The sequence below is a fragment of the Lepisosteus platostomus genome, chromosome 8 (genome assembly GCF_059453375.1).
Source record: "Lepisosteus platostomus isolate fLepPlt1 chromosome 8, fLepPlt1.hap1, whole genome shotgun sequence".
Lineage (NCBI taxonomy): Eukaryota > Metazoa > Chordata > Actinopteri > Semionotiformes > Lepisosteidae > Lepisosteus > Lepisosteus platostomus.
The window spans coordinates 41,720,387-42,180,017 of NC_142618.1; the positions used below are offsets into that span (position 1 = coordinate 41,720,387).

Here is a 459,631-nt window from a genome sequence, read left to right on the forward strand (position 1 = left end):
AGGCGAGCTCAGGAGACAGAGGAGACTGTACAAACAGGGTGTACAAAGGACTGTACAAAGTGCAGGGGTGTGGACTGAGACGGGTTTAAAAAGCAGGTCACGCGTGGAATTTTAATTGTTAATTAACGATGTCCTGGTGTGCCCGTAACAATTAGTCTATTTAGCCAGCTTGCAGGAGTTCAAGACAAAGGATCAACTGGAGTACAATTTAAAACTCACTCACTTTACTCTCAGGCTCTGTCTCCTCTTTTTCTTTCCTTTCAGCCAAGAATTTCTCTTCCACCACCTGATGACTAACCACAGCCTGCTCCTCAGAAATCCAGAAACTCAGATCAGGCCATCACAGCTTTAGAGGTCCAAAGTACAGTACACCCCATGCAGATTTCGGCTGCTCAGCAATACTAACCTTGGCCTCTTCATTCCTGCAGTCTCATGCCAACTGTGGGGCATCATCCTCCCTTACAGCTTCTAGAATATCTGTGTCAGTGAATAGCTCTGGATCTGTTACTCACTTTCAGCAAAAATAGTCCATTTCACACAGTAAACCCCATCTGAGACAAAGAACATCATCTTCTTTGCTAATTTAACTTGAATTATCCTTTTCTAAAGGAGATGCCCTGTATGCTACACAGACACTTGAGTTAAAGATGAGATTAATTATAACAAGTAGTTATAATTAATGTAGTGAAGCAATGAATCTATACTTGATCATACACAATACACTTACTGGGGTCATCAGGTGTGAGCATTATTTATTGCACTGGTATTTTTTAAAATACTTTAGAATAACCAATTATTTGACTCTCCCATTTTGGAATCACTATTTGTATCTGCCCGGGACTCACTAAAAGCATACTTGTAGTATTTTAAGTATTGTACGATGTTTACTGCATATTAAGGTGTGGTAAACTAAAACTAAAAACACCCAAGACAACTATAGCGAGTAGAGTAACTTAATTAGGACTGAGGTCTAGAGTGGGGTTAGGACATTTGCTACCATATTTATCCTCGTCCAGTCTGATTGTCAGTCTTGTTTGTTCCGAAAACTGGTCTTTTAGGGAGTTCTTGTTGTATCTTTATGGCTTGGTTTACAGCAATGACCTTTTCACCTACATGGGGAATATGAGAAAGTGCAGACAGGCTCCTCTGACCCACCTATCCTTTGAGTCATTTATCTTCTGACACACTACAAGCTCTGCAAGGACCTATAAGAGGTTCAGAGCCCATTGGAGGAGAGAAACATCCTTCGTCGTTCATCAACAGGAGCCTGCGTGAGCCAAGAAAATCTCACTGGTTGCTGTTTTGATGGGAAATCGGGGAACCTGGCAAGCAATTTTACCACAACCAACACCGGCAGCTCTGTACCCATTAATAAACTAAAGTGTACAAATTCCAGCCACAGTCAGCTACAGTAGTTTATTTGTGTAAAATAGAGGCGTCACTCAGTGATATGTTCTTTTAATTAAATAACCTGTTTGATCATATTGTTTTTTAAAGAAAACGGGCAAAAAAATGAAAAATTGTTACAGCATTATATGTTGTGACAGCGTTTGTGCACACTGCCCATCTTGTGTAAACCTTAATGGAAAATTCAGCAGAAATGTCATCTTTCTTTCAGTATTTGTTTAAACAGAATATTTTTTTGTATTTAATTTCTCACTGCCTCGGTTATTTGCAGTTCATCGTCTCTTATTTTGAAGTTCTGTTATTTACAGTATTTCTCCTGAAGGATAAAATGAAAATTTCCTGCTCTTTCTTTAAAAATCTTTTCATAAATGAACAACAAGCCTGTCCTGTGCTCATTTTGCACATCAAAGAAAACAGCTTTTCTACTTAATGGGTTTAAACCACAATGCCTTCAAATTGCATTAATCTCCAACCAAACTTAATTTACCCAAAAGCCTTTCATTCCATCCTTGAATGAATTTTGTTTTCCTCAAAAAGCTAAGAACTACATTTCTCTCCACCTCAGCTGCCTTTCCACCAGGGAATGTGAGAACTTGGTGAGCTAATGACTTCATCCCATCACTCCACTCCACTGTAATTTAGAGGGACAGTCAAATGTCACGGGATTCTATTTTAATCAAAGCAACTCCTGCCATCCTTTGTCACTGGAATCCTGTCACACCTGTTTTTCCTCCAATGAGCAACTCACCTGTGTCCTTAAAATGACTTTTCCCCAAATGCTGTTTGCAAACACTGACCCCCATGTCCATAGAAACCTTGCCATCACATAGTGAGAGCAGGGGTGTTTGTTAAAATACACAGAAAACTTCCTTTAAGGTGACAAACAGTGCTTCTCAAGGAGAGTAACATCAAGGCCAACTCTTTTCCTGTGCCAGCTAGCATTGTCTCAGTATTCTTATCACGTTGCAGTCTTTAGTGCTAACCAAATGTGCATTACAGTTTCAACAGTACTCTGCTCGCTATAAATTTAAGCAGTCCTCTTTTCAAGGGGTCTGTGACTAACGGAGATAGTTGGAGGTACAGAGAATGCCCCCTATTTAACAAACACCAACAAGATTTCATTCTGTCAATACAGTCATATCAAACTAACTAGGATTCAAGTATTAAGGTCACCATTTTGTAGGCATCTTTAAATAATTACCAGCTGCTTTTTCTTTAAAAAATAAAAATAAAAGCTTAAATGAATTACTGTACTTAAAGTTAACTATTGGAAACTACCATTTTTCCAAATAGGAAATTAGTGCAAGTGAAAAAGATTCTGGTGTGTCATTGAGCTTTACAGGACTGACATGAATGTCTGACATTTAGTAATAAAAATAGCAGGTGGATAAACAAAAGAAAGAGAAAAACTAAATTCGGTTTTGTGAATGTTAAGGGGGAGCACTTTTTCCACTGGGATCTGATGAGCGCTAGCAGTAGCATGCAATAAAACTACAAATCAGAATGCTGTTAAGCTGTCACACTGTCCTCTGGAGTTTGGAGACTGGTGTGTTGATCATAGTTCTGGTTCCTCTCAGAGCCTGTAATGAAGGTCTGATCGCCAGCGTTGGCTGGTTTTACTGCAGAAGAAAGCCTGGCTGAGTCTCAGGTGGGCTCATCCCCAGAATGCAGTTCTATCTGTTTTCCGTTCATCATATGGAAAATGGCAGCCTCTCTGTAGTAATCTGTCAGACTTAAATATAGTTTCCACAAAACACGGAAAGCTCTTATTTCCCCGGATATTTATGTATCATTATTTAGTGCTCCCTTTTGATATTTTTTTACATTCAACCCCATTTCCTCAAAGAAGCTCAACTGTGAATAATTTAAAATAAGCATGTCTCAGTCCACGGCACAAACTTTTGTGTGGAAAAAACAGTGTACAGGTGCTGTCATTGACACCATATGTGCTAATCTGCTAATTTGCACAGTGAGTGGTAAGAAAAATTCACCCTCACTGTTTTGCTTAAGTATCGGCTTGTCTTACATTCTAGTTAGGAAGGCTATCAGGATCAACATAGCTGCCTTCTGAGCAGTTGACCCAGGTTCCATTCCCAGCCTATGCAGTGACTTTTTTATGAAGGGAACCTGATCCAAGTATTCAAATCCTCAAAAGGCATTGTCAAAGTCAACCCAATGAGCTTCTTCAGAATCCATGGTGAAACACCTACTAGCAGAAACTACACTGAAGTGCATTTGAAGCTAAGAACACAAGACACTTCTTCCCTAGACTTGCTGAAGCATTGAACAAGCTATCCGGCTGTCTATACCTTGGGCTTCTTTCAAGAAATGGCTGTATGAGATCCCCAGCCAGCCAGCTACAAAGTACCAATGGACTAGATGGGCCAATGTTCTCCTTCTTTTTGTAAACTTATGTTCTTTCTTAAGTCTGGTGAAAGAAGGTCACTCTTCATGTATGAGATCCCATATAAGAATTTTAATAGTGCCTCCCACCATAAATTGAATCTTACAGGGGGTACAGTATTTATACAAAAGAAGTCAAAACTTTTCAAGTAGACATCATTTTGCTAAACAGGGCAGCATAGATACATTCACCATCATGAATTATTTGTCGATTTACAATTCTATTCCTTTCTCGCTGACCCATCTTGAAGTGAGATCTTGTTGGAAACTGGCCCGGCCCAGACACATTAACACTTTGAAAAGAGAACTTGAAATGGAGAGATGCTGTAAAGTAGCTGAGGAAAGATCACTGTACAGTATGTACACTTTCCCTCAGACCAGGCCTCCTGCTGTTCTGTAGCGGTCTGACAGTGGTTAGAGACAATGGTGAGAGAAGGTTCCATTTAACTCAAACCAGCTGCTTCTCATCAGCAGACCAGGAGAAGATACTCTGTTTTGTTATTACAGAGCCAGTAAGAAAAACATATTAAGACTCACCTTTCACTTCCCATCCCAGTTCTTTCCAGATTTTATTTTAAATAAAATGTCATATTTGGAAACTTTTTTTAAAAGCAAAAATCCCTTTTTCCAGTAAGACAATGAACAGTATTTTTCCACTCTTTTAACATCTAAAATATGATTCTTTCCAGCTCACTGAAACAATATCTTTTTAGTGTTGGATTAACATAAATTGGAGTCATTCTTCACTTGTAATGACAAAAGTCACACACCAACACACTGGGGTTGTCTTATGTTGTACAGTAGCTCCCCATAGTGGTGCCTTCTTTGTATTCTTTGAGAACAGCTTGCCAAAATGTTTTTTCCAGATTTTTCCTATTATAATCTGATTATTCCCAGAACATGAGATTTAGAGTGCTACATGCAACTCACTACTTATTGCATGATCTTTCCATATTTCAGGGGAAAGCTTCTCTGTAAATATACACAATTGTCTACATAATCATGTATTTGACGAGAAGTCAATTGAGAACAAATTCTCATTTACATTGAAGACCTGGCCAAGAAGCTTATACTATAACTGCACAGAAAACATGGAAAGCATTGGATAACAATGAATAAAATGACAGGGTGTAGCATTTTTACAAGAGTAAGAAGGCATGCTTAAACCAATCAAAATTCCGCATATAAAGGTGGATTAGTTTAGCTCTCTCCACAAATGTGTCCAAATGTTAACAGTAGGGAAATGAGCTGAATGAAGTGCCTTTTAGAATGATTTTATCAATAAAACTACTGTATCTTGAATTGTAAAATGGCGAGAGAACTGAAATAACTGCTTAAAAAAAGGGAAACCTCCCGGTTTTCATATTTATTAGCATTTTCTGTTCTCCTGTTTAATAAATAAAGAATCAGTACACACTCAGTGCTGTATTTTAATGAAAGTGTACACAGCAAAAGACATTTTCAAAAAACAAATATGTATTATACTGTTTTGATAGTTTGAGTCTTACTTTTTCTACTGAAGAAAAGATTATTTGTCTTTAACTGATTGCAACGAGTATGCAAACATCTTTATTATGTATATGCCCACTTTTTATTTTCTAATCATTACAAAATGTCTTGGTATACTGAAGAGGTTAAAGTGGAAAGCTGCTCCAACATAAGATTTCGAATGACACATGTAAAGATTGATTTAATGCTGTTCCATACACCCGAAGAAGGTTCGACATGCAAACTATTTTACTATTTTACCTTTCAGGATGCAATTATCCACTCGACCATCTTAGAATATGCTCTGTGTGTGAGGCATTTCACTGCCACACTACTGTGTGATCATACCTATTAAAAGGAAATGCCACATCATACTGTCAAACGTTGCACCATTGCTGAGATCTTTCTGCACTTTAACATAAGTGATGTGATTACCCCTTTTGCTGTCTCCTGTGAATATCAAATGTACTGTTTTGAATATACTCCTGGCAGCTGTATATTCTGGTACTTACCAGATTTGATATCTGCGAGGTTGCCCTATTTCCACATGAACTGTGGTACAGTAGCACGTATGGAGATATTTAGACTATTTGGGACTCTGATACTTCCTAGAAAAAAAGAAACTATACAGTGTTAATAATAAGGTAGTATAAGGGGAGTAAAGTGTTAGTGGTAAAGGGCCAGTTGGCTCATCTTTAAAGGTGTGACAGTTTCATATTAATTTTACATTTTGTGCACTCCAAGTTAATAAATTCTGTTCATCGCACTTGTTAGTATTGTGGTGAGTGCAAAATTATATTTTCGGTGATGCCAAACAAGAGTCATGTTTCTTTATGTTTCTCTGTGTAAAAATGACTAAGAGATGAGTTTCTGGTCGGAGACTGCCACCTAGTGAGTTTTACATATCCCATGAAATGCTTGCAGCCCCATGTAGTCTGTGAGAAGTAAACAAAGTCCTCTGGTCTTCAGAACAGTGTGTCTTACTCATCCTCCGCAGATTCTGAAACTAGAGCCCTTCCTCCTGTCTTAAGAGATCTGAGATGAGTACCTCTGCTTAAGTTCAAAATGGCCTCTGAAATTTAAATCCATTCTAATGCTTGGGACTTTGTGTTCCTGCCTCTGGCTCGCAGAAGAGTATTTCTGCTCCCACTAAGCTTGTGTAGGTGTGGGAAGTTAAACAAAACTGCCCCCAAACATCAAATATTTCTGTGTGTTTTCTCTACTCCCAGTTTTCCTGTTGAGAGTAAGGCAATGGCCAGGGTTAGTCAGTCAATATCTTTCAAGTTTTAAGTCTGCACTAAATGTTTCTGCTGTCTTGAGAGCAGAGGATCAAAATTCCCCTAAAACCCATAGTTTCATTTTTATGTGTAAAAAACAATAATGGGGCATAATGTCAATTTGGTTATTGTTTTTCAAGCACTGTTTCAAAAGTGATTGCCTCCAGACATTTGTTTAGCTGACTAATCTTAAGACATAATGAACAGAACCTGTAAATTGTGCAGCACGGCTAAGAAAAAAAAATATTATGAATTCTCTCACAGCATGACAAATTCTGAGCCTCACATCAATTATGATGTGAGACACAGGATGGAAACCACAAAAGACAATATTTACATGCCAAACGTATTATAAAATTCAATAATGAACCCCCCAGGTATCATTGTGGTCACATTTGAATACCACAGTGAACAAAAGCTCACGCAAACCATCTGCTTACAAACACATTTTTCTTTCGTCATACCATAGTCAGGCCTGGGTATTTAAAGTCACCAACTGAAATGCAAGGGATGGGCATCAGCAAAAAGGTTTAAGAATAATCGTTGCATACAGTATGTGTCATCTTACCTGACCTGTTATCCTTGTTTCTAAAAAGACAATCGTTTGTATTAAGAACACAGAGGCGTTTTCAGAATGTGAAGGTTACCATGCAGCCCATCAACTTCATTTGGTTTCTAGCAACTACATTATTCTGAGGATCAAACCAAAACTTTTCTTTTTCACCATGACCTCATTGTATCTATTCATTGCTCCAGTGCAGGGGCTGTGTGAGTGTTCTCAGACAGTTAGAATTAACCTCAGATTTCTCACTTGATCATTTAAGTAGAAAGCAGTGCACATGCAGTACTTTGGATTCACTTCAAATTCACTTCTTACTCAGGTAACATTGAAGACATAAAGCTGCTACAAACCCTCCTATGCTCTTATTAGAATCATTTTCACAGTAGTGTTTTCAGAGGTGCTGTAATATATCAATAGCTTCAAAGAGCTTTAGTAAGCTGTTACCTTTCATACCTTTTAATAGAACAATAAAGCGTGCTTGGGAGTTCTAATACAGTGTCTACAAGTGCGACATTTCTAAATAAGAAATAACTCCTTTCATAATGAAATGTTGTACAAAAACTGTTCATTTTCACACAAACTAGTTTAAAATGCTGTCAAAAACATGTTTCCAATTCCTTGAGAGGAAACAAGTTCAGGTTAGGGCTGGAAAGCTCAGTTGTTCTGGAACAGAAGCTCTCTAACTTCTAAATTCTCAGCTGGCATTGTCCCATGTCAAGGAGTGGCTTCTTTCTAGCCACACAGCCGAATGGTGGTCACCCCTTTCTTTCAATATAGAATAGAATGGGATGGGATTTTCTTATTTGTAACCTTATACAAGTGTTGACACTATACCACTATATTCAATACCTAAATTACTCCTTTTCCATCTATCCATTTTTAACACCTCAATGCAATACAAGTCACTGGGGAGCCAGGGTCATAGCCATTAAAACAATGAGCGCAAGGCTTAATACACTCTGGACGGGACATCAGTCCATAACAGGGGACACACAAACACAAACATAAGCACACACTCACACCTGGTCCCATTGATTGGACAAAGGGACACAATACTTGCTTTGGCTGCTGGTGTCCCTAATTAAACAAGAACTGTGGAATGCAGGCAACATTCATCTAGCACAACACAGGGAAGGATGAAGCGCAACATCGCCAAATGGGGCTTCTCGACGTCAAAGGAGTGATGGAAGGGACTGTGGGTTCTGTACAGGGACCAAGGAGGAAAGCCCTGTTCCTTTGAGCTCCTGCAGAGGACTGGACAACTGCAGTGTCAGAGCCTGGACAGGGAAAAAGGCCTGGATAAAAGCAAGCGGTAGGGCTTGGTGGGACTGTTTCATTGTGCAAAGCCAGTCCCAGCATCCACTTGCTCAGATTGAAAAAAGACAATCACCCTTGCTTTTGTAATATAGTAGAGATTACATGGCCTGTTAGTGTGTGTACTCTTTGTAAGAGTTCTAGTGTGAAATAAAGTTTATTTTGTTAGAAAAAAATCAGCATGCCTTTGGACTGTTGGAAGAAACTGAAACAACTGGAAGAAACCCAGGCACACACAAGATAGAACATAAGAACTCCAGGGCCCCAGCACTACAAGGCAGCAAGGCTCACCATGTGCCACTTTTTAAAAAATTTAAAAAACTTAAAAAAGTTTTAAAAAGAGGCAAAATCTACTTCAACATTCAGCTTTCTGCTTTGAATTTGTCAAAATATGATGTTGACAACACATGAACCTCTAGAGAGAGAAACGAATTTGCTACATGAAAAAGTTCACTTAAACGTTGGAGGAAAAGGGACATCCAGTTCAATAGCCTTTCAGTCAGGAGGGTCTCAGGAGAAGTAGATGAACCACCTACAGCTTCAGTGTCAGCCAGAAGAATGAAAGACATACTGTATCTACAACTTTAAATATGAAGCACACTCTAACAAACAGTCAGCAGCTGATAGAAATAAGTACAGTAACACTTTCTTTGGAAAAAAGCCTATTTGATTATTAACGGTTTCATGAAATCCAGAAACCTCTTCAATAAAGAGCGGTTTGGTATGCTATACACATAAGGTGAGTCTCACTTTAGAGTTCTAGACAACAAAATGATACCTCAGTAGTTCAGTTAGATCAAAATGAATGCAAAAGAGGGACAAAATATGTATAGAGTATTTGGTGTGACTAGAGAGGGGAATGGCATCTAGCCATTAGGATAAGACTGCCCAAACCTCTGTTACTATTGCAAGTTAGGGTAAGGGAGTCGCTACAAAGGTGTGGATGAAGAGGAAGGGGAAATGCAAGAGACATACATGAAGGAAGTCCTGGGTGCGAGAGTATATGTAGGGGAGTGGAATTGTCTGAGATTAGGGTCTAAGTTTATTCCTGAACTTCTGTTATATACTCCATTTGTAAATTGGAGGTTATGTGAGGAAAAAGAACTACACAATTTCTCTTTGATTATTTTTGATTGAAGGATATGCAGTTATATAATATAGCTTGATCATTGTCTGAAATTAAGCAGTATATTGTATTATCTGCTTTTGGTTGTGGTTGTTTTAATACCAGGAGCACAAAATGTCTTTCAATTTTATGCAAATATGTTGGTTATTAGATCCATCTGAGATTAACCACGTTCAGACACCAGTGTCTGAAATATATACGTATGTTTTCAGATTTTATCTGAAAGTAGACAAACCACATTCATATCCCCCTAAAACAGCTGATGGAAAAATGCTCTTTACTGCAATATCACCTCAGACAAGTGTTTTTGGTGCACTCAGACTTGTTTACTGTGGACACAGTCTCTATAAGCAAAGGCAAAAGTCTTGCCATGGTCCATTTTAGTCAATGATGAGTCATGTATTCCATACACCCCTCTGTTCGGGATTTTCTCTGTAACAGATCTTCAAATTGGCTTCCAGCATTACACCCAGAGATTTCCATCTATCTTCTCTGACCCCCTTTTTCAAGGACTCCTTCACAAACACTCCTCTCACTGTCTAATTATAAGTAATTACTGCATAATCTATACTGGGACATGTGTCAGTTTACCCCATTACTCCCTTAACGGAATGTTCAAGAAGCTTTAGTCTACAGTTTTAACTATACACCTGATAACACAGAAGGAAAATCTTTTTACATTTACAAGAGATTGTGTCGTTGTCCTTTGAATGGATAACTACAGACAGTTAGCAAAAATAAAAAAGCATGTGAACTAGCTATGACGGATAAATACCTAAAGGTTTCAACATCAGGCGAGGAAAGGGACATTGTTGTCTTGAATGCAGTGCATATTAGCCATGGAAAAAAGCAATGATTTGAAAAAGTCAGTGCTTTTTGAGAAAAACGTTTGTAAATAACCTGTAAAGAAAATCTTGAACATATGGGCTCTTCATAAATTCTACATATCCATCCAGTACATTTACTCCTCTTTTTTTGGCTAATATTTTCACTAGACAGATATCATCATTATTGACAATTGTAGATAATGTACTAGAGGAGTCATTTTCACAAAAATACACAATAATACTCACTGATAGCACATGAAAACAACTAACAAAATTTGATAAAAAAGAAGAAATATGAATTACTTTTCTGCCTTATAACCCCTTTGTATTCATATCCTTTCTCACAGTGTTAAGCATATATCCTGAACAGCATTAAAAATGCAATAAGTATTGGAACCAAAATATATGTTCAATTCTAATTGCCTTTCAGTATACAATGATACAAGGCATCCCAAAGACATACTGTATGTTATGCCGTGTGCTTGTAATAACTAGTAAGGGACTCAAAAAAAATCAACAGGATGGGTCACAGGAGGTTAAATTAATATGTCAATGAATGTTTAGTGCATGAGCAAAAAGAATAGATCATTCCTGGGTTACAAAAACACTGGAGAGCCTCCCAGGAGAGAAGAAATGGTCAAGACCTGCAGGAAGGCAAGATGAAATCGAAAGATGTGCTTGCAGAAGCAGGATGGTGATAGTTGACCCACCTAGGGCGGTGTGGTGCGGTGGCTCTGTGGCTAAGGATCTGCGCCAGTGGCTGGAAGGTTACCAGTTTGTATCCAGCGGCTGGCAGAGGAATCCTACTCCATTGGGCCCCTGAGCAAGGCCCTTAACCCCAACTTCTCCAGAGGTGCTTGTATAAATGGCTGACCCTGCCTTGCACTCTGACCCCAAGCTTCTCTCCCTGTCTGTGTCTCATGGAGAGCAAGTGGGGGTATGTGAAAAGACAAATTCCTAATACAAGACATTGTAGATGGCCGATAAAGTGATCTTCAGTTCTTGAGGACTCCAGGGATCCATCTATTCTCTTAGCGCTTCTTCCATTTCAGGGTTGCGGGGGATATTCCTTGGAAGGGACACCAGTCCATCACAGGACAGACAGACGCACACTCACATCCAGGCCAATTCTCCCAGGAGAAATTTAAATTACCAGTATGTTTTTGGACGGTGAGAAACCAGAGCACCTGGAGGAAACCCATGTGAAGACAGGAAGAACACACTCTACACAGACAGCGCCCCAGGTCCAGAGTTGAACCCAGGACCCCAACACTGGGAGGCAGCAATGCCAGCAACTGCACAATTGTGCTGCACATCATCCATGCATGGTTAGTCAAAAGCTGACACCTCGCCTATCCTATCAATGCAGTTGCAGGTGGTTTCTCTTTTGAAAGCAAACCAGCATCACAATGCAGTCAAACCAGAAAGCCCTTCAGTTAGTGAGATAAGTATTTACAGCTCAGCCTAAGAAATATCCAATTTCCCACCAGTGGCTTGAAAAGGTGCTCTTCAAAGTAGGTGAATGGGCCCAATACCTTCCATTGTAAAAGAGGGGGAGCGTTTAGACGTGTTTATGTAAATTATGGCAGAACACTGGTTTGATAGACGCCATCTGCTGTTTTCTTCAGCTATAAACTCAAAAAGATGACTGAGAATACCTATATCTGAAATATTACAGGTAATTTTGAGCCCATTACTTAGCAAGATAAGTAAATTGATATTCTCATTTACATTACAAAAATTCAGCTTACACAACATTTACTGGAATTATTCGAATGAATTCCTTTGCTCAAGTGTACAGCAAAAGTATCCCACCCTGGATCTCAAGTCGCGACCCTTCGGAAGTCCTAACCCACCACTGCACGCTGCTAAGCCAAACTTCGGGGTTTGCATTTAAATATAAAAGACCATTTTAAAGACAAAATCCAGTTTACAAACTCATTCAAATATATATTTCATTGATACAACTGCTTCACTTTCACGATCCTGTTGCATCGCTGCCGTCGATGCGTCACACACAACAATAATTGTACAGGAAACTCGGTGCCTCTTTCCTTACAAGGACATTTCTCAGTGTGTAGCGTAGGCAAATAAGAATGTTGGGAGTCAGACCAAATTTTCAATATGAGGGGTATCATTTTTTATGCATTTAACGAAACGCATTGTCTGTAAAGATTCATGAACACATATTTTATCCAACGTGTATTAGAAGGTTAATTATATACACGTTTTAAAAAAACACGAAACCTTTTCGTATTCGCTGTGAGATAGGATAGCACAATGTAGCCGCCCCCCTACCCTGCGAGTTGCTGGTGGTATAGTCGGGGCTTCCTTTCAGCTACGATCAGGAAGTTAAGGGCGGTGGCGAAGCAGCAAGGCAGTAGATTGCCTGTCTTTATCATCTCATAGGTTTCAGGTATTTGTTGTGTTTTACTTAATCCTTTCTTGCATGCTTGTAGTGAACGGTTGGAATGTGTAGAGCCTTCGTTTTGTGAACGTTTGCGACTTAAAGCCGAAGGAGCCAAGGAGACGGTGTCTGGGTGCAGTTTTACAAGGTTCCTGTTACATTGGGCAAAACCGGTGCAGAGAGGCCCAGTTGGAGACAGGAAAAAAGATCTTGGGGCACTGAATTGCGTATCTGCCTGTGGCAAATCTTTGCGTTTGGCGCAAGAAATAAACGGACTAGTCGCTTTGTGAAGGGATCGTTTTTTATTAAACGTTATCGAATCAGATTTGCGTGGTCGACCGCACGGTTGTAAACTCACTGCAGTTTCATCGGAGCAGATAAGCAGTGCGTAATATAGGCGGAGACAGGTAGGCCCGATGGCTTCACATAAAAGACAGTTAGGTGTGGTGCTGACTTTGGAATTTGCAGAGTGATGCACGTATTGTTTCAAACTAAGTAGTCTTCGATACTTTTTATTGCTATTGAGAGAGTCCATGCATCAAACTAACAGTTAAAGATACAGTACCCTCAAAACGTGAACTACTGAACTTCTGTCTCGGGAGGTCTGACAAAGTGCCTTTAGCATCTGAGAGCAGATTGTTGTGCATTGGTATGCTTATTTTAATTTTGTTTTTAATATTGCGTTTTCTTACTATCATTTAGTAGGCACGGGATTCTGTCTTGTTTAATAAGCAGTAATGTGAGATGAGAGTAATGTGATGATGTGAGAGTGCATTTTTAGACTTTTGTCTTTGCATTGCGGTGTTGCTTGTTCTTGATATTACTTGGGTTTAAAAATATTTTTGTCATATTCAGGCGTATGAAGTGCGTGTGTTCATTTAACCCGAGTGGTACTTTCTTACCTAAATTAAGCTAAAAGTTAAGAGCGTAAAATGTTGATCACGAATCTTTGCTGAATTTTTACCGACCCCTCTGCACTGGTATGTAAGTAACCATACGCCTGTAACTTTGTCAGCAGCATCTTTCCTGGAGCCAAACATAAAGTAATAGGCTCACTAAAATGTCATTTATTGGGGTCTTTATACTCCCCTTCAGCAAAAAGAATATGGGGTTAAATTTTAAGGTAGATATTCTTATTTGTTTGCCAGATTTGTGGGATTTATATAAAATTGCTAGAGAGTGAGTGCAGACTGACTCTGATTAACATCATTGGTGATGTTAGCAGATACAAACAGCCCTCTAACACTTGGGATAATTAGGGTATTGTGGTGTTTTTTCAAATAGCTTTTTGATGAGGAGATGAGTTTGCATTAAAGAATGAGCCTCTCCATTAGAGAGTCTGCTGGCCTGTAATGTTTTTCAAGATGTTGTAAGCTATTCTAGCTGAGCAATAAGGGTAGATAAGGGAAATGTTGAAATGAGGGGAGGGGAGTGGAGTGGCGATTGGGGGCAGTTTTATTGTGTGGTGTCCTGTTCTTCCAAATCCAGTTCACTTTGCTGTGCTTTTAATTGGGTGGCTGGCACTCATTTTGCCTCCCAGAGTATATGGAAATTGTAAAGATTATCTGATTTGATGTCCTTTCCAAATAATGTTCATGTTCATTCGCTGAGCTACTGGGGGAGAACAGTGCTGTAGTCTGGCCCTGCTGGAATACATTACTCTGCTGTTTTTAACTGTTTCCAGAGCAAGATGGGACTTGCTTGAATTCCTCGGATGGCTCAGTGCAGGCTTTGGCAGTGGCCTCTATTGTACTGTGAAACACTCGGGCAGTACTCATTAAAACTGCGAAGGTTACAGATGCTTACCAGCTCTGTTTGTTTTGCATGGGCTCCCAACTGTTTTCCGAGTTGTGGGTTCAGGCCGATTGTGCCTTCCACATCCTGTGCTGGTGGCCTAGTTTGCCTGTGACTGCATTACCAGTGACAACTCCTCCTTCCTTTCCTGGGTATGTCATAAGGATCTGTGAATAGTCAGTAGGCTTTCAAAAGTAGCTTTTGCCACTTCTTCAGGGCATGGTGAAAGGCCCACATGGGTTGGAGTGACCCTCTGACTGGTCACACTTCATCTTTTGCCCAGTTTATTAATTTTATTTTCTTCAAATAGTGTGCCATATTTAAAAGGCGAAGGTAAAAAACAATTGGGTATGTTGGGTATAATTATGAGTTTAAGTAAGCCACCTGCTTCCAAAATGAGGTTTTTTTTATATATACAGAATACATATACATTATACAAAATTGTGCAGTATTTTGCAGGGTTAACAACATAAATCGCCCATTCAGCAGGTAGCAGTAGAACTGAGAGTTCAACCTCATCTGGACTGAAGTAGCTTAAAGACCCGTTTGTCATGGCATTTTGCTTTCTTTTGTATTCTGTCAGTCATGGCTGAAAGATTATTAAAATAACTTGTCTTTGCAGCGCTGATGTGGTCTAATGAATTGCTTCTAATGTGAGGACACCTGTTCTCACAGCAGTAATCTTTCCTACTGCCTGCAAGAGAAAAGACAGCAACAAAGCATGTTCACATTTCCTTTCATAGTACAACGATTGATGTGTTTTGGGAGTTGTTGCCAAAATTGTATTTGCCTGACATGACTTTCTTCATTAGTAGAACGATTCATTAAGCAGTCGACTTGTATTTTTCACCTCTAGTGTTTTTAGTGCTAATGGCGTCTCTAGTGTTTGCTAGATCTCATTTTAATTCTCGGGACTTGAATAATTTTAACGCTGTGTCATTGTTTTAGTAAGTTTTAATATAAGTGAACATCTGAGCTTGTGACTCTGTATCTTGGTAGGCCCTGAAATTAATTTAAAGCATTATCCTGGGGTACGCATCTAAATGTAGCTTGAGCCTGTGACATGTGAGAAGGTTTATAAAAAAAAAAATGAATGTGTCAGAATGAGTAGGGGCAGCAGCTGAAGTCTCGTGGATCTTTCTGAACAGCAGAGAGAGGGCTCTGGCAGCTTTGTGTGGCCTTTGAAAATACTGAATGCTATGGCCCAGCCCCTTAGCTGAAAGAGCTTGTGTAAATGATGGAAAGCTTTCCTTGGTATTTGTTGAAAGTTTTTAAGAGTGAATAATTTGTCAGATGCATTATGGGGCAGCACAGTGGTTAGCATGGCTGCCTCACAGCACCTGGGCTTTGGATTCAGTTCCTGGGGTGCTATCTGTGGGGAGTTTGTATGTTCTCACTGTGTTTGTGTGATATGTTGGTAAGTAATTAGCTTCTGATAAACTGGCCCTGGTGTGAGTATGTGCGTGTCTGTGTTTGTGTATGCCTTGCAATTGCCTGGTGTCCCATCCAGGGTATATCCTGTCTTGGGCCCGTTGCTTGCTGGGACAGGCTCCAGCTGGTTAAGGTGTAGATGCATGGATTATGCCGTTTCGGCCACTTTAAGAACTTATATCAAATAAAAGCTACGGGAGTGAATAGCTTATTGAAATGCATTTCTTTCTGAAATGCTTATGCAAGATGTATCACTCTTTTCTCCACCGGCAGGTTTTTGAAGAAAAAACAGCCAAAATGTCGAGCAAAAGGGCTAAGGGAAAGACCACCAAGAAGCGCCCCCAGCGCGCGACTTCCAATGTCTTCGCCATGTTTGATCAGTCACAGATTCAGGAGTTCAAGGAGGCTTTTAACATGATTGACCAGAACAGGGATGGCTTCATCGACAAAGAGGACTTGCATGACATGCTGGCGTCACTTGGTAAGTAGAAAGTAGAGCCAGTGGACCTTCATGGAAAGAAAAACAGTATCGTACCGCAGTACGATGCCCAAAATGATTATTTTTGTCTGTGGGGCAGACTTTCTAAAATGTATCCTTATTACCAAGAAAGCTTGCCAATATGGATTTTAAAGGCATTGATCTCACAACTGACTCTCTCTTTACCACAGCCTTATTCTTACACTGTGCTTAACATCCTTATGTATCTAAAACTGCTGAAGACATTTACCCCTGCTGTAAATTGGGAGGTCTCTAAATCTTCTGTAGTCAGCCTTTACACCACAAGTTGCTGGAAGGGAGTATGATGAGTCTTCTCCTTCAGCTAGTGTCCTGGAAGCTTGTAAAGAAAGGGTAGCTCTTGGAGAGAAGAATAAAAACATTGCCGCATCGTACTCCACCTTGTGTTTACAGCATGTGGTTTCTTGTTTAAGAGAGAATGAGTGGCTAAACTACACAAGTGTGGGGGCATGCACATGTAATTATACCTGAGGCGAGCTTATCTTGGCTGGACAGAAAGAAAGCAACTTTTACCTGGACACCCTTTACAATATGAGGAGAAATTAAATGCAGATATTTTCCTCTTAGTGCATTGCAATACTGCTTACTGACTGAACAACTATTCTGCTAATCGGCAGTGCACATCAGCATTAACGGATGCAGTTCACCAAATGCAAACATCTGACCTGCAGGTTAGGTTGCAAAGCATTTAATTTGCTTCATTTCTTGGCACGTAGAGGGTCCAGTGGTGAGGAGAGCTTTGAGCTGGGTTTTTGTTGGCTTGGAAGGAAACAGGCTGCAGAGGAGGGCTTATTAATGTAACCTAATTATACCTACTGTCTACAAAGATAGAAGAGCAGTTTCTAAAAAAAGGCTACACAGAGTAAGCTGATTATTGGGATTCCATTTGATTACAAGTTCAACAACATAGTGATAAGAATTAAACAAGGTGTAACAACTTCTGCTGGATATCTGCTATGTGGAGAGACTTTATAGTTGACCTGCTATTATGATTAAGACTCCATTGTCTTAACATTTAAGAATGTAATTTTACAGGCAAGTGGGGCATTTGATATACAGTATCTCCCTTATTTGATTTTTAGTAGCTTATTGATCCAGGGGTCTCATCGCATGTTTTCTTAAATAAAACAACATATTATCAACTTCAGCAACACAGCTGGGCAGCTGTGCTACCCATTGAAACACATTTCTAATGTTCTCAGTTATAAATGAACTTTCTTGCCATTTCTACCTTTATTCTGCATTGACTCATTGGGTTGACTTTATGCCCTGGTAGATTTGGAAAAATCTGGTCCTCTAGTAGATCTTCTTTGTTCAAGACTAAAACAATTAATTTCTCATAGTGTGTTAGTGTAGGATTGTATGATGTTTCTTTAAAACGGGGGATGTAACTAGTTTGTCTCCTCTGGATTGATGCCATAGCAAGTCTTTTTTGATAATTCGTTGACTTTTTGTTTCCCTGCAGTTTCCTTCTTACTGCTTTTTTATAGGTGATTTTGACAAGATGATATTTTTCAATTTCATATCTATTTTTTTTACTACCTGCATGTCCTGTACCTGTTATTCAACCAAATTCAGTACTGGGATCTGTCTGTTGTCTGCAGTAATTTGGTTTCTAACTGGTGATTGCTTTAACCAAAAATTGATCCAGTTATGCTAATAATTAGGACAGGTAAATTAGAGGAGAGGTAGAAGGAAAACCTCAGACACTGTGGTGCACAAGTCAGTTCCTTTAGGGACAATTTTTAAGTGTTAACTGTTCTTTTTTTTTTGGTTCTGTGCACAGGAAAGAACCCAACAGATGAGTACCTGGAAGCTATGATGAATGAGGCCCCTGGACCAATAAACTTTACGATGTTTCTCACCATGTTTGGGGAGAAACTCAATGGCACAGACCCTGAAGATGTCATTAGGAATGCATTTGCTTGCTTCGATGAAGAAGGGACAGGTAAGGAGCACCAGATGTTCCCCATTGTGTACCATTTCCATGAAGCTTTGCTGTGCTCTGGGGGTGCAAACATACCTAATATAGCCTTGAGTTTGTATACTAATGGATCATCAGAAACCAAGTCAGACTTTATAAATTGTTTTGTAAAAAGACTAGGCAAATAATACTGTGTCCGATGTTAAGAATTGCTGGTTTACACGATATTTCAATGATAATGGATGGTTTAATTAAAAATGTCATCAAGATCACATATTTCTTAATATAACTCATGATGAAACTTAATTTACCAAGCTGCTCCAGTCAAGCTAAATAAGTGAAGAAAACAGCTTTCTAAGACATGTCCAAAATGTATGCATTGCTTCAGCAGTGGGAGTTTAATGATGTTCTATACTTAAATATTTCCTCGATGAACTATAAATTCCAACAATAGTATTTAACAGTAGAATTTGCTTGATGTGGATATTGTGATGGATGTAGGGATCTTCATGGGCACTTTAGCTAAAAAGTTATTTGTCTGCTGAAATTAGAACTCATTGTCAATGTGTGCAGTAAAACTCGGTATCGGGTGTCACATACATCTAAAAACTAATGAGGATGAAAATGGATGTGTTGATCGCAGAATAAGACTTGTATAGCTTCAGATGAATTGGTTTAAACCTGAAACTTTCCTCTAAAACCATCAAGCAATTACAAAGAGAGCTTTCGGAGAGAATAACACTTGTATTTCTTATATTGATAATCTCTCAGTTGTGATCACACGGACTACAATTGTGACACATTTTAATTAGTTGGATAATTAGTCTGTTTTCATTGTGTAATCTATGCTGTTGTTGACACATGTCTTGAAATAAAAGCAGTGAAAATATGGAGGCTTATGGTTATTGGGATCTTTATCTTCTGCTTTTCTGTAATATAGGTTTTATCCAAGAAGACTACTTGAGAGAGCTTTTAACCACGATGGGCGACAGATTCACAGATGAGGAAGTTGACGAACTCTTCAGAGAGGCACCAATTGACAAAAAGGGCAACTTCAACTATGTGGAGTTTACACGCATCTTAAAGCATGGGGCGAAGGACAAAGATGATTAGGCGTGGGTTGTAAAAATATGCAAATGTTCATATTCTATTTCATGTTTGTCTCCAATTTGTACCCAATAAAACATCATTGCATGCCTTAGCTTTAAAACAAGACTACAAAAAAGCAAAATGATGCTATTTACCATATTTATAAACCTCTTTCAGTTCATTCTGGCAAATTTGCACATCTGTAATAAATTTGAAGGTAGACCATTAGTTTGCAATAATGATTGGGGTGGCTATGGAAAATACAACATACAAAATGTGAAAACGGGATACATGCTCCGGAAAAAAAGCCTTTGTCAAACCTAGAACCTGGGTAGCTGGATTTTTACATTTTGTAATAAATTGAGACTTTTGAAATAAAGATCGCTATCAACTCATGTGCTTTTATTTTTGTGTTTCAAGTTACCCCTGGTATTGTACCGGCAGATGGGAACAGCAGAGCAAAAGAAATAAAAAGATTGGTTTTATATTTTTGGTTAAGACTTCTGTGGAAAGCAGAAACTAATGTAAATATGTTTTTTCACAGTTATTGCATTAGGTGGTTGTCAGTGGTATGCACACGCGTTAAAGCATGAGTCTTAAGTTACTGCTTCCCTCATTCCTAACCTCTGTTGCGGACATGCTCTTACTAGAGTTTTGTAATTGACAACAGATGGAGAACATGTTTGTGCACAAAGGAGAAAAAAATGCAGCCTTTTTTGTGCCATTTTCAGTTTTAAAGGAAACATTACAGATGGACAAGAACATTTCACAGATGATGGCCTTTTGAGTAAGGACTCTCTTGTATGTTCTAATACAATTACGTTTCATTGCTGGAAATGAGTTAAATGTGCATATTTAAATATTAAGGTATTTTGTATAAAATATGGAAAATATTACAGGGTGGACACTTCATACTAGGTTTAGCTCTTATTTACTATAATAAAAATAAAAAGGTGTCAGAACTGTTACAGTTGAACCATGTGTGTAAGGTTGGACTTAACTTAATGTTAAAGAGCTGTGCTCAGCCGATACACAATTGCCCTTTCCTGTGCCTTTAAAAAGTGGACCTCAGTCAAGAGATCAATGCCGTGTGCTATTAGCCATACAAATTAGCCATTTGCTAAACATGTTTGTTTAAAAAATTGTGAAAATCTTCACTGCAGTGGCTTCTTCCTTGATTGTGTGATCAATAATGCAGATCATGTGGTTACAATTCTCTGATATCTGAAATAAAAAGGCAGTCCCAGAGGACAGAGATTGTTGTGTTGGAAAAGAGCTGCAGCTATCAGAAACCAGGAGTGCTGATCTTGCTCACACTTGTGGAAGCATGTTTCTGCCTTGCGCAAGACAGTAATTGGTAAGAGCAGCAAACATGCATATCTTGCCATACGTATTGGACCACATCAGATTTAAAGTAAAGCCATGTTTTATAAACCGCTTCTTGGTAATAAGAAACCAATGAAGGCAGATGGCACTGGTCCTTGGATAATCTAGATAAATATTGATGAGGCACTAAAGCTTTTACACAGTAATTGTAATAAGAATAGTAAATTACCAACAACAATAATACATGCTAAAATACTCCAGAAGAATTCAGTAGTGGTGGAGCATGTCTAGTTATACTGTACTGTATATATAATAAAATATTAGCATATGCTGGGCAAAGCAGTGGTAATACTGTAGCTCTGAACATTCAGGTAGAAGCCAAGTAGAAGGCTTAAAGTAAACCTAAACTATCTTTAGTGTTAAAAACCAAAGTCAAAAGATGGAGTGGACTTCTGCAGAAGAATTATATTTAGACCAACATCGAAGCAATGACTGAGTGCTAAACCACTGCTTCAAACAACTGAGTTTTGTATCTATAGCCATACCCTGTGGGAGTAATGTCATTCAGCAACAAGAAGCTATGTTGTAGATACTATTTTTCATCATTTACATGTTTCCACTTGGTCAGCTTTCAAGATCGCATGCCTCAAATATCACTTCTTTGCTGGTGATATTCAGATCTACATCCATATCAAACCTGACACTGATGTGGCTGTCTCTATTCTCTCTAATTGCTTGTCCAACATTAAAACATGGATGACTCAAAACTTCCTTAATCTAAACTGTGACTAGACTAAAGTTATGCTTATTAGCACCTCCCATCAACTTTGTTCAGCCAATGCTGTAACCCTGTCTGTGGATTGTACTGTACTTGAGCTTCAGTCTAAATTGAAAAACTTGGGGGTGATATTTGATTCAGGCTTGACATTTGACCCGCTTTTTCAAAGAATTGTCAAAACATCATTCCTTCTCTTTAGAAATATTGCCAGATTGCATCCTATGTTATCACTAACTGTTGCTGAAAAGTTGATCAAGACATTTGTCCTCTCCCGAATTGACTACTGTACTGCTCTACTCACTGGGGTTTCTAAATCCACATTGAGCAAACTGCAGTATGTCCAAAATTTGGCAGCCAGAATCCTGACCAGGTCTAGTGCAAGTGATTACTCCCATCCTGGAGTCCTTGCACCAGCTTCCAGTAAAGTTTCGTGTCGACATCAAAATTCTAATGCTCACCTATAAGGCTCTGCATGGCTTGGCACCTCACTACCTGTCTGAACTACTATCATCCTACTCCCTACCTAGCGACCTTCACCCTTTTAATTCTGGTCTCCTATCTGTTTCCTAAGCCCATCTACACTCTGAGTGACAGGGCCTTCTCTTGTTATGCACAAAGCTCTGTAACTCTCTCCCCATGGATATCAGAGAGTCACATTCTCTAAATTCCTACAAACCCAGACTCAAAACCTTCTTCTTTAGAAGAGCCTTTACTTAACTGGTTCTGTTCTTTACCCCTCTGCTCCTATTGTATTCAGTACCCCCATCTACTGTCTCCTTGTTGTTGTCATACTGTAAAGCGCTTTGAGAAGCCAAATTTAAAGGTGCTATATCAAATAAAGTTTATTATTATTTTTATTATTATTATTATTATTATTATTATTATTATTATTAGGAGGATAATGATAATAATGTTTTGGTGAGAGAAGAAAAGTAGGTTTCTTACACTTTCCAAAGGTATGCTGGGTTGTCATGAACTATTTATACTTTGTGGGTCTGCATTGGTCTGGCATACCTTGGCGGGGCTGGGATTTGCTTTACTCACCGTCTCTGTTAAAGTTTTCTTTCCATATAGATAAATTGATTTCTCATAATGGATCTACTACAATAGTGTGTTTTTTATGCGCACAAGTTCACCCAAAAAGTAATTGCGCCATTCTACTGGATTTTACGGTACAAAAATACCGGCTTGAGTCGCCGAACTCGGAAGTTGTAACAACATTACACAACCATGCCGCTGCTTTTCAACCGTATTTCCTGAAGTGTAGTGAATATCTGAAAGGTAAACATTTTCTGCTTATTTTTGCACTTTAACAAGTCTTATTATTTCAATAAACCGTTAAATGTACTGGCAAAGAGCAACCATTTAGATCATAACGCGGTAGTATGTCTAACATTCACTTCCGCCTAGATGCACAAGGGCAAAGATGTGTGTTGCTTTTACACACTGATTAGAAAAAGGACACATTTATACATTTGGATACATTTTATTTAAAAGGATATGAGGATGCTGACTTTGGGGTACATAATTAGAATTTAAATTTAGAAGGTTTTTCTAAAGTGTAGTAATCGAAATGTCCTTTCGATCTTTTGGTGCAAAAGTGAAGAGCAATAGCGTTTTTTCTAGATTTAACATAATGAATCTGTGAACAGAAAGTGTGATATCTATTGTTGTACTATAGTGTTTTACTACTTTATGTACACCTGTTCCTATCCTTGAATTCATGTCCAGTATAGGAATGTAGTATTTGAGTACTGCAATGATTTTATCAACAGGGGATAATTAAGTGAAGTATTTAAATCATTGAAACCAGTATTTAATTAAACTAAGATGATTTGATAGAGGTAGCACATGAGTGTTCAGGGTGCGGGTTTTGTGAACTCTGTATAATAAAACGTCCTGAGAAGATACAGGTGAAAATGCTAACTGACAGTGACACCAGTGTAAATAAGGTCACGTAACAGGTCGGTATGTGTTAGACTCTGTCAGTACGTGAATCATAATTGTATCTGTGTCAAACAAGGATACATTTATTTTACCAGTAATTTAGATAAGTATTTCAACAGTTTTAGACAATATATTTTACCAATGTTTAATCTTTCATGTCCCCACAGGAGGTCCAGTACCTGCTGATAAGCTCTCCAGCATGCAATGGCTTTCAGGTTTCTGCAGGGGTGTCTGAGGGCGACTCGAGCAGTACAGCACTTTCGCTTCCTTCACAGTGCAGCATGTCTTTCACGATGCGCCAGCTCCTACAGGCAGCTGCCGTGCCCAGTGTGCCTCCGGAGACCTTCCAGCTGTTGCACGACAGGGCAAGGATGCAGGAGATTCCTGCGTGATCATCAAAAAGCCGCTCTGTCGACCATCAGGGATCAAGTGTACTTTGCTGGGGGCTCTGTTTGTCTGCATGGAGATGCCTCAGATGGGTTTAGGCTCACCGACCAGCAATCCACATCCATGGATGAGCGGACGTTTGCAGATCAACTCAGACACTGCTCGTCCAGCAGGCAGGTGTTCAGACTCCTTCTTTCATTGAAAAGCATGTCTGACATGATGGCTGCCTCGGCTCTGCAGACGATCGCTGCTCTGGAACATGACAAGTGTGGGCTGAAGGACCCAACTGTTCTGGACCACGATGTCTTCAAGGCAGTCTGCTTCCAGTTTGAGCACGATTCCCAGAGGCTGACAGATGCCGGGCTGTTGTCTGCCCTTCACGCCTGCACGCGACTGTACGTTGACCCTTGGAGCTCCCTGATGGTGCGTCTGGTCTCTGAGAGCCAACGTCGGCTGGACAGGGGACAGATGCCCATCAGAAACCTCTGCATTTTGGCTGAGGCACTTTTAGCATTGGAGGGATCTAGATCTGTAATGCTAAAGCAAGTCATGGAGCAGATACAAGGACACGAGGTAAAGGAATGGAGCTTGGAGGAGTTGACGCAGGTCTACGGCCTTTTGCAGACTGGAATTGGGGAACGAGGCCAATACCAGCACCTCTTGAACTCCATGAACAGCTACACCCTTTCCAGAGCCGCCTCACTGAAACCAGCCTCTATCAGCCAGATACTGAATGCCTTAGTTGTCCTGAGCCAAACCCGGGCCGTTCCTTTGGTCATAAGCCTCTGCAAGCACTCGGTGAAGCACGTCCACCGTTTCACAGACAGTGAGCTGGTGGAAGTGCTGGGAGCCCTCATGCACTTTGGCCACAGCGACCAGTACTTTGTGGAAGCACTGGAGCGACATGTGCCCAGGAACACTTACACCATGCACCCCGAGGCCGTCGCCAAGGTCATGCAGTACTGCGGACGCCGGCAGATCCTCTCCAAAGCTATATTTGACACAGTGGCAGAGAGCTTCGTGTACAGGGCAGACTCCTACAACACCAGCCAGATTGCTCGGCAGATCATGCCCTTTGGAAAGCTGGGGTACCTGCCCCCCAACACCGGGGAGCTCTTCCACAAGGTGGAGGGGATCCTGCACACACAGTTTTCTCAGTTCCAGCCCCGCACACTACTCAACCTGCTCCACTCCTGCACCCTAATCGAAAGGTTCCCTGTGAATTTCATGGCCAAGGTTTTCAATCCCTATTTCCTTCAGCAGCTGGAAGGTAAGGTCTTCTCTATGGGCTCTGATGAATGTGGTAATAATTATAATTACTTACACTTACATAGCGCTTTTCTGGACACTCTACTCAAAGTGCTTCACAGGTAATGGGGACCCCTCCACCACCACCAATGTGCAGCATCCACCTGGATGATGTGACGGCAGCTATAGTGCGCCAGAGCTCTCACCACACATCAGCTATCAGTGGGGAGGAGAGCAGAGTGATGAAGCCAATTGATAGATTATCATATAGAGATAATTAGGAGGCCATTATTGGTAAAGGCCAATGGGAAATTTGGCCAGGACATCAGGGTAACATGCCTACTCTTTTTGAGAAGCACCCTGTGATTTTTAAGGACCACAGAGAGTTAGGACCTCGGTTCTACGTCTCATCTGAAGGATGGCGCATTTTTAGAGTATACTGTCCCCGTCACTATACTGGGGCATTAGGACCCACACACACTGCAGGGTGAGCACCACCTACTGGCCACTCTAACACCTCTTCCAGCAGCTGTCTTAGCTTTTCCCAGGAGGTCTCCCATCCAGGTACTGACCAGGCTCACACCTGCCGAGCTTCAGTGGGTTGCCAGTTGTGAGTTACAGGGTGTCACCCGAAGAAGGCTCCACAGCCGAAATGTTGTTTTCTTTCTTCTCCTTTCAGCAGGGAATAAACCCATTACTTGTTCCTTTGCAGGCTTCTCATGCTGACGCAGCTACCCACCTGAACTATTTATAATTAGGCTTAAGAAGAAGTCAGTGGATTGGGTATTTTCCTTTTATTTTGAGACTTCATTATTTACATATATTTTAAGTGTATGTTCTCATCTTAAAGCGGCACATAACAATGTGTGCTATTGCCTGCATTTTATAGCTTCAGTTTCAAGTGTGTAAACTGTAGCACTAGATGGGATTGTGTATTCTTGAAACCAACATCAGTAGTCTCAGTAGTCAAATGCTACTGTGTGCAGTGATCAGAGTGACTGATCAACATTTTAATTAGAAACTCTTCAGTTCATTAATTCCAGGACACACAGAATTAAAGTCACACAAGCTTTTTCTGCTTCACTTCTTTATTGTTTATGGTGTGAGGTGCGTGGATTTTTGTGTGATGAGTGAGCAAGTAAGTGTATATGATCTGTGTACAGCATATGATACGCAGTATCATGATCTTTTAGCCTCATCCATGTTTGTTAAAATGATTTTAATTTCATTATTTAATCTTTGCTCTTTGATCTTCTTTCAGAGCAGGGCACTGGCTTGGACAGGGTACTGCTTGCACAGTTGACCCAGCTCTATATGACAGTGAAACTGGAGTGCCCCTTTTATGAGGTACATCTGCAGAATGCAGCTTCCAAGTGTGTTTTTTCTTCCACTGGTTATAATAAAGCTTCCTGTACTTGAATAGGTAGATATATTGGTCTTTTCTATTTTCACATTTCATATCTATAGGGCCTGATGGACCCTTTAACCTTTTGTGGTTGTCTTTACTACACAATCATTTATCGAGTAATGGGTAACTGTGGTATCCTTGCTCTTCTATAGAGAATCATCCTCCATTCTGGCACCAACTGGAATGATAGAAATGAAAGAATATTCAAAGAACAGGGAATAACTAGTGTCTGACTTCTCTGTGCCTCGTGCCCTCAGTGGTGGTTAACAAATCGCAAGGTTGAAAACAGAGTCTCTTAACTCTTTTTTGCAGGGTCCTAACCTCCTTCCCAAGTACCGTGTGAAATCGTTCCTCACCTCTGGCCGCTCCCTTGAGACGCCAGTGGACAGGCACCTTTACAATCGGGTCAAAATGGGACTCCTTGACCTCCTCGGGGCCCGTGACTACTTTGCTTCGAATGTGCTGACGCCTTACTGCTATACTTTAGGTATGAGTGCTCCAAAAGTTATATATAACAATTAGCTGGCATTTTCTCCATCCATCCATCCATTTTCTATAACTGGTATCCAGTACAGGGTCGTGGGGACTCGGCAAGCAGTGGGCACAAGGCTGGACACATCCATCGCCATCGCGGAGGACACACAGACATAAACACATACAGTCATATCAGGGCTAATTTTTTCATAAGCCAATTAGACAAACGAATGGAGTTTATAATGAATGTTGGGGAGGGTTGACAACAGCCAAAGCTCAGTCAGACGCAGCTGTCAGTAATTCACACTCGCGGGGGTCGTCGATTCCTTACCTGAAACCATTAGGAATACTTTATATTAGTCCCTTCTCTGCCTCACATACGTCTTTTTTTTTCATCCTTCCTGCATCCCATCTTCATCCCTGCAGCCACCCCTTGGTCACGCCTCACTCTGCAGGGGACCACCCTGTGAGGTCAGACCTCAACCAAATGGGTTAAGCCAAAATTTGACCGAAATCCATACCCCATAATCCTTTTCCGTACATGTAATTCTTGGGTGGTGTTATTCCTAATGACTTTTGTAATATTTGAACTAGCATTCATCCATTTTCTGACCGCTTATTCCAGTTGAGAGCTGCAGGGGAGCTTGAGTGTATCCCGGCAAGAAATGAGCACAAGGCAGGATATACCCGAGACGAGATGCCAGTCTACTGCAGGGCTCTCAGACACACACACACACACACACAGAGCAAGGCTTATTTTAGAAGCCAGTTAACGTACCAGTATGCCTTTGGACCGTGGGTGGGAACCGGAGTACCTGAAGGAAAGTCACAGTGAAAACATACAAATTCCACGCTGATATCACCGTAAGAATTTAATGCAGAGCCCCAGCACAGCCTGGGCCCCCCCTGGTTATTTTCTTTTAATGGTGAGGAAGAAGTGAAATCAGGTCAAATTGTGGTTTAAGCAGTTACTACTGCTTCATACTGTATGTTGAACGCCTCAGTGGTAAAATTAATTCTGTGTGCATTGTATTTCCCTACATTGTAAAAAGAAAGCTTAATGAAGGGAACTGAAACAACTTTTTGTTCCTTGCGTCTGAAATGTTTGAACCTACTCCATAATATATAACAGGACAAACTAGAACAGAGGTCACAGTAATATTCATCCTTTTTACAATAATCCATTATTTAACCAGATAGTTCAGTTGAGAACAAATTAGCATTTACAATGGCAACCTGGTGAGAAGTCTGTATACTATTGTAGCACAGAGAAAAGAAGCTGCGACAGAAAAGCTCAATTATAAAAAGTGTTTAACAAGTGGAAGTATCAGGCAGAATAGATATAATCATACACTGGATAATCCCGTCAGATACAAGGGTGGAAATTATCAGTTGTATTGTCCCCGGCTGCATCAGGACAACCACCTAGCTTGTGTAGTTCTTTATCCATTGCAGATGTACCCAACAAAAATTGATTGAAATTGGTGTTATTTGAAATTTTGAATATTTGCGTCTTGACAGATGTGGAACTCAAACTGGACGGGGAAGGATATGTGCTGCCAGCCAGCCACCATGAAGATGTCTGTAAGAGGCAAGTCTGCTAGCTGCAGTTACAGAATAAACGGGATGAATGTTTAGGATTTGAGTGCACATTCTTATTTTCAGACTTGTGCATCCTTTTTTTTGTTTTACTGCTCCTTTGGTAATTTAGAAGCTGACAGAACTTTCTGTTTTATGTAAGGCAGTTTAAAGTTGTAAACATTTTTATCGTGTTGTAACTCTTAATTTCTTAGTAATATCCAGTATTGTGAGCTTTAAGTGATTAAGTGATGCTGTATTGCAAATGATTGAGTCAAACAATCCCAGTATAACTCCATGTATTAATCATAGAGTTTGGAGCCTTTTAATCTCCTCATTTTTTTTTAACATAATGAATGTAGAAAAGTCAGTCAGCTGTTGTAATAATCTGCATGTCTGTGTGTTGTATTGTATTGTAGCTGTATGAAAACCCTCTTGCCTTGACTTGCCTGGGCTAGAACAGTAAACAATTTAATTCCAGCTGTGTTTCTTATAAAACTGTGTTCAGTAGTCTTCTGTTACTCAGTGATCCTACACTCATTGTAATCCCTTGGCATACATTGTCCCGAATAATGAAAATAGAAATATTTAATAATGGCAGAAAAGCTTTTTTTTTCATCTTCTTCAAAACATTATTATTAGTAACATTTTTGTTGTTTTGGTTTTAAACTACAGGATAGCAGTGTGCATTGATGGGCAAAAGAGGTTCTGTGCTAATACTCATCACTTGCTGGGTAAAGAAGCCATAAAGACACGCCATTTGAAACTGCTGGGTTACGAAGTTGTGCAGGTATTTTTCCTTCAGTCTTTCCTCACAGATGGCTCTGGCCCACCCTGTATGGGCATGGATTTCTAAATGAAGGGACAACACGGTGCTCTGGAGTCTTTTTAATCTCCTTTTCATCAGCTATCAGTGACTTAACCTTTCAAAAACATTTTGTCTCTTTTCGTTTAAACATGGTGAATGTAGAAAGGTCAATCAGCTGTTGTAATAGCCTGCATGTATGTCTGTTGTAGATGTTGGGAAAACCCTCTTGAGCTGACTTGCCTGTGCTAGAACAGTAACTGATTTGATTCCAGCAAGTTTTGATTTCTAAAATGAATTGCCCTTTCTCTATCCTAGATACCGTTCTTTGAGTTTGAGAAGCTGCAGAACCGTGCGGAGACAGTTGACTATCTACACAAGAAAATCTTTCCTCATAGCTACAGACTCAGCTGGTGATGTTATGACAAGGGAAGGGAAAGTATGGACATGGGTTCAGAAGACATGTTTTCCACACGTGTGTCAGTGTGAGGGGTTTGAATAAACTGACAATAAGTGTTGAGACTTCATTAACTGCTACTACAGTACAGATTCATGGGGTTTCTAGCCACATGGTAGTTTTCACTATTCACATTAAAGAAAATATTTTTGTAGTCAACAATTAAAATCACATGCCTTTATGGAAATTAATTAATTTCTAGTGTTATTAAACACCATAATGATGAAAAAAATAGACCAACTTTTTCACAAATATGTAAGATGTTCCTTGTGTTATGGAACTATACTATATCGTTGCTACAAGTCAAAGAATATTTTTCATATATTTATTATACTGTACACTTATGCATCAGTTGGCATAAGCAGTTGTTTATTTAAGGAAGAACAGTACATGTATTACTAATGGGGTTTTAATATTATACAATTAATTATACAATAACTCATTGTAAAATTACTTTTCTATACTATTGTATAATACCACAGTGGAGTAATGAAAACGCATTTAAAAAGTAAATCATTTTTCTTCCCCCAAATTTTTTTTATGTGAAAAGCAAGTGGTCTCAGTTTCTCTTCTTGAATTCGAATCAGATTCCACCTCACTGCTGCAGACATCACAGACAGAGCAGGACTCAAGAGCCTAGTATTGAATCGAGGTGATCTGTGCAGGTGTGTCAGTAGTGTTATCAGGTGACGCACAGTGGTGTTAAAGGGTGTTTATTCTATTCTAGTAGTCATACTTCCTCCTTAGCTGTTTTGGCAAGATGACAGAGAAGGGCCTGTTCGTAATAAGATTTTGCTGAGAAACTCATTACAAGACATGAATACTTCATTCACTCTCAGAATTATGTTAACCCAAAAATAATTTGGTTATTTTTGTTATTAGGATTAAAGAAGCTTAGGTTTATGCAACTTTATTTCCAGAATTTAAACTGTATATTGACTGTACATCCACAATCCAGCACCCCTTCCGTGAAGAACAGGGAATCACTGCAGTGATTCAGTGATGCAGCTCCTTTACAACACAAATTAATTAATATTAAAAATGTGTAGTGGGCTTTTACATGCCTATCTACCAACCAATGGAAAATATAGTCAGATGTTTCTAAATACTATTTGGACAGGATAATCTGTGATTTTTTGTGCTAGTTTACTTTTTAATATTCTTCACTCAGCAAAAGGCAGCTTTTCAGCCGTAGCAGTAGTTCATACACTGCAAACTGATGGGCTATTACAGAGACAATATTTTTCCCAGATTCACTGAATGGTGGAGTCCAGACTTAAAGCAAATTCTGTCAGTCACATTGACCCCATTATACTCAGAAATGACCACACAAATGGAAACACCTCAGAAATTACTTTAATTAAAACACCAACCAGAAATACAAGAACAAGTACAGGGCTTCACAAGATAAGCAGTTTGTGGCATCCATAAAAACAAAACTTCAAAGAAGTGCTGGTTTAAGGGAGTACAGTTACATGACTGATAATCATCTTGATCAATTTGAGGTTTACTGACAGTAAGGAAATGTTTATACAACAACAGACTGACACATATTGTTTACCTGCCTCTGATCTAGTCTTTGAAGAACTACAGTAATAGTTTTCCAGAAATGAAAAAAAAATGCTTAATGTTTTGCTTACTGCAGATAAATAACCTACTCCAAACAAGGAGCACTCTCTTGTGGTTTATATTGCTCACAGAGCAACGAACTAGGAACTACTATGAGCTGGCTTTCTAGACATGCTATTCAGCCAGTGCCAAGTTCTTTGACTGTATCTTTGCCAGGTGATCTGAAATTCCAGCTTCTATCTTGTCGCACTGAGCCAGGCATGCCTGTGGGAGGTGGGGGAAATGGCAGAATGAAGGTGAGACATTCAAAATCTTGGGCAAAGATGCTGAAAATAACTGGCCAAAAAAAGACTTCTGTCTGAAATGTCTTCAGGTTATACATATTAGCCTCATCCTACATTACCAATTAAATGCAGTAATATGACAAGAAACTGTCATATGTTGTTGAGCTCAATCTCCAATGTGTAAGTAAATGTTTATTTGAAGAAGCCAACTCTGGTAGCCACAGGGTACAAAACAGAACACTTTGGGGGACTGAGATAAAGTTTCTGACAACAAATCTCTTATCAACGAGCAAGGATTGAATATGTTCTTGTTAAAAAAAAAGAAAAAACTGCATTTCAGATCATCACAGCATTTTATTCCTGTTCATTCAGTTACCACATTAATCAACAACAGTACTGAAGACCTCACCTGCACAGTTTTAACCAGTCCTTTCCTCTTCATTCTGCAGTCATTAAAATTCTCTGGAAAGGTCTGAAAAAAATTAAATAAACCGCTTTCTTCAATGTTTGCTTTCATTCATCTCAAAACCAGAAACTACACAAAAAAAGACTTAAAAGGCTACATGTGAAGGTTTAATGATTAGTCTGTAGTGCACCACACTGAAATGCTTTACTATCACTTACGGTCAGCTACGACTTCACAGAAAGGACTTCCAAACAAGTGCTTTTGTAAAATGTAATCAACGGTTTCTACATATCGTCCAGACAGAATATTCTACAATTGTAATTCAGTTGAAAACTGTATCCCCAATTGCTCTGTTTTTACAAAATATTCACAAAGTTCCTTGTAAAGAATAAACAAAACTTGCAGCAATTTAGTTATCAGGGTAGCAAACATACGGATAGGTCTGCTTCATTATTATAACTAATAAAGCGTCAGACAATGTGTACAGGCTAAATTTGAAAAAGAAATTTAACACTACTGAAACAATCTCTAACATTTTCATTTAAAAAATCTCACAGTGTCTTGTCATTACTTATGCTGTCTCTATGAAGTAAGAAAGACTTTTCATGGGAACTGAAAAGTGGTTTGTGGTTGAGCTCAAACACTTTGTTTTCAGTTGAGTGCAGAGAAGGGTTTATAGAAGAGAGAGCTGTGGACACAAGATTCTCGCTGTATCTTCACAGAAACGGCAGACAGTTGTGACGGACAGCAGCTGCCACCTACAGTAATCACACAAGACAGAGGCTGTTGAAAACAGCACAACACCTCCATAAAAAACTAGGAAACAGGATAAAAGCAGAGGAGAAAGCTGCCATTAAGTTGTCAATGGGCTTTTTAGAGCCTCCCTCTTTTACAGTTAATTAAAAATGAATTCATATATTTTCTACCTCACCCTCTTTTCAGTCCTCATTCCTACAAACGCTCTAGTTGTGGAGTTAATATTAGTTTCTTGTATTACTGGGAGTGCCTTTGCACGCTCTGGATGTGGGTTAAATTGTGATCTTGAAATACAATGTGCTGGGTGGACAACAATACAGTTAGGCTTCATATTCACATTCTTAGAGTACCATGGCATCCATTTGTTCCAGAAATTTCATAAACTGCTCAGCTGCCCCTTTCACTCTCTGATCAAGCTTGTTCAAAGCTTCAGCCTGTAGGTCCTTTGCCAAGAAGCCCTGCATAGAAAAATAAAACATAAGGACAAGTAAAATACTGTAAAAACAGTAAACACAACCTTTAGAATTAATACTATAATTTACTTTAAACTTCCTCTTGATTATTCTGAATACACAAAAGGTTTATTACCACTGCTGACACTTAAAAGTCTGATATCAAAGAGTAGCCGACTTCAATGATTTTAATTAACTGAGACCCGATGACCAGGACACAATGCAGTTGGGTACCTTTACCATATCTGCTGTATTCTTTACTGTTTTCAACTGTGTATTTTGAAGTTCTTGTGTTGTATCACGTAATAAGCCTAACTGGCAGTTCAGGGATCTGTTAAATACTACAGAATAGCAGGAAAGTTCCTTCCTTCATGTAGGGGTGTTTGCTTACTTTCAACAAATATGGTGTAATTCCATGGGAAGCACCAGTCTTATGTTTTAAACTTTCTGCCAGAAAATGGAACAACAATATGATTGATCACAAGTTTGTACAGGCCCCCCACAGCCAAACTCAGAATACTACTCACGTTCTTCAAGCCTGTCAGCTCACCATCCACTTTTTCAAGCTTCTTAGTAGTCTGTTCAACCGACTTCTCAATATCTTTCAGTTTCTTCAATTCCAACTCCTCTTCCGGGCTATTCTAGAAAGAGGAAATCACAGTTTGCTACAATTTGTATTCAAGAAAACAACTGACACCAACTTTCTACATAATTTGATTGGAATTATGCATTTCATCATGGCTATATAGACTTGGTCTGCTGGAACCAAAATGAAATTTGAAATTTGAAATTAGCTAGTAAAAGAAAAATCAAAATGCCATTCCATCCATGTCTGAAAGGAAAAACACACTTCTTACCTAGCTTTGATTTCTGTCATAGGAAAAAATCATTATTATCTATGCAGATATACAGTTTTTATTAAAGCAAAACACCTGCCCTTGATGTTACAAAAAAAAGTTATGGTAGGGGCAGCAGTGGTTAGTGTTCAGGATTTGTAATTGGAAGGCTGTCAGTTTAAATCCTTAGTAAGACACCTATACCCTTGAGTAAGGTACTTCATTTGTAAAGATAACAACTGTATGAGTACAAATTTAAGTTGCTTTGGATAAAAGAATTAGCCAAATAAATCTATAAACAGTAAACAATGAAATACTGCAGTTTCTTAGGAATCACTGTACCATCATCTGAAGCTCAAGGTCTCTATGGCTTGATTTCTGCAGGGTTTATATGGCAAGCAAGATCAAGATCTTAAAAACAGCTGACGTGTTGACTTAACCCATGTTCAATCAAGGAATCAAGATCTGATATGGAAGAAACCACCTGATGCCAGATAAGAGAAGTATTCTTACCCTTTTTCCTATCAACATGAGTTTACACCCCTGCTTTATCCCAAAGCCTGACAGGGGCTGATCCATCTCCCTTAGAGACTTCCCTGAAAAGAGGGCAATGAGACCCACATTGTGAAAACAAGTAAACAGATACTATCACTCACACATAAGAGGCTACATGATGTGGCAGCTAAATTTTAAAACTCCTCTAACTCCTCAGTGTCTATATTTAGCCCTGAGAAACGGGTAGGTCACTCATGCCCAGCTGCCAATACACTTGGTACAGGATTTACTTGATAGATAGACCCAATTCTGGACAGTGAGTTCATTGTTAGGAACTGAAACAACTGTTAAAAGTGTCAGCTCTGATTCATCTGTTATAATTAATACTGACAAAACTAAATTAACACCATGTTGGCTTCAAGTAGTATTTGACTAAGGTAAGGGATATATTAAGATAATGCTATCTTAAAAACATGTTTAGAATTTCATGTATGGAAAACCCGAAATCCCACCTGGAATACTCTGTACAATTCTGGTTCCCCTGTAACCAAATGGGCATAGCCACTTCAAAAGCTTAAAGGGAAACATTTGGTTTCTGGCCCTAAATGAATTGCAGACAGATTAAAGAAACTGAATCTCATCAATAATGAACAAAGACACAGAAGTACTGGCATGTATTAACCCAAGTCAGAGTTCACAGTGACCAATGACCCAATGACAATAACAGAAATGTGAAGAGTGTGTATTTAGGGTTAGGTATCCGGAACATTCTGCCACCCATGCTGTTAAAGAAGGCTTCCTGGCATCCTACAAGAAACAAACAAACTAAGCTTTTGGATCAGCAAACAAATAAGCGAAATGGGCCAAATGATTTCCTCCTGTTTATAACTGTCCTTATGTTTGTAATTCATGAAAAAAAATCACAGTCACTTTAATTTTGCTAATTGTATTTGAATTGCACATAGTGAAAAGACCATAGGGTGGCATGGTGACGCAGTAGTTAGCATTGCTGCCTCTTAGTGCAGAGGCCCTGCCTTCAATTCCAGACCTGGGGTGCTATGTGTGTGGAGTTTGTATGTTCTCCCTGTATTTGTGTGGGGTTTCCTCCCAGTATGTGTTTGTGTCTGTGGGTGTCTTGCAATGGACTGGCTTCCCATACAGGGTGTATCCTGCCTTCTTCCCTTGTTTGCCAAGACAGACTCAAGTTCTCCAACAACCCTGCTGGATAATGCGGTTAGAAAATGGATGAAGGACAAACAGGTGGAAGAATTGAAACTGCTATTACGTGTTGTGAGAAAGAGAATGACTACATTTTTTTTATGACAGATCTACATCAAACGTTTTTAAAGAACGGATTTGTTATCCGTCACTCTTTCACCTTTGAAAATAAGTTTTTGGGAGGGGACCGGCACCCCCGTGACGCCAGCGACCGCTTCAGCCAAATCCTTCAACAGTGGCTCCTGGTTCTCCTGCCCGGCGACATTGATGCTGTGCTTGGCAGTACCTGTGCAAACAACAGAATGTGCTCGAAAATCACCTCCAGAACCTCCCTAAAAATGCAATTTCAGATGCCTTACATGTTTCTCGGAAGATCTTCAATTTATTATACACAAAAAACATGTCCCACGAAACTTTGTGAAAGTCCCGGCATGATATCTCTAAACAATCGCGGATCGTGACTTCTTTCGGAGGATACGGCTAGCCATTCTGGAGAAAACGGGGAAATGCGTTTTCTTAACCCCTTTTTTCTGCATAATGAAGACAAATACTCGTTACGAATTAGTGTCATATTTTTGTCGCATGCCTACTTTGTTAACTAAATTCATATTTAATTCATTATTATGAAATACTTGACATTCACACAGGAGTTAAAGGCAGGTAGCTAATTGTTAAGACTACTAAATTAAGAAAAACACCAAACATTAAGTATCTTTAAACTAAGATATACTATTAGCTTAAAATCATTCTTGAAAACAAAGTATTCGAAATAGATACATCAAATATTACCATATGTAACAGTCACCGTTACAGTATTTTCGGCCATGTCTTCAGCAAATCGGTAAACACACACACCGATACCGACACTTCCTGAACACACAGGAACTCTACAGCCATCTTTATGCGGGGCAAATGATTTCTACGGTATAACTTATACTATAAGAGCATTACGGAGAGCGGAGAGAAACACACGGTACACACGTTTTGAAAGAAAAACCTTTATAAAACAGAAGTAGTGATCCTTTTTATGATTGTGTCTAAACGTAATAATTGCATAACTTTATTGTTTATTGCCATTAATGTGTTCATGATACAAAACGTTTTGAACATGAATTTGTCAAAACCAAAGAAAAATGAAAGAGCAAAGGACTGTACATCAACATTGCACCCAGCTATGCACAACTTTACATTATACTACAACTATGTCCGTTACCGTCCTGCTGATAATTATAAAAACAAAACAATGTTTCTGACTATTTCTCAACTTTGTCATAGCTGTCATCTGTTAGCTTCCTGATTTCACACAGGCAACACCATTGCTACCATAACAACTACTGTAGCAACTAATAACAGCCACAACACTCAAACTTTAGGCCATAAACAAATGTCTTGTAGCGAAGAATTTAACCTGACATGTTGAAAGATAATCAGAACTGCTAATTCAAATGATTTCCAGAAGATACGAAAAGCAGCTTTATACCTGATAGTGCCGTAATTCTGGATTTGTTAAACAAAGTCAAAACTAAGAATACTGTACAAGTTATGTCAGATAGTTACATGGGCCAAGGAATGCACAATTAGATTGGCAAACAAACTCATTAGAAATCTATGTACTGTACTTACCTGTACATTTGCAAAGATGTGTCGCTGGGGGTGCACGACTGTAGATACGGTAAGATATATTTTTAAAAACTTTTCTACATTACCAATAATCAGATGCTTTACAAATATTCTTATTTCAATTACAAATGAATTATGACTAAGTGTGAATTAAAATGAACAGTGTGGTGGTGCAGTGGTTAGCAATGATGGCGGAGTGCTGGAGCCCAGAGTTCAATTCCAGACCTTGGGTGCTGTCTGTGGGGTGTTTGTATGTTCTCCCTATGTTTGTGTGGGTTTCCTGCTCAGGTACTCTGCTTTCCTCCTGTTGTCCAAAGGCTTACAGGTAGGTTAAGTGCCTTCTGGGAAAACCGGCCATGGTGTGAGTGTGTGTATCTGTGAGTGCTCTTTCTGTGCCCATTCCTTGCCAGGATAGATTCTGGCTCCTCTACAACCCTGAATTGGAAGAAGTAAGGAAAATGGATGGATATAAGTTAAAATATTACGAAATCATTTGCCTGACCCACATGGCCCATGTTGTGCTGTCTCTTGATGAGTGCAGTGCCGTATGTCAGTAATTTCTCGAGCTGCTGTTGTATTGGCTCTGTTGTCTTTGTTAAATATGACAAATACGCATAGAGAATGTTCTTTGCTCAAGCTCCCCAGAAAGCTACATCTAATCTCATCTGATTGCTTCGCAGACTTACATGTGCAAGTGGTGTGGAACAAGGTACTGTAAAGAATGCCTTAAAGGGGACTTTACAGGGGTGATGAAGGAAGCTGACAAGTGCAGAAAATGTTTCCAGGTAAAAAAAAAGAAAACACCACACAGCATTGTTTTCTACTGCTTTGCTTTTTCGGTGAAATTTCCTGTTAAAAATAATTATTTGCATTTTTATTCCAGTGTTGTTTATTCTAATTTTGCTCATGCACTGTACATTAAACCCACATATTGAATTTGAGACTTTCTATGGCTCTGGTCTACAATCTGTTGAAGGAGTATTGAGTTCATTTTTATATCTCGGGTCAGATTAAATCAAAGTCTTAACCATAATAAAGTTTAATTATTTAGACAGAGTAACTCCTGATTTTATACAGGCTCTTAACTATGTGTATTTTTCAATCATAATAATGACCATTTTTGAGGACATAAATATTTATCTACCATACAGGAGATGATAGAATGTATTTTCATTACCAGTAATTTGCTTTTCCTTTTATTTTCAAAAGGAACCCATATGATCATAGAAACAAAAACCATTGCATAACAAAAACCAATCAAATAAAACGATTTTATTTTTTGGCAGAGGAAATGTCAAGGTCAGAGGGTAGAGTTTGTGCCCAGAGCCCCTTCTAATCCATCTGAGAAGAGGCCAAAGAGCAGAAAATCTAAATCTCCCAAGAAGAAACAATCAAAAGGCAAAAAGAAACTGGGAAAAAAGAAGAGAAAATAAATGATCGTTAAACAATATACGCAGGTTGGCACCTCCAGTGTTTGATAACTCCTTCTGGATTTAGAGGCACAAAACAGTTAACACCTGACTTGGAAAAAAACACATCTAATTTCACTTTTTAGCCACTTAATTAGTTCACTTAAGGCTTTCTGAGATGGAAAGAAAATCAGAGTGGCAGGAGAGAAGTGTTGTAGGAACTAGACACATTGATCCAATTAACATTTATAACATTGCTATTTCTACACCACCTTGAAATGCTGTAGATGAGTTTGTCCATCGCATATGCAGACACGTTTTTTTGTCATTCTTGTATTTTCCCTTATGCGGGTGTGACTCTGCTTGAAGGCCGTTTGGGACAAGAGTACTTGTTTCAGATATGGATTATGAAAGGGTATATGTTGTAATTGGCTGCTTTGTTGGTAAGATCTCATAGTAAAATGAGTTAGTAAAGTAGTAAAATGTTAAATGATAGTAAAATGATCAACATCAGGCATATAGTCAGCTGGAAATTGAACATTCTTGACGAAACTACAGTAGGTGCACTTTATAGACTGCATTCCTGGATTCATTAATTGAATGTATTCAAGTAACAAAGTCAGTACTAAGCTCAGACCTTTTCAGAGCACCATGGTTCATCAAGTTTGATTGTTCATAATCAATATTGGGAAGTACAGAATTCACCTAAATGAATACAAGAGAATTAAAGGCTTCACTAACTGTTCACGAAAATTAAAAATAGACCTGGACTTTTATTGATAGTTTTCATTTGGAGCAATTGGTCTAGTCCACAATATCCATCCATGCAGTTTCTAATTGCTTTATCCAATAGAGAGTCATAGGGGAGCCAGAGTCTATTCTGGCAAGCTGGATAAAGTGGTTGGAAAATGGAAGGACATGATTTAGCTATGCTTTTGAATTTTAACATTAGAAGCTACGTTAAGACACAACAATATTTATCACAGACTACAAAGTATTTGGAAAGCTCACAAATCCCAATACAAATTGCACAAAGTATCTTTTTCCATCACGGAAGAAGAAAGAAGAGCTCAGTTATCTCAATTTGTAAACACTCCTCTCACACAAAGTCCTGTCCTGTAATTTAGACCATAGATCTAAAAGTTTATTCCCCGAGAGCCTATTTTTCTGTTCTACCAGAACTCTATTTGCACAGTTGGCCTACCTATTTAAAAGCATAATTGAAATCTTTCTAACTGGGATTTGAGTTGTTATATAAATAGATCAAATTGAATGAAGTGAATGTTCTTAAGCATAAAAAACTTAAATAAAATGTTTAATGGACTAGTCATATTGTAGGTTCTGAGAGTTGAGTTTGACACCCCTGGTCTAGACTTGGTCAGTTTGAGACTGGAATGTCCACAGTAATGCCCGATATCTGGTGAATGATTAATCAAGCACCATGCAGTTAGGTTGACGGGTTGATTGGGAGGTATGCTCAGCTTGTCCTTTGACCTGTGGCCCCTTTGACCTCCTGAGTGATCGCAAGCTGCATCACCCCTCCAGTCAATGCTGCCTCTGGGATAAAGAGCCATGAAGCTCGTAGAGAGTAAAGGGCAAATGGCTTTGATGAACGTTAATTTCCCTCCTCTTCATACAGCCGCTGTTTCCAGATGTGGAAAGACTATATTTAAATGACAATTCCAGTTTTAAAAACTAATTAAATTGTTAAGTCATGCAATTAAATATCTTCGGAATAAGGTTATTTAAACATACTAGCCCGTCAGAATGTAAGAAAATTGTTTGAATCCAAAATGAAATGTTATTAATTTCAGTTACAGTAAAACAGGACCATTAAAACAGTAACTGATCTAGAATTCACTAGTTTCCACAAGCCAGCAGCCATATCGCCCTGTACCTCACAACTAGCAACCCACTGAAGCAAAGCAGGTGTGAGCCAGGTCAGTACCTGGATGAGAGACCCCTGGTTGCTGCTGGAAGAGATGTTAGTGGAGCCAGTAGGGTCTATGGCAGGCAGATAATACTATAAGGCATTTTCCTTTGGACCTCTCAGTGGTCATTAAAAAGAGTAGGGGTGTTACCATGGAGTCCTGGTCAAATTTCCCATTACTAATCACAGCCTCCTAATAATCCCCATCTTTGAAATGGCTTCATCACTCTGTTATGCTCCCCCCGATAGCTGGTGTGTGGTGAGTGTACTGTCCGCACTGTAAACGGCTGCCGTTGAGTCCCCATTACCTGTACTGCGCTTTGAGTGGAGTGTCCAGAAAAGTGCTATACAATAAGAATAAGGAATTATTAAGTTACAGCATCTTTAAGAATGCTGAACAATTTCTGAATTTTGAATGAATTTAAGACAAAAACAATGCTTTAAAATGTATAATTTATTAATTTTATTTAAAGGAGTTACACAGTGTTATTTTACAGAATGAAAAGCAGCCTCCTACCAGAAACCCTTTACATGTTTAGAAACAAAAATCAGGAGCTTCAAATTCCTTATTAGGGCAAGACTTATAGTCTTCATTCAATAAACCAAATTAAAAATTGGTTTAGGAAAGTAAAAAAAAAAGTTTTCAAGACGACACTTAAGTATTGGGGTACAAATTAAAAGTATGAAGGGATGACTAATACATGGTCAAAACTTTCAATTCATACATGCCTCTGGAAAATGGTGATCTTGTTGCACACTCAGGCTATATTGTCAGTTGAATGTATAAATGATATTTTACATATGAAAGTGTATTCCTGAATGGTTTTATTTGCTTCTTATGTAGCAGGGATCTGCGGCAAGCCAAATTCATCCACCAGCACACCATCCTGAAAATACAAAATCCAATGTCACATGAGCAAAACAGAACCATCCAAAATATATATATATATATGCTGAGAAACAGAAAGGTGAAACAATGTTTAGGCCATTAAGCCTTCTTCAGGGGTCAAAGGCATCTTCACCTGAAGAAGGCTTGAAGCAAAATGTTTCAACTTCCCACTTTTCACTTTTCCTTGCTTGTTTGCAGCCAACACAAGATGACACAAGCTTTCCACTTGAAAATCTAAATATTTCAGATTTATAGAAAAAAATCTAAAAGAAATCTCACCATCTCATTTTACAACTTAAAGTGACGCACCCTCGAGCTGTCAGGACGCTTTTGCAAAGCTGTAACCGGTCTTACAGTTTTAAAAGGACAGACAGACTGGTGCAGGTCAAATCTGACAATCTGACTGCTGTAAAAGACCTATTCCGAAAGGTTCCAATATGAAAGGTTGCATATGCTTAAACATTAAGCGTTAAGTTTTACAAAACCCAGAGTTTGATTATTTAAAATCAACAAACTTCAAAATCCCTTGCCCCCCCAAAGGTGAATAAAAAAATCAATGTCATATTATAGTACTTGTGATAAAGTGTGAACTTCACCTTGTTGGTCTTGATGTCACTGGGCACACCTTCGGGAATGGAAGGAACAGACGAAGCTTCATCTAAGTAGGAGGTGTCCTCATCTAACAGCAGCTCATCACCCAGTGCGTCCAACTCTGAGGAGGAGGAACAACACACACACTGACAACAGGCCGCTTCTGGTGCTACAGCTCACAATGGGAACTTACACAGCACATTGATAATGGAAACAGGACATGGACAAGGTCTTGTTCATAATTAGATAAGGCATTGGGGTTTGCTTTTATATGTTGTATCTCAACCTCCGTTTTCTGGCAAGGACACTCAGAGCAAATAGGTGATATCTGTAGTCTTGATGGAGAGAATACAGTCTGTAATAGATGTCTTTACACTGTATTAGAAAACAATATTATAACAGTAACACTGAATTGTTGTGCATATCCCCTTCCAAAGCATGCATATTCATTCATTAATTAGAAATGCATCATTACAACTTTTACCAAAGCCATTTTCTGATATTTAAACAATTCACATTTTTAAAGACATGTTCACTTGGATCAGAAGATATCGAATGTCAGCTTCTTGCCTGTGGTAGAGTGGCTCAAGGTGGCATCTTCACACATGCAACAGACTTCATGTAACATCAAGAGTAAAATAAGTTTCTTAAAAATAAGCTCTAACATGGAGTCCCTAAAATCACTCTGTTTTTACCACAGGAAGGTCATTTCAGATGTTTCTCATCCATGGATTTTCGTATAATTGTGATCACTCGGGCACTTACCTGCTTCCAGGTCATCCTCGTCAATCTCTGGCGTTCCATAGCTGCGGCTCAGCGCCTCTTGAACATCGTTGGCCTCCTCCATCATATCCTCCAGCTGATCCTGCAAGTCCTAGAAGAACAATGTCACAAAGCATGTCATTAGCTTCTGCATTCTCAGATACAGAAAAACCACGTGTGTTCTTATACTACACATGTAGTATAAGAAAGCTGCCCTGACGAGCTCCGTTGGTAAGACGTGAGACTCGTAATCTCAGGGTAGTGGGTTCGTGTCCCACGTCGGGCGCAAGGTTCTCTAATAACCCATACTGGGCACATCTGTGACAACGGCAACACCACTCGCACTATCTGCGCTGACGAAAGGCCTGGCAATCTACTTCTGTATCTTGCCATGATAACTCTATGGATAGTGACGGTGGAACTGTCCATAGGGCCGCCATGAGTTGACACCGACTAGACGGCACTCAACCATCACCAGTATGAGAAAGCAACTCTTAAGTTAAAATGAAAAAAAAAATCTCTAGGTAAGATTAGCAGTGAAGGAAAATGGCTCCACTGTGACCCCTTTTGGATATCTGAGCCAATGGCAAAGCTCAGTTCATCCCAACCTAACTTTAGCAGCTTACATTGACTGTACTGGTGATAATGCATATCCTAGTGCAGTGCAGCAGAATAATGTCTGAAAAGATGAGACCACAACTGAATAATTTACATTTTGGAATAAAAAAAAAGTGTCAGTTACCTCAATCTGATCAATCTTTACTTGCTTGTATGCCTTTTTCATTTCCTTGGCTCCGAGTTTCATGGCGTCCACCTAAAAGACATATTGGCAAGGTAGCGGATCTCAAAGAACTCAGAATACAGTAGGACTCTTTGTTAAAACAGGACAGGTACATAGCTGAAAATTTAATCATCTATTGTTTATTATTACATGACAGTACTACATAACAGTCAAAGAAAACTTAAAATGGAACAAAATGATATAGGAGTAGTACAGGTAATGGAAACAGTTAATAAAATCAAGAGACTCAAAATAGTACATGAGCTGAGATATAGTGGTCTTGTTTTATTCTGCTTATTAGTATTATATCATTCATACAAAACCTGAACGATGCTTACTAAACATTAAGAAATGAAGACAGACAAAATCTGGGAATCCTTACTGTTGTTTTTGTGTCCTTAAGAGTCTGAATTGTATAGTTTGCCTGCTCCATGTTAAAAGATTGCTGCATTAAGTTGTCTCTCTGGCCTTCATACCTGAAACCAGAAACACGTGCTGCGAAGTTAGAAATGACCGTTTAGCCGCTTAATTCTGCATGAGGCAATCATGAAGTTTTTTTTACAGCATTGGTTGAATGTCTCCTCTTTGTTTTCAAAGTATTATATTAAAATAATTTATGTGTGAGGAGGAACAGAGCAGCACTATATCCATTTATTATTTTTGTCAATCTGAATTGTTTCTTGGAATGTATTAATACTGCATTTTTGCCCAAAATATAAATAGTCAAATTTACATTATAGACAAAACCAAACTTCATAACATCAAGAGAGAGTTGGGAAATACACATAAAAGCATCAAAACATTTACCAGGGTTGACTGTTGTTCATTTAAAACATTTTTCTTAGTCATCTTGTTTTAAGTGTCGATAAAACTGAATGAGCCTTTTCGAATACAATGAAATTATTCTAAAGGAAAACTGTGATAATATTTCTCAATGCTGTTAAAAATAAAGCCCTTTGATTTTGTTTATTCACCAATAGACTTTTTTATAAAAGATATTTAAACACCATTTCATTAAACTAAACATAAAACCACATACAAAATCACTGCAAAAAGATAAAAACCTTTAAATAAGTTTCACCCTGCTGCTATCATTCACATTGTTTTTGTTTTTAATTTACATGGATGACAAGCAAAGTTGAACCTAAGGGAGACAAACTTTCTTACCATTACTTTTTTAATCTTGTATTTGCTGTTATTAACATTTTATACTGGTTCATGAGCATACCTGTATAGAATATTTAAGGAGGTTTAACGTAGATATACACTACACTCAATTAGTACACTGATGCCTTTATCATACATTTAACAACTGTATAACAATTTTTTCTATTTTACTTGTTCAGTGTGTACACATCTCACCAGATCCTACTATCAAAGGAGTAATTTTCATTACCCAATGCAGAAGAAAATGATAACTCACATTCTTTTCTGCTTTAGCACTCTCATAGCCTTCTGTTTGACCATGTTCTGAAAAACAGTGCAAATGGAACATCCTATTAGGTTTAAGGCTTTTTTAAATGATTACATTAAAGGAGCAGGAGATGATATTTGTAAAATATTAACAATGACACTCTACAGACATGCTCTGTGTTATCATATTTAACACGTGATTATGTTATGTGGTACTTACCACATGATTATGTCATGTGGTATTTACCACAGGTCATAATTCTCCAGATTTTTAAAAAAATCTAAGCGAGGAAGGAAAAGTCTGGCTTGTGTCTCTTTTTAGAACTATCCCACAATTCAGGCCGTATACCACCAGGATGGAAAAAGGCTACTGTAGTAGTTGCTCTTTGAAACCTGGAAATCCCAGGCTCCTACCAGGTATCCCTGCATATATCAGGCAATAACACTCACCACACCTATGAAACACAAAGAACTGCTGCTGTTTTCATCAGCCTCACCAAGCCTTATAACAAGGTGAGTGAGCAGATCTTATCCCAAAAGTCTCCAGCCTATTACAATGCCGTGCCATCACCTGCCTCATGGCAAACTTGACAACTAAAAATTTACTGTCCAACTTAACATCAGGACCTCCACAGGGCTCCAATCTGGGAGGTGCTTTGTTCAATATCAGTACCATCAGGCTGCTGTTAATGATTTCAGCAAAGCTTGCCAACACAGACAGCTTCTCAGCGGTGAGATCTTGACAGAACTCAAAGACCATCCAGTCCGGTGGAAACTGAGGCCAAGCCCATTGAAGATGGCAGTTTCCACAAATCACTTGGACAACTGCACAGCATGATCCCAGATGAAGGTCCCTTTTCGTGGCTGAAGATTTAGGAGTGACTAGTGTCCATCACACCCTGGAGTTTACCTTGATCACCAGCTTCAAGGAACATCTGAAGACTTTTGAACATTGGTCAAAAGTCAAGCCTAATGTCAAACACATCAGCAGGCTAGCACATACTACCTGGGGTGCTGGACTCCCGTCAAGAATGTGAAACTCGAGCTAAATAGGACAATCCGAATAACTGGAGTCCTCAAGTCGACAACAATGATTTCCAACACATTCAAACACAGCTCTACTGTTGTCTGACCAGCTGGCTACTGATGTTGGTACTTCCACCAACTCACAACGCCAAATGCAACAAAAGCACAAAGTCCAGTTCCCTGCCACTATTTTTTCCTTATGATCTGCAATCAATTGCAGACAAGAGTGGAAACTCTCACCGATGCCGACAAGTACATTAAAGAACTCAGCTAAACAAAATGGCACAAAGCCAAAGTGCTACACAAAGAGTAGGAGCCAACACACAAACTGACATGCTTTGACCTCCCTCAACAACCTCAGAACAATCACAGTTGCTGAAAAAGCCTCTTCCATCAGTGAGGTAACAATGTATTAGCGATAACCCTCTCTGTCTCTGTGGCAATGACCAGAGCACCTGTCATATTATCTATACTTGCTCTAACACAAGATTGGAAAGAGGAATCAAAAGCATGTAACAACCTCAATGCTGCCAATGTAACTCTGCACCCTTGACTATGACAAACAGAGCCTGGATAGACACCATATGAAAGACTGGTTCCTAGTCATATACTGACCAACAATAAAGGCTTATTCAATCATTTGCTTCACAAACTTCAATTATTTTTGTCAATCACACATGAATCACTTTGTGTTAAAAACCAATGGGCATCATTTGCTTTGATCATTTAAAATAATTTAAAATTTGGTTTAATGCATGTCACTCTGTACAACAGTGAACCTTTCCTTATTATAGAAGTAACACGACAGTAACAGTGAAAGATAAAAAAACAGGAAAAGTAACTTATTGTGTATGTGTGAATATTTTTCACCTTTTTTTCTGTTTTCATGTTAAAATAACTTTAGAGGGGCAGAAGAGAAACTTTAACAAGAAAAAAGGACGACTTCAAAACAGTTGCTGCTGTGCCATTCACCTTTATTCTCACAGACCTTGATACATAATCTTACCTTTGAAGGGCCATCTCTCATCTTCTTCATCTGATCCTTGTACTTCACAAGCTCAGCGTCCAACCTGGCTATCTTCTTATCGATAGACTCTGCCCTTGAATCCACCTAGTAGCATGGACAACAAGGGATTAACCAAAAGGTTTCAGATTTTCAAAGCTCTAATCCTATCTAAACAGATTGAAACATCTTGGATACTTCTGCTGCATCTCTTTTCACTTGTGTTTCTTATATGCTTATTCTGTCTTAAAACTGTCTTTTTACACCTACCGTGAAGCACTTTGAGATGCTATTTCAACGTGTATATGAAGTAAGGTGTGGTGTGTTATATGATTTAACCATTTGTTTTAGAAGAAACTGAGCTGAAATTCAACTCAATAGGCTGGAGGTTAATAAGGGAATAATCCCTCTCTCCAATACAGAGTTGTCATTAATTGCCACTAAAATACTTGTGAGGGAGGTTTTAGTAATTCTAGACAAAAGTTACAAAGGTAAGCATTCTTTGTAAAATATTCTTACTATTTCAATGCTGTGCTCCTTTTGAAAGACTTGCGCCTGTTGTCCACTTCTATGCCTGCTGTCAATGTGACACTATAGGCAACTTCCATCCAGGCACAGGGACTCAAATGAGGTTCTCAGGACAGTAAAATACAAAGCACTGACAATAAGGTGAGGATATGAAATAATTGATATGAAATCACTGTTAAATCATTGTCACACCTAGGTCCTTATTTTATCTGCAGGCTAAATTTAGACACATTGCCCTGTCCTCAATAAATTTATCAATTCACCCTGTTTAATTACTAAATACTAAATTATGTGGCTAAATCGTTTATGCAAAGCAGCCATTATTTGCATCTATTTACACAACTAGGTATTTCACTGAAGTAATATGAGAGAAATACCTTGCTCTAGGCTACAAAAGCACCACTGCTCCACACTTACTGCACAGTACTTGGACAGAATGAAGGAAACTACTCAAGCTCTGACTTGGAGTGGGGTTTTAAAAATACTTGCCTGGGATAAAAGGATGGACAGCAATTTCATCTTGCGACCAAACACAACCCTGCACTGAGAGGGACACATTCTTCCCTCATCATTATACATCCCACTTATGGTCAATAAAGTCACATCCCAGGCAGGGAACATGGAGGACACAATAGAATTTTACACAGGGGAGAACACAAAAAGTAATATGCATGCAAATGAACCTGATTCTGTTTAGTATATCAAAAATGCAATCTGTCTGTGTGCAGAATGGGGGTGGGGAGGAATCAATATAAATTTATGCACTTGGCTAAGGGCTACAGTGCACATCATTAACACACAGACTCCTGTATATGTTATGTACACAGTAGTCCTATCCTTTTTAAAATTTTGGTTCAACTTCAGATCAAATATATTACATGACACACATGTCAAGAACAATGAAGGGCTGGCTTTAGTTTTTTCTTCTGTGGGATACAAGAATCACAAAACCTGAAATACAGGCGTGTGGATACACACCCAACGAATAACTCAGTTCGTAAAAGGAAGTAAATGTACGCAGCGTCTACTCAAAGAGTCTCACAACACAGACCACAAAAGAGCAGATACACTACAATTTAAAGACAATGTAGTAATAAGGTGAAACGTCAGGTGGACATTAGAAATGGTACACGTTGGCTGGTGACTTTAGAAAACGTTCGAAGTTACAGCATTAGTCATTAATGTACATAAACTCTTCAGTTTACGTGTTGTTTAGCGTTGTTTTCCTGGATGAGGTGCCAATACTCCAAATATACAGCCAAAAGTAAACGTCATTTTAACTAATATTCAGAATTCATACTTATTATTTCAAGATTTCAGGAAAATTGTAATCACCTCACATAATTATTAGAATTAGAATGGAAAGAAACTTTTTGAAATGGCATTCGGGAACTAAACTGCTGTGTTTCATCTTGAATGTTTCTAATTACAGGGAAGAAACTACAATATCAAATACATTTATGGACATAACGACAAAAAGAACCCTTGACGCATGTGAAGTGGAATAAAACTAACACCGGTACAAACACTTCAACATGTAAAGACAGCATTAGTTATATATCTCTGGACGAACAAGCCGTCTCATTGTTCCGAAACGGTGACAGTTTATTATTTCTTCAATCTAATGGGTTTGACATATCAATCCACCACGACAACTGTCTTATCGGCTACCTACCCGCACGTATTCAATTATTAATTAAGGTGAATCGGCTGCACTACATAAAAAAGTAGTGAACTATTTGCCACATTCACTTTAAGATAAAAAAAACGTCCAGAGACACAGGTACACAAAACACGAACAGCTAATAACAACAAACAAAACCTAATGTTCTGTCAGACGCAGTTGTTTTTACCTCTTACTTCAGACAAATGCCATGGTGGTTTTCGAATCACACCAGTACATCGTAACAATGGGACATTACAAAAGCGACTGTGTTTCACAGTCATGGGACAACGGGCTCGATCAGCCGGGGCCAGACCTGTACCAACAAAACACACTTGGTAATGAACCCTCAGATGTACAGTATATTTACTTACATTTCCAATGCAATCTGTGAGATTCGGTGGAGGTCCTTTAGGTTTAGAGCGACCGAAGAGCCGGTTCATCTTTACTCAAATCGAACACAGAAAGTGTACGGGAAGCAAAACAAAAATGAAAAAAATAAGAGGAAAATATCCAGAACAAACGCCACAGGCCTCTGACCGACCAACAAGGAAACAAGGAAATACACAGTAAAACACCCGGAAACACCCTCGACGTGACGTCACCCCGAAGGACGCCATTGGCGAGTGCAAGAGTCACGAGCTATGATGAAACTTTATTACAATAAAAACCCATTGCACAGTACAGTGTGTTCACTAAGCAGAATTCAGTTATATCGCATTTTAAAACAATTTCCACAACTTAAAATGAGAAAAATGAACATCCCCATTCATGATCACGAACACGTTAAGCCTACTGTATTTGCTTTTCTTCGTCGTGCTTATTTGTGTAAATGTGTACCAAATACAAATAAAACATAAAAATGTAGGATCCAGTATAATTTTATTTCGTTTATTTATAAACGTACAGAGGTTTAACAACAAGTTCCGCTACGGTGCTTTGTCATCTGAACGATTGTTAGTTCTGATGTAAAAATACTTAAATGTCAAAAGAACACGTTATATCGCATATCGCTGTGTCCAAAGAACTGTTCTCTTAGGAAATAGGTGTGTTTTTGTCGAACATCTTTCTGTGTACAAAGAACTATGTTTCCTTTCAGAAATGGGTGTGTTTTTGTCGAACATATGTCCGTGTACGAATACTATGTTTTCTTTCAGAAATAGAAGTGTGTTTTTGTCGGTGCTTGTCGCGTCTCCAGTGTCTCGGTCTGAGCTGCTGACCCAGCCGGCGCGCGGACCCTTCACGTGCTCTGGGGCTCCACATTGGCAGCTCGAGACTCGGCCGTTGGGCCGCACGTTTCACAGTTCAGCTGTCAATGAGGCCTTTCGTCACCACGACGATATACTGCACAAAAATGATGGCGTACAATGATTATTAAGATTATAGGAAGAAGGAGGAATGAGATATTGAGTATATGTCAGAAAAAAGAAAATCAATTTAGTCCCTGGTGATGTGGTTCATTTATTATATTATGATGTATCATATTAACAGCCTGTTTTTTTTTCAGGGAGTAAAGAAATGAAATAACAATTGTACCATTTATAGCCACCTGAAACGTTCTTGTAAGATATCATTTGCTGGACAAGATAATATTCCAGCTATTTCAATTGATTAGCATATCAGCAGGTGATAAATTGATGTGTGTGAATAATAACAAACAGTAATAATACATAATGATAATAAACAGAAGAAATTGTATAGTTTTCCCTGCTTTCTCTGGTTTATTTGTACGTGCTCCTGAAGAAGGCTCCACAGCCAAAACGTGTTTATTTTCTTCTGTTTTCAGCATGGAATGAACCTTTACTTGTTCCAATAATTTGTATTGGTGATTTAGGGTGCAGTTGGTCAAATCTCAATTCATGCAGTATACTACAGAAGTGTTTGGCAGCCTACTGTCTTGTAAGGCAAAAGCACAAAATGGAAAAGTGAAACTTCTGTATTGTGTGATAAGCTATTGTAACTATTGGACTGCTGGAACATTTACGATTTCAGAGGACTATACAGCTTTGTGTAACTGGTATCTTGCTGAAAATTTACCTTTAATTTTTGTTTTCAGTAGCTGACATAAACCACAAAAATGAATACACCTAAACAGCAATTTCACAGCTTGTGGAAGGAAAGTGAAATGTCACAACAACAAAAAGGCTACGTTCAAGAAGAAATGGTCAAGAAGCATGAGCTAGATACATTGAGCACTTTGGAACAAGACTGTCAAAAGCAAAATGAGGTATGTTTTATTATGATGTATCTTTTAGGGCTTCGCGGACTAACACTGTTAAAACACCAACATTACTGACTGAAATATGGAAGCTACAACACACAATAGTTTATTTCTGTCCTATTCACAGATCTGATGTTATTCTGAATTCAAGCGGCTGAAATATCCTATCCTAGTTGCATCTGTGTTGTGGAAAAGGGTGGCAGCCGAATTAAAGATAGTCACTTGTTCTCTCAATTGATTGTTTAATTCTTGATATCTGTTTTTGTATGGAAATCTGTCAGAGGCAGTATAGTAGCATTTCTTTAAAACCTGGTAGTTTGCAACTGTGCTGTTAACTTGTCTACCAGTACTAACTGTGCTGTGGAGATAATGGATACTGGAGCTAACAGTGTGGAAAAATTGCAGTCTTCTTGACTAATTCTATACTGAAGCAAAGGACCCGTATTTTCAAGAAGTCAATTATTCAATTTTTTAGTTCTTTCCTGAGGCCAACACCAAGAAATGGACATTTGCTGAGAAGATATCCAGCTTGAAAGAGGAAATAATCTCTGTCTCTTCTCTAAAGCAGAAGCATGAGGTGTCTGCTGGGGAGAAACAGACACTGTCTGTCTTTTCCTGCCTAGAGGAATCTAACATGCAGTTACAGGTGTCTGTTCTGTTACTCTGTGTGACATATTTCTGTAATTCATTCTTCCATTTCTCTTGACATCACAAAATCTACTCCACTCTTTCCCAGACCCAGGATAACTCCTAGCTTATAACAAGAACAATTCAGCCTTGCTATACCAAATTAGGTCAGTTTCACATTTCACATAAAATAATCAAATGAACATTATTTAATATTTATTTAGTATTTATGTAAGTGGTTAGAATTGTGACTTAAATTTTACAGTCTACCATTGTAATCTGAACAGATGCATTTTTTTTATCAGGGATATTTTCATAGATTTCAACTGCTGATTGACCAGATCAAAAACTGCACAGATAACATGGTTTCTCTGCTCAGTGAGGTCACAGACTCACAGAACCAAAATATGGGCCAGCTTCTATCCTCGCTGCCTCAGGATCAGAGCAGATCCCTGCTAGAACTCATTTCAGACATTACTTATAAGAATACAGAGCTAATTCATTTACTAAGGCAACAAGGGGTAAGTAGATTTTTTTAAAACATGCATATGCAGATACTCAAATATCTGCATACAGTAGATTCTGACTTGTCCAGACACCTGGGCCATATTTAAGGTTTGTGCTTTAAATATAATGATTCAATTGCATATGAACACATATTTGAAGTTTCTTCATTATTTTAAAAGCATAAGAATAAAATGCTACTTTTCTTAAGAAAAGTTGATTGCCAAAGGTAGAATATTGCCATATTAGTATGAAACTAAGATTAAAAATTTGTTCCAGACACCCACAGAAATATTTTTTCCTAAATGTCTGTTTTCACACCAGAATGCACTTCATTATAATTTTCATCCATCTGTATCTTTGTTTCTTAGTGAGCTTGCAGTAATTCACTGGGTTCGTTTTATTTCTTTAAAAATCCTCATATTTCCTCTGCTTAAGACTGTAGAAAATTACAATTTCTTTCCAGCTGTGTGTGTGAATATACAGGTTTTTTTAGTAAAGGATACTATATACTAAACTAGCTGTTTTTAAAGGAGAGCTCAACTGAAAGCTGTGCTCTAACATTTGCACACATTTTGTCATTGTCAGCTTGCATACACTGGTATTGCCAAAATGCACAAAGAACACTTTGAAATAGCTCAAGAGAATGACATCATCTGTCTTGAAGAGAGGGAGCTTCATGACCTGCTAGTCCAGAGGATATTGCAAGTTTCAAGCACAGGCTTTTTAAAGACTAACCTGCAGGAGAAGAGACTGATTGAGGTGCTGAAAAAGAGGGGCATACAGCAACAGGTAGACTGTCATTGCACATCAATTTTTTATGTAAAAAGCATATAAAATAAGTGGGGGAATCAGTGTGCACTCTGTCTTTGCTCTGTAAATCCAACAGGCAATTTAATAATGCACTCTCTGCAGGCATTTTAATAATCACATCACACAGAGTTGAGAGTTGATAGAGCTGTTTTTGTCCTCCAAGATTCCTGACTTCAATGAACTAATTTAGCTCGTTAATTCAATTAATTCACCTTCAGTCATTTTCCAGGACATATGGCAGGACACCAAAATTCTTATCGTGAGTGTATATAACAATGAAGATCAAAATTTTAAGTAATGGAGATCTCTTAAAATATGTGTTTTATCCTGTCCTGTTATAGGCTTTTCCTAAACAATCTGCAAAATACATTACTTTTTTTGCACATTTCTTTAAAAATATTCCGCCTAAAGTTTTTCTCTGCGTAAATCTGACACCTCTTCATGTACTATTATTGAGCTTGGATTAGATTAAATTTGTAAGGAGCACATTAGGTCAAGTCATATTGTACATGAGGCTGGGGTGGATTCATCTTAGAATTGTACCATATAATGTACTGTACGAATACATATGCATACATTTATATTTATCTTTTTAAGGAAATGAATCAGATTTTGGCTGAGCTTGAAGAAAAGATTGCTAACCATACTTCCAGTTGGCAGCAGGAACATCTAATTCAGGAAGAAATAAAGGGTAAACTGACTATGATGTGTGCTGCCCCACCTGTCTATTTCACACAGCTGGAAAGAATACTGCAGCATGAGAAAGCCAGAATTCATCAGCAGGTTGAACAAGCATTACAGATATCTGAGGTACAGTATATATTTCTGACTTTAAGCACTATTTTCAGAAGGTCAGGGGTTTTCAGTGTAAAATACACTTTAGTTCTGGTTTTCTTTTTAATATTACCTTTATTTAGTTAACCCTGTTTCACAATAAGTAATGCTTATTTTTCACAACCTAGGTTTCTAGTTTGATTGTCATAATTTGAAAATAGTTTAGTACTATAATGTTGCCGTAAATTAACCCTTAATAGAATCTAATGGTTTTAGGACCTGAAAACAAGGTATTATGATTTGAGGGAAAAATTGCAAGCTTTCATAGTCAAATCAACAGAACAGCTGAAGGAAGAGAGGAAAACAAGCCAACTTCTGATGAAACAACTGGACAGTAGTCCTTCCAAGACAGAGGCTAATTTGGTGCAAGAGAATCAGAGGCTGACTGAAAGTGTAGCAGGGAGAGAAAGAGAAAAAAAGGTACTGTATTAACATAAGAAGATTTTACTTTTGATTAGCATGCACGGTTATCTATAGAGAATATTCTTGTTTTTATGTTTCTATTAATCTATCTTACAGTAGCAGAATGTCTTTGTTAGCAATGTTTTTTTGGTATTGAATGAATATAACACATTTGAGAGATCTCTCATTGTCATTGAACTCAAAAATCCCCATACAGCCCAGTTTAGTTCTCATCAACAACATAAAATAATTGAATCCCTTCAACGTTGATATTTTCTTCATGGTTTCAGTGGCTTAACTTCTATTTTGTGATTTGGCAGCTAATGCAGATAAAAATTAAGGAGCTTGAGAGTGCCTTGGTTGGTGCAGAAGACAGGGTTTCAGATTATAAGAAGGTCTCAATTAGGATACACAGAGAGATGCAGTTGCTTTTGACCCACATTAAAGAAAAAGAGAAATCTATTAAAACCTTGAAAAAAGAGCTGCAAGATCTGGAGGTATGTTCTTTAACAGAAAGCTTGTTTTGCAAAATAAATTCAAAAAGTTAATTTACTATTACACATTCCATAGGCGTACAGGTATCTGCTGTTTATGGCTTGTCTCCACCTGTGATTTGATTGCCTTCTTCTGTGGCATCTCCCAGCATCCAGACTACACAGCACATACTAACAACTGAAAAGTACACTGTGCTAAAAGGTCAGATAATACGTAAAGGAGGCTTTAATGCCACTCCCAGGAAACAATGTCACTATAACATTATCTTGCACACTTCCTCCTTCAAATTACATGAGTCAACACACGAGTGTGATGTGCTGTTCATCCATTGTGACATGTCAAGAATTTCAACCACAAAAAAGTCAGTCAGCTGGACTTTGTTTACTTTGGAAATCCTGGAGAATGACATTATCATAGTAGCAAGTAATAGGTTTATTCCATGCTGAAAAGAGAAGAAAGAAAACACAATGTTTTGGCTGTGAAGCCTTCTTCGGGCTCTACCAGTTCCCGAAAGCTCTTCTTGAAACCCGAAGAAGGTTCCACAGCCAAAATGTTGTGTTTTCTTTTTTCTCTTTTCAGCATGGAATAAACCTATTACTTGTTCCTTTGCAGCCTATGCATGCTGACAAAGCTACCCACCTGAACTAACATTATCATAGTAGTCTTATTATACACAATATGATGTTTCTTTCTCTCTAAAGATTTATGAGTACATTGTAAAATCTTGGCTGTACAATCATTTAAATATTTTTCTGTAATTTATCAAAAGAATCAACTACTAGATCTGTTGTCCCTACATAGTTAACTGACTTTTCAAGGAATCTGATTGTCAGCAGGATTTGAAGCTATTGGTGGTTATCATTTTCTCTATTTCTCTTCCTGTTACTTTTGAATATCTCCTATAAAATGTGTTATACAAGGGATCAGGACTGAAATGGCTCAACCATTTAGCAGAGGCTGAGCTATATGATCATGGGCCTGTGTTTGAGTTATGTCACTAGCCAGCTGTGAATAGGATTTCCCAAACTGTGGTGCACGATTGACTGACTGCCTTGGCACTGCCACTGGTAATGTTGTGGAATTAATGGCCAGGGTTCAATCAGCTTACAGCAACTCTTGCAGCCTCCCATGTGTGTGCAGACATACAGTGTTTGATACAAGGATGGAGTGTTTGTCACTGAGGGACGTGCTTCTCCTCCTTACAAGAACCTCCTGTATAGGGCTGTTTGCCTCTGCCATGTCAAAAGTTAAATGACTTAAAAGAGAGAGGGTCGAAGGATTCTGCCTACACCTCCTCATTCCCCCTTTGTGTGGTAGCTACAGAGTGTTCAAATTCAAGAAGAAATAACCTGTGGGAAATGTAAGAGAGCATTTGAGGTGGAAACAGAGAGTGCCATTTTTCCCTAATAGACCTGAGAGAAGACACCATGTTTGGAAACATTATGCTGGGTTGAATGGGATTTGTAACTGATATCGCCCATTTACTGGTTCCTGATTTTCAGAGCTTATTTTGGTATTTTACATTAAATATAAGCAACTGGACTACTGCAGAAGAAGAAAAAAAAAACTTATTTGAGAATGTTTAATATACCATCATTGCCACATGTGTCTGTTCATCAGGAAATGATCACCTCCTAAGAGATATTGAGATGGAACTACTTGTCAGCAAGTTGAGGAGAGACTGTTTTAAGTTCTGTTTGCAGGAACTGTTGGAAACAGTACTCTTGGACTTTAGACATTAGACCTTGGTGTATATATGAATTTTTAAAATATACATGTACAGTTTTAAAATGGTAAATTAAGCACTGATTTCTAAAGAAACCATACAATGTTATTCTAAACAGTGGCACTGATTTTAACTAATTACATAAATATCTATAATTGCTTATGAAACGTAGGTTATGGCTTAATATATATGGTATATGGTACCTCAGTTTCTATTCTGTTACTCAATGGGATATTTTTTCAAATTAGGTTTTGTTTTTGCCCTTTTGATTTTACAATTTCTGCAATATTATATGCATAGTAATGAAGCCAAACATTGTTTAATGCTAGTGATAGTTAATGTATTAGTACAGAGATTTTCAAACTGGGGGAGCACCATCAAGAGAGCCCTGACAAAGTTAGTTTAGAGGTGCGAAGCCTTGTACAGTATTTTAATCAAATACAAATACACTATCTACTAAACAAAAGTGCTGCTACACCATGACTGTGTGGTGGCACAAGAAAAAGCCCTCTTTTCTTTTCAGCAAGGTATAAACCTTTACTTGTTCCTTTGCAGCCTACACATGCTGACACAGCTACTTACTTGAACTTAGATACTTTATGCTTATGTTACTGTAGCTATGCTCTTTTTTATTGTAAGGTGGATGCTTCTAATCACTAAGTAAAGATAAACAATAGAAAATACAAACCTCCTTACATAGTCTTTTTACTTTTTGAGACGAAATGGCCTACCCTAAAAGATAAAAAAAAAAAATGAATTGATATGACAATAATAAAAAACAGCTACTCACCTCACAAAGAACTCACAGAGAATGCAGTGTCCTAATAAGTATCTAACCATGCAAAACCTCATACAACTCGTGAGAACTTTGTGCTTCCAGCTCCCTTAACTGGCTTCCTATTTCTGTTTCCAATACAAATGTCCCATCCTTGTCTATTGCTTTCTCCGTAGCTCTAATCCCTTATACCTCCAATGCCTTGTTTCTCCCTTAGACATTCTCTTGCTCCCTCCAACCTTCCTCTTCTGACTCTTTTTACTCTCTCTCTTCTGAGGTTCATTCCTTCTCCAATGTTGCCCCTGAATTCACTTGCCTAGAGAGATCATAACTGCTATATACAATCCTTAACTACTTACTTTCTGGTGTCTTCTCAATACTCAGATGCTTTGACAGCTCCTGTGACAGTGCTCAGTTTTGTCCTTTACATGTTCTGCTAGTGCTTGTTTTCTGTCATTGTTTCCAAATAACTGCACTAAGACTACACCAGATTTTGTTAAAAATTGTTTAGACACTTTGTCAGAAATAAAAAAGTATAAAATTGAGATCTTTGGAAAAACAGGAATACTTATCCTACAATTAACATTTTGTATTTTGTTGTCTATTTGAATCATACCTGTCAGTACCAAGAATTTTGAAGGATAGGGATATTTTCATGTTTAAATTATATACTTATTTTTTAATTCTTTCAGACAGAGGCCGAGAAAAGAGCAGATTCAAACAAACAAGAGCTGGAAGAACTGAGAATGAGAGTGGCAATGATGGAACTGGAGAACTCTCAGCTGATGAACCAACAAAACCAACAGTAGAGGTGTTATTGTGGAGTTTAGCATATGACGTTCTTAATAGAGAAACAAGTAATAGGTTTATTCCATGCTGAAAAGAGAAGAAAGAAAACACAACTTTTCGGCTGTGGAGCCTTCTTCGGGTGTAACTAAACACCTCTTACACCCGAAGACGGCTCCACAGCTGAAATGTTGTGTTTTCTTTCTTCCCTTTTCAGTTTGGAATAAACCTATTACTTGTTCCTTTGCAGCCTGCGCATGCTGATGCAGCTACCCACCTAGTTCTTAATAGAGGATTGTTACCAACATTCTTTATTTGAATATTGTCTTGACAGTTAAAAGTTGTTTGCACTGTTAAAGTTGAAACAGCTGAAAGGCTATGTTTATAGGGTTGTATGTATTATTGTATGTAGAGTTGAGGACAATAGTTTATTGGGTATATCACAGTATGTTAATCACATCTTTATAGTGGCAGTAGTGCAGAATGTTCCAAATGAAGGCAGGGGGATCCTATGTAAATATGTTCCTCGTGTGAACTTTACAACTGTTTTGTAAGAAACTCTGCTTTCGAGTAGATGTTCACGGTGATCATAATGTTTAGTTTGGCACCACTTACCAGTTAAGATGGAAACAGACCATTCAAATTTCAACAAGGTTTGCCAGTTACCTCATAGGTTTCAGCAGCTTTTGATGTGATTTCCTTATTTTGCAGATTCCAGCAGCTGAGATCAGTGCTCAAAGGAATGGATTCAACATTGTTAAACAGGGTGCTTACTGAGGAAGGATTTTTTTGGCATCTTAAGAAGTTACAGTTATTTCTCTCAGGCACTTCAATCATTTCACTTACCTATCATAAATGTTATTTGATTTAAGATTCTGTTTACCTGTGTATATTTTCACATTCCAAAGTGGTTTAGGATTATTAATGTGAAAGTCTGTGTCTCTTCTCGAGAATACCACTGTGTTCATTGATTCTGATCTCTAAGCTCCCTCCTCCTTACACAATCGATAATTTGACTTTTGAGAGGGGGATTTCTGGGACTGTTGTCCCAGAATTACAGTACATTCCATGATTCATTAAGAGAGTTGAACAAAAGTTTAAAAAAATAGTGAGCTCCACACTCAGTGTTCAATTCATATTTGGTATTACCAACTTTTCTTCTGAAAGGAATGTAATTCAAAATATTTGTTTATTTAGTACATAGATTTGTTTATGACTAAGTAATAATTTACTTAGCTTAATGTAATTGCAGTATGTACTGTATATAATAAGGTATGCCTTTCTCCTGTTCCTATTTTTTTTTTGCATGAGAATATACTGTATATTTACAGACATTTATTATTATTAATAGTGTTATTTACTTAATTTGCTGGATAGCATTGGGTAGGAAAGGCTTGTCAGGAGCATACAATCCCAAAGAAAACTATACATATCTTTATTTTTGTGTAATTATAATCACACAAAATGTCAGAATTTCAAAACAGTACCTAAGTAGTCATTACTTATCATCTCCATTGTTATTATTCAAGGAAGAGGGGATTTGTATCATGTTAGAGCTCATGACAATTAGTGATGTACTGTGGGCAGTGCTGAAAGCAAGCCTGGAGTGTACAGTATTTGACAGGAGATGCTTATCTGAACATAAATACTTTAAAATTTGAAAAAATAAACAAGAACATTTACTTATACATCAAATAAAGCTTCCTACTATGTTTCCAAACTGAGCTGTACAATTTATTTATTTTTTCAGATTGACTAGAAACCTGATAGCTGAGAGGGCTTTTTTGTTGAATCAATCATTTAGTTTTAGTATGTGTAGTGTTTCATAAAATCATTTGTAAAAAACAGGTAAAAACAGCCTTGTTTTCTGAAATTTTTTTCAGAGTATTCTATATGTTAATTTGCTTAATTTTGGCAAAAGCTGACACACATTCTGGTTCATGTCTTTGGACTTAAATATTGCATTTAAATATGAAATGTAACTCCTTTTTTAGTATTGAGGCATAAGGACTCTGGATGCTGCAGTTCATTATCTCTTTTTTAGAGCTCACCTGCCTTTTTAGTGGCTATTCCTAAAGCAAAGAACATAGCTTTCTCTGGTTTTAAGGGTTTATGTCTTTCTTAGTAACTATCAAACCAAAAATTCTGCCTTTTCCTTACTTGGTTAATGTTTTTTTTTATATGAAGAAAGTAATTAATTGTTTTACTGGTTAAATGTCTATCAAATCTGTGCAATCTATTAGGCATTTCTATATATTACTGTATAAACATATAATAAGGGTGATTGGTTATGTATGAGGCACGATTCCCCTAATCTGATACTGTATATTTAACAGATGCTGAATCCCATAAAGCATCACATTTAGGGAGTTTAGTTCAATCATTGCACAAAAATGTACACCTTGTTTTAATGCAGATAATATTACAGACAACGAAAGACAGGAGGTGTCCATTGAAGTCTAGGGAGTTACTTCTTTTTTGAAGAAGTGTTTCCAAAGCTTTACATTAATGGCAGATTGTATTGAAAAGTTACAAACGTTATGGCTGGGAACATTTAATATAACTTTAGCTAATTGGCAGACCCTTTCTCATTTGTCTTTTGCAACAACGTGAATAGTTTGTTTATCCAAAGTACAAAAATACAATGCACTGTACAAATAATAAAAATACACGAGTTGTATAAATCAGTCTATAATAATTACAATATAATTGCTAACAATAATATTATTTATGATAATGATAATGACCTACTTACTCTCACCTGAATAACTTGTGTCTTCTGTAGTCGTTATTGCCAACGGGTAATCGAGACAGTTTCAGATTCTATAACAGTATACAATTTATCTCACACAAATTTTAAAAACTGAATGTTTTACTGGAATTTCCCTTAATTTAATAACTGAGTGAATTAACTTAATTTAATAACTTATTTGTCGTACGCACACAATGCGTAAATTTGTAAGTGGCATTTTACGAGCAGAACTAAGCCCTTTCGGCGTTACAACCATTCTTAATTTTTCTTCAGGGCTTAATTATGTTTTTTTCCCTCACACTGTTATTGTTATTTTCACAATGCATTAGTGACAGAGAATCATTGTAACAAAGTAGCTTCAAGAATGAACTTTTCCATTTGTCAGGGGAATCCGATTTCCTGCTGTAGAGTGTAAAACACCAAAGGGAATTAACCGGACATTGAACCTTTCCTTTACTCCGCAAAATCGTCTTTTAACATCTGGGAGCTCTGCTCTGCTCTACCATATGCAAGATAGTTACATACGGCGTTGTTACTTTGCATTGCATTTCTGTTTGTATATTCAAGAGGTAGCAAAGAAAGGTGATTTTTGCAACTTAAAAGTTGGTTTTTATTTTAAATGCTTTGTTTTACGTGGACAAGAGATGTTGCTGATTCTTCTGATCCTTCAGTGCGCGATCCGCACTGCTTTTTGTGAAACTCTGAGCTGCGAACATTACCTCAGCCGTAAGTATTTTGTCGCTGTTCTGTTTATGACACGCAGTCGTTCTGAAAATCTGTGAAGGATTTTAAGATTGAAATATTAAACACTCGTAGAAAATTCTGTAAAATAAAGTCTCCGAAAAATTAGGGGTACTATAGGGGTATATATTACAGTAGGTATTCTTTAGTGAAATTTATTTAGATAAAATAGTGCTGTTCCCCTTCGGTTAATGTGATGGATGATACGAATTATGCAACAGCTTTATTTGTGCCACAGAATTTTGTTATTTGTGAACTTGCTACATTCTGTATGTTTGTTTGAAACACATTTTCCTGACAACTTGCATGCTACAGAAGATAAATGCTAGAAATGTATTAGCAGTCATGCAGATTTTTGTTTTCCACTCTATAAATAACTGATTTACTAGTCTGGTTTTGCAAATCCTTGAATCATTAAAAGTTCACTTCAAGTCATATTGCTAAGTGCTTAATTAGAAACTACGCACAGCACTACTGTATATCTTCAGATTTAGAATAAAAGCTACACTGAATGCAAACCATGGAGTAAGAGTAAAATCAAAAAGTCACGTAAGATTTGAACAGACTACTTTGTTGCATTACATACACTTCTAAAGCAATTTGTTAAGGAATAAGGAAGGAATTGATTTGGTCAGTATTTCTCCGATGAGCAAACGTTCCAGTCCAATTGACCATTATTTTTGCTGTCATTACAGGGCAGGGCTCAGAGTTTTTCCAGTGTATTGTCACATAAATACATTTTTTCTTTATAATTGAACAATAAAAATGGTTTCCAATATAATGAAAAATAATACAGTGTGTCAAAAAACGCCTGTGTATTAAAACAGATTAACATTTGGAGAAACGGGTTTAATGGTTTTAATTTAATTGGTGAAGTGGTTGTTTTTTTTTTGTTAAAGAGGGCTTCCTCTTCATTCAGAGTGTAGTTAAAAGTTCTTTGATTGTGTGAATCTTTGTTGCCGGTTTTATTATTGCAGGACGCGTGGCTGGTGTGTTTCACTATGATCGTAATATTCGCTACAGCCTGACGTTCCAGGAAGCTAAAGAAGCCTGCGAAAAGGACTTTGCAGCCTCACTAGCTGACAGAATGCAGCTGTTTACCGCGTATCAACAGGGGCTGGAAGAGTGCAGGGCTGGGTGGATTTCATCGGCTGAGGTGGCCTACCCTCGAGTTCACAAGAACTGGAATTGTGGCCAGAATCACACAGGCATCATCACATACGGAATTAGGGAAAACCTGCTAGAGAGATGGGATGTGTTTTGCTACAAAGAGGACAACAACTGCTCTGTTTACCCGACGTTTTTCCCAACAGCACAGAGCTCAGCAGCAAGCGAAAACGCTGAAATTCAAAATGTTAGTGGTGGCTACTTTACAATTACAAGTACATTGAGGAGGAGAAAAACGGGAACTAAAACTGCAGACACTGGAAACTCCTGGACCAGAGGGGATGCAAAAGGCTTTAATAACAACAGCCCTGTTACAACAACTTTGAATGGCATGAGATCTGGTTCATCTGAAAGTTCTAATGGATTAACCAGAGCAAGAGATGGACCATTTAACATTCCCGATGATGGAAATCAGGAAATGGCATCAAGCATCAAGGAGAGGCAAACAATGGAACCTCTGCTTCAGGACGCAATGACAGGGGCTGCAGAGGTAGAGCAGGCAACTGAGGGATTTGAAATCCTGAGCAGTAAAATGCCCGGGTCCCCTCTGTTTTCTGTACAGTTAAAAACCACCCCCCATAATGCAGTGCCTGAATCCAAAATAACAGATGTCAAACTGGTGGGTCCCTTCAGAACTGTGAGTGCGTCCTTTGTTTCTGATTCTCTAATGTCACATGCTCTTCCACTGCCTACACAGGGACTGTACAAGCAAGATAACGCGGAACAAACACAGGGTGACAATATTGATATTATACATCCCTCATTGAGGAAAGATATCAATCAAAGCACTTACACAACAACCACGATGTTCTCAATGTCATCATATCAGCCTAATACCTCACCAGAATTGCGCGAGGTAACATCTGCTGCTGTATCTAATGAAAGGCAGACAACAGAAACATATACTAACCGACAAGAAGCATTTTCTGAAAGAAGTTTATTTGAGTTTGTGAAACCAACAAAGACTCCAGTGTTTAAATTGACTACCACTGGAAATACAGAGAGTTCCAGAGCCACATTAGCCCTAAGCCCAGATGAACCACAAGTAAATCTTACTTTTGGTTCCCCAGAAGAGGAGAAAAAATATCACCATGAGAATATAACTACAGTGAGTGAAGCTAATGTCCATCACAAAGAGGGAGTTAATGGAACAAGTGTAAAAGAGGGAGTTAATAAAATGACTGCTCTTGTACATCAGGAACATTCATCACATGCTGCTAGAGAGTATGACGAAGTGTGGACTGAAGATCCAATAATAACAGTTAAATCCATTCCAATTAATAAAGAAAACCCTGAGTTCAGCCAAAAGAGGTCTGACCATGTTGACAGACTATTTTTGAACAGCAGCATGCATGATGTTAGGGCTTCTACAGAACAGATCGATTGCAAAAGAGAAAATGTTTTTTCCACTGGAACTGGCCAAGACAATGGCTTAGGCTCAGCAGCCGAGCAGTTTTTGCATAAATCTCTTGTTGTTGCAGACAAGGTTGGGTACATACCCTCAGTGTCCACAGCACAGACATTTAAAGAACATGAACACCCAGTGACCCCTGTGTATTCTTCATCTCAGCATAGTACATGGATGGCAACCACCAGTGCTACACCCTCATCTATAGGGACAACCATGTTTTTGGACACATCCACAACCATACACACGGCTCAACAAGGTGGTGAAATTCAAACTACTTCTTTTTCTGCTGTGGCTCAGACTAAAGGATCTTACATTTCATCGCCTGCACTGATGAAGGCAACAGCAGTAAGCCAGATACTGACTGACTCCTCTAAAGCCAGTGCTCATTTAATGTCCACAGCATCCGCGGAAGAACTCCAGATGAAAGAGCTTCACGTCACAGCCACCTCTCCTTCTTATCCAAGAAGCCACGATCCTGTCCAAGATTTAAATTCTGCCACTGATCAACCTGACCATCCAGAGAAAACACCTGTAACAGTTCTCACTGATACTGGTAGGCAGCATGAAGCCACCACAGTTATAGGCAGCTCTGAGGTGCCACCAGGTAGGTTTAGACCAGTTTAGAGAGTGGTCTGGAGTCCTAAAACAGCACATTCAATTGTACATAATGAGTCTAATTTTCCAAATAGAGAATTTGCAGGGCTGTATTCTATGGAGTTGACACTTTGCCCACTGGGAAAAGAATAAGGCTTGCTACAGGTTTATCATAGTGAGAGAGTTCTCATTCAAGCATGTGTCAGATGTTTTGGCTGTGTAAAGCCCATTGTCTGAGAAAAGCAATCTTTTAATTTCACTTTATGTTATATTTGGACCTTGTCTTGGAAATCAGGAAACAACCCCATTAGCAAAGGATTTACAGCTTTTTTTTTGATGTGCCATTATATTAATGTGTTTAAACTTCTGTTTTTTATTCTTTCATGGATATTTTATTTGAAAGTGAGTTTTCTTTAGTGCTGAACTGGTGCCATTTTTCTCAGAAAGGTGGGCACAGTTCCCATGAGGACTATGATCTAACCTGTTTGAGGAAAAAAACTCTTTTTATTGATTTTGACTTCCTGTGCAGTGGGAGTAAAGACCAAATCACATCACTGCACTGCTGTGTTATTCCACAGAATTCTGAAGTGCAGATAGTTCATCTTGTATTAATTTTCTGCTTTATGCATGTTAGTGTCCTGTGGAGGTGTGCTACAGGGAGATAAGGGGGAGTTCCAGAGCCCTGGTTTTCCTCAGTCATACCCGAGTAATATGGACTGCACCTGGAAGGTCACAGCTCCTCCTGGGCACCTCATTCTCTTGGCATTTCACTCAATGGCGCTGGAGGAGCACAAGGGCTGCCAGTATGACTTCATCACCGTCTTTGATGGCAAACGAGAGGAGGGAGTGGAGCTAGGCAGGTAACAATGATGACAACTGAGATTCTAAAGTCAGCCAGAACATAAAAAATCTAATGACGAATTTCACTGACATACAGTATACTGGGATACTGGGATACATACTGGGATACTGGAATGTATACTCTTTTAATTTGTTAAATTCCATTTTCAAGTGGGCTTCAGGGACATGTTCATATACCACTTGCTTTCCCCTGTTGTTTCCTTACTTGGGCATCAAGTTTATTCAGTGTGATTCTCTGTTTTTCTTTCCATGTATATTTTGCTACCTCTCATTTTGACAGCCAATTCAAGGAAAAGATGTAGAAAAGATGTTTTAAAGATAACTGTCAGGATTGTGCAAAAGGCAGTTCAATCTGCAGTGCACTATGCCTGGGAACCTGTGGCTAAAGCACTGTGCAATTAGACCAGTGCAACGCAGTATCATGTCCTCTCTTTAGCCCTTAAGTAGCGCTTTCAGAAAACTGCTTTGCTGGAAAAAATAAAAGAAGACGAAAGTCAGCCATCTCAGCTAAACAACAAAAAAGAGGAGAGAAACATGGATTATACCTACAATGGTATTAAAAATGAGTGAAAATATAATATACAGAAAAATACTCAAATTACAAAACGTGGAAATACTGACATAAAACGTTATGAACCCCACAAAAAATCATTTACTTTTGACCAATTTTTCCTTATTCTCTTACTCCTGACTTGATGTTCTTCATAAGAGCATATACAGTTTCAACCAAAGACTTCTTAAGGCCAAACTGTCATTTTAAGCTCTTGCAAAACTTGAAGGAATGAAATGGACATTTGGGATGGTTTATGACTGTTGCTGTGAGGTGATTGATTGAGTGACATCTTTTCAGCACAGGAGTCTGTGATAAAGTTTGATCTGCTACACAGTGAAAACCCCTATAGTCTCTAATCATTGATAGGAACTTGTAAAGGGGGTCTCTGGTTTTCACTTTTACAAGAACAGGCAAAACCAATGGTAGGTAACCCCACAACAGCATATCAGTTTCACTTTGTGGGATGAACTTCTTCCCCCATCTAAATTTTGCATTACAATAGATTGTTTTAACAAGATGAGAAACAGTTCTCAGACCTAAATTAAAAGAAAAAATACTGGGAACCAGCCATTACTTAATGACTGGGCTCCACCAGGCAGTGATTTGACAGTTCATTGTAATCGCTTCTGTTGATGTCATTTTTTTTTTGCTGTTTTGTCTGTCAGGTTTTGTGGGTCGCAGTTGCCACCTCCACTCAGATCATCATCCAACACCATGACGGTGCAGTTGAGATCGGACGCCTCTGTGGAGCTTGATGGGTTTTCAGTCCGCTTTCATTCAATGAAGCTTCCATCAAGTAAATCCGCTCATTAACTTAAAAAAAAGTTCAAATGACGACTCAAGATGGTGAAGTGAACACTACAGTTAATGCACTGTAACGTACTTAGAGCATATTAGTGTATTTGTTCCTTTCAGTGAAAAGCTAAAAGGGTAGGAAATATATTGTGTTACAAAGGGAAGAAAATGGCCCAAAAGCTTGAGCTTATTCCAGGTGCGAAGCAATGGTGAAAAAGTGAATAATCCATCAGTTTAATAGGAAAAATAACATTTTTTTTCTAATTTGTAACATGGGATAGGTTTTCATGACACTGTATTGAAAACACATGTGAATTACTCAGGCTTTGGGTACTGCCTTGTAAATTCAATTTGTTGCTTTACATCATCTTTTCTAAAATAATCTCTTCTTTAGATATTATTTAATTGCATGATGTTCTTTGCAGGATCTATAGTTATAATTATTCAAAAGATTGAAAGGGTGATGGAGTAGTCAACTTTACAAAACACAAAATAGCAATTCTATTGTAATGTCCGATTGTGTATAAAATGCTTACAATTACGCTTGTCATGAACAATTTGATATACTTATTATGTTATTAGATAAACTGAAGACTTAAATCAATGCCGGTGTTGTAAATAGATCTGTAAAAAATCTGTAAAAAGAAAATGCATGATATTCCCTTTTCTCATACTGAACCTGGTTATTATGGACTTTAATGTACTCATGTTTTTTGGAGCCAATTTACAAACTTGTATTCTCCTTTTTGTTACAGTGAGTTTATGTGTACCTGCCCAGTTCTTTCTTCCAATCAGTAGTTCAGTCAAAGTCTAGTAGAGTTAGAGAAGAGGCATGATTTGAATAGCGAGTTTTATTGAGGTACTGTAACTCACACTGGGAGGAGGAAAATGACAACTCATCTGCAAGAATAGGGCTACTGCTCCCCTCTCTTCCCTCCATCCCCTGCTTTAAGGAGAGTGAGGATGAGGCGTGCACAAGCAAGGAGGCAAGAAGAGTGCTATAGTAGATGTAGGTAGGAAAAAGTGGAGGAGGTTAGGGTTTGACCTCCTTCTGAACTATTTTTTGTCTAGCTCAATATTTTGAGCACAATATTTTGTCAAGCTCTTTCCGAGGTTCTGAATGCGTGGTCCTTTTTTAAATTTTGAGGTCTTCCAGGCCGTGTTAGATTGCGAGGGGGCAGGAATCGGTTTGAAGGGCTCGTGGAAATGGCTTTCGGTGGAGCGCTAGGGAGGGTGTGTGCCGAGCAGTGGGAAAAAAGGGAAGCGACAGTGGTGTGCCGACAGCTGGGATTCCCTGGAGCTGCCATCGCGTACAGGTATTTGACTACAATGGTGACCGTTTGGTGGCTGTATTGTTCAGAAGAAACACATTTCAATGTGCTGACTCACGATCTCCAGTCAGAATTGTGAAGCATCAGTGTTGTCTGTTTACACAGGAAATGACAAAAAAATGCTTTTAGTTGCAGGCAAAATTAATTACAAATCTTTTTATAGCCCTACGTTTTACAAAAACATGACAGGAACTATGTGGAAAAAAGAAGGACTTGTTCTTATTTTTAAACCAGAATTGTTCTTCTTAAAATGGACTACTTAGCTGTGACTAAGAAAATACTGTGGGTTTTGATTCTGTTTATTTTTAAGTGCTACACTCGAGCTGAAAAGATTTGACTAAATAAAAAGTCAGTACTGACCAACATGATGCCATTAAGCAAAAAAGAGTCAATTAAAAACTATGTAGATATACCACAGGAAGCCTCACCAGCTTGCCATCTTCAATCAAATGATGTACAGGGATGTATCACTCTGTCTGTGATAACAATGAGTCTACACTACTATAGAATACATTAAATACATTAGAATCATATTAGCATATATTTGGTATGATTTCTGAATGAAATCACAGGACACAGGTATCAGACAATCATAGATTTGGATACACACAGCAGTTGCCAGACTTTTATAATGTGCAGAATTACATTTATCTTGCCTCCTAATGCTGTATTTTTCCCCTGTTGTTTGTAAAGGCTTCAATTAGCAGGACCAAAAAACAATACCTCGCTGGTTGAGCAAAGGAGTGAGATTTGGTGTGTTTTAGGCTACGAAGGGGCTCACATTCTCCTCTGTTGCAACAGAAGCTATTTTTAAAGAATCTTTTATATCGCAATGTCCTCCAACAGAAGTGAGCTCATTCCAACCTGAGCCTTTGGTGGCGTTGAGCACGCATGGACAGAAAGCCTTGGTGTTTCGACATGAATCTTTCTCCAATTTGTAGGGTCCAGTCACAAGCACGTGACCCTCCTGTGACTGTGTCCTATGTGGAATGCTCAGGGGATGAAAGCTCCCTGGATGAGTGTGAAGTTAAGTGGGGCCGGGAATGTAGTACAACAGAAAGAGCTGCCGTCCACTGTCAAGGTAGGAACTGAATGACGTGAGACAGGATTGTTCTGTGGAAGTTTATTCTTAGGTCATTTTGCATCACATGGCATACTGATGTGTCCATATCCACCACTAATGTTATTATACGTTTAAGTACAGAGACTCGTATGTCTATCTAACACTTGTGCAGCAATGTTCAATTGTGCGAGTGCGTTGCTGAGAAATAAAGTTCATTTTCCAGCCTCATACTTCACTGGGACATATTACAAAAGGAGGTTGCTGCTCCAAAAAAGTTGGACTTACCAACCAGGTAAATCCAAGGCATATAACTTATTACATGTGATTGCTGAGCAAATCCATCTTTTGGCATAACGTAGAAACAGGAAAGCTTTAATTGAATTTGACTGCAGTTTCAAATTTGTGTTGAGAATTAATATCAAGATGGTTGTGTCCGGGGTGAGCACACAGACCTGAGCCAAAGAAAATAGCAGTGGATAGGCTTCAGGGTTGACGTTATTGACATTTTATAGGTAGGACAGAGTGGTTGCTTTGTTGTAGGGTTCTTGCAGAGAAGTGGTCAAAAAGATAAAAAAAATTGACATCATGATGGATCAAACTCTTTTTCTTATACTTGTTTTAAATGTTTTTATGGGCCTCTGGTCTTGAGTAGTTTTACCCGTATGAAGTTGGAATTTAAAACATTATTGGATATTCCTACTAGTTATTTTAAAATATCATCCTAGAAATAATGTATTAATTGCAAGCATTGAGTCTGAAGGCATTGTTTTCAGTACAATTTATTTAACACCAGTTTTGTAATTTACCATTTTGTCATTATGATTATATGCATTATTTTGGTTTCTATATCATTTCTTTACAGTGGCACCTATATGTATTTCAACATGTGTGACCTCAGGCTGTCCAATTAGCTTGTTTCATAAAGAAGCTGCATCAGACTACAGGTGCTCTCCTGGACATGAGAGCTGTGAGGGCATGTTTGTTTGTTGTAGTTATGGAGACCTGCTCAATCCTGAGGAGTGCTGGTGTCCTGGAATCTGGAACCTATGTCATTGACCCAGATGGAGAGGACCAGGGAGTCGAGCCCTTCCCTGTCTTCTGTGACATGAACTCTCTACGAGCTGATGGTGCGATCCCCTCTTAAGTGACTGACTTAACAAGGTTAATTTTGTTTGGATAAGAGAGGATTAGCAAGTGTGTCTGTTTAGCTTCTGTAGGCTTACAGCATACAGTACATAATAATTATTTTAGTGCTTTACACTGTCTTAATGAGAATGAACTACAAACTATGCATAAATCACGGTAGAATCTGTAGTCTTACCATTTGAAATTGTGCAGTCTTACCACTTGAAATACTGCAGTTTCTCTGGAGTTGTGAAATAAACTTTGAAGACAGAGCGTCATCCCTGCTTCTCTCCTCTCCTATCACCATCCTTGTAGTATGTCCTTGGTGGCCAGGGAGTCAAGGCCAGAACTCACCTCCAGATGTTCACCAGCCCTATTACTTAACACCAAGATGTTAGTAATTTGGTTCAGGTTCCTGAAGTGTTTCATTAATTATTGTGGCAAATACATCTAAAAGCAGGGATATTCAAATGCCAGACGGTGCTTTACATTATAACAAGGCTTGGATACAGTCCCCTGTTTATGCTGCAAATCAATATATTGTGGGTGTTATTGTGGCACAGTGGTTTGAACTGCTGCCTTGCAGCGCTGGGGCCCTGGGTTCCTGGGGTGCTATATGTGTGGCGTTTGTATGTTCTCCCCATGCTCACGTAGGTTTGCTCCATAGATGAATTGGCTTCTCGGAAAGATATACCCTCTTGAGTCCGTTGCTTGCTGGGATAGGCTCTAGCTGCTTTGCTTCTGAATTAGAAGAAGTGGTTAGAATAAAGTTGTTGTTTTTTTGTGGGAATGTAGCGGCTGACTGGAAATCAAAGCAAGATCTCCATCCGCTTGAATTCAAAGAGAGAGATCATGTGAGGGACAAAGAAAAGCCAGGAAACAAACGATCTCTTCACCAAGGCTTCCTTCTCAGGTGTGACCGTGGTGGGCCATGACTCAGAGAGCCGTACACGAGTCTCTCCCTGCGAGAAGGCTGGCTGCTACTCCAGGCACATAACGTACAGGCAGGCATCGCTGCTGCAGCTGAGGTCTCTGATTCAGGCCTCTGAATCCTGCACTCAACTCGTCAAAGTAAGTTCAGCCTTCCTCATGCTACACTGAGCGACATGCTATAACTACGCCTGTCAGTTCCCTAGATCACAACGTACAAAAGGTGCAAACTTTTCAGGAGGCGTATCTAGACATCCTTGTTGATTCTTTATAGCTTGCATGTGGACTTTGTAAGAGATTTTTGCAAACAGTGGAGTCAGCATGTTTTATTAAGAGGGCCTCACAGGAAGGCCCATACTGTATGTTTTCAGTTCTCCCCTGCTGGTATGATGATTGAGCTGTAGCAGTGAGTCAAGCTGATTGGCAGCCCTGGTGGGGGATGAAAGAAAAGCCATTAGACCCTTACCAAAAGCATATCCAGGACTGCCTCAAACCTTCCGAGTGCTAGAAGTGCCTTTGCCTGTTTGGAGTTTGCACATACTGTATTACCTGCGTTGGTGTGGGTTTTCTCTTGGTACTCCCTTCTCCTCCAGTCCCCCCTTATATATGCTAACAGAGTGAAGGGACCACACCCCCTCCAAGCAGTTGTCCCTTCAATAGTCCAGCAATAAAATCCTTTATTGCTGAAAAATTCTAACAGACCTCCCACAATTCTCTGCGTAGCTGGAATGTCGCCACACCCGGTTTCTGGGAGAGGAGTGGGGCTGGTGGGTATCCTGGGATGGACGCAGGATGAACTCTTGGGGCAGCACATCTACGGACAGTAAGAAATGTGCCTGTGGAGAGAGAGGTAATACTGGTTATTAGGTCATTCTCTACCACTGAAATCGGGATTCTTAACTCTTATTGCCGTTTTACCTCTTATTTCTTTTAAGAATCCCTGAACTGTGTTCCAAGCTCATCCAAAAGGGCAGAGAAACACTATGTGTTACTTGACAAATGTGGCTGATACGATTAATAATGTGACAATAATGAAAGTATTTTTAGTGACTTCACAAGTATAAAAGAGAAAAAGATTTTTCCATGCATTTGGTATTTTCGTAAGGATGATAAAAAGGATAAAATGATAAAAAGCTTTGCATGTTTCAGTGCAAGTACGTACAGTACATTCTAAACAGCATATAGTGTGCATGCATAAAATGCATTTTATATATTTGAAATATTCCTTATAATTATATAATAGGTACTGTTAAATGCATAATGTGAAAAACAACTGTACATAGAGTGTGTCCGTACATATTGTATCTGTAGGTGACTGTGATCTTGGATTGCTGACATGCAACTGCGATGCTAATGACGAGGTGTGGCGTTCAGATGAAGGCTACCTGTCTGACAAGGCCTCCCTGCCCATGAGAGAGGTGAGATTAGGAGACACCCGAGACATGCCAATGGAGATGGCCTTCCACACGATTGGAAAACTGTTCTGCACTGGACAAAGTAAGGCCATAAAGCAAATATGTTCTGTGAAGGTCTTAACTTCTGATATGTCTTATATTCATTTAGAACTACTAATTCATTTCCTTCTCTTTATACGCTAACACTATCACTAACTTTTTTGCAATTCCTACTCAGCACAAGTCACATTGACCTTAGAATACCAAAGAAACATTGTCATATCTTGCCAAAAACATTCTCTCTGTCTGATTGCCTATTTTGACACTGCAGATTTAGTATTATGAAGAGCTTAAGCCACAGCTAATGCACAGCTTGGTACAGTACATCAGTCCTGAATAAATAACACAGCTCAGCACAATAGAGAGGAATCACATCATAAAAGTGGATCGTTCATACTTCTTCATTAACAAGTGTGTAACATACTGTATTTTAAGACATTCTAAAGATATATGTCGGTCTTGTCAATTAATATATAGAGTAAGTACATGAAAAGGGAGAGCCCCAGTCTCAGGTACTGTAGGTGATTAGAAATTAATTAACAGATGTATTGTTGTGCAAACCCAACCACTCTTCACAAAGATGGAAACTGACCCAGCAAACTGCCTTACTCTTTGTTCAGGCAACATTGTTAAATTCGGCAAAGCAGAAGACACATGGTTTCATATGACATGATAATCAATGTCACCATTCAATGCTAAAAATTGGATTCACAATCACTCAGGCAGTTGGGCTAGTTTTTGCTGGGCAACATTTTTTATTCCTCAGTCTCTCATAGTCGTTTCATGTTCCGATTGGAATGTATCCAGGCACAATATGAATTTAAAATTTCAAGCACTCAGGAAAGAGGATTTTAAATATAAACCAGTCATAATTGTGTGATTTCGAATTGACTTAAAATTAAAGGGGATCCATAATATTACATCTGATCTTACAAGCACAGCTTCTTGTGGATATGCAGTCTAGGTTTCCAGCAGTTGAGGAGTTAATTGCTGAGAAATTCTCTGACTGCATTCCCACAATTAAACTAAAGCACTCAGAGATCCGATTCCCTTTTAAGAGATGTTATTTCATGTTTCCAGCTGTTGTACATTTCTTAAGTGTGAACAAAGAAATGACTAGAAACTGAGATGTCTTGGTGTTTTCTTTTGTGATCAAACATAACATCTTCATGTGGTTCATTTCTGAAAACAATGGATTATGTCTTTCAGCAAATGTAATGAACAACCTTCGGTGTTAAAACATGAAATTCCATTGATTCCTTTGAATGTCTTGTTTTTTTATGAGGACAGAAATAACTAAAATAAAGACAAAAAACACTGAATTTAGCAGATTTCAGTTCAACAGTATTCTTGATTAACGACATTAAAAATAGTTCTCTGGCGGTACTGTATATTTATTTCTAAATTTGTATTTTATGAGTCGTATACATTGATTACTAACAATTTGCCATCCATGCGTGATCAGAAATCCTTGTCTGGGCTGTGGCAAGCCGGAGACTGCCTCCATGGGACACATAACTGCTCTTCTCCTGGACAGGATGTGACTTGCAATTTAGAGCGACCAGTCCAACCTGTCAATATTTGCTTTAGAAATTCAGCCAAAGCCAGCATCAAACCTCAGATCCTTCATTTGTGAGGCTGTCACGCCTGACATCCCTCACTAGAGGGCGCTCCACTACTCCTGTTATTGTTATTGTTCTTGTGATTAACCTCCCCAGGTGTACCTTCTTAGGTGTATTATTTAAAGACTAGCTCCTCCAGACCTCGGGGCTCATCATTAGGGTAAGGATGTCGCGAGGCCCGCCTGGCACCACGAAAACCTCCTGCTTCCTGAGCCCAGGGTCTGGAGGATCTCGCCCCATCACCCCTGGACCTCCATGTTTTGTATGTCTGTGTGTTCCCCCCTCCCAGGGACTTTAACCTTGTCGCGTCCCTCAGACTGTGCCCTGACCAGCCTTTGGACCCGTTTGGATTTGGATGCTGTTCTTTGTCTCCCACGTTCACTGTCTCACGGACTGTCACTATTATTTTATGCACTATTAAACCCCTGTGTGTTCCCTTTTTCTTGCCTCCTATTTTCTCCAGCTCTTACTGCATTGCATAGGGTCTACTACAAGACCTGACACGGATCTCAGTCCGTGTTCGTGACAGAAGCATCACATCTGACTTTGCCAGTATTGGTCCTTGCTCTGTCTGATGCTGTATATTAATAGATGCCTTAATTTCATTGTGTCACCGTGATGCTCAACCTACAGGGTTATCTGCAAAGATAATAGTATTAATTTTGAAAACTTTCCAGTCTCTCACACGCAGGCCTCGACTCTCCTTTTACAGCACTGCCTGCCAGTGAAACTTATTTCTGCAGTGCTCAGAGCACACCTCTGTCTGATGCATTGAGAGTTATGTACTGAACATAACTGTTGTACTGTATTTGTTAGAAGGGTGTTACCCTGTCTTTACAGGGTTCTAGCCCATGCTATAAAAAAGGTTACACTGCAGTTGTTAAATATGCCATATGGATTTTACTGTCAATTGACAAGAGCAAGGGCACAAAAGCATGCCGTTATTGCCCTGTTGTCCATCAATCCATTTTCTAACTGTTTCTTCCAAATCAGAGTCACAAGGGAAAAAAAGAGCCTACCCCAGCAAGCAATGGGCACAAAGCAGGATACATCCTGGACAGGACACCAGTCCATTGCAGGGCACACACAGACACAGACACGCACACACTCACACCAGGGCCAGTCTTCCCAGAAACAAATTAATGTAGCAGTGTATCACTGGACTATGGGAGGAGCACCTGGAGTAAACCCACATGGCCATGGAGAGAACATATCAACTCCACACAGATGTATTTAATTGAAGGCCCCAGTATTGCAAGGCAGCAATACTCACCACTGTACCGCTGTGCCACTCTTTAGCACCCAGCTGAGTAAAAGATAAAAGCTTTACTTCTACTCTCTTAACTATCTGTGTTGACATCGTGCAGAGACCTTGGATCCAGTGCTGGAGTCTTGTGCAGCTTTGAAGGAGGCTGGCTTTGTGGAGTCAAGGCGATACATCATTGACCCAGATGGGCCAGGACAGGGGTTCTCCCAGTTCGAGGTGTACTGTGATATGGCTTCTGACCCACTGACAGGTAAACTGAAGCCTAATAGAAGCAACACATCGCACCTAGCATTCTTGGATGACTTTTCACCTGTTCTTTTAATTGCTATCTTGCATTTATCTAGTTACTCGAATCCCAGGTAAGAGTTCCCAGTTTTAAACCATTCCCTGCTTAATTTCCTTAAAGGATATTTTTAATTCTAACCATTGTTCTTAGATCTGCCTGCTAACCTGCTTTGTTAAAAAGCATGTAAAGGCCAATGATAGGGATTGAAAGTGCAGGGTCATATACAGTATATACATACTTTATAAAGTAAATACATTTTGTACTGTAGATATAATATTATTGCAGAATATAATTTAATTCAGATAAATTGGGGGCTGATAAATATGGATGATACAACTTAAATCTGTATATTTATTTTTTAGTATGGTTCAGAAAAACAAAACGACTTTTTCAATAAATCAGCAATTGATGTATAGATCAGTATAGCCAAATTAATTTAATGAGAAATTAAATTAAATCATAAATCTGTTTTCTGCAGTGAAATTTTCATAGTTTGCAACTTGTCTGAAGCATGTTGTGAAACTGTACTTTTTTGACACTTCGGTATGACATAAAATATGCTTCAATGCCAGAATAAATAATCATGGAACAAATGCCCACAGTGGACATTCATAGTTGCGATTACAGGAATGTTAAAAAACAGGTGGGTAGCTGCGTCAGCATGCATAGGCTGGAAAGGAACAACTAAGGATATATTCCATGCCTAAAGAGAAGAAAGGAAACACAAGGTTTCAGCTGTGGAGCTTTCTTTGTGTGTAAGAAAGATAGGCTGATGCAGCTACCCACCTGATATATAACATTTCTATAGTCACAAGAAATCAGCAGAAGGTGCGCTATTTTGTTGAATATAAATCCTCACATGATGGTCAGGGGGACTTTTTAAAAAAACGGTACAGTAGATTATCTTATACTTCAGTATTTTGAGAGTCTGTTACATTGTGTGTCACACCACAGTGTCAGAATGGTGAGACGTTTTTATAATCAGGGGGGAGGGCCATAGCAATACAGCAGAAAGTGCAATCACCTTTTCCCAGTGCAAGTTCGTGTTATTGTGAGTTTTTAAAATTGGTTTTGCGATTTTCTGACATATATTCCATACAAAAATACAATTTGGACAGTCGCTATTTATTTGGATATCCCCTTTCACTGAGGATGTCTACAGTATTCCATCTGGATTAGTCCTGACCGAAGAGAGCCATCTACAGGCGAAAGGCGACATAACATCACTGCAGCAGCATTTAAGGTGGAACGAAAAACGCGCATAATCTGGCAAATAAGAAACCAACTTCAGCCTCGTAAGATATTTTGAGAGAGAGCTTTTTTAATTTGAATCAGAAGCATTTTCTTAGCAACATTTATTTCAATTTCTGAAGTACATTTTTGTACTTTGTGAGCACTCATCCTCTGGATCTGGATTTTACTGTGTTAAGCAAATTTTTGCTGATTCTTGCAGCACTCTTACCGCTTAAATTGAAATAAAACTGGATTTTGCCATCTCACTTTCGCGATACAATTTCCAGATCCTTTGTTTTGTTGATGGGTATCGTAGTACTATGATTCTTTTACCATTTGTGTATATTGTCTCTACCACAGTGTGACTTCTTTGAGTTTGCGCCACCTTGTGCTGGCCCTGTGCTTGCTGCTAGAACACTAATGAAGGTGTATCTGTGACCTTGCTGGGCTGTGTCCTCCTGACTCAGGTATCACAGTGGTGAGTCACAACAGTGGGCACCGCATGCGTGTGGCTCCTTGCGAAGAGAAAGGCTGTTACAGGAAAGAGCTCCAATACGAAGCAGATCTCCCTCAGCTCCACGCCTTAACACAAGTGTCCAGGTCCTGCCAGCAGTATGTCAAGGTGAGCTGGGAGCAGAGAGCAGGAGAGAAGACAGCTGCACAGCTGTTAAAACGTCTGCTGTAGAATGTTTTCAAACTAATGTTGAGAAGTCAAAATAGCTCTTTCCTGAAGCCTCCCTCAGAAGCAACGATGAGGTTGGTATATTTCTTTAATTGACAGGTTATGAAGAGTTAAGTTTTTCATAGACCTCATTTGCACAAACTCTACCCAGTTACAGCAATGCCAAGACTTATCTAGACTGAAAAGTAGCAAGACAAACAATTGTTAAACTTTCTTCATTTGCCTGTATAAAATACCCACAAATCTTCAGACACCCCTGTCATTAGATTTCACGGACATGTGTGATAAATATTTGTGTTCAGAATCATTTGTGTTAGCCGTTGAACTGTGGACAGGATTAAACTGGATTAAACTGCTTTGAACTAGTGTCCCCTGAGGAAATGCAGAGCCTGAACCTTGTTTTTCGTCCTGCAGCTGGACTGTCGGCACACTCGCTTCGTTCAGTCTGGCTGGGGCTGGTGGGTCTCATGGGACGGGCAGAAGATGTTGGACTGGGGAGGAGCTGAGAGGAACAGTGGGAGCTGTGCGTGTGGCATGACAGGTGACTGAGCCCGCCATCTTGTGCTTCTGTCCTCAGTCAGCCTGACGGACAGCTCTCACTCATTGCAGAGTCTGCATGTTTGGTGTGGTTAATTCATATGGATTCATTTTTCCATGGATCTATTTGTGGCAAACGGGTGTTTGCTTTAGTTTATATAATGCTCATTAGAACATAAGAACATAACATAAGGCCCATCTAGCCTGTTGTTGGTGGTGAACTTATCTAAAAACCTCATCCAGCCACCATTAATAAATAAATTAATGAAAACACCAAATAAGATATTTTACTGTGTAAATTTATTTTTTCATTTAAAGGGGGGTAATCCAATGTGAAACAAAAGTCACATTTTCTGAGGAACTGGAGTTCAGAATGTAATAGATCATTATATGATAGTTATATGATCCAAAAATGTTCATAGTTCCACACTACTAATCCCAGAAATTAGTTTTTCAGTGCAGTCTTTTCGGTCTAAGCCACATAAAGATGCCTTTTGTACAGTATATATCACCATTTGTACTGTTTTCACTAATGTCACCAATGAATCAGTGTTTTACCTCTCTCATTTACTGATTACACTGTGCTTTTATATGCAAATGCCTTCCTATTTAAAGGCAGCTAAACAGCACTGAGGACTCAATATCTGAGACTGAATTGCAGATATACTGTAGCTGACTCCTGATTTTCTAACTACATATTGATTAGAGCTCAGTAGTGTTTCCACACAACTTTCGGCACATCCTAATATGTGACCTTCAGTTTGACACTGCTTACAACTGATATTTTGTACCATATTTCTCCTTTTAAGAGGTGATAAAAGGAGTTGTGTCATTATGAACTACATACAGTATACAGTACCCGTATATACGTACAGTACTATATAAAAGCAACACACATCTCCCTGCCTGCTTCCTTCTCCAATCCAGATTTTATGCTCTTCTATTCTGATGTATAAAGTTAATTCAGAATAAAATTTCTGCAAAACCTACTGCCATGATAGCTAGTAATCAAGAGTGATACAGATTCCGTTGCATTGTTTGTATGCATAAATGGTGTGCATACATTTTATTTATAATGATTTCAGAATAAAGACATGTGTCTGTGTGAGTTTCTCTGGTCAGGTAGTGGATTTAAAGCAAAGACTCAACCATGAAGACCAAAAAGCAACTCAGGGAAATTCATTGAAAAGCACAGATCAGGAGAGAGTAAAAAAATATTGAAGTCTCTGAATATCCCTGTGAATACAGTTGATTAAATTTCCAATAAATTAAAAGTACCTGGAATGTCCATGATTCAATACTCAAGATTTATTTCCCATATACAACAAGTGTATTAAAATGCTTACTCATTCAGCTGTACCCAGTAACATAAGAGAAAAAAATAGGCACAAACAGACATTCACAATAAATTTAGACAACATACGTTATAATACAGGCAAGACAGGACATACTGCAAACAGTGCAGTACCTTAAAGTGCAGGTGTTAACTTGTGCAGGTGCTAATTTGAGCTGTCAATGATGCGAACTGCTGGGGGGAAGAAACTGCTTTTGAATCTATCTGTCAGTGTTCTGATACTGCGATACCTCCTACCAGAACCCAGGGGTGAAAACAGATTGTGGCCTGGGTGAATTGGCTCCCAAAGTATAGGCGGGAGCCCTGAGCCAAGAATATAATGTCTACTCCACAAAGCTGGCCTAAATTGCAGAGTGGAAAACCCATCTAAAATTCTGCATGGTGTTTCACAAAGCATTTAATTGATACTGCAGATGTGTCAACAGATTATGTGGTGAGGTGGAATGAAACTGAACCTTTTTGGTCTAAATGCAAAGAGTTATAACTATAACAAACTCAGCACAGTGTATTACCTAGTCATGAATGCCATAAGAAACAAGAGCAAACAAGCTTATGTAGCCCATGTGGTAATTAGTAGCTTATTGATCCAACGATCTCATCGAGCTGTTTCTTGAAAGAGCCAGTACTTGGATGGGGAGTCAAATACAGTTTCAAAAGAAAACCTGCCTCAGTTTGCTAAAGACCATAAAAAGGGCAAAACATCACTTTTCAGCAGGACAATGGGCCAAATTACAAAGCCAAAGCTACACTGGAGTTACTTAAGAATAAAAAAAGCTTTGTGCTTGGGTGGCCCAGTCAGAGAATCTGTGGGAGGACTTGTAAACTGCTGCCCATAAGCGATACTCAATAAAATGGGACATTGTAAGCAAATCTACAAAGAAGAGTGAGTAAAAATTGCAAAAACTGGTGCGCAAACTTACCTAAGACTTGTGTAATTGCTACCAAAAGTATGTACACCAAATACAGAGCTCACAGGTCTGAATGCTTCTGCAATCAACATTTTATCAGCTCTTTATTTTTTTCTGACATTTACTATGTTATCTTACCCTTAAAAGTTTTCCGTTTGAACTCCCAGGTTTTGAGTAAAGTATTAATTTTACCATGCGTATGCATGGTTTCAGTGTTATCTGCGTGTTCGCATGGGTTTTCTCTTGTTGCTCTGATTCCCTCCCACATTCCAAAGACTTACTGGTAGGTTAATTGGATTCTGGGAACTTTGGCCCTGGTGTGAGCGTGTGTATGTTTAAGTCAGTGTGTGCCCTGTGATGGACCGGCATCCTGTCCAGGCCTTGTATCTGTTGCATGCTGAGACTAGGCTCTGGCTCCCCTGCACCCCTGTATCAGATAAAGTGGTTAGAAAATAGCTCGATTGATGTATGCATCAGTGTTATTTCACAAAGTGATACACCATAGGAGTCTGAATACTTTTGCAAAGCACATTATACCTGCATAAGGTTTAGCAGGCATTAGAGATCAGATTCTTTTAAAAGGAAATACCTTTATTCGTAATTTCAATATTCAAACGTAGCTTAACAGAAATATGGCTTCTGGGCCTCTACAAAAGTAGAGTGCCTTAGGATAACATTCTTTTAATGCTGTAGCATTTTTTTCAGGTTCAATGTTATAATAATAATGCTTTTATTATTAGCTACTGAAAATTGTTTGACATCCAAATTTGTATTTGCATTGCAGAACCTAAGAATTAGACTAATGTAAATGTGTAGATTTTGCAACAAGATAGCATACTCCAGTTTTAAGTCATGGTAGATCTTTTGTTTTTAATTTTTTATAATGTCCTAATAAGAATTGCAATCTAACTGCCTTGGTATTGTCCACAGGTACATGCTTTGGAATGGGGCGCCTGTGTAACTGTGACAGCAATGATCACGTCTGGAGGATGGATGAGGGTTTTCTCAGAGACAAAAACTCGCTGCCTGTGAAGGCCGTGCACTTTGGGGACACTAAGGATGCCCCTCTAGAAATGGCCTTCCACACTGTAGGAAAACTGACCTGCAAAGGGAAAAGTAAGGTTTGTTTTCCTATTTTTTCATATTTGTGCTAGTGTTATGGTTTATGTCATGCTAGTGGCACGGTGGTGCAGTGGATAGCATCGTAACTTCACAGCACTGGGGGCTTGGGTTCAATTCCTGAGGCGCTATGTACGAGGAGCTTTTATGTCGCCATTGGTTTCCTCTGGGTCCAGTGTCCTCTCACAGTCCAAAGACATACTGGTAGGTTAATTGGCTTTTGGGAAAACTGGCCCTGGTGTGAGTGTGTGCATGTCTGTGTCTGTCTGCGCTGTGATCGACTGGTATCGTGTCCAGGGTGTACCCTGTTTTGCGCCTGTTGCTTGCTGGGATAGGCTGCAGCTCTCTTGTGACCCTGTATTGGATAAAGCGGTAAGAAAATGGATTGATGTTCACGTCATATTAAATATACTTTTTTGGGAACATCAGCAGCTTTAAATACTGAATTATTTCAGCAATATCCATCTCAGCGATATCAGAGCCAGGGCTTCTCTTTACTGAGTTCTGCTTTTGCATATGAACTAGAGGTGTGGATTAGTAGAATTCTACTCTTGGGCACCATGGTAGCACACTGGTCAGTACTGGGGGAGTTCCATTTTGGACCTGGGGTGCCTCTGGGTGAACTGGTTTCCTCCCACAGTCCAAAGACGTACTGGTAGGTTAATTGGCTTTTGGTTAAACTAGCTTTGGTGTGAGTATGTGCGTGTCTGTGTTTGCACTGCAGTGGACTGGCATCCCATCTGGGGTGTATTTCAGTGCTTGGTGGGATAGGCTCTGGCTTCAACACGATCCTAAATCGGATTAACCCGTTAAAAAATGAATGGATAACACATCTCTCTACCACTTTGGGCTGGATGAGTTTGAGTTCTATACAATGTGGCATCCTTCATCATGGTGCTTAATCTCTGCTTGTATACAGTATGTGCATTTGAAACATCTGAAATTATCTGGAAAATGTGATAATTTGCACATTTAAGGATCATGCATAATAATACATCAATATAAGGAAATGATAAGTTAATTAATTTTAATTTACTGATGCAGGAATGTCTAATATTGATAATGTGAACAAAATAAGTTGCACAGTGATCCTATTTGACCTACAGTACCTTTTTTCTACTGAGGATCAGAAAAGGCAGACACTAGCTTTCTATTAGCCAAAACCTAAGATTAAGACTGAATCATGTTGCTTTGATGACTTTCTTTTCTGATTTCGTTTCAGTCTCAAGCACATCACCAAACATCTAAACCCAGGCATAAAAGGACAACAGATACAGCTATTGGAGAGAGGGCATACCGAAGATTATTGGAAATTCTATGCCGACTTGCCTGAGAAACCAGTTGATTGTGGTTTGTTATAGAGCTTTTAGGCAAGACCTGCTGACATGCAAAGGATTACTCCTGAGACACGAAATTCAAAGATGACCCATTTGAATTTTTAGATGAGAGGAAAGATTCACATAAGGATACTGCTGCACTGACTACAGGCATACAGTAGAAGGAGCTGCTCTGGTATTTAGACCTGGCAAGCTGCATCTCTGCACCAGTTAACAGACATCACTAAGAACTATTCAGCTTCCACCTTCAGGAGCTCTGGGTAGAAAAGACAGAAGGATTTTTAAAATGTGATGAGTCACAGACAATGATTATCAGTGAGTTGTGGATGCAAGAAATGTTTAAGAATAGCATTGGGGAACTACTGAACCAGTACTGCAGCACAATACACATTGGAGAGTATGTGTGCAAAATTCCTAAAGATTAAAAACCAATGCACTTATGGTTTGTCAAAAGTTAGGGCACATATATAATATTTTGTGTTCTCATGCATACATTATTTTATAAAAAGGTTAATAAATTTGGTAAAAATGAAAAAATGTATTGAAAATATTTCTGATTTTTCACTTATTTCTATGTAAGGTGGCAAATGATATCCTCATATGAAATATTGATGCATACAGTTATCAGTATAGTAACACTGAGTTATACCAAAACACAAAGTAGTTATGGTCACTTTCAACACAATGTGAAATGTCAGATAAAAGTCACAAGTAGCTGAGGTGACATTTATACAAGCTCATTTCAGTAGTGTTTCATTCCTACCAAGAGAAGGTACAATGTGTAATCTTATGAGAAGCTGTTAGTGCCACTTAAGGTGAACTTGCCGCAGAAATAAGATAGGTTAGAAGAGGTATTGTCCAGAATAAAATTATCAATGTTATGTATTTCTTAAGGAAAAATTAAGAATAAAAAACTGAAGAATGCTTGTGTGTTGTTATTTCTGGCACAGTGGAAATAATATGTATGAAATAATACCCGAACGAGGATTGTACTGTTTGTTGTATTTAATGCAGAGCTATTTCACCCACTTTCCTTTACATTTTTAAAACAGTTCACATCATTATAACTTTAACTCTGTTATACAATACACAAATAAACATAAGTCAGTACACATCATCTCTCCATGACTTCCATCGGCTTGTAACAATCCCAACATAGTTCATTTATCTCCTAACAAAACCCAGCACCAACTACATATGTTTGACCATTATACAGTATATGGCCTTGCCTTTATGAGCTACTTTTCATTGTAAAAAGTTTGATATTTCTGATGTTCCCTGGGTTTTCATATTTTATTATCCTAGGAGGCCAATGAAAAATAAGTAGGTAAATGTTCAGAATCTAATCCAACAACCTTCACTGTTACTAGAAATTCCCTGAAGGCTTCTTATGTGATGAGAAAGGACTTTTAGCATGTAGTAACTTTGGCATTGTGGTTGTCTTCAGGTTTTTTGGTTACGCAAGTTATCATTGAGGTATATTTCTTTTTCTTTATAATGTCCAGCTATTTTTCTTCAGTTAGGAACAGCAGAACGTAAGAAATTAGACAGTGGACTCATACAGTTGCCACTGAGAGAGTTAACACTGCAGTCTTACAGGAATACAACCAAACCAAGGGGCACTGTTACAAGACCTGATCTTTGACCCTCCCCCATCTCTACAGTACTTCACAAATCATGTTCCTTTTACAGAATTAGAGACTAACTTGAGCAGCACAGAAGGCTATTAAAATACGTTTCTAAAAAGAAAACAGTTTAAAAAACTAAGAACAGTTCTTTCCATTACAACATTAGTTTATTCAGTTCAGCTAGCCGTTTATCAACACCACCCTAGCAAACTACTGATTACATGACCCAAATAATTCAAATATTAGCATCACACAAACTGTAAATTTACCCAAATTCAGCTTCTAAACGTAAAACAATGACTATAATACTGTGAGGTGAATCTGACACTTATCAATGTTAGCAGTGTTTGCAATTCCCCTTTCCTTCCTCAGAAGGTCTGAAATGATGTACAAGTATGTAGAAATGGTGGTATTTACCTAGCAGTCCTTAAACAAGGAGGAGAGTAAACATGGAGGAAGACACTGATAAACTCAGTGTGAGGAATTTACTCAGGTTAATTAACTCCAGTGTATATCATTAGGACCACCATATTAAAGAATAAACATTGAACAGTGCCAGGGCCCTTCCTAAGGAGGTCATTAAGACAATCTCCATTGGAATGGATCACAACATACAGTGCATACAGGAACAGAGAGGGAGTAAGAGAGAAAAGACAAAAAAAGGGAGAAAACAAGTGGCTGAATGATGGGAGAGCTCTGTTTTAACCAGACTGGGTTACCAGACAGGTCATCTGAAAGCTGAATAGTATATTGAACTATGAGCATTATTATGAAACAACTTGATGTCTTATCTATTTGAAGAAATGTTGATGTATATAAGATGTCCTATATAAGATAAGATAAGATCACTTTATTGGGCATATACAATTATGCATTAGGAATTTGTCTTAAAATTGCTCTCCATGAGACACACAGGCAGGGAGAGAGAAGCTTGGGGTCAGAGTGCAGGGTCAGTCAATTATATGGCACCCGTGGAGCCATTGGGGTTAAGAGCCTTACTCAGGGGCCCAACAGAGTAGGATTCCTCTGCCAGCCGCAGGCTTTGAACCAGCAACCTTCCAGCGACAGGTACAGATCCTTAGCCACAGTGCCACTGCCCCACTAAATTATGGAATCCTCTGGCTAAAAATGTCCTCTCCTATTTTAATGATACATTGTTAGAATGGGGAAATTGGTTTTGGTCTGCCATCCAATAAATGACCATGTGCTGCTAAATGTTTGCTTATTTCCTGTTTGGTATTTTGGCTATAATACACTGCTTTGAATTCGTGAGTTTTTCAAGATATTTGAAAAAATGCACGTTACACCAAACATGAATATGAAAATAATATGAAATTTTAAATGCACATTTTATACAAATTTATTTAAAAAATGCTCAAATTCTAAAAATAACCCAAATATTAAAATTACCAATGACAAAAAGTGTGTTAGATACAATTCTTCATTCAGTAAAATTGCTTTGTGAAACCTCTTCAATTGCTTGTATTATTTTATGAAGTCCAGAAAGTACTTGACGGGATGTTTTTCTGAATCCAAATCAAGAATTTTGGAAGCAGCAATGAGCCTGTGAAAGGCCTCGTCTTTGTTGGGACTGAAGCTGGTAATGTTGAAGGAGGAAAAGTCAAAGTCAATTTTATTTTTCATGTCTCCAACCTTGTTAGAATTGATAATCCCATTTTCTTCCAAAGCCTTTAATATTACAGGAAAAGAAGGGTTTTCCAGGGCCTGAACATGCTGAAAAACAGGGCTAGATATACCTACAACATAGCCTCTGGGTTCAGGGGTCCAGATGTGTGGATGGACTTCACAGGCTATCAGAAAGGTGCACAGAATAATGTCAGTGCCATAGACCGTCTTGATCCAGCTAGGCAGATAACTTCCACCCGGTCTTGGGTTGATCTCGATGAGCTTGGGGCCTGTTTCAGTCAATTTCATATCGAGATTGTAGACCCCATTCTTCAGGCCACAGTGGAGGCAACACTGGTATGCAGCAATGGTTAACTGGGTCTCTTTTTCAGGGCAGAGGCAGGTGGGCATGATGTGTGATGTGTTGAAAACGTAAGAGAGTCCGGGAGGCCCACAATCAGAGACAAATGCTGCCAAGAGCTTCCCCTGAAAGATTATCAGGTCTACGACATACCTTGGGCCACTAATGAACTCCATCAGAAGTGGTTCATTTTTGAATCCCTTGTTTATCATATGATAAGTTGTTCCTTTTAAGTCCCACTTTAGGCTCTTGAAGTGCTGCTGGCACTGCAGGGAGTTCTCCACTATTTTGACACCCATTCCACCACTGCCTTTCTCCAGCTTTACTGCTGCAGGGAAGCCCACCTGTGCCATGGCCTCTTCGAGCTCCTGTTCACTGTCCACGGGTAGGCAGGGCACTGCGTAGAGTGAGGGATTGGGGAGATGCTGCAGGCCGTGGCGAATTCCCCCCAAGTGCCGATGAGAATGACTCTTCTTTTTGGCAGTAACGAGCGCTTCAAAGCCATCACTGGGAAGACCTAGTTCTTTGCACACGAGGGACGTCAGTATAACTGTATCGCAATTAAAAGTTGTGCAGCCATCGACAATCAGGTTCAAATCCTGGACCATCTTGGATATGATATGGGCATGAGACTCATCTTGCGTGTGATCACTAAAGTCATGATGAAGAGTTTTCCACACCAGCGCAAAAGCAGGATGGGATGAATTGCAATCCACCAAGATTATCTAAAAAAACAGAAATTAACACAGTGGAATCTTACCATTCTTGTTTGGCCATGGGTTTCAAACTGGGAAGAACAGCATGTGTTGATGTCTATTTACATTCAGATGCTGTAGGATATTGTTCTGTATTTGAATAATCCTGTCATACTCTGAAATCATAGTTTTGGGGTGGCAGTGGATGGATTTGGGAGCAGAAACCCGTCAACTAGGACATATCTGAAACCTTTTAAGATCCTTAAAGGGGAAAAATAATGCCAAAATGTGACAGGGAAACTAGCTCTTGATATAAGTCACGAGACAACGGCATATACCCGTTTTATTGAAGTTATTTTTGTCATGAAAACCTTTTAAATTTATTTTTGGGAATTTCAGATTAAACTCTCGTAGAGACCAAATTAAATTTAGGTCTTTATTGGCCACCGTTTCCTTTTTTTCTTTCTAGTTTCCTAGTTTTACTTACAAAAGTTCAGGATTTGATTTCTTTTAAAAAGGAGGCTGGGGAGATGAGCAATGGTTAAAACGTTTTTCCAGGCACACTAAAGATACAATTGCTTCGTATTGATGAAAATCCATTTCAAGATGTATATTATGCTACAGATATACAGTAAGCTTAAGATGTAATAAATAAGATGTAAACTATTTATTATTAAATGTTCAAATAAATACCAGCAGGGATTGACTGGTAAACAGATGAAGAAGGATACTAAACCATTTGAATTCAGTTTTGTCAATACTGATGGGGTAAAGTAAGATTGTAGAACATTTCACATATAAAGAATTGTTATTTTCTATTTTTTTTAAACATGGAAGTTAACATAACTGATTTATCTCATATTGTAGAACAGCTCAGGCTGTTCACTAGCATTTTGAAATTATGTGTCTTCAGGTAGGAAAATTAACATGGTCTGCTTATTATTTGCACCTCTGATCTCATCGAATGAAACTAGAAACTGAGACTTTTAATCAAAACAGTGCACATGTGATTTTCTTAAAAATAAGAAACACCAGCCTAAATATCACTTATGTATGCCCTGGATACAGCAATAAGTATCTTTAATGACGTCAACATTTTATGCATCAGAATTTGGATTTTTTAACTGAGGCGAGAAACCTTACCTTGATGTGATATTTCTTGGCTGACTGAAACACTCTCAGCTTATTTACATTTCCTGCTCCGATGTACAGGATGGTCTTGTCAGCGATGAAAGAGCAGTGGGCTCTGTGGCACATGGCCTGTACAAGAGGCCCGACAGTGCTGCCCCGTTGGTGGGGCTGCAGGAGCTGAGTGGCAGTGCTTTGAATTCCTCTGTGGTGAGAAGTCAGGCTCAGGAGGAAAGGGTGCAGTCTGTCCTTGTGCTGTGTCAGAGCAAACTCCACACCTGAAGAGAGGCATATTTACACAGAAAAGTTAAAATATCTTCACACAAAAACTTATAATGAAATATAGACCATGAAAAAGGATATGTTTTGCGATGGTCATTTACTCATTTACTAGTATTGATTCTAACTGAACTGTTTGATTAGTTTTTAATGCTTTCTGGTTCTTAAATATAAAAATAAATAATAATAATAATAATAATAATAATAATAATAATATTTCTTACATTTATATAGCGCTTTTCTGGACACTCCACTCAAAGCACTTTACAGGTAATGGGGACTCCCCTCCACCACCACCAATGTGCAGCATCCACCTGGATGATGCGATGGCAGCCATAGTGCGCCAGAACGCTCACCACACATCAGCTATCAGTGGGGAGGAGAACAGGGTGATGAAGCCAATTTATAGATGGGGATTATTAGGAGACCATGATTGGTAAGGACCAATGGGAAATTTGGCCAGGTCGCCTGTGTTACACCCCTTATTGATTACATATTGAATAAAAAAAATCTATTTTTGTATTTTTTGGCCAATTAAGTACTTGCTTTTCACAGATTTCCCCTGTTACCCAGACCTCAATATCAGAAAATAGTTTATTTAGCTTAAATAAGATATTGTATGAATATGTATTAAATATACAACAGAACTGTGGAACCTGCTGGAATGTTATCTATGGACTGAATTTTTAAACCATGTTTAAAACTTAGCTGAATGTGTATTTTCTAAATTTACTACTGGAATATTCATACAATATCTCATTTAAACTAAATAAACTATTGGAAGAAGGCTCCACGGCCGAAACGTTGTGTTCTCTTTCTTCTTTTTTTCAGCATGAAATAAACCTATTACTTGTTCCTTTGCAGCCTACGCATGCTGACGCAGCTACCCACCTAAATAAACTATTTTCTGATATTGAGGTCTGGGTGAAATCTGTGAAAAGCAATTACTTAATTGGCCGAAAAATACAAAAGTATATTTTTGTATTCAATATGTAATTGAGTTAATGAGAGATATATTTTAGGCCTTTTAAAGTACTTAACTGATTTTATGACAATTAAAGAAAATAAGTGTAATCTTCCAGTACTTACCAAAAGATAGAAAAAACAAAGTTTTCAGTACTTTGCTAGACACAATAGCCTATGTTTTTATTTATTTATATGCATCATAATAAAATGTATCCAAATATTGTTGGTTCGATTTTGAACCAGTACCACTAAAGGCATTAATCTTTCAATTTGTCCAGTTGGTCAGCATGAATCTGATACTGGAAAATTATAAATGATGGTACTGGGACTACTGCAGTTAGCCTATGTTAACCATCACCAAGCTGCCCAGCTAAGAGAAGACTCCTGAGTTAAAACTGAGAATTTTTCAGAAAGATAGGTAGCTAGATAATCACAGATGAACTGGTGATTCTGGACTACAGTACTGTATATATCAATAATATCCTACAAACTACAGAACTGAAGTTAATCTACTGGACAATAAAACAATTCTAAGGTCTTAACAGTGCTGTAGGTAGATTGAGATGTTTTGTGAATTTTTAGGCTAAAAAATAATGTAAAACTGCTTTGCACCTGTAAGGTTAAAGTTAAAAAAGAAAGAGTTGAACTGCCAAGTGGCATAAACAAATTCGCCCCATTTAATATTGTATTTGTAAAAAAGAGTAAGAAATTCAACCAACTCTAAAATACTAGAGAGGTATCAAGATAGACCAGCCAAAGGTAGAAAATATTGGCAGCATACAGTGAGATGTGATGCTTTGTTCCATAAATGTTAATCAGTAAAATTGAAGTATTCCACCACACAGCTGGTACAAAAGGTTTCAAAGAGAGAGCAAAGAGCAGAGGACTAAGAGAGCAGCCTTGTCTGTTTCCTCAAGTCAAATGAATTTGAGTAGGTATCACTGACCCCAATAACAAGCAGAAGCATAAGGCTGGATGCACTTTACAGAGTACAGATGAAATTGATAAATTATCTTTCTTTCATCAACCCTCTCTGAGGGTGAATTAAGGAGAGAATACACGCATCAAGCAAACGGACTAGATACGTTACATACAATTTTATCTGTGTTTAGAAGAGATAACAGGGGATAGTTAGAGTATTTTATTGGGTCCTTTACTTTTTCTGATCTCAGTGAAAAAAATGGAATAATTAGCTGGGGAAGTTATGCTTAAGATTTACAATGCGCTAGTAAGACCTCGCTTAAAACTCATGTTCTGTTTTCCTCACTATATCACATTATAAAAAGTATGGTTTATATCTTTGTCTCAGGAGATTATCAGACAGTTTAGGATAAAGGGGGGTTAATGTTTCAGTCAGGGAAAGAACTAAATCTCTTCAATTAAGAACAAAGGAGATTGAAAGGAGATTTGATTCAAGGATATAAGATCCTACAGTATGAGGTTTTGATAGCATCAAGTTGAGAAACAAGGATTTGGTGTCAAACTGGAAACTAAAAGGGGATTTATTTCAGAAGAAGACTAGGAAATACTTCTTTACAGGAGCTGAAGATATCTGCAAACCTCAGGCTTTCCAGCCAAATACTTGAGGCCCAGGATCTGAACTCTTGTAAGAAATGGCTGGAAACGTTTTAGTCTCTTTAGCTCCTAAATTACTAAATGAGAAAATCTGGCATGCATCATTTCTTATCTTCCTGTGTTCTGCCTATCCTTAGCGTATAAGGTCACTAAAGAGCAGTACCTATGAAATCAATCTGAGCAGTAGCCCCTCCCCTCTCTTCACTGGAGAGCTGGGACTGGTAGTCCATGATGCCTTGCATGGCTGCCTCGGCCCACTGCTTCAGGAGCTGCTGAAGTTCTGTGAGGTAGTCCTGCTTTGTGAAGCCCCAGTCCTGAAGTGTCACTTCCAGAGACTGCAACACTGTGGGGCTGCTTCTAATCGGAGCTTCTGTCCTGTTCACCCAGCACACTACCTGAAATGCAGACAAGCAACATTAGCACTGATGTCCAGAGCAGTGATACTTCCCCAGAGATACTGCAGGATTTAAATTTTAAGATAAATATCTTCAAAAGATAATGGCATGGAAACATTATTACTTCTCTTTAGATAAGGTAGGAAACTGGATGCTGGTGTTTCTTTCCAGATGTACTTTGATACAGATCATCTGAACAGTTTTTCATGGGGTGAAAATATACAGTTCTCTTTACACACATATGGGGAACTTATTTGTTAAAAAAACAGACCCCATAATTTGATAATTATCTAATATTATTCTACTTGGGTTCAACATCTACTGATAACCACCTGACTACAATATATTTTATTTGCACTGTACCTGCATCAACTGAGGCTGATCATCAGCAGAACGGCAAACTGTGGCTCTGATGTGGAGATCAAGCTTTCTTCTTGAAACCTCTGGCTCTGAATAAATATACAGTATACAGGCAGCTATAATAAATGTTTAAAACATATTAATTCATATCCATGTAGTTTCACTACCCTGTGCTTTACTGTTCATCATAACTTAATCAGAGAATGTCTGATTTCATTATCAACACCAGAAAACCAAACCCGAGGTGTAAGAAGAATGTCAACCTTCATTTTTTAAAGTGAAAATTTTGACTGAATAGGAAATAATTATCATTATTTCCCTTAACCGTGTGACCCTTAACCATGTGGGTCATCAAACAAAATGTGAGTTCACATGTTTCAGTTCTAAATAGTGGAAACAATATCTGGATTTTCAATGAAATTGTGTATATACCTATGTTTCATGTTAGTCCCCGTACATTAACTTTAAATAGTAGCAGGAAATGGTGTAAGTCTTAAATACATTCAGTCATTTATTTATTTATTGCATTATTAATGTGCTAATAAGCATTCCATTGTCTGTCCTTCCTCATTATATCGTTTTCATACAATGGCACAAAACATTCTTGTGAACACAATACCCTGTGTATTCCCTGTGTATGCACTGTCGTACTAGAATTCTCTTGACGCGCATTTTATATGTAAACTGGTGTCACTAACATTATGCAGTAAAAGACAAAGTAATATTTCATTAGGAATGATAATGCCCAAGATCGAAGCGTAATGAACTATTATGGAGCTGATATTTGGCTTAACCTGCTTGGCTGAGGGCTGACCTCCTGGCCATAGGAGGAGGAGGCCAGAACTCCCAAAAAGAACCAAGCGGGACCCCAAGCCACCAATGCAGAATTTGGAGGAGCCTGAAGAAGGTGTGGTCTGTGACGCACGGATTTTTGCAGCAGTAGGGTGGTCGGAGTGCCTGTCTGCGTTCTGTATAAGTTTACTGTAGAGAGTCGGCTTCTGTTGGCATAGGCGAGTTGCTTATTATAGGTACGCGTTGAGGTGTTGACAGAAGGGAATTCAAATGAACACGGGGTGTAAATGATGAGAAACCATGTAGGCTCTTTGTAGATGGGGAAGGAAATTGCTGCTGTTATTAGATTGGGTTAGTGGTGGTGATGTTATCTGGATGGATACGGGCCCATGTTTACGATTGTGTCCCCCAAAAGCAGCAATGGAAATTGGAGACTCCTGCGCTTGATTCACACAGTGATCAGGAGGAGAGATGGAGGTAGACAGTAGCGACTTGGCCTTTTATAGCTGTTATAAGTTTGATGAGGGTTTCCTAGACGGATGGAGTAGCCGGCTCGAAGGAAATGCGGAGGCTTGTAGACCTTATGGCAAGTAACACCTTTGCTATCTGACGATAAATTAAGTGTAAGGAACTAACTGCTGCAGCTGTTGTGGACTCTGGAACTGGATAGCGAACACTGATGGCCTAATGACAGATCCATGTGGGCACTGTGGAGAGGAAAACAAAAACTCCCGTTGGGAGAAAATCAACCTCTGGGGGTCCCGGCCCAATGGATGCCCCCCCCCTCAGGGCAGCTAGGCATATTTTGGATAGCTCCAGACTCTGGCTGTAGTACTGTAACTCATGGAATTTACATTATATTACGAAAAGTGAGAGCAGTACTGGATCCAGTATTGGAGTAGCGGTGCAGAGTGGGTTAAATGACCACGGTGCTCAATTGGATGTTGGGGATAGGGACTTGTGTCAAGGGGTGATTGTTGAGTAGGCAGAGGTAGGAGGCTGGGTGGACCCAGAAACGAGAGGTGGCGACAGCAGGAGGATGAGAGGAGGAGGAGGAGCATGCCGAGGATGAGAGGGAGAAAAATGGGCCCGGGGCCGGATCGGATGCCGGGGATAAAAACATGCATAGGACAGGGGAATGAGGTGAGGGACTTACCTGTATGGATGTCGAGGGGGGTGGCTTTGGTAGCTACAGAGGACGGAAGGGATGAGACTGAGGCTGAATTGGGGAAGGGGAATAAAGAGGCGACGAGAAGGGGATGCGAAACATAGAGCGGTTGGCAAGAGAAATGAACTGGATACTGGGGAAGCGAACGAAGCAGGAGCAGAGTGGACATGGGGGAGAGATAAAGGACAGGGATGTAATGGGGACATGGGATGAAGGACTTACCTTAATGAGCTGGACTTAAAGGATTTACCTTAATGAGGTGGTACCAGTGGCAGAAAGAGCGAGAGAAAAAACACAAAGTCGGGACAGAGATGCAAGACATGGGACTTACCTGTATGGACATTAAAGAGGTGAAGCCAATAGTAGCAGGGCTGACACGTGAGAGCTACAGACTGGGCCGGAAGTAGGACGCTGGACAGACCCGGGGCTGGGGAGATGGCCGCAGTAGCAGCAGAGACAAAACGAATAGATCCAGGGCCAAATTGAACTCCGGGGATAGGGAAAATGAGACATGAATTTTGAAAACGCGCACTTCCAAGACGAAGACCCGACTCTGTGAGCAGTGCTGTCTGAGCCTGGGAGATATGCAGTCACGCGGCAGCCTGGAATGTGTTTTTTTTTTATAAAACGGAACACCAGGGGATCAAGACACAACGAGACAAGGACGTGAGACATAAGGGCTGGATTGGACGGAAACACGAATAAGACAGGGACGCAAGATGCAGGACAACTGCTGAGTGGGCCAGAGGTAGGACACTGGATAGGCCCAGCGCCAAGGAGTTGGCCGCCGTAGCACCAGAGACAGGAACCCGGGGCTAAATTGAACACCGGTCCAGGGACACGAGACGGGACAACTGCTGGCTGGGCTGGAAGTAGGACACCAGACAGACCTGGGGCCCAGGAGATGGCCGCAGTAGCAGCGGATGCAAAAGTCGCACGCGAGGGAGAGGGATATCATGTTGGTATTTATAGCGTTTTGTGGAGGAAGGATGAAGGGAGTGATTGCTGATTAATGACGGCTGGGAACGTTTGAACGTGGTTGTTGTCATCCCTCCCAAACTTTTGTTATATAAACTCCATATATCATATAGCAGTTTATAAAATACTGTATATAATATATAAGCTATGCAGCTGAAGGGATTTGTATTATAAAATGCTTTTGCAATGTAGTGTGGCAGGTTGCCCCTTGAAACCACAGACCTGCCACTAGAAAGGTCATCACAAAGGACCACTTGCAAGGTAGCCTCATATGAGATAAGATCACTTCATTGGTCATATACAATTTCTTGTATTAGGAATTTGTCTTTTCGCTTATCCCAGCTTGCTCTCCATGAGACACACAGACAGGGAGAGAAACTCGAAATCAGAGAGCAGGGTCAGCCATATGGCGCCCCTGGAGCAGTTGGGGTTAAGGGCCTTACCCAGGGGCCCAATGGAGTAGGATTCCTCTGCCGGCTTCAGGATTTGAACCGGCAACCTTACAGCCACAGGCGCAGATCCTTAGCCTCCATGAGTGTGTATTAGTCACTATTTACAGTATATTATTCAGTAATGGGTTGGAATGAACATTCTCATCTGTCTGTAATTAGGGGGTTGACTTTAGTATAGAAGGGTGTCCAACTGCAACAGCTGCCGTTTGGAAGAAATCAGGGTGTGAACTAGGAAACGATGGTGGTACAGCAGATGTTTAATTTTGTGGTTAGACTGTTATTTCTGAATAACAAGTTTTTATTTCTTTTAGAGTATTTTATTTGTGAGTTTTGTGCAAAACCTTTAAATAAATAAACCCAGGACCCACACTACCAAAAGTAGTTGTTAAAATTATTGTATTGGCCATATGGTTGTACTCTTCCTTGAACTTTATGTTAACAGTTTTTCACCTGTATATTGGTCTTTCCTCTTTATATTTGCACTGCTCCTACTAATATGTATCGTTCTCTTAATTATGTTGGAGAGCCGAGCTTTTACCTTTGAAGATGACACTTTGCTGCAGCTTCCAGGGCTTCAGCGGCTGGACTGAGTCGTAAGACGCCGTGATGAGAATGGACTCTCCTTGCTGGATTTTGGGCAGGAGACCTAGTGCTGCTTGAAGGATTTCTTCTCCTGCGCTCTTTTGGTGAACTGTCACGTTGTCACGGAAACACCATTTTGCCCCAGAATGTTGGACCATCACCTGTGGAGTCAAGAAACAGAATTAGGGTTTCTCGAAATTCTGGGCTTCCTTTACTCTTCAATCCTACAGTGTAGCTCCTCTTTCCAATTTTTCAGCATCATAAAGCTCTACAGCTTATTAGAGACATTGTTTTACAGAAATAGGAATCTGAAGTGTAAAAATGCAAATCCTAAAATTAAATGTCGAATTTTTCTTTTCTGAAACAGAAAAGGAAGTGTTTGTCATGTAAAGGGTAAAACTCAGGAAAAAGTCAATCTGTTTAAAAAGAAATGCAATCACGTTGCAGTAAACTGGTCATTTTTGTAACATACATCATAAACTATCTTTTCTATAGTTGTTCTTTTTTGGAAAACACATAGTTGTCTGTCAGCTTCATATTAAAAACTGATTAGAAATGCAAACTTGTATTTAATCTGACTAAAGAAAATCTGCCAGTTTATCTCTGAATCTTATACCAAGACTAAGTTTTATTGCAAACCCTGTTTACTCAGACACTTGCTTTGTGGCAGCTCCCAAGGTCAGGATGGTGCAGAAACTCTTCAACAGCCCCAAGCATGGCCTTCTGCAGCTCTTCTTTCTCCTGAGCAGAAACCACGGTCACCTGGGTGTTCGGGGGCAAGGATTTAAGGTTGGGGCGAAAGGCAAAGGCCAGAGTTGGTGGTACTTTAATGCCTCTCTGAGCCACCAGCTGTCTAGTCAGAAGTACATCCTCAACCACTCTGGTGAGCTCGGGAGAACCGCAGGTTGGACAGTCCAGATCCTCTTCCGTTATGGTGCCCAGAACTTGCCCATTTTCAGCCTTGTGTGGCATGCTGTGGTCACCCAGGGAGCTCAGGAAATAGCTGGCGCGTCGGGGAGGCTGGAAGGTGTCCAGGTTAGTGCAGCCCCCTGACCCAAAGGTGACGGCTTTGTGGATGAGGAGAGAGAAAAGCCCTGGGTGCTTTTGGGAAGGAGCCTTGGAGAGCCAAGAGGAGGACAAGCAGAGCATCACATGACCTGGGGTGACAGCAGAGCAGCAACACGGAAATTATCAGCATTGATTCTTGTCAGCAACGTTACTCCTAGGACCAACCCATGAAACATTACTCATCATAATGAGAACACTATAGGGCTTAACCAAGTCTAAGTCTAATGTTTAACGTGTAAGTTTTACTAAGTCTACTTGAAATGAGGTTCGCTTTCAATCAGAGAATTCCCATTAACCAAGAATTCATCCTTTCAGATAAAAAAGAGATTGATGTGAAGCATTTTTCAAACTGGCCCCAAATGTGTGACACTAATTTGCTTTTGCAGAAGGTAAAACAGTCTCTTCAATAATGTCCATTAATATTACATTTGCATACACTTGGTTCTTCTCTTAACTTGACAATTTTATTATTGTCAGTACAGGGGATATCCCCTGTACTGCTGCAACTCTCCACTCGTGTCCCACAAGGCTCTGTGCTACTCCCAGGACCACTCACAATTTTCATACGACTTCTGTGCAGATAACACTCAGATTGTATTCTCGTTTCCTCGTTACTCTTGTCTCTTCCCATATGAAAAACCTGCCTCTCAGCCTAAGCATTCATTTCTGTGCACTATAAATGTACAACCCAAGTTAGTAATAACTCATGCATATATTAAAATGTTACCTTTATTAAAAAAGGTTGTGATGAAAAGCTAAATTTAGCTTTAACAGATGTCTTGGTGAAACTGATGGCTGGATTGTGGCTGAATCAGTGACGAGCTTTATTTCTAGACACCAGGGTAAGCAATGGGCATTGATGCTGAAGGAATTCAAAGACATCAATAAAACATACCGGGACATCGCCTGCCTCCCTCCAGCAGAATAGGAAGATATTTGTCAGGTGAGGCCAGAACACAGATAGTCATGTTAGGATCAGTCAAATCTGCAGAAAGAAATAGTTCTATTAGTAATGTACCAAGCAGCATAAATGATTTAATAACCTTATTTAGAGATGAAACAGGGGTGGAAAAACATCAAATTAAACTTTGGCCCCACTGAAATGTCTTTGCTTCCATAAAGCTTAAAAAAAGGGAAATAACTTTTTTCACTGGAGGAAAAAGTTTAAGTTTTGAAACTTGTCCTGTTTCTGTGTGTTCCAGAGTGGGCTTCGACCCACTCTAATGGCTTTGCTAATAGGTTTCCATAAATCTTATCTTTGCTGTTGTTGAGAGACAAATAAACAAAAGGTCCACTTTTTAAATGCTTTTTGAATGCTTCTTCTGTAACAATGTATAGCAATACCGCATTAAATTTAAGTAATAGCACTGCTTGCTCTTTGCCGTACTTCACTCAGATTGCTCCAGCAAAATAACTGGTATACAAATTAAGGCGGCTTGGATGGAAGTATCAGCCAAATAAATTATTATTAATAAATTAAAAGCAGAATCACAGGGTAGTGAGCCCCTGGGTGAGCACTGATATCACAAGGAGTACCTATTAGAAATAGAAAAGTTTGACTATTTCTAGACACCTTCAGAACCACTTTGCCAAAGAGCAGTGGTTCGGACCCACCTGGTCTTGGTGTAGCTGTGCGGTCTCTGGTTTCAGGAAGCCCCAGTTCCTGTAGTATCTGCTGTAGAGAGCTGGAATACTCTGACAGCCCCTCCTCCTGTAGGGCTGGGTCACTCTCCTCCCAGTGAACATGTGGACCGTCTCCTTCATTATAGTTCTGGCAGCCCACCTCATTCTCACATACTGCTTCAGGTGCCTTCAGCGTGTCCTTATTCCTCTGCATCTCTGATGGACCTTGTCAAGTGAGGCCTGCAGCACAAATTGTACAAAACACAATTTTAGCATCACCAGTGCTGTGAGCTGCAGATTACTCACTTTATTTTTTAAGAAGCAATGCTTTTCTTAAATGGCTCAAGATTGATATATATTTAAGGCTCTTAAATTCCTGCATTGCCTGATCTTCTATTAGTTGCACTATCTATTCTCTTAGATTCCCCACAGTGGGTAATAGAAGAAGCTTGATGACACATATCCAAAATTCGCCACCAGTTCGCTACGTTTGGCTGTATTTTACCAATGTACTTTTAATACAATATATCACAGGGAACATTTGTAAAGGCAGGTCTGTGCAGCGACAGAAGTCAGCATATGTACGGGCAGGACAACTAGCTCACAGTTCAGATTTCCAAGAAGTCAGTCTTATTTCCTTGAGAAACTACCCATTAAGTCTTAAAAGAAAGAACAAAAGAAACCATTTTCATCACAGTCTGTTTTAATCAACTTAAACGTATTTGTCTTAATTCATCCCCATATCTCTGAGTCCTTAATCTCTTACAGGAATGGCATTCATTATCAGAAATACAAAGGTCAATTTATTTAACACTTCATGCTGAAAAGTAGAAAGAAGAAATACAATATGACGAATCAGAAGAAAGCTCAACAGCTGAAACTTTATGGTTGTTCTTTCTACATGAATGAACCTTTAAGTTCCTTTGCAGTCAATGCATGCTGACACAGCTGTCAATTTATTATCAGAAATATGCTTGTTCCTGGTAAGGGACACAGTATCATGATTGTAATCCCTCCCCCTTAAGGGTGCTCCGGCTCTTTCACATTTTAGTTGATTTTGTGCACCTGCCCCCTGTTCCAGCCCTTCCCTACAAAAGCTAGATGCTCCCACCATTTCTGGCTCTGCATTGAAAGATGAACGCCCGGAGGCCCGCCTACCACCAAGTTGCCCTATGCCTGTGTCTTTTGGGCATTGGCCTCCTATCGGCATCCTGAACCAGCCGACTCTGGGGCTTGGAACGCCTGGCCCCGTTACCCCTTTTTTATCTCCCCAACCCTTCACCAGATTCTTCTCCGGTTTTTAACTTTTGTCCTCTCTGTCTTGTACTGGATTACCCGGCTCTGGACTTTTGCTTACTCTGGATTTATCCTTACAGATTCCCTCTGGATTGTCGCATGGACCACCCCCACCCGAGCACCAGCGCACCGGTCAACACACCCCCCTGTTCTTCTACCAGCCCTGACCCTAGGCTACTTCCCCTTGTGTTTGTTTCACTCCCTTCCATTCTGCTGTCTGCATAGGGTCCTGAATGACGCATCCTGACACACAGCAGCCCAGAGCCTATTCTGGATCCACAGTGTGCAAGGTGGGACTATACAGTAGAACAGTCCACTGTAAGGCAAAAACTGGCACACAACCACTCAGGGACAATTTAGAGACACCTGTTAGACACCTGGCAGCCTGTTTTTGGAAGGTGGGTAGAAAACTGAGCATTTGGTGAAAACCTGGTGATGATCTTGGAGAGAATGAGTAAACTTTACACAGAAAGCATCTGTCTGGAAGTCAGGAAATGAGCCCTGTGAAGCAGAAGTCTTAACAAAAAGAGATGTAAAAAATGTATCGTGTTCCTTCTTAAGAGGTTTCTGGCTGAGCAAGCAGAAATCTCTTTCCATCACTCTCTGTACCTCATAACATAATATTCTGCCACAAAATACTGTGGGTTCAGTTCCAGGAAGCACTGGGCAGCGCAATTGTTTATTTGTTGATTGAAATCGGAGGTTTGTGTTTTCACTGTTGTCTGTAAATAATGATGCATTTGTTTACAGTCATGACACTTGTTGATGAGGCAACGGTCAAGACCTGCTGAGTAAAAGCAGGGCAGAGTTGTTTTTTTATTTTAACTACAAACCTTGGAACCACCCTGGATTCTTAGGATTTCACCTGTACGAGGAATATGCAAAGGTCTCCAGCTGGCCAGCGTGACCTGCAGATCTTCACACGAGGCTTAGTTCCTGACTGAGCAAATAGCAAATCGGTCACACTCCTAACATTTCTAAACTACCAACTGATTTTTGAATTTTCCGTTGGATACCAACTTTTTAAAAAGGCATTTGACACCTTTCATTCAATATCTTTATTCGTCAGCTCAATTTTTTGTTAGATTTTCCTGTAGTGTAAATGCTTTACTTTTTGTACCCTTTTTGTCAACCTCATCAACCCTTGACAGAACCCGGCTTTTTCAATGACCAGCAGTTTATGGATGCTGTTTTCTGTAAGACATTCATGGTATTAGTATTTTTGTTGTTGTATTACAGCTGAATTTAAAACATTAATTTAATATTATTCTAGAAGTTAAAATTCACTCTCCCACCCCCAGCACAGAGACCTTATACAGATACAGCTACCCTTCACACAATTACACATATAACTATTCCCATTTATACAGCACAGTGAGATTTGTATTAAATATAAACACTGGGCTTTCACATCGTCAGACTACTTGTTTAAAAAATAAGTCACCAAATTTACACCAATAATACATCTGAAATGTAAGCTGTAAGTTGGGCAATGTTTTGCATGAAAAACCCCCAAATATAAATAATAAGCTCATCACAGCAATATATAACAAAATTCACAAGAATGCATAGATATCTAGTGATTAAATGATCTTTGCATTTAACTAATCTATTTTTTGACAACTTGATTTTTTGCACTAGCAAAATAAAAGGCTAAGGTAACTTCCCTGGTCTACTAAATAAAAAAAAAAATAAAAATAACATTATGCAACATTGTGCATAATGTTTTTTAAGCAGTGAAGAATATTTTATTGCAGGTATCATGTAAAGAATGATAATTAGGTGGTCTTCACAGTCTGGGACTAGACCAGGAGTTACTGTACAAAGCATTTTGCTGTCAAGTGTCAAAATCATACTCACTGTCGAGTGCTGGTGATGTCTTGTTTTCACTACTGGGACTGCTTCCTTTATCACACGGTTTTAAATGAATCGATGAAAACACAAATTATGCATAACCAAATGAGTTAAGGAGGGCTGCATCCAGTAGCTTCAATTGTTTAAATGACATAGGCAAGGCATTCCAAACTTCCAGCTTGTACATGAAGATTCTAACAGAGTCTCGTGGAATTTTATCAAAGAAGAGCCAGGAGAGGTATTCTCATTCACTCAGTAAGGTCTTTATTCATATTGCAATATGGGAGCCCTGCTGTCACTCTGGATAGTGCGTCAGAGACTCAATTTGTTACAAGCAGTACAGGGTTTTTATAAGACGTGTCGCTGTAAAAAAGCTCAGCGCTTTGTCCCTTCTAACACTTCCCCTTTCCCTAAGACAAAACAGATTACATCATAAAAATGAAAGAAGAAGCACCACTAGATTTGTTTTTAAAAGCTTATCAGTTACTTATCAGTTATCAGCTAATCTAATGACCCAGACAGCATATATTGTTTTGGTACATTGTCTTCTAAAGTAACCTAAACAGTACGTACTTTGTTGACATCCTGTTTTCTAAAAATCTGCCTGTAGCACAGCAGTTACATCCTTGAAATATATTTTCTAAAAGCACCAATATATTTTTTGCAAAGCTCTCTACAGTTTAAGAATCAATTTACTTATTAGATTTCCATTTCAAGAGCTAGTGCACATAATGTATGTTTTGATAAACAGACTTTTCAAGCCACTTGGACAGGTGTCCAAGACACTTTTTCCTGAAACTTAGTTGCATTTCAAGATCATGCAATCCCAGCTTTCATTTTCATGTACTTTTTTTAATGAACCTGGGCCATACATTTAAATGCACTGTAGCAACTATTAATTAACTTAGATAAAGTGTTATTAAAGATTTCTAATAATCTTGGCATGCCTTGATCCAGCAGTCATTTGCTGTCTGTGGATGGCACAGGATTGTGGCTAAAGAGGCCCCTCTGATAAAAGAGATCATAAAGCTGTATTAAACTGAACAATGTTATGACATACTGTATAGAACAGACGGACTCCAGCCAGTCTCCAGGCTGATTTCTTCTTGAAATCACAGGTCAAAGGTCGCTATTCATTACCTAAAGGAAGATGCATCAATAAGTGATCAACAGGGTGGATATCAGAACCAAACCAGATGGCATTTCAGCCAGTCACCAACATGTGATGTCATCCATAAACTAGAACCCAAATCATTCTGGCAAGAGCTTTGGTGGAGAGCAATCTTTGCAGACGATAGTACTCAATGGTCAGTCTGTAAAGGTTGTGGAGAGTTTAAAATATCTGGGAACACATATTGATCAGAGGCTGAGTTACACTGATAATACAGAAAACATTTTTAAGAAAGCAAATCGGAGGCTGTTTTTAATTCAAAGTCTCAAGAACTTTAATGTTAGTCAAAATGTCCTATAGAAGGCATATAAAAGCCTTGCTGAGAGCAGCCTGGCATTTAACATGACAGTTTGGTATGGAAACATGGGGTTGAAAAACAAAACAAAACTGTCCAGTATTGTGGCAGAAAAAATAATTGGAAAATAGCAGCCCCAACTACTCAACTACTCAACTTGATCAACTACTCAATGAATGTATGAGCTATACATGTAGTCCCACCACTACCTATTTATTTATCTACTTATTTAGGTATCACATATTGTTGTTGTGATTTAATGTGATTTTATGTGACACTTATGTTTTGCTTGTGTGTTTTGTATTTCTAAGGGAGAAGCCAAAGACAAATTTCCACAGCAGTGGACAATAATCTTTAAATCTAACTTTCAATCTAACTGGCAATCTGAATTTTCCAACTGCAAGCTGTCTGACTTAAACTTTTGTTCAAGAAGCCATGCCAGGAGAGTGAGTCAGTAAAGTGCAGAATTCTATCCAAGATATTCTCCTTGAAACAGATAAATCTTGTGCTTATGAACCCACTGTTATTTGTGCCTGATCACCGAAATTAGAAAGTTTGACTCCTTTTTGTCAACATCCAGAATATCCTAGAATATTTTTAGCAAAGCTACTGTATATCCAAGGTGAGCTGAGTTCCCATTTTGACTAACTTGTATCTCAAGAAGACAAACTGCAAGATGCTACTTTGGCAGAGGTACAGTAGCAGCCTAACCAATGCAAGCTGCTAGGCAACGCCAGGCAAAACTTTCTCTCTCTTCTCTGTCTGCATCAGGACCCTCCCAGCACAGAGAACCTGATACAGAAACCCAGCCAGCTTTATTTACCAGATCAAAGTTTAAACTCATCAAGGACATTTGGCCAACAGATTGTTGAGTATTATTTCATTATTAACATCCTAATTCTCAAGATCTGAACTGTTACCCCAAACGCATTTGATGTTTAGTTCACAATAGTAAATGCATATTTACTAGTGTCTGAGAATATAAAAGTGTTTTAACTATATGAGACTGATAGAACGTAGAATGTGACACAATATAGTCAAAGTGTTTTTTAACTTTTAAGTTATTAACTCTGATCTTTGTAATCCCTGAGTGACTGAAACATATTAAGGTACTGAAATGGAAATCTAATAAGTAAATTGATTCTTAAAATGTAGAGAGCTTTGCAAAAAATATATTGGTGCTTTTAGAAAATATATTTCAAGGATGTAACTGCTGTGCTACAGTACGTGCAGAATTTTAGAAAACAGTGCGTCAACAAAGTACACTGTTTAGGTTACTTTAGAAAACAATGTACCAAAACAATATATGCTGTTTAGGTCATCAGGTTAGCTGAAAGTAACTGATAACCTAGTGGTGCTACTTCTTTCGTTTTATGATGTAATCTGTTTTGTCTTAGGGAAAGGGGAAGTGTTAAAAGGGACAAAGCGCTGAGCTTTTTTACAGTGCAACGTCTTATAAAAACCCTGTACTGCTTGTAACAAATTGAGTCTCTGACGCACTGTCCAGAGTGACAGCAGGGCTCCCATATTGCAATATGAATAAAGACCTTACTGAGTGAATGAGAATACCTCTCCTGGCTCTTCTTTGATAAAATTCCACGAGACTCTGTTAGAATCTTCATGTACAAGCTGGAAGTTTGGAATGCCTTGCCTATGTCATTTAAACAACTGAAGCTACTGGACGCAGCCCTCCTTAACTCATTTGGTTATGCATAATTTGTGTTTTCATCGATTCATTTAAAACCGTGTGATAAAGGAAGCAGTCCCAGTAGTGAAAACAAGACATCACCAGCACTCGACAGTGAGTATGATTTTGACACTTGACAGCAAAATGCTTTGTACATAACTCCTGGTCTAGTCCCAGACTGTGAAGACCACCTAATTATCATTCTTTACATGATACCTGCAATAAAATATTCTTCACTGCTTAAAAAACATTATGCACAATGTTGCATAATGTTATTTTTTTTATTTTTTTTTATTTAGTAGACCAGGGAAGTAACCTTAGCCTTTTATTTTGCTAGTGCAAAAAATCAAGTTGTCAAAAAATAGATTAGTTAAATGCGAAGATCTTTTAATCACTAGATATCTATGCATTCTTGTGAATTTTGTTATATATTGCTGTGATGAGCTTATTATTTATGTTTTGGGGGTTTTCATGCAAAACATTGCCCAACTTACAGCTTACATTTCAGATGTATTATTGGTGTAATTTTGGTGACTTCTTTCTTAAACGAGTAGTCTGACGATGTGAAAGCCCAGTGTTTATATTTAATTCAAATCTCACTGTGCTGTATAAATGGGAATAGTTACAGTATATGTGTAATTGTGTGAAGGGTAGCTGTATCTGTATAAGGTCTCTGTGCTGGGGGTGGGAGAGTGAATTTTAACTTCTAGAATAATATTAAATTAATGTTTTAAATTCAGCTGTAATACAACAACAAAAATACTAATACCATGAATGTCTTACAGAAAACAGCATCCATAAACTGCTGGTCATTGAAAAAGCCGGGTTCTGTCAAGGGTTGATGAGGTTGACAAAAAGGGTACAAAAAGTAAAGCATTTACACTACAGGAAAATATAACACAAAATTGAGCTGACGAATAAAGATATTGAATGAAAGGTGTCAAATGCCTTTTTAAAAAGTTGGTATCCAACGGAAAATTCAAAAATCAGTTTGTAGTTTAGAAATGTGTGACCGATTTGCTATTTGCTCAGTCAGGAACTAAGCCTTGTGTGAAGATCTGCAGGTCACGCAAGCCAGTTGGAGACCTTTGCACATTCCTCGCACAGGTGAAATCCTAAGAATCCAGGGTGGTTCCAGTGTTTATAGTTAAAACACTTCAGGAAATAAATAAAAAAACAACTCTGCTCTGCTTTTACTCAGCAGGTCTTGACCGTTGCCTCATCAACAAGTGTCATGACTGTAAACAAATGCATCATTATTTACAGACAACAGTGAAAACACAAACCTCTGATTTCAATCAACAAATAAACAATTGCGCTGCCCAATGCTTCCTGGAACTGAACCCACAGTATTTTGTGGCAGAATATTATGTTATGAGGTACAGAGAGTGATGGAAAGAGATTTCTGCTTGCTCAGCCAGAAACCTCTTAAGGAGTAACACGATACATTTTTTACATCTTTTTTTGTTAAGACTTCTGCTTCACAGGGCTCATTTCCCAACTTCCAGACAGATGCTTTCTGTGTAAAGTTTACTCATTCTCTCCAAGATCATCACCAGGCTTTCACCAAATGCTCAGTTTTCTACTGTACCCACCTTCCAAAAACAGGCTGCCAGGTGTCTAACAGGTGTCTCTAAATTGTCCCTGAGCGGTTGTGTATAGTCCCACCTTGCACACTGTGGATCCAGAATAGGCTCTGAGCTGCTGTGTGTCACAATGCGTCATTCAGGACCCTATGCTGACAGCAGAATCCGGAACTTACTCTACTATGTAATCATCAACCATCAGCACCAACATCTCGTTCCCTTGAGCCTTACTGTCTGCCCATTTTGGTGAGTGTTGATTTATTTTTAGTTAAAATAATATCCCAAATAATATATCAAGTTTAGTTTTAATTCTTAATGTATGTTAGCATGAAAAACACAATTGGAACACCGTTCCACGCAACCCCCTTTTCCTGCAGGTTTAAGGTACTGCTTTAAGCGATTTCCCTTTTTGCAAGGTTTTTGCGGACGTAACCCTCGCATAAAATGAGGGATGCCTGATCTGGGATTTTGATCATGCAAAATAATCCATTCACACATTTCCTAACCGCTTCTTCCAATTCAGGGTGGTGGGGAGCTGGAGTCTATCCTGGCAAGCAATGGGTGCAAGGAAGAGTACTTCCTGGATGGGACGCCAGTCCATTGCAAATGCAAAACGTTAATTCTCAAAATTCACAGCAACTTCTTGCTGTTAAAAAGACACCTTTAGCCTTAAAGATGTTCCTTATCAGATTAACAGAGAGATCAAATTAGTCTATCAGAACATATTTTACACACTTTGCTTGAAGATCAAAGGTACAGCATATTGGAATTTCAAAAAAGACCATAGGTGCCTGAAGACAAACTGACAGTCATAAGGATGTCTGTGCTCATGAGATTTAATGAGCTGATATCAATGTTTATGTGCCCAAAGTGTTAAAGGCCAAAAAGCTGTATAAAGACTAAAGAATGCAGGACCTATGACTTTTCACACTGTTGTATTTACATTAAAATATATATTAGGCTAACAGAGAAAAGATCAATAAAATGAACTAGGCCAGAGTGCATTGTATATTCGTTTTCTTATATCTTTCTATATATTTAAGAGCTGTAGGTTACCAAATGGTGTAGATAATCAGAGACAAATGTTACAATTCTATGAGGAGGATTAACCCTGAAGAACTAAAAAGATTGTGATCTGTTAAGTTGTACAATGATAGTGTACATCACTATCAGAAGACATGACCAGATTATCCAAAACATTTTGTTTTAATATGATCCTATTTAAGCTTTTCCAGTATTACTAGTGATGAACAAAATAATGAAAATTGCTGTGTCTTGCAAAGGTATGCAGACCCTTATGCAGTTTTTACATTTTGCCTAAAAACTTGTCATGGCATTTTCATGGATCACATTGGCATTTACAAATATTATTTCTACCTTAAAGAAAAATGGAAAAGTCACCGAATAGGTGCACAGTATTACCTTAACAAGCCACAGAATTATCTGAGTGTCTGTGTGCATTATTTCAAAATAACACCTATCTCGGTCAGGTTCCTTGGTCAGGTAGAGCATGTCAAGCCACAGATTCAACCATGAAGACAAAAAGGAGCTTTCAAAGCAAGTTTAGGATAATAAAGTCATTGAAAAGCAAAGATCAAGAGAAGGAAACAAAAATATTATCAGTCTCTGAGTATACCCATGAGCACAGTCTACTCAATCTTTAATAGACTGGAAAGGTTGTTAGGACTGAAGAAAAAACTGGTGAAGCAAAGTCCAGGCAAACACTCAGGGAAAAACGGTTTCAGTCTGCTACAGTTAAAAATGGAATGAAAATTCACCATTCAGCAAGACGACAACCCAAAGCACAAGGCCAAATCTAAATGAGACTTTTAATAGAAAATAACAGTAATTGTCCTTGAATGGCCCAGTCAATATTTTGACTTGAATATTTCTGAGAATCTCCAGAGACTTGAAAACTTTATACTAATACAATAGACATATTTCAGTTTTAGTCTTTATAGACATTTAGTAACTGATCCTTCCCATAAAAATCCACAGCTTGAACATTCAGGTTTTTAGTAAAATATTATGTTTAAAACAATTTGAATGGACTATTTTGTAATTTCACAAAATAAAGGGATTCATAGGTATGGTCCAAAAAGCACTGCACACTTAGTGAGCACTACTCAACACAGCACTTGCCAAACTCATTTACGTCTCCAATATCAATAGTCACTATAAATTAGAACGTTAGCCATATAACATTTGGGTGCAAATATGTTTCCATTGCATGGCTAAAATGAAAGTGTATTTCTTCCACCAAAGATTTTGTAAAAAAACAAAACCAAAATAGCAATAACTGGCCATTTCTGTTATTTTAGATACAGACAAATACAATGACCACTGAGAGTCAGGATCTCGGTTTAATGTCTCATCCGAAAGACGGCGCCCACTACAGTATGGTGTCCCCGCTACTACAGTATACCGGGGCATTAGGACCCACACAGACTGCAGGGTGGGCGCCCCCCCCGGTCCCAACTAACACCACTTCCAGCAGCAACCATAGCTTCCCAGCAGGTACTGGTACGGAGCAGGCTCAACCCTGCTTAGCTTCAGTGGGTAGCCAGTTGAGAGCTGCAGGGTGACATGGCTGCTGGCAGTCTGACTTATTATTGCAACACATTCATGTCAGAAAAATGACAATCTATTTTCTAGCAGGTACACTACAATTGAATAGATTCGATTATGCCGATTAACATTTGTCATCAACATTTGTCATCAAAAGCATCTCCTCTGAAAGTCACAGGCTAGCAGTAAATGTGGCCACTGCTGGAAGCCATTCAAGCTGTACATCTGCGACATGTTTGCAACAGATTGCTGATGCTTGTCTTCTGGGATTCTGCCCTATTTCTCTCATAAGACTGGACAAATATACTGTATGCCTTTTCACTGGTCTCTGAGCTCTAGAGGATGTATATGGTCACAACAATTCCCATAGACATTCAGCGGGACTCCTTATCTGGTGATAAGGGCATCCGTGGCATAACTCTCTCTTCCCATTTTGCAATTAATCAACTGTTAAGCAAGCAGCATGAAGACTCAACATGAGTATTATTGTGCTTGAAGGTTGTCATTTCAGGTAAGCCCATGGGAAATGTATATTTGGGGGCAACCCACTTACTCAGTCTCATCCTGACAGAGTGCTGGATAAAAGATTACATCAAGGCATTCTTTGGGACAAACTGTGCTTAACCATTTCATTCCTACATGCTATACTGTAGTTCAGATAAAGGATGATACAGAGATGTTATGAAAAACACTGCTCTGCTACTATAAATTTGGGTTTCTTTTGCAGATATCCATACGCTATGGATAAGATCATTTTATTGGTCATATACAATTTCTTGCATTAGGAATTCATATTTTTAGCATACCCAAGTTGCTCTCCATGAGACACACAGACAGGGAGAGAAGCTTGGGGTCAGAGCGCAGGGTCAGCCATTGTACAGCGTCCCTGGAGCAGCTGGGATTAAGGACCTTGCTCAGGAGCCCAACGGAGTAGGATTCCTCTGCTGGCCACAGGATTTGTACCGGCAACCTTCCTGCCACAGGTGCAGATCCTTAATCACAGAGCCACCTCTCCGCTCAGAGAATAAGAATGGCGAAGGAATATTGGACTCCCTAGAGCAGGAAGAGATCACTATTTTCTTGAAAATGTTAAACGGACTGATGCACTGAAGTCTCACCTCACTGCTGTAATAACTACATTGCGCTTTGGTTCACTGTCATAGCTCACACTCTCAATCCCATAGACTTCCGCCAATTCATGGATGATCTTGCGATGCTCTCTGTTCATTGGAGGGAAGCAATGGCTCCTTTTTGTTTGCTTTCCCTAAAACATATGAATTACATTAATATTAAACATATAACATTAATATTAAAACCTTACAATTTTCATTTAATTATAGCCTTTGAAAGAGATTAAATCTTATGAGCAGACAGAAAAATTAATTTGAAAAGGGTATTACAAAACAATCAGGATGACCTGTAAGAAGTGTTAAAATGATTATTACTTGATCAGAAGCATGTCTCTAATTTAAATATCTAAAAAATGAAGATGCCTTCTGACATTTCTGGCTTTATCTGTCACCTGAAGATTTTAGTCCACAATTTAACATTTCTGGTTAAGGAACTACAATTATCCTTTGTAATGAGGAATTCCAACACTTGCATATTTTATGTTTCTACTGCAAAGTGGGAGTCACATGAAAAAGTAAGTTTTCTTTTGACTGAGAAAAGCGAATAGAAAACTGTGACTGATTCCTACACAAGTGTATGTTACCTTTTAAACATTTACCCAGATTCAATAAATTATTGAATTTTTTACTGACAGCACATTTAAGTTGTGGATGGGAACAATAAAAATTCTACTGTAGAAAAGAAAGCTTTATAAATATATTAGACCACTTAGGCAAAGGTATCAAAAGTTTTGTTGTTACTTTACTTGCCAGTTCTACTACATTTTTCATTTCCTCCTCCACTTCACTTACAAACTTTAAGTCGTTCCTGTATTGACAAAGCAAAAAATATCACAATATGGAGGAGAGCTCAGTGAATAAACTGTGGAAATCATAAAAAATGTATATTAGTCTTACGTATGCATCTGCCAAGATTGACCGTGATTAACAGTTATACATAATATATAAGGTCAGCAGTCCACAATAATATCATTAATTATAATTAATATATTATTTTGTATATTAATTTGTTCAGCACAAAGTTATCAAAATGAAAAGATCTGTTTGTAGATTTATCACATGCTGTAGATGGTTGAGAAAAGGTCTCAAGTATTACCTTGACCATTCTCTATGATGTTAAAGAAAACTAAGCTTGTTGAAGTTAGAACCATCCTACTTAAATTTTGATGCTGCTTCCAGGCCTGTTAATACATGATATTAAAAACTGCTTTATCATAGCTGCTGGTATAACAGAAGAACAGAAGTAAGAATATTAGGGTGTTACTGTATTGTTCAACCAAAATCTACAGTTTTGAAATGGGCATCAAGCAAGCAAGTCACACCCTGTATCTGTAAACTGGCAGGAGTCTGGGATTTGAAATTGGGAAATATTGGAAGAGAAGGGCAATTACGTTTGGATTGAACGGTCTGGAAATCTGAGATGGTTAGATCTGCAGGCCACCATTGATGCAATAATATACAGACCCAGCATACATTAGATTACATGCTCTGTGAGACCAAAACAATCCAGCAGAACGAGAAAAACTGCTACAAAATTGGAGTGCGGAAATGTTGAAATTCCTTAAAAGCAGAAGACTAGACAACGACTATTTTGAACACTTTTGCAAGTCTAAAGATTATATTAAAAAACAGTGGTTTGATATACTGCATACTCATCACAGCAAAAAGCAGACCAGACAGGGATTCCAATTCTCAAAGTAAGGTGTAGGCAGAAGTCACAGATGAAAACAGGATTTGTGAAAAACTGCTAACCTGTCTCTACCATCTGAAGAGCAGGACTTTTCTACAAAGCAAATAGGCTAGCGCCAAATATAAATTGGCACTAGCCCACATAAGTAACTCAACATCAGGGTTGAACTCATTTAACAGCAAAGCCTTGTGTGTTAAAGAACAGGTTAAGGGTTAAGGTTCTGTGCGCAGATAAAACGGAATAATATCAATATCTGTATTAGCATGGGGAGAGAGATAAAGAAATGGCAGGTAGTCGCAACACCAGGATCACAATTCAAAGCAGCTCTTCACCAGAACCGTTATACATTTCACTGGCGAACAATGCATTTTAACTTCATCTGCTGTCTGACGTTCTGGCTTTTCTGCACTTTTTAGAGTCTTTTCTCATTGGCTTCAAGGAAAAGTACGACAGCTCATAAACATGAGTAAGAAGGAAATGTTCCTAAACAAAATAACAATGTGTTAACTGGCATGAAGTGTGGATTTTTTTTCCATGAGCACTGGTATGTTAAAAAATATGGAGTTTATTTTTTATTGTTTTACAATAATGGTACAGTATTTACAGTCACTTCTCACCTTGCATCATCCTTCAGGCTGTTACTACACTTGGTGGAAGAGTTGCAGTTGTTGAAAGGATCTGCACTCTGGTCTATCTGCAGAGCCTCAGCAAAGCGCCTTACAGGCGGAGGGAGAAAGTCAGGAAGTCACACCACAGTTGAACATAAAACTTCACATTTAAAGCACAGCTTGCCATGTGCTAGAATAGGGTCACTTCTAGCTCTGCCCCTTGGTGAGAGCATGTTTACTCTGTTTCTATACTAGGAGGACTTAAAATTTAGAAATCTAGCCCAGACATGTGAACATGACAGAACTGCACAGCCAGGTATCTCCATTAACAACCTATTCAACCAGCTAGAAAGTGCGAAGATCCTGTATGTCAAAGAGGTATTTCACATTCCAACCTACAACATAGAACAGGAGACACATTTACAGGTTTCAGATGCATGTGCTCTTATGTGACCTTTAAAAAAGGTCAATAACAAAACAAATGAAAGATGAATTACATGCAAAATTAGGAAGATGCTGTAATATTTCAATTATAATAGATTTTGCATGATACGATACATATAACATATACCAAGAGGCATTAATATAACACTGGATCACGCTATTCATGACGAATGCCCAGTATTCATTTGATGCATTTTTCTATTTCTTATGCCCTAAACGCCTCTCAGTAAATTGGTTGAACTTCAGGCACATATCAAAATACATTTAATGGGCTTGGATGGAAATCTAAACCTGAAAAGCAAAGAGGCCCTGCTTAGGATGGACAATCCTAAATCTCAGGGCCAGCAACTGGCTACTAACTGGCTAGCAACTGGACCATAAGGATCAGCATCATTTTTATTTTGTGTTGGCAATTCAATTATTTCAGATTACAAGTCTCACAAGAAACATTCACTGGCAGAAATATAATGCAATACCTGGCTTTTTTCATTTCCTTCTTTGTAACCAGCTGTCCAATTTCTCCAGGCTGCAGGTCAGAAAGGCGGCTGGCCATGGCTAAAGCAGTTATTCTACAATAAGAAAAAAGTAAGCAGTTCAAAGTAATAAATTGTCTTACACTTTCTGTGCAGTTCCCATCTACAACAAACCTGTATGTATGGAAAAGTACAGATTACAATTGAACGGTTAGCATAATCTACATTTAGAGAAGGTAATCTGAAAACACATTAATAATCACAGTTTTTCTGTTGCAGAAACATTTGTAATACCAAGTATAACCATAATCTACAATAAGACATCAGCATGTAATTAATTCCTTCCAGGATTTTTCTGGTGTTCATGTGATGGACACAGGGTTTACAGACCATATGATATTTGCTGGTTAAAGGACAAAGCACAGCAACAGCTAACGCAAACAACTTTAAACTTAAATATATTTTGCATGGGGTGATTTAAGCTTTTCAATGCTTTCTGCAACAGCACCTTATTGTATTTGGAGATGGGTTAAAGAGCATGATTGTGACAATTGTAATGATTCACCACATAAAGAGCAGCAGACTGTCAGTGCACTCTGTCATATTACCTTAAACACACCATACTGTGCCAGAGGGCTCCAGGGAATAAAGAAAGTCTCTCCAGTGACTCTCTCTCCAGCCACTTTAAATATGTCTCCTAATTATAGAGGAGGTTAATAAAATGCTCAGAAAAGATGACAATCAGTGAGGAAGTCATTTTTAATCCTCACCTCTGGTATGAACTTGAGGCCTCAGAGCAAATCATGGTCTCCTTTCTGCACCCACAATCGCACTGAAGCGCCACCTGAGAATGATGCCAAAGAAGAATTAAGAGCAAAGGTTTGTAGTCAGGAATTTACAAAAAATAGACATATACAGCATTTATGGCTTTACAGTAAGAAAACAGTAAGACTTCTTTAACTAGTAGTAAAGGATTAGTTGTCATCTGATTTCACAAGCTTCCAGTCTTTCCCAGTACATTAATATAGTGGGTTAGGTTACCTGACATCCTCTGTCCAAATGCTTTCTAAACAATTGAAGAAAATCAAGCAAAGCAAAACAGTACAGGAATTTGTCTAAATAGCCTAAAGGACTTAGTCTAAATTGTTAAAGAGTTTTATAACAGCACCTAATGAGAGACGAGAAAATCAGCAGAAGGAACACAAGGAAAATAGGAAACTAAAACTCACAAATGTGAGCAAAAAACTATTCCATAAAACAGCACACTCCAAAAAATGTACTACCCACTTATTAAAAGGATGTTAAACAAAGATACTCCCTATTTAATCTCTGCTCACTAGACCAGTGCGTTTGAAAATAATTTTCCCAAAATATACACCCCTTTCCGGGCTCCACTGCAGAAATACCTTGGCAGGGCAGGGTGTCCGTGGACAGGGAGAGTCTGGGTGGCACGGTGCAGCACATGGGTGACCACACTCCTGCCTCGCGGTAGAACAGGGCTGTTTACAGAGCTCCTCCGTCACGCACTCCCCTCTGTGGCAGATCCTTCGACACTTGTGCATCCCACATGGCAAAGCTTTGTTACAGGTCAGGCCGCAGGAAATGTCGGTTAGGTGACAGGGAATATTGCTCCTTTGCTGTAAAAATGCAGATGAAGATCCACTCAATGATTTGCACAAGTAAGCTAACTGCAAGTGCACAACTAGGAACTTGCCAGACAAGCAAAGCAATATTTTGTAGTGTTATAGCACCACCACATGCATCTTAAAAGGAACAGTAGCAATAATAGCGGTGTGGTGGCTCTGTGGCTAAGGATCTGTGCCTGTGGCTGGAAAGTTGCCGGTACAAATCCTGTGGCCAGCAGAGGACTCCTACTCCGTTGGGGTCCTGAGCAAAGGCCCTTCACCCCAACTGCTCCAAGGGCAGTATAAATGCCTGACCCTGTGCTCTGACCCCAAGCTTCTCTCCCTGTTTGCGTGTCTCATGGAGAGCAAGTTGGGGTATGTGAAAACACAAATTCCTAATGCAAAAAAATGTATATGGCCAATAAAGTGATCCTATCTTATCTTAACAGTGCTAGCTCTCTCAGGACACAGCACTGATATTGCTGCATCAATCATCTTTGATGGTACTACTGCATCACAGCACTATTCAAGGGATTATGTTTCATTTTTGGTATGTTTTAATTTATTGTATATTATTCTATTAACAAAGCCTATTTTTAAGGATAAAGTCTATTTTATAAGGATCACTGGCTATAAATATATGCACAATTAAAAAATATTCATCAGTGCATTTTTCTATAGGTGAGAGGGGGGTTATATTCATAAGAGTCTGCTAAAAGGAAGTCAGCTTTGTGTCATTACAGTTTGTGTTGTATTACCCAAAATGTGTTGAGATAAAACAGGTTTCTAAAAAACAAAGCACTACCATACACTGCATTCATCTACTCACTTCATGGTTTCCCATACACCATTTCTGGGTGAGGTAGGTACAAGGAGGGCACGTCTCCTCGCTGTGACAGTTATGAAACACTAATGGAAGAACAAAAAAGAACAGTCATATCTTTTTAAAGTACATCTGAAACAATCTTAGACCCAACTGATGAAGGACAGTTACATGAACACAGTTAAGGTTCTATTATGTAACAGCACAATACAGTTCAAACTTAAAATACCTACAGGCTCTTATACAAAGTAAGAGGTGCTGGATATTACAAGTCTTCACATAAGAAAATGAATAAACTCCAGAATCATCAACCACCAGAAATACCCAATTTTTAAATCCCAACTTAAGTGTTCTAGGGAACATTGAACTGTATGGTTACCTATTTAAACATAAACCAGAGAAGACGGCACAAGTACTTATTCACTGTTCGCATAATCACATAACTTCCTTTGGGTTGCAACAAGTCATTAGCTTAACTCCTAATAACTTCTAATATAGTGCCATGATACCACCATAATACAATCTCAATAGTACAAAGCATAAAGCATGTTTTAGTTAAGTAAAAAACAATGCAAAAGCATCAGTATATCTTTGAATTTGCTAGATCATTAAAATACCTCAGTACTCTTAATATTCTTGCTTTGCAAACATTCAATACACTCAACTCTACCTAAGGTCGGAAAAAAAGATGCGCTTAAATCAATTTTAAAATAATTACAATAATTATAACCATTAGGGAAAGTATAAAATTGGTTCAGATGGTATTGCGCTACTCAAAAGGCTAAACGGAGAGGGATGTGTTGTAAGTAAATTTCTGATAATATGCTTGTACTATAAACATTTGTAAATGTTTTCTTAATTGTATCTGCTTTGGAACAACTGTAATTCACTGGTCATGCCAATAAACCTTTTTGAACTTGAGTCTTGGAATGATAAATGTTGTTTGAGTTATTTACCTAGCTGTGGATAAGCATAGTAAAAAATATGATCAAAAAGGATCTTCTAGTAATATACTCTGGTTAATTAACTTCTTGGCAAACCACCTGACCCTTCAAGAGCTATAGAATGTAGCATAAAAGACAGGAAAGAGACAGCAAGGAGGAAACAGAAAGAAGACAGGGAAACTGAGGGCACAGGGAGAAAGAGGAACACTATCACTCTCCTCTTCCTCTAAGCTTGTGGCATGCATTCTTTCTTTCTAGGTAATCTCAACCTTATTATTCAGACTTTACTCCCCCTTTTATGTAGCAAATCTGCCATATTGTAGGATCCTCAGACAGATTCCCATTCACTTTAAGGCATCTACTGTATGTTGTAGAAAGGGTGTTTTAGGGTTATATTTTTCATTTAGGGCACAGGGTTCTTCTCTTGTTGGCCTGTTAAGGTGCCTGTTGCAGTGTTTCAGGTAACAGGGGGAGGATTCCAGGAGAATAGGCCTCTGAAGCACATAGTTTTGCATGTTGTATAATGTTTTCTGTTGTCTGGTTGTGTTATCTTATTGTTACTATACATATTTGTTTGACCTCAGTTTTGACTTGATTTATTGCTCTTCCAGCAGAGCTATAGTAGAGAGTATAAAGACCTCACATGCCTTGAATTGTTTTCTTACCCCTCAACTTTATTTCCCTTTCCTCTGTTTCCTACATAGTAACACTATAATATAGAAATAATGAATAAGATTGATTGGTCTTACCTGGATGATCACATTCATGCTTTCTGGTGCAAAGGTTTTTGCATTCAGGTGGTTTTGTACCACAGGAGATTGGTGGGTAGATTACCGTTTCTCCACAATAGCATGTCAGTTCAACAAAGCCTGAGAGTGAAATAACATTTTTCTTAGAGATGGCATTTGTTGCAACAGAAGCAGGGGTTGATTTTGAGCACACCACAGGCCCCCAACCCATTAGAGAGGCACTGTACTGAATGAGTAGGACAGCATGTCATTCAAGAATCTCAAGGATTTGCCAGATCTGATGGCTTAATTTACATTCTGCACATAAAAACAAGAAGTTTTAGCAAAATCAAGTTCCTTGGATTGAATCCTTGGATTGCATCTGTCACAAGTCATTTAATTTCAAAGCATTATTTAAGCTAATAAGAGTTGTCTTTTGGCTAACCTCAATATGGTGTGCACAGAAATTGGTGCATTGAAGGTATCTTTGGTAAACAGTTGCCATATTTCAATACAACCTAAAACTGTAATTTTCTTCATTGAAGTCATCACTTTCCTGAAATTTTACTTTGCTAAACAAAAAGTGGTAACCTGTCATTATGGTTAAGCATAACACAGAGAAAACACACAACAAATCACAAAAGAAAAAAAACTTGTGAGCACAACATAAGAGTAGTGCATGCATGGACTGGGATGCACTTAGCATCAAAATGCCCCCAGGATCAGTGTCGAGGGAAAATAGATATCAGAAATACTACTAGATTTTGTTAATATATTTCAGGGATCGTCCATGTTGTAGTGAAATGTCAGTGCTTCAGGAATTTTTCAGCACTTTGTTTTTATGTTTTATTCAAAACTTCTCTGGGGGGAACTGCATTGGTAGAGGAAGCTTAGTGTATGCTCACTATTTACCGTTACAATTTTGAATTGTGAAAATACAGTAAGCTTCCTCCACCAATCACATCACTACACCTGTCTCTTGATTCATCTCGGGGCACAGCAGTAGAGAAATGCCGATACCTGTATCAGGAAATACGTGTCTTTGCGGGTCCTGGTTTTGCACTGTGCCACTGTTTAAGCTTGGCAACTGGACAGCAGAGAAGAGGGCCGAGTACTTACTGGTTTGCCAGCAGTGCTGGCAGTTTCCCCAGTGGCAAGGCTCCTGGCACCGGTGCAGACCGCAGTTCAGTTTATACCCACAGATCAGAGAGCACTTGTGCTCCCTGTCCTGTCAGGGGAAAACAATGGTGTTAGAGGTGTTTAGCAAAACTTAACCACTGATCCCCCAATCTTGTCAATGTCAGGAAGAAAAAATAAAATAAAAACAACCTTAATTCCATTCCCATAAAAGACGTCACAGAAAAAACGGTCTCTTAATTATTCCAATTGTATTTTCAAGTGCTTATATCAAATAATGAAGCTACAGTTAATTGTAAACACAATGTAGTTTATGTCATCACAGCTTCACAAGCTTCATAGGGTAAAAAGTAGAGGAGAGCTGTCTCAACAAAACCAAAAAGCTTATTACCACTAGGACCTTATGTCTATGTCTTTTATGACTAAAAAGGAACTATTACTGTCAAGAAAACCAAAGATGTACAGATGGACAATGAGCAGTGATAGTTGGCTGCATTGTTCAGAGTTTGGCTATACAAGATTTTCTGTGAAAGGCAGATGTGATGATGGTGTCTCAGATGGTGATGATTAAGTATCTTTGAAAAGAAGAGGGGGAAGCCTGCGTATTTTAGCACTCCCTTTTCCCAGTGCTTCCAAGTTTCTACAACACAACCATTTTAATCAAACACTGGCAATAACACAGGTTTCTCATTTATTACAAACTCTCAGATCTCTATCTGAGCTAAAAACAGAAGAGGTTACACATTGTACCTTGGCACACAATGTAATCAGTAAATCTGCAGGGCAGTTAATTGAAAGCATTCCAATAAGAGTACAGCTCATACGTTGAGGAGATTATCTCTGTGTTTTATGTTCATTGCAGTTCAAGATCTGGGATTTAAAACATGTCATTGCAATGATACAATCATGCTTTTACACTCACCATACAGCAAAGTTCATTACAATTGTGTCGGCCACAAGAACGCTTTTTGTTGCACCGCTTCTCACAAGTAAACACAAACTCACCTGCAATGAGAGATGAGTTGTGTCTGGGTAATCACTTACAGTAATGTAAAGCAATCAGAAGACCTTCAAAATACAGAAAAACGATTCAACCACCTTCCTATTCTAATAAAGCTGTTTATTTCTAAGGGTTGCAGCAATACAAATACACTCTTCTAAGCACAAGGCACACTTAGATAGGAAGCCAGCCCATCACAAGACACATACACAGAGGTACAATCTATACGCACCAGTTAAAGGGAACTGTGATCCCACTTTCTCAGACTGGTTATTAAATCTCCTTAAAAACAATACATTTATTGATGTTATAGAACAATTTAACAAAATTCGAATTAAGTACAAAAGTGTGAGCTTTGTGAAAGTCACGAACACACATAGGAGTTCCTACAAATTGCGACGTGATGCAACCCTTCCTGCTCACTAGTCACCGAAATGACTAATGTGATGTACGAGCAAATAAGTACAGTAGCAGATATTTCACTGCAGTAATCTTCCAACATGATCCGCATGCAGAGTTAACAAGAAAGTAGTATTTGTTCACAAAACCATCACAAAGTTGAGATCAATATTTCTATTGGATTAAAAGAGATTTACTCACAAGAGTAAGTGCTTCTTTACAATGTAATAAGGCCACATCATGTCACCGGACTTTTGTTGCCTTGTTCTGAATCACAGAACATGGTGCTGTAAATACTTGGAAATTTCGTCAATTTATGATGTAATTTGTAGGTTTTATAAGTTACTGTGTACATCTTACTTTTAATGTGGTTTGAAATGCACTCATCAATGCTCTTTCTAACCCCAAAATATAAAAATATAGCATTGCAGTTCCCCTTTAATCTAGTCTATGCCTTTGGAAGGTGGGAAACTGAAGAAGCAAGTGAGGACTTATACAAACACATGGAGACGTGCAGGCTCCACACACAGAGACCCAGGCTAGAATCAAATCCAGTAACCAAGAACTGAGAAGCAGCGGAGATAAATACCACACCACTGTGTCACTTAGAAAACATGATATCTATATTATAGTATTTAATAGTTAAACATGTTAAAGGCTCCACAGAGTGAAGAGATAAAGCACCTCTTTTGTGTTTGATTTCATTATAACCAAAGTTTTTATCCTGCTCGTGTGAGAAACGGATACTCATTTTGACAAAAAAATCTAATGGATGATTAAGTCTACTCTATGATAGTTGCAGAAGACAGAGAGCTAAGCAACATGACTTAGAGAGAGATGCAGGTACTACTGTGACTGCACAGGCCAGTCGATGATAAGTGATGTTCATTTAAGAATGACTCAGAGGTATCACTGACTGGTAAGGATTTATAAAGTTAAAACAGATAATATGTTAGGTGATTAGTTTTCTTCTTCAATTCTTCATAATTTCTTAAATTTTTAAAGTGTTATTATACTTAAATACATCTTATACTGATGCTGTTTGTTTTGAGGGTGATGGTTAATTTTAATGGATGAATATCTGCTTATTTTAAGCTTCAAAATAAATTAGATATATAAAGTAACAAAATCAATGCAAGAGCCCTAGCTTACTAAATATTTTACAAAGCAGTGAATTATCATTTCATAATCATTCATTTGATAACATGCAAAGAACTACCATTTTGAAAAATTTATCACGCGGCTCATTATTTGAACAAAAAAGCAGGCAACATAATTATGTAGATCTCCAGGGCTAAAAAAATGCTGAGATCTAAGCCAGAATTCTATGTACAGTATGTTTCCAAGGCTGTCATAACAAGGTCGTTCACATTTTCAGGTGAAACGAGTTTCCATCTTTTAGTGCGTAAATTAGATTGACACCACCTCTACCTCTTTAGCATTTCTTCAGCCACAACCTGAAGAAATGATTCTCACAAACATGTGTACACATTGACACATATATTTAATAATATTAAAAGTGCCCCTTTGTCCCCCATACTAAAAAAAGCAGAAAAAAAATCAATTGTCAGTTATACATCATAAAGACTTGTAAATCAAAACACCTAATATTTTCTTTATCCACTGGACAAAAGCTTACCTTCACTTTGGATGGTGGAGCATGGAACTTCCTGAAGATTAAAGGAAACTGTGTTACTGAATATCTGAACTTTACAGCTGGTGAACCAAGCACAGTTCTTCACGGACATACATCCTAGTAACATTCTTCAGCCATTTAATCCCACATAATTATACATAAAAACTATTTTTACTTTTTGGAGCTTCCAAAATATTTTAAAAGAAACTTGCCACTTATAACTACAATAGGTTCATTTGTTATTATCAGCAAAAATAATGTTACAGCTTTAGGTGACAGAGAAATGTCTCTCAGATTTCAGATAAAGTTTGTGACACTTAAAGATAAAGTTTTTCAACACTTCTCACTTCAAAGCAGAAATGGTGTTTGCTGAGGTCTAGGGAGTCCCTTGAGCAGAAACAATTTTAAAGTGTACCTTAGTATACCTAAGTAAGTTGTGGTGTAATGACTGTCAATGAGGAGTACAGAAACACAATAAAAGACCATATTAAGGAACAAGAAGAGGAGGGAAGGATAGAAAGCAGCGAAGAAGGAGAGGAGAGACAAGAGTCCAGAGTTGTTGACACCAGGCGAGAACCCCCACTTCATGATCATCCAAACAAAACCTGACTAGAGCTACAGTAAGTATTTGAACCTTGTTAGAGAAAGCTTGCTATTCTGTGTTTTTAGAGAACTTGGGCTTCCTGGGTAAAAGGTAAGAAATGTCATTACTGCGTAGGGTACATTTTTATGGATAGGGATATAGGCTCCCATTTATTTTGTGGCAATCCAGGGTGGAGAAAGAGACATTTAACTGCAGGTTGCTTTGTATTTAGTTAGGAGGCAGCTTATTTCTTATTATTTCATGTGTAGGCATTAAGGGTTTCATGCTTAGTACTAGTAGCAGTCTGGGGTTTTCTGGATGACCAGAATGTTAGGCCTCTGAAATGCCTGGTTTGTAAATATTGTACATAGGGTAACTTGTGTGTTGTATGTTTTGGTGTGTGTAGTGTAGTTTGTCTCCTCAATGTAATAAATATTTGTTTAACTAAGTGTACCTGGATTATTGCTCTTCTCAACAAAGCTCTGGCAGAGAAATAATTTACGTGCCTCCTACTATACCAACCGCCTGGGTATATTCTGGTGAAATCACTTACAAGTTGGGGTTTATGAAGAATTTTTTCACTTATTGACTAAACCGCTCAGACAATCTCTTTTCACCATTTTAGTAACCCCCCTCCCCCATTTGTAACAATAACATATAATAAAAATAATCTTTTATAGCCAATGCACTTACAGTTTACTAGACAGAGATCACATCAACATAATACCTTTAACTTTTGTCATCAACAGTGTTCATTAACAGAGGCTCTACTGATCTACAAAAGTTAATAGTACATGTGGGCACCTTTAGAAGTAACACAAGCACTGAGGTGCAGATGCTGTCTTGTGGGATTCTGTCCCATTGCGTTTGGAACCCCTAAACGAATATTTGACTTATACAAACAGGATGAGGATGCTGTCATGTTAGGAAGACTCTGGAAGTGAAACAAGCCAGGGCACAGGACTATATCAATGTACAGGAGCCCTGTGAAGTGAGGTTGCCATCAATAATTACAAGTTGTGTTCTGTAGATATTTGACAGTCCTGTCCAGACCACCACACTTTGACCTGCCCATCAATTGGTCTGTACAATTTATGTGTTGTTCTGCTGACGTGCATGAGCGCGGTCTACACAAAAACTTAATATAATGCTGAAGAGGACTTGGTTCCACTGCTTGCAAGCAAACGTGAGATGTTGCTCCAGTATATGAATGGCATAAAGGTGCTGTTCTCTTGACAAACAAGGCACATTGCTTTGCTTTTTCTTTCACCAGATTTGACATTCAAAAAGTCCAATAACTGTCACCGTTGTCCAATCAACTCTCATTGAAGATGTAAATGAGGGCTTATATAACAGTCAAAGTCACTCAAGTATGAAGGTTAGTCATGAATGTACAATTAATCATGACACACACAATGAAATCAATATGTAAAATATGAATAAATTATTCTTCTAAAGGTCTTCAAGCATAAAGGGAGCAATACTGTAGGTTTCTTCTGATGTTCAATGTACAAAAAAATGCTAAACTTACTACTGTATCTTTAGCCCTGAAGCTAACAGAAACTAACTTGAGGAAACTGTTTCAGATAAAGAAGATAGAAACAAATCCTAAGTTTCATAAAATTTTAGTGTTATTATTCTACAATTGTTGAGGGGATCTGAAGGAATATTCTTAAATTTTGCAAAAAGAAATTTATCTGTAAGAAATCTTTTTATTTTAATATGGGGCATTATTTTCAGGGAGAGCCTTGTAGTTTATACTTGTCTTGGATGTGTTCACTTTGGTTTTAAAGCCACGTCTGCATTTGATGATGGAATTCAGAGAACAAGGACCACATCTATCTTCATGGAAACGTTTTTCACAGAAATGAATGGAATCTACAATCCAGATGAAGAGAAAAGGACTGTGGTTTAAAGCTGAAGCAAGGATAAAGTATTAAATAGGCCATTACTTCCATACTCAGATAAAACGTAAGGAAAATAGGTGGACTGCATTCTCCACATAAAAACGATCAGATATTTTCTTATCAAGAGAAATACTGTATTCCAAATATTGTATTGCACGAACTACCAATTTATGCATCCGAGACAAAACTTCAGTTTGAATTGTACAGCATCAGGAAGAAAACTTAAATTATTTAAACTGTTTCTTCAAAGTCAAACTAAAGGCAATCAAGGTTTTCGGTTTCGTTTTGCTCAGCTTCAAGACCCTTTCAGTTCTCTTCCACCACACGAGAGCGAATCGGGAAGACTAACCCGATATCAAGACCGGACCGGCGGGGAGAGAGCTGATCCGGACGAGCCGCGAGAGCGCTCACCTGCAGAGCCGCAGGGCAGTGGCCTGCCACAGGTCTTCCCGCAAGAAGGGATTGCGTCTGTGCAGCTCCTGCGCTCAGAGTAGCCCAGCTCCATCAACTTAAGCAGTGGAGTCTGCCCGCAAGGACAGGTCCGTACAGCCTGGGGGAGACGGGGGCAGGACTCGCAGGGCTGCGGGTGGCAGAGCTGGCTGCACCAGTGGATCTCACAGTCCAGCTTTCTAGGAGAAAAATAAAAGATCTGCTGTTAAAATACAGCATATAAATGCTTTATATACAATAAAGGGAAAAATACCAATGGCTCTGTGAAATAGTCAGTATACAAGGAAACTGTATTGTTATAGATGGTTGTTTTTATTTTCTTATAGACTCCCATAAGGTTGAATTGTTTTCTTGTTTTTAAAGGGGGACGGGGTTAGCAATAGTCCGCAGAGGCACAGATGTGCAAAGCGCAACTCCAGCTAGCAAACCCAGCAGTACGCTTACAGAAAAGAAAAAGAAAACCAAACATCCGTTCTCTTCCAGCACCTTTTTTTGATTAACATCTAATTCCATTGAAAGGCCACATACAAATGGGCCAGAGACATAAAAGTAAGGGTTCATTTTATTTCTTTAAAAATCCTCATATTTCCCTCTGCTTAAGACTGTAGGAAATTACGATTTCTTTCCAGGTGTGTTTGTAAATATACAGGTTTTTTAGTAAAGGATACTATATACTTAATTAGGTGAAAGCTGTGCTCTAACATGTGCACACATTTTGTCATTGTCAGCTTGCATACACTAGTATTGCCAAAATGCACAAAGAACACTTTGAAATAGCTCAAGAGAATGACATCATCTGTCTTGAAGAGAGGGAGCTTCATGACCTGCTAGTCCAGAGGATATTGCAAGCTTCAAGCACAGGCTTTTTAAAGACTAACCTGCAGGAGAAGAGACTGGTTGAGCTGCTGAAAAAGAGGGGCATACAGCAACAGGTAGACTGTCATTGCACATCAATATTGTATGTAAAAAGCATATAAAATATGTGTGGGAATCAGTGTGCACTCTGTCCTTGCTCTGAAAATCCAACAGGCAATTTAATAATGCACTCTCTGCAGGCATTTTAATAATCACATCACACAGAGTTGAGAGTTGATAGAGCTGTTTTTGTCCTCCAAGATTTCTGACTTCAATGAACGAATTTAGCTATTTAATTCAATTAATTCACCTTCAGTCATTTTCCAGGACATATGGCAGGACACCAAATTGCTATTGCAAATTTCTATTGTGAGTGTATATAAAAATAAAGATCAAAATTTAAAGTAGTGGAGATCTCTTACAATATGTGTTTTATCCTGTCCTCCTTTAGGACAGGATCTCTAAAACAATCTCCAAAATACAATACTTTTTTTTGCACATTTCTTTAAAAATATTCTGTGTAAAGTTTTTCTCTGCGTAAATTTGACACCTCTTCATGTACTATTATTGAACTTGGATTAGATTAAATTTGTAAGGAGCACATTAGGTCAAGTCATATTGTACATGAGGCTGGGGTGGATTCATTTTAGCATATAATGTACTTTACCAATACCTATGCATACATTTTTATTTATCTTTTGAAGGAAATGAATCAGATTTTGGCTGAGCTTGAAGAAAAGATTGCTAACCATACTTCCAGTTGGCAGCAGGAACATCTAATTCAGGAAGAAATGAAGGGTAAACTGACTATGATGTGTGCCGCCCCACCTATCTATTTCACACAGCTGTAAAGAATACTGCAGCATGAGAAAGCCCACATTCATCAGCAGGTTGAACAAGCATTACAGATATCTGAGGTACAGTATATATTTCTGACTTTAAGCACTTCATATTTTCAGAAGGTCAGGGGTTTTCAGTGTAAAATACACTTTAGTTATGGTTTTCTTTTTAATATTACCTTTATTTAGTTACCCCTGTTACACAAGTAATGCTTATTTTTCACAACCTAGGTTTCTAGTTTGATTGTCATAATTTGAAAATAGCTTAGTACTATAATGTTGCCGTAAATTAACCCTTAATAGAATCTAATAGTTGTTGTGAAGGTATTTTAAATAGCAAAAAACAAGTAAATGAATGCATAACCAATCAGTTTCACAGTTTACATAGCTTTCTTTTTAGGACCTGAAAACAAGGTATTATGATTTGAGGGAAAACTTGCAAGCTTTCATAGTCAAATCAACAGAACAGCTGAAGGAAGAGAGGAAAACAAGCCAACTTCTGATGAAACAACTGGACAGTAGTCCTTCCAAGATAGAGGCTAATTTGGTGCAAAACATTCAGAGACTGACTGAAAGTGTAGCAGGGAGAGAAAGAGAAAAAAAGGTGTTAACATAAGAAGATTTTATTTTTGATTAGCATGCACGGTTATCTATAGAGAATATTCTTGTTTTTATGTTTCTATTAATCTTACAGTAGCAGAATGTCTTTGTTAGCAATGTTTTTTTGGTATTGAATGAATATATCACATTTGAGAGATCTCTCATTGTCATTGAACTCAAAAATCCCCATACAGCCCAGTTTAGTTCTCATCAACAACATAAAATAATTGAATCCCTTCAACGTTGATATTTTCTTCATGGTTTCAGTGGCTTAACTTCTATTTTGTGATTTGGCAGCTAATGCAGATAAACATTAAGGAGCTTGAGAGTGCCTTGGTTGGTGCAGAAGACAGGGTTTCAGATTATAAAAAGGTCTCAATTAGGATACACAGAGAGATGCAGTTGCTTTTGACCCACATTAAAGAAAAAGAGAAATCTATTAAAACCTTGAAAAAAGAGCTGCAAGATCTGGAGGTATGTTCTTCAACAGAAAGTTTGTTTTGCAAAATAAATGTAAAAAGTTACATTTACTATTACACATTCCATAGGCGTACAGGTATCTTCTGTTTATGGCTTGTCTCCACCTGTGATTTGATTGCCTTCTTCTGTGGCATCTCCCAGCACCCAGACTGCACAGCACATACTAACAACTGAAAAGTACACTTTGCTAAAAGGTCACATAATACGTAAAGGAGGCTTTAATGCCACTCCCAGGAAACAATGTCACTATAACATTATCTTCCACACTTCCTCCTTCAAATTACATGAGTCAACACACAAGTGTGATGTGCTGTTCGTTCATTGTGACATGTCAAGAATTTCAACCACAAAAAAGTCAGTCAGCTGGACTTTGTTTACTTTGGAAATCCTGGAGAATGAAATTATCATAGTAGCAAGTAATAGGTTTATTCCATGCTGAAAAGAGAAGAAAGAAAACACAACTTTTCGGCTGTGGAGCCAGCTTCGGGCTCTACCAGTCCCGAAAGCTCTTCTTGACACCCGAAGACGGCTCCACAGCTGAAAGGTTGTGTTTTCTTTCTTCCCTTTTCAGTTTGGAATAAACCTATTACTTGTTCCTTTGCAGCCTGCGCATGCTGATGCAGCTACCCACCTAGTTCTTAATAGAGGATTGTTACCAACATTCTTTATGTGAATATTGTCTTGACAGTTAAACGTTGTTTGCACTGTTAAAGTTGAAACAGCTGAAAGGCTATGTTTATAGGGTTGTATGTATTATTGTATGTAGAGTTGAGGACAATAGTTTATTGGGTATATTACAGTATGTTAATCACATCTTTATAATGGCAGTAGTGCAGAATGTTCCAAATCAAGGCAGGGGGATCCTATGTAAATATGTTCCTCGTGTGAACTTTACAACTGTTTTGTAAGAAACTCTGCTTTCGAGTAGATGTTCACGGTGATCATAATGTTTAGTTTGGCACTACTTACCAGTTAAGATGGAAACAGACCATTCAAATTTCAACAAGGTTTGCCAGTTACCTCATAGGTTTCAGCAGCTTTTGATGTGATTTCCTTATTTTGCAGATTCCAGCAGCTGAGATCAGTGCTCAAAGGAATGGATTCAACATTGTTAAACAGGGTGCTTACTGAGGAAGGATTTTTTTGGCATCTTAAGAAGTTACAGTTATTTCTCTCAGGCACTTCAATCATTTCACTTACCTATCAAAAATGTTATTTGATTTAAGATTCTGTTTACCTGTGTATATTTTCACATTCCAAAGTGGTTTATTAATGTGAAAGTCTGTGTCTCTTCTCGAGAATACCACTGTGTTCTCTAAGCTCCTTCCTCCTTACACAATCGATAATTTGACTTTTGAGAGGGGGATTTTTGGGACTGTTGTCCCAGAATTACAGTACATTCCATGATTCATTAAGAGAGTTGAACAAAAGTTTAAAAAAATAGTGAGCTCCACACTCAGTGTTCAATTCATATTTGGTATTACCAACTTTTCTTCTGAAAGGAATGTAATTCAAAATATATGTTTATTTAGTACATAGATTTGTTCATGACTAAGTAACAATTTACTAAGCTTAATGTACAGTAATTGCAGTGTGTACTGTGTATAATAAAGTATGCCTTTCTCCTGTTCCTATTTTTTTTTGCATGAGAATATACTGTATATTTACAGACATTTATTATTATTATTATTATTATTATTATTATTATTATTATTATTATTATTATTAGTGTTATTTACTTAATTTGCTGGATAGTATTGGGTAGGAAAGGCTTGTCTATAAAGCTATACATATCTTTATTTTTGTGTAATTATAATCACACAAAATGTCAGAATTTCAAAACAGTACCTAAGTAGTCATTACTTATCATCTCCATTGTTATTATTCAAGGAAGAGGGGATTTGTATCATGTTAGAGCTCATGACAATTAGTGATGTACTGTGGGCAGTGCTGAAAGCAAGCCTGGAGTGTACAGTATTTGACAGGAGATGCTTATCTGAACATAAATACTTTAAAATTTGAAAAAAGAAACAAGAACATTTACTTATACATCAAATAAAGCTCCCTACTATGTTTCCAAAATGAGCTGTACAATTTATTTATTTTTTCAGATTGACTAGAAACCTGATAGCTGAGAGGGCTTTTTTGTTGAATCAATCATTTAGTTTTAGTATTTGTAGTGTTTCATAAAATCATTTGTAAAAAACAGGTAAAAACAGCCTTGTTTTCTGAATTTTTTTCAGAGTATTCTATATGTTCATTTGCTTAATTTTGGCAAAAGCTGACACAAATTCTGGTTCATGTCTTTGGACTTAAATATTGTATTTAAATATGAAATGTAACTCCTTTTTTAGTATTGAAGCATAAGGACTCTGGATGCTGCAGTTCATTATCTCTTTTTTAGAGCTCACCTGCCTTTTTAGTGGCTATTCCTAAAGCAAAGAACATAGCTTTCTCTGGTTTTAAGGGTTTATGTCTTTCTTACTCGGTAACTATCAAACCAAAAATTCTGCCTTTTCCTTACCTGGTTAATGTTTTTTTTTTTAATATGAAGAAAGTAATTAAATTGTTTTACTGGTTAAATGTCTATCAAATCTGCGCAATCTATTAGGCATTTCTATATATTACTGTATAAACATATAATTTCATGTGTTAGGGTGATTGGTTATGTATGAGGCACGATTCCCCTAATCTGATATTGTACTGTATATTTAACAGGTGCTGAATCCCATAAAGCACCACATTTAAGGAGTTTAGTTCAACCTTTGCACAAAAATGTACACCTTGTTTTAATGCAGATAATATTACAGACAACGAAAGACAGGAGGTGCCCATTGAAGTCTAGGGAGTTACTTCTTTTATGAAGAAGTGTTTCCAAAGCTTTACATTAATGGCAGATTGTATTGAAAAGTTACAGACGTTATGGCTGGGAACATTTAATATAACTTTAGCTAAATGGCTCATTTGTCCTTTGCAACAACGTGAATAGTTTGTTTATCCAAAGTACAAAAATACAATGCACTGTACAAATAATAAAAATACACGAGTTGTATAAATCAGTCTATAATAATTACAATATAATTGCATAATTGCTAACAATAATATTATTTATGATAATGATAATGACCTACTTACTCTCACTTGAATAACTTGTGTCTTCTGAAGTCATTTGTTATTGCCAACGGGTAATCGAGACAGTTTCAGATTCTATAACAGTATACAATTTAAGTGAATTAACTTAATTTAATAACTGATTTGTCATACGCACATAATGCGTAAATTTGTAAGTGGCATTTTACGAGTAGAATTAAGTCCTTTCGGCATTACAACCATTCTTAATTTTTCTTCAGGGCTTAATTATGTTTATTTTTTCCCCTCACACTGTTATTGTTATTTTCACAATGCATTAGTGACAGAGAATCATTGTAACAAAGTAGCTTCAAGAATGAACTTTTCCATTTGTCAGGGGAATCCGATTTCCTGCTGTAGAGTGTAAAACACCAAGGGGAATTAACCGGACATTGAACCTTTCCTTTACTCCGCAAAATCGTCTTTTAAACATCTGGGAGCTCTGATTTACTAGTCTGGTTTTGCAAATCCTTGAATCATTAAAAGTTCACTTCAAGTCATAGTGCTAATTGCTTAACTAGAAACTACACACAGCACTACTGTTTATCTTCAGATTTAGAATAAAAGCTACACTGAATGCAAGCCATAGAGTAAGAGTAAAATCAAAGGGTCACGTAAGATCTGAAAAAACTACTTTGTTGCATTACATACACTTCTAAAGCAATTTGTTAAGGAATAAGGAAGGAATTGACTTGGTCAGTATTTCTCCGATGAGCAAACGTTCCAGTGCAATCGACCATTATTTTTGCTTTAATTACAGGGCCGGTCTCAGAGTTTTTCCAGTGTATTGTCACATAAATACATTTTTTCTTTATAATTGAACAATAAAAATGGGAAAATACAGAGAGTTCCAGAGCCACATTAGCCCTAAGTCCAGATGAACCACTAGTAAATCTTACTTTCGGTTCCCCAGAAGAGGAGCAAAAATATCACCATGAGAATATAACTACAGTGGGTGAAGCTAATGTTCATCACAAAGAGGGAGTTAATGGAATAAGTGTAAAAGAGGGAGTTAATAAAATGACTGCTCTTGTACATCAGGAACATTCATCACATGCTGCTAGAGAGTATGACGAAGTGTGGACTGAAGATCCAATAATAACAGTTAAATCCATTCCAAGTAATAAAGGAAACCCTGAGTTCAGCCAAAAGAGGTCTGACCATGTTGACAGACTATTTTTGAACAGCAGCATGCATGATGTAAGGGCTGCTACAGAACAGATCGATCGCAAAAGAGAAAATGTTTTTTCCACTGGAACTGGCCAAGACAATGGCTTAGGCTTTTTGCATAAATCTCTTGTTGTTGCAGACAAGGTTGGGTACATACCCTCAGTGTCCACAGCACAGACATTTAAAGAACATGAACACCCAGTGACCCCTGTGTATTCTTCATCTCAGCATAATACATGGATGGCAACCACCAGTGCTACACCCTCATCTATAGGGACAACCATGTTTTTGGACACATACACAACCATACACACAGCTCAACAAGGTGGTGAAATTCAAACTACTTCTTTTTCTCCTGTGGCTCAGACTGAAGGATCTTACATTTCATCGCCTGCACTGATGAAGGCAACAGCAGTAAGCCAGATACTGACTGACCCGTCTAAAGCCAGTGCTCATTTAATGTCCACAGCATCCGCAGAAGAACTCCAGATGAAAGAGCTTCACGTCACAGCCACCTCTCCTTCTTATCCAAGAAGCCACGATCCTGTCCAAGATTTAAATTCTGCCACTGATCAACCTGACCATCCAGAGAAAACACCTGTAACAGTTCTCACTGATACTGGTAGGCAGCATGAAGCCACCACAGTTATAGGCAGCTCTGAGGTGCCACCAGGTAGGTTTAGACCAGTTTAGAGAGTGGTCTGGAGTCCTAAAACAGCACATTTAATTGTACATAATGAGTCTAATTTTCCAAATAGAGAATTTGCTGGGCTGTATTCTATGGAGTTGACACTTTGCCCATTGGGAAAAGAATAAGGCTTGCTACAGGTTTATCGGAGTGAGAGAGTTCTCATTCAAGCATGTCTCAGATGTTTTGGCTGTGTAAAGCCCATTGTCTGAGAAAAGCAATCTTTTAATTTCACTTTATGTTATATTTGGACCTTGTCTTGGAAATCAGGAAACAACCCCATTAGCAAAAGATTTACAGCTTTTTTGATGTGCCATTATATTAATGTGTTTAAAATTCTGTTTTTTATTCTTTCATGGATATTTTATTTGAAATTGAGTTTTCTTTGGTGCTGAACTGATGCCATTTTTCTCATAAAGGTGGGCACAGTTCCCATGAGGACTATGATCTAACCTGTTTGAGGAAAAAAACTCTTTTTATTGATTTTGACTTCCTGTGCAGCGGGAGTAAAGACCAAATCACATCACTGCACTGCTGTGTTATTCCACAGAATTCTGAAGCGCAGATAGTTCATCTTGTATTAATTTTCTGCTTTATGCATGTTAGTGTCCTGTGGAGGTGTGCTACAGGGAGATAAGGGGGAGTTCCAGAGCCCTGGTTTTCCTCAGTCATACCCGAGTAATATGGACTGCACCTGGGAGGTCACAGCTCCTCCTGGGCACCTCATTCTCTTGGCATTTCACTCAATGGTGCTGAAGGAGCACAAGGGCTGCCAGTATGACTTCGTCACCATCTTTGATGGCAAACGAGAGGAGGGAGTGGAGCTAGGCAGGTAACAGTGATGACAACTGAGATTCTAAAGTCAGCCAGAACATAAAAAATCTAATGATGAATTTCACTGACATACAGTATACTTGGATACTGGGATACATACTGGGATACTGGAATGTATACTCTTTTAATTGGTTAAATTCCATTTTCAAGTGGGCTTCAGGGACATGTTCATATACCACTTGCTTTCCCCTGTTGTTTCCTTACTTGGGCATCAAGTTTATTCAGTGTGATTCTCTGTTTTTCTTTCCCATGTATTTTTCGCTACCTCTCATTTTGACAGCCAATTCAAGGAAAAGATGTAGAAAAGATGTTTTAAAGATAACTGTCAGGATTGTGCAAAAGGCAGTTCAATCTGCAGTGCACTATGCCTGGGAACCTGTGGCTAAAGCACTGTGCAATTAGACCAGTGCAATGCTGACACACTACGCAGTATCATGTCCTCTCTTTAGCCCTTAAGTAGTGCTTTCAGAAAACTGCTTTGCTGGAAAAAATAAAAGAAGACGAAAGTCAGCCATCTCAGCTAAACAACAAAAAAGAGGAGAGAAACACGGATTATACCTACAGTGGTATTAAAAATGAGTGAAAATATAATATACAGAAAAATACTCAAATTACAAAACGTGGAAATTCTGACATAAAACGTTATGAACCCCACAAAAAATCATTTACTTTTGACCAATTTTTCTTATTCTCTTACTCCTGACTTGATTTTCTTCATAAGAGCATATACAGTTTCAACAAAAGACTTCTTAAGGCCAAACTGTCATTTTCAGCTCTTGCAAAACTTAAGGGAATGAAATGGACATTTGGGATGGTTTATGGCTGTTGCTATGAGGTGATTGATTGAGTGACATCTTTTCAGCACAGGAGTCTGTGATGAACTAGTCTGTGCTACACAGTGAAAACCCCTATAGTTTCTAATCATTGATAGGAACTTGTAAAGGGGGTCTCTGGTTTTCACTTTTACAAGAACAGGCAAAACCAATGGTAGGTAACCCCACAACAGCATATCAGTTTCACTTTGTGGGATGAACTTCTTCCCCCATCTAAATTTTGCATTAAAATAGATTGTTTTAACAAGATGAGAAACAGTTCTCAGACCTAAATTAAAATAAAAAATACTGGGAACCAGCCATTACTTAATGACTGGGCTCCACCAGGCAGTGATTTGACAGTTCATTGTAATCGCTTCTGTTGATGTCATTTTTTTTTTGCTGTTTTGTCTGTCAGGTTTTGTGGGTCAGAGTTGCCACCTCCACTCAGATCGTCATCTAACACCATGACGGTGCAGTTAAGATCGGACGCCTCTGTGGAGCTTGATGGGTTTTCAGTCCGCTTTCATTGCAATGTCCTCCAACAGAAGTGAGCTCATTCCAACCTGAGCCTTTGGTGGTGTTGAGCACGCATGGACAGAAAGCCTTGGTGTTTCGACATGAATCTTTCTCCAATTTCTAGGGTCCAGTCACAATCACGTGACCCTCCTGTGACAGTGTCCTATGTGGAATGCTCAGGGGATAAAAGCTCCCTGGATGAGTGTGAAGTTAAGTGGGGCCAGGAATGTAGTACAACAGAGCTGCCGTCCACTGTCAAGGTAGGAACTGAACGACGTGAGACTCAGGATTGTTCTGTGGAAGTTTATTCTTAGGTCATTTTGCATGGCATGGCATACTGATGTGTCCATATCCACCACTAATGTTATTATACGTTTAAGTACAGAGACTCGTATGTATATCTAACACTTGTGCAACAATGTTCAATTGTGCGAGTGCGTTACTGAGAAATAAAGTTCATTTTCTAGACCCCTACTTCATTGGGACATATTACAAAAGGAGGTTGCTGGTCCAAAAAAGTTGGACTTACCAACCAGGTAAATCCAAGGCATATAACTTATTACATGTGAAGGCTGAGCAAATCCATCTTTTGGCATAACGTAGAAACAGGAAAGCTTTAATTGAATTTGACTGCAGTTTCAAATTTGTGTTGAGAATTAATATCAAGATGGTTGTGTCCGGGGTGAGCACACAGACCTGAGCCAAAGAAAATAGCGGTGGATAGCCTTCAGGCTTGATGCTATAGACATTTTATAGGTAGGACAGAGTGGTTGCTTTGTTGTAGGGTTCTTGCAGAGAAGTGATCAAAAAGATAAAAAAAATTGACATCATGATGGATCAAACTCTTTTTCTTATACTTGTTTTAAATGTTTTTATGGGCCTCTGGTCTAGAGTAGTTTTACCCATATGAAGTTGGAATTTAAAAAATTATTGGATATTCCTACTAGTTATTTTAAAATATCATTCTAGAAATAATGTATTAATTGCAAGCATTGAGTCTGAAGGCATTGTTTTCAGTACAATTTATTTTACACCAGTTTTGTCATTTACCTTTTTGTCATTATGATTGTATGCATTATTTTGGTTTCTATATCATTTCTTTACAGTGGCACCTATATGTATTTCAACATTTGTGACCTCAGGCTGTCCAATTAGCTTGTTTCAGAAAGAAGCTGCATCAGACTACAGGTGCTCTCCTGGACATGAGAGCTGTGAGGGCATGTTTGTTTGTTGTAGTTATGGAGACCTGCTCAATCCTGAGGAGTGCTGGTGTCCTGGAATCTGGAACCTATGTCATTGACCCAGATGAGGAGGACCAGGGAGTCGAGCCCTTCCCTGTCTTCTGTGACATGAACTCTCTGCGAGCTGATGGTGCACTCCCCTCTTAACTCTCAGAACACTCCTGAGTTCACACCTGTGGTAGTGCAAGAATCTGTAGTGACTGACTTAACAGGGCTAATTTTGTTTGGATAAGAGAGGATAAGCAAGTGTGTCTGTTTAGCTTCTGTAGGCTTACAGCCTACATAAGAATTATTTTAGTGCTTTACACTGTCTTAATGAGAATGAACTACGAACTATGCATAAATCATGGTAGAATCTATAGTCTTACCATTTGAAATTGTGCAGTCTTACCACTTGAAATACTGCAGTTTCTCTGGAGTTGTGAAATAAACTTTGAAGACAGAGCGTCATCCCTGCTCCTCTCCTCTCCTATCACCATCCTTGTAGTAGGTCCTTGGTGGTCAGGGAGTTAAGGCCAGAACTCACCTCCAGATGTTCACCAGCCCTATTACTTAACACCAAGATGTTATTAATTTGGTTCAGGTTCCTGAAGTGTTTCATTAATTATTGTGGCAAATACATCTAAAAGCAGGGATATTCAAATGCCAGACGGTGCTTTACATTATAACAAGGCTTAGATACAGTCCCCTGTTTATGCTGCAAATCAATATATTGTGGGTGTTAATGTGGCACAGTGGTTTGAACTGCTGCCTTGCAGCGCTGGGGCCCTGGGTTCATGGGGTGCTATATGTGTGGCGTTTGTATGTTCTCCCCATGCTCACGTAGGTTTGCTCCATAGATGAATTGGCTTCTCGGAAAGATATACCCTCTTGAGTCCGTTGCTTGCTGGGATAGGCTCTAGCTGCTTTGCGATCCTGAATTGGAAGAAGTGTTTAGAATAAAGTTGTTGTTTTTTTGTGGGAATTTAGCGGCTGACTCTCCATCCGCTTGAATTCAAAGAGAGAGATAATGTGAGGGACAAAGAAAAGCCAGGAAACAAACGATCTCTTCACCAAGGCTTGCTTCTCAGGTGTGACCGTGGTGGGCCATGACTCAGAGAGCCGTGCGCGAGTCTCTCCCTGCGAGGAGGCTGGCTGCTACTCCAGGCAGATAACGTATAGACAGGCATCGCTGCTGCAGCTGAGGTCTCTGATTCAGGCCTCTGAATCCTGCACTCAACTCGTCAAAGTAAGTTCAGCCTTCCTCATGCTACACTGAGTGACATGTTATAACTACGCCTGTCAGTTCCCTAGATCACAACGTACAAAAGGTGCAAACATTTCAGGAGGCGTATCTAGACATCCTTGTTGATTCTTTATAACTTGCATGTGGACTTTGTAAGAGATTTTTGCAAACAGTGGAGTCAGCATTTTTTATTAAGAGGGCCTCACAGGAAGGCCCATACTGTATGTTTTCATACCCCTGCTGGTATGATGATTGAGCTGTAGCAGTGAGTCAAGCTGATTGGCAGCCCAGGTGGGGATGAAAGAAAAGCCATTAGAGCCCATTACCAAAAGCATATCCAGTACTGCCTCAAACCTTCTGAGTGCTAGAAGTGCCTTTGCCTGTTTGGAGTTTGCACGTACTGTATTACCTGTGTTGGTGTGGGTTTTCTCTTGGTACTCCCTTCTCCTCCAGTCCCCCCTTATATATGCTAACAGAGTGAAGGGACTACACTCCCTCCAAGCAGTTGTCCCTTTAATAGTCCAGCAATAAAATCCTTTATTGCTGAAGAATTCTCACAGACCTCCCACAATTCTCTGCGTAGCTGGAATGTCGCCACACCTGGTTTCTGGGAGAGGAGTGGGGCTGGTGGGTATCCTGGGATGGACGCAGGATGAACTCTTGGGGCAGCACATCTACGGACAGTAAGAAATGTGCCTGTGGAGAGAGAGGTAATACTGGTTATTAGGTCATTCTCTACCACTGAAATCAGGAGATTCTTAACTCTTATTGTCGTTTTACCTCTTATTTCTTTTAAGAATCCCTGAACTGTTTTCCAAGCTCATCCAAAAGGGCAGAGAAACACTATGTGTTACTTGACAAATGTGGCTGATACGATTAATAATGTGACAATAATGAAAGTATTTTTAGTGACTTCACAAGTATAAAAGAGAAAAAGATTTTTCCATGCATTTGGTATTTTCGTAAGGATGATAAAAAGGATAAAATGATAAAAAGCTTTGCATGTTTCAGTGCAAGTACGTACAGTACATTCTAAACAGCATATAGTGTGCATGCATAAAATGCATTTTATATATTTGAAATATTCCTTATAATTATATAATAGGTACTGTTAAATGCATAATGTGAAAAACAACTGTACATAGAGTGTGTGCATACATATTGTATCTGTAGGTGACTGTGATCTTGGATTGCTGACATGCAACTGCGATGCTAATGACGAAGTGTGGCGTTCAGATGAAGGCTACCTGTCTGACAAGGCCTCCCTGCCCATGAGAGAGGTGAGATTAGGAGACACCCGAGACATGCCAATGGAGATGGCCTTCCACACGATTGGAAAACTGTTCTGCACTGGACAAAGTAAGGTCATAAAGCAAATATGTTCTGTGAAGGTCTTAACTTCTGATATGTCTTATATTCATTTAGAACTACTTATTCATTTCCTTCTCTTTATACACTAACAGTATCACTAACTTTTTTGCAATTTCTACTCAGCACAAGTCACATTGATCTTAGAATACCAAAGAAACATTGTCATATCTTGCCAAAAACATTCTCTCTGTCTGATTGCCTATTTTGACACTGCAGATTTAGTATTATGAAGAGCTTAAGCCACAGCTAAGGCACAGCTTGGTACAGTACATCAGTCCTGAATAAATAACACAGCTCAGCACAATAGAGAGGAATCACATCATAAAACTTGATCGTTCATACTTCTTCATTAACAAGTGTGTAACATACAGTACTGTATTTTAAGACATTCTCAAGATATATGTCGGTCTTGTCAATTAATATATAGAGTAAGTACATGAAAAGGGAGAGCCCCAGTCTCAGGTACTGTGGGTGATTAGAACTTAATTAGCAGATGTATTGTTGTGCAAACCCAACCACTCTTCACAAAGCTGGAAACTGACCCAGAAAACTGCCTCACTCTTTGTTCAGGCAACATTGTTAAATTCGACAAAGCAGAAGACACATGGTTTCATATGACATGATAATCAATGTCACCATTCAATGCTAAAAATTGGATTCACAATCACTCAGGCAGTTGGGCTAGTTTTTGCTGGGCAACATTTTTTATTCCTCAGTCTCTCATAGTCGTTTCATGTTCCGATTGGAATGTATCCAGGCACAATATGAATTTAAAATTTCAAGCACTCAGGAAAGAGGATTTTAAATATAAACCAGTCATAATTTTGTGATTTCGAATGGACTTATAATTAAAGCGGATCCATAATATTACATCTGATCTTACAAGCACAGCTTCTTGTGGATATGCAGTCTAGGTTTCCAGCAGTTGAGGAGTTAATTGCTGAGGAATTCTCTGACTGCATTCCCACAATTAAACTGAAGCACTCCGAGATCCGATTCCCTTTTAAGAGATGTTATTTCATGTTTCCAGCTGTTGTACATTTCTTAAGTGTGAACAAAGAAAGGACTAGAAACTGAGATGTCTTGGTGTTTTCCTTTGTGATCAAACATAACATCTTCATGTGGTTCATTTCTGAAAACAATGGATTATGTCTTTCAGCAAATGTAATGAACAACCTTCGGTGTTAAAACATGAAATTCCATTGATTCCTTTGAATGTCTTGTTTTTATATGAGGACAGAAATAACTAAAATAAAGACAAAAAACACTGAATTTAGCAGATTTCAGTTCAACAGTATTCTTGATTAACGACATTAAAAATAGTTCTCTGACGGTACTGTATATTTATTTCTAAATTTGTATTTTATGGGTCGTATACATTGATTGCTAACAATTTGCCATCCATGTGTGATCAGAAATCCTTGTCTGGGCTGTGGCAAGCCGGAGCCTGCCTCCATGGGACACATAACTGCTCTTCTCCTGGACAGGATGTGACTTGCAATTTAGAGCGACCAGTCCAACCTGCCAATATTTGCATTAGAAATTCAGCCAAAGCCAGCATCAAACCTCAGATCCTTCATTTGTGAGGCTGTCACGCCTGACATCCCTCCCTAGAGGGCGCTCCACTACTCCTGTTATTGTTATTGTTCTTGTGATTAACCTCCCCAGGTGTACCTTCTTAGGTGTATTATTTAAAGACTAGCTCCTCCAGACCTCGGGGCTCATCATTAGGGTAAGGATGTCGCGAGGCCCGCCTGGCACCAGGAAAACGTACGTCCGCCTCCTGAGGGCATAGGCCTCATCCCCGACACCTCCTGCTTCCTGAGCCCGGGGTCTGGAGGATCTCGCCCCATCACCCTTGGACCTCCATGTTTTGTATGTCTGTGTGTTCCCCCCTCCCGGGGACTTTAACCTTGTCGCGTCCCTCAGACTGTGCCCTGACCTGCCTTTGGACCCGTTTGGATTTGGATGCCGTTCTTTGTCTCCCACGTTCTCTGTCTCACGGACTGTCACTATTATTTTGTGCACTATTAAACCCCTGTGTGTTCCCTTTTTCTTGCCTCCTATTTTCTCCAGCTCTTACTGCATTGCATAGGGTCTACTACAAGACCTGACACGGATCTCAGTCCGTGTTCGTGACAGAGGCATCACATCTGACTTTGCCAGGATTGGTCCTTGCTCTGTCTGATGCTGTATATTAATAGATGCTTAATTTCATTGTGTCACTGTGATGCTCAACCTACAGGGTTATCTGCAAAGATAATAGTATTAATTTTGAAAACTTTCCAGTCTCTCACACGCAGGCCTCGACTCTCCTTTTACAGCACTGCCTGCCAGTGAAACTTATTTCTGCAGTGCTCAGAGCACACCTCTGTATGATGCATTGAGAGTTATGTACTGAACATAACTGTTGTACTGTATTTGTTAGAAGGGTGTTACCCTGTCTTTACAGGGTTCTAGCCCATGCTATAAAAAAGGTTACACTGCAGTTGTTAAATATGCCATATGGATTTTACTGTCAATTGACAAGAGCAAGGGCACAAAAGCATGCCGTTATTGCCCTGTTGTCCATCAATCCATTTTCTAACCGTTTCTTTCAAATCAGAGTCACAAGGGAGCAAGAGCCTACCCCAGCAAGCAATGGGCACAAAGCAGGATACATCCTGGACAGGACACCAGTCCATTGCAGGGCACACACAGACACAGACACGCACACACTCACACCAGGGCCAGTCTTCCCAGAAACAAATTCATGTAGCAGTGTATCATTGGACTATGGGAGGAAACCAGAGCACCTGGAGTAAACCCACATGGCCATGGAGAGAACATATCAATTCCACACAGATGTATTTAATTAAAGGCCCCAGTATTGCAAGGCAGCAATACTCGCCACTGTACCGCTGTGCCACTCTTTAGCACCCAGCTGAGTAAAAGATAAAAGCTTTACTTCTACTCTCTTAACTATCTGTGTTGACATCGTGCAGAGACCTTGGATCCAGTGCTGGAGTCTTGTGCAGCTCTGAAGGAGGCTGGCTTTGTGGAGTCAAGGCGATACATCATTGACCCAGATGGGCCAGGACAGGGGCTCTCCCACTTCCAGGTGTACTGTGATATGGCTTCTGACCCACTGACAGGTAAACTGAAGGCTAATAGAGGCAACACTTCGCACCTAGCATTCTTGGATGACTTTTCACCTGTTCTTTTAATTGCTAGCTCGCATTTATCTAGTTACTCGAATCCCAGGTAAGAGTTCCCAGTTTTAAACCATTCCCTGCTTAATTTCCTTAAAGGATATTTTTAATTCTAACCATTGTTCTTAGATCTGCCTGCTAACCTGCTTTGTTAAAAAGCATGTAAAGGCCAATGATAGGGAATGAAAGTGCAGGGTCATACTGTATATATATACATACTTTATAAAGTAAATACATTTTGTACTGTAGATATAATATTATTGCAGAATATAATTTAATTCAGATAAATTGGGGGCTGATAAATATGGATGATACAACTTAAATCTGTATATTTATTTTTTAGTATGGTTCAGAAAAACAAAACGACTTTTTCAATAAATCAGCAATTGATTTATAGATCAGTATAGCCAAATTAATTTAATATGAAATTAAATTAAATCATAAATCTGTTTTCTGCAGTGAAATTTTCATAGTTTGCAACTTGTCTGAAGCATGTTGTGAAACTGTACTTTTTTGACACTTCGGTATGACATAAAATATGCTTCAATGCCAGAATACATAATCATGGAACAAATGCCCACAGTGGACATTCATAGTTGCGATTACAGGAATGTTAAAAAACAGGTGGGTAGCTGCGTCAGCATGCATAGGCTGCAAAGGAACAAGTAAAGATATATTCCATGCCTAAAGAGAAGAAAGGAAACCCAACGTTTCAGCTGTGGAGCTTTCTTTGTGTGTAAGAAAGATAGGCTGATGCAGCTACCCACCTGATATATAACATTTCTATAGTCACAAGAAATCAGCAGAAGGTGCACTATTTTGTTGAATATAAATCCTCACATAATGGTCAGGGGGCCTTTTTTAAAAAATGGTACAGTACATTTTCTTATACTTCAGTATTTTGAGAGTCTGTTACATTGTGTGTCACACCACAGTGTCAGAGTGGTGAGACATTTTTATAATCAGGGGGGAGGGCCATACCAATACAGCAGAAAGTGCAATCACCTTTTCCCAGTGCAAGTTCGTGTTATTGTGAGTTTTTAAAATTGGTTTGCGATTTTCTGACATATATTCCATACAAAAATACAATTTGGACAGTCGCTATTTATTTGGATATCCCCTTTCACTGAGGATGTCTACAGTATTCCATCTGGATTAGTCCTGACCGAAGAGAGCCATCTACAGGCGAAAGGCGACATAACATCACTGCAGCAGCATTTAAGGTGGAACGAAAAACGCGCATAAGAATCTGGCAAATAAGAAACCAACTTCAGCCTCGTAAGATATTTTGAGAGAGAGCTTTTTTAAGTTGAATCAGAAGCATTTTCTTAGCAATATTTATTTCATTTTCTGAAGTACATTTTTGTACTTTGTGAGCACTCATCCTCTGGATCTGGATTTTACTGTGTTAAGCAAATTTTTGCTGATTCTTTCAGCACTCTTACCGCTTAAATTGAAATAAAACTGGATTTTGCCATCTCACTTTCACGATACAATTTCCAGATCCTTTGTTTTGTTGATGGGTATCGTGGTACTATGATTCTTTTACCATTTGTGTATATTGTCTCTACCACAGTGTGACTTCTCTGAGTTTGCACTGCCTTGTGCTGGCCCTGTGCTTGCTGCTAGAACACTAATGCAGGTGTATCTGTGACCTTGCTGGGCTGTGTCCTCCTGACTCAGGTATCACAGTGGTGAGTCACAACAGTGGGCACCGCATGCGTGTGGCACCTTGCGAAGAGAAAGGCTGTTACAGGAAAGAACTCCAATACGAAGCAGATCTCCCTCAGCTCCACGCCTTAACACAAGTGTCCAGGTCCTGCCAGCAGTATGTCAAGGTGAGCTGGGAGCAGAGAGCGGGACAGAAGACTATCTGATTCTCATTGCTCCTCCATCAAATGCGTTCCACAGCTGCACAGCTGTTAAACTCCACCTTGCAAACGTCTGCTGTAGAATGTTTTCAAAATAACGTTGAGAAGTCAAAATAGCTCTTTCCTGAAGCCTCCATCAGAAGTTATGATGAGGTTGGTATTTTTCTTTAATTGACAGGTTATGAAGAGTTAAGTTTTTCATAGACCTCATTTGCACAAACTCTACCCAGTTACAGCAATGCCAAGACTTATCTAGACTGAAAAGTACCAAGACAAACAATTGTTAAACTTTCTTCATTTGCCTGTATAAAATACCCACAAATCTTCAGACACCCCTGTCATTAGATTTCACGGACATGTGTGATAAATATTCGTGTTCAGAATCATTTGTGTTAGCCGTTGAACTGTGGACAGGATTAAACTGGATTAAACTGCTTTGAACTAGTGTCCCCTGAGGAAATGCAGAGCCTGAACCTTGTTTTTCGTCCTGCAGCTGGACTGTCGGCACACTCGCTTCGTTCAGTCTGGCTGGGGCTGGTGGGTCTCATGGGACGGGCAGAAGATGCTGGACTGGGGAGGAGCTGAGAGGAACAGTGGGAGCTGTGCGTGTGGCATGACAGGTGACTGAGCCCGCCATCTTGTGCTTCTGTCCTCAGTCAGCCTGACGGACAGCTCTCACTCATTGCAGAGTCTGCATGTTTGGTGTGGTTAATTCATATGGATTCATTTTTCCATGGATCTATTTGTGGCAAACGGGTGTTTGCTTTAGTTTATATAATGCTCATTAGAACATAAGAACATAACATAAGGCCCATCTAGCCTGTTGTTGGTGGTGAACTTATCTAAAAACCTCATCCAGCCACCATTAATAAATAAATTAATGAAAACACCAAATAAGATATTTTACTGTGTAAATTTATTTTTTCATTTAAAGGGGGGTAATCCAATGTGAAACAAAAGTCACATTTTCTGAGAAACTGGAGTTCAGAATGTAATATCATTATATGATAGTTATATGATCCAAAAATGTTCATAGTTCCACACTACTAATCCCAGAAATTAGTTTTTCAGTGCAGTCTTTTCGGTCTAAGCCACATAAAGATGCCTTTTGTACAGTATATAGCACCATTTGTACTGTTTTCACTAATGTCACCAATGAATCAGTGTTTTACCTCTCTCATTTACTCATTACAATGTGCTTTTATATGCAAATGCCTTCCTATTTAAAGGCAGCTAAACAGCATTGAGGACTCAATATCTGAGACTGAATTGCAGATATACTGTAGCTGACTCCTGATTTTCTAACTACATATTGATTAGAGCTCAGTAGTGTTTCCACACAACTTTCAGCACATCCTAATATGTGACCTTCAGTTTGACACTACTTACAACTGATATTTTGTACCATATTTCTCCTTTAAGAGGTGATAAAAGGAGTTGTGTCGTTATGAACTACATATACAGTACCTGTATATACGTACAGTACTATATAACAGCAACACACATCTCCCTGCCTGCTTCCTTCTCCAGTCCAGATTTTATGCTCTTCTATTCTGATGTATAAAGTTAATTCACAATATAATTTCTGCAAAACCTACTGCCATGATAGCTAGTAATCAAGAGTGATACAGATTCCGTTGCATTGTTTGTATGCATAAATGGTGTGCATACATTTTATTTATAATGATTTCAGAATAAAGACATGTCTGTGTGAGTTTCTCGGGTCAGGTAGTGGATTTAAAGCAAAGACTCAACCATGAAGACCAAAAAGCAACTCAGGGAAATTCATTGAAAAGCACAGATCAGGAGAAGAGTAAAAAAATATTGAAGTCTCTGAATATCCCTGTGAATACAGTTGATTAAATTTCCAATAAATTAAAAGTACCTGGAATGTCCATGATTCAATACTCAAGATTTATTTCTCATATACAACAAGTGTATTAAAATGCTTACTCATTCAGCTGTACCCAGTAACATAAGAGAAAAAAATAGGCACAAATGACAAAAAGACATGCACAATAAATTTAGACAACATACGTTATAATACAGGCAAGACAGGACATACTGCAAACAGTGCAGTACCTTAAAGTGCAGGTGTTAACTTGTGCAGGTGCTAATTTGAGCTGTCAATGATGCGAACTGCTGGGGGGAAGAAACTGCTTTTGAATCTATCTGTCAGTGTTCTGATACTGCGATACCTCCTACCAGAACCCAGGGGTGAAAACAGATTGTGGCCTGGGTGAATTGGCTCCCAAAGTATAGGCGGGAGCCCTGAGTCAAGAATATAATGTCTACTCCACAAAGCTGGCCTAAATTGCAGAGTGGAAAACCCATCTAAAATTCTGCATGGAGTTTCACAAAGCATTTAATTGATACTGCAGATGTGTCAACAGATTATGTGGTGAGGTGGAATGAAACTGAACCTTTTTGGTCTAAATGCAAAGAGTTATAACTATAACAAACTCAGCACAGTGTATTATCTAGTCATGAATGCCATAAGAAACAAGAGCAAACAAGCTTATGTAGCCCATGTGGTAATTAGTAGCTAATTGATCCAACGATCTCATCGAGCTGTTTCTTGAAAGAGCCAGTACTTGGGTGGGGAGTCAAATACAGTTTCAAAAGAAAACCTGCCTCAGTTTGCTAAAGACCAAAAGAAGGACAAAACTTCACTTTCAGCAGGACAATGGGCCCAATTACAAAGCCAAAGCTACACAGGAGTGACTTAAGAATAAAAAAACATTGTGCTTGGGTGGCCCAGTCAGAGAATCTGTGGAAGGACTTGTAAACTCCTGCCTATAAGCGATACTCAATAAAATGGTACATTGTAAGCAAATCTACAAAGAAGAGTGAGTACAAATTGCAAAAACTGGTGCGCAAACTTACCTAAGACTTGTGTAATTGCTACCAAAAGTATGTACACCAAATACAGAGCTGACAGGTCTGAATGCTTCTGCAATCAACATTTTATCAGCTTTTTTTTTACTATGTTATCTTACACTTAAAAGTTTTCCGTTTGAACTCCCAGGTTTTGAGTAAAGTATTAATTTTACCATGCGTATGCATGGTTTCAGTGTTATCTGCGTGTTCGCATGGGTTTTCTCTTGTTGCTCTGATTCCCTCCCACATTCCAAAGACTTACTGGTAGGTTAATTGGATTCTGGGAACTTTGGCCCTGGTGTGAGCGTGTGTATGTTTAAGTCAGTGTGTGCCCTGTGATGGACCGGCATCCTTTCCAGGCCTTGTATCTGTTGCATGCTGAGACTAGGCTCTGGCTCCCCTGCACCCCTGTATCAGATAAAGTGGTTAGAAAATAGCTGGATTGATGTATGCATCAGTGTTATTTCACAAAGTGATACACCATAGGAGTCTGAATACTTTTGCAAAGCACATTATACCTGCATAAGGTTTAGCAGGCATTAGAGATCAGATTCTTTTAAAAGGAAATACCTTTATTCGTAATTTCAATATTCAAACGTAGCTTAACAGAAATATGGCTTCTGGGCCTCTACAAAAGTAGAGTGCCTTAGGATAACATTCTTTTAATGCTGTAGCATTTTTTTCAGGTTCAATGTTATAATAATAATGCTTTTATTATTAGCTACTGAAAATTGTTTGACATCCAAATTTGTATTTGCATTGCAGAACCTAAGAATTAGACTAATGTAAATGTGTAGATTTTGCAACAAGATAGCATACTCCAGTTTTAAGTCATGGTAGATCTTTTGTTTTTCATTTTTTATAATGTCCTAATAAGAATTGCAATCTAACTGCCTTGGTATTGTCCACAGGTACATGCTTTGGAATGGGGCGCCTGTGTAACTGTGACAGCAATGATCACGTCTGGAGGATGGATGAGGGTTTTCTCAGAGACAAAAACTCGCTGCCTGTGAAGGCCGTGCACTTTGGGGACACTAAGGATGCCCCTCTAGAAATGGCCTTCCACACTGTAGGAAAACTGACCTGCAAAGGGAAAAGTAAGGTTTGTTTTCCTATTTTTTCATATTTTTTCTAGTGTTATGTTTATGTCATGCTAGTGGCACGGTGGTGCAGTGGATAGCATCGTAACTTCACAGCACTGGGGGCTTGGGTTCAATTCCTGAGGCGCTATGTACGAGGAGCTTTTATGTCTCCATTGGTTTCCTCTGGGTCCAGTGTCCTCTCACAGTCCAAAGACATTCTGATAGGTTAATTGGCTTTTGGGAAAATTGGCCCTGGTGTGAGTGTGTGCATGTCTGTGTCTGTCTGCGCTGCGATCGACTGGTATCGTGTCCAGGGTGTACCCTGTTTTGCGCCTGTTGCTTACTGGGATAGGCTGCAGCTCTCTTGTGACCCTGTATTGGATAAAGCGGTAAGAAAATGGATTGATGTTCATGTCATATTAAATATACTTTTTTGGGAACATCAGCAGCTTTAAATACTGAATTAATTTCAGCAATATCCATCTCAGCGATATCAGAGCCAGGGCTTCTCTTTACTGAGTTCTGCTTTTGCATATGAACTAGAGGTGTGGATTAGTAGAATTCTACTCTCGGGCACCATGGTAGCACACTGGTCAGTACTGGGGGAGTTCCATTTTGGACCTGGGGTGCCTCTGGGTGAACTGCTTTCCTCCCACAGTCCAAAGACATACTGGTAGGTTAATTGGCTTTTGGTTAAACTAGCTTTGGTGTGAGTACAGTATGTGCGTGTCTGTGTTTGCACTGCAGTGGACTGGCATCCCATCTGGGGTGTATTTCAGTGCTTGCTGGGATAGGCTCTGGCTTCTCCACGATCCTAAATCGGATTAACCCGTTAAAAAATGAATGGATAACATATCCCTCTACCACTTTGGGCTGGATGAGCTTGAGTTCTATACAATGTGGCATCCTTCATCGTGGTGCTTAATCTCTGCTTGTATACAGTATGTGTATTTGAAACATCTGAAAATATCTGGAAAATGTGATAATTTGCACATTTAAGGATCAAGCATAATAATACATCAATATAAGGAAATGATAAGTTAATTAATTTTAATTTACTGATGCAGGAATGTCTAATATTGATAATGTGAACAAAATAAGTTGCACAGTGATCCTATTTGACCTACAGTACCTTTTTTCTACTGAGGATCAGAAAAGGCAGCCAAAACCTAAGATTAAGACTGAATCATGTTGCTTTGATGACTTTCTTTTCTGATTGCGTTTCAGTCTCAAGCACATCACCGAGCATCTAAACCCAGGCATAAAAGGACAGCAGATACAGTTATTGGAGAGAGGGCATACCGAAGATTATTGGAAATTGTATCCCGACTTGCCTGAGAAACCAGTTGATTGTGGTTTGTTATAGAGCTTTTAGGCAAGACCTGCTGACATGCAAAGGATTACTCCTGAGACAAGAAATTCAAAGATGACCCATTTGAATTTTTAGATGAGAGGAAAGATTCACATAAGGATACTGCTGCACTGACTACAGGCATACAGTAGAAGGAGCTGCTCTGGTATTTAGACCTGGCGAACTGCATCTCTGCACCAGTTAACAGGCATCACTAAGAACTATTCAGCTTCCACCTTCAGGAGCTCTGGGTAGAAAAGACAGAAGGATTTTTAAAATGTGATGAGTCACAGACAATGATTATCAGTGAGTTGTGGATGCAAGAAATGTTTAAGAATAGCATTGGGGAACTACTGAACCGGTACTGCAGCACAATACACATTGGAGAGTATGTGTGCAAAATTCCTAAAGTTTAAAAACCAATGCACTTTTGGTTTGTCAAAAGTTAGGGCACATATATAATATTTTGTGTTCTCATGCATACATTATTTTATAAAAAGGTTAATCAATTTGGTAAAAATGAAAAAATGTATTGAAAATATTTCTGATTTTTCACTCATTTCTATGTAAGGTGGCAAATGATATCCTCATATGAAATATTGATGCATACAGTTATCAGTATAGTAACACTGAGTTATACCAAAACACAAAGTAGTTATGGTCACTTTCAACACTTGGTAGTCCTGTGTCCTTTACACAATGTGAAATGTCAGATAAAAGTCACAAGTAGCTGAGGTGACATTTATACAAGCTCATTTCAGTAGTGTTTCATTCCTACCCAGAGAAGGTACAATGCGTAATCTTATGAGAAGCTGTTAGTGCCACTTAAGGTGAACTTGCCGCAGAAATAAGATAGGTTAGAAGAGGTATTGCCCAGAATAAAATTATCAATGTTATGTATTTCTTAAGGAAAAATTAAGAATAAAAAACTGAAGAATGCTTGTGTGTTGTTATTTCTGGCACAGTGGAAATAATATGTATGAAATAATACCCGAACGAGGAATGTACTGTTTGTTGTATTTAATGCAGAGCTATTTCACCCACTTTCCTTTACATTTTTAAAACAGTTCACATCATTATAACTTTAACTCTGTTATACAATACACAAATAAACACAAGTCAGTACACATCATCTCTCCATGACTTCCATCGGCTTGTAACAATCCCAACATAGTTCATTTATCTCCTAACAAAACCCAGCACCAACTACATATGTTTGACCATTATACAGTATATGGCCTTGCCTTTATGAGCTACTTTTCATTGTAAAAAGTTTGATATTTCTGATGTTCCCAGGGTTTTCATATTTTATTATCCTAGGAGGCCAATGAAAAATAAGTAGGTAAATGTTCAGAATCTAATCCAACAACCTTCACTGTTACTAGAAATTCCCTGAAGGCTTCTTATGTGATGAGAAAGGACTTTTAGCATGTAGTAACTTTGGCATTATGGTTGTCTTTGGGTTTTTTGGTTACGAAAGTTATCATTGAGGTATAATTCTTTTTCTTTATAATGTCCACCTATTTTTCTTCAGTTAGGAACAGCAGAACGTAAGAAATTAGACAGTGGACTCATACAGTTGCCACTGAGAGAGTTAACACTGCAGTCTTACAGGAATACAACCAAGCCAAGGGGCACTGTTACAAGACCTGATCTTTGACCCTCCCCCATCTCTACAGTACTTCACAAATCATGTTCCTTTTACAGCATTAGAGACTAACTTGAGTTATTGTGCAGCACAGAAAGCTATTAAAATATGTTTCTAAAAAGAAATGAAAACAATTTAAAAAACTAAGAACAGTTCTTTCCATTACAACATTAGTTTATTCAGTTCAGCTAGCCGTTTATCAACACCACCCTATACTGTAGCAAACTACTGATTACATGACCCAAATAATTCAAATATTAGCATCACACAAACTATAATACTGTGAAGTGAATCTGACATCAATGTTAGCAGTGTTTGCAATTCCCCTTACCTTCCTCAGAAGGTCTGAAATGATGTACAAGTATGTAGAAATGGCGGTATTTACCTAGCAGTCCTTAAACAAGGGGGAGAGTAAACATGGAGGAAGACACTGATAAACTCAGTGTGAGGAATTTACTCAGGTTAATTAACTCCAGTGTATATCATTAGGACCACCATATTAAAGAATAAACATTGAACAGTGCCAGGGCCCTTCCTAAGGAGGTCATTAAGACAATCTCCATTGGAATGGATCACAACATACAGTGCATACAGGAACAGAGAGGGAGTAGGAGAGAAAAGACAAAAGAAGGGAGAAAACAAGTGGCTGAATGATGGGAGAGCTCTGTTTTAACCAGGCTGGGTTACCAGACAGGTCGTCTGAAATCTGAATAGTATATTGAACTATGAGCATTATTATGAAACAACTTGATGTCTTATCTATTTGAAGAAATGTTGACGTCTTATATAAGATAAGATAAGATAAGATAAGATCACTTTATTGGCCATATACAATTTCTTGCTTTAGGAATTTGTCTTAAAATTGCTCTCCATGAGACACACAGGCAGGGAGAGAGAAGCTTGGGGTCAGAGTGCAGGGTCAGTCATTTATATGGCACCCCTGGAGCCATCGGGGTTAAGAGCCTTACTCAGGGGCCCAACAGAGTAGGATTCCTCTGCCAGCAGCAGGCTTTGAACCAGCAACCTTCCAGCCACAGGTACAGATCCTTAGCCACAGTGCCACTGCTCCACTAAATTATGGAATCCTCTGGCTAAAAATGTTCTCTCCTATTTTAATGATACATTGTTAGAAATGGGAAATTGGTTTTGGTCTGCCATCCAATAAATGACCATGTGCTGCTAAATGTTTGCTTATTTCCTGTTTGGTATTTTGGTTATAATACACTGATTTTCGTGAATTGTGAGTTTTTCAAGATATTTGAAAAAATGCACATCACAACAAACATGAATATGAAATTAATATGAAATTTTAAATGCACATTTTATACAAATTTATTTTAAAAATGCTCAAATTCTAAAAATATCCCAAATATTAAAATTACCAATGACAAAAAGTGTGTTAGATCCAATTCTTCATTCAGTAAAATTGCTTTGTGAAACCTCTTCAATTGCTTGTATTATTTTATGAAGTCCAGAAAGTACTTGACGGGATGTTTTTCTGAATCCAAATCAAGAATTTTGGAAGCAGCAATGAGCCTGTGGAAGGCCTCGTCTTTGTTGGGACTGAAGCTGGTAATGTTGAAGGAAGAAAAGTCAAAGTCAATTTTATTTTTCATGTCTCCAACCTTGATAGAATTGATAATCCCATTTTCCTCCAAAGCCTTTAATATTACAGGAAAAGAAGGGTTTTCCAGGGCCTGAACATGCTGAAAAACAGGGCTAGATATACCTACAACATAGCCTCTGGGTTCAGGGGTCCAGATGTGTGGATGGACATCACAGGCTATCAGAAAGGTGCACAGAATAATGTCCGTGCCATAGACCGTCTTGATCCAGCTAGGCAGATAACTTCCACCCGGTCGTGGGTTGATCTCGATGAGCTTTGGGCCTGTTTCAGTCAATTTCATATCAAGATTGTAGACCCCATTCTTCAGGCCACAGTGGAGGCAACACTGGTATGCAGCAATGGCTAACTGGGTCTCTTTTTCAGGGCAGAGGCAGGTGGGCATGACGTGTGATGTGTTGAAAAAGTAAGAGAGTCCGGGAGGCCCACGATCAGAGACAAATGCTGCCAAGAGCTTCCCCTGAAAGATTATCAGGTCTACGACATACCTTGGGCCGCTAATAAACTCCATCAGAAATGGTTCATTTTTGAATCCCTTGTTTATCATGTGATAAGTTGTTCCTTTTAAGTCCCACTTTAGGCTCTTGAAGTGCTGCTGGCACTGCAGGGAGTTCTCCACTATTTTGACACCCATTCCACCACTGCTTTGCTCCAGCTTTACTGCTGCAGGGAAGCCCACCTGTGCCATGGCCTCTTCGAGCTCCTGTTCACTGTCCACGGGTAGGCAGGGCACTGCGTAGAGTGAGGGATTGGGGAGATGCTGCAGGCCGTGGCGAATTCCCCCCAAGTGCCGATGAGAATGACTCTTCTTTTTGGCAGTAACGAGCGCTTCAAAGCCATCACTGGGAAGACCTAGTTCTTTGCACACGAGGGACGTCAGTATAACTGTATCGCAATTAAAAGTTGTGCAGCCATCGACAATCAGGTTCAAATCCTGGACCATCTTGGATATGATATGGGCATGAGACTCATCTTGCGTGTGATCACTAAAGTCATGATGAAGAGTTTTCCACACCAGCGCAAAAGCAGGATGGGATGAATTGCAATCCACCAAGATTATCTAAAAAAACAGAAATTAACACAGTGGAATCTTACCATTCTTGTTTGGCCATGGGTTTCAAACTGGGAAGAACAGCATGTGTTGATGTCTATTTACATTCAGATGCTGTAGGATATTGTTCTGTATTTGAATAATCCTGTCATACTCTGAAATCATAGTTTTGGGGTGGCAGTGGATGGATTTGGGAGCAGAAACCCGTCAACTAGGACATATCTGAAACCTTTTAAGATCCTTAAAGGGGAAAAATAATGCCAAAATGTGACAGGGAAACTAGCTCTTGATATAAGTCACGAGACAACGGCATATACCCGTTTTATTGAAGTTATTTTTGTCATGAAAACCTTTTAAATTTATTTTTGGGAATTTCAGATAAAACTCTCGTAGAGACCAAATTAAATTTAGGTCTTTATTGGCCACTGTTTCCTTTTTTTCTTTCTAGTTTCCTAGTTTTACTTACAAAAGTTCAGGATTTGATTTCTTTTAAAAAGGAGGCTTGGGAGATGAGCAATGGTTAAAACGTTTTTCCAGGCACGCTAAAGATACAATTGCTTCGTAATGATGAAAATCCATTTCAAGATGTATATTATGCTACAGATATACAGTAAGCTTAACATGTAAAAAATAAGATGTAAACTATTTATTATTAAATGTTCAAATAAATACCAGCAGGGATTGACTGGTAAACAGATGAAGAAGGATACTAAACCATTTGAATTCAGTTTTGTCAATATTGATGGGGTAAAGTAAGATTGTAGAACATTTCACATATAAAGAATTGTTATTTTCTATTATTTTTAAACATGGAAGTTAACATAACTGATTTATCTCATATTGTAGAACAGCTCAGGCTGTTCACTAGCATTTTGAAATTATGCGTCTTCAGGTAGGAAAATTAACATGGTCTGCTTATTATTTGCACCTCTGATCTCATCGAATGAAACTAGAAACTGAGACTTTTAATCAAAACAGTGCACATGTGATTTTCTTAAAAATAAGAAACACCAGCCTAAATATCACTTATGTATGCCCTGGATACAGCAATAAGTATCTTTAATGACGTCAACATTTTATGCATCAGAATTTGGATTTTTTAACTGAGGCGAGAAACCTTACCTTGATGTGATATTTCTTGGCTGACTGAAACACTCTCAGCTTATTTACATTTCCTGCTCCGATGTACAGGATGGTCTTGTCAGCGATGAAAGAGCAGTGGGCTCTGTGGCACATGGCCTGTACGAGAGGCCCGACAGTGCTGCCCCGTTGGTGGGGCTGCAGGAGCTGAGTGGCAGTGCTCTGAATTCCTCTGTGGTGAGAAGTCAGGCTCAGGAGGAAAGGGTGCAGTCTGTCCTTGTGCTGTGTCAGAGCAAACTCCACACCTGAAGAGAGGCATATTTACACAGAAAAGTTCAAATATCTTCACACAAAAACTTATAATGAACTATAGACCATGAAAAAGGATATGTTTTGTGATGGTCATTTACTCATTTGCTAGTATTGATTCTAACTGAATTCTTAATGAATTTATTCAACGAATTATTTGCTTTGTTTGATTAGTTTTTAATGCTTTCTAGTTCTTAAATATAAAAATAAATAATAATAATATTTGCATACACTTATATAGCGCTTTTCTGGACACTCCACTCAAAGCACTTTACAGGTAATGGGGACTCCCCTCCACCACCACCAATGTGCAGCATCCACCTGGATGATGCGACGGCAGCCATAGTGCGCCAGAACACTCACCACACATCAGCTATCAGTGGGGAGGAGAACAGGGTGATGAAGCCAATTTATAGATGGGGATTATTAGGAGGCCATGATTGGTAAGGACCAATGGGAAATTTGGCCAGGTCGCCCGTGTTACACCCCTTATTGATTACATATTGAATTAAAAAAATCTATTTTTGTATTTTTTGGCCAATTAAGTACTTGCTTTTCACAGATTTCCCTTGTTACCCAAACCTCGATATCAGAAAATAGTTCATTTAGCTTAAATAAGATATTGAATTAATGAATTAATGAAGATAATGAATATGAATTAAATATACAACAGAACTGTGGTACCTGCTGGAATGTTATCTATGGACTGAATTTTTAAACCATGTTTTAAAGTTAGCTGAATGTGTATTTTCTAAATTTACTTCCGGAATATTCATACACTATCTCATTTAAACTAAAGAAAATATTTTCTGATATCGAGGTCTGGGTAAAAGGGGAAATCTGTGAAAAGCAATTACTTAATTGGCCAAAAAATACAAAAATAGATTTTTGAATTCAATATGTAATCAAGTTAATGAGAGATATATTTTAGGCCTTTTAAAGTACTTAACTAAGATTTTATGACAATTAAAAAAATAATCTTCCAGTACTTACCAAAAGATAGAAAAAACAAAGTTTTCAGTACTTTGCTAGACACAATAGCCTATGTTTTTATTTATATGCATCATAATAAAATATTTCTTAACGTACCCAAATATTGTTGGTTCGATTTTGAAACAGTACCACTAAAGGCATTAATCTTTCAATTTGTCCAGTTGGTCAGCATGAATCAGCATGAATCAAAGCAGATTTCTGATCTCAGTGAAAAACATGGAATAATTAGCTGGGGAAGTTATGCTTAAGATTTACAATGCGCTAGTAAGACCTCGCTTAAAACTCATGTTCTGTTTTCCTCACTATATCACATTATAAAAAGTATGGTTTATATCTTTGTCTCAGGAGATTATCAGACAGTTTAGGATAAAGGGGAGTTAATGTTTCAGTTAGGGAAAGAACTAAATCTCTTCAATTAAGAACAAAGGAAATTGAAAGGAGATTTGATTCAAGGATATAAGATCCTATGAGGTTTTGACAGCATCAAGTTGAGAAACAAGGATTTAGTGTCAAACTGGAAACTAAAAGGGGATTTATTTAAGAAGAAGACTAGGAAATACTTCTTTACAGGAGCTGAAGATATCTGCAAACCTCAGGCTTTCCAGCCAAATACTTGAGGCCCAGGATCTGAACTCTTGTAAGAAATGGCTGGAAACTTTTAAGTCTCATTAGGTACTCAATTACTTAATGAGAAAATCTGGCATGCATCATTTCTTATCTTCCTGTGTTCTGCCTATCCCTAGAGTATAAGGTCACTAAACAGCAGTACCTATGAAATCAATCTGAGCAGTAGCCCCTCCCCTCTCTTCACTGGAGAGCTGGGACTGGTAGTCCATGATGCCTTGCATGGCTGCCTCGGCCCACTGCTTCAGGAGCTGCTGAAGTTCTGTGAGGTAGTCCTGCTTTGTGAAGCCCCAGTCCTGAAGTGTCACTTCCAGAGACTGCAACACTGTGGGGCTGCTTCTAATCGGAGCTTCTGTCCTGTTCACCCAGCACACTACCTGAAATGCAGACAAGCAACATTAGCACTGATGTCCAGAGCAGTGATACTTCCCCAGAGATCCTGCAGGATTTAAATTTTAAGATAAATATCTTCAAAAGATAATGGCATGGAAACATTATTACTTCTCTTCAGATAAGGTAGGAAACTGGATGCTGGTGTTTCTTTCCAGATGTACTTTGATACAGATCATCTGAACAGTTTTTTATGGGGTGAAATTATATAGTTATCTTTACACACATATGGGGAACTTATTTGTTAAAATAACAGACCCCATAATTTGATAATTATCTAATATTATTCTACTTGGGTTCAACATCTACTCACAACCACCTGACTACAATATATTTTATTTGCACTGTACCTGCATCAACTGAGGCTGATCATCAGCAGAACGGCAAACTGTGGCTCTGATGTGGAGATCAAGCTTTCTTCTTGAAACCTCTGGCTCTGAATAAATATACAGTATACAGGCAGCTATAATAAATGTTTAAAACATATCAATTCATATCTATGTAGTTTCACTACCCTGTGCTTTACTGTTCATCATAACTTAATCAGAGAATGCCTGATTTCATTATCAACACCAGAAAACCAAGCCTAAGGTATAAGAAGAATGTCAACCTTCATTTTTTAAAGTTAAAATTTTACTGAATAGGAAATAATTATCATTATTTCCCTTAACCGTGTGACCCTTAACCATGTGGGTCATCAAACAAAATGTGAGTTTACATGTTTCAGTTCTAAATAGTGGAAACAATATCTTGATTTTCAGTGAAATTGTGTATATACCTATGTTTCATGTTAGTCCCCGTACATTAACTTTAAATAGTAGCAGGAAATGGTGTAAGTCTTAAATACATTCAGTCATTTTTTTTATTGCATTATTAATGTGCTAATAAGCATTCCATTGTCTGTCCTTAGTCATTATACCGTTTTCATACAATGGCACAAAACATTCTTGTGAACACAATACCCTGTGTATTCCCTGTGTACGCACTGTGGTACTAGAATTCTCTTGACGCACATTTTATGTGTAAACTGGTGTCACTAACATTGTGCAGTAAAAGACAAAGGAATGTTTCACTAGGAATGACAATGCCCAAGATCGAAGCGTAATGAACTATTATGGAGCTGATATTTGGCTTAACCTGCTTGGCTGAGGGCTGACCTCCTGGCCATAGGACGAGGTCCTAGATGGATGGAGTAGCCGGCTCGAAGGAAATGCGAAGGCTTGTAGACCTTTCTCCAGTCTCCCGTTGGGAGAAAATCAACCTCTGGGGGTCCCGGCTGTCGTACTGTAGCTCATGGAATTTACGTGTGTGGATATTACGTGAAGTGAGAGCAGTATTGGATCCAAGGAGTAGCGGTGTGGAGTGGGAGAAATGATCCCGGTGCAGATTTGGACGTCGGGGATAGGGACTTGTGTCAAGGCGTGATTGTTGAGTAGGCAGAGGTACGAGGCTGGGCGGACCCAGAAACGAGAGGCAGCGATGGCAGCCGCGGAGGATGAGAGGGAGAGAAATGGGCCCGGGGCCGGATCGGATGCCGGGAATAAAAACATGCATAGGACACGGGAATGAGGTGAGGGAATTACAGAGGATGGAAGGGATGAGACTGAGGCTGAATTGGGGAAGGGGAATAAAGAGGCGACGAGAAGGGGACGCGAAACATAGAGCGGTTGGCAAGAGAAATGAACTGGATACCGGGGAAGCAAACAAAGCAGGAGCAGAGTGGACATGGGGGAGAGAAAAAAGGACAGGGATGTAATGGACACATGGGATGAAGGACTTACCTTAATGAGGTGGTACCAGTGGCAGAAAGGGCAAGAGAAAAAACACAAAGTCGGGACAGAGATGCAAGACATGGGACTTACCTGTATGGACATTAAAGAGGTGAAGCCAATAGTAGCAGGGCTGACACGTGAGAGCTACAGACTGGGCCGGAAGTAGGACGCCGGACAGACCCGGGGCTGGGGAGATGGCCGCAGTAGCAGCAGAGACAAAACGAATAGATCCAGGGCCAAATTGAACTCCGGGGATAGGGAAAATGAGACATGAATTTTGAAAACGCGCACTTCCAAGACGAAGACCCGACTCTGTGAGCAGTGCTGTCTGAGCCTGGGAGATATGCAATCACGTGGCAGCCTGGAATGTGTTTTTTTTTTAATAAAACGGAACACCAGGGGATCAAGACACAACGAGACAAGGACACGAGACATAAGGGCTGGGTTGGATGGAAACACGAATAAGACAGGGACGCAAGACGCGGGACAACTGCTGACTGGGCCAGAGGTAGGACACTGGACAGGCCCAGCGCCAAGGAGGTGGCCGCCGTAGCACCAGAGACGGGAACCCGGGGCTAAATTGAACACCGGTCCAGGGACACGAGACGGGACAACTGCTGGCTGGGCTGGAAGTAGGACACCGGACAGACCTGGGGCCCAGGAGAAGGCCGCAGTAGCAGCGGATGCAAAAGTCGCACGCGAGGGAGAGGGATATCACATTGGTATTTAAAGCGTTTTGTGGAGGAAGGATGAAGGGAGTGATTGCTGATTACTGACGGCTGGGAACGATTGAACGTGGTTGTTGTCATCCCTCCCAAACTTTTGTTATATTTTGTTATATAAACTCCATATCATATAGCAGATTATAAAATACTGTATATAATATATAAGCTATGCAGCTGAAGGGATTTGTATTATAAAATGCTTTTGCAATGTAGTGTGGCAGGTTGCCCCTTGAAACCACAGACCTGCCACTAGAAAGGACCACTTGCAAGGTAGCCTCATATGAGATAAGATCACTTCATTGGTCATATACAATTTCTTGTATTAGGAATTTGTCTTTTTTCATATCCCAGCTTGCTCTCCATGAGACACACAGACAGGGAGAGAAACTTGGAGTCACAGAGCAGGGTCAGCCATATGGCGCCCCTGGAGCAGTTGGGGTTAAGGGCCTTACCCAGGGGCCCAGTGGAGTAGGATTCCTCTGCCGGCTTCAGGATTTGAACCGCCAACCTTACAGCCACAGGCGCAGATCCTTAGCCTCCATGGGTGTGTATTAGTCACTATTTAAAGTATATTATTCAGTAATGGGTTGGAATGAACATTCTCATCTGTCTGTAATAAGGGGGTTGACTTTAGTATAGAAGGGTGTCCAACTGCAACAGCTGCCGTTTGGAAGAAATCAGGGTGTGAGCTAGGAAACGATGGTGGTACAGCAGATGTTTAATTTTGTGGTTAGACTGTTATTTCTGAATGACGAGTTTTATTTCTTTTAGAGTATTTTATTTGTGAGTTTTGTGCAAAGCCTTTAAATAAACCCAGGACCTACACTACCAAAAGTAGTTGTTAAAATTATTTTATTGGCCATATGGTTGTACTCTTCCTTGAACTTTATGTTCACCTGTATATTGGTCTTTCCTCTTTATGTTTGCACTGCCCCTACTAGTATGTATCATTCTCTTAATTATGTTGGAGAGCCGAGCTTTTACCTTTGAAGATGACACTTTGCTGCAGCTTCCAGGGCTTCAGCGGCTGGACTGAGTCGTAAGACGCTGTGATGAGAATGGACTCTCCTTGCTGGATCCTGGGCAGGAGACCTAGTGCTGCTTGAAGGATTTCTTCTCCTGCGCTCTTTTGGTGAACTGTCACATTGTCACGGAAACACCATTTTGCGCCAGAAGGTTGGACCATCACCTGTGGAGTCAAAAAACAGAATTAGGGTTTCTCGAAATTCTGGGCTTCCTTTACTCTTCAATCCTACAGTGTACATCCTCTTTCCAATTTTTCAGCATCATAAAGCTCTGCAGCTTATTAGAGACATTGTTTTACAGAAATAGGAATCTGAAGTGTAAAACTGCAAATCCTAAAATTAAATGTCTGATTTTTGTCATGTAAAGGGTAAAACTCAGGAAAAAGTAAATCTGTTTAGAAAGACATGCAATCACGTTGCAGTAAACTGGTCATTTTTGTAACATACATCATAAACTACCTTTTCTATATTTGTTCTTTTTTGGAAAACACATAGTTGTCTGTCAGCTTCATATTAAAAACTGATTAGAAATGCAAACTTGTATTTAATCGGACTGAAGAAAATCTGCCAGTTTATCTCTGAATCTTATACCAAGACTAAGTTTTATTGCGAACCCTGTTTACTCAGAAAATACACTTGCTTTGTGGCAGCTCTCAAGGTCAGGATGGTGCAGAAACTCTTCAACAGCCCCCAGCATGGCTTTCTGCAGCTCTTCTTTCTCCTGAGCAGAAACCACGGTCACCTGGGTGTTCGGGGGCAAGGATTTAAGGTTGGGGCGAAAGGCAAAGGCCAGGGTTGGTGGTACTTTAATGCCTCTCTGAGCCACCAGCTGTCTAGTCAGAAGTACATCCTCAACCACTCTGGTGAGCTCGGGAGAACCGCAGGTTGGACAGTCCAGATCCTCTTCCGTTATGGTGCCCAGAACTTGCCCATTTTCAGCCTCGTGTGGCATGCTGTGGTCACCCAGGGAGCTCAGGAAATAGCTGGCGCGTCGGGGAGGCTGGAAGGTGTCCAGGTTAGTCAAGCCCCCTGACCCAAAGGTGACGGCTTTGTGGATGAGGAGAGAGAAAAGCCCTGGGTGCTTTTGGGAAGGAGCCTTGGAGAGCCAAGAGGAGGACAAGCAGAGCAGCACATGACCTGGGGTGACAGCAGAGCAGCAACACGGAAATTATCAGCATTGATTCTTGTCAGCAACATTACTCCTAGGACCAACCCGTGAAACATTACTCATCATAATGAGAACACTATAGGGTTTAACCAAAGTCTAACTCTAATGTTTAACGTGTAAGTTTTACTAAGTCTATTTGAAATGAGGTTCGCTTTCAATCAGAGAATTCCCATTAAGCAAGAATTCATCCTTTCAGATGAAAAAAAGATTGATGTGAAGCATTTTTCAAACTGGCCCCAAATGTGTGACACTAATTTGCTTTTGCAGAAGGTAAAACAGTCTCTTCAATAATGTCCATTAATATTAAATTTGCATACACTTGGTTCTTCTCTTAACTTGACAATTTTATTATGGCATGGGATATCCCCTGTACTGCTGCTTCTCTCCACTCGTGTCCCACAAGGCTCTGTGCTACTCCCAGGACCACTCACAATTTTCATACGACTTCTGTGCAGATAACACTCAGATTGTATTCTCGTTTCCTCGTTACTCTTGTCTCTTCCCATATGAAAAACCTGCCTCTCAGCCTAAGCATTCATTTCTGTGCACTATAAATGTACAACCCAAGTTAGTAATAACTCATGCATATATTAAAATGTTACCTTTATTAAAAAAGGTTGTGATGAAAAGCTAAATTTAGCTTTAACAGATGTCTTGGTGAAATTGATGGCTGGATTGTGGCTGAATCAGTGACGAGCTTTATTTCTAGACACCAGAGTAAGCAATGGGCATTGATGCTGAAGGAATTCAAAGACATCAACAAAACATACCGGGACATCGCCTGCCTCCCTCCAGCAGAATAGGAAGATATTTGTCAGGTGAGGCCAGAACACAGATAGTCATGTTAGGATCAGTCAAATCTGCAAAAAGAAACAATTCTATTTGTAATGTACCAAGCAGCATAAATGATTTAATAACCTTATTTAGAGATGAAACAGGGGTGGAAAACATCAAATTAACCTTTGGCTCCACTGAAATGTATTTGATTCATAAAGCTTAAAAAAAGGGAAATAACTTTTTTCACTGGAGGAAAAAGTTTAAGTTTTGAAAGTTGTCCAGAGTGTGCTTCGACCCAATCTAATGGCATTGCTAATAGGTTTCCATAAATCTTATCTTTGCTGTTTTTGAGAGATAAATAAACAAAAGGTCCTCTTTACTTATACTGTTCCTTTTTGAATGCTTCTTCTGTAACAATGCATAGCAATAACGCATTAAATTTAAGTATTAGTACTGCTTGCTCTTTTCCGTACCCTCTAGCAAGGTACCTCACTCAGATTGCTCCAGCAAAATACCCAGTATACAGATAAAGGTGGCTTGGATGAAAGTATCAGCCAAATAATTTATAATTAAGAAATTTAAAGGGTAGTGAATCACAGAGTAGTGAGGCCCAGGATGAGCAAGGAGTACCTATTAGAAAACATGGAGAGAAAAATTTATCTTTCTTTCTAGACACCTTCAGAAGCACTTTGCCAAAGAGGTGTAGAGCTTCGGACCCACCTGCTCTTGGTGTAGCTGTGCGGTCTCTGGTTTCAGGAAGCCCCAGTTCCAGTAGTATCTGCTGTAGAGAGCTGTAATACTCTGACAGCCCTTCCTCCTGCAGGGCTGTGTCACTCTCCTCCCAGTGAACATGTGGACCGTCTCCTTCATTATAGTTCTGGCAGCCCACCTCATTCTCACATACTGCTTCAGGTGCCTTCAGCGTGTCCTTATTCCTCTGCATCTCTGATGGACCTTGTCAAGTGAGGCCTGCAGCACAAGTTGTACAAAACACAATTTTAGCATCACCAGTGCTGTGAGCTGCAGATTACTCACTTTATTTTTTAAGAAGCAATGCTTTTCTTAAATGGCTCAAGATGGATATATATTTAAGGCACTTAAATTCCTGCATTGTCTGATCTTCTAATAGTTGCACTATCTATTCTCTTAGATTCCCCACAGTGGGTAATGGAAGAAGTTTGATGATACATATCCAAAATTCACCACCAGTTGGCTACATTTGGCTGTTTTACCAATGTACTTTTAATACAATACTGTATATCACAGGGAACATTTGTAAAGGCAGGCCTGTGCACTGACAGAAGTCAGCATTTGTAGGGGCAATACAACTAGCTCACAATTAGAGTTCAGATTACCAAGAAGTCAGCCATATTTTTTGAGAAACTGCTTATTTCTGTAACTACCCATTACTGTAAGTCTTAAAAGAAAGAACAAAAGAAACCATTTTCATCACAGTCTGTTTTAATCAACTAAATGTATTTGTCTTCATTCATCCTCATATCTCTGAGTCCTTAATCTCTTACAGGAATATCATTCATTATCAGAAATACAAAGGTCAATTTATTTAATACTTCATGCTGAAAAGTAGAAAGAAGAAATACAATGTGACACATCAGAAGAAAGCTCAACAACTGAAACTTTATGGCTGTTCTTTCTACATGAATGAACCTTTAAGTGTTCCTTTGCAGTCAATGCATGCTGACACAGCTGTCCATTTATTATCAGAAATGTGCTTGTTCCTGGTAAGGGACACAGTTGTTAGACCGGGGCTGATCTGATCAGTAGATTCTGTGCAGGACTCAGGAGAGTGAAAAAGACACAAAGCCGAATCGCTAGGCAAAAGGAAAAAAAACCAGGAACCCGGAAAGAAGGTCTGAACACGCAGAGTCAGAGACGAAGCAACAATCCTAAACACTAGGCGAAGTCAAAACCAGGAGGCAGGCAAAAGGTCGGAACATGGAAGAACAACGAGAAAGCTACAATCCAAAACAGTAGGCGAAATCGGAAACGAGAAGCAAGCAAGGTGATCAGAACCGGTAAAAATAAATCAAGAGAGAACCGCGCACTAGGGAGCTCGAGGAGAATCCGTAATAATGAGCGAGGAAATTAGTTAAAAGTAGAACTAAAATAGGGACGGGAGAGAAAGGTGATTGGCATGTTACTTGCAGCGTGAGCTTGTGTCACAGGGTATGCGCGTGGGAATGCAAGAAGGAACAGAGATGCGAGTGGAATGCGTAACAACAGTATCATGATTGTAATCCCTCCCCCTTAAGGGTGCTCCGGCTCTTTCACATTTGAGTTGATTTTGTGCACCTGCCCCCTGTTCCAGCCCTTCCCTACAAAAAAGCGTTTTTTTTTTATTTCTTGAAGTGTTTCAACTACAAACCCTGGAACCACCCTGGATTCTTAGGATTTCACCTGTACGAGGAATGTGCAAAGGTCTCCAGCTGGCCATCGTGACCTGCAGATCTTCACACAAGGCTTAGTTCCTGACTGAGCAAATAGCAAATCAGTCACACTCCTAACATTTCTAAACTACAAACTGATTTTTGAATTTTCCGTTGGACACCAACTTTTTAAAAAGCCATTTGACACCTTTCATTCAATATCTTTATTCGTGAGCTCTATTTTTTGTTAGATTTTCCTGTAGTGTAAATGCTTTACTTTTTGTACCCTTTTTCTCAACCTCATCAACCCTTGACAGAACCCGGCATTTTTAATGACCAGCAGTTTATGGATGCTGTTTTCTATAAGACATTCATGGTATTAGTATTTTTGTTTTTGTATTATAGCTGAATTTAAAACAATAATTTAATATTATTCTAGAAGTTAAAATTCACTCTCCCAGCCCCAGCACAGAGACCTTATACAGATACAGCTACCCTTCACACAATTACACATAAAACTATTCCCATTTATACAGCACAGTGAGATTTGTATTCAATATAAACACTGGGCTTTCACATCGTCAGACTACTCGTTTATGAAAGTCACCAAAAATACACCAATAATACAACTCGAATGTAAGCTGTAAATTGGGCAATGTTTTGCACGAAAAACCCCCAAACATAAATAATAAGCCCATCAAATCAATATATAACAAAATTCACAAGAATGCATAGATATCTAATGATTAAATGATCTTCGCATTTGACTAATCTATTTCTTGACAACTTGATTTTTTGCAGTAGCAAAATAAAAAGCTAAGGTAACTTCTCTGGTCTACTAAATAACAAAATTATATAAAAATAACATGTGCATAATGTTTTTTAAGCACTGAAGAATATTTTATTGCAGTTATCATGTAAAGAATGATAATTAGGTGGTCTTCACAGTCTGGGACTAGACCAGGAGTTACAAAGCATTTTGCCGTCAAGTGTCAAAATCATACTCACTGTCGAGTGCTGGTGACGTCTCTTTTTCACTACTGGGACTGCTTCCTTTATCACACGGTTTTAAATGAATCCATGAAAACACAAATTATGCATAACCAAATGAGTTTAGGAGGGCTGCGTCCAGTAGCTTCAGTTGTTTAAATGACATAGGCAGGGCATTCCAAACTTACAGTAATTCCAGCTTGTACATGAAGATTCTAACAGAGCTAGTGCACATAATGTATGTTTTGATAAACAGACTTTCCAAGCCACTTGGACAGGTGTCCAAGACACTTTTTCCTGAAACTTAGCTGCATTTCAAGGTCATGCAATCCCAGCTTTCATTTTCATGTACTTTTTTTATATAATGAACCTGGGCCATACATTTAAATGCACTATAGCAACTATTAATTCACTTAGAATTAAGTGTTATTAAAGATTTCTAATAATCTTGGCATGCCTTGATCAAGCAGTCATTTGCTGTCTGTGGATGGCACAGGATTGTGGCTAAAGAGGCCCCTCTGATAAAAGACATCATAAAGCTGTATTAAACTGAACAATGTAATGACATATAGAACAGACGGACTCCAGCCAGTCTCCAGGCTGGTTTCTTCTTGAAATCACAGGTCAAAGGTTGCTATTCATCACCTTAAGGAAGATGCACCAATAAGTGATCAACAGGGTGGATATCAGAACCAAACCAGATGGCATTTCAGCCAGTCACCAACTTGTGATGTCATCCATAAACTAGAACCCAAATCATTCTGGCAAGAGCTTCGGTGGAGAGCAATCTTTGCAGACGATAGTACTCAATGGTCAGTCTGTAAAGGTTGTGAAGAGTTTAAAATATCTGGGAACACATATTAATCAGAGGCTGAGTTACACTGATAATACAGAAAACATTTTTAAGAAAGCAAATCGGAGGCTGTTTTTAATTCAAAGACAAAGAACTTTAATGTTAGTCAAAATGTCCTATAGAAGGCATATAAAAGCCTTGCTGAGAGCATCCTGGCATTTAACATGACAGTTTGGTATGGAAACATGGGGTTGAAAAACAAAACCAAACGGTCCAGCATTGTGACAGAAAAAATTATTGGGAAATAGCAGCCCCAGCTCTATGATTTATATCAAAATATAGTTCAAGTCAATATAAGTCGTTTGTCCCCTCTGTAATAAAACTACTCAATGAATGTATGAACTGTACATGTAGTCCCACCACTACCTATTTATTTATCTATTTATTTAGATAAACAACATAATGTTGTTGTGATTTTATGTGACACTTACGTTTTGCTTGTGTGTTTTGTATTTCTATGGGAGAAGCCAAAGACAAATTTCCACAGCAGTGGACAATAATCTCCAAATCTAACTCAATCTAACTGGCAATCTGACTTTTCCAACTGCAAGCTGTCGGACTTAAACTTTTCTTCAAGAAGCCATGCCAGGAGAGTGAGTCAGTAAAGTGCAGAATTCTGTCCAAGATATTCTTCTTGAAACAGATGAATCTTGTGCTTATGAACCCACTGTTATTTGTGCCTGATCACCGAAATTAGACAGTTGGACTCCTTTTTGTCGACATCCAGAATATCCTAGAATATTCTGAACAAAGCTATATCCAAGGTGAGCCGAGTTCCCATTTTGACTAACTTGTATCTCAAGAAGACAAACTGCAAGATGCTACTTTGGCAGAGGTAGCAGCCTAACCAACGCAAGCTGCTAGGCAATGCCAGGCAAAACGTTCTCTCTCTTCTCTGTCTGTATCAGGACCCTCCCAGCACAGAGAACCTGATACAGAAACCCAGCTAGCTTTATTTACCAGATCAAAGTTTAAACTCATCAAGGAAGTTTGGCCAACAGATTGTTGAGTATTACTTCATTATTTACATCCTAATTCTCAAGATCTGAACTGATATCCCAAACGCATTCGATGTTTAGTTCACAATAGTAAATGCATATTTACTAGTGACTAAGAATATAAAAGTGATTTAACTATATGAGACTGATAGAACATAGAATGTGACACAATATAGTCAAAGCGGTTTTTAACTTTTAAGTTATTAACTCTGATCTTTGTAATCCCTGAGTGAATGATCAGCATTTGTATTCACAGCAGATCATTTCAGATATATTCTATTACATTGTTGCTGTTTATGTATTGATTATTGATTTAAAATACACGTTTTGAATAGAAAGAAATCCTCTTCCTGGTACAGTATGTATAGCAAACCAGCACGTCTTTTTTTTCCAATCAGAGGGGTGTCAGATGGTGTCAGCCAATCACCATTCTGAAGCCCCACCATAATCTCTGGTATGGGGAGACCCCAGAATTCTGTCCCATAGTTTAGACAGATGATAGATACTTTTATTGATCCCGTGAGGGAAATAAAGTAAATCATTTTCGTTTTAGGAAATTATTAAACGCTCGGTTAAAAGCAAAGGAGATTGTCTGTTATAGTGGACATAAAAACAAGAGTTCGCTGGCATTATATCCTGGAAGACACAGACCGGTGTCAGACCGGTAAAATGCCTGATGAACTAGGGATTGGACAGTTTCCAAGTGCTTGTACAATCGATGGAAATGTTCAAATAAATGTGCAAAAGAAATAAACAAAATAATCATTTATTTCTTTATCATATTGGGTAGCTAATGTCCTCTCTTTGATAGTTAGTGGCTGTGTTTCTGCGTTGGGTAGCAACCGGTGACTGTTCTCAGGCGGAAGATGTAAACAGCTTAATGTTCGTGTTAAATAATTTTTTTTAATTCAATTAAACGGGCACAGTTAAGACATTAAATATACATATACATACTATATACAGTACAGTTTGCATACGGTAATATGTTTATGTTACGCGATTAAAAAATAAATAAATAAAAATGAAAAGTCCAGCACCAGCTGGATTCGAACACACAACCTGTCAGTTGGTAATCACACACCTAGACCAGTAGGCTACAAGACAGCTCGCATGAACAGGCAGGCGAAACAGCCCTACACAGCCCTGTCGCAGCACACGGATGTAATCATACTGTTATTAAATTCTTGAGATACGCGATTCCATATTATATTCCCTTTTAATCAAATTCTAAAAGTATGCTTGTTGACTCCGGTATCACGTTAAAGACTTCGAAGCTTACAATGTTTAGGGAGAAATGGAATACTGGTGTGTATTTTTTTCTTTAAAGTACCAAGACCAGCTATATACTGTATGTTTATGTTCCAAAATTAATATCGTTTATGGCCTTCACACGCGTTACAGTATGCTCCTATTCTTTTTATGCTCAGCTACTAAGATTTCCCTTCAGTGGTAAAATTCAATCTACAACGGGCACAGTAAAGATGTTAACAGTAAGCCTTTCTACGACAGACCAATGGACCACGAGTGCCCCTGTCGGTCAACCAATCACGCACTGCGGTATTTTGCGTCATCGCGCGTCACGATGCACGATGCCGTAGCCAATTACCTCCGGTACGTGTCTGTACCGCGCACTTTGAATGGCTGCATCTGTATATTTAGAATCCATGCATGAGACTGTAAATTATGATGTTAGCTTGGTTGTTAAAAGTCAAGTACTCTCACAATTTACTTACTAACAATTTCTGATTGTAATTCCTGATATATGATCTGTTACAGCAAATTAAAACCCCCCAGTCTCCTGCAGTACTGTACATGTTTCTCTTACCAATAACTGTGCTTTCTGTGTGAGTGCACTGGTCAAAAAACTGTACTAACCCTTGTTCATATCAATGTCTTCAGAACAAATCTGAATCTGTTTTCTTAAGAAAGTACTTTTTGCAACAGAGTGTAGACAGTTTGACCGTGCCCCAGCATGTGAATGTAATGTAACATATTAAGGTACCAAGAATTTGTTTCTTGCAGTAGCTCTTAAAACATCTGTTTAATTCCTTGGCTCTTATACAGTCCACAATTTTTATCACAAGATTGATCACCTTTTCATTTGATGCCCCGTCACCAACGCATAAAAGGATATCCCAAACTAAATGAAACATTCACAAATTCATTGTGTACACCAGAAATTGTGGGTACTCCTTCTGTAGTGGATTTCATTATACACATCTTCTTATTCTATCAAGGTATTACTGCGCATAGCTCCACCAAATAGCATGGTAAAATATTGGCATGATAACCCACTCTGATCAAGTATAGCAATCATCCTTTCACATGACCACAGTACCTTTGATTAACAATTACTCAACACTGGCACAGGTGGGAAACATTTGCCTTCCTACAAAAAGACAAACACACCTGGGAATTGTCAAAGAACCTTCAAATTAAGGTAAATTCAGTTTTAAATTTTCATGCAAAACGTTTTGAGCTAATACTATAGGTGATGAAACATTAGCATTTGAACACCAGCTTCTTTGTCCTTTTTAACTTTTAAGTTATTAACTCTGATCTTTGTAATCCCTGAGTGAATGATCAGCATTCAAATACACAACAGATCATTTCAGATATATTATATTACATTGTTGCTGTTTATCAATGTATTGATTAAATCAATAAACTGCATAATGTATATTTAGAATCCATGCATGAGACTGTAAATTATGATGTTAGATTGGCTGTTAAAAGTCAAGTACTCTCACAATTTACTGAAACAATTTCTGATTGTAATTCCTGATTTATGATCTGTTACAGCCAATTAAAACCCCCAATCTCCTGCAGTACTGTACATGTTTCTCTTGCCAATAACTGTGCTTTCTGTGTGAGTGCACTAGTAAAAAAACTGTACTACCCCTTGTTCATGTCAATGTCTTCAGAAAAAATCTGAATCTGTTTTCTTAAGAAAGTACTTTTTGCCACAGAGTGTAGACAGTTTGACCGTGCCCCAGCATGTGAATGTAATGTAACATATTAAGGTACCAAGAATTTGTTTCTTGAAGTAGCTCTTAAAAATGTGGTTTAATGCCGTGGCTCTTATACAGTCCACAATTTTTATCACAAGATCGATCACCTTTTCATTTGATGCCCCACCACCCACGCGTAAAAGGATATCCCAAACTAAATGAAACATTCACAAATTCATTGTGTACACCAGAAATTGTGGGTACTCCTTCTGTAGTGGATTTCATTATACACATCTTCTTATTCTATCGAGGTATTACTGCGCATACTGTAGCTCCACCAAATAGCATGGCAAAATATTGGCATGATAACCACTCTAATCAAGTATAGCAATCATTCTTTCACATGACCACAGTACCTTTGATTAGCAATTACTCAACACTGGCACAGGTGGGAAACATTTGCCTTCCTAGAAAAAGGCAAAAACACCTGGGGATTGTCGAAGAACCTTCAAATTAAGGCAAATTCAGTTTTAAATTTTCATGCAAAACGTTTTGAGCTAATACTGTATGTGATGAAACATTAGCATTTGAATACCAGCTTCTTTGTCCTTTCCAGGGTTTTACTGTATATAAGTAAGCCCCTGCTGTTAGCAGGTGTTCAGCATGCGCATGAGAACAGAACAGAACTTTAGGTTAGGTTAAGTACTCTCACCATTGTTACCTTAGAGATGTGCACCATGAATATCACTGGGTTAAGTGTACTGGAAATGTCAGTATCCTGTCTTCTTTCAAGAAATGGCTGGATGAGATCCTAAGATTAATTAGGTATTAAAATTAGCTATTAAATTAACTATTATCTACTAAACAGGCTAGATGTGCCACTTTCCATTTGTAACATTTCTTATATTCTTAATATATACACAAGCACCAATAAAGAAGTTGCAGTTAGGTCAAACAAGATTTTGAATTACTGAATGTTGACGAATGCTCATACTGTAACTGATTTATTGTAGTGGATTAAAATACGATGCCTTACAAACTCAGATAAGTTATCTTTTAAGAAGATATTTTAACATCAGTAAAATACTTGAAATGTATGTATATATTTTTCAAGAGTTGATAATCTGTACATTTAAAACAATATTTTGGTGTAGTCATCATTCTACTTTCAAAGGCCCTGTCTTTATTCGAATTTAATAATCTAGTTACAACCACAGCCATTAAAAACAATTCTCAGCATACTGAATCACCAGCCTTAAATATACTGTCTAGCTCTCTGGTTCAATTGATTGAAATAACAATGATTTAGCACTCTCCTCAGTGACAAAGAGTTCATTACAAAACTAAAATAAAATATAAATTTTGGACAATTTTAAATTTACTGTTGGTTGCATTTCTAAAAGCAGAAATTCTAATTGAATAAAACAAATTTTACTCATATAGTATATACTGTGCTGTATACAGTATACATTCTAAATTTGCTATTATTCATGTTATTAACTTCTATTATTAATGCATTATATATTCAAAATATTTAATACATTAAACCAATTATTTGCTTACTGCAAACTATTTTTAAAAATCCTTTTCAAATATGGATGAAATAATTTTACTATATGCAAGATATATGAAGTTATAACATTATATACTGTATAATAACATTATAAAAATAACTCAAAAATAATGCATACATTTAGTGTTCCTTAATGGGAGATATTTCAGACAAGCTCCTGGAAGTCATTTTGATCAAAAATGTGGATCTCGCATGTGGAAAGGGTACAATTTTGCAACACCTACATCCATGGGCCAGTTAAAGTAGGCAATGGTGTTTCACACACAACTTTTATCTTCAGATATGGATTAATTTAGCACTGTAACTAGTTGACAAAATAAGACCGATTTAATAACACACCTTCAGGCTTGTTGGCTGCTGGATATGAGAAAATTTTATTTCTTAAGCAGGAAAGCTTTATCATACAAATTGATGCAAACGTGCAAATTTATAAACAGAAGGCCACACACATTGAACTGGCAAGTCTGAAAGCACCACACCCTTTTATTATTAAAAACAACCACAGATTGTCTGTTGATCAGCAGATCTGCAGAGGCTCTCCGAGTTATCAGCAAATACAGAAAATATTCAGGCTTTTACCATTCATGTGACAATAGCATAATAGGTGTATACCAACTCAAAGACCGAACTGCCCTCATACCTTGTCATAGCTTTTACTTGTTACAACTCTTAAAAGACACGTCAAGTTCATTTTAAGTAGGAAATATGACTAATGAATGCTCCTTTAGGTTGACTTCAGAAGATGGGAAGTCTTAATCTGCCAGTTTTAGGAATTATGTTATAATTTTGAATTATTATTATGACAAAGACATATTTAATATTCTGAAGCTGGGGCACTTTCATAAGTGGTATAATATTAAAGGAGGCCTGATAAAAAGGTAAAAGATGATTATTGCTCAGCCAACAAATTTAGTGCAGCTAGAAAACAGTGAAAAGAGGCTGCCAAACAGAAGAAACACAGACCGTTAAAATATCTGTATTTCTAAAACATCATTTGTCAAATTCAAATTTTGTTGTACAGTATATGAAACATTTTAAAGTTTTTTTCAACAGTAAGGGAGAAATGTCTGCTTGAAAGTCACAATAATTTCCTATTGAGTATGAAGAAGGCACCGTGGCATGATGACTGAGAGACATCTGTAATTTGACAACTACTTATGCTGAATGAACATCACTGGTTTCTTCAGAGCACAATTCACAGATTCTAAAACCAAAATCACCCAATTTAAACCCAAGAAGGCACGTGGCAAGAATTAAATGCAAAGCTTAAAGCACACAAACTAGGAAGGACCAAAGATAAATTGACTACAGGAACAAAACTAATTACATTGTCGACTCGGCAAAAATTGTGACTGAGCACAGAAGAGGCTTTAGTGGAGTCGTGCTTTCCTTAAATATCAAATGCAACACACAAATGATTGCCAAGTCAACAATCTAAGGTAATGCACTGGTAGTTCCATTTCCAATACTGTCCTATTAATCTTTTCATACATGCAACAATTCTGGAGTCACTATGTACCAAATGATATAGACTTAACCGTTAAATAGGGCATAATGTTTTCACTCCCATACAGAGATGACAACAATAAGAAGTGGTCAAGAATACACACAGATTGGAAGAACATTAGAGGGTCAAGCTATAAACCGTAATATTTGACTGCACAGAGCCAGTGTGCCTTCCCTGCTGCAAACAACTGCAGTAAAGAAGGAAGTCTCGCATTTTGATCTGGCCAAAAAAACCTGTCAGTTCGGTATTTGTTTGGCAGAGCATGTCTATGTATGTACGTTAATGACGCATTCCTTTTTTCACGCTAATCACTTATTTTAATCCTGAACATCGAAGTAGTCAATCACGGGCTTCTCCTGCATGGGCTTGTGCCAACTGCTGCCGTTGCCAGTCCTGAAACAAAGCAAGTCAGAGAACATACCTCATTAAACTAGAAATGTTTCTTTTCCCAATAAAAGGAATTAAATAATTTTCTGTGAAAAGAACATGATGGAAAAAAAGAACATAGCTACAGCAGTATGAAAAAGTAAATACACCCCATGAAAAGGTTTATCTTTTTTTACAGTTTGGGACAAAAAGATACTTGATCGTCATTTCAACAATATTGATAGATAAAGGTTATTTTTTAAAATTAGGTCACACTGAAAAATCACTCATTTGCACTATTTAAATCAACAGAAATTTCCTTGTGTGGAAAAAGTTAGTACACCCCTACCTTTAGCATTGCATCAAATGCCTAAAATTAGAATCAGGTGCACCAAAACAGGTGCAAATGATTACAACATTGTTAGAGAGTAACTTGGAGGGCACTGTCTTAAATAAACATCAGAAATCTGTGGTTTGGTTGGTCTTAGCATTTGAGGTGTGTGGCTACATCTTGCCAAGATCAAGAGCTCTCTAAGGCCCTCAGAGGAAAGATTGTTGATGCCTTTGAGTCTGGGAAGGGTTTTAAAGCCATTTCCAAGCAATTTGTAGTCAATCACTCCACTGTCCAAAAGATCAACTACAAATGGAGAAAATTTCAAATCACTGGCAATCTATCCAGGCCAGGTCGTCTTACCAAATTCAGCCCAAGAGCTGACGAAAAGATGCTGCAGGAAGTCTAGCCCCAGAATAATATCAAGGGATTTACAGGCAAACAATTCCACAAACAATGGCTCAAAAAGAAAAATTGGAGCGTTATGGAATGGCCAAGTCAAAGCCCAGATCTTAACCTCATAGAAATGCTGTGGGGGGACTTGAAGCGGGCAGTACATGCAAGAAAGCCCTTGGGCAGCACAGTGGCACTTTGGTTGGCATTGCTGCCTCTCTGAGCTGGGGCCTTGCGTGTTTGTGTTTATGTGTGCCCTCGCATCCTGTCCAGGCTGTACCCCTTTCCAAGACAGACTCTGGCTCCCCTCGAACCTGAATTCGATGAGGCGGTTAGAAAGTGGATAAATGGATGGTAAATATTCTAGATTCAGCTTAAGGTCTACATAAGTAAGATAAGTAAGATGACGCCGACAGGGAAGGCTGCCGTCCTGCAAGCTCCCATTCGTCTTTGTCTATTTCTTTATATTTTGTTGTTTTTCGTACTGCTAACTGCACATACTGCTTGCTCGGTGATTAGATATGACTGACAAACACTTATAGACATAAGATCGAATATTGGCACAGTTAAATCTACACCAATAATTACTGCCGACTACATGGACTGTGGTGTCTCACCTGTACCTGTACTGGGAAGAAGACGGCGCCGTAGGAAGAGGAGTAAATGGGCAGGCGTTCCGGTAAAATTGAGGCAGGGCAGCAATCGTGTCCCGCTCCTGAGTATACTTCTTGCTAATGTTCAGTCACTGGACAATAAACTGGATGATCTGAGAGCAAAGCTTGCTTTCCAACAGGACAATAAGAACTGCAAAGTGCTGGCGTTCACTGAAACCTGGGTTGACCCATCTGTTCCGGACTCTGCTATCCTCCCGGGAGGATTTTCTATTCACCGTCAGGACAGAACAACGGATTTGGGTAAGAGCAAAGGCGGCTGGGTATGCTTCATGGTAAACAATTCCTGGTGCACACACGTGGAGATTATTTCAACATCATGCTTTACACATCTTGAACATTTGACAATAAAATGTCGCCCTTTCTATCTCCCGAGGGAGTTCACATCGGTAGTTCTCACAGTGGTGTATATTCCGCCGCAGGCAAATTTTACAAAGGCACTGGATGAACTACACTCTCAACTTAACAGACACGAGAATACACATCCTGAGGGGGCATTCATCATAGCGGGTGATTTCAGCGGTGCCAACTTGAAGAAAACAATGCCTAATCTACATCAACACATCGACTGCCCGATGCGCGGAACAAACACGTTGGACAATGTTTACACTACCTTCCGGGATGGTTACAAAGCCCTCCCCCGACCTCCTTTCGGCAAATCCGATCATGCCTCCATTCTGCTACTTCCCGTTTACAAGCAGAAGCTTAAACAGGAGAGGCCAGCGTTAAGAACCATTCAATGTTGATTGGATGAATCGGATTTTATACTAAATCACTGTTTTGCTACCAGTGACTGGCAGATCTTCCACGAAGCTGCCGAAAATAATATCAATCTGTATACGGACTATGTTACTGAATACATCAGTAAATACATTGAAGATGTGGTTCCCAGAATTACTGTTCGCACATATCCAAATCAGAAACCATGAGTAAATTGCGAGATACACGCAAACCTGAAAGCTAGGACAGCTGCTTTCAATTCTGGCGATATGGATAAATACAAAAAATCCAGATATGACCTCAGGAAAGCAATCAAAATAGCTAAATACAACTACAGAGTAAAATTAGAGTCACATTATCATGTCTGCAACACACGGACCATGTGGAGTGGTATACGCACCATTACAAACTACAAAACGCAACCCAGCTATATCGCACAATAGTCTTCCTCTCTTCCTGATGAGCTAAATTCATTCTATGCTCGGTTTGAGGTCAGTAACGCAGATCCATTCAGGAAGATTCCAGAAATCCAAAACGGGAACCCACTGATCATATCCAGAGCGGATGTGTGTAAAGTTTTTAAAAAGAACAATCCACGCAAGGCTCCTGTCCCTGATGCTATCCCTGGCCGTGTTCTGAAGGCATGTGCAGACCAGCTGGCAGATATATTAAATATCGGACATATTAAATCTCTCTCTAGCTCAGTCTATAGTTCCTTCCTGCTTTAAGAAAACCACAATTGTTCCTGTTCCTAAGAAACCCAGAGTCAGTTGCCTAAATGACTACCGCCCTGTTGCACTCATATCAGTTATCATGAAGTGCTTCGAGCGGTTGGTCAAAGCATACATCACCTCCTCACTGCCCGACACCCTAGAACCACTGCAATTTGCGTATCGCCAGAACAGGTCAACAGAAGATTCTATTGCCACTGCCCTCTCACACCTGGATAAGAAAGGAACATATGTGAGAATGCTGTTTGTTGATTACAGCTCAGCATTCAATACCATAGTGCCCTCAAAGCTTGTCATCAAGCTCCCGGACCTGGAACTGAACACCTCCCTCTGTGATTGGATCCTGGACTTCTTGACGGAACGTCCGCAGGTGGTGAGGGTGGGCACCAACATATCCTCTACCCTGACTCTAAACACTGGAGCCCCCCATGGCTGTGTGCGTAGTTCTGTCCTCTAATCCTTATTTACCCATGATTGTGTCGCCAGGCATAACTCAAACTCCATCATTAAGTTTACGGACGATACAACAGTCATCGGCCTGATCACAGATGGTGAGGAGTCTGCATACAGGGAGGAGGTTGAAACCCTGGCAGCATGGTGCCAGGAGAACAACCTCTCTCTGAACATCAGTAAGACTAAGGAGATGATTGTGGACTATAGGAAACACCAGGGAGGAGATCACACACCTATCCACATCAATGGGACTGCAGTGGAGAGGGTCAGCAGTTTTAAGTTCCTGGGAGTTAACATCTCAGAGGACTTAACCTGGACCCACCACACCAGCATCGTGGTCAAAACAGCATGGCAGCGTCTATTCTTTCTCTGCAGGCTAAAGAAGTTCGGCATGCCGTCACATATCCAGGCCAACTTCTATTGAGAGCATCCTGACTGGTTGCATCACTGCCTGGTATGGGAACTGCTCCGCCTGGGATTGCAAAGTGCTGCAGAGGGTGGTGAAGTCAGCGCAGCTCATTACCGGCTGTGAGCTACCAAACATCCAGGATATCTACTCAGCTAGATGTCTGAAGAAGGCCACGTCCATTCTCAAGGACCCCAGTCATCCCAGTCACAAACTGTTTTCCCTCCTACCGTCCGGTAAACGGTACCGAAGCATTCGGTCCAAGTCCAACAGACTACAGAACAGCTTCTACCTCCAGGCAATAAGACTGCTAAAAAGCCAACCTGCAGCTCCTTTAGCAAACCACCTGTAATGGCTACAATTATTTTTTGTTAAAAAAATGTCCCAAATAATATGTCAAGTTTAGTTTTAGTTCTTAATGTATGTTAGCATGAATTTATAGGATTAGAAATCCAATTGGAACACCGTTCCACACAACCCCTTTTTCCCGCAGGTTTAAGGTACTGCTTTAAGCAATTTCTTTTTTTGCGAGGTTACCCTCGTATAGAACGAGTGATGCCTGATATGGGATTTTGATCATGCAAAATAATCCATTCACTCATCTTCTAACCACTTGTTCCAATTCAGGGTGGTGGGGAGCTGGAGTCTATCCTGGCAAGCAATGGGTGCAAGGAAGAGTACTTCCTGGATGGGATGCCAATCCATTGCAAATGCAAAATGTTAATTCTCAAAATTCACAGCAACTGCTTGCTCTTAAAAAGACACCTTTAGCCTTAAAGATGTTCCTTATCAGATTAACAGAGAGATCAATGAGTCTTTCAGAACATATTTTACACACTTTGCTTGAAGATCAAAGGTACAGCATATTGGAATTTCAAAAAAAGACCAAAGGTGCCTGAATACAAACTGACAGTTACTGTATAAGGATGTCTGTGCTCATGAGATTTAATGAGCTGATATCAAGGTTTATGTGCCCTAAGGGTTAACAGATCACAGCTAAATGGAAATTAAATGTTCCAGTCAAACTTCTTAGGTAGCAGACCTGAATATTACATTTAAAAGCCAAAAAGCTGTATAAAGACTAAAGAATGCAGGACCTATTGACTTTTCACAGTGTTGTATTTACATTAAAATATATATTAGGCCAACACAGAAAAGATCAATAAAATGAACTAGGCCAGAGTGCATTGTATATTCGTTTTCTTTTTATCTTTTAAGAGCTGTAGGTTACCAAATGGTGTAGATAACCAGAGACAAATATTACAATTCTATGAGGAGGATTAACTCTAAAACTAAAAACATCCCGATCTGTTAAGATGTACACTATCATTGTACATCACTATCAGAAAACATGACCAGATTATCCAAAACACTTTGTTTTAATATGATCCTATTTAAGCTTTTCCAGTATTACTAGGGATGAACAAAATAATGAAAATTGCCGTGTCTTGCAAAGGTATACAGATCCTTATACAGTTTTTACATTTTGCCTAAAAACTTGTCATGACATTTTGATGGATAACACTGGCATTTACAGATATTATTTCTACCTCAAAGAAAAATGGAAAAGTCAACGAATAGGTGCACAGAATTACCTTAACAAGTTACAGAATTATCTGTGTGTCTGTGTGCATTATTTCAAAATAACACCTATCTCGGTCAGGTTCCTTGGTCAGGTAGAGCATGTCAAGCCACAGATTCAATCATGAAGACAAAAAGGAGCTTTCAAAGCAAGTTTGGGATAAAGTCATTGAAAAGCAAAGATCAATAGAAGGAAACAAAAATATCACCAGTCTCTGAGTATACCCATGAGCACAGTCTACTCAATCTTCAATAGACTGGAAAGTTTGTTAGAACCGAAGAAAAAACTGGTGAAGCAAAGTCCAGGCAAACACTCAGGGAAAAACAGTTTCAGTCTGCTACAGTTAAAAATGGAATGAAAATTCAACATTCAGCAAGACAACAACCCAAAGCACAAGGCCAAATCTAAATGAGACTTTTAATAGAAAATAACAAAAATTGTCCTTGAATGGCCCGGTCACTATCTTGACTTGAATATTACTAAGAATCTGCAGAGACTTAAAAACTTTATACTAATACAACAGACATATTTCAGTATTAGTCTTTATAGACATTTAGTAACTGATCCTACCCATAAAAATCCACAGCTTGAACATTCAGGGTTTTAGTAAAATATTATGTTTAAAACAATTGGAATGGACTATTTTGAAATTTCACAAAATAAAGGGATTCATAGGTATGGTCCAAAAAGCACTGCACACTTAGTGAGCACGACTCAACACAGCACTTGCCAAACTCATTTACGTCTCCAATATCAATAGTCACTATAAATTAGAACGTTATCCATATAACTTTTGGGTGCAAATATGTTTCCATTGTACGACTAAAATGAAATGTATTTCTTCCACCAAAGATTTTGTAAAAAACAAAACTAAAATAGCAATAACTGGTCATTTCTGTTATTTTAGATACAGATGAATACAATGACTTACTTATTACTCTGCTGTTTAATGTGAGGGATTGGGGGTGGAGGTCTCACTGCAGCTTCTCGCTCTATCAGTGCCGTTAGTGTAATGTTAGGACAGGCAGACTTTCCCCTGGAAAGACAATCGCATCAGATGGTTAAAAGTCACGTCTAGCTTGAAGAACGACACCTTCAGATAGGAGGTTTTCCGGTACTGAAAAGGAAATGTTTGAAGAAAACTCTCCTACAACTGGCATTTTACAGCTACAAATCAAGCTGAATTATTTGAGAACAAAAAATCTAGATTAAATGATATCATTGCAATACAACAGAGATCAAAACGGGGAAAAGAGGGAACTCGCAACAGAACTAAAATGAAGCCTACTGAAGGGGTGTATTTAAATAAAGCTTGCAAATTAATAACCGTCTATACAAGATTACAGTTTGTGGAGCTGAACCATGTAATTTAGCTGTAGCTCTCTGTATAAATCCTACAAATTAATCCAACCATGCGAGTCCTTCCAGATATACTGTATGTTTTGATTGTAATGAGGCACACAACTGCAAGACATGGTCTGTATGAGGAAACAAAGGACTGTCACGAGCACCACAATGTTTCAATACCTGTATATCACTGGGAACAAAGCTGCTATGCTCTCTAATAGACAGCCAGGTGAAAGTGGACATCCCTGTTGAGTGCCCAATCAGATACAAACTGAAGGGATATTACTCTACGTTCCTAGTCTGAACACATGTTACAGAGGTAAAGTCTAGATTATGGACGAAATTACTAAATGAGTCACCAAACCCAGATTGTTCAAGGACAAGTGAAACAGCTTCATTCTAAATGATCAAATGCCACTTCTGAATCTAAGCAAAGCCACATAAAAAACTGACTGGTGAGAGGTTTGCTCTTCAATATAGAAAAGTAGCATTATGTTATCAGAAGTCAATGCGCCCTTTCATAAATCCTGTCTAATCGTAATATACTGTATTAGATGCCTTATGCAAGCTTTTAGTTTATTCAAATTATGATAAAAGCAATACAACAGCACCCAATTAAGCATTTGTTGACCTTCCAAAAGGAATCAGTGTTTGCTTTTTGCCTGTGAAATGTTTTCAAAACCACAGTGGTCTACACAGAGCATTTAAAAAGTCTTATTGCCATGTCATGTTATTTGCCAAACCGCTTTACCATATGGTGTTGAGGGAAGCCGGAGCCTACCTGGCAAGCAACGAGCGTAAGGCAGGGTACACCCTGGACAGGGTGCCAGTCCATCGCAGGGCAAGTGCAAGCCAATCATACATGGGGACAATTTGGAGGCCATGGTAAAGGCCAAGGGGGGAAATTTGGCACTGACACTGGGATAGATCCCTACTCTTATTGGGAAATGCACGGGGATCTTTAATGACTCCTGAGAGTCAGGACCTCGGTTTAATGTCTCATCCAAAAGACGGCGCCCACTACAGTATGGTGTCCCCGCTACTATACCGGGGCATTAGGACCCACACAGACTGCAGGGTGGGTGCCCCCCGCTGGTCCACTAACACCACTTCCAGCAGCAACCATAGCTTCCCAGCAGGTACTGGTACGGAGCAGGCTCAACCCTGCTTAGCTTCAGTGGGTAGCCAGTTGAGAGCTGCAGGGTGACATGGCTGCTGGCAGTCTGACTTATTATTGCAACACATTCATGTCACAAAAATGACAATCTATTTTCTAGCAGGTACACTACAATTGAATAGATTCGATTATGCCAATTAACATTTGTCCTCAAAAGCGTCTCCTCTGAAAGTCACAGGCTAGCAGTAAATGTGGCCACTGCTGGAAGCCATACAAGCTGTACATCTGCGACACGTTTGCAACAGATTGCTGATGCTTGTCTTCTGGGATTCTGCCCTATTGCTCATAAGACTGGACAAATATATGCTTTTTCACTGGTCTCTGAGCCCTAGAGGATGTATATGGTCACAACAATTCCCATAGACATTCAGCGGGACTCCTTATCTGGTGATAAGGGCATCCATGGCATAACTCTCTCTTCCCATTATGCAATTAATCAACTGTTAAGCAAGCAGCATGAAGACTCAACATGAGAATTATTGTGCTTGAAGGCTGTCATTTCAGGTAAGCCCATGGGAAGGCAGCCAAAGACTTCATCAATCATGAATCACTGCACACTTCTATATTAACTAGCACCTGTGTCTTCTAGTAGGGCCAGTATTCAACAATTAACAATTTCTCTCCTGCAATAGCTTGATGGTCCAATGACTCTTGATGTTGACTGAGAAGAAAACAGTTGCAATCTTTTCCCCCAGTTTTTTGTGCAAAAACAAATTGAAAAAGGATAAGGCTAACTGAATAAAAAAACAATTTTCTTTCAAACTAGTTAAGGTATTACAGTTTACAGAGTTACTGGAGGATGCCAAAAATGATGGCATTTTAAAGCACAATGTGAATTTGGGGGCAACCCACTTACTCAGTCTCATCCTGACAGAGCGCTGGATAAAAGATTACATCAAGGCATTCTTTGGGACAAACTGTGCTTAACCATTTCATTCCTACATACTATATTGTAGTTCAGATAAAGGATGAAACACAGATGTTATGAAAAACACTGCTCTGCTACTATAAATTTGGGTTTCTTTTGAAGATACAGTAGGCATACGCTACAGATAAGATCATTTTATTGGCGATATACAATTTCTTGCATTAGGAATTTGTCTTTTTCGCATACCCCAACTTGCTCTCCATGAGACACACAGACAGAGGGTCAGAGCGCAGGGTCAGCCATTGTACAGTACCCCTGGAGCAGTTGGGGTTAAGGGCCTTGCTCAGGAGCCCAACGGAGTAGGATTCCTCTGCCGGCCATGGGATTTGTACCGGCAACCTTCCAGCCACAGGCGCAGATCCTTAATCACAGAGCCACCTCTCCGCTCAGAGAATGAGAATGGCGAAGGAATATTGGACTCCCTAGAGCAGGGAGAGATCACTATTTTCTTGAAAGTGTTAAATGGACTGATGCACTGAAGTCTCACCTCACTGCTGTAATAACTACATTGCGCTTTGGTTCACTGTCATAGCTCACACTCTCAATCCCATAGACTTCCGCCAATTCATGGATGATCTTGCGATGCTCTCTGTTCATTGGAGGGAAGCAATGGCTCCTTTTTGTTTGCTTTCCCTAAAACATATGAATTACATTCATATTAAACGTATAACTTTAATATTAAAACCTTACAACGTTCATTTAATTATAGCCTTTGAAGTCAAGTTAAGATTGCTGAATGGTCAAGCAATGTGCAAACGTCTTAGAAATCTCAAGTACAAAAAGGAGTTATTAAAATCTGAGAGATTAAATCTTATGAGCAGACAGAAAAATTAATTTGAAAAGGGTATTACAAAACAATCAGGATGACCTGTAAGAAGTGTTAAAATGATTATTACTTGATCAGAAGCATTTTTCTAATTTAAATATCTAAAAAATGAAGATGCTTTCTGACATTTTATCTGTCACCTGATGATTTAAGGCCACAATTTAACATTTCTGGTTAAGGAACTACAATTATCCTTTGTAATGAGGAATTCCAACACTTGCATATTTTATATTTCTACTGCAAAGTGGGAGTCACATGAAAAAGTAAGTTTTCTTTTTACTGAGAAAAGCGAATAGAAAACTATGACTGATTCCTACACAAGTGTATGTTACCTCTTAAACATTTACCCAGATTCAACACATTCTTGAATTTTTTACTGACAACACATTTAAGTTATGGATGGGAACAATAAAAATCTTACTGTAGAAACGAAAGCTTTATAAATATATTAGACCACTTAGGCAAAGGTATCAAAAGTTTTTTTGTTACTTACTTTACTTGCCAGTTCTACTAAGTTTTTCATTTCCTCCTCCACTTCACTTACAAACTTTAAGTCCTTCCTGTATTGACAAAGCAAAAAAATATCACAATAGGGAGAAGAGCTCAGTGAATAAACTGTGGAAATCATAAAAAAAATAATTTATATTAGTCTTACGTATGCATCTGCCAAGATTGACCGTGATTAACAGTTATACATAATATATAAAGGTCAGCAGTCCACAATAATATCATTAATTATAACTAATATATTCTTTCGTTTATTAATTTGTTCAGCACAAAGTTATCAAAATGAATAGATCTGTTTGTAGATTTATCACATGCTGTAGATGGTTGAGAAAAGGTCTCAAGTATTACCTTGACCATTCTCTATGATGTTAAAGAAAACTAAACTTGTTGATGTTAAAACCATCTTACTTAAATTTTGATGCTGCTTCCAGGCCTGTTAATACATGATATTAAAAACTGCTTTATCATAGCTGCTGGGTATAACAAGGAGAGCAATGAACTGAAGAACAGAAGTAAGAATATCAGGGTGTTACTGTATTGTTCAACCAGAATCTACGGTTTTGAAATGGGCATCAAGCAAGCAAGTCACACCCTGTATCTGTAAACTGGCAGGAGTCTGGGATTTGAAACTAGGAAATACTGGAAGGAGGAGAACGGCAATTACGTTTGGATTGAACAGCCTGGAAATCTGAGATGGTTAGATCATGCACAATACTAGAAATCTGCAGGCCACCATTGATGCAATAATATATAGACCCAGCATACATTAGATGACATGCTGACAACAATCCAGCAGAACGAGAAAAACTGCAACAAAATTGGAGTGCAGAAATGTTGAAATTCCTTAAAAGCTAAAGACTAGACAACAACTACTTTGAACACTTTTGCAAGTTTAAAGATTATATTAAAAAACAGTGGTTTGGTATACTGCGTACTGATCAAAGCAAAAAGCAGACCAGCCAGGGATTCCAATTCTCAAAGTACGGTGTAGGCAGAAGTCACAGATGAAAACAGGATTTGTGAAAAACTGCTAACCTGTCTCTACCATCTGAAGAGCAGGACTTTTCTACAAAGCAAATATCGGGGTAGGCTAGTGCCAAATTTAATTTGGCACTAGCCCGCATAAGAAACTCAACATCAGGGTTGAACTCATTTTACAGCAAAGCCTTGTGTGTTAAAGAACAGGTTAAGGGTTAAGGTTCTGTGCGCAGACAAGACAGAATAATATCAATACCTGTATTAGCATGGGGAGAGAGGTAAAGAAATGGCAGGTAGTCACAACACCAGGATCACAATTCAAAGCAGCTCTTCACCAGAACCGTTATACATTTCACTGGCGAACAATGCATTTTAACTTCATCTGCTGTCTGACGTTCTGGCTTTTCTGCACTTTTTAGAGTCTTTTCTCATTGGCTTCAAGGACAAGTATGACAGCTCATAAATGTGAGGTAGAAGAAAATGTTCCTAAACAAAATTACAATTTGTGAACTGGCATGAAGTGTGGATTTTATTTCCATTAGCATTGGTATGTTAAAAAATATGGAGTTTATTTTTTACAAAAATGGTACAGTATTTACAGTCACTTCTCACCTTGCATCATCCTTCAGGCTGTCACTATACTTGGTGGAAGAGTTGCGGATGTTGAAAGGATCTGCACTCTGGTCTATCTGCAGAGCCTCAGCAAAGCGCCTTGCAGGAAGAAGGAGAAAGTCAGGAAGTCACACCACAGTTGAACATAAAACGTCACATTTAAAGCACAGCTTGCCATGTGCAAGGATAGGGTCATTTCTAGCTCTGACCCATGGTGAGAGCATGTTTACTCTGTTTCTGTACTAGGAAGACTTAAAATCTAGAAATCTAGCCCAGACATGTGACCATGACAGAACTGCACAGCCAGGTATCGCCATTAACAACCTATTTAACCAGCTAGAAAGTGTGAAGATCCTGTTGGTCAAAGAGGCAGTCAGAGGTTGGTAGTCAGTAATGCAGCAGGAACACAATAGAAATATGTATATATGACAGCACGGTCACTGAGCAAAACAACAAATCAAGAAACAGACCAGTGTAGCTTGCTGCAGCAATAACACTTCTTTGCATCTGACTGGAATTGAGGGGGATTTATTGTCTTTCACTTCATATTTGTGCCACGCATTCACGATCTTTGCAAAATGTAGCCATGTCCTTGATTACTGAAATTGTATTCAGAGACATTAAAATGTAAAAAAATGATACTGGTTCCAATACTCATTTGTTTAATCTTTAAAGCTGTGTAGTACAGTATATCAATGTACTGTAGCTTGTCACTTGCACAAAACACTACATCCTTTAACTTTAACCAATGCGGGAGAAATGAAAGGCAAACATACTTCAAACCTTTTGCTTCTTTTTGCATTGCAAACCCTAAATGCAAGCATTTGTGGTTTTGATGTCTCAAAAAGGATAGACATAGCCACTGAGATGGATGACACACAAACACAAAGATCCTCAACAACACCAATAAGTGGTCAGGTATTTAACAACATCCAAATCTTGGATAATTTGCCTTGGACAGTGGTATTTCCCTTCTTCCAGTACAGCTGATGAGTAACACTATCTGGATCTGAAAGGGGGACATCAATCTTTTAGGCCTCAGCCAAAACAACATTTTTGTTGGCTTTTGACTGCATGACCTACCTGACTCTTTCGAGAGATGCACACTCCTCATCACATTCCAACCTACAACATAGAACAGGAGACACATTTACAGGTTTCAGATGCATGTGCTTTTATGTGACCTTTAAAAAAGGTCAATAACAAAACAAATGAAAGATGAATTACATGCAAAATTAGGAAGATGCTGCAATATTTAAATTATAATAGATTTTGCATGATACGATACATATAACATATACCAAGAGGCATTAATAAAACAACACTGGATCACGCTATTCATGACGAATGCCCAGTATTCATTTGATGCATTTTTCTATTTCTTATGCCCTAAACGCCTCTCAGTAAATTGGTTGAACTTCAGGCACACATCAAAATACATTTAATGGGCTTGGATGGAAATCTGAACCTAAAAAGCACAGAGGCCCTGCTTAGGATGGACAATCCTAAATCTCAGGGCCAGCAACTGGCTACTAACTTAAAGGACCATAAGGATCAGCATCATTTTTATTTTGTGTTGGCAATTCAATTATTTCAGATTACAAGTCTCCCAAGAAACATTCACTGGCAGAAATATAATGCAATACCTGGCTTTTTTCATTTCCTTCTTTGTAACCAGCTGTCCAATTTCTACAGAGTCTCCAGGCTGCAGGTCAGAAAGGCGGCTGGCCATGGCTATAGCAGTTATTCTACAATAAGAAAAAAGAAAAAAAGTCAGCAGTTCAAAGTAATAAATTGTCTTACAGTTTCTGTGCAGTTCCCATCTACAACAAGCCTGCATGCATGGAAAAGTACAGATTTCAATTGAACGGTTAGCATAATCTACATTTAGAGAAGGTTTGGAAAGGGTAATCTGAAAACACATTGATAATATTCGCAGTTTTTCTGTTGCGGAAACATGTGTAATACCAAGCATTACCATAATCTACAATAAGACATCAAAATGTAATTAATTCCTTCCAGGATTTTTCTGGTGTTCATGTGATGGACACAGGGTTTACAGACCATATGATATTTGCTGGTTAAAGGACAAAGCACAGCAACAGCTAACACAAACAACTTTTAACTTAAATGTAGTTTGCATGGGGTGATTTAAGCTTTCCAATGCTTTCTGCAACAGCACCTTATTGTATTTGGAGATGGGTTTTAGAGCGTGATTGTGACAATTGTAATGATTCACCACATAAGAGCAGCAGACTCTCAGTGCACTCTGTCATATTACCTTAAACACACCATACTGTGCCAGAGGGCTCCAGGGAATAAAGAAAGTCTCTCCAGTGACTCTCTCTCCAGCCACATTAAATATGTCTCCTAATTATAGAGGAGGTTAATAAAATGCTCAGAAAAGATGACAATCAGTGAGGAAGTCATTTTTAATCCATACCTCTGGTATGAGCTTGAGGCCTCAGAGCAAATCATGGTCTCCTTTCTGCGCCCACAATCGCACTGAAGCGCCACCTGAGGATGATGCCAAAGAAGGATTAAGGGCAAAGGTTTGTAGTCAGGAACTTACACAAAATAGACATATACAGTATTTATGGCTTTACAGTAAGAAAACGGTAAGACTTCTTTAACTCTACTAAAGGATAGTTCTGTCATCTGATTTCACGAGCTTCCAGTCTTTCCCAGTACATTAATATAGTGGGTTAGGTTACCTGACACCCTCTGTCCAAATGCTTTCTAAAAAATTGAAGAAAATCAAGCAAAGCAATACAGTACAGGAATTTGTCTAAATAGCCTAAAGGACTTAGTCTAAATTGTTAAAGAGTTTTATAACAGCTCCTAATGAGAGAAGAGAAATTCAGCAGAAGGAATGCTAGGAAAATAGGAAACTAAAACTCGCAAATGTGAGCAAAAAAACTATTCCATAAAACAGCACACTCCAAAAATGTAATACCCACTAATTAAAGGGATGTTAAACAAAGATACTCCCTAACCCAGCAATAAGCAATGTATTTAATCTCTGCTCACAAGACCAGTCTGAAAATATTTTTCCCAAGGTTTACACCCCTTTCCAGGCTCCACTGCAGAAATACCTTGGCAGGGCAGGGTGTCCGTGGACAGGGAGAGTCTGGGTGGCACGGTGCAGCACATGGGTGACCACACTCCTGCCTCGCGGTAGAACAGGGCTGTTTACAGAGCTCCTCCGTCACGCACTCCCCTCTGTGGCAGATCCTTCGACACTTGTGCATCCCACATGGCAAAGCTTTGTTACAGGTCAGGCCGCAGGAAATGTCGGTTAGGTGACAGGGAATATTGCTCCTTTGCTGTAAAAATGCAGATGAAGATCCAGTCAATGATTTTCACAAGTAAGCTAACTGCAAGTGCACAACTAGGAACTTGCCAGACAAGCAAAGCAATATTTTGTAGTGTTATAGCACCACCACATGCATCTTAAAAGTAACAGTAGCAATAACAGCAGTGCAGTGGCTCTGTGGCTAAGGATCTGCGCCTGTGGCTGGAAGGTTGCTAGTTCAAATCCTGTGGGCGGCAGAGGAATCCTACTCCGTTGGGCTCCTGAGCAAAGGCCCTTAACCCCAACTGCTCCAAGGGCAGTATAAATTGCTGACCCTGCGCTCTGACCCCAAGCTTCTCTCCCTGTCTGTGCGTCTCATGGAGAGCAAGTTGGGGCATGCAAAAAGACAAAGTCCTAATACAAGAAATTGTATATGGCCAAAAAAGTGATCCTATCTTATCTTAACAGTGCTAGCTCTCTCAGGACACAGCACTGATATTGCTGCATCAATCATCTTTGATGGTACTACTGCATCACAGCACTATTCAAGGGATTATGTTTCATTTTTGGTATGTTTTAATTTATTGTATATTATTCTATTAACAAAGCCTATTTTTAAGGATAAAGTCTATTTTATAAGGATCACTGGCTATAAATATATGCACAATTCAAAAATATTCATCAGTGCATTTTTCTATAGGTGAGAGGGGGGTTATATTCATAAGAGTCTGCTAAAAGGAAGTCAGCTTTGTGTCATTACAGTTTGTGTTGTATTACCCAAGATGTGTTGAGATAAAACAGGTTTCTAAAAAACAAAGCACTACCGTACACTGCATTCATCTACTCACTTCATGGTTTCCCATACACCATTTCTGGGTGAGGTAGGTACAAGGAGGGCATGTCTCCTCGCTGTGACAGTTATGAAACACTAATGGAAGAACAAAAAAGAACAGTCATATCTTCTTAAAGTACATCTGAAACAACCTTAGACCCAGTTGATGAAGGACAGTTACAGTACCTGGACACAGTTAAGGTCCTATTATGTAACAGCACAATACAGTCTACATTTAAAATACCCACGGGCTCTTATACAAAGTAAGAGGTGCTGGATACTGCAAGTCTTCACATAAGAAAATTATCACATAGAAAACTCATCTGGTGATCTGATAGGGCCCTGCTGGCCTGAAGTCACTCTTCTGAACATGGACTATTGCTATGACCCCAGGCTCTCTCCCTATCTGTGTGCCTGTGTGTCTCATAGAGAGCAAGCTGGGGTATGTGAAAAGTCAAATTCCTAATGCAAGAAATTGTATAGGGTTAATAAAGTGATGTTATTATGTTGTTATTATTATATTACGTGTTCTAGGGAACATGGAACTGTATGGTTACCCTATTTAAACATAAACCGGAGAAGACGGCACAAGTACTTATTCACTGTTCGCATAATCAGGTAACTTCCTCTGGGTTGCAACAAGTCATTAGCTTAACTACTAATAACTTCTAATATAGTGCCATGATACCACTGTAATACAATCTCAATAGTACAAAGCATAAAGGATGTTTTAGTTCAGTATAAAACAATGCAAAAGCATCAGTATATCTTTGTATTTGCTAGATCATTAAAATACCTCAGTAATCTTAATATTATTGTTTTGCAAACATTCAATACACTCAACTCTACCTAAGGTCGGAAAAAAAAGATACGCTTAAATCAATTTTAAAATAATTACAACAATTATAACCATTAGGGGAGCTATAAGATTGGTTCAGACGGTATTGCGCTACTCAAAAGGCTAAACGGAGAGGGATGTGTTGTAAGTAAATTTCCGATAATATGCTTGTACTATAAACATTTGTTAATGTTTTCTTAATTGTATCTGCTTTGGAACAACTGTAATTCACTGGTCATGCCAATAAACCTTTTTGAACTTGAGTCTTAGAATGATTAATGTTGTGCGAGTTATTTACCTAGCTGTGGATAAGCATACACCCAAGTAAAAACTATAATCAAAGAGGATTTTCTAGTAATATACTCTGGTTAATTAACTTCTTGGCAAACCACCTGACCCTTCAAGAGCTATAGAATGTAGCATAAAAGACAGGGAAGAGACAGCAAGGAGGAAACAGAAAGAAGACAGGGAAACTGAGGGCACAGGGAGAAAGAGGAACACTATCACTCTCCTCTTCCTCTAAGCTTGTGGCCTACATTCTTTCTTTCTAGGTAATCTCAACCTTATTATTCAGACCTTACTCCCCCTTTTATGGAGCAAATCTGCCATATTGTAGGATCCTCAGACAGATTCCCATTCACTTTAAGGCATCTACTGTATGTTGTAGAAAGGGTGTTTTAGGGTTATATTTTTCATTTAGGGCACAGAGTTCTTCTCTTGTTGGCCTGTTAAGGTGCCTGTTGCAGTGTTTCAGGTAACAGGGGGAGGATTCCAGGAGAATAGGCCTCTGAAGCACATAGTTTTGCATGTTGTATAATGTTTTCTGTTGTCTGGTTGTGTTATCTTATTGTTACTATACATATTTGTTTGAACTCAGTTTTGACTTGATTTATTGCTCTTCCAGCAGAGCTATAGTAGAGAGTATAAAGACCTCACATGCCTCGAATTGTTTTCTTACCCCTCAACTTTATTTCCCTTTCCTCTGTTCCCTACATAGTAACACTATAATATAGAACTAATGAATAAGATTGATTGGTCTTACCTGGATGATCACATTCATGCTTTCTGGTGCAAAGGTTTTTGCATTCAGGTGGTTTTGTACCACAGGAGATTGGTGGGTAGATTACCGTTTCTCCACAATAACATGTCAGTTCATCAAAGCCTGAGAGTAAAATAACATTTTTCTTAGAGATGGCATTTGTTGCAACAGAAGCAGGGGTTGATTTTGAGCACACCACAGACCCCCAACCCATTAGAGAGGCACTGAACTGAATGAGTAGGACAGCATGTCATTTAAGAAGCTCAAGGACTTGCCAGATCTGATGGCTTAATTTACATTCTGCACATAAAAGCTGTTTTAGCAAGATCAAATTTCTTGGATTGCATCCGTCACAAGTCACTTAATTTCAATGCATTATTTAAGCTAATAAGAGTTGTCTAATGGTCGTTTTTGGCTAACCTCAATATGGTGTGCATTCAAGGTATCTTTGGGAAACAGTTGCCATATTTCAATGCAACCTAAAACTGTAATTTTCTTCATTGAAGTCATCACTTTCCTGAAATGTTACTTTGCTAAACAAAAAGTGGTAACCTGTCATTATGGTTAAACATAATGCAGAGAAAACACACAAAAAATCACAAAAAAACAACAACTTATGAGCACAACACCAAGAGTAGTGTATGTACTGTATGGACTGGGATGCACTTAGCATCAAAATGCCCCCAGGATCAGTGTTCAGGGAAAATAGATATCAGAAATGCTACTAGATTTTGCGAAGATATTTCAGGGATCGCCCATGTTGTAGTGAAATGTCAGTGCTTCAGGAATTTTTCGGCATATTGGTTTTATGTTTTATTAAAAACTTCGCTGAGGGGGGAACTGCATTGGTGGAGGAAGCTTACTGTATTCTCACTATTTACCGTTACAATTTCGAATTGTGAAAATACAGTAAGCTTCCTCCACCAATCACATCACTACATCTGTCTCTTGATTCATCTCGGGGCACAGCAGTAGAGAAATACGTGTCTTTACGGTCCTGGTTTTGCACTGTGCCACTGTTTAAGCTTGGCAACTGGTTGCTTTTAAGTGACAGAAGAGAAGAGGGCCGAGTACTTACTGGTTTGCCAGCAGGGCTGGCAGTTTCCCCGGTGGCAAGGCTCCTGGCACCGGTGCAGACCGCAGTTCAGTTTATACCCACAGATCAGAGAGCACTTGTGCTCCCTGTCCTGTCAGGGGAAAACAATGGTGTTAGAGGTGTTTAGCAAAACCTAAACCACTGATCCCCCAATCTTGTCAGTGTCAGGAAAAAAAAAATCAACTTTAATTCCATTCCCATAAAGACGTCACAGAAAAAACAGTCACTTAATTATTCCAATTGTATTTTCAAGTGCTAATATCAAATAATGAATCTACAGTCAAAACACAATGTATTTTATGCCGTCACAGCTTCACAAGCTTCATAGGGTAAGAAGTAGAGGAGAGCTGTCTCAACAAAACCAAAAAGCTTATTACCACTAGGACTTTATGTTTATGACTAAAAAGGAACTATTACCGTCTAGAAAACTAAAGATGTACAGATGGACAATGAGCAATGATAGTTGGCTGCATTGTTCAGAGTTTGGCTATACAAGATTTTCTGTGAAAGGCAGATGTGATGATGGTGTCTCAAATGGTGATGATTAAGCATCTTTGAAAAGAAGAGGGGGAAGCCTGCGTTTTTTAGCACTCCCTTTTCCCAGTGCTTCCAAGTTTCTACAACACAACTCATTTATCACAAACTCTCAGATCTCTATCTGAGATAAAAACAGAAGAGGTTACACATTGTACCTTGGCACACAATGTAATCAGTAAATCTGCAGGGCAGTTAACTGAAACCATTCCTATAAGAGGACAGCGAGTACGTTGAGGAGATTATCTCTGTGTTTTATGTTCATTTCAGGTCAAGATCTGGGATTAAAAACATGATATCGTAATGACACAATCATGCTTTCACACTCACCACACAGCAAAGTTCATTACACTTGTGTCGGCCACAAGAACGCTTTTTGTTGCACCGCTTCTCACAAGTAAACACAAGCTCACCTGCAATGAGAGATAAGGGGTGTCTGGGTAATCACTTACAGTAATGGAAAGCAATCCGGAGACCTTCAAAATACACAAAAATGATTTATCCACCCCCCCCATTCTAATAAAGCTGCTTATTTCTAAGGGTTGCAGCAATACAAATGCACTCTTATAAGCACAAGGCACACTTCGTGATCCGCATGCAGAGTTAACAAGAAAGTAGTATTTGTTCACAAAATCATCACAAAGTTGAGATCAATATTTCTATTGGATTAAAAGAGATTTACTCACAATACTGCTTCTTTACAATGTAATAAGGCCACATCATGTCACCGGACTTTTGTTGCCTTGTTCTGAATCACAGAACATGGTGCTGTAAATACTTGGAAATTTCGTCTATTTTGTGATGTAATTTGTAGGTTTTAAAAGTTACTGTACATCTTAGTTTTAATGTGGTTTGAAATGCGCTCATCAATGCTCTTTCTAACCCCAAAATATAAAAAAATAGCATTGCAGTTCCCCTTTAATCTAGTCTATGCCTTTGGAAGGTGGGAAACTGAAGAAGCAAGTGAGGACTTATACAAACACATGGAGACGTGCAGGCTCCACACACAGAGACCCAGGCTAGAATCAAATCGAGTAACCAAGAACTGAGAAGCAGCAGAGATAAATACCACACCACTGTGTCACTTAGAAAACATTATATCTTTATTACAGCATTTAATAGTTAAACATGTTAAAGGCTCCACAGAGTGAAGAGATAAAGCACTTTTTTTTGTGTTTGATTTCATTATAACCAAAGTTTTTATCCTGCTCGTATGAGAAACGGATACGAATTTTGACAAAAAAATCTAATGGATTATTAAGTCTACTCTATGATGGTTGCAGAAGACGGAGAGCTAAGAAACATTACTCAGAGAGCGGTGCAGGTAATACTGTGACTGCACAGGCCAGTCGATGATAAGTGATGTTCATTTAAGAATGACTCGAAGGTATCAGTGACTAGTAAGGATTTATAAAGTTAAAACAGATAATATATTAGGTGATTAGTTTTCTTCAATTCTTCATCATTTCTTAAATTTTTTATAGTGTTATTATATTTAAATACATCTTATACTGATGCTGTTTGTTTTGAGGGTGATGAGCAATATTGGGTAATTTTAATGGATGAATATCTGCTTATTTTCAGCTCCAAAATAAATTAGATATATAAAGTAACAAAATCAATGCAAGAGCCCTAGCTTACTTAATATTTTACAAAGCAGTGAATTATCATTTCATAACCATTCATTCCATAACATGCAAAGAACTACCAATTTGAAAAATTTATCGCGCGGCTCCTTATTTGAACAAAAAAGCAGGCAACCTAATTATGTAGATCTCCGGGGCTAAAGAAATGGGCAGAGAGAATTGCTGAGATCTGAGCCAGAATTCTATGTACAGTATTTTTCCAAGGCTGTCATAACAAGGTCGTTCACATTGCCAGGGGAAACGCGTTTCCATCTTTTTCGTGCCTAAATGAGATTGACACCACATCCACCTCTTTGAGCATTTCTTTAGCTACAACCCGAAGAAATGATTCTCACAAACATGTGTACACATTGACACATGTATTTAATATTAATAATAATAATATTTAAACTGCCCCTTTGTCCCCCATACTCAAAAAAGCCGAAAAAAAATACATCAATTGTCAGTTATACATCATAAAGACTTGTAAATCAAAACGCCTATTATTTCTTTATCCACTGGACAAAAGCTTACCTTCACTTTGGATGGTGGAGCACGGAACTTCCTGGAGATTAAAGGAAACCGTGTTACTGAATATCTGTGCTTTACAGTTGGTGAAGCAAGCTCAGAGTTCTTCATGGACATACATCCTAGTAACATTCTTCAGCCATTTAATCCCACATAAGAAAACATAAAGACTATTTTTACTTTTTGGAGCTTCCAAAATATATTAAAAGAAACTTGCCACTTATAACTGCAATGGGGTCATTATGTTATTATCAGCAAAAATACAGCAATGTTACAGGTTTAGTTGACTGAGAAGTGTCTCTCAGATTTCAGATAAAGTTTGTGACACTTGAAGAGTCAACACTTCTCACTTAAAAGCAGAAAGGATGTTTGCTGAGGTCTAGGGGGTCCCTTGAGCAGAAACAATTGTAAAGTGTACCTTAGTATACCTAAGTAAGTTGTGGTGTAATGACTGTTAATGGGGAGTACAGAAACATACAATATAAGATCATATTAAGGAACAAGAAGAGGAGAGAAGGACAGAAAGCAGGGAAGAAGGAGAGGAGAGACGAGAGTCCAGAGGAGTTGGAACTTGAAGTTTGCACCAGGCGAGAGCCCCCACTTCATGATCATCCAAACAAAACCTGACTAGAGCTACAGTAAGTATTTGAACCTTGTTAGAGAAAGCTTGCTATTCTGTGTTTTTAGAGAACCTGGGTTTCCTAGGTAAAAGGTACCGGAGTTAGAAATGTCTTTGCTGCGTAGGGTGTATTTTTATGGATAGGGATATAGGCTCCCATTTATTTTGTGGCAATCCGGGGTGGAGAAAGAGACATTTAACTGCAGGTTGCTTTGTGTTTAGTTAGAAGGCAGATTATTTCTTATTATTTCATGGGTAGGCATTAAGAGTTTCATGCTTAGTACTAGTAGCAGTCTGGGGTTTTCTGGATGACAAAAATGTTAGGCCTCTGAAATGCCTTGTTTGTAAATATTGTACATAGACTAGATAGATACTTTATTAATCCCGTAGGGAAATTGATGTGTTACAGCAGTCCAGCCCAAGACAAGCAAAACAGACATCAGAATAGTTATAAAACAAAAGACAACAAAATAAATAAAAATAAATAGTGTAATAAATAGTAGACTACATAGTGTGTTGTATGTTTTGGTGTGTGTAGTGTAGTTTGTCTCCTCAATATAATAAATATTTGTTTAACTAAGTGTACCTGGATTATTACTCTTCTCAACAAAGCTCTGGCAGAGAAATAATTTACGTGCCTCCTACTATACCAACCGCCCGGGTATATTCTGGTGAAATCACTTACAAGTTGGGGTTTATGAAGAATTTTTTCACTTATTGACTAAACCGCTCAGACAATCTCTTTTCACCATTTTAGTAACCCTCCCTCCCCCATTTGTAACAATAACATATAATAAAAATAATCTTTTATAGCCAATGCACTAACATTTTACTAGACAGAGATCACATCAACATAATGCCTTTAACGTTTGTCATCAACAGTGTTCATTAACAGAGGCTCTACTGATCTACAAAAGTTAATAGTACATGTGGGCACCTTTAGAAGCAACACAAGCACTGAGGTGCAGATGCTGTCTTGTGGGATTCTGTCCCATTGCTTTTGGAACCCCTAAACGAACATTTGACTTATACAAACAGGATGAGGATGCTGTCATGTTGGGAAGACTCTGGAAGTGAAACAAGCCAGGGCACAGGACTATATCAATGTACAGGAGCCCTGTGAAGTGAGGTTGCCATCAATAATTAAGTTGTGTTCTGTAGATATTCGACAGTCCTGTCCAGACCACCACACTTTGACCTGCCTATCAATTGGTCTGTTGTATACAGCCATTTATGTATTGTTCTGCTGACGTGCATGAGCGTGGTCTACACAAAAACTTAATATAATGCTGAAGAGGACTTGGTTCCACTGCTTGTAAGCACACGTGAGATGTTGCTCCAGTATATCATGGCATAAAGGTACTGTTCTCTTGACAAACAAGGCACACATTGCTTTTCTTTGTTTTGTTTTTCTTTCATCAGATTTGACATTCAAAAAGTCAAATAACTGTCACCGTTGACCAATCAACTCTCATTGAAGATGCAAATGAGTGCTTATATAACAGTCAAAGTCACTCAAGTATGAAGGTTAGTCATGAACGTACAATTAATCATGACACAAAATGAAATCAATATGTAGAATACAAATACATTATTCTTCTAAACGTATTCAAGCATAAACGGAGTAATAGGTTTCTTCTGATGTTCAGTGCACAAAAAAATGCTAAACTTACTATCTTTAGCCCTGAAGCTAACAGAAACTAACTTGAGGAAACTGTTTCAGATAAAGAAGATGGAAACAAATCCTAAGTTTCATAACATTTTAGTGTTATTATTCTACAATTGTTGAGGGGAATATTCTTACATTTTGCAAAAAGAAAAGGAAGTTTACTCATTTATCTGTAAGAAATATTTTTTTCCCCAAAACAATATGGGGCATTATTTTCGGGGAGAGCCTTGTAGTTTATACTTGGATGTGTTCACTTACTTTGGTTTTAAAGCCACATCTGCATTTGATGATGGAAGTCAGAGAACAAGGACCACAGCTATCTTCATGGCAAAGTTTTTCACAGAAATGAATGGAATCTACAATCCAGAAGAGAAAAGGATTGTGGTTTAAAGCTGAAGCAAGGATTAAGTGTTAAATAAGCCATTACGTGCATACTCAGATAAAACGTAAGGAAAATAGGTGGACTGCAGTCTCCACATAAAAATGATCATATATTTTCTTATAAAGAGAAATACTGTATTCCAAATATTTTATTGCATGAACTACCAATTTATGCATCCGAGACAAAACTTCAGTTTGAATTGTACAGCATCAGGAAGTGAAAACTTAAATTATTTAAACTGTTTCTTCAAAGTCAAACTAAAGGCAATCAAGGCTTTCGGTTTCTTTTTGCTCAGCATCAAGACCCATTCAGTTCTCTTCCACCACACGAGAGCGAATCGGGAAGACTAACCCGATATCAAGACCGGACCGGCGGGGAGAGAGCTGATCCGGACGAGCCGCGAGAGCGCTCACCTGCAGAGCCGCAGGGCAGTGGCCTGCCACAGGTCTTCCCGCAAGAAGGGATTGCGTCTGTGCAGCTCCTGCGCTCAGAGTAGCCCAGCTCCATCAACTTAAGCAGTGGAGTCTGCCCGCAAGGACAGGTCCGTACAGCCTGGGGGAGACGAGGGCAGGACTCGCAGGGCTGCGGGTGGCAGAGCTGGCTGCACCAGTGGATCTCACAGTCCAGCTTTCTAGGAGAAAAAGAAAGATCTGCTGTTAAAATATAGCATATAAATGCTTTAAATACAATAAAGGGAAAAATACCAATGGCTCTGTGAAATAGTCAATATACAAGGAAACTGTATTGTTATACAGTAGACGGTTGTTTTTGTTTTCTTATAGACTCCCTTAAGGTAGAATTTTTCTTCTTGTTTTTAAAGGGGGACGGGGTTAGCAATAGTCCACAGAGGCACAGATGTGCAAAGCGCAACTCCAGCTAGCAAACCCAGCAGTACGCTTACAGAAAAGAAAAAGAAAACCAAACATCCGTTCTCTTCCAGCACCTTTTTTTGATTAAAATCTAATTCCATTGAAAGGTCACATACAAACGGGCCAGAGACATAAAAGTATTTATTTAACATTTAGTGCCTTTTGAATAACACTTTCCATCTGATTGTGCAATTCTTGCTTTCTTTCTACTTCTGCTCATTTAGATGTTGCGTTTGTCTGTATGATATTTCTTCAGTACGCGGCACAGTGGTGGAGTGTATAGCTTTGCTGCCTCACAGCGCTGGGGCCCTGGGTTCAGTTCTGGACCTGAGGTGCTATCTGTGTGGAGTTTGTATGTTCTCCTCGTGTTCACACACTCCAACAACATACTGGTAGGTTAACAGGCTTCTGGGAAAATTGACTCTGGTGAGAGTGTGTCTGTGTTTGTGTGTACCCTGTGATGAACCGGCATCTCATTCAGGATGTATCCTACCTTGCGCCTGTTGTCAACCTTGAACTGGATAAAACAGTTAGAAAATGGATGGATGGCTACCTTCATTGCTTCATTGCCATTTGAGCATTTTAGAAGCAGATACACTATATGAGTAAGGCTATTCCCCAGTGTTGAACTATTTGATGCACACAATAAGGAAGCATATCAGCACGATGCTTACTTTCCACATAATTTCTGACAAGAAAAGTGTCCAGACCCATCAAAGTTATCCTTATCTGTTCCACACAGCACCTCCCGAGAAACAGCTCCACAATAGCAGACTGAAAAAACAAAAACAGAAAGTCATTAACACTGCTCATCTGAATAAGAATGCCAGCCGCAAAGCAATGACCATTTCTGCATAAGAGGTTGCATCGAATTCATCCCAAACAACCAGATTGAAGGATATCTTACATTTTACTGCTCATTTATATAGTTCATTCGAACTGAAACAAAACGGACAATACATATCAAACCTAAAATCTTTTGCGATCTGCCATTTAGCTTCCCGATCTGTGAAAACCACGAGTAGCTCCCAGGAACACTGCCCGCTTACCTTGTGTGACCTGAAGCTGGCATGGAGGGCAGTTCCCAGCATGGCATACTTGGGTGCAGGTGTGCTTCCCACAGTTCAGTAGTTCTTCACACACCTCAGAACAGAGCACTGCAGAGGACTGGCCACAGCGCACAGGCTGACTGGGGAAGAAAGAGGGGTTAGACTCATTCCAGAACGTTTCCTTGGATACAAGTAATGCTTGTAGCCAAGGGTTTGTGAGATAATGTATCTTTTGCTCATTTTTTTAATTGGGTGAGAATTGCAACAACAAAAGAGTGTTAGTAAATCAACATTATAGTACAAAATGTTTCCTTACAAGTTTTGCGTGTTCATACGGAAGCCTGAAAACTGACTCAAAGAATTCCTTTGTGCGTGTTGCCAACTGGAAATACACAGTCAATGAAAGAATGCCTTTTACCTTGTTCTTCCACAGACACAAGATTTGGTTATAAAAGCAGGACATAACGGGCATGGTCCTGGGTGGCACAAACTGTAGAAAAAAGACAACATCAAGGCACAGTTCACAATTCTAAAATGGCGGGGTATACAGAAAAAATAACTAACAATTGTAAATTCATAGAAACAATATATTTTGTTACTCACATGTTGCAGGGGTGGGGGCAGTCCAAAGCAGATCGCTTTTTACCACACAGCTCTCCACAACTGTGTGGAATCTCATTTCTGTGCCATTCAGGGTTATTAACCTTGCCTTAAAAATTAAATTGAAAGCATATAAATTATTTTTTCTGTTAATGAAACACAAATCATTATAAGGAGCAATACAATCCTCTGCACATCTCCTGATCGACTTTACAATACAATATCTCCCAAAATGCAGGAGTGGTTCTACAACCTAAAGCTCTTTAAGTAGTTCAGGTAGCTGCGTCAGCATGCATAAGCTGCAAAGGAACAAGTAAAGGTTTATTCTATGCTAAAAGGAGAAGAAAAACAATTTTTCGGTTGTGGAGCCTTCTCTGGGTGTGGCTCATTAATGTTCAATCCAGAAAGCAAGTTTCAGACTTTGGCCCTAATTCCCCAGAACAACATGGAAAAATAAATATTTGTGACATTTGTCTAGATTTTGACCACCAGGTGATCCTCAGCTTTCTGGCAGTGACCCTTGTTGCTGAATGCTTCTATCGCTGTCCCCCGTTTGACACTTCAGCTTTTATTTTAAAGGTGGAATTTCACTGTAATAACAATCAAACAACAGTATAATGCATGTAAAACGCAATGGCCAATTTGGGAAAGAAAGTCACAAAAACAAGAAGATTGTGCATCCACTACCATGAAAAATAATCCTGAAGAAACATGCACAATTATGCACAATGTAGAATGGTTATTTATGAGGTATTTTAGAAGATAACAGAAAATTTCACTTACCACAAAAGCAGGCGTAAGAGTTTGGTACACGAGATGCTACATTTTGGCAGGCAGGACACCTCCACCCTTCATTCCCATCTGGAAATAGAGCCACACAAGGTTTACTCAATCACATCATTAAGTACACTGAGAATTATGTTAGTAAAATATGGCACATGCAATACAGTGAAGGCAAGCACATAATGCACACTGATTAGTGTGGGTTTAAAAAAGGAAAACAAAAAAAGTTGCAACTACTTGATAAATTGCACATCTTGATTTTTTTTAAAAAGAAGTTATGAAGTCCAATCATGTTACTTATTGTAAACGGAACCAAAACTGGTGAGAAATAAAGTATGATCATCGTACGGCTATACTCTCTTCATTTTATCTGTCAACCTCAATCAACTGACGCCCACAGAAGAAAGACTACAGGTAGGGCCGTTTCTACATGACCTTGCTAAATACTGTACATGCTCTCGGATGGAGAGACTGGGACCCCGGCAGATGAATTAATCCTAGCTAACCATTCCCCGCCCACTGTCACTGTTCTCGAAACTGCCAATCTAGAACCCTCCACAGACAGTGAAAATCAGGTTAAGAAATCAATGGGAAAATGTCAATGGGGAAAAAATACAATTTACAAAGGCTGTCATTTGTGCTTTTTTGGTTTTTACATGATTGAAACACAGAACACTTTTAAAAATCTGCTATTCTAACGTCTAATTAAATTGATGTGATCTTAATTGAATGTTTCAATAAACATGACTCCACAGAAATCAATACAATACATTCAGGAGGGTGTATTGTGAGATCATGTTTTACTAAAATGTTTAGTCATGGGATCTGATGTCCTTCCTTAAAGCCATCTGAATAATATTTGTATGAAATCTGCACAACACTTCCCAAGGCAGTGTAATTGAAATGTAGCAGGCAGGGTATGATTTTACACTGGAAGATACAAAAAATTAGTCCCCTAGCCCCAGGACCAAACTTACCCTCTGCCTGAGAGGCTGGGGACCTGGCCCACTTTTTAATACAGTTGAGATGGAAGACGTGGTAGCAGCTCTGGCAGCTCCACACTGGAGCCATCAACCGGATCACCTCACAGCAGACCATGCATTCGTACTTCTCCTCCGTGAGCTGTTCGATCAGGCAGCCTGCCCCAAGAGGGAGAGGGAAAGCACAATGATCCACAGAACTCAAATACCATCTTAAAAACTTGGATAACGCCACCTGTCGAACTCGGTTCCTTTGAGCTAATGCTGAGAAGTCATCTGATCAGGGTCAGACAATGCCACAGCTGATGAATACGGTTTATTAAAGGGATCACTCTCAAATACATATGCAGTAGCTTTCCAGACATCACCTGCCTGACACCCAAACTGACTTTTGAACACATTCATTTGCATCGCTTTATTCTCCAAAATGCTAAGGGTCATAGAGAAAGTGGTCAGGAGGACTCTATTTCATCCGCTCTTTTGATTTTGTAAGCAAACAGATGCTTCGCATTTTAATGGAATAAAAAAAAAAAGCATTTCTTCTCATTTTAGAACTGTTGTCTGCATCTGACAATATGGATACGTAGCTTCAAGTATCCCAACCAAACACTGGCAGGGCAGTTAAACACATGTAGTGAAATACTTCATGATAAGAGGCTTATTTTCATGTTATCAGTTCATGTTATCAGATATCAGATATGGAAAATGAAATAAACACAAATGACCATAGTGGCACACCTGTCTGCGTTTCCTTGCTCTTGGGCATGTCCACCTGCGTTTTATAAACAGGCCTCCTGTCCGCCTTTTGAGGTTTCTTCGGACCACGGTCTTGAAGTGGAAAACGCTTGCCGTGTCCCCTCTCACTCCTAAAGCTGGGCTCCTCTGGACACTGGGAAGCGCTCAACCCCTCTGATGTGCTGAAGGAAGCCGCGTGGGGTTTGCCTGCCAGGCTCCTGTAGGAGGCTGGTCTTCTAAAGGTCTCCTCCTCATGCTCTCGTCTGTGCCTCGGGGAGTTCTTCTTCATGCTGTGGTCCCGATACCTTTCCCCCGTCCTCTGACCCTTCCCATCAACTTCTTTACCAGCATCTGTGGACACCGTGCTGGACCAGTCCTCCACAGTCCAGGTCTCCCTGACAAAAGCCCGTCTTCCCCTCTCGCTTGCCCCCCTCCTGGGCTCACCAGCAGCAAACTTTTTTGTCTTTTTGGGCCTTACATCTCTCATCTCCTCTTGGGAAAGAGGGCCATTGTAGAAATAATTGTCCCTCTGGTTCTCCGTCTTCCAGTTTGACCCACCAATTCCAGACACTTCAGTGGAAGACTCTGTCCTGTTGCCCCCAGAGGGGTCAGGGTTATCTGCTGGAAGATTCCTTGCACTTCCGGACTTTTGCCATCTCTGTGCCTGAAAGCTGTGGCTTCTAGCTCCTCTATTGCTTTCTCCCCCCTCCGCATGGTCCTGAAAAGGACTGTGGCTCTTCCGGGAGTCATGTTCATGCCAAGGCCTGTTACTGTGATACGGCCTGTTATAATGCTGCGATCGAGGACCTGCGTAGTGACCACTCCTGTTTCTGTTGTGCTCTGACTTTGGGTTCTCCCTCCTTGACTTCTGCTTGTGTCTTTCTTCCGGCACAAAATCAGCTGCATCTGGATTCAAATCCAGTTCCCCTGGGGGAACAAAAATGGAAACTTAAGCACAGATCAGCATTTTTCTAAAAGCACATCACAATCTTATACAGGGACAGCTGAGAGAAACATCTTCTGTACTTCTGTAATAATCTGCAGTAGGGTTATGTCTGCAAAAAGTGCTGACGTAAGTTTAAAAATTGGGAATATACTGCATTGTGTGTAGAGCACAAACGTGGATTTCCAAGGTTTATTTATAAGGTACCTCATCTCTCAGCGTTTATATAAAACGAATGTGTCATTTTTTCCTTCAGTACAAAGTTAGTAGGTTTGACTTTTCAGTGTAACTATGAACCAAATATGTTTCTGGACTCTGACCCAGCTATGATAATGTTTAGACACTTGGTAATATATCTACAAACGAAGCAGGCTTTTCAGAATCTTGCAGTTAAATAAATCACACAAAAAAAAACTGAATTAATTTTAAAAGATAATTTATTCTTGGGGGGGAAAAAGGTTTTGTCACCGTGTTTTACGAGGTCACACAGGCAACCATGTGGTGAGCTGACCAACAGCATGATCTGTCACATCGCTGACTTGGTCCTACGACAACAAGTCGACATGTACACATCCCGTTTGGGTCTACATGTCAAATCGGACATTATTACTATAAGTAGTAGCAATAATACCTCAAAAGCATTACTGATAGCTCTGAAGCCACTATAGTAAAGACTAAATTTGATTATAAAAAATAACCTAGCATAGAGTAACATGGTAGCTAATAAAAAGTTTAAATGAAATACCTTCTAGAGATTCAGCCATTTAAAGCCCAATGGAGCGTAAAGTATGTTTTTTTCTGCTGATATGTAACAACGTCTTCTTTTCTTGAGGTTTTACATAATAGATGAACCCGGCCTACAAACTTCCTATCCCCGCAACACAACAAACCTCTGCGCATGCTCACTGTGATTGCATCAACCTAAACTTTATTGATAGGACTGGGGCCTCTGACAGCTTTTAAATACTGTAGGCTTCTTGGACTCTTTCCGAGGAGTGTTAACGTAATTCTGTTTAAGACAGACGTGGATATGGATAGCGGCAGCAGTAAGTGATGCAGTTACACAACCTGCAGTTATATCGATCATACAGGAAACGGATTTCTACCCTGAAGGAATGAAGTCTGTGCTTTGACAATAAAAAAAGGATGCGACGTGCATAACCTGACATTAGAGAGAGTTATGTAGTGTAAAAATGAGAAAGCCTTTGCTCAACGGGTTATTAAACATGCAATAAAAGACATAAAATAAAATAAATTATTGTGATTCTTCAGGAAAATACTGTGGTTGATGTTTTGGGGTTTAAATTAAGATAATAAATGGTGTTAAATTACGAATTAAGAAAATTAAGAGTAAGAGAAAATTAACTAAAAGGTTTAGATATTGATAAAACAAATTTAGAAAAAGCTAACTCATTAACAAAATTATTAAGTAAGGTTAACAGTTGTAGTTAATACTAAATTATATCTTAGATCTATAAATTATTATTTCTAAAAACATCTCCTAGTAAGGATCAAGATCATACAAAATGTTTTCACATGGAAGATGAGATGGTGTACTATATACGTTTTGTCAGTTTAATATAGTATGGAAATCGGTGTGTTATAGTCAAATCAACTGTCCTATTGCATTGGCAACAAATGCATGCAAGTTAATAGGAAAAATGGTGATTAGGAGGTCTTATTTTTTTGTAAAGTCAACATTTTTTTCACATTAAAGTGGGTTTGGGAAAAGGAGAACATTTTAGATTAAAGGGCTGAATAAAAAAAACTTTTCTTAGGTGGCAGTTCTTTTATCAATAAAGACTTATGACACTTTAATGAGAAGAGGAACTTCTAATGAAATTGCACAATTTAGGAATAAAAGCATACTGTATACTGTATAATCAAATGGATCAAGGAATTTCTGGTTGAATGGACTGTTCATGTAAGAACAGGAATGGAATATTCAAAGAAAATAGATCTCTTCTGGGGAGTGTGTCATCTGGGTTCTGAGTTTGAAGCATTTGAAAGACTGGGACTGGGTTACAGTTAAAAGTGATGTAGAGCTTCAGATGAAGTCATAGAATGATGTAATGGGTGTGCCTGGATTGTTACAGACTGATATTATACAGTACTGCTCCCCCTCATATTTGTTCACAGCAAGCATTTAACTCACTTTCTGAATAGGGTAACAGAGACAAGGTTGGATTAGAAGAATGATCCACTGATACTTACACCTGTATACTGAAGTCCAAGACCACCATTATTCAAATGTACTCGATACACATGTAATTGTTTGTTTAATTGAACCCTAAAGCTTTGGAAAAAAAACACTGCTTTTCTATGTGTAGACCTCCATTAGGGAGAGATTTAAAGTTAGCTGATCTAGGGATAGTTGAAGTCTCTAAAGCCCAGATAAACTGACATAGGGATACGTTAGGTAATATTTTGCTTCTTAAAATAACATTTTGGACAAAAGATAAATTCAGTTTTGAAATGGTATTTTGATAAGGGTTATGATTAATCTAGGGATTACAGTTAGTCAGTATAATCATTACAATTTTAAAAGTGTTTAAACAAGCCACAAATTAAAAACTAAACAGAATTCCAGTTGTATTTTTAAGGTGAAGAAAAAGATTTTTGAATATGGCTGAAAAAAAGGGGAACATGTATTATTCTCCAAGAAACACAGCAATGCTGCTTGGAGATTTCATTGACAAAAATCTAGGTCAAGTATGGAGGCTGGAATGTCATTTTGTGTTCTTAGTCCTCCAGCTTAAAAAAACTCTAGACATATAGGGAATCCACACACAAGCCTAAACCTAACTTTAGACACAACCATAGTCCTTTCTCCCAACCATATTTTTTTATCCAGACACTGATCGCACTCTTAAGACTCAGCTGGTGGGTACAAACAACATAGGAGCTAAGTGTGTTCAGACATCAGCTGGAAGAAGAGTTTGGCTATTCCAAAACATGACACAAGTGGAGCTGAATACCTATGTATTAACAATATAAGATGAGAAACCGGCCATATCAGTCACAATTAAGCCACAATGTCTGTAACAGATAAGCCCTAAGATTTTCATTTCTACATTTGATAGGGACTCTGTATTTATACTGTATGATATGTATATGATATGATATTCTTTGCAGATTAAGAATGTCAGAACTCCTGAGTGGGTGATGTACAATTTGGCTGTATGTATTGGGCCTGTGCACCAGGGGGCACCATTATCTAGTAATAATATAAAAGATGCTACTTACATTTTCAAGATGGTGATAAGGCTTCCAAAAATTAAAACCATGTTGCAGGACCAAAATATCAGATTAACAAACACACTGTGTTAAATTTATTAAATGTAGGTCACACAGACAAATTGAGGATGAGATGAGGCCTACAGATAAAGGGATGCTGCTGGTCATCTAATAACTCCTGTGTTCCTGTCTGGACCGCTGTCAATACTTTCTGCTGAATACTACTCAACTTTCTGCTGAATACTATTTGCAGGTTTCAAAACCCAGTCGTGAGAAATGGACTTGGTACTGTAGTGCTCTCAGGTTCATGTGGGTATGCACCCTCACCGCTGCCACCTCAGGCCAGCCCCCCACCACTGGGGACTCAAACCCAGGCCTCCGGTGTCACTCAACAAGGACCCAGCCACTTGAACTAATGGGAAATCTCCCTTCAGTCCGACGGCTGCGGTCCCTGCTATTCACAGGGAAGGGCGGTGACGTCACCACGCTGGTAAGCCGGCTGGAACCACCTGCAATGGTGGCCATATGCGTTCCAGTACCAAGCAGTGTGAATACCGTCTGTGACATCTGATACAATCTTGAATCATTTTAAAGTCTCTTCTCCTAGCCATCCAAACCCAACAAAGAAACAGCCATGTGTATCTTTTGAGGAGCTGGCTCCATTATTTCTTTCCCATGGAATATCTAAACACGCCTGTATATGTAAGGGCAACACCAGGGCGATACCCCCTCTGGCACATTACAGCTTTACTATTGAACACTGAGCGCAGTTCCCGCAGACCGTTTGTTATCCCTGCCATTGGTTTTAAATGGTAATAAAGAAATCAATTTTCTTATTCTGCAAACTGTGGTTTAATTCCTTTATTCATGTTGTTGTTTTTTTTATTTCTAGCCCCTTTACACCCACGTTATGCTTTTGAAAAGTGATTTCAAAAATACGCTCAACATTTTATCTCCAGTTGCTTTGCAATTAGAGAGGAATGTGTAAAGGCATTTAATGCATTATTCACAAGCTGCCCGTTTATGCATGAATTAGATCTGATTAATTTATATTGTGAGAATCCTCCTGCTTCCTGCTCCACTAAAATTAGAACCCAAATGCGGCTGTGGATACTTAATGGTATGTCTTACAGTTTTTGCCATGCGTACTGTAGCTTGTTCCTATCCTGATTGACCTGGTCAATAATGGAGATATAGTGTTAATTTTCTTAGAATAAATTCTAATCCTCTATATCTCTGTCTAGTGAGAGTTTTCAATATGAAATGCTCAGACTAATTAAGTTTCTATCGCATTAAGGATTTACTTTGGGTAAACTAGCACATTTCACCCATTCACACATAATACACAAAAGAAACATACTGTAGCAATCAAAGTGTCATTTCCCTTCCTTTTACGTCATCTTAAAAAGAGTCAAAGTGGTGGAAAGGCTATATTCCCTATCAGGTCCTAGACTTAATTGTCAAATCACCTTTTTAAAATCCCCAGAATCTGCTGCTATTACACGTTTTCTATCCATGGTGAACTAGTATCATCAATCTGAATGTTTGCCAACTGGCCTAAGAGAACAGCTGCTTAGAAGGTATTGCTCTAATTCGGTGGCATGAATTTACCTTATTTATTCCATAAGGCATGGAACTGAGGGTGGTTTTCCTTGAAAGGCATATAAAATAAATTTGGATTGATAGAAACACAATTTCTTCTTTGTCTACTACACCTGGGTAGCTTCAGTGAAGTACCTAATTATGTACAAGAAGGGAAATTGCCACAATAAAAAAGATGATCACATATGGTACATGCAGGACTGTGCTATTGCCAGTATCAGCAAATGGGTGGTTGTTAAGTGCACACATGTGCCAACAAAACATTGGGAGAATAAATGGTTAGCTTTTTGATAGCATGTGCTGCCAACAGGCTGTTTCAGTTAACAAAGATGTTGACTGTTACATCATAATCTCTAGGAGCAACTCTAAGTCAGTCAGTGAAGGATTTCCCCAAGTACAATTCAGACTAAATAATTGTATCTGCAACACTTACTTGTTGGATGCAACATTTCAGTAATCCTGCTTCTCAAACTACAATTGTATTAAAAACCTTGTTGCATTATGGGAATCTGAATTTAGAAATAAAGCAGAATAGTACGAGACAGAAATAGGAAGGTAGAAGTCTTTGGAAAGATTTTATCTTTCAGAATGTACCAGGGAGCATATCAAAGATACAATAATTATATTTGTTTATTCATCCATTTTCTTAAAAATGTTTATTAAATGTTAAATGTTCATTAAGTGTAGCATAAAGGAAACCAATTAGCATGACATATTTACCTTGGTTGTTAGCCATATTGATATAGTTATCTCACAATAAAAATTGAAATAATCAGTTTTCCTGAGAAAAGTATTCTACAAACCCATATTTTTTCCACTACATAGTAACATTACACGTCAGTAGTTTTGGATATCACCTCAATTCAGCTTCCTGGAATGTTCTTAACCGTGAACTTTAAACTCTCTGGTTTAGAACCTTGCAATGTAGGGTCCGATGTGAAAATGATGGGGGAGATGTGAAACATGTAGGAAGCCGTTTAAGTAGTGTATAGCAAATATTGTCTGTGCAGAAAATCTCTAACTTCACCCAAAGATCGAATGCAAAACTTCTTTAAAAGCATGAAGAGAGTCAATACTTCGTATCGAACACATGAAGGAATTCTTGTACAGTATGCTCAATAAAAATGTCCTCGCCTCTGACCTCCTAATTGCCAAATGTAGAATTGAGGCTTGTATTGCAGACTGTTCTGGTTCCTACTGATCACATATACTGTATGTGGGAATTTTTATACAGTTCCTTGCACAAGTATTCAGGCCTTTGCCGTGCTTAATAACTTGCCATCGTGACACTTTAAACAGCAGCTACTGTCCCAGTAAGGACAATCTTGACCTGTCCTAGACATGCCAGTCCATACGTTCAAAGCAAAAAAACAACAAAAAGAAAAAATAAACAGATAATCAATTTGTAACAGAAATTGAAGTTATGATTGCATAAGTATTCATTGCTGTGGCAAATCTAAATTAATTTAGGTGTACAAAATTACTTTAATGAACCACACATTTAGCTGAGGGGCCTCTGTCTGTGTGCAATGATGGAATTTTCTCATCATTTCAGAATCTACCTCTGGGAGGTTCTTTAATCAGGTAGTGAATTTCAAGTGAAGACTCCACCATGAATGAAATATTTACTACTTCAGAAATTACTCAATATTTGCTTAGAATAAATTTTAATTTGATTTTTTTTAATTTACCCTAAAAATGTCCCAGCATGTCTTTGGACTGAATTTCTCATGACAAATGGACTTATTACTCCTTAGATAGTGCAATAGTGTATATGGAACACATATAGAAACCCCAAATTACTATTGTTTTTGCAATTTTAAACATTTCCATAAAAATAACTGCATTTTCTGAAAATACATGAAAGTGCACAGGGAAGTTTTGTCAGAAATATGATTGAAGTTGTAGCTTGCACATGGCTTGGCAACAATATTGGATTTTATGTGAATTGTGCATACCATTTCAAAAATCACTAGAATGAACAGCTGGGCTGAAATTATAAATGCCTTTGTGGAATTTAAATACTTGCATCAGGTCTCCTGTAGTCTCCTCTGTTTCATCCTGTCAGCGTAGGGCATTCCCTTAAACCCTGGAATGTACTGTATCTGGTTGCTTGTCCAGAGAAGAGATTCCAGAGCAGCATAAACTTTCATATAATGTGACCAAAATTGTACACAGTATTCCCAATGAGACATTACTAGTGCATTATACAGTACGTGCTTTTCATAACATCCATTGACTTAAATTCTATGGTTCTAACTCTATATATTAACATTTTGTTTGCTTTTTTAATTGCTTCCCCTTTGTCTAGGAGATGTACAGTAAATTATCTGTATTACCATAAACACCACTGAGAGTCTTGTTTACCTTTATTAAAGAAGGGATCTTTCTCAAACTATAATGTTGTTTGACATGATGCTTTGCAGAAATAACCTTAACAAGGTTGTGTTCCACGTTTATTCAAGGCCAGTACTAGCCAATCAGATTTAATCTCTGATCAAATTTGATACAACATATTGTCATATTTAGAAACCTTCACAGACTAGTAAAGATCATAACAATGTATACCAGGGTGGCCTCTGGACATTGAATCTTTCAGTTGTATTTTTGTTTTAAAATCCAAGAAAAAAAAAGTTGTTGTTTTTTATTCTACCTGACCTGTTTTCTATGCAAACTGCCTTCAGAAAATAATACATACGCTCATGAATGGTAAGTCTTTTTATGATTGTGTGTTTACACTTTCCTTTCTAAATTTAGAGCCAAAATTGTACTGTACTGTATGTTAAAAGTAAATGTTGTTCCTCCAGCTGCATGCCATTGTCAGTGTCAATGTTTTATAGTCCTCATCCTCTGAGACTCATGAGTTGAGAAGGCTATTACATTTCATCTTCCTGTTTTCTGTTCTGTTGACGTTATCTACCCACTGTCTTGGACAAAAGGGAAACACCACCAAGAGGAATGATTCAGCCTACATTCCTAAGAGGCACAGTTTCAAAGCAAAGGCTTTGCAAAAGACAGATAATTCTTGAGGGCGAGCAAACATTCTAGGCACAAAGTCAGCAGACCCACTGGGTCATTGAAAATATATATATTTTCTTAATCATCAACCAGAGACATTACAGGGCTTTTCTTGGACTTTCACTGGACTACTGAATGAGTTATGATTTTAACAAAGCAAAATGTTAGGCCAGAGAAAAGGAAACTGCAAATAACAAAGCAAAATTCTGTAGAAGAATTCTCTAGTCTAGAGTATTTGTCTATACCTTTAAAACTTCAAATTTACTTTGTTAAACTTAGGAGAACAACTGTGACATATAAATCAAAGTAATAAAGATTTCATATTGTGTCTTGTCAAGTTCAGGTTTTGAGATGGCTCAATCAGGAACAGCTATTTTGCCCATTTTATTCACTTTGCTGAAACTGGACTGATGCAAGGATCTCATCCAGACATTCTAGAAAGATCCTAGGCAATCTGCTTCAACAGTATGGCTGAGTAGCATCACCCTGACTCTCAGAACCTTTTGTGAAAATAAATGGTCTCTGATTTCTGTCCTAAATGTCCATTTTCTTGTGTCTTTGTGTGTGTATTTTTCTGTGATTTGTTTTTTTGACCTGGCTGTGTATAACACTGCTTTAAGATCAGCTTTGGTCATTATTTCAGTGTGTACAGATAAAGAATTAAAAATCAATACAGGGAGGATATCTTAAATGAGATGATGAGATGATGAATGTGTTACTAAATTGTAAAATCAATTTTGATTTGAATGTTTGTTAAATCAATCTTGCACCATTGTTGAATTTTACATGTGGCAATTGCATCTCAAATAAAACTTAATCAATCCATCCATTTTCTCACAACTTCATCCAATACAGGGTTGCAGGGGATCCTGAGGATAGCCTGGCATTCAACAAACACAAGGCAGGATCCATCCCGGATGGCACGCTAGTCCAGTGCATTGCACACACAAACACAAACACAGAGACGCACACACTCGCTCATTTTCCCAGAAGCCAATTAACCTACCAGTATGTTTTAGGACTGTTGGAGAAAACCAGACAACATAGAGGAAACTCATGCAAACATGGGGAGAACATCCAAACTCAGCAGCACTTCTCTCTGATTTTGTCTGGTTTACAGTAGGATGTGCAGATTTACCCCTGGCTTACACAGAAATCTGAGTTCCAGCTCTACCTTTTCTATTGTTAATTTGATTTCTTGTGAAAAGTTTAAATCGTTGATTATCAGCCCCTTGGTTCCATGTGTCCTGTACTCATTTATGTCCTCTGACTCTGGTAATAACATCTGATAAGTGTTCCAAAAATGTTTAAGTCTTTTTAAGCAGTACATTAAAATCTGGGTTATTCCTGAAGATTTCAATGTCATCTTTTTGGTAGAACACATACAGTATGTATATTGCATATATATTATGAATGTGTACATCTGGACAATTCCATGACTAGGAATCCCCATGCAAAATCAAGCAATTGCCAGGATTGTGTGGTTTTGACCTGGCCTTGATACATGCCTGACTGCTTGGGGCCCTGTAATGTTGCTACTGAAAACTGCAACATTTCTCTCTTGAAGTGTCCAGCTACCCTGGATGGCTGTGGGTCTACTACAGTAGGTGCCAATGAATTGGTGCCATTTTAAAAGCTTGGTCTTTACCCATCCAGGAATGTTGTGATGCCTGAACTGGTAAAGTTAGGTTATGCCTAACTGGAACAGTATAAAAATAATAATTGGTGATTGCATACATAAATCTAGAAAATGTTCAGCATTTTTGAAAGCTTCCAAGCAAATCCTTATTGACTAACTTTAAAAGTGTGAGTGAACTGGGAGAAAACCCAGAGGGAAATTAGAATAACACTGTCAGGTTTGGATGCCCGCTGCCTGCTGTGGATGTGAAAAGTGTCCCTACCTACAACATGTGAGAAGCAAGTCTGAACCCGGTTTTAGAGTGATAAACCTGAAGCATACTTTAAGAGTACTTTTTCAACAGCAGTAGTTTGAAGCTTGATAATAATAGTGGTCAGGCAAGCTATCCTGATTCAGGAGCCCCATTTTGACAAATGTCCATCAGATTGCCACTGGAATGATACTTGCCAAGTTTGCAGTTAAGTAGTTTAACAGTTTTGTTCAAAGGAGCAGTTTGTAGTATAGGATGTGTATTAAGAAGAAAACAAAATGGCAGTCAGGCTGTCACCTGGGTAGTACAGAAATCCTATTTCATTATACTATAATTGCATTGTTGCTACTGTATATTTAAAAGTTGGAGTTAAATGACCAAACCAAACAGATTTGGCAAAGAATAAATCATGTTTTGGGGTGTATTTTGCAAAGCGCTTGATTACATGTGCGGTGTATATAAAGTACCATTGCAATCAATGAGGCACAATTAGGAAGCAATATATAGGTGTGATGAAACCTGCTGTTTCAAATCAATCAGTGTGTAATGGCTCCTTAAATTATGACAATTTGAATTTTGAGAACGTATCACAGCTATGCATGACAGACGCGGCTTTTGATGCTCATGAAATCTACCAGGTTTTAATCCAATCAGTGTAGCAGTTCACAAAACAGACACAGAGTTTCAAGAACAAAATGGTACTTGTGTATGGTACTGTATGTGGTACAGTATATCCAAGGATGACAGTAACAGTCAACTGTTAATGGTATTCTCACTAGAATGGCACTTACCACTCTCAGATTTAATTGCCCAAGAGGTTTTTAAACAGCATTAGCATGAGTACAAAGAAAAAGATAGTCAGACTAGCATTGTGGTTTATGCATTCATCCTGTTGAAGCTAGAGATGTACAATTTAGAGTTAATTGCCCAAACAGATTTTGAGCAAGAGTAGTTTGCATGATGGGTCATGTTTTTCAAAATAGTGTGTGATTTCTTGCAGGCATAAAAAATTACTGTAACAACATCTTAGTTACAAATGATAAAAAGCTTTGGATGTTGATGAAACCTGTAAAGTCCAATTTGATAGATTCAGTAGTTCAAGAGGCGACATTCAAAAGGGTTTCTGAGCGTACAGGCCAGCCTACCATCCTGGTTGACACAGTTCTGGTCACACATTCAATGGTTTGTCTATTCTGGTAAATCTGACTAGTATGAACTTGCTAATCTGTCTGTCTGAGGAGTTTCAAAAGTTCGGAAGAAAAAATATTGCTATTATCTTCCAATATCTGTCTTCAAAGTAGAAACTTGATCACAGTAAATGTTTAAGTGAAACAATCTGCTGTACAACATGTTTAAAAAAGATATTTCATTCGAAGATCTAACAGTTGTGACTAGGAAGTGTAAGAAAATTCCACAGAATTGCTGAATCTGTCTTTTGTCTGTCTGAAACCTTTTATCAATGTATGGTGCGGTACAGAAATGCTGAGTAAGATATTCAGGAACCTGGGATAAGCTGAAGACTGCCAGCTTGTACTCATTTACGGATGTGACAGGCATTAGTGTTATGTCTGTAGATAGGCGTTTCACTGCCTGATTGAAGGGTGTGGGCATACTTGAAATTTGTCTAATATCTGGGGGATTAATTAGCCAATCTACAACATAATGGTGACTAATTCAACTATGCTGCTGTACAGAAAAAGGATTTCAAACATACAGACTTTCACAATCAGGAAACGTTGTCCTTTCAAAACATTTATGTTACAAAAATTATACAATGAGTATAGGTGCATTATTTCTTGCTTGTCTCCTTTACTTTCAAGGCTATAAGATTTTCAGTCAGTCAGAATAAGTAAATACACTTACAGTGTAATGATATTATTGGCTGTATTTCAGCCGGTCTGGGCAGGATATAATAAATTGTGCAGGATATCATGATAGTTTCCGTTGAGCAAAACAGCAAATACTCGTGCAAAATACTAATAAGTATTATCCTTAACAATAAAAGGAAAAAACATAATATATAATGCTTCTGAATTTGCTTTATTTCTGTAGTTGTTGATTAATGAAACATCTAGAGATGTATCATAGAGTATACAGGCTTGTGGAATTACACACCTGAAAACATCATTGTTTATTTTTTATAATTATAAAATTGTTTCTTTCAGTAATATTGAAATGGAATTATTTTGGGGTGACAGGTTGAATGTATTTCTAAAAAAAAATTGATGATTAACACTTCTGCCTCAAAGCTCTCACATCCTGGGTTCGATTCTTGACCGGGTCACCTTCTGTGTGGAGTTAGGATGTTCTCCTTTTGATCATGTAGGTTTTTGGTGGGGTTTCTTCTGACCTTACGAAGAAATAATGGCCAGGTTAATTTAGACAAAACATCTAAATTGTCTATGTGCTTGTATGTGGCTTATTGATATTGTATGGATGAACAGTAAAAATATTCTAATTATTTCCTCTATTTTTAACATTACAAAACCTCTCTGATTTAAAAGCTTCGCGTTAGGTCCTACAAACAAGTAGACTTGGGGTACCCATGTCCAGACCAATAAAAAGCTGCTGTATCTGGAGGTTATAAGGTCAGCTTATAAGGAAACAATTGAACTAATTATTGTCTTAATTGGAACTATTAGCAACAATTTCCAGCTCTTAAGGTGCTTCTGATTTAATTATATGCTCAACAAAAGCGATTTCATTTACAGCCTTATCAAATCTGTTATATAGAATAAGTTTAACCTTGCAAAACATGCATTAGACTTGCTTTGTGCTTCTCAATGGCTAGGTTATGAGGTTATGTACTGTAAGCTTCAACTGACAAACAACAGGAGGATCTCTGGCTTCATAAAGGCCACACACTGATAACGTGTCCTTAAGGATATTCCTGTCATGCCAACATGTGCAGGAGGTCATTAAAGGAAATGGAAAGTACAGAGAGTACTGGTGAATGGCGAATGCATCCCATAAAGCCCTGTGTTGTGAAGAGCAATACAAATCCCAAATCACCTGCTTTATGCCGATTTCCTCACTGTTCCCTGCCCCTTCTCACGTACTCTGTTCTTTTGTTCTCCTATTCCTTATTTATTTGCTACTTCCCCACTCTTCCTCACACCTGGAAAAGGCTCCACAGTCGAAACGTTGAGCGGCTTTTCTATACCTTTCAGCATGGGATTAATCTTTGCCTGTTCCTTTGCAGCCTATGCGTGTTGATGCAGCTCCCTGCTCAATCGTCTTCAAATAAACCTGAACTATGAAAGTCTGTTCATGACAGATACAGTATGCTCTACTGCACGTACAGTACCTGTAAGAATAACATTTCATGTCCATGTTTCATTTTCACGTTTTAAAGTGTTGGGGTAAAAGAAAGACAGACCAGAGGCCAGGCGGTGTTCCTACTGTACATTTACCTAGCTTGGTAAAAGGTCGGAAGTCCTGAAACCATTAAACTGACGGGCACAAGCAGTCACGGGCTACGTTCCACATGTGCAGAGGCAGAAGGCACGTTCAGTGACACCAATGAAAATCCGTCGAGCTAGACCCTATTCACACCCGCTTTGAAGCCAAGCTGTGACAATGGCATCCGAGGTGGGTGGTGAAGCGGAAGAACCTTGAACACCTTCCCATGGCATTGGGGTACCCAGAAGTAGCAATCGCTAAAAAACAGAAATATCCAATCCGGAAAAAATGCATCTGAAACCAGCCATTAAGATTTCACAGAAAACGGGATAATACAAATGCGTTCTTTTCAAGATTATAAAACACATATTTGATTTAGTTTTTGAAATACTATGTTGCCTTTTTTTTTTTACTGATGGGTCTTTTACGTGCATCTTCACAAAACATTTTATGAGCTTATACTGTATGACACTCGAGTAATATTAATACTCCTCATGATAATTATTACATTTTGACGTTTTTTACAGTCATTTTCCGAAATGACTACAAAATATGCGTACAAAACGCACACAGTGAGTAGCCTGATTTATTTAAAATTCCCGGATAACGTTCCAATACTCCGACATCTTAACATTTAAACCGGAGCTAAATGCCAATAAACGCCGAGGAAACACTGCATCACTCCATAGAGTGTGTTTACATGGATCTCAGATTTCCTGTTGAAGAGTTTTGGATTTCCTGAGTTCCTGTGCTGTTAGCTCCCAGATCCTGTCCATTGTAACTGGCCATGTAACCATGCTCACATGGTAGATTTTCCTTCCTGCCCCTGCGTAGCTGCTGATCTATTCTCGGGACCCACATGAAGACAAATCGCTGCTCTTTATTCGAACCCTTTCTACAGTAAATGGATACAATCTTCCCTGTCGCTGGATTAAGTTACATGTACAAAATGAACGAAATATGATGGCATTTGGAGATATTTTGTCTTCTTTGCAGGAACTACTGGCTTTCGATTTGCCGTACAAAGTAAGGGTTGTGATTGGAATTGCAGCAGTCTTGGTAAGTTAGTGATTAAATTAGGCGTGGCTGTTGTTACATTGTTCAAATATTTATTTTCCATACATTTAGATGCATTGTGGTCATCTCGTTTAGATGGGAACGTGCCCACCGAAAACTTTTTTGCTGAGGTACTAGAGCCTTTTTTAACGCCCTGTTTTTTTCTTGCCTTGTTCATTATCATATCGCCATATATGTGAACATTATTACCGTTATCTCTGCTACTGTCCCTGCCTTTGTGTGATGGGCATTAAGACTTATTTGGCTAACAGTTATTCTGATCATGATAGTACATATGCTTAACAAATTATATTCTAAATATATTTTTTAATTAATAGAACTTTTTTTTAGGATTTAACTATTTCCAGACGATTATTAAAACTGTTGGGCAGTTTTCAGTGTTCGTTGTGCGTATATGAGAACAAAAATCATATATTTAATGGTATCTCAAGTGACTTTCGTTTATTTTATTCAGGTAATTTTGTTAAGGTGACTGTAAAGTCATGCGGTCCTCATCATCCCGATTATCGAGTTTCTCATCAAAAGATTCTCTATGGAACCGGTAAGAGAGGATTAACTTATTGGACACATTTTGCTTACATTCTGGTTAATGTCTTTTTTTTTTGCTTATTTTTCTTTCGCCTTTTGCGAATTAAAACAACTTATACTCGAAAGCCCCGGCATAACACATTTAAAATGCTAAAGGTGCACAGGCCGTGAGCTCATTTTAAGTTAATTAAATCAGAGTGCACGCTGTAACAGACCGTAACAGAGTATTTGTAAATTTGACTCAATATTTTTCAGCAATGGTATATTTTCAACAGATCGTTGGAACCGTGGCTTTAACACTTCAGCTGCTCAATTACAGTTGTTGCACATTCTCTGCTACAGATCGCCTGTAGGCTGCGCTAGTGCATCATTGCGCCCACCGAGTTTGACAGAGGGTCGGGGCACGATATCACAGAATGAAAAGTGTTACGTCGACAGAAGTAGACACACAGGGATACTTAGTAACTCGTGTTTAACTGTTCGCCTGCGCTGCTTTATCCGTAGAATTTGTTTGTTTGGAAAAAAAACTGCTTTAATGTGAAATTGAAAGGAAATTACAGGTTGTAGAAGAAACAGTATGTTACGACACAACGTGATAATTCCCATATTAAATTGTTTGATTTTAATGCAACACTTAATGCGAAAATATGCTCACGGAATGCAATGTATTACCATAGTATAATACTGTAAATGTATAATCCCCCATGCGGGCCTCCAAAAATAGCAATAAATCAGTATTACTTGTAGGGATATATGGGGCACTGCGGTTTTTCTGCACAGCAGAGGGTTAGACCCTGGCGTGTTTCTTAACGATGAGCCCGAACGAAAGCGAAGGCGGGTGGGTTTTAGTAGTCGGAGGTAAAGCACCTTCTGGGCTAGTACGGTTAGAAATATAACGTCGTAGCGGTAGCCTGTGCTTTTTGAAGGGGGCATGCTCCACCCTTATTGTCCTTTTTCAACTTAATTTTTGTCCTGTAAACAACGCAGGGCCATCACTAAATTTGCATCGTAGTCTGCAATGGAGATTTCAACGACGAAGACGGGATTCAAAGCATTTTGTGAATGCGTGCAATTCTAAGGACCGGTTCTGGCCTGGACGGCTACAGATGTCTAGCTTTTCAGGGCGGCTGTATTGTTTGTGATATTCAGGCATGCGCAGAGTTCTTCCTTGTTTGTCCCTGTGGTTCGCGGTGGGTGGGTGAAAGGAAGAGAGAGAGAGAGAAAGAGTGCGTGTATGTATGTGTGTGTGTGAGTGTCAGAGAGCAGAGATCGTCAGGGAGAAAAAAAAATAGTGGGAAGAGAAAAGGGGGAAAAGAAAATCTCAAAACAGACCGTTACAGCTGCTGGATCTACCCAATAAGTGGAATTGCAGGCGCAAACACCTACATTTGCGGAGAACGTAATGAGGACATCTGTTATGCTCCGATTTACAGCTTGTGTTGGTGGAAGCAAAGAAAATAATTAAAACTGTTGTGGACAGTGTTGCAATAGAAGCAGAGGATACGGAAAAGACTGGAGGGGAGAAGGGAGAAATTACTTGGAATCCCCTGTAACCAAGGGGACTGAAATCAGCTAATTGCATAATTTCAAACAAGGCATCTGTTCTTATTTTTGCAGCTTTTTTGTTTCTGATATTTTAGTAAAAAGACACACATTTCCTCTCCTTGGCAAGTTTGCTCTTTAATGATTTAGGTTTTCCGTTTTTTCCCCCCATATCCCCTTTTCGCGTTTCCTTGCTGAAGGATGCCGGATCAGATTTCGGTGTCCGAGTTTCTCTCGGAGACTACGGAGGATTATAATTCCCCGACCACGTCCAGCTTTACCACCCGCCTGCAGAGCTGCCGGAATACCGTCAACGTGCTGGAAGAGGTAGGGGAGAGAATCACATCGCTGGGCGGCGGGGCTTCCAAATAATACGATTCGTTAAAAATGACTGGTGCAAGCTACGACTGGCAGTCGCTATATACTTAACTGATGAAAGCGTGCCATTTTAAAACGGTACCTACAGAACAGTATTTTCATATACATAAATTGCAATGCACGGTTGCGATCATTTCCCCCCAGAAAATGAATGCCAAACACCAGCACCATAGATCTGCTTGCTTTTTAATGCTCACAAACCGATGCATTTCAGTGCAACTGTTTGAGACCCTTGTTTATAAACAATTTTTACTAACAATTCAGGCACGTAACATTGTATTTGGACACAATTCATTTTGTATTAACTCATTCAACGGTGTGTGTCATTAAGGGAAACGGTATAGAATCATTAAAAAACACTGCTATAACATGTTTTATTTTTTATTTGTACTTTCAGAATATTAGACATGCAAATAACGGGGTGTCACACTAGCCATTTGATATTGTGACTTTCATCTATCTTGGAATGAACGTGGTTCTTGCCAAATAATAAGAATGGCGATTTCTGGGTAGCTATCCACTCAAGTCTTGGCGAGCGAAGAAGAGCCAATAATTCATTGCGTATATACAGTACACTGAATAAAAGCTTATGAATGTGACTGTGCTTGTTACAAATGACTTGCGTAGCCCGGGTAAATTAGGTGTATAACAAATCGGTAATATTACGCCAAGGTCAGTTTAAGGTTGGGCTCCTGAGTGATGGGGGTATTGTGTTATGAAATATTGTTGTTCTGAACTGAAAATATTGCTAGTATTGTAACGGAGATTAATTTATTTGGAAAATAGTGATACAGATTTGTGTTGAAGTAGCCGTCTGATGGGATCAAGACATCAGATTGTAGTGCAGCGTTTTTAAAAACCTGAATCAAAAATGTTACATCATAACATTACAACATACCATACAAAAATAGTTTGGAAGGCTAACATTTAGAACGTTTAAATTTTTAAAGAGGTGCAAAAATGGCAAATCAGCTGCATTAATTGTAATTGTTCTTTTAATATTATTACTGTTTTACACCGAGCAATGGTTGTCGCCCATAGTTCTCTTCTAAGGTACCCTTTTATGTTGGGTTTTTGTTCTGCCCTTTATGCTCTTTATAAACCCATTCTGGATATGTTGTGTAAGTAGTTCCTGAAAGGATACTCGGGCCTGGCCTGTTCAATCCAACATTAATCAGCTGGAAGTTCACATGGACCATGAAGTGTTACATCCCTTACAAGGGTGAGATTTTGAAGTGCTACAAGAATTGGCAGCTTTTTTAAATATTTCCTAGTCTTTTATTGTTGCCATTTTGGAACTTAGGGGTGAAGCTGGCTCAGCACAGGACAATAATTGTAGTGTCCCACTGATACTGATACAATGCCCGTGAAGATTGGTGTGTGAACGATGCCATCTGTTGTAGGCCTAAAAAGCATCTTTGAGGGTGACAGTCTATGGATTCAGACCATTAACTGTCCAACTACTTGGTTAAAAAAAACTTATCAAAGCTAAAATAAGGATTTTGCACTTCATTAATATAGAGCATTGTGCTCTAATTAATGAGCCTTGAGTCCTTGATCAAAAATACAGCTTCAAAAAACATAGTAATAATTAAGAACAATAAACATGGATGCCAGAAAAGACAACAGAGAGTATCTCTGGCAGAACATGACTGTTTCTTGATGGAATGCTCCATTTTTTATTTAGAGAACACAGCATAGAACTGTGGATGTGAGTTTATGCACCCTTTATCTGAAATAAGTTTCTTCATGTGCAAGTAAATGTGAATGGTGTGTTAGTTAAACTCGACCTTTCTGAGAGCATTTTGGGTTTATGTATCCTAACAAGCAAGGGGGTTAGGATGAAGAGGGTTCATAGAGAATCAGCCAGGGTTGTAGAGAATCAGCCAATTTAGGATACAGGGTGCTTCTCAATACATCAGTTGAAAAGCACATGCAGTGAGGTCTCTCATATGGGAAAAAAAGCTTGCACCCTCTTTGAACTTTAGGTTGAAAACAGATACCAGACATCATAAGGGGGACATAGAGTCAGTTCTCCAGCCCATTCCCAGAGCTTGTTCTTGTTGAGCTAATGCTGATGTCCTGCCAGACAGGACCACAAGGTGCCGTGTTAACATCCTAGGTAATCCACCAAGGAATGTTTTTTAAATGCATTTTCATCACCCTAGTCAAAAGTCTGTTTATACAAAAGATCCCAGTTCTGACCAAAATGAATAATTTATAGTTCAACCTTATCAGATACTAATATATAGTATGTACAGTATATACTGTGTATGTAACAGCCTTGTTTATTAGATGTTCATTTTGAATCTGGCACAGAATTGAAATGCTTTCATATCAGGTACAGTGGTGGAATTTGTGTCTCATGATTGATTATTATTTTTATTCTCCCAGGCCCCTTTATATACAGTACCTGTGGTTTTTTGTCACTCCTAGTTTGAGGAACCACTATTTAAAATAATGGTTTGAAAGCTTCTCAAGAAGCTTGAATAACTACCTTTAATGTGCAGTATGTGCATGCCTTTGGGTGCATTGATGTGGTTTTGAAATGAACGATAATCTTGACTAGGAAGGGATATAGTTGTAGTTTTAGTGCAATTCCCTAGCAAAATATATACACCGGGGTTTTCAGAGTTCATAGTGTTATTATTAAAGTCGCCTGCTGTTACACTGCCATATACAGTTGGTCAAAATGCCCACCTATGCCAGAATTTGGTGCAGTGGTTTACCCTGATACCTGCTTCTGCACTGCTATTCAGATTAAGAATATGGTGCTCCGCTACTGGCAGCTTTGTGACAAGTGATCAGATGCTTATGTAGTGCTTTCCTTTTACAGAAGAACCTTGTTAGGTGTCTGGGGATTTTGGAAAGGTATAGTGTGTCAGGTTTTACTGTAAAAGGTGTCTTCAGTGTGCATATCAAATCCAAATGTTCCTGACAATTTATGGAAGAAACATTTAATCTGCAACCATACAGAAGTACACCTCAGTGTAGATGATGAAAGTGAAGTACACAGCCTATATGCAGCACTTGCTATTTTCATTCTCACCAAATAAGAGCTGTTATTCTCAGGAAGGCCTTGAAATATATTTTAGAAAACCCCCTAAGGAAATAAGAACATAAATAAGGTTGAGAATGAGAGGAGGCCATTTGTTCCTTCTTGTATATGTGGTTGCGATTGATCTGAAGATCTTGTCCAGCTGTCTTGAGGAAAGCTGAAGTGCTGCTGTTTCAGTAAGGTGGTTGGCTAGCTTGTTCCCAGTTTCAGTCTTTAATGTCCCCCCCCCCGTAACTTTCACTGGACTCCTCTGGTTCGTGTTTGAACATCGATCATGAAGAAGTGCACTGTGTTGACTTTGTGAATGCTTTAAAGGATTTTAATTCACTGATTCATCCCTGTCACGGAGCTTTCATTTCCTTCAAGAAAAAATAGAAAAAGATAAATCCGATAAATCATTGCTTCTTTAAAATATTTTTTTTGGTAAACAAAACACCAGCTGCACAAGCTTGTAGTTCTCTTGTTTTTATGTGCTGTGATTGTGTTTCCTATAATCCACTTCAACCATGCCCAGTTCTTGATGTTTAGAAAAAAACAAAGAAATTATTATAATAATGAAAATAATTTGTGTTTAGTAAAATATTTCTCTTTAAAAATCACTGGATACTATATGTTTCTAATACCATAGGACATATTTTGTTCCTTGAAAGAGAGCATAGGAACATCTAATGAAAAAGCAATAGAAATAGCCAGGAGTCTAACATTTGAAGAGTGTTTTTACTGTAGCTTAGCTAGCTTGTTTGAACCTGTCTTACAAAGCCTGGAGCACCTCTCTTTCTTAGTGCACTGTGCATAGGAATTTCAATTGCACACACACAACACATTCTCCCAGTCTCCCACCTGGGTAGGCTGTTATGTGGTAATGCTTATTCCAAATGGATTTCAGGAAAACAAATTAATTCAGTAATTCTTGCAGGCAGTGTTTGTTAGTAGGGTTTCACTGCTCTGCCCATAGTAACCGAAGGCTCTGTGATTTGTCATTTTGGTGGGATTGATGGAACTGTGAAGGTTTGGAGTAACTCAATCCCAAAACAAGAACATCGTTCTGCTTGCTGATGTGATTAAATAGGGACTGCAGTCCTGGGCTGTTGTTATAAGGCTCAATTAAAGTCACAGCACAATTTACTTCTCACTTTTTTAAATTATGGTTCTAAACAAATTGAGCAAGTGCACATTTTTAAGTCTGTAATTAAGTATTAGAATACTGAAAAAGTAAACAATGCTTGATTTTAGCTTACGGAAACGTCCTTCAACAGTGTTAATTAATGAGCTTGTAATTTTTCCTGGGCACAAATTCCTCTCTTTGGTTTAGTGTCACTCATCCAGGTGTGGCAATCTGCATACCTGTATATGTATATGCTCAGAGAGGCAATAAAAGTGCACTCGGTTCTAATACTCAATTTTAATATCTCTCAGTGTTTGTTTACTGTACATATGTCACAGATGTTTACTGGTATTGTCTGCCATAGGTTTCACAGGGTGGGTTGGACAGGGGTGTGAGTGATTTCCTGAGTAGTTTCTCACAGGATTTGAGTTCAGTTCACTTTCGATGACCACTTACAGTACCACCTCATTTACTATTACTGTGGATGAGGCTGGTGGTGTTGGCCTGCTGCTGGCTTTTCCATGCTGTAGCTCATAATGGACTGTCTCACCGGCTGCAACTGCAGGGTCAGCAGTGGCATGAGCCCTCCAGCACAGGAGAGCATCGAGCAGCTGGATCCTTATTTCAAATGACCGAAAACATCACTTTGAAAGCATCCTGTCATGGTTCAGTAAAGTCGCAAGGCCCAGACATGAAATCACGCAGGCCTTTTGTTTGTTGCTGCCTCACCCTTTTAATTCTAATTGACAAAGTGGTTTGATTCTCATAGAGTGTCTAAGGTGAGCTAATTGACCTGTGCTCAATGTAATCTAGGCCACATGATGCCGAAGGTTTCAAAACGGAGATAAACTTTTACATACATGTGCAATATGACAACAGCACCTTGCAAAAGATTTCAGCCCTTTCTTGTGGTCTCCCATTTTGTGAAATTACAAAATGATGCTTCAGCATTTTTTTAAGATGTAATATTTACTTCAAAAAGTGAATGTACAAACTGAAGACTTCTGAGGGTAGAATACTTTAGAGCAAAGGTCAGCAAAACTTAAGAGAAAAAACTGCAGTACTGTATGTTGATTGTATAAAGAGTCAAATTCGTTATCTTCGGACTTTGTGGAAGCACCTCCAGAAGCAAGTACAGCCGTAATTCTTTCTTGGTAAGTCTAGCAACTGTGCATACCAGCTTTGTGCATTTTGTGCCCATTCTTCTTGGCAATCTTGCTCTAGGTTTCTCACTTTGGTTGAGGATTGTTTATGGACAGTGGTTTTCAAGTCTTTCCACCGATTTCTTAATAGACTCAATAGTCATGCACTTTGGCTGGGCCACTCAAGGGCAATCACTGTCTTGTTCTTAATCCACTTTAGTGTAGCTTTGGATCGTTGTCATGCTAAAAGGTAAATTTGGAGTTGTAGGTCTGAAGCGAGTGTTCTTCTGAGGTTTAACCTGTGGCCTCATGGTGGAATCTCAAACCTGCTTTGTCCTTGGAACTTCCTGATCTAATCGTTGATTGGCTAATGATCGACATTGCTTAATGATCGACTTCACTATACTTAAAGTGGTATTAAGAGTCTCTGAAATGTTTAAATAGCTTCTTCTTATCACTGCCTTTATACAACTTTTTCTGAGGTGTTTTGAAACCTCCTTGGTCTCCGTGGTTGAATCTGTGCTTGAATTTCATTACCTAACTGAGAAACTTTACAGAAACTGGTGGATTTACTTTGAAATCAGGTGAACCACTATCATTGCACACAGACGGAATCTAATTGTGTGACATTTTAAGGCTCTTTATTGCATTTGAATGAAGGTGTGTCCCAGCAAATGGTTTGAATACTCTATAATCATCACTATTGCATTTTTCGTATTATTTAATTGTTTAGAGTAGGTTGCGAATATAACAGATATTAAACAGATCAAAAGTGTCTTAATTGCAAGCTTTAAAGCAGCATGTTTTTGTGCAAGGGCCTGAATACTTTTCACGGTGTAGTATGTACACTCAATGTCCAAAATACTTGGATCCTTACTAAGATCAGAAAGTCCGAACAGCTTGTAATGTGTGATTGGGTATGAGGACAGACTTCCATCCTCTTTGCTCTGAACAATCCCTAGATCTCAATCCTGTTGAGTAGTGGTGGACAAGGACAGGACTGGGCTGTGGATAATTAAGACTGGTATGTTTGCCGTATCCTATTCGAGCTCATCTTGGTGTTTGAATGGGCACATCATGTGTTTGGCTTGTAAATGTATTTGAATCATGTTTCATATTGAGTACAGAGTTTGGGTTTATATAACAATGGTAGCAGGAAAAAGAGGTGGAGAGGAGAATAAAAAGGAGTCATTAGTGGTTCAGAACATGTAGCTGTTGGTAATAAGGGTTGTAAGGAGGACCTTTAAATAGGGTAATATAGAGGACCTTTAAATAGGGTAATATAGAGGACCTTTAATAGCTGTAGGTTTCCCAATAAGTCAGCCTGTTCTTGCTCATAGAGGGCAAACATTGTATTTAATTTGAAGTTCGTAATACTTTGGCAAGCAAGTTCATAGCATATTGAAGACTTAGAACATGTTCTTATTCATGCTTGTGACATGGTGTACCTGGTAATTTTCTAAATTTTTACTTAATGAGACATTTGGAAATACATGGCAATCATACAGCATCCTTATTACTGCTGCATTACTTTCTGTGTTGTGTTCAAGAATAGCTTTTGAGAAATGTCAGCCAAAGTTATGTAGGCTTGCGTTGCTGTAAATGCTCTGTTTCTGTTTTGAATTGATTGAAATCAAGTGCAGCTGCTTATGAAATGTAATTTTTTTTTTTGCTGCCAGTGTGTTACAGCTGTGAAATATTAAGATGACCCTTACTCCTAAATTTACACCCTTGTCAATGCTAAATGTTCAGCGGGTCAATTGCAGATGACAAAGTAGTATGAAAAAAAGAATCATTTGAGATTGTAATATAGAGCTTTCTTATCCCAAAGGAACCCAGTACTCTTTATGTGCAGGAGGGGACCCACTTCATCCACTCCTCTTGGGTGTTGGAAAGAAGCTCCACTGCACAGCTGCTCGGGTAGAGAAGTGAGAAGATGCCTCATCAGATGCATTAAGAGAGCTGTAAAGGAACAGCTGTGCCTCTAAGCTGTCTGTGATGGTTTGCATTATGGATGTGCGACGTAAGAGACCGGTTAGAAAGACAAAAAAAGTAACAGGCAATCGCACAGGGCAGGGAGAGCATAAAATAAGATCACTTTATTTTTATTATCCACATACAATTCCTTGCATTAGGAATTTGTCTTTTCGCAAATCCCCAGCTTGCTCTCCATGAGACACTCAGGCACACACACGGGGAGAGAGAAGCTTGGGGTCAGAGCGCAGGGTTAGCCATTTATACGGCACCCCTGGAGCAGTTGGGGTTAAGGGCCTTGCTCAGGGGCCTAACGGAGTGGGATTCCTCTGCCGGCCGCGGGTTTTGAACCGGCAGCCTTCCAGCCACAGGCGCAGATCCTTAGCCACAGAGCCACCGCTCTGCTGCTTCTCTATGAAAAGGTTCAGCACGCAGGTCATAAAGTCTAATTGGCAAGTTGTTATGGTAGACTAGTTAAGGGTTAGAGTTAAACCGAGTTAAAGATTAATATTTCTTGGATGTTAAAAGGGAGAAGTGGGATTGTTGTGCCATCAGTTTGGAGAGGGGTAAGAAGGGGTTCCCTTAAAGTTGGGGTTAGAAGGGAGAAGCTCAGCCTCAGCTCTCTTATTATTTAAAAAATAGGTGTACTGTACAGGCAAACCTGGGGAGGCCGAAGCAGATTATGGACCAAGATAGGATGGGAAGGTTTTATACCAGGGGTGGTTTCACAATCCTTCAGTGTTAAGAGTGATGGCTTTACTATAAAGGTTACAGCAAATAGAGTTCAGATACCCTACAGTCCTTCAAGAGATTTATGTGGCACAGGAGGCCAGATTTCACAAGCCCACAGAGGAAGTAAGCCAGGACACCAGGAGTAGCCACACTTCTCTTACAACAATACCATAAGAGTTTTACTAACCAAGTATCCGGACCTCAGTTAAATGTCGCATTCAATGGATGACATCTCCTCCAGCCCAGTGACTCCTGTCATCATCATCATCATCATCATAATAATAGCAAATGGTTATACTTATATAGAGCTTTTCTGGACACTCCACTCACTGCTTTACAGGTAATGGGGACTCCCCTCCACTACCACTAATGTGTTGCCCCACCTGGATGATGCGATGGCAGCCATAGTGCGCCAGAACGCTCACCACACACCAGCTATCAGTGGGGAGGAGAACAGAGTGATGAAGCAAATTCATAAATGGGGATTATTAGGAGGCCGTGGTTGGTAAGGGCCAATGGGAAATTTGGCCAGGGTGCTGGGGGGTTACACCGGGATTTTTAATGACCACAGAGAGTCAGGACGTCGGTTTTGTGTCTCATCCGAAGGACAGTGCCTTTTTACAGTATGGTGTCCCCGTCACTATACTAGGCCATTAGGACCCACATGGACCGCAGGGTGAGCGCCTCCTGCTGGCCGCACTAACACCTCTTCCAGCAGAAACTTAGTTTAGATAAGCTTAGATTAGCTTCAGTGGGTTGCCAGTTGTGAGTTGCAGGGTGATATGGCTGCTAGCATTAATATACTGGGGGATTGGTATAAATAGTCCCTCCAATTGGTTAACTAACACCACTTACAGCTCCAGAGATCTCCCATCAAAGTACTGAGCAGACCAACCTTACCAGCTGGGGAGCTTTTGCTAACTTTTCCATCACTTCACTATCACATCTAGGCATGCTTGATGCAATTTCACTTTTAACTTGTAGCAAGCATGAATTACATCTACAGAGGAATTTGTATCTTATTTAATTGAAAACAGGGTTGTAATAACCTGTGTTAGATGACTTGTTTTCATTGCTTTGTAATTAGGCACCATTCATACGTGGGGTAATATATAATAGAAGAGTATTAAATTTAGTGCTGTCTCTTGTAAGTGCAGGGCCATTTACTTTTGAAGGATATTACAAGCTTGGCTGTCATCTCCCTTGTGTGTTTTTCACTGGCAGCCCTCGAGAAATCTCCTTCCTCACCTCTGTGAGTTTCTGGGACTGGACAGGATTGGTCTTTACAGTAGATGTGAGCTGTACTGGAAGTTAACTATACCAACGGATCCCACATGACCCAGCGTCATCATTGTGTGACCAACATGTCAAGTGATGACTACAGTCTGCTGAGAGAAGATTTGGGAGGGGAACTGGAGCTCTTATTTTCTAACATACTTCAGGGCGTCATCAGAGTTATAGGTGTCTCGCTCGCATCTTTGCACCTGACCGTGCTGTATGCAACAAGAAAGCTTGTCTGATGTAACTGTTGCTTTCCATCTGTGCTGGTTTTGGAATTGTTTCCATTGTCCATCCATTTTCTAACTGCTTTTTCCAATTCTGGGTCGTTGGGAAGCTGAAGCCTATCCTGGCAAACAACAGGTGCAGGGAAGGGTACACCCTGGAAGGGACACCAGTCAAACAAGAGAACATACAAACTCCACACAGATGGCACCCTATTGGATTTAAACCCCAGGCCCCAGGGCTGGAAGGCACAGTGCTAACTACTGCACTGTCAGTGTTCTAAACTGATTTTGTGTTCAGAAAAGTAATAACAAGAGATGAAACCTTCTCTGAAATAAAAGGCTGGAGGTGTTGTTTATCTTCTACAGTGATTTTTTTAAAATGAACTTTTAAAGAAATTCTCAGGTTCATGAATCACCTATTGGACTTTCTGTTTTAGAATTTAGGAACCAAAGCATAAACTGAAAACATCTGTTGGAGAGGTGCCCTCTGCACAAGGCTGCAGTAGCTCTTTTGGAATTCCAGCACAAGGGATCACATGACTTATTCCATTACATGAGTAACAGGGAAGCAGAGCTCTTTTCACACAATCGGGGATCCGATCCTCATAGCCACTGAAGCTGAAATTTCCATCTTTCTGTGGGGACATAAAAATGCACAAACACAATAAGGAAAGTTTTGAGCTGTAGTCAGCTTAGTTTTTTGAGTGTTTTGTTTTGTAAAGAGTAGTAATGTAGCTTCTGTGCTTTTCTAGAGCAGATTCATTTTAAAATAACTGATTCTTTTGAAAGCTACTCAGCAGAGCAACGTTACTGGACCATGCAGATTTAGCTCCCTTGTTGTTTTTTGTTGTTTCCATATCTCAGTTTGATACTGGTATGACTTTAAGGATTTTGTTTTGTTTGTGCTTTTTGTTTCAGCTGCCATTTTTGACAATCCAAATCATTGCATTTTTATTTTGCTGGAGGGGGTAATGATGAAAATGATTAGTTTTTTTATCAGGATGTGCTGAGCAATAGAATGACAATCAAACATTAAGCATTTAAGCAACATAGCAAGCTGAAATCAGCTCTAAGATGTATAGTACGTTTCTGAATCTGTGCACTTTTACTGGCATTGAAGCAATACATTTACAAAGAAACCAATAGTGTGAACTCACCTTTCTGACCAGCAGTGAATGGTTTGCTGTGCACTTCTATTGTAAAAGTGGTTTGACCCCTTTTCAGTGTGCATAATTGGTTTAACATCCTGTTCCAAAGACCTGCTTTCATTTGTAATGTTTTTTTTTCTTGGCTTCAAAGCAGTGAATGTTTAAGTCATTCCAATGTTATCAGTCCCTGGGTTTTAAACTTGTGTTTGCAGATATGATTTTCGCAGCTACCAGTTAACCTTGGGTAAACCTATTTTGTAGAAGGCAGCAGTCTTTTCAGGAACAGTATTTTTGAGGATGTTAAATCAGTGGTGCCTTTTCCTTTACAATATATCTGCTCCTTTCTAATGGTTGTCTCATAGCTCACAGGACTGTGAGTTTGACTTTATAGCTGGTGCATTGCTTTCCCATTTCTACAAAGCTACACTGTTTTTAATTCTAACATTAAACTCTAGACAAAAGTGCAAGGTATGTAGTTATAACAGGTGTAAAGTTCCATTCATTCTTGTGTTCTTTATTTGTTCACACGACCTTTGTAATGTTACACTGGGAAGCAAGACCTTTATAATGTAGCAATTTGATGCATTCCTACTTGAGCCTCAAGCACTAGCAGTACTAAGTGCTGGACATAACATATTTGTTACCTAATTTTCAGTGCATAAAGTGCATAAAAACATGTTAAGTAAAAAATGCACTGTTTTTCTGTTTTATAAATACAATATGTATTAAAGCCTGAAGCTTTTCTGTTTTCCTACTTCTAATCTTCTAATACATGACAGAGTTGTTTCTGAGGATACTTTTTGCACAGACACGAGTAGCTATTAGCATGAAGACCTGGTGACCTGTAAGAAATTGTACATTTTGAAATAAAATGAAAGAGCTCTGTTGTCAGAAGTTGCCATTTTGTAGGGCGTTCCCCATAAAGATTCGTTGCTTTTGAATCTCAGTCATGTGGAAAGGATCGATCTGGGGAGCAGTTTTTCTTTTTCAATGGGAGTCTTTAACCTGTGTTTGTGTCCTATTTTCTGGGCTCTTCTCCACTGTAATCCTTTATTAGCTGATTACTTTATCTCTCGTTACCTTGGTGCTAGCCTGCAGGGCTTCCATGGGGTTTTACACCAGTGTACCTGCAGATCATTGTCAGGCCCTACGGTATGTTCCTGCGAGGCGCAGACATCCGCTTCAGCAGGCTGGATGGTAAGGTCAGTGCTGTGGGGGACACGCATCCCATGCCTGACTTTTTCTCTTTCCTGGCCCCCCTAATGGTGGAAAGACCTGTCAGCCACAGTTGGAAGTTCACACTCACACGCCATTGTCCAGAAGAGGCTCAAAACTCATCTCTTCAGGGTGTGTCCATCTCCAGAGGATCATGACTCACCCTTACTTGCAGTTTATGCTCTTATGCTGCTACTTCCTGCCTGTAAGTTTAGGATCCTACTGGTAGCTGTGCTTAATGTTTTCTGTGGTTTCATTGTTATTTTTATGCTACTGTTTTAATGCAGCTTGACCGGATGCAATTTGAAGTTGCTTTGGATAAAAATGTCTGCTAGATGAATATATTAAAAGTAATATATAGTCTTGCAAGTTTTTCTTGAAAAGCTTGAAAACAGTTACTTCAGTTTATTAATGCCTTAGGAAGGGCAAGAAAAGCCAAAGAAGGTGCTGAAGCTCGAAACTGCCATTCTTAACTGGGGTAGTTTTTGTTGTTTCTGCTTCGAGAGCTGTTTTCAGAATCTAGGTTTCCATTGCTATACTGTAGTAGTGTCCATGGTTATACTGTAGATAAAGATAAAGAGAAGCCACCAGAGGGAATAGGGCAAACAAAACTACTTAATAGGATATGCTAGATATCAGATGTTAGAAGCTAGATAGGAAGGAAACATTATATGCACTGCTCTAGTAAGTGGGTGTCCATCATATGGTGAAGGCTTTGCTTTATCATCACATACAGTACCTCTCTGCATAACACTGCTTAACGAGGACCTGCAGTCCCGTTTTCTCAAACCGGTTATTAAATCTTGGTAACAAAATAAATGTATTGATGGTATAGAAAAATGTTACGAATTTCAAATTAAGCACTTGTGAAACTACTGTAAACTGCCATGTTGTCGCAAACCCCTCCTCGTCTCGCCATGTGCAAGAGTGAAAGTTCCCACAATTGGATGCAGCCCTTCCTGCTCACAAGTCACTGTAATGACTAATGTAAAGTGATGTACGAGTGAATAATTACAGGTTGTGCAGCAGGTTTGGATTAAAAGAGATGTATTTAAAGGCTATTTGTTTAACATGTCAGAGGGCTGCACATGTCACCAGACGTTGTGTTTTCTCATTCTGAATCGCAGAATATGGCACAGCGCATACCTATAAATTTAATTTATTTTGTTCTACCTCCAGTTCTTGTGTACATTTTACTTTTATTGTGGTTTGAAATGCACTCATTAATGGTGATTCTTTCTAAGTTCCCCTTTAAAGAGAGCTGGTGAAGGCCTGCAAGGTGATATTTTAGATGCAGTGCATGCTATTCTATAACACTAGAAAAAATCTTGTTGTGGTTTGAAATGCACTCATCAATGCTGTTTTTTTCTAAACCTGAAACATAAAAATAACATTGCAGTTCCCCTTTAAATGATTAGGAATCATTACAGGTTGCCACACACATGACCTCTACGTAGGCGCTTGCAGAATAGAAACCATGGATTACCAACTGCACTTGAGACATTTTGTTTTATCAAAACAGTTTGTAAATCAATAGGGGAGGGGTAGTGAAGAGTAGTTTTGAGGCTCTGGACTCCGGAACCGTGCTCTGGAGGGGTTCGATTTCTGGTTTTGTCGACGGCTGGTGTCCAACCGTGTGACATACTGTACAGTACTTTACCCCAATCGCTTTATTTCATATGGATGTGTGAATTCGTACCCTTATTGCTGGGGGTATCCCTACTTAACACTACAGAGACCAAGGTAAGCTCTGGCCTGTCGAGCTTTTAGGCTTGCCCTTTTCACTGTGTCATAAGCAACTGGTAGTATACATTTAAACTATGTAATAAAAACAGTTCCATTCCACTTTTGCAATAACATATCTTTGAAGAAGGTCATAATAATTGGCTTGTCTTGAAAGCAAGGGACTGTACTTGCTCAATATGCAGACTTTTCTATTTGGCCAGGCCAGACTCACCATCTGTAAGACTTGGAAGAATATGGCCTCAGGTCTGTGGAGGTGGTGAGGATGTTTTTAGAGGTTGGTGAAGAGCAGGATCATCTTAGAATTCATGTATCATAAATAAGTGAAAGGTCTGAGTGTGTCTAAAGATGTTTTTAAAATGTTTTCTGTAAAGTTGTAAATGAAGAGTTGATTTTTCAAATATAAATATTATACATAAGGTTGTTGTGAAGGTGTGCTTTAACCATTTTTGTGTTTTGTTTTTCATAAATAAAGGTGGGGGGTAGAAATTATTTTGGATTATAATGTATTTTCTGTGATTTTTTTTTATCAATTTACAATAAAGTCTAAAATTCAGGACACTTCAGTAGTCCTGCAGGGGTCACATCAGTGCAACAGCATCTGGGTTGCACACTGGCTACTGACGGACAGATGTGTTTGGGGTTAAGAAGTATAAGGTCATAGTGGACGCTAGGGCTATCGTTTCTGCACTCCATTTTAAATTGATCACAATTTGTTAAAAAATCCAGCTAATGCAGTATAATCTGTGATCGAAGGAAATACTTGCTTTCCGGCATTTATTATTTTTAATGAGGGGAGAGGTTTTGAGTAGAGGTGTAATGGATCGGTAATATCCATGTTTGTGTTTCAAATCTACACTCAGTGGCCCTGAGGCTGGGAAATATAAAGCCCTTATACTGTACTATATGTCACATGGAACAGAAACAGTTATCAGAAAGAAACAATCCAGACAATATAAGATGCTCTGACTACAGCAAGTTTTGCTTAATATATTTTGTGATCCAAGCTAAAGTTGCATGTGATTCTGAGTTTTCATTCCGAATGAAAAAGTGATGCAGTCGCACCCCAGAGGAAGTTAGCCACAGCTACCTAATTTCCATGGTTTTCTGTACGTGAAGTGGTTTCTTATGCTATAGGAGGAGAGCACATAGTGGATCAATAATTTCCTTGCCTGGAATTGTTTTCTTTTCTCCGCCAGAAAGTAAATCAAAATCATATCGTCTTCAAATGCGCTCGTCACTGCAGGAATCAACCCATGCCCCAAGCAAGCAGCTGTTCATTTTTTGTAGTTATGAAGGGAAAATAGTTTTGCATAAAATGTAACCCTCTCACTGTAGGAAGTCTGAAATGGTTTGTCTTGAGCAGCTGTTGTTCGGTACATTAGAAAGTTAGGGATAATCAAGATTAGGTCTTGTTAAAGAGGAACTGCAATCCCAATTTCTCCAACTGGTAATTGAATCTCTGTCAGTAAATAATTTAAATGACAAATTTCGAGTTAAGTTCAAAATCGTTAACTTTGTGAAAGTACTGTATGTACAGTACGTTGCCATGTTGCCGCAAACCCATGGTTTCACCATGGGCGAGGGCAAGAGTTTGCAAGAATTGTGACGTGATGCAGCTCTTCCTCCTTGCTAGTCACCGTAATGACTAATGTAATGTGATATACGAGTTAAGTTCCATTTATTGGCAAAACTGTCACAAAGTCTAAATCAATATTTCTCTGGATTAAAAGAGATGTATTCACAAGTCTTCTAAGTAATGTTTTAATAGGGCACCGGACATTTTGTTGTCTCCTTTGGAATCATAGAATATGATGCAGTGTGTACCTGGAAATTTCAGCTATTTTGTGATGCAAATTGGAGGTTTTACAAGTCACTGTGTACTTTTTTCTTTTATTGTGGTTTAAATGCATTCTTCAATGCTAATTCTTTCTAAGTTCCCCTTTAAAGAGAGCTGGTGAAAGCCTGGAAGATGGTATTTAAAAGTAGTGCTATTCTCTCTTATCACGAGAGAAAAAAAAAGAGATAGGCTCTATTCAAAGAGTAACATTTATTGTAACGACTTAATCAAATGGGTCAGATGGGCCAGATGATCTCCCCTCATTTGTAAACTTTCTTATGTTGTGACGGTACACACACAATTGCTTGGGAGTTGGTGTGGGGTGTGTGCAGTGTTTATTTGGGTGCATGTCTAGATTCATACAAAATGTATTTGCAAATCTAATAAACTCAACTGGACTGAGAAAAAAAGAGCATGAGATACTCAGTTTGCAGGCTGATAATATTGTAGGCACTATTGGGTGCTCCTCTAGGCAAAGTAGCACTGTGTAATGAGTATGGTTAGTATCGTAGTAATTCTTAACTGAACTTGCTTGAATCTGGATTTCTTAAAATAAAAAAGCTCAGTTTCTGGTAGTGGATTAATTGTACAGTGTGACTGGACTTTTTTGAAAAAGAAAAGTTGTTGAAACAGTTAATGATGTCATATCTGTATGAAAAGAGCACTTGAGACTCAGCCTTCTCTCCTGCAGGACTTTGGTACCTACTGTGGGAATACTTTGATTTACTTTTTTGGTCCCCAGTGCTTTCTGTTCCAGTTCTTACTTCCACAGTTCTTTTCTTTTGGGCAAAATTGGCAGACCAGTACACCACACCAGTAACATCCAGTAAACCTTACTGCAGCCTCTATACAGTGATGGGCTGGGACTCTGTTGCTGCAATGTGCTTTATCTGTGACAAATAAGGAAGTGACTCTTGCAGTACAGGTTTGTATTTTGGATGTGGTACCGAGTGTTGCAGTGTCATTTTTATAGCACGACAACCTAAAAGCTTTGCTCTGTTGGAACAAAGATGCAATTACACCTTTCTTTAAAGGATTAATACTGCAGAAGTCAGAGGGCAAGCAGAGGAAACAGGTCATACATTGTATCCAGCCCCAGGAGTGCTGTGGTTTATGCTTAAAGCTTAACATATGGACTTTCTATTACTGTACTTCTGTATTGTACTTCTCCCAACCCTTCTGTAGACTCTGTAGCATGGAGGTTAATACAGTGATATTGAGTCCAGAGCTTGTAGGATTTATAGGAAACTTAAGTCAATATATCTGAACTGCTTTCAAAAAGAATAAATAATTTACTCAAGCTAAAAAATCCAGAAACCCATATGGTTCAGTCTAAGACTGAGCATCCCTGCTTTAATTTCGCTGTATGTAGTAATGCTTTCAATCATGTCCTAGATATTTGAGACAGTGCTAAGATATTGCTTGTGAACTTCTGGTCTATCCCTTTATGGCTTGGATTTTTGTTTTTGTGTAAAAAAAGTTAAAAGTGCTCATATGTTGTAGACTGCCATACACATCTGGCTCTTCAGGGGTTAAACTTTGGCCAGTGGCCAGACCAGTGTTAACTGACCTTGATTCTGCTGTCTAATGTCTCACTGAAAATCTTCCCTTCCTCCAACAAAAAAATGTTCTAGCCATTTTCTACTGACTGGACTTTCAAGTCCCAACAGGCCGTAAAGGGTTAATCTTTAAACACATGGTCCTTTTGTGTACGTTTAGGAAATGCCTGCCTGCACAAAATGTGGTTGCTGGTGGAAATGGTGATGCAAGCATGTGACATGCGCTGCATTGCAAAACGGTGGTTGCAGGGAATGGTGTGCTTAGCTCTCTCTGTACTGGGTGTTGGAAAAAAAAACCTGCTTTGTCAGGATCTAGAAACCAGCACTGCAGAACAACAATGTACAGCTGCACAGTGAAAGACTCGGCTGTAATTTGAAAAAAAAAATGAGCTCACTGAAGTTCAAGCTAGACCACAGCAAAGAACGTTTTCTCATCTATTGTATTCAGTGTGTGGGCTGTTACTTTTTTATGGTTTGTTTCTGTCAATACTGAAGATCATACATGGAAAGGATGTGTTACCATGGTGACATGACAGAGAAAGGAGCATGGCCCTGTGTCTAGTGTCCCAATCTTGTTTTCGGTTTGATTTGTTTCAACATCTAACTTCTAAAGAGTTTTTCATGCAGCTCTACCAGGATAATTCAAGGTGTTGAGGTATCTGTCCTCTTCACAGAAATAATTAAATAGTCATTTCAGTTGGATGCAAGGGAAGCATTTTCCTATGTAATAGATCACTCTTGGGCCCTTCAGTTTGCTAGGCCTGTGACAGGACAACCCTCTTAAAGTTCTACCTTTGATAAATTGGTCGTTTTTTTCTTGTAATGAGTTTCATTGCAAGAAACTTTTCCTTGAAAGTTCTAATAGAGTAACAATGTTGCACCTGATTCATAGGCATCCAATCAGATATATGAGCTATGTCGATGTATTCTATCGTTCTATCGTTGTTTGTTTTAAAATTATTTTTTTCTTTAGAAAAACATGGAGGTGGGGTTGAGAATTTGTCACAATAAATTCCTCTGATTATGTTAAAGGGATTCTTCTGTCTTACTCAGCTAGAGGTGAGTCTGTGATAAATATCCCCAACATATTTAGAACCAGTTCATGAATATTTACTATGTCAATTCCTTATATTCAGATCTGTGGAATTATCTGAAAAATAAGTTTACAAAATGTAATATTACCGCAGTCTATTGTATAAGGTGTTACTGTGTTGATCTTAATGTTTTGCAAGGCAGGTGACTTTATTCATGGTGACTTATAGTAGTGCACAATTGTAAGGCAGAAGGGTTGGTACAGCTGTTGTTAAGTACTCTAATGTTTGATCAAATCATTCAAGTTTTACTAACTAGAATATGCCCTTTTCATTTCCTAGATCATTTTAGATAGTTATCTGGTAAGTTAAAAAAAAAACCTTTTCAAGGAGTAAACACTCCTGAAAACTGATGATAATTAGCACTGATTCTCTGTTACATTCCCACGCAAACATGAAGGAGCTGCAAGTATTTCTGATTGTTAACACATTCGTCAATCACCCCTAATTCGAAAATCAGATTAACACAATTTCTCCGTGACAAAATAGATGTGACCTAATGAAAATGCCAAATTAATGATTTGTTAATTAACACTGGCATGAAAATCCCTCTCTTCCTGTGTTGTGAAACTGGCTGCAGAAATAAAGCTGTCTTATAAACACACATATGGCCATTTTCTATGAAGCCATTTACTTTTCTTTTTCAGTTTTCTCCCCCAGATTTTCTAAGATGATGTTTTTTGTGGAACATTTGGGCTCGCAGATGATCATCTGTAGCAAAAAGACAACCTTTCTCAAAGTGGCACCTCTCAGATGTTACATTAAATGCTCATTGAAAAGGATGACAGCAGTGGTGAGGTTCTGTAGTTATTTGCCTGACCTCAGAACAGTTAAGAACTAGACAAGGAAATTGATCAAATTAATAAAAAAAATACCAGAATGAAAGTATGTTGATCAGATACAGTGTGTTGTTTAACTTACTGCACGTGGTCAATGATGTGGTGACTTTGCTGTCACCTGAAAGGCTGCTGTTCAGTGAAGTCAGAAAGCTGCTTGAGTCACGTTGTAACTGCTCTTTGGACAGTGGAGAGAGCCTCATCTGCTGACTACTTTTCTTTTTTTTTGTTTCCTCGGAGGCCGAGCGAGTTTTTTCTGCACCACTTCGACCAAGTAACACACACTGCTGTGCCTTCTGAGCGCGAGTAGGCTCTGCAACCACGTGAATAAAAATAACAATTGAAATGCTAGTGTTTCAGGAGAAAGTCCGACTTTCTCATTTGGTCTTGATTTTCTTGAGAGTTTTTTTACTGCTTTCTAATGGCATATATTAAACCAACAGTTCTGTGTTTGCTGTGAATGAACATTTTTCATTTCGAAGAGTTTAACATGACAGAAAGAGGATCATGGTCCAGTACTACTGGACTGAACAGTACATACAGAGATATACAAGATATTATGTATATCACTAATGTATAGGTCTTGGACAACCACAATGGTCAATTCATAATTCATGGTCACACAGAGGGAATTATTTCTCAGTATGTGGCATGGTTGTTAGCAGAAAGGGCACATCTTTTAGAAACTGACTAAATGTTAGAAATTATTCCTTTCTCTGATAAGGACCAAAAACAAATCTTTAAAAGCTGTTATACCGTTGCTATAAACAACTTCAGGGATCTATAGACTGAAAAACCAGCATGACATTTTCTTAACTTAGCCTATTCAGAACTGGAAGGACCAAATCCATTGAATTACAAGATTTCCCACAAACCTTTCTTTTTTTACTTGACTTGATCTATACGAAATCAAGCCTCTTTTCATGCTTTGCAGTACATCTTCTCTAATAGTTCCTGGAAGTCTTATGTTGTTGATTTTTTTCCTCAAGTGCAATGAATGACATTTTGGTCAAGTTTGGTTTTCTTTTGCAAACTGTACTGCATTTTTTAAAGAAAGCTGAGGAATATGCATGATTAACTCAGGGCAGTTATTGATTGTTCTAAGAAGTGGCTAGTTAGCATAGGCTTTACTACAAGACTGAAGAATAATAACAGGGTTCATGCAGTTGTTTTTACATTGTGTATCTTTAGGTTTCTCATTTCCTTGATTTTACTTCCCTTTCATGATAATCATGAATATGAAGGTGTAAAGCTTGACAGAACAGAAGATTGTTACCACATCATCACATCTCGGGTTTGCAGTTATTCAGTGATCAGAGATATTTTTATAGTAATTCAATAAATTATACGTAGTAGGCAGGGGTATTCTTTAAACATAGAGCAGCAGTTCTGCTTAAGGTAACAACAGAAGGTTGTTTCTGGTAAATGCTGCTTCGTAAAATAACGTTCAACTTTTTTGAGCTTGTGTAATGTGAAAAGGTCATGCTCAAGATTTTCAAGACTGCAGCATTTCTTTTTCTGTAAGATCTGAAAACAGGCGTGATGTAATGAATAAATGAGCTTAAAAGTGGTTTCTTCCCACCCTACTTGCTTATCTGACAAGACACAGCAGTCCTTGAGGCATGACATCATTAATGTAGATTATCATACAGTACATCCCAGTTTAGAGGTAATTAAGTGTAATGCAATGAGGATTACAGTACATTTTAATTACGGCAACATTGTATTGCAGAAGCACACCCTAATGCAAACATAAAATGGATCCAGCATTGACTAATCTGAGTTATTAAGAACTTAATTCTTGCTTTAAGTTTTTAGAAATTATTTTTTCTTGTGTGGTACAGTGTATTTTAAAAACCTGGAAACAGCAGGGCAAAGATATTCATAAGTACCAAATTAATGAAGCAGCTAGAGAGTGTCTTGAGAAAGTATTCACTCTCTCACAATCATGTCCCATTTTGTTGCATTTAGAGGTGTTAGTTTTTCCACTGTTTCACCCATATAAGTATTCAGTTACAGTATTCATGTTTTGATTAAAAATAGTCAGAAAATGTGTATACTTCATATGAAATTCAGCAGAATGGGACATAATTGGGAAGGAGCAAGAACTTTTGTAAGACCATGTAAGTAAAGGATCACTGGGGAATTGTGTTGCTTACGGTTACTTAAGATTTGTTTGTGTGATGAACACCACTATTTTTTATTTATTTATTTGCAGACCAGTAGCATAAAAAGTTACAAATGAGACCATTTTGCTTCATCTAATCTATTTAAGGTTGTTAAGAGCTCATCTCATCTGTCTGTTCATTGAAACAAACCAGGGTATCGACTTCAGCTACGTACGTGGCTGGGTAGGTGATTCCAGACTTGACCCTTTTAGGTTAAGGGTGCTTTTTTTTTTTAACTCTCCACTTGTTTCCTCTGGTTGATGTTTCACTGATGATTCTGAAAGAAGTCCACTGGGTTGACTTTGTCAAAGCCTTTGAAGGTTTTGAATATATAGACCAGGTCCACTCATAATAATCTCTGTTAAAGATCACGAGGGTTCAGATCAAGAAAAAGGTTCAGAAATTATGTGGAGCCGCCATTATTGATATAGACAGGGTTACAGAATCACCAATATTTTTATCTGACTCTTATAAAACCTTTGATGTTGATCAATACATACAGCAGTATATAAAGAGAATAGAATACAAGGATGTGTGTGTTAATGAAGTGTATGTGCATATAGGTTTATGCAACAGCAAATAGGGGGTCTGTTTTTTCTCATGGGTTTTGGCGGGTTAGGTGTGATATATTAAATATATAATATAAAAAAATCTTTTTTATCCTCATATGCTTCTTTAACCTGTATTGTGTATGTGTTTTCAAAGGTTCTAAAGTCCTGATTTTAGGGTTTCTCAGTTTAATAGGTGATTTACGGAGTAGTTGATATGGTGTTTTTTCAGTTTGCTTGAGCAGCTCACACAACACGGAGATTCATGAAGAAGTCTTGCTCTCCTTTAGCTAGAAAAATGGTTTGCCGTGGCAACAGAAGGACACTATCATGCTGGAAAGACTATGGCTTTAGTAAAGACATCATATTAAACAGACTAACAACTGCACCTCGTGCCATTTTGAGCAGGTGGTGTGATTTGAAAGGTGGACCGACGAAGCCGCTTCATTAAACTTCCTCATGTTGACATGAGAACAGTAATTCTGTTCTGTGATGCATGGGACCAAAAAATTAAAGCTGCTTAAAATTCCACATTGATCCTATAGACAAGTTACACATTAAAACTATGAGGTTATTGGCTGGAAGAACAGAGTCAATGAAATTATTTTTCATGTGCCATACGCAATTGCAAGTGTTCATTTAAGAAAGTTCCTGTTGTGAAATTCATGTCACTCAAAGACAGCGACCAGTCAGTTTAGATCATTCTCATGTTGCTATTAGTTACTGATGCTCTCAAATTGAAACCTATGCAAGGTTTACACATCACAGCTGTATTTTTCAAAAGTACAGAAACTAACGGTGATTAACAAATCACAGATGATCTGTTTTAAACAGAACTGTTTAAAAAGCTTACCCTAAAAAAATCAGTCTTCAGTTAATAAAAAATATATACTGTATAATAATGAAAAGTTTTCTGTGTAGTCTGCTTTATATTTTTTATTACACTGGAAACATTTCCAGTGTGATACACACAAAAACACTTTCACTTTAGGAATAATATTTTAGGAAATTGCTTGATGAAGTCAAATGAATGCAGCTCTTTAGTGTCTGTTTGAAAGTGGAGTTAAAATAGTGCTGCTTAACAATTAGGTGGTTTTGTAGTAGTTAAATGTAATATTGAAAGAGAAATGAATTCCTATGGCTTTTGTGCCACCTGCAAGCCAAATTTCCTACAGATATTTTTTGTTCCTTCAAAAGCTCTGAAGTCACCCTGTTTTTTGTCTTGTTTTGGAATTTTGCCACTATGCCAAGCTGTCTAGAGCTGTACTAAGTGAAACATCTGCTGTCATTGTGAGTTTTATCAGACCACTATTTGTTAAAACCTGATTCCTGAATTGAGAGAGCCCGAAGGAGAGTACAGTAATGTCAGTAAGGATGTCTTTTGTATTCCTCGGAGTGTTTAAATCTGGCACTGTAACCTTTTCTGGTTCGCATTTTCCAGTCATAAAGCTTCTAGGATATGACACTTTTTTACTGTGGATATTTTGTTGTGTAACTGATGTCATGAACTGTGTCCAGCAGTTTACTTCAGAAAGCCACACATGAGCTTTGGGAAGGCAAGGCTGAAACAGTTGTATAAGGGGTAATGTGGAGGTTTACTGCTCGCAAACAGATTGTGGGAGGTGAAATTCAGTATATTATACAGGATGAACTACTCTTGTCCATCTTCTCTGGCATGGCGTGGTTAGCCAGTAGTTAGATGTCCACTTATTGTCCACTTCTTGTATATGGGACCGAGTTTCTTGAGGTCCAGTGAAGTTTTCTGACTGCCACCTGTCCTGGCTCTCAGTGTTCTCTGCCGTTATTTAGCTCTAATTATCCCTAAAATGTGTCTCCTAAGAGACCATCAAGCAGTGGAAGTGTTTGTTATTTTGCTAAGCATAAACATTTTAAAATCAGTACAGCAAAAGTGTAATGGATGAAGACAATGGTACAGTATGTGCCTTGCGTGTGCTTTACAAGGTAAGGACATCTGCAACGAGTGATTTGGCCTCACAACTTAAGCGTTTCACTGAAAATAAAAGTAAAAAAAGTGTGAGTGTTCGTAAGAGATTGAGGGAGGGAAAAAGCGGTGGTTAAAATGCTACAAATAAATACACAGATTGACCTCCAGTGGTCTGCCAAAAGTGTATGACTTGACGCTGGTCAGGCCCTGAGGGGGCCAGAGTAGTGAGGTTCAGCGTGTTCCAATGCACCAGCTTGTGCAGAGCTGAGCTCTAATCTCATCAGGAGGCTGCTCTGATTTAACCCACTATGGGATTCAGTCTGCTGTGCTGGGCTGATGTGACATCATCACAGTTCGACATAATTCTGACAAAAATTATGGAATTTAGCGTCAAACAAATAATGAATAAAATCTGAATGTAAGAAGAAGCTGCAGACATGAGGGGATTTTTTTGCCTTTTCTTTTTCACACAAGACGTTAACGTAAGTGTTCTGTTGTCTGTGGCTCACAGAAGGACTACTTTGGGGGATTACCAAATGCTGGCGGAACACAAGAAGCATTGTCTGACTGAAGGCCGAGCTGGTGATTGATACTATAGCAACTGATTTTTAAAAAAGTTTTACAGGCTTAAAGCACAGGTAAGGTGGAGATTTTAAAGCTTTACTGAAACTTCCAAAATAAGGGAATTGCTCAATTCAGAAGATTGATTCTTGATATAGAATTCACAAGGTTGTAATTATACAATAGAAACTGCTTTTAGGCAGAAAAAAGTACCTTTCATTTTCTCCTAGAATGGCAGTCTGGAGCTCAACTTTCTTTAGACAAAGGAGAACTTTAAGCCCTGGTTGAGTTTGTTGACATACTGTAAACATACACAATTGCACAATGATCTTGCTATTTCAGTATCTCTCCTTTTAATAACAAAATAATAATAATAAACTTTAACAGAGAGTGTCTTAAAAGGTGGCTTCTCAAAGGGCTTTACAGAATGACAACAACAGTAGATAAAAAGAATACACAAGATAAAACACAATTATAATACAAAGAGGAGACCGGGGATGGTCATACTAAGTAAATTAGGAGCAGAGGGGTAAAGAACAGAACCAGTTAAGTAAAGGCTCTTCTTAAGAAGAAGGTTTTGAGTCTGGTTTTGATGGAGTTTAGAGAAGGTGACTCTCTGATATCATTGGGGAGAGAGTTCCATAACAGGTGAGCATGGGGATTTTAAATTCTACACAAAATTTGACAAGAAGCCAGCGCAAGGACTCCAGGATAGGAGTAATGTAATCACTTGCACTAGACCTGGTCAGGATTCTGGCTGCTGAATTTTGGACATACTGCAGTTTGTTCAATGTAGATTTAGATACCCCGGTGAGTGGAGCATTACAGTAGTCAATTCAGCTTTTCAATAACGGTGATAACATACTGTAGGGTGTAGTCTAGCGATATCTCTGAGGTCAAAAAATAATGTTTTGACAATATGCTGCACATGTGGGTCGGATGTTAAGCCAGAATCGAATATAACCCCAAGGTTTTAAATTTAGACTGAATCTCAAGTACAGAACCATCAACAGATAGGGTTACAGGATTGGCTTTACAAAGTTGATGGAGGTGTGCCAGTAAGCATGACGTCAGTCAAGATGAAGGAAATTTTGAGTCATCCAAGTTTTTATGTCAGAGATGCAATTAGATACAGTAGAATAGAGACAGCCACATCAGTGTCAGGTTTGGTATGGATGTATATTTGAGTATCATCAGCATAGAAATAATAGCTGAGGCCATGTGATCTTAAAAGCTGACCAAGTGGAAACATGTAAATGCTGTAAACCAAGGGCCCAGTATTGAGCCCTGAGGAACACCAGACTTAACAAGACCAGTTTCAGACCTATACCCATTAAGAGAGACAAAGTGACAACGTTCAGTGATGTAAGACTAGAACCATTTGAGAGCAGTGTCAGAAACTCCAAAGAGTCTTAAGATGAGAAAGTACGATGTCATGGTCAACAGTGTCAAAAGCAGCACTGAGATCAAGAAGGATGAGTATAGAAAGTGAACCAGATTCAGAAACTATTAGAAGATCGTTAGTGACTTTGACTAGGGCAGTTTCTGTGCTGTGAAGTTGACGGAAGCCAGATTGGAGGCGTTCGAAAAGGTTATTTACAATGAGGTGGTTATGTAACTGAAATGTGACAGAACATTTTAGAATTTTTGCAAGGAAGGGTAAATTGGAAATGGGGTGAAAATTGTTTAGATTTGTTTAACATTGTCCAGAGCCATGTTAGGCTTTTTTGGCATGGGGGTAATGGCAGCAGTTTTGAGGACCGTTGGTACAACGCCAGTGCTCAAGGATTCATTTATAATATTGAGGACAATGGGACAGAGAGAAGAGAAACAGGGCTGAAATAAAGTGGTAGGAATGGGATCTAAAATAGATGCGGTGGGTTTCACGTGTGTAACTAGTTTATTGAGGGATGCTGGGTCAAGAAGAGAGACATTGGGGAGAAGGGAAGAGCCTATTCTGGCAGACAACAGTTGCAAGGCAGGATACACCCTGGATGAGACGTCAGACGTGCAAACACATTCAGCAGCACCGATATTCCCAGAAGTGTATTAACCTACCAGTATATCTTTGGACTATGTGAGGAAATTAGAGCACCCAGAGAAAACTACAAGAACATGGAGAGAACATGCAAACTCCATGCACATAGCACCCCGGTAATTGAATCCAGGACCCCAGAGCAGCGAGGCACCAATGTTAACCAATGTCTCGCTCCACTTAATGTATCATGGTTAATAATTGTCCCGTTTATGTTTTAAATGTTTTAAAGGGTCTTTAATGAGTGATTCCTTGTAATAGGGTCCTTCAGCCTGACAGTATAGAAAATCCTTGTCCCGAATTGGTAAGTTTGAACACTATTTTGAAACTCAGAATCTATGAACAGTTGCTTTCAAAAGACAAGACGTCAAAGGTTGTAGTGCCTCCTGTTAATTGCTTTTGAGTCCTCTTTAAGTACTTTCATTGTAGGCTGTTCTCAATTCCAGCAGTGACTGAGAATTTTAAGACAACACTAGTACGTGTTAACTGAAAAGCACTATATACTGTATATACTGTACAATATTACACCCAGAAAAAGCAGCCTTCATACACACTGACATCTTGTTGGCTTCGAATTTTGTTTTTTTTGTGAAAGACACATATTTCCCATCTACCTTTGACTTTATGCATCATCTTGCCGTTAAGCAGGATTTTAAGAACGATTCAGTATCTGCATCATTTTCTATTCTGGCTAGGACCCCTTGTATAAATGCATGAAGCTGTTTTGGTCTCTTAACCTTTAATGTGTATCTACATCCACATCTGTTGTGCTGTTCTTCAATTCTATCATTTTCCCTGCTCAGATGCACTAATTAGCTAATGAAATAACTCCCCAAAGCTTATTGCTTGATATTGTACAGATGAAGCACATAGGCTTTTTGTCTGTTGGTAAAGACATTTACTGCAATTACTGTAATACTTATGTCATATTGTCTTCTGTGTATGTAACCATATGTACATTGGGTACTGAGTGTAGTGATTTCATGTCCCTGAGCTCTCTGGAAAACATCCAGAACCTCTATGTCAGATTTGATGTTTTCTTGGCCTGTCCAGGGTAGGTGTTCAAGGTGCATTTAAGACACTGATTTGAATCTGAAGTCCAATCGCATGTTTTGCAGTGGTGCCATGATCCAGTTTGTATGAATTCAAGCTCATCACAAGTTGACGCTTTGACCGATTTTGCAGAGAAAGGGAACAGCAGAGCCCATAGAATATAGAGAGATTGCTGTGCAGTGATGTCCAGTCCTGACTCACCTGATTCAGATCCCTTGCGCCTGGGTACTGGTCTGCTGATGCAGTGGGCTTGACCGTCAATGGGACTGTGCTGCTCTTCTGTTGGGGTGTAGGCCTGGGACAATGACTTGAATCTTGAAGCCAATGTGATTGGACACTCTTGTGGAAAATGTGGACTGTCCTGTTTAGTATGAAGGAGGGTTGGGGACTGTTCGCTTTCATGAATAACCAGATTGTTGCCGGAAACTGTGTCATCCTTATGCTCGAATTAAAATGCTCAGAAGGACTTTATAAACAAAAGTTGTGGTGGGAAGACAGCCCCCGGGCTGTTCCACTGACCTAGTTTCGTTTTTTGTGTGCTTTTGTTTCTTTATAGTTTTGGCTAGTAGAAGTGGTGGGGGGAGGTCTTGCTGTGCCTGTCCAACGGTATTCCTCTTCCTAGTAATTTCCTCCAAGGAGCTGGTGTTTGTGACACAGCCAACAGTCGCATGCAGTTACAGTAGGAGGGATGTACAGCAGCAGTACAGTAAATTCAAAATATATCCAATGTCTTTTAGTGAGCTGTGTAGCCTTACAGCATGCATTTATTCTGTGGCCCTGTCAGATAATCCAGGCAATATCTGTGTCACTCCTGTTTTGTTTTTTGACTGAAGCAATTTATGCTGCAGTAATGAAATACGGATGGAATAGCCTTATCTCACAAGGATTATTGCTGTTATTTTAATAGATACAGTAGTGTTCTCCAATAGCTTCTTTCTTCCTAAGAGCGCTGTTTTAGAATTCTGCTTGCATTTGTGTATGATGCACACAATTCCAAGATGAGCATGGGAAAACAGTCTTTTAACATTTCGTCCAAACTCACTACTTTGTCTTATGAAGACACCTTTTTTTGCATCTGTCACTCTCTTTTCATTTTTTAGACTGCACTCTTCATCTCATCATGCTCAACTTGAAGTGTTTACTGTATATGATTTGTATGCCGCCCGGGGCAGAATTACAGATATTGATTCTCAGAAACTGTTTTTGAATTGCTTTAAAAAAGCTGTAGTGACGAGCAGTGAGATAGATTCTTACACATTTATTTCCTTGTCTGTGTAACATCTTAACAATGAGAGTCAATTAAGATGGAAACATGACCGTGCTCAAGTGAAACAGTTTCTTGTACATTACGAGTAACAAAACCACAATCACAGAAATAGTTTCAAAAAGGTCTGTGCACTGTTTAGTTGGCACTTGTTAGTAACCTTTTCAGATGCCGTTTGTTAAAAATGATATAACACTACTGTGTTCACAAGAGAACCTGGTAATATTGGAGGTTGAATAATGGGTTTCATGGCACTATTTTAACAGTAGGAAAAGGTTGCAATGGTGTGCTTTCTCAGAGTGTTATTTTGTAACACCAAACAAAGAAACGGAGTTTAGCCTGGTGGTTTTTGCTCATTTGATTTACGCATGGGTTGTTCAGCCTAGCAATACATAAATATTAGTTGTATAGAGTGCATAGTTCACTAGCGTGCTATTCAAAACTTGCATCTGAAACTACTGTGCTACAGCTCACGTAATAGGAGTGCAGTGTTTTCTGTTATGTGGTGTGCAGGAAAAGTGGGAGAATATCCAGTCGCTTTTGTGTGCAAGTACTGCAAGTACTTTTGTGTTCCAGTGTGCAGAGTACTGGAAAACATGTAACATTCCTGGTATCCCAGAAGATCTTGAGTTTTTTGTTAGTTTGGATTTTAAGCGGATTTCTTATTCTTGGAGAGCAATGTGACATTTTAAAATATCTTTCTTTAAATAGTTTTACCTTCAAGGAGAACGGTGCTGTATGGTTTGTGGTTATCTGTGTTCGGTAATGCATTCAAATTTTGCTTCAGGCATCAAGGGGGTAAGGAAAAGCATTTGCAATTCCGTTTTTTTTTCAGCTGACTGCTCATCTCTAAACATTACAGATACATGGAAATAGGCTGTTAGCATTTGTGTTGGAATGGCCATTCATATGAAGTTTAGCCATTGTAATAATGGTACAAAATAGTGGAATGAAGATGTTGTGGTTATTCAGCAAATGACAGCCCATGACATTGGTTCTTCTATAGAGGGCTTTATCAGTATTAGACAGGAGCCTGCAATGTTTTCATTATTCATTTTGCTTTCTATAAAAAGAAGGATGGATAAAACTGCCATTATTGAGGTTGTATGTCTGGGGCTCCAATGTGTTTTTAGCTAGAAATGTCACTGAGCCAAATATTCTAGCAATTATTATTCTAATGTTATTTTCAGGAATTTGCCCATTTCTGTTCAGCCTAGAAAATCTCCAGTGTCATCCTGTGTTTCACATGGAACCCAACAACACAACTGTGAAACACCATCATGTTTTCTCGTGTTTTAGAATGTTTTTTTTTTGGATCCGGCTCTGGTTCTCTGTTGACACTTCATAAGAACTTGTTAATTATGCAGAGAACTGCAGGGGCTTTGCTACTTAATGTGATACATTTCAATTAATTTCTTGCCAAGAGAAAGAGTGTCAGTTTGACACCTACTTTGCCTTCAGGCAAATAAGATACTGGTTCTTACAATCCTCTTCTGCTCTAGGAGCTGCCAGGAATCTGAATTGATGTCTAGATTCTTGATTATGCGATAGTGCGCAGAAAGCTTTTGTCATTTTTTTGTCATTCCACAATGATTCATTGAACTTGTGGCATGGGTGTGACCTTTTTCAACCTACCAGTTTTCCTTTAATTTCTTACATTTTAAAACCACTAATTGTAGAAATAAACGTATAGTGAACTATACTGAAGATAAGATAGGATCACTTCATTGGCCATATACAATTTCTTGCATGAGGAATTTGTCTTTTTGCATACCCCAACTTGCTCTCCATGAGACACACAGACAGGGAGAGAGAAGCTTGGGGTCAGAGCACAAGGTCAGCTATTTATATGGAGCAGCTTGGAGCAGCTGGAGTTAAGGGCCTTGCTCAGGGACCCAATGGAGTTGGATTTCTCTGCCGGCCGCAGGATTTGAACCAGCAACCTTCCAGCCAAAGGTGCAGTTCCTTCCATGTGCCCTGCCTCATGACTCTTTGCTGGTCAGTGATATGCTCCAACAGTTAGAAGATGGATGGATGAAACTAATGCTTTAATTTGTTGATAATCTAAAGGATATTTCATGACTGATAGAAATTGATGTAAATCATTGAATTGTTCCTTTAAACAAGATATGTATATATCTTGTAGTTTTATGTTTTCTCCTGATGTTAGTTGCCCTGTGTTAGGGTAGGTTCTGGAGTACATGTTTCTGTGTTTTTCATACATATTGATTTTGCAAAAGAGGACTGCATTACTGTTTTTGTTTTAGCGTAGTGCCATTGGGAAGGGGAACTGTGTTTACTATTTAGCCAACTCATTCTCTCCCAAGATGTGCTAGAATTCCATCAGTGAAGCTGAGTAATGTACAGTTAAGAATGTTGGAAAGGTATACAAATAATCTGTGACATATGAGTAAAAAACTGTTCCATCATAATTTTTTTCATAAATGACTTGAGGGTCAGGAGACTGCTATTTTTAAAAAAATTAAATATTAAGATGTGTCCGTTTCCCATATTATAATGTTGTATTGCAGATATATATTTGAATTGCATGACAGTATTGTGTTCAAGATTGCATTTCAAAGAATTTGGAAGTATGATGGAGTGTGTGATTGGAGAACTACAGTAAAGCATGATCTTCCATTTGTATTTTACTAAATCCATAAATGCAGTAAATCATTTGAAATTTGGCATACAGCTATACTGGAGAAGCAACACACTTGGAAACGAATGTATTTAAGTGTTAATATTCTAGCTTTTCCTGTTGAAAAGACATTTCATTCAAGATGACAGCTGAACATATGTGCTTTTTTTCTGTTGAATTCAAAACACTTTCCAGGAAGAATATCAAACTGAACCTATTCACAATTACCACATACATCTGTAAATAGCATTTTACTGAAGAAAACTATTTTTTGGAAGTGCGTTCTTGTGTTGAGTCATGCTCTTTCACCAGCAGTCTCTTATACTTTATTAATTGGAATACCAGTGGAGTACTGTTGTGTGGCACTGTGAACACCTACATTGTATGCATGTGCTGAACCAAGTTTGACTGTTCAAAATACTTGAAGATGCAGGGTGAGTCAGCTAGCCTCTAGGATGCAGAAGTAATCATCTGCAGACACGTAATAACAAGTATTGTTGTGAATAACAATTGTGGGGCTGGTAAATACATACCTGCCTTAACTAGATATTGGAAATGGTTCCCATACAATTGTAATCTTGGCACCAGGGTATCATCTTAGCATTTCAGAGAAGCAGTTTCATTATCTTTAAACTTGTAGCTGCTTTTAAGCTGATTCACTCGGAATAATGAAAGGAAGATCCTAGAAAAGGCTTACATCTTTTGATGTCCAGTGCAGTAATTGGCCACTTTTCCTGGCGAAACAGTGCTTTCACGGCCAGGAAACATTATGAGCATGAAAATGACAATAGCAGTGAATCTACTCTTCAAGAGCGAAAAATGATTGCTTTCACAGTTTCTTGTTTTTTGTTTAATTTTCTTGCCTTTGTATAATTCTGCAGTGATAGCTAATGTCATCATATATCTTAGTATTGATACAGATTGGCATGATGTAAGTGAACACAGATGGGAAAAAACTAAATCTGAATAACCCGACCCTAATAGGTTCTGACAGCTGTCTGTTTATACATAGTATAGTTTTGGAAAAAACACATGAAATAGTTGAAAGCTAATAGCTTTCAATTACAATTACTGTATATTCATCAAAATCCACACCCAGATAGATTGTTGCAGAATCTAAATGTTGTCGAATTGAAAGTATGATTGTAACCGTTTACTTTTTAATGAAAAAATGGGACTCAGTGGGTCATAAGATTGATTTGAACAATATTGCAAAAGTAATAAGAATATGGCACAGGAAGTGTCAACCGGACTTGCACATGAGTGATGACATTGATCTAACATTTTGGGATTTAAACAATTATGTATGTTTTAAGGATGTACCGTGTTCAGATATGGCTAAAGAAAGCAGTTTCTTGATAAAAATGAAAATATATTTTTAAACAATTCTGTTGTATGATTCCTAACTGATAACTCCCCAGGAATGAGTTCCTGACTAATTCCTGACTGCAGCTGTCTCAGCAGCTCTTCTCTTGCCTGTCTTAAGTCTCCTATACAACTTTCCATCTTGTCCATTCCACTCCAAGAGCCTGTTCACTGTCCACACTCACCCCTCAGAGATGGGTAGAAGGGAATGATATAGGAAAGAATTTCCTATATAATTCAGAGCTGCTCAGTCCCTGATAACCTCCTCAAGTCTCATCTGTTTAACACATGCAGTATGATCTCCGAGCTCCTCTAGTTTGTGCAAGACTCATTGATTTATTCTTTACTGTATAAAAATATTTCTATATATTAAAGTTGCTTTTGCTAACATTTTCATCTAAGGCTGAGACTATCACACAATGGTGGATTTAAATTGAATTAAATTCCAAAAAGAAGGACATTTTACCTCAGAAGAAGTAATATAGATATAGGTAACTATGGAAATCAAGAACCAGACTGAATCTGTGCTTTAGACTGGTCACATTTAGCTATGTTCTAACTCAATAAATATGCTACAGTAAAGGAAATGGTGATTTCTTTCTCCAGTTAAAAGCTCATTAAATAAAGCGTTTCTGAGCCAAGGAAAATGATCGTGCTAAAACAAGAACCAAAGTACTGTATGCAAAGTGTCAGTCCTTACCATTAAAATGAGCAGATTTCAGGAAGCATGTTTTATCTGTTTATTCCAAGCTTAGCCTGCTGTAATGGTCATCAGCAGGTTACAAAATGAGGTGATGGTGAATCCGACAGTCAGAATGATTCAGTTGTGGTTTGGAGATGCTAATTAATCTTAAATGAATGACTTTATTCACAAATGAAAAGAGTCTTTGTCGCAACTTCTCGGCGATACTTGTGTATACAATTAAAATTGCTCACCAGCTTTCTGGCCAACTAGAGCCCAGAGCTAACTTGGATTTTGTGATGTTATAAGACTTTCCCTAGGATGTTGGTCCTATACATGGCTGCCACCATACCTAGTTCATACCCAGTTATATGGCTAGGTGGATTGGAACAATTGAGGTTCAGCAGCTTAATCAAGGATACAGCAATGTTGTTTTTTTGGGATTTTGAATCAATTTTAAAATTGGACCTGAGCTCTCTAACCAGTAATTTCAGGGCACACAGGGTGGGCCAGAAGTCAAGCAGGCCTTCCCCGTGTTGAAAAGGTAGGAAGGACCTAAAGTTCAAACTGAGAACAACTGGGAGAAGTGAAAGGAGAAAGGAGTGCTTGCTTTTTCTCTAAATTTAAATGTAAACCAAAATACAGGCATTTTGTATTTTGCATTCAGGCAAAAATTATTGCTGTGCAGCAGTTATATCGTTCCATCTCTGTCATCTGTGCTCAGCTGCTCCCAGTAAAAAACATTTGAATTGCAAATTTTTGTCGTGTCTGCTGCTGTTTGATGGTACTTTTATTTTGTTTCCTTCATGTAGTGGCTGCAGCCTGCAAGAGGTACAAAGGTCCACATGGGTGTAGAAGCTGGCCTAACGGTATAAGTCTCTTCCACCTAGATTGATGAGGAGGCTTTTTAAAGCAGTCTAACCCTTAGAACTCTTGACTTGAAAGCTGGCGTTTTAAATCTTTTGAAATCCTTGCTTCCAATTTTCGGTTTGTGGTAAAGGATGCTGTGGGATGACCTTTGGCCACGATTATTTTCATCACGGTTCTGACTTCCTCTACAAGGTGGTGCTTTTTTTTCTCTGTATAGCCCAAGTGCTTTTCTAGATCTCATTTTGATACATACATTGCAAGAAATGCAAGAAGTCTGAAACAACTTTGAGTTGTAAGCTTATATAATATTTTTGGCTTTGTTCTCAGAACCATTTTCAGAATGGTGGCTTGCCAAGAGCTGTTAAATATGTTTGTATATCTCTCTCTTCATCTCTCTCGATCTCAGGTTTTTTTGTGAAAAAACATGAAAGTTACGGTGTGTCTCCTGACGAACAATATCAAAACTAAGACACTTCACTGTGGCAAGTGTCATTGGATGCAAATTAACATTCTTTTCTGCAAAGAAAAGGAGATTTTCCAAGAAGCGGTCAAATTTCAAGTCCAAAATACTTCAGAACTGTAGATCAAACACTGAAGTCAGCCAGGGAGTTCAAGTGTTTTTTTTGCCTTACTTGGTGCACTTCACTGTCATTGGTCTGACAGGCTGGTTTGTGGAAGTGGAACTTGTCACAGACCTGCATTGTGTGTTGGTGTAGCTTGATTGATTTTTTTTGCCACTTTTGTTTCCTGTTTAGTTTGACTGGGTAGCTTTGCACTCAAGATTACAATTTTCGCAAAGGGCTGACCCTTGAAACCTTGCGTAATTCAAAGAGAATCAGTTGCGCTGTTTTGGGGGAATTTATTTTTGTGTGTGTGCGATGGTGGTCAGGAAGTGCATTTTCCTCTTCTACTTTAATGCCAATGCGAACAAAACCACAGTGCTGCAGTGTTTCTCTTGCCTGATGCCTTCAGCCAGAGAGTGAGAGCTCAGAACAGAAACCTGCGCAAAACTGCACATGCGTGTGTGGCACTGAAATTCTGGATTCTGTCGCTTGCAGCAATAGGGGTTTTTATTACTCGGCCTTGAAACCCCACTTGATACTTGGCTTTGGGGTAGTTCATGCAGCTTTGGGTCTTTTATTATTAATAATAATAATAACTGCTTATACTTATATAGCACTTTTCTGGACACTCCACTCAAAGCACTTTACAGGTAATGGGGACTCCCCTCCACCACCACCACTGTGCAGCCCCACCTGGATGATGCGACGGCAGCCATAGTGCGCAAGAATGTTCACCACACATCAGCTATCAGTGGGGAGGAGAAAAAAGTGATGAAGCCAATTTATAGATGGGGATTATTAGGAGGCCATGCTTGGTAAGGGCCAGTGGGAAATTTGGCCAGGACACCCCTACTCTTTTCGAGAATCAGGACCTCGGTTTTACGTCTCATCTGAAGGACAGTGCCTTTATGCAGTATAGTGTCCCCGTCACTATACTGGGGCATTAGGACCCACACAGACTGCAGAGTGAGCACCTCCTACTAGCCCCACTAACACCTCTTCCAGCAGCAACCTTCATTTTTCCCAGGAGGTCTCCCATCCAGGTACTGGCCAGGTTCACACCTGATTAGTTTTAGTGGGTTGCCAGCTGTGAGTTGCAGGGTGACATGAGTGCTTTTGCTCTGTCATTGGAAGCTGCCTAATGATGTGATTAAATAGTTAAGTTGCAGAGCTGCAGAGGATTCAGAAGGAGGGTGATTCCATGAAAGGTAAAAAGAAGGAAGCTGTAGCAGATGAGTACATCATGCGTCTTGACTTGTGAGATCAACCACATGAAAAGGCCTTGCTCACAGAAGAGTGCAGGCCAGCATGATTGAGAGTCATCATCACTTGGTGCCTGTCCTCCCAGTGGCATATGGCTGATGACGCATGGCTGATGACGTTTGCTGTGCTCATCTTCAGTGTGGGAGCATATAGGATTGAGTGACAGCAGCCTGTTTTGAATTGAGTTCTAAATAGCAAACATTTAGTACACAAGGTATAACCATGTAGTATGTATATATTTTTTATGTTGTGTTTACTGGTTGATTTTACATTTAAAAAAGAAAAACAAAATATCATAAATCATGCTTAAGTCATTACAAAAATTGTGGGGTTTCCGTGTTGTTGTCTGCTCCAGAAAATTAAAGGTCATACACAGAAACTGAGATCTGAGATCTGCCAGCAGAAAACACATAGGACTTTAATAGGGTGTTTTTTTCCCCCAAATTGCATGAATGAGGCATACAGCAATTGACTCTTTTATTTGCGATTCTAACTGAAGCAAGCCAGGTAACAAAGTGAAAACCATTTTAGTGCCGTATTTATCAAGTGTTTTCCACTATGCTGCACTGACGGCAATTTTGTTTTCGAAAAAAATCACTATACTCCTGCAGGATTGCATAAATGGATCGTTTACATTGAATATGAAGAACATTGTTTGGCATTTCCATTGTGGTGGTGTTCTCTTGCTGTTTTTCGGAAAACGAGTGGAAACTCTTGTACTGGTAAATGTTATAAATATATATAACTAGATCTTCGCACATTTGAGCAATAACGTCATCATCAGCCAGGGGCCTGACAGATGTCTGCTCCTCACAGCCAGGCAACAGATTACTCTGCGGGGATGAAAGTCTTACAGGATGTGGATGGTCTGGAGTTAAATGTCTCATTGGTAATGTCTCCTGATGATAGATGCCGCAGAGTTTATTATAGGGGGTAGCAGGAGGTGGGAATGAGGGGTTGTTTATTTCATTTTCACTCCAGACAGTGGGAAAAAAAAAGTCATTGACTGGGAGGGAGGCCAAATTATAAATGAGAAAGCACCAACCGTTTAGAAGAGAGGGCAACTGTGGGGAACTCATTGGTTGCATTTACGTGGATAATTGCAGAGGCTAAAAATAGGAAGTAGAAGCTTTTTGAGTTTTCACCCATGATGGTTTAATTACTGTTTTTTGCCCAAGAGTGAATGAATACACAGACACATTTGTTAAATATACACATAATGTACATCGGGGATAGCCAGCTCTGATGTTCTTCAACTGTAGAGGTTCCTGTTTTTAATTTAATCGAACATTTATTTTTATAGATTAATTGTAAATTTGTCTGGTTCTTAATTGATATAAGGGAAATGAGAAACTATAATGGTTGGACTATAATGGTTTTCACTGCTGTGTGCTTTCAGCTTTCGGTTTGCTGTTTCGGCCTTTTTAATAAAAAAAAAAATGAAATGGAGGTACTGTAGCAATTTACAGATTCTCGTCTTCTGCTCTTGTCCTGATGATGTCCCTTGGGGGATTCTTTTGAGCGGTGATGAATTACTTGCAGGTTTTCCTAGTCGTCTTTTTTGGGCCCTTTTGTTATTGCCCTAAAAAAAGACTTAAACATTCCTTCCAAACTTTTACATTTATTTGCAAAAGGAGAAGCAAGTCCAAATACCTTGCAGCTCAAATGGGTTTTAAGTAGACCCCCATTTATATTTCCACCTTAATGTTTTCCTCTTGAACGGTTTTGCTGTAACGTATAGTAGGTTATTCAAACAAATGTGTAGTGAAAAGTATACGCTGTGGAGCAATGACATGTGATGGATACTCCACTGTGGACTTTAACAGTACTCACCAGAGGACACTGTACTGGCTCAGTGCGACCATCATTAATGTTCCCAATGACTTGCCTCAATCCTGTTGTGGTCACTGGTGATGCAGGAACCTTTTATCACTTAACACATGGTGCAAAGTTTCCATGATCTAGATGTTTGAAACCAGCTACATTAATGAGCCGCCTTAACTGCCCCTTTACAAAACCACCTTTGCTTTATTGCCAGTGTCAATGTAAAGGAATATTGTGATAATACAGAAGTTTTGTATATTCTCAAGGCACATTTACAGCTGCACATCTCGACTTTTTTGAGCTAAGGAGATCTGGTGTTTTCCATTGTGTATGAGGAACATATTAGTCAGAGAATGCTAATTTACTTTTTTTTCCATAAACTGGCCCTGCAAAACAAGTTACGCTTTTTCACAGGAGATATCGGGTACCTGGAAGGAATGAGTTAAGCTGCATCGTAGTTGCAAAGAGCCTCCCTGCATAAGGGCAGGGAACAAAAGTAGATCTCTTTTCTCTTCTGTGACTCTTTTGGGCTTATCTAAACTATTTGTTTCTTTTAGTAATGAGAATAAATTATTTTGTGTGAAGTCTTGACAAAAATGGGTTATCTAGCCACCTATTTATTTTTACCCTTCCGATTGCTGTTGTCGTTATTAATACTTAAATGGCGTTTTCTCTCAGAGGCACAACGCCCACAGGGGAAGAGATGAAAGGACACTTTCTTTTTTTTCTGGAATTAGGTAATTTAATGAATCTGAGAAATAGATATATACAGATTCAGTTCCACCTGATTGTTTTGGCCTTTCTGACCGTAAATATTCAGAACTATGAAGGTAGGAGCACATTTTTTTCAGCTGGAAATTACAAAAGGTTGGGGAAATTAGATCTTTAAGAGACCCTAGCACAACAGCTGCTCTTAAGGATACCATTACACAGGATAAAAATGACCGAGTGTTCACTGTGAGTAATTATTAAAGGTGGAAATTGTTTTGCAACATGTGTAGAGTTAAAACTAGTTTGTGATGTGCCAGAAGCTTTCTGCAACAAACCATTAACTCTAGAGCCCGTTCAATCAGAGCTGGAGCCTTGCATGGCCACTTTTGTCTTTTTAGTTTCACCGGGTAGATCCAGGATTCCATTCTGCGCTTGTGCTGTTGAACATTTAAAGGTAGCAGGTGGACAAAAATTGTCTTCAGTTTTACCTGACGATGAGTGAGAGTGGACTATGGAATGACACTATAAGCACGCAAATTACATTTGAACATGTACTGAAAAGAGTATGAATCTCCAGTGGCTAAGGATAACTTACTGATTTGGTGTATCATACATAAACTAAACTTGTGTAATTGTGCTCAAAATCCTCAAAGACTTTGATAAATGTGGACTTATTCAGCATCACGTGACACGGTGAACACAAGTGCTTTTAAAATAGAGAACAGGAAACACTTCTTTACACAAAGGGCTGTGGGAGAATGGAGCAGGCTACCCAGCCACATTGTTGACACTGATGCCCTGGCTTACTACAACAAATGGCTAAATGTGATCCTTGGAACAATTAGTTGCTAACTGTCAAACAGACTCACAATAGCGTTCTTATGTCCTAGTTTCTCTCACTGTGCCTCTAAAATACCTGTATCCTTGCTTATGACTGTTGTCATGGTAAATGGTAATACATTGTAGCAGCTGAGGTGTTCCCTCTAATTGAGATGCATCTGTTCAGAAACAATATTGCTTAATCCAACATAGGGATAAAAAACGATTGAGAAGTTTAGAACTCTTCTATTTTTATTGTGCAATTTATTTATTTCCCCTTTGTAAACCTATATTCCAATCAAATGCCACCATTCATCAACTCTCATCAACAGCGGTTCTCCTGTACCAAAAACAAGATATTATAATTGACCTGTTATGGCCTGGTATTTTTTAATAGTTCAAATTTAAGATAATAAATGTGAAGGGAGAGCCTTTGAGATGCAATGACATATTTGACTTTGAACCAAATAGTACAGACAAGTGTATTTCAGCATATTGTCACAGGGAAAATGTAATGTAATAACTTTCCTTTACTTTAGTTAAACATATGTTTTGACATTAAGCTATTAAATATGTAGTCCATTTTACAAGAATATCGAGGTCATTTGACTTTTTATAATGCATTTTTCTTGTTTCTAGGACTGCACAAAACACAATTGTTTTTGACATGAACACTGAAGTGGTAAGACGAAAATGTTTCTGGACTGTTAAAATTTATTGTAATTCATTCATAAATTCAAAAACCTTTTTAGTATTTATTCCTCATTCTGAAATATAGTGACAGTGTAACATCATACACTCAAGCAGTAGTTAACCTGATAAAATACAGTAAATGGAGGCTACCCAAAATCAGTTTGTACAAGTGCATACCAGGAGCATTATATGTAACTTCTGTGAACAGCACAGGGCATCGTTACTTTCAGGCCTTGAGAAAGGTCAGCACTGAACTGTGACAAGAGTAACACTTAAGTGAGGTTCTGAACAGCACAATGTTTGCTCAGGGCGTCAATATGGTCCACTAATGTTATTCCTGAACCATTTGTATGTTTATTTTAATGCATACATTTTTTGCTTTAGGCTCTGTCTGTGTACTTGGATGATGGGTGAACTCATTTTTTCTGAAGCATTGACATTAGTTTGGCCAAGCACCATGAGCAGCCTGTGTTGCTGAGTTTAAAATCCAGACCAGCTTTAAGTCTGGACCAGTGGGGTTTGGGATCCATTAACTGGATGAGCCATGTGACTTGTCCGGCACAGAACCCCTCAATTGAGAGACATTTTGGAAACCTGGTTATCATAGAGGTTCACATTTTTAACTAATTTTTATTCACATCGTAAACAAATTAAACAAAAACCAACAGCAACACAAATAAAACAATCAAGGGCGGAAGTGTTTCTCTTTCAAAAGTTTGCCCATGAATTTCTTTTGAGCGGGGGTGATGCTGTTTGGTTTCGAAAAAACCTATTGGATAATTAAGTTTTCAACTGGAGCACTTTCTTCTCTTAGGGGCTTTCACACATACACAAATGACTTTTGTAGTTTGAAAAGTGAAAACATTCCCAAGAAGAGAAATGAGTTACACTGTAAAAGGAAAGTTTGTAAATTTCAGGAAATTCTTACAGTAAACAGATGTGTGCTCATCCAGGGTTAGTTGAAGGTGTTTGTGTAAAGATCTGATAGACAAGTGCACACTGACTGAAGAGTTATTGATTGTTTGGTTACTCTTTCTTTTGGTTTTGTTCTCATTTAGCTCTATTAAAACCGGATTACCATTTCAGGGAAAATTTCACAAAAAGGAAAGTGAAATTTTAAGAGAACTGGTTTTATGTACTGCACACTTGTAAATGTTTATTGTGTGTGATGTGTCCTGTAATTAAAAGTTTGAGAATGGCAGATCATCAAAACTCCTTTGGGGCACTGTCTTTGTCGTATGTTTATGGGATGTCCATCTTTTTTGCACTATAAAACACCAGTGTTTTTTTCTCTTTTGCTGATGTTATCTGCTTGCACAATCAGAATTTTTAATTCTAATGGTGTTTTAAACTTGTTCTTGAAAGGACATATTACTGTACAGTATGTATTAAATTGTTACTCTCAGTAGAGAAGTTAATAGGAATTCTGAGCTTTTTCCTGCTCTGTCTCTGCCGAAATAAAAAAAGACAATAAAATTAAGACAGACTTAACTACAGGTGTCTGTAGCAATGAAGTAATAGTAAGACCTAATTAAACTCAGACTTGACTTTTAAAGCAATTTAAAGCATTTTGTGGAGCACAGAATCAATTCTTCCGTCTAGACTCAGAAATTAAATGATTAATATATAATAAGAGCTCAAATTCTTTTTTTGTAATTCAGAAAAAAAGTGTGATAAACGTTTAAGTGTGACTGGTGAAATTTTGCTTGATATTGCTTGCCTAGTTGTGAATGAAATCTGAGACAGTATTAGTCTTATCTGAGAGAAGATGGCTGTGCATAGCAATTTATAGCAGTATAATAGTTTTACAGGTTTGTGTTATGTAGTCTGCTTCCCTTAACTGGACAGTTTGTTGAAACAACATGCCAAAAACCTCAGATTCTTCTGATTCTTCTGAAATGAGAGTCTCCACAGAATCCTTTGATGAACTATTGTATTGCTATTGTACATGCTACAGTACATGCAAGCATTTTTTACCACTCTCTGGTTCTAAAACTGTAAAAGTGAGTTTAGGAGTATCAGTCTGAATAATGTAAGGAAATACCTCTAACAACATTTTACAGTCGATTACAAGTAACTGCAGAGAAAAATGTGCATTAATGCTGTGTAAATCTCAATTGCCAAACCATTTAATATCTGGATCATTGCTCGAGACAAATCCAAATCTCTTCTTATTGTCACTTAAAAAAAGTTTTTTAAGGTTTATCCAAAATTGCATGGTAAACCTAAAGCTAGCATTTAAACCTTGCTTCCTGGTTGCCTTGAGTCTTTGTTTTTTGTGACTAATCTTGGATGGAGCATAGTTATTGTTTTAAATTAAATGTATGATTGCAGTGCTTCAAACTGAAATCCAAGGTGTTTTATAGGCATCTTAAAATAATAACATTAATGTCGTGATTTGATTGTAAAAAACTGGAAAAATCCTATATACTGTACAGTATGTCTAACAAAGAAAATAATTAGGTTCAGTTTAACTGACTATTTAGATTGGAAAGAAAGCCCAGAGGAAACTAAGCCCTCCAGGACCTGAGACTGCTGCTGTAAGGAAAAGACCTCAAGCAAGCATTTGCTGGATATTCCTTCTTTCATGGAAGTCTGGGTGTTTTAATGGAAAATTGCTTTGTAAGTGACCTACTTCATATGCAGATCACGCTCAGTTCTACTTCAGCAGCATTTAAATCCACATAATCTGAGATCTCATAACTACAGAGCACCTCTGCCAAGTTTAATGGGAGTTGAACCATTCATTCTGCTGGAGTATTTCCTTGGATTTGCAAGTTGTGAGGATTCAGAACAGATATGCGAAATGTAACAGTGAAACAGTGGACGTCGTCTCCCTCTTCATTTGGAGACATCTGTATTGGGACTGTCTCCAGTAGTGCAATTCAGTGATTTATTAAACGTAATACAAATTACATTTAAGAATTTAAAGCTTTATAGTTTACAATTACAGCATTACATTAAGCTTCATATACAGTATTTGACAGGGTCTCTGTACTCATCCTGGCAGTTGGTCATTAAGACATCTTGTGCATTAAATCTGTGCAATTGCGTAGTCATTTCTGTGCAAGCCTGTTCAGTAATGCCACAGTCCTAACTTAATCTGGCATATTGGGCATATAAAGCTAAAACTGCTAAGAGTAAGCGACATGACCACTTGAGCTATGTGAAAGCCTTAACAGCTTTAAACTTTTATGCTGTTAATGATTTTTGCATTCAGTCTATAAAATGATTTTTTTTTCCACAGTGATGAGATGACAAGATCCTTTTTCATCCTTAACGAGAACATCCAAATTAATAGCAGCAGCTCTGTTTCTTGGTTTGGGAAGAGTTTTCCTTGGGAAGAGTTATTTTTCTTTGTTCTTGAGGGGGGAAGGCATGTTTGTTACTTGTGTGCAATATCGTGTTGCGTGGACTTTTACCTGTTAATAGCTTTGACTCCTGCATGATGGCTGCTTGTAACAGCACCTGTTAGGTGAGATAAGATTAATCTCCATTAACTTGGTCATCAGAGTCGTTTCAACTGTGAATTCCCCCATTTCTTGGAAGTGCATGGGGTAAGCAAAAAGGCAGCACACCAAGACTTACCCAGTACAGTAGGTTGAAGAGTGAAGCATCTCATGGAACCACTCATTATTGACCCATTCAGAAAGTAAGGAAAAATCAGGGAGACTGATTTTTCAGATTCAGTGCAGGAAAACTATTTTTGTTACTGGCTCATGTTCAGTAAATAACTACACCTCAATGCCAGGAGCTGTCTGTCTAGCACCTTTAACAATGCGCTTCAGTAAAAAGGAAGCAGGGAAAATGAGGTTGCCAGCTTTCTGCTGCAGTTCAATCACTGTTTTGTAGCGTTTCACCAGGGCTTACTCTTTGAGAATGGGAGAGTGATTCATCAGTCACTTCAAACACTCAGCCAGAGAGTTGAAAGAAAAATAGGGTGGGGAATAAATGAGAAAGCCAACTGTAACAGACAATAGTTTTAGACATCTTGTGAATAAAGTGTTTGCATTTATTCAGAATCCAGAGATGTTTTTCAGTAATGCATCTGAGACTAAGCAGAAATAATAAACATCCACTTTTTATTCATGAGTCAAAGCTATAGGGATGTGTCCTCTTTTCCGTCTGTCAGGCATAACATACAGGCCCAAAATATTGTAAAGCACCAAGAACACTGTTGCTAGTCCTTGTTTATTATTGATTTAATCTAAGATGTGAGTTTCCGTCATCCACAGTTAATGTTATGCTTAAAGGGTGTATTGTGACAAAGGTTAACAGCTGCTTCTCTGTTATTCTCATTTTAATTAGCTATAATAAACAGCTTCACCTTTTAAACAGTTGCAGACACTTAATGGCACATTTTCTGCTTTTGTGATGCATATCAAGCTAAATGAATTTGTTTCTGTAGTTTTTACTGGTTTCATCAGCAATGGAAAAAACATTACAATTTACTGTAGAAAAGTGACTCTGTCCTATTAGGGCCATTGTCAGGTAGGGTGAAATGCACCACTGTAATAAAGAGTTGTGTCGTCGTCTTTGTTTTCCTGCAGTTTCTTTTTCTTTTGATTCATATCTTCTGTGCGTTGTGGTTGATGTTGTTTCTCTAGTGCCAAGAAGTCATCACCATTCTATTATGAAAGGATGAAATCAGTGTTGAGCACTGGGGAAGGTGATATTTTTGTGCATCAATGTGAAAATACTTTGAGGAAAGCTTTGTGTATTTTAACCTATGGAGATGAAAGTGCAACTATCACAATTGTATTCTTTCAGTCAGTAGAATCTGTACGGAACCTTTATAAGGTACAGCTGGTTTTTGAAAATATTAACAACAATGTAATGGGTAAATAGCTTTAGAGAATCATTTCCAACACTTGGAGTGCCAACTAAAACAAGGAAACTGCAGAAAAAAGTAATGTGTATATTCTGTGCCACTTCTTTATTGTGTGGAGTTAGGATGTAATATCTTGGAATATCATGTACTGTACAGTGCCTTGCGAAAGTATTCGGCCCCCTTGAACTTTTCAACCTTTTGCCACATTTCAGGCTTCAAACATAAAGATATAAATTTTTTATTTTATGTGAAGAATCACCAACAAGTGGGACACAATTGTGAAGTGGAACGAAATCTATTGGATTTTTGAAACTTTTTTAACTAATAAAAAAATGAAAAGTGGGGCGTGCAAAATTATTCGGCCCCTTTACTTTCAGTGCAGCAAACTCACTCCAGAAGTTCAGCGAGGATCTCTGAATGATCCAATGTTGTCCTAAATGACTGATGGTGATAAATAGAATCCACCTGTGTGTAATCAAGTCTCTGTATAAATGCACCTGCTCTGTGATAGTCTCAAGGTTCTGTTGAAAGCGCAGAGAGCATCATGAAGACCAAGGAACACACCAGGCAGGTCCGTAATACTGTTGTGGAGAAGTTTAAAGCCGGATTTGGATACAAAAAGATTTCCCAAGCTTCAAACATCCCAAGGAGCACTGTGCAAGCGATCATCTTGAAATGGAAGGAGTATCAGACCACTGCAAATCTACCAAGACCTGGCCGTCCCTCTAAACTTTCAGCTCAGACAAGGAGAAGACTGATCAGAGATGCAGCCAAGAGGCCCATGATCACTCTGGATGAACTGCAGAGAACTACAGCTGAGGTGGGAGAGTCTGTCCATAGGACAACAATCAGTCTTACACTGCACAAATCTGGCCTTTATGGAAGAGTGGCAAGAAGAAAGCCATTTCTCAAAGATATCCATAAAAAGTCTCGTCTAAAGTTTGCCACAAGCCACCTGGGAGACACCCCAAACATGTGGAAGAAGGTGCTCTGGTCAGATGAAACCAAAATCGAACTTTTTGGCCACAATGCAAAACGATATGTTTGGCGTAAAAGCAACACAGCTCATCACCCTCAACACACCATCCCCACTGTCAAACATGGTGGTGGCAGCATCATGGTTTGGGCCTGCTTTTCTTCAGCAGGGACAGGGAAGATGGTTAAAATTGAGGGGAAGATGGATGCAGCCAAATACAGGACCATTCTGGATGAAAACCTGTTGGAGTCTGCAAAAGACCTAAAACTGGGACGGAGATTTATCTTCCAACAAGACAATGATCCCAAACATACAGCAAAATCTACAAAGGAATGGTTCACAAATAAACGTATCCAGGTGTTTGAATGGCCAAGTCAAAGTCCAGACCTGAATCCAATCGAGAATCTGTGGAAAGAGCTGAAAACTGCTGTTCACAAACGCTCTCCATCCAACCTCACTGAGCTCGAGCTGTTTTGCAAGGAAGAATGGGCAAGAATTTCAGTCTCTCGATGTGCAAAACTGATAGAGACATACCCCAAGCGACTTGCAGCTGTAATCGCAGCAAAAGGTGGCTCTACAAAGTATTAACGCAAGGGGGCCGAATAATTTTGCACGCCCCACTTTTCATTTTTTTATTAGTTAAAAAAGTTTCAAAAATCCAATAGATTTCGTTCCACTTCACAATTGTGTCCCACTTGTTGGTGATTCTTCACATAAAATAAAAAAATTATATCTTTATGTTTGAAGCCTGAAATGTGGCAAAAGGTTGAAAAGTTCAAGGGGGCCGAATACTTTCGCAAGGCACTGTATATCATGCAACCCTTGTGCCTCAGCAGGTTTCAGGAGGACAAGGGCCTCTACCGAGTAAAAAAATATGGGCAATGACTGATTGTTAAAAAAAAGGGCAGCAGAATGTATGATTAGCAGGATTAAAATATAGTAAAGTTCATTACATGCATGTTTTAAGATTTAGTCAGGTGGGCTGTTTAGTAAGGAGCCTCTTAGCAAAATGTCGAAAGTGATTCACTTAGGGACTCTATTCAAACAGTTCTTAACAACTGAAAATGTTTTTATTTCCTTTGAAGCATGTTATCAAGCTTCTTCTTGACCTTGAAAGTATTTTGATCCCTGCCTTTGAGCCATTTGAGAAACACAATTGAAACACAGCCTGAACCAAGATGACCTGGTTTGCGGTGTTGTTTTCTACTGAGCCCTGAAAGACTATCATTACGTTTGAGTTCTGCGCTGTGGAGATGTCTCATTACCTTGAATTAGAAAGTGTTATAAATTGAGATTGCCACCTTCCAAAATAAGATTAAGAGGACCTTTTTAAAAAACCATAGGCCTATGTGTAAACAGAAACTTAATCCAGCATTTGGTGTAGCTTCCATTTTAATCTAAAGGGAAGCCAAGTGTGGTTAAAAAATCCCTTGTCTCGTTAAAAGAAACCAAACTCTCTGCTGACAGTCTTGTCCTTGGAATAACCTCCCTCAGACAATGCAAAAACATCAATGCAGGATAACTCCTGGCGACATCGCTGGCATTAATGTTCTGATGTATCCAGTAAGAGCAGACCAAGGGCTGTCTCTGCAATTGAAAAATCTCTTAGGATTTCAGCATTTCGCTGCAGCCCTTTTGACTCTCATCTTTGTGTTGTCCTAATTACAGAGGAGCACTCTAGAAATCAAGTTGGCAGAGCTCTTCATCTAACAGAACAAAATGGAAGCTTCGTTAATGGGTTTCTGAGGCTTTAAGCCTAGAATAAACTGCATTTTTATTTGCAACACCATTTTGCACACATTTCCTCATGAAAGAAGCTAGGTGCAACGTAAGTTTCACACCTTATGTTGATTCCCAGCATTGAGAAACGATGTAATTTGGAAGTGAAAAGGGAATTTATTACTGTAAACAAGGCTCACCAAAGAAACTTCAAGCTTGAAATCAAAAGGGTGGGCTCTTGTGTAGCTGAGCTGGCAAAGGCTCCATTCAGTAGGCTAGGGACCTGACAACAATCTGACACTGGCTGCTACTAACCTGGGCTGTGTCCCTGGCTGGCTGGAGTTGGGGTTCTAGTCCAGGTATCAGCTGAGTCTAATGCTGGCTCTGGGTTTCCTGAGGTTTCCATGCCTGCTTGGTACTTACAGTATAATAATAATTAATAATAATTCCTTATACTTACGTAGCGCTTTTCTTGAAAACGTCGATCAAAGCACTTTACAGGTAATGGGGATCCCCTCCACCACCACCAATGTGGAGCCCCACCTTGATGATGCAACGGCAGCCATAGTGTGCCAGAATGCTCACCACACACCAGCTATCAGTGAGGAGGAGAACAGAGTGATGAAGCCAATTAATAGATGGGGATTATTATGAGGCCATGCTTGGTAAAGGCCAGGAGGAAATTCGTCCAGGAAACTGGGGTAACACCCCCACTCTTTTCAAGAAATGGCCTGGGAATTTAATGACCACAGAGAGTCAGGATCTCAGACATATATCTCATCTGAAGAATGGCGCTTTTTTTACAGTATAGTGTCCCATTCGCTGTACTGGGGCATTAGGACCCACACAGACCGCAGAGTGCTTCCTGCTGGCCCTGCTAACACCTCTTCCAGCAGCAAACCTTAGTTTTTCCATGAGGTCTCCCATCTAGGTACTGGCTTCAGTGGGTTGCCAGTTGTGAGTTGCAGGGTGATATACAGTAGCTGCTGGCTATATTTATACTGTAAGTGTGTTGTGTTATTGATACTCAGACTTAGGAAAAGAGGGACTCGAGTTGTGGAAAGAGGTAAGAGGCTGGAGAGCGCAAGATTTGGAAGGTGTATACGTCATAGAACTGTAGTGACTGATTTGATTAATATTTTGCAATTCCAAATTTTTTTTAAAAAGTGTTTGGCTCCCAACTTGTGAATTTATACATAAACTCGTAAACTCTTTTATACATAAAAACATAAACTTTTGTGGAAATTTCAGAACTACATAATTCCCAATATTTCACAATGGTTATTTCTAGTTATCCAGTCTAATTGTGGTGTCAGTTAAAATGGGACTTCTAAGTCTGTTTATGAAATGCCATTTGTGTACTTTTCTGCTGATTTTTTTTTATATGAAAGGTGAAGAGCTAGATAAAGGATTCAGTGGCTGCCTGTTTTTGCCCATTGTGGTTTCCTTAGCTGTGCTTGCTGTGTTTATAGATGAATGAATCTGAGTTTCTGTGCTTTTCATCAAGCTTCTTTCTTTTACCATCCTCAGAAGTAAGTGGTTCGCTTGCGACTTCCCACTGAGGATACAATTAAGATATTCCCTTACAGATGTTAGGCTACAATTCAATTGAGAAGGGTCCAAAGAATCCCTTCCTTGCAGTGTCATTATTTTTACAGCAAACATTTTTCACTCATCCTTGCTCATGTCACACTCCAAAGTAGCTGTCTCAAGGGGACTATGATAAAAACGCGGACTCTCATGAAAACCTTGCAGATTCAAAGTAGACATGCTGTCTTCCTGTTTTTTTTATGTGAGTGCAGTTTTCTGTGCGCTGCATATAAAAAGCTGTCCAGAGATCTCAGAGCAAATTGGCTTTCTACCAGGCATTAAGAGCCTTGGTCTGCTGGGAGATTAAGGTGCGACAGACAAGGAAAAAAGTGAAATACACTGCATAAAGTACAAATCATTGGTAGCTTGTAGCTGAAGAACTGGGTGCCTCCTCACAAACAAATCATTTCATTTCAAGCTCTGTTAAGGCATAATATCCTCCAGAGCAACATCCGTACCCTTCTTTTTCTCAGGCCAGGTCTTGAGAAATTCAGCGGATTAGCCTCTAAGTGGAAATGGTTTTGAAACCCAGAAGTGATGATAACTTGTATTAAAATAGACAAAGGAGGGGACATTCCAGTGGAGTTAAGCTTTTATTCCTAGTAATACTGCCTCGCTTCAAATATGTTTTCTGCAGGGTTGTTAAGGCTGTAGACTACAATTACTGTGTTAGAGCTAGACTGTTGAATGAAGGACAACTGTGGTTGCAGCTTGTCTGGTAATCTTAAAGGATCTTTGGCTGAAGTTGTACTTGTTGGTTACATTGTGGCACCATGGTCACTTGATGAATGGTTATTTGGGTTGGTGTCTTTTCATTGTAATATGTGTGAAAACAACAGATGTGTATCTGTACAAACACAAAAGTGACATACAACACTGCAAATCTCCACACATTCCATTTTGTTTTAGAGGTCCACTGCAGTTGAAAATCTATAGTAAATATCTAATATTGTGACGGAAAGCAAGATAAAGCATTTTTTTAAAATCTTTGTCAAAAGGGGTAAGTAGTAAAGTTGAAACAAAAAACTTTTTTTGTATAAAAGAACCCCTTTCTTGGAACAGTATCAATCTACGTTAATCAGAAGTACAGAGGGCTGGGTTGTGCTGGGCCAACTTTGAGGTATGGGTTACATGAGCAGTTCTGATCAGCTTTTGTATGTTGTTCAGATTGAAGGCACTGTACGTTTTTAATGTTTTTATATGAGCAAAAACACAAACATCTAACTTTAATTAAAGCTTAAACGGCTTTAATTCCTTCAGTCATTCTAATAACAGTGTAGATCTGTCAAGACCTTGTAAACTCTATTCCTCCTTACCTTTTAAGTGTGCAAAGTTTTAATTTTCACTGTTGATATAGATGCTACCAAGGAGTGCAGTCTTGAAATTTTACAAGTGTTCTTGCAAGAACATGAATACAATATATTCTCCTTAATTTTCTACTTCTTAGACGTATTAAGAGAAGAATACTGTTTTATTGCCTCTTCCCACTGATTGACTGTAAAATTTGTTTTTGGCAGGTAAAACAAAAACTAAAAGTTTGTGTCTTTCGAATGTAGGTTTATCCAAGCAGAAACGCTGAAAATGATCTTTAATGTCTTAGTACTGAGGGCATTTTCAGTCCTCAAACCCATTTAGGTACTGCCCATTGGTTTAAAGGTCAAAATACAAAATGCTGCAGGGATTTTGCTTGTTCCTCTGGACTGCAAAAACATAATTGTTTTTTTGTACTGTGGATGTCGTGTGACCATATGAATCAGTGAATCCTGATATCTTTTGCAAAACTCCAATATCATCATGCTTGTCTTGTGTAAGTTAAAACATGATCAAAAGCACAATCACTGTATATTGTTATGTGGGCCACTGTAATAAAAGTAGTTTAGAAATGGGAAGTAACCGTAAGACAGTGCTGTAAAAATGAGTTGTAGCAATAGCTACCTTGTGGAGAAATGTGCTCATTCTCTGGGTTCGTCTAACAGCGTGAACCATTTTGATTAGTGGATGCTGGCTGTTTCTTCTAGTTATGTGATGGCAGTATCTAAGGGTTTTTTTTAATGCTAAAAATTCTTAAAGTGTAAGATGGGGATTGCTATTGAATAAGATATATCTATATGCAAACTGGTTTAAAGTCTGGCAGGCGTACAGTATGTTCATAAAATAGGTTTAGAGAGTTTTTCCATGTACCCCCCAAAACTTTGTTCTGGGTAGTTAGCATTCATCATGACTGTCAGCTGCAGCTCCCACACCAAAGAGAGATGACACATTCCCCAAGAAAACGGATTGCAGAGCCATCTGTTGTTTATCTCAAGTGCACTGGATTCAAACGCAAACGATTGGACTTTCAAGTGTGGCGGAAGGCAGGCACAGCTTTTACAGGACACACCTGATGTTCTCCAGAGTCAGCGTTGCTTTTGACTCAGGTGTGTAAGAATGGCATGAATACAATTCAAGGCCCCTGCAAAGCGATTTAATGTGTGTCTTCCCTGACTTTGAGTTCTTGTACATGTTGTTTGTGCCACAACAGAGGATGATGGAGTTGGAGGTAGCACAGGTGAGCATAGCTGCCTTCCAAGCAGTTGATCCGGGTTCAATTCCCGGCCAACGCAGCGATATTTATGCGGAGTGGTGGCTCTGTGGCTAAGGATCTGTGCCCGTGACTGGAAGGTTGCCGGTTCAAATCCCGCAGCTGGCAGAGGAATCCTACTCCGTAGGGCCCCTGAGCAAGGCCCTTAACCCCAACTGCTCCAGGGGCGCTGTACAATGGCTCACCCTGCGCTCTGACCCAAGCTTCTCTCCCTGTCTGTGTGTCTGTGTCTCATGGAGAGCAAGCTGGGGAATGCAAAAAGACAAATTCCTAATGCAAGAAATTGTATAGGGCTAATAAAGCAACATAATCATTATCACATTATCATATCTGCAGTGATGGATCTTCAGAGGTTTTAATTCCTCTCAGCTCTGGAATTAGTCACGGCTGCTCCAAGATAAGATAAGATCACTTTATTAGCCATATACTACTTCTTGCATTAGGAATTTTTCTTCTCGCATACCCCAGCTTGCTCTCCATGAGACACACAGGCACACAGATGGGGAGAGAGAAGTTTGGGGTCAGAGCTCAGGGTCAGCCATTTACACGGCGCCCCTGGAGTAGCTGGGGTGAAGGGCCTTGCTCTTTATCCCATCTCTGAGCTCAAGATCTCACAAAAGAAAAAATGTTCTGAGCATGGCTTTGGGATTTTTGGGGATTTCATTCTCCCACTAATCTTACTGCTATATTAGGGATATTTTAGTGAATGTGAATTTAGTATTTGAACTCACAAGAGGCGTAAGTGACAAAACCACAACTTTTCTGCAGAATATGCAGAATTCATGATTCTTATCGTTATACCAGATTCTGTAAACGTGGCACTGAATATCCCATGTGTAATCTTGATTAGTCTCAAGTTTTTTTGTTTTCGCACAAAGACACAAAACAGGACTGTGGGTAATCTTGTCATTGTTCTAATGTTCTAGTCACAGTTTATAACATTGACCTTCGTTTTTTTTCCACCGCAGTGTGGAGGGAATTTTTCTGAAGTTTCATTCCAGTTTTGGCAGTTAACTGTATATTTGGAGCTGATTTTGGTCCATGCAGGTTTTATATTAGTGGCTGATCATATCTTGTCAAGAGAGAAAAAACATTCAGCCTAGCTTGCTCAATGCACGTAAGGCAAGTTTAATTTTTATAAATATTTCTTGTAAAACAGTGTCAATGGCAATGACTGGGGTGACTTTCCTAACAGCTTGTTTGAATTGTATTTTCCACAACCCTGAGACATATGCTACAGACTAAATGAGAGACTCTAATGAACAGTAAAGCAGAATTTTTCTGGGCACATTGAAAAAACCCTAGAGAATAGAGCACAAGGAAGGAGATTAAAAAGGTAACCTTTCCAGGATGTGTTACTTTTAATAAAATAATTAATTTAAATCTGTATTTACTGCAGAGGGGTTCACAAAACACACTGTCAACAAAAATATCAGTCTTTAAAATGTATGGTTTAGCAGAGGAAAATGTAGGTATCTACATAGAAAAAAAACAGTAAAATGAAGTGTCAGTTACAGATGTTTGTTTCCTATTCCATATCAGTATGCAAAATGTATTTGGACATAAAAAGCTGCAACACTTGGTTAAAACTTGTGGGAAGAATTGCTTCACGCAACAGCATTTTGAAACATGCTGAGATTTTCCAAGTTCTTCATGCAGTATGTCATGCTCCGATGGTGTTCATGTACAAATGTTTTTTTTCCCTGAATGGAAAAACTCACTAAGTTTCATTACTGAACGGAGCCTCACATTCAGTGAAGAAAAAACAGGGCAAGGAAACTTAACAGAATATTCCGATTGGAAAAATCCCCATCCTTGATTTTCAGAGACGTTCCCCTTTAGCACTAGAATCAGTACAGGCATATTCCTTGTTGTGCCCGTGTTGCCAGGCAACCATGCGGTAGGTGTGCTTTGAGACAGGGGAGTGCTGGGAAATGGAGAGGTGGATGGATGCAGAGGCAATAAACAAGCTGTGTAAAAACTTGAATTGGTCTGGTTTTGATAGGAATTTAAAGTGATGAACACTTAATGACTGAAATCCCCTGTGGAGTTTGCTCCGCTGCTGTGTGACCAGCTTGCTCATTACTTCCCATTTCCTTGAGGGGAACACTCAGAAGGGAAATGCCATGTCTGAAAGAGGAGGATAAGGCTGGGGACAGGAAGGCTGATGCGGCTCGACTTGGAGGGGGTCAGGCTTTATGGCCGACGCTCAGGGCTGTCGCTCTGACCTCCGAGAAGGAAATGCTGCTGCCACGCATTTCCCCCGACAACGCAGCCTGTCTGCAGCTTAACACAAGTCTCGTTTTCTGCGGCGAACTCGAAAAGGTTGGAGTACAGTACGTACTCGAAGTGGAAGCTGATTTTTTTTTAACCACAAGCAAATCTTGCGGGGCAGATTTGATTTTTTTTTTCTGATGATGAAGAGGATTTTGCATCCAGAGATCTTCACCAAGAATAAAAATTATTTTCTGAAAACTCTTGAAAAGGACAGCCCTTATTTGTTTTTAGACATAAAAATGGAAAGTCAAATGCTGGTGTCACTGGACAGCTGTTGTCTGCTGTGGCCTAAACTAATTTCTAATGCCATAGCTAAGTGTCTTCTTGCCAGTTAATTTCAGTTTACCCTGTGACCTGAGGGTGTCTGACCATTTTACTTGCAATGGGACTTATTTAAAACAGTGCTTTGAAAGTGGTCCCACTATGTCTGCCTTCAAAAACACTTCCTGCCTTCACAAAACACCAACTGTCTCAGTAGCTTCTTGCTTTGTTTTACCAGACACACATTCCAAAACCAACCAGAGGTCCTTACAGGTTTTAGTACAATAACCAAGATAAGAGAATAAGTCTAAATGACTTCTATAGTGTCTGGTTTCATTCCCAATCAAAATCTGGACTTTATTCTTCCAGAACTCACTTTCTTTGAAGTAACTCTTTGTTGAACTTTGTCTTTCAGTTAATGCAGTGCTGTCTTTAACTTGGTCTTCTTAGTAAGGCATTAATGACACTCTTTTACTCACCAAGACATTTGTGCAGCTACAGTGAAAAGGGAAGGAGGCAAAAAAGAAAGACATTTGTCGGGTTTTGTACCTCAGTGCACTGCATTCACAGACAGTTGGCAGAAGTGTAGAACTTATTTATATTGAATGTTAACTGCGCAGAATTACTGCACTTGACAACGTTTTGTATAAGCAAGTGAGTGCTGGAGATTTCAGGTTATGTCCTAAGGTGCGTGATGATGTTGGTTGATCTTTTTACCTTTATGTTTATGATGAGACAGACTGTTTTGGAATTTCTGAATCGCTGAAACTGAGGTTCAGTGTCGAAAGGGTGCAGAGGAGAGCAGAAACCAGATCATAAAACCGGTAAATAGTACAGTTGAATAGGCACAGCCGTGAGACCTTTAATTCAGTACAAATAACATAACTTTTCATTAATAAACGTAATGGTCCACAGAAAAAACACTGTGGTGATGTTAGCTGGCGTCACGCCTTATGCTGTAGTTAGTGTTTTTTGTGTTATTGGCAAGTTTGCTTCTGAGAGCACTGTGCTCATTATTGGCATTTGCTGTGTTTTTCCTTAGTTTTGAAAGCCCATCCTTTGTTCTCATTGGCGGCATGAAGGTCTTGTTTCAGCAGTTTCTCCCTCAGCAATCTGAGTCTGTCATTCTCTTTTTTAAAGAAATAAGGTTGCTATAGGCCCTGTAAGAGGACATCTTTCCTGCTATGTCCTGCAGTCCCTTGGCAAGACCAGTGATAGTTATGGGACAGGTTACTACAGTATATAATCATAAGTGGGGACTTACCTCTGACAGTCTGCTGACTGAGAAAGTGGAGCAGATCCTCATGTACTGTATAGCACAGGAAGCAGAGTTCAAGAGAGAAATTGCGGAAGTGGAAAAGATAAATGCAACTGATAGAGTGAATGAGTGTAAAAGAGTTGGTGTTTGGGTGGTTTTTTTATTTGTTGCCAGTAAGAAGCTTAGCTGCCTGGCATATTGAGAGGGACCTGAAAGGAGTCTGTTTAGGCTTCAACTAGGAGCTTTTGTCTGGGTTGGGTTTTTCACATCATTGATGCCTTTGTGTGCCTTTTTCCTGAGACTGCACCTGTTTTTAAGAGCCCACAATGCCACCCCACCCATGTAATGTCACCCCTCCCATTGTGGAAACACGAAGGAGGGGAATGAGAATTGTGCCTGCCTTCACCCAGATTGCCCACAGGAGACTAGCTCTCTCTGCCAACACTGTAAGCTCACAGGTGCTGAATAGTCACAGACGTTAGTATGTCTTGGGAAGCTAAAGATACACTATCTCCAGCACACCCCACCCTTCTGGGGATTCTGCTCTAAGTGGGTTAATGGCATATCCCAAACATCAGCTTGCAACATCCTGATAACAGGACTCAACATGTAGGCGGAGTGAACCACTTTGCTAGTTGAGCCATTGTATAGGCCCATACTGTACTACACCATGCTGCCCCATACACTGACAAGCTGAAGGAACTGAAAACTTTGGTCCAAACAGTGAAGTGTTCAAAATCCTCAATGCAGTAAAACATTTTGACATAAAGAAGTCAACCCAGTGAAACCAGAGAGCACAAGTGGAAAACTACATGGAAGTGTATTTAAAACCGACAACAGTAGGCATTTCTTTACCCAAAGTGTTGTGGTAGTATGAAATACACTACCCAGCCATGTTGTTTAAGCTGATAACTTGGCTTCTTTCAAGAAATAGCTGAATAGATTCTCCGATCAGTGAGCTACTGGCTGCCTGACAGTAGAGAGGTGATCATTCAGGCCACCTCGCCTTTCTAACCTTTCTAACCTGTCCTTATGCTCCCACTTATTTATTTGTCAGAGAGTTAAAATGCAAAGTTGCCTGATTCTGCATAAAACATTGTTTGAGGGGGGAATATTCACACACTTGCATTGTCATTAAGCAGAAACAGGTCTTGTCATAACGGAATTCCTGTCCTAAAGAAGAATGAACTTCTTCATTGAGCTACTTAAATGACACCTTTATCTACAATGTTCTTGCCTACCATGTTCAAACTAAAACTTTATTCTGGGTTAGGGACTTCTCAATGATCGGAGTTCATTTGCTGGATTTGGCCGCTAGATGAAAAGGAATGCATAATGATAATCTTGGCATTATCTCCAAAATACCAATTGGGAACGTAGGATCAGTTGATTTTCAAGTGAACATGAGGTGCGTGCTTTGGTTTGGACTCGTGGCTAAAGCTTCACTTTGCACATTGAAAAGAGGTGCAGATAATGACTCCGCTGCAGAGTGCAGTTACTGTACATGGTGATGCTGCTTGAGTGATAGACTGGGTAACCTGCCATAGTCTTCTGACTTTCCATTTATTGAAATTTAGCCTTCATTTTTAAAGTCTGCAGATTTTGCTGTGCAGATATCGGGGAAAAAAAGATGGGTAAATATGCTTGTCTTCCTCCTACAGTACATTTGCTTTTAATTCTGTACATTAACTCAGAATTATAGTATAGGTGTGTGTTCCTTGTCTCATGTACAGTCAAATATTGTGAGAGATAAATAGAAGTCAGGCATCAGTGATGAAGATTCGAATTTGCAATGCTAAGGAACTGTTGAAATGAAACATTGTGGCATGACACCATAAATGCACTAAATCTCAAACATCATTCTTCACAGAAGTTCAGTTTTAAACATTACTCATCTATGACAGTATTAACTTTCAAACCGCCCTGAAAACAGATTGAAATACCTTTATGTCCATGTGTACCTGACTCTTATATTATCTGATTCTGTTTGTGCTGAAAATGCCTTATTTCAGGGCTGGAAAATGTTTTTTTTTATCTCTTTATTGTTTGAGACCTCAATTTACAGAATGGGCTTTGTCTATGGTGAAGAGTGCTTTCTTTTCAAATGTCTGATCTGAGGAGTGTCGCTGTTTTGGTCACTCTCAGATTACACCTCTTAATGGCAGTGGAATTACATGATGATCCTTGTGTTTTTTTGTTCTCCGTGAGAAATCAATGGCATTTAGTTCCCTTAAGCCTTTTGGAATTTGCTATCACGCAATACATCAGTTGTGAAAAGATTCTTGCTTCTGAGTGGCACATTAGACAGGATAAGATCTCAGCCCACTACTCCCCCTGCTCTCTTACGTGACATTTTTTTTTGTTTCAAACTGGGAGTTGGGGTTGCCCTTGAGATCCAGTATAGGGTAAGAGCTGAACCACTCCCAGCTTGCATCTGTGCAGTGTGGTTTTTCTGAAGGCCTGGGACTGGGACTGCTGCATTATTAATATCAGGCTCTCTCCCTTGGCAAAGGCTAGGCTTGGCTGCTCACTGACTTCCTGTCATGAGCGCCATAATGATATGGCTGCCAGCACAAGCAAAAGCACAGCCTTCACTTTTTCCATTGCTAGCTCATTTTTTAAATCTTTACCCAATTTGTTTGGATAAAGCTCTATTTTAAACTCCATCTTAGCTGTTTATGTTACCTAAGTGCTTAGTGTCTGAAGTAAAAACATAGCAAGCTGTTAGTAAGAGGGCCCCCAGTTTACACAGAAGGAATACAGCAAGGTATTTTTGCAGTGGTCATTAATGTCTGTGCTGTAACTTTTGAATACACAAATGAGCCCAAAACTGGCACAGACTTCGGAGGCTTTTGAAGATTTCTAGAATACCGCTTTAACTTTATAAGCTGGGCAAAATCACTTTCAGCAGGGTTTATGAAACACTTGGTGGTCATAATCGTTATTGAAGTTTAAAATTGCAGTAGTGAAATGTAATAACATCAGGTTGGAGATATCTCTAAAGACTTAGAAAAGCCCATTTTAAATTTGTTTAATTATAGCCACGGCAAGACGTTAACTTAGCTCCTTCGTTTTTTTTTTTCCCTGACTTTGTTTAACTTATTTTTCTGAGTTAAACTAAGTATAACTAGGGTGAAATGCCTTAGGTTACTGGTACTGTAAGGTAAAAGTAATCTATTGTGATTTTGTGTCAATCTGCGTGAACTGCAGAACAGTAAGAGAGGCTTTATTTAAATTGTATAGTGGGAACTCTTGAAAAGGGATCTTATCACTTCAGTTATTGGTCGAGAAGGATGAAATGCAGTAAAATGATGGTGATTTTTAGTGTGATATGCAAAAACACTATGCTGGTAATTTTCAGAGGAGACTGTCCTTTCCATTTAATGAGAATGGGTGTTATGGGGTCTATGGGTTCTTCTAAATCTGCCTCTTAACTCATTAAATATAATAATTGTTGCACTCTAGGTATTGGTCCAGTAGTGCACCAGCAGCCATATCACCCTGCAACTCACAACTGGCAGCCCACTGAAGCTAAGCAGGTGTGAGCCTGGTCAGTACCTGGATGAAAGACCTCCTGGGAAAAACAAAGGTTGCTGCTGGAAGAGGTGTTAGTGGGGCCAGCAGGGGGTGCTCACCCTGCAGTCCATGTGGGTCCTAATGCCCCCGTATAGTGACAGGGACACTATACTGTAAACAGGTGCCGTCCTTCGGATGAGACGTAAAACCGAGGTCCTGACTCTCTGTGGTCATTAAAAATCCCAGGGCGTTTCTCGAAAAGAGTAGGGGTGTTACCCCGGCATCCTGGCCAAATTTCCCATTGGCCCTTGCCAATCATGGCCTCCTAATAATCCCCATCTATGAATTGGCTTCATTACTCTCTGCTCTCCTCCCCACTAATAGCTGATGTCTGGTGAGCGTTCTGCGCACTATGGCTGCCGTCACATCATCCAGGTGGATGCTGCACATTGGTGGTGGTGGAGGGGATCCCCATTACCTGTAAAGCGCTTTGAGTGGAGTGTCCAGCAATTATTGGTGGACACTCCAGCAAGTGTAAGCAATTATTATTATTATTATTAGTGAAAGCCAGCATGGAGGCAATGTTCAATAAGCAATAATTCCACCTTATTTCTGATTTGAGGGATCTAAATGTATTAGTATTGTAAGTGCACACAGTAGCTTGGTACATGTCAAGCAGTACTAAATGCCTGAGTGCAAAAGGAAACTAAAATGCTCTTTTTTATATTTCAAACAGTATATGGTTTGGGTAAGTGCTATGAATCAAATTCTTATACAGTGTTTTCTTTCTGTCATTTATTGCAAAGAAAATAGGCACTCATCCTAAAAATAACAAGGTTCCTAAGAATTCTGAGCAATATTCGATGGCTAAAAATCCATTAAGGAGAAATATTACAAAAACATAAATACCTGTGTGCTTCTATTGACACCTGGGGAATCACTCAATCTAATAAATTACAGTACAAAAACGAAAAAAGAGAGCAGCTAATTCACAAGGCTTTTGTATACACCTCTGGGCCTGGTCTAAGTAGGATTGTTTGTATGAAAATGCGGCTTTTGGGGCATCAGCTAGTCTAGGGACCGTTACACAGTTCTTTCTATTCTTTTTTTATGGAAGGAAGATTGCTGATGCACGTACTTGGGGATTAACAGGCTGCATTCAGTGAGCAATACAGAAGAGGCAAATTGCACAGCTCGGGAATTCTTTGTATTGTTTAGCCATAGGCCTGGATGTTGCTATGGAGCAGGGTTTGCTTCTCTTCACTGGATTTAGTCTATAGGCTCTTGGACACTATAGACCCTCTAGTTGGAGGTGCATTTAGGGCATTTTCACAGGTGTTCAGACCACTGTTCAGATGGATTTTAAGGTTTTAAGAGCTGGAGTGGGTTTTGTGTAAAGAATCCTGAACAATACGGCTGCTTTCCAGCAGTTAATGTGCAAATTTTGCCCTTTCTGACCATTACTACATGGATCTTTTTCATCAAGTATTAACAATCCTGTTATGGTGAGCCCTCATTTCCAAAGCCCATATGTATTTTCTTTCTCTGGACCTGCAAGAATACCTAATGTAAGTACTGCAACACAAAGAATAAGTGCTTGAAACAAAATGAATAGTTTTAATAAGCCGAATTGATGATTTTTTTTTCATTGGTCCCCTCTGTCTTATTGTTTTTACCCCATTGACGTAAATAACATTCAGGACATTTTTAAAACAAACAAAAAAAAAACAAATGGAAAAATCATCTTGGGTACTACCCTGCAGATGCTGAAATCTGGGTTGTGCACGAACTGACATGTCTTTCTGATGGAAAGAAACATTTTTTTCCACTTCCAGTTGGAAACAAATGCACATTTTGTACTGTATATAGAACCTAACCTTTTGTCCACAGGAGCATTCCATTGGTAAAGACTGAGTTGATACTCATCCCAAAAAAAACAAATAGATTTTTATTGTTTTTCATGGTAGAAAGCTTCTTAATGCAGCTAAGTAAAACAATATCTTGGTATCATCTGCTGGTTTCAGGTTTCAATAATACTCTTTTTTTAATACTGTAGTTCTGCTTGTTACGAAAATACATTGAATGGACCAGATCCATGGGTTAGTTATGTACAGTAACCTGCTGACAGAGTTTTGGTTCTTCTTGTGCCCTATAAAAGTACATCTAAATTGCAAACAATATTTTGAGGTTTATATACTTTCAGAGCAGAGATACTATTAGCTGTTTTGTCTCTTTAATGCAGACATTTCTTTGCTGTCACTGTACTTCAGTCTTTGTAATTCAAGATACTTATTAACTGGAACCACCTCCCTCATAACCCACACCTCTTTATTTTCTAAGCAAATGTAACATTTTCCTCCAGTGCCGAATCCAGATTTGGCAATAATGTAGTTTTTGTGTGAGATTTTTATTTTTTATTTTTTTTATTTTAGAGAACAAAACAAAACCATTTTACATATAAACCATCATTTCATTCAGCCTTACTTTTACATTACACTTTCGACTATACATCCCAAGCAAAAATTGTCTATTCCCGTTTGTTCCCCCAGTATTTTACAATTATATAATTTTTAAACAAAACTATATACATTCAAAATGAGGAAGATGTATACATTTATGAATATGAAAAGGGAGGAGACTATATAAATGTACCTTATTAAATTTCAGTTATTTTTAAATTTCAGTTAAGATTTAATGTACTGAGCCCATCTAGACCAATATTTGACTTTTTTTTTCATTCGTAATTTTAGTGAAAATGTTATTTTTTGTGTGACATTTTTAAATCTATTTTATCTCAACAACTATGACCTTCTCTGACAAAGTGATGGTTTTCATCTTTCTATTGCTGAAGGACTAGCTCTCCTGGTACAGTACCTGTTTACCAGAGTCTTACTTAATAACTAATTAATACTGGATCAGTTCCACTAAATAATTAAGGAGGTGGGTGTAACAACGTCTCACAGTCTGGTATGAAATAGAAGCTCATCTCTTTGTAAACCCTCCACTGGGCCCTGATATGGCACATTTGAAAAAAACATGGGTCGAGCGGCCAAGACAAACAGCACTGCAGCAGCCCCTTCATTTTGGTTGGCAGCTGTAAATTGATAGCTGCAGATAGCAAACAGTAGGCAGTGCGCGCATATAGGAATGCAGCTTTGTTTCACATTTCACCCTGAGGTAGATTACCAGAGTCCAGAGCTGCTGCTCGCGCAGAAACACTCGGGCTGCCCAGATCAGTTTCCGGCTGAATTTCTCACTTCATCAGTCTAGTCAAATTCAGTTTGGAGGGTTCTGAATCTGTGTGTAGTGTTCTCGGTTTGAAATCCTGACCTCCTTAAATCATATGGGAACCTTGCATTAGGAATACATCTTTGTTCTTTAATTTGTTCCTTAAATTCAGGAAGAGCAGAATGCATTGCTGGACTGCTGTGTTTTGGTAAAAATAGAGCCTTGTAATGCTCATCTTTGTGTCCAGCTAAATTTCTGCCCTGACATACAGTACTTATAACACCTCAAACAATGTAGTGGCCTCTGACTGCAAACTTGGTCTTGTGCCATTCAAAGGCAATGGGTGTCTGGTGTACCAGCATCCCTTGCAGCAGTGTCATAAATCTGCTTGGTTGTCTCCTGTCTGAATACTCAGTTACTAAGCACCTAAGGTTTACTTTGCACCTCTGAGATCTGACACCCCAGACTTCCAGGTGATATTGTTGCTCTAAAGGTGTGGTTATAATGTTGTGAAATGTGCTGCTATCTACCCTCCAGACTTTGTTTTGTTTGTAATCAAATACTGATTTGAACCTCAAGATGTGAAGACTAGGGAGTTAACCTTCTTTACCTCCTGTCTGTCTCAACATTCCCACTCCAGCACTGTTGGGTTTTTTTAAAATGTTTGAACTTAGCTAAAAATAAGATGGCTAGGGTCACTGTAGAAAGGCTAAGGTTCCACTTGCCACTTTTGTATCACAGCTGACAATAAAAACTCACTTTGCCATTATAAGCAATGAGGAGTATGCATTGAAGTGGCTCTTTCAAAAATCCCAAATAAAACTTTTTTTCTCATTCAGTTCTCTGATGCCCGAATACTGAAGTTGTCACATTTGTTTTTTTCAATCGTTGTAAATACCTGCCTATTGTATTGGGATGGATCTGATTATTTTTCTCTTTAGGCAATTGAAATGTGCTGGAAATATCTACTGTATGTGTATCACAGTATACTTTTATCTTTGCCAGAAAAAAAAAATCTTAATGAGATTATCAGAAAAATGGCAGCGAGGATTGTTTTTTGCACGTAAAAAATCAGTCAAGTTAGTAACTTCTTGCAGCCGGGATAGAAATCGAACCCTCCCTCATCCCATATGGTAAAAACCTCAGTAAGCCAGGAATGCAGGCTACCTCCTACTGCCATGAGAATTTATTCGGCATCCACGCTCTGCCTGTGCCAGCTCAGAATGGCACTGAGCAGGCTGCGCTATGGCAGCTGGGGTACTTTGTCCCAAAATGGCACCTTGTCTGCCACAGCCAAGCTTCTGTGTGATGGGCTCAACCAGCTGGAGCTGGGTCTGGGCCCCTATCTGACACGAGCTCTGTTGTTATCTTGCGAAACGTGTACATGCGTCATAGGTTACCCAATGTGTTAACAGCCTCCCATCGCTCATTTTCTCCTGGTGAGTTAGAAAATGCATTGAGCGGCTGATGTTTTTCTGTTCCTTTAAAAAAAATTGTTTAGTTTGTAAGTCCTTGTGTGGTTATTTTAAAGGCTGTGGTTTCAGTGTCTTTGCTTTGAATTGATCATAATGAGACTGTTTTCGAAGTGGTTTTGTTGTGAAAACATTCACAAGAAAGGCAGCCTTGTTCCAAGCTTCATTTTCAGGTTTTGCACTTTGCAAAACTAAAACGAAACATTCAAATATATATTTAAATAAAGGTGACAGTTATTTAAATATTTTTAATTTAAATAAACTCTTGAATTGTATTACATAACTGCATCAAATAATAGTAACCACTAAAGGTTTTCTCATCGCACTATTATGGTTAATCCAGCTGGTCAAAACACCTTGAAGTGGAGGTGTGGAAAAAGTTTACCTTAAATCTATGCCATCCAAATTAGTTAAATTGCAGTATTGAGAGCTAAATTGGAATGCCAACCAGATATAGTTTCCCCTCTCAAATAATGTGAACATTGGCTAATTGTGGCCAGTAATGCACCTCCATGGCAGTGTTGAGGAGTGGTTAGGTTAGTGGAGTCCTAATAGAAGGCTTCTGAGTTCTAGGTCCTAGATAAGGCTCCACTGTTCTATGTTTGAGCAAGGTGTTCACACTGTTTTGAAAATGCATCACTAGACTGTATAAAATCACATGTAAATTTACTAATGTAAATAGCTTTTGATAAAAACATCTGACAAATTAATAATAAAATCACATTTTTCTAAATAAAGGGAACAGAAACCACAAAATTCTAGACAGAAGAAAAAGATGAAATGTTTGAATGCTTTTTTTTTGGAAAGGGTGTAGCTAAGAGAGCAGATGTAAAAAGATGGGTAGACAGATCCATAAATACTAAGCAATATTTTTTTTTCGTTTTATTTTTTTATGTAGTCATTATATATCCTCGTCATTTTTTGTTTGCTTTAGAATTTAATATTCCTTACACTAATCCAGTTGTCAAGCTTGGAAAATGTCAAAAGAGGGAAAAGAATCCAAGTCATGCAGCTTTCTGGCATACAAATCATTCTATTTCAGTCCCCAGCATTACTGTATATTATACGTCAACGGCTTCTCAACTTCATTGGGAAGGTTCAGTGTGAGGCTCATAAGGACACATACTTGAGTCATCGTTCTCATGGATTAGGTGCAAATGAGCAGACCAGGACTGAGGAAGACTGCATCTGGCTGTTAGGTCATTGATGATATAGCTTTGTTTGATTATTAATATGGAAACATTCTCTCTGCCTCACCCAGCTTCTTAAACTCACGTTGGCTTATTATGTTTGATCATTAAGTGAGCAGGAATTTGCAGAAAAAGGAGACTACGAATGTAGATTACAACAGATAAATAAATAAAAAATGCTTAGTTGAGGACAGAGGCTCCTTTTTGACACTACTCACAAAATTGTGACCACTGTTTCAAGATGACTGTGAATTGGGATGCATAAGTTGTGTACAGATATTTCCTTTTCTCATACCAAATATATGAATGTTACAGTTCATGTGAGAAGTGGACATCCAACCTTAGTATTTTATTGATCTCAGTAGAAGATCACAGGGACTTTAAGTCTTAAATGTGCTTCCTCTTAGTTTTCACTTGTGTCCTAACATATTTATTCCTTTGTTGTTCCTTAAGAAGTGTTCTGAATTGTCATGCTGGTTGTCATTTTAAGTTCAAACCTAAAAAGATTAAACATTTTATCTTGTGTGTGACATCTTCGAGGTAAAAAAATAACTAGTTGCTCTACAGAATAATTCAGTATTCTTTTCTGTAACATGGAGACCACGCACAGAATATAATATTCCAAGCAAGGCCTTACACATACAGAATAAGTCGCGTCTTTTTATTTTTGGCAGAGACCCATCCCCAGGGCACTGTTCACAGAAAGTCTGCAAGGGATTCGGTTGGTGCAATTCCATTGTCATCGGACCAAAGTCTCGCAGACTGAGGCTGAGCAAATCAAGTTATCAGCACAGGCAGCGCTGTGCTGCATCACCCCAGATGTTACATTACTAGCAAATGTAGGTCTGTGCGGCAAACATATGTGCCCTGCAGAAGACAGACCAGTTTCCTGCTGAAGTGAGTGGCGCAGCAAAATCAACTTACTGGAAACCAAAATGTTAACAGTGCAAAACAAGCAAGAATATCCCCCAAGAGAGTGCAATTTACCTGTTTTTATCAGTGATGCCAAGTGTTTAATTCAGATTTTTCTTTACATTTCCTCCCCGAAAGGCTGAAGAAAGGAGATCAGCAAGTTAAGCTTGCTTTGTTATTCATGAACTGAGTGTCAATTATTAATACGTTCTCTGTGGTGATGCTAAAAATGTGCATTTTGCGCTTTCCCTTGCACCGAAATACAGCTTACTGTAAACAGGAAGCAGCTTGTTCTCAATTAATTACAAAAATTGAAAATGGGCAGAATGATACATTATTTGTTGCAAGTGCTTCGACTCTTCACTGTATTGTACAGGATTATGTTTGTTTTAGTGTTAACTGTTGTAGGAAGACACAAGTGAAATTATGGCAAGAGCACTGTGAAACATAGAGGCATGGTAGAACAACTGGAGATGGGAGAGGCTGGGACGAAGCTACAGTATATACAAGTATGGGGGGACTACTTATAATGTTCCCCCTACTTTTGCCATCTATTTTAATTTTTTTATTACCATCCATATCCTAAGCACTTTATCCAGTGCAGGGTTTCGGAGAATCTGGAGACTGTCCTGGCAACAAAGGGTGCAAGGCAGGATACACCCTGGATGGGACGCTAGTTTATCGCAGAGAGGACACACACACAAACATGCACACCCACTCTCACACGAGGGCAAAACTACTGCGCCCATTACAGTATTCCAATTTAATCTAAAAATATTTTGCAAATTTATCATAATATACATAAAGGGGGGAAACCTTTCACTCACAGCAAGGTTGGCTTTTTTAGTCCTAGAGAAGACTTTGTGTTTTAGTTGCAGTCAGCTCCTTTGCCTGTTGGGTTTCATTGGAGTGAGTGATTAGTCCTCTGAAAGCTGCCTACTATTAGAGATGTCTATGTAAATGAGAAGAGGGCTGTTTGCTAATAAATATAGTAACTAATTGATCAGAGGGTCTCAACCAGATGGTTTTTGAAGAAAGTCAGGTGTTAGCTTCTAAACATGGCTGGGGAAGCTTGTTCCATCCTTCCACCTGCCTTTGTGTAAAGGAGAGCCTCCTGTTCTCAGTTTTAAATGCATTACCACACAGATTCCACATGTGCCCACTGGGCCATGTTTCACTGTTGATTCTGAAGAGGTTTCAGATGTTTTTTTCAGGCACCTTGTGATGTATGATTTTCTTAGTTCAAAACTAAAACATTTCAGTTCCTTTGGCCTGTTAGTGTAACCTTTTATTTTTGGGGGCTCTTTGGTATTCATGGAACCTTGTACTTGGTAGCAAGAAAAATGTGAACCTACAGATTAAAAGTATTCATGCTGGATTTTTTTCCCCCTGTTGTACATTAGTTTTGTCTTCTAGTGTGCAGTGGCAAACTTCACTCTATGGGACCTTTGCCTCTAATTTCATCTAAAGAAGATCAAAGCAGTTTGACCTTGGTAGGAGAAGTCTTAAGGGCATGGCTGGCTGAGGAGGGTTGGAAATAACTGGAAAAAAACTCTAGGGGAAATACTGGGCTGCTTAATTATGCCATGAAATTTAATTAGCTTAAAGTTCTAAGCATTCTTTGTCAGCCACCAGAACCAAACCTTAATTTATTTATGTATGCATTTTTATCTCCAAAAGCAATGTGGTGAGTTTTGTTTTGAACATGTTGAAGGGAGATCCTTTTTTAATGTATTTTCTTTGCCTTCTACCTTGGATAAACCACACTTAATCCCCATTCAGCTTTTAAATCTTCGCACCAAGTTGCAGAGTTTCACAATTTTTTTAGCTCTTGATTTCTCACATCAGTCAGGAACTTCAACTCCAATTGCTTGGTTCATTTTTGTGTGGCAAAACTGTGCCAGCACTATGGAGTAAAAACTGTGAGCTACAGTATGTACAGTATGTGTGTCAGGTAATGGATATTGTGGAAAAAAACTAATATTTTCATGACATGGTTATTGTCATTGTTTTAATGATTAATGTGTGCTAAAGATAATAAAGTAAATTAACTGTACTGGTTTGACCATTGTGAAGTGTTCTTATTAACAGTAATACTATGTGTACACACATGGTCAAGATGGTCCTTTAACACGTCACTTTCGCAACACAGTGGACTTCTTCAGAATATGCAGAGAAACACTAACCAGACAACACAAGTGTGAACTACATGGAAAAACCAAGAATGGGAAATACTTATTTTCTCGAAAGGAAGGTGAAAGTATGATACACTCTATTGAGCCATGCTGTTGAAGCCAATACGCTTGGTTTCTTTCAAGAAACGCCTGGGTGAAATCCTTGGATCAGAAAGCAACTTCCACACCAGCTAGATGGGCTGAATGGTCTTTCATTCATAATTCTTATGTCCTTAGCTTACTTAGTAAAACCCAAAGCTGGTTTACTGCCTTAGTCATCATTTTTCGTCTTTTTCTCCAAAATACAAAAGACTTGTTTTGGCAAGTGTGCAGTATTGCTGACTGCAGAATAAGCATGCAGTTGTGAACAGTGTTCTGTGTGCCAATGAGTCATTTTATTGCAAACCCTTACTTAAAGCTATAATTAAATTAGTGTATATATTACAGCCGTGTAGTTAAACGTAAAACTTTTAGGTCTGTAAGCCTGATTGTTTTGACAGCTTGTGTTCTGTGCACAGTGGATAGGGAAACTGAAACTCAATCATTTTTGTGAAAGTCATGTGTGGTGTCAAACCTCATTTACTTGCATGCATTTATACAAAGTACAGTGCATGTCTTTTTAAACAGCGCTTGCAATCATCAAAGCAGAATGGAAATAACACCTTCTAAAGGCATGCAAGGTTTAGACATGAGCTCTTGTCTTTACAATCATGCTGGAGTCCTGTTTTGAATGAGAGAACTCTTTCACTGGGCATGAATCAGTTTTCCGTGAGCCGGCCATGGTTTCTTGATATTGTTCGATGGGCACTGGGTAATTCATTGAGACACTACAAGTTGTCGTCTTTCCTGTAGCTGTTTTGAATTGTTCGTCTTCCAAATTACTTAATCACCAATGATTATAGTTTTGTTTTGTTTTTTAATCTTAAGCATGGTCAGGTCACAACACTTTGTCAGGGGATTCCTGCTGGAAGGCTCACTTGTGAAACTGACAGTGCCGCCAACGTCAATAGAAGAACCATTGAAAAGAAAACTATACATCTCCGTGAGGCCAGCTTATTCGGTTACTCACCAAGTGTTAAAGGTGCAAAAATCGAGCAATGCTTCTGCCTGCTTCTTCCACCCACAATACAGTTCTGTGTGTCTTGGCACTCTGGTGTCCCAGATGGGGTCAGGCCCACACAGACATGAGGTCTTGATTGCTATAGTTCAGGCTCTTGTTCATCGTTGCAAATGAAGGTTTTCACCTCCTTAGTTCCTTACAATGGCACCATGGAGAGACTGGAGTGAATTTTAAGTGACAGAAAGCTAAGCATGTTGATGTCGGCTGTGTATTTTTTTTATATTTTATATTATTTGGTAACTTGCATGTAATGATGGCAATAGAATTATTAACAGTACGGTATAGCTTCATTAAAAAAAAACGATTTTTGCACTGAAACTGCACTGTTCTCTCTTTCTATGTGGAAAAAGTAATTCATTTTCTAGATTAACAAAGGAAGTAACAACCAGAATATCTAGCATTCTGATAGTAGATAAGAAAGATCTTTTTTTGTTAAAAATATAAACTATATATTATAGTACCTGTGAAAAGATGTTGGTTTCTGTCGTAGCTGTGAAAATGTTGGTTTCCTCTATCACATGTGGGCACAACTTGTTATATTAGCACAGTTTCAGAATTGTGTTTTCTGGCTGAAATTGCATACTGTAGTTGATTGATATGTTCGATATTTAATGAAAATGCAGAAGGTTTGTTAAATGACTGTCTTGTATTCTCAGAACATAAAACGTTTGCACAGCCATCTAGCTCATTTAATACTGTAATATTATTTAAAGCATATATTTAAAACGTTTTTGTATAGTAATCATTTTAAATGTATATGATAAAATTACAACTAGTGGCTTAATAGTACTATTTGGCTGCATGTTTAACTCTCTGAACAATTACATACCAACCAGATTACTCAGAATCTTGAACGAATACATTCCATTTTGATTGTTAATAGTATTATCACAGTATTTACAGTACTACTACATATGCTGTGTCATGTCAGCTGTACTTTAATATGCATAAGAATATCACTCCTCTTCTCTTTTAGCTTGACATCAGCAGTCTTGTCTTCTATATCCTAGTCTGACATCTTCATCAGTCCTTAAATACTGAGTTTTCAATATATCAAAAGAATCTTTCAGAAAATAAGGCAAGCATATGGATTTTGAATTTTGGTTAAATGTTTTTGCACTCAGTTAACTGTGTTGCATTAGCAACAATCACTTTGTGTTGCATTACCAACACAAAGAGTTGATTTGGCACAAATCAAGAAAATAAACACAGAAAGGGGCCAACATGCTGCCAAAGAACAACACCTTTGTCCTCTGGGCGTGATGGAGGCTGGGATAAGGCATGCCAGGTGGCTTCATCGACATTGGAGCCATGTCTACTTTAGTGCAGATCACCCAGCAGATGCACAAAATTGTGGCACAATTGTGCAGAACAATATCGGCTTGCGTGCATAACAGAGCAATCTGGAGGAAGGTGCAAGTATGCCGGTCTGGGCAGGAGAGTGCAGCTTCTGCAAAACTCAACTTGTAATAATTGATAGCAACATAACTGCACTTAATTGGTCAATTCCTGGGATATTGCTTGGGTCCCTTTCGCGTGGGTTTATCCTGAAATAACACCATTCCATGAGGACATTGGAAATTTGTATGCTTGTGTAAAAACCAGCATATTTGTGAGATGAGAATGCGGAGTGTCTATTCTGCTCACCTGACGTGAGCACCATTGAGCACTTGGAGGATGAGCTGGGATGAAATGTGGCATCTATTGCTCAGGGACCAGTGATTAGGCCGTTAGCTTTTCTGGGTTTTACAAGAGACATGGGGCAGAATCCCACCAAATAACATCTGTAAGCTGGTGCAAAGCATGTAGCACACGCTCTTCTAGGTTCTACCTGTGCTTTGCCTGGCCATTAGAATGACAGAACACCTGTTACGAAAAAGAATGTTCATTTTCCTGACAATTAAAGAAATGTTAATTATTTATTATTTGATGTAATGTAATAACATATAATGTCAGTGACAGTTTGTCTGTTTTGTTTCACATATTATGTAGAACAATATTGCAGATGCAGAAAATTAAATATCATTATTAATCCGCTGCTTTGCAATCTTTCCATGAACAGAGAGTATGTTCTTTGAGACTTAAAAAGATAAATTTGGTAAAATAGATAAATTAGGTAGAAAAAATGACTAGGTTAGTTGATGTATCAGTGTGTCGCTATAACAGACTGCTCCTGGATAAGGCATGAGACCTCTTCCAATAAAAAGCATCTTGATAGTGAAAGAACAAATTGCAACTCAGTAATGATCAGTATTTTTTTATGTTTAGATAGTTAATTAGATTCACGTGCCACCAGACTTCTAGTTCTGTTTAGGCTTATCAATGATTTAATTTACTTATTCTTTTAAAGAGTTGGATGTTGGGAATCGATCAAATAAAAGTCAAGGCCAGGAGTTGAAAATTTACTGAACAGAATAACTCAGCTGAGAGTGATTCCTGACTGGTCTTCAAAAACCACAGAGTGTTTCTGGTTTTAAGCTCTGGTGATCACAGAGTCTTTATTGAGCAAATTAATTTAATTGAATTAAAGAATTTAAATGATCAACTCCCGGTAACTGGGGGAGTATTTTCAAATGTTTTATTGGTTAGAAAAGGAAAAAGATGCAATGCTTCAAAAGCAAAGATGATTTTCTTCAGACCACTGCTGCTGGTGCTCATCATTAGTGATCATTAGTGGGTAGCCAAATAGAAACTGCAAACATCGTATAAAACCTTACTCTCCAGGCAAACACACTACAGTCACTTCTCATGAGTAACAGTGACAAAACCTAGGGCTACAATAAGAGACCTTTCACTGTATTGCAGAGCCAGAACTCATCCCAGCATTGTTACAGGCTTGTACAGGGAGTAAAATACTACTTCTGGTCATGAAATAAATACTGTGTGCTTTTTTGGATGCAGGCCAGAGTTGTAGTTAATAGAATGTCAGAACCACCTCCTCCATCAAAAAAGCTTTCATATAGGAATTTCATTCCTAAAATGTTAAATTCACTTTGGAGTCCTTGACTTGATTCCAGAGGGTTGCCATCTGTATAGAGTTTGCATGTTCTCCCAGTTTGCAGATGGATTTTGTTTATGGGTGCTTCACTTTCCTCCTTCCTCCCAAAGCCAAACTGGCTACATTCATTGGTAGAAGTAGTACTTTGCAATTATGTTTTTGAAGTAGAGGAATAAAGCTTAGTAAGAAAGAAAATGCAGTTTTATAGTACCTTCACTGTAAGGAGTTAGAGATTCAGCACAGTCATCTCCTGGACTCTGGCTCTCTGATTTCTTGTAGAATTATGATGATTTATTTAATTTACTTTTCTACTGCTTGCAATATATCAAAGAAGTTTAATTTTATATTCTAAAGAATCCAAGGTATATGGATGACATTGAACGTGGCATTTTTTGTACTGAAATTCTTGAAGTGCACTAACACAAACGTTTGGGGCTATTCAGTTTAGTTATTGGTGAAACTGTGCTACATTTGACTTTGGTACATCAACCCTGATGTGCCATGTAATAAATTCTCTCTGTTTCCATTGACAGCAGCCATGCTCAACAGAGGGTATGACTAGCGTGCCCGACATGATAAATGTGTCTACCAAGGGCAAAAACAGAAGGAAATAATCATTGTTGTGAACAGGCATACAGTGCTTTAATAAAATGTCTGTGCTGTGTTGATAAGTGCCCCATGTTTCCGTTAGCTTGTGCACTAAATTTACTCAGTGGAGTAAATTTGTAAATTTGTACGAATAGGCCAGTTGACACAATGCACACTCTATACTCTATCCGAGTGAAGAAAGGGAAGGGTTAAGTGTACTGGTTTGGCAGAGGCACAGTGCTAACATCAAGGTATCTTTGCAGCACGTGCTGTCATAAAAGCTACTGTACATTTAGGGGTAGAAAAATATATAGAAAACTGCCTCTGAGGAAAAAATCTGTTTCTGCATATTTTTTTTATTCTTGCCTATACTTCAATATTTATTGTTTGACAAAGAAGCTGTCATTGAGAGTGCTTTTTTCATAAGCCTTCCAAGAGAGGTTTCAATCAAAGCGACTGCTTTACAGAAATCTGGCCTTTTAACTTTCTTAAATCACTCAGGAGTTACTACATTTTTATTATATAATACTGAAGCCTGGATATTGAAACCCTTTGGCAGGCTATTTATTAAGAAAACAGAATTTGCTTTCAGAGGAGATAACACTCAGGGCTCAGGTTTTCTACGGTTATCAAACAACAGTATTTATACTGTACCTATGTTTTCTGTGTTACTGTATGTCATTTTGCAGTTTGTATAAATCAGGAGGAGATATGGGTAACTGATTTGTACTGTAGCTGTTTATCATAATGTTCAATTAATTGGGAGAAAACAGCACAAAGTGGTTCTATTTTATCTGTAATTTTAAAATGAGTTAATATTTTCCTTCCCCTTATGTTTTCCTAGGCTTTAGATCAAGACCGGACAGCATTACAGAAAGTGAAGAAATCTGTTAAAGCAATATACAATTCAGGTCAAGGTAAGAGATGCACAGTTTCCCTCTTCTTCAGAACAGCTGGCAGTTTGTTTGCAAAAGCTGTTGTATCCTGGGCACAGCTGAGGTTTTATTCTTAAAACATAAGAACACATGAAAGGTTACAAACAAGAGAGGGGTGTTTAGCCCATCATGCTCAGTTGGTTACTCATAGCTAATTGATCCGAGGGCCTCATTCAATGGCAATGGCTTCAGCACCATGGCTGGGTAGCTTGTTCCATACTCCCACAACTCTTTGCTTAAAACGTGCCTGCCGTTTTCTGTTTTTAATACACTTTGCTGTAGTTTCCGCTTGTGTCCTGATTTCTGTTTTCACTGTTCATTCTCGAGAAGTACTGTGGTTTGACTTTGTTAATGCCAATAAGGTTTTTGAATGATTAAAAAGAAATCCTCTCACTGTTTTCTGTGTTGAAGACTAAAAAGATTTAGCTCTGTGAGCCTGCCATCTCTTCCCTTCCAGACCAGCCATGCCTTATTGGTAATGTTACATGGCTGCATGTTTCAGGTGCATTATACAATTTTGACATAACATCCTTGATTTCAAATTCCACACTTTTGCATATAAAGCACCATTGTGTTTGGCTTTTTATTGTTGCCCCACATTGTGTAAAAGATCTATTTGTTTGCAACGACACCTTTAAGTAATATTTCATAAGTCTTTTTTTAAGTAGCTTTTTCAGTGTTTCCTTCTTAATAGCTTAGATCTTGTACTGGATACAGTACATGATTTTACTACTAGCACATACTCTGCCTTATGTCAGATGTCGTCTGTCAGGTATGTCCCATCTTGAATTTTGAATATCTTTTGTTTTTTTTCTCCTATTTTGGTAGCATCTGCAGGTCTGACTAAGGAGTTCACATTTCTGGTATCTCCAAATACTTTAGCATTCTTTTGTTTTTGTTGAAGAGCACCATGTTGCTCAGTTGAGCTTCAGAGGTGCCATGTTTCTTCTGTGTTCTGAATGGACATTTCATGGACAAGGGGGATTAAAAAAAAGGGTCATAGAATGATTTCTTTCAGAACTCGTCATCTTGGAGGTTGCAGCAGTTCGCTTACACATAATTTGTTATGCTTGTGGGATAACTGTGCACTGTGGGGGTTACAGTAAAATGAGCCTCCTGAAACTAGTTGTAATGGTCACTGCTTTTAAGTTGCACTTAAGAGGTGTACCCTTTCTACAGTATCCATTTTTATTCTTAAAATATAAAGGTATCAATCAATCTTTAGTTGTCTGGCATCATGGTGTTTTAAGATAATGACATTTGGAGCCCTCTAGGTCAGTGGTTCCTGGCCTGGGAGTGCCAGACATGCCAGATTTTGTAGAAAGCACAAATTAAGCACATGCACATAAGTAAAACTACTTTGTTCCGTCAGATCTATGTATTTTATGGTACACTTGTCAATCAAGCAAAAAACACAGATCAAAAGGTCATGATACTTTCAAAATATAAATATTATAAAGATCGTAACAGATACAGCATGGCTTACCTGAGCCTAGGCACATTCATGCGTTCACCTATAGAGCTGATAAGTCTCTTGATAGACTGCCTGTCACTATTCCTGTTTAAAGTATTTGGTGCAAAAGAAAAGTCTAGTCAGGGCAGGACCTTGATGACATGTTTCTTTCTTAATGTCATGCCATTGTAATCCCAGCACTGTGTGTTCTCGCATTGTCCTTCTGGAAGATTGCCACTTGCCGATCTGCTCATAGGAAAAGAAAACCTACCATCTTGTGTTCAGTTGTTTATACCAAAGGTGTTCTTGTGCTAAAAGTGATTTCTCTCACACCATCTGAGTTCCACAGCCAGCTCACTTGAACAGTGCAGCAGTCAGCACAACCTCCCTGCTTGTGTTGACTTTTGTCAGGTCTGTCAGGGGAAGGACAACACTTACTGATGAATGAAATGCTCCACCACTCTCTCCTGCTTCGGATGCTGTCAAGCTCACAGAGGATGGCAATTTCATTTTCATCCAGATGGAGAGCCACAGTGATTCCTAACAATTTTCAGTGTGTCGTCCTGGAATTTCTCTTGCTGCAGTCATTATAGTCTGAAAACAGTTTTGCACATGGGATAGACAGATGAGGTGATCCTGGGCCAATGTGATGACCCTCTGGTTTCCAGGTTGTAGCCTTTCCCTTAATAGAGCATGTTTCCTGGTTTCTCTAGGATAGCCAGCTGAATATTGAAGCAGGGCATCTCATTCTCCTTCTGAATTCTCTATCATGCCGGTAGCAACCAGGCCATCTTCATGACTCAAGAATGGCATGGTCATACATTATCTTTCTGTGTTTTCGTAATAATGAAATTCACAATTTTGATAGGATATTTATGGTGCCTATAGAAAATTCACACCCCCTTGCCAAAGTGGCACAGTCTGAAATAGAGACACATTAAATCAGAATTTATTTTATGTTTATTTACTCGTTTGAACACACAAACTCCAAGTGAAAAGCAAATGCTCAAACATTCTGAAAAGTCCTGTAGTTAGTACTTGGTGAAAGCACCTTCTGCTTGAATTATTGCCATAATTCTGTTTGGATAGGTCTGTACTAATGTAGCACAACTAAAATTGGCGTTGTTTGCCCATTCCTCCTTACCGAACTAATTATTAACTCAAATTATTAGAGGACCTTTATGACTGAGGTCAGTGCTCTGACTGGCCCACTTGAGGATGTTTACCTTTTTGTTCTTTAGCAACTCCAGTGTTGCTTTGGGCCGTTGTCATGCCGAAAGGTGAACTTCCATTCCAATTTCAGCTTTCTTGCAGAAGGCAGCAGGTTTTCCTCAAGGAATTTTGGGTAGTTTGCGCCATTCATTTTCTCTTCTATCCTGACAAGTGCCCCAGTCCGTACTGAGGAGAAACATCCCAGCAGCATGATGCTACCACTGCCATTCTTCACAGTAGAGATGGTGTTCTGTGAGTGATGTGCTGTGTTGGATTTGTGTGTAATACTTTGCATTTAGGCCAAAAAGTTCTATTAGTAATAGGAATAGGATCCCCTTTGCCCACCTGCCATATACAGGTATGCCAGATCTGTGAGTTCTTGGGATATTGTTGGCATATAATCTTGGCCATTAAAGCTTGTAGCTCTTTCAAACTTGCAATTGGCCTCTTAGTAGGCTCTCTGACCAGTCTACTTCTTACTTGGTCATCCAGTTTGGATCATCGGCCTGATCTCAGGCAATCTCATAACAATCATCATGACAGTGCTCCGAGGGATATACAGTACTGTATATGGCTTTTGAAATCTTTTTATATCCATTTCCTACTTTGTGCCTTTCCGTCTCTTTACTGAGAGGTGCATTACCCAGTAGAGATGACCTACAGAAACAGATGACTTTCTTATGAAATCATCAAAATTACTACGATTAAACCGTAGACTAATTTGCAATTGCTGTTACCAAGGGCTGTGTACGCTGACCCAACCCATTGCTTTCATTTGTGAAATACTTTTCGGAATCTTTGAGGGTTTTTTTTCATTTGGAAGTTGTGTGTTACTTTCTGTGAATGAAAGTAACATCAATTCTGATTTAATTTGTTTTTATTAGAATGAAGGCCTATGGGTAGGTAAGCAAAACTTAAAAAACAGTTTTTGTTTGATGTGTTAGGATGTACAGTAAATACTGTATTGCATAAACATGGATCATAAAACTTCATTGCACCACCTATTGAGCTAAATTGTCCACCCAAATGGTATATGGTGTTTATGTACAGTACCCACAATTTAAAAATTCCACACTTTTAATTATATCTATGGCTTTAAATATGAACCTCAACTTGCCAAGGGAAAACATTTAGTTAATGGTCATTTTGAAATATTGATCACTAATCTTAAATGAATCCAACTGAAAAATGTTAGGCATTGAGTCCACCTAAAAGAAACAAAAAAATAAACACTTATATGCTTCCCTGTTTTAAAACAGATTTTTCATTGGAATGGCGGGTGATCTGCAGTTTTAGATTTCTTGCCATTTACCACAGCAAATTTGGATGAAGAAGCATTGTCAGTTGTGACTCTTAAATATGAAATACAGAAACAGGCTGCATGTAAGTCTCTCTAAATGAAACAGTCTTTTAAGTGCAAGGAACCATAAAACTGTGTCATAAGTAACACACAGTAGACTGTAATGCGTATTTTTTCAGTGCTTACTAAACAGCTTATGAGCTCTGGACTTGTTTGCCCAGGTCTAGCCAAAGACATGGCCTATACAAATGACTTTAAACTTGTCATTTCTTGTTACGAATTGTGATCCAAATTAAATTAAACATTTTTCATTATGGGTCACTGATTCCTTTTTTTCTCATCCGGGCATTTGTTGTAAAGCTTGTGGAAAATGTGTGAAACAATCTTTTTATAGCATACAGCCCTGTCTGAATTCCTCTGAGACCTAAGCATGCAGTAAAAAAGCCTATTTTACTAAAAAATAGATCTATGTTGGATTAGCTAGGACTTTGCAACTGAAAGGGAAGTTCTCTTCCTCTATTTTTCACAAGCTGTAGTTGTTGCCTTCCATGTGAGTGAAGTTATTTTCAATAAAATTTGTTCGGACAGGTAAAGACCTGCAGCAATGGCATTCCTCCTTATTGCTGGTTGGGTGTGTTTGTTGCCAGGTGTGCCCAGTGTGCCGTTGCCACAAATGGCAACACCTTAGCCCCCCCAATCTTAGGAGCTTAGGGATTGCAGCTCCTAGCCTGAGGTTGGGAACAGCGAGGAGGAGGCAGGTTTGGGCCTGATTTTTCACCATGGTAACAAGGATTTGAGGAAGGACTGTGGAGATGCTGCGCCTTTCATTGGAATGTTCCATTGGTCCGACCTAAGAGGGAGGATGCTGTGTGGCACTGTCAGGTCAGGTTACATCAGTCCCCTGTCAAGAAAGAATCATCTTATCTTAATCAGTCTGTTACTGTTCTGTTTTTGGCTTGCCAAGAACAAAACAGAGACCACTTAAAAAAAAGGTTCCTGTCCATTTCCTGTAGTTCCAAAGTCAGGCAAAAGTAGTTAATGGCAGACTGTACACAGAGTCATAACTGCAATTGGTAGACTGGGACTTTACATTCATACAGTATGTCCAAAAAAGTTTACATATGGCTAAATCTGATGTAAAAAAAAGTTTTTTTAAAATATTTTACCTCACACACTGTAAAATATCACTTGCATGCAGCAGCATGTTTTAACAGTGTATTTGAATTGAGTCTTATCAATCCAAAACAAATAAGCCCTCGCTAACCTCTGACCTGTGTTATAAACATCCCTTGTCCACACTGTTACAGAGTGTAGATACAGACGTGATCACAGAGTGATTTTGGAGTCTCGCCAAGTTGAACTCAATCTCTGAGAGGCAGTTGTACACTGGGGATTATGGGTTTTCCTCAGAGTTGTGGTTAGTTTGGTGTTGGTCTGCTGCTGAGAAGTGTCACTGGTTAATGTCTAGGTCTGTGTGGCTGTTGCCTGCATGGCTTCTAATAGGAACTGAACCCGAATTGTACCTGCCACCTTAAGAAGGCTCCACTCCTACTCTTCCACAGCTGTATGTTAATTTCTTAGCCCTAGGGCTAAAAGCAGAGGATTATGTTTTTAGTGGCATTGATTCCCTTACTTTTTAATCAGTTAGTTTTAAGGATGTAGATCTTAATCACATGAAATTCAAGACCTCTAAAGCAGAGAGTGATTATTTTCAATAAGACTACAATTTAAGGCAAGATGCCATGATGTTAACAAGCATTCATCATTTACATGGGATGTCGTTCTTTATATCAGAAGAGCATTTGTTTAAAAGCAATTAAAATAGCTTTTTGATGTCATTGGGTTAGAATGTTCATTTTGTTTTCAATTTCAGTATCAGGTTGCCTTTTTAATAAAAAAATAAATAAAATGTCTTCGAAGCCTCTAAAAAAGTAGACTAAACAGAGACAAGTTAAGGAGTGATGTTCTAATTGTGTGTAGGTAAAGTGTGTTCAACGTCCGTCGTTGAGTTATCCTTGCAATTCATTGTGTCCTCAGAATTATTTGAAGCTGTTTTGTCCTCGAGTCACTGTTGGCATTCAGCCTCCTTGTGGTAAGGAATGGTAGTGCTTATTTGTGAGTCAGTTTTTTTTAGGTAAAAAGACAGATGACCTAATAATGTCATTCTGCCAAGGGAATCCATATCATAAAACATAACAAAATTAAATCCATATGAGGCTAGAATACGAAGCAGCACTGCATCTTAACACTTTGAATCCTCGACAGGACTTTTCGTTTGTCATATGATGGCCTTATGAAATGGAAAATGTTGGATTGCTATGAATTGTGTCAGAGTGTGTAATTATAAACACATGAACTGGAGTGTTACTTTCTCTGCCTTTTTTATAGTTGACTTTTTTTGCATTGTATTATTTCTATCAGTACTATTTTTATTTTCTTAGCATTTTTTTTAACTTGCACCCTTAGTGAAATGGCTTTCAGTGACACATACTGTAAGTGTTTATATAATGAATGCTTCACATACTGTGTCATGAAGCCTTCAGGAAAACCAATTTAATCCCTTTTCTCTTACTTTCCATGATGTCCTGATTGCTTATTTCAATTATCTTGAAACTGACCAGCTTACACATAGAGATCTGGCAGTTTTACTGTCAGAAGAGAATCTTCCATCCTTTAGAATTACATCTGAGCCCTGAATTTTCCAATAAGTGTTAACTCAGAATATTTCAGTTTTGCTTTACTGTATAATTAGTTCAGCCCCTTTACTGAGTTCTGATCTTTTATTTATTCATGATGTAATTTACTGTATGTACAGCTGTTTTCCATCCTATTAGCATCTATTTCAAACTTAGCCCTAAACTGATGGCACAAATAATCCACTTTGCAGATTGTTTTAATGGATCCATGTGCCACCAACCATAAAATTGGGTTATATAATACTGGTTTAAAACCAAACTTTCTGTAAATTACAAAACATTAGGATTACGCATTGCAAGGTAATTTTACAGTGCTCATTTAGCAGTGTTTGAGTAGGGAATACTCTGTCTTTCTGACACTGCACATGCAAAGTGTGCCAAGGCGTTACATCACTGGCCTATATTTGAGCAGAACGGTAAAGCAGTGCACAGAGTGTCGTAACCATCCTGACTGTTAATCTGAATGTATTTGCCTTTTACAGTAATTGTAGTGTGTAAAGGGAGGATTGTGCTCCTGGGGGCTGTTACAGTCATTATTAGGAGCTGTACAACAATGGTAGGTATCCATAAGAACACAAAGAAGGTTACAAAAGAAAGGAAGCTCTTCTGCTTACCTAATTCCCATGGTCCCTAGCTAATTGGTAGTTAGAGCATCTCATTCAGCAGTGTCCAGGATATGATCTTTGATAAAATGCCTGGATACCTTGTTCAAGACTCAGATAATCCTTTTTTATTTCACTGTTAATTCTTCAACCCAATTGGTTGAATTTGTCTGTACTTTCCAGCATGAGAAATACCTGGCTCAACATCCCTTGTAGTTATAGTCCTCTCTGTAAAAAAATGATCAATTCTTTTAACCTATCAGGGAAAGACATTTTTTGGAATCCAGAAAATTAGCTACATTGATTTAAAATCTGTGCTTTTAACTACTGTATATAGCATCATATTGTTTAGCTATTAATTGCTTTCCCACATTGTCTATAACAGTATAATGAAGTGTCAGTGTTAATGCATACATATTTTTACATATTTGATTTAAATTAATGATCTTGGAAAGCGTTACTGTGATTACAGTCTGAATCAATAGAGAGTTTATGGATTAAATCCAATCTTTGATTTACCCTGCCTGCAAATTTGAAAACCAGTAGCCTATACCACAGTGTGTAACTTGTAAGTAGTCAAGAAAGTAGCTGCATGGTACAGTATATTTGAAATTCACTTTCAGTAGTTGTATTAAAGTTTTGCCTTTATCTGGATCTAAGTCAGTCACAGCAACAATCAGAAAGTCTGTGTGTTGAACCATGGGGCTCTACCTGTGTGAATCTGCATTCATTTGTGATGGGAGAGTTGGTGAGGACGGCACAGAGGTGAGAACAGGAAAACCAGATTGCTCCCAAATGGATACATAATATGTCATTTTAAGAAATAGCCTGGTTTGTCGGATTTAATTATATGCTGTCCCATAGTGTTATTAGCAATGTATATCAGACCTTTACAGTCATTTGGAAATGCATGTAGTATCTGTGGGACACAGTGGGACAGAGATAGTACGTACTGGGCAAATATATCATTTTCTGTGACTGTCCCAAGTATAAGAAGATGGCTCTCAAGATATTTAATTGTACAAATAAAGAAAACAGTTATGAAGAGAATGATGAAGTGCATCAGTTAAATGTTCCCACTTGTGTGTCCTGACTCATGTTCACCTGTTAGTGCTGAAGAGCTCTCACTTCTACACAGATAAGCACCTCTGTAGACAGGCAGAAGCCCCTCTGGAAGAATCGTGATAGAACATGAACTTTCAATAAATAAATTATAAGCAAGGAGATCTGGGACCGTGTGGTGCAAATATAGCACAGCAAGGTGGGCTGTCAGTAAATTCAGAGAAATTGTGACTTTTTGTAGTTTACTTGTCTGGGATTTATAAAGAGCAGACTCAAACAAAATGGAGTTCAAGCACAGCTGCTTTATTAAAACAACAAATATTGTATTTCCAACACACAGTATTTCCAGACGTTTTGGGCATGTGGACAACTTACACAAGAATGTGTACAGTATATAAATTAGATAAGGTCATGTTAGTGGTAAATAATTATTTTTATAACTTTTATGTGCCTCAAACCCATTTGTATGTGTTGTTTGTTTTCACAGAACATGTTCAAAATGAAGAGAACTATGCACAAGCCCTGGACAAATTTGGAAGCAATTTCATAAGCCGTGATAACCCTGATCTTGGGACAGCTTTCGTGAAATTTTCCACTCTTACAAAAGAGCTGTCAGCTCTGTTGAAAAACCTGGTAAGTGTTTTTGCTGTGAAATCTTGATGCAGATGTGTATATCCTGTATTGTCTTTAAGATTGGCTTGTGTTTACTCTAAAGCTATGTTCACCTGGTGATGCTGAAGAGCTCTCACTTACAGTATACACAACAGAGCACCTTTGCAGACAAGCAGAAGTCCTCACGAAGAATTGTGATAGAAGATGAACCAAAGAGAAGTTAGTGTCTGACAGAGTTAGGCCTTGTAATTTAATGAAGAGGAGACTCTTTAGTATTGTTTAAAGGGGGCCGTTTACATAATGTTCAGGTTATGCTTTGGAAAAGTCAGTGTATCATGACTCACTTAAACTGTTCAGATTTGCACCTGTTAATGCACTGAGAAGGTTAAATGTTTCCTGAATTGCACGCAAAGTCATTCAGTCAAACGGGAAGTTATTGCAGAAGCTGAGCTCAGTAAGATCCTGGCTTAGAGACAGAGAACAAATTCAGCATGCAGTTTTAACTTCTGATACAGATTATATTTTCACTGTGCAGATTAAATTATCCCTTACATGTGCAGATCAAGTGTAAAGCAAATTCCGTACACTATTATGCCACTATAGAGTTCCTTATAGATCAGAATTTCAGTGGAATATGTAGTAGAAAGGGTCTTATTTAAGATTAAAATATGAAGAACATTTATTCACTGAGGACACTGAATTTTTTTGGCAGTCAGTGTTAGGTTGGTAAAGTCTGTTTTACTCATTTTTTCCATTGCAAATGTTTCCTGTGTTCCAGTATCAAATTGGTGTTTGCAGATACTCCATCTCAGACTGTGTCCATCAAGTTAATTAGGGTTTAGTTGCAACTCACTTGTATTGTAACCTAAGCATTGTTTTATTCCCATATATACCACTGGTAACCTACTATATAATTTGAGAAGTTCAGGCATGTTCAGATTTAGATCCACCCAAACATCGATACTATATCCTGCTATAAATTTTGTTGTTGAAATGAAAAGTCCGGAAAAGCTTTCAAGAAGCTTGTTTGTTATGCTTTCGTTTTCTGTTGCCACGTGAAATGTAAATGAAGAATCAGCAACCTCCTAAAATTTAAAATTCAGCAACATGTGTTTGTTTGCCTTCCAATATGTACAGTAGGTCTTGACTCTCTGCGTCACCTCATTTGCTGGAGATGAAAACAAAATAGTGACTTTAAAGCCAAGGTCTTGTGGTATAATAAATCCTACTGCACAAAGGCTTTACTGTACATCGATGACAGTGAACTTTGTCTTATCCTAGACTGGAAAAGACATTTTTTTGGTTCAGCACCCTGTGATGTGTTTTCCCATAGTTCATAGCATTATCTAATTACAATGAATGGCCTACAAAAATTGAATGTACTGTATTCAATAATGTGTGCTAACAATTTGCAGTTTTGCTTATAGAGAGTGCAGAAAACAGCATTCACATGGACAGTCATATATATCCACATAACACCATGCTTTGTAAAGGACAGATGTGGCTAGGTAATATGACTGTTGTATGCCTGGAAGTAGCTGGTACAAATACATACTGTAGCACCTGCACATGAAAGGCAGCCTGGAAGTTCATATGAGTTGGCATTTCTGTATGTTTCAGGTGGGTAGCTGCGTCAGCATGCGTAGGCTGCAAAGGAACAAGTAATAGGTTTATTCCATGCTGAAAAAAAAGAGAAGAAAAAAGAAAACACAACGTTTCGTCCGTGGAGCCTTCTTCATGTGTGAAGAAGGCTGAGGAAGGCTCTTGAGGAAGAACCTGAAGAAGGCTCCACGGCCGAAACGTTGTGTTTTCTCTTCTCTTTTTTTTCAGCATGGAATAAACCTATTACTTATTTCTGTATGTTTACCAGTATTGACTTAGCTTGATAAATTTCTGTTCATATATTCCACATTATTTAAAAAAACAACCAAATGGAAAATAATGAAGTTAAGAACCTATTGATGACCTTCACACAAGGCACTGTCAGAGGCTTTGGCTAAAAAAGACTTGGAACTTGGAACGAGTAAGTAGTAGTAGAGACAGAGCTTTGATGTACATCGTAGAAGCTTTTTTAACGGTGATCTCTGGGCTATACAGTAGGCCCTCCTATAGAAGACAGGGCCCCTTTCAAGAAAGAAAACAGTCTGGAGAAGGAGGCTGAAGGAGCAGGATCTGAAATTCAGCTCAGAAATTGAAGACTGTTGGTGTAGTGAAGGCAGTTTTTTTCAACAGGACATGATCACTTGTTAATGCTTAGCTCTGCTTATGCAGTGTAGCATATTCTGCGTCAGTTTTTGTTCGTCTTCTTTCAGCACAGAGAACTTTGACAAGGCCAGTGCTGTTAAAGTATATATATATACATATAATGCCTTGCAAAAGTATTCAGCCCCTTCCTGTGTTTGTTCCATTTTGTAAAATTACACAGTGGTGCCTGCTGTACATACTTTTTAAAACTTAAATTTATTCAAATCATGAATTCTCAAACTGATAACTTGTTTAGAGATTGGGGTATTCAAGTCTTTCCACGGATTTTCAGGAGGAGGCTTGGCCTAACTGGGCCACTCAAGGACACTTATCTTCTTATTCTTAAGCCACTCCAGTCTTCATTAGGCCTTGTGCTCTGCATCATTCCAATGGTCACCTCAGTTTCAAGTCTTTAGCAAACTGAAACATATTTTCCTCTAGTATTTTATAATAATTATTATAATAATTGCTTACACTTATATAGCACTTTTCTGGACACTCCACTCAAAGTGCTTTACAGGTAATGGGGACTCCCCTCCACCACCACCAATGTGCAGCATCCACCTGGATGATGCGATGGCAGCCATAGTGCGCCAGAACGCTCACCACACTTCAGCTATCAGTGGGGAGGAGAGCAGAGTAATGAAGCCAATTCATAGATGGGGATTATTAGGAGGCCATGATTGGTAAGGGCCGATGGGAAATTTGGCCAGGACGCCAGGATTACACCCCTACTCTTTTCGAGAAACGCCCTGGGATTTTTAATGACTACAGAGAATCAGCACCTCGGTTTTACGTCTCATCCGAAGGACGGCACCTGTTTACAGTATAGTGTACCTGTCACTATACTGGGGCATTAGGACCCACATGGACCACAGGGCAAGCGCCCCCTGCTGGCCCCACTAACACCTCTTCCAGATTCAGCCTTTTTCCCCAGGAGGTCTCCCATCCAGGTACTGACCAGGCTCACACCTCCTTAGCTTCAGTGGGCTTCCAGTTGTGAGTTGCAAAGTGATATGGCTGCTGGCCATACTTGATTGTACTTTGCCCTCTTCATTTTTCTTTCAACCTTCCCAGGCCCTGATGAGAAGCATGCTGTTGCCACCAGTGTGCTTGACTGTAGGGCTGGAGTTTGACTAAGAGATTCTTCTTTCTTTGTACTTTACTTGTTCCTGTACATTTATATATCATATATTCACATCTCAGTGCGCTGTTGGGATTTAAGGGAAATGGATGCAGCCACTAAAAAGTTATAGTTCCATTTATATTCCAGACAGTTCCTCTTATGTTGGTATATCTGAGGTGCAGCTTTGTTCATGGTTTAATGATATCTGTGATGATTTGACACTCGTCCCCGAAGGTATTACATTAAAATACTTTAAAACTGCATTATTACCAATTTTTCTGGGTCGTCCTGTCTCCATTTTTCTTTCTGGGAGACTGTGCCACTCAACGATTGTTTGGGAACAGCACCCTCACAATATCTTTGAATATACTGCAGCTTTTTTTCGTGCTCGCCTTGTGTTCATGTGGGTTTTATCTGGGTGCTCTAGTTTCCTCCCACAGTCCAGAGACAAGCTGTTGTCATTAATTGGCGCCCCCGTATATGTATTCCTGCCCTGAGATACACCGCCATCTTGTTCAGGCTGGTGCCTGCCTCATGCCCTTTGCCTGGCAGATTATACACTAGTTCACCATGACCCTTAAGGATAAAGATTTGAAATAGACAGATTTCTTTAAATAAGTGTCAGCTTTAGTAATCATCTTGGCTGTTATTCCATTTTCATTAATTATGAATACATTTGTAATTGTTGTAGATTATATGTTAATACAACAGAACTGTACAGCACTGTTTCGGCTTGCAGTCCTGCAGTAATTCAAATCGAAATTCAAACCAAAGTCTCAGCCTGTGATAATTCACATTCCCCATTTTCTTCCTTCATATTGAGGGGTTGTGGAATCATTTTTTTTTCTGCTCCTGTTGAGATTTGTTTCATTGACAGTAAGGTGTTTCCAAAATCTATCAGCATGTCTTACATGAATGTTGTTTGCAGGTTTGTGTTCGCAGTACACAAGTTCTTGTGTTCTCATATAGTGAAATAAATGTGCATGCTGTTAAGTGAGCAATACCTATGGTATCGTTCTGACGTGCTGCGTTTTCCTCCTCCAGCTCCAGAGCCTGAGCCACAATGTCATCTTCACCCTGGATTCCCTGCTGAAAGGAGATCTGAAAGGAGTCAAAGGGGTAAGACCGAGCATCGTGGCTGTTGGATTTTATGTGACAGTAAATGCCATTTTGAGGGACGCTGTCTTTTCCCCCAACCATTATGGGAGAGTGTCTAATTACAGCCACTGTGTGAATCTGGACAAATGAATCTCCCTTTTGGTTCCCTTTCAGTTCAGTTTAAATTAAGTGGTTTAACAAATATCTTTTAACAAGGTTTAAAATATTTCTTATTGTTCTTTGTAGATCCCTTGTATTCCATGTGTTGGCATAAATTAACCAACTCTTTTATAAATGTACACAGTTTCGTATCACATGTTGCTTCAGAGGATGTTTATAAACAAATTCCTTGTTTAGGAGGTACAGTACATTGTTTGTGATGTTTTTTGTAATTTCAGTCACAGAGAGAAAGGTATGCTTTAGAAGGACACATAAAAGTATTTGTCAAAATGTATAATGTGTCAATAAAGTAATGATACAACAAATAGCTACTTCAAAAATAGAAATGGTCTTGTCTCAAAACCCTGTTGACTCAGAAAAATGCTAATATAAAGAACTAGTTTTCTGCAATTTCCCTCACGGGATCAATAAAGTATCTATCTAGTTTTATAAGTTAACTAGTTATTGCCATTGGGTGTTGGGTGTCCTATTGTGTCATCTAATGCCAGTGAAAATTTGAATTTAAACTTGAATTTGGTCAAGCAGTATATTTCTGAAGAAAAAGAATCAGTGGGGATGGCAGTCTTTAGCAAAAATGGTTTATCCAGTGGCTGTACCATTTAAAATTAATATGCTCTGAAGAAGTTAATTCAAGAGAAAAATAGAGGCATTTGTTGAGAAAACCAAATTCACAAAAGACACCCACTCTCTGTACCAAAGAGAAAGGCAAGAATCCAAGTCGAACAATAATCAAGTACTCTTCTTTTGCTTTGCGTGTTCTGAGCTCTACAGTTTATTTTGAATGTCTGTGATTTTAACAGATAAAGATTTTTCACTTTTTTGACTTCACGTTTAAGCTCTTGCCTTTCTTTCGGGTGCACAGAGCATGTCTGTCTTGTGTAGATTGATATGTGCCAAGACATACACACCTTTACAAGGCAAACTTTTGCTGGACTTGTATGATGAGAGACGCAGTGACTCACAGGACTCTTGGGGAACTGGGAAGGTTTTGCTTTCCACTGAATTAAGACCCCGATCCATAGCATCTGTCAGCACTCAGACACTTCACAGCACTCAGCAAAATGTTCAAATAGATCTGGATGTAGGAATACACTTTTTGATGTGTTCATTTTTTTTAATACCTTTCCTTAGTGTTATACAAAGTACATGATACTGGAAATGGAAAATTTTGTTTCATGGGCAGTTTTTTTTCTAGATCAGTAGAAAACATTTTCTTCATTTTGAATCTTCCCAATTAAAAAACAAATCAGTTGTTGCAGCTCAGCTCCCTACGGTCACCCTAGTCCAAGCTTTTCTTGTGCTTCAAACAGTTTAATCTGAACCATTCTACATTTTCGCCGTCTCTGTTGAGTTAGCATTGTGGGGCGGGGATGCAGCTTTCACTTGACAACACCAGAGGCACCCAACATATCCCAGAGTTCACTGATGTACAGCTTGCCAAGCATGCCCTGTGTAATGCCAACAGTGCTCCCAGTTATAGTGGAAACATCATATATATGTTATTAACATTGCCCTGCCCTTGATGAACCATTCAGGAGAAAACCACTTTTCTGTCATGGAATATTGTGAAAATAACATTTTGATAGGGCAACACAATGATGCAGTGGTTAGCACTGTTGCTTCACAGTGCTTGGTCCCCGGATACAGTTCCAGGCCTGGGCTGTTATTGTATCTGTATAGAGTTGTATGTTCACCCCAGGGTTTTAGTGGGTTTTCTCTGGGTGCTCCAGTTTCCTCCCACATTTCAAAACCATGCTGGTAGGTTAATTGGCTTCTGGGAAAACTGGCTGTAGTGTGAGTGCGAGCATGCGTGTCTATGCCCGGCGTGACTGTGAATTGGAAAAACCAGTTCAAAAATAGATGGATGGATGCTGTGGGTGGCATTATTAATTTAAATTCTTTTTAAATCATTTTGCTAAACTTCTTTCAAGTGAGAATTTCAGGTTCAAAGAGGTTTTTAAGATGGAAACCTTATACTGTGTTCTTAATATGGTTGTCTGTATTTTTTAGGATATAAAGAAGCCATTCGACAAGGCATGGAAAGACTATGAAGCCAAGTTGTAAGTTTGTGTAAATATGTAGTAATGTGTGTTTCTAGTAATAAATAAAAAGAGATTGTATTCGTTTAATTATTTACATTATTTGCAGATTTGGTTTATTTTAAGGTGCAATGTTCAGTGTAATGGTGAATGTTTTAGTAAATTAGTAAAATTTGGAGCAGGTGACATGCGGACAGATGTTTTAAAACAGCAGCATTTTGTTTCTGGCTCTGTTCCTTGTACCGATGATGCAGTTTACTAAAAAATATTTGATTACATTTTGATTCATTTGACACATTATTTCTCTAGTACTCTTATTTTGCTTCCATGGAATGCTATTTCAGATACAGTTTTACTTCAAAAATGTCATCTGAAATGTATTCTCTGAATTGCTTTGTATCATTATAGGATTTTTGTATTATGTTATGTATTATTATGCATATTCTTACAATGCTGAGTGTATTCTTGGTTTAGGGTTCATTGCTGATCCGTTGTCTGGTAAACATTTGTACATGGGCGTTGCCAGTCTGTGCAGTGAAGTGATGCCAGTACAGTTTGTACTGAACTCCGCTTCTTAGATCCATCCAGGCTGCCTGTTGAGAAGTTTTGGGAACAGATGGGATTGGTCCCTGACTCAGTCTTGCCAACCTGTTAGATCTATGCCGTGTGTGCTGGCCTGAATATATGTTTGTTTGGAGCTTTACGGTCCCACTTACTGTGATTTGCCATGTTTTTTAGTTGACCTTTTTCAAAAGGGCAAGTTTCCTTTAGCAGGCCTAAAGACCTCAGGGAAACCAGCACTGGATTCAGTCTGAAATGGATCTGATCTGATTCGATCTCTACGTCTACCCCACTGGGTCATAACTGAAGCCACCATTCTTCTTTCACCTGTCCATCTACAGTAGATCATCACAGAGGAGTGCCTGAAGTGTTTCTACTGCACCAGTGCCATCCTGAACGCAGGGTCCATTCAGTTTTAAATTTCCTCAAGGGCTTGGTTAAGAAGTTTCACAGAGCAACCTAAATATGACGTGGTTCTTCTTTTTTTAATAAATGTAGGCAGTGTCAAAAAACACCATTTACGAAAGGTGCATATTTCCCATACATTGTGTTATTTTTTTCACTACATATTCCTGTGATTTGCATTTTGTGCATTCTTCCCGAAACAGTCAGATATGATCAAACTCTCTTCTTCTTTCGGTCAGCATCATTGTTCCCATTGTTCCCCCTGGAACATAAATAACATCAAATGGCTTTTAAATTCACTTCACCTTCTGTAATCGTCAGTCTTTCTTCAACAATATCATTTTCTCTTTTGGCTGTACCCTTTGTGGGTTCATCTGAGGTTGAGCAGGTACTCTACAAGGGTTAGCATGGGTAATAGATCTCTGCATTAGACTGAAAAAGGTGCTGTCGAAACATAGAAGCTGCTTCTGTGGACAGTACCGCTGTTCAGTACAAGAGTTTCAAGAAACCCCGCAACATATTGTACCCATTTGTAGCCGATTCAGACTTTGCCTTCTACAGTGAAATGAAATAAAACATATCTGTCTTAGGAGACATGATAATACCTGCGATATATCTGAAACCGCAGTATAACAAGGCACATTATGTCAAGGTTGCACTATAAGTGTACTGGTTGGTGTATAGAGCTGAGTTATTTTTTAAATACAGACGACAAGTGAAAGAAGTAACAAAGTGGGAAAATAGATTAAATACTGTTGGTGGAATCTATAATGACTAGGGGTACTGTATGTCGGTGTCCGCACAGCCCTTTTTTATCCGACACATGATCACTTGAAACAAAGAAATCCCATATTGTCAGTACCAATGAATGATAAAGAAAGTCTTCATTTAGTATACTGTACATTCTGAAGTCTCTCACCTGCCTTGTAAGTAAACTGTTTCATGCTATGGTCTACGGATTTCAATATCATAGTATTACATGGCACTATGGGTGAGAACATCAAAACAAAGTTGATCTCTGTAGCTACTGTATAGACACAGCCTGTGTCTGTGTCAAGTTTGTAATGTTAAATTAAAAACAAAATACAGCCTGGATCAGCAAAGAAGCTTCTGGAAAATATTCAGGACCTTTACCACATTGTCAGAATGGCGGAATATTTTCTCTTTCATTATCAGTGATTATCAGTGCAATAACTACTAGGCAGAAAATGAAGAAAGGGGGATGTTTTTTTTAATGTAACACATTTTAAAATGTTCTTATTTCATCAAACCCTACTTTGGTATTATGATAACAAAATTATGAGCATTCTTCCCCTTAGTGCCTTTGTAGTAAGGGAACAAAAACTCATAAGATTGGGCAGAAAATATATAAGCAATAATGTGATTTTTTTAAATATAAATGAATGAAAACTAGTGTCACAGTATTGGGAGTAAACACCTTCCTTTAAAATTGCACAAAATATTCTGCTGTAGGCTGCTCTATAATTAAGCAGGGTATAAGAAATATGGTATAAACCCTTTTGCAGAAAACGTAAGATTCTAAATGAAAGTTGACTATTATTGTTATTGTATGTAGAGAAAAACTGTTTCTGCGTTCATTCAAATTCTTTGTTTGAACCTAGTACAAAAATTGAAAAGGAGAAACGGGAGCACGCCAAGCAGCATGGAATGATAAGGACAGAGATCACGGGGGCAGAGATCGCTGAGGAGATGGAGAAAGAGAGGCGTCTCTTTCAGCTGCAGATGTGTGAGGTATGCAGGTGATTTTTTTTTTCTTTTAATCTTAATTGCGTTCTGACTGTAGCAATGCAAAATTAGATTCTGCTTGGAAGCCTCATGTGTATTACCTGAAGGTCTAATATAAAATAGACAGCAGTGCTCGGATGTTAGATTTATTAAGCACCGACTGCTTGCAGGAAAAGGTTGTGTTATTTCTCGCACGTTATGCAGATCAATTTTCAGAAACTTCAGTTAAAACTTGGTGAAATTATGGGAATTCATCTCAGTTAGAACATATAAATATACATGGTTAGGGCCTTCACATTTGTGAGGGTTTGGTGCAGAGAACAGTCCAGATAGCCAAATTCCCAAGTCCAACCCATAATGCACTACAGTATAGAGTCTTTATGGTTAAAAGACACAAGTAACCCTCCCTTATATGATAATTAAAGTACTAATTCAATGGCTTTAAGTTAATTTAAATATAATTGATCACCTAAAAGGAACAGGCAACACAAACCTGAAGTGATCGGTTAAAATAAGCAACATTAATCTCTCCCCTGCGTCCAGCCTACACGCCCCACTGTAATGAAAAGGACAATAAAACTGTCAGGAAGTCTGTAAACTCATCTCCAGCCTGTCATTCCCCATGCTGCTGACAGAGATCCAGGAATGTTCATTACATCACAAAAAAAGACCTCACTGAGATGTGAATGCTGGGTATTCGGGATTTGGGCAGGGGGCAGAGAGAGAGGCTCACTTGCTAGCTAGATCCCCTCTCACAATCTTTGCCTGTTGTGCTGGTAATTTGAAAAATGCGGTTAACATCATCCTGGTTTCACTCCACTCTGCTCTTCCTTCATCTAAGGCGCAGTCGGCCAGACCACATCGCGAAAAAGCAATCGTCGAGACTCCACTATGCGATATATAATATTATGTATTACTGTAGTTACAATGATGTTTTAAAGTGCTCCGAATGTCTGGTACACAGCACCACCATTCTACAATGTGCACATGAAATCTAAAGAAGCTGGAATGTAGTAAGATGCAGGCTGATGACACAGCTGTAGAGTCTCATGGGATAAAAATTGAAATGACTGGGGAAACTGTTTGTGAGGGCTTGTGGGTACGAAAAGATGAGCAAATGACATACTGTAGTGCGGAGGATGCTTCTTTCTGAACAGCCCCACTGGCAGGGCTGTTTTGAGGTATAAGCGGGAGCTGCTGAGCAGCCCTAGGCTCGCAAGAAGGGTTTCAACGTCAGTTTCCTTTGAAAGCCTCCAGTCAAAAGGATCTGATCCAACACTGGATTAATGTTCAGGTCACCAGCTGCAAGACTGCTTGACAGTCTGCAGAACTGCTTTTCTCTAAAGAATACAGTAGATGAGTAAAGAAATTCCTTTCTTACTGTGCTTTGCCCAGCAAAACCAAAGTCATTTACTGTAGGAAAATGATCAAGCGGTGATGTGGGAATATTGATCACAAGCCATTTTGAAGACGAATTTTCCTAGAGGAGGAATAGTAGGAAACACACAAACTCGCACACACACTATGAATGAGGACAGTGGATTCTCCAGTTAAAACTCAAAACTCAATATCTGGAGTATATAGGCCATCTGTTAAAGCAACAGTATGCATGTGCCTGTGGTGTACTCTTCCACACAAGTCTTTTTATCACCTGACGTGTTGTTCTACAATGGAAATTCTGCGAGAAATGGCACAGAATGATTTTTCTGTGTAGTAATGGAACTTGTTGCATTTCAGGGTTTTGATAATATTTTCACGCTGTCACACTTAGAATTGGGCTTTCGATTTAAATGTTAGCCATGTTTCATGTTCCCAGAAAGGTTTTTGGAGTTGGCTCTGAGTCTAATCGGAGTATATAAAGAAGACTGACTGTACATCTATAAGAGAATTTTGCTTTCCTTCAAACACCCCAGAGAAGAGGTAATACAGTGCATAGTTTGGGTCTTGTGCTTTTGCTTTTAGTCACCATCTGATGTGTTCTGAAGATATAGACTTCAGGGTAGTTTCTATTTTGGTTTTAATTTTACAAGTCATTTGTGATTTGTTTGAAGGGTTGTCTTCACACATCCTTCATTATCATGCTGAGTGAAGTTCTTTTTTTTCCCCCAGATTCCAGGTGTGTAAATATACATGTCAACAGCAGCTTTGCAGTGACTAAAGCTTAAAAGTAATTTGGTTACGTCTTCTTGTGGATGCCTTGCTGAAAACATACTGTAGCATTAAGGGTGTTCCTTGAGTGACCCAGCTTATAAGGGACTCTCTACAAGCTGAGGCACTTTGTTTGAGCTCTTTGATCCATGTCAAGGATGCGAGCCTGGGTTACGTCACTAGCTGACTGTGACTAGAATTCCACAGAAGATGTTGTCGATTGGCTGACAAGGGGGTGGTTTAGATTCATGGAGCAGGCTCTCACCACCTGGTAACACAGTGATCCATTGACACACTGTTACAAAACCCATCGAAAACCCACGCAAACCCGGTGACAACATACAAACTCCACACAGATAACAGCCCAGGTCTGGAATTTAACCCAGGGCCCCAGTGCAGCAAGGCAGCAATGATAACCACTGCACCACCATACCACTCTCTTAAGATTTTTTATATTTCTGAAATTCACATAAAGTTGAGATCTGGTGGAATGATGTTAGGAAATAAAGTATATTCGAAATTGTGTCTTTGAACGCTTTTCAGCAGTCAAATATGGTTTTCATTGCTGAAATGGATTTTAAGGATTCACTCACAGGAGCTTGATCACAATAGTTTCTCCTGGATGTTCATTTTACTTTATTTTAAAGTTTGATAAGGCTTGGTTTACCTAATGTACAGGTAAATCGTGATGTGCTTTTTCTCTTTCTCCAATAGTATCTGATAAAAGTGAATGAAATCAAGACAAAGAAGGGAGTGGATCTTCTTCAAAACCTAATCAAGTATTACCATGCGCAATGCAAGTAAGTAAACATGTTTTCCTTGAGCAGTCTATTATTCTCTTTGGTCTGCTGAACTAATAGGATCATTTAGAGAAAAGACTTCTTGTCTTAGTATTGTGTGATAGCAATAGTGTCTGATTCTGCCATTTTTTCCAGCTCTTCATTTTCGTCTAAAATTTCTGTTCCTTTGTTTCTGTAGGGCCATCCATATTGCACAATATTACCTATATGTTATTGCATGCATTTGGTAGATGTTGATTTAAGTATACCTGAAGGATTTGAATATGCAATCTCTTATCAACCCATTGAACTCAACTCCGGAGATGTGCTGTCCATGATTTTTTGCTTTTACTTAGGTTCTTCTTTCCCCCCTCAAAAAATGAAATGCTTTGATTGTGTCCTGTGTTTCCCTGTGTAATTTAGATATTTGACTTTCCTAGTCTGGGTTTTTGTGGTTCCCTAGTGTCATTTTCCATGGTTACTTACTGTTCTGTCTAAATGAGCTTATGAAAAGAGTTATGAAAGCTGAAAATGAGGAAATTGCACAGAGGAGGAAATGAATTTGAGATTGTTAGAGTCGGAGTCCCTTGCAACCTTAAGCCCATATGCAGCTAAAATGAGCTTAAACAGCAGAGGTCATAGCAGGTTTTAGACTTTACAGTCCTCGTATGTCACATTTCATATTGCATTTTGCAGAATACAGTATGTTTAAAGGGACAGTTTACTATTATGTGGTCAAAATACAGAGTATTTGGCAATCAGCTTTATTTAAACGGTTGGATGTTGAGGAAATTGTTCTTGTTTTACAGTGACTCTGGTACCCAATTGCTCATCCTTCCAGGCAATTGGCATTTTCAGATTGTCTTCAATTTTGTTTTACAAAGCAGTGACGAGGGGAAGTCAGAACATTGAAAAGTGTGAAGTCAGCCCTGGTAGCTCCAGTCAGGCAAGGAGAAAAGAGCAAGCCAGGGCGGGAGTCATTTACAGAGAGCAGTGCCACTAACAACAGGTTCAGTGCAGCATAGCTCTGAATCAGCTGTCATTAAATTACCTGGGAGCTTGCCTGCGTTTTCCAGCTGTCATATCCAATTAATTATGTTTTAATTAGGAACACATGAGTACTGGAGAGACCTGCAGCCCTCACTGTCATATGCTTGGTGAGGCAGAAGTTCTGCGCTGCAGTGTGAGCTTTAACAGCGCTGAGTGATGTATACACTTGAGGGACGTTTATAACTCAGTTTGAACTTTGCAAGGGAATGGGGAACAAATTTGATATGGGCGTTTAACCAAAGATTGTTTCTCATTGCATTTCATTATAAGGAAAAAAGCATTAATTGTTCCTAATTTGTGTGGCTGCTACTTTTAATCAGACATGTATTATGAGGGTTAAGACTCAATTACCTTGCATTGTGAAGATAATTTACAATCATGCTGTAGGTTTTCCAGGTGAAGTCTGACCAGCTGAGTCCTGATTTCTGCTGATAGCTGGCTTCACCACATGGGTGATAAAATCGCTCATGGTAGATTGCGGTGTGCAGTTTTGGTGTGACTTGTTAATTAGTCTGCAGGAGGAGAAGCCTTATAGTAAGAATTTCAGTCTGCAAGAGAGGGAACATTTACAATAGATGAAAGCCTTGTTTGCAATGCTTTCCAAAACGCAAACATAAAACACATTTTTTTCTATGTGCTTATTTAATGTCTCACTATAGTTTGTGAGTTGATTTGCAAAGATTCATGATGCTGTTTTAACTATTTCTCTGTGCTATTATATAATATGTAGAGAACAAGCATCTTAGTTTTAATTTCATTATGTCTGTGGTGTCTAATAGCCAGCATTCACTGTAATTCACAGCAGTGTTATAGCCTTATAGCCTGATCATGCCAAATATGTGGAGTTAAGCAAGGTTGGGTCTAGTCAGTACTAGGATGGGAGACATCTAAGAACAGCCAGGTTGTTGCTACTGTAAGAGCAGGAGTTGCCAGTATTGTGGGTGGCATGGTGGCACAGTGGTTAGCATTGGTGCCTCGCAGTGCTGGGCCCTGATTTCAGTTTCAGACCCGGGGTGACCCTAGAAGTCTTCAGCTTGGTTTCGACTGAAATACAAAGTTTAATGCTTAGAAAATTATGCATACCCATTTTGTAATTCCTCAAGTCACAATGGGAGACAATGGGAAGGGTCTGATTTATTTATACTAGGCACTGTAGATTAAAAGTGCTTTGGGATCCTTTGTAATGAAAAGCACTGTACAAGTGCAAGGAATGATAATCATTATTATTACCTCTACTGCTTCACCTGCCCTAATTCAGTCTAAATTAACTCATGTATTCACTTTTTATTCCCAGTTATTTTAAAGATATAAGATAATGAAGTTATTATGTTGGCTGTGCAGTCCTAATTAACGTCTGAATTATCATAAGTATAAAAGTTCATTTTAACCTTTTCAAGCTCCAGTCCACCATCTGTTAAAAATACCAGGCTAAATTACCTTGGTATTTAATGAGAGGGTGCTGTGCATATTGACAAGGCTAGGTGCCAAACAATTCATGTACTGTACTGTATTTTACAGGAAGGTGCAGTCAAAATGTTGATGTAAACAGTATTTAAGAACGTAGTGAAATGGTCAAAAATTCTGTAACACTTACCTGTAACCCAGGTGGGGGCTGACACGTTTAAATTGCATTTCACGGTTTTTCACCTACTCTTCAACATTAGGAGTGATGGGACTATTGAATCGTCAAAATCAGGTCCTAAAATATTTAGTTTATTCTTGAGCGGTTCAAGCTAGTTAACACATGGTTTCTGTAATTATTGATAGTGTAAGGCACTCAAGGGTTCTTAGAATATAGAGATTAAAGTAACAGCAGGTTCTATTGTAGTGTATTGTAATTGTTTTGTTAATTATTTGATGCCTTTGATATTGTGAAAACAGGAGAACATCTTGATAATAAATGTTTTTTTTTATTTAGCTCTGTTCAAAAGCCAGCCTCATAAATACACTTAAAAATTCTGTTTTATATATGCTATATGGCATATATCCATTTTCCTTGAGTCCCAGTTTTGTAGACTAAGCATAAATGCAGAGACAGCACATTAAGACATCCCTTTGCCTATTATCCTTAAATGACAGCTTTCAGCTTTCACTACCACACTGCTGTGAAGTAGTAATGGGAGAGAACAAAAAAAAGGTTGAAAATTGCTTCATTTTAGATGAGGAAAGCCCTGTTCTTTAAATAACGGCAATTTGGTGACTTTGTTAAAATGGAATGTCTTTTTAATTTCCTTATCAATAAAACATTAATCCTTGGGCTCAAGATGTATTTAAAATTAACATGGGCCTCGTCAACTTTGATAGTTGCATTAAATGACTGGAAAATTGTCTGAAATTGACTCGACGCTGAGCTGCTGAGAATTATGTTTGTCATTACTCTGGCCATGTCTGCCTAATAAGGAACATAGGGAGCTTTTCATTTTTTACAAATATCAGTTTATCTGTCTAACAGGTAGTGCAAATTGATGTTTTGGGGTTAGAGAGAAGTGCTAGACATGGTATGTGAACTGCAAAGGAACACGTACAAATTGAATATAACTGAGGAGGACTGCAGGGCTGTTTTTGTTGACCTTTCAGTGTAAAATAAACCTCTTCTCGTTCCATAAATGTTGTGGGTTACGTCTCATCTAGACTGCCCAACTGTTCTTAGAGCTGCTGTTAAATTTCAAATATATAGTAACTGTTTCTCTTTGGGATTCATAGCATCTCCTCAATAATATTGTTTTTGGTATTTTGTAATTATTTAAGTCTTTTGCTCTTTATTTCTTAAATAAGTTCCTAACTTGTGGTTTTCAGTCGTAACAACTAGTCCTAGTATTTGATGATAATTGTACCCGATAATTACACACATCACTCCAGGATCTTCTGTCATGCCTTATCCTTAAACAAATTAGCATGTGTGCTGTCCATGCAGTTACATTACATGGCAAGTACTTCTGGATACTGAAAGGTCTTAAACAAAATGGACAGTTTTGATCTATATCATCTATATAGCCCTTAGATGATAAGATTGGTGGAATGGAGGAGTCCTTGAATCATGGGGAACCAGACTCTTGAAATTCACACCTCAGCAGTGCATCAGGGAGATGCAGAAAGTCCCAGTTAGAACTTTACAATTGAAGTAGTGTTTATTGAATGGAAACCTAATCCACTTCTTTAAAAATAAGTATGCGGAGACAGTTGTGCTTTCTGGGAACATTACTCTATGTTCTTTTCACTGTAAGATTATATAGCCCTTAGATGATTGCCTGCTGCCTTTTACTTTATTCTGGTTTTCTGGAATAGGAACTGTTATCTTGCACAGTGAATAATATGAAGCAATTATGTGGAGTCATAATGTGATGACATATCAGTCTTGCGTATAAAGAATTGCCATTTTTAATATACTCAGGACATTGTTAAAAAAGATAGGTTTTCGAAAGCAGCTGCGTTGCTGGCAAACACTACTTTGACCAGGCAGAACTGTGGCATGAAACCCCTGTCATCTTGCTGAAGTTACGAAAAGGAACTAGTATTGTTTGTGGCACTAAACACAAGTGAGACAGGAGGAATATCCCCAAGGCTTGTGCCAGTTTGTGTGAGGCATAAAGGGAGTGTGTCGGCCCTTTTTTATTCCTAGGCTACAAAAATGTTCTTGTCCTCTGTCTGGGGACAGCATCTGCAGGGAGGAAGTTTTACTGAATAAAAAAGTACAGCCATTTCACCAGTTCAAAAGGAACGTAGCCTCTGACTTTTTGAAAATAACTCTTCATTGAAGAAGACAAAGGGCGGATTCTCAAGAGGAGCTTGAATCTGTTGCCAGAGGGTTGCGTTTGAAACAGCACAAGAGGGAGATAAGGGGAGAGGACGTTTGTGTTTGAAGAAAGGCTCTGGAGGAAGAGAGAACGTACAACATGAAAGGTTACAGACAAGAGGAGAACTTTCGGCCCACCTCATCCAGCCATTTCTTGCATGAAGCCAAAGTTTTGGCTTCAGTATTGCCGTGAAAGTATTGAGAGAAGCAAAGGCACAGTTCTGCCACAGACAGTCCAGCTGAGAAGCTACTGAAGTTGTAGAATTAGGTCAATGGAACCCACAGTGAAATTCCTTTCTCTTGTCTTATTTTTGAAAGTAATGTCTGTCTTCTCTCATTGAGCACTTCATAATTTAACAACTGCCATTCAGACTGTAAGGTTGAAGTTACAGACTGGCTTGAGAAACCTGATGTTTTCAGCCAACTGGTCCATTACAGAAGACATTGAACTCTTAAAAAACTATTAAACCTCTTCTTAATTTTATTGTAAAGGCTGTAGACTGACAGGTTTGTGAGGATTTGTATTAGAACAAGGTGCTGTTCAGCACATGACTGCACAAGTAAAATGCTGAAAGCAATCATTTTGGTATTCATACCCCTACAGTGTTGTGTGTTTAAGTGAGCAGGAATGCATTACTTCAAGAAAAGTTTTGAGATAAAATGATACTTAGCTTGTCAGTGATGTATCACTTGGAATATGGCATTACATAGTTTTCCCCAGTCATTGAAAAGAAAGTTCCCTCTTCAAGAGACATGTAGACATAAACTGATTTGATTGTGGATTTGACTTTTAATTTTTTATCTTTTCAGCTTTTTCCAAGATGGCTTGAAAACTGCTGACAAATTGAAACAGTACATAGAAAAGCTTGCTGCTGATCTGTACAATGTAAGTGCCAGAAAACAAAGAGGCTTTTATCGTGATGCTGTGTAACAGTGGTACTTATTTTTATTTTTTCCGGGTTATTATGCTTTAACCTTTGTAAAAGATCTGCAAGTATGTTAAACCTCTCAAATAATTTTTATATTGCCAAGTGTCTTCTAAAACAGAAAGTTTCTTGCCCTTATAACGTTAGATGAGATATTTTAGGAGATATTTTACAGCCTTTTTTAAAAAAAGGAAAAGTAGGTAAGACATAAATAAAGAAATTTGTCAGAGAAGAAAACAACAGTCCCTATCTGGCTCAATGAGTAAAAGCAGTAAAGGGCAAACCATAATGTCAAGACTAGAGTTTGGGGTTAGTCTGTTAACCAGGCCGTGACGAGGATTCTTCAAGGGATGTCTGACAATTGACGGAACACGGTCAGGACTGGGAAAATGTGTGATTGCTAGGCTGTCCTTAGCTTGTTGCCCTAAAGCAAATGCCTGTGATTTACATGGTGCTTGTGGGCTTGCAGTTTTGTTAAGAGAACTGATCCATTAAATTAACAGTGCTGGTTAGATCTCTGGAATTGTAACTAGAAGGTTGTGAGTTCAGATACGTTCAATTATGGGTGTGGGGCACTGTTGTTGTACCCTTGAGCACGGTACTGTACCTCACTCAGAGTCCTCCAGAAAAATGTCCAGCTATATAAATGGATTTTCTCCTGGTTGTCATTGTAAAAGAAAATTTGTTCTCAATTATAAGAGTAAGAGTGTTGGTATTTTAAAGCCTATGAGTCTTGAGCTGAACAGTTTTTTAGATTTACTGTATTTCTACTGACTCTTTTTTTACACAGACATTAGAATAGCCTCTGGAGACCTGTCCCACGCACTAAGTGCTGGCTGAGAATCATTGATATTCTGCAACTGTTTCTGCCATTTAGATAAAGCAAACACAAGATGAAGAAAAGAAGCAGCTGACTGCTCTCCGAGACTTGATTAAGTCCTCTCTGCAGCTGGACCAGAAGGAGGTAGGCCCAGAAATGGGATTGAGCCAACTCAAAACCTGTCCCATCATGTTTAATTTACATGCGCGAAGACACTGCAGTCACAGGAAAAAAACAGTCTGTGAATGAGAAAGGATCAGCCTACTGTGACCAGCTCATCTCTGCTGTATTTTCCTTCTGTTTTTTATTTACTTTTGGAGTTTGTGACATGAAAGAGAACGGATGGCTTGAAATGGGAATGGACCCTTGCATTGATAACTCTACGTCTGAATGCTTTCCCTGAAAAAAGTCTTAATGGCAAAGCATTTGGAAATGCATGAGGAAGTAGCAAAGTACAATACATTTCATAATATATTTTTATTTTAATTGCAAAGTCTACTGCAAAGTAGACTGCCTGAAATTGGCTTGACAGCCAAGCAATAATAAATACTGCAGGTAAACTTGTTTGGTGCAGTGGAGCAGAACGTTTGCAGTTCTGCCTTCAGAGTTGCCAGTGCTGTACCATGCTGGTAGCCAGTGTGAACTAGGCCTTGCTGGTAACCAGTGTTGTGCCTCACTGACTGCTCAGTGTAATGCCAATTAGACTAAAGCTAGAAATGGCAACATATCTTCGTCAATTTGGTTACTTCCAGTTTAGCACCCTTATCTCCAGACTGGCTGCAACACTGATGCACTGATAGTATGTTTTATGTCAGTCGTTATGTTCTACTTACTGTACCTATTCAATATGTGAATATTCAGATACTCAAAATCGACTTATTACCTACAGAATGACTGAGCCTTATTGAGTGGCATGAAGGACAACATAGGATGTCCTGCTTTTGTTTTGTTTCACTGTATTCTTGTGTCAGTTAGCTTGAAGTAATAAAGTAATAATTTATTCCTAAAGCTTGTATCACCCTATTAAGCTGGAGATAAACAATACATAAACATGGATTATGTCAGAGAGAAAGCATTTTTTCTGTTATGGTGTTCACTGTAAGAAGACCTTGCTGTCACAGCAGATGATGCATTTTTCTCACAATGGACCTGGCCACCATCTTAGCTTGGTACAGTACTGCACCGAGGAGAGAGCTTCATTTTGCTCTCAGGCATGTAGTCCTGTCCCTGAATTGTTAAGAAGCCTGAATGAAGACATTTCAAAACCCATGCATGGTCTTACTGGAAACTCTTTTCCAAGTTTTTTTTTTTAATTCTTCTTAAACAACTTTCTAAACTGTAATGTCAATACAGGTACAGTATGTCCTTTTCAGATGTCCTACAGTAGATATTGACTACTCCAATTAAGTCATTTATATAAATCCGATGTAAAGTACTTTAAAGCATTATAAAACCTCCCTGTTACATTTTTAATGGGACAACAACATTTTGTAAAATGTTAATCAATAACGGAATAGGACAGCGATAATAAATGTACCCTTGTATGTTAAGTGCTTCCTCACAGCAGTAACTCTTTTAGCAAATTGTGCACAAAATATGAAAATGCATAGAGAAAATGTTTGTGTGGAACAAATGCACAAATAACTAAAATTTCATATAATATTAGAATTTTATTACAAAGTGGAAGCAAGCACCACATTGAGTTATTGTTTATTTCTCACTCTTAATTATTTCACAATATGTAATTTATGCTTGAATGCTTATGACATGTAAGAGTTTGTGTGAACATGCTGCTATTTTTCTTTATGTACAGTGTGCAATTTAGTGTTTGAAAAATATAGTGAATGTCATGGCTAAAGAAGTAAAGGTACAAAACAACAGGTTTGGATTTCAGCTGTACCATCTGGTATCCATTCTGGTGGCGGTAGTGGCCAGACACCAATGGGGTTAGGTGGCATACAGTCAGCTGGGGTATCCTTTGTCCACATTGTACAAGTGAAATCAGGGGCTAACCAGTCTTGGGAAGAGTCACTAGGAAGATGGTTCTCTAATCAAGTTACCCCTAAAGTCCAAATGGTCCTCTCCGTTGTGCACTGCAGAAGGCAGTTACTGGCCAGAGTTTGTTCAGTTCTTCAAGGTCCTTGCTGGAGGGAAGTGATGAGTCAAGTTAAATAATAACTGGCAATTCCATATTGGTGTAGAAATGAGAGGAAAATAACTGGTAACAATGTTTTTTCACTGTGGAAATGTGGGGAAATCAGTTCTGGGCCATTTGTTAGGCTGTTTTGTGATTCTGTCTAATGTCTGGTTCTTCAGATTCACCGTCATGGACTGTAAATTTGAACTACAGAACACAGGTTAAGATTTGATAGGAATGTTTGTCTATGAAATTAATGCAAATCCAGAAGATACAGTATGGTGGTTCAACTCTTAACACGCTAGAAACTGTGAATTTGTGCAGGAAAACCACAAAGTGGAGGAAAAATGATGCATAATATGATTGAATCACAACAACCCTTGCTACTGTGCTTGTGAATTGCTTTTCCTGGTGCTGTTCATAATGGTAAAGATTTATTGCATCTTGCTTGTATGTTACTCTGTTGTTACCACACATGTCTTTGTTGTGAAAAAGTGCAGCTTATTTTAAGAGCCATTTTTTCTTTTTCTGTCCTGCACCTTTGTTTTGTTGTTATGCTTTTCTGAGTTTGGTCCAAAACTGCTTGGAGGGTTTCATGCTTTGTTTGGACCAGTGGATTCTGGTTCGTGTCGAACTTGGACCGTACTGCTGAGAACGGGAGAGGTCTTGTGTTATCGCGATATGTGAATGCGTGCAATTCCTTATTGCATGACTCTTTGAAATCTAACCTGGGGCTTCTTTCACACTGTGCTTCTCTTTCCCTAATGCCTGTCCTGACTGAAGTCCAGGAGAGTAAGTTGTTGTTGCATTTTGCATGTTCTGAGTGTGCTGAGTGCATAGTTCTGTCTCTTCTGTCAGAGCAAAAACTTGAAGCCAAGTGGCTCTTGCACAAAAACAAATGGGAACTGGCAAGTAAGTTATGGGTCTACACTACTTTTGACAAATCAACACAGCTTTTGACACGTGTGTGTTCTACTCGCGTGGCATTTTTTACATAGCGGGTTATGCACACTGGTTGCATCTCTGAAGCGTAGCTCTGATCTGCTGCCTATTATCCAAGTAACACAAGTACAGTTTTTGTTGTCAACAATATAGCACTTACAGTGCCTTGCGAAAGTATTCGGCCCCCTTGAACTTTTCAACCTTTTGCCACATTTCAGGCTTCAAACATATAAAGATATAATTTTTTTATTTTATGTGAAGAATCACCAACAAGTGGGACACAATTGTGAAGTGGAACGAAATCTATTGGATTTTTGAAACTTTTTTAACTAATAAAAAAATGAAAAGTGGGGCGTGCAAAATTATTCGGCCCCTTTACTTTCAGTGCAGCAAACTCACTCCAGAAGTTCAGCGAGGATCTCTGAATGATCCAATGTTGTCCTAAATGACTGATGGTGATAAATAGAATCCACCTGTGTGTAATCAAGTCTCTGTATAAATGCACCTGCTCTGTGATAGACTCAAGGTTCTGTTGAAAGCGCAGAGAGCATCATGAAGACCAAGGAACACACCAGGCAGGTCCGTAATACTGTTGTGGAGAAGTTTAAAGCCGGATTTGGATACAAAAAGATTTCCCAAGCTTCAAACATCCCAAGGAGCACTGTGCAAGCGATCATCTTGAAATGGAAGGAGTATCAGACCACTGCAAATCTACCAAGACCTGGCCGTCCCTCTAAACTTTCAGCTCAGACAAGGAGAAGACTGATCAGAGATGCAGCCAAGAGGCCCATGATCACTCTGGATGAACTGCAGAGAACTACAGCTGAGGTGGGAGAGTCTGTCCATGGGACAACAATCAGTCTTACACTGCACAAATCTGGCCTTTATGGAAGAGTGGCAAGAAGAAAGCCATTTCTCAAAGATATCCATAAAAAGTCTCGTCTAAAGTTTGCCACAAGCCACCTGGGAGACACCCCAAACATGTGGAAGAAGGTGCTCTGGTCAGATGAAACCAAAATCGAACTTTTTGGCCACAATGCAAAACGATATGTTTGGCGTAAAAGCAACACAGCTCATCACCCTCAACACACCATCCCCACTGTCAAACATGGTGGTGGCAGCATCATGGTTTGGGCCTGCTTTTCTTCAGCAGGGACAGGGAAGATGGTTAAAATTGAGGGGAAGATGGATGCAGCCAAATACAGGACCATTCTGGATGAAAACCTGTTGGAGTCTGCAAAAGACCTGAAACTGGGACGGAGATTTATCTTCCAACAAGACAATGATCCCAAACATACAGCAAAATCTACAAAGGAATGGTTCACAAATAAACGTATCCAGGTGTTTGAATGGCCAAGTCAAAGTCCAGACCTGAATCCAATCGAGAATCTGTGGAAAGAGCTGAAAACTGCTGTTCACAAACGCTCTCCATCCAACCTCACTGAGCTCGAGCTGTTTTGCAAGGAAGAATGGGCAAGAATTTCAGTCTCTCGATGTGCAAAACTGATAGAGACATACCCCAAGCGACTTGCAGCTGTAATCGCAGCAAAAGGTGGCTCTACAAAGTATTAACGCAAGGGGGCCGAATAATTTTGCACGCCCCACTTTTCATTTTTTTATTAGTTAAAAAAGTTTCAAAAATCCAATAGATTTCGTTCCACTTCACAATTGTGTCCCACTTGTTGGTGATTCTTCACATAAAATAAAAAATTTATATCTTTATGTTTGAAGCCTGAAATGTGGCAAAAGGTTGAAAAGTTCAAGGGGGCCGAATACTTTCGCAAGGCACTGTATATTGAGAAAACTGTAGAACCAAGAAACATATTCAATATCGTTCCAACATATTATCCTGTTTAAATAATGAAATTTTATTTAATGTATTTATTAAATGTAATACTCATACAGCAATATCGGTAGATGAAATGGCATTCCTGACTATTTTTTGGTGATGTCCTTTTTTTAAAGGACTGCTGCATTTGCAGCAAGTTTTACCTTGTCCATGTTTGAAATTAAACTTTCCACTGAAAGCACACAGGGTCCAATGAGACTCGATCATTGTTTACTAGGCCCAGGGTCTAATCAGCCAGTCAAGCACTTCAGCCACAGGGTTTCGACAGACAGCTCAAAGAAAACAATAGCTAATGGGCTAATGCTAATCTGCACTCTTCCAAGCTACCTATAATTTTCTTAGGGTAGGGGACCATTGGGATATGATAGGGTTGTCATATTGAAAAGATAAATATCTGCATTGCATTATATACAGTATCTAATTTATGAGGAAAAATTTACTTGATGCATAAACATGACACGGGGCGTCATGACCTGATTCGCTGCACATGCTGCCAGTGTAAATTGGAGCATTACTGACAACCAAATACCAATAAATACACAACAACCATAGATCAGACTTTCATTGCTGTACAGTTTCAGAATAATGGAATGTAGTCACCAGGTTTCTTTGGATTTGGACAAATGTCAAAACAAATTAAAACACCGTTTCCATGTCATATTTCTTGTTTCCTGCTGATGTTGACTTTGTCACTGTACATTTCCAAGTCCCTGTGTTTTTAAGGATTTGAAAATTTTGGATTGTGTAAGTCTTCTTAGAGCTTGTGGGACTTTAGTTTGTACTGTAGGTTCTTAGCCCACCTTATGACATTGCTTAAACTTAATCTTAATTTAAAAAAAGTTGGGCGTTCTAGACCCAAGTGTCCATTGTTTGATTGTAAAAGCTCTTCAGCTTACTTGACAAATTGTATAAGGGGGACACAACAGTTCCAACAATTTTTTTCTGTTTGAGCTAAAATATGCAAAACATTTTACATTGATTTACTTCAAAAAATAATTACAGAATATGTTGTTGTTTCCTTGAGTGTTTGTAAAACCACTGGTAATGTGTGTGTGAGTGTGAGATGTGTTTAGTGCTGTGAATGTCATGAAGATAAGTGCTCACATAAAGTTTGTTTTTTAACTGTTAAGTGTTTTTAATATCATTTTACATTGATTTACTTCAAAAAATAATTACAGAATATGTTGTTGTTTCCTTGAGTGTTTGTAAAACCACTGGTAATGTGTGTGTGAGTGTGAGATGTGTTTAGTGCTGTGAATGTCATGAAGATAAGTGCTCACATAAAGTTTGTTTTTTAAGTGTTAAGTGTTTTTAATATCGACTTTTGTGTTTGTTGTAACACAGGACTCTCAAAGCAAACAGGGAGGATACAGTATGCACCAACTTCAGGGCAATAAGGAGTTTGGCAGTGAGAAGAAAGGATATCTTTTAAAAAAAAGTGATGGGTATGTTTGAGTTTTTTGTAATTTCCAAATAATCCGCAACACAGAATGAGTTGTGTGAAAATTAAGCAGTTAAGGCATCACTAGTTCCTTATTGATTCCTACCAAAACATAGCATTCATATGTCATAAGTGCTGTTTTGTAATTTCAGTGTCCCAACTTGTAGAACACCATGTTAAGTGTAACTGTGTCTCTTGCCTTTCATTTCTCTTAAAGTAGAGGTTTCTTATAAATAACTTTTGCTGTACTTGGATTTTATTTTGGTTGAAAGTTTGCATTTTATTTCCAAAGTCTATGAGGTTTTGAAAAGAGAGATCACTTTATTGGCCATATACAGTTTCTTGTATTAGGAATTTGTCTTTTCGCATACCCCAACTTGCTCTCCATGAGACACACAGACAGGGAGAGAAGGTGAGGTCAGTGTGCAGGGTCAGCCATTTATACGGCACCCCTGGAGCAGTTGGGGTTAAGGGCCTTGCTCAGGGGCCCAAAGGAGTAGGATTCCTCTGCCAGCTGTGGGATATGAACCGGCAACCTTCCAGCCACAGGCGCAAATCCTAAGCCACAGAGCCACCACACCTCCCCGATATAAATACACTTAAGCTTAGTTGTTAGTTATGAAATAACTTCCACTTAGTTGTGAAATACTTTGGGTGACTAAACAAATTAGGAATCCAAACAGAACCCCTTTAGCTTCACTAGTTTGACTCATGATTTAGTTTAATTCTCTAGTTTGACTGCACATGAGAGCATTCTCAATAAACTTTTTTAAAGATGATCTGCAAGATGTCCTATTTAATTCTGGTTACACTTACACAATCTATAATGAGAGATGTATCAGCTCTGGGCATCTGCTTTTGTGTCTTGGATACATCTCAACTGAAAACATTCTACCATGGTTTATGTAAGCTTCCAAATGAAAGCTAGCCCAACTTGTTCATTTGGTTTCATCCAGCTGTTTCTTGAGGTTTGTCAGCCTGTGAGCTTCAGGAACATGGTTGGGCAGTTGACTGTGGGTTGTCTGGCTAGTAACAAAGTATTACTTTGCGCCATTTAACACTGACAACCTCACATTGCAGGCTGTGGTCTGTTTCCTGCAGTGTGTCACAAATGATCTTGTGTATTCTAACACTGTGCTGGAACAGTGGCGGCACTGCTGATGTATCCTTGATTTTTAGGAGCTGTGCCACACCTTGCAGTGCCAGAGTATTGTTCCATTGCTGATCCTGGCACAGCATGGCGTTGCCCTGAGAGGCAGTGTCTGTGAGGCCATCACCTCACAAGGACAAACATGTAGGTTAATAGATGGCTCTGCAAAAAGATTTTTTTTTAAATACAGCACTTATAAAGTCACACGGAGATGACAGTATGCAAAAGCAATCAATAACTGCTACTAGAAGCACAAGCAAGCCATCAATATCTTGTTTATTAAGAAGGAAATGTGTTCTGGTGTGGGAGACAAAAATATCCATTTTAAGCAGCAGGTTTACATTACAGGTTTAACATGTTCTTCTGTAAATTCCTTAGATTTAACAAAGTTGAAAATCATTTAAGCTGAGACAGTTCTGAGATGGTAGTTGTTACCTTTAAGTAGGGAGCTGCATCAGCATTCGTAGGCTGCTAAGGAACGAGTAAATGTTTATTCCATTCTAAAAAGAGAAGAAAATTAAACAACATTTCGGCTGTTGAGGCTGCACAGCCTCAAAGAAACATTGGGTTTCTTTTCTTCTCTTTTCAGCATGGAATAAACCTTTACTTGTTCTGTAGTTAGCTTTATATGTATGATACCATTCCTGCTGTCCACATGGTTTAACGGAAGTATCCTGGCTTGACTTTATCACTCTAAGTGATATATACCATGTTGACCTGGTGTGGATCTTTCTGTGGAAACATGGTATGGATGACCTAAGGTGTGTGTGGAGTGTGATGTAATATCCTCTGTGGAGCATAGATTTTGGGCTAACATTATTGACATGATGCAGAAATGTGTTATGGGTTATTCTGTGACCTGTTATAGATGACTTCAGAGTATGTGTGATCAGTCTCATGAAGCTTGTTGTGGGTGAATCATTTGACATTTCTTCAGAAATGTCAACCTGGGCTGTGGGACTTGGTGTGATATATTTCAGAATGGCACAACAACAGTTACAGAAATGTCAGAATAGCTTACTGCTAAACTTCTAGACTGATTTTTTTACACGCTTGTTGAATCATGAAGTTTCTGTTATGATTTTATGGAATTTGTTATTCTCATCATTAACTGTATGTGCAATAACATTTGTTGTCTTTAATTAAATATACATTTATTGAATTATGCCATCACGTAACTGAAAAATCATTTAACAAGACTCAGCTATCAGGCTTGGAAGCTGGAGAGTGCCTCCACAGCTGTCAACTTTGAACACTGCAGCAGAACAGCAAAATGTTTGAATTATAAAAGTTATTTTAGAACTGGGGCTCATATTGCTGCCTCTCAGCACTGGGGCCCTGGGTTCAATTTGTGGGGTGCTATCTATGTAGAGATGTTATGTTTTCCCTGTGTTTGCATGGGTTTTCTCCGGGTGCTACAGATGATTTAGAAAATCGATGGATGGATTTTAGATCTGACCTGATACTCAGCATGGCACATTTCCTCTAACAATCTGGGTTTATTTTTCACTTGCAGGTTGAGAAAGGTTTGGCAGAGAAGAAAATGCTCTGTGAAGAACGGTATTCTGACAATTTCACATGCAACAGTAAGTTTTATGGAAGAGCTATATTTCTGTGTAGCTTTATTTTTGCCTGATGAAGTCTAGGTGAGTTAGTGAAAGGAGGCTGAATACTGGGCTCAGTCTAGTCCTAAGTGAACATCATTGATTCACTCTAACATTGATATTGAAGTTAAATGGGTATTAATTGAAAAGCAAAAAATTCTGCATGTTGTATTAGAATAAACATTTTTAATATGTGATAGTTAATGTTATCATTAATAACATTGGGTGTCGAGTAAGCATTTAATTTCTTTCATTACTCTCCACCTTGACTTTGGAGAAACATGCAGTAAAATATACTTCTGAATACAGTCAGAAAAGTAAGGTACTGAGGAGTTACACACATTTAAATTCTTTTATTTACAGTTGCCTACAGTATGTGCCTTTTTTTACTTTACTTTTTACTTTCCCTACATTTTAAATTAATTTTCTCCTTTGTCTTGCATTGTTATGATTTCTTGTATGTAAAAGGCACAACACCTGTACAGGGAGTGATTACCTAGTGTGTGATAATAAAAAACGTTTTGTTTATGATAATTAGACATAAGTGAACATGTGCTCAGATGTGTTTCAGTAGCAGGATTCAGGCTGTGTGAGTGGCCATGGGAATCTGGGTTATACAGCTCCCAGATGAGGAAAGTAAGGAACTGAGACGTTACACACATTTGAATTCACTATTCTGTGCAATCTGAGGAAGATGGAAGTCAGAACAGTTGTTGGTTTGTAGTTTTTTTTTACTGACATGTATGACTAATCCTGCGCATGTGGCTTCTTGGAATATTTCACTGTGTGGCTGCTGTGACAGAAGAGAACACATCAAGAAAGCAATTTTAGTTTTGTGTGCCGGATATAATCCAGTTTACAACAACAGCATGAAATAAACATTAAGACCTACTGTGTGAGCTTTTACTTAGGTCTTGCAAACTATAATAAAAAGGTTAGCAGGATTTAGCGATCACAAAAACACATCGTAGCGAGAGCATTGCTGACTTCTGTCTTTTTCTCTGTGGTGGTACCTAGGCCGGTATCACTGCATTGAATGTACACATTATGACAGCAGCATAAAGGGGTTTGTGCTCATAGCTGACACTTGCTGTTGCAAAAAAATGATGCGATTAGGCCCAAGCAGGGTGTAAGGATGTGTCGAACAAGAGGCGGAAATGTGAGGGGGCAGGCAATCTTCAAATCAGGGTACAGATGTATCGGAATGCTTTGAGCTTTAACAAGCCGCAGGGTGTCTGAATTTCTTTAATCCTTTTCTGCACCTTTGCCAGTTTGGCATAGAGTGCTTTAGTGAATAACCATTAATTTGTTGCTGATATTCATCTCTTTTTTTTTCTATGTACAGTCATAATAGCGCAACAAGACCACAGATAAAGCTGTCGGCTTTGCATAAACATTTGTAATTACAGACGCTCTCTTACACATGGGTTGATTACGGTCTTGCATTTGGATCACAGAGCTTGTTTGTGACTTGTTCTCTCTAGGGTGTCGGTCACATGACCTGCTGCTGCCCTCTTATTAGGCGCCGAATCTAATTAGAAGCTGCTGTTGCAAATTGAAAGAATGTGTCTGAAAGTTCTCCACCTTACAGTGGCTTTTTTTTACTTTCCCTCCATTTTCATTTTGTTTCTCCTTCGTTGTCGTGCATCATTATGAATGCTTTTACGTAAACGTCACGACAGTATTACATGGAGTGATTGCCTATTGTGTGATCCTATTGTTTTGTGTTTGCTCTTAAGAAAGAAGTTGAAGTTACATACTGTACAGTAGGTTAGGCACAGTAGGGTTTCTTCAGCAGTGTTGATGAGAAATACTGTAAGTAAACGCACTCCCAGGTGCATTTCAGTAGCAGGATTCAGGCTGTGTGCAGGTGTCAAGAGCTTTCTACGGTATACCTGTTCACGAGAGACAGAGGGGATGTCACTGCAGGGTGTTGTCACACATTCTCACATTCTCATGGGGGAAAAAATCAGGAAAGATTTTTGCATTTTTGGTAGTAGCAGAAGTGATTTTGGGAGGCAAAAGGGATCAAACAAACTCGATCATGTTTAAATCTTTAACCCTCAGTTGTATTAAAACTACTGTGCTGCACCCAGTATATTAGTCTTGTGCTTTAGAAACACCTGTATTGAGATTAAAAATTCATGTGATTTTGATTAAAAACATATTATTTAGCAATTTGACCTCCCAAATGTGATTAAAATATGGCTTTTGTGTGTTTGATTACCAACACCACAGCCATAGGTTTTAAAGACAACACACCATCTAATGTATTAGACATTTTTGGGGGTTTACACCAAAATAGAAACTCATCAATATTTTATGAATAGTCAGAATAGAAGTTAGTAAATCATTGTTTCATTTCTTGAGGTGTATTTTTCTTACAGTACAGACTTCTGTTATGTTGGAAGAATGTGCGTGTTGCATTAAAACTTTGGTGTTCAGTGTACATACAGTATGCTTGATAAGCTTTTATTTTGTTTTCTTTATTTAAACATCCCTAACGTTGCATTTTCTTCTCTTTTCAGTCCAATAGGCAGCCTGTCAAATTGAATCTACTCACCTGTCAAGTTAAGCCGAGTGGAGAAGACAAAAAATGTTTTGATCTTATATCTCGTAAGTTTGGTTGCAGCATAATGTAGTGTGCTGAACAGCAGACATCACAAAGACCTAAATTCTCTCCAGTGCCTTTCTTTGATTTGCAGATTCAAATAGCTCTTGGTACAACAGTGGCAACTTTGTTTTCAAAATGTCAGGAGCGAATAATTGCTTTTGCAAATATATGCTGTCTGTTCTGACCTTTGAATAAGAGGCATTATGTACAGATGTAGAAAGTTAAAACAAGCAAAAACAAATGGAATGTTCCCCAGAGTTGGGTTTTGGTTACAGAGTGCTTACGCAGCCAAGAAAACCTTTCATGCTGATTCTTTTGAAACTTTGGCAGCTGAGATAATGTTTCCCTGTCATTACTTTTCTAATTGTTTTATTCTCTTTACAGATAACCGAACATATCACTTCCAGGCAGAGGACGAACAAGAATTTGTAATGTAAGGAAAAAAAGGATCTTGCTTACAATTAATGTTTTGTATATTCCAAGAACATTTTTTTGTATCTGACAGAAAAGCCAAGCAGACAATATCAAGCATCTTGTACAGAACCTTTAGTGTTTAAAGAACTTTTAGTGGTTTTGGCTGCTCTTAGTAGTATTTGCATCAAAATAAATCAGACCCATCCACACTTCAAGTACTCTATGTGTCTGACAGCACAATGAATCCAGTCTGAAACTGTTGCTGAAGCTGAGAAACAAACATCAAATAGTTCATCCTGTTTTTTACAAATGTAGCGTGTCATGAAGAGTAATATAAGTAAAGTGCCAAACAATGAACAGGCCATTTTTTAATGTGTTGTTTGTACATAGGTCCAGTCATCACATTTCTGGTTCTTGTGTAATGACAGGCAATGCACACATATATTTTGCTTATTGTTTTTTTTATTCCCGGTAATTGTTCCCTACAAGAAGGGAAAAAAAGCCCAATTAAATGTGAACTGTGAAAAAACTGTGGTACAGAAAACTGTGAACCCCCTGGCTAAGTAATGAATACTGAACAGAGAATAGAGATCTGTGCCACCTGCACAAACGACAGCATGCTGTTTTGAAAAGTGGGAGGCAAGAAAGACATCACAGTGATCCAGATCATGGAAATTTTGGCTATTAATCATGCTGTTAAATATTTTTAAAATTTGGGTTACATTTCCACTGATTTAAGATTTTTGTACCGTGTACATAAACTAATTTGTTCCAGCCTTTTAAAAGTAATACACATCAGACAGTTTTCCCTATGTGAACAGGTGTTTTTTGTCCCTAAATGGATTCCAATCCCTAATCTAACCTCTAAACCCCTCAAACGTCTGTAAGGCAGGCAGGCACCCTTTGGCAGGCATTGCTTTGGAAATAAATTAGAAACTGATGTTTATACAGAAACTGCAGACAGTAGTGGTAGGAGTAAGTTGCTGAACACTTTATCAGCATTAGAAAACAAGGGGCCTTTGATCCTCAACTTTCATAATCACAGAGTTCAACATTTTTGCACTTTGGTATAATATTTTATTTTTTTTACTGAGCTTTTGAAGCTGAAAAAAGACCTGTGTACTGTATTATCATTTCCTAACACAGGTTCACACTTTATCATTCTTTTCTTATTTTTAGTCCAGTGAGGCTACACTCTAATTGGCACTTGTTGAATTTTGACACATTCAGTAATTCAGATGGTACTGTTTAGAAATCAAATAAGAAAACAAAATTGATAAATATGTTTTTTGCATCATGTTACTACAGGGACTCTTATGAGCAGTAATAAGGCTTTGGGTTAGGTTTTGTTCAAAAGTTAGCAGAGCTTAATGGTAAAAAAAGTATCATGGTTGTCTATCAAATAGGTTAAATGAATCAAATAGGCTCTTCTTACTTGTATCTGTTCTTATGTTCTTAAAAGCACAGCCTTGATTTATCCTGTAATCTGACAATTTGGCTGTCAATCCAGGCTGTTCCAGAAAGCAACCAGGAGTCCCTATTTCGCTTTAAGATCTGGTTAAGTGCCACTTTCTCTGCACTAGGCAGAAAAATGTGCAATTTAACCAGGACTTACAGTGCCTGCTCTTACAAACCTTGTCATGGCATATTTAATGGCCATGACTTTAATGGCTTTAAGTATTCAGTATTTGAAGAAGTACATCTACTATAACACTGTGCATCTGCTCACCATTTTGGGCCATTGATGTGGGAAGTCTGGTCTAGTGAGAAGAGTGTCACCTAGTGGTTCACAAACACAGCAGCCTGGTTTCCCATCCCAGTATTGACTACTAGGACATGACTTGCTTAGCTTCAAGATTAACTACAGGGTGGTTACACTGCTGTCAGTTATACTTTGAAAGTATACATTATACTTATAAAAGGATGGGCATCAAAGAAATGTTTTGCATTGTAGGGGGTTTTGGGAAGGCTTGTGCTTTCATCATAATCACCTCCTGTCTTCAACAGAAGCGCTTCTGTAATCACCTCACCTCCCTGGCTGTTTACAGCGGGGAACAAATATTGATCTGTTGGGTGTCCATGTTGACACAGCACTTCCGAAAACAAATTAGTTTCTCAGCAAGTCAGGGTTTTCACTGCAGGTCACATTAAATAACACAAGAAAGTGGTAAAGTTTATAAGCATTTAAAAACATGCATCTTCCTCTGTGTATATGAGGTTTGGATCATCATTTTGAAGGAGATAAATTTTCGGGATAGTTTTGTACGTTGAAAAAGCATTTGACTATGAACACAAGTGTTCTGAGGCATCTTTAACAAGTAGAGCTTAAAAAAGATTTTTTTTTATATTAAGGATTAGCTTTTTAACATCGAAGTAAGACTTACTGTATGTATGTAACTACTAGGTATGTGGGTTTATACATTTATATGTTTCTACATTTATACTTTGAAATATAAAGCTCTACCATAAAAACATAATTTAGGTCCATCTAGATATTTTTTCAGTTGCTCATTGATGCTATGATCTCACCCAACCATTTCGTGAGAGAAGCCTAGAGTATCAGATTCTACCATGTGGCTTGTCAGCTAGTTCTATACTCTCACAACTGTTTGCGTCAGTAAATGTCTTCTTCTGATCCAGCATGTTTTGAAGCATCTTTAATGTTGTAAGAGACCTACGGAGTCAGAGCAAAAAGCAAAATAAACAGCTGATTGATTAACAGCTATCACTTAGGAACCTTAGGAATCTTAATGTGCACTAAAAGGGATATTTATAATTTAACAACACAAAATGGGCATAGAATGTGCACAAACATCAATTAAATGTTTCTGTGAGCAAAAGTACTTTTGTAGAAAGGGAAGTTCTCAAAGCCATCTGCTCTGAAGCACCATGTCTAATAGAATTGAAGACGGCCATTGTCTAAAGTTACATACCATGACAGAAATGGAGGAATTTGGTTTGGAGACTGATATGTTTCTAAATCATTTATACCACTTTCCAATTTTGCAAGTTTATATTTATTAAAAAAAAGAATATTAAAAAAATAACAAGATTTGAACATGTTGATGAAGCTGTCAGGGCCAGATCATGCAGACTGACCTTTTTCTTTGTTGGTGTTCCCTGTAGCTGGATATCAGTGTTAACCAACAGTAAGGAAGAGGCTTTGAACATGGCATTTCGTGGGGAGCAGAGCACAGGGGAGAACAGTTTGGAGGATCTCACCAAAGCCATCATTGATGACGTGCTACGAATGCCTGGCAATGAGATCTGCTGTGACTGCGGAGCACCAGGTGGGGAGGCCTGTGATTTGAGGTCTGGTGTCAAGGAAGCTTGTTTTTCCCAGCTCACCCCACAATTTCTGTGATATCGGCTTGTTTCCATCCGTGAAAAAGGTTCCATCCCTTTCTGTTGAGATGTGTACCTCTGTGAGCCATGCTATAAGTCTTATCATATGGCGTGTTCAGTTTCTTCTTCAGGTTTATGTGATTGACATACAGAAACTAAGGTCTATTAATTCTGTTTGGACGTTCCCTTACCTCAGACCGCTGTTGCTTAGAATTTCTGTAAGAAAAGACTGGAAGCAAGTTTGCTGTGTTCAAGAGCCTGCCTACTATTTTAAGCTACTCTTTAAGAGTCAAAATTCGCATGATGGTTTTCTTTTCAGCATGGGATGAACTTCAGTGCGTTTATTTTGCATGTCACGTTGAATTCTGGTTGCCTAGCTGATCTCAAGAATCGACCAACTTTCAGGCTTTTTTCCAGATACTATGTATAAAGAAAGGAAAACTGAGCTTGTGATCTTGCTGACCACTCCTGTTTCCAGACATTTGTCCTTCACTGGTTCTTAGCTGCGTTTCTAAGGATCCATATCGCAGGCAGAAAAATTGCTGTGAAAATGAGCTTTGTTTAATCGTCGTTTGTGGGACGACAACAACAGCCTCTTCTCAGCTGACGTGATAAAACCATTTGTTCTGTTCATTTTCTCATTCTCAGCACCTGTAGAAAAAAGCCTAACGGTGGAAAAAATCCTGTCTAGTTGATAGTCATGACTAGAGTGCAACATAGGCTATAAGCTAAACAATTAAGATTGTAAAAGCAGATTTGAAAAAAATTAAATTAGAAGGTAAAAACAAGCTGACATGCTCAAACGTTAGCATTGTTTGCATAGCTTGAATCATAGTAACTATGGATTCAGACAAAAAATCAATATTGGCAAACTGTGTTAGCAGTGGAAAAGCACCTAAATTTAATTTTTCAGACTATTAAAATTGTCTATAGAGTTCATCCAGTGGTAATTCTTGACAAAAACCACCACACTTTAGAGCTACCAAGAAAGAACAGTGTTGTCATTTTTCTGGTATTGGTTCAGTCTTTGCTACCCATTTAACATTTTCTCTTTCTTTTTAAAATGCACAACAACACTATATACAGATGTATACATGTGGTCTTACCCTGATGCTGCAGGAAATAGAAGTGCACTAATCTTCTAACTGTAGGTTCCACAAAAAGTACTATATCTGAGATTTGGAGCGATCTTGAATATACCCCTGAATATTCCAGCAGTAGATAATAGACGTGAACTTTATTGCTCCAGTTTCAGAAGAAATTCAGGAAAACCACCTGTCTGTGCTGCAAAGGTTAAAATTTGATGCATGTTTTGCGTCTCTGTAACATACAAAAGTACTGCATGTAGCAGTCTTGAAATGCAGTCCCAGTGCACTGTTATTGTAGCAACAGTAGTAAAGTAAATTGTCAAATATTTGCACAATACACAATTTCCAGGATATCACAAATTGAACAGGGCTAAAGACGATCTTTTAGGGGGAAAAAGATAAAAAAATGTATTTTATGAATTTACATAGATGAAGAACTTCATGATGCAAGACCTTTATATAAAATGCATACACCATTAAAAAGTCTAACCCAGATTAAAAAAATAGAACTATTTCTATTTAAGATCCAGTTTTAAAGCCACAATTCCAGTATTTTAGTGGGTAATCCTATATTGTGCCAACCCATCTGTCTTTTGACATCTCTGTTGAATGAGCTAATGTTTAATGTGGAATTTATTGCCGCTGTATATAGAGCAATATACAGCAAGAGGCAACTCAAGCCATAGAACGTGCACATACAGTAAATAAGCTCCAGGCCCAAGCCACCCCAATTAAAAAACACATGAAAAGCTTAATTTGAGAACAAAATGAAGGTCTTCTACAATTCAGATACAAGGAATTATAGCCAAAATGATCTCTTATGATTGAATAATAGTGGCCTTGTTGTGCTCCTGAAGTACCAGATTATTATAAAATGCTCTTAAAAAAAAACATCATTACATTTTAGTTCAATATGAATGTTACCATTTGATGAGCAGCACTTAACTTTGTTAATATAAGCCACCAATCATATGCTTCAAGACACCTTAGTAAAAAAAAGCGGTTAAACTGCTACACAGAGGATTTACAGGTGTGGTCATATGTACAAACCATGTCTTCCAGTACTAGATTCACTATATTAAATAATAAAACCCATGTTTCACGAAAGTGGAAGGCGCCAATTCAAAACATGAGGGCGGGGATGGGGTGAAGTGTTTCTTTCACTGCAATCATTAGAGGCAGCAAATAAAACACAGGAGTTTCTAGCTGGCCCAAAACAGAATCGCCCTGATCGCCTTGGGCCCTTTCAGTTTTTGCCCATCTCGACCCAGCCTGAAACCAGTAACATCTGGGCCAGTAAGTATGTTTCTGTCCCTGACATTATCAGTACACAGCAGCATGTGCCAGAACAGAGCTTGTATGGTGTTCTGATCTTGTGGCAGATGTGTGCGGTTTTTTTTTTATTTTATTCCGCCCCCACTCACAATGTATTTTCATCAGTTTGAAGGGTTTTTCTTATAAATCCCTATTAGTTTTTATGGGTGGATTTTTAGTTTACTGCATCAGCATGGTGTCTGTGTTGTGACCTGTCCCAGCAGTTGACAGCTGGCTACTCTTATAACAGCCTTCCTTTCTGTGCTCTTGTTTTCTCATTATAGTGCTATCCACTGCACATTTTCCCTGATACTGTATCTGCTGTATAAAAAAAAAAAACAAGATTCAGCACTTTGGTATGCACAGATACTTCCCTTGACAATACCCCTCACTGCCTGAGAGATGGTTCCTGGCTTCACCGTCAGCAGAAAAGCAGGTTGTTGATGGAAGAGGATGAAAATTAAAATATTAGAGGAAGAGGCCACTGGAGAAGATGGATCAAACACTCATATTGTACGAACAGGATTAGAATTAGACTCAAATGAAGATTGTGTTGGTTTTAGAGCTAAATTGGCAATCTTTGAGAAGCACTCAGGTGTTTGTGGTGACTTATCACTGTTGTCCTCCAGGCAATATTTGGGGAGGTCTTGGTCTCTCGTTTTGTGTTTTCCAAAATTTGAATCTGTGTGATTTCACGATTGACAAACCATCGAGAAAATCTATGTAAATTCTGATTTGTTGCTGCTCCTACCAGATGAGTCCCCTAGTGTTTGTGAGATGTGACAAAACCCCAAAACGTGGCTCAATTGCCAAGAGAATCTTGTATAGTACATGTGTAGAGTATCAGTGCCTTCATGTGTTGAAGACAGTAGGTTGGTTGCTGCCAAAACAGATGTCCTCTTTCATTTTTTTAATGCTTCTTTAATAAAATTTTTCGATCAACCCAGCCATACATGTTAATAGCTTTACAATACATGCATAAGCTTTATTAAGATATTCAAGTAAGGCATTATTATATTTCCGAATGTGCTGAACGAGATACACTAACACTGATAGCATCTGGTGCAGTATATTTTCTTCACATGTCTTATTTATTGTTATTATTTTCATCTTTTCAAAGATTAGTGTGTTGCTTGTAATTTAATCCAATATTCAGCATCTTTTTTTAGATGTACTATAGACATGAAGGAATCTATTGCCTGCAAAATTCAACCAAACAAATGTAACGTTTTCCACTGAAAACCAACAGTATCCTAGTTTTTCATGGCATCAAATCACTGGTGGACACCATGTCTTGAGGCAATATATATATGAGTACTGCATAAGCAGTTTATTATACTGTATAACGATTTAGATTTGAAAACATTTACCTTTGTTTTCTTATTTTTCCTAGTTTTCATATATTGTATATTTTCTGCATTATGTTGCATGGCATGAAAGTTCTAACAGATGTGTGTCCAGGAAAATTTCAAAGTCATGCATTAGTAGTAGTTGAAATTTAGTTTTAAGATTCTTCACTGCATTGAAGATTCCTCACTTCTGTGGACTCTTTGAGTCCCTGAAACTTTGTTTTGTGGTGATTTGTGTCTGAAATGTTCTTGCAGAGCTGCTAGGAAACATCTTGCATTATTAGACAGACTGCCTCTGACTCTGGGCCCCACTCCCCTGGGTCCCACAGGGCTGGGAGGGGTTTTGCTATCAAGAGTCAGAGGACTCTAGACCAGAGTCAGTGACATCACTTGGAGAGACGTGAATTGAAATACTCATACATCCAAAACCAAATTCTAAATGTAACAAAGCAGACAATAATATCTGGGATTCTCAGTCTTGTGAGGAAGCTGATATTTTAGGTAATGATATCAGAAACATCTGTGAGAATTTTAATCACCCTGAGAATTCACCTGCCTTCCAAAGCAATGACTGAATAGCTGCACTGGATAGGAGCTGTGTGCTTCATATTGAGTATATTTACGCTGTTGCTAAATCAAGATTCTCTATTTATAAAGAGATATAATAAAACAGAATTTAAATAAAACCAGATGTACTAGATACTGTTGCTTTAATGCTAGGAGGACACCTTACTGAAAGTCTAAAAAAATTAAATGAAGAATAAATGAATTAATGTTTATGAACTTTCTTAAGTGCTGTCCCATACTGAGCCACAATAGTGGCTTTTGAGTGCTAAACTCACTTTTCTCACACTACACTTATTGTTTCACAACTGCATAAAAGAAAGGTTATACCAGCCTTGTGGCTGTAGATTATTGTTCTTCTGACTGCATTTAGGGATGCTTGTGGCTCATTTTGAATGCGTGACTAAAAAAAAGTGCTCAAATTAGATGAAAAAAATCCAGTATGAAATGCCCAGTGGGGGGAATTACTAATGTTAGGACTGCAAAGATCCTTGCTCCCCCTTCTGTCAAAACCGTGGAATTGCATTGAATACAACAAAAAGAAAAGTTGAAGCTGTATTTTTGTGCTCTGCACCTTTTTCTGTGTTCTGTATTTCTTTACTGGGGAATCATCTATTTTTTCCCTGTACGGTTTATTAATCCAGGCATTTGAGTCCTTAAAGATGTATGTTTTTGCTATAATTGTTCTTACTAGTTTTCTTCTCTTGCCCCACTTCTGTTTTTCAGATCCCAAATGGCTCTCCACTAACCTAGGCATTCTGACGTGTATTGAGTGCTCGGGGATACATAGGGAAATGGGGGTGCATATTTCAAGAATCCAGTCTATGGAGCTAGATAAATTAGGGACTTCTGAACTCTTGGTAAGTCATAACACATGTGATTTTTAAAATAAGTGTATTTACTGTTCTTTAGATATACAGTACAGTCAGAAATGTATTGGTATGCTTTGTTTGAATCAACTTCGTTCACTGGTTTCTTTGTTTATAAAGTAGTACATATTCATCAGTTACATTTTTGCCTTATTTATCAGTCATGATTTACATTGTTTTCAGATTTTTATCTATCAAGCATTTGTTCTAGCGAGTAGCAGCAAAGACTTCAGGTAAATTAAGTTCATACAGGGCTTGACGTTACTTGGTGTGTAGGATGGTCAGATTTTCTCTTGTTGTTAGTCAAGGTGTAAGGTCCTGTTGATGAGGAAAGCAAGAGGCATAATTGCATTTTTACAAAAGCTGAAAAATCTAACTTTACAGTTCAATATGGCTTCTGAAGAATTTGTAGAAAGTGGTTTTCAGAGAGTCTAGAAAATAATTTGTCATGAAGTGCTTTGGAGCCCTTTGATGTGGTGTTAATGCATTTAAGCCTTTTCATTCCTTTCTCCCACATCACTTCTACACAGCCAAGGTTGTTTTAGATGATATTAATTACTGAAATCGTTAGTGAAAAAACCAAGAGACATAAACACGCAGACCAAGCATGGTCTTCAGTTTCATTGTTATGCGGATGATACTCAATTTGTATGTTAAAGCCTCATCCCCCTCTGATCTCCCACCACCGTCACTCATCTCTTGTCTGTGTGACATCAGTCTTCAGCTGACATCAAATTCCCTGAAGGTTAATAGAGAAAAAAACACCAGGCAGAAATGTAGGCAGAAAATGTCAGCTGGAAAAGCTAGAGAGCTTTATGGTAATGGAGGATGTGAACATTTTTGATTAAGGCCTTTTTTCAGCTTAGAAATATTGCCCAAATTAGACCTTTTTTATCAGTGCCCAATGCTGAATGCTTGCTTCACGCATTTATACCATCACAGCTTCATTTCTGCAACTCTGTGCTCTCTGGGCTTCCTAATACTCTTCTCACTAAGTTGCAATATGTACAAAACTCTGCAGCTAGGCTTCTAACTCAGACCAGACCTTGGCAGCATATCACTTCAACTCTTAAATTTCTCCATTGGTTGCCTATTGGTTCTCCATTGGTCTCCATCAATATAAGATCTTGTTATTGACATTTAATGCACTAAATAATCTAGCTCTAGCTAATCATGCATCTCTGCTGAACTCCCTCCTGTAGGCTCTGCTCAGTTGAGGCTGGTCCATTGCTAACTGTCCAGGACTAAATCTTGGACATTTTGTGTTCATGCATTTTCTGTCACTGCTTCATTGTTAAGGAATGCCCTTCCTCTGACACGCAACAAGAAAAGAATCCTATAAAAAAAATCTTAATCCCCAGTAAGGGAGAAAGAATGATTCTACAAAGCAAATTAGCATACAATTCCCCTTTGAGTTCTGCGTATGTACCAGTTGTTCAGGTGCCTAATACAGCTCCTTTATCTCAGGAGGATACACATGTTTCAATTTAAATCGGGAAAATATTTTTAAATATCTTTGTCACTGTTTATTTGGCAATTGCAGAGCAGTGAATTCACAAGTGCAGGTGGGGAAAGCACAAGCATCTGATTTTGCTGAAAGTGTCACCTTTCGTAAAACATAAATACATCGTCCCTGGAGAGCTGCATAAGAATCAATATTTTCTCATGTAGATTTAGAAGTGCTAAGTGGAATTTTTTTAACTGCCAAAACCTGGGTTCTCAAGACACTAATGTTATTTTCATATTTCAATAAACTAATATTTAACATCAGGCCACCTTTTTGTCAAAGGGGGAACCCTTTAGAAAGGGGGGAAATTAGGACATCATGCACCAAGCTTGGAGTTTACGATTGGAGCTGAACTTAATTTGTGAATACTGCCCTTTATTATTACTGTCGTAACTTCAGTTCCTTGCTGACATTTTATTTGGTGTCTGTTTTTCAGCTGGCCAAGAATGTAGGAAACAGTAGTTTTAATGACATTATGGAAGGAAACCTTCCTTTTCCTTCACCGAAGCCCACACCATCAAGCGACATGTGAGTAACCTGGGGAATGTACAGAACGTGTTACAAATGTACTGTAAGAATCTGCGTTAGCAATGTCTTATGAAGAGGAATTAAAAATGTGTTTTTAGTACAAAATTCCTCTGTCAAATGTTCTTTAAGGTGCTGCACATCTGAGCAAAATATAGTTGCTTACACTTCTATTGTGCTTTTCTGGACACTCCACTCAAAGCGATTTACAGGTAATGGGGACTCCCCTCCAACACCACCAATGTGCAGCACATACCTGGATGATGTGACAGCAGCCAAAGTACACCAGTCTGCTGACCGCACATTAGCTGTCAGTAGGGAGGGGAACAGAGTAATGAAGCCAGTTCAAGATGGGGGATTATTAGGAGGCCATGATTGGTAAAGTCCAGGGGGAAATTTGGACAGGAAACCAAGGTTAACACTCCGACTCTTTTCGAGAAGTGCCCAGGGATTTTGAATGACCATGGAGAGTCAGGACCTTAATTTTGCGTCTCATCCAAATGATTGAGCTTTTTTACAGTATAGTGATAGATACAGTACAGTACTGTATACTGGGTCACTAGGACCCATTCAGACTGTGGGGTGAGCGCCCTCTACTGGTTCCACTAATAAATCTTCCAGCAGCAACCTTAGCTTTCCCAGGAGGTCTCCCATCCAAGTACTGGCCAGGCTCACACCACACCAAAATATTTCATACAGTATGGACTACTGGTGGCTCAGACAGGTGAAGCTAATTTTTTTAAACACGAATAGAAAAGATAATCTACAGTTCAAAGCAAGGCTGTGTCATTACACAAGTGTGACTGAGTCTTCATGAGCAGCAGTACACAATTGTATTGTCAGTTTTACAAAGGAGGGGATGTCATAGTCTGTTTGGTAGTTAGTCACTTATTGACTCAAGCATATCATTCAGCTGTTTCCTGACGCAAGCCAGGGCTTCAGGCTTCAATAATATGGCTGAGTAGATTGTTCTACTTCTGTCCTCTGGTTTGTGTTTCACTATTGTTTCCATTGATTTGACCTTGTCAGGTTTTGGAAGTACCTTGGTAGTCATCTATGATCAAGTTATCATATCTGTGAGAGCAGCACCACTACTCGGCTCCATGTGTGCAGATACCAGGGTTGTAAAAAGTTCACAAATATGTCACTTGAGTTTCCACTTGAGAAAACTACTCAAGTAAACATACAAAGGTGTCATAGCATCTCGGAAATGTAGTAGTAGAGTAAACGTACCACGTTTTCTAATCCAAAATACTTCAGTGACAGTCAAAGTAACCCACAAATAAAATACTTAAATAAAGTACGGACCTAAAACAAAAGCGCTCGATTACTGTAGTGAAGTAGTTCTGCTTTGTTACTTCACACCCCCCGGTAAATACTGCGAACAGTGGTTCAAGTGGAAGTTCTAGAGATCTTTTTCTCCTCTGTGTGCTAGTAGAAAGAATCTGATCAAGTTAAGAACTGTAATTTCCAGCCATAGCTGTACTGCCTTATTTTCAAACTTGATGTTCCCCAAAAGGCTCTAAATTTAGACAAGAAACTCAGTGGTGTTCCGGACAGAATCCTTAGCTGCTTTTTGTTTTGTTGTTTGCTTAAATCAACAGGACAGCGCGCAAAGAGTTTATCAACGCTAAATACGTAGACCACAAGTTTGCTCGGAAGACCTGCACTTCAGCGGCCGCCAAGATGAGCGAGCTGTTTGAAGCTGTGAAATCCAGGGATCTACTTGCACTAATTCAAGTCTATGCAGAGGGGGTGGAGCTCATGGAACCACTGCCAGAGACTGGCCAGGTGAGGGCTCCTGCTGTGACTGTCAGTCTGCTGATCTGGCCTCAAAGGGGGTCGAATGACTTTGACCAGCAGAAGAATTCTCTTGTTTCTGCTTTAACCTTTAAAAAAATATTCTGAAGAATTCTGACACTGGAAACGTTTGTGCCTGTCATCAGGCAGACCATAATAGCGAGAAAAGGATTGAAAAGAGACAATGGAATGGTAAATGATAGATTGCTCTCTGTTCTACAGCAGTATTTATACTCACTGCTTTTATGGTTAAAAATAAAAGACCAGAAAAATTAGCTAAACGCTAAAAATTCATCCATTCACTTCAGTTACATGTGACAGTATTTTCCGTTACTCACCCTTGTATTTCGTCTTAGAATCTGTTCTGATCCATCCATGAACACAAATAATTTCCTGTATGTTCGAACCTAAATAAAATTTGTTTTATTGTGATCCCAAAACCATTGTATTTCCCCAATGATATTTCTTCCGCCGTGCATGTACTACTGCACTTAGCTGTTGTTTCCCACTGTTTGTACCATATTGCTGCAATGCACTAGACTGTACATAATTCAGATTGCCTTGAGGATTAAATACAAACATACCTCTTAAATTGTACAGTTCAGTGCATTATTAAAATAGATCGGTGCAGGTGATATGAAAGTCAGTTCTCTGTGATTTGGTACTGTTGGAGTATTCGCAAGAAATCTGGAGACTAAGAGAAAGTGATGAATTTTGAAAAAAGGGTTATATAGATATAAAGGTATTACTAAAGGTTATGTGAATTTTTAATAATGAAGACTAAAAAGGTGTAATATTCCCAAGAGTAGGTTGTTCAGTATTTGTTTCACACTGTCCATCAGAGCCTGTGTTGAATTTGAAGGCTATGCATAAGGGAGCTTTTACATATCCTGTAAAACTTTGTGCTTAAAGCTGTGTCTTGCATATGATTAGCGATAAACAATATAGTAGCGATGGTGTAGATATTTGTTTTGGCTGGGACAGGCTGACCAAATTTTGCACGTTTCTCAGTATTCCTGGGCTATAATTATAAGTTTTTCAATAAGTAATAAACTTTTATTTGGGAAATCTGTGTATGAATGCATAATGCACTAAAATGGATAATGTATAGCGAATGTCAAAAGAAACGAATCACTTACAACTGCAAGATATTCAAAAGATACTCAAACTCTTTTCTTAGCGCATACACTGACATTTTATTGGACAGGCATGTCCTAGGTAAATTCATTATGGTGATAAATGGGTAACAGTGAAAGTCACAGGCTAGTAGCTTGTGTTGGAAGCAATACAAGCTGTACACATGAGAGTTAATCATTGCACCTGTTGCGGATGCTGTCTTGAGGGATTCTGTCCTGTCTCGTAGAGCCTATATAAGCACGTACAGTACCTGTACCTGTTCAGTGGTCTTTGTGTGATTGTCGCGGTTCCGCGCGGGGTCGTGCCCCCCGCCACCCGTTCCGTCCCGCACACCTGGGGCGCAAACCCGGGTCTCCGGCGTAACGCAACAGGGCACCAACCGCGTGAGCTAAAGGAGACCTCCCTTAGCCCAGGCAGCTGAGGACCCTGCTACGCGCAGGGAGGGCGCTGACGTCACCACACTAGCTCCACTACATTTGAACCCTAGAGACCATAGGTTATCCCAGCTCATCCCACAATTGTTAAGTGAGGCTGAGTTCTAGAGTGTGAGGCATTCTCATCTCACAAGAAAGCTGCACGAGAATGTGTGTTGTCCTGCTGGGTCGTTTTCATGTCAGCTTGAACCCATAGGAAGGGTAGAAGGTGATGTCTAGATCAGTCTAGCACTGTGGAGTCTCGTTGCCATTAATTGCAACAAGTAGAGTTTGGTAATGGCTAGATACTGTGCCTAGACCGTCACACTGGGATGATGATGATGTGTCAGTATTGGAGAGATGTGCGAGATCATGACTCACAACATTGTGGCGGACTGCATTTAACTGCAATTAAATTTTATTTGCCAGGTTAGAAATTGTTGGTTGCGATCAATCCCAGAGAATGAGCCTAAGTTTGCCAACTTAGACCAACCTTCAACCTCTTGATAGCACAAAGGCATTGTCCTCTTGATAAGCGGAGCATTTTGGGTACAGGTTAAATCACCTCATTACTTGTGGCCAATGAACTCTTGGTAGTGAGGTATGAGGTTTTAGTGCTTTTGCAACTGTCAGAGTCACCTAGGGTGTATCAATCTGTCAAATACGGCCAATCAATCAAAATGAAACCAGGAATATGGAGTGAGAAGTGTCTTTTACAGCTCAGTTCATGTATGTTTTTATGTTTATTTTGGCCAGAGCTTTTATCTTTAAAAGCATTGAACAGTTACTAAGTCATTCACAATTCTTGTCTAATGTCATTATGTGCTTCACAAAATAGTTAAAATATTTAACTGTGTAGCTTAAATATTTCCTTTACTCTTTGTGTGTGTCATGGAATTCATAAATATTTGTCTGAAGACTCCCATGTGTTGAGACGATCAAAAGAAAAACAAAAAAGCAAACTGAGACTTTGGGGATTTCACAGACAAAATTGCTTTCGTATTCCATAATTGTAATGCCTTTTTTCTTTTGGTCATCAAAGGCTTATTTAGTCTTCAGAGCAAAAGCAGTAAAAGCTAATTCCTTTGTTTAGAGCCAAAATAAGAAACCCATGTTTATTAACAAGGGGTAATTATTTAATGTCTGCAAGGAAGCTTCACTCCTTAATTTCATAGTCCTCTCAGCAGTTTTTATTTTTATTTTGGTGTATTTGTTTATTGAAGACGGGGTCTAAACCCTACTAGCACATCTTCAGTACTGTTTTTTTTGTTGTTGTTTTATTCAGGAGCCAGGAGAGACAGCACTTCACTTCTCAGTACGGACTGCAGACCAGACCTCACTGCACCTGGTCGATTTTCTTGTTCAGAACAGGTATGGATCAAATGAAAACAGAGGACTACGCAGTTACAGTTAGGAAGCTGTGACAGGGAGTGTTTTTTACAAACATTTCTGTGATTAAATGATGCAAGTGTGTGGAAAACTATTGTTACTGTATACTGTATAAAAGACCAATATTATCACACCCAGGATTAGAACCATCAACCTTTTATTGACATTATAACATTTAAAACTTAGTGTTATCATGCAGTAACACATTTGTTGCGCACATATCTGTGGAAATAAGTTCAAGAGGAAAAGGTACTATGTCAAGGTTAAAGTTCATGGTTCAGCTTGTTCTCAGCTGCCTCCAGAAACAAGGAGTCTGAAAAACTTCACCCAGTCTGAAAGCAAACAAAAGTAGTAGGTGGCCTTAGTCAATCGGGGGGAAAAAACAACATGAACTGCTATATTTCCCTAAAGTACGCCATTTAGCTGTGTTGTCACTTTGTGGTAAAACACTTGCAAAATGTTGCAAACCTTTTTTTCAGTCAATGGCTGTACATACTGCTGAGGTTGTTTTCAATTTATCATGCCAAAGTTGCGATAGTGTGCTTTTCAACACTGATTTGCTTTTTTTGTAAGGAGAACAATGAAAGAGAGCCTTCAGATAAGCCAGGTCAACTTTCTGTTTCTAGTGGTTACTTATCTGTGTGGTCATATTAAATCTACAAGGTACAGGCCCATAGAAAGTAAACATTGATGTAAAACAGTAGTATTTTCATTTATTTGTGGTTCATTTTCCGTGTGATCAGTAAGATTTTTACTGACAATACTGGTACTATTGGTAGTGGTATCCTGTTATGCAACTTGATTATACTGTTGTTGATATCTGTTGAAATATAAATCATACTAAATCCCGCAGGCTGTGTCAGAAGATATTGTCGGTAGTTCACTTTTTGTGTTTTATGTGGTACAAAGAAAATTTAATCTAGCTGTCGGAAAGAAGAAAACCCTTTAAAATGTTAAATTGATAGTTATTGTTGCTGGAACCAATGCATTGAAAACCCCAGGTTTTTAACTAAAGCTCTTTTTACTGAAGCCCTCAAAGAAAAATGAGCTTAATCTGAAAACTAATTGCTTCAAATGGGAGATTGCCACTCTGTGGTTAAACTGTTCTATACAGTCATTGAGTTTTCTTTCTGTTCATTTTTTCTCTTCCTGTGTTCCCTTTTATATGAGAAAGAATGCTTCAGAAAGATTATTGTATATACTGTATCTAAACAAGTAAGGTTAAATTGACAAATTCTTAAAGTTATTATACAATGAAGTGAATGCTATAATTTGTTACACATTGTTCATTGTTGACAAATTCACTTCTTTAGAGTCAGCACTATGCAGTGTTGACCAGTGTTGCATCTCCTTAACTGGACGAAAAAAAGTCATTTGTCTAAAGGCAGCATTAAAGGCTTTCCAAACATAAAAATGTTCAACCTTCTATACAATTAGTGAAGCAAAAATACCAAAAAATGACAATAATCTCCATGTCATTTCCTAAATCCCAATCCAGAATGTATTTGCACTTCCGACACTCCTATCCTTGTGGAATAAGAGTGGAAATAGAAACTATGCGGAAGACCATTTAAAACTGAGAACAGGAGGCACTTTCTTACACTTAGGGTAGTGAGAGTCTGGTCACCTAAGGTGTATCAATCTGTCGAATATGGTCAATCAATCAAAATGAAATGAGCTATTGATAGGGCTGATGGGCAAGCTAGAGGGGCCACTTGGCCTTTCGTACATGATATGTTCTTAAAATATGTCTGTAACCTCCCTTCAAGCTTGGTCTTCAGAAGGAACTGCAATTTTAACTTTAGCTCCGCCCCAGTCCTCACACTAGTTTGAATTCCATGTGAACCCTAGCCTATGATTTAAATGTTCTTGTAGGAGACAAATATTACAATATGATTCAAGTGTAACTTCAGCATCACTCTTAACTGTAGCCTTAATTCAGCTTAATGATGACCCAACCCTTTACTATAATCCAAGCCATATTCCTAAAAAAATATTTTTTACAAAATTGGATAAGAGAAATTTGAGTTCCATGTGTAGGAAGGTTGTTGCCATTTGAGGTCTGTTAGACTGGTAGTTAATTTAGACAGACTTTCAAATATTTAAGGCTCAGATTGAGTTGGACAGGTTAAGTTTTATATCACTCTGTAAGGTAACTGCTATGCAAGTATTTTGTTTTAGCTATGATAAAAAGTAGGGAGCAAGGTACTGACCAAAAGCCCTTATCCCAAATGTTGCCCATAGCAAAATTTAAAATTAAGCACACCTACACCTCAAACTTTTTTAAAGTTAGCCATTTCAAATATAGCTTTAGCCCTGAACACAAGCTTTAACAGTACTTCAGACCCTAATTATAATGTTATCTGTGTGCTAGCTTTGATCTAAATTGTACTTGTTAGAAAGAGCTGGAGTTAAAAACATCTGCAAGTATCCCCAAAGTCACTCTTGCCTTTAATAGCAACCCTGGATCCATGTAAGGACATCCTGGTCCATTGCTAATTTATCGCTTCTTAATTCTGGTGCTGGTTACGACAAATGCAGCTAGTTTTGGCTGTAGCTGAGCTCCCTTTCATTGACAGTAATTCAACTCTTAATATAGCTAATTATCTGCTTAATTAATATTTATAATTCTAAAAAGCTGCAATTTTTAATATACCCTTAAAATGTAGTAAGTAATCTCTGTCAGATTAATCTCTGGCAGATGAAGAACATTGCGAACATTGTTTTTTTTTCAACCATCAAGTTAATCAGCAAATGCTGAAGGTTATTAGGACTGAGCAATCTTGCTTTAATGTAATGCTCGCTCTTCACGTAGACAAAAGGAAGGATATTGAAAATAATTGGGGCTGAATTTGAACAGTAGGTGTTCTGTTTTGAGGCTGTGGGTTTATCATTTTGAAGAGGAATAAGAATTTTTCAGCAAAGGAGTTCTTCCAATTTTTCCACTATATTTTACCATTTCAAATTCTTTTTAAAAAAGCAATTCTCAGTGGTAAAAAATGCAATCTGGGTCTGGATGTGATGGTAATGTCAGACCTTTTGATATTTTGGCAACTTCAGGTAGTAACAAACACCCTCCAACTTGAATAGATAACCTGCAGTTAAGTAATTTGTCACTTTTCAGAATCCTTTAAACCATGCTGTCTGCTGTACAAAAAAAACAGCTTGTTTCTGTCTAGATAATAGGTTTTTGTTCCCTGACAGCGCTTTTTATTTCTTTTTTGTGTGTTAGTGGCAACCTGGATAAGCAGACTGAAAAGGGAAACACAGCACTAAATTACTGCTGTGTGTACGAGAAACACGAATGCCTCAAGCTCCTCCTGAGAGGAAAGCCGTCTACTGATATAAGTGAGTCTGTCTCTCTTGAGCCAGGAACTTGGAAATACTGTGGTGCGAAGAGAGCGAGCACATTAATTGAAGATAGAAATAAACCTTCTAAGCAGACAAAAAAAAATATCTTGGGGTTTTTACTGTCACCACATGCAGTTGTCATCGTCACAGTATTTTCACTTTACCTGGGCAGTGGCTATGTGCTTGTTTAAAAAAAAAAAGGTTCGGTTGAAGAGTCCCTAACTAGTTAAAGGGGAGAGGGCAGATGATTTTTTTTTTGCTGTTTTCAAAGAAAAGATCCATTCCTAATGCCTCCCTAGTGAAAGCTCTTCATCCTTGCAGCAAACCAGAATGGAGAGACGGCACTGGACATTGCCAGGAGACTGAGGAATTCACAGTGTGAAGAGGCAGTAAGTGTTTCATATACTGTTACACATTTTTTTTAAAGCTTCATATTGTTGGTCAGCTTAGAAGGCAGTCTAGTGTAGTGGGTACATCTCTGGCCTCATACCTGGTGGGTTGTGGGTTAAGTCCCCAGTGTAGACAGGGACCTTGACCCCAGGTGCTCCAGTCTATCCAGCTGTATTAGGGAACCCACTGCTGCAGACACATCCAGGGGGGAGAGTCATGTGTTCTCTGCCCAATGAGCCATTGTGTGTAGCTTGAATGGAATAACCTACTTACCTAGTTTTTTTGGTAGTAAGTCTTCCTTTAACCGAAAGTGACTTTCCTAAAAACATGAAGTGTCTGTCATCATTAACAAGAAGGTGAAAAACAAACCTGTTTGTGAGAAGTTACTCAGAACAGCTTCTTTGAACTGAAAACATAAATTCTGACATTTATTGGTCAGAATTGGTCAGGCTGAGCATTCTGGTCAGCTACAGTCTTTATTCAGTCTTTTGACTGTCCAATATTTTAGTATTCTCTATGAAAAATACTATATTCCCTATAAAGCCATTCAATTGTTATTTCCAAGAAGTGTTTTTACTGTTGGATTTGGGTTTTATTTGCCTAGTAATACCCATACACTGGACTTCAAATCTTTTAAAATTAGGTACTCATAGTAATTTAGCGCTATCAAGGAATGAGCTCTTATCTAGCTGAACACCAGTGAATGACTTTACAGTATGTGCCATGAGAAACACTGTTTCTACCACTAGGTGGCAATGATAATCATGTTGCATTCATTTGTAATGTATTGGCAAAGTTTGGATTCATTCATGTAGTTTGTGAGCATGTATCCATTCCCTCCTGCATTTTATTTTTAAAATTTGTGATATTAGTTAAACATCAAATATGGTCAGCGCAGCATTTTTTAAATGTTATTTCATGAAAGACAAATTCAGGTAGTGTATTTCATGAATGTTTTAGCACTACCACTGTATCATGGACTCTAGCCGAGTTCATATGAAAGGAGAATTTGAACGTCAGACGCTGAATATAGCTTGCTGATTGATTATTGCCATGCCGTGTGCTGTTACTAGGTTCACTACAATATCTCGCATGCTTCCCTCAGCTAGTCCAGGCTGCGGCTGGCAAGTTTAACCCTCACGTTCACGTGGAGTATGAGTGGAACCTGAGGCTGGAGGAGATCGATGAAAGCGACGACGACTTGGATGACAAGGTGAGCACAGGAAGCAGACCTACGTCGCAGCTCGACTCATTTCCATTACAAACAAGAGGCAGGGGGTTTGCTACTGTACTCAAATAACTGTAAGGTGAAACCTGTGCATTGAACAGTGAAATTAAGTGTGGAAAATATGCTGGATCAAGGGAAATTGGCCTTTGGCTAGCAGCAATGCACTCCAGAGGACACCACATTGGCTCAGTGTGACCAGTGTGTGTTAGCGTTGGCTTGTTTGAATGGAAGGACATCGTACTGTACATGGCCACAGTAAGCTGCCCAATCCCCACACTTGTTTCCCTTGGCCTTGTTTGTGTGAGCGTACATTTGTATTACTACACAATACACAACACACATTTTTTGATGCAGTTCTTTGAAAAGGCTTTCTCAGCACCCAACAGTGCAGTTGTCCAAACATCCCTTGGTACTGACCCTGTAGTGCAAATTACAGCTTTCTGCATGACAGTCCAAATATCAAACTATCAGGTGTCGATGTGTCTGTGTCTGCTCCATTTTATGCTTTGTAACTTGCTCGAGCTGTTTAATTTCTGTGTCAAGACTAAAAACGTTAATGTGGATCTCTTTAAGCATCCCCTTTTAGCCATACAAATATCTGATGCAGATATTTCATTATAGTTCATACAGAAGCCATCTTTTTAAATTTGTCTTCTCAAGGTTTTAAAACCACTTTCAGTCCATTCACAAATGGGCAGAGCATGAGAATAGGTTGATGGTTTAAAAAGTAGTGTTTAATATTAATATTTTACATGAATCAATGTAACTGACAACACATTTGAGAAAAATCAAGACAAAGATGCTTAAATAGTAGCAGAGAGTAAAAACAGCCTAAGAGATCAAAAGCCCAAGATCCAGTAAAGGTCATTATGATTAACTTGTAAAGTAACTGTAGCAATGTCACTGCTAGTCAGCAGGTATTCTCTATTCAGAAATATACCCACACAATCAGACTGGATCTATGGTCCAGTGGCTCTCTTACTCTTTAAGAGCTTATGGACTTGCCCACCTCTCTGCCAAGCTGCAGGTGTTGTCGTGCTGTCTCCAGAACCAGAAAGCCAACTTACTGTGACACCCTGAAGTTCTCTGATGTTCAATTCAACTCAACTTTATTTGTCATTATACTTACACGGGTGCATAGTATAGTGAAAAGTGTTTCTCTTGCAGGTGCAGTATATAAATAGAACAGAAAGCAAGACAATAGAAAGTAATACAATAACAATAACAGTGTAAACAGCAGTAAGGTCCCAGTGCAAATCGTCAAAACCTGTGCAAATACGCAAACAAACAGGACAAAAACAGTGCAACAGTTCTTGTTCAGGGTTTGTGCTCCTTGTTGTTTCCCCACGATTTCAGATCTTCTTTCATTTTTAGGGATGCTACACCGCTCTAGATCTCAATGCACATCTCCTACACTAGCTGCTTCCGCAGTAGGTCTTATGCTACAGGTTTTCAAAAATTCCACTACTTCAGCAAACTCATTCTCTGTCTTCAACTACTCTGTTAATCGCAGTACTACGCCTGTACAGGATTATTGTACTTATTCCTATTCACCCCCTTCTGGGTGACAGAAAGCTGTTCCTCTTCACCCCTGATCCATCTGGGAAGCAGAGGGGGTGACTGTGCTTTTCAGGGACAGCTGTCCACTCTGCCCCAGGGACCCATTGCCTAGTCATCCTAGCAGCAGGGCTCTTTTCCTGGGTCGCTGTCTCGTCTCTCACAGGTTGTTTTGTCGTAGGGAGGAAAGCCATGTCGCTCCTGCTCTAAGAAATAGGTCGTCACACCTGGTTACCATTATCTGGACTTTTATGTCCGTTACGCTCCCAGGGTTTGCGACGACCCTGCCTTGAAGTGGTGCTTTCTCTCGGCACTGAGAACCTTCCCTGGCTGACGGGGGAAGGAGAGGGCTCCTTCATACACCATGTGGCTAATTCCACATGCCTGATCATCGATTAATATTTGCATGCTCACGTGGAACACCATCCTGCTCCCTGAATCTTGTGCTCTGCGGGGTGTTGCTGTTGGCCCCGTGTTTCCTGTATATCAGACCAACTGTTAAAAATACAGAAGACCAGAAAGAGCCTCACTGTAGACAAGCCCAGAGCTTGTGAAAGAGCTGCAGGAGTCTGATAATGTCTAACAAACTGGATCTGAAATACTTCTTCATGGCAGTCTTCTCGTTATGGGACTAGAATGTGCATAGGGTCAAGAAAATTAACACACATATCTACTCCACTATTGATTTGTTTCTCTGGAGTTACTAAACATGAGCTTACAGTTTCTAGATATAAATCCAAATATGGGAGGCCTGCAACAGATTTAACAGATATTAAAGTCAGGTACTGTATGTTGGAGTCAGGGCACATTTTGAGGATTTTGCTTGCCGTTACGCTACAGTGTTGGTAAGGAATCATGGTTACACATTTGTACCCGGGGGGTACAGGAAGGCCAGTGAGGGCCCCAGGAAGTGAACCAGCAGCCGAGCCAGCTGAAATGTGTCCTGCCTCTTTGTCGGTTTGCCCTTGCAGCCCAGCCCGATAAAGAAGGAGCGCTCCCCCAGGCCGCAGAGCTTCTGCCACTCTTCCAGCCTCTCTCCCCAGGACAAGCTGGCCCTTCCGGGCTTTGGCAGCCAGCGTGACAAGCAGCGCTTGTCCTACGGCGCCTTCACCAATCAGATATACAGCGCCAGCACCGACTCCCCCACTTCGCCTGGCATCGATGCTCCTCCTCTTCCTCCCAGAAACGCAGGCAAAGGTAGGCACGCGACTGGGACTTCCGTGGTTCTGCGGCTGTCACGCTTGATCAACTTGGTAAACCAGGTGTGAGCTATGGTGCTGTCATGAGACTACATTGTTATTATTCTGTCTGCTGGTTACATACAGTTCATAATAGATAGGGATGGCTAATAGGTGTGTTGTGGTCCCTCCGATACTGTTGCCTAAGGATCATACATCAGGAGTCGCTTGGATTCAAGAAGAGAATGGCAGACTGATCCTTTTTTCAAAGACAAAATCATGTCACCCTTTGTGCCTGCTTGTGTGGTCTTGGCTCAGATTTATACACTCATAATAGGGGTCTGATCCTTTCCACTAATCGTGACGCTGTAGCACTGCACCTCAGGAGCACAAAACACTGTGTGGTTATGTTTGATTCGTAGTACTATTTTTTATATTTGTTTAATAGGAAAAAAAGATTTTTCTGTTTTAACAATTAAGAATTGCTTGGTTTTATTGGCTTGCAACACAGACCTTCATTTGAAGCTTTCCTTTATCCAGTTTATGCAAAGTGGCAAATATGCAGGTAGTTCTTTGTGTCTTTATCTTTTTTAATGTATGAATCCACACTATATGAAACTCTCTGATGGATTTGAGTGGCATAGCTGGAATGTTGCAATGAAATTTCTTTTCAAGGAATGCTTCACATTTTTGGAAACAGAAGCAAAGACAATTTAGTTTACTTGCAATATTAGCTGTAATTTCTGCTTATGAAGTTATGTGTATGAAGTTATATTTATTAAGTTTCTAAGGATCTGGAGGTAAGTAGTTATTTCATAAAAAGCCAATTCCAGGAATGACTTTGCTCTGGGAGATCTGTAAGTATGGAAGTTGATTAAATGTTGAAAAATTACAACTTGATGAGTATTGAAATTCAGTATTCCTATGCTAGATTTCATAGAAAAATTGTCAAAGTAAAGCTAATTCTTAACATTCAGTATAAAATTAAAGCAAAGGAAGTATGAGCATTTTATACAAGTTTAAAAAAGTTTATACAAGTTTTTGAAGACCTACAAACTATAAAGAGTTATGGAAAAGCATCATCACCATCACTTTCAATAACTGCTTATCCAATTCAGGGTAAATGTGGCCCAAAACATATTCCAGGAAGAATTGGCCAATAGGCAGGTTACACCCTGGATGGGACACTAGTTCATTGCATGACACTCACAGACACCAGGGCCAGTTTCACAGAAGCCAATTAACCTACCATCATTTCTTTGGACTGTGAGAAGAAACCAGAGCACCCAAAGAAACCCACAAGAACACAGGGAGAACATACAAACTCCAGACAGGTAGCACCCCAACAATTGAACTCAGTACCCCAGTGCTGCAAGGCAGCAATGCTAACCAAGCACAACCGTGATTAAGGAAAATCTTGACACACATATTAGTTTCAAAACAGAGGGCCGTATCAAACTGTTAATCAGTGATTTAAAATATTAGTTGTACAATGCCTTCTTGCATAAAGTGTACTTATAGCACACATGTAGCAGATGTACTTGATCTATGCATACAAAACACCATGAAGAAGGTTGTTTTTAATTGAAAAGTTGTATCACTCCCTGCAATAACACTTCCCAATCCAAACAAAACCCAGTTCTCTTTGTGCTCTAAACTAAACTTCTACATATTCCTCCCTATCAGTAGTTGGGCAGCTAAGATGTTTTTAACTGTCACCCACCGAACTGTCTTTCACCAGTTGGTCAGTGTTAGAGGATGGCAGGTCACCCCTCACTGATTTGTGGGGAATGTGGTTCAGAAAATGTCTACCATCCTCTGTTGCAAGGGCCAAAAATGCATCATCAATCATGGTTATGTAAGTGAATTTGACTTCTTTAAATGCCAATGCTGTAATCCTTCTTCACTTCATGAATGTACATCTAATGAGAACAGAAGACTGCAGCAGCCAACAGTACAGACATATCTAGAGTAATTTAATCCAATGTTGTTAAACTAAAAAAATGATATTAGAAAAATACATTTGAACTTGCAGTTTGTATTTTTGGCATATTCATCATGATCAAGCATTAAAACACACAGAGAAACAGGGCATTGGCTTTAATTGATTAACTAATCTGAAAGGTTAAAATAATAATCATGTGGGTCATGGGTTACACATTATAAAGTTTTTTGTTGGACTCAATACTGTTTTCTTCAGCAAAAGCCTCAACATTTTGAAAACTGTCAAGTATGTGTTTCCTGCACATACTGCAACACCTGTTATGCGTTTGTGGCACCCCGATTCTATGTCCCACAAGTGGTAGCTCCATCTCTTTAGGGTTATATTCTTAAGCACAGCTTTACATTTTAATGAGGCATCTACTGAGAAGTCTTATGCTCCTGTATGTTCTAATATGGGTGCATACAAACAAACGTTCCTTCCACAGTCATTTGTTTACTCATAACATTTTTTTTTTAGTTACTGTCGTTTGTTTCTGGGCACGTCAACATTGTATTTTGTCGTCATGTGGTTGTTTCTTGTTGCATGAATCCGTGTGACCATGAAGTCTGAAGGCGAGATTCTGCTGCTCCTGCCCTGGCCTGTTTTTGAGCCAGCACCCCACCCCAAACCCTCCCTTCAAAATAATCCTGTGCCATACCTCTCTATCCACAGAGGAGGCCTGATGCTGTCCACCGATGGCATCAGTGTGTTTGCGTCTGGGGTCCTGCTGTAGTAAGCCTGTGTTATCTGTGCTCTTCTAGCTCCTTCTGGCCCTCCTTCCACCCTCCCTCTCGGCTCACAGCCCCCCAGTGGCAGCTCCACCCTGTGTAAGAAGAGACCGCCGCCCCCTCCCCCTGGACACAAACGCACCCTCTCTGACCCGCCAAGCCCTCTACCTCACGGCCCACAGAATAAAGGTGGGATTCCTTGGGGTGAGTCAGTAAAAGAAAAGAAAGAATGAAAGCAAAAAAAACCCCACGAACACCGGGGTCTCTGTGCGGTGTTAAGTAGTGTAGTGTTTCCATGACTGCACTGCCTAAACCATCACTGCTGTTGCCAACACGACACCACAGGGTTCCTTGTTTTGCTTAGACATTGCCAATTGCAAGCTGAAAGACTCTTAACGCTGTGAACAAATAATTTTGCGTTCTTTCTTGTATCAGTTCTCAGTTTAAACTGTTTTTTGTATTCTGTTGATATTGGGGTCAATTTGTAACTAAGGCCTAAAATGTTGATTAGATTTCCACGAGAATCAACTCAATAAAACAAGTCTCTTATGAATTTCTGAGCATGTGAGCCAAAAACAGTGCCAGTCCTTGTCCTACATAACTTCCCCCGTTCTCTAGGATTCAACAGTGAAATCTGTTTAGAGCCATCTTTGTTTTAACTCTTTCTCATCTGTTGTACTTTTCTGTTTGGTGAGACAGGCTGCTGAAGTATTTGAATTGCAAATGTTTCAAAACCGAAAGCTGAAAAGACATTTTTTGAGCATTTGAAAATGTAAAAATGAAAAAACTATATATAAATGAGGTTTGAAATCTACAACAGTAGATATTTCCTGGGTTTTAGTTGTGCAAGGAGCTACAATATAGACAGCATATTTAGGCCTACATTCAGAAAACTTTAAGCACCATGCTTGTTTTTTTTTTATTAATAAACAAAACACAACGAAGCCATAAAACCGTGACACAAATCAATGAGGATGATGATCTTAGAACTCCTGACACCTTAACCTTTTAAAACTTTAATGTTGATTTCATACCCTTAGCAGTTAGTTTTTTGTGGTAGTCAGTGATAGTCTTTTCTGTTCCTGAATGAGCTGTTTTCAGTTCTTAGAAACTTAATTTAATCAGTTGTGTTTGAAAACCAAACTGGCCTGTTTGGTTTTCTCAGGTGAATTCAGGAGCACAGGGGCAATGGTTGTGAGAGCAATCCGCGGCGTAAAAAGAAATAGAAAATTTTTCTTTTCTCATTCGGATACAAATAACAAAAGAATGAATCACCTCTGAAAATGAGACAGTAATTGTTGCCAACTTTGAAAATGGAATTCAAGTCTCTGAATTCTGGAAAAAATACCAATTTAAGGAAGGGAAGGGTCAGCATTGAATAACTGAAGATTGAAAATTTAGGAGCGTTCTTTGATTTAAAAAAGTCGTGCAAAACCTGAGATCCTCCAGCTTCCACTTCCCAAACCCCGATCAGCCATAGATAAAAAAATCAAGAAAAGAATATTTAAAAATAGAGTAGGTTTCCATGGCTACCTGTAGTCAGTAATGCTTACGTTGGCATTTACTGTCTATAACTCATAAGACTTAACAATATACATAGATTGCATTAAAAAATATGGTAATAAGACCATATGTAGGTCTGCACCCATTCAAAACGTTGATCCAGCTGCCAGATGCGAACTCCAAACTAGTCAGTTGAAGGTAGCTTTTTCTAGTGAGATATGGAGTTTGGCAGGCAAGTGAAAATGTAGAATTAATTCAGGCCCAAATGTATTTTTTACAGGATTTACTTGCACAGGATGAGTTTTTTTTTTTTGCTTTTTGGGTTACAAAAATAACAGTATTATGTCCATCAGTCAGTTCATTGCTGGAATGGGATCAAGCAAAAAAAATATCATTGAGGCAAAGCCTATTAATGAAATAAAAAATAATATTTTTCATCCATTTGAACAATAGTATGAATGAGGAAAACATCCCAATTCCCATTCAGGGGAGGGGCCACAAAGTTCTGCTTCCCAGTCTTTTCAAACCTTTCACTTGAACGCCGGAAAAGTCCTGAGATCTGGTTACCACTACAGCCCAGTTTGGAATTTAAAATGATAAATATATTTCTTGTCCTTCAGTCAAGTCCTAGACTGTTTTGTGGGACAGTGTTGTGTGTCAAGAGCATGTCTTTCCTGTCTATCACACACTTCCTTTTAAAAGCTGTAACCCAGCAGACCTTGAGTTTCTAGTTGCTTTGTTTTTGCAACCGTAAGCAGCAGGCTGTGTCATTTCCAGAAGTGTGTTGCCATTTTATTGTACATTATGGTGAACATGTGGCGTGAGGCAGTCAACTCCATGATGTCTTTGCGTTTTCCACAGTAAGACGTGTCCTAAAGCGCAGATTGTCTGCATCTCCATTTTCATACTGTGTGGGAGCACTGCTCTGATTGGCTGACCACAGAACATGCATCCATGTAGTTGTATCAGGAACATGTCACTGAAAACATACAGTACTTCAGCACATTTGAGCAAGAGCTGTTCACAAAACATTCACCATCTAGCTAAGAGTCCTTCTAACTTTCCAATAAGAAAATGACACTTTGAGGTAGACCTCTCAGGGTGCTCTCCATAAAGTCTGCAGATAGGTGAATTATTTCTAGGTTTTTGTTTTCCTGCACCAGGATTTGTAAAACCGTTTGAGGAAAAGTGCAGATTCTGTTGCCAGGCCCTGACTAGTGAATAGAAGGCTCAGAAATCGTATTGCCAGGTCATGTAACATGCTACTTGGTCAAAGTGTGTGTGTAGGGCCAACCCAGAAATCCAAGACAGCCATCTCTCAGCCAATAACCATATAAATAATAAATAATATAACTATTTTTAATCAGATGAGTCATTGTGAATCACTCTAAAAAGTGAACAGTATACTTCAAAATGTTAATAATAATTATGCTAACATTATCATGTAGTAAAAACAGAAAGATGAAGATTTTTAGTTAAACTAATTAAGAGTGTGTGCTATAATATATGAAATTTGTGTATTTACAATGTATTCAGTATTTGAAAATATTGCTTTTAAGTTAGTTAATTACATTTTTTCTGGCTTAGTGTCTGTCTGGAACTCCCCCACTGCACTGACAGCAGTGTTATCATCTTCCAGACTAGGACTCTGCACCTCTTCTCTTGCAAAGCCAAAATGTCCACTGGTTCTCATTCCTGCTGAACTCTGAATGACTTCATTGGAGCAATCATTTGCTTAATCAGGAGAGGCAAGCTTTCCAGATTTCTGCTTATCAGTCATTGAAGGCTGTCTTGAAAACCAGCTGATCTGCCACTATCCAAGATACCAATTACAGCAGTAATTTTGTTGTCACTGGACCAGTAGGTGGTGATCTTCCCTCTGGACTAGAATGGACCACAACATTGTGCTGTAGCTGTCCTTTGTATTTGATGACTTGATAACAAGCATCCTGCGGCACTGTTCGAAGGGTAGAAGTGTTATACTTGGTAACCTTGGTAACGTGGTAAATTCCACGTGTCATCCAGGTGGGGACTGCTCTTCAGTAACGGATGGCGTTTCCCCTCCTATATGTATCCTATTTATTAGATAAAGCCACCCACAACACAGTTTACACAGCTGGTAAATAATGGGGGTGCTTTTCAGTGTCGGTCTGAAAGTTGTAGTTGCAATGTTTTCTGCAGAGGGGAAATGAGTCTGTAGCAAAAGCAATATTTTCAATTATTGTAAGTTGTATTTCCTGCTTGCCAGACAAAACCATCTTCTCTCAGACTATTACTACCTTGGATAACTGCACAAGATTCACATACACTGCTCTTTGCTTTGTTTTATTGACTGCAGTATAATGTTTAGTACAAGACATCTGGTTAATGCTGACTCAGCTTGGCATTGGGATTAATCTGCTTTCATCTAATGTTACAGGAAATGACTCCACTCCACCTTCAGTAAACAAAGCGTCTTCTGGGAACAAGTTTGAAGGTATTCTTCAGCAACAAAGGTATGGCCATGAGCTTAAGCACCCCAGCATTTTGGGACCCTTTTTATAGTGGTACTCAATGAAAAGAAGTGTGTTTTATTCTGATGGACATGATCTTTGCATACACCTAATTTTCGCATAATTTTCAGTGGTTAATAAATAAGCCTTTCAAACTGTATGGCTAAAATTGAGGCCACTTTGACCACTTCAACTGCCAATTTATAAATGTGCACATCAGGAACATTAGTTTTTTTTTCATCTTTGATTGATGTAATGTACGTTTAGTAATATACAATATGGAACTAGAACAGAAATAACTTGTGAGATATGAATAGCTTTCTTAACAAGAGAAAGAACTTGGAAAGTTCTTAACCTTCCTAAAGATCAACACTGAATTCCACTGAGAAGAATGATAGGTGGCTTTGATTACAGGAAGCACTAATGTTTTTGTTGTCTTGTGTTTTTTTTTTAAGCACTAGCACTACAAAATCCACACTTGGCCCGAGAGTTCTTCCCAAACTACCTCAGAAAGGTAAGCAACGGTCCAGTTTGTAGTACTGGAGTTTGAAGGAGTCTCGAGATTTGCAAGGCTTTCTGACAGAATACTGTCGCAGTAAGCCAGATTTGCATTTTAGATTCGCATGTTAAAATCGCAGATGTTGAGCCCCTTACTGTGATATTGGATAATAATTATGTGTTATAAAGTTGCAAAAATACAGACCCTCCTGAACCACAAATCATGCCACAAACATATCCAAATCTAGTTGCAAACACCACATATTTAAAATATTTACGACATCATAAAATCTCTTTATATTCAAGAAACTTGAACGTCCACCTCAGACAGCTTGAATGCAGATCATAATAGAAGATGATGATTAGAAGGGGATCTTGTGTACAGTATATAAGCTTAGCCTTGTGCCAGGAATCGCTCATGCTGGCCTTGTTTATGTCACCATACACCATAACAGTGTGTCATTGTTTGGATCTGAACTTGTTTTGCCTTTTATTAGTCAAGACATTACAACAGCAAGGACAATTGAAGCAAGAGTGCCAAGGTTTACAATATCAATCTTATTGCATCGCATGTGCAGCCATGTCAGTGTTAAATTGCTAAAAAGAGTGTTTCAAATGCTTTTCTGCACTAGGGAAAGATTTAACCTATATGCTTGTGAAAATGAGCAAACCTTTTAAGCTTTTGTTAGGTTGCAAGGTATTTTAAACACAAATATACTTGAAGCAGTAATAAATGGATTTCCTTGTTTATAGATGACTCTTGAAACAGGAATATTTCAGCTTTTTAAAGCTATTGGGCATGCGAAACAGATGTTAGGGGGCAGTGCGGCATTGACGTGTCTTCACCAGTTTGAGCTGGCATCTTGCCTGCCCTGACGCAGGGGAGGCAACTGGTGCAAGGACAGTAGGACAGTGAGGCCGAATGCCAGTCAAAAGGAGCCCAGGGCTTTGCCAGCAGTCAGATCAGGTTGTGCCCTGAGCTGACGGTGCAGTCTGGGAGAGCAGTAGAGCAGGCAGCGAGGGGAGGACCCTCGGGAATCTAGGCGACACTTGGAGAGGAAAGTCTCGACAAAACTCTGAATGTGTGTCTCAAGTGGATTTCGTTCCTTCTTCATCCCCCGCTTAAGTGACAGCATAATCCATCTCGGCCTACATTTAAAATAACCGATGAGCAAACTTAACGCTGATACAAATACAAATATGACTGATACAAATACAGTGTGTTAATTCAATGATTTCATGTCATGTTAAGAAAACAGAGTGAAACTGTTACATTTTACTGAATCTTAATCTAAAACTACAATCTGTATATCATATATACTGTATACAGTATAAAATTCAATACAAAGCAAACAATTATACTGACAAATGATAGAGTATATATAGTCAATGTAATCTATGTAATCATTTAAATTGTAAATCAATTGAATTAATTAAATTTAGTTCTGATACCTTGTCAGGATCATGGTTGGCTATGGCTCAAACTAAGGATGACACTTCTACAGTGTTTATCTTCGTAGTAATTTATTCTTGTGTCTGCCATTATTGTTATCCATCCATTTTCTAACTGCTTCTTCCAATTCAGCGTTGTTTGGGCAAGCAAGATGCACGGCGGGATAAACCCTGGCTGGGACGCCAGTGGGTCTCAGGACGGAAAGACACAGACAGACATTCACGCACACTTACACCAGGGCTAATTTCCCCAGGAGCCAATTAACCTGCCAGTATGTTTTTGGAGTGCGACAGCAAGCCGGAGGACCGGCAAACATGGAGAACATCCAAACTCTAAACCGATAGCGCTTCATCTCCAAAATTGAGGGTCACAGCGAAACGAGGCAGCAATTCTGACCATTGCGCCATTGTGATGCCCATTATTATTATTGTTGTTTTTGTTGTTGTGATAAGTTCCTCTCACCGGATATTTTTTGCCAGTATTTTGTAAATCCAGATCTCAACAAGAGATCGAAGCGATTTACCCTAACACCTTACGAAGGATGTGTGCAGTGCCCATTAGTGCGATCTTCTGCTGATGGATGGCCTGGGATAACCAAAAGGTTATGATCAAATCCCTTTTTGAGTGTCCCTAGTGCTTCAACTACAGTATGACGGGCACAACTCTTGTCTTCACATTCCACATCCCGCTGATCTCAGCTTCCAAGTCCTTGTATTTACTCAGTTCCTCAATTTCTTTAATCATGATGTTCGAGTCATCTGGAATGGCTATATCGATCAGCAGGCATTTTTTCTCTTTCTTGTAATGCAGCACAATGTCAGGACGGTTTGCTAGTATTTTTCGATTTGTGAATATGTGCACCTCCCACATGACGGTAATATCAGCGGTCTTGACAACCTTTTCGGGTACGTGTTCGTAGTACTTGCCAGGCACTTGTATCCCCAGATGCTTGCACATTGTCCAGTGGATATAGCTGGCCACCTTGTTATACTGGTATACTCAGACGGTGCAAGTGTTGTACGGCCAGCAATAGTATGGCTAACATGTTCTTCTGCCTTATTGGACATTCTGCATTTGCTATCAACTGGCTGTTTCAAGATGTTCTTCTGGTGGTATCTGGTGTTGAGTGCCTGGTCCTGAGCTGCAGTAATCAGGCTTTCTGTCTCTCCTTTTAGACTAGAACTGCGTAAACATGCCAAAGACGCCTCTTTATTATTATTATTATTATTATTATTATTATTATTATTATTCATGGTGGTGCAGTGGTTAGTATTGCAGCCTTGCAGTCCTGGGGGCCTGGGTTCAGTTCCGCACCTGGGATGCGATCTTAAAGCTGCTCTAGGTGTGGCATGGCGAGAGGCAGAGCCCTTCAAACACCAGTCGTTGACCATTGGTGATTTGATCAGCGACGGCTGCCGGTGGGCTTCCAGTCATGTTACAAATAGGATTCACCTCCCTGCCTCCAGAGACTGAGGCAGAGGAGGGGTGACAGGACAGCCTTATTCAGCAAGGCTGACCTCTGCATGCATATTTCTTTGATTTGGGAAGCTAGCAGGCAATACAGGCTTACTTTGCTCATCCATTGCCCTTGAGGGACTGGGAGTAATAGCGACAATCCCGGAGGGAGTTGGTCGCTTCAAAGTCTTACCGCTTGACTTGAGCTGCGTGTCTTGCCCTTGTGATTACAAGCTACACTGCAAGTGGAATGAAGTGGCTGCATGCTTAGATATTGCAGACTGACTGAGTGCAGAAGGTGGTGGCAGCTGCAATGGCCGTGGCAGAGCACAGTCTAAGTGCGTTTAGTGTTCCCTCTGGTAATATTTCCAGATTGCAGGCTGGGGGCGCCAGGAGTGCAGACATCTGTTAGTAAATGAAGCCTGGTGGCACAAGGCAAAGGCTGTATGCCCACTCGGTGTCCATGGCCAAATTGAGCGCAAAGTGCGGTCCATCCCCGACTAAAGTCAAAGAGCAGACTGGCTGGGCGTCATGAGTGCCAGCAACTGTTACATACTGTATATCTTTGTTGAATGTTTGTGGGTTGTGAAACACTGATGGTGACTGGAGGGTGTCTGCTATGGTAGAGAAGACACTACGGAGCCAGGAGCTCTAATCTCTGTCCGTTGTGGGATATGGAATATGTGTGACATTCAGAGATCCTAAGTCTAGCTATCACTCCAAAACAGCATGAAAGACACAATAACTGACAGCAGCTAGGTTAATAACACAGAATACCTCAAATCTAGGGTGAATACCCCAGAAGGAGGCCATATACAACACTATCCTCGGAGGAGAGTGCGTGAAGAGGGGAATTATCTCTAAGGTTAGAGTGGAAAGTATGCCTGACCATCTGTGGAGGAAGGGGTGATGTCATGGACCTGCCTGGATCAGCCCCAAAGTGTAATCCACACTACACAACATACAGTAACAGAATGTTCACCCCATGTGTTTTGGGGTTTCCTCCCATGGCACAAAAACCTACTGGTAGTTTAACTGGCTATTGGGGAAAATTAGTTCCGGTTGTGAGCGTGTGTGTTTGTGTCTATGTGTGACTGGCTTCCCGTCCAGGGTGTATCCTGCTTTGCGCCCTTTGCTTGCCAAGATAGGCTCCGCCTCCCCTGCAATTGATGATAATAATGATGATCTGGGAGCTTACAAGGTAAACAGCATTAGGTTTTTCTAATCTTTATTGTCCCATATAAACAGTGAGAGCAAAGTCCCATTTCTAATGATGACCTGGAGATATTTTTGAATTGTTTATATGTTTAGATGAGTGACATCAGTCAATTATTTGTTCATAAACAAAGAACTAACGGAAAGGGTTACCGATTTGAAATTACTTTCGTTCTAATCATCACAGCAACAACAAGGCCAATCCGTAAATGGTGTTCCTTCTCTTGCAGTGGCATTAAGAAAAATCGACACCATCCATCACCCTTCCATAGATAAGTCCAACCAGCAGCCCGATGTGTTTCAGAAGTCTCCCCAGGCTGCAGAGATCCCTCCGAAAGTTCCCTTGCCAGAGAAGCCACAGCCAGGGGACCTGCCCCCCAAGCCGCAAATTGGGGATCTGCCGCCCAAACCAGGAGAACTGCCTCCCAAACCCCAGCTCTCTGACCTGCCCCCCAAACCGCAGCTCGGAGACCTCCCTCCGAAGCCTCAGGTCAAGGACCTTCCTCCCAAACCTCAGCTGTCAGAGGTACCCCCTAAACCCCCAGGTACAGACACCCCTCAGAAGTCCCTCCCTGGAGAATCGGCACCCAGACCACCGCCTTCTGACAGCCCTGGATCCAACCAGCTGGGCGAGGCCGCTCCCAGACAGCTCTCGGAGGACACCAATGGCACACCACCTGCCGTGATGGAGATGCCAGTTCCTCTGCCCAGGAAAATCAACACGGTCAGTGAAGAACCTTCCTTGTCTGCCATTTTAAGAGCCGGGAGGCTGAGAGAGTGGGGCTTTGAACAGGCAGTTAGTTGTAGGGAAACCTGAGATTGAGACTCAGATGTCCTCTGTCAGTCCTGAATTCTCTTGAATCTCCTTTCAGTACGCTTTCAGTACAGGTACTCACTCTGAGTCTAGGTTGAGCTCTGTGTGCCCAGATGAATCAGTTAGCCATACAGTAACTCTATTAACATCACAGCATCACCTTCGGCTTCCCAGGCACCTGCAGGCCAGCAGTGATGTCAGTGAGAGACCTGTTGCTCCTCTATTATGTTATTTGTAATCTTGGAACTGAAAATGATTTTTTTCCCATGTGTGTACCCTCACAATTTGGAATTGGCAATTGCTGAGCAGTTTGTCTTACCTCTATGACTTCTGCATCAGCAGTGAGAGATCAAGGACTATTCATGCACCCCTGCTGCACACCCTCTTAGCTACTTGTCACACAAGCTACATCTGACATGATGCGTGATGGCACACTAAATCTCACGGCTGGAAATGGCTGAATAGCATTTACTGTTGAATAGCAAACTCAGGATACCCAAGCCAACTCAAGCCTGCTCAACCCTAATGGAACTAAGCCCTTTGGGAATCCTAGATGAAGCTGACTAATGAAACAGCCAAGTCTCAACTTACTAGTGTCTGTGCAGGGCTTAGCATGTGCTCTTTTACTGCTCAAATGCCATAGAAATCCTTTAAACTGCCATATTTGTAATGCGAGGGATGCAACTTACCAAGAGCGAAATAACTGGAGGAGAGGAGGAGAGGAGAGACATAACTTAAAAGGTAAAAGGTAACTCTGCTTCGCTTTTCAGGCATGAGACATTAGTTCCCTAAAAAAAGGTTTTTTATTGCTCAGACGTCATTCCAGTTTAATTATATTCTAGAAGTGATTCTTATAGAATATGCAGAGATAACTGACAGTTCTTTATGTGTACTGTAGGTTAGATTGGTAAATGCTCAAAATCCAATAAAAATTATTACTAAATTAGATCAAGCATCTGATAAAGCATAATTTGTGTTGTGTTGCCCAAGAGCCAAGAGAAATCCAAGTGAGTTTTCTTATTACTTTTAGTGGTTTGGAGAAAAAAGTTTTCATTCTGGCTGGGGTTGATAGAAGAGGAAATAGGTCAGGGAAGAGAAGTGAACTTGTCAAGTTTCTGTGCCCGTCTCAGATTTTGGACCTTTCTTTGGGACTATTCAAGCTGGTGTTCAAAGTGCTAAAGACATATTGACTGCCTTAAAGTAACTTTTTCCTATCCCTTTCATGACTTAATGGCTTACATTGAGTACACCATTACAGCTACTCCATACTAAAGATCAGCTACTGTATGTTATTGAAAATTGTGACAGAAACATGATGTTTAATCTAATTTCCTCATAAAATTAATGGGGTAAGACAGGAATAAGATTTGAATACTTTTAAATGTACTCATCAGTGATCTGATCTTGGCATTATTCCACATTGTCACAGTAGTTGGAATAAGATACCAGGATTTACCACGTACTGTACTTGCCTGCATCAGAACGCCTTAATTATGGAGCTGCTAAGCAGACGTTCTGGGGGAGGTCAAATTGTAATTTTGCACATCTGCTCTCTTAAGCAGACAGAACGTTGAGAACCAAATACTGCATGACTTATACAAGCTCTAAAAGGTCAACAAATTAATAAAACCACATTTAGTGGGTGTATGTGTGTGTTTGCGCAGGAGTTCAACCAAGTGCAAAATAATTTTTGCTGGAAGTTTTTAAAGTAATAACAAATGAGTTAAAACAACAAACACATACAATGACACAAAGGGCTATTGGGTATGAAGTCATGATAGTATAGTCCCTTTGAAAAATCTGGGTAGATAGTGCCATCCAGTGTGCCTTCTGAGTGAACACTTTGTTTTCCAGGATGTAATTGTATTTTTTGTAACTTAGAGACAATATTTTCACAGTCAACAATCAGTCCACCACAATGGGATCTAAGTTTGTCTCGTCTCGTTTCAAGTGTGACGTAATGGTATTGCTGAAAGTACTTTGTTTAAGCTTTGTCAGAATCCCATCTAAAACTGTGCTTGTGGAAACTGAGTGCGCCCGGAGTGGAGTCATGGGCATTTAATCGGAACTCCTCTCTTGTGGATTTGAGCTCTGAAACTATTTACTGGTATAGCATACTGGAAAGAATAAAGGAGTGGTCTGCTTCCAGGGCAAGAACAAAGCAAGGCGGGTCAAGACTATCTATGACTGCCAGGCCGACAACGATGATGAGCTGACGTTCGTGGAGGGAGAGGTGATTATTGTTACTGGAGAGGAGGACCAAGAGTGGTGGGTGAGTACAGAAAAAATTTAATGACAAAAATTAGGTCATTAACTAATACTTTAACCGTTACAATAGATTTTTTAGAATAATAGACTTTGTGGCAAGAAGTCTAAAGTTTATATCTCACTTCTGATTTTACAGAAAAAAGAACATAATAATCATTCCTAACATTTATGTAGCACTTTTCTGGACACTTCACGCAAAGTGCTTTACAGGCAATCCCCACCTGGATGATGCGACGGCAGCCATAGTGCGCCAGTATGCTCACCACACATCAGCTAACAGTGGGGAGGAGAACAGAGTGATGAAGCCAGTTCATAGTTGGGGATTATTAGGAAACCACAATAGGTCAAATCCAAGGGGAAATTTGGCCAGGACACCAGGGTTAACACTCCTACTCTTTTCAAGAAGTGCCCTGGGATTTTTAATGACCACAGAGAGTCAGGACCTTGGTTTTATGTCTCATCTGAAGGATGGCGCCTCTTTACAGTATAGTGTTCCTGTCACTATACTGGAGCATCAGGACCAAAACACAGACCACAGGGTGAGCGCCCCCTACTGGTCCCACTAATACCACTTCCAGCAGCAACCTTAGCTTGCCTGGAAGGTCTCCCACCCAGGTATTGGCCAGCCTCACACCTGCTTAGCTTCAGGGTTGTGCCAGTTGTGATTTGCAGGGTGATTTAGCTGTTTTGACTATCTTGTTATGAGCACAAAAGAGCATGTCTCCTGTATGACATTAACCATCTCAGACTGGGATTTGTTAGGGACCACATGTCACTGGGGCTGAAAGTGGACCTTCTCTAACATTAAAGACGCTTGTTTGGAAAACAGCAGAAGTTTCACAGGCCTTAATTATTAGTCCATATTGCCGTCTTACTGGGGGTAATTTGTAGATATCAAACTAAAGAAGGAGTGAGGGATCTAGATTCAAACACTTGTCCTGCGCGAGTGCGGAGAGATCTTTGAGTGTTCGGTTTTATGTGCTTTTGTTCACAGATCGGGCACATTGAAGGGCAGCCTGAGAGAAAGGGCGTGTTCCCCATGTCTTTTGTTCACATCCTTTCTGATTAGCGACCAGCTGGACCTGCACAGGGCACATCATTCATGCACCGCACTATGCTTCCTTCCTGCAAAGAGTAAGACTGCTGCCACCCCACAGCCCTGGGCACCTCATTGTGTATATAGCAGCTGTTAAAATAATAAAAGAGAACGAGAAACACAAAAGACAAAATAAATCATGTAGGTTCACCTTATGAGGTGTAAAGTACATACATATTGTAAATATACTGTGTTATCCTGCCTTTGCCAGTATTATCATAGCCTTGGAACCTGGCCTTACTGGGTTTGCTGTAGCCATCCTTGGAATCTAGCACTTACGTAACATCTCTGTCTTTGCTGTTCAGCTGTATGTATGTACATACATATACATATATATGCATATACACTCATACAAAAAATGCCCTGCCTGCGCTTACAAAGCTTGGGCAGTCTTGTTCAAAGTTCTAACCCGTATAAGCTTGACTGTCTTAACGTTAAGATCATCTCTGTGTTTCTCAGTAACATTGCAAGATCAGGAAAAACAGACACATAAAGGAATAAATTAGTCTTTAAGTCTTCACCTCTCTCTTAAAAAAGAGAGTGCAGGACTGAAAAATGTGGTAAGATGGTTGTGTAACTTCCACAGAGCTTACCAAGAATGCACGTCAAAGGATGAAATATATATTCATTAAATGTATTCCTAATCCTCGCTTGCATAATATTTTTTTTAATGAATGTGCTTCGTATACACTGTCACAAATGTCCAGACAATATCAGCATTAGCGACAGCTGTCAGACTACTTGAAGTCGTTCCATCTTTAGACAGTCCAGAAGATGGCAATTTTGTTTTATATTTTTCACCTACTGTCCTAAGCTGGTTGCACTAAAAATCCTTCAAATTTGCATGGATTTCTTAAAAACTTTGTATATTCTGTCTCTTTCATGACTTGTCCGACTCTGATTAGAAACTGGAACGTTCCTTTGGTGAAGTGGCTCTGGTATATGTTCCTATCTAGTTTCATGATACAAGTTGTATTGTGATCCAAACGAAATGATGCATCTCGCACCTGAACATCTTGCGAAATTTCCTGTCATTCGCAAGTGAGGGCATTTCCATTTTGTTCTGGAGGTGCACTCTGTGTAACGGCATCCCTCTGGTGTCTGGACACCTGCCTGGAGCTATCTGGCAGGATAGCGTATACATGCACATATACAGTATCTAGGTATTACAGTGTCCTAGCATGTGGTCTTCTCTGGAAGGTATGAGGACATTATTAAACTTTTGTGATATATTGGATTGTGAAATATGTTTTTAGAAGCTCAGCAGTGGCTGGCGAAGGTATTAATAGAATCATGCTGTACCAGAATCTTATTGTGCCTCATTAATTGTTGTATTTTATTTAACTGTGCAGGGGAATGAGCAATTTGCATTAGCTATTAAAATCCTTATTGTATTAACAAGAAACAGTACATTGCTATATGAAAGCTTCCAGTGTTATTTAATGTTCCTGGTCCATTACATTTTAAAGTTAACGTATATGCTGTATATCCATTTGAAAGTGTGTGAAAATTCACTTCAACAAGTATTGAAAATAAAATAATTTTTATATGTAGAATACAGTTTGTCCCATAGCTGGAAATTCAAAACTGGATTTCAGATTATAATTTCCAAAAAAACAAATTTCCCACCTGTTAAACAAATTAAATATAAACCTTGGCAAGAATATACCCAATTAACAATTTGTGTAGATGTTTAGGCTTGGACCGTGTTAATATTTCTTTAAAAAGAAAAGAAAAATAACAGGAGTGCAATTGTATTTTAGTGAATATTTATTTCATCCAGAAGAACGATGGGGGACTCTCTCTCAGAGGAGCCTGTCAAATGTCAACTTCTGCACAAGGATCTTTTTTTTTTTTAAGCTGTTCTGTTGTAAATGGCTCTGGATATGCTTTTAAATGGGTTTGCCATGACTGTTTTTACATATTTAATTGTGAGAAATAACTGGACTAGATGTAAACCTTCAGATTTGACTTCTGCTCAGCTGCCAGTTCCGGTTCCAGTATTGAGTTGTGCTGTTTGAATAGAGCAGTCAAGAAGGACTTCCACCCTGTCATTCCATTTTATCAATTAATAAAAGTTTTATGTTGAAGAAAATGACTTCATGCCTCTTTTGTACCCAACAGCCCTGATTGGCAGTGAGGCTCATCCATCCATTTTTTAACCTCTTGATCCAAGGCAGGGTTGTGGACACCAGAGGCTGTCAAGCAATGGGCGCAAGGCAAGATGTATCCAAGACAGGATACTGTACCAGTACATCACAGGGCACATACTACCACAGACATAATGCATAACCACACCAGGGCCAATTTTGCTGGCAGCCAATTAACCTATCACTATTGTCTTTGGACATGGAAGAAAACTGGAGCCCCTGCAGGAAATCCATACAAACATGGAGAGACCATACAAACTCCACAGCGATAGCACCCCAGCTCCAGAATTGAATCCAATGCTAACCACTGGGACACCAGCCATAAGAGGTCTTTATCTTCAAGGTCTAAGGTAAAATGGAGCACTGGGCAGTTCAAAGTAAATCTAAAGCTCTTCCTCATGCACAGTCATGGTATTAGGAAGTTTAATAAATCCCTGTTACTGGTAAAGGGCATCAATTACAACCTTTGTCTTCAGAGGTTGACAAAGAAGGATATTTTAAAACTATTTGATTTGGCAGGGTAGTGCAGTGATATTCACTGGACTGTAGGGCTTCCCCCCATGAGAACTCAATACATGTTAAACTGTGCATTGCATTAAACAGCTTTTTCACAGTCTTTAGCTACCAAGAAGCTGAAATTACACACTGAAATACCTCCGAGTACTCCGGCAGAGGTACTTAAAACTCTACTCCTGTTTAATTAAGCTTTTTTCCAGTTGCTTTAAGCTTTTACAGGGGTACTGCAGCATCTCCATCTACAGTATATTTGAATTAGAGATATTAAATTGAGCTACTGTACATCTGACAGATTAGCTCTCGCTTTGCCATCATGATCTGCCCATTTGAAGGAAGCAAGTAGGCCTTTAGCACTGGCCTTCTTGGTAACAAGAGCTATTAAAGCCAACAGAAAGACCATTAAATTGCGATACAAAGCAAGAAAACTCCCAGGGATGTAGCTAAAGCTTAAAGCAATAAACTGGTTATTGCAGAAGGCTTTTCTGGGCTTTAGTTTTAAGTTCAGCAAATACCAAGGAGACATACTCAAGTTTCTTTAATCTTCTGGGTGGTGCCAGAGAAGATGTACATGTATTGATGATTTTTGTAATTTAGTACCACATCAGTCTTTGAGCCCATCACCTTCAACATATTCCACTCCCATTTCCCAGTTTTGAATACACTATTGTAGGGAGATGTAGGCCAGTGTTTAAGGACAAGTGAGCCCATTTTCTAATCAGATCATTAGAGACCATTTCTCTACTGCTTAGAAAAAAAGCAAAGTCTGCTTGGGTTTAATCAATAAACCCACCCTTTCCAACAGCAGCTTAAAGTCACTTCTTCAAACCTTGTAGATTAAGTATATACTGTTGGACCATATATACTTTGTTCAAATCCTGGGAGAAACTTAAATATTGAATCCTCCATCTACAGAATAGGGTAATAAGGAGGGGGGAGGGAAATCTTAAAACTACTCCCCACCTAAACTCTATAAATGAGTAGACAAAATGCTCCAGTGAGAATTTTATTTACTGAACAGAGCTCAAACCACATTTGGAACAGATTCCCCATAATCAAAGCCACAAAATGAAATTGAAAATAAACAGCTTCCTGTACTGCAAACTTAAAGTGCTTATGTTAACAGATTCACAAAACCCCCATGGTCTAGAACCAAGAACTCAGGTCAGACTTTCATTCACAAGCTCTGAAACATTTCTATCCAGCACAGTCAAAAACAAAGTTATGTAAGGGATTGGGTTTTCTGGACGGATTTCTTTGGGTTCCCATTGACCTTCTGTACCGATTTGATGACCCCAACTGCAATGGTCTGCCTCAGGTCCCTGGCAGCAAAACGACCTATCAGAAAAAAAAAAGGAAGTGGCATTTTCATTAGGAAAACAAGATTCCTAGAGTGCAAGGAGCAGAGATGTCACAAACATTCCTATGATGAGAATAGAAATTTACAGTGCTCACCTAAAGGAGGATAATTGAAGAAGCTCTCAACACACATTGGCTTGTTTGGTACCAGGTTGACAGTAGCAGCATCTCCAGATACCAGGACCTGAGGGTCATCTTCAAGTTTCTGCCCAGACCTCCGGTCAAGCTTCTCCCTCAGCTCCGCAAACTTGCAGCTAATGTGGGCTGTGTGGCAGTCGACAACTGGAGAGTAGCCTGCTTTGATCTTGCCAGGATGGTTCAAAATGATAACCTATTAAGAGGAGTAGGGGAGGGCAGCAGTAAATGTGACAAAGGTGGTCAAATGACATTTCTCCTCAGTTCCACCTTGAAAGAATGTTGAATAGTATACAAATGGCTTCCAAACTTAGTCCTCAAATGAGAACAGTTCTTGAGACTAAAATTGTTACAGGGTTCACACTAAATTACACATTTTTCCCAGTCATTTGACCTTTCAAGAGCTGAAAGCAAAAATCTAAAAAGTGTGCCCCTAACAAACCTAAATTAGCCTACGATTAAGAACTGGAATGACCTCTTGGGGACCCTGGTTGGGGATCAAGAAGGTGCCATTTCATTAAATGGAAATCCTGACTCTTCCAGGTTCAATTCTAGTGTACCATCTGTTTGGAGTTTGCATGTTCTCCTCAAGGGGTGATACCATTTCCCTCTACTTCCTAAACCCGCAATCTTTGTCCTCCCCAAGAGCGACCGCTGATCCCGGTCTGCTGGCTGAATAGGGCTCAAAATGCCGAATCCTGATAATTTGCCATGATGCATGCGAAAGACTTCATAGTCCTTAAAGATCACATGACACAAATCAATAGGTTTAGGAATGGGAATGTTTAGGAAGTTTAGAAGGAATGTCACCATGAGCTATTTCTGCTGAAAAGGAAGCATTGGCATCTAGGAGATCTCATTGCTCTCTAGGACCAGAGGTTGACCATGTTGGATCAGAAGGGGTACCTGTGCAACAAAGCTGGAGACATCAGAGGGAGGGTCATGCTGAGCATTCCCCGCCACGTCCCCACGCCGCAGATTTTTCACTGAAACATTCTTGATGTTGAAGCCTATATTGTACCCAGGGAAAGCAGTCTGGAGGCCTTGGTGATGCATTTCTATTGACTTAACCTCTGCAGTAAGTCTCGCAGGCGAGAAGGTCACCATCATCCCTGGCTTCAATATCCCCGTCTCAATTCTTCCTACTGGTACAGTACCAATACCTGGGGACATTGGAGAAGTGATAGGGATGCAAGAGTGTTGAGCATTTCCATCAACCGTACAATTGCAGTCCTTTTAAGATGTAAACCCTGTAATCCATTAAAAAAAAAAGACATTTAGGACTACAATGTTTGGATTTATAAGTTCAGTTATTTTTAGTCCTTGAAGCAATAAGCATAGAATGGTTACAATCAGCCTCAATACCATTGACTCTTATTCAGATGTTACTCAAAGAGCAGTTTCTTGTACTAGGAAGTGTACAAAGCAGATAAGCTTCCGAGATTGTAAACAACTGGTTAAGTCCAAAAGCACTTCGTGGGTAAAAAACAAAGCTCATCAGGGTACCTGTGCTAAAGTACCCATGATAATATTAATGCCATTAGGAATACATATGCACCTTTGCATCTTCACACTTAGTTGTGGGTTAAAACATTGTAAATCATGCATTAGCTCTCCCCATTTGAGTCATTCTCTACTAGAATCTCACAAAAGGATGCACATTATAAAAAGGGAGATGACTAAATGGGAAAGAAGTCCGTTTCATTCCTGTATGACCAGTGTAAGACCAGACTGCCTTTCCAAACATTTGGCAACTTTGAGCAATAAACCCAGCTGCCATGCTGGCACATTCCTGGCTTGACCTGCAATGACTGCATAATGGATACTGTGAACTTCAAAGGATAGGTTAGAAACAATACCTCCTATCTTATAAACATCCTGTAAGGGCAACCTCAGGGGTTTGTTGACTGTGCGCACTGGGGGCAGAATCGAGTCCAGGACTTCAAGTAAGGTTTTGCCATTTGCATTGCCTTCCTTCCGTTTAATTTTCCACCCTTTAAACCAAGGCATCTTTTAAAAGGGAGGGGAGAAAAATAAATACACCATAAAAAGCCTTATGAGAAGATGTATGCCACAACTCAAGGATAAGCCAACATGCTAAATACCTTATTGGAGGGAGTCAGCATGTTCTCTCCAGCCCATCCAGAAACTGGCACGAAGGGCACTGCTGTAGGGTTATAGCCTATTTTCTTCACGTAGATGGTCACATTGCGAACCACCTCATCGAAGCGCTTCTGGCTATAAGGGGGCTCCGTCACATCCATTTTGTTGACGCAGACAATGAGCTGCTTAACACCCAGCGTGTAAGCCAGCAAAGCATGTTCCCTTGTCTGGCCATTCCTGGAAATACCAGCCTCGAATTCGCCTCTGGCCGCAGAGACCACTAGGAGCGCAGCATCAGCCTAGAAGAGAGACTCAATCCGTACATACAGCGATAAGGGGGGTACAGAAGGTAACCAGAACACCCATTTAAAAAGAACGTAGAATGACCTACTTTATGCAATTTGCACAACATTAGGTTAAAGTGCATCTAGACTAATCCATCTGGCCCAGTGTTTAAACCGCGAATTCACCTGCGATGTTCCGGTGATCATGTTTTTGATGAAATCGCGATGTCCCGGTGCGTCGATGATGGTAATGTAGAATTTGTGAGTATTGAACTTCATTAACGAGATGTCGATGGTGATGCCTCTCTCTCTCTCCGCCTTCAGTTTATCCAGAACCCAGGCGTATTTAAACGAGCCCTTTCCCATCTAGAAGGGGATACAGTAAAGTGGTGGTCCTTGCTGAATTTCATTTCATTTTTATATACCGTAAGTGACGCAGATCAAACTTTACTTTTTTGGTCCTGTTTTATCATATATTAACATACTCAGAGCCGTTAAAAAGTCTTGCAATTACCAGTAGATTATATGGAACACTTTAGACGTAAATAGTTCCAAAAAAGTGATGTGCCAAAAAACCCTACACCGCTCTTTATAGCCTACTTCACGATGGAATACCGTTAAATTCTAAAATAGTTTATGCATCAATAAAGGCTGTACCTGGCTTGCGGTCTTCTCGAACTTCTCGATAGTCCTGGGGTCTACTCCGCCACATTTATAAACGAGGTGACCAGTGGTAGTGGATTTTCCACTATCCACATGACCAATGATCACAAGGTTAATATGAATCCTATCCTTTGGCATTGTAAGACTACACCTAGACTTTCGTCTCTTCAGCTGGTTTACAGTTATACAAAACTTTCTATTAAAGAATTGCGTTCTCTCCTTTTCTCTCACGACAAAGGCTTTCGTCTGAGCCGACCCTTTTTTATAAAGCCTGAGACCTATTACATCACCTTGTTAAGTACAACGAGCGAATCATTACACTCACCTGTACTTGTCAGCGGATCTCGATAAGAACTGACCTCAGAGCATTTTAAGGAATTTAAAATGATACATGTGTGAGGGAAATCTGCCTTTTACGTGTGATTGGCAATAATGTAAAATGCTAACAACTCCGGATACAGATGCTCTATTATGAACATAGTTATCAAATATGTTTTTAACGTATTGGTACTTTTTGCATTATTATACTAGTGAATCAAAAACATCCGGCAATAAATTGCCTTGCATCTTTTCTGCCCAATTTGTTGTGCTCATTATATTGAAATGTTAATCCAGTACTAAAGCGTGTTTAGCTGGATTAGTATGTATTAAGACAATTGGGATAATAATTAGTAATTCCTCCCATCATATTGGACTATTCGAACAGATGAGGAATACTACTGAAACAGACCCGCTGGGTGACGCGCGACAGCTATGGTGAGCTCGCAGGTCAGCAAGTCAGGAGGGAAGTGAGATATTAACTATTGAATTTACAGGGACATTCTGGAGCTGGATTGTGCAAGCCAAAACTGAAATTTGCACAGAACCCCTGCTTTAGCACTCCTATACTATTACAGTGTCGTGGGATCTTCTTCGAAAGATAAGGTCTATCTTTTGCATGTCGTGCAGAATTATCGGGATTCGGCATTTCGAGCCCTATTCAGCCAGCAGACTGGGACCAGTGGTCCCTCTCCGGGAAGACAAAGATTGCAGCTGTTTAGGAAGTAGAGGGAAACGGGATCACCCCTCGAGTAGAACATGCAAACTCCAAGCAGATGGTACACTAGAATTGAACCCAGAAGAGTCAGGATTTCAGTTTAATGATATAGCACCATCTTGGTCCCAACCAAGGTCCTAAGAGATTGTTCCACCTTCTGGTTTGTGCTCAAGCTGTGTTCGTAATCGTAGGCTAATGATTTCAGTTTGTTAGGGGTACATTTTAGATTTGCTTCCAGCTCTTAAATGACTTTAGTAATTGGTGTTAACAATTTCTCAGTTTCAAGAACTGCTCTCATTCAGAAGTAATCTGAAATGTACAGTAACCAACTGGACCTCTGCAGAAAAAAGCTCATTGTGGGAGTGGTTGATACACGGCTGTTCCCTATTTTGGTTGAAACATCAAGCGCGAATTGATAACCGCTCTAGAGCACAGCATTTCCTGTCACCATACTAAGGCATTTGTTGTCAATTCTGATCCAAGGAAAGACCGCCACCTACTGGTCCACCAACTATTTACAGAACCACAGAAATTAGATTAACGCACATGTCGGAGGCAAACTGAAGACAAAAATGTAGCTTTTCACTAACATTAACAGCCCAAATACCATGCTGCGATGTGTGTCCTGGCAAATCTACTTTATGAAACGGCAACACTCTACGTTCCTTAGGAATTAATATATTTGCATGCACAGTTTAATTACGCACTGATCAAAGCACACCAAAACGTAGCACTAGTATTACAGCGCTGATATTGTATTTCTGTAAACATCTACACATTTCTGCGTTTTGAGCGCGGAAGGACAGAATCGCTGCACCACGTCAAGCAAGAGTACTGTAGATGCTCATATCTGTGCAGATTCTCTACGCCCCAGTCGTGGTTGCAAAAAGGAACTGCGGGCGACCGTATGCTGGCGTCAACCAACAGTGTGTCGTAGAGGTCAAGTGGCCTTAATAATTACGTTATTTTAGCGGTATTGTTTTTGTTATACACATATAGTACAAGCACTTGCATCACCCTAGATAATAATTCACGGAAGCTTCGAAAAGCCGGCACTATACTACTATCCTATACTACGAGGACGCAACCAGTGGGTGATCTCCGCAGTGCGTAAAAACGACTTTTCTGCGGGCGCTTAACTGTATTTACGATTCAGGAACTGAAGTTTTAGTCTTGGCCCAATTAATCTAATTCAGTATCTTTAATGTCAGGGTCATTAAAATACATTTCAACAAGCTGTTGTGTTTTCTGAAAAAAAGGAAAAAAGGGGCTTACAAATACAAGCAAATTAAAAGTGTGACCCGAGGACAAATCTTTTTCAGTTAACTAGCGGCCCGTTCCTCCCTCAGTTGTTCTTATTTACATTCATATTAAAATCGGCTCTCTGAGGCTTCAGATGTGACACCTCTTCCTCTACCGACTCTCTGAATGAATCAATTCCTTTTATAGTTATCGCCTGTCTCTCTGGCTGTGTCCGTGCTGTGTCTGAACCTGTGTAACTGTATCACAATGACGTTAGAAATTGGCCAACCCGGAAACTGCAGACAGCTGAAAGAAGCACCGCTGCAAATTTCTCTTCTGCAAGCCCACTGTGATCGCGGAACGGAGACTTCCTTATTCATTCTCCGTTCATTGATTTCTGTTTTAAAGGTATGTTTTAAAGCTGTATTTTTGTAATTCATTTGCTAGGCAGACTGTTTGTTAAATTTTACTTTGTTTCCTGATCTGTAATTACCGACAAACTAGTGTGTTTGTAGTACTAGCATGCTTTAGAGATGTACCGTTTTTATGCGAAGGTACTGGATGAATTGCGTGACCCGCGTGTGGTCCGGTAACACGGAGCAAAGGTTATAACTGAAAAAAAAACCTGCATCTTTCACTTTGCAGAATTTCTTCGTAGAGAATCAGATTAGCTAATGTCCTTGGTGAGGTATGTATGTCGTTGGGCTGTTAACTCTTCAATCCTTTCTGATCAATGTTTTTTCTGACGAGCAGTAGGTTTAATATTAGTTTTTCAACTATGCATTCCTTTATTTCAGTATTTTTATAGTCAATTTGTAAGATATTCCTTAAGTATTGACCACACACTGATAATCGGGTCAGTATTTTGTTGAAGGCAATCAGAAGCATTTAAGCAAAGATAAAATGCTTTCTCACGGAACGTGGACTCTTTCCAAACACATGGGCAGATCAGGGTTATTTTTTAAAGACACGCTTGATCAGATTCTATGGATATTGTTGAAATTACTTCTAACTGTTGTAATCAAATTACACTAAAGTACTGCATCGTATACTGCATGCAACCGACGTATATACAGTATGAAGCCTACAATCCTAACTCTCCGTTTTAAAAGTAAACACATTTTCATGTCCCTTCAAAAAAATTTTCGTGTTGTTTTATTTCATATACATGTTCCGTAAAGCAGATTATCTGCACATCTCAATAAATCTGACGAACGTTTTGTCTCTACACGAAAACGCTTAAAACGGCTCAGTCAGTTACTTCCTTATAGGCAAGGCACGCCTGTTTTTTCAGTTATGCTGTCCCACGATTAATTTTTCCTGTATCTTTTAAGTTCCTTCATTCGCAAATAAGCCTGAATTTCTTTAGTTTCCCTAATGTAATAACTTATAATATTGATTCGAAAATCTGCCATTTCAAATTTGCAATAATTGTATTCTAAAACCTTAACTAGTAGCCGAAAAAAATCATTATATACATTCAGAATTATATTCTAATAAATGATTCTAATAATGCTTTAATACCTGTATATGATGCAAAACAATGTATTATTGTCGTTGTATTGTTATCACATTGGTCCTTTTAAAAATGTAACAAAAGTGTTGTGTTTAATAATGAGGATATGGTACAGTATTCTGTTTACCAAACAGACTTAACTTGAAACAGACTGAATAAAATGACAACTGTTTGCATACTGTAAAAATGTGAAACTTTGTTGACTTTTTATATCACATATAACAGATTTCAGAAAAACACAACATTAGTTTAAGGAACTGATCAGACTTAAGAATGGTAAACCATTTCAGGTGTGATCATAGGAGAAAGAAAGAGACTCTATTTATCATTTAGCATGATGTTTGTGCAGTGCATGATGGGAACTGAAGCCAGGGACAGCATAATCATTACATTTCAGATGTGACTGAGACCATAAAGGTTTGCTTTGATATAGCCACAGGGTGTATTTAGTTTGAGAAGAAACACAATAGGTGTTTTTTTTTAATTGCAGCAGCAACACGCTGTATACATGTAACATATGGTAAACGTGATTAGTCATTAAACATTCCAGTGACAATGAATACAGTTTGATTCTTTATTACATTGAAGAGGTTTGTCCATGTCCCATATGAAATATATCACTTCACAGTTTGTGATTATCACAGCAGAATATGAACTTTGCAGGACCTCCTTTATCTTGTTCGCAGTCATTACTGTACCTTGTGTTGAATCAATCTCTTAAAGTGAAACAATTCACTCATTTGTTGAGATCAGGAAGTTTGAAATATTCATGACTTGTCAGTCATGTGATTTGGCTAAGTGCCACATATACATTTTGCTGAGACCATATAAGATCAGATGTGAGTTTGCACCCTGCTGGGTTGGAAATAGCTGATTGATTTGCATTTTGTTCCACCCCAGGTTTCAGAGCAAGTTAAATTAAAGACACAGGGACCAGGTCAAAACAGACGTGTTTTAAAGACTACTGGTGAGATAAAAGTGTTTAACCCCTTCCCTAACATTCAGATGGTCACAAACACATAAATCCACAGACCCTGAGGTGACATGAAAAAATGTTTTGCATGCAAGCCCTAAATAGGGCAGACATGGCTTAAAGACTCACACAAGCCACTTCAGTCTTTCTTGAGGAGGAAGTGATGTGCCTGTGGGTTTGAATCTCAAGATGTGAACACATTTTTTCACTACTGCGGGAGCACTGTCATGTTAGTTAGGTGTGAGGAAACAAAAATCTCAATAAACTTTATTTCTTTATTTATGTTCAACTTATGTTTTGACAATGAAAAGCGTTAGTTAAAAAATGTTTTTGTGCAGCTTGCTTAAACTGTATGTCAGAGTGTCAGAGTGCATTTGACCTAAATTCAGTCACTTTTGCATGCACAGCTGCTGCACACATGCGTATACATTTTGCAAAGAAGCAGGCTTTCAGTACTTCATAATAAGATCCTGCTCTGGATGAGCTTGCTCTCTCCCCTCTCTGTGGACAAGGGTTCTTCTCGGTCTAGGTGAGCTTGCCTCACTGCGGATCAATCAAGCAGCGGATCTATGGATCTGTGAGGTGTACAGTGATCCCATGTGCTGGGTGACTGGCAGATGAGATAGGAAAGTGCAAAGGCGAGAATCTCCCACACAGGGTAACTGCACAGGCTGCTGTAGCCAGGTAGAGACTCAGGAAGTTAATGCATTCTGAGATTGAGATCATGCAGGTGGGGGTCAAAGCCGGTGAATCACAAAGCTAAATCACTAACAAGAGTTCCTGTGAGTAGTCAGGGTCCAGAGAAGCTAGGGTCAAATCCAGGAAAACCTTAGCAGGCATGAGAGGAGAATCCAAGCCAAAGTCTTAAGGAAACAATCGGGGTCCCAGCATGTAAGCAGAGAAGAGTATCAAGCACAGGGGAGATTCAGGAGTTAGTAGTAAGCAAAGCAGTCTGGATTCCAATGTAGCCAGAACAATAATCCTCAAAGGGCAAAGACAAAACCATTACAGATGTTCAAGCTCTGTGAGATCAGAAGTTTTACATACTGAACTGCTTGAAAAGGGCATGATCGTCAGTCGTCTTCAGGTGGTCCGGGACTCCTGTCAATTGGTATCTACGGCAGCTGGACCTGAGAGACAGGTTGGAAGCTGGTGTAACTGGCTGCCACATCAATGCTAACTCACCCCTCCGCCTGTTAGTGAGGGCAAGGATGACATCTTTGAGGTGTTCGTGCATCTTCTGTGTGCAGTGCTGTTGGAAAAGTCATGCTCCTGGTGAAGTTTACGGTACGGTACTGAAGTTTAGGGAAATGCTGAAAGAACACAAGGAGATCAATTAGTCTCTGTTCCTTTTGCTGTTTTGTCCATGTACAGTATATATATATTGTGCAAAAATTGATACATCTTAGGTTTTTATTACTACTATATAACTGCCACTTTGGGTTAACAATTTTGGTGTATCAATCACAAATCTGTGGTCCCTGTGAATGGAGTTCCGCTCTCACTAGAAGGATTATGTACTGTATATAGATATCAGGCACTGTGTAAATTGTGGTAGCCAGACACTTTTTTGGTCAGGTTATTAACATTGGCAATGGAAAGATCACTAAATGAGTTTTCCTAAAGTGCATTTATCAAGCAACTGTGGCCCACAGTTTAAATTTCACTTTGATCCTTAAAAAGACATTTCAGGGTCTTGTATATTGCTTCTTGCAAATACTATAACTTTCTATAGTAATTCCTGAGTTATTATGCCTGGTATTTCCAGATCTTTATATTACTTTTGACTGTAGTCTCTGTCAAGCAATACCATCAGCTAACAAAAAGAAGCTTTTCCAGTTCTTCTTTAAAAAAAATGCTGAGCGCGGAAGCAAAACGGGCTATTGTTGTAGTAATGAGGAGAACAGAAAAGGTCACTGTCGAACCATAAAAAAAGAAAAAAAGGAGAACTTGGATAAAGGTTGAGTATAGCAGACTTTGGAGGCATGCACACTATCACCTTATTGCAGTTTGGAAGCTGACTCAACACAAAATTCAGAGTTTTTATAGTGATAGAATAAAAATGCTATAGCCAAAATTCATGTGAATGAGGAAGTCATGGGCCACTGTATGCCTTTGTTTAGACTTTTCCCTCACATTTGCAGTTCCATCAAATTGAGCGAGATAATACTAAGCTCTTTACATTTCAGATATTTTATCCCCCCCTTTTAAAGACGTGTTGACACAGTGTAGTCATGCAGTTTAAGCCAATGAAGTTTTTTGACAGTTTTTTCCACTAGGCAACTGGAAATTAAAATGTGTGTTCCTTTTTTTTAAAATTCTGACACTGTGCTATTCTTAGACTGTAAAATGACAGTGTTTTGTGGCTGAAGTGCATAAGTCACTGAAGACTTATTTTTCTTCTTTTGTGTACTTCTAAATTTAAGTGTTCTGTTTGTGGTGCAGCAAGTCCCGGAGTTGAATGTTTGTCTTCTGCTAATGTTATTGATCTGGAGTTCTACTCTGTCACACCACTGTGATGCTCTGCTTTTGTGAAGTGCTGCTCTGGACGTCACTTTGAAGGTGGAATAAAATGCCTGCTGAGCACCACTTTCTTAAACACACGCAGCACTGCATCTCTTTCAAGTCTGTACTAGGGGAGCTTCTCATGTTCATGGCATTTCCTTTAACACTGTGGCTCTGAGCATCTACAGTACCATGTGGTGCCCCCCTGAAAATGTTCCTACTTTCCATTTGTACATCTGTGAATATACATACTATATCACACAAGGACAAATGCACATAGGCGTATGTTATATATTGTTGTGTTTTATTCAGGAAAAAAACAGGGTAGCCAAGTTTAAAAATAAGTTAATAATATATTTATAATAATTCCTTATACCTATGTAGTGATTTCCTGGACACTCCATTCAAAGTGCTTCACAGGTAATGGGGACTCCCCTCCACCACCATTAATGTGTAGCATCCACCTGGATGATGTGACAGCACATAGTGTGCCAGAACGCTCACCACACATCAGCTATCAGTGGGGAGAAGAGCAGAGTAATGAAGCCAAGTCATAGATCGGAATTATTCAGAGACCATGATTGGTAAAGTCCAATGTGAACTTTGGCCAGGATACCGCGGTAACACCCCTATTTTTTTGAGAAATGCCCTGGGATTTTTAATGACCACAGAGAGTCAGGACCTCGGTTTTACGTCTCATACGAAGAACGGCGCCTTTTTACAGTATAGTGTCCCTGTCATTATACTGGGGCATTAGGACACACACAGAGTGCAGGGTGAGCGCCCCCTGCTGCCCCCACTAACACCTCTTCCAGCAGCAGCCGTAGTTTTTCCCAGGAGGTCTCCCATCCAGGTACTGACCAGGCTCACTTACTGTACCTTCAGTGGATTGCCAGTTGTGGGTTATGAGTTGCAGGGTGATATGGCTGTTTTATGGCCATTTTAATACTCATTTATTGGATTGAGGTTACTATTTTATAAAAGTAACAATTACAAATAAATGGCACGTGACATAGAAGTATCAAGCAGTGACATTGTAAAGATAAAATAACGTATTATAATAATAATAATAATAACGTTGGTTGATAAAAATGTGGCCAAACACAGTTTAAGTGAGGAATAAAAGCCTCTAGAGGTTTGTCTTCCCAAAGGAAGCTCTTTATCAACATCATTTCCATGGAAAGCACAGATGGCAGTGTGTTATCATATATGTTAAAGCTTTTGGATAACTGGCAACATTTTAAAAAACAATGTGTTTCACATTGACCAGATGTTATAAGTGATTCATACAGACCAACGTCTTTTATTTGAGGCTCATCAAAATGTGCTATAACCGCTTGCTTATACTATAGATACTTGTGACATTTACTGGTTAGGGCTCTGGACACAGTGTCACAGAAGTGTGAGTTTAAGCATCTGATGTAGACATTACTGTTGTATCAAAGAGCAAAGTGCTTTATTCAGCATGCTCCACCCCACCCGGCTGTACAAATGGGTACCAGCATTGCAGAGAGGTGCTGGGTTATTCTTTGTCGGATTAACAGAGGGAAGCTTGTACTCTCAACTCACTTCTGGTTCTGAATTTCCAAACTAATACCCTAGTATGGTGACAGTGGTTACTGGGGTGTAGGAGGTGTCGTCTGTCATGTGGGATCTTAAACCAGAGTCTGGAATACTTGGTTGTTAGAGATCTCTCTGTTCATAAAAGTAGGGGTGAATGGGTAAATTCTGAATGGCTAAATTGCAACCTGGTCTTGCAGAGTCTGACTTTCCTAAAGCCTTAATTCAATTGTTGAAGTCTCCACGCGATGTGCTGTTTGGTGGGGTTGCAGGCCAATAATAACTGTGTCTAAAATCATGGATAAAGTTTGCCCCCTGTTACTAGCTTCTGAGGTGCAAAGCACAATTTAAACACATCTGTTACACAAAACCATTATTAATGATACAAGATGAGGATAAATTTAGGTTCTGGTCTATTTATAGGCTTATGAAGAAGACATTAATCTTAACTGAACACTTCTGCTCTTTGAAGTTTTCTGATGGTTATGAAGTAAGCTGGTGCTGTGCTGTATATTTACAGCATCAGTCCTCAATAGATGTAGTGCCACTCAGCCATGGTCATCTGGATTTGGAATTATAAACCCTATTTTTTTCTCAAAATGCATGTACATGTACAGCCCTTTGACAGATGAACAAGCGCCCCTCTAGTATGATTAAACCGAAAAAAATCGCTTGGTGTAAACCAAATTCAATTGAAAGCATTTAGTTACTGTAAAAGTGTTAGAAACAGAGTGCAGGCCGTGATACTTGACACATTTGTTTTTGTTTCCTCTGCTGTGAAGTTTTGAAACGTTTAAAAAAAAAACTCAGTGATGGTAGGCTGGCAGAAGGGGAGCCACAATTCAGAACCTAGGCTAAGATTCCTTTGTAAAGAATCTCAAGCAGCTTTTGCGTAAGCTAATTTTAATGCCTTTTTAAAGCCTGCACCAACTTGACACGGTAATGTGTTTTCACTTTAATCTGACTCCAACTTCTGTTTGTACTGTCAGCCGTCCGCTGAATCAAAGGTGGATTAAAGCTGATCTTCACACATACTGCTGCATGCCATGGCTGTCGCGTGGTGTATTTGTGAACAAAGTGCTCTAACTCTTGCATTCTTAAAACAGAGCTGGGGTGGTGCTTTGTGTACTGTAAGGAAAATATACACTGTCTTGCAGAAGTATTTGGCCCCTTTCAATGATGTCCCATTTCGTTGAATTACATGCAGCATGCATTGAAATCAAAATGTGAATGCTCAAAACTGAACACATTCATGGGTGGAAAAGTGAAAATGTCAGCTGAAATGGCAAACAAAAATAAAAAAAACTAAAGAAATACATTCAACACCTGATTGTTAGCACGTTGGTAGCAGTTTCAGCTCTGATTCTTTTTGTGTAGGTCTCTACCCACTTTGTACAATGGGAGGGTGCACTTTTCACCCATACCTCTTTGCAATCAAATTCATGAAAAGTGAATATTCATCCCAGATTTACAGCAGGGCTTTAGCATATTGAAACATATTTAAGATTCACTTCTACTGTGAAGGCATGGATTAGTATTTCTGCCTTACAGCACTTTGGCCCTGGGTTCAGTTCCCATTCTGGGGGGTGCTACCTGTGTGGAGTTTATTTGTTCTCTGTTTATGTGGGTTTCCTCCTACAGTCCAAAATATATTGGTAGGTTAACTGGCTTCTGGGAAAATTGGCCCTAGGTGTGCGTGTGTGTATGTCCATTTTGCATATCTGTGTGTGTGCCCAGTGAAAGATTGGGATCCCACCCAGGATGTATCCTGCCTTGCACCTGTTGCTTTCTGAGACAGGCTCTGGCTCCCCTCTGACCCTGAAGTGGAAGAAGTGATTAGAAAATTGATGGATTTGCTTGTACTTTGCTAAATCTATCCGTAGGGATGGTATTGACTGGGTGATGCGCTGTATTGGGTTTGCTCCAGATAGAACACTTCACATTAAGCTAAAAGAATTCCAATTTAGTCTGACCTTTCAAAGTCATTGTTGGCCTCATTGTGGCATCCCTAACCAGATTCCTCCTTGCCTGGTTGCTCAGTTTGGAGGAACAGACTAATATAAGCATTGTCTAGATGGTAAGATGTACATTTCACATTCTTTCTTTGTAGTTTTCACTAACATTTAACATCTTTCATCCAGAAGTGTGTTTGGTTTGACATTTAAGTTTTGATTAATAATGTCCACTTAAAAAGGTTTGCATAATTTGTCATTTAAATGGCACGCCATTTAAAGGGAGTGAATAGTTTTGCAAAACGGTGTATGTTCAAGTGGACAGAGTTTATAGGAAGAAGGAAACATGTTTCACATTTATCTGGACGCAACAATGGTATGTCCAAAGTGTTTTAATTTCTCTATGTGGGAGCTGAATAATATCTTTACATTGTATATCAAGAAGCCACAGCAAAGATAGTGTCTTTCAAAACTATGTAGACAATTGCAGTTTTGCTGTTTTCACTTTTGTTTGCTTTAAAGATTGCTCTTACAACACTGAAATATCCATTAATATTTGTTATATGCTCAACCTACTCCACACATTCAAAGCAAAAAAGAATATGAAATTCAAACAGAATAGTTATGATTTATTTATGTAGTGTTCAACCCCTTTTTCTGTGGAAAATGTAAATCAATTTAGGTGCATAAAATGACTTTAAAAAGCCACACATTTAGTTGACTGGCCTCAGTCATTGTACAATATTAGAGATTCACATGTTTTCTGAATAAATACACCTGTCTCTGTATGATCCCTACGTCTGTCAAACAAAGATTCAACCACAAAGACCAAGGAGCTTAAAGAACAACTTTGGGATAAAGTTGTATAAAGACAAGGATCAGGGGGAGGATATAAAACATTTCAAAGGCCCTCAATATCTATAATAATACCCTCTTTGAACATGGTGAAGCCTATTATTTACGTAGAAGCAAAAGACACCTGTCACAGTTTAGATCACACTGTTCATCCAAACTGTTTGAGCTGTATGGAACTGAAAAAAAAAGACATCTTAAATCTCTTCTAGACAAAGAAGCTTTTAAGTGATACTGAGAACATTTCAGAAACACTTTTGTGGCCAGACAAAACACAATTTGAACTTTTTGGTCTAAATGCAAAATCTTATCTTTGAGGCCAACCCATTTGGTGCCTCATTCAGTCAACAGCATTTCTACTGTCAAGCATGGTGATGGCAGCGTTTTATTATTGCTTTGCTTCTCATTGACAAAACTGATGGTAATATAGATGGACCAAAGTACTGGCAAGAAAACCTGCTTCAGACATAAAACTGTCTCAAAAATGCACCTTGCGGTGGGCAGTGATCCAAAGCACACAGGCAAAGCTACACTGGAGTGGCTTAAGAAGAAGAAAGTGGTTCTGATAAAATTTGGACTTCGGTCCTATTGGAAATCCTGTAAAATAACTTGAAAACGGCTGTCCATAAGCAAACCAAAAGCAACTTCTGAAAGGTTGAGCAAATCTAACAAGACAAATTGGAAATAATTGCACCTTGCAGGTGAGCAAAGGTGATGGAGACTTATCCAAATAGACTTCCTGTAGATAATGAGTTCACAGGTCTGAATGCTTATGCAATCAACATATTTCATTTTTTCCCTTTTTAGTTTTTGCGGACCTTTGCTTGAACTCACCTTAACCTTAAATGTTTCAGTTGAAGAAATAAGGTTTTGAATAAACCTTTAAAGTTGAAGACATGTGTATGCGTCATTGTGTAATTTCCCAAAATGGACATCATGGGAAGAGCCTGAATACTTCTGCAAGGCACTGGCATATGGGGACCCACTTTATCCACATCCGAAGGGAAGTGCCCATCGGGGAACATGTAGCAGCCAGGATATACCAGCTATCCAACTACACAACAGATCAGGCAAAGAAGTAAGAAATTGTTTCACCATTTGAATTTAGGGAAAACTTTCATGAGGCCAGATTATATATACCCACATTGGAATGTAGTGAGGATGAGTGGATTAACAACCCTATTCTTTTGAACAGTGTCATGGGATTTTTATTGGACCTCGGTTTAATGTCTCCTCTAAAATACAGGAGCTCTTTTGGTATTGTTTCTTTGCTCACAATTCTGGGGGATTGGTTAGGAAATTGTGGTCTAGAGGGAATGTCCTGGTCCACCTACTGTACTGTACATCACCTGCAGAAGCTACCTGGTTTTCCTTTGGGGTCTTATCACAGAGCTGACCAGGCCCATACTTGACAGAAAATCTTGACATCTCATCAGATGAGGTCTACAAGGCCCCTGTCTGAAGTAGTATTCCGAGTTCACCTTCTGCACCCCTAAGGATTTTATACATTCCTGTATTAAACCTTCGCTTAAACTTCTTCCTTCTGGATTGAAGAGATTTTCTTCCTTTAAAACCAAGTACTGTTTGCTTCCCTGCATTACCATGATGCCGATGCAGAAATATCTATATAAACACCCAGATCCCTTTTGTGACTATACATTTTTATTAACTAAAATTACACACTACAATTCCCACACAGCTAAACATCTTTAAAAAAAAATCTGGGTTTAAATTTTGAAGAGGGATTCTTTTCAACTGTTAAGTCCAGTGCCTAGTTTCAGCCTGAAAAATGTAAAGTCAGGGCATAGATTATAAACCTCACTTAATTTGAGGTGAGGTGTTAGTGGGACCAGCAGGGGGCGCTCACCCTGCGGTCCATGTGGGTCCTAATGCCCCAGTATAGTGACGGGGACACTATACTGTAAACAGGTGCCGTCCTTCGGATGAGACGTAAAACCGAGGTCCTGACTCTCTGTGGTCATTAAAAATCCCAGGTCGTTTCTCGAAAAGAGTAGGGGTGTAACCCCGGCGTCCTGGCCAAATTTCCCATTGGCCCTCACCAATCATGGCCTCCTAATAATCCCCATCTATGAATTGGCTACATTACTCTGCTCTCCTCCCCACTGATAGCTGATGTGTGGTGAGTGTTCTGGCGCACTATGGCTGACATCGCATCATCCAGGTGGATGCTGCACATTGGTGGTGGTAGAGGGGAGTCCCCATTACCTGTAAAGCGCTTTGAGTGGAATGTCCAGAAAAGCGCTATATAAGTGTAAGCAATTATTATTATTATTATTTCCCATTTCCTCATATTATTCTTGGGAATGTCTACATGATTTACAGAAGTGCTTTTTTAACAATTATCTCATTCTTTGCAACATTAAAAACAGATGTAAACTTTAAGTATGTTCCTGCAGGTTGAAAATGTGACCATTAAAGTTTAAAAAATCAATAGCAATAAAGAAAAAACCTTTCATGATGATGAAATGTGAAAAGGCTAGGCCAGCCTGTTGAGATAGATTTTCTACATCATAATGATAATGTTGTTAGATTTATGGCTTTCTCACACAGTTTTGTTTGAGATCTCTATGCAGTTATTTATGTCAAAGCACCAAAACAGAACAAACAAAACAGCATTTTCTAACTGCCTTGTTCACTCAAGAACTTACTGTAGCTGTCTAATCTATTGACATCTCCTCTGATTTTCATACAATATATCTCCCTCTCCAATTTCACACAATCAGCCTATAGTAATTAATAAAAATAATGAAAAAGCAATCAAAAAGTCGGCAGTCATTGACCCTTGATTTGACACAATTCATGTTCCCAAATGTATTCACAAAATAAAATATCAATTTTACTGATGATAAAGGAATTTCAAAACAATTTACCAGTGAAACGATAATTAAAAACCATAATGAATACGTGTGGCGATGTAATTTCTTGTGATTTCTGTCGTTGCGGGCTGTATTGTGTCCGTTGAGGCGACATGAGGGTCACTAATGCAGCCATTAACACATTTTAGGCTGCCTACACCTGTTAAACGCTTTTGGTTAGATCCTTTTATAGGTAATGCTGGATCTTGCCAAATTGTTAATTAACCTTATATTTTAATTATTTTTACGCCAAATGCATGCCTTTCGAAACTGCACGATACAGCAGCGTAGTGTAATGTACTGTACTTTAAATCGAAGGATAGTAAGATTCGTCGTGAACATCCTCAGTTCCTGTAGCTGAATCTAATCGACGATAGGACCCAGAGGAAAACCAGTGTGTGTGTGAGAGTGAGTGCGAGGCGCTGGTGTTGAAGGTGGAAGTATCTTGGTTCACGTACTGGTATTTAAAAAAGGAAGAACCTTCTGTGTAAAATTACAATTAACCTAGTTCGATTTAAATTGAAATACCTCCGGCTATGTAATCCAAGGATTCATCCACGTATTGCTTAAGGTAAGAATGGAGCAACCCATCGTTAATCGTTTGCAGTTTTGCATTTTATTTCGGTTTTTGTGTCAGGTTGGGTTAACCCAGCGGAGCATGGGACTAGAGTGTGTGGCTTAGCCAAGGGAGGTGCCTGAAGTCTGGGGCACATGTAATAGAAATCCGTGCGATTTCGGTTTCTCGTGACATTTTCGCAGTGATACAGTGTAACTTGTCCAAAGGCAGAGCGATTGGAAGAGAAATTGTTAGCTCTAGCCCGTATGTCTCTTGTATTGTGCTGCATTGTATTTTTTCCTCATGGGAAGCTGTTAGTTTTGGAATTAATGTTCGTAATGTCTGTAGTAGGGTGAAAGTAGAGACATAGTTTTAAAAATAATACAAACATCTAGATTGTGTTGTCTAGTAAATTCACTAGAAACTGCTAGGTAAATCAGTACGCATTATAGAAATTCCGGATTCGCCTGGTGGGTTAATATATAATTCTATTTTCTTAATGAAATCGACACAGCAATATGCAATCCTTGGACAATGCTTTTAAGTTCTTAAGTTTAATTTCAAAGTTTATTGTATGTCTGTTACCGAGACCATCAAAATTACAAGTAAACACAACAGACCAACGCCAGAGCTACTAAACTGAACCGCATTAAAATCAATAACTGCCATTTAGCTTTTATCGTAGAATTAATCTCATTTTTAGATTTATTCCTGATTTCGCTCCAAACATTTAATATTTTCTTTCTGGTAACTGAAATAACAGAAACAGATCCAATTTTATAAACCACACTTCACTAGATACAGTACATATTTTAAATCAATAAGGAAAACGCTTAAGTTATTAAGCCAAATGCCCATACATTTCAGGATAACCTGAAAGGTGTGAGTTGATGGTTATAACTTGCGGGATATGAACTTCACTGTACAGTGATCATGCAGTATATTTCACGGCACTAAAGAATGTTTTGAGTGTACTTGAAATCTAGGCTTTGGTAACCATTTGTTATTTTTAAAGAGCCACGTGTACTGTATAGAGTGGTTATAAAGCCCTACTATTTTGTACAATCTTAACATTGGAGGTGGCTTTCTTTCCTTCTGTATTATTAACTTTCCTTTGTGCTCTGCCCTCAGGATCTTTTTTTCCCTCTGTACTGTTCTATCTCATAATAATAATGTTCTAAGTATCCATATAGAAAAGTTCTTTATATTATAGATTTAAACTCTTTAAATTGACTTTTTTTTTAAGAAAAAAGGTAGAAAATAAGAGGAGTGATTTTTTTTTTGTGTGTGTACTGATCTGAACTCTTTTAGTACTGTTCAGACATCTGAACAGTATAGGCCTGTTTGCATGTTAAAGCATGTGAATCTTGTGATTCAAGGAATGTGTGCGTAAAAAGCATGTAAAAGACATGGTCCGGCTCTTTTGTTTTGCCTGGGTGTAATAAGGGTTTTGTAGAAATCTTGGTTTTTACACTGTTGCTCTTTCCTTCCCAGAAGGGAGTGCACTGTAACAGAGCTGTGATAAGAATATCTTGTCTGTTAAGGCCTTACTTAAGTCTTGTGAGGGATATCACTCCCTTTCTTGTACTGTTCAATTCCTTTTGTACTTGCTGCTTTTTCCTTGTAAGCTTATAGAGATTTTAGGTGATTTAATCAGATTGCCTTGGTCCTGTTTCGCAAGTGATTCAAGTATGGATTTAGTTGTGCATTTAAGTTTAGGTTTTGCATTTTTTTTATCTTCCTGGGTGATGCCTTTTATTTCCTAAAAAGATATCCAAAACGGCCATAGTGACCTTGTGTGAACTATCAAAGTTTTTTTTTAAACGAGATCACTGAATTATAGTTAGGGCTTCTTCTATTTGTATTTAATAAGGTCTTCTATTCTTGAACTTTTCAGTGCAGTCAGAAGTATGTCCTACCATAAATTTGCTTCGATTTATTGCAGGTTGTGGCACTCAGAGCTTGCTGTGAAATTTGGGCTGGGAGACCAGTAATGAAGGACAGCCTAAAATGGCCGTGTGGGATTGGAAATGGGACATTACACGGTGTCTGCCACAGATAGCCAAGGGTGTTCATCCATCAGTCACTTTGTTCTCATAATGTTGTGTATACTATGTCAATGTCGTCACCTTTTTCCTGTTACAGTTCTTCATTTCTCACTCAGTCCATATCCTGTTGTGTATGCTTTTTGTGGCTCTTTGTTGTCGTTTCTGCATAGTTTATCACTTACCTTGCTGCAGTACAGGGATTGTCTTTTCACCTGACTTTAAAGATTTCTCAAAGCTGAATACGAATTCAAACTGTGTGTGAGGTGCAGGATTCAAGGAGCTGTGTTTTTCTGTGCAGTGCCTTGTCTGTCCCAGTTTTCTGTGCCGTGGAAGCTCTGCGCAGAAGCTGTCTTTCTGGGTGTTAAAAATGAGAAGTTGCATTCAACGGACGAGTAACAAACAGCCGCAATAATGGCACTTAACACAAATGCAGAAATTACGAACTAGTGAGAAATGAAATAGCAGGACAGTTCAAGTGGCAGAAACTAAATTAAGCTTGGTCATATTTACCCAGCCGGTTTGGATTAGTCAGTTACACCTCTACATCTCATCTTAAAGCTCCCTATAACCTCATATACATATATTTATATACCCTCATATTCCTCAGATAATGAGGAAGGGCAGGTTCCTCTGAACTGCCCACCCCTTTGTCATTCTGCATTTGAGGTACTTCACGAGGTTCTGGCACACCAGGAGGAGTGACGTGTTCTTTGCTGATGCCCTTGCAATCCTGCAGGTGCCCAGGAAGTCTCGGTGGATGTTACTTAACCAGGAGCTTAGAGCCTTTGAGGACTAATCCCAAACCTATTAATGGTGGTATCCCAGTATAACAGGACATGACTATAGGCCTCCCATAAATCATCAGTTTATTAGGACCTGGAACAAATGAATGTTTTTAAGCAATGTGGCAAGTCATTTATCAAAACTGGAGTGTACGATTCCTATGCTTAAATCGGGGGTGGCTTAATTCCTGGTGCTGGAAGGTTTGTTTTATTTGCTGGTTTTCAGTCCAGCTCCGCTCTTCTTGAGTTAAACCAACTGGTGATTGGCATAGCTCGACCAATTTAACACCTTCGAGCTCTTCTGATGCTCCTGCTTTGAAGACAGCTTGAAAACCTGTGGATCAGGAGTCTCATTACTGAAGGGCCTAGTGTCTTCTGGTTTGTCTCTCCCACATTCTCAGTTATGCATATGTTATTTAATTTGCTGCATAATTCTAAAACATGTGAGCAGGCTCTGAGATGAGTTATAGGGAGCTGTTGTTTTAAATGACGTGGGTGTCGTGGGTAATCTAACATAAAAGACTTGTATGTGTCTAATTTAGAAAACAGTTATGTCAGTTGTTTAACTGACTACTCGGGTCAGAACTAGGAGATGTGGCACACATGCAGAATGTGTGTTTAAACCCTTGCTGTAGACGCACTGGTCTTCCAGGCACCAGAAGTGCCCTTTCTCTGGCTTGTATCAAATAAGCTGCTATAGTGGACAAGTGTTCTGTGTCTTCAGTATCAGATCAGTAACTTCTGTCACCCAGTTCTGGTTTAAAGTGCATCGGATTGTTCTGTAGTGAGTGTAGGGATGGTACAGGTGGTGTAGCAACCACAGCTACTGCTGGCTGGGCTATAGCAGTGTTAATTACCTCTCTGCAAGAGCAGGAATGAGGGCCACAAAAGCTGAGAATGCTGGCTGGCACACTGCTTTCAGTTACTTCTTAATAATGGGATTTTTTTTTTTTTGGAGTCTCATGATGTCTGTGATGTAATCCAGCTTTGTTCATTTCAGGGAATGTGAAATCAGTATTCTGATTGCAGGACAATTCTTTTGTACAACAAATTATCATTACAAAATACCTCTCGGGGACTATCAATGTACCACTTTGAAAACAAATCCCTCGTCAGGAATTCCTGTGTGCTGTATGCAATCCTGCAGCTCTTTAAATGATATTTGTTCTTCGTGAGGCACATTATTGCTCTCTATGTGTTTAATTCACCTATAGAAATGTTCTTTTAAAATTTGACCAAGTCTTATTTATTATATAGTATAACACTGGGCAAACACTGAAATTCAGAATCTAACTTTCAGCACCAAAATGTGAAATACAGAGGGGTTAGAAGTCTGAATGTTTAAAGTGACTTGGGAGCATGAATCGTTGTATTTTTGTGCCTGATTAAGAGCCACAGTATTTACTTTATGTATTGTTTCAAAGTTACAGTTAAAAACTTTATTTTTCTATCCTTCTAGAACTTAGTCCTAAAATTTGTATCAGCTAATGATCCGAGTTCTGTGCTAGCTCTTTACACTGCAGGTTTCAAGTACAGTGAACACCATCGTCTGTAGGAATCCATTGTGTAGCTGTTCCTGTTACCCCACACTCTTCAGGTGGAGTCTATGGGCAGTGTCCAGCACTGTCATTTGGCATATTTGTCAATAAGAACAAGTAATAGGTTTATTCCGTGCTGAAAAGAGAAGAAAGGAAACACAATGTTTCAGCTGTGGAGCCATCACACCCGAAGAAGGCTCCACAGCCGAAACGTTGAGTTTCCTTTCTTCTCTTTTCAGCATGGAATAAACCTTTACTTGTTCCCTTGCAGCCTACGCATGCTGACTCAGCATCTGACATAACTATATTGATCAATATTTCATTGTAAAGAAAATAGTGGCTTTGCGCACTTCCAGAGCTTCAGGTGTAGTCTCTGCTTGCAAGCAGCCTTCAGGTTATGTGGCTTTTGGCTGTGTATAATGTTGCCAGTCTGGGGCGGGGGTGTTGAGTCGGCTGCATTGTAAAGGCTGCTGGCCTTTAGGTTCAGGTTTCCCATTAAGTCTGATGACTCTCCGGGGAAAGATGACGGCCAAAAACTCTTAACGGATGACTGGCTTTGGAGTCACAGTATGAAATTGCACTATAAAAGTGCCTGTGTTAATTTTTTCTGCACGTCCTTGCCAAAATGAGCAATCCTGTCGCTTTTGTTGTGCGTTTTTAGAAGGCCGAAAGGGTATATTCCACACCTGCCTCTGCTGTGGTTCCACTGTAATAGTTTTTTATTGCATTACATTTTGATTAAAATGACAGCTGCAGTTGAGGGAAGCAGCTCTCCTCTTATATTGACGGGGAAGACAAGTATTGGTAAAATATTACCAGTACTTGTCAGGGAAATGAAAGTATGTGTGACTGAAACCAATCTACTCATGTCTTAACTATCCTTTTTTACTTTAATTGTTTTCTTAATTGTCCTGTTTGGTGGTGGTGGAGTGACAGGGTCATTTTGCAATGCCTTTTACTTAAAGAAAAAGTGCAGTATTTTGTCATTTTCACATTTTCAATAAGCACTTATGCAATTCAGGGTCACAGTGTCCTGGAACCTTTTCCAGCAAGCAACAGGCACACCTCAGACAGGGCACTAGTAGTCCATTGCAGGGCACACAGAGACACAAACATGCTCACACTTGCACCAAGGACACTTTTGTGCTCTTGGTGGAAACCCACAGGAAGCTGGGGATAACATACAACCTCCTTGCAGACAGCACCCCAGGAACTGAACCCAGGGCCCTGGTGTTGCGAGGCACCAATGCTATCCACTGCGCCCCTGTGCTGCCTGTTTTTCTTCCTATAAAAGCAGATTGTTAAAATCTTTTGCATAATGTTATCCGAATCATGGTACACCCCAGCCCTTCTCCCTCATTTCATATATTCACATCTATTTCCTGCTTCACAAGAGCAGATATTGTGAGGAATGTGTGATACTGGGTTGTATGACTGATGATGATGTTTTCCCATTGATGATGATGGGCACACCCACTGTAGCATTGACTCTGGTCATCCTTTGCCATTCAGGCCCAATTCACTCATGAGAGACTTAAGTGGCCCTTAGAAAGTAATGAGTAAATCACTCTTGTTTAAAGTGTGAAATCTGGATGATGGTATGCATTGAGCTAAATCGATCCAATGCAAGGCGGTCATAGGCTAGTCAGGGTTCTCTGTAACTGATTGCATGAAAACCCTCCCAAGTCTGCTCCAACCCCAAGTTGGCGCATTCCTGATACCCCAAGTTATGTTAATGCAAGAAATGGTGTTGCATGGCTGAAATTCTATCTTGATATGAAAAGGCTGGGCTTTTGTGAAAGGGACAGCAGCATCGTTCCACGTGGAGGTTTAAACTGGAGTGGAATGTCTCTGCCCTTCCAGGTTGAGAATGAAACACACAGGGACTTCATTACGTAGATCTCCAATTTCTCATCCTGTATTGAGAGTTGGGACAGAGTGCGAGATGAAGGTTGTCAGAATAGGATTCCCTTTCTCTTGGATTAGGAGATAGATTGCACTCTTGGCAGGGTATTTTTACTTATGACCCTTCCCCACCGAAGAAAAATCATAATTGCATCATTAATTTGCAGAATTAATTGCATTTAATGCTGTTACTAAACATTTTAACTGTGGTGAAAAAAGCTTAACACCTAACTAGAAGGTTTAAGAACTGGTAAGATGTGGCTTGAGGATTTTTACTATTATTAGTAGTAATATAGCCACTAGTAGAACTTAATACAAAAATGGATGGGTTTGCATTTCTTTAAATAAAAAAACAAACAAAACAATTTGGAGATAAATACAATGTGAGAGAATCTTAAACCTTCCATAAGTGTTGCTGTTACCAAAGTAGTTGTGAGATGAAGCATGTGCTTTTGTGAAAAGGGGTGTTTTGTGGGGAGGGACACATGCATTTCTCTTGCAGTGCAGTCTTGATTTAAACCACCACCTCCAGAAGGGAAGGGCGATTTCCTTCAGTGCTTGAACAGAAGCTGCTCCTGCAGCCTCATACTGTACATTCCTTCCTTACACTCGGCAGAGTGCTCTGGGGCTACTTCTTTGAAGCCGACTCTCAGTGAAAACCACGGCATGCTTGGATTTTGCTTTGGACTCTGTCTTTGTTCTCGCATGGTGTCATTGGTCTGTCAGCTGAAGCCCGTTGCCAAGAGCTCGCAGCTCCTGTTTCACGAGGTGATGGCCACTGTGCCAGAGCAACCGATGACAAACGAGTCTGTTCCGCAGGCTCAAGTGGTTTTGACACATCGTCTCCTATCGGGGTCTCAACGATTAACTTGTGTGCATGACAAAACTTGAACACTACAGGAGGACGTGTGTCACGAGCTGGAACTTTAGAATTCATCAGTACAGCAAGTCCAACATTTAATTTACATGGGACTTTACATTTTTTTAGTAAAGACTTAATTCCATTAAAATTCTGCCCAGCTTTTTCCAGACTTGCAGAGATTTGCTGCTGCAGAACACCAAAGTAGGACATAAATACAACCTCTGGGCACAGCTTTTCGAATGTAGGAGCAGTAAGGGTGGCGTCCAATTTCTTTGTTAGTTGGCCCTGCAGGTTATTGCTTTTTTTTGTTTTTAGAGTGCCTGGTTGTGCAAATACCTGAGTGTGCATGTTGCTGCAAGTAATAGGAAAAGGCATTTTGGGGAAATATTTCTTTGCTAAAACTGGGCATTGGTACACTATTGCACAAACATTGTAACTTCCCAGGGCAGAGTGGTCTCAAAATTTGCCCTGATTGTCATTTCATCTGCATTGTGTCCTTTATTCTTTAATTTGTGGAAAGCAGTATAAAAGTAAAGAGCATCTGGAGGTCTGTGGCCTCTGTGGGATTAGTGTGTGCAGCTGTGAAGCTTTAGAGTCCCTTCAAGTTATTACTAAGGATAACCTGGTTAATTTCCTTTGAATCTGTACTGACTTTTTTCATTTTGTTCAGGATCTTCCTAGTACAACAGTAATTTCCATGAGCTGTTAAAGACTTTAAGGAAAAAAAAAAATAATTTAATCTTTTTTTTAAGAAAAGTGATTCAAAGGAAACCAACCAATCAACTTCCTGGCATTAACGGTCTTTTAGGAGGTTTCAAAAGCTTTGCTATTAAAAATGTTTGATCATTAGAGTTTCATTGTTGTTGCAGCAAGTATGATGGTTGTATTGTAGCGATCACCAGCTTAGATCCAAAGATTGTTGCATGAAGATGTCTGGAAGGCTAAGCATTTCATCCAAATACATGAGAATGGTTAATTTATTAGTCTTTATGGGTGCCAGAGATTGTAAATTTGCGGGAAATTAGGAAAAGTCTAGACATTTTTTGTTTGGTACTCTTTGACCATGAATCTTCTGGTCAGGTTGACATTTGTTTCTGTCAAGTGCCTTGAAGGTATTATATAAGAGAATTTGTATTTACTGGACCGCAGGAGAAGTTCTGAGCTATCTCCTTGCTACTCCACCCATATGCAACAGAAACAGTTCATCTAATGGAAGAGCTTTCAAGTCAACTGTGAAATTGACAATTTGTGTACCACCTGAAAACAACAAGGCAAATTTAGCTACTTTTTAGTTCACTCATGGACTCAAATAAGCAGCAGGGATTTCAGCTGGAGTAAATAACTAGTAGACACTGGGCTCTAGATGACCCTGACTAGGAAGATGTTTTTCGATGTAGAGGAAAGCATGTTTTTTCTTGGGATGGGGATATTTTATTAAACTGTGTGCTATCATTCGTACCATCATAAGAGTGTGGCAAAGAAAAAAACTATAGCACAAAAGGAGATATTTTCTGCCCAGCTTGGTGTTGTTATATCAGTAAGAAGGTTAATTTCTCACTGAACACTGGTCATGCTCTTTTTTGTCGCACAATTAGTTTAGTAGAGTGTCAGTCTCCTATTAAAAAGCTACTGACTTCCCCACACTCATCTACCCAGAATGTAGAAACTCGAGAAAGAGAGGGAGTATGAAACAGTGTGATTTGAATATAATATGTGGTAAGATCAAACAGAATCAATGGCAAAATAAGTGATTTCTGTCTCTTATAAAACTGGCATTTGCTCATCTCTTCAGACCTCAGATGACAAAACCAATTTTAAGCACACACGTTATTCAGCAGCTTTTGTCAAGAGAATTGATGCTCCTGCCTTATCTCTGAAGGGGCAGCTTTGCTGGGATTGTATCCAATTTTTGAAGAATTTTTGGGCAGATCTGCTTCAATCTACTTGTGTATAAATGGGGAAGATTTATTTAGTTCCTACATCTCTGCACTTACAAAACCAGATTTCCAGCTTTACAGACAGTGAGGGAAACATGCAAAACTCTTCCTTTGCATAGTGTACTATAAATAACTGCAGAATTTGATTGAGCTCCATTTTAATGATCAGGAATGTTGAGGTTAGAATATAATTGCTTTTGGAGAAATTCTGTGCATCTTTACAGTTGTTTCTTTCAGCAGGGTGTCTTTATACAATTTTTTATACTGTATTGTTTTAAGGGACAGTCTGTTTGGTTTAAGGCATAATCAAGTACCATACTAGGGTTTCCATGCTGGTGCTAGGCTTTCCTTTTGCCGTTTACTGTCAACTGGTAGTTTTGTAACATTGATTTCTATTTTTCCCTAATTTACATTGCTGTTTGCATGAGTGTAAACACCGGGATTTTTTAAAAGAAAAATGTTTATTCATTTTACTTGTGTGAAGCAAGGTTGTTTTCTTCTAATGTGTAAAATAAATTAGCTTGCCCTTGAGACTTGTAGTGCCGAATTGATATTCGATGGCTGAAGAATAACAATAGACAGAAACTGTGACCTAGGATGTTTTATTATTTCTGAAATGCAGAAAACAATAATTGCATGAGATAGGCAACTCGAAAGGGTGTCGGAGCAATCTAGTGCATTATCGATGATCTCAACAGCAGCTGAAACGGTTTGTTGTAGCTTCTGAATTGTTTTTACAACAGGAAGTTCATTCATTTTAAGAAACACAAGCTTCTTCCTGTGGCACAAACAGTTTTGGCTAGCTTAATGTAGCACCCTGCCCCCACTGAATTTAATGGGTTGGCCGTGGTCGTCATGCTGTCATGTGCAGTCTTTATAGGACTTTGTAGGTTTTAAATTCTGCTTTCTCAAGCAGAACATTGAAGACTACACAAGAGAGTGGTCAGTGCTCTGGGCTGAGCCATGTTTAGGCCTGCTAAGCAAGAAAAATAACCTATGGTTTTGCTGCATTTCAGGTTTGGTTTTTCAGTCCCCAAAGGTGTATCGCATGTCATGCACAATAACTTTGAAAGCTTTTGAAAGCTTGTGCTCCAATAAGAATCTTGGTTTTAGAATACTTATAGTACAAGACAGATCACTTTTTTTTTAATCGCAATATTTGTGCTTGACGGGAGTCTAGGCTGTCAAAAGCTTAAGTGGAATGAATAAATGAGGTGAGTGGATTGACTGATTAATTTTGCAAATGAGATGGAGATTGGGGAGTGTTTACAAATGAACAATCTGTAAATTCCTAGGTATGCTTTTCACCGGGCTGATCAATCTTGAAGCGTTTTTAAATCAAGATCTTTTCAACATTCACACCATGACTGTGATTAGGATTTTATTGGTGTCCAGGACACTTCCTTTTTTGCCTGCTTTTTGCAGGACTTAATTCGGAGGTTTGCCCTTTTGGTAGCCTTTTGTTTTTACTGGGGTTCCGCATCTGAATTTTGCAGACTTTGTTTTTGTAAGCCAAAAATAACACCAAGACGCACAGGGAGGAAGTGAGATACTGCTTAATCTAATCCAAAATATAGCCTGTTTCTTCCAAGACCATTTTGGTGTTTGCTCTTCAAAGCGACAGGTTCCCCTTTTCATCGGGCTCCTGATGGTGAGGGTAAATCGAGGCTGTCTGATTTTGAAAAATGCAAATGTTGCCGCATCTACTTTAGGCAGATTTGGTGCTTCTACAATGTCCCAGTCCCCCTCTTTTCAGTTTACTCCTATATGCACAAAGTTCAACAGAATAAAATGCCTCCCTGCCAGATGCAGCAGACATCTTGTGTACATTAGCTGAAGTCCAGTAGCCTTTCTTCTGCGCATGATTTTAACCCGCAATACTGCAATGTGCCACATTATGACTCATTTGACTTTCTGCAGAAAACATTATATATACCTTAGTGTGAGTCGGTCGGTAAGGCTTGTAACATTTGTTACTGTCTTTGAAATAACTGAAACAATTAGAACCCCTGTTTTTTTAACCACGGATGAGTTAAATTGTGCATTTGTATTCAAGTTGCATGTGCCTTTGGACTTCTTTAATTTCTCATTTTCTCACATATGGTTTTATATCTTGTACCTGCAGTATGTGCTAATTTCATATTCATTCTGGACGCCACGATTTACTTTTGAACTACATACTGCATTTCCTAAAATCTGTGCTCGTATTAAGTAAAACGCCTCAGCAGCACTTTCTTAATCGCTGGGTCTTGGAGCAGGTTTTATTTTTTTCATTAGTAGAGTTGAGTTCAAACAAGTCTGCTTTTTTAGAAATGTTTCATTAATCCAGCACTTTTGTCTGCCATTTTAAGCATACATGCATGTCTTTTGTTTTGCCAATCATTTTGTCTTCATCTACTGCATCTAGTCTCCTTTTTGCATTCCCAGGCAGCAGTTTTTTTCTTTAGATAGCCCACGTAAAAGGCCAGGAAACCATCTCTTAAGTACAGCTTTCCAGGAATTTGTAATGCAGCTTAGCATGACCGAAAAGTACACCCTGCGTGATTTGAAAGCTTTATGCTGCACTGCACATTGTAAGTATTTCACAGTATCTCAGTGCAGTGATTTCTATAGAAATGTAAGCATTGCCCGAACTCGAGGACTTTTAAGTCTTGGCAGCTTTAAATGTGAAATACCACATACACCAATGAACACTGTCCTATAGGACATTTGGTTCAGTCTTTCCTGGAAATGCAGAATGATACCTTAGTAGTTTAGCTAATTGTGGCAAAGTGAGGTCACACACAAATTGAAGAGTATTAGTACACGAAGAGAGGTATGTTTTGTACATAAGTCAGAATTGTTCAGTACACTGCAGTTTACGGTTATAGACATTAATATTGATGATCCATATCTTCCACGTAACATCTTCACTGACTTTCTTAGTGAAGTTACGTTTAAAAAAAATTGTGAATTTCGTGGTATTGGTTGCGGGGTGCCAATATAGAATGTAATTTACCTAGTTTATGTTGATGCCTTAGTAGGCTGGCACAGTGACACAGTGGTTAGCACTGCTGCCTCACAACACTGGTGTTCCGGGCTCCTGAGGGTGCTGTCTGTGTGGAGTTTGTATGTTCTTCTCGTGTTCTCAGGGAGTGGTGGAAAATACTGGTAGGTTAATTGTCATCTGGCAAGACTGGCCCTGGTGTATGTGTGTTTGTGTCTGTGTGATCTGTGATGGACTGGCGTCCTGTATCAGGATGTATCCTGCCTTGTGCCTTTTGCTTGTTGGGACAGGCTCCAGTTCCCCCATGACCCTGTATTGGCTAAAAAGTTTAGAAAATGGATGGATGATGAAGCTTTAACAGTAATCCAAGGCACATGGTATTATTATAAACAGACAGCAGATAGACTATTCCTGAGCTTGTGTAAGAGATCCCTGCTCTGGAAGAGTGAGTTCAGTTCCCTGTCGCCATATTGAAAATTTAAAAAAATGGACTGACACTGTGGGTCGTTCCGTGACATTAGTGAGGTCTTTGACATGGTTCCCCATTGTCATAGGATCTTTGTGTGTTTTGCTGACTCGAATCAGGGGTTTCCGACTAAAATGGTCTAATTATTTAACTGTGTAAGTGTAAGACTTGTAGCTTGGCTCTGAGGTGTTTTATACACAACTGTACATTTTAATGAAGCAAGTGTTTTGAGGAACCAACTGTAAAAGGCCTTAAGTAACATAATGTATTATGTCTAAGTAGAATCTTAGGTTTAACTGCTGGTTATTCCTCCAATCAGAGTAGTCAGAGATTAGGCCCTTCAGGAAGTAGCTTTGACATCCCTAGACTAAATGATCTAAAAGTAAAAACTACCACACAGGAAATCTTATAGTAGCCTGACATCACCTTATTGTGTTGTTGCAAAATGTTAAAATTGTCTGTTCTCTCACAGAACATTTTCTTTAGTTCATGAAAATGGACCAAGCACTGATGTACTGTACTACAGTCCCTGCGTTTCTATATTCTTAAAAAGGATTCATTTGTAACCTCATCCAGAATTAATTTTAAAACAGCTCTTACCCCCCTCCCGCATAGGTACACATCAAGACCTCTCAGCAGTTATAGTGCTGACGGTGCAAGCCCTGTTCTTTAACCTTGGGAGGATATGTCCATCTTGATCCAGTTAGGGTCGTGGTTCTTGTGAATTCGGTACCATGCTGTTTCCCTTCTGCTGCTTAGGAAGCTCTAAAGCACAGGGAGGCTGTAAAAAACACGACATTTTGCCAGAAAGCTGCATTTGAAGAAAAGAAGGGAGGTGAATATGTGGGGAGTAGAGTAAAAAAAGAGAACTCCAGGGAAAGCCAGAGTCAAAGGAGCAGGAAATTAAGGGCTTAAGCCTAAATGCTGGGCGTCTAGGATCAAAATACAGGAGATAAACGCTACCATGTAAGCACGTGATCGTGATGCATTTCAATTCTCATGGCTAATAGACTGAAGGCAAGGAATACAACATTAGTGGACACAACAGTTTTGAGTGATGTGAAAGATGAAAGAGGTGGAGGTATAGCACTATTCATCCAAAAGAGCATTGAGGTGCAAGGGCCTAAATGATTCAAGTGTCTCAGAAAATATCGGTCAGTTTGAAAAATTATTTAAAAAGCATAGCGTGCCACAGACCATAAAATTCAGATGTAATTCAATTCTGATGCAGCCATACGTAATAAAATTAAGAATGTCTGTTAAGGTAAAATAGTTTTCATGGGAGATGTTTAAATTTTCCTCCCTTGGATTGGGGAAAAACTAATAGCGGTATCTGCTGTACAAATGATAGCTACGACTTGTGAGTGCACCTTAGAGGGAACGTCTGTGTTGATTAAGTCCTTAGAAACAATGAAGATATAATGAGGAAAACAGAAGCAAAAGAACCAATTAGGCAAAGAAATTATAATATTGTATGAAGCACAGAACAGATTCATCCCATGAGTATGTAAATCAAAGACTGAAAAGCAGTGGCCTAGATAAAAGAAATATCAGGAGAAGGAAAACAGTGGAAAAAATTAAGATAGATCTCAGGGCCTTGATAGTAGTCTACCATTTTTTCTTAAAGAGATGTTGCATATAGACCATTAACAAAACACTGAATGACCAAAGTCAATCAAAACGAGGATAATACCCATTGACTCAAAAATGGATAAGGTAGTGCCCACCTGTGACCACACCAATCACCTGTATAAGCAAAACAATTAGAAATAAACTAGATCATCAATATGCCAGTAAAGATCTAGCGGATAGGATGTATGGATTTGAATATGGTATCTCTTCGTGCCCCTCATTGCTTTTGCTTGCTCTAACATGAACCAGAGGTCATTTACTACAGGGGAGAGAACAGGGAAGCACCTTTTTGCACAACTGTTGTTGAAGACGGGGACAAACTACCCAGCCGCATTGTCAAAGCTTTTTCTTTCAAGAAACAGATGGGTGATATCGTCTTTTTTTGAGACCTTTCTAATATTCTTAAATGCGTGGGACCTCTGTTGTGTGAATCCACCTATTAGCAGTGCAGATGCCCCTTTTTATGAGTCAAAGGCAGGTTTTTTGCTGTGTTATATTGAAATCAACTAGTCACAGCGACATACCAAGATAGGAGGGGTTTGTTTCGCAATAAGAAGACCATGACACAACAATTTCTCCAGCAAGCAAGAAGTTCACTTGGCTTTTCTGAATTGCAGACAGATGCTTTTTAACCAAGTAGTGATGCTGTTTGAGGAAAAGCTTCTGTCTTGACTATTCTGCCAATGTATCAAAATCTATATGCTGATCTTTTTGTGCATGTGTAAATAACTGGCAAATTGTATCTTGCATCAGCCAAGGCTACTTTTTGTGGACAGAATGTGATCCTGGAATGCTCTGGAATAGGTTGTTTAAGCCTGCTGGGTTTCTCCTTCCTGCTCCTTGTTGTACTGTAGGCAGTGCGCCGCTACAGAACAACACTGGACGCTTCTCTTCCAGAACCCCTCCCCGCAGACACTGACCACAAACATGACTGCTTTTGCAACCTGACCTAATTCATATCCCTCTGTTTTTAGTTTCCAGTGTACTTAATGTGAATAATAATAAAATGAACTTCATTTTATGTAGCACCTTAAATATGCTTCTCAAAATGCTTTAAAGAAAGGTAAAAGAAAACATAAACAACAGTTCACACAGATAGGCTATAACAAAATTAGGACAAATAATAGTTAGAAATACAGTAGAAGAAGTTGCAAGGAGCAGACCCAGAGCCAATTAAATCCCTTTCTAAATAAAGAAATTTTGAGTCTGGAATTGAACGTGCTCAGGGTAAGTAACTCTGATATCTTTGGGGATAGGATTATAGAGCTTTGGGGCATAGCAAGAGAAGGCCATGCCACTCAGGATGTTACAAGAGCTTGGAGGACAGCTAGGAGACATACTAAGGTGCCAAGCCATGTAGAGTCTTATAGCTGAGCATGACAATTTTGAAGAAGACATGAAACCTGATAGGAAGCCAGTGCAAGGACTCCAGGACAGGAGTAATATGAACACTTGCATGCAACCTGGTCAGTATTCTGACTGCTGAATTCTGGACATACTGAAGTTTGCTTTGCGTGGATTTACATATCCTGGCGAGTATGGCATTGTAGTTCTAGATTATATATTATAGAAAAGACAAATGTGTTTCTGCTACAGTCAGATAATATAGGACATACTCTGGCTATACAGTGCCTTGCGAAAGTATTCGGCCCCCTTGAACTTTTCAACCTTTTGCCACATTTCAGGCTTCAAACATAAAGATATAAATTTTTTATTTTATGTGAAGAATCACCAACAAGTGGGACACAATTGTGAAGTGGAACGAAATCTATTGGATTTTTGAAACTTTTTTAACTAATAAAAAAATGAAAAGTGGGGCGTGCAAAATTATTCGGCCCCCTTGCGTTAATACTTTGTAGAGCCACCTTTTGCTGCGATTACAGCTGCACGTCGCTTGGGGTATGTCTCTATCAGTTTTGCACATCGAGAGACTGAAATTCTTGCCCATTCTTCCTTGCAAAACAGCTCGAGCTCAGTGAGGTTGGATGGAGAGCGTTTGTGAACAGCAGTTTTCAGCTCTTTCCACAGATTCTCGATTGGATTCAGGTCTGGACTTTGACTTGGCCATTCAAACACCTGGATACGTTTATTTGTGAACCATTCCTTTGTAGATTTTGCTGTATGTTTGGGATCATTGTCTTGTTGGAAGATAAATCTCCGTCCCAGTTTCAGGTCTTTTGCAGACTCCAACAGGTTTTCATCCAGAATGGTCCTGTATTTGGCTGCATCCATCTTCCCCTCAATTTTAACCATCTTCCCTGTCCCTGCTGAAGAAAAGCAGGCCCAAACCATGATGCTGCCACCACCATGTTTGACAGTGGGGATGGTGTGTTGAGGGTGATGAGCTGTGTTGCTTTTACGCCAAACATATCGTTTTGCATTGTGGCCAAAAAGTTCGATTTTGGTTTCATCTGACCAGAGCACCTTCTTCCACATGTTTGGGGTGTCTCCCAGGTGGCTTGTGGCAAACTTTAGACGAGACTTTTTATGGATATCTTTGAGAAATGGCTTTCTTCTTGCCACTCTTCCATAAAGGCCAGATTTGTGCAGTGTAAGACTGATTGTTGTCCTATGGACAGACTCTCCCACCTCAGCTGTAGTTCTCTGCAGTTCATCCAGAGTGATCATGGGCCTCTTGGCTGCATCTCTGATCAGTCTTCTCCTTGTCTGAGCTGAAAGTTTAGAGGGACGGCCAGGTCTTGGTAGATTTGCAGTGGTCTGATACTCCTTCCATTTCAAGATGATCGCTTGCACAGTGCTCCTTGGGATGTTTGAAGCTTGGGAAATCTTTTTGTATCCAAATCCGGCTTTAAACTTCTCCACAACAGTATTACGGACCTGCCTGGTGTGTTCCTTGGTCTTCATGATGCTCTCTGCGCTTTCAACAGAACCTTGAGACTATCACAGAGCAGGTGCATTTATACAGAGACTTGATTACACACAGGTGGATTCTATTTATCACCATCAGTCATTTAGGACAACATTGGATCATTCAGAGATCCTCGCTGAACTTCTGGAGTGAGTTTGCTGCACTGAAAGTAAAGGGGCCGAATAATTTTGCACGCCCCACTTTTCATTTTTTTATTAGTTAAAAAAGTTTCAAAAATCCAATAGATTTCGTTCCACTTCACAATTGTGTCCCACTTGTTGGTGATTCTTCACATAAAATAAAAAATTTATATCTTTATGTTTGAAGCCTGAAATGTGGCAAAAGGTTGAAAAGTTCAAGGGGGCCGAATACTTTCGCAAGGCACTGTATTTCTGGGAAGGATTATGTGTTTATGATATTTTGCACATGTGGGTCTAATGTCAAGCCTGGATCAAACGTCAGCTGCAACTTCTTCAATTTTGATGGAAATTCAGGTACAGTTAAATTAACTTAATTTCCTACAGTGCCATCCAGTGATAGCATAACTGCATTGACTTTCCATACCTGATGGGAGGTACCGAGAAGATTTGTCCACAGCCTTGTCTACAAAGTCAGGCTGTTGATATGTGAGCTTAAGTAAAAAAACACCCACACCCCTTTTCCATTTTTTCTGAAACAGGCAACCTTAACTGCAGCTTACTATATGCCCATCATTGCTTGTATTAAACTTTCTTTACATCATCATCAGAATAACTTTGGGGATTGAAAGCTATTTCATATTTAACATGCCTTGCTTTGAGAAGATTTTGCTCTACAGACCTTGGTTGAGCTTTAATGCTTGGGTAGTGGTCTGGGACAGATGTTCATGATACAATGCTTGTCCTCTATAGAGCAGGTGGATTTTGATGTTGGGTTGCGTGCTCAAACTGATCTCTTATTAACAGTAGTCCTTGCCATTTAACTTTTAAGTATATCATAAGTGTCGAAAGCTAAATGGTCACCAGCGATTTCTGCCCCACTCCATTAGTGCACAATATTGCAACAATATTCCTGTGCCCAATGTTTTAGCTAGAATTTTAATGCCAAGCATACTGCATTTATGTAGAAAATCAATTGTCCGTGCTTGAATTTTCCATTGATTTAACTTGTCAGCACAGCTGTATTTTGAGTGTGGAATTTCACGCTGCTGCTGGATTAATTATGCTTCCACACAATTCACAACCTGGAAAGAAAACTGAACAGGTTAAAATTGCATTAAATGTGTAAATTTGTAATAAATTATTACTCTGTACGAAGCTTAACTGCATTAAATTGTGCTTTTCAGCTATCCTTGTGAAGCGAACGTATGGTAAATGAGATTGTTTCCATTTATATTTAAGTATACATTTAAAAGATAATACAACCAGAAAAGAAATCTATGTACTTCCTGCCTTGAAGACAAATTAGGCAAGTTGTTTGGCTCTACAATAAAAGACCTTTAAATCGGGTAGTAATCTTTTTGTGTATCAGAAGACATGCTAAAGTTTGTTGTCGGAAGAGCAGTTTGGTTAAAAAGTAACTTCTACTCGATGCTGTAAAGTTTTTTTTTCCTTTGAAATTGTTGACTCCTGAGCAGCACTTAACATACAGTCTTTTCTCTATGGAAACGAGATATGCTGAGACTCAAAAACTGATTTTGTTTTCTCTGGGAGTTCACTAAAGATGCAGAGATAGGTATTTGATTTATTTTGCTGATAAAGTGCTATATACTATAAACAGGTCAGCATTTTGCCAACATAATTAAAATGAAAGCCTGGTTAATTGATTCTACTGAATTAATCTGCATATTGTAACTTTTCCTAGTCCAGTTTTATCTAGTTTCTCACAACATTAACAATCCATGTGGAAATAGTGTATACTTAAAAGCCAAAATGTTGTTGTCCTTGAGATCTTATAGCTGTTCTAGAGACAGTGTGGTTAAAATGCTCCAGTTGCAGTAATTGCTCATACTGTATGCTCTATGATAAACTGTGATTGATTGCCATATGTACTGATAACACCTTTATCAGATTCCATTCTATATTCAGATAAATTGTAGATACTGCGGTTTGTAGATAGTATTAGTTCTCTGATTATTCCTTGAACTGCAGGATAAAAAAACTGAAGGTCTAATCCATTTAAAATTTTGTACTAATTAAAGTATTTGCATTTTGAAATACAAATTAATTCTCAACTCCCTGGTGACCGAGAGAAGAGACCTTCTATTTTAAAAATAAAAATCTGTTTTCTGCATATACATTTTGGATTCATTTTTCAAGGACACCACTCATTAGTCATGTACATTTCCACTTATAATTCTCTGCTCTGTATGCAGCCAATTAGTAGGTTTCAGCAGTGCAATGAAATCAGAGCTTGTTACATGTCCAGGGAGGTAATTCTGAAGTGCGAGAAATCTCTGCTTTATCCCCGCTGAGATTATTTTTCTTGAGATCTAATCCCAGCACTACCGATATGCTATTGTAAAGACTGGAAAGAGTCCAGGGAAGAGTCAGCTGCCACACATCAGTCCTGAACAAGTTAAAACTGATCACCTTTCAGGTCGGAGAATTAAAGGGTTCATGCAGACTGTAAGGAAAGTCAAGGCCACTCACCAGAACAGAAAACAGAACAGAGATTTGCCTGATTGAAAATCGAGGTGAACTGTGTGCTATTGCAGAAGCAGTTTGAACTTGAACTTTTGAATTGCTGTAATTGGAGTGGAAGAAATTCTTCACACTAATGTAGCACCATTAAACAAGGCTTTTTTTTAGTTTATCTAGTTAAAATCACCAAATTATGGTTTTGTCAAGCAACTGATTAAAACTTGGAATAGTTTAAAATTAATTACTGTGAGTGGTTTAGGATTTGACAGTGCTGCAGTGCTGTACAACGTTCATAATGCTGCCTTTGCAGTTTAGCATGAAATAACTTCTCTTTCACTGGAAATTTCATTTAACTTCCTACATTTAGTACAATAAAGGTTCTAAAATGATGCCTTTTAAAGCCAGGATTTTTTTGGTCATATCCTACGTTCAGTCTTCAAGAACATTGTTCATGCAGCCTTTTGAATTGCACAATACAGATTGCAAAAGCATTAGATAATTGTTTCACTAATTTTACACTTCATAGCTCTATTTGGATCGTAGATGACTGTAAACTAGAATGGGTAAGATTGCCATTTAGCCTAACCTGCAATACAATATTTGTCTAGTGTGGTGCAATGCATACCTTCAGTCTAGCTTCCCATGTGAGGTTTTTAATTTCATTTACTTTCTTACACCACTGGAGCTCTTGTGCACCCTGGACTAACAGTAACATTTCTGAAACACGCAGGTGTTGTTCTTTTCAATATCACTGCCCACTGGCCTTAACAGGAAAGCTGTCCTGGTAAGGCATGTGTCATCTGCAGTTTCACACTGCATGCAAAGAATGTGTCAGACCGAGTGGTGCAATATTGTGAATGTGAGAGGCCTCTGTCAGTAGGGATTATGTGAAATAAGTAAGGTAAAGACTCTTTTCTGCCTGTGTTTCTGTAGAAATATCTCCTGTAAGGGCTGTCAGCTCAGAGGGAATGACAGGAAATTATAGAATTGTTGCACCATAATACATAACAGTGATGCAATGTTTATTTGCTTCCGTTTTATTTCCTGGTTGTAAGACCTGAGCTTTTTTAATACTGTATTGTGTTTGTGTTTTTTTTTTACCAGTTTTACATATCTTGATATTTGTGTTTCTTAAATTTCTTTTTCATGAGTTAAACCCTGAACACCAGTCCCTCGTTGTCATTTAGGAATCACTCTAGCACAAGAACCTATTTGTCCCAGTACAAGAGGATGTCTACTTTTCTCAATACAGGGCATTAAAACCCAAGTACACAGGGGTAAAACAAGAATCATTTATCACTGAATTACATTTTAAATTCAGGGGTTTGCTTTTTTCCATGTTTTTATGCCATTTTAAATTTTGCTTCTCAAACTGGGGTGCTTTAAGCAGGATTAAAGCAGATTTAGAAAGAGCGGAAGATGAAACTATTCTGCTGTGTAAAGGTTTCATAATAAAAAGGAAGCAGTTCCTTTGTAACTTCTTCAGCAGATTTTAGCTTAGTATGAGATATAGAACCCTTATATACTTGTACCCTCTCCTGTGGTTAACAACTCGATCTGTATCTTGATATTCCTACACAGAAAAATACAATAGATCCTGCTTTAACTGGATTCTGCTTTTAGTGATAAGATTGTAAAGTGATAATAGCAAGGAATTCTTGATTTATCTGAAAGCTCATGATGTTTAAAAAATTATAAAAGAGGTTTTCACTTTTCTCATCTTAAGTTTAAATCCTACTTCGCATTCAGTTATTTCAGATGGATAATTGAGTCGGATGTGTTGAAAGATCATACCTAAACCGCTGACAGCACAGATTCCATTTCATTCTACTTGAGCTCTTTTTGATTGGTGGATTTTACGTTGCTACATTCTCATGATCCTGCCTTGCCCCCACAGAAGGTGATGACATTCCCCGGACATGAAAACACTGCAAGTGAAGGTGTGCAGACTCTTAAATTCACATCTGTCACTGGCCGTTTGCAATTGCTCCCTCTCTCCAGTAGTGGGGCTGTTGGTGAGCTTGTTGTATCTTATTACATGAAGGGAGCACATTGACTCAGAGCTTGTGATGTGTGTCATATTGCGAGACTGGAAAGCTTTCTTCAGGATGTCTTTTTAATGTTCATTCTAGGCTGCTGTTAACTTTGTTCTCTCTTTGCTCAATTGTCTGTATGCTCCCCAGTAAATAATTATATCCCCAGTGCACCCTATCTTGTGTTCTCTGTTTCCTGACACTGCAGTGCCTAGGGCAATACCATTCAGTGTTCAAAAGTGAAGCAGTGAGCTGTGTTGGAAAGCACACCTGGCTGTTAACAAAAATTCATCTATCTTTGCAAAGTATGTTGTGCAAATTTGTATTCTTTACATAAGCACAGTAAATGAAAATGTATTAATATGAAGTTTGATATGGGTGTCACAGTGGTTAGTGTTGCTCCCTCAAAATGCTGGGGCCCTGGATTCAAGTCCAGATCTGTCTGTGTGGAGTTTGTATGTTCTCACCATGTTCAAAGACATAATGGTAAGTTGATTTGCTTCTGGGAAAATGTATCCTTGGTGTCTGTGCCCTGAGTTGGACTGGCATCCCATCCAGGGTGTAACCTGCTTTGGGCCCATTGCTTTCTGGGATAGGCTACAGCTCTTCCACGACCGTTTTGGGCAAAACGGTTAGAAAATGTATAGATGAAGCTTGATGTGTTTGTTCTTTAAGCTGTTGATTTTCAATTAAATTCCTTAGTCTTGTGTATTTTTTCTTGTTGCTGTATTTCTGTATCTTTTTACAAAGAGAGATCTATCAGGATCGACAAGTATCATGTTAATTTCAAAAGTGCAGAAGTAATTATTTTAAATTAGCGATTCATTTAAAAATACATGTTACAGCCTGAGGCTATATCCCACTGCAACCCACTAAAGCTAAGCAGGTGTGAGCCTGGTCAGTACCTGAATAGGAGACCTCCTGGGAACGCTAAGGTTGCTGCTGTTTTGTTTGGTGGCTAGCAGCCTGACCCTAGAATCTCATCCCATCGTGTCATAAAGGATGCCAGAGTTTTGGCTCCAACAACTTAGCTGGCTGGGTATCCTGTTCCATACAACTCCTCCTGCTCCAAAATAACTCCTGTTCTAAATGCAATTCACTGCATTAGAATAACTACAATATAATATGACCTCTTGGATTAAAATTAATTCAACCCTCCCAGTTTTTGTGAGCAGTTAGAAAATGTATGTGTTCCATAAATTCTAATGGAATCATGTTACAGTATTTACTAGACCCATGGTACAAGGGTCTTTTACTACAAGAATACAGGGACTTTCCAATATTCACTGCATGTTGTACCTAATTCCTTACACACTAAAACTGTTTTTTGTTAACTTAAAAAAAAGGTCGCTCTTTATCTCTGCGCTATTGAACATTTTACTCCACATAGTTTTACTTTCTCTATTGAATATCCTCTTATTAAGTATGTTTGTTGCGAGTGTATAGTAAAACTAAAAACTGTTTGCGACGTATTCAAGTTATTAGTGTCTGCGATTTGGGAAAGATTTCATACCCTTTGTCAGACAAGGTCGTGCTTAGGATTTAATGTTAAAACATTAGTGGTAGCAACATCGTGCCATTAATGTAAAAGCTTTGCTGGAAAATGCCTATGATTTTCCAAGCTGTGGTTTTATACCCCAGAGAAATGCTGTCAATAACTTGAGTGCTAGCTCGCCTGTACACCTCCCCTCTTACTTCTGAGTCTTGAGAAGAGGGAGCCGACACCCTGCTTGTGCTATCATGCCACGCATTGCCTGCATTGCTCATATAATTGCCAAGGTTATGCAATAAACGAACCCTGGGGTTAAATTATTCACTCTTCACTTGTGTGTGGTTGTGTCACGCCCATTACACATTGAGGCCTGTTCCTGTAGGGATGGCAGAATCCACCAGAAATGTCTTAACAGCAATGCATTTTCTGTGGAGTGCCTATGTAATACAACAGAATGTTCTGGTAAAGGTTAAGTGGGTCCCCATGAACATATAAAGCACCTTGGGATGAAAAGGACTCCTTTATTGTGAAGTGTAGAGATATCCCTATATTGCATAAGCAATGCAAGGGTTTGGTAGACTTCTCTTCCTAGTGTATGTGCTGAGCTGTATATAGTGAAAGCTGTGTTATCACCTTTTTCTCTGAAGTAAGACATTTCTAGCAACGGGGAATTCCAGGTTCTCTGCTGCACTTTTTAGTAGGTGCTGGTATTGAAAAAGATTTATACAGAAGATTTTGTGAGCAGTTCTCGGGTGGCCTGGTGGTTAGCTGTAGCCCAGGTTCAAGAGGCGGGTGGTCTTTTTAAAGAGCAGAAGCGCAGAGCAGTGGTTGGGGTTCCGGACTTGTAACTGGAAGATCGTAAGTTAAACACTCTGTAGGGTGCTGCTGTTATACACGTGAACAAGGCACTTCACCTGAATTCCTTCAGAAAAATACCCAGTTGTAACAATTGATGCAGCTCGACGTCCCCTTGGATAAAAGCTTTAGTCAGAGTACCTATCCTTTTACAATTCCAGTTGTTTTGTGTTCTCCTTCTTGGTTTGAAATGTATTTACCTACTAATCATCAGTTTCTAAGCACTTTGTAAGGATTTGTTGCTGTGCTGGCGATGTGGTGACAGGATGAGACTGTGAACAGTATCATGGGCAGTGCTCTCTGACTCACTCCACACTCCCATTGTCCTCTTAAACATTAATGAGTCAGTTTGTGAAGAACTCAGCACAGCGGTGATTGCTGTGGCTTTATGCTTAACCCTGGCTGACTATACAGGGCAAGAGGTGTTAATGAGATTTTCAAAAGTTTAAACAACACTTAAACTCTACAGTCCTCTCTATTTCTCTATGCTATTACTGCATTTGCCCCCAAACTGATTACTTTATTAAAGATGTGATTGCTGTACTACTTGTTGACTGACTGTGGGAATGGGGAGTATGACAAACTTGTTTTTGCAAATGGAAGAAATGGTAATGAAGTAGCACAATACGTTCTCAAACTCAAGTTAACACGACTATCGCATTTGGGTTTTTTAAGAAAAGTACATTTAAAAGACTAGCAGTTTGAAGATGGTATTAGCAGGTCTGGATTAATCTTGACTCTTACATAGGTTTGGTGACACAAAACATAATTGTTAACCAAGTTTTTATTACAGCACAGTGCACCAGGAAAACCATTTCTAATCTCCCAGCGAAATCCTTTGTGAGGTGTTTACCAGAATCTGGATTCAGTTTGAACTGTTGTCCTAAATCTTACCTTAAGCACAGTTATGCTTTCTCCTCAAATTAACCTTTAATGAATGTTAGGTGAAAAGAAAGTCTTTTGAAAATGAAATTTGCAAAATTAGGCTTTATAGAAAAGATCCAGTGCATGGGGGAGTCAGAAAACCCACCAAAAACAATTAACAGAACAGGCAGTTAACCTCGTGTGCACTTTATTCTCTCTCCTTTCAGACACTGATACACTTACAGTGGGTGGACTGTAACCTCGGCCGTCAGAAAGGCTGGACCTTCCCAGTGAGACCTGAAGATCTCACTTGCTGGTAAACATTGAAACAGCTGTCCTTTAATTGGGTGGAAGTTTTTGTTCTTCTGTATTTAGAGAAACAAACTTTAACCAGAAACAACCCTATATATATCGGCTCTTGTGAGGTTCCCCTTTTGGCTGAAATACAGCAGAAATCATCTACACGTACATGATTCAGATAATAAGGCGTTAAGTGTTTTTTTTCCAGCATTTTGTCACAAGCATTGAAGTCCTTACTGGAGCTGGCCTACAAGTAGTACATTGTGAATCCTGGTGTGTTAAATGTGGTGGCCATGTTATTTTATACCATGTAAACCAAAGATGGGCACAGTACAGATACAGTATACCCGGCAACACAAGTTTGGGTTGTCCTACTCTTACCTTTTCTGGAACCCATTTCTCATTTTGACACTACTGAGCTTGAGTAGAATTTGAACCCAGAGGAGTCCTTAGAGGGGTTCTGCTGTAAAATACTCCAAAGGCTTGGCTTGAGAACTTGCATGTTATCTTTTAATCTCTCCCGGGAAGAAAGCAGTGCTTTCTTGTCTGTATGGTTAATGGTAGTGATGCAAGTTTAAGATCGAACTCAATTAACGTTCAGGGCACATTTCTTCCTGCCAAACTTCCTGTTAGGAGATAAAGTCCTTTGCCCTTGCGAATGTCAAGTGAGTCTGCGGGCATCCTTGAGGGCTTGTTCCATATTTTTAGCAATTCAGGTGACGTGACCATGAAATAGAATGTGTTTCTGTAAACAAGTAGGGTTTTCTTGGCTCCTGTCTTCGCCTAGATACAGTGTACAGGTGCATGTAGGTTGAAAGTGCATTTATATCTCATGTGTTTTCCTTCACAAATATGTCACATATTTAAATTTCAAAAACAAGAAGAAAAGTGAAATATGAACACGCTCCAGTCAGACTCGTTGTGGCCTGCATCCCGAGGCCTTGAGCTGGAGCTGTTAAAGAGCAGTTATTACTTTTTCCCTCTTATGGCCTTCATACGCTACTTAACACGACAGAGGTTACAAACAAGTGGAGGCTGTTTAGTTCTTTTATTGCCTGAAAACACATTACTGTGGGAGGAAAATTCCAGAATTGCTTGATTTTTTTTTCCACTGTTTTTTAGAACAACAGAAAGTTTTCTCAACAGAAAAATTGGAACCTTTTAACATTTCTTTTTCACTCCGACACATTAATGACATTATTGCTCTGTCCACAGGTTGTGGAGCTTTTCCGTTTTAATAAACGTTTGCTAATTAGCCATTTTATATACAAAATGGTCTTAAAAAGGAAACCATCCAAAGAAATGTACTGTATTACTGCAAAAAATTCAGTTATCTCGAAAATGGCAATCTTTTCTGGTCACAGGTGCACTGGCATCATATTCAAACAGACCTGACATATGGAAATTCTTTATAATTTGCAGTCAACAGGGTTTGATCAACAAGAGAAGTACTTGAAAAAGATACAAAGTAGTAGCTTGTGTGGCCAGTATTGGAAGTAATATTGGAAGCAAACTGTTCATTTGCGATGCATGCTATAGCTTTTCTAATAACGTGTATTATGAACGAGTAATTCAGTATAGGTCATTGAATATGTCATTGAAAATGTCAAGAAACCTGTTATATTGCATTCCAGTTTGTGGTCTGATTGTGGTCATGTCTGAAATCTAAAGTATAAATGATTTAATGGCAGTAATCTAGGACTTAATAAAATCTGGAGTAAAAGGTACAGGTTTGGTTCCTGTCCTGTAGATTTTTTATTTAGAAATAGGAAAACACTAAGCTTTTAAGATATTCAAACTTATTTTCCATTTTAAGAAAGGAAACTGTATTATAGATTAATTTTTAGGTTAATCCCAAGCTATTTTCATTCTCATTTTTTAAAATGGGGGGGAAATGAGATTTTAGGCTTTTGACCAAATATTTTATGATGGGATGGAAGGTTTGCTGTTAAACACTTCAAATGCAAGAGTACTGTATTAAAATTTTAGAAGATAGAGGAAAGAGAACAGCAATTTAAGGAAAGACTTCTTAGCTTTGAATCCCTTAGTACTCAGGATTCCCCTAAATAATACTGCTTCAAAATGTGGGCCAAATCAGCAATGATAATGACATTAATAAATATAAAAGTAGTCTATGCCAAGTGAATTAAAAAATGATGGCTAACTTGAGTGCACTGAAGAAATAGGCCTTTCCTTCCTCTACAAAGACTAAGGTCACAGCCCTGCGTTGCTTATTTGACAAGACATAACAAAAACTGGCAGCAAATTGACAGAGTAGCCCTGTTGTTTGACTACAAACAATGCCCTAGATTATAGATCCCTCCGGTCTTTTCAGGGAAGAGGTTGCGAGGCTGTGGTTACATGTTCATCTGTAAAAAATCACCATCTTGCCATCCTACCCTGGGACAAAATCAGTTGGTTTTGGACTCGGATTTAAGAGGTTCTTCTACATCCATTTCTTTAATGGTTTGACAGTATTGGAGTTCCTAGAGTTGTAAGTGTACTCGCCTTTTTAAGACATACTTCTTTTTTAATGTTGTTTTTGAATGACTTGGATGGTTGTATACAGCAAACGTGTTTTCATAACACAGTATTAACCACAATCGGACCAATGAAATAATGTGGTAAATTAAGAATAGTGGCTGACAATTTTTTTTTAATATATCAATAACCATACTCCAAATTGCTTTTTATCTGATTTCGTTTTAAAACCCGGGATGCCAAATTAAAATTGCCTGTACTGGGTGCATTTAGGAAAGGTTTTTGAAAATCAAAACTGCATGTTATCCTTGACTCACTGACTGAGCCTTTTTTTACTTTACCCTTTAATAAACTTTCTGAACTTTTTCTCAAGCTATTCTCGATGAACCTGCATAGTCATAATACTATGCATTGACTAAGCATCTCTTATTTTAAGAGTAAAATCACTATTCCAGATCAGTAGACTGTCCGGAGTCTACCAGCCAGATTGGCTCACACAGCACAGACAGTAAATGTGTACTTGTAGTGAAATGAGAACAATTATGGCAAATTGAAAACAAGCATGGGCCAGTCGTGAATTTGAATGAGAGTAATGCCTGCATTATAATACTGTTTTAACCGCAAAGAACTAAGAACCAGGTATTATCATTTTTAAATGTAAATAGGTTTTTTTTTTAACGTGTACTGTATTTCCTTAAAAGAGGCATTTGAAAACTCAGAATATTGGAAATTCTTTACTGAAATTTGAACAGATGTTAGAATAAGTCCTGATACTCTCCTCCCTATTCAATTCTATTTACACCTAAGATTGCATTTAAAAAAATCTCGTCTGTCACATCTTTAGTGTAATAGCAGTAATTGTTGGTTGCAACAGAGCTAGATTAAACATTGCTGTGAGACGAGTGGAAATAGGTCTGTGGCACGTGTGGCTCTTGAGAGATGTTCCACTTAATTTTGTCATCATACATGTGCTTAGTGAAGCTCTTAAACTCCTGTTATATGGTGAAAGATTTATTTACAGTAAAGGCCTGAGAGCTTTATTCTTTTCTGACTAGAAAGTATATGCTATAAGTGGAAACGCATATTGATCTGTTTATAATCAAACAATCATAGTATCTACTAGCCAGTGCACACAAGACTAATGAACCACAGAAATGAGTGAGGTACTTGCAGTGAAATTTAAGTTTCACTGCCAGATTCCTTTTTGATTCTATCAGAGAGTGAGTATTGCAGACAAATTGGAAAAAACATATTGGCTATTTATGGATGTCTTTAGTATTGTAGATGTTTTTATTGAAGAGGACAATGTTTTTCTAATTCTGCTGTCTACCTTCTTCTTTTCCCTTTTTAGCTTGTGAGCCAAAAACAGAGAAAAGAACACTGGTTTGAGGTAAGGATCAATTCTAGTTTCTTATGCATCTGCCCATCAGGAAACAAAAAAGTATATCTGTTATGTGTTCTTTTGAAATTATTGTTGGAGATCTTAGGAAGTCTAATTCCTAATCTAATTGTTAGATGTTTGCTATAATACTTTATAATACTATAAGTGTTGAATCATTTTGAGTGCACCCAGTTTGTTTTTTTACATCTTCATTTAATGTTATATCCATGAAAGAGACGCTTCAGAGCAAATTAGGAAAAATTAGTATATTCAAACATTTTGCGTTCAAAGGCAAAGTATAATTGCAGTATTCAGTTAAATGTTGTTTGTGAAATGACTAAAAAGTGAAATGACTAAGGAAATGCAAATGTGGTCATGAAAGAAAAGCATAGCTGTAAGTAGCTCATAACTAGTGATTCAATGGACTAACGCTCCTGCTTTGAGGTTTCTTCCATTCTTTGGAGGGTGTGCAATTCCCATCAAAAGTGTGATGAGTTGTAACATTGGAACTGAAGCTGTTTGCCTTTGCATGCCAAGTATGCAGGAGAGGCTCCCTGAAGCAGTGTACTATTAGGAACGAAGAACAGAAAGATGGACAACTGGGTTGTACAGCCAATCTTATGTTGTAATGAAATAGACCTTCCAAGTTACTCTGGAAGTAGGAATTAAAAGGCAGACAAGCTCTGAAATTTGATGCAACACCCTAAACATGTCTGTAAGACAGATTTACTTCTTCACTGGGAGTGTTCGATACTGTTTTATTAGGAATTGCTTTGCACATTTTTTTCCAGTGCTTTCTTTACAGTGCTATGTAAAAAGTGCCTAGAGTAGCCCCAGTGAAAATTTCCCCTGCACAATAAAATAACATACAAAATTGTGTGAGTGCATTTAATAGAGAGATTAAATTTCAATACAGTACGTTAATGAGTGTTTTGGCAAAAATGCAAATCTATAAATAATGCTTAATTGATTTTCACTTAGCATATCCACATCTCTGCAAGCATATGTAGTCTCTACAAAACGGAGAAGTAAAATGTGTAATAAAATATTACTAGTTTTAAAAAGTCAATCTCGGGTCCACTGAAAAACATGAATGTGAGAAGCAATGTGGCCAACTGTTGGTGACACTACTGTTCTTTTCTGACATTGTTCTCCTCACAGTTCTGCAGGCTTTGAAAAGCAAGAAATAAAGTACAAATTATTTTCTTAACCATTCGTCCCCTGAATTGGAAATAAGTGATGTAGAGAGTCATGTGGAGTAATGATCAGGAAAATGGTGAAAGGCTATGATCCATTATTAAAACTACCGTTGTTAGAGTTTTATTATTACTTGCATGGAAGAAGTTTATGAACCAAGGTGTTGAATATGTTGAAGGTGTCTTAGAGATGGGCCTGTGAGTTCAAGAAGGGTAGCATTAACCAGTTGTTTTGTGCAGCTTTCATGATTCACTTTATGTAATGTTTTCTAATTTCTCTGAGTTTGTAGTGCTCCAGGAGGATAACCACAAGGGCAGTGATGAAGCTAGCAGCTAGCAATGGAAATGGTCAGGAGAAATAAGTCAGACATCAGTACATATAACATTATGTGGGGCTTTCTGTGGCTTTGTATGCTCCTGGCTTTCCTGTTGTTCATGAGAAGAACTCTTTCATAGCTGCTATTCTGTAGCTTCAACAATTTATCCCTGGTGTAAAAAGACAGGACTTTATCACATAGTTGAAAAGTGTGCATCACCAGGAAATTAAGGGATTTAATCCTTATTTCTGATTTCTGTTACACAAGTTTTTGTCTTCTGTTTGGATTTAGTGAAAGTGTTACTCTTTCTGTATGTATTTTGAAGGTCAGAGCCTGTCTAAGATGAGCTCATTGTAGTTGTCATTCTATTGTTCTCATGGAAACCTGTTAAAAGTACAGGGATGACAGTTCAAGGCCTTCTTAGTGAACTTTTCATGAGGTATCAATTTATCAGATCTGTCTTCAGCTCGCAAGCATTCAAGGTCAATAAATATTTTTAAAAATGTACGGAGGCATGTATAAACACGCTTTCTTTTGCTTGCTTATTTGTCTAGTGAAGCCATTTTAGCTTCCTTTTAAGTCCACAAGATGTCGCACTTGGCCAGGACTTTGAGTTATTGTGTGGTTTGCAGTTTCAGGCCACATAACAGGTCTGACATTGACTTACTGGCTTTTCTGGTAAGCAGTCCTAGGAAATTTGGACTTTTTTAGGCTAGTTCCATACACAAGGCTAGCTACACTTATCAACCCAAAGTAATACTAACCATTAGTTCTAATACTCTGGTATTTTAGTACTTACTGGATACACTGCTGCACTGAGACCTACACAAAGGTAAAGTTGATGCGTTTAGTGCTATACACATCTACTGCTACAGATTAGTAGCGTTCAACATAGACCTGTCCTCCCATATCTTCTGTATGATATTTTCCCTGAACAATAAAAAAGATACCGAATTGTCTTAATAGAAAGCTTAAACTTCATCATTAAACATCATTAATGAGTGTTTTACCATAGAAACTGCATGCCCATTAATAAATCATTTATTTTGTATACTGTGGCATGCTGCTACAAATTGGGGTGAATTGGAGAAAAAAAGACTACACGTTTGGGATTACTATTTTTTAATTAAATCACAGTTAATTAATTTTTAATTTACAATTTAAATAAATCGGGCTCTTCATGGATATTGAGGAGCCTCATAAGTGCAGTAAAAGGTTTTGTGCAAAAGGAGCTGTTTTTGGCTTTGAAAATCTTTGTCTCAAAAAGCTTGCAAGCTTTGAAATTTAAATTTCAAATCCCAAGTGTAAACCACGGGATTCATATAAGAATAAACTCAACTTGAACAGAAGGAAATATAGCACCTTTTCTTTTGTTTATGTGGAAGCAGTGTAAGGTTTTTGTCAAATAAAACATAATGTTGTTATGTTTATGAATCACTAGTGCTGTCTATTCCTTTCTGCATGAAAACTATAGTTTTGTTTAGTGTTCCTACTCTACTACAGTTCCTACAGTTTTTTTTGTATTGTACTAAGAATACTTAGAATATTTATTTTATTTAAATATATAAAGAAAATTATTCAACTCACTAACGAATAACAAAGAACAATTCAAGGTATCTCCATATAAACCCAATGCAGCAATGTTTCATGCTGACACTTGTGTAAAGCATTTGCAGCGACGACACAGCACTGTATATATTTACAATATCAGTGCTATTACCAATAAATTTGTTTGCTCAACCTATTTTCCTCCTTGTTGTTGGGTATGAATATATAAAATATTGTAAGAATGGAAGCAGAATAATAAATCACCCTGCAAAGTTAAAGCACAGTAAGATGTACACAGGTAGCTATATGTAAGCCTATTGGATGTTATTTGCTCTTGATAAGTTTCTGCGAGTATGTTAAATACAGAAAACGTGGAGTCAATAGCTCTGCACTGGTTTGTTCTTTGAAGTTGATACTGTACTGAATCTCTGTTGTAATAGAAACATTTATTGTTATTTTCCTTCCCTAAGAGGGCGCTGCATGCAAACCTATTAAGATCAGTCTTCTGCATTGTGGTAACTCCTCTGCCAAGACTGAAGCTTTTTTAATATACTAGAGCCTTTACATCCCTGATTTATTCTCGACATCCCTATTTAAATTCATGTCTGCTCACAGCAGTGCTTGCAGTTAATGCAAAAAATACGCCAGTGATTTTTAAAGAGAAAACCAGTTCTTGAATGCAGATTTGAGTGGTACATTGATTGGTATTTGGAATCTTTATGCTAAGACTTTAACTGGCTTTTTTAATAAGTACTGTTCCATGTCACTGAATGTCAGAATTTTTGACTGTCAAGTATTTACAAAAGCTGAGATGCGTAAGCCAGCTCCACTCAAAATTTCAAATTGGCTGATTAACACTTTTATAAATGTATTCTGCTGCCAAAACAGGTACATTAATACTGTACAGTATGTGTATTGGTAAATCAGACATACATTACATTTAGCTGATTATTTTTGCTGATCATTATTTGGAAAAACTGCCAGGAAGATGTACAGTAGGGATCTATGATGTAAAACAGCAAACTGTTGAAGGCTCTGCTCCGTTTATAGCCCGAAGAGCTAGCCACACAGTTTTCAGTGTGCTAAATTTCTGCACTGTTTTGATAGCTAAAGCTCAGTGGAAGAGCCCATAGCCTCCTCAGCAGCATCTTTAATGTCATGTGGGAGCCCAGGGCTTTTTGAGACTCTGCACCTGTTTTATCTTGGCTAGGGGTAGCTGAGGGGAGAAACTGTAGATCTCCGCTCCTGTGTGCAGAAATCAGAACCCCCCTGGTCGCTGATTCACTAGATGCTTCTTCTTGCCTTGTTAGATATCCTGCCATTTATCACCTCCAAGAGGAGTCTGCACTCTCTCTGCTTTTATTGGGTTGCAGTTATTTATTTTGAAAATATCTTTATGCCAAAGCTTTTACCTGCGTTTTATTTTAAAGAGCATCAAAAGGTAAACGTGATCATGGTTTTATGTTTTCCTTATAAAAGAGCTAAGAAGCACACCATTTTTTCAATTATATCTCCAGTGTCTGTTTAGGGACTGTAAGCCATACTAGTCTTTGTTCTGGCAGCACTAAGGAAATGATAACTGCAGGGGAGATATTTCATGCCAGGAGTTGGAACAGTCTAGGTCTATTTAGTCAAGAGTAGGGGAGTCTTGGAGTTCCTGGAGGGCCTTGTGTTTTAGCACTTTTGTTTCAACGTGAGAAGTCACTTAATATTAAACTTAAGCACCCTCTTTTCTAAATTGGATATAGGGTTTTACAGCTGATTACAGAAGGCATTTACTTAATTAGAGGTACAACTACCCATAAATCACCTCAGAGCCCAGATAGACCGGTTTACAATTAAGCAGCTATTTGTCACCTCATAAACCCCTGCAGTTTGCAGAAGTGGCTGTCTAAGTTGTCAGAGGCACAGAATGGAATGTTTATGTATTGCAGGGGCAGTCAAGACAGTCAAGACCAGTGTGAAGGTTCTTCACTGATGGCATCCTGTCTTGTGCTGGCCCTAGCTTAGAGTGGCGAAACACAAAATGATAATGGACAAATGAAAAGGACTATAACCAGTGGAAGATTTCGTCATTTTTAGCTATGATTTTAGATGAGATTTGTGGCGGCACATTGGCAACTGGAATAGCAGGTCAGTGTAATATCCCTGCTGTGCAACTCAATATACCCAGAGCCGAATCTACATCTTTCGAAGACCTATATATAATCCATGCTATAAGTAATAAATCACATAAGCAGCCAGCGCATAGTGATTTATTTTCCAGTTGGCTCTTTCAGTTCTTGCTTAAGTACCACGAGATTGGTACTGTTGAAAAGGCCAGCTTGTTTCAACATTAATGCATGGCCAGTATGCGTTTGCTTCTACTTGATGTAGTCTGGGTGCAGCAAATGTTAATTTGCGTTTTACCTAGAGGGGGGGATTGGCAGGGTAGGGGGGCCAGCTCATGGAGTAGAAGCGTTAAGCTGTTTTCGGGCGGTCCACGGCCCACCTCAGTCTGAAGCCGCCGCCGAGGGAGACCCTGTGTGGTTTTGTCGCATGACAGCGACGGCGTTCACCGCGGGGGTTGATCTGGCGGAAGGGCAGGCCTGCGTGCAAGCGCCATTTAGAAAGCCCTTCTCCGTTTTCCGCCTGTCTGATCCCGACAGCTTGCAGCACCGCGCGAGGTTGTTAATGGCCCATGTGATCTAATGCAATGTGGCGTGTTGCTGGGAGAATCTAGGTCAAGTTTAAAGCCATATCCTCTGCTTGCCCCTGGAATTCCATGGGCGCGGCATCTCAGCACGAGCGCATGTGATGTAAACACTGTAGTAGCGGTTTCAGTGAAGCACTGAGCGTGAGGAGTTTTTGGGGGTGATTCTTTCAATATGTGCAGGTGGGTTCAAGAAAGGTCGTTTAATCATGCAGAGAGGTTTAGCATGGTGCACACTGAAGAGATTGAGACCTGTTTTTGCACAGGTGCTTCAATGAATGTCCTGGATAAGAAGGTCTTCCATACCATTCATAGTCATATCATATAAGTCTGTAAGGTCCTCTGTTTTTTTTAAAATTAGCTCTTTAACAGAATTGCTGCAGGTATTTTTGTCTATTTTGAGTGTTGAAAACCTTTTCTTCTTCCTTTTCTAGGAATGTCCTGACAGCAAGGGTTTTCTCTTTCTAAATAACTAAAATTCGTGGGTCCTTTTAAGGAGGTTATGCAGCTAAAATGGTTGTTTTTCGGTATTCTAAAATGTTTTAAAAAATCAAAGAAATTACTATTGCGTGCTTTCATTAAAATTGCTTTACTAGAAGCATTCCAAATGTACAAAAAGGGTCATATCTTTAAGAGACTTAATTCTCCTTTGTACAGCAGGTACAGATTGGAGTTGGACCATGAAACTGAAACTTGGCTCTGAGTTGTTTCCTAAAAAAATGTTTTCATCCACTTTAAGTGCTGGCCCAATTTTGCCTTTTAGATTTGTTGGCGTTTTTACTGCGTACAGTGCAGTGTTGTCAAATGTGCCCTCAAGTCACAGACAGACCACCTTCGCTTGTTGGCAGCTGAGGAAATAGGAGCATGCTAGCTCAGTAAGTCCCCAGTGCAAAGTGAGCCCTTTTTATGTAGACATATTTTAATGTTTTCTTTAATTGTAATACTTTCTTAAATCTTTAGCATTTCAATTGACTATTTTACCTGTTTTTCTCCGCTGCTAGCAGTTGTATGTGTGACTGTGAAAGTGGCAGATTGGATAGTTTTCAGCAACCACGTTGTATAAATAAGGTTGTCGCCAGTGAATCTGTGCCATACTACCCTTGTTGTTTACAAGCAACAAGGTAATTTTGTTTTTTTCTAGTTGCTCTAATAACATCAAATGCATCTGGTGTTAAATTATCTAGTCTAATTGCCAATAACCATCCAAACATTTTGAGACCTTCTGTACAGATAAAACTTAAAATGATTGCATGATGTGAGACCAGAGATGTAAATCCCTGTCTTTATATTGATTAATTGTATTATTATTGTGTGTAGCACTACGCTATTGGTAGATCGTAAGTAACATGCATCATGTTACCATACGGTTTTGTGTACTTTAAAGAGAATTGAGTAGGGAGCTACGTCAAATGGGTAGGGTCTCATTCCATGCAGAAAGGTAAATGTTGAGTTTTTTTCTGTGCTGTGTACCTGAAGAAGGCTCCACAGAGCCCAGACATAGCGTTTCTTTTCTTTATCTTTCTGCGTGGAATGAACCTTCACCTGTTCCTTTTAAAGAGAATGCTGTTTTCTTTTTATGTACTTTTACCCCTCCCCCAGTGTTTAATCTGGAATTGTTAATCAACTTGGCTTTATAGATAACACCCTTGCCTAACATGGGAGGAACAATGCCTTCCACAGAAACACCCGTCCCTTATTTTTCACAAAGCAAGTTCCTGCTTGCCTATGTGAAGAGAGTGGTCTGTCTCTCGCTGCCCACCCTGCAATTCTGCAAGAACTTCCCATGCGTGAGAGAGCACCGTTGTGCAGCAAGAGAAACCTTCCAGCCTGCTTCCGGTCTGCGTAGTTCCACTTGGGAAATCCCAGACAAAGTCGACCAGTCACATGGCCCATCTGACTTTAGGTCGTCCACAGGGGAACCCCAAATTCATAAAGTCTGTCTGTTCAGACAGTTGTTCATGTTCATAAGTAATGACCTTTGATCTAAGAAGTTGGGCATCTCTTTGAGAAGCAAAGTGGTGGGTAAGGAGAACAAAAGAAAATTCATGTGAGACTGGGTACCGGAGGTCAGGAGCGGTGTCTGAAGAAACAAATCTGTGAAGCAGATTCCAGGGCATGAAAAATCCAAATCTGTAGTTGGATGGAGAGATTTTAGATAGAAATGAGTTGATCATTGAGAGCTGGGGGAAGGCATGAACCTAGTTTAAGTGTTATTGTGGTGTGGATGCCTGTCTGGAGATTTGGAATCCCTTTAAAAGGATGCAGACAATCTTGAAAGGGAGAGAGAAAATGCCAGTAGTTCTCCCATTGAATTTTAATGTGCTTTTCTGTAATCAGGCAGCATTTAAGTATAATGTCTAGCCAACCTCTCACTTATTACATAATACATCAAAGCACAAACACAACTTCGACAGTGCTTTTGCAGCGCTTTTAGAGGTTATTGAAAGGTTGAGCGATTTCTTTAATCTATTTAAGGGTTTTCAGCATTAAATGTATTTTGTTTTGATTTGCTGTAAGCAGAAGAGAAGAAATAGGATTTGCATAGTTAGCGGTCGTAACTGATTCTAGATTTATTATTGTGAAATGCTTGGACACAGGCTGTGAGGCCTTTTGTGGGCTTTTGTGTAAATATATCTTTGAGAGACACTCTGCTTTTGGGCTGAAGTATTTTTATTTCCATCACCTTTGTGAAGGAAATTTGGAACATCTGATTTGTAACAAATATTATGATACAATCTTGATTTCACACAGGTACACAACTGAGGATGCATGCAAAAAAAAAAATCCAAAACTTTCTAGTCCAAAAGCAGATTTACAGTGCAGTGTTGCAGAAAGTGTTTTTGGTAACCTTGCAAAGAAGTTTGCTCTTTCCTGTAGTACAACACATGATGCATACCTTTTTTTTCCTTTTTATCTTTAGTTTTGAAGGTTAAATACTTGGTAAAGGATGTTTGATTAGACATGGTTCATTGGAGTGCAGTTCTGCAACTAAGTTGCAATTTATGAGAACTCCCAGTTAATTGGATGAAATTGGAAATATGAATTTAGTAGCAGACTTTCTGGTATGACTTCACTTTTGTGAAGTTTAATCTGTGGTTCCATTCGTTGCATAGTGTCATAGGCACCCATTGTTACAGGGCTCTGATTGCTCCTGCAGGTTTAAACCATATAGCTTCATGAAAGTGTGAACAGCTGTGAGAGTTTCTTGGTATTCTGCACGATTTCGGGTAATCCACGATGCTGTTTGAAGGGAACTTTGCAGTACTGTTTTCCCAAGGTAAAAGCAAGGCAGTTGTCCATGGGGAACGCATTTTCTGCGTTTACAGATAAGATGATGGTTCTTGGTGTGGGACTACAAAGAAATTTGCTTCCTGATTTTTTCCAGGTACCACAACTCAGCGTGTTGCTCCAGTCTGCGTCAAAACCACCAGCCACAGGTGTTCGCAGCTATACGCTGACTCGACTGCTGGCGTAACCTTAAACGGGTGCTTCCCTAATGCACGTCCCATCCTCTCCCGTTCCCTGGATCTAAATAATGTTGCCATTCTTCCCTTTTTAGGTTGTGCTGGAATGGGTAATCTCATTAAGGTGCTAACAAGGGATATAGACCACAATGCTGCAAATTTTTTCTTGGATTTTGAAAGTAAGTCCCCACAGAGTGGTAGAATGCCCCCTTCTCGCCACTTGTGAGCGCCAGAGTATTGTGGGGGAGAAGAGATCACCACTTAACCTAGACTGCATGTGCTTCATGGTGCACAACAACTTGATCTCTTCCTTGAAAGATCAGATCAGTAACTTCTTTCCATTCTTTCTGCATTCATCTGCAATCTAGTGGTGACCAGTTCCGGAATACAGTACTTACCTATGAAGAATTCTGACTGAAAGCCCTTTCAGTACAAACCTGCATGGTTTGATCACCCTTCATTATTGTTTATATTTGGTTGGACTTTTTTTCTTCTTATATCTGCTAAATGTTAAGACATTTAGCTTTTAGTATGCAGTGCTCTGCATGAAGGATGTCTTAGAATTCAAGAAAAACATTTTTTAACCTCAGGGGGTGTTGTTCCTTAGGGTGGCTCCGATATGTTAAGAGGTATCTGAAAACCTCAATAGAAAGGAATATTGCCTCATGATAAAACGTGCTTTCTCATATATTATATTGTTTAGTATGTAAAAAACATTTAAAGGAGTGAAATACCAAAATCGATTTTGCATCGCGCCCTACAACTCACAACTGGCAGCTCACTGAAGTGAAGCCAGTGTGAACCTGGTCAGTACCTGGATGGGAGACCTCCTGGGAAAAACCTAAGGTTGCTGGTGGAAGAGGTGTTGGTGGGGCCAGTAGGGAGAGCTCACTCTGTGGTCTTTGTGGGTCGTAATGCCCCAGGATGGGAACACTATAAAAAGGAACCATCCTTAAGATAAGACATAAAGCCAAGGTTCTGACTCTTTGTGGTCATTATAAATCCCAAGGTGATTCTCGAAAAGAGTAGGGGTGTTAACCCCCTAGCCTTTACCAGTCACAGCCTTCTAATAATCCCTATCTAAGAATTGGCTTAATTACTCTGTTTTCCCCACTGATATCCGATGTGTGGTGAGTATACAGTGCGCACTTTGGATGCTGTCACACCATCCAGGTGTGTGCTACACGTTGGTGGTGGTGGTGGAGGGGGGGCACCATTACTTGTATAGTGCTTTGAGAGGAGTGTCCAGAGAAGCACTGTATAAGTGTAAAGATTTATTATTCTTGTTTAATTTTCATCACCTTCATTCCTTGACTTCTCCCTACAGGATGAATTCTTTATCTTTACAGTCTCAAATATTAAACCTGCCAAAAAATTATCTTTACAGCAGAGTGCAGTGTTTACAGGAGATTGCAGTCCCTTAAAAAATAGAGGGTCGGTAGTCCATTCACGGAGGACTGCATTACTAGGTCAGTTATTTATAGGTCAGAAAGACAAACTGCCAGGCAGGTCTCTGCCTCTAAAACCTCTTTAAATTGGGATTGCGGTTCAGCTTCTTCATTCTTCCCACCTTTTTTGTATTCCTGGCTCAAGAACTTGAAGAAAAGGCTTCACAGATTCAGTGCTGTTCAACACCCTAGTAGACAGGACCCAAGGGGCTCTCTAAAGATTAGGTGGCCAAAACAGAATGAATTACTCGGTTAACCATGAGAAACTCCTGCTGTGGAGGCAAAGGGGGTCAGCGAGGACAAGAACAAGTCACGGAAATGACAGGGCAAGGCAGATGTACAGGAGCTAAACTCTTTGAAGCGTTTGCATGGTATTTATAAGCTGGGAATCCTCTGGTGAAAGGCCTGCTCAGTTAAAATTCTTCATAAATATAGATTCATTCCTGTAAACTGGTCACCGCTCCATATCTTCTGCGGGGTTCAGGGGGTGTCAAAGGGTGCAGACGTTAGAGACATCTGGCAAGTGCCGCCGCTCACAGGAAAACCACACAGCGTCTATGGAGTTCAACAGTTGGCGCATCTGGGCAGGCCTGGGGTATCTGCGGCTGATAACGCGCTGTCTGGAGCCGGAAGCAGTCGTGTGCCCCCTCTACACCCTGTAACTCCTCACTCCCTCGGATCCGTCTCTCTGGGTTACTTCCTTTTCACATACAGGGAACCTCTCTCTCTTCTTGTCTTAACAGGTGCCTTAACATGGGGAACCTTCTTAAAGTTTTGACTTGCACAGACCTTGAGCAGGGGCCAAATTTTTTCCTTGATTTTGAAAGTGAGCTCATTTATTTTTCTTTCTCCTTCACCCTCTCCTGTCAGCCCTTTCCGTGCTCTTTGTCTCCCTTCAGGTTTGCCACGCCAAGCTTCTTGCATGCCTTTGAGATTTTGTGCATGGCCGCTATAAACGCTATGCAAATTGTGATCAATTGCATTGAATGATGTGCCACAGATATTGGTTTACTACATAGGTTATTATATGATGGCTTTTTCTGTGTTGTCAGACTGTAGTGCAAAATTGACAATTCAAGCATTCATCACAATTTAGGTAGGAGCCATTCACATTAACCATTCAGTTTTATCTCTTAAAGTATTGATGTTCACACAATTCCTCATTTTGGTTTTATGATTAAGTTTTCTGTTCAAATAAGCAACACTCTTCTGAATACTATATAGTAAATGCATTGGGGAAACATTTTAAAAAATCCTTTCAGTGGTGTGCATCCTTTTTAACAACCTTGTTGCTGTGTACATGGAATTAATGAGTAAAATCCAGATTTAGTTATGCTAGTAACAATATTATATTAATTACAAGCTAATCATTTATTTGAAAGCTTAACAAAAAAACAGAGAAGCAGAGAAGCTAATATGTTGCAATAACACACATTTGTTATTGTGAAATCTTCGGCATTGCTCAACTAATGGGATAGTCTTGTCTGTTATTACCCATTTGGACATGCCAAGACAATTGAGTGCCTTATGAAGTGGATTTTCTATCTTCAGAATTCAAAACTGGGATAAATAATAACTTAGCTGTTCACTCCCACCTTCTCAGTTCTCAGTTAGTGCTTAGCCTTGCTATAGAATATATGTTCAGGTGTCTCTCCCATCCCCCCAACATTGAGTGAACCAAAGAGTAGGTGTGTTTGCCAGTAAATATGCTCCACTCTGCTTTTGCTTAGCCAGAGGGATCGTCTAGAACTGCCAGCAAAAAGGCAGAAAGTCTTATTGCTCTGCAGTAAGTCAGCTATGCACTCATTGTCCTCAGGCCCGATTTCATTTGTCTATCCTTGCATGGTTTGCTCTTAATCGGGAGCAGGCCAGCAATGGGCATAGCTTTCAGATACCCGCTAGCACTTCTGCAAAAAACAAAAAACCCTGGAGAAGCAGATAATTCTGACTCCAGCTCTAGCAAGCACTGACCTTTTTTGGGTTGGTGAAGAGATCTGAAACCCAACCAGCAAAAGAAATTCCTTAGTTACCACACAGCTGCCAGAATGTTCTATTTTGTTCGTCTTGGTATTCCATTTTGCTGCACATTTTACAATGAAAATCCACTCATACACACGAGCTTGTTAGAAGGATTGCTACATATATGGTTAATGGAGGGGGATATTGGGTTGCTGGGATAATATGAGGGATAAATTTAAAGTATATAGTAGTAACATTGTATTAAAAAATAACTAAGAAATAAGAAGCTGGCCCTTAGGCTAATTACTTTTTGTTTCTTACAACTTTTAAGGTACAGTAATTAACACAACCTGTTGTCTTGAATATCTTATTCCCAGTTTCTTTTGGGGTAGTGTTGCCTATAGTAATTCTATGGCCAAAGTACTGTCAGTACTGCTCCTTCTTACAGTACGAAGAACTCCTTACAAAATGCCATTATAAAAGGCAAGTGAAAGCTGTTATGTAGGTTAAGTTATATCTCAAATTGACACATTTCCACATTAGGCAGTGCAATGTACAGTGCACCATATGAAGAGTGTTAAAGGACATTTCAAGAATGTATCGTCACAATAACTGGGAAGGAATTTCCTTATTCATCACAACTACAAATTGTGCAGCCTGCCACTTCTTTTTAAACAGAAAAGGCACACTAGCAATAAAGCACGGCTTTCTGTCCTAGCACTTGAGTTGTCGTTTTTGCACGCTTCTAATACAGCTTAGGGCTGTAACACCGGGTGTTTGTGAGCACCTTAAGCCTGCTGGCTTTCTCTCTGGGGCTGCCACCCGAGCCTGCAGCCCCAAGGTTGTGGTCTTTTCCAAGCTTTTGCTCAGACTTGTTCTGACTCCTGTCTTGATTTGCTCAGACGCACAGCCGACAGAGCCAGAAAAAGAGGTGTGGGACCAGGTGAATGTAGTGCTGAAAGACGCCCGGGGAATCCTAGATGACCTGCAGTCTTACAAGGGGGCTGGAGATGAAATCCGAGAGGTATTCCATTGGGTGTCCTTTGTGTCTGCCTGCCACTGTGCTGCTGAGATGATGTGTGCCAGCAGTGCTAATGATGCAGAACGGGGTTTGAAAACACTACCAAGTGCTTTATTTAAGCACAATTTTATGCATATTAGGCCATAAATGGGCAGCATATCTACAGAACACAGTATATTTTACAACTCGTGTTCAGTTAGCAGACTTTTACAGTACTGGCCACTGGACAGTTGCATTCTGATATTAGTCATGTTAAGATCAATACAAGTACAAGGATACTATTATGCACCTCTTCGAGAAAGCTGTTAAAATGAATGGTTCCTCCTAATGATGATAGCAACATGTTTATATAGACAATTTTAGATATGTGTGAATCTCTACAGCTGGGATATATGTTTTTATTCTGTGTTTGGATGGATTTAGAGATGGGAGGTGCATTTTAAGACGGCCTTCCATCTTTCCACTCCTAGGAATCGCCATGCACCTGTTCATGTTGCTGTGATGGAGTGCTAAGCCTCACTTTTCCACAAGTCCTCATTTGCTGAGCCACAGTTCAGGAGCTCAGGGTACCACAGGAGCCCACTGGCTTGGTCACACTACACTACCTCCGTTTTTCTTAAGAGTCAATTGGTCCCTGTGGTTGCATTCAGAAAGAGAGGGAATAAATCTCCTCCTCTTGAAACCAAAACATTTCTATATTTTGCATGGACTTCCTCCCCAAAAATAACCAAGTGTAGCTCAAAAGAAAAAGTGGAGGAATTTGTAGAATGCAATTCCGTCTTCCCTGAAGTTAACACCGTTCCTTTGTTACACAATGAATATTTCTCCAATAACAGCGCTGTCGTTTTAATGATTGTTGTTTTCCCTGTTTTTTTCTGGTGCTGCTGTTCTTCATTCAACAGGCAATTCAGCACCCCAATGATGAAAGCCTTCAAGAGAAAGCTTGGGGTGCTGTGGTTCCTTTAGTAGGGAAGCTAAAGAAGTTTTACGAATTCTCTCAGAGGTTAGGTGAGTACAAAAGGAAATGCAGTATAATGATTCCTTCTGAAATATTAACGTCATTCTTTGTGGGTAGGGCATTTTTTGTTCCTGTAATAAAGTTCTTGCTTTCGGTATTCAATAGATTGACACACAGGTCCTTGTTAAACATTACCTGCTATTTGTTTTCCTAACACAAAGGGGATGTCCCTGTTTATGTTACTTATTTCTTAGAGTGCCCCCACTCTAGTTGACAAACTATAGCCTTGGTTTCTGTAATGAATATTGTCCAAGAATAAGTGGTTGCTGCCACTGTTGGTTATATAACATAAGTAGGTCACATCTTTCGTCCTTTCCACTGCATTGAGCTAATGGCACTTTATGCATGATATGCATGATGCAACCCGATTGGCTTTTGGCTGTCGGCAGAGTCTGAAACTCTTTTAGTTTTTATAAATTTTTTGGCAAGTTCATTTTTTATAACAATGAGGATATTGTAGAAACCTGGAGTGTTTGATATTAAATTGGAACCGTCTTTTTCCAAATTTGGGCATATAATGTGTTTTCCCCACTTACTTTCCTGTGCTTCCTGGGATATAGACAAGATGCTTTCCTTGAGACTGGCTTTGTTTTCACTGGAGCAGCAAAATAACAGAGGCCTGTAGGCTTTGCCTTAACTCACTTATGCGGGGCCATGAGTGCTGTAAGAAGTCGAATCACAGTTGCATTCTGATCTTTAGGCTTGTAACTGTCCCTCCATGATTTGACGTCTGATGGCATTCTGTATTTTAAGCTTGTGTTTTACATTTTCAGTCCAGCCCTCTCTGGGAAAGCTCGCTGTACAGATGGTTTGTAACCTACTTCCTTTCACTTTAAACTTGGCCCATGTGAAAATCTAGCCATGACAGTAGTACGAACACAGCATGACCACTCTGTTAGATTTTAAATTAGTTTGGTCCTTATGCGGTATTCCTGAGTAAGCGTAACAGTAATAAATAAATTAGCACCTATTTTTTTCTCATGACTGACTGCCTTTGCTCACACACCTGTCTGGAATTCCTCATTTTTATCCGCTGGTAAGAGTCCATCACAGATAAGGATGAAGTGAATGAACAGCCAAAGGCAGGGACTTAATTACATTAATTAATTTATCAATCTGTCTTAATTAGGTTAGTCTGCTGTCTGAACAAAGTCTCCATTCTCATTGATTTAGCGAAAAACAGTGTCAATTATTAATCCATTCTATATTATTAAATATACCCTTAGTTGTATCCATCATTTTATTGATATTCATTAGAATATATTATTTTTGTGCTATCACTGTTAGGAGGGAAAAGGAGGGAAAGACTCATATCCCTTCTGCTTTCTTAAAACCTCAATTATCTTGTATTTTCGTACAATATGAAAGTATTAAAACTGGAATAGCATTACTTAAAGATAACTAATCACTCCATTAGAAATAAAAATGCAATGTGACTGGTATGCAATGCAGTCTTATTCTTCTCTTTAATAATAGTCTAAGGAAAACCAGCAGAACTATCTGCTCATCTGTTCTTCTCATGTATTGCCTAGGTTGTCCTGTGGTGTCACACTTTTAATTTACGGACCTTTTTCTTTCAGAAGCAGCATTGCATGGTCTTCTAGGTGCCTTAACCAGCACTCCTTACAGCCCCACCCAGCACCTGGAGCGAGAGCAGGCTCTTGCCAAGCAATTTGCTGAAATTCTCCACTTCACACTCCGATTTGATGAGCTCAAGGTAGGGCCTACACCTTCCCCCCGTTTCTCTGGCAAGTCCAGGTTCGGGGGTTTGCTGTGACATGGGGATGTGGCCTTTGCCATTAGCTGCAACAGCCAACGAAGCCAGTCTTTGGCTTCAGCCTCTTTCAGGTCTGCTGCCGTGATGGGCAGCACCTTAATGTGGGGCTTTCCCCTCGGGGTGTGGGGGGCTTTGTGAGAGTCTTTGGTTCTTCCAGCTTCAGTAAGCTCAGAGGTTTTCTTTCAGCTGATCAAAATCACCTGTTTGCTGGCACACTGTTGCTGGGAAAACACCCAGAGATTAAACTGGATTTGAGCTCACTCATGAATTAAGTGTAGAATAAATGCTGTCAGGCAGGACTCTCTCCTACTTTTTTTCCCTTTGTTTTGTAGATTCCTCTTGGCCTGGAGACAGGCATGAACCTGCTCTAAGTGACGGTATTCCCTGTTTTCAATGGCAGATGTTTTTTTTTCCCCAGCTTTTCTGTGTAACAACACACACAAATGGTACCCCATTAGGCCATGCAATGGCAAAATGGGAGATAAAAGCTGGTATCCCTAAGCAGTTCATTAGTTTTGCAGTCATTTGGTTTCAAGATCCAATTTAGTCTCAAAGTGAAATTAGTTGTGTGATCTCAGGTCAATTTGCATACCAGTTAATGCTTCTTGGTTTTGATGAATGATGCACTTTGAAATTGGCTGTCCCAAACAGTTTTATTTTTATCATACTGTACCTGCAGAGATTTGAGTCAAATTAAGAAGATCCATTTAAGCCTGATATTTGCTGTATTAGCAAAATCCCTGAAAAGATGATAACTTGACATAATAACCTTGACTGATCCATTGCATTATAAGCCAATACTGGGGACTGTTTATAAAGTATCCCCTTTTGGTGAAAAGGATTTGAAGTGCTACATCTGGGAGAGAAAATGAAAATTGCTACAGTTCCAGTATTAACCTATAACTGAAAAGCCATTTGACTGTTTACTACGTTGTCTATGGTCATCACTGGAATAAGACGCTAAAAGTCAGTCTTTGTATACTGTAAACTGAAGAGTTTACTGAAGTTCTTTTGTTATCGTTACAACATGTCCTCACAGTCCTTTTTTGTCCTCAGTTTTCAATCTTGTGCTTCTCTGTAGAATTGCAAAGATTTCTTTTCCATGGATAATTGGAGGATTTCTGTCTTATTCTATAATATTGCTACACCATCCCTTCTGCATTCCCCTCCTGTGACATCCTTATGAATTGAGTCACATTTTCTTCACGGTATCGATATTCTCTGTAGAGTTTCATAAAAGGCAGCTGTCTCTTCTATAAAGAGTATAAAAAAAGAAACTGCATAATATTGCTGTGATGAAGCCTTCAAGCAATACTTCAAAAACTTGGGGAGCAAATACTTCAAAGGAGGAGGGTTTACCTCAGGGAGAAACAGTTTCATTAATTAACATTTTCGAAAACCAAGAATCTTGGGATTTGTGGTTACAGTTATCTTGTAAATGAGGATTGTTCTCTATTCCAGACCTTTACTTTAGGTGGTTTTCCTTTATTTAACACAATTTAAAAAACTGTTTAATTCAAAGCGACATACAGAGAGGTTCTAATTGGCTGTTGTTTTTCATGCATATTTTAGTACCAATTTCTGCAGCTCAGTTTAAGCATTATTCAAGGATAAGGCAGCAGTGTCCCTACGTGAGATCTAAACCTAGAACCGTGCACTCAGGAGTCCCTACCCCGGACCTCTGCTTCACACGGCTGTCCCACATTAGCAGTTAATTCCTTACAGGACAGTGTTCAAGAAATAAACTGTCTAACCAATTAAATCCACGGATTTCATTACTTAGTCCATTGAGGAAACTAGATCATGAGTGCCTCCCTTTTTTAACGAGTGTATTATGGTCTTTGATTTAAAGGGGAATTCTCAGACCTGTTAAGTCCTGATCACAAAATTAATGAACAGTATTGCAGAATTCTACAAATTCTTAATTAAGCACAAAATCATTAACTTTGTGAAAGTAATGTATAGTCAAACCCCTGGTCTTGCCAAGTTTGCAAGACTTTGTGATGTGATGCAGCCCTTCCTGCTCACTAGTCACTGTATTAATGTAATGTGATGTGCAAGCGAATGGGTATAGGTTGTGCCGCACACATTTCACAGTAGAAATGTTCCAATGTGATCTGCATGCAGAGCTGTCAAGTAAGTTTTATTTGTCTGCAAAACCTTCTTGAAATCAAGATAAATACTTATTTAAAAGAGAGAAACCTGCTTATTTACAATGTCAGGGGTCTGCTTCACGTCACCACATAGGTTGGTGTCCTCATTCTGAATTGCAGAATATGGCACTGTGCATACCTGGAAACTTAGTGTATTTTGTAATGTAAATGTGTACATTTCACTTTCATTGTGGTTTGAAATTCATTCATAAGTGCCGATTCTTTCCAACAGTGCAATATAAAAAGTGTTGCAGTTCTCCTTTAAAGGCTTGGCATATCTGGCAGAAATGTCGTGTTTCTCATTTTCAGCTATTGCTGCGGGCTGATTAATTAAATCACTTCATATCCAGGAAGGCAAAACTGTATTCTCTCCTAGTCTTATGACAAATGTTATCATAACATTTTAAACATTCTGTCTGGTCCCAAGCCATAACCCGTATCTTAATTTTATTTTTGACAGATGACGAATCCGGCAATACAGAATGACTTCAGCTACTATCGACGGACTTTGAATCGCATGCGGATTAATAATGTTCCAGTAAGTCCTTTTATTTGAATGATTTGAATGACACAATGCCCTTATGATGCTGCACTGCTCTTTGAGATCAGGAGTAATGAGATGTATGCATCGTCAGAGCTGACATTAATGGGATAAATCACAGATCTGTCAGGGATACTAAGTTGAAGCTTAGCCTTGTGCTATAGAGAGCAATCTCTTGTTTTTTTTCACAGCTTATAAGTGTATCATGGATATAATTGTAGAGCACAATCCCATCTAATGACTGCAGAGCCTAATTAGTAAGTTTGTCTCATCACAGAAAGTACCTAGACTGATGGTGGTAGTTTTGAAGACTTTGCCTTTCTGATCAATATAGAATATTTTATGCACTGTATTGTTAGATCTGTCTCAAAATAATTGCCAGCCCGTTAGCAATATACAGTATGAAGTTTCTCATATCCACATTTTAAATTATTGTTCTAAAAAGTGTTACAGAAAAAATGTTTTTAAAAACTATAGTTAAAATGTAAAAAACAAACATCAGGTCTCCATCAGTTGAACTTACAATTTCTTTCCTATTGCTGGTGTTAGATGAAGGATATGTTCAAGTCCATGTTTATTGTCATTATACTCATATACAGGTATATGGTATAACGAAATGCTATTTAGCTAGCTCTCAGACGATACGTAGCACAAAAGAACAACAACAATACAATTGTATAATAAAAGAAAGACCGAGACAACAGGCAATGTGCAAAACAACAACAGGCAATGTGCAATATGTTCAACAGATGTCACTATAATGTGGTTTTCAACAAATTGTCAAATTTATACTGAGTGTTCCCAGTTTATTAAGGAGCTAGTAAGTTGTACTGACAATGCTTTTAATTAATTAAAATTAATGTTAAGAGTCAATCTGAGTCTCAAGCAGATGCTCTTTCCCACAGAACATAATCTAATCTAATAAACTCTCTTCTTTACTTGTATATCTTTAGTGTGGCAATGGAGACAAAACCAACAGTTGGCCTTTGGGACACAAGTTTGCTGAATAGGACCGTGAAACTGTGTTCGTGGGTCTATAGGAACTGAAAACGCACAGGGCTTTATAAATATTCTGGCCCACTCATGTGCAGTGCTGTGAAGTGGTGTGGATCCACACCTGATGATTGCTGTAAGCTCTGTCTCCAGGGAGGAGGGCTAGAGGGAAGCAGTGCATATCAGTAATGCCTCTGGAGCACTGGGGTGTGAAAGAAAATGGGGTAGTGGTTTGGGGAAATTTGGGGTTATTCCCACTTTAAACATAAATTATCTAGCCAAAGGAATGTCAGTTTTATCTTCCTTATTGAGATGTTTGCATATGCTTTGTTAGTCCTTGTAGCCTTTGAGACAGTGGATATACTGTAGTTTGATTTAACCTTTATACTGTAGAATATAGGAAACATGGCAACAAAATATGGTTAGAAAAATCATGACTAATTACTGTCTTTTAAATTCCTTTTACTCCTGTCAAAGTAATATATACTGTACACAGAAATGAGTGTGGTTTGAGGGGTAAGCAGGACAATATTTTTGTATTCCATTGCAAAGATTTCTAAAATAAAATTAAACTTAGGTTTTCACCTATTTCCTATACTTTGTGTCCTTTAAGCTTATTTATATGGTCATTTATATATTTACAAAGTACCTTTCCACACCAAAGGGTGCTGACATTGAATGATAAAACCCGTACTTACAGAAGTGTAGTCGGTCTTGCTGTTTTTTTGTGTGCTGTTTTTGTTTTTTATCCAGTTCAACTTGTCAACCATATTGCATAGTTCCTACAGGTGAAAAGGCAACTGTTTTCTAATTGTTTATTTTAAGTTAATACAAGATAATTAGGAAAAGCTGAAAATATGAGGACATTTGGTCCATCTGACTTGTTTGGTTGCTAGCAGATTCTGATTTCCATATTCTGTTTCTTCTAAAACAGATTGAATATACTTTTAATTTTTATCCTCTGAATTGTCATAACCCAAGACTACTGACCAGAGGGCTTGTGGGTTCAGTCTGGTAGGGTGCTGCCTCTGTACCCTTGAGCAAGAGATGCTTTTCTAATTGCTCCAGGAAATGCTCTGCTGAGTGAGCTGTTATTCAGATTGCCAGTTTAAATAAGAATGTGTCCTTGATCAATGTTCTTTGGTAAAATATAACAACAGAACAGGATGTTTTTAAGTGGCAAATATAGTTAATATTTTCATTGCGAAAACAGTAGAGGCTATTCCTTCCATTCTTTGTAAAATGGGGGAAAAGGCATGTTTTAAGTGGCAATTTAAATGGCTCAATAAGCTGTTTGGTATAGGTTTGTATTGTTTTAAAATCTGCTTCTCATCCACTGGCATGTATGTGCAGTTTTCTTTTACTGGACCTCTGTTCTCTGTAATTCAATGTCCATTAGAGCAATGCAGTAGCATTGCATCATAGTTTTTAGATGGTGCTGTAAAAGACATTTCTATGAGCCTAATGTTCTTAGATGGCTTTTGCAAAGTACATTACAATTGTTAAGCTGGTTCAGGATTTGATTTGAATACTTTATCAAGTGTGTTGTTTTTCTCTGTTAGTAGGACCATATTAGTCTTGCTTAAAATATTCACTTAATAAGATTTTTATATGGTTTCCTAACCACTTACTTTCTATCGTTTTAGCCCAGCCTTACAGTTTACAGTGGGCTTTAAAATTTGTTGGATTCGTAAAATGGCTCGGCGAGGTGGGAAAAGTCTGTTTCTGCCGATGAGTAAATCTTTTTGTAGTAAATACCTGTGCCCACTTGCTTGGTAGTGAGGATGGTCCTCAAGCCTTTCATGCCTTTAATTACAGGCAGAGGGAGAAAACGAAGTGAACAACGAGCTGGCAAATCGCATGTCCCTCTTCTACGCTGAAGCCACACCTATGCTGAAAACATTAAGTGATGCCACAACAAAATTTGTGTCCGAGGTAAGTGCAACCAAGTGTGAGTAGCGGGTGCTTACAGCAGAGCTAATATTGTTGTTGCAATTGACTTTTTACCCAGTTTTCCATGTCCCATGCACCATGCTTTGTAAACCCACATTTTTCTTTATAACAAGGAATCCATACTTTCTTAAGGCAGAGCATGCAGTGATGGTTTGGGTTCTGTTGCATTACAGGATGGATGTGGGCACAAGCTCTTTGCGTCGCCTCCCTTACGGAGAGTTGCTTTACGTTGACTGCCAGCATAGCTGGGTGGACAGCCTGCTGTGTATCTCTATCCAGTGGTGGTCTTGTGCTCCACTTCAATGTGGCTTCAATACCAAAGTCCCAATCCAGTGTGTCACTTAGATTCATGAAGGCTATTAACTTCTTTTTTTACCCTAGCTCTCTTATTTGCCTTTAGTCAGTTTCATTTATTTTAGTATGAAGTTCGAGTTTCAGTTTGAGATGTCCATAGATCTTGGCTATATTCATCTTGCTCTTTTTTTTACCAGACACTATACTGGTTTTCTTTACTGTCTCATCAAAGATTGCACGTAATTTGGAAATGATTAGGATGGGTCAGAGTATTTCACAGTTATTTTATTTTTGAGTATTTTACTTTTCACATGTTTCTAATACTGGACACCATTACTGTGACCTTATTAAATGAGTTCTTCAAGTTGAAAATCGACAAGGCCTGAGAACATTGAAGCTCACATTATCTTTGCTACTTGCAGACCTAAAGAATGTGTTGTTCGCTATTATATATATATATTATATATATGTTTTATTTTGTTTTACGAATTATGACTGCCATTACCAGATATTTTGAACACTTTGAACAGTGAATTTTGAACAGTTTCTTCAGCATGCTGGATATGTCCTATAATTTTGTTCTTTATAACTTTTGTATTTTAATAGAACAAGAACTTACCTATCGAGAATACCACAGACTGTTTAAGCACAATGGCAAGTGTATGCAAAGTCATGCTGGAAACACCGTAAGTCGTTTTCCCTCTGTTTTTAAAAAAGGATGAAAGGGGAGGATGTCCTTTTAGCCTTAGTGTATAATGCTTGGAGAGTTAACCTCATGCCTGATTTAAATGAAAGAAAAATACTTCTTACATTTTAACATACAGAACTTCTCCCTGCATACATAAGACTATATACAGTATACCTACTCACCTTTTACTACTAGCTGTATTAAAGGGCTTTGATCTGTTTACTACTAACTATCAAATACTAGACTCGATGAGCCAATTGGCCTCTTGTCATTTGTAACTTTCTTGTGTTCTTGTTGTCCACACTTGGGCAACCAGTTGAAGTGCCATGTCCCTGCATGTGGACATGAGTTTTTAACAGCCAAGTGTGCTGACAATCCTATTTCCAGCACTTCTTTCCTTCTGGGAGCCAACACTTTTCAATATGGCTGTATTGTTAGCCAACAAGTATTCTATGAATTGCTTTCAAAAATCCGGCCACTGTATTTGCAAGAGCTGGAGTTTCTATATTTTGAAAAGTCTAAATAAAGATAATCTGAACTCTCCACAATGTTCTGCTCGTCATTATCAGCTCTAGCTTGACTTTGTGTTTTTTTTTAATATTGCAATTATTATAGTACATGAAAAGATGGAGTCATTAAAGAGCAATGTAAAATGTCTGTTTAGCACCATAACCTGACACAGGAAAATTCTACATATAACTCGTCAAGCTCGAGACCTGCATGTTGATCTGGTAATTCTCTTACTTCAGGTTCCCCATCTGGTATTTTGTGGCTTTTCTCCGTTTCATTCAGTTGTGTTGTGATTCTGTGAGTTTTCAACAGAGACCAGCGTCCTGGTACTGAAACCTTTCTGACTTGTTTCCTCGGTCTTGCCAGGGAGTACCGCAGCAGGTTTGCGAGTGAAGAGACGGCGTCGTTCTGCCTCAGGGTCATGGTGGGAGTGATTATACTCTACGATTACGTACATCCCGTTGGAGCGTTCGCGAAGACCTCCAAAATCGATGTAAGTTCCCCCATACTGCTTGTGTACCACAAATCAGACTAGCAGCTGTATAAAATCCAATGAGAGTATTCTGAAAATAAGACAATCTTATTTTTTCAATGTTAGATGAAAGGATGCATCAAAGTCCTCAAAGACCAGCCTCCGAACAGCGTAGAAGGCCTTCTCAATGCTCTCAGGTACGTGGTGTTTCTTGCCGTTTGTAGAGGAATAACCCACCCTTGAAAATGCCACTCATAACCATCGTTGGTCACATTGTTTTTGTCTTGAAATCAGTGTTCTGGTCAATATTCTGCTTAGAAACAAGTTGCCCTAGCATTTACGTCAGGACTGTCTAGCTCACTGTGAAATCTTTTTTTTCCTGGTTTACTTCTTCTTTTCGTTTCCATGTTTTTGTCTGAACAGAGGTAGTGTTCCCTTGCAAGAGAGGGACCTGGGAAAAGTTAAGATCTAGAACTGTGTTCCCTGATGACCACTCTAACATCACATAGTGTCTGGATTCTCTCTTTTCCTGCCTTCTCTGTACCACTATTAAGCAGACCTATTCTCTTTACTTTCTGATCATCTTTAATAAAATTGACATGAAGCAGCTTGTTGTCATAAGTGTCCGTGTTAGTGTTATTCCCGAATACATTTATGTTTTTATGTCTCTTATGGTTAGATCTTTTGTTTTTTCCCCAATTCAGGACTATTCTTTGAAATGTGATTATTCCAAAAATTGCAACTATGCATACAGGATGCATTTGCGCAGCTGTGCATAAATGATGACATGTAATCAACTGCCTTTCCCCATGTGTTAGTGGATAATTTCAAATAGCCCGGGATCCATTCCTGTCTGGGTACCTTCTGTGTGGAGTTTGCATGTTCCTATAGCTGTGTTTTTCTTTGGTGCTCCAGTTTCCTCTAACCTCCCATTCCCATAGAAATACTGGCTAGGTTAGTTGTGGGGTCTGTGAGTTGTCCCTGTGTGCCCATTCATGCCTTCCCTGCTCCTTGTTAAGATGCATCCTGTACAGGGTTCCCTGTGCTTCCAGGATAGGCTCTGGGTCATTGTTGCCCTTACCAGCAATAAGTGGTATTTTGATCATGAATGGATGGATGATTCCATATCTGAAGGGCTGGAGGGTTGAAATATGCGGTTCATAGAAAGTATAGTTCTGTGTTTGTTGGCTGTTGTTGTTATCTTGTTACATCTTGTCTTAATACTTTACTGTCTTGAAGAAAAGCTTTTTCAGATGCAAGGCTTTACAGTCAGCAAAGCATTAAAAATCTGTACATATTTGTCATTTGTCCAAAAATGCATTTTTGAAGCTTTCTTAGTTTTAACACTGTTAAAGAAACAGATCAGAACACCTTTGCAAAGACATTAAGTGCAGTTTCTCTTGCCTAGGTACACAACAAAGCATTTGAATGATGAGACTACCTCCAAGCAAATTAAGGCCATGTTGCAATAACACAGATCACTGAGACTTGAGCTGGCGACACATGGAATTTGGGAGACAGTATTCTCAAATGATGGAGATGCACAGAATGTTTTAAAAACAGAAAGAAAATGTTTAAAAATTTAGTAATGCAAACGCTTTGCCCTCTTTTATAAGAAAATAATGTTCCCGCTATCAAAATAAGCTGTCTTCTTTTTCTGTGCCAAAATCTTGTACGAAAAAAGAAAAAAAATTGCTGAAAATGGTTTTTATGTTTCTGAAAGGCCATACATCAGATGGCAGCTATAAATGCATACTGTTCTGGGGTTTTGTCTTTGTGAGGGGGGAAGTAATTTGACTTGAAAATTTAAAAAATATATTATTTTTGTCTGAACTAATATTTAATATTGCTTCTTCTGCATGACAGAATTGCCTCTTTCTGCTATTTAAGAACTAATACTTTTTTTGATTTTCTGTTTCTGCTTGTGTGTGAACCATTGAGGAAAAATGTTTAAATTATGTTTTGTTGTAAAAAAAAAAAGGTACCCAGCACAATGGAACTCAAAGATTAAAAATAGTACTGTTTATGTTTGAGATTTTTTTTTATTATTTTTTATAAGTTGTTTTGGACCTTTTTTTTGTATGCGTGTGTTGTAATTTTCTTTCATTTGGAAAAACTAACTTTAAAACTGTGATGTGTGCGTAACAACGTGGATGCATGTAAATGTACAACGAATGGCTGTTGGACAAAATAAAAAAAAATGGCTTTTCTTTTTCTAATGGTTGTTTACGGACATCACTGGCATGACGTCTCTAAATCAAGTTCAACTCAAAGATCCTGGATCCAGCCCAGGACTATTAAAACCTAATAGTATTTAAACCCTCATTCAGATTCCATAGTCCAGACACTGACTCCCAGCGGCCTGGATTTTACTGTACGTTAGTCTGCTGTGACCAGGATTCTCCAAACCGCGACGTGATTGGCTGAGAGCTACTGAGGTGGGAAGGGCTTGAGTGGATCAGAACTTCCCTGCATTCCCTGTGCATCAGCAATCCCAGAGCAGGCAACGGCGAGAATGCAGAGATGTTGGCTATAGCTTCATGGCTTCTACAGTTGGGTTGAATGCACCCTGCAGCTTATGGCAGATCCAGAATGAGTAGTTCAGACAGTGTGCACATCAGAGGAGTGCATGCACAAGGTCTCGCTCCACTTGTGCTGTTTTGGAGCATGTAGTGGTGAGCTGATGAATGATTTAAAAGGTATGAAATCTATTATATGCCCATTTGAGATTTAGAAGGATATTCCGAATAGTATTAGACCTGTGATATTCTGCTAGAGGAGCCCGAGCAGGGGAAACTTTGTTCCAGCGTGAGATGTAAGTTATTGTACTGTGCCTTTCAAAAGTATTAAGTTTTCAGGTTTTTTTGGTACTTTAAAACTTGCAGTCATGACAGTGTAGAGCTGACAAACTGTGTAGAGCCCACTCCTGACATTTAAAGCAAATAAAGTAAATTAATAATATGAAAGAAGTATGGAAGAGACTTAATTGAATGTTCTATAGCACACCTAAATTAATTTCAACCTAAAATATTATTTGATATTAAAACAATTCCTAATAGATAAAGTTAAGCCAATTAAACAAATGACACAAAACATGTTAATATTTCAACATTTCATCTGAGCTCAAATGATGAAACATTCAGTATGTGACAAAGTGGATTCAGTAACTGGCGGAGCTCCCTTAAGCAGCAATAACTGTAGCTAAACATTTTCTGTAACCATTGATCAGTCTCTTGCATTGGTTTGGAGTTCTTTTGGCTCATTCCTTATTGCAGATCTCCTTCACCTCTGTGACATTTAGGAGCCACCTTGAATGGACAGTTTGTTTCAGGTCCTTCTACAACATTGTGATGGACTTTAGGTCTAGTCTTTGACTTGGCCATTGTAAAAAAATTCTGCAGCCATTGTTTTGTAGATCTGTTTGTATGCACATACAGAGGGCCTGATGTCTCCACTAGAATCCTCTGGATTTATGGTTGTGTCAATGATGGCAAGCAAAGAAGCCTTGAACCCACCATGCTTGACAGTTGGGATAGGGTTCTGATGTTTGAAAGCAACGTTTTTGGTTCTTGCCAAAAACCGGTTTTTGCCATTGTCCATGAATAACAATGGCTTTGAGTCATTGATTAATCATGTACAGTCACATTAGTCAAGGTCATAGTAACCTGCAGTTCCTTGGTGGTTACTCTGATATTCTTTCCTTGATGATTTTTTTTTTTGTTCTTGGAGAGATTTTAGGTAAGGTAAGGCAACCACAGTGGCTGGTCTTTAACATTCTCCATTTGTCTGACAGTGGGTAGGTGGATCCCCAAATCCTTTTTGTAACTCTTTCTGGACTGATGAGCCTCAGTGTTACTTTTTCTGAGGTCCTCAGAGATTCCCTTAGTTTGTGGCCAGACTTGTTACTGCACACCTGTGTGGTGAAGACCAAACTTATTATGTTTCTGATCTTTATATGGAATATAAAATATTAATATATAAACCTTCCAAACTCAGCTCCCTGCAGTACCTAATTTACCCAATTATTTAAAAACCTGATTCTGATTAAATCCTTAATTGAGCTAATGAAACTGGGGGATTCAGTTCACTTATTCACATCTTGTACCTGAATTACTCATTGTTTAAAATTAATCATTTTGTTTCAAGAGATGTGGAATTGGTTACTGCCGTATAAACCCTATTAGATATTAACATAGTCTACTTAGCTCTGGGGTTCAATTTTTTTTGTCTCAATGCAGGTGCACAACCTTACGTTAATGAGCCACATGATTAGTTGAGTATTACTGTGAGCACAATCTACTTAAGTCACCAAGAATTGGAAGGTATATTGTGGCACCCAGACACTACTCAGATCAGGCTGTCACTCCAAAATGAGCAACTGGTAAAGGACGAAACTGGTTAGGGAAACTACTGTGAAGTCACTGACAACTTTGAAAGAGCTACAGCGTTTACTGTCTGAGATGGGAGAAATTCTGCATCAGTCAACAAGTCGCACCTCCAAGCCCCACCAAGGCTTATCCTCAGTAAGGACTGGAAAGCTTGATATGTTTCAAGGATAAATGGATGTAACAGCACAGGCAAATGCGAAAGGAAACCCTGTTTTCCAGATTTTAGAATAAGTGAATGCCCTTGAGCCGCCAGTCTATTTCTGACTTGAATCTTACTGAGAATCTGTGGACTTGAAACCTGCTGTCCATAGACAATCCCCACTTAACGCGAGAGAGCTTGAGCAAGAAGATGGTAGAGTCTTATCCAAAGAGACTTATGGCTGGAGTTACCACTAAAGCAAGTTCGTGGTTTTGAGTACTTATTCAATCAATATATTTCAGTTTCTTCTGTTTAGTTTTTGCACATTTACTGTAACATCTTGCTCTTGGAAGTCTGTAGCTTGGGTGTTCATGTTTTGAATAAAATATTAAGTTAAAAAATTGTGAATGCATCATTCACATTATACACTTCTGAGATACATGGTTTGTGGGGAAATCTCATGAGAATAATTTTATTAAAGACTTGTTATAATCATGACACAGATGCTGTGACCAGAAAGTTTGAATAGGTAGCAGCAATTTGAATATGTCTTCACAATTATACCAATAGCTTGACAGTGATTTTTAGCTTCCGATTCAATTATGGAGGTTTTATGAGAGTTTTCTCATCAAATTGTCATCAAATCGGTCAAATTTTCAGGTGACAACCTGAACTGAAACTGTTTTGGACCGTTAAGGATTATGTTTTAAAGGGAGGTTCATTGCTTACCTTAAAAATGCGATACAAAATGTATAAGGGGTAAAAGTCCAGTAGATGTCACTGTTACTCTCCTCTAGAAGATGTTTTCATGTGCAGTGTACTGTATATTTAAATTGCTTTTGTAATACTCTGTCCCCTGGACCAGGCTCAGTAATTACCGGAACCATTTACAACTCCAAACTGGAAATGTTAACTGATACAAACTAAATCTTGATATTTCTAGTTTTCATTTTATTTATTTATTTTTTATTCATTGAAAGTAGGATGCCATTAATTCTCCTTCTTGGATGTCATAAAAATACAGCCTGTACAGAGAAAAAAAAGATTCGAAAGGGATATGTATGGTTTTCAATGACCTCACTAGAAAATACTGATGAATAATGATTTGGTAATGCATTTTAATTATTACTTCTTACCTCTTAAAAAGAACAGATACAAAAATACTAATATATTGAATACTAATACTGCTATTACTTCCTGTTACGTAAAAATGTTACGTTTCCATGCTCATCATTTCAGTTTTCCAAAGTATTAAAAAGAGAAATGTGAATCAACTTTTGAGATAAGTTGCGTAGTCTTTTCTCTATTTATAGCTATACAAAATAAGCTATATTAAGTCTGCTAAATTCGTATTCATCTGTGTGGTCACAGAAGAGCAGTCATCAGATTCTTAGCACTCAAAACAGGCCTGTTAAACACAGCACTAAAAAGGAATTTCATAAAAAATGTGTACAGTTTTTATTTCCAAACTGCCTGGCTTACAACAACTAACCCTTTTTAACCTTATTTGCAGTTTTGTTTAATTCAATATATTTGTTTAGGTGTCATTTACCCCTAATCTTCTTTTATGTTAAACATTTTTAATTTCTTTTCCTTCTTTTCCCACATCCCGCTATTACTTCAGATTCAAAGAATCCTGAGAACAATGAAACCCCTCTCTGTTCCTCCCTTGGCTTCCTCCCTCTCTCCGGCGATCTCTTCATCTGAGTCAATGCTGAGTAACTTTAACAGCTGGCAGAAAGATGGCCGATATTCCATCTCTAGGAAGTGTTCAGCACTCACAGCAAAAACCACTCAGCCTGGTGGAATGTTGGGCTCCTGTCCATTCTACTGGCTGCCTCTGGTCAGCTGATGGTGCTTTAAAGAAAAACAAGAAATGTTTCCTCTTTCCATTTAATACCTGAAAAAAGCTTGTGGAGAGAGCCATGATACATTCCACTTTCCTGTATATCTTTGATTTGATGAAGCCAAGGCATACTTTGTCTATCTGAAATGTTGAGACAGACGAGGTTTAACAGCTCCTCTCTGATCAGAGCAAACCTTTCTTCTGTGTGCACACATTTAAACTGCAGACTGTCAGTCTTTAGTGTGAGTATGTCCTGGGGGTTCCTTTCATTTTCTGTTTTTTTCTGCATAAATTCTTAGGAAGTATTCCTAAGTGTTTTTTACATTTCCAGATAGTCACTGCAGGCATACAAACAGAAGTCTGAGAATTTGTGTATTATTTCCAAGGTACAGTTCAACACAACGTTGAACGTCACACAGTGGTGCCATGCAGACTCTGGTTTTTAATATAAAACATTTTTAAAAAAATATTTAAAGTGTCGAAATGAACAAAATGTTTTCATAGTGCAGATTCGCCCCATTTTTTTCTCTCCCTCCCTTGTCAGTGTACTTTTGCATGGGTAGTTTTTAATAAATATTGCTTTACTTAGATACACCTTTTTTTGAGAATGTAATTATAAGTAGCCTGTCATCTTGGGACAATGTTTTTCAGTGTCTTTTTTTCCCTGCTTGATTTTCCAGAAAAAAATGTTAAATGTTATTTTGAGAACAACCAAATTAATTCCGCTAAGGTCTCAAAGGAATGTCTCATAGACAGACTAATGAGACAGAATATCATTTGTCTTGTACACAGAAAACTGTGAACTTGATTCATGTTCTCAGAATCCTGAGAGGTGAATATGAAGTCAACCCAAGGGAACTTTTTTCGATCTCGATCATAATCTTAAAGACTGGTGGAAATGGTGCCGTGCAGTCTCTCCCACCATTCCTACTGTTACCAACTTAACTGAAGTTATCCTGCTGGAATGGGACTGGGCTGCCAGTATTTCAGAACTTTATAATAAATGCCAGATCCTGTTCAAGATCCACAGATGTCCAGCAAGTCATTGGGTAAAAGCTCCTGGTGGTTTAGAATGTCAGTGTAAATCACAGACTACATTTCAAAAATAACCATTGAGCTTTCTTCAAACCTTAGTTAGATACTTGTCTCTTGAAGTATAAATGCAGAATTTGTAAGAGTTCTATTAGGCACGTTGTCCTATTTGGATTTGCTATGGCACATTTTCTTCTTGTTTCTTATTTCCCAGATCAGATTCTAAGTGGCTCTCGGAGGTCTCTGTCATTTAAATGCAAAGTTTAGAATGACCTCCATGTTAGAATACCTCTTTTCACAGTTTCTCTAATACAAGCGTAAAGCACAATGTGAGCAGTTGTGTGTGGCTTCTGCTCAGCTCCTGATTTTCAAAAATGTGTCAAATTTTCCAAAATCATTAATGATTAACAAAAATTACTTCATACAAATTTAATTTTTTTCCCCATTTGATTTCTCCCTATGTATGATATGGTGTTTTTATAATTGTTATCAGTTGATTCAGCTTGCAATTTTCCCATGATGGCAGACTATAAGTGCAAATTGTTTTCTTATGAAGAGGCTCCTGAAATCAAAAGACAGAGCTGGAAGTGTGATGCCATTTTATTAGAGAATAGTACTACTGTACAGCCTTAAATCTCCTTTTTACAGAACACGTTTAATTAATGTTGTCATTTTAACAGTATCTAGAGAAAGGGCTTCTGGAGTGACACCAGTTATGGAAACATAGATGAGACTAACTCCATCCTTTTAGCCTGTAAAGATGAAGACTTCCTGCAGGTGTGACTAACTTTTTAATTAAAACATTTGCAAAAAAATTATTGGAAACTAAATTGAGGAGTTAGGCTGTTTTGGCCAAAGATTCTTAATGTGGTTCTTGAAACAATAAGCTACAAAACTGAATGCGGAAGCAGGCCTGAATAAGTAGGCCTCATGAAACTTAAAGCAAAAGTCACTGTTTAGTGCTGCTGTGTCCATCTGGGATGGACTTGGCTTGGCTCAGCACACAGGAGTGACCTATTTTGTTTGTCAGGTGTCTTGGGTTGTGGGCTTTATCATTAGCATCTGTCTGTTTGTTAGCTTCCACTGAAGCCCTGCTACTGTAGTTGCCAATTTAGGGAAAATTTACTTTTAAGTGTAGCTTGTAGCAGTAACTAGTTTCATGCATAATTACATTTTTAAATGAAAACGTTGGGGGAAAATTGCTCTAAAGAGTTGTGTCTTGCCTTAACAGTGCCTTGCAAACATATTTTCCCTCTTCCAGCGATGTCCCGTTTGATTGCACACTTTTATGTTTGAATGTCAGAAAAACTGCGTTGAAAATACAGTAGGATGATTTCATATTGCATAAGCATTCATCCACTTTCCTATTCCAAACCTGAATGACTTCAGTGCAGCTTTACTTTTTCCAATTACTTTGACGAGTCGCACAATTAGTTAAGTGGTTAAGATCAGGTTATTTCTTCATACGGAGCATCTGGACAAGGAGGAAACTGTTTAGGAATGCTACTGTGAGTTCAATGTGTGAGTTGGGAGAATGTCAATTGGTAAAGAAATGTCCCAGTAGCTCCAGAAAACTGGTCTGTAAGGCAGAGGGGCAATCCGATCTCAAATCCCCCATGGTGCTTACAACAAAGCATTTAAAAGCGATTTGGCAAACGTGTGGCAAAATGTTTTTGGATCAGACAAGACCGAACTGGAACTTTTTGGCCTAAATGTAAAGTGTTAAATGTGGCTGAAACCCAACACAGTACACCACTAAGTCAACGTCATCCTGACTGCATGCCTAAAGGTGGCATTATGTTATGGGCCTGTTCTTCATGAACACAGACTGGAAAGCTTGTCATAGTGGAGGGGAAAATGGATAAAGCAAATGTCGAATAAATCTTAGAGGAAACCTGTTTCAATATCCTAAAACTGGATTGAAATTCACTTTGAGTAGCCCAGTCCAAGTCCTGCCTTGAATCCAAGATAAATTCTATGGCAAGACTGGAAAATTGCTGCCCATCAACAATTCCCTATTATCTTGACAAAGCTTGACTCATGTACTGTTGGTAAGTATTTGCACATTCAACATATTCTGCTATTATTCTTTGTGCAAAGGAACAAGTAATAGGTTTGTTCCATGCTGAAAAAAAGAAGAAAGAGAACACAACGTTTTGGCCATGGAACCTTCTCCAGGTGTCAGACACCTGAAGAAGGCTCCACGGCCTAAACGTTGTGTTCTCTTTCTTCTTTTTTTCAGCATGGAATAAACCTATTACATGAAGAAGGCTCCACGGCCAAAACGTTGTGTTCTCTTTCTTCTTTTTTTCAGCATGGAATAAACCTATTACTTGTTCCTTTGCAGCCTACGCATGCTGACCACCTGAACTATTATTATTTATTATTATCACAAAATACATTTCTAAAACAATAAAACAGGACATTATTGGAAGGGAATACTTCCAGTGGAATACTTTCACTCTTGATCACCATAATTGACTTTTTCATTATTTTTCACTAGCATTTTAATGAAGTAAACTCTTAGTCTCTTAACTTGTTACTGTGATGGATTACTTCATGAGTCACGATCCCAGGTTTTGGAGGCAATATGTGTAATGTCTCCTCTGAACTGCCACATAGGTTGCTGTGGTAAGTTGAGTGGCTTTTCCACATACGGTAGGTGTACAGTAAACCAATGGGAATTACTCTTTAAAAAACTTTGGAGTTCTGAAGATGCTACTTGTCTGAGCTGTTCCTCTAAATGATTTGTTTGCAAAGCTGTAATACCAGTTAAAAATGCCCGGAAAGTCTCCTGTTTTCATAATAGGCCACAATTAACAATGATCAGCAGTTTTCTGAATGCGTTTATTTAAATTAAGATACAATTCTTCCTGTTTCCTTTACAATTATAGAAATAATTGAAACCTTGAAAGGACATTAAAGCGACAAAGACAAAACCCAATTTCCCATATAAAAAAAAGCTCCTAGGCCTCATTAGGCACTGTAATACCAATCTTTTGAATTTGTATCAAAGTGTTAAAAAAGGCAAGACCTTCACACTCACATGTTCTCAGATCCAGATCACTGTTTCCTGTCTGCTTTGGTGGGTAATAATGTGATGAATAAAACAGGAAATGACCACAGGGAACTGCTTTATGAGACACCGGATGTGAACTTCAGATTTCCTGTTAAGATGTTTGGAAGCCATCCCAAGGCAAATCTGCTTCCAGCTCGTCTCCAGTTGCATGGATTTTTTCTTACTGTTCATTCCTTCTCTTTATTTGTGTGTGTGTGGTGGGGGCAGCATAACAATACATCCTGCTTTACACAAAATCTAAAATCAGTCTTGAATGTCTGAAATCTCTGACTAATGAGTGACACAGTCTAACTGCTACGTATTATTAGCAGCATTCAGAGTGCCAAGTTAAGAGTCACACATAACTTATAGTGTTTATCGGTGC

At 38.9% G+C, this 459,631-nt stretch overlaps 15 protein-coding genes and 4 long non-coding RNA genes across 50 annotated transcripts; 11 read left to right on the forward strand and 8 right to left on the reverse strand.

The window, feature by feature from the left end:
• The first annotated feature begins 12,673 nt into the window (after positions 1-12,673).
• LOC148657339 (myosin regulatory light chain 2, smooth muscle minor isoform) lies at positions 12,674-19,961 on the forward strand. 2 transcript variants are annotated; one of them, XM_088643450.1, is made up of 4 exons: positions 12,674-12,820; positions 16,310-16,517; positions 18,340-18,501; positions 19,418-19,961. In XM_088643450.1, the coding sequence occupies exons 2-4, from the start codon at positions 16,334-16,336 to the stop codon at positions 19,588-19,590; spliced, it is 519 nt and encodes a 172-aa protein (XP_088499576.1). In that variant the 5' UTR covers positions 12,674-12,820; positions 16,310-16,333; the 3' UTR covers positions 19,591-19,961. The 2 variants fall into 2 exon arrangements, with proteins under 2 accessions (XP_088499576.1, XP_088499577.1); XM_088643451.1 differs by having other exon boundaries at positions 12,688-12,831; positions 16,320-16,517.
• A 2,853-nt stretch (positions 19,962-22,814) lies between these two features.
• Positions 22,815-30,506, forward strand: fastkd3 (FASTK mitochondrial RNA regulator 3). 3 transcript variants are annotated; one of them, XM_088643452.1, is made up of 7 exons: positions 22,815-22,951; positions 23,785-25,274; positions 26,514-26,599; positions 26,973-27,147; positions 28,656-28,725; positions 29,388-29,502; positions 29,836-30,506. In XM_088643452.1, exons 2-7 carry the CDS (start codon positions 23,822-23,824, stop codon positions 29,932-29,934), a joined length of 1,998 nt encoding a protein of 665 aa, XP_088499578.1. In that variant the 5' UTR covers positions 22,815-22,951; positions 23,785-23,821; the 3' UTR covers positions 29,935-30,506. The 3 variants fall into 3 exon arrangements, with proteins under 3 accessions (XP_088499578.1, XP_088499580.1, XP_088499579.1); XM_088643454.1 differs by lacking the exon at positions 22,815-22,951 and adding an exon at positions 23,076-23,190; XM_088643453.1 differs by lacking the exon at positions 22,815-22,951 and adding an exon at positions 23,238-23,634.
• Positions 30,507-31,312: 806 nt separating this feature from the next.
• bag1 (BAG cochaperone 1) lies at positions 31,313-36,915 on the reverse strand. The gene is made up of 7 exons (XM_088643457.1): positions 36,780-36,915; positions 36,151-36,276; positions 34,791-34,873; positions 33,969-34,082; positions 33,340-33,447; positions 32,237-32,299; positions 31,313-31,807 (listed from the first exon to the last, which is right to left on the reverse strand). The coding sequence occupies exons 1-7, from the start codon at positions 36,814-36,816 to the stop codon at positions 31,718-31,720; spliced, it is 621 nt and encodes a 206-aa protein (XP_088499583.1). The 5' UTR covers positions 36,817-36,915; the 3' UTR covers positions 31,313-31,717.
• Positions 36,916-36,990: 75 nt separating this feature from the next.
• On the forward strand, positions 36,991-41,588 carry LOC148657342 (uncharacterized). Its single transcript, XR_015940937.1, has 3 exons — positions 36,991-37,662; positions 38,291-38,395; positions 38,897-41,588. It is a non-coding gene; the product is annotated as an uncharacterized LOC148657342 (long non-coding RNA).
• LOC148657343 (charged multivesicular body protein 5) lies at positions 41,386-50,173 on the reverse strand. 2 transcript variants are annotated; one of them, XM_088643456.1, is made up of 9 exons: positions 49,980-50,159; positions 47,934-48,072; positions 47,418-47,522; positions 45,396-45,442; positions 44,355-44,448; positions 43,934-44,005; positions 43,195-43,303; positions 42,435-42,550; positions 41,386-41,836 (listed from the first exon to the last, which is right to left on the reverse strand). In XM_088643456.1, the coding sequence occupies exons 3-9, from the start codon at positions 47,445-47,447 to the stop codon at positions 41,786-41,788; spliced, it is 519 nt and encodes a 172-aa protein (XP_088499582.1). In that variant the 5' UTR covers positions 47,448-47,522; positions 47,934-48,072; positions 49,980-50,159; the 3' UTR covers positions 41,386-41,785. The 2 variants fall into 2 exon arrangements, with proteins under 2 accessions (XP_088499582.1, XP_088499581.1); XM_088643455.1 differs by lacking the exon at positions 47,934-48,072 and having other exon boundaries at positions 49,980-50,173.
• A 698-nt stretch (positions 50,174-50,871) lies between these two features.
• LOC148657344 (uncharacterized) lies at positions 50,872-59,659 on the forward strand. 5 transcript variants are annotated; one of them, XM_088643459.1, is made up of 9 exons: positions 50,872-51,052; positions 51,662-51,832; positions 52,759-52,974; positions 53,546-53,749; positions 54,368-54,580; positions 54,821-55,024; positions 55,327-55,503; positions 58,695-58,813; positions 59,500-59,659. In XM_088643459.1, the coding sequence occupies exons 2-8, from the start codon at positions 51,683-51,685 to the stop codon at positions 58,809-58,811; spliced, it is 1,281 nt and encodes a 426-aa protein (XP_088499585.1). In that variant the 5' UTR covers positions 50,872-51,052; positions 51,662-51,682; the 3' UTR covers positions 58,812-58,813; positions 59,500-59,659. The 5 variants fall into 5 exon arrangements, with proteins under 5 accessions (XP_088499585.1, XP_088499587.1, XP_088499586.1 ...); XM_088643461.1 differs by having other exon boundaries at positions 54,890-55,024; XM_088643460.1 differs by having other exon boundaries at positions 51,665-51,832.
• A 2,310-nt stretch (positions 59,660-61,969) lies between these two features.
• LOC148657345 (uncharacterized) lies at positions 61,970-64,608 on the forward strand. The gene is made up of 3 exons (XM_088644424.1): positions 61,970-62,266; positions 63,259-64,493; positions 64,585-64,608. The coding sequence occupies exons 1-3, from the start codon at positions 62,047-62,049 to the stop codon at positions 64,606-64,608; spliced, it is 1,479 nt and encodes a 492-aa protein (XP_088500550.1). The 5' UTR covers positions 61,970-62,046.
• LOC148657346 (uncharacterized) lies at positions 64,495-84,587 on the forward strand. Its single transcript, XM_088643469.1, has 14 exons — positions 64,495-65,463; positions 66,088-66,313; positions 67,533-67,663; positions 68,810-68,978; positions 69,935-70,074; positions 71,049-71,183; positions 72,095-72,252; positions 72,835-72,961; positions 73,423-73,608; positions 76,555-76,704; positions 78,441-78,595; positions 79,070-79,196; positions 82,385-82,570; positions 83,796-84,587. Exons 1-14 carry the CDS (start codon positions 64,626-64,628, stop codon positions 83,819-83,821), a joined length of 2,754 nt encoding a protein of 917 aa, XP_088499595.1. The 5' UTR covers positions 64,495-64,625; the 3' UTR covers positions 83,822-84,587.
• A 310-nt stretch (positions 84,588-84,897) lies between these two features.
• Positions 84,898-103,119, reverse strand: LOC148657347 (carnosine synthase 1-like). Of its 2 annotated transcripts, none has more exons than XM_088643466.1 (9): positions 102,743-103,119; positions 99,578-99,826; positions 98,859-98,948; positions 97,556-98,052; positions 96,852-97,056; positions 92,927-93,012; positions 92,332-92,563; positions 89,364-89,626; positions 84,898-88,250 (listed from the first exon to the last, which is right to left on the reverse strand). In XM_088643466.1, exons 2-9 carry the CDS (start codon positions 99,798-99,800, stop codon positions 87,024-87,026), a joined length of 2,823 nt encoding a protein of 940 aa, XP_088499592.1. In that variant the 5' UTR covers positions 99,801-99,826; positions 102,743-103,119; the 3' UTR covers positions 84,898-87,023. The 2 variants fall into 2 exon arrangements, with proteins under 2 accessions (XP_088499592.1, XP_088499594.1); XM_088643468.1 differs by lacking the exon at positions 102,743-103,119 and adding an exon at positions 101,716-102,724.
• Positions 103,120-107,550: 4,431 nt separating this feature from the next.
• On the forward strand, positions 107,551-108,477 carry LOC148657348 (uncharacterized). The gene is made up of 2 exons (XR_015940939.1): positions 107,551-107,721; positions 107,999-108,477. It is a non-coding gene; the product is annotated as an uncharacterized LOC148657348 (long non-coding RNA).
• A 2,266-nt stretch (positions 108,478-110,743) lies between these two features.
• LOC148657349 (transcriptional repressor NF-X1-like) lies at positions 110,744-125,674 on the reverse strand (the record flags this gene model as incomplete). The annotated part of the gene is made up of 12 exons (XM_088643471.1): positions 110,744-111,307; positions 111,915-111,981; positions 113,481-113,579; positions 114,392-114,484; positions 115,159-115,232; positions 115,795-116,025; positions 116,843-116,922; positions 118,530-118,649; positions 119,628-119,736; positions 120,568-120,650; positions 122,684-122,714; positions 125,582-125,674. Coding segments are annotated over 12 exons (1,230 nt in total), but the record flags the coding sequence as incomplete, so codon positions are not given.
• A 667-nt stretch (positions 125,675-126,341) lies between these two features.
• LOC148657350 (uncharacterized) lies at positions 126,342-130,132 on the forward strand. Its single transcript, XR_015940938.1, has 5 exons — positions 126,342-126,552; positions 127,180-127,392; positions 127,715-127,918; positions 128,212-128,388; positions 129,460-130,132. It is a non-coding gene; the product is annotated as an uncharacterized LOC148657350 (long non-coding RNA).
• Positions 130,133-136,778: 6,646 nt separating this feature from the next.
• On the forward strand, positions 136,779-150,697 carry LOC148657351 (uncharacterized). Its single transcript, XM_088643470.1, has 9 exons — positions 136,779-136,917; positions 137,858-138,015; positions 138,596-138,722; positions 139,186-139,371; positions 142,368-142,517; positions 144,258-144,412; positions 144,939-145,065; positions 148,237-148,422; positions 149,635-150,697. Exons 1-9 carry the CDS (start codon positions 136,785-136,787, stop codon positions 149,658-149,660), a joined length of 1,248 nt encoding a protein of 415 aa, XP_088499596.1. The 5' UTR covers positions 136,779-136,784; the 3' UTR covers positions 149,661-150,697.
• A 986-nt stretch (positions 150,698-151,683) lies between these two features.
• Positions 151,684-166,540, reverse strand: LOC148657352 (carnosine synthase 1-like). Of its 2 annotated transcripts, none has more exons than XM_088643464.1 (9): positions 166,340-166,540; positions 163,665-163,913; positions 162,938-163,027; positions 161,640-162,136; positions 160,959-161,163; positions 157,828-157,913; positions 157,233-157,464; positions 155,204-155,466; positions 151,684-154,090 (listed from the first exon to the last, which is right to left on the reverse strand). In XM_088643464.1, the coding sequence occupies exons 2-9, from the start codon at positions 163,885-163,887 to the stop codon at positions 152,864-152,866; spliced, it is 2,823 nt and encodes a 940-aa protein (XP_088499590.1). In that variant the 5' UTR covers positions 163,888-163,913; positions 166,340-166,540; the 3' UTR covers positions 151,684-152,863. The 2 variants fall into 2 exon arrangements, with proteins under 2 accessions (XP_088499590.1, XP_088499591.1); XM_088643465.1 differs by having other exon boundaries at positions 166,510-166,527.
• A 6,511-nt stretch (positions 166,541-173,051) lies between these two features.
• nfx1 (nuclear transcription factor, X-box binding 1) lies at positions 173,052-205,560 on the reverse strand. Of its 2 annotated transcripts, none has more exons than XM_088643472.1 (24): positions 205,393-205,559; positions 203,708-204,631; positions 202,967-203,128; positions 201,990-202,067; positions 201,210-201,315; positions 201,025-201,096; positions 200,607-200,746; positions 200,232-200,331; positions 199,102-199,319; positions 198,565-198,662; positions 196,025-196,055; positions 194,196-194,278; positions 193,314-193,422; positions 192,239-192,358; positions 190,375-190,454; positions 189,327-189,557; positions 188,675-188,748; positions 187,878-187,979; positions 187,315-187,356; positions 186,232-186,330; positions 184,628-184,694; positions 183,796-183,941; positions 180,788-180,892; positions 173,052-174,596 (listed from the first exon to the last, which is right to left on the reverse strand). In XM_088643472.1, the coding sequence occupies exons 1-24, from the start codon at positions 205,409-205,411 to the stop codon at positions 174,521-174,523; spliced, it is 3,282 nt and encodes a 1,093-aa protein (XP_088499598.1). In that variant the 5' UTR covers positions 205,412-205,559; the 3' UTR covers positions 173,052-174,520. The 2 variants fall into 2 exon arrangements, with proteins under 2 accessions (XP_088499598.1, XP_088499599.1); XM_088643473.1 differs by lacking the exon at positions 173,052-174,596 and adding an exon at positions 174,603-175,622 and having other exon boundaries at positions 205,393-205,560.
• LOC148657354 (uncharacterized) lies at positions 178,791-180,781 on the reverse strand. The gene is made up of 2 exons (XR_015940940.1): positions 180,621-180,781; positions 178,791-180,555 (listed from the first exon to the last, which is right to left on the reverse strand). It is a non-coding gene; the product is annotated as an uncharacterized LOC148657354 (long non-coding RNA).
• A 13,011-nt stretch (positions 205,561-218,571) lies between the features above and the next one.
• On the forward strand, positions 218,572-375,507 carry LOC148657355 (arf-GAP with SH3 domain, ANK repeat and PH domain-containing protein 1-like). Of its 5 annotated transcripts, none has more exons than XM_088643475.1 (30): positions 218,572-218,854; positions 219,327-219,413; positions 221,143-221,269; positions 294,809-294,881; positions 303,712-303,857; positions 308,251-308,325; positions 310,495-310,544; positions 313,112-313,241; positions 316,098-316,183; positions 321,816-321,891; positions 322,809-322,895; positions 329,024-329,124; positions 331,787-331,856; positions 334,403-334,490; positions 334,873-334,921; positions 338,029-338,192; positions 343,289-343,422; positions 345,375-345,466; positions 347,068-347,254; positions 350,099-350,184; positions 353,435-353,550; positions 353,875-353,942; positions 355,049-355,156; positions 357,700-357,925; positions 360,652-360,822; positions 364,541-364,616; positions 365,069-365,127; positions 369,465-369,958; positions 372,198-372,320; positions 373,311-375,507. In XM_088643475.1, exons 2-30 carry the CDS (start codon positions 219,355-219,357, stop codon positions 373,383-373,385), a joined length of 3,396 nt encoding a protein of 1,131 aa, XP_088499601.1. In that variant the 5' UTR covers positions 218,572-218,854; positions 219,327-219,354; the 3' UTR covers positions 373,386-375,507. The 5 variants fall into 5 exon arrangements, with proteins under 5 accessions (XP_088499601.1, XP_088499603.1, XP_088499605.1 ...); XM_088643477.1 differs by having other exon boundaries at positions 360,652-360,807; XM_088643476.1 differs by lacking the exon at positions 218,572-218,854 and adding an exon at positions 218,965-218,982.
• Positions 375,508-377,068: 1,561 nt separating this feature from the next.
• eef1a1l3 (eukaryotic translation elongation factor 1 alpha 1, like 3) lies at positions 377,069-380,893 on the reverse strand. The gene is made up of 7 exons (XM_088643480.1): positions 380,614-380,893; positions 380,143-380,322; positions 379,675-379,971; positions 379,429-379,579; positions 378,476-378,732; positions 377,531-377,765; positions 377,069-377,413 (listed from the first exon to the last, which is right to left on the reverse strand). The coding sequence occupies exons 1-7, from the start codon at positions 380,755-380,757 to the stop codon at positions 377,298-377,300; spliced, it is 1,380 nt and encodes a 459-aa protein (XP_088499606.1). The 5' UTR covers positions 380,758-380,893; the 3' UTR covers positions 377,069-377,297.
• A 2,276-nt stretch (positions 380,894-383,169) lies between these two features.
• fam49ba (family with sequence similarity 49 member Ba) lies at positions 383,170-451,002 on the forward strand. Of its 17 annotated transcripts, XM_088643490.1 has the most exons (15): positions 383,203-383,305; positions 383,543-383,585; positions 420,805-420,893; positions 424,710-424,748; positions 434,052-434,135; positions 436,148-436,230; positions 438,266-438,387; positions 439,287-439,392; positions 440,983-441,119; positions 443,793-443,870; positions 446,685-446,801; positions 447,720-447,799; positions 448,678-448,804; positions 448,910-448,980; positions 450,192-451,002. In XM_088643490.1, exons 6-15 carry the CDS (start codon positions 436,158-436,160, stop codon positions 450,253-450,255), a joined length of 975 nt encoding a protein of 324 aa, XP_088499616.1. In that variant the 5' UTR covers positions 383,203-383,305; positions 383,543-383,585; positions 420,805-420,893; positions 424,710-424,748; positions 434,052-434,135; positions 436,148-436,157; the 3' UTR covers positions 450,256-451,002. The 17 variants fall into 17 exon arrangements, with proteins under 17 accessions (XP_088499608.1, XP_088499622.1, XP_088499618.1 ...); XM_088643483.1 differs by lacking the exon at positions 434,052-434,135 and having other exon boundaries at positions 383,204-383,305; XM_088643488.1 differs by lacking the exons at positions 383,203-383,305; positions 383,543-383,585 and adding an exon at positions 395,537-395,702.
• Positions 451,003-459,631: the final 8,629 nt, after the last annotated feature.

What these genes read in the sequence shown, in the direction of transcription:
- LOC148657343 (XM_088643455.1), bottom strand. Translation starts at nt 50,048, where the DNA reads ATGAACCGGCTCTTCGGTCGCTCTAAACCTAAAGGACCTCCACCGAAT. An exon ending in TCACAGATTGCATTGGAAAT is followed by an intron (nt 47,523 to 49,979) that starts GTAAGTAAATAT and finishes CCATGCTACTAG; the next exon opens with GTGGATTCAAGGGCAGAGTC. An exon ending in CGAGGATGACCTGGAAGCAG is followed by an intron (nt 42,551 to 43,194) that starts GTAAGTGCCCGA and finishes CCTCCTCCTCAG; the next exon opens with AGTTGGACGCACTGGGTGAT.
- fam49ba (XM_088643482.1), top strand. Translation starts at nt 436,158, where the DNA reads ATGGGGAACCTTCTTAAAGTTTTGACTTGCACAGACCTTGAGCAGGGG. An exon ending in CTGGAGATGAAATCCGAGAG is followed by an intron (nt 438,388 to 439,286) that starts GTATTCCATTGG and finishes TTCATTCAACAG; the next exon opens with GCAATTCAGCACCCCAATGA. An exon ending in GGCCTTCTCAATGCTCTCAG is followed by an intron (nt 448,981 to 450,191) that starts GTACGTGGTGTT and finishes TCTCTTGCCTAG; the next exon opens with GTACACAACAAAGCATTTGA.
- LOC148657347 (XM_088643466.1), bottom strand. Translation starts at nt 99,800, where the DNA reads ATGCAGAGGAATAAGGACACGCTGAAGGCACCTGAAGCAGTATGTGAG. An exon ending in ATCAGCCTCAGTTGATGCAG is followed by an intron (nt 92,564 to 92,926) that starts GTACAGTGCAAA and finishes TCTGCATTTCAG; the next exon opens with GTAGTGTGCTGGGTGAACAG. An exon ending in TGCTCAGATTGATTTCATAG is followed by an intron (nt 89,627 to 92,331) that starts GTACTGCTCTTT and finishes GCCTCTCTTCAG; the next exon opens with GTGTGGAGTTTGCTCTGACA.
- bag1 (XM_088643457.1), bottom strand. Translation starts at nt 36,816, where the DNA reads ATGGCCGAAAATACTGTAACGGTGACTGTTACATATG. An exon ending in AACGGTGACTGTTACATATG is followed by an intron (nt 36,277 to 36,779) that starts GTAATATTTGAT and finishes TTGTTTGCACAG; the next exon opens with GTACTGCCAAGCACAGCATC. An exon ending in AGCTGACAGGCTTGAAGAAC is followed by an intron (nt 33,448 to 33,968) that starts GTGAGTAGTATT and finishes TTTTCTATGCAG; the next exon opens with GGCTTCTTGGCAAAGGACCT.
- fastkd3 (XM_088643452.1), top strand. Translation starts at nt 23,822, where the DNA reads ATGGCTTTCAGGTTTCTGCAGGGGTGTCTGAGGGCGACTCGAGCAGTA. An exon ending in TTTCCTTCAGCAGCTGGAAG is followed by an intron (nt 25,275 to 26,513) that starts GTAAGGTCTTCT and finishes ATCTTCTTTCAG; the next exon opens with AGCAGGGCACTGGCTTGGAC. An exon ending in TGGAGTGCCCCTTTTATGAG is followed by an intron (nt 26,600 to 26,972) that starts GTACATCTGCAG and finishes TCTTTTTTGCAG; the next exon opens with GGTCCTAACCTCCTTCCCAA.
- LOC148657339 (XM_088643450.1), top strand. Translation starts at nt 16,334, where the DNA reads ATGTCGAGCAAAAGGGCTAAGGGAAAGACCACCAAGAAGCGCCCCCAG. An exon ending in TGACATGCTGGCGTCACTTG is followed by an intron (nt 16,518 to 18,339) that starts GTAAGTAGAAAG and finishes TTCTGTGCACAG; the next exon opens with GAAAGAACCCAACAGATGAG. An exon ending in CTTCGATGAAGAAGGGACAG is followed by an intron (nt 18,502 to 19,417) that starts GTAAGGAGCACC and finishes TCTGTAATATAG; the next exon opens with GTTTTATCCAAGAAGACTAC.
- nfx1 (XM_088643473.1), bottom strand. An exon ending in GCATGAATGTGATCATCCAG is followed by an intron (nt 190,455 to 192,238) that starts GTAAGACCAATC and finishes TTCTTCCATTAG; the next exon opens with TGTTTCATAACTGTCACAGC. An exon ending in GTAGTTATTACAGCAGTGAG is followed by an intron (nt 180,893 to 183,795) that starts GTGAGACTTCAG and finishes TTGTCTTTCCAG; the next exon opens with GGGAAAGTCTGCCTGTCCTA.
- LOC148657344 (XM_088643459.1), top strand. Translation starts at nt 51,683, where the DNA reads ATGAATACACCTAAACAGCAATTTCACAGCTTGTGGAAGGAAAGTGAA. An exon ending in ACTGTCAAAAGCAAAATGAG is followed by an intron (nt 51,833 to 52,758) that starts GTATGTTTTATT and finishes TTTTTTTATCAG; the next exon opens with GGATATTTTCATAGATTTCA. An exon ending in AAGAGCTGCAAGATCTGGAG is followed by an intron (nt 55,504 to 58,694) that starts GTATGTTCTTTA and finishes TAATTCTTTCAG; the next exon opens with ACAGAGGCCGAGAAAAGAGC.
- LOC148657355 (XM_088643475.1), top strand. Translation starts at nt 219,355, where the DNA reads ATGCGGTCCTCATCATCCCGATTATCGAGTTTCTCATCAAAAGATTCT. An exon ending in TGACAATTTCACATGCAACA is followed by an intron (nt 331,857 to 334,402) that starts GTAAGTTTTATG and finishes TTCTCTTTTCAG; the next exon opens with TCCAATAGGCAGCCTGTCAA. An exon ending in CTGTGACTGCGGAGCACCAG is followed by an intron (nt 338,193 to 343,288) that starts GTGGGGAGGCCT and finishes TCTGTTTTTCAG; the next exon opens with ATCCCAAATGGCTCTCCACT.
- eef1a1l3 (XM_088643480.1), bottom strand. Translation starts at nt 380,757, where the DNA reads ATGCCAAAGGATAGGATTCATATTAACCTTGTGATCATTGGTCATGTG. An exon ending in TGCTGACTCCCTCCAATAAG is followed by an intron (nt 379,580 to 379,674) that starts GTATTTAGCATG and finishes CCCTTTTAAAAG; the next exon opens with ATGCCTTGGTTTAAAGGGTG. An exon ending in CTTCAATTATCCTCCTTTAG is followed by an intron (nt 377,414 to 377,530) that starts GTGAGCACTGTA and finishes TTTTTCTGATAG; the next exon opens with GTCGTTTTGCTGCCAGGGAC.
- LOC148657346 (XM_088643469.1), top strand. Translation starts at nt 64,626, where the DNA reads ATGACTGCTCTTGTACATCAGGAACATTCATCACATGCTGCTAGAGAG. An exon ending in AGCTGCCGTCCACTGTCAAG is followed by an intron (nt 70,075 to 71,048) that starts GTAGGAACTGAA and finishes TGTTTGTTGTAG; the next exon opens with TTATGGAGACCTGCTCAATC. An exon ending in ACTGACCTGCAAAGGGAAAA is followed by an intron (nt 82,571 to 83,795) that starts GTAAGGTTTGTT and finishes ATTTCGTTTCAG; the next exon opens with TCTCAAGCACATCACCAAAC.
- LOC148657352 (XM_088643464.1), bottom strand. Translation starts at nt 163,887, where the DNA reads ATGCAGAGGAATAAGGACACGCTGAAGGCACCTGAAGCAGTATGTGAG. An exon ending in ATCAGCCTCAGTTGATGCAG is followed by an intron (nt 157,465 to 157,827) that starts GTACAGTGCAAA and finishes TCTGCATTTCAG; the next exon opens with GTAGTGTGCTGGGTGAACAG. An exon ending in TGCTCAGATTGATTTCATAG is followed by an intron (nt 155,467 to 157,232) that starts GTACTGCTGTTT and finishes GCCTCTCTTCAG; the next exon opens with GTGTGGAGTTTGCTCTGACA.
- LOC148657345 (XM_088644424.1), top strand. Translation starts at nt 62,047, where the DNA reads ATGCAAGATAGTTACATACGGCGTTGTTACTTTGCATTGCATTTCTGT. An exon ending in CTGCGAACATTACCTCAGCC is followed by an intron (nt 62,267 to 63,258) that starts GTAAGTATTTTG and finishes TTATTATTGCAG; the next exon opens with GACGCGTGGCTGGTGTGTTT. An exon ending in TAAGCCCAGATGAACCACAA is followed by an intron (nt 64,494 to 64,584) that starts GTAAATCTTACT and finishes TCCATCACAAAG; the next exon opens with AGGGAGTTAATGGAACAAGT.
- LOC148657351 (XM_088643470.1), top strand. Translation starts at nt 136,785, where the DNA reads ATGGAGACCTGCTCAATCCTGAGGAGTGCTGGTGTCCTGGAATCTGGA. An exon ending in ATGTGCCTGTGGAGAGAGAG is followed by an intron (nt 138,723 to 139,185) that starts GTAATACTGGTT and finishes TTGTATCTGTAG; the next exon opens with GTGACTGTGATCTTGGATTG. An exon ending in ACTGACCTGCAAAGGGAAAA is followed by an intron (nt 148,423 to 149,634) that starts GTAAGGTTTGTT and finishes ATTGCGTTTCAG; the next exon opens with TCTCAAGCACATCACCGAGC.